General features: G+C 46.6%; 1 protein-coding gene across 1 annotated transcript; it reads left to right on the plus strand.

Moving 5' to 3' along the window:
* Nucleotides 1–16,562: 16,562 nt before the first annotated feature.
* POLR3K (RNA polymerase III subunit K) lies at nt 16,563–307,776 on the plus strand. The gene is made up of 3 exons (XM_069210704.1): nt 16,563–16,744; nt 136,179–136,266; nt 307,247–307,776. Exons 1-3 carry the CDS (start codon nt 16,634–16,636, stop codon nt 307,372–307,374), a joined length of 327 nt encoding a protein of 108 aa, XP_069066805.1. The 5' UTR covers nt 16,563–16,633; the 3' UTR covers nt 307,375–307,776.
* Nucleotides 307,777–576,716: the final 268,940 nt, after the last annotated feature.

The following is a 576,716-nucleotide window of genomic DNA, read 5'->3' on the forward strand; positions in this document are numbered from 1 at the left end:
GTCTTCTGACAAGGGTAGGGACAAAGATAAAAAGCATTCTGAGTATTCATCAGGCCCAAAAAAATCCTCTGGAGGTGGCGGGCCCAAATCCTCTTCTAACAATCAAAAGAAGCCATGGTGTTATTTATGTAGGAGTAAAGGCCATTGGGCAAGTGATTCCACCTGCCCAAAGAAAAACACTAAGGCTCCCACTACCACAAACCCAACTGCATCCTCTAGTGCCCCTAGTAATAGCAGTGGTGGTGGGAAGCCTACTACAAATAGCCAATCAAAGGGTGTAGCTGGGCTCACCATTGATAATGTTGTTGGGGGTAGTCTTGTTAGGGAGACCACAGAGGCTACTTTAGTCTCTGATGGTGGTATTGACTTTGCCACCTTGGTTGCTTGTCCCCTTAATATGGGTAAGTACAAGCAACTTCCACTAATAAATGGTGTTGAGGTTGAGGCCTACAGGGATACAGGAGTCAGTGTCACTATGGTGATTGAGAAACTGGTTCGCCCTGATCAACACCTACTTGGTTAGCAGTACCAAGTGACTGATGCTCATAACAACACTCTTAGGGGGTTATTCTAACTTTGGAGGAGTGTTAATCCGTCCCAAAAGTGACGGTAAAGTGACGGATATACCCCCAGCCGTATTACGAGTTCCATAGGATATAATGGAGTCGTAATACGGCTGGTGGTAAATCCGTCACTTTTCCGTCACTTTTGGGACGGATTAACACCTCCTCCAAAGTTAGAATAACCCCCTTATCCACCCCATGGCTGTTGTGAATCTCACCTGGCGGGGGGACATTTACTGGTCCAAAGAAAGTTGTGATAGCCACTGATGTACCTGTAGACTGCTTACTAGCCAATGATTTGGAGACATCAGCTTGGGCTGAAGTGGAGTTAGAGGCTCATGTAGCAATGCTGGGCATTCCAGGGCATATCTTTGCTCTCACAAGGGCTCAGGCCCAGAAGCAAAGAGGACAGGGAAGCTTGAATCCCAGAACAATGGACCAAGTGCTCCCAAAAGCTAGGGGTCGAAAGGGTAAATCCTTGCCCACTATGCCTCCCTCTCCAGAAGATTCCCCTTTTGAGGAAGAGGAATCCTCTCCCTGTGCAGAACCTGCAACAGATGAGGTGGCAGCAAACACTGCTGAGCTTTGGGGTGCAGGGGGGCTGCTAGGGAAGAGCTGAGTGTGGCACAGCAGACCTGTCCCACACTAGAGGGTTTAAGACAGCAAGCTGTCAAACAGCAGAATGTGGATATCACTGATAGCCGTGAGGTCTATTGGGAAGATGACCTCCTTTATACTGAGTCAAGGGACCCTAAACCTGGACCTGCCAGGAGATTGGTTATCCCTTTGCAGTATAGGGAGTTTCTTTTGACCTTGGCACATGATATTCCTTTGGCTAGGCATTTGGGCCAGAGTAAAACTTGGGACAGACTTGTTCTATTGTTTCACTGGCCTCACATGTCAGAGGACACTAAGGAGTTTTGTCGCTCCTGTGTGACCAGCCAAGCCAGTGGCAAGACTGGTGTCACACCAAAGGCCCCCTTAATTCCACTTCCTGTGGTTGGGGTGCTGTTGACATAGTTGGCACCCTTGACCCTCCAACTGCTTCAGGCAGTAGGTTTATCCGTGTGGTATTGGACCATGCCACTAGGTATCCTGAAGCAATTCCCTTATGGACCACTACAGCTCCTGCAGTGCCAAAAGCCCTCCTAGGAATCTTTTCCAGAGTGGGTTTCCCTAAGGAAGTGGTGTCAGACAGAGGTAGTAACTTCATGTCTGCATACCTCAAAGCTATGTGGGAGGAGTGTGGTGTAACTTATAAGTTCATTACTCCTTATCATCCACAGACAAATGGTCTGGTTGAGAGGTTTAATAAAACTCTCAAAGGTATGATTATAGGACTCCCTGAATAACTCAGAAGGAGATGGTATGTCCTGTTGCCATGCCTTCCTTTTGCTTATACGGAGGTACCCCAAAAAGGAGTGGGCTTTAGCCCTTTTGAACTTCTCTTTGGGCACCCTGCAAGAGGTCCCCTTGCTCTTGTGAAAGAGGGTTGGGAACAACCTTTAAAAGCTCCAAAGCAAGACATTGTGGACTATGTACTTGGCCTAAGATCCAGAATGGCTGAGTACATGAAAAAGGCCAGTAAAAAGCTTCAGGCCAGCCAAGAGTTCCAAAAGCAATGGCATGACCAGAAGGCTTTCCCGAACCAGTACTAACCAGGACAGAAGGTGTGGGTACTGGAGCCTGTGGCCCCAAGAGCACTCCAGGACAAATGGAGTGGACCCCATCTCATTGTTAAAAAGAAGGGTGAGGTCACCTACTTGGTAGACATGGGCACTGCCAGGAGTCCTCTTAGGGTGCTCCATGTCAACCGCCTAAAACCCTACTATGACAGGGCTGACTTAACCCTGCTCATGGCAACTGATGATGGGCAGGAAGAAGAGAGTGACCCTCTCCCTGACCTCTTCTCCACCACTAAAGCTGATGGCTTAGTGGAGGGAGTAGTGCTTGCAGATTGCCTTACTGCTGAGCAGAAGGACAACTGTATAAATCTCCTAGGCCAATTATCTGACCTCTTCTCACTGATCCCAGGAACAACTACCTGATGCGAGCACACAATCAACACTGGAAACAGTTTACCTGTCAAAAGTAAGATTTATAGGCAGCCTGACCATGTCAGAGATTGCATAAAACAAGAGGTACAGAAAATGCTGGACCTAGGAGTGATTGAGCCTTCAGAGAGCCCATGGGCTAGCCCAGTGGTGCTTGTCCCAAAACCTCACAGTAAAGATGGTAAAAGAGAAATTAGGTTTTGTGTTGACTACAGAGGTCTCAATCAAGTAACCAAAACTGATGCTCACCCTATACCCAGGGCAGATGAACTAATAGACACACTGGCTTCTGCCAAGTATCAAAGCACTTTTGATTTAACTGCAGGGTATTGGCAGATTAAATTGTCAGAAGATGCTAAACCTAAAACTGCATTTTCTACCATTGGAGGGCACTATCAGTTTACTGTTATGCCCTTTGGTTTACAAAATGCACCTGCCACTTTTCAGAGGTTGGTGAACACAGTCCTGCAAGGTTTGGAAGCTTTTAGTGCAGCATATCTAGATCATATAGCTGTCTTTACCCCCACCTGGGATGAGCACCTGGTCCACCTATGGAACGTTTTAGAGGTCCTGCAAAAGGCAGGCCTCCCTATCAAGGCTTCAAAGTGCCAGATAGGGCAGGGGCAAGTGGTTTATCTGGGCCACCTGGTAGGTGGGGAACAGATTGTACCACTGCAGGGAAAGATCCAAACCATTATAGAATGGGCTCCCCCTACAACTCAAACCCAGGTAAGAGCCTTCTTAGGCCTCACAGGGTACCACTGGAGGTTCATTAAGAACTATGGCTCCATAGAAGCGCCTCTTAATGACCTCACTAGTAAGAAGATGCCTAGGTATTGTGGACAGCTAGCTGTCAAAAGGCTTTTGATGAGCTAAAACAGGCCATGTGCTCTGCACCTGTCCTAAAAACCCCTTGTTACTCCAAGAAATTCATAGTCCAGTCTGATGCTTCTAAATTAGGTGTAGAGGCAGTTCTATCACAGCTTAACACTGAGGGCCAGGATCAACCTGTTGCTTTTATCAGCAGGAGGTTGACCCCTAGAGAAAAGTGTTGGTCTGCCATAGAGAGGAAGGCCTTTGCTGTGATCTGGGCACGGAAAAGGTTGAGACCATACCTGTTTGGTGCTCACTTTATTGTTCAGACAGACCACAAACCTCTATTATGGCTTAAACAAATGAAAGGTGAAAATCATAAATTGTTGAGGTGGTCCATCTTCCGACACGGAATGGACTACACAGTAGAACATAGACCTGGGAGTAACCACTCCAATGCAGATGGACTCTCCAGATATTTCTAATTAGACAATGAAGACTCATCAGGGCAAGGTTAGCCTTATTGTCCCTCGTTTGGGGGGGTTGTGTTGGAAAGTACCATCTTGCCTGGCATGTTACCCCCATTTTTACTTGTATGTCAGTTTGTTTTTGCCTCTCTCACTGGGATCCTGCTAGTCAGGACCCCAGTGCTCATAGTTTGTGGCCTAAATGTGTGTTCCCTGTGTAGTGCCTAACTGCATCACTGAGGCTCTGCTAATCAGAACCTTAGTGCTTATGCTCTCTCTGCCTTTAAAATTGTCACTATAGGCTAGTGACCATTTTCACCAATTCTAATTGGCACACAGAAACACCCTTATAATTCCCTAGTATATGGTACCTAGTTACCCTGGGTATTGGGGTTCCAGGAGATCCCTATGGGCTGCAGCATTTCTTTTGCCACCCCAAGGGAGCTCAGACAAATCTTACACAGGACTGCCACTGCTGGCTGAGTGAAATAAAGTCCACGTTATTTCACAGCCATTTTACACTGCACTTAAGTAACTTATAAGTCACATATATGTCTAACCCTCACTTAGTGAAGGTTAGGTGCAAAGTTACTAAGTGTGAGGGCCCCCTGGCACTAGCCAATGTGCCCCCACATAGTTCGGGGCAATTTCCCCAGACTTTGTGAGTGTTGGGCCACAATTACACGCGTGCACTACATATAGGTCAATACCTGTATGTAGCTTCACAATGGTAACTCAGAATATGGCCATGTTCCATGTCTAAGATCATTGAATTGTTCCCCCAATACCATTTTAGTATTGGGCGGACAATTCCATGCATCCCAGGGTCTCTAGCACAGAACCCGGGTACTGCCAAACTGCCTTTCCGGGGTTTCCACTGCAGCTGCTGCTGCTGCCAACCCCTCAGACAGGTTTCTGCCCCCCCCCCCCCGGGGTCTGGGCAGCCCAGTCCCAGGAAGGCAGAAAAAAGGATTTTCTCTGAGAGAGGGTGTTACACCCTCTCCCTTTGGAAATAGGTGTGAAGGGCTGGGGAGGAGTAGCCTCCCCCAGCCTCTGGAAATGCTTTGATCAGCACCAGATGGTGCCCTTCTCTGAATAAGCCAGTCTACACCAGTTTAGGGATCCCCCAGCGCTGCTCTGACGCGAAACTGGCCAAAGGGAAGGGGAGTGACCACTCCCCTGACCAGTACCTCCCAGGGGAGGTGCGCAGAGCTCCTCCAGTGCGTCCCAGACCTCTGCCATCTTGGATTCAGAGGTGTTGGGGCACAATGGACTGCTCTGAGTGGCCAGTGCCAGCAGGTGACATCAGAGACCCCTCCTGATAGGTGTTTACCTCTTTCAGAAGCCAAGCCTCCTTTCTCAGTAGCCAAACCTTCTTTTTGGCTATTTAGGGTCTCTTCACTGGGCTATTTCTTAGATAACGAATGGAAGAGCTCACCAGAGTTCTTCTGCACTTCCCTCTTTGACTTCTGCCAAGGATCAATCGCTGACTGCTCCAGGATGCCTGCAAAACCGCAACAAAGTAGCAAGAACACTACCAGCAACATTGTAGCACCTCATCCTGCCGGCTTTCTCAACTGTTTCCTGGTGGTGCATGCTCTGAGGGCTGTCTGCCTTCACCCAGCACTGGAAGCGAAGAAGAAATCTCCTGTGGGTCGACGGAACCTTCCCCCTGCCAACGCAGGCACCAAACTTCTGCATCACCAGTCCTCTGGGTCCCCTCTCATCCTGACAAGCGTGGTCCCTGGAACACAGGAGCTGGGTACAAGTGTCTCCCACAGCCCACTGGCCCTTCTGTCCAAATTTGGTGGAGTTAAGTCCTTGCCTCCCCACGCCAGATTGCAAACCTGTGTACTGCGTGATTTGCAGCTGCTCCGCCTTCTGTGCACACCTCCAAGGATTCCTTTGTGCACAGCCTAGCCTGGGTCCCCCGCACTCCGTCCCACATTGCCCAACTTGCTGAGTGGGACTCCGACATCGTGGGACCCTCCTTTGTGACTCTGAGTCGACCGCTATCCTCAGATCTTCTAAGTCCCTGTTCCAGTACTTCTGCGGGTGCTGCCTGCTTCTGCGGGGGCAGTTGTTGAGTGCCCCTCTGTCTCCTCCTCCAAGGGGCGACATCCTGGTCCTTCCTGGTCCCCAGCAGCACTCAAAATCCTTAACCGCCACTCTTGAACCTAGCAAGGCTTGCTTGTGGTATTTGTGTGTGGAAACACTTCTGCAACCTTCAGTACGCCATGGGACATCTTCCATCCAAAGGAGAAGTTCCTGGCCCCTTACGTTGTTTCAGAATCTTTGGCTTCTTCCACCCAGAGGCAGCCCTTTTGCACCTTCATCTGGGGTTTCCTGGGCTCCTGCCCCCCCTGGACACTTGGTTGACTCTTGGACTTGGTCCCCTTTCTTTACAGGTCCTCAGGTCCGGGAATCCGTCTTCAGTTTTTTTGCTGGTGCTTTTTGTTCTTGCAGAATCCCCTATCACGACTAGTCTGTCTTTCTGGGGTAGTAGGGTAACTTTACTCCTACTTTTCAGGGTCTTGGGGTGGGGTATCTTGGACACCCTTACTGTTTTCTCACAGTCCGAGCGACTCTCTACAACCTCCCATAGGTCTGGGGTCCATTCGTGATTCGCATTCCACTTTTGGAGTATATGGTTTGTGTTGCCCCTAGACCTATGTCTGCCTATTGCATCCTATTGTGATTCTACATTGTTTGCAGTACTTTTCTTACTGTTACTTACCTGTTTTGGGTTTGTGTACATATAATCTGTGTATATTACTTACCTCCTAAGTGAGGGTATCCTCTGTTATACTTTTGGCATATTGTCACTAAAATAAAATACCTGTATTTTTAGTAACTCTGAGTATTGTGTTTTCTTATGATATTGTGCTATATGATATAAGTGGTATAGTAGGAGCTTTGCATGTCTCCTAGTTCAGCCTAAGCTGCTTTGCCATAGCTACCTTCTGTCAGCCTAAGCTGCTAGAAACACCTCTATTCTACTAATAACGGATAACTGGACCTGGCACAGGTTGTAAGTACCACAAGGTACCCACCATAAGCCAGGCCACCCTCCTATACCATGTCAGCCAGATGGTGTGGATGTGTTTAAGGTCCTCCCTGATCCCAGGTACTGTTCCTCCTGCTGCTGCTGGGTCTCCTGCAACTTGGCCAGTATCTGGCCCAAGGTCACCTGGGAATGTTGGTATGCTCCCAGGATCCCTGCAAGTACCTCATGGAGAGTGGGTTCCCTGGGCCTGTCCTCCCCGTCACACAGCAGTCCTCCCAGCTTCCCTGTTGTCCTGTGCCTCTGTCTCCTGAACCCTGTGCCCACTGCCACTGACCCCAGGTCCCTGATTGTCTTGAGTTTGGGGGGTTTCCGGGGGTCCCTGTAGTGGTGGACACACTGCTGATTGAAGTGTCCTGGGGACAGTGGTATGGGCCCGCTGGGTGGGTGCTGTGCTGGTGTTTCGTGAGGGGGGAGTGTCTGTGGTGGCATGGGACTGTGCCTGGGTACCCGACTGTCCAGAGGTCCCTGATGGGACAGGTTGGTCATCATGATCCAGGCGTGCAGAGCTGCTGCGTTCACTGTGAGCCACTTCTGTGGGGGTACTGGATATTGGTGGCACCTCCTCTCCGGTGACGTTGAGTGGGGGTCCTGTGGGGATATAAATGCAGTGTTATTGTATCTGCATGTGCCTTCTTGTGCATGTGTGTGTTTCCCTGTATGGTTGTGATAGCCCGGTCAGCGTTGCCTTTTGTGCGTGGTGATTTTGTGTGCCAGATGATTCTCTCTAATGGGAATGCTTTGGTGATGGGTGTCCATGCAGGTCTGTGATGGGTGTCCATGCAAAAGTGTTGCATACAGGGCTTGGTATTGGGGTGGGTGGGTTGTGATATTGGAGTATTTGTGAGTTGCTGGAGTGATGGGGGTGATGGTAGGGGTAGGAGTTTGTGATGGCATGCAGGTAGGGTGTGGGATATAGTAGTAAAGATTTGACTTACCAGAGTCCAGTCCTCCTGCTACTCCTGTGAGGCCCTCAGGATGCATTATTGCCAAGACTTGCTCCTCCCATGATGTTAGTTGTTGGGGAGGAGGTGGGGGTCCACCGCCAGTCCTCTGTACTACTACTTGGTGTCTTGCAACCACAGAACGCACCTTCCCCCGGAGGTCGTTCCACCTCTTCCTGATGTCATCCCTTGTTCTGGGGTGCTGTCCCACGACATTGACCCTGTCCACGCCTCTCTGCCATAGCTCCATCTTCCTTGCAATGGATGTCTGCTGCACCTGTGATCCGAATAGCTGTGGCTCTACCCGGATGATTTCCTCTACCATGACCCTTAGCTCCTCCTCTGAAAACCTGGGGTGTTTTTGGGGTGCCATGGATGTGGTGTGAGTGGTATGTGTGAGGATGTGTGGGGTGATGTGTTTGGGTGTGTGCTGTGAGATGCGTGGATGGTGTATGGGTGATGTAGGCGGCATTTACCGTCAAAGTTGTAATGAGGGCCACAGTACTTATACACAAGTAAAGACAATACTCAGTGTTACCAAAAATAAAGGTATTTATTTGGGTGACACAGTACCAAAAATATCATAGAGACAATACTCCTTCTGGAGGTAAGTATTATACACAATGTATACACTAGACCCCAAAATTAGACAAGTAAATAGTCATAGAACAATGCAAACAGTAGGAAATCCAATGGGAGAAAATAGGTCTAGGGGCAACACAAACCATAAAAAAGTGGAATGTGAATCACAAATTCCCCCCTAGACAAGTGTAGTGTGTGCAGAATCGCTGGGAGAGTAAGAATACAGGAAAGGTAAGTAAATTACCCTACCCCAAAGCCCATAAAAGCAGAAGTAAAGTACTGCAAGTTTCCTTAGGATGCACTACTCCTCATTTTTTGGATTTTGCAGCAGCCAACCAAGTCTGCAAAGAACAACTGCTGGATTATTGGATCTGAAGACCTGCAAAGGAAGGGGACCAAGTCCAGAAGTCGAAAGAAGTTCCAGGAAGGACAGGAGCCCCTGCCAACCCAGAAGAGGGTACAAAAGAAGAGTCCCTGGTTAGTTGAAGACTGCAGAAATGCACCCTAGGAAGATGCCAGAAGGTTCCTTCATGATGCAAAAGATGTCCCACGGTGTGAAGATCGTTGCAGACAAGATTTTGTGTTGGAAGCCTTGGCTACTGCAAAAGTGTGTTTTTCATCAAAACCCAGGAGGGATCAGGGGGCCTCAACTCTGTGTGGGAAGGAAGAGGGGGCTCTCTGCACTTTAGAGAGTCCTCAGGATGCCAGCCAGCACCCCGAGAAGCCGCAGGATCCGGGTTCAAATGAGGTGCAAAATGCAGCACAACAAAAGAAGGTCCCATGCCGCTGGAGAACAACTCAGCGTTTTGAGCGTCACAGGGTGGAGTGCTGGGGACCTGGGCCAGGCTGTTCACAAAGGAATTTTGAAAAGAGTGCACAGAGGTCTCAGGAGGTGAAGAAGACACAGAACACAGGGGTACTGTTGTTCTTGGGGAAGGCAAAGTCTTTCCTCCTCCAAATTGCATCAACAGGACCTCAGGACAGTCTATGTTGATGATGTCCACCCTCTGTGTCTTTAGGAGCACGCTTGTAGCCGTGAGAGGAGTCCCAGGGTACCGTTCGTTGCCTTGGAAGGTGCCTGCTTGGAGCAGGGGAGTGACTCCGTCACTCCACAGGAGATTTCTTTGGTTCTTCTGGTGCAGGATGAAGACAGGGAGTCTCCAGAGCATGCATACCATGGAAACTGTTGCAGTTGCTGACTTGGAGCTGAGGTTGCTGAAGAAAAGTGTCTCTTGTAGACACTTTGTTGCAGTTACAGCGATTCTTGGAGCAGGCTAAAGTTGATCTGAGGTCAGGGGATGCTGAAGTTGTTGCAGAGGATTCCTGAAGGAAACTTGCAAGAAGCATCTGAAGAGAACCCACAGGAGAGACCCTAAATAGCCCTGAAAGAGGGATTGGCTACCTTATCAGGTATGAACCTATCAGGAGGGGTTTCTGACGTCACCTGCTGGTACTGGCCACTCAGAGCCCTCCAGAGTGCCCCCACACCTTGCAAAGCAAGATGGCTGAAGTCTGAGACACACTGGAGGATCTCTGGGCACCACCCCTGGGGTGGTGATAGACAGGGAAGTGATCACTCCCCTTTCCTTTGTCCAGTTTCCCGCTAGAGCAGGGGAGAAGGGGTCCCTGTACCGGTGTAGACTGGTTTATGCGAGGAGGGCACCATCTGTGCCCTTCAAAGCATTTCCAGAAGCTGGGGGAGGCTACCACTCCTCAGCCTGTAACACCTATTTCCAAAGGGAGAGGGTGTAACACCCTGCTCTCAGAGGAAATGCTTTGTTTTGCCTTCCTGGGAATGGGCTGCCCAGACCCCAGGAGGGCAGAACCCTGTCTGTGAGGTGGCAGCAGCAGTAGCTGCAGTGCAAGCCTCAGAGAGCTGGTTTGGTAGTACTGGGGTCCATGGTGGAGCCCCCAGGATGCATGGAATTGCCTTCCCAATACCAGATTTGGAATGGTGGGACAATTACATGATCTTACACATGTTACATGGCATATTCGGAGTTACCATTGTGAAGCTACACATAGGTATTGACCTATATGTAGTGCACGTGTGTAATGGCGCCCCCGCACTCACAAAGTCTGGGGAAATGGTCTTGAACTATGTGGGGCACCTTTGCTTGTGCAAGGGTGCCCTCACACTTAGTAACTTTGCACCTAACCTTCAGCAAGTGAAGGTTAGACATATAGGTGACTTATAAGTTACTTAAGTACAGTGAAAATGGCTTTGAAATAGTGTGTGCACTATTTCACGCAGGCTGCAGTGGCAGTCCTGTATAAGGGTTTGTCTGAGCTCCTTATGGGTGGCAAAAGAAATGCTGCAGCCCATATGGATCTCCTGGAAGCCCAATGCCCTGGGTACCTAGGTACCATATACTAGGGACTTATAAGGGGAGTCCAGTGTGCCAATTGAAATTGGTAAATGAAGTCACTGGCCTACAGTGACAAATTTAAAAGTAGAGAGAGCATAAGCACAGAGTTTCTGATTAGCAGAGCCTCAGTGACACAGTTAGGCACTACACAGGCATACATATTAGGCCACAAACTATAAGCACTGAGGTCCTAGCTAGTAGGATCCCAGTGAGACAGGCAAAATATACTGACATATAGGTTTTTATCTATGAGCACTGGGGTCCTGGCTAGCAGGATCCCAGTGACACAGTAAAAACAAACTGACACACACTCACAAACAGGCAAAAGGTTGGGGTAACCGTGCTAGAAAGAGGCTACTTTCCTACAACACCAACATAAGGTAAGTAATTAGACATACGATAGTGCTAACAATATTAAATGCTCTAGAATGCAATGGGAGAAAATAGGTCTAGGGGCAACACAAACCAGATACTAAGAAAGTGGAATGCGAATCACGAATTCCCCCCTAGACAAGTGTAGTGTGTAGAGAATCGCTGGGAGAGTAAGAATACAGTAAAGGTAAGTAAATTACCCCACTCCAGAGCCAAGAAAAGTAGGAGTAAAGTACTGCAAGTTTTCCTTAGGACACATGACAAGTCGTGATTGAAGTTATTGCAATAACCAACCAAGACTGCAAACAACAAATGGTGGATTCCTGGACCTGAAGACCTGCAAAAGAAGGAGAGCAAGTCCAGAAGTCGAAAGAAGTTCCAGGAAGGACAGGAGCCCCTGCCAACCCAGAAGAGGGTGCAAAGGAAGAGTCCCCGGTTGGACGAAGACTGCAGAAATGCACCCAAGGAAGATGTCAGTGGGTTCCTGCATGATGCACTGGATGTCCCACAAAGAGAAATTGGATGCAGGCGAGTTTTGGCACTGGATTCCTCCAACAAGCCTTGGTTCCTGCAAAGTTGTGTTTTGCATCAAAATGGCGCTATCTGGACCCAGGAGGGACCTGGGGGCCTCAACTCTGTGTGAAGAGGAAGGGGGTCTCTCAGCACTTTGGAGAGCCCTCAGGACACCAGATAGCACCCACCGGATTCCCAGAAGACGGGGACAAAGGAGGTGCTAAATACAGTTGGTGCAACACTCCAAAGGAAGGTCCCACGCTGCTGGAGAACAACTCAGTGAGTTGAGCGTCGCAGGATAGAGTGCTGGGGACCTAGGCCAGGCTGTGCATGAAGGAATTTTGCAAATAGTGCACAGAGGCCTCAGGAGGTGAAGAAGACGCGGTGCACAGGGGTACTATTGTTCTCGGGGAAGGCAAGGTCTTACCTCCTCCAAATTGGGACAGCGGGACCTCAGGACAGTCTGTGTCGGTGGGGTCCACCCTCTGTGTTCCAAGGAGCATGCTCTTCGCCAGGAGAGGAGTCCAACAGAACTGGTTGTCGACTTAGAAGGTGCCTGCGTGAGCAGGGAAGTGACTTCACAGGAGATTTCTTCAGTCCTTCTGGTGCCAGGTGAAGACAGGGAGTGCCCAGAGCGTGCACACCGTGGAAACTGTTGCAGTTGCTGTCTGGAGCTGATGTTGCTGGTCACAGTAACCTTCCTGCATACTTGGTTGCAGTTACAACGGTTCCTGTAGCAGTCTGCGGTTGATCCAACGGTCAGAAGCTGAAGCAGAGGAGTCCTGCTGGTGTCTTGCAAACCGAATCTGGGGAAAAACCTAGAGGAATAGCCCTGAGAGGGGGTTTGGCTACATACCCAGGTGTGCACCTATCAGGTGGGGTCTCAGACGTCACCTGCTGGCACCGGCCACTCAGATGCTCCCAGAGGGTCCCCACGCCTTAGAATCTAATGTGGCTAATGCCAGGGACACTCTTGGGGAGCACCGGGCACCACCCCGAGGATGGTGATGGACAGGGGGGTGGTCACTACCCTTTCCTTTGTCCAGTTTTGTGCAAGAGCAGAGATTGGGGGCCCCTCTACCGGTGTAGACTGGATTATGCAAGGAGGGCACCCTTTGTACCCTTCAAAGCATTTCCAGAGGCGCTGGGAGGATACCCATCCCATGCCTGTAACATCGATTTCCAATGGGAGAGGGTGTAACATCCCTCTCCTAAAGGAAATGCATTCTTCTGCCTTCCTGGGATTGAGCTGCTCAATACCCAGGAGGGCTAAACCTGTCTGTAAAGTGGCAGCAGCTGGGGCTGCAGTGGAAACCTCAGAGAGCTGGTTTGGTGGTACTGGGGTCCATGGTGGAGCACCCAGGGTGCATGGAATTGGCCTCCCAATACCAGATTTGGATTGGGGGGTTCAATTTCACAATCTTAGACACCTCGGATGGCCATATTCGGAGTTACCATTGTGCAGCTACATATATGTATTATAATGGTGTCTCTGCACTCACGAAGTCTGGGAAAATGGGCCTGGATGACGTGGGGGCACCTCTGCTAGTGCAAGGGTGCCCTCACACTCAGTAACTTTGCATCTAGCCTTCAGTAAATGAAGGTTAGACATATAGGTGACTTATAAGTTACCCAGTGTAGTTAAAATGGCTGTGAAATAGTGTGTGCACTGTTTCACTCAGGCTGCAGTGGCAGTCCTGAAGGAGGGTTTGTATGAGCTCCTTATGGGTGGCAAAAGAAATGCTGCAGCCCATAAGTATCTCCTGGAACCCCAATGCCCTGGGTACCCAGGTATCATATAGTAGGGACTTATAAGGGTGTTCCAGTATGTCAATCTGAATTGGAATATGGAATCACTAAACTATAGTGACAAATTGTGTAAACAAAGAGAGCATAAGCACTGGAGTTCTGGTTAGCAGGATCACAGTGAGACAGTAAAAACACACTAACAACCAGGCAGAAACTATGAGCACTGGGGTCCTGGCTAGCAGGATCCCAGTGAGACAGTAAAAACATACTGACAAACACTGACAAACAGTCCAAAATGGGGGTAAACATACTAGAAAGAGGCTTCTTTCTCACAGCAGCTGAGACCATGATACAGCAGCCTCAGACTCTCTCATGTGGCCTGCAGTAGTTCCTTCCCTGCTAGTGCATTGATAATCGAGGTTGCACATTCCATGGCTGTTATTGTGTGTGCAGCAAGAGATGGTGCCAGCCCCAGAGTCAGTGACCTTTCCTGCTTTTGGTTGCTTTGTAAGTGTCGATGGAGAATTATGAATGGGCCCCGGAAATCCCATAGTTCTATCTTCTGTGCCTGGTGTAACAGTGGAGCAGCTGGTGCATGAGCCTCTGCCTCTCAGGTCAGTCAGGCCCATGTGGAGAGAACAGACTCTGTCTCACTATCCTGATGACAGGGAGAAGGGTCCGGTTGGTGCTGGCTGTGGCAGGATGTTTTTAATTTCAATGTACTTGTGCCCTCCCGGTCGGGCCCCCAGAGATTGCTGCTGCTGTTGAGCACTGGAGTATAGGACTAGACGTCGTTGGTCCAACCTCCTGACCTCGAAACATGCTGTTGCCATGTCGAGGGTAGTCCTTATGGGTGGTGGGGGGGAGGTGTCTGTGGTCACAGCGTGATTCTGAGGGCAGGCACTATCTTTAAAAGGCACATAGCACAGCTCTCAAGTCAGCGGTGCACTACTTAGCTCCTTTCACTGTAGTGACACAATTATCTTCTACACTCAATAGCTGTCTGCAGCCGGGGGAATAATGCACAGAGACACTCACTTCAGCAGCAAGCTTTATTTTACCCGCTGCAGCAGCACTCTTGTGACTCTCAGACTTTTGGTACGTTATGCAAAAATGAACGCTTCTGCTTATAAATGTTCCTGTAAATGTTGCAGTTTTATCTACTGGCAATTTTGACTTGCCATGATGTACTAGCACAGAGGGTTAATATCCCTGCTGCAAATCACATGCGCCATTGCATGCAACATGTACTATACGCAAAACTGTTTTTTATGAGGTCAGATTACCTGTCTGAGTTACTGTTTTTCTCACAGAAATACTTTTATTAGTTGTGGAACTTTTGGGCAAGGCACCTGGCGCTGAGCTGGGTGGAAGGTGTTTTATGTAAATAATGTATTTAAAACCAACTGGTAGTTGGGCCAAATTCCTTGTGTGTCCCATAGTTTTCATGCAACAATAAAAATGTCATGGTAACTCTGGAGAAAAAGGGAGTGCTGGAGTGAGATCAGCGTTTTGAATAGCGGCAGTTTTTACTCTTCATAAAGTAGTGCAGGAGGTTAATGTGCCTTCCTCAAATGGGTGTAATTTCTGAGATTTATATGTTTCCTTCATCTTCATTGCTTTGCTCGTGAGAAAGTGTCACTCATAGTCTTTAAAATTTCACTCATAATTACACTGAAATTATGAAAATGTCACACATAAGCAATCTGAAACCTTGGCCGCTGGGTTTTACACACCACATTTGTGACATTGATTTTGGGTTTGTAATAAAGCTTTAAAATTTTATTTGGTTTGGAGTTTAATTAGGGTTTAAAATTTCATGGTGTCTAGAATTGTTTATGGTTTTATATCACTGATTTGTGATTGAATGAATCTGACTACTATACTCTTCAACAAGTCCAAAGATCTAGTCGACCTCTTGTGGTGGGAATAGTGATGATGTCTCACCAGAGTGCTTGTGGTTTCTAAAACCGAGGAGGGAAGAAGCCTTCTGCAAGCGCATCAACGTGTTAAATGAAAATCAAATCTGAGGTATGCTATATTTTATATTCGGTATTCTGGGCATTCAGGCCTAGTTAGTAAACGAATGTGGGCACTACGTAGAAACTTTAACAACTAACCGGTGGCTGCTGAAGGGTGCTTCTTGTGCAATTGGGTGGATGTTCTTGAGATAACACCTAGTTCCTCTCTTTCCATTCCAAGCACTTTGTCTTTCACTCGTTTCTTCGCCCCCTCCTTCAAACTGCGTTGGACCCACTCGCCCAATCTACTTTTTTTTGTTTATCCATTCCACTATGATAAAAAAACAGAAAAAACAGCATTGACGTCGTTTTCTAGGGGCGCCTATGCTTTGTGGCTACAAAACAAGCCGACAGGCAGCTATTATTATTAATTTTTTTTTAAAGCCATACTGGACTGCATGGCTAGAACCACTAACAAAGCAAAGAGCTCGCAAAGGCGAAACCTATTGGCTTTGCCAGTGCTTGTTTAAAAGCGCTTCGCGCCCTCAGTCAGCTATTATAACTGTCGCATTCCAACCAACCTCAGCAGGACTCGCAGTGTTGCCTGATTTTCAGAGCATTCTCTAGCCCAAAGCCAACGAAAAAGTAGCCCAAAGTAGCCCAATGTCGCTACTTTAACGAAGATGGGGCAGTGGCAGGCAGTAGATAGATATTTGTGGCTGGACAGTCTTACAGAAGTGGTAAGCGCAGAATTTCTGCTCTTGCGAACTGTATACCTTCTCTCATACTTCTAGGGTGCAACCCGCACAAACCATTTTTTCCAGCATAACTGGATACACAGCTGTCTCCGGGAAGGTGGGTGTTTTTTTTTTTTTTTAACACTTCTAAGTCCTTAGGGCTGCCAACGAGAGCTTAATTTGTTTACATCCAATAACCTACCCCGTTTAATAGTATTTATAGCGCTGTATACGTTTTCGGCATTTCACTTTGAGGGAGCAGTCTTATCCAATATGGCTACCAATTTCGCACGCAGTATTCCACTGTTTACTTAAAATACTTCTCGCTGGCTCGTTTCTTCAGTGTCTTCGTTGCAGTTTTCACGGCTCGTGTTGACCAACTACGTGCGCCGGCGAACAGAAGCCTCGCCTCTTTCCTTCCGCTTTTGGGGTGTGTGCCGTAACCATGCTGCTTTTTTGTCCCACATGTGGAAACGTGTTGATAGTAGAGGAGGGGCAGAAGTGCTATCGATTCGCTTGCAACACCTGTCCTTATGTACACAACGTCACTCGGAAGGTAAGGGATGTATTTTTGAGGGGGGGACAGTTTATTCAATTTTAAATTGCGCCGTTATTGCCGGAGGTGTTAGATGTGGCGTCACGGACAGAGCTGCCGACTTTAGAGTTGGATAACCAGGTTTTAGACTTGGTGTCGGCTCCACCCTATCTGTCTGGGCTTTAACATTCTGTACAAACATTGAATCCGTCTTTGCGTGATGTAACTGGTGGTCATGTAAAGTGCCCTGATACCTTCGGATGGAGCAGCGCTATGTAAAACTGCTAAAAAAGCGCTTTACAAAATAACAAAAGAAAAAATAAGTGGACTAAGACGGTAACGGTGCGAACTCAGAAAATACGTTCAAAAGATCACTAGAAAGCTCAGATGTATTTGAAGGGTAGAGGCTTCATCACACAAGTGTCTGGATCCATTTACGTAGGAGGTAACTTAGCTAAGCCCGTATGTTACAGCCATAGCTTGATAACCCCCACTGGCTCCATTCTTCTTCCCAACTGTAGTCAACTCCCAGGTTTCACCCAGCTCAGGGACGCCAACATTCCATAAATAATCGTCATAAAAGATCGTTTATTTCGTGTTTCCAGTGAACCCATCAAGCATGCAAAACTGATAATAACTTCGTAAAACATTTGGAACATACATAATACAATCAAGAAAAGCAGCAAAGCAACCTAACCTTGCGTATTGCACCGATTACATAATTTGCATGTTCCTCCATAATTTTATTTTATACATTACTATCAACCACTTCCTGCACATTGCAGTAGTTTTTAAAAAACGATATTAAAAGTGTTAAAATGAAATTCATAGTAATATAGATATTAACAACTGAAGACCATAATAGTGGTTGAGAACCCGTCTCTAAAAAAGTCATGCATCCTTGGAAAAATCTGATTGGAAAACCAGTACAAAGAGGTAGATGTTTCTAGTGAGCTAAAAAGGCATTTTCTTTTAAGCCAAACTGGTTTAAGGTATCTGCTGACATCAAATGCAGTAGCCTTACAAATAAAATCCTGGTAACCATACTCACTTTATATATAAATTCATGTGATATTTATGGCTCAGACTGAATAGTTTTTTTTTTTTTACATTTGCATCTCTATTGACGGTAAAAAATATTTAATCATAGAAATTCTTAAACAGATAAAATCTCATTAGTCATTATTCTGACAGTTAAAAAGCATATTACACCCACAACATTTTCACAAAACATACTCTTACACTCTTGCATACCTCAGATATTCTACGAAACGTACCATCTTATATATACACATATTAAATTAAACTTCTGCATTTTATCTTCAGTACAAGATGTCAAAAAGGATAGGCTTTGTAATAGATCTTGTGTATATTCAAATGCTTTTATTTCTAGCATTAATCTCTTCTTTGGATGGCACAGATTATGTGTGCTTTGGACCGATTTGTTTTGAGGTGTAACATAACAATTTTCAATAATTATGACTTCTGTTCTTTCCTCTGTTACCTTTGGTTCTTTCAAAGTATAACATAACAATCTTCAATAATTGTGGCTTCTATTTTTAGGGTCGAGCCTTCGTCGCATGCGCTTGCGCATGCGTTTCGCTAAGCAAGACGAAAGGGCTCGGAGCCCTGTCCACGTCACATCAGTATCTGTCATTGGCTTGTGGGCTTGAGTGTTATAATGTGCTTGATTTCATTAGTGGGAGGCATGCACATGTCATGCCTTTTCCGGTGGATAGCCGTCCTCAAGCGCATCGACCAAGTGCAGAAAACATGCGAGGCTTGCTGTTTTCCGTCCGGCTCGTGGACTACTTTTTCTCTATTTTCCCAGCGCAATCTCGCTTGGCAGAAGTCGAGCGCTTTACATAATATTGGCCCTGTTACACAGTTAATTGCAATTTTTCGGGTTACGTACATAAATGCACTTTTGCCGGTAGGTTTCATTACCAGTGAAAAGTCGGGTTAGGAGTTTACAACGCTGTCAGCTCTAACATGAGCAAACGCAAGCCCCGTTGCATTGCAAACGCTTGTTTCTTTTGTTTCTGTCTGGTTCTACGTGTGTTTCGTCAAACCTACTCCTTCAGGAAAGCCACATTCAGACCTTTATCCTGTAAGTAACCTGTAAACACATTTTATATTCTGCTGAGCCAAAATCCAGACTGTAGTATTTTTTTTACTACAATTTTATATACTTAGTCAGAACCTCCACCTCAGACATATCACCATTATGAGGCTTCACATCTCACAAGGGCAAGTTCTTTAACTTTCACAAGTTCAATATCTCTTCAACCATCTTTCTTTTTGCTCCCCCAAACAATTATGGCAATTTTCACACCCATGCCACATGGTGTATTGGCTTTTCAAAAGGTGCTTTGTGGACAAACATAGCGAACAAGTGAAATACGTCAAAATCAAAATATATTTATTTACCTATCCTATACTTGGAGATATTAAAGTCCAAAGACATAATTATTGCAGATTATGTTACACCTCCAAAACTAATGCAGATAAATTGTGCTATTAAAAGAAAAAAATATTGATAGAAATGACTGCATGGGGTGTGTGCTAACCATTCCTAGAGGGGCTACATATCCCAGGCTGCTTTGTGGCCCCAGGGGGTGGCCATTTTCTTCAGCACCTGCTTCCACTTGACCAGACCAATGAGCTCTGTAGAGCGCGAGGGGGCACTTGCAGCACAGGCCAAGCCCGATCCAAGGGCAGGGCCCTCCACACCTGTCGGAACCCGAAGGGGGCTGCGCTGGGCCACCCTGCTAACATCTATTACTTAGTAGACTTTGCCAGAGTGCCTGTTTTGCCATAGTCTCTGGGGACGGCTTTATTGACTTACTTTACCTTTAAGGGTTCACCTTCTGGTGAAAGCAATTGTGATGGGTAAAAGGAAAGCGACAGAGGGCGGGGCCGGGGTGGCACATAGGAAAAAACACAAACAGTAAAAGCATGCTGGAAGTAACTGCGTAATGGATAGGATAGACAGTCTTCTGGTTGATTGTGAGGATATCATCTTGACTTCCTCTCCTGTTAGAGCCTTTAAAGATATTCTGAGTGAGTGTTCCCCAGTAAGGTCAAGGGATGGCCATAGGAAAATCCCAGATATGTTCAAAAATTGTGGGTCACAGGTTTTAGCTCTCATAGGGCAGGAAGTAGTGATAAATGCTATTATACACATTCCATCAGCACCAGCAAATGAGCTATCACCTGCTGGTAGCGATCCCCCTTCATTTCACCAATCGCTTCAGTCCCCTAAATGATATATCACATGAGGATCCTGACCTAAGTATATTGATGGGTGGGACAGCAGACATGGGAGCAATAAACATAAGCCCAGACCTGCCCAAAGCTCAGTACATTTCATGTATAAATGATCTAAAAAATGAGGTGTCTGAGCTCAAATCCATGGTTAACTCTTTAATTACAATAGTCAAACAGTTAAAATCTGTAGGTGCGTTGGCCAGCCGGGACCGCAACGGTAGCTCAACACTTAGGGCCATATGTACGAACACATTTTCCCATAGACACAGAATGGGTAAAACCCTTTGCTACATCTGGCCCTTAATCCCCCAGGTCTCTCAACATTGTCGTCCAAATTGCCCTTGAACATCAGTAACAAAAACTGCAATTGCACTGCCTCCCCTGCTGCTGCCAGCCTGGTGCCCTGTGCTGACTATCCATCAGTAGGCGGTGGGACTGAGAACTTTTGTCAGGCTTCCACACGCAGTAGCCTAAACTCGGGCATCAAACCAAGACCTCACCACCAATTTGCCAGTACAATGAAAGATAAAGTTCCAGATCGTGCTGGCCAGTCTGAGGCTAATCGATCTAATTCCAACAACACTGTCCTACTGGTCAACATCCCTTAATTACATCTACCAGCCCAAAGGAAAGGGGAAATCTGTTAAAAACAAGGTGATCCATTGGATCCGCCACGTAAGGGACTGCTATTCCATAATACGCAAGGACATAATCCACGCAGTTAGAAGGCCAGATCCGGACACCTGTTTTGACACGATTGAGCAGACACTTGGGGACAGGAACTTGGTTGATAATTTGGTAGCCTTAGACGCAAGGACAAGCACACCAGGGTACTTCCGCATTCAGTTCAAGTATCCCAGTTTCCCCCTGTGTCAGGGGGACAGGTTAACCAACCATTCAGCAGGCAACTCTTCTACCCTGGATGAGAACGACTAGCTCGGAGTACCATCTGTAATCCCTGCTGATTTACCATCCCGCCCAAATGATATAACTATCCCTGGTTTGACTGCTTCTTCTACTGCTGACTTTAAAAACACCCTCCCTCCCTATTTGGACAGACCCCACCTACCTACTCGGGACCATTTGGTCAATTGTGAAAACACTGTTCCTGAGGGGAAGACAAGGATATCATTCTGGAACATGGCAGGCTTACTGCCCAAGGTGGTAATAGCAGACTGGTGTGATGTTGTTAACAAATTTACTGTAGCCTGTGTACAAGAATCATGGGCAGTAACCCAATCCATCTAAATGGTTTCAGAACCTATCGTAACCTGGCGGAACCATCAAGCTCAGGAAAAGCAAAGGGAAGGGATCTGTACCTATGTATCAAACACCCTGAGGGCATCTAGTATAACTTTGCTGGCACCGCAATCCTATCATCAGATTGTTGTTGTTGTTGAAACTTCAGTTACATGTGTTCTGGCATTAATCAACTTTTATAATAACAACATTCCGAAAGCTGACGTCAAAACAGCCTTGACTCTACTAAAAAGGGATGTCGAAGCCCTCAGGAATAGGAAATTCCAGGACTTGGTATTCCTATTTTGGGGGAGGTGGGGGGGACTTTAATACTGAAGTTTGTCTAAATGAAAGGGGGGAACACTGGATACTCACACTTTACATCTTCCATCCTGGGGGAGCAATTGAATAAACTGGTATTTAGCACTGACCTTACATTCTGTAACAAGATCTGTTGCCCTCCAATCCCATTTGCAACTACATTCAATGGCCGAGGAAAAAACTTGGTGCTAGATTACATAGTGGTCACAAATAGACACACCACAAGGTTTGGAAATGTTATCACCCACACAATTACATGCAGCCACCACTACCCTCTGAGTATAGATCCGGATGTGGCATGAAGGGATTTCCCCCCCCCCCCCCCCCCCCCAAGCACCACTCCCCAACTATTGCATGGTGGGTGTTATGGACATTAACAGTCTTAATGGTTATACCCTGCTCTGGTCAAAGATTGACCCCCAAAAGTTTAAAAAAAAAATTGATTTGTGGATGTATGCAGACTTTCAAAAGTTGTCTAGATGTGGGTTCTGACCTCAAGGGTATCATTGAGAGTTTTCATAAGATTGCTGGGGATATCCAGGAGGGACAAGTGATTACAGGTAGGGACAGTAGCAACAACAGGATGAGAGGGTGGTTTGATGAGGCTTGTACCAAAGCCCATAGTAAGCTGAAACGAGCCCTACACAAACAACCGCACTGTATAAATGAAGTCCGGGCTACCAGGAAAAACTATAAGTATGCTCTAATGCAAAGGAAAGCAGTATTAAAGAATGAATTATGGGATACATTGCATGAAGCGAGCTTTAGTAAGGACCCTGCAGCTTTTTGGCAGGTAATTAATTCGCCCTATCTTAAGTCTGACACCTGACCATGCCTTGAAATGGCCATTAGCGAGGGAGACTGGATTACTCACTTCTCAACCATTTTTTAAATCCTACTGACAGGTTAAGGCTGATAGTAGGTGATAGGATCAACAATGACTCTTTCTCATGTTATTTTTTCAATCATACTTGCATTTACCTTGAAAGAGATCATTACTGCTCTAAACACAAGTAAAGCTGGCAAAGCGCCAGGTCCAGATTTCATCCCTGTAGATCTGATTAAAATCAACACGACCCTCTGGGGGCCACTGCTTACCCAAGTCCTGACTGCATGTTATCAAGTTGGCCTACTGAGGTCTTGGAGGGATTCGATTATTGTCCCAATTTTTAAAATGGGAGATAGACACAGCCCCACCTGTTATCGACCTTTCTCTCTCCTAGACTCAATACTGAAAGTGGCAGGTTGCGTTATTTTGAACAAGGATGGGCCCAGGAGAAGAGCGTCTTATCGGATTTACAGTATGGGTTCCGGGAGGGAGTAGGAACTGTGGAACAGGGTCTGACCCTAAGCATGCTGATTGCGTAACATACTGCCATCCAACAAGGGAGATTGTACTTGGTCTTTGTTAATTTAACTGCTGCTTTTGACTGTGTAATCCAGAGTAAATTGTGGGCAATCATGGGTAACATGAGTGGACCAGCCGATCATACAGTTTCTCAGGGAAACATATCATTGGTGCAGTGCCAGAGTGCGATATGGTCTAATGGGCGAATGTACCCAGCCTTTTGGCATAGAGAGGGTTGTAAGGTGTAGGAGGCTGGCCTGGTTTGTAGTGGGTACCTTGGGTACTCACACCTTATACCAGCTCCAGTTATCCCTTATTAGTGAAATGTAGTAGTGTTCTAGCAGCTTAGGCTGATAGAGGTAGCTATAGCAGAGCAACTTAGGCTGAGCTAGGAGACATGCAATGCTCCTGCAATACTGCAATTACACAGTAATTAGACACAAGTAAAGACAATACTCAGTTGTAAGGAAATGCCTCCTTGGCATGGTTACCCCCTGACTTTTTGCCTTTGCTGATGCTATGTTTTGAATTGAATGTGTGCTGAGGCCTGCTAACCAGGCCCCAGCACCAGTGTTCTTTCCCTAACCTGTACTTTTGATTCCACAATTGGCACACCCTGGCATCCAGATAAGTCCCTTGTAACTGGTACCTCTGGTACCAAGGGCCCTGATGCCAGGGAAGGTCTCTAAGGGCTGCAGCATGTATTATGCCACCCTAGAGACCCCTCACTCAGCACAGACACACTGCTTACCAGCTTGTGTGTGCTAGTGAGAACAAAATGAGTAAGTCGACATGGCACTCCCCTCAGGGTGCCATGTCAGCCTCTCACTGCCTATGCAGTATAGGTAAGACACCCCTCTAGCAGGCCTTACAGCCCTAAGGCAGGGTGCACTATACCATAGGTGAGGGTACCAGTGCATGAGCACTGTGCCCCTACTGTGTCTAAGCAAAACCTTAGACATTGTAAGTGCAGGGTAGCCATAAGAGTATATGGTCTGGGAGTCTGTTTTACACGAACTCCACAGCACCATAATGGCTACACTGAAAACTGGGAAGTTTGGTATCAAACTTCTCAGCACAATAAATGCACACTGATGCCAGTGTACATTTTATTGTAAAATACACCACAGAGGGCACCTTAGAGGTGCCCCCTGAAACTTAACCGACTATCTGTGTAGGCTGACTGGTTCCAGCAGCCTGCCACACTAGAGACATGTTGCTGGCCCCATGAGGAGAGTGCCTTTGTCGCTCTGAGGCCAGTAACAAAGCCTGCACTGGGTGGAGATGCTAACACCTCCCCCAGGCAGGAGCTGTAACACCTGGCGGTGAGCCTCAAAGGCTCACCCCTTTGTCACAGCCCAGCAGGGCACTCCAGCTTAGTGGAGTTGCCCGCCCCCTCCGGCCACGGCCCTCACTTTTGGTGGAAAGGCTGGAGGGAACAAAGAAAGCAACAAGGAGGAGTCACTGGCCAGTCAGGACAGCCCCTAAGGTGTCCTGAGCTGAGGTGACTCTAACTTTTAGAAATCCTCCATCTTGCAGATGGAGGATTCCCCCCAATAGGATTAGGGATGTGACCCCCTCCCCTTGGGAGGGGGCACAAAGAGGGTGTACTCACCCTCAGGGCTAGTAGCCATTGGCTACTAACCCCCCAGACCTAAACACGCCCTTAAATTTAGTATTTAAGGGCTCTCCCTGAACCTAGAAACGAGATTCCTGCAACAACAAGAAGGAGGACTGCCTAGCTGAAAACCCCTGCAGAGGAAGACCAGAAGACAACAACTGCCTTGGCTCCAGAAACTCACCGGCCTGTCTCCTGCCTTCCAAAAAAACTCTGCTCCAGCGACGCCTTCCAAAGGGACCAGCGACCTCTGCATCCTCTGAGGACTGCCCTGCTTCGACGACGACCAGAAACTCCCGAGGACAGCGGACCTGCTCCAAAAAGACTGCAACTTTATCCAAAGGAGCAGCTTTAAAGAACCCTGCAATCTCCCCGCAAGAAGCGTGAGACTTGCAACACTGCACCCGGCGACCCCGACTCGGCTGGTGGAGAACCAACACCTCAGGGAGGACCCCCGGACTACTCTACGACTGTGAGTACCAAAACCTGTCCCCCGTGAGCCCCCACAGCGCCGCCTGCAGAGGGAATCCCGAGGCTTCCCCTGACCGCGACTCTCTGAAACCTAAGTCCCGACGCCTGGAAAAGACCCTGCACCCGCAGCCCCCAGGACCTGAAGGACCGGACTTTCACTGCAGAAGTGACCCCCAGGAGTCCCTCTCCCTTGCCCAAGTGGAGGTTTCCCCGAGGAAGCCACCCCTTGCCTGCCTGCAGCGCTGAAGAGATCCCTTGATCTCTCATTGACTTCCATTGCGAACCCGACGCTTGTTCTAACACTGCACCCGGCCGCCCCCGCGCCGCTGAGGGTGAAATTTCTGTGTGGGCTTGTGTCCCCCCCGGTGCCCTACAAAACCCCCCTGGTCTGCCCTCCGAAGACGCGGGTACTTACCTGCTGGCAGACTGGAACCGGGGCACCCCCTTCTCTCCATTGAAGCCTATGCGTTTTGGGCACCACTTTGAACTCTGCACCTGACCGGCCCTGAGCTGCTGGTGTGGTAACTTTGGGGTTGCTCTGAACCCCCAACGGTGGGCTACCTTGGACCAAGAACTGAACCCTGTAAGTGTCTTACTTACCTGGTAATACTAACAAAAACTTACCTCCCCAGGAACTGTGAAAATTGCACTGTGTCCACTTTTAAAATAGCTATTTGTGAATAACTTGAAAAGTATACATGCAATTGAAATGATTCAAAGTTCCTAATGTACTTACCTGCAATACCTTTCAAACAAGATATTACATGTTAAATTTGAACCTGTGGTTCTTAAAATAAACTAAGAAAAGATATTTTTCTATACAAAACCTATTGGCTGGATTTGTCTCTGAGTGTGTGTACCTCATTTATTGTCTATGTGTATGTACAACAAATGCTTAACACTACTCCTTGGATAAGCCTACTGCTCGACCACACTACCACAAAATAGAGCATTAGTATTATCTCTTTTTACCACTATTTTACCTCTAAGGGGAACCCTTGGACTCTGTGCATGCTATTCCTTACTTTGAAATAGCACATACAGAGCCAACTTCCTACATTGGTGGATCAGCGGTGGGGTACAAGACTTTGCATTTGCTGGACTACTCAGCCAATACCTGATCACACGACAAATTCCAAAATTGTCATTAGAAATTGATTTTTGCAATTTGAAAAGTTTTCTAAATTCTTTAAAGTCCTGCTAGGGCCTTGTGTTAGTCCCTGTTAGCATTTCTTTTAGAGTTTAAAAGTTTGTAAAAGTTTGAATTAGATTCTAGAACCAGTTTTAGTTTCTTAAAAAGTATTCCAACTTTTAGAAGCATAATGTCTAGCACAGATGTGAATGTGGTGGAACTCGACACCACACCTTACCTCCATCTCCAGATGAGAGAGCTAAGGTCACTCTGTAACATAAGAAAAATAACAATGGGCTCCAGACCTACCAAAGCACAGCTCCAGGAGCTGTTGGCAGAGTATGATAGAGCCAACCCCTCTGTGGATAACACAGAGGAAGATGATAGTGAACTGGAGGAAGAATCCCCTCCACCAGTCCTATCTAGGGAGAACAGGGCTTCTCAAGCCCTGACTCCAAAAATAATAGTCAGAGATGCTGGCTCCCTCACAGGAGGGTCCAACCTCTCTGAAATCACTGAGGATCACTCCAGTGAAGAGGACATCCAGTTAGCCAGGATGGCCAAAAGATTGGCTTTGGAAAAACAGATCCTAGCCATAGAAAGGGAAAGACAAGAGATGGGCCTAGGACCCATCAATGGTGGCAGCAACATAACTAGGGTCAGAGATTCTCCTGACATGTTGAAAATCCCCAAAGGGATTGTAACTAAATATGAAGATGGTGATGATATCACCAAATGGTTCACAGCTTTTGAGAGGGCTTGTGAAACCAGAAAAGTGAACAAATCTCACTGGGGTGCTCTCCTTTGGGAAATGTTCACAGGAAAGTGTAGGGATAGACTCCTCACACTCTCTAAAAAAGATGCAGAATCTTATGACCTCATGAAGGGTACCCTGATTGAGGGCTTTGGATTCTCCACTGAGGAGTATAGGATTAGATTCAGGGGGGCTCAAAAATCCTCAAGCCAGACCTGGGTTGACTTTGTAGACTACTCAGTAAAAACACTAGATGGTTGGATTCAAGGAAATGGTGTAAATGATTATGATGGGCTGTACAATTTATTTGTGAAAGAACACCTATTAAGTAATTGTTTCAATGATAAACTGCATCAGCATCTGGTGGACCTAGGACCAATTTCTCCCCAAGAATTGGGAAAGAAGGCGGACCATTGGGTCAAGACTACGGTGTCCAAAACTTCCACAGGGGGTGACCAAAAGAAAGGGGTCACAAAACCTCCCCAGGGGAAAGGTGGTGAGACAGCCAAAAATAAAAATAGTAAAGAGTCTTCTACAGGCCCCCAAAAACCTGCACAGGAGGGTGGGCCCAGAGCCTCTTCACAAAACAATCCTGGGTACAAGGGTAAAAACTTTGATCCCAAAAAGGCCTGGTGTCGAAACTGTAGTCAGTCTGGACACCAAACTGGAGACAAGGCCTGTCCCAAGAAAGATACCACTTCTAACTCCCATCCAGCTAAAACTGGAATGGCCAGTCTCCAAGTGGGATCAACAGTGTGCCCAGAGCAAATCAGGTGTCACACTGAAGCTACATTAGTCTCTGAGGGTGGGGTGGATTTAGCCACACTGGCTGCCTGGCCCCCTAACATGCAAAAATACAGGCAGCAGCTCTTAATTAATGGGACAAGTGTAGAGGGCCTGAGGGATACAGGTGCCAGTGTCACCATGGTGACAGAGAAACTGGTTTCCCCTGGCCAATACCTGACTGGACAAACTTATCCAGTCACCAACGCTGACAATCAGACTAAAGTACATCCCATGGCTATGGTAACTTTAGAGTGGGGAGGGGTCAATGGCCTGAAACAGGTGGTGGTCTCCTCAAATATCCCAGTAGACTGTTTGCTTGGAAATGACCTGGAGTCCTCAGCATGGGCTGAGGTAGAACTGAAAACCCATGCAGCCATGCTGGGTATCCCTGAACTGGTGTGTGTCAAGACTAGGGCACAGTGCAAGGCACAGGGTGAAAAAGTAGAGCTGGAGTCTGGAAAAATGGCCCAGCCTACCAAGAGACAAGGAAAGTCGGCTGGGAAACCAGCTGCAACACAACACCAAAAAGAGAACCTCTCTTCTCAAGAAGAAGTTCTGCCCTCTGAGGGAACTGAGCCTATGGAGCTGGAACCTTATCAGGTTGAGCTCTTGGGCCCAGGGGGACCCTCAAGGGAAGAGATGTGTAAGGGACAAGAAACCTGTCCCTCTCTTGAAGGCCTTAGGGAGCAAGCTGCTGGAGAGTCCAAAGGCCTGTCTCCTGCCTTCCAAAAAAACTCTGCTCCAGCGACGCCTTCCAAAGGGACCAGCGACCTCTGCATCCTCTGAGGACTGCCCTGCTTCGACGACTACAAGAAACTCCCGAGGACAGCGGACCTGCTCCAAAAAGACTGCAACTTTATCCAAAGGAGCAGCTTTAATGAACCCTGCAATCTCCCCGCAAGAAGCGTGAGACTTGCAACACTGCACCCGGCGACCCCGACTCGGCTGGTGGAGAACCAACACCTCAGGGAGGACCCCCGGACTACTCTACGACTGTGAGTACCAAAACCTGTCCCCCGTGAGCCCCCACAGCGCCGCCTGCAGAGGGAATCCCGAGGCTTCCCCTGACCGCGACTCTCTGAAACCTAAGTCCCGACGCCTGGAAAAGACCCTGCACCCGCAGCCCCCAGGACCTGAAGGACCGGACTTTCACTGCAGAAGTGACCCCCAGGAGTCCCTCTCCCTTGCCCAAGTGGAGGTTTCCCCGAGGAAGCCCCCCCTTGCCTGCCTGCAGCGCTGAAGAGATCCCTTGATCTCTCATTGACTTCCATTGCGATCCCGACGCTTGTTCTAACACTGCACCCGGCCTCCCCCGCGCCACTGAGGGTGAAATTTCTGTGTGGGCTTGTGTCCCCCCCGGTGCCCTACAAAACCCCCCTGGTCTGCCCTCCGAAGACGCGGGTACTTACCTGCTGGCAGACTGGAACCGGGGCACCCCCTTCTCTCCATTGAAGCCTATGCGTTTTGGGCACCACTTTGAACTCTGCACCTGACCGGCCCTGAGCTGCTGGTATGGTAACTTTGGGGTTGCTCTGAACCCCCAACGGTGGGCTACCTTGGACCAAGAACTGAACCCTGTAAGTGTCTTACTTACCTGGTAATACTAACAAAAACTTACCTCCCCCAGGAACTGTGAAAATTGCACTGTGTCCACTTTTAAAATAGCTATTTGTGAATAACTTGAAAAGTATACATGCAATTGAAATGATTCAAAGTTCCTAATGTACTTACCTGCAATACCTTTCAAACAAGATATTACATGTTAAATTTGAACCTGTGGTTCTTAAAATAAACTAAGAAAATATATTTTTCTATACAAAACCTATTGGCTGGATTTGTCTCTGAGTGTGTGTACCTCATTTATTGTCTATGTGTATGTACAACAAATTCTTAACACTACTCCTTGGATAAGCCTACTGCTCGACCACACTACCACAAAATAGAGCATTAGTATTATCTCTTTTTACCACTATTTTACCTCTAAGGGGAACCCTTGGACTCTGTGCATGCTATTCCTTACTTTGAAATAGCACATACAGAGCCAACTTCCTACATCAGTGTTACCAAAAAATAAAGGTAGTTTATTTGGGTGACAGTACCAAAAATATCTTAGAGGCAATACTTCCTCTGGAGGTAAGTATTATACACAATATATACACTAGACACCAAAATAAGGTAAGTAATTAGACATAGGATAGTGCAAAGAATAGGAAATGCTATAGAACGCAATGGGGGAAAATAGGTCTAGGGGCAACACAAACCATATACTAAGAAAGTGGAACGTGAATCACAAATTCCCCCCGACAAGTATAGTGTGTGCAGAATCACTGGGAGAGTAAGAATACAGTAAAGGTAAGTAAATTACCCCACTCCAGAACCCAGAAAAGCAGGAGTCAAGTACTTCAGGTTTCCTTAGGACACACTACACCTCGTGATTGGAATTATTGCAAGAACCAACCAAGTCTACAAACAACAAGCAGTGGATTCTTGGACCTGAAGACCCGCAAAGGAAGGAGACCAAGTCCAGAAATCGAAAGAAGTTCCAGGAAGGACAGGAGCCCCTGCCAACCCAGAAGAGGATGCAAAAGAAGCGTCCCCGGCTGGACGAAGAGTGCAGAAATGCACGCTAGGAAGATGCCAGCGGGTTCCTGCATGATGCAAAGGATGTTCCACGTCGTGAAGATGGATGCAGGTGAGTTTTGGTGCTGGTTTCCTCCAACAAGCCTTGGTTTCGGCAAAGTCGCATTTTGCGTCAACTAAGCGCTATCTGGACCCAGGGGAGACCTGGGGCCTCAACTCTGTGTGAGTAGGAAGAAGAGACACTCAGCACTTCAGAGAGCCCTCAGTGCACCAGATAGCACCCACAGGAGTCCCAGGACACAAAATGCAGTTGGTGCAGCACTACAAAGAACGGTCCCAAGTTGCTAGAGAACAACTCGGCGAGTTGAGCGTCGCAGGATAGAGTGCTGGGGACCTGGGCCAGGCTGTGCACGAAGGAATTTTGCAAATAGTGCACAGAGGCCTCAGGAGGCGAAGAAGATGCGGTGCACAGGGGTTCTGTCGTTCTCGGTGAAAGCAAGGTCTTACATCCTTCTAATTGGTACAGCAGGACCTCAGAACAGTCTGTCGATGGGGTCCACCCTCTGTGTTCCAAGGAGCGCGTTCATCGCCATGAGGAGTCCAAGGGAACCGGTTGTCGACTTAGAAGGTGCCTGCATGAGCAGGGAAGTGACTCCATCACTTCACAGAGATTTCTTCGGTCCTTCTGGTGGACGGTGAACACAGGGAGTCCCCAGAGCGTGCACAACATGGAAACTGTTGCAGTTGCTGAAGTTGCAGAGGAAAAGTAGCCCTTCTGGATACTTTGTTGCTGTTACAGCGGTTCCTGGAGCAGTCTGCAGTTGATCGGAAGTCGGAGGATGAAGTAGTAGTTGCAGAGGATTCCTGCTGGAAACTTGCAAGTACAATCTGAAGAGAACCCACAGGAGAGACCCTCAATAGCCCTGAGAGGGGGATTGGCTACCTTATCAGGTATGGACCTATCAGGAGGGGTCTCTGACATACCTGCTGGCACTGGCCACTCAGAGGCTTCCAGAGTGTCCCCACACTGTGGAAAACAAGATGGCTAAAGTCTGGGACACACTGGAGGAGCTCTGGGCACCACCCCCAGGGTGTTGATGGACAGGGGAGTGGTCACTCCCCTTTCCTTTGTCCATTTTTGCACCAGAGCAGGGGCTGGGGCTCCCTGAACCGGTGTAGACTGGCTTATGCAAGGAGGGCATCATCTGTGCCCTTCAAAACAATTCCAGAGGCTGGGGTGAGGCTACCCTTCCCCAGCCTGTAACACCTATTTCCAAAGGGAGAGGGTGTAACACCCTGCTCCGAAAGGAAATGCTTTGTTCTGCCTTCCTGGGACTGAGCTGCTCAGACCCCAGGAGGGCAGAACCCTGTCTGTGTGGTGGCAGCAGCGGTAGCAGCAGTGCAAGCCTCAGAGCTGCTTTTCAGTACCTGGGGTCCACGGTGGAGCCCCCATGATGCATGAAATTGGCTCTCCAATGCCAGATTTGGAATGGGGGGACAATTCCATGCTCTTAGATACCTTACATGGCCATATTCAGAGTTACTACTGTGAAGCTATATATAGGTATTGACCTATATGTAGTGCGCACGTGTAATGCCATCCCTGCACTCACGACGTCCTGGGAAATGGCCCTGAACTATGTGGGGCCACCTATGCTAGTGCAGGGGTGCCCTCACACTTAGTAAATTAGCACCTAACCTTCAGCAAGTGAAGGATAGACATATAGGTGACTTATAAGTTACTTAAGTGCAGTGAAAATGGCTGTGAAAGTGTGTGCACTATTTCACACAGACTGCAATGGCAGGCCTGTGGAAGGGTTGGTCTGAGCTCCTTATGGGCGGCAAAAGAAATGCTGCAGCCCATAAGGATCTCCTGAAACCCAAATGTCCTGGGTACCTAGGTACCACATACTAAGGACTTATAAGGAGGGGGTCCAGTGTGCCAACTGAAATTGGTAAATGAAGTCACTAGCCTATAGTGACAAATTTAAAAGCAGAGAGCGCATAAGCACTGAGGTTCGGGTTACCAGAGCCTCCGTGACACAGTCAAGCACTATACACAACACACACATTAGGCCATAAACTGTGAGCACTGGGGACCTGACCAGCAGGATTCCAGTGAGACAGGCAAAAACATACTGACATACATGTAAAAGTGGGGTTAGCATGCCAAGAAAGATGGTATTTTCCTACAATGGGCCAAAATGATTTTGGGAAAAAATGCCCCTCAAAGCACTATGGGGAGAGTTTCCCTGAGAGTAGTGAATATTGTACTATGAGCCAACTCTGGTTAACGCCATAGGGAATTACCACCACTGGAAAATCACCTATTAAAAAAGCATACTGGTCATACGTGACAGAACAGTATCAGTGTAATGGTAGAACGGGTTTGGTAACATCAGTGTTCCTTCAGTTTAAACAGAGGACAGCTTTTGAACTCCATCTGGAAACAAGACCCGGCCAAGCAAGGACTTTATATGTTAAATTGAGATTGGGTACACTCCAGTTCGGTGAGTATACCAAAACCTGGAATAACCATCTGGTTGAACTGCCTAGGTGTGGCCTGTGCGGACCAAACTACAAACACATTGACCATCTTTTGTTTTTTGCCCCAGTATAAATATGCCTACAGGAAATTGATTAAGCCTCTCTGTAAAAACTTGAGGCTTAGAAATTACCTAACAGTCTCAAGTATATAAAAGGTCAGATATTGATGGGGCTATTGTATTTGCTTGTCAAAAACCATAAGGTTACCACTGCTGTAGATAACGGTTCCTAGGGCAGGGGAAATAAAAACTGTACAAAAAAACCTGGCAACCTTACTCACCTTACATATCAATTTATATGATATTTATGGCTCACACAGAATAGATATTCTTCAAGTTTAGATCTTTGATGGTAAAAAATATTTAACCTAGAAATTCTCTTAAACTGACAATATCTCATAAGTCGCCATTCTGAAAGTTAAAAAGCATATTATACCCACATTTTCACCAAACATACTCTTACACTCTGGCATACCTCATCAGACCTTGTCACCAAACATATATATATTTTTTTCTCTCTCTCTCTTTCTCTCTCTCATTAAAACCTCTTAATTGTATCTACAGAATAAGATGTCAAACATGACAAGCTTTACAAAAGACATTGTGTATATTCACAAGCATTCAATTAAGCTTTATTCGACAGATGTTGTCATAAAAGCATACATAAATAAATCAAAAGCAATACACTGACCATAAGTGATTATTATTATTATTTTTTTATTTAAGACTCAGGTAGAATACATGATGATAGGACCATGTGAGACAGTAAAATACAAGATTTTGTAGTTAAAATCCGGAAAGAAATGAGGTGTGACACTTGTGAGAATATATTCTCTTCAAAATAAAGTCATAAAAGCACAAAAACAGAAATAGTAATAAAATAGTTAAGATCACCCAACAGGTCTCAGACGGCTAAAGATACAAAAGCAGCCTCTGTCATTGATAAAATGCATTAATTTCCTGTGTCTAAGAATGGCCCATAAAAATTTAGACATGGCGTTGCAAAGGTATAAGGTTGGCAAAGACTGTAAAAACACATAAGCTGGTCGACATTGTATCAAGTCCATGGATCTCAATAATGGCAACAAAAATATCTTTCTTGGCGAATTATACAAAGTACAAAATAAAACCGCATGGAAAGTACTTTGCTCAGTAGCCATGTCGCAAGGGCATTTAGCCATAGGCCTCGACCAGTCATTTGTGGCTGGAAAACTCACCAAATGGTGGAACAAATCTAGCCTAAACCTGGTTAGAACAAATCTGTGCTGTTTATTGCTCACCTCCTTTAGATATAGTTGCATGCCAAACGAGGTTATGATCAACTGGTTTTTAAGAACACTTGGCTTAAGCCAGTGGTTCCCAACCTTTTGACTTCTGTGGACCCCCTTTTTATCAATACTGGAGCCTGAGGACCCCCACTGAATCATTATTGGTATCCGGGGACCCCCACTGAGTCATTACTGATAGATGGGACCTAATAATATTACATTTTCTAAGCAGCTACGGACCCCCTGAGGAGGCTTCATGGAACCCCAGGGGTCCCCGGCCCACAGGTTGGGAACCACTGGCTTAAGCAGTTCAGCAGCTAGACTTAGTTCTTCTAAATGTGACAAACATTCTTTTTTCAGATTTTGTCTTGTGACAGTTTGTAATGTTTCTGGTTTATAATAATAATCTGGGAGTCCCAGATCACACATAGTTTTTTACCAATCCCAACCATTGTATTCTTCCTACATGAGAGGACATGAGACAGTCCCCTATGATCTCTTGGTTCAACTTGGTATACTCAGAAGTCCATACCTTATGCCATAAAGAATCGGTTGAATTTTAACTAGGTTTGAAATGAGCGGTACCCCTAGTTCTGAGTGGCAAACACATGATGGACTACTATGTGGAAGAGAGAAGATACTTCAGGAAGGCATTCTCTTTCAGTTGCAGGGAATCATGATTTACATGCCCCCAAAGGCCTGCCCCCCATACATGGCTATTGACATACATTTGCCCTTGTACACTGTTAATATCTCCCTAGGGGGTTTCTTTCCAACCTTGCAAACAAAATTGCACAAGGCTGCAACAGATTTCTGGAAATATAGCCCTCTGGTTCTAATTGGCAACCACCATGTCCCTCTTAGGTCGAACATGATCCCCAGATAGGAACATGATGTAACATAATCTGTGTCTTATCATGAGGCTGGTGGTTTTTGATACCACTTTCCCACAACTCCTAGCACGTCTTGCTTTTATTAACTAATAGCCCCAGTTCCTCCATATAGGACACAAAGCACATTAGTAACTGTTGCAGTGCAAGGGGGATTCGCGCCATAAGAATAGCATCATCAGCATATAATAGGGCAGGGACGGTCCAAGACCATATTTGGGGCAGGTTGTTACAGTTAGCAGCTAATGCATTACCCAGACTATTAATGTATAAGGAGAAGAGGAAGGGTGCCAAAACACAACCCTGCTCAATGTGAGAAAGTAGCCTCTTTCTAGCATGGTTACACACACACTTGGCCTGTTTGTGAGTGTATGTCAGTGTGTTTTGCCTGCCTCACTGGGATCCTGCTAGCCAGGACCCCAGTGATCATAGTTTGTGGCCTAAATGTGTGTGTTGTCAGTAGTGCTTAACTGTGTCACTGAGGCTCTGCTAACAAGAACCTCAGTGCTTATGCTCTCTCTGCTTTTAAATTTGTCACTGTAGGCTAGTGACTTAATTTACCAATTTCAATTGGCACACTGGTCCCCCCCTTATAAGTCCCTAGCATATGGTACCTAGGTACCCAGGGCATTGGGGTTCCAGGAGATCCTTATGGGCTGCAGCATTTCTTTTGCCACCCATACGGAGCTCAGACCAACCTTTCCACAGGCCTGCCATTGCAGCCTGCGTGAAATAGTGCACATACTTTCACAGCCATTTTCACTGCACTTAAGTAAATTATAAGTATATACATGTCTAACCTTCGCTTGCTGAAGGTTAGGTGCAAAGTTACTAAGTGTGAGGGCACCCTTGCACTAGTATAGGTGCCCCCACATAGTTCAGGGCCATTTCCCAGGACTTCGTGAGTGTGGGGACGGTATTACACGTGTGCACTACATATAGGTCAATACCTATATGTAGCTTCACAGTAGTAACTCCGAATAAGGCCATGTAAGGTGTCTAAGAACATGGAATTGTCCCCCCATTCCAAATCTGGTATTGGGGAGACAATTCCATGCATCCTGGGTGCTCCACTGTGGACCCCCAGTACTGCCAAACCAGCTCTGAGGCTTGCACTGCAGCTACAGCTGCTGCCACCTCATAGACAGGGTTCTGCCCTCCTGGGGTCTGAGCAGCTCAGTCTCGGGAAGGCAGAACAAAGCATTTCCTTTGGGAGGAGAGTGTTACAACCTCTCCCTTTGGAAATAGGTCTAACAGGCTGAGGAGGGGTAGCTTCCCCCAGCCTCTGGAAATGCTTTGAAGGGCACAGATGGTGCCCTCCTTGCATAAGCCAGTCTACACCGGTTCAGGGACCCTTTCTCCCCTGCTCTGGTGGAAACTGGACAAAGAAAAGGGGAGTGACCATTCCCCTGCCCATCACCACCCCAGGGGTGGTGCCCAGAGCTCCTCCAGTGTCCCAGACTTCAGCCATCTTGCTTTGCAAGGTGTGGGGGCACTCTGGAGGGTTCTGAGGGGCCAGAGCAAGGAGGTGACGTCATAGGCCCCTCCTGATAGGTCCTTACCTGATAAGGTAGCCAATCCCCCTCTCAGGGCTACTTAGGGTCTCTCCTGTGGGTCCTCTTGAGATTCCACTGTCAAGTTTCCAGCAGGAATCCTCTGCAACTACTATTTCATCCTCTGACTTCGGATCAACCGCAGCCTGCTCCAGGAACCGCTGTAACAGCAACAAAGAATCCATAAGGGATACTTTTCTTCTGCAATTTCAGCTCCAGCCAGCAACTGCAACAGTTTCCACGGTGTGCACGATTTGAGGACTCCCAGTCTTCACCCTGCACCAGAAGGACCGAAGAAATCTCCCGTGGGGTGACAGTCACTCCCCTGCTCACGCAGGCACCTTCTAAGTTGATGACTGGTTTTCTTGGACTCCTCTCACAGCGATGAGCGTGCTCCTTGCACGGATGGGTGGGTGCTATCTGGTGTTCTGAGGGCTCTCTAAAGTGCCCCATCTTCCTCCTCACACAGAGTTTAGGCCCCCAGGTCCCTTCTGGGTTCATATAGCCCCAACTTGATGTAAAACTTGACTTTGCTGGAACCAAGGCTTGTTGGAGGAATCCTCCAAAACTCGCCTGCATCACACTTCTCTTCGTGGGATATCCAGTGCATCACGAAGGAACCCGCTGATATCTTCCTTGGATGCATTTCTGCAGTCTTCATCCAACCGGGGACTCTTCTTTTGCACCCTCTTCTTTGGCAGGGGTTCCTGTCCTTCCTGTAACGTCTTTAGACTTCTGGACTTGGTCTCCTTCCTTTGCAGGTCTTCAGGTCCAGGAATCCACCATTTGTTGTTTGCAGTTTTGCTTGGTTCTTGCAATAACTCTAATCACGACTTGTTGTGTGTCCTAAGGAAACTTGCAGTACTTTACTCCTGCTTTTCTGGGCTCTGGGGTGGGGTAATTTACTTACCTTTACTGTATTCTTACTCTCCCAGCGATTCTCTACACACACTTGCCTGGGGGAATTTGTGATTTGTATTCCACTTTCTTAGTATATGGTTGGTGTTGCCCCTAGACCTATTTCCTCCTGTTGTGTCCTATAGCATTTCCTATTATTTGCACTATCCTATGTCTGATTACTTACCTTATTTTGGTGTCTAGTGTATAATACTTACCTCCAGAAGGAGTATTGCCTCTAAGATATTTTTGGTACTGTGTCACCCAAATAAACAACCTTTATTTTTGGTAACACTGAGTGTTGTCTTTACTTTTGTTTATAAGTATTGTGTAACTATAAGTGGTATTGCATGAGCTTTGCATGTCTCCTAATTCAGCCTTAGCTGCTCTGCTATAGCTACCTCTATCAGCCTAAGCTTCTAGAATACTGCTACATTCACTAACAAGGGATAACGGCACCTGGTCTAAGTACCCAAGGTACCCACTACAAACCAGGCCAGCCTTCTACACCCATGACTAAGCATGTGGTAGTCCTACGACAGTGGGACCACCACCAAACCATTCAGCATGAGACACTTTTTCTGTCTAGGTCATCTCCTGGTCCCCACACTAGGTTATGGGGGGGGGACCAAAATAGTAACCTCTCCTTCAGTGTCTTTTTAAGCTCTCATGGCTGGAACTTTTGTTTTACTGCTGGGAGTAGTTTGCATTTTTAAGGGTCTTGTTTGAAATATAATTGCAGTAGGCCACCACTTAGCTCATCTCACCGTTGGGACACAATTGTCTTCTACACTCAGCAGCTGTCTGCAGCCAGGGGCATAAATCACAGAGACACTCACTTAAGCAGCTCATCAGCAGCCGGCTTTATTTTACCAGCTGCAGCAGCATGCTTGTGACTCACAGACCTTTGGTACGTATAGCAAAAATAAACGCTTCTGCTTATAAATGTTCTTGCAAAGGTTGCAATTTGGTCTACTGGCAGTTTTGACTTGCCATGATGTACTAGCGCAGAGGGTTAATATCCCTGCTGCCAACAACATGTACCATTACAGGTTACATTTAGCCTAAGCAAAACTGTATTTTATGAGGTCGGATTATCTGTCTGAGTTACTGTTTTTTTCACAGAAATACTTTTAATAATGGTGGAACTTTTGCGCAATGCACCTGTCGCTGAGCTGGGTGGAAGGTGGTTTATATAAATAACGTATTTAAAACCAATTGGTAGTAGGGCCAAATTCCTTGTATGTCCCATAGTTTCATTCAACAATAAAAATGTCATGGTAACTCTGGAGAAAAAGGGAGTGCTGGAGTGAGATCAGCGTTTTGACTAGCGGCAGTTTTTACTCATCATAAAGTTGTGCAGGAGGTTAATATGCCTTCCTCAAATGGATGTAATTTCTGATATTTATATGTTTCCTTCATCTTCATTGCTTAGATTTGCGTTTGATAAAGTGTCACTCATAGTCTTTGAAATGTCACTCATAATTACACTGAAATTATGAAAAAATGTCACTCAAAAGCAATCTGAAACCTTGGCCGCTATGTTTTGCGTACCACATTTGTGACTGATTTTGGGTTTGTAATAAAGCTTTGAAACTTTATTCGGTTTGGAGTTTAATAAGTGTTTAAAATGTCATTGTGTCTAGAATTGTTTATGGTCCTTCAAACCGTGTTGGACCCATTCGCCCAATCTACTTATTTTTTTATTTTTTTAATCCAATCAACTACGATTAAAAAACGGAAAAAAGCATTGGTGTCGTTTTCTATGGGCGCCTATGCTTTGGTGTATGTGGCTACAAAATAAGTCAACAGGCAGCTTAGTATTTTTTTTTTTTTAAAGCCATTCTGTACTGCATTAGCCCGGGATATAAATATTTTTGACATCACAGTTGTATATCCATATTTAAAATCTGATTTTTATAGGAACAACAACCTTAATTTACAATATCAAACAAGATCCCGTAAAAGGTTTATAACCTTTTCAGACACGTCCTCAGATTCTGAGGTCGAGACACAAACAACATATCCCCCGGCACAACCTTTTTTTAGGCAGAGGCAACCGGAGAGGATCAAGAGGGGGAGGAATCCCCAGGGGCCAATTCCAAGATCAGAACTTCTTTCGTACCAGGAGAGCATACAGGAGGAAATAATGAAATCTGATCATATGATTCCTATTTATAATCTATCTTCGTACTCTCTTTCTCAGACAGAGAAACAAGTACTGAGTAAAGGTTTGTCCTTTGTTCCTATTAAAAATCAGGACCCCATAGACAGCAAAATAGAAGTACTTAATTTCCTACGCAAAATCAGATTGAGAGCATTCTTTACCTCAGCCACTCCACCAGAAGAGTGTTCAAATAGTGGCCTTAAACCTAAATCACTCTTCTTACCGGATAGGAATGAGATGCCCAGAGAAATTAAGGTTTTCGAGGATTTAGTGTTGAAAGAACTGGATTCCCTTAATACTAAAAAGGTATTCTTTAAGGACAACTACTCTAAAATAGAAAAGGAAGCCATCTCAAGTTTAGCAGAGAATAAAGATATTGTAATCAAACCAGCTGACAAAGGTGGGGGCATTGTAATTTGGAGTTTGGAACAATACAATAAAGAGGCAATGAGACCGCTGGATAATCGAACACATTACCGTGAACTACCAGCCAACATACCTAAACAAGTCCAACTTCAGATTGAGGTAGTGACACAGACAGCTAAAGAGCAGGGATGGATTAGCAGAAAAGAATATGAGTTTCTAAACCAAAATGACAGAAGAATCCCTTGCTTCTATATCTTACCTTAGATACATAGAAGAACCTCCAGGGAGACCGATAGTTTCGGCATGTGGATCTATTCTAGAGCCTCTTGCCCAGTTTGTCGATACATTCCTGAAACCATATTTATTCAAAACAGGAGCATATGTTCGTGACTCTATGGATATTATCAATAAAATTGAAAACCTAATATTCAATAAGGAGAAACACATCTTAGTGACTTTTGATATTGAGTCGCTATATACAAACATCCCACAAGACGAGGCTTTAGAGATTATTAAACAGATTCTAAATAACACAGAGACAGCAGGCACTCCTACAGACTTTATAGTCGAGTTAGCGACATTATGCTTGAAAAACAACTTCTTTAAATTTAATGAAAAGCTATATCGACAAGTGAAAGGAGTAGCAATGGGCTGCAGCTTTGCTCCAGAGATAGTCAATTTGGTGATGGATATTTTTTTAACAAAAATGGATATACAATCAAAATAATCCATTTAAAACCTACTGGTTTAGATATATCGATGATATCCTAATGATTTGGGAAGGACCCGAAATCATGCTTGACTCCTTCTTTAATTGGCTTAACCAATGTACTGTTGACTTTAATTTTGCGATGAGTAAAAATAAATCCAAAATAAACTTTTTAGACATATGGATTTTATCTAAGAATGGCAAACTAGTGGTTAGTCTGTATAAAAAAACGACAGACCGCAACACACTGCTACATTACACTAGCGGACACCCTAGGGTGCTTAAAGAGAATCTGCCATATGGGCAATTCCTTAGGATTAGAAGAAACTGTACGTAGAAAGACAACTATTTCTATAATTCTGAAGAGTTGAAGAAAAAACTAATTACTAGAGGGTACCCAAAAAAGTTAGTCAAAGTGGCTGCGAAAAGAGCATGGTTTACCCCAAGGGAAACACGCCTCATGCCTAAAAAACTAACAAAGGAGATTCCTTTAACGTGTGTATTGACATTCAGTCCAAAGGCCAATAAAATTCGTAAGATTATAGAAAAGAATTGGCGTATTATAAAAGATCTAAACATTGAGAAGCCTTTGTTCTCTTTTAAGAAAGCGCGCAGTTTAAAAGATCAGTGGGTACAAGCTGCAGTGAAAAAAACAGATAAGAACGACCTGAGGTCATGGTTACAGCTTCCAACAGTGCAGGGACATTTTAGATGTTGTAAATGTACAGCATGCCAATTCACCCAAGACTCGAAAGAGGTAACGATAAATGGAAGAAACCATGTACAATATGATTTTTCCAATTGTAACACTAAAAATGTGGTCTATTGTATACTGTGCCCGTGTAATAAAGCCTATATTGGGCAAACTTTGCAAGCACTGAAAAGCCGCATTCTGCAGCATCGATCAAGACTGAAATGTGCTATAAAAGGAGCACCGTTGGTTGAACATTTCTTAGAACTTGACCATAAAGTAGATGACATCAGATGGACAGTGCTAGCTGTTGTACAATCTAAAGTGGATGGTCCCACAATGACGACCAGGCTACTCAAATTGGAAGCAAGATTGATTGAGAAATTCCAGACAGTCAGAAGTGGACTAAATGATTGCGACGAGGTCTGGACTCTCATTGGCAGATGACATTGTACAATGCCTGGGCTGATTATGTTTACTTGGAGCCTCAAGCAGAGAGGATGAACTTTTTTGTCAATGCAAAAATATTCACTGTCCTTTTCCCGCAATTTGTCTCAAATTTGTAAACCTAAACTGAGGTAATGTTTTGTTAAAAGCAATGATAAGATGATGTTAATAGCAATCATTCATCAGAGTCAGATGAATATGAACTTAAACAACAATAAGAGATTGCATTGATATCTGTTATCGTCGATAACAGCTTTGGTATAAACACACCGGAAACAGCTTTTAGATGGCCATCCGAGCGAGACAATATGCAACTTCTTTTTTTTTTTTAAATGACTGTAGACGTGAAAAAATGGGCTACGAGCGATCTTTTATTCCTAATGACGTTTAAGTGACAAGGGGAGCTGGAGGGGTGCACGCACCTCAGACCATACAATAAGCTCTTGATTAGGTCTTGTAGAGCGCGGAGTCTAAGTTCAGATAATAGCAAGGGAGGGGCGTAGTTCCCCCAATATGGCGCTCACTGTTAGATACTGATTAGAAACAGTACTAGACTAGCATACGCCCAGCCAACAATTACAATGGCCGACGTACACGAGACCACGTATCTTTGATCTACGCGAGGTTAAGTAATAAGGTCTAGTTGTTTGTTCGGTTGCCGCGAGTAAGATGGGATGGAGTGCAAAGCCATGACAAGTAAGTGGTTTCAGGGAATGCGACCGCTCGCATCAGCTGCAATGTACTTGGTATGAGCAACCGAAGGATTAGCCCTAAAGCTTAGATATGCTCTCTCGTCTTGCTATGCATTTGTTGTAGGAAAAATGCTGCGTCGTGCGAGTCGTTTCCAGTAAAACTTTAAGGGTAATTCAAATAGGTAAGAACTGCGACATTAAGACCACCAGTCTTAGGAAGTGGACACTTATGGTGATATGGAGTTTATTTAATATCGGCTCACGGTCGGTTCTTTCCTTTTTTTCCCCCCGTAGTTCCAAGATAACACGAATTGACGACAAGTATACTAACCTTGTGGATTAATTCGAGATTTGCCTTCGCTACACATAGAAAGGTATGCTTTGCAGTGAGACTCACTGGGTAGGCTGTGTCACTTTTGGGCATTCGTAAACAATATACTGAGACACATGGTGTTGAATGAGGGTCCGCATGTACCCTCATTGTGACTGGGTTTAAACGGTGTACTGGGCAAGGCCCAATTTAGATTTTTGGCCCTTTTGGGAATAACCACATTCTCTATTATAGACAAATCGCTTTATAATATAAAATTCAGACTTTGATACTCTGCACATCTGAAGGTGGATAGAGAACAAATGCAGTGTAATGACTTGCTTTTAATATATGTGTTACTTTTTGTAGAGGTGCCAGTGCCCTTTGACAGTCCTGAAGAGGCCACGAGTTTTGAGGCCGAAACGCGTCGACACCAGCTTAGTGGGATCAAGGGTTTTTGTAACCAATTAATTGATAGACAAAATTGTTAGAGCACTACATAATACCTTCGAAAAAATAGTTAGGTGTTGTTCAGCTGGGTGCTAATCGCTTGGTCACCTATAAAAGATAGGATCACATTGCTAATTGTGCTACAGTGACCTTAAGAAGTTATATTGTTGGGCATGACCCTCACTTATGTTATGTTTGTGATTTTTTTTATGAGTATGTTTTTTATGAGTATATGTAATGTATGAGTTGTAAATTTGATGTATATTGATTTGTGCCATAATATGTGTTGTCATGATGAGGTATATACTGCAGCCTGTGAATAAATTTAATAAATATGGGAAAGTAATTCACCCTTGTAACCAAAAGTGATTATTTGGTTATTAAAATAATGAGTAGATTTGTCCCTGCCTGCTAGTTTTTGTGATTATATTCTGTACTGCATGGTCAGAACCACTGGCAAAGCCAAGAGCTCTCGGGGGCAAAACCTATTGGCTTGGCCAATGCTTGTTTAAACAGGTACCGCCTCACTGAGCACTTTGTGCCCCAAAGCAGCTATTATAGCTCTCCGTATTCCAGCCAACTGCAGCAGGAGTCTGAGGCCGGAGCTTGCCCGATGTTCTATAGGAGAAGAATTCAATTTGGCCAATCGGAGCCTGCACTACCCCAGAGTTTAAAGTCGTCATTGAAGAACTTAGCTTCCTGGCTAAGGATACACAGCTGTTCCAGGGAATGTGGGTGTTTTTTTTTTTTTTTTTTTTTTTGACACATCTATGTCCCTACGGGTGGCAACGAGAGCTTAATTTATCTACATCCAATACCCAGCCCCATTTAATTGTAATTGTATTTATAGCTCTGTATACATTTTCTGCATTTCACTATGAGGGAGCGGTCTTATCCAATTTGGATACCAATTTGCCACACAGTATTTCACTGTTTACTTAAAATACTTCTCGCTGGCTCGTTTATTCAATGTCTTTGTTGCAGTTTTCACGACGCGTGTTGACCAACTACATGAACCTGCAAACAGAAGCCCCACCTCTTTCTTACCACTTTTGGTGTGTGTGCCGTAACCATGCTGCTGTTTTGTCCCCACATGTGGAAACGTGTTGATAGTAGAGGCAGGGCAGAAGTGCTATTGATTCACGTGCAACACCTGTCCTTATATACATAACGTCACTCAAAAGGTAAGGGATTTATTTTTGAGGTGGGGACAGTTTATGCAATTTTAAATTGCACTGTTATTGCCAGAGGTGTTAGATGTGGCGTAACAGACAGAGCTGCCGACCTTAGAGTTGGATAACCAGGTTTTAGACTTGGTGTTGGATCCACATCCTGTCATTCTGGGCAACTCACTTTAACATTCTGTACAAAAATTGACTCCGTCTTTGTGTGGTGTAACTGGTGGTCATGTAAAGTGTTCCGATACCTTCAGATGGAGCTGCCCAATGTAAAACTGCAAAAAAAAAAAAAAAAAAGCTTTGGCAAATTACACAAGGAAAAATAAGTGGACTAGGATGGTGATGGTGCGAACTCAGAAAATACGTTCTAACGATCACTAGAGAGCTCCGATGTATTTGAAGGGTAGAGGCTTCTTCACACGTGTCTGGATCCATTCAAGTTGGAGGTAACTTAGCTAAGCCCTTATGTTACAGCCATAGCTTGATAGACCCCACTTCCTTAATTTTTCCTCCCAACTGTAGTCAACTCCCAGGTTTCACCCAGCACAGGGATGCCAACACTCCATAAATAATTGTCATAAACTATTTTTTTATTTTGTATTTTCAGTGAACCCATAAAACAAGCAAACGGATAATATCATAAAACATTTGGAATATACATAATACAATTGAAAAAAGTAGCAAAACTGAAAGTAACCTATTGCATATTGCACTGATTACATAATTTGCATGTGCATCCATAATTTTATCTTCTACATCACTAATAACCACTTCCTGACCATTACAATAGTTTAAAAAAAAAACTATATTGTGTTAAAATGGAATCCATAGTGAGTGGTTGAGAACCTGTCTCTAAAAAGTAATGCGTCCTTGGAAAAAGCTGATTGGAAAAGCAATAAAATGAGGTAGATGTTTATAATGGGCTAGAAAGGCATTTTCTTATAAGCCAAACTGTGTAAATGTATCTGTTGACAGCAAATGCAATACCTTTACAAATAAAATCCTGGCAACAATACCCACTTTAAATATCAATTCATGTGATATTTATGGCTCAGACAGAATAGATTTTCTTTACATTTATATATTTGACAGTTAAAAAATATTTAACCATAGAAATTCCTAAACAGACAATATCTCATCAGTTATTATTCTGCAAGTTAGAAAGCATATTACACCCACAAAATTTTCACCAAACATACTCTTACATACCTCAGACATTTTCACCAAACATACCATCTCACATATATACACATTTTAAATTAAACTTGTGGATTTTATCTACAGTACAAGATGTCAAACAGGATAGGCTTTGCAATAGATCTTGTGTATACTCACGTGTTTATTTCTAGCATTAATCTTTTCTTTTGATAGTACGAGTTATGGATGTGTGCTGTGGACGGTTTTGTTTTGAGGTGTAACATAATCATTTTCAATAATGAGGACTTCTATTCTTTCTTCTGTTACCTTTTGGTTCTTTCAAAGTATAACATAACAATCTTCAGTAAGTGTGGATTCTATTTTTTCTTTTGTTTTCTTTTGGTTCTCCATGTGTTTTGGCGAATCTACTCCTTCAGGAAAGCCACTTTCAGACCTTTAACCTGTAAACGCATTTTATATTTTGCTGAGCCAAAATCCAGACTTTAGTCTTGTTTTAATTTAATTTACAATGGCACTATCACATTCTTCGCATGAAGTACATTTGAAATTTCCAATAATCAGATTATTCCCGTCAATAGTTTTCTGCACAAATGGTGCTGGTTTCTCTGAAAGTGATCTTTCAATATAATCCTTAAGATTTTTTATTTTGCCGGTGTGCTAACATAGGCTTAGGAAGCTTAAGATTTTTACCTGCGTCACTGTTTAGTATATGCCAGTTGCAATTTAAAATCTGGCAAACTTTTTCATTTCAGACAATGCTTTGTTACGCATACCAACTGAGCCTCACTCTGTTTTTCCTGATTACCTGTTTAACTGCTTTAGGATGCCCACTGGGTTGGATGTGGATTTTTGTTTCACTCTTATGTAATGTGTCTCTGGGTTTAATTGATTCATGAGGCATACCATGTCTTGACCATCTATTAAAAACTTTTTTGTGATATGTTCCTTCATTATATTTGATGAGGATTCTGCCTCATTTTATGAAACATGGCCTTTTGCTTATCTGTTTGCACTCAGCAGGCCTTTCTTTTTATCTGCAACATTATTGTTATGTCTCGGACATCTTGAACCAACGTAGGGAATATAGGTCACATTGTGGCCCATCTGGCCTGTGCTTTCTGCTGTATAAGCAGTGATTAAGACAGTTTAGAGGCTTTGAAAATGAAATCCTGCTCTAGTGGTTTTATGTGCGTACAAAATGCACCTTTCATTTGCGTTTTTCAGTCGATGGCATTCAGTTATAAGATTCAAAATATTGAGTCCTGATATTCCTTATGTGAGGAGTGTCACTAGAATGTTTGTGCCTTAGGTGTGTGTATATTTGTTTGCAGTTTCAAATTATCAAGATGTGGATGTTCAGATTTAGTCCACAGTTGTGATTTTGTTTCTTTCTTATATACCATATTTTTCATTGTAATATTTTCGCCCTGCAGTGCCTCTTTAAAAAAAAAAAAAAAAAAAAAAAGTTTTACTCCCCTTTTCGATCGTGGGAGTCAAATTATTTTAAATGCATTACTCTTTGGACCTGAATATCTCCAAGTATAGGATTGGTAAATAGCTTTGCATTGTGACGTATTTCACTTGTTCACTATGTTTGTCCACCAAGCACCTTTTGAAGAGCAAATACACCATGTGGTATGGGTGTGCTATTTGCCATAAATATTCGGGTACGCACAAAGAAAGATGGTTGAGGAAATGTTGCACTTGTGAAAGTTTAAGAAAACATAAGGATTCTTCACCGGGGCTTATGTGGTGTAGACTAACCCTCATGAGATGTGAAGTCTCATAATGACGGTATGTCTGAGGTGGAGGTTTTTGGCTTAACAGAAAATAAAATGTGTTTACAGGTTACTTACAGGATAAAGTTGTGGAAGTGGCTTTCCTCAGGAAGGCGTAGGTTCGCTGAAAAGGGTAGAACCAAAGGAAGAAAAAAATTAGAAGCCACAATTACTGAAGATTGTCATGTTTTCCTTTGAAAGAACCAAAGGAAACAAAAGAATGAATAGAAGCCATAATTATTGACGATTGTGTTACACCTCAAAACTAATACGTCCAAAGCACACAAAGATAAATTGTGCTAGCCAAAGAAAAGATTAGTGATGGAAATGACTGCATGCGAATATACACAAGGTCTATTGTAAAGCTTATGTTTGACATCTAATACTGTAGTTAAAATGAAGAGTTTTTAATTGAATATGTATATGTGTAGGATGGTATGTTTGGTGAGAAGGTCCTCACACTAGCTTCGGGGGAACCCCAAAATAATAATAATCAGTCTTACCATTCAGTGTCTTTTTAAGCTCTCTCATGGTTGGAACCTTTGTTGTACAGCTGGGAGTAGTTTGTGTTTCAAGGGCCTTGTTTGTAATATTATTCTAGTAGGCCTGCTAGGTTTGAAAATGTGAAATGCACTATGCCCTTTAGGGGCTAAATATATGGTTACACTGCATTAAGTTCTGCCATTCTGTTTTCACGTAGTTATGTTCACTAGGGCTGACTATATGGTTACATGACCATGTTACGTAGGATGGGGGGGGGGAAAATAATAATAAAAAATAATGGCAATATTTTCATTTTTTTTGCTGCAGATCGAGGAAGTAGGTAAATGGAAATGCTTTAGTTACATGCAGGGCCAGTGGAATTGTGGCAGAGAGGACCAAATTATGTGTCGGGGTTGACCAATTTATGTGGCAAGAGAAGTCCAGTTATGCATTTGCACTGCCAGTAGCTCCAACTCAAGTAAATGATGAGCCCTATTTCAAAAGTTTGATAGTTTATTTATATAAGGGACATATACTTTGGACTCTAAGGTCTAGAGATCACCTGGGATTTTATCAGGTCCTGGTGCCTTCCCTAGCTTATGTTGTTTTACAGCTCTTCTTCTAGGTTAAATCTCAGTTGGGGGTCAATATAAGTCACTTTAATGTCCAGTCCCATTGGATTCTCTGTTTGCTGCAACTTTGGAACATCAGTATGCAGATTGATAAAATGTTGCGCCCATATATGGGCAAAGATATGATGATCCAGCTGATGTGTAGATCTTAAATTACCATTAGCTATTATATGCTAGAAGATTCTACTATCCCCAGATCTATCCGCAGTAAGCAAATTCTCCCAACTTTTGTTTATCCATTCCTGCTTTGATTTAGCTATAGTGTCTGAGCTCATCTGCAATTATCCATATTTAGTTTTTGCTCTTTACCTGTATTTAGCCATATATAATCTGTATTTGTAAATTGGTTAACCTGATATTAGTATATTCCCACATTTATTTAACTAATCAAAGCACACTTTCAGTTGACATCTCATGTGTTTTAGTGCTATGAGAATCCATATATAATGTATCACTCGTGCTATACAGTAACATATTAACATTTCCATACAACGCACATCTGCACCTGTCTAAAGCTTCATTAGAGAAATGTCTTCCCTTTAACAACCTTGCATGCTAGTATAAACATATGTTGGCCCAGCAGTCATCTTGACATCATCAAGTCACTCGGAAGAAGAGATATTTTCCTTATTGTTCCAAATATAAACATAAATAAATACAAGGAGAAAAATAGTTTTCGGTCTGTATTTATCTGTAAAAATCCGTAAAAATGGAAACTGAGAGCCTTAAATATATGTGACACTTTGAGGAACACTTTTGCATGAGTAAAGCAATGGGGATCTGCCCTGTGTTGCCAGTGTAGCCAGTACGTTTGATAAATGAGCCTCTTCTGTACAGTGTAACTGTAAAAAGGGTCTTTAAAACAAATGCAGTTCTTCTCAAGGGTTTATGGAAGGTTGTAAACTTCCATGTTCTACTAGGAAGTCCTGATTTGTACCACTGGAGAGAACACTGGTATCCAGTCAGTCAGTGAGAGGTAAATATAGTCTTACAGTCACATAAGAGATTGTGTGCTTTCTAGAGCCATATGTAACATTTCAAGCCAGTACTGAGTTTTTCTCTTTGCATTCTGGAACTTTGAGTTTGCCTGGTTCATCGCACAGTAGGAAAAGGTTGATGTGGACCTGCATGACTCAAATGGCCCTGGCAGTATCTATGCCAATTGTGCAGCCCTGCATCCTGTCAAGATGAATGCTACAAAGGTGCATGTAAAAGGCCACCTTTTATTTTTCATAGGAAAGCATCAGCACAGAGTGTCAGCAGTTTTAAAATCATACTAACTTTGGTGACGCTACTGAGGAGAAAAGTGGTCCCATGCAGTAACCAGTGATCAACCAGCCCAAAGACATTAAAGCAGCTCACAGAATGGACATTACCTTTAGGAAGGTTAATGGCCAGTCTACCACCTGAAAAAGGTGCAATTGCATATACCAGAATGCCGAATGCTCTTTACTAAAAGGCACTGGACAAAGGTCCTTGCATGAGGAACACTTGGGCAGTACTTGGAGGCCCATAATCCCACTGCTAGCCAGGAGGCGGAGCCCTCAAGAGTTGTGCCAGTTGGGAGCATAAATCGGTGCATTGCAGCCCGTGGTGTGGGGCCAGAAGCGGGCCCATGTTTGCCCATCTGAGCTGGGATGAGGCTGGGCTGGGTCACTCCTCTTGGCTTGGAGATAGAAGTCCTAATCTAAATTTAAAGGTACCTTTTTTTTTGTTGTTTGGCAATGCATGTGTTTAAGCTTCTGTTAAAGAGCGAGGGTAATACAGGCCTAAAAAATGAGGCAATCGCTAAATATTTGATGTCTGTGATTGGGGTTATCAGCACTGAAATAGGCCTTGTCGAGGACAGGATAGAGGATGTTAGGCAGTCGATTACTTCAGATGTTCAGTCGCTAAGCGGTAGTCTCAACACAGAGTGCACAGGGATGCTTGAGGACAATAGCAGTGTCATAGATAACCCTAGGAACAGAAAAGGAGGGCAACATGAAGGCAACCTAGCTGGTCATTGTGGCAATTCATGTGTTACAGAAGGTCAAAAGTTACATATCTCAGCAGTAATTACTACAATCGCCCAGTTAGCCCCCACTTAAAAGTACAAGAAAAGATCAATCCATACTCCTAGCAGAAGAAGTGAGCCAGACAGGCGCTTTGAAAGCTGATGCTGATTGCTGTCTTAAGAAGCAAGCTTGCAATTCAGGGAAAGCAGTATTGATGGACATGTTAGCGCTGCAGACTAGATTGAAGGATCATGACTCTAAATGCTTTGACAAGTTATAGGAATTGCTTAAAAGCTTTCATGCAGTAGTCCTTCAGAAATGAAAAGTAATTGATGGTAAATTAAACTGTTTTTAAAATACCTTTTGGAGACATCAGTACATTTCAAGAAACCCCTTTCAGCCAGCCTTAACTACATGTAAATTGGGCTACGACAGTGTGAACTACACATGAGATCCATCTGAATTTGCCTCTTCAAGGGAGTAGTTGGTACCTGCTGCAAATGTCCGCACCACTCTGGATCAACCCTTCATACCTAGTCTCAGGAAAAGACCACCTAATCCAATAAACAGTGCTTACCCACGGCTTCCCCCCGGAATGTACACCATACATAATAGTCCTGAAGGATATTCCAAATATGGTGTTACTGAAGAGGGAAGATCATTCTGCGTTTAAAAAAAAAAGAAAAGGAAAAAAAAAAAAAAAAGTCACTGTACTGGCTCAGAAAGAACTCCGGATGGACGTGTGAATTACTGACCGAAATTCTTTTAGTGAGAAGAGCTCCTTGAATTGGTAATTGTGCAAAAGAATCCTCTGGGGACTGTGTGATTAATAAACTTATGAAGTCCTTTTTTGTGAGATCTCTTCTTCAGTGTCTTCACCAATTGGTCTACATACCTGGCTCTGTCAAAACCCTGCCATTAGGGTATTTTTACATACCTTGTGTTATGCCTTCTGAGCTCTTCCCTGCAACTGTCACTACAAACAAACATAATTCCTGTTTGCTATACAGTATTGAAACAAGGAATAACTATGAGGTCATTGCCTCAATGGACCATATGTACTGACTTGTTGATTCTGGTATTCCTAAATCCCTGCAGCATATGGGAACTCAAAGGGATTTGTTGGGGGATTCTATCCAAAAAGAAAAACATTTGTGAACTCCACAGGGACACTATCAACTCTGTAACTAGCCTCTGTATTAGTGTGCTTTCATGGAACATGGCAGGTGTCCACTCAATCTGTCTAATCCAGATAGGTTGTCTGTAATTATTATTTTAGGATGTGATCTTCTGTCAAGAAACATGAGCCTCCGATCCTGTATGTTTAAATGGTTATTACTGTTTATGCATACTAGCAATCCCTTCAAGTGCAGGCAAAACAAAAGGAGGACTGGCTACTCCGATTTGGGTTAAAGTGACTAAACATGTGAAGTAAATTAATTGTGCATCTCTTTATCAAATGCGTTAGTTAGGATTAGCAAAATATTTGATTTATTGCTGATTCATTTGTAATTACAATTCCCCTCGGGTAATTGAAGACCTTAAAGTTCATGTTGTCAGTTTCCGTGATAAACATAAAAAAATAAGTTATTTTCCTGTGGGAAACACCCTTCAATATCAATTTACGTAATTTATACTATGTATTATTTATTATAATAGGATGCACCGTGGCATATTTGATATAGAGGGGACAGGGATGACACGTTTGTTTCATAGGAGATGCCCTAAACAGGATTCTAATTTCCATGAACTTGGTTTTTCCATGTGGCTCGGGTGTCCCATTTCAACTTTTCCCCCCAACTTTTCCCCCCAACTTTTCAGGATAAAAGGAGGTGCTGCATTATTTATTTCATGATTTTGCCTCCTGATGTTACACCTCTGTTTTCGGGTGTCAACAACTAATTGCTAGCTGCATAGGTGACCATAACCCGCTTAATGCCTCCTTTATTCTCAGTTTAACAGATGTGAGTATTCATGTGGAGACTGTAGGAAAGTACCATCTTGCCTGGCATGTTACCCCTATATTTCACTGTATATATGTTGTTTTAGTCTATATGTCACTGGGACCCTGCCAGGCAGGGCCCCAGTGCTCATAAGTATGTGCCCTGTATGTGTTCCCTGTGTGATGCCTAACTGTCTCACTGAGGCTCTGCTAACCAGAACCTCAGTGGTTATGCTCTCTGTGCTTTCCAAATTTGTCACTAACAGGCTAGCGACCAATTTCACCAATTCACATTGGTATACTGGTACACCCATATAATTCCCTAGTATGTGGTACTGAGGTACCCAGGGTATTGGGGTTCCAGGAGATCCCTAGGGGCTGCAGCATCTCTTTTGCCACCCATAGGGAGCTCTGACAATTCTTACACAGGCCTGCCAGTGCAGCCTGAGTGAAATAACTACCACATTATTTCACAGCCATTTACCACTGCACTTAAGTAACTTATAAGTCACCTATATGTCTAACCTTCACCTGGTGAAGGTTGGGTGCAAAGTTACTTAGTGTGTGGGCACGCCAATTAGAAGTGGATTTAGTAGAGGCCCTTGATACTAGGGTACAGCAATCCGTTAACTACGCGCTGGTAAAAGCTCTAGGCCCATTTTCAGGGCAATTGTTTGACTACGCACGCTCTCGAGGATGGGTGCAAGGCCAAGCCCCACACCAGGAGGGAAAAAAGGCAAAAGGGAAAGCAAAACATTTGGAGGAGTCTTCCCCTGCTCTTAGTTACCTTCATGCGGATGCCTTTGAGAAACTGCGTAAAAAGCACAGCGGAGAGCATAATTACAGCTCAAAAAAGGATACTACCTTCTCTCCTTCCTCATCAGATAAAAATTCCTCTTCCGAGGATTCGGATGACTCAGAATCCCCAGTGCCTAGTAAGAAAGCTTAAAAAAAAGTCATCCCTCCTTCACTAGTACTTGATTTCGATCCTTCGGAAATCATACACCCCAGGGCTTCGAATTGGATTCCTCCTCCTGAGGTAGCCCAATATGTGCAAACTAATATCAGAAAAAGTTTTGACAAAGAAGTTCGCTCTCGCCTAAAGGCAGAATGCCCTAGACCAGATTTAGAAGGGAGAGTCTCAGAGACTCCGGAAATAGACCCAACCATGGTCACATTTATGAAAAAGTTTGCCAAAGATCCTAAGAAAGGATTAGATAGATCATGGCGGAAATGCCAAGATAAACTTCTGGACCTTTCTGGCCCCTTGACTAAGATTCTCGAAATGGCATACGTGGCCAAAGAATCAAGCACCCCGGTGGACACAGACATCCTTATTGGTTGGGCTCAAAGAGCTGTTGGTCAGTTGGGGAACACGAAGTGCGCCATCTCCTCTGAACGTAGGAAGTCTATTTTGATGCGCATTGACCGAAAACTATATGATCTGGCATCTTCGGAAGCGGGTCCTTCAGCTGATGGCCTTCTATTTGGCTCGTCTTTTATTAAAGAGTTAGCCAAGTTCTGCTTCACTTTCTCATCTCTCGATAAAGCCCAAATGTTGCTTAAAGTCTTTAAACGAGGCCTTTTACCAGGGCCGGTCGTTACGGTGGACACATGGCCGGCCGGGTTTCATATATCAGTCCCCAGAATTATTACCCCAGGGGCAGAGGTGGTTGGTATGGAGAACAAGACACCACTTTCTACCCCACTTGCCACAGAGGAGGACGCCAACGTTTCCGCAGAGGCCCTCGCAGAGGGCAACAAGGTGCCATTCAGGACTCTAATTTCTCAGGTGCGCATTATTCCTTTTTCTCAGGTCACTCTTGGGGGCAGAGTGGCATTGTTTATAAAAAATTGGAGAAAGATTACTGGAGATCCTTGGGTTCTTCAATCGGTTTTGGGTATTCACCTAGAGTTTGTCAGTACTCCCAATCAGATCAACCCTCCGCTTCAGATGTGTTTTTCCCTAGAAAATCAGGCTTTTATAGACGAAGAAGTCCAGGCCTTATTAGAAAAAGGCGCAGTACAGTATTCCACCCCTCATCCTTACGGTTTTATCAGTCCTATTTTTGTGGTGGACAAAAAAGGGGGAGGCCACCGCCTAGTCTTGAATTTAAAGGACTTCAGACAATGGATACTGTATCGACATTTCAAAATGGAGGGCATTCATATGCTAAGGGACCTTCGATTAGAAGGGGACTGGATGGTTCGTCTAGACCTAAAAGATGCCTATCTGTCAATCCCAATCTTTCCTCCACACAGGAGGTTCCTTCAATTTCAATGGAAGGGTCAGTGCCTAGAATTTCTGGCGCTCCCCTTCGGCCTGTCATCAGCGCCTTGGTGCTTCACGAAGCTGATGAGGCCGGTCATGGAATGGCTAAGATCCAAGGGCCTCCGTTTGATCATCTATCTGGACGATATACTCTTGATGGCTCAAGCCCCCCAGACCCTGCTGTCGCATTTGAATTGGACCATCAATATTCTGCAAGATTTAGGTTTCCTTATCAATGCGTAGAAATCATTGTTGAGTCCGACACAAGTGATTGAGTTTATCCGAAACCCCAGGAAATCTATCTCATGTCAGCTGCTTCTTCCTTCTCAAAAGATTCGCAACATCAAGACGGAATTGAGGTCCCTCTTGGCCAGGTCGACAGTTTCCTTACGAAACATAGCCAGAGTAGTGGGGTTGTTAGCCTCTTCCATTCAAGCTATATTTTCAGCCCCCTTACATTACAGAGCCCTTCAGAGACTCCAGATCAGACACCTACAACAGGGTCTGAGCTACTCAGAACAGATCCCGTTGACTGGGGAAGTAAAATCAGAGATACAGTGGTGGCTACAACATATGGAAGCCTGGAACGGCAGAGCGATTTTCGGGTCTCATCCGAACGTGGTGATCGAATCCGATGCCAGCCGTTGGGGTTGGGGAGCACGTTGCAACTCTCTAGTGACGGGAGGCAGATGGTCAGAATGGGAACAGACCCTACACATCAATTGCCTGGAACTTCTCATTCCTCCTAGTCGGAATCTTCTTCTGAATCCGGAGGGCCATTAACATCCAATGATCTCGTCAGGGAAACTGGTTCTACTAGCATGGATGATTTCAGGTCAAGATGGAGTTCCTCAGGTCTTTCGCAACAAGCTGAGGACTTCATTAAACAATCCTGGGCGGGTAGTACCCATAAAAGATACGATTCAGCCAGGCGCAGATGGAGTAATTGGTGTGATGGAAGAGGTTCCAATCCGATGGAAGCACATATCGAGTTAATCATTAACTTTCTAGCAGAACTGGCCAGTTCTGGTTTAGCTTACCGGACGATTAATAATTTTAGATCAGCCATTTCAGCTGGACATATCCCGGTTGAGGGTAAACCTGTAGGTGAGCACCCTTTAATATGTAAATTACTAAAGGGCATTCGTTTATCTAAACCGCCTCAGGCAAAATACTCAGTATTATGGGACGGTAATGTTGTCTTAAGATTCCTGGATTCCTGGCCTGCTAATAAAGATTTATCTTGCAAACAACTATCGGCCAAATTAACCATGTTGTTATGTCTCATTTACTATAAAAGAGTTTCAGATGTCAGAGCGTTAGATTTATCTGGCAGAGTATACTCACCAAATGGGGTGACCTTCACAATATCTAAAAGGACTAAAACGAATTACAGGTCAGTAACATATCCAATGTATCCTGATAATTCTAAGTTATGCATTGTTCATTGTTTAAAAGAATATGAAAATGTCACAGAAGGTTTTAGACAAGATGTTCACGGACAATTATTGATTTCATTGCAAAAACCATTTAAACCAGTTGCATCAGCTACATTAGCTAGATGGATGAGATGGTTAATGAATGAAGCTGGTATAGATACCAAAATATTTGGAGCTCATTCTGCTAGAGGAGCTATGGAATCCAAGTCTTATGCCTTAGTTTCTCGTATAGAAGACATTATGAGAGCTGCAGGTTGGTCCTCAGAGAATACGTTTCGTAAATTTTATCACAAGCCTGTGATGGATGTAGCATCTGTAGTAATGGGACAGCTTTAAACTAGCATAATCGGAGCCTCCGGTCCTGACATAGAATAAAAAAAATTCTAGCTTACGCGTCAAGAATTTTCAATTCTATTAAGGACACGGAGGCGAGGATTATCCCACCAATAGAAATGTTATTATTGAACAGAGTTGTTAACTGATGTGATTATTGTCTATTATTCCCTCCCATTGGATACCAGTTATATGAATATTAATTATGAGAATTTGTTTTTTGAGAATATTACCTACCTGCTTTATTTCATAGGTTCTGATCAGAAGAACTCCTGAGTCCAGGATCTTTGTAAAGACTCGTACGTTAATTTCAATGGAATTGTTTTCCTTTTTCAAGTTGGAGTCTCCAAACTCAAGTTACCTGTTAAAAAGAGAATTATCAGAACTCTGAGTTACAGTTGATGTAAGAAGTTTCGATTTCAATGTGAACTATATCTGCCTTGACCAAAGAAAGAGGAAGTGACATTGAGGGTCAGGTGTTATATGGGCAGAGGTCGTGATAGGTGATTGGACCATGTGACATTGATTAGAGCATCATGGGATGTGTAGTTTTTTGTCAAACTTGTTTGTGATTGGCTGCTGTTTAAGTCAGTTAAGAAAGAGAAAGCATAATCCTCGCCTCCGTGTCCTTAATAGAATTGAAAATTCTTGACGCGTAAGCTAGAAATATTTTTACTCTTCTCACTTAAGTCAGTAAAGTGAATTATCTAACAATTCTGCTAGAGTACATGTAGTGTGAAAGGAAAGCTGGAGGATGTAATTTTCTCTTAATTTACAACAAAAAGTAAATACTTGTAAATGAATTGTACACATTCAGCAGTTTGGAGGGTAAAATAAAGCAATTGTTTTTCTAATTCTGTGTGATGGAAGCAGATATTTTAGTAGGATCAGAACAAATCAAGGCACTTTATTTGATAATGCTCAAATGATAAAAAAAAAAAATGAATACAGATTTCCACATACTATAATTAGTGTGAAATATAGCTTTACATATAAAACTGTATGTCTGTGCAAATCTTGTGACCATTTAATGGAAAATGTGTGATCTACAAATATGTGTGCTACCTTGCAGTAGTTTTTAGTTATGTTAAACTTGCCCACCTCATGTCCATTAAAGTTAGGTGAGCTGCAGACATTTTTGTAATAAAAAGTGGTTTGGGGTTCTTAAATGTTGAAGAAGCACTGTTCTACAGCATGCCCACTCAACCCATGGATACAAATGTTGGCGCTTCTGTTCTATGTAGAAGGGTCAAACATCAGGGTCAGGGGAAGGCAAAGTGGATTCAGAATCTCTGCCACAAGAAATTACAGCGAAGGCACTCAATTGGCCTTTTCATAACAGTAGCTTTATTAATTAAATATGATTATCATTAGAATAGTAACATGACAATGGAAATAGACAAAATAATCAGTAAACAAGTATGCACATGCCACATAAATTGCCAAAAGAAACAATATGCAAGCCAAATGAAGTCCGCATAATCAAGTTGCCAAATCATTAGACTGAGCTACACCGTGCAACAAGACCAAAGTTTCTCTACCAAATGTGGCCCATGAAGTATGTGGTCTAAAAATGAGTTAACATTTGCTGTGACAAGAAGCTGTCTAACAATGAGCTACTTGCCTATATATTTTAGTTTTCTAGGGATTTGAACAATGCAATTAATTCATGTATACAGAACAAAACTGTGACACATTTAATATATAACATTCTGTCAGCAACGGACTAAGATGTTACATGAAAATTAAAAAAAAATCTCTTGCTTTCCGTCTGGACACTTGTTTTCTTTAAAATACAAATACACTGTTATTTTCTGTGCAGGCGTTCATTACATTCACATAATCTTTCCACAAGAAGTAAAATAACTTCAAAATATGACGTTTATTTATTTTATTTTTTTGTTGCTAATTTTGTTATGTTGAAAGGAAACCATGCATAAACTTTACAATATGTGAACATTTCAACTTCTGCCAAAAGACGCAGAAACTTTGTAGTTGTAATGTTACATCGTGATACTTAGGGAAAAGTATAATAGACCAACAGGCCAGGCAGATTCAGACTAATTCAAAGTATTTTCTATCTTTCAGAGAAAAAAATGCATGCACATTTATTTCTTGTGCGTGTTCTACAGCCTTAGCTTAAAAAAAAAAAATCATATACATTTCTAATTTGTTAATTAGTTTTCTCAATTCCTCCCTCTGATAATTGAAAATTATCACACCATCGCAATCTCACTACACCATTGTCATTGTTTCCGACTCTTTCGACTCTTTGGGCATTAACCTTTTCAGTCTATCATTCTTCAGCTTTGTTTTTTTTTTTTTTGTGATCCAGTTTAATTTCTTTGGTGATTCTTCTCGTAGTCTTTTTGCCTCTGCAGTTCATTTTCAAACATGTGCTAAAATTAACTCCATGCAATGTATAGGTTTGAGAAATACCTAACGTAACTAATAGTACCATCTCAAGTGAATTAGCAATTACTTCTAACACCTATCTACCCATCCACCTACACATGAACCAATCTGATCCCAGATTCCATCTTCTGATAATGTGCAAACTCCTTGTTTAATATTAGTCTATTGTTTAATATATCTAATAATATTCTGATAACTATTTGGTAGATGTTTACAACATTGAGTCTGTATGAATTTTGCAAATATCTTCCTTGTTTTTGTAAAGGCATAGCTAAAGCCAGTTGATTTTGAATTACCATACTTCTAATTGCAAGCACCTGTTCATTAATACTGTCTAAAGCACCAGCTGTGTTATTTGCTAAACGCTCTGTTAAAGTAGATAGCTTTCTGATCTTTACATCATTTAAAGCAATATCTACAGGAGGAATCAAAGCAGGCAAAACATCAAGAAACATTTGTCCTACACTATCTCACTTCATTGTACTGTAGCGCAGATCTTATAAACTATTCACATGACATATTTTAGGAAACACATACTTTCTCTAGAATTATTTATTCAATTATAAAATATATTCATAAAACTTTAAATAAGTTTTAAAATGCAGTGTTGCGGCAATCAGCAGTTTCAAATAGGAATTTGATGTAGAAAAAAGCACCATCAAATAAATTGCAGATTATTGTAAACAGGTTAATATAACCGCTTGTTACCAGTGCATGTTATATAAAAAAACAGAATTGCCCCAAAAAAGTGTATTTTTAGGAATGCTCCCACAGAGAGGGACACATGATAGTTTAGAAGCATCCCCAAATAGTAAAGGTGTGAGAAAGGGCCTCTTTTGACATGGTAACCCCCCACCTTTTGCCTGGAAAATGATGTGGTTTCAAACTATAAGTGCCCTGGGCCCCTGCTGAAAAGGCTCTAAGGGCCAGATCCCTTTTCCCAAAACTGTACTTTGTATTGGCACTTCAGCCACCCTTGTAAGTCCCTAGTAAATGGTACTTAGGGCATGGCTTTTGAAGAGGGTCCACCAGAGCTGCTGTACCAATTGTGCCTCTGAGAGGCCTCACACCAGCCTCATGCGGACTGCAATTCCAAGTGCATGACAAGGTGTATTTAAAATTTGCAAACTCAACATGGCACTCACCAAGAGTGCCCTATCCACTAACACAACATGCACTATAGGAAAGTCACTCTTCTGGCACGCCTTACAGCCCTAAGGCAGGGTGCACTACTATGCATGAGCAAATATGCATCTACTGTGTCTTAGCAAAACCTTAAGACATAGTAAGTGTACAGGGAAGCCATAGCAAATACACGTGCTGGACTCTGGTCATTACGATTTCCCTGGCTACATCCCGAGACCTGCAGATCAGATTTGACAGACACAAGAAGAGCAGGCACAAAGAAGGCCTCAGGCTCGAGAACAGAAGTCCTGCTGCACCTAGGTCTCGACAGTTGCCGCTGAGAGGCCAACTGGACATCGGATGGACTCTAAGAAACCCCAGAGGATCTCCAGCCTTCTGAAAATCTCTAAGAATCTTCCTCTGAAGGAATCACCCTCTGCATACTGCAGGCAAGAAACAAGTTAAGTCTAGTACACTGACCGGCAGCTGACCAAAGAACTGGACACAGTAGGCCGACCTAATTGCACCCAACGGACCCGGAGTATAAAGCCTGGCAAGTTTGGCACTGCGACCTCCAGGAGCTGAGAAGTGCCATAAACCGGAATACTACCCCCCAATGTCGGACACCCAGAAGAAAACTCCACTTCGGACTCTCTGAGGAACCGAAGCAAGCACCAGTTGAGGGACTTCAGGACTCCAAGAACCAACCCCCAGAGTGCCTCTGCTGACCTGCAATCCACCCTCAAATTGACCTGCACCTGGCTCCATGTACTCCTTGATGCACAACCCTTGGCTGACGTATCTGTTCTGCACCTGCCCTCCCTGGCCCTTGCATTGGAAAAACTTTAAGTCTATCTGTACAGTGTGTTTCCAAGTGGTCCCCTTCTCCATTCTACACCAGCTCCAAGACTTTCAACCGTTGCTCCTGCTTGAACTGGGAACCCTTCAAAGTTCTCTGGCTGGCCCACAGGACATCTCGACGACCTTGATCTAAAAACAAAAGGCGACACTTGTGAGAGCAAGACTATTTTTGCTAAACTTTGAAAAATCATAACTTAAAAAATACTCACCTGATTTTGATGACCTTGGTCTTAAAAATGTCATAAAAATCAAGTATTTATGTAAATTGGTCTCAACTTAATCTTTTGAGTATGTCCACATTTATTGATACCAAGAGTACAACAAATGCTTAGCACATCTCCACGATGAGCCTAATTGCTCACCCACCGTACCACAAAAACAGAGCATTAGTTGGTCTGCTTTTTATCGCTGGATTCCAAAGTGGGGTTGCTTGGACTCTTTGCACAGTGCACGTCTTTTTCATATACTGTATAGAGAGCCAGCCTCCTACAAAAGGGACAGCCTATATTGATTTAAAACCCTGATTTGTGAGTATCTGTAATTAAAAAAAGCCCTAAAAACGTCAAAAAACTTACAGAAGGATAGAAAATGTGGTAGGGCATGGGATGATGATGATTTGTCACAGGGGTAAAGTAGGATAGAGTTTGGCTAAGAGAGAAACTCAAATGTATCTGATTGTACCTAGATGAAAGTTCATCAGTATCTTATGTTAAACAAAAAACACCTGTCCAGTCCATTGAAAGTTTGAAATAAGCATTGTTACATATGTGAAAAATGACTCTAAACATAGTACCAGCACCTAAAAAGTAATGCCTGTTTACATCATAAGTATATGCACACCGTCTCTTCTTTACTCTGACTTTACTATTTCCCTCACTACACGCCATACATGTTTCCTTCTCCTTTATTTTGGCCGTAAAACTTAAAAAAAAAATATTTGTGGCTTCCTAATGAAATCTTTTTCCTTCTAATTAAATCTCAACACTCCAGAACCTGCCCGTTTAAAATTCTGTTTTCATTTTTATATTCATTATTAAAACATTGGAATGTTGGGAGCTCTATTGTAGGCAATAGCGTGCTCTGGGCTTTTACTGGCTGGTAAAAGCCTGGAGCGTCAACATTCCAGTGTTCTTTGTTCACAGCAGCAGCTGTGAACAAAGGCCTAGCGAAGAACGAGGGGATTTTAATCCCCATGGGCTCCATGAGGACTTTGTTTGTTTTATTTATTAGCACATTCTGCCCTCTAGTTGCAGAAAGATCTAATAGCCTTACAGCCCTTCGTAGCTGGGCTGTACCGGCAATTAAAGTCCCGCTCTTTTGTTTAACGCTGGAGCGGTCCTTTAATGGCCAGGATAGCCCGCTACGGCGGGCTGTAAAGCTATTATGAAACAACCTCCACTACTGTTAGTTTGCACACGCTTATCTCTGGAAAAGAAACATTCTTCACAGTAGTATTTTTTTATAATAGCACTGTAAAACTTTAAGGGGGCTGGTATTAACTCAGTTCTGTCAAGGTTTGTACTAAAAAGAAACGTATCTATTGGAACATTGTGATTTGTATCAACTTCCTCTAAGGGACGCTGATGCATTAATTCTGAGTAATATAATGAACAGGACAAAACATAAGACAAAGGTAATTGAATGTAGGCCACACCTTCAGAAACAGAAATAGGATGTGTACAAATATAACAATCAGTAACATTTGTGAGCTCTCTAATTCTTTAACACTATCACAGGTATTTTCTAAATAATCCTTCTCATAATTATTTCTAACCTCCTAATTCTTCATGTTTAGTCCTCTTCTCACTAGCTGCGTTTGTATACATTTCCTCCTGTGGGCTATTTCTCAATCTAATTACAGCTAAAATTGGAAGCCACACAAATATTCCCTCCTCTTGTGGAAATATTATCTTCTGATCTGGATTTAAAAAATGTTCAAAAACAAAGTGCTTCAAATATCAGGTCAAATATTTTTAAATAGTTCACGATATTTCAGGAAAGAATACTCCCTATCGGAGGATTTCTTAGTTGTTTTTTTTTTCCTTCAAATTACATCAACTTTTTTGGATCTCTAAGCAAAAACTGAAGACCATTCAAGCTAATATCTTCTACTGGCTCAAATCTATTCAAGTATGCCCAGTCAGGAGCCATGTACTCCTTACTTGGCTTTCTGTCTTGTTGATTTATGTGTTGCATCTCCCTATGAGAATTCTTCTGCGCTCAATTCAAGCCCTCAAGTAGCACTTGGATCTTTAGTTTTAACTTGTTTTCCTTGAGTTTGTGCAACTGAACGTCCACTGAAACCTCTGTCTTATATTTTTTGCTTTTGAACTTTGGTTTTCACTGTTTTCGCTTGCCTCTTCTGTTACCCTTCCCTCTACATCCATGTTTTGAGCTTGGCTCCTCAGCTCAGCGGCCCAAGATAAGTCATTCTGGTTGCCATGTTATCAAAGTGAGTGAAGCATGAATCTCGGAGTGAAGTCCATTTCACTTTCCAGCCATGTTCATTACTAGGATAACCTGATAAGGCCTCGTCCATCGTTGTTGTAGACAGTACTCTTGAAGATGCTTTTTCACAAGATTCCACTCCCCTGTTGTAGATTGTGACATACAACTGAGGGTATAGGAGAGGTAGCAAGTTTCACCTGTTAAAATAAGAGCACAGTGTGTCAGCCAAATGCTTGCAGCAATCAAGGATCAATTCACCAGTATTCTTGCGCAGGGGTACAGATGGGTTAGCAGAGATACACATTGGTCTTCCCATCAATATTTTACCTGGACTTTGACCAGTCTTTCCGTTTGGAGTACACCTCATACTCAGTACCACAAGAGGGAGTGCATCTGGCCATTTCAAAGAGGTAGATACACATACTGTCACCCTTCTGATTTTAATCACACCATGCAGTCTCAACTACACTTGATTCTGGGTTAAACTTTTGACCAGCGCTTAATGCTTCACAGATCATCTTCATAACGTCATTCTTAAAGTGGTCATATCTGTCCATCAATGGCATTCCAAGCCTAGAGATAGCTACCTCAGCAATACCTTTGCAACTGTCAGTGCATCACATTGTCTTGTGGACTTTGAAAACATGCATGCCACTACTAAGATGTACCATAGATTATTTATTACATATTGGCTTTTCCATAAATTCGACCTGTAATACAGTGTAAGCACAATGTGCCTTTCCCAGTGGATTTTCTTTCCAACATTATCTTGCTGATTCACTGTACGTCTCTGCCAATTACTTCCTGTACTATTACTGAATTGAGGCTTAAGCCAGAAGCAATTAAATGTATTAATCATCCCATCTTTTCTCAATGTTCAGGTCAATTAAACAATCTCACCGTTTGTGGTTAAAGCTAATTTGGCAAGGCAAAGTTTTCATTGTTGCTTTTCCAGAGACCATCCTGTCCTTTTTTTACATCCAGCATTTTTCCACTCTTTTCCCTCATCTGACTTTCAATCCCCTATTTCCTTAAATGACCTCATCGCTTTTAAGTCCAGGTGCTGCGTGCACATTCCACAACTGCAGTTTTAGATGGCAACCTCAAAAGATACAGCAAATCAAGATTTTGTGGTCCAGTTCCAAATGGTGTCCCAGCAAACGTCATTAAAACATGCTGTGACCACAACAGGCCAAAATCGTGCACAGATTCCAAAGCATACTGACTTTTAGTATAAATTGTAACACTTTGTACACAAGTAATACACCAGGTCTAGTAAGAGTAATTAGCTCAGCAACCTGGCCAAAAAAACATTGCTTAAATATGAAGCGTCCGCAATGTGCGTTAATGTGCGACGGGCATACACAACACATATATTTCCTTCAATGTGTCTTAGCCACTGGCAAATAGAAACAAATCAACAGGATTCAGTAGCACATCTTGGATGTCAGATGTTGGTTTTGTGAGTATTTCTGTTACTTCCACACAATGATGTTCTTGTCAATGTCATTCTCTGCTTTTGGAAGTGGAAAAAGAGTATTTGTGGTCAGAATTACAGAGATGTGTTCTTTTGACACCTTTCCCACTCCTTTGTGAATCTGATTTCCCAAATAGTTAACGCCTGTCTGACAGTACTGTCAATAGGTCAGTGAGACCATCACCTAAATAATTTAACAATGCAGTATGGTCCACTTTACATGACACTTTTGTTTTCGCAGCAATCATAAATTCATCAGTATATTGGACCAGGATTAATTTATAGGGTAATCTCAGCGTCTGTAGAACTATCTTGAGAACCTGTGCAATACCTTTATTGTCACCTTTGGCAATCTCATTTTATAGTGGTGTCACATGAGCTCCCCAACATTTTCCTTCGGATACCCTGGTGCACCATTATCTCAAATACCGGGGCATTTTCTTCATCTGCTTCACAAGGGAGTCCGTACTGTGGTGTATGTGGATTGACTGCATGAAAGTAATATGCAGTAGCACATTACGATTAGTAAGAACAATGTCTATAACAGTCAAATCTATCTTTTCCACAGTATTTCTTAAATCTGGAGGAATTTCCTCTTGTATGAGAACTGGAAGCCTTGATTTTCGCGGATTCTGATTTCCGTTTAAACTGAACATCTGGATCATTTGTCTGAATGTATACACCATCCGGTATACAAACAATTACAGAATCCAGATTACAAAGTAAGGGCCTTATGCACTAATGGGTTCCCCCATTCTGTGTCAATAGGAAAATGTTAGTACATATGGGCCTAAGTCTCTGTTCAGAGGCTTCACAAGACGTGTTTTGTTAATCATAAATTCATGCATATTTGTAACTGAACCTATCTTTGCTGCAGTACAAGCTGAAATTTGACGAACCAATTGTTCATTTGTAATGCCTAGAGCTTGAGCTTCTTTTCCCAAGAGGGGTAGGTTAGGAACTTTTAATCAGTATCTGACTAGTGTGTCAGACTAGTTACTTGTGATACCCCTAGGGTAGCTGTAAGTTGCGGAAATGGATCAATAATCAATTAATGGTTAGTAGTCTGTTGTGATAAAAGTGCTTGCTTCTGTAAAATCTGTGGAAATTGTATTGCATTCTGTAACTGTGCCAGTGAGGATGGTAGTGAATGCCTAGGTCTGAAGAGCTGTCCTATGTTCTACACCTCCCTGTTCAGCTGGTATCGGTGACGCCATCATTCTCCATTTTGTGATATTGGAGCCATTTCATGTACCATCTGTATCTCACTGAGAGTCTGCTGCACCTGTATATTTAACCTACAGTATTTTTTCCAGTGGCTCTTTTTTCCACATCTTTGGCACACTCCATGCTTCATTGTCCCATTGTTAGCATTGTTAAATCTTCTGCTTCTGCCTTGACCTGTGTCTTCTCCTCTCTTAGCACTAGGTTCCTGAACACTATGTGATAACATCCCATTCTTCTGGGTTATAAAGACTTGCATTCTTACCAAATAAAACTCTGGGTTTTTTGCTGTTGTTTTTTTTACCATCAACTTCTGCTTTGTCAGTTTCTTTTTAAACTCGCAGAAATAAATACAATACTTTGCATGAGCAATAACTCCGCAGTTGACTTTGTTTGCCAGAGCATCACACTCTGTTGAAGTTATGTACTAAACTCTGGTTTCAATCCCAACACAAAAGCTGACGCAAAAGCAGACTCCCCTTCTTTAGTGGGATCCTCGATCCAACTATATTATCGGTACACCTGCATCAGTATCTCATAATTCATGCATGAACTGACTGACCTATTTCATGAGTTCTCGTACATCTTGATCAATTCACATGCTTCACTGGAACGTTCTTCAAAAGATCCGTAACCTCATCATATTTCTCCATAACCTCTGGAGAAGATTTGTAACCCTGCTAAGTTCTTTCAGGTTGGCACATGATCACTATCTTGCCTTCAAGCCACAGATTCTTGGGTATCACCATTGAAAACAATACATTCAAATCTGGGCATAAAACCATTAACACACTATCAATCCAACGTTTGAATACCATTTCTCCAGTTCTTCTCTGTTTTGCAAAATCTTTCGTGAACCCTATAAATTATGTCTGCTCTATGGCACAGGGATGTAAGTCAGACCATATGGTCCAGGACTAGGAATATCTCTTAATGAAAATTTCCCTTTAACAATGCAAACTTATAAATTGTTTGTACCACTATTGCCTTCATCTTCCAAAGGCTTTGATACCCTTTTAGTCTTATGTATTGCAATGTCTTCCCTGCCTCTGAATTTCTCCAGAAGTATGTCAATATAATGTCTCTGCTTGGTTATTGTTTCCTTTCATAATTTAACTTCTGAAGTTTTAATTGCATAAAATGTACGACTTCTCCTCTTGTTTAGACTCGCATGTATTTCTTTAGCCAATTTCTCAAATGAATGAGACACTTTATTTTTTATTTAACCCACTTCTGAAATAGGGAACACCAACTCAACAGATTTTCATTTCGGAAGTGTATTGCTTAGATTGCACAAACCGTTCCAAATTCAACTCACTCGTTGCACCTCTACTTTCATTAGCCAGCGATGCCACCACCACTGATAAAGCAGTATCTCTCTGTGCTCTCTGCTTTACATCCCCGTGATAGGGTGGAGCCAGGTCCTGCACTCAGCAATTCACCTATCTCTTCATTTTCTTATCCAAATCATTCTGTTTTGCGCCTTCAGATTTTTCCTTTAACAGGTCCATGGCCACCAACCCAGTCACAGAAGGAAAAACTCCCGGTGTCTTACAGTTATACACGATGCCTGTTCATGCTTCTGCAATCTAGAATCCAATCCTAAACCGCTTAATTATCATGCCACTTCATGCATCTCAGATTCACTTTTTCATTAGCTTGTGTCTCCCACGCATTTAACGCTTTACTCCCTGCACGCCTTGGATGAGGTTTCATATCATACAAACACCATCTCAGAAAAGCATTTTTTATTTCAAATCGAATGTAGCACTTTTCAGGAAAATATCTTAACCACTCTCTGTGGCTTTGTTCCATTTTTTCAAAGAAAAATGTACACATTCCAACCTTAATTAGCATTTTATGGGCTGGGCTTCCCAGCGTCAGAGACATTTGGCTCTAGAAACTTCCGAGACTTACCAGACTTTGTACCTATTGTTAAAGTCGCAAATTCAAACAAATGCAAAACAAATACAAAGAATTGTGAATGAATACAAAACAGTGAGCCTCAAACTACATTGTAGACTAAACAATTAACAACTGTGCCTGTGATTACTGAGAAATAGGAAGAAAGTTCAAATTTAAGAGAAATGCACTAATGCTTAAAGTGCTACACAATCGTACCTACAGCTGGGCTCGAAAAGCAACAATCTGCTCAGGAACTCAAATAGCTTACCTTTTTTGCACAAAAAAGTACTACCACTATTTCTAACCAAATTGATAACACACCCGCACCTTGACTGTTAAGGAAATCATAAACTTAAATCCTTTATAATTTAGGATCCTATAATGCTAGACTTTAGTCCATCACAGGCACTAAACCCGACTCTCGACTTAATCAAAACCACAAATCAACACAGATTGGAGAAAGTGTTAACACATAATGAACAATAGCAGTGGCTTCAATGGGAAGCTATTCGTGAGTTAGTCGCCCCCGATAATAAGGTCACAGTATTTGTAGGAAAGTAACATCTTGCCTGGCATGTTACCCCCATTTTTTACTTGTGTGTCAGTTTCTTTTTGCCTGTCTCACTGGGATACTGCTAGCCAGGACCCCAGTGCTCATAGTTGTAGCCTGAATGTGTTCCCTGTGTGGTGCCTAACTGTGTCACTGAGGCTATTTTAATCAGAACCTCCGTGCTTATGCTCTCTCTGCCTTTAAAATTGTCACTGTAGGCAACTGACCATTTTTACCAATTCTAATTTCCATACTGGAACACCCTTATAATCCCCTAGCATATGGTACCTAGGTACCCAGGGTATTGGGGTTCCAGGAGATCCCTATGGGCTGCAGCATTTCTTTTGCCACCCATAGGGAGCTCAGACAATTCTTACACAGGGTTGCCACTGCAGCCTGAGTGAAATAACGTCCACGTTATTTCACAGCCATTTTACACTCCACTTAAGTAACATATAAGTCACCTATATGTCTAACTCTCACTTGGTGAAGGTTAGGTGCAAAGTTACTTAGTGTGAGGGCACCCGGGCACTAGCCAAGGGGCCCCCTCATAGTTCAGGGCAATTTCACCTGACTTTGTGAGTGCTGGGACACCATTACAGGCGTTCACTACATATAGGTCAATACCTATATGTAGCTTCACATTGGTAACTCCGAATATGGCCATGTAACATGTCTAAGATCATGGAATTGTCCCCCCATGCCAAATCTGGTATTGGGGTGCCAATCCCATGCATCCCTGGGGTTCTAGCATGGACCCCGGGTACTGCCAAACCAGCTCTCTGGGGTTTTCACTGCAGCTACTGCTGCTGCCGATCCACAAGATAGGCTTCTGCCCTCCTGGGGTCTGGCCAGCCCAGTCCCAGGAAGGCAGAACAAAGGATTTCCTCTGAGAGAGGGTGTTACACCCTCTCCCTTTGGAAATAGGTGTTAAGGGCCTGAGAGGAGTAGCCTCTCCTGGCCTCTGGAAATGCTTTGAAGGGCACAGATTGCACCCTCCTGGCATAAACCAGTCTACACCGGTTCAGGGATCCCCCAGCTCCTGCTTTGGCGCAAAACTGGACAAAGGGAAGGGGAGTGACCACTCCCCTGTCCATCACCACCCCAGGGCTCCTCCAGTGTGTCCCAGACCTCTGCCATCTTGTATGCAGAGGTGTGAGGGCACAATGGAGACCTCTGAGTGGCCAGTGCCAGAAGGTGACGTCAGAGACCTCTCCTGGTAGGTGCTTATCTGACTAGGTGCCCAATCCTCCTCTGAGGGCTATTTAGGGTCTCTCCTCTGGGCTTCTCTTCAGATAACGAATGCAAGAGCTCACCAGAGTGCCTCTGCATCTCCCTCTTCGATTTCTGCCATGGATCAACCACTGACTGCTCCAGGATGCCTGCAAAACTGCAACAAAGTAGCAAGAAGAGTACCTGCGACATTGTAGCGCCTAATCCTGCCGGCTTTCTCAACAGTTTCCTAGTGGTGCATGCTCTGGGGGCTGTCTGCCTTCACCCTGCACTGGAAGCCAAGAAGAAATCTCCTGTGGGTCGACGTAATCTTCCCCCTGTTAGCACAGGCACCAAACTTCTGCTTCACCGGTTCTCTGGGTCCCCTCTCATTGTGATGAGCATGGTCCCTGGAACACAGGAGCTGGATCCATGTGACCCCGACAGTCCAGTGGTCTATCTGTCCAAATTTGGTGAAGGTAAGTCCTTGCCTCCCCACGCCAGGCAGTAATCCTGTGTACTGCGTGAACTGCAGCTGCTATGGCTACTGTGCACTTTTACAAGGAGTCCTTCGTGCACAGCCCAGGTCCCCAGCACTCCATACTGCATTGCTCAACTCGCTGAGTTGACCACCGGCTTCGTGGGACCTTCTGTTGTAGTGTTGAGACCGCTTTCTTGAACCCGTGTTCAAGTACTTCTGTGGGTGCTGCCTTCTTCTGCGTGGGCTCTCTGTGTTGCTGAGCGCCCCCTCTGTCTCCTCTTCCAAGGTGCGACCTCCTGGTCCTTCCTGGGTCCCGGCAGCACCCATTTTCTTCAACTGCGACCTTTGCAGCTAGCACAGCTTGTTTGCGGTCTTTCTGCATGGAAACAACTTTGCATCCTCCAGAACGCCATGGGACATCTTCTGTGCAAAGGAGAAGTTCCTGGCATCTTCTGTTGTTGCAGAATCTTCAGCTTCTTCCACCCGGAGGCAGCCATTTTGCACCTTCATCCGGGGTTTAGTGGGCTCATGACCCCCCCAGGACACTTTCGTGACTCTTGGACTTGGTCCCCTTCCTTTGCAGGTCCTCAGGTCCAGGAATCCATCTTCAGTGCTTTGCAGTCAGTTGTGGTCTTTGCAGAATCTCTTATCACGACTTTAGTGTGTTTATGGGGAAGTAGGGTAACTTTACTCCTACTTTTCAGGGTCTTGGGGTGGGGTATCTTGGACACCCTCAGTGTTTTCTTACACTCCAAGCAACCCTCTACACACTACACTAGGCCTGGGGTCCCTAAGTGGTTCGCATTCCACTTTCTTAGTAGATGGTTTGTGTTGTCCCTAGACCTATTGCATCCTATTGTATTCTACAGTGTTTGCACTACTTTTTAACTGTATACTTACCTGATTTTGGTTTGTGTGTATATTTTGTGTATTTTACTTACCTCCTAAGGGAGTATATCCTCTGAGATATTTTTGGCACATTGTCACTAAAATAAAGTACCTTTATTTTTATTAATTCTGAGTATTGTGATTCTTATGATATAGTGCTATATGATAGTAAGTGGTATAGTAGGAGCTTTGCATGTCTCCTAGTTCAGCCTAAGATGCTCTGCTAGAGCTACCTCTATCAGCCTAAGCTGCTAGAACACCTCTAATCTACTAATAAGGGATAACTGGACCTGGCACAATGTGTAAGTACCATTAGGTACCCACTATAAGTGAGGCCAGCCTTCTAGAGTATTGAGTTCAAGAGACAAATTGTGCAGCAGCATGTAGCGCAGCTTTGAACTGGGATAGGTTCATTGTACAAAAGTGCAGTCAAGAGAAAGCTGCTACAGTCAATTTTTGATGCACCAGGGCCTGCACATGAGTCTCGAGGTCTTGTTCAGGGTCAAATTGGCAAATTTTCCCAGAGAAGTCGTAGTTGAAAATAAACATTTTTGAGTCGTAGTTGAAAATAAACATTTTTGAGTTGATTTGTGGGAATTTATTTTTTTAGAGGGTGGTGTGTGCACTGGTGTCATAAGCACATCATCCTGGCTGTTCATTTAACACTCTAATTATTTCTAGAAATTGTGATTGTCCTGGTTAATCGCAAGAGGAATAGATTTCCCGGGTACACTGCACCGTCACCCATGCCAACATACGTGATTTAGGTTGGTAATATATAAAATGGCTTTAGTTCAACTTTCTTACACATAAAACCTATCCATTTCCATGGAAATGATCACTGGTATGTATTTCTCCAAATTTTGTATTCTAGTGCTCACTCTTATGTGTTCCTAAATGCCAGCATGTAGCTTTCTATAAGCAAAGACTGATCTTGAATAAGGAGTTCCTGACAACATTGTCAAATATTTTTTTAAAAATGTTATGGGTGGAATACTTGAATTAGTCTGAGTCACTGATAAGTATTTTGGCTCCATTACAGTCCTTTATTTTTGTCCACTACGCCTTTCCTGACTGGGATGAGCAATGTGCAAATTAGACTCTGTCCTGCTTCCTTAGAAACACTTGTGGCTAGACAGGAAATGAAAATCAGTCCTTGCAAAAATGTTTTTAAAAAACCTACACTGAACGAGGCCACTATTGAAATAGAGTATTAGGATTTCATGGTTGGTCATGGCATTCAGCTCTAAAAGCAGCCCCCTAAATGGCAGCTTATAAGGAAATACCAGACTTGTATATTGGTCATTCCTGCCCTGGGAATAGACCAGTCGGAACAGCCAGGCCAGGTCCACTTTAGATGGGAGCCTTTTGCATGGGCAGGGTAAAAGGCTTAGATGCGTGAGACCAATATTGGATTCATCAAAATAAATGTAGGGGGAAATGATGGGAAATAATTCAGTGAATTTTGGGCTCGCAATTTTGGTTACAGTTGACCAGGATTTAAAGTCAACTTTTGGGGGAATTTCAGGACATTTGGTGGTGAATTAATCATGTTAAAGCACACTGTGCCTGTAACAGTGAAGAACTTGGGTCAGAATCTAAAGTGTCTTTAAATGGGGCATGGGCAGTGGGGGGGAGGTGGTCCTAACCTCAATTGAGTTCTGGGGCAGTAAGTGGTAAATGGTACATTTGGCAAAATATTGTTCACAAATGGGCATGCATTAAAGATAATTTTGGGGATATCTGTTTAAGATGATGAAGTCGTCCTCTACTTTGCTCTGTTTGTCCTCCATGTGACTAGCAGGTTACAGGAATCCAGAGCAATTGCTGTGGGGAATATGAGTGCATCTCATTGAGTAAAGGTGGTACCCAGGTGAGAACGGCTGGTTTGAAGCGCTCTTCTAGCAAAGACCGCAGCAAACCTAAGATGGTGTCTGACCTGAGTGGAGCAGTTGCGCAAGGACAATAGATGTGCGCCAGGGCTTGAAAGTAGCCACACAGGATAGTGTTGTTTCTTCCCAAAGACTGGGGTTGAAAGAGCAACCCAGTTCGAGCAGCACTTGCCATTGAGAGAGTGCAAAAGTGAAGAGAGTGCTCCCTCCGCTCATGCAGCGAGAACCCAGAGGAAAATGGATGCGACAGTCTCTGAGCGAGGGGGGTCCCGGGGCTATTGTGAAGCACAGGTGGGCAAGCCAGTCAATTCATAGGAAGGGTCTGACTTTGCTCCAAGAGCCAAAGGACGAGCTGAGTTATCAGGAGATTTGGCCTATGGAACATAATAAGCTACTAAACATTCTCAAATGAGTATTTTATACTGCGAAATTATACAAAAAAGGCCCAGTCCAGAGGAACTTCCACAGTAGTATACAAACCCTCACCCACCAAGGTTACCCCTTGGTGGCATGTTTCATCATTGGGTTTCCTCCAGTTCTGCTGCAGAACGAGGCGTGCTACGACAGACGAAATACGTTGGAGCACTTTTTATGGTTTCATCAATGTGAATACTGAGAGGGATAGGAGTGGTGGGGTCTTAAGTGAGTTAAAAAATACCTGCCTCTGGATGGTATTGCTAATTTAATATGTCTCACAGGGGTGGTATGGTTAAAAAGGGGTATTGGAGGGGGGGGTATATTATGTAGCTTATCTCCTAAGCAGTCTAAATATTTCAGAGTCTACCCCTAGACTCATCATCAGGACCAAGATGGACTCCCTAGTGTCACTCCTTTAACAGATACACCTAGTGAAAGCACTAATACTACATGCTCTGTGGTATGGTCTGGTATATATAACTAAAATAAAGTAATAACTATTAGTATCGTCGTCCTGCTGGAAAACCTGTGGAAAGATTAAAGGAAGAAGGTTGCTACTTGTATCACTTAAGGGTGTGGAGCTATTAATACCATCACCATGCTCGTGGAACAATGGCACTTGTGAATCGCATTAAACAGACAAATACTACATTTAGAAAAAGACTGCAACAGACTTCAACATGTGAGGCACCTCTAAGAAAAACGTGGTGCCCGTGTTACCTACGCTATTAGCCTTATAGATCCTCCGGGAGGGGTGTGTGCTTGTAATCACACCCTGAAAAATACATAGGCAGCAATGTTATACTCACTGAGCACGCCGCCACTGTTGGGAGTGGTCAGAAGCATTGCGCGCACTTACTTCATCAAAGCGACACTCCGCTTTCAGCCTAATTCTCACCTCCCCGGGGTCCGAAAGACACGGCAGTCCCCGTTGGGATCTGGTATTTATGTGTAATGCTGCTGACGCTTCCCTAATGGTGAGCGCGTCGGGCACTAGGCCAATGACCTTCCAAAATGGTGGTCATCGGTGTGCCCAAGGGGGGCTGCGTGGCCCCTGATCATGGGTGTCCCTCAGAATCCCTGATGTGGATTTATAAGTGGTGACTGATGACTCTAATGGACTTATGGGAAGTGCCTTATCAAACAGAGTGGTGACCTTCTGGATGTGTTGGTGTCACGCTATTAGGGTAAACCAGATGTTAGTGTTGCATTAATTGACCCCAGGGATATTTTCATTAATGCCACGTTGGTGAGTGCATAATTTAAAAACTCATTGTTGTTCTCTTTCAAGTAGGAATGATTCGCTCCTGACCTCCTTGTGTTCAAGGATAACCCATTGGTAAGCCTCCACTGTGTGTATGCTGTTAATGCAGTGAAAGGACATTTTTGTGGTGGCACGGCCACATCTCAAATTGCTACGATGTTCACCAATGCAAGTTTTCACTGTACGGGTAGTCATTCCTATGTAATGTAAATTACATGGGCATATAATCGTATAGATTACTTGTTGGGTGTTGCAGTTGGTGAAATCCTTGATTTCCCATGTGGTATTGTCATTGAAAATGACCCTCTTGGTTGCGTTTGTCAAATGGCACACACTGCAATTACCACATGGGTAGTGTCCTGTGGGTGGTGGTAAGAGGTTGGTAGTGTCCAACCTTCTCTTGGGTGAGGGTGGCCGTGTGTGTACTAGCATGTCTTTTATGCTTTTGTCACACTTGTGGGAAAACAGGTTTGGGAAAGTTCAAACGGCCGCTATTCAAAAAGCGCCTCTGCTTGTTAATAATTTGGTCACTTGGTTAGAGGCTACATTGAATGTCGTAATACAGAACTGTCTTTCTTCTTTCTCTTTTTGGGGAGGGGTGTCCAAGAGAGCCTCTCTGTTATTGTTGCATGCTGGTTTCATGGCTCGATTGATGATTCCGGATGGGTATTTCCTTGCCTCCAATTTTAATGCAAGGCTCTGGGTCTGTTGTTTGTAGTGGGACACATCTGGACAGTTCCTCAGACTGAGGAGGAATTGTTCCAAGGGGAAATTCTCCCTCAAATGGCGGGGGTGGGCACTGTCAAAAAGTAACAAATAGTTATTTTCTGTCGGTTTCTCATGGGTGGTAGTTTTTAAGGTGCTATTGGTTGCTATAATGTTAAGCTCCAGAAAAACCAACCGTTCCTTACTCTTTGTCAGAGTGAATCTCAGGAACTGATCTTGCATGTTGAGCCTCTCCAAAAAAGGGGCCACTTGTGTTTCCTCCCCTTTCCAGATGACTAGAATGTCATCAGTGTATCTTTTCAATAGTACAGTGTTTTTTCTATATGGCTTGGTGGTTTTTAGAATTATCTCCTTCTCAAGCTGGTGATCTAAGAGACTGGCTAAACTGGGAGCAAAGGTGCTTCCCATGCTGGTTCCATGTTTTTGAAGGTACAGGTTGTCTTCAAAACCAAAAATGTTTTTGGTTAAAGCCCAGAAGCAGCATTCAATAACCATATTATGTGGTGTGTGGTATTCCCAATCTATATCAAAGATGACTTCGTCTATTATGCGTAAAGTGTCAAACTGAGGGAGACTGGTGTACAGGCTTTTCACACCGAAAACCTAACAGTGTTTCATTGGTAGGGTTGAAAGGCCGATCTTTTAAGAGACACAGTATCTTTTGTGTCTTTCAGGTATGTGTCCGTGTTCTGGACTATGGGTCTCAGGAAGGCATCTGCAAAACGTGACAAGGATTCCAACACTAAATTGATGCTAGATACAGTGGGTCTGCCTGGAGGTGCTTCCAGGTTTTTATGAATCTTGGGAATGGTATAAAAATATGGGGTCACTGGATTATTCTTTCATTAGAAAGTCACCCTCTTTCTGAGAAGTCCAGTTATGTGCCAGCGCTTGCTCTACCATACTGCTGATCCTATTTTTCAGGAAATCAGTGGGGTCTTCCTGTAATCTCTCATAAATACTTGTATCACCTAGTAGTCTCAGACATTCTTTCCTACAGTTGTCTGCGGTCTGAAGGACGAGGGCGCCCCCTTATCTGCTGGCTTAGTGACTATATCTGTATTGTTGGCTAGTTCTTGTAGCGCTTTCTTTTCTTCCCTTGTCGTGTTATGGAATACCCTCAGAGAACCGGGATCAATTTCATTGATGTCTTTTAGGACTGCTTGTTCAAAAGCCAGGATTTCTACTGGGATGGATGCACTTGGTGGTGTAAAAAAAATATTTATTACGTAGGCCCGTGTCGACCATAGTAGGACCCATAGTTGATGGCCGGTCCCCAAAATAAGATCTAGGCTTAATCATCCAAATGAATTAATTGACTTCTATACATAATCTGAATTTGCCTAGGTGGGGTAGTTGGAACAAAGCCTAAATCTTTCTCCAGGACACATGTTTTTGCAGGGGTAAGTGTTAGTTCACTCAAGTTTACCATTAGACTGTGTGGTTGCTTGGGCCCGCTTGGATGTCCCGACCCTGTGTGCTCTCCATTGTCATGCTTCGAGTCCGCATTCTCCCCTGCTCTGGGTCGAATGCCCATTGGACCTGAGATTTTCTTTGTTTTGCCCCTCGAGGGACCTTGGCCTGTCCCTAAAAAAGGACGGCACTGTGAATAATGGTCTCCCTGGGGACCCCAATGATTAAAAGGTGGAGGTTATGCCTGTGGTGGTATGACACCTTGTGTAAAAGGGCCTTGTGTGAAGAGGGGTGGGTACATGGGATACGTAGGCCACCCTCTCCCGGATCTGAAACCTGTCCTCCTGTTTCTTCTATTGTTCCCTCTACCTGGATAATGTGATCTCATATTGGAGTCGGAGTTCCTAGAGCCTTAGTCAGATGAGTCCTAGTCTGTGGTATAACCTGGGTTTTTTCTGAACATACATAGGCCCTCATTACGACTCTGGCGGTCGGTGATAAAGTGGCGGTAATACTGGCAACTGGCTGGCGGTAACTACCAGCAAATTATGACCATGGTGGAAAGTTCTCTGAAAGACAGCCAATGTACCACACCTACCGCCAGGGCGGAAACACGCACCACGGTGGTAGCTGCCTACAGTCAGGCGGAAGGCAAACTTCCGCCCACCATATTATGACTACATTTTTCCAGGGCAGTACCAACAACATCCAAAGCCTGCTGGAAAATGAAGAACCACAACGCCATGGAGCCCGAACTGCATATTTTTCGGATGACATTCTACGTTCTGCTCCACCACGTTCGCCAGCGAAGATGACGACAGTGAGTACAGCCACCTAGCACACAAGGAAGGGGAGATGAAAACGGCAGTGACACACATATGCACCATACACACCCCACACACACAACCAGATGCACAAGAAAACAAGTTAACCCCCCCTCTCCACCCCCAAATCGGCTGAATAATGCAAGGACAAAAAGAATTTACCAAAGTGAATGTAATAAGATTAACACAGTATGAATAATAATTTAGGAAATGTAACAGATCTATACAAATGTACAGAACAAGGGACACAGCCCAGTCCTCATTTTGCGTGGTCCACATGGCCACAGGCCAAAATCCAAGGCCACACTTGTCACCTGCATCAACAGGGAGACAACACTGCAGGGGCATCAGTTGGCAAATAAGCAGGCACCTCAAGGGGAGCGGGGGGGGCACCTCTCAGCCAGGAGCTGAAACAAAATCACTGGTTCTGGAGAGGGCAACATGTCCTGTGCTTGGTCCTGGGGAGTGCAAGGCCACAGTCTCTCGAGTGGGTGTCTTGCCCACTGGTTTTGAAAGGGGCAACATGCCCTGTGCTTGGTCCTGGGGAGTGCAAGACTATAGTCTTTGGAGTGGGTGTCTTGCCCACTGGGTCTGAAGGGGGCAACATGCTGTGTGCTTGGTCCTTGGGAGTGCAAGGCCATAGTGTAGGAAAGTAGCCTCTTTCTAGCATGGTTACCCCCACTTTTGGCCTGTTTGTGAGTGTGTGTCAGTGTGTTTTTACTGTCTAACTGGGATCCTGCTAGCCAGGCCCCCAGTGCTCACGGGTTGTGGCCTAATGTGTATGCCTGTGTAGTGTCTAACTGTGTAACTGAGGCTCTCCTAATCAGAACCTCAGTGCTTATGCTCTCTCTGCTTTTAAATTTGTCACTGTAGGCCAGTGACTACATTTACCATTTTCAATTGGCATACTGGACCCCTTATAAGTCCCTTGCATATGGTACCTAGGTACCCCGGGCATCGGGGTTCCAGGAGATCCATATAGGCTGCATCATTTCTTTTGCCACCCATATGGAGCTCAGACAAACCCTTGCATAGGCCTGCCATTGCAGCCTGTGTGGAATAACGCCATTTTCACTGCACTTAAGTAACTTAGAAGTCACCTATATGTCTAACCTGCACTTGCTGAAGGTTAGGTGCAAAGTTACTAAGTGTGAGGGCACCCTTGCAGTGACAAAGGTGCCTCCACATAGTTCAGGGCCATTTCCCGGGACTTTGTGAGTGCGGGAACACCATTACAAGCATGCACTACATATAGGTCAATACCCATATGTAGCTTCACAATGGTAACTCTGAATATGGCCATGCAACATGTCTAAGATCATGGAATTGTCCCCCCATTCCAAATCTGGTATTGGGGAGCCAATTCCATGCATCCTGGGGGCTCCACCATGGACCCCCAGTACTGCCAAACCAGCTCTCTGAGGCTTGCACTGCAGCTACAGCTGCTGCCACCTCACAGACAGGGTTCTGCCCTCCTAGGGTCTGGGCAGCCCAGTCCCAGGAAGGCAGAACAAAGCATTTCCTCTGAGAGCAGGGTGTTACACCCTCTCCCTTTGGAAATAGGTGTTAAGGGCTGGGGAGGGGTATTCTCCCCCAGCTTCTGGAAATGCTTTGAAGGGCACAGATGGTGCCCTCCTTTCATAAACCAGTCTACACCGGTTCAGGGTCCCCTTCTCCTTTGCTCTGGTGCAAAACTGGACAAAGGAAAGGGGAGTGACCACTCCCCTGTCCATCACCACACCAGGGGTGGTGCCCACAGCTCCTCCAGTGTGTCCCTGACTTCAGCCATCTTGCTGGGGCACACTGGAGGGCTCTGAGTGGCTAGTGCCAACAGGTGACGTCCGAGACCCCCCCCCCCCCCCTCGATAGGTCCATACCTGATAAGGTAGCCACTCCCCCCTCAGGGCTATTTAGAGTCTCTCCTGTGGGTTCTCTTCAGATTCTGCTTGCAAGTTTCCTTCAGGAATCCTCTGCAACAACTTCAGACTCTTCTGACCTCGGATCAACCGCAACCTGCTCCAAGAAACGCTGTAACTGCAACAAAGTGTCTACGAGAGACACTTTTCTTCAGCATCCTCAGCTCCAAGTCAGCAACTGCAACAGTTTCCTTGATGTGCATGCTCTGGGGACTCCCCGTCTTCATCCTGCACCAGAAGAACCGAAGATATCTCCCGTGGAGTGATAGTCAATCCTCTGCTCCAAGCAGGCACCCTCCAAGACAACGACTGGTACCCTGGGACTCCTCTCACAACAACGAGCATGCTCCTAAGGACACAGAGGGTGGACATCATCGACATAGACTGTCCTGAGGTCCTGCTGACATAATTTGGAGGAGGTAAGATCTTGCCTTCCCCCAGTACGACAGTACCCTTGTGTACTGTCTTCTTCGCCTCCTGAGGCCTCTGTGCACTCTTTGCAAAATTCCTTTGTGCATAGCCTGACCCTGGTCCCTAGCACTCCATCCTGCAACGCTCAACTCACTGAGTTGTTCTCCGGTAGCGTGGGACCTTCTTTTGTTGTGCTGCATCAACCGTGTTTTGCACCTCTTTTGAACACAGATCCTGCGAGTCCTGGGTGTGCTGGCTGGCATCCTGAGGGCTCTCTAAAGTGCTGAGAGCCCCCTCTTCCTCTTCACACAGAGTTGAGGCCCCCAGCTCCCTCCTGGATCCATCCAGCGCCATTTTGACGCAAAACACACTTTTGTCGTTGCCAAGGCTTGTTGGTGACTTCCGACACAAAATCTCGTCTGCAAGGATCTTGACGCTGTGGGACATCTTTTGCATCATGCAGGAATCCGCTGGCATCTCCCTAGGGTGCATTCCTGCAGTCTTCGACTAACCGGGGCTCTTCTTTTGCACCCTCTTCTGGGTTCTATAGGATCTCCTACTGTTTTGCATTGTTCTATGACTATTTCTTTGTCTAATTTTGATATCTAGTTTATATATTGTGTATAATACTTATCTCCAGAAGGAGTATTGCCTCTATGATATTTTTGGTCCTGTGTCACCCAAATAAACTACCTTCATTTTTGGTAACACTGAGTATTGTCTTTACTTGTGTATAAGTACTGTGTAACTATAAGTGGTATTGCATGAGCTTTGCATGTCTTCTAGTTCTGCCTAAGCTGCTCTGCTATAGCTACCTCTATCAGCCTAAGCTGCTAGAACACTACTACTTCACTAATAAGGGAAAACTGGACCTGGTATAAGGTGTAAGTACCCAAGGTACCCACTACAAACCAGGCCAGCCTCCTACACAGTCTCTTGAGTGGGTGTCTTGCTGACTGGTTCTGGAGTGGACAGGCCGCGCAGCAGTCCATGACGCAGGATTACATGTCGTCCACCGGCGGTGACGGCTGCACTGTGTTGGTGGTAGTGGGAGGCTCCTGCACATCCCCTGCACCCTCGGATGGATACACAACCGTGCTCGGTGATGGGGGCTCCGTCACAGCTGCTGGCCCAGGCTCCTTGACCCTCTTGCCTGCAGGTGCAGGCTCCTTGGTCTTCCTGCCTGCTGGTGCAGGCTCCTTCCCCTTTAGGCTGGCTGGTGCAGGCTCCTTCCCCCTTCAGTAAATGTGGCCTGGATTATTTTCCACCACAAGTGGTTGCGGATGGAACTGGGCTTGTGGACTGTGTGGCTGAGGTGCTTGGCTAGGTTCGCGATACCCTGGCCATATGTGTAGGGTGGGGGGGGAAGGGTAGGAAGGAGGTTGATGGTGGATAGGAACAGTTTTTTTTTAGGCACATTGGGGTGGGAAGAGGGAGAAGGAATAGGAGTGGAGGGTGAAGGAGTGGTTGTTGGAGGGGTCTGTCTGCTGGATTTGGGTGCAGGTGCATGGGCTGGATGCTGTTGTGAGGTGGATGGCTGTTGGGTGTCTTAATGCTTGCATTTGTGTACTTTGGGGGGGGGGGGACAGACAGTGGGAGAGGAAACAGGGGACGTGTGCATGGATGTTGTGGAGCTGTCTGCCAGTGAGGTGTGTGTTCTGCTTGGTGTGGTGATGATGCTGGTAGTGGATGATGATGTAGTGCATGCAGGTGTGAGTGTGGACGTAACTAGGTGGGAGATGGAGGAGGAGGAAGAAGGGGAGACAGTGGAAATAGTGGATGTTGGTGTGTCTGCAACTGGATGGTGTTTGTGTGAGTGCCTGTGGGATGGGAAGTGTGGTGCTTGTGTTTGCCTGTGACACTCTTGGGTGTTGTCTTATGTGCATGCTCGTCTGGCTGTGTGCTTGGGATGGGTTGGGGTTGAGGAGAATGGGACTGGGAAGTGGAAGTTGGAGGGGGGAATGGTAGAAACAGGGACAATTGCTGCCATCAGAGAGGAGGCCAGAGCCTGGATCGATCTCTCTTGGGCTGCCAGTCCAAGGTGAATGCCCTCCAGAAATGCTTCAGATTGTTGCATCTGGGCTGCCAACCCCTTGATGGCATTCACAATGGTTGACTGCCCTACAGGGATAGCTCTCTGGAGGTCAATAGCCTAATCACTCAGGACAGCAGGGCTTACTGGGGGCAGGGCCTGAGGTGCCTGGGGCGAAGGAGATGCCCACCCTCCTGGGTGAGCGGGCACAGGCAACTCGATGAGGGGCTCCTGGGAAGGCGGTGCTGGTACGGGGGTGGTGGCTGTACCTGTAGCTGGGGTGGTCACAGTAGTGTTTGTCACCACTAGGGAGCTTTCATTGGAGGAGGTATCTGTGCCTGAAGTGTCCCTCCAGTCTCTGCCGTAGTGCTCCCCCACCCTCAGCCCTCACCGTCGGTGGACTCTGCCTCTTGTGCCCTGTGGGATGCAGCTCCCTCCATCGCCGGTGCCTCTGCTCCTCCGCCAGATGATACTAATGCACATAAGGACAGGATGACAAAACAAGAAAGTGGCAGGACGAGACAAAGGATATACTGGGTCAATGGCTGCACCAACACCACCGTTGGCATACACAGCACCTTCACACGCAGGGAACAGGCCTACGCACTATGTATTCCACCACCACTGATATTGCTAGCCACCATGGAATAAGGAGGGGCAGACACCACCAACTGCAGCACACCTGGGACCCACGCAGCCCTGGCCAGTAGTGGATGCCTACGAACTCGGAAGCAGGAAAATCCCTAGCCACCAGGGAACCTATGCTGCAATGTCAGGCCTGGCCTAGGGGCACCCACTGACGCACATCCACCACCCGGATACCACCCTACCATGTGTAAGTTGTAATGATGGGCACTGTACTCACCCCCTTGTGGCTGCTGTGATGCCCTCCAGCGCCCATCCTGCTCTGGATAGGCCACCTCCAGTATGCGGGCCCTCGGGGGGTCATGGTTCGACGGGCACCCCTTCCTCGTTGGGAGGCCATCGCCAGCTATGCCTCCGCAGTCTTCCGTGACCAGCGTCTCAGGTCCTCCCGCCGTTTCCGACAGTGGGTGCCCTGCCTGCCGTAGACCCCCAGGGTCAGCACCTCCATGGTGATGGCACGCCATATACCCTTCCTTTGATGGGTGCTGACCTGCAGAGGCAATACACGCAGGGAAATATCATTAGACAACGAGTCCATCTTGTTACACATGTGGCCCACCATACCCGTTTTCACCACCATTGGCACACACATAGCCAAGCACACAACCTGTACGCCTCCAAGAGGACTTCCACCCCCCTTACACGAGGCCTTCACACACACCACTCCATGCATTCATGCCACATGCATTGTGCCCACAGTGTACTCACCTATTGGTCTGGAGGCCCATACAGCAGTCTGTACTGGGGTAAGGACCCCATCCACCAGTCTCTCCAACTCCTCCGAAGTGAAGGCTGGGGCCCTTTCCCCAGTCACACGGGCCATAGTAGGTTCTAGACACAGGTCACAGCAGCACATGCAGAATAGGTCCTCTCCTGTGGAAGGTCAGGTAGCAAGTGAGGCAAATGAGAGAACATGGCGGTCACGTCCGCAGCAGTGCATACTGTCACCGCTGACGTAGATCACCATTGGCCACTGTACCCCATAGTGCCCAATGTTAACCAATGAGGTTCCCGACCGCCTTCCGCAACAGTGCACGTCAGCAGAATTACCTCACTTCCACCTGTACTTCGAGGGTGGGGGGGGGGGGGCAGGCCTGCCTCTGGAATAATGCTGCATCACAAGAGCACATACTGAACAAATCACACTGACCCATTATGTTTCCAGAATGCAAACTACTGTGGTAGCTCCATTGTTCAGGTTGTGACTCGCTCCTCACTCTTATGTCCCTTAGATTTGTACCGCTGCAGATGAATAGGAGATGGAGACATACCCCTGTGTACAGACCACTGTGGAGGACAGGCACATTATCCTCACCTATAGACTTGACAGGGCCACCATCACAGAGCTGTGTGCCCAATTGGAGCCTGGACTGATCTCTGCTATCTGTCACCCCACTAGGATCCCCCTCTTGTGCAAGTGCTATCAGTACTCTGTTTCCCGGCAACTGGTTCTTTCCAAGTGACAGTGGATTTGGCAGCAGGAATGTCACAGCCAATGTTCTCAAACATGCTTACCAGAGTGTTGTCTGCCCTGATAAGACACATGTGCAGCTACATTGTTTTCCCCCAGGTTGAGGATTTGGCCACAGTGAAGGCCGGGTTTTATGCAATGGGACATATCTCCAACATAATTGGGGCGATTGATGGAACATGTATTGCATTTGTCTCCCCACCCCCCCCCACCCCCGGCAGAATGAACAGGTGTTTAGGAATCATAAGCGTTTTCACTCCATGAATGTTCAGATGGTGTGCTTGACGGACCAGTACATCTCCCACATCAGTGCTAAGTATCCTAGGTCGGTGCATGATGCCTTTGTCCTGAGGAATAGCAGCATCCCAAATGTGATGGCCCAACTACAGAGGCACAGGGAGCGGCTAATAGGTGAGCCCTGGTTCCCATCCACTATATTTTGGTGTATGGTTATGGTGTGGGCCATATAGGATAGTGTGTGGCTTAATGTTGTTCCTCAATATTTGCAGGTGATTCTGGTTACCCAAACCTATCATGGCTGCTGAACCCTGTTAGGAATGTGAGGAAAAGGGCAGAAGAATGTTATGAGGCACATGGGTGAACCAGAAAGATCATTGAAAGGACCTTTGGCCTCCTGAATGCCAGGTTTCAGTGCCTCCATCTAACAGGTGGATCCCTGTGCTACTCACCCAAGAAGGTCTGCAAGGTATTAGTGGCATGTTGCATAACCTGGCCCTCAGATGCATGTTCCTTTGCTGCAGGAGGAGGAGATTGGAGATGCCCGTGTGCCAGTGGTGGACCCTGTGGACAGTGAGGATGAAGAGGCAGAGGATGAGGACAACAGAACATCTGTGATCCTGCAATACGTCCAATGACCTACAGGTAGGACAGTGTAACTTTACATTTCAATGACTTTGGTTGCAATCTGTGTGGCAATGGCATGACATTTGCGGGGTGGTTCACCTTCTGCAGGGGGAGGGGTGCTGGTGACCTGTGAGTCCTGTGGTGGGGCCTCCTGGCCACTAGCGGAAGTGAAAGGCTGTTCAGATGACTGGCTAGTGGCAGGGGCCCGCTGGTGTGAGACTGCCTCCCTCATAATGTTGGCCCTGTCTGCCAGCACCTCTGCTATGGAGATGAGGGTGGTGTTGATGGCCTGCAAGTCCTCCCTGATCCCCTGGTACTGTCCCTCCTGCAGCTGCCTCTCTCCTGCACGTTGTCCAGGATCTGGCCCATCGTGTCCTGGGAATGTTGGTAGGCTTCCCAGGATCTTGCAGAGTTCCTCCTGGGGAGCCGGTTCCCTTTGCCTGTCCTCCCCCTGGTGCACAGCAGTCCTGCCTGTGTCCCTGTCTCTGTCCCCTGAACCGTGTGCCCACTGCCACTGACCCCACGTCCCTGATTGTCTTGGGTGTGAGGTGTGGCTTTGGGTCCCTGTAGAGGTGGACACACTGCTGATTGACGTGTCCTGGGCACAGAGGTGTGGGTACACTGGGTGGGTGCTCTGGTGGAGTTTCCTGATGACGGAGGCTGTATGGTGGTGTGTGACTGGGCCTGGGTAACCAGCTGTCCAGTGGTCCTTGATGTGCCAGGTAGGTCATCCAGATCCTGAAGACCAGAGCTGCTGTCATCACTGTGGGCCTCTTCTGTTGGGGGACTGGATAGTGCTGGCACCTCCTCTCCGGTGACATTGGCTGGGGTACCTGTGGGGATGTAAATGATGCGTTATGGTTTCTGTGTCTGACATATTGTACATCTGTGGCTTCTCCTCTATGGTTGGGTGTGTTCCCTGCCAGCTTTCACTTGTGTATGTAAGTATATGGTGGGATTGTTAATTCTCTCTGCTGTGAATGCTTTAGTGACGATTGTCCATGCAGGGCTGTGAGGGGTGTCCATGCATTGGTACAGCATGCAGGGCTTGGCATTTGGATGAGTGAAATGTGATGGTGGGGTGTGTGGGATGTAGTGGAGTGATGGGAATGAGGGTGAGGTTATGTCATGGCATGGAGGTGGGGGGGTGATAATAGTGGAGAGTTGACTTACTGAGTCCAGTCCTCCTCCAACTCCGGCCAGGACCTCATGATGCAGTATTGCCAAGACTCGCTCCTCCCATGCTGTGAGTTGTGGGGGAGGAGTTGGGGGTCCACTGGCAGTCCTCTGTACAGCGAGCTGTTGTCTTGCTGCTATGGAACATACCTTCCCCCGTAGGTCATTCCACCTCTTCCTGATGTCATCCCTAGTTCTTGGGTGCTGTCACACGGAGTTTGTAGGAGGCTGGCCTGGCTTATAGTGGGTACCTTGTGGTACTCACACCTTGTGCCAGGTCCAGTTATCCCTTATTAGTAGAATAGAGGTGTTTCTAGCAGCTTAGGCTGATAGAGGTAGCTATGGCAACGCAGCTTAGGCTGGACTAGGAGACATGCAAAGCTCCTACTATACCACTTATATCATATAGCACAATATCATAAGAAAACACAATACTCAGAGTTACTAAAAATAAAGGTACTTTATTTTAGTGACAATATGCCAAAAGTATCTCAGAGGATACCCTCACTTAGGAGGTAAGTAATATAGACAAGTTATATGTACACAAACCCAAAACAGGTAAGTAACAGTAAGAAAAGTAGTGCAAACAATGTAGAATCACAATAGGATGCAATAGGTAGACATAGGTTTAGGGGTAACACAAACCGTATACTCCAAATCACGAATGGACCCCAGACCTATGGGAGATTGTAGAGGGTCGCTGGGACTGTGAGAAAACAGTAAGGGTGTCCAAAATACCCCACCCCAAGACCCTGAAAAGTAGGAGTAAAGTTACCCTACTACCCCAGAAAGACACAATAGTCATGATAGGGGATTCTACCAGAACCACAAACACCAGCAAAACACTGTAGACTGATTCCTGGACCTGAGGACCTATAAAGGAAGTGGACCAAATCCAAGAGTCACGAAAGTGTCTGGGGGGGCAGGTGCCCACTAAACCCCAGATGAAGGTGCAAAAGGGCTGCCTCCGGCTGGAAGAAGCCGAAGATTCTGCAACAACGAAAAGGGCTAGGAACGTTTCCTTTGGATGTAAGATGTCCCAAGGCGTGCTGGATGTTGCAGAAGTGTTTCCAGGCAGAAATACCGCAAACAAACCTTGCTAGTTACAAGAGTCGCGGTTGAGGTTTTTGGGTGCTGCTGGGGTCCAGGAAGGACCATGATGTCGCCCCTTGGAGGAGGAGACGGGGGGGCGCTTAGCAACTCAGAGAGCCCCCGCAGAAGCAGGAAGCACCCGCAGAAGTACCAGAACAGGCACTTAGAAGATCTGTGAACTCAGAGTCACAAAAGGAGGGTCCCACGACGTCGGAGTCCAACTCAGCGAGTTGGGCAATGCAGGACGGAGTGCTGGGGACCCAGGCTAGGCTGTGCACAAAGGAATCCTTGGAGGTGTGCACAGAAGGCGGAGCAGCTGCAAATCACGCAGTACACAGGTTTGCAATCTGGCGTGGGGAGGCAAGGACTTAACTCCACCAAATTCGGACAGAAGGGCCACTGGACTGTGGGAGACACTTGGACTCAGCTCCTGTGTTCCAGGGACCACGCTTGTCAGGATGAGAGGGGATCCAGAATACCGGTGAAGCAGAAGGTTGGTGCCTGCGTTGGCAGGGGGAAGATTCCGTCGACCCACGGGAGATTTCTTCTTGGCTTCCAGTGCAGGGTGAAAGCAGACAGCCCTCCGAGCATGCACCACCAGGAAACAGTCGAGAAAGCCGGCAGGATGAGGCGCTACAATGTTGCTGGTAGTCGTCTTGCTACTTTGTTGGGGTTTTGCAGGCGTCCTGGAGCAGTCAGCGGTCGATCCTTGGCAGAAGTCAGAGGGAAGTGCAGAGGAACTCTGGTGAGCTCTTGCATTCGTTAACTGAGGAATAGCCCAGAGGAGACCCTAAATAGCCAGAAAAGGAGGTTTGGCTACTGAGAAAGGAGGCTTGGCTACTGAATGAGGTAAGCACCTATCAGGAGGGGTCTCTGATGTCACCTGCTGGCACTGGCCACTCAGAGCAGTCCATTGTGCCCCGACACCTCTGAATCCAAGATGGCAGAGGTCTGGGACACTCTGGAGGAGCTGTGGGCACCTCCCTTGGGAGGTACTGGTCAGGGGAGTGTCACTTCCCTTTGTCCAGTTTCATGCCAGAGCAGGGCTGGGGGATCCCTGAACCGGTGTAGACTGGCTTATGCAGAGATGGGCACCATCTGTGCCCATCAAAGCATTTCCAAAGGCTAGGGGAGGCTACTCCTCCCCAGCCCTTCACACCTATTTCCAAATGGAGAGGGTGTAACACCCTCTCTCAGAGGAAATCCTTTGTTCTGCCTTCCTGGGACTGGGCTGCCCAGACCCCAGGAGGGCAGAATCCTGTCTGAGGGGTTGGCGGCAGCAGCAGCAGCTGCAGTGGAAACCCCGGAAAGGCAGTTTCTAGAGACCCGTGGGATCATGGAATTGTCCCCCAATACCAGAATGGTATTGGGGTGACAATTCCATGTTCTTAGACATGTTACATGGCCATGTTCGGAGTTACCATTGTGACGCTATAAATAGGTAGTGACCTATGTATAGTGCACACGTGTAATGGTGTCCCCGCACTTACAAAGACAGGGGAATTTGCCCTGAACAATGTGGGGGCACCTTGGCTAGTGCCAGGGTGCCCACACACTAAGTAACTTGGCACCTAACCTTCCCCAAGTGAGGGTTAGACATATAGGTGACTTATAAGTTACTTATGGGCAGTGAAAAATGGCTGTGAAATAACGTGGATGTTATTTCACTCAGGCTGCAGTGGCAGTCCTGTGTAAGAATTGTCTGAGCTCCCTATGGGTGGAAAAAGAAATGCTGCAGCCCATAGGGATCTCCTGGAACCCCAATACCCTGGGTATCTAGGTACCATATACAAGGGAATTATATGGGTGTTCCAGTGTGCCAATGAGAATTGGTAAAATTAGTCACTAGCCTGCAGTGACAATTTTAGAAAGCAGAGAGAGCATAAACACTGAGGTTCTGGTTAGCAGAGCCTCAGTGATAGTTAGGCACCACACAGGGAACACATATAGGCCACAAACTTATGAGCACTGGGGTCCTGGCTAGCAATCAATCAATAATTTATAAAGCGCGCTATGTACCCGTTAGGGTTTCGAGGCGCTAGGGGGGGGGGGGGGTGCTGCTATCGTTCGAAGAGCCATGTCTTGAGGAGTCTCCTGAAGGTGAGGAGGTCCTGGGTCTGGCGCAGTGAGGTCGGGAGTGAGTTCCAGGTTTTGGCGGGGAGGTAGGAGAAGGATCTGCCGCCAGAGGTCTTGCGCTGGATTCGGGGGACGATGGCTAGGGCAAGGTTGGCAGAGCGTAGGTGACGTGAGGGAACGTAGAAGTTGAGTTTGGTGTTCAGGTAGGCGGGTCCGGTGTCGTGTAAAGCCTTGTGTGCGTGGGTGAGGAGTTTAAAGGTGATCCTCTTGTCCACGGGGAGCCAGTGGAGGTCCTTCAGGTGAGGGGAGATGTGACATCGGCGGGGTATGTCGAGGATCAGGCGGTGGATGCCTTCTGGATGCGTTGGAGTCGTTTGATGTCTTTTGTTGGGATGCCTGTGTAGAGTGCGTTGCCGTAGTCGAGTCTGCTACTGACGAGGGCTTGGGTCACTGTCTTTCTGGTTCCTGTTGGAATCCACTTGAAGATCCTGCGGAGCATTCGGAGGGTGTTAAAACAGGAGGATGAGACTGCGTTGACCTGTTTGGACATGGTGAAGGTGGAGTCGAGGATGAAGCCGAGATTTCGTGCATGGCTGGCTGGGGTGGGTGGGGGGCCCAGGGCGATGGGCCACCACGAGTCGTTCCAGGCCGAGGGGGTGCGCCAGAGGATGAGGACTTCCGTCTTGTCGGAGTTGAGTTTCAGGCGGCTGTTGTTCATCCACTCTGCGATGGATTTCAGTCCCTCGTGGAGGTTGGCTTTGGCGGTGAGAGGATCTTTGGTCAGGGAGAGGACGAGTTGGGTGTCGTCGGCGTAGGTGAGGATGCTGAGGTTGTGCTGGCGGGCCAGTTGTGCGAGGGGGGCCATGTAGACGTTGAACAGCGTTGGGCTTAGTGAGGAGCCTTGGGGTACGCCGCAGATGAGGTTGGTGGCATTGGAGCGGAAAGGTGAGAGTCGGACCCTCTGGGTTCTGCCAGAGAGAAAGGAGGAGATCCATTTGAGGGCCTTTTCTTGGATGCCGGCTTCGTGTAAGCGGGTTAGTAGGGTGCGGTGGCAGACTGTATCGAAGGCGGCTGATAGGTCTAGGAGGATCAGGGCTGAGGTTTCGCCGTTGTCCATTTGTAGTCTGATGTCATCTGTGGCGGCGAGGAGTGCAGTCTTTGTGCTGTGGTTTCGTCTGAAGCCAGATTGGGAGGGGTCAAGAATGGAGCTGTCTTCTAGGTAGTGGGCGAGCTGTGCATTGACGATCTTCTCGATGACTTTCGCTGGGAAAGGGAGGAGGGAGATCGGTTGGAAGTTTTTGAGATCGTTGAGGTCAGCCTTAGGTTTCTTGAGGAGGGGTTGGATTTCTGCGTGCTTCTAGCTGTCCGGGAAGGTAGCGGTGTTGAAGGAGAGGTTGATGATCTTTCGGAGTGCGGGGCGATGGTGACGTCGGCTTTGTTGAACACGTGATGTGGGCAGGGGTCAGAGGGAGAACCTGAGTGGATGGAGTTCATGGTCTTTAGGGTTTCGGCGTCGTCTACTTGGGTCCAGGTGGTGATGTGGTCGGCGTGGGGGGAGTTGTTGGGGGTGGGGTCTGGCGGAGGTGAGGTGTTGAAGCTGTCGTGGATGGCTGCAATTTTCTGGTAGAAGAAGGTGGAAAGATCGTCGCAGAGTTTCTGGGATGGAGGGATGTCGTTGACAATGGCGTTGGGGTTGGCGAGTTCCTTCACGATGCCGAAGAGTTCCTTGTAGTCGTGAGCGTTGTTGTTGAGGCGTTCTGTGAAGTGGGAGCGCTTCGCGAGTCGGATCCGTTGGTGGTGTTCACGGTTGGCTTCCTTGAGGGTAGCGAGGTTCTCGGGTGTGCGCTCGAGGATCCATTTTTTCTTGAGTTTCTGGCAGGTGCGTTTGGAGGTGGTTAGTTCGTCTGTGAACCAGGCTGTTTTTTTCTTTTTTTGGTTGGCGGTGGGTTTCTTGAGCGGGGCTAGGATGTTGGCGCAGTCGAGGATCCATTGTTGGAGGTTGATGGCGGTGGAGTCCGGGTCGGTGGGGTCGGGTGGTGGGTTTTTGGCGAGGGTGTTTGTAAGTTGATCTTCGTGACTTTTCCCCAGCGGCGGTGCAGCGGTAGAGGAGTGCGGTGGTGTTCGGTGTTTTTCTTGAAGGAGAAATGGGCGCAGTGATGGTCGGTCCAGTGGAGTTCGGAGGTGTGGCTGAAAGAGATGTGGTTGCTTGAAGTGAAGAGTGGGTCAAGGGTGTGGCCGGCGATGTGGGTGGGAGTGTTGACCAGCTGACGGAGTCCGAGGTTGGTGGTCAGCGATGCTGTATTGACGTCATTCTTGTTCTCCAGGTGGAAGTTTAGGTCTCCCAGGAGGATGTAGTCTGAAAAGCGAGGGCGTGGGTGCTTGCGAGGTCGGAGACGGCGTCGCTGAAGAGGGCTCTAGGTCCTGGAGGGCGGTATATGAGGGTTCCTCTGAGGGTAGTGTTGGGGTCTGTGTGAATCTGGAAGTGGAGGTGTTCGGCTGTCTTGAGGGTGTCGTCCGTGTGGGTGTGGATCCCAGTGACACATATCAAACACACTGACAACTTAGGGTCTTCACTATGAGCACTGGGCCCTGGCTAGCAGGATCCCAGTAAGACAGTAAAAATACCCTGACATATACTCACAAACAGGCCAAAAGTGGGGTAACAAGGCTAGAAAGAGGCTACCTTCCTACAGCGTTGACCCTGTCCACTGTTCTCCACCATAGCTCCATCTTCCTAGCTATAGATAACTGCTGCGCCTGTGCTCCAAATAGCTGTGGCTGTACCCTGACAATTTTCTCCACCATGACCCTTAGCTCCTACTTTGTGAAACAGGGGTGTCTTTGTGGAACCCTGGGTGTTCTGAGGTGTGTTGGTGAGGGTGTGTTGGGGTGTGTGATGTGGAGTGTGTGAGTGGTGTATAGGTGTGAGTAGTGTGTGGCTCTAGTTGTGTCAGTGGTCTTGGTGTCTCAGGTGGCAATGGTTTGTAGTCGTAAAGGATTGTGGGTGTGTTTTATAGTGGTGTGTGTGGGTGTGATGTGTGTGGATGGGTGTCAGGTGTGTGTTGTTTGAATTGTCCAATGTAGTGTTGTTTTGTCTGTGGGTGTCCATTGTGAGCGCGGTTGTATGTACTGCCAAATGCTTTACTGCCGTTGAATGTCCACCGTAGTGATTCGTGGGTCATAATGTGGTGGACATTGTTCTGTTGGCGTAACAGTGTGGGTTTTGATACCACCACTTTATCACTGACCTTTGGTCTGGTGGATTTGTGTGTGTGGCTGAATTCTATCGGATTGGTGTGTGTGTGTGTGTCATAATATGGTAAACAGATTTCCTCTGCACCGGCGGTAAGTTGGCGGTGTCAGTGTGGCGGTAAGTAGGATTTACTGCCAATGTCATAATGAGGGCCATAGTCTTCTCTAAAGTAGGAGTACACCTTTTCATGGGAGAATTTGTTAACATCTGTTTTGAGTTTCTGATACTTGGTCTGTTGTAAATACACATCATAATCATTGATGGATTGGTTTAGCTCCACTAAACGTTTTGTAAGGGCCCCTGTGGACCTCTATAGTTAGGATTTTGCCCTTAAGTTCCTCCGCAAGTCGCGTGATCGTTTTCATAATTAAAATCAGCCAATCGCGTGTATAATTCCACAATATGAGTGACCAATCTTTCTTGAAAATCTTATTTTGGAAAATGAAGGGTTCATTTCTCACTATTAGGCCTAGTGGTGCTGCATTCGCCCTCAGGCACTCCGTCATCATGATTCCATGGATAATGGTTTTTACTCGATTCCGTTTTAGGGTGTTGAGTTCATCCCAATCCTTACTGTCACCCCTGTTCCCAGATGTAGGTCTGTCACCAAATGGGGATGCTGATGCTAAAATTCTTTCTACTTCCTCAGTCGAGAAAGTGAGCCCCGTGATTTCTGCTGTATGTGCTACTAGGCGTTCACGTGTGAGTGTTGAGGAGGTTTTCGAGAGAGCAGTGTTTTTCTAAATGTAGTATGTCTTGTATATTTCTGTTTAATGTGATTCACAAGTGCCATTGTTCCAGTAGCAGGGTGATGGTGGTAATAGCTCCACTCCCTTAAGTGATACAAGTAGCAACCTTTATCCTTTCAACTTTCCACAGGTTTTCCAGCAGGACATCGATACTAATGGGTATTACTTTATTTTAGTTATATATACTAGACCATACCACAGAGCATGTAGTGTTAGTGCTTTCACTATGGGTAGCTGTTCAAGGAATGACACTAGGGAGTCCACCTTGGTCCTGATGAGGAGTCTAGGGGTAGACTCCAAAACATGTAGACTACTTAGGAGGTAAGTTACATAATGTACCCCCCTCCAACACCCCTTTTGAACCATACCACCCCTGTGAGACATATTAAATTAGTAATACCATCCAGAAGCAGATATTTTTAACTCACCTAAGACCCCCACCACTCCTATCCTTCTTCGTATTCACATTGATGAAACCATAACAGGTGCTCCAACGTATTTAGTCGGTTGCAGCACACCTCGTTCTGCAGCAGAACGGGAGGAAACCCAATGAAGAAGCATGCCACCAAGGGGTAACCCTGGTGTGTGGGTGTTTTTCATACTAAAAAAACCTTTTTTCACCCTGTGGGAGTTCCTTTGGACTGGGCCTTTTTGTATAATTACATAGGTTCTAAGGAGAACAGACCCAGCCCTATAAAAACCTCCTTCTCCCTCTGTTTGTGTATTTTATACAGCACACTTCTGAACTGTATTCTCCTAGCTGGTCTTAGATTGACACTCAATCAAAATGAGACATACAGAAATGAAGTGATTTGCATAGGCTCACACAATTTAGCTAACTCAGAAATTGTACCCAGGTTTCCCAGTTACTTTGTGCATTTGAGGCACTGGAAGAATATGCCCTTCTTGCTCGCCTTTACTACCTCATAACATTACTTTTAGTTAATTAATTTCTTTAACTTATTAGGACAGTATGTTCAATAAAAGCATGTTAATTTAGTCTGACACAATATATGTGTAAATGCCAATGTCTTTCTTGAAAAAATACTAAGCTGAATGAAAAGGATGGCAGTAGCCTTTCACTGCCTCCCCGTAATGCAACATGCAGTAAGGAGAGAGAGGGCCATCCACTCAATGAAGGTGATTACATCAAATAGTAAAGCAAAAAAGACTCTGACTTTTTAAAGAGTTTGGTCTCCGATTACGGGTATCCAGTGAGATACACTTGAATTGCTGCCCAGCTCAGCTCAAGACACACAGAGTAGAAAAACACAATTGGAAATTACCATTTTGCTTGCTGTCCCAGCAGATTTTTGCCCTATCTGTGTAGCAGGCTTTAGAACTATGCACTTAACTTCTGCTAACAAGTAGTAAAGTGGCTGCGCCCAACATGGTTTGGTTGAATTGGCCTATTCATAATTGGTATATTTAAGTTGTGTAGGAAAGTGCAGTGCTGCTGTTTAGGATTCAGTATGTAATATTCTCACAATACCCCAAGGATGGTCTTTCACAATAATAATTTTTTAGCTTCTTCCTGGCAGAGAGGCAAAAAGCAATTAGGCTTTACTAGAGGAACATGTGTTTCTCATTTCAGAGTACCAACATAGATGATAAGTAATTAACACGACTCAAAATAAATCAGATACCAATTTATAAAAATAAAGCAGATTTTTATATTAACTTGGACCCAAAACCAAAGTAAATCAGATACATATAACTGGAGTTATGGAATTTCAAGTGAAAAATAAATTGGTACATTACAGGCTCTCAAACCTTTTACCATTGTAGTCAATGGGAAAAATGACTAGTGACACTCTGTCACTTGTTTTGTGAATTCAGAGGAACCCACTGGTGGTTAGGTTGATGCTGGTCCCATGACCAAATTTCAGCAATGAAGCTAATTTAACCGGGCTCATGGGGCTCAAGTGGAGAGGTTTCCCGGCTGCCATTGGTGCTGAACATGGGAGATGCAGGTGCTGAAACAGGACACCTGTGACACTGGCTCACCTGCAGGTCAAGGTCATAGGAGCCCACTGGAGATTAAGTTAGTGTGGGTCCCTGGACCAGGATTCACCAGGCCGAACAACTCTACCTAGCTCAGGTGTGTTGGGTGCAGAGGTGTGTTTGGCTATCCTTGGTGCTGAACGGAAGCTGAGGTTGCTGGTTTTACCCATGCAGGTGAGGAAGTAGTTGCAAAAACTCAACAATGGATGAAGGCATTGTGGTATGCCATCAGGTTGTATTGTTGAGTAAAGGTGGTGAGGACCATACTGCCCACCAACCAGCCTTGGCAGTGGTAAAGTAGGGGTTGGGGGAGTGGAAGCTATCTCCCCTTCCTGAGGTCCTATTGAAAATGGTAGCTGGCTGTAACTTGGTGGAGAGCTGGACTACACTTCCCACAATGCTCTGGACCACATGCTTTTGGGCGATCCTTTGGAGGGACTGATGACAGCGCTTCTTCAGATCCAGTAGGTGCTTTTTACCTGTGGTTTGCAGGGGACTAGTGCCACTGGCACAAGGGAGTGTGGTCATTATTTTGCCACACATAGTTCAGTCTTGCTGGGGGAATCTAACTTTGGTCTAGGGCAACCCACAGTCAAGCAGTTCCAGAAATGGTACCACAGGTTCAAGATATCACACCTTTGGTTTGTGCAGGTTTTTGTTGTCGATGCAGGTCTTCTTCTGTCCATTTTTCACAAGTTGTTTCAGATCTGAGGCTCTCGTGCCAGGGCTGCCCATTGAATCCTAGATTTAGGAGCATTAGGGGTGTGGGTGCAAGTAGTAAATGGGCTACCAGCCCCAGTAACTAATCTTCCCCTGGTATAACCACATTCAGTGGGCTGTGGCACCTTTTCTACCTAGAATCCTCTATTTTACCGCTTTTCAAGATGGTCTTCCTCAGCTGTACAAACCAAGTAGCCCACCCTAGAGGTGTGGCTAGGCTGCTGGGGGTGTAAGTCTCCTGACTAACTAATTTTCCTGTCTGTCCAGGTGCAAATGTGCCTGGGACTCGGGGACAGCTTTGCTCTTTGCCGGGGGAAAACCTTCTGGCATATCAGAGTGGTGTGACCTTTAAGTTCACTGCCTTGGTTTGCCACTTCACTAGCCTTCCTGAGAGGGAAGAAGGTTTGTCCTCCTTCCCATCCAGGCCTTTGTTTTGACTCCTGGGAGTGTTCACACTTCCTTCCAAGGGGTTCAAATTCTGTCTTGGTAGCAGCAGCTGCAAGCTGGCAGCCAGAGCAAAGGAAAACTGGGGCAACCAGGTGGGGCAGCCTCTAAAGTTGCCACCTGGGTGCATGCTATCAGGCCCTCAACGCAACATTTATGTGAGGGGTGGTGAGGAGGCACATTGTTTAATACCACACATGACCTATTAGGGCCGTACCATAATGGAGCTCGGGACCTTGGGTTAGCCCGGGTGCCGGCCCATGTTTTCCTATGGACCACCTATCAGTCACAGTAGCCTTTAATGGAAAAGGCCACTATAGAGACACATAAACTTGCATTTATATGTCCCCACCTTTAATATAATGGATCCTGCCTTCTGGGCTAAGGAGGTCTTCCTTAGGGGGACTGACATATACAAGATAGTGCATTGCCTTTGTCACACATGGTGTCGGCAAAGTCAAAATTCCTAAATTTTAGGTACAGCGACTTCGCAAGTACTGGTTCAATACAATCAATAAAAGATTCATACAGTAAATTGCATTTAATGTCAAAAAAATAATTGGTTAGTGAGCCACATGACGTTAGAACTAACCAATTAACCATAATGTGTTCCCAATATCTTGGTTTCAGGGTAGCTAATGAGCGTTCAACCATATTTTCTGGATTCCTCCATAGTTTGTCTAGGCCCAGTGTATACAACCCTCCCTTATCCAGGGGCATAACCTCTGTTACTGCCTGTTTAATAGGGATCTGGATTTTTACTCATCCAAATCCCAACCCAATATATTAAAGGCTTTAATGCAAAAGTATGTATTATATTTTTTTATCCTAGGTCTAGACACAAAGAAGTGAAGCACTCTGTGACACAGATAATAATGGTCAATTTTTTCCAGCCCTCTTGCTGGATCAACCTTCCATAATTCTGCTCCATAGAGGGCTGCCTTTTTCTCAAAACATTTCTAGCACTGGTGCTATAGGGCGTTAAGATGAGGGATTCAACTTCTTCAAAATAGCTCCCTCCACATATTGGAGAGACATCTGGCTTTTTAAAGCTGTGCTGACCTCGATAGATTGCTGATCAACCTTACCCTCAAATAATCAAACTCTCTGACTTGTTCAAGGGTCCCTGCGCCAATCTTGATAGTACCTTTAAAGGACTTATGTGTTTGTAAAACCATAAATTGTGTCTTGGGCCCATTTATTTCCAGCCCATACAAGTCAAACTTCAATAAACCTTCTTAGCGTATTTTGTAAGACCATAGGAGTTTTCAATATAAACTGTATATCATCTGCAAACAAAAGGGCTGGTATATGCTGTCCTGCCAATTTGGGAGAGTCACCATTACACTCTTTTAGCGTGTTTAGAACCCCATTCATATATAATGTAATCAACATGGGGGCTAAAACACAGCCTCAGCATACCTCACGAGAAACATCACTACCACTAGTCCGTTTCACATCTTTACCCCACCTTACTTTAGCATAGTTCCCACTATGCAGGCAAATTATTAAATCGAACAACTCGCTAGGCATACCCAGGCTATTTAGGGCTGACCAGTGTTTGACTCTAGGAATCAGATCGAAGGCAGATTTGAGATCTACAAGCACTACGTATATGTGTCCCTTACTGATTTAAACTAATTTCCAAATAATTAATAAAAGATGGTACAGCTGATCGATTGTACTTGTGTGAGTTCTAAAACCTACTTGCAGATGGGATAAGATCTGTTTCTCTGTCATCCACTCCTGTATTTGTGACAACAGCTGCTTTCTGAAGATTTTTTGGTTTGAATCAATTAAACTAATGGGCCTATAATTGGCTGGATCTTGTTTGTCCCCTTTCTTATCTATGAGGATAATTTTGCCCTTCTCCATGTCTCTGGAATTTTAACCCCACTGGCTATAGCATTTGCTAGCCTATTTAGGATTAATCCCCTGATTAAGGGTTCTGAATTATATAAATCACCTGGCTGGGATTCTATCTAAACCTGGCGCCTTCCCCTCTTTTGTACTGGAAAGGGCTTGAAGGGTCTCCTTCATTGTAAATATAATGAGGTGTACGGTCTGCTTATCCTGGACAAATGTCACCTTACCACCCCTCTTATGTATTGAGCTCGCCATCTGGGAGTAATACAATTTGTTGAAGTGGGTTACCCAAGTATCTGGCATAATATAAAAATCCTCTGCAGTTACTTCATGAGAAACACCCTTTGCGTGAAGATGCCAGAATGACAGACTTTCTTTTAATGAGGCTACCCTGGCCAGTTTCAGCCACTGCTTCTCCTCCCATTGCCTTTTAGCAGTCAGCTGTCTTTTCTTGTACATTCTTCTTGCTCCTATTATTGCAGATGGCCCCTATCCTTTTACAACCTGCACCAAATTGGCTTTAGCCTGTTTGCAGTCTTCGTTAAACCACTGTGCCACCTTACGACTTGCAGTGATGTTAGCAAAAGATTGTTAAAAATAATCCTTAATTATACTAAACAAATCAGTAAATCAAATCAAAAAAGCTTTATTCAGATGCTTTCCCACATCCATAAATGTATGCAGGAACACATACAAATAGCAAACAAGCGTAAATATCAGAGAAAGATAAAATTAAGAAAATTAAAACAATACAGTGATAAAAATTGAATGGACCCATGAGCTCTGATAATAGGCTTTGAAAATGCCCCGAAATAAAAAAATACATCTAAAAGCAGGTCTGCACTGGCCCAAATCATGAAAATGTTTCTTTAAAAGTGGGATTAAAAAAACATTTCCTATAGCTATCATAAATTTTACAAAAACCTAAAATGCAACATAAATTGGCCAGATGAATAATCAGGCAGGGTTTAGAGGCAAGATTGTGTACATATTCCAAAGTTTAACCAAGCAAATATTGTATGGTGCCAGCCCAAAGACGAAAGAGTAGAGAGCCCTCCCAGCGTGTGCAAGCAAGTCTAATGTAGTCAATTGAGTAATTCAATTCTCTCAAACAGAGATATTTATCCACACTAGGCTTCCCCCCCCTGTGTCCTTAAGATGCCTTAATTCCTCAGAGTCGTACAATTCTGTATGCTACAACTATCTTATTAACTTCTAGGCATGAGGAAGGGTCAGTAAACAAGGTTTGCAACCCAATTTTGGTTAGTTCCCTATTTACAAACAAAATCCATGGGAGAGACTGGCCATTATCAAGGGAAAGACAGTCCTGTATTATGTCTCTAGTGAGGACAGCCTCGGAATTTTGTCAAACGGCAAGCCAGAACATAATCAGCCGCACTAATACAGGGAAGTCTTAATTCATTATGACCAATAAAATGAGAAGTAGAAATAGGAACTGATAATGTGTGCGCGTCAGACCTTATTTGGTCTTTTATAGTTTAATTGATAAGGGGACGCGATAGAGGTTCAATGGACCCTTTGACTCGAGTAAGAGTGATTTACCATGGTTATAAACCTTATGCATCACAAGATCACCAAATAACATCTCAAATTGTCATACCATTTAATAAAGAGTTTGAGACAGTAACTTGACCTATGCAGCCATTAATAACCACACCTTTTTTGTAAAGGTAAAATATGTATTTCCCTATATTCACAAAGAAGTAATCTCAAAATTAGCTGATAAACATACATGAACAACACAGGCTGACCAAAACGACGAAAGAGACGAAAGAATCTTAACCTCTAAACTAATTTTACATAAAACATTCAATGGTTGTTGCACACATTATTATCAATAATATCTCACCTAAAGATGTAGCATACATTTAGTCATCAACAATTGAACAAAATCAATCCTTGATTAGTTTGATTACATGACTTGAATAATCTACCTAACCCTCTAATTTGGAGTGCATGTTGGACTTTATGCAAAAAACAAAAGTCAGACAAACATGATTTAGGAAAAACATCTAACTATGGCTCTAGCAAAAATATAGCGGTTGGTACCTAGTTAAGAAAGGCAAAACTTGCCACAGAAAATAGTATTACATCTCATTATACCTCTCCTTAATGGGTCAGCAAGCAAAGTTTTCTTCATCAGCTGGGCATCCCTCTGGACAGCATCCACAGTGAGGGGATGGGAAGGGGATTGGTTCAGCCACTATGGGCTCTAAGTTAGCCAAACCAAGTCAAAGGGGCATCAAGCAAAAGTCTCTAAATAGGGCATCTAAATCTGCTCTATTCTCTTTGCATTAGCATTGCTTCTCTCCTAAAAGTCCTAGATCTTCTCCATGGGCAGTCTGAAGCTAAAATCTGTCCTTGCCAAAGGTAGCGCGGGTATATTAGAAATGCACAAAGTATTTTTCCACGTTGTCATTGGTCAGAATATGAGGTGGTCACGGTTAAACCAATAGTCTTTTTTTTCTCACGTCTATTATATAGTTAGACAGTCTTTCACATGTTTTTGATTCACTGCTCATCTACTCTTCTTGTCACCAGTTCCGCCAAGTATCTTTTTAGTTGCAATTCATACTTTTGTCAGTGAGTTCATTGTTAAGTCCGGAAGAACATTCGCTTCTCATACTTCAATAGAATATAAGCAACACAAAAAGTTCCTCTGCATTACAGCGGAAAACGTCTCATGAGAAAGTTAAAACATCATCTAGTAAACATTGCAACATTATAAACTATTTGGCCAACTCTGTGCGTATAAGGACAAATGAAGCACAAACATTTCTCCATGCATCAGAAAAATTATTTTTGAACATTTATTTAATACTGATGAGACTTAGCATTAGTCTTAGACGAATAGGCCTAGAATTCTCAGTTGGTCTATGCCTAAGTTTAAGAAAATACATATTAATTATATGTTAATCTGGTGTATTAGTACATTTTATTTGATTATTGCACATTATTTAACCCATTAAAATCATTTAAGTCATAGACATTATGGTGGCCACAATTCCCATAAACGTTTTATTTCTCTATGTTAATATAAAACATGTACAATTCTTGATTACTTATCAATGCAAATTTGTTATGAATTAAATAAGCTTTCATAATAACTTTCTACATAGTCTATTTTCTTCCAGCTGAATGGCTGTGCAACTGGCAATTCCCCACACCTCAACCCCATACTTAGCAATTGTGACACACTGAGAACTATATATTTTTTAACAGCGAGTCAAAAACACCTCCCTCAGGCTGAGGAATGCTACACAGAGACACATTAGCTGATGAAAGTTTGGTAGCACGCTGCGCAATATAAACTGATCAAGAACCTTGAGCAGAAAAAAATAATACCCAAATAAGGAAAATTATTGATACTGCTTAGGTACTAATTACCAAATGACATGTTCTGAAGAGATAAACACTTTGGACCATAGGCCATAATGTGAGATTTACTGAAGTTGGTCTGGAGATCCAGGGAAGTCAGAAAATCAACAGACAAGTGCACTAGCTGACGTAAAGCCCTGGGAGTATGTGCCAGGAGCACTGCAACGTCCATGTACAGTAATGTAGGAAGTGGTTCATTCTGTATTCTTGGAACATCAGAGGTGGCCTGTATCAAGTGTGACTGCAAATCATTGATATATTGAGTGAACAGAAGAGGGGCCAAAACACACCCCTGCCTTACTCCTCGATGGACAGCAATGTCCCCAGACACATCACCCCGCATGCTAATGCGGACCTGAGCCCTCATGTCTTTTGTAGGTAGGCAAGAAAGTAGATTAGGACAGTATCCAGACCTTGCACATCAAGTGAGTGCCATAATCTGGCACGATTCACATAGTCCAATGCTGACAAGAGGGCCATGAATGCTAAGTTGAGCAGGGACTGTTTCAACACTGTATACTTGCCTAGAACCAAATTAAGATTGGGACACTGTTCAATGGTTTCCAATTTTACGTATGGACCCATGTTGACATAAATGCAAAACAGTGTCCTCCGAGACCCAAGCCATAATCCGGTTATAAATAATTTGGCCAAGATTCTTGGCAGTTGTATCAGTTAATGATATTGGCCAATAACAGGCCTTAGATGAACAGTCCCCTTTTTTAAAAATAGGAACTAATACAGAGTTACTCCAAGTAACAGGTATGAAACAGTGGGATAAATAATTTAAAATATTAATAAGTAGGGGAGCCCAGAGAGCAGCATTACATTTAATAAGACCTATGGGACCCAGTCAGAGCCAGTAGACTTTCCGCCCACATTTTGATTTCTAACGCTCTAAAACATTTCTAAAGTAGTCCTGCAACAAGCTACCACATCATAATCCATGGGGAAAAAGTCAGAAGTTAGGGGTGCTGCATAAATAGTGCTAACATGTTCCTCCCAGACACTAGCAATGATGTGACATGAAATAGTGCTGGAATGGCTATTAGAACGCTTAGCATCAGACACAAAAGTCCAAAACAACTTGATATTATCTCGATTAGAGGCCTGGGCGAATGCTTCCCAATGTACAGACAAAAACTCTTGCCAGAGCTTACGTGTGATTAATTTATATTGTTTACGCCGGCAGGCCACTAAAGCACTGACCCTCAGACTAGAGCCTAGTGGTGACTGAAGAGTCCGATTTGCAGCAGAACAATCTGCATTAAACCATCTCGGAATATCGGCCACAGGCTTGTGTGCTTTCAGAAGAGATTTCCTGATCCCGGAACACAGACTGGAGCGAGCTTCAACTACTCATTGACCTTGCGACTTTTCTGCTAAACACAAATGAAACAGCTCTTAATGGCTTTTAATTACTTTGTTATTTCAGTAGTTGGTGATGTGGTATTCCTCATTGCAGAACTGGTTCTTAACAGGATGTTTACGTATTTCCATGGTTTTTAAAGAGCACACATTTACATCAGTTGCACTAATAAGTGTGATGAGTTGTGTTCATTAGAAGTAATTAGTTTAAACAATTGCACAGTGGAAACGGATTGGTGAATTACATTGGACTTCAGTTATCAATAATTATTTTTTCTTTGCTTAACAGCAATATGCAGAGTGAAGTAAAATTATACGAAAATGCACTCATTGATTTTTGACTTGCTATGATTCCTTGAGACCCTGAGGGATGGCCAGCTGGTTGCTTGAAACACGTACTGGCAAGGACAGCAAAAATTATGTTTGAAATTCTGCTATCATTTTTTTTTATGCAGGATGAAAATCGAAAGAATCATCCGTTTGAAAACGTTTTTTTTCTTCTTGCGGAGGTCTTCAATCTGAGTGGGGGATGGTGGTGTATGGCTTGCGTTGGTCACATCCCTTAGGGAATAATTTTCCTAACATCTGGTTTTAAACTTTGAAAGCAGTGGACAATGCCCACAGTATCACTGTATGCCACTCCACTCTATGCTATTGCACTGTATGCAACTCCACTGTATGCCACTCCACTCCATGCTCTTACACTGTACACACCTCCACTCTATGCCACTCCAGTCTACGACACACTCCACTGGATGCTACTCGTCTTTATGCTATTGCACTCTGTGCATTTCCACTGTACTTTTCTCCACTGTACTCCACTGCAGCCTACACCACTCCAGTGTATGTTGCTCCACTCTACGCCACTTCATTCCATGCAGTTCAGTAGGACGCCACTTCAATGTACCCCCCTCTACTATGTGCTCTTAGACTCTACACCAGTGTACTGCACACCACTACACTCCACACCACTGTTCTGTTCGCTACTCCACTGTATGCTATTGCACTTTACGCAGCTCCAGTCTACACCACTGCACTGTACGCTTTTCCACTTCACACCTCTCCATTGCACACTACTCCAATCTGCTCCACTCCAGGGTACGCCACATTTACGCTAGTCCATTGGGCGACACTCTCCTGTATTCTTTTCCACTCTACCCTCCCTAACTGTATGCTATTCTACTCTGCACCACTCCACTGTACTCCACTCTGCACTATTCCACTTTATGCCACGCCACTCTACTCTGTTTACACTGTACACAACTTCAATATTTCCCACTGTACTGTATGGTACCCCACTCCACTGTACGCCACTCCACTATACGCTATTACACTCTACCCCACTCCATTGTACACTACTACATTATATGCTATTACACTGTAGGCCACTCCACTGTACACCACTACAGTCTAAGCTACTCCACTGTATGCTACTCAACTCCATGACACTCCTGTGCACGCTGTCCCACTATATGCCACTCCACTGTACTCTACACCACTCCAGTGTACTCTTCCCCCACTCTATATAACTCCACTACACTCTGTGCCACTCTAGTGTATTCTGTCTCCACCACTGTCCAAATGGTTACTCAACTCTGTGCTCTTATGCTCTATTGTACCCTTTACTCCATTCTGACAGTTTGGAATACTCTATGACACAGCACTCTACTCTACTGCATGAAAACGCCACTCCAGTTTTTAACAAGTTAATTGAACTCTTAGCTATGCCACTTCGATGTATACCACTCTACTCTAATTGTGGCAAACATATGGAACGCTTAGGTGGCGATATCAAAATGGAGGTCATAGTGTCTCCTTTCTGTCATTTTTCTAGAGTTACCTCGCCTGATCGATGCAGGACTCTTAGATTCTCCAGGAAGTGTATATAAGAAACTGTCTGTGTGGAGCAGGTGAAGATGGAAAAGTAATAACGATGTAAAATAGGCCCTAGTCACACAGCTACAATGATATTAAAGCCACTTGGGTCATCTAAGGTCAACCCTTATATGTCCTCCATCCTTTAGGATCCCATTCCAACTGCAGTTTAAAAACGAGGGCAGGTTTGCCCATAGGTGAAAATTACTAGAAAGAAAATAGAAAAAGCGATATGATGAGTTCACCTTAACTGGCATGAGTGCTTCTTGTAAATGAGACCACCTGGTGGAGGGATATGCAGGATGGAAATCTATACACACAAACAGTAGTTGAAGAGATGCAGAGAATGCAAATAGCATGAGGGCAACTAAGTGTTGGAATATTTGAAATTTACTTGTGCCTGTTCACAATGTGCATGTCGTCACTATTTCATCATACATGGCATGATGGGATATGTAGGAGCACTGGCTTAGGTGCACATGGATGTTAGTATACCATGAATAATGTATTGGCATCCATATGCAAGGAGGGGGTTCCATGCGAAGGTATAAAAAAACATTTCGCATTGTAAAGTTTGTGGTTCTGACCTTGGTTTACCCATGATTCATTTAGGATAAATCTCCCGCTGGTCAACCAGAGTAAAAATACCAAGTACAGTTGGGTCCTGAAGAAGGTGGAATCATAATTGGTTCTACTTACCCACCAAAAAGTGCGTCAACTGCTTTTAGGAGAAATCCTAGTCCGCAACACAACAGTGGTTGAAATTAAAGATCTTTTCCTGTTGTAAACCATGGTGTGTGTGGCGTGTCAAGGATGGGCATAACTGATGTATGCTAAGGAATGTGTTGTGAGAGTGAGAAAGAGTAGATTGATGGATGGGGAGATAACTGAGATGCACACTACAGCGTTGTAATACAATGCATTACTTTGGGGGTATTCTTAGGATATATAAATAAGGATGTGAAGACTATAAAAATATTCATGGTTTAACTTATGAATGGAGTATGTTCAGATTTGTTCAGAACTTTTTGTATTGTTTTTTTTTTTAGCCTTTTAACTTGAAAAGGATGTTTTTATTCCCATTGCTGGTTGCATGTAAAATAAACTAAAGAGTAGGATTTTGTCTGCGGTTGTTGGGGGTGGGGCTAAACCCCCATAAACTTGACATTGTGCTTACGCTACAAGTATCGGATGTTGTCTGTGTTGGGGGTGGGACTAAGCCCCTATAAATCTGACTTTGCACTCCTGCTACGCAGGAAGCATCGGATCCTGTCTGAGGCTGTTGGAGGCGGGCCCTAGCCCTCATAAATTTGTCATCGTACTCCCTTGGCTTTCTCCTCGTGCTATATACAATTTTGAGGAATTTTATTAACTTATTTAGGATGGGGAAAAGGAAAGCCAGCGGTAATTCCATTGGGCAGGGAGGGGCAAAGAAAATACCCAGACATGCCGCTGAAAACTGTACACTGACTCAAATCGATGATCTAATAGAGAAAGTAGAGAGCTTTTTAGTTACTAAACCTTCCAAGTCTTCCAAGAGAAGGTCCAGTGTTACAACTAAAGACATAAAATCCTTCTTTACCCCTGCAAATAGAGTTCTTGCCAGTGCTACCACAAGGGTCTCATTTAGAGCCTACTATATTAGAAACCTCTGCCAATCTAATAGAGAGCCCCAAATTGAGCGTGTTTAACCAGCAGGGTAGCGCATCACCTCCTATAAATTGTTCTAACTGTTTTTTACCGCTTGTCTCCCTGGCTGCCTCCAGCATAGAGAGGAATGTATCAAGGGAAGTTGAGGAGTCATTAATACACTTAGTAATGGAGGGGGAACTTCCTGTTGAGGCACAGTTAGTACAAATAAGAGCTGAAATTGTTAGCCTAAGAGAGTATCTTACATCTTCAGTCACATGATACACGAGAAGTTGGACGGCATAACTGCTGTAATTGGGGACATTAGGAAATCCTCTTTTAAACCTGAGTCTAACTCTCTACCCACGCAAATTCAACAAACTGAAATATTTATGGGTGGAACACACAGGGAAAAGAGGGCTGGAGTGGTAACACAAAACTGCCAATGGGAAGAACGTGCACCCCCTGAAGTGGTTAATTTAAATAAATGTGACACTAATTTGATAAGAGGGGCAAACCATGAGGTGTACAGAAATAAGCTCTTAGATAATAGCAACAAAGACCCCCTACAAAGTACTCTATCAAGTCAGATTAAGCATAGTCAGCATGATGTATATATGACGAACATTCCTAAGCTAAATCATGGATCAAAGGAACAAGGGGATTCACTTAAAAACAAAGTAATTCATTGTATAAGGGGTGTAAAGAAATGTAGGTCTGTTATAAGGGATGATATGGTAACTGTCCAGAGATATTCAAGCGATAGCTTAGAAACAGACCTTATAGGGCTGAAATTGAACAGCCAGAGCTTAGTAAAGGGTCTTTTAGCGCTTGACCATAGATCGAGACCTGGTACTTCATCCCAAGTGACTCTTACCCAAACGATCCCCCAATCAATGGCCAATCTGTTTTTCAGAGGGAGCTCTAACAATCAAATGCTTCCCAGTATATGTACTCCAAGACGGGGTTGTAGGAGTAGCCCAACTTCAATTGTAGATTGACGCAAAGCCTCCCACAGCGAAAGTAGGGAGAGATGATATACTCAGTAAAAAGGCTGTGGGCCCCTGTGCCTTAAGCAACCTGTCATTGGGTAGCGTGGGAGTAGAGGCAGGAATATATTGCAATGGCCAAGTAGCAGGGAGGGATTGCGGAGCAACACTTTCTTTTAGTAAGATTAAAGAGAGGTTGCATAATATTGGGGATGGAAATGATCCACTAATTACATTTTTATCTTGGAATGTGGCAGGTGTGTTACCAAAAACAACCAACCCAGAGTGGTGCAGGTTTATAGATCAACATCATATTATCTTATTGAAGGAGACATGGGCCCCTTCTGCGATCTATAGAGCAGGTTATTGGACCTTCCAGAAGGCTGCGCTCCCATCACCATCTGTCAGGGCATCAGGGGGTTTGATAATTTGGCTAAAGCACGACCTGTTTCCAAAGGCAAAGGAGCTATTTACTCCCACTAGGGACATACTAGCTGTGGAGGTTGAATTTAGCAGTCCAAGGGGGCCTGTGCGCATAGTATTTGTAAATATGTACATCAGACCTGGCCCACAAAGGACCCAGATTGCTCTGCTAAATTTGCTTACAGATCTTTTGAACCATTTACGAGGGGGGCAGGGCTTAATGGTTGCAGGAGACTATAATATGCAACTGAGCTATAAGGATGACTTCCAGCAAAAAGGAATTCATTTTGTAGATCCACGGGATAGATCAGGGCCGGTCCAGGCTGTAATAAAGAAAACAGGGGGAGCATTAAATTGATTAGAGGATTTAATAAAAGTAAAGGGGCTACGAATAGTAAATGGAAACACGAAGTCAGACGCCGGCGATGCCTACATACAGAAAAGGTCCATATTCAAGCCGCTTAGACTATGTCCTAGTAGATGATACACTCTGGTATTTTCTTATTGACATGGTTGTCTTTCCACGAGATGATAGTGATCATCAAGCTCTTTGTATATCCTTCTTAACCTCCACATTTAATTGTAACACACTGACTAAGTGGGTGAAGGGTTATGCCTTAACCGTGACAAATGATTATAAAAATGTGAGATGGGAATTGGTGGAAGAAGATGTAAACTCCCAGATATCAATTTATAAAGAAGTTATATTGGCGCTTCTCCCCCTGAAGTACGTTGATTCTGTACCGGTTGACCTGATGAATTTGCATATTATCTTGGTCAGTCGGTTAAAACCATATTTCCAGGTAGCAAGGAGGCGGGTAGAGGCTGGGGATAAACCATTGAGATGGTTCTGCAGCTCCTTCCGGCAGGCTAAATCACAGCTATCGGGAGCACTGAAGGCAGGGAATTGCTGAGATATAAGAGCAACCAGGACTGCATACAAAACAGTATTGAAAAATGCCAAAAAAGAATGGGAAACCAAATATTGGAACGGTTTGGTAGATGCTGTCCATGAGAAGGATTTTAAACTGTTTTGGAAATTAGTGCCAGGGAAAAGTCACTCCCAAATCGTGGCGAACTACCCAGCAATCCAGCCAGAAATCTGGGTGTCACATTTTGGAAATTTATATAGAGCGGCTCAAATTAGCAACACTACTGTTCCTCTACCAAAATCCCAGAGGTTCTTTATTTCTCATATACGAACTACTGGGTTAGTTATATCATCTAAATTTGAACTGGACCCTTTTTGTCTAAAAGAAACAACTTTGGCTCTCCAAACTTTACGCAAAGGGAAGGCCCTGGGCTAGATGGTATCCCAGGTGATTTGTATTTGTCTCGACCCAGAACTTGGTCTTTATACTTAAATGCACTTAGTAACGAGATACTGAGGGGTGGTGGGCTTCCCCCCACATGGCAAGGAGCAATCATAGTCCCTGTTTTTAAAAAGGGGTCAAGGGAAGTACCAACTAACTATGGACCAATAAGTTTAATTGATGTTAGCCAAAAAATATTCTGTAAGCAGGTCCTGACTAGACTGCAGACCTGGATAGAGGACTCTCACATCCTCTCCAATTTTCAGGCAGGATTCAGGAAAGGAGTGAGTACAATAGACCAGGTGTTTTAGGTCTCCTTTGCTGGAAATACCTGATATTTAACAAGAGCCACTTGTATGTGGCATTTATCGACCTAAAAGCTGCTTTCGACATGGTCCCACAGGACTTATTGTGGAATGTCCTGGAGACCTACCAACTTGATAAAGAATTGTTGAGATTGATTAGGTACCTTCATGAGGGCACTTATGCCCAGGTACGCTGGTCTCAAGGTGGAGATCTGACAGAAGCCATACCCGTTGATAGGGGGGTCAGACACGGATGTGTTTTGGCTCCCACTCTGTTTAACCTCTTTATCAACGGTGTAGTAGATCAGCTGATGTACTGAAATCATGATGCCCGAAGCTAGCAGGAGTCCCCGTCCCCATTTTAATGTTTGCAGATGACACCTTATTGATTTCAAGAACCCCAATGGGTTTACAAAATTAACTTGATGCTTTTTCTAATTTTTGTACCATGAGGGGCCTTGAAATAAATCTGACAAAGTTTATGGCCTTTAATCCGCATAAGTCATTTAGGGGGAAAGTGTCCATAGCAGGACAACTGGTAGAGAGAGTTAGTCAGTTTGACTATCTGGGGATAAGATTAGCAGATGACCAACAGTGGTCGGCATAGATTGGGAAGAGTTTGTCTGTCCTCCGGCAGAAGTCAGCAGTAATAGGGAGAAAAATTACTAACATCTCGGAAGGGGAAATTTCACCTGCTATCACAGTATATAAAGCAACGGCAGTGGCTGCCTCACCTTATGGTGCTGAGCTAAGGGGGTACTGTAATTCCAGAAGTCTGACGACGATAGAAAACTGCTTTATTCATAATTTTTTGCGGCTGCCGACGAGTACCCCTCTTATACCCCTTAGATTAGGTTTAGCTCTAAACGAGGTCCATAATGAAATTTCCCTAAGACCTCTTATGTACTGGGTCTGCCTTTGGACTTCCGAACATCTGTCCTCCTACCAAACAGCAACAGCTGAGCTTTTAATGGATGGTGGTGTATTAAAAATTACATTTTACATTTATTGTTGATTTGGCAAAAGATGTGGCTTTTGGGCTCTCACTGTATCTCACTGTATTCTCTTTTGAAAAAACTATGCACCTATGATTAAGGCTGTGTTGTCAGCCGAAACGCGTCAGGGAAGAATATTCGTTTGTTTGAAAATGAAATAAAATGCCTTGTAGCGCTGTGACACTGGCCTGGGGCATTTCTTCGTGTGGAGTAAGATTGTGGAAATATATGTACACATACTTTATACACACCTACACATGAATACATATATGCAATTACCATAAGTAAATTATAGATTTGTGAAAACAGGCCTACAGAGTATGTATATATTTTAAGATAAAGTTCTTTTATCTATTTGTACAAATAAATACACATCTAGGTGTTTACATATAATCAGATTATAAATGTTTACATATACAGGGTTATGCAGGCCATATCTGTTTGAGTATGGTGGTTATATAGGAAAGAGCCAACTTTTGAGTAGTTTTCTGTAGATAAGATGGTTATCCGTGGATTTTATATTTGGGGGAAATTAATTCTTTAATTTGGCTGCTTGAAAAGAGAAAGATGTACCATCCATTGTCTTTTTCTTGTATGGTGGGGTGCCAATCTTGAGCGGATATTTCTTTGTGGAATGTATTTGCTGATTTTATTCCTTATGAAAAGCAGTCCTGTTCCATGTATTGCTATGTGGTAATACAAAGCAGGTTGAAGGTGGATCTTCTGGCAACCAGTAATCAATGTAGGGCCCTCAAGGCCGGAGAGATGTGGGCTTCTGGCTTCACATGTAGGAGTAGTCTGGCAGCAGAGTTCTGAATGCGTTGGTATTTTTTTCATAGTAGACATGATCCATGGTAGAGGCCATTGGTGTAATCCAGTTTAGATACTACAAGAGAGATAATAGTCTGCACCTTGTGTGGAAATCTGAGGTGGGGAAGATGCATCGTAGAGTTTTCATGGTGATTAAGTGTGATCTTGCTTATTTGTCCACTTGAGCATTCATGGTTAACTTGGAGTCTGTGGTAATTATAAGGTTTCCAGTTTCCTTACATACTTTAGGAGGTGTTCCCCGATTGTCCGGCACAGAGAGGGTCATAATTTTTCCAGTCGGCACGTGTTAAAAGATTAACTGTTGGGAGACGAAACCTAGTCAATAAAAACCTGTGTCTCTCATTAACAATAAGCTGAAAATAAAGTGCTTGACGTGCTGGGACGTCATGGCGGATACTAACTATATCATTCTGCGGGATATCAACCCAAGTCCTTGATTTGGTTAGATGAAAAAGAAGCTAAACCATGAGGGTCCTAGTGAAAAGCGGGTTTACCCAGGCTCTCAAAACTTGTTTTAATAAACCTCAGCCAGGGGATGTCTAAACATTTATCAAGAGTCATGCAGTCCAAGACTATAGTTCTGCACAACCGCGTTTCCAGGTTAGTCCAAATCATTTAACATAATAACAAAAGCTGCAGCTTAACAAAATCTGCTGTGTTGAATATCCCAACCTCATCATGAGAAAACGGCACAGGAGTGGAGTGCGGTACTGCCAGCATTCTTCTCAGGAACTTGTTCTCCTCCATTTCTAGAGCTTTACAGTTAACGTACTCCATGACTCCTGCCTCAGTTGCAGCCACCATCACACATTTACTTTCAAAATGCGAAGGATTTCCCTTACCGGCTTATGGCCCAGACACCTAGAAAATCTAAAAATGACATCTTCTGACCGTTGATACTGCATGATTCTCAAATTTAATGAAACCTTCCAATTAAAACCAACATCAGAGAAAAGCCCAGGTCAGTAAATGGGGGGGGGGGGGGACTTTCATGATTCCCTCTCCACCAAATAAAAATGTTCTTGTTTTTGACAATTTGGGGCTAACCTTCATCACATAAGATTGTTGTGGTTTTTTCCCACCCCTAAGCTCTCCATGAGTTTATTAAAAGGACCTAACAAAAGCTTCAACACATTTGGTGTTCCTTCTATAAGAACAGCATCGTCTGCATAAATGGGATTTTATCTGGAATTCAACTTGGGGATAACACTTCCTGACCTCAACAGGTAATCGCCCAGAGTATTATAAATAAGAAGGGGGCCAAGACACAGCCTTTTCCCAGCCACCCTCCCAGGTGACAAAAACTCCTAAAAGAGATCCCCTCTTCTACTATAGCGCATGCGGGCTGTGGTATGATCAGAGAGCCTACACAAAAGGGAGACAATAGCGCTGTCAATCCCCATCTCAAGCATGACAGACCAAAGCTTTGGGCATTCTATTATATCAGAAGCACAGTTAGATCCATAAACATGAGATAGATAACACCTTCCTTTGCCTTGGTGTACTTCTTAATAATTAAAGGAAGGTTTAAGGCCTGTTCAACAGTTCCCAGAGCCGGGCGAAAATCAAACAGTAATACCAACAGAGCGTGCATCTCTGATGTCCATGGTTCCAAGTTAGAGACTAAACCTCTACCTAAGATCCTAACCATACTGCCTAATAATTATATAGGGCGATCACAGTTGAGTAAACTCGTCTCCTTTTTTTAAATATGAGAACGATAATAGCCTCCTGCCAAGATTCTACGAAAGATCCAGTTATTGCTGAGCGAGTAACATTTAACAGTATAGGGTCCGAGAACTCAAGAAGAGATTTAAAAACTTCAGCTGGAAGTCTGTCTGGCCCCGGGGCCTTACCTGATGGACAGCTCTTGATAGCTAAAGTGACATTGGCTACCGTTTTGGCTCTACATAGTGTTTGACTTGCACCCAATTCACAAATCATTTGCTTATCTGGTCCCTGACGGGAAGGAGATGTTTTAGAGCCAAAGACTTGGAAAAAAAAATGAGTCCCCCATTCACTACTAGAGATGACACAATCGACTAATAACACTACCTCACCTAAGGGGTTGTACGAATTGAGCAATTGCCAAAAAGTGCAGGAATCCTTCATGGCAATGGCTGTTTGTATATCTTCCCACGTCTTTGCCCTGATTTCAGCCTTTCTGTTGCATACACCTGCTTAATACAATTTCCTTGTCTGGGTTACTTCTAGATGATCCCCGGATGTTTCTTTAAAGCAAGTTTTAGAAGCTTATAGGCTTTAGAGCAAGCCGTATTAAACCACCTAGGATTATCTCTACACTTAAGGGTTGATTTAATCAGCTTATATGTCATATAGCTGGTTATCCTTGTGTATGTGGCTGTGACCTCAGGGGGGTTGGGGTTCTACTGCAGAATTATATCTGTCTGTATGATTAAACTACACCAGATCCCTATAGAAAGCTTCCTTGTTATTTTATCCCATTTGACTATTAAGCCTTTATTACGACTGCTGTCGATCTAAGGCTGGGAAATAATATGGTTCTCCCTAAGGGGGATTAACCTAAGATCAACAACTAGTGATTTATGGTCACTCAAACATGAGGCCTTAACTCCACACCTTACGACTGCCGGTAAGAACGTCCTGGAAATCAGCACATGATCAATACATGAAAATGGTTTATGGCCCATAAATGTAGGAAGTTTAGGTCCACCAGACTGGACATAGTTTTGGGGAAGAGCACCCTGTACAAAGAGTCCCCATAAGCTGTGTGTTTAAAATGTGTAATGGGGTGATTGAACTCATCGCCAGTACTACACAGAACTGCTTCACCATGAACACAAGTTTTGATAAGAAAGTCTCCCAGCCACACAATAACCACCTCTTTTCCATAGGAGTTCAACATTTTATGCAGAGAGGCTTCCAAATCGTCCACAGCCCCAGTCTCTGCTTGATCAAAAATGTTATAATAAAAGTTCACCAACACCAAATCAAAAGGCTTTTGTAAGGTGAACAATAACACATAAGAAGAGCAGATAAGTTTCTCTTAGAAAGAGAGCTTCCCTCCCCCCCCCCCAAAAGAAATCAAAACAAATGTTACAAAGCACCCCCCTTGGCTCAACCAGCGTCAGAGGGAGTGGCAAGCACCTGGTAGGTGGCAAAGCCATTAATGTGTGGAGGATCCACTAGCCATGTCTATTGGCAGCAACTAATGTGATGGTGGTCCACTAAGTTTAACCACTCAGGTTCAATCTGGCACGGAGTCTAGCCACATTCCATGAGATTATGCCCACACCCAGGGCCTGAACTTGAGGATCACAAGTAAGTCTTAAAGGAGATGCATGTTTAGGACAAGCCAAAGTTGCCACTTTATTATTGGACAGTCCATCTAATGTTCCAAGGACGACAAAGTGTCAAACCTATTACAAAGGGTGAGCGAAAAGTCATATTGCGAGTTTAAGGTTTCTGGGTTCTGCCTCACTACAGGCAGATGGTAATCAAAATATTTACCTATTGTAATAGATAAAATAAAAACAGAGACTTCTAAGCATCTAAGCAAACAACTTATATAGGAACTAGCAATGACCTATGAACATGTTCAATGTAGAATAATATACACATATATACATACACAAAAACATTATATATATATATATATATACTTTCATACACCTACATACATCTGTTAGGAAAATATTCATTTGTTAAAACAGACCTAAAGAGTATGTATATATTTTAAGATAAAATAGTTATACCTATTTGTACAAAGAAATACGTATCTAGATATATACATATAATCAAATTATAAAGGTTTACATGCACAGGGATATACAGTCCATATCGGTTTGAGTGTGGTGGTTATGTAGGAAGTTAAATTGATTTACCACCTGTTGTCTTTTTCCTGTAGGGTGGTGTTTTGAGGCAAGGTGCCAATCTTGAGCGGAGGTTTCTTTGTTGAATGTATTTGGTGATTTTATTCCTGATGAAAAGCAGTCGTGTTCCATGTACTGTTTTGCGGATGATGCAAAGCAGCTTGAAGGTGGATCTTCTGGCAACCGGTAATCAATGTAGGGCCCTCAAGGCAGGGGAGATGTGGGCTTGTGGCTTCACATGTAGGAGTAGTCTGGCAGCCGAGTTCCTGAATGTGTTGTAGTCTTTTCATAGAAGATAGAGATGATCCATGGTAGAGGCCATTGGCATAACCCAGTTTAGATAGTACAAGAGATAGTAGCTTGCACCTTGTCTGGAAATCCGAGGTGGGGCAAGATTCAACACAGAACTTTCATGGTGATGAAGCCTGATCTTGCTAACTTGTCCACTTGAGCATTCATTGTTAACTCTGAGTCAATGGTAATTCCAAGGTTTCTTACCTCCTTGGATATTTTAAGAGGTGGTCCATGATCATCAGGCCAGGGGCAGAGTGGGTCTTATGGTTTCCAATCGCCACATGTGAGTATTTCTGTTTTTGAAGCATTCAGTTGGAGATGGCTCCATGTCATCCACTGATCAATAGCTCTGAGGCAACTGAAGATTTGTAAGTTTCCAATGTTTTTGGGAAGGAATATCTGTCATCTGCATAGTTGTAGCATGTGAGTTAAATTTCATTGATCATTGCCAGTAATGACATCATGTAGATGTTGAAAAGCATGGGAGAATGATTGAGCGTTGAGGGACCCATGCTTTTGTGAAGTAGGGTTTGGACGAGAAAAGGGAGAGTATGGCTGAGCCTCCCCTGAAGTCCTGGGGGGCTTTAGAAGTGTTCACCTGGGGTTGACTGGGACTTAAAACTAAGTCAGAATGTAAAATATTTGACTGGGATGAACCTGATTGGTGTATTCGGCTTGTGCTACTTCACGGTTAGCCTGAAATTGTGCATAGGTCCCGGTTTACCATGACCATAGGCTATCATTGGCTCTTAACTCCTTTTGCAGCTATTTCTACTTAAAATCTTTAAAACTTATTTCTCTGTTTTCCCTTATTGGATTTACGTCTCTTTGGTGTCATTTATTTTTCTTAAATGTTACTCTGTTTTTGTAATTCAGTTTGGAAGTTTTATTGTGTGGAGGTTTCCTTTAATTGTTTTGGTACTGCATTAATACTTTACACATTGCCTTAAGTTTACGCCTTTCTGCTCTGTGCCAAACCTGCCAGAGGGTTGAGCTCAGGTTAATTTAGTGACATTAAGGGTTCACCTTGACAACGGGTTGTGATTATTCCTTGAAGTGAGCAGCTTTTCACCCAATAAATAATCCAGTTTCTTACAAGCGCTTTTTTAGATTTTGTGCATATGGTTGTTGTGTATCTAGAATTTGTTGTGGTCTTGATGCAGCAGCTTTAGCTGCGTATCTCAGATGCATTGTTACCAATACATAAATATAGTCTTAGCCTGGGCTTTGGCTTTGCCCATTCCCAATGAATAGATGGCTTTTCTGTCTATTGAATTTCTCTGTTCCTGATTTTTGTTTGTCCCGCCTCTAGAGAATATTGGGCTCACCTTGTTTTGAGTGGTTAAGCTGCATCCTTCCAATGCTGACTTTAGGGAACAAACAATTTTTCTTTCCATGTCTGCTTCATATTTCACTTTTAGTTGCCCCACCCCTTTATTTTATGCCTTTTTTTTTATATTCCTACTGTCTAGTGGGATTCCTGCCCACTGAGAACAAACTGGAGCAAATTCTCTAGTCTGCCCTTCAAGGGGGCAGGTAGACTATTCCTTGTTTTTTTAAGTTAAGGCATGGCCCCACCCATATTGGGCCGCCGCTACCCTCATTTTCATTTAATAATCATCCCTGAAGTCTAGTGGCCCTTCTGCCTCCTGCTCACGAGGGAGGCAGATGGGGGTCATACCCTCTCAATCTACCCCAGAATGGGGCAGCAAAAATATTGCAGTGGGGTTTTTTGGGGGGTGGGAGATTGCACTGTGTGCAATGGGCTGCCCCACCCCTCTATTTCATGCTTTTTAAGTTCTCCCTGTTGTCCAGTGGGCTTTCTGAATACTATGAACAAATAGGGACACAGTGGGGGAAAATTCACCAGCCTGACCTCGTGGACTTTCTGCTCTCTTGTAAGGTGGGGGCATGACCCTGTGCACCACGGGCTGCCCTTTCCCGTTTGATTTAGCCCTGGTGTCTAGTTGGCTTTCTACCTGCCCAAACCTCCTCCCTGGTGTGTCAGAAAGACTGTATTGCCCGCTCAGGGGTGGAGGCATGGCCCTATGCCATGAAAAAAATATATTTTTCATTTTCAACTATGTCCATTGGGCTGTGTCTCAACCCCCCCTTCCCCCACTTCCCCCTGCCTTCCGGCAGAAATCCCACTAGACACCAGGGCTAAATTAAAGGTAAAATAAGCAAATGAGTGGGGGCAGTCCATGATGCACAGGACCATGCCCCACCCCAAAAAAAGAGTACACAGCCCACTAGACTATGAAGGAGATGGGACCTACCGGCCAAGACTGCCTACTTTAGAACTGGGAACTAGGTTCAGGTCTCACTCTCTACAGAACATCCTGTGATTGTTTGCAAATCATGTAATCTCCCAGTGCCTAAAAAAGTTTGATCTTGTGTAATGGAACCTGGTGCTCATGTAAAGCACTCCATTTTCCTTGAGCCTAGTTTGCGCTACATATAAAACTACAAAACAAAATAGCCAAAACCCCAGCACCCTTATGTCCCAGGCTCTGAGTGCACACAAAGCACCAGCGGCAGCTAACTATGAAATACTTGCATGTAAATAGGGTGTCATGGCTTTTTTTTATGAATGTATCCTCTTTTTGGCATGTTACCCCCCCAATTTATTCCTCATGTCAGTGTGTTTTTTATTGTGTCAGTGGGATCCTGCTAGCCATGTCCCCAGGGCTTATGGTTTATGGCCTGCTTGTCAGTGCGTTTTACTGTTTTCTAAATTGTCACTGGAGTCCTGCTAATCAGAACTCTGGTGGTCATGCTCTCTCTGTTTCTAAATTTGTCACTACATACTAGTGACTCTGTATTTCACTCCAAATCTGCATACTGGACCCCCCTTATAAGTCCCTAGTATATGGTACATAGGTACCCAGTGTAGGAAAGTACCATCTTCCTTGGCATGTTAACACCATTTTTACCTGTATGTCAGTATGTTTTTGCCTGTCACACTGGAATCCTGCTGGTCAGGACCCCAGTGCTCATAGTTTATGGCCTAATGTGGGTGTCTGTATAGTGCTTGACTGCTAATCAGAACCTCAGTGCTTATGCTCTCTCTGCTTTTAAATTTCTCACTGTAGGCTAGTGACTTAATTTACCAATTTCAGTTGGCACACTGCCCCCCCCCCCCCTTATAAGTGTCTAGTATATGGTACCTAGGTACCCAGAGCATTGGGGTTCCAGGAGATCCATATGGGCTGCAGCATTTTTTTTGCCACCCATAAAGGAGCTCAGACAAACCCTTGCACAGGCCTGCCGTTGCAGCCTGCGTGAAATAACGCACACATTATTTCACAGCCATTTTCACTGCACTTAAGTAACTTATAAGTCACCTATATGTCTAACCTTAACTTGCTGAAGGTTGGGTGCAAAGTTACTAAGTGTGAGGGCACCCTTGCACTAACAAAGGTGCCCCCACATAGTTCAGGGCCATTTCCCCGGACTTTGTGAGTGCAGGGATGCCAGTGTGCACTATGTATAGGTCAATATCTATATGTAGCTTCACAATGGTAACTCCGAATATGGCCATGTAACATGTCTAAGATCATGGAATTGTCCCCCTATTCCAAATCTGGTATTGGGGAGCCAATTCCATGCATCATGGGGCTCCACTCTGGACCCCCCAGTACTGCCAAACCAGCTCTCTGTGGCTTGCACTGCAGCTACAGCTGCTGCCACCTCACAGAAAGGGTTCTGCCCTCCTGGGGTCTGGGCAGCCCAGTCCCAGGAAGGCAGAACAAAGCGTTTCCTCTGAGAGCAGGGTATAACACCCTCTTCCTTGCGAAATAGGTGTTACAGGCTGGGGAGGGGTAGCCTCCCCCGGCCTCTGGAAATGCTTTGATGGCCACAGATGGTGCTCTCCTTGCATTTGCCACTCTACACTGGTTCAGGGACCTCTTGTCCCCTCTCTGGTGTGAAACTGGACAAAGGAAAGGGGAGTTGCCACTCCCCTGTCCATCACCACCCTAGGGGTGGTGCCCAGAGCTCCTCCAGTCTGTCCCTGACTTCAGCCATCTTGCTTTGCAAGGTGTGGGGGCACTCTGGAGGGCTCTGAGTGGCCAGTGCCAGCAGGTGACGTCAGAGACCCCTCCTGATAGGTCCTTACCTGATAAGTAGCCGATCCCTCCTCTCAGGGCTATTTAGGGTCTCTCCTGTGGGTTGTCTTCAGATTCTGCTTGCAAATTTCCTTCAGGAATCCTCTGCAACTATGCAACTACTACTTCATCCTCTGACATCGGCTCAACCGCAGCCTGCTCCAGGAACTTCTGTACCAGCAACAAAGTATCCAGAAGGGATACTTTTCCTGTGCAACTTCAGCTCCAGCCAGCAACTGCAACAGTTTCCACGGTGTGCACGCTCTGGGGACTCCCTGTCTTCACCCAGCACCAGAAGGACCGAAGAAATCTCCAGTGGGGTGACTGAGTCACTCCCCTGCTCATGCAGACACCTTCCAAGCCGACGACCTGTACCCTTGGACTCCTCTCACAATGACAAGCGTGCTCCTAAGGACACGGAGGGTGGACTCCATCAACATAGACTGTCATGAAGCCCTGCTGACGCAATTTGGAGGTGGTAAGACCTTGCCTTCCCTGAAAGCGACGGTACCCCTGTGTACTGCGTCGTCTTCACCTCCTGAGGTCTTTGTGCACTATTTGCAAAATTCCTTCATGCACAGCCTGGCCCAGGTCCCCAGCACTCCATCCTGCGACAACTCAACTCGCTAAGTTGTTCACCGGCGGCGTGGGACCTTCCTTTGTTGTGCTACACCAACTACGTTTTGCACCTACTTTGTCCATGTGTCCTGGGACTCCCGTTGGTGCTGTCTGGCATCCTGAGGGCTCTCTAAAGTGCTGAGAGCCCCCTCTTCCTCCTCACACAGAGGCCCCCAGGTCCCTCCTGGGTCCAGCCATCGACATTGTGACGCAAAACGCACTTTTGTCGTAACCAAGGCTTGTTGGCGACTTCAACACAAAATCACGTCTGCATCCAGCTTTACATCGTGGGAGGTCTGCACCATGCAGGAACCCACTGGCATTCTTCCTAGTGTGCATTCCTGTTGTCTCCGTCCAACCGGGGACTCTTCTTTTGCACCCTCTTCTGGGTTTGCAGGGGCTCCTTTCCTTCCTGGAACTTCTTTCAACTTCTGGACTTGGTCTCCTTCTTTTGCAGGACTTCAGGTCCAGGACTCCAGCAGTTGTTGTTTGCAGACTTGGTTGGTTACTGCAATATCCCAATCACGAGGTTTAGTGTGTCCTAAGGAAACTTCCAGTACTTTACTCCTGCTTTTCTGGGCTTTGGGGTGGGGTAATTTACTTACCTTTACTGTATTCTTACTCTCCCAGTGATTCTGCACACACAACACTTGTCTAGTGAGGAATTTGTGATTCGCATTCCACTTTCTTATTATATGGTTTGTGTTGCCCCTAGACCTATTTTCTCCCATCGCATTCTATAGCATTTCCTATTGTTTGCACTATCCTATGTCTAATTACTTACCTTATTTTGGTGTCTAGTGTATTTATTGTGTATAATACTTACCTCCAGAAGGAGTATTGCCTCTAAGATATTTTTGGTACTGTGTCACCCAAATAAACTACCTTTATTTTTGTTAAAACAGAGTATTGTCTTTACTTGTCTATAAGTACTCAGTAACTATAAGTGGTATTGCATGAACTTTGCATGTCTCCTAGTTCAGCCTAAGCTGCTCTGCTATAGCTAGCTTTATCAGCCTAAGCTGCTAGAACACTACTACTTTACTAGTAAGGGACAACTGGACCAGGTATAAGGTGTAAGTACCCAGGGTACCTACTACAAACCAGGCCAGCCTCCTACACCCAGGGCATTGGGGTTTCAGGGAATCCTTATGGGCTGCAGCATTTTTTTTGCCACTCATAAGGAGACCATACAAAGACTTCTTCAGTGTGAAATAGTGCATGCACTATTTCGCAACCATTTTCACTTCACCAGGTCACTTATAAGTCACCTATACATCAGGTCTTCCAACCCTGAAGGCTGGGTGCAAACTACCTGTGTGTGAAGGCACCCCTACACTAGCAGAGGTGCCCCCGCAACGTCCAGGCCCATTTTCCCAGACTTGATGAGTGCGGGAACGCCATTTCAAGAGTGCATTGTCAGGCAATACCTATACACAGCTACACAATGGTAACTCCGAATATGGCCAAGTAAGGTGTCTAACAACTGGGAATTGTACCCAAGTACTGATTCTAGTATTGGTTGCACAATCCCATGCACTCTGGGGGCTCCACAGTGGAACCCCAGTACTGCCATACCAGCCTTCTGAGGTTTCCACTGCAGCCCCAGCTGCTGCCACCTCAGACAGGCTTCTGCCCTCCTGGTGCTTGAGCAGCTCAATCCCAGGAAGGCAGAACAATGCATTTCCTTTAGGAGAGGGGTGTTACACCCTTTCCCCCTTTGGAAATAGGTGTTACAGGCATGGGAGTGGTATCCTCCCAGAGCCTCTGGAAATGCATTGAATGGTACAGATGGTGCCCTCTTTGCATAATCCAGTCTACACCGGTTCAGCGACCCACAGTCCCTGCTCTGGCGCTAAATAGACAAAGGAAAGGGGTTTGACCACCCCAGGGGTGGTGCCCGGAGCTCCTCCAGAGTGTCCCTGGGTTCTGTCATCTTGTTTTCAGGATGGTCAGGGAACTCTGGGAGCATTTGAGTGGCCCGTGCTAGCAGGTGACATCAGAGACCCCTCCCGATAGGTGCTTACCTGGTTAGGTGACCAATCCCCCCTCTCAGGGCTATTTAGGGTCTATCCTCTGGGTGTTTCTTCAGATTCGGATTGCAAGACTCCAGCAGGAATCCTCTGCATCCTTCATCTTCTACCAATGGATCAACCACTGACTGCTCCAGGAACTCTACAAAACTGCAACAAAGAAGCAACGATTACTTCTGCTACCTTGTAAATTCAGCTCCTGCCAGCAACTGCAACAGTTTCCAGGTCGTGCATCCTCCAAGGACTGCCTGTCTTAAGTCTTAAGCAGAAGAACTGAAGAAATCTCCCATGGAGTGACAGTCACTTCCCTGCTTCAGCAGGCACCTCTCTGCAGAGACGACCGGTGGCCTGGGTACCCTATCCAGACGACAGGTGTGGATCCAGAAACACGGGTGGTGGACTAAAGTGACTCTGGCAGAACAAATGTCCCGCTGTCCAACTTTGGAGGAGGTAAGAGCTTGCCTCCCCCGTAAGACAGTACCCCCGTGCACCGTGTGACTTTCCGTTGCCAAGGTTGTGTACGAGCTTCCAAGAAGTTTTTCGTGCACAGCACAGCTTCGGCCCCCAGCACTCCATCCTGCTGACGCACAGCTTCCTGAGTGGTTCTCTGACTGCGTGGGAATCCTTTGTGTCAAGCTGCGGGGGCCTCAACTTGCACCTTTTTTGTCCCCGTGCTGTGGGACTCCTATGTGCACTACCAGGTCTTCTGAGGGCACTCTGAGTTGCTGAGAGCCCTTCTGTCTCCCCCCTCCTGGGTAGAGGCCACCAGGTCCCGGGCAGCAGCATTTTCCGCTAACCGCAAGCTTTGCATGTGCCAAGGCTTGTTGACGGAATCCAGCTTTTGCAAACCAGACTGCATTCATTCATCCGGCATAGGACATTTTCTGCACCAACCAGGAACCTGCATCTGTCTTCTTTGGTGCAATACTGACTTTTTCTTCTCACTGGTGGTTCTCCTTTTGCACCGTCATCCAGGTTAGCAGGGGCTCCTGTTCTCCCTTGACTCTTCAGTGCTTCTTGTATTTGGTCTCCTTCTTGCACATGTGTTCAGGTCCAGGAATCCATCATTGGTGTCTTGCAGTCTCTTCTGGTTCTTGCACTACCTTCTATCACTAATTCTAGTGTGTTTTATGAAACTTGTTGTGTTTTACTCCTGCTTTCCTGGGCTCTGGGGTGGAAGTACATTACTTACATTTGTGCCCCTGTACACACTACACTTGCCTAGGTGGGAAACCAACTTTCGCATTCCACTATTTTAGTATATTGTTTGTGTTCCCCCTAGGCCCATTGCAATCTATTGTGTTTGTTACTATTTGCACTGTTTTCCTACTGTGTACTTACCTGTTCCTGGTTACTAGTGTTTATATGATGTGATTTACTTACCTCCTAAGGGAGTATAGCCTACAATGTATTTTTGGCATTGTGTGACTAAAATAAAGTACCTTTATTTTTGTAACACTGAGTATTGTCTTTCATGTGTGTAAGTAATGTGTGACTACAGTGGTATTGCAAGAGCTTTGCATGTGTCCTAGTTCAGCCTTGGCTTCTCTGCCTACAGCTACCTCTAGACAGCTTGGCTCCTAGACACTGACTACATTTCACTAATAAGGGATAACTGGAATTGGTATAAGGTGGTACCCACTACAAACAAGGCCAGCCTCCTACACTTTTCCACTGCCTTTTGTCAACAGACCTATGTATCCCACCAGGTGCTCACCACATAACCACAGTCATAGCCTGTGCAACGTTTGTTGCCTTCAAATAGACAGCAGCAACATTTAGCACCACCACAGTCTTTACCCACCAAGACTGAAATCATCACAGGCCCTGCATCTCATTTACCTAAGGTAATAGGTCTCGTCCCCATCTTGTGAGCATGCTGAGAGTTCTTGAGGTCACTCCTTACCTTTACTAACCCACTGGCATGTAATGCCTCATCCCTATCACCATAAACTACTCCAGAGTAGAAGTGGGTAAGCCAAGCGTGGGTAAAGCTTGACTCGGACTGAATATCTCTCTGTGTTGGACCTGGCCCTCCCTGCATGATCATCCCCCAAACTTCTTGCCTTTTCCCTCTAGTTTTTGCTCAGTTTGTTTTTGTTGCCTTTTGGACTTACAGCACTTTACCACTTTTAACCAGTGCTCTCTGCTTAAAACATGATAACATTGGCTTATCCACTGATTGTGCCACCCAATTCAATAGCCTTAAAAACAAATCTCAGACCTGCCATTGCAGAGACTGTGTGTGCAGTTTTAAACTGCCACGTCAACCTAGCAAGTTAACCCTCTTGCCAGGCCCAAACCTCCCTTTTAAAACATATGTCATCCCTTAGGTAGGCCAGAGAGAGCTGAAGGGCAGAGTGCAGTGTATTTAAAAATTAGGACATGTACTTTCCAGTTTTACTCGTCCTAGTAGTGAAAAACTCTTAAATTCGTTTTTCACTACGGCAAAGCTTATCTCTCAGATAGGAAAGCATTTGGATTGCCTTATGGCATTTTATAAGTGTAATTTCCAATTTTGAAGGGAAAGAAATTGGAAACCGAAGTTTGGTGTCTATGGAATCACAATTTAAAATTCCAGTTTATGGTGAAGTCGGGTTTTAAATTATAATTCTTAAAATGTCACTTTTAGAAAGTTGGCATTTTCTTACTTTAGCCATTTAGTGCCTTCTGCCTGTGTCCAATACACATCTGGGGTAGGGTTGCTGCTGAGCTTGTGCATTCCCTCTAGAGAGCCATACACAAAGGGAGCTTAGATGTGACTGATGGGCCATCAGCATCCTGATGGGCCATTCTGGGCAGGATGGGAGAGAGGGGCTGACACTTACACCTGAATAGGCAGTGTCCTGTCCCCACACGAAGGGCGCATTAAAATATGTCTAACAGCTATTTTGGATATCCTAAATGAACGAAACTACCTTGGTTACCACCATACCAAATAGTTATTTTCATGTAGTTGCTGCTGTGTATGTAAATATGTGTGTAGTTAAATAAAAACATTTAGTAATGGTTAACCATATGGCAAAAACTATGATTATTTTTTTTTTTATTAATTGTTTAGCAATGTGTATGTAGTGTATATAATTAAATCACTGTGTGACAAAAATATATAGTCATAGCAAAAAGCAATTTAAAAACGTGCATCTCCAAACACATTTGAGGTAGAGAAAAGAATGATCTGAGTTACTCCACAGCATAACAGTTACAAATGGTACACAATAGGCAAAGCAAAGACCTCAAATTTATGCCACTGATGCAGTGATGTTTATATATGACGTGGTGACAGAGATTAAACTATGTCCTAAGCAATCAAGATGGGTCTAGCCTTGATTTAAAGAAAAAAAAAAAAAACAACCACATTAGGTAGAAGTTTAGGGTATTTGTAGTTTTATAAACAGTGTAACTAATAAGCGATCATCGGAAAATTAAAGCTTAATGTAAGGCATACAAAAATATGCATAGCAATTGGTATCTGCATAGTATTTATTATGTTCAGAATCATTCATTTGTTATTTCAGTAGTTAGTGATGTGGTATTCCTCATTGCAGAACTGGTTCTTAATAGGATGTTTACGTATTTCCATGGTTTTTAAAGAGCACACATTTACATCAGTTGCACTAATAAGTGTGATGAGTTGTGTTCATTAGAAGTAATTAGTTTAAACAATTGCACAGTGGAAAGGGATTGGTGAATTACATTGGACTTCAGTTATCAATAATTATTTTTTCTTTACGTAACAGCAATATGCAGAGTGAAGTAAAATTATACGACAATGCATTCATTGATTTTTTACTTGATTTGATCCCTTGAGACCCTGAGGGATGGCCAGCTGGTTGCTTGAAACACGTACTGGCAAGGACAGCAAAAATTATGTTTGAAATACTGCTATCAGTTTTGTTTTATGCAGGATGAAAATCGAAAGAATCATCCGTTTGAAAACATTTTTTTTTCTTGCAGAGGTCTTCAGTCTGAGTGGGGGATGGTGGTGTGTGGCTTGCGTTGGTCACATCCCTTAGGGAATAATTTTCCTAACATCTGGTATTAAACTTTGAAAGCAGTGGACAATGCCCACAGTATCACTGTATGCCACTCCACTCTATGCTATTGCACTGTATGCAACTCCACTGTATGCCACTCCACTCCATGCTCTTACACTGTACACTCCTCCACTCTATGCCACTCCAGTCTACGACACACCACTGTATGCCACTCCACTGTCTTTGTTATTGCACTCTGTGCATTTCCACTGTACTTTTCTCCACTGTACTCCACTGCAGCCTACACCACTCCAGTGTATGTTACTCCAATCTATGCCACTTCATTCCATGCAGTTCAGTTGGACGTCACTTCAATGTACCCCACTCTACTATATGCTCTTAGACTCTACACCAGTGCACTGCACACCACTCCAATCTACACCACTGTTCTGTTTGCTACTCCACTGTATGCTATTGCACTTTACTCAACTCCAGTCTACACCACTGCACGCTTTTCCACTTCACACCTCTCCATTGCACACTACTCCAATCTGCTCCACTCCATGGTACGCCACATTTACTCTAGTCCATTGGGCGACACTCTCCTGTATTCTTTTCCACTCTACCCTCCCTAACTGTATGCTATTCTACTCGGCACCACTCCACTCTGCACTATTCCACTTTATGCCACGCCACTCTACGCTGTTTACACTGTACACAACTTCAGTATTTCCCACTGTACTGTATGGTACCCCACCCCACTCCACTGTACACAACTCCACTATATGCTATTACACTCTACCCCACTCCATTGTACACTACAACATTATATGCTATTACACTGTAGGCCACTCCACTGTACACCACTACAGTCTAAGCTACTCCACTGCATGCTACTTAACTCCATGACATTCCGGTGCACGCTGTCCCACTATATGCCACTTCACTGTACTCTACACCACTCCAGTGTACTCTTCCCCCACTCTATATAACTCCACTACACTCTATGCCACTCTAGTGTATTCTGTCTCCACCACTGTCCAAATGGTTACTCAACTCTGTGCTCTTACGCTCTATTGTACCCTTTACTCCATTCTGACAGTTTGGAATACTCTATGACACAGCACTCAACTCTGCTGCATGAAAACGCCACTCCAGTTTATAACAAGTTAATTAAACTCTAAGCTATGCCACTTCGATGTATACCACTCTACTCTAATTGTGGCAAACATATGGAACGCTTAGGTGGCGATATCAAAATGGAGGTCATAGTGTCTCCTTTCTGTCATTTTTCTAGAGTTACCTCGCCTGATAGATGCAGGACTCTTAGATTCTCCAGGAAGTGTATATAAGAAATTGTCTGTGTGAAGCAGGTGAAGATGGAAAAGTAATAACGATGTAAAATAGGCCCTAGTCACACAGCTACAATGATATTAAAGCCACTTGGGTCATCTAAGGTCACCCCTTATATGTCCTCCATCCTTTAGGATCCCATTCCAACTGCAGTTTAAAAACGAGGGCAGGTTTGCCCATAGGTGAAAATTACTAGAAAGAAAATAGAAAAAGCGATATGATGAGTTCACCTTAACTGGCATGAGTGCTTCTTGTAAATGAGACCACCTGGTGGAGGGATATGCAGGATGGAAATCTATACACACAAACAGTAGTTGAAGAGATGCAGAGAATGCAAATAGCATGAGGGCAACTAAGTGTTGGAATATTTGAAATTCACTTGTGCCTGTTCACGATGTGCATGTTGTCACTATTTCATCATATATGGCATGATGGGATATGTAGGAGCACTGGCTTAGGTGCACATGCATGTTAGTATCCCATGAATAATGTATTGGCATCCATATGCAAGGAGGGGGTTCCATGCGAAGGTATAGAAAGACATTTCACATTGTAAAGTTTGTGGTTCTGACCTTGGATTACTCATAATTCATTTCAGATAAATCTCCCACTGGTCAACCAGAGTAAAAATACCAAGTACAGTTGGGTCCTGAAGAAGGTGGAATCATAATTGGTTCTACTTACCCACCAAAAAGTGCGTCAACTGCTTTTAGGAGAAATCCTAGTCCCAACACAACAGTGGTTGAAATTAAAGATCTTTTCCTGTTGTAAACCATGGTGTGTGTGGCGTGTCAAGGATGGGCATAACTGATGTATGCTAAGGAATGTGTTGTGAGAGTGAGAAAGAGTAGATTGATGGATGGGGAGATAACTGAGATGCACACTACAGCGTTGTAATACAATGCATTACTTTGGGGGTATTCTTAGGATATATAAATAAGGATGTGAAGACTATAAAAATATTCATGGTTTAACTTATGAATGGAGTATGTTCTGTTCAGATTTGTTCAGAACGTTTTGTATTGTGTTTTCTTTTTTTTTTTTTTAGCCTTTTAACTTGAAAAGGATGTTTTTATTCCCATTGCTGGTTGCATGTAAAATAAACGAAAGAGTAGGATTTTGTCTGCGGTTGTTGGGGGTGGGGCTTAACCCCCCTAAACTTGACATTGTGCTTACACTACAAGTGTCGGATCTTGTCTGTGCTGGGGACGGGACTAAGCCCCTATAAATCTGACTTTGTGCTCCTGCTACACAGGAAGCATCGGATCGTGTCTGAGGCTGTTGGAGGCGGGCCCTAGCCCTCATAAATTTGTCATCGTACTCCCTTGCCTTTCTCCTCGTGCTATATACAATTTTGAGGAATTTTATTAACTTATTTAGGATGGGGAAAAGGAAAGCCAGCGGTAATTCCATTGGGCAGGGAGGGGCAAAGAAAATACCCCGACATGCCGCTGAAAACTACACTGACTCAAATCGATGATCTAATAGAGGAAGTAGAGAGCTTGTTAGCTACTGAACCTTCCAAGAGAAGGTCCAGTGTTACAACTAAAGACATAAAATCCTTCTTTACCCCTTCGAATAGAGAGTTGTTGCCAGTGCTACCACAAGGGTCTCATTTAGAGCCTACTAGTTTAGAAACCTCTGCCAATCTAATAGAGAGCCCCAAATTGAGCGTGTTTAACCAGCAGGGTAGCGCATCACCTCCTATAAATTGTTCGAACTGTTTTTTACCTCTTGTCTCCCTGGCTGCCTCCAGCATAGAGAGGAATGTATCAAGGGAAGTTGAGGAGTCATTAATACACTTAGTAATGGAGGGGGAACTTCCTGTTGAGGCACAGTTAGTACAAATAAGAGCTGAAATAGTTAGCCTAAGAGAGTATCTTACATCCTTCAGTCACATGATATTCAAGAAGTTGGACTGCATAACTGCTGTAATTGGGGACATTAGGAAATCCTCTTAAACCTGAGTCTAACTCTCTACCCACGCAAATTCAACAAACTGAAATATTTATGGGTGGAACACACAGGGAAAAGAGGGCTGGAGTGGTAACACAAAACTGCCAATGGGAAGAACGTGCATCCCCTGAAGTGGTTAATTTAAATAAATGTGACACTAATTTGATAAGAGGGGCAAACCATGAGGTCTACAGAAATAAGTTCTTAGATAATAGCAACAAAGACCCCCTACAAAGTACTCTATCAAGTCAGATTAAGCATACTCAGCATGATGTATATATGACGAACATTCCTAAGCTAAATCATGGATCAAAGGAACAAGGGGATTCACTTAAAAACAAAGTAATTCATTGTATAAGGGGTGTAAAGAAATGTAGGTCTGTTATAAGGGATGATATAGTAACTGTCCAGAGATATTCAAGCGATAGCTTAGAAACAGACCTTATAGGGCTGAAATTGAACAGCCAGAGCTTTGTAAAGGGTCTTTTAGCGCTTGACCATAGATCGAGACCTGGTACTTCATAGTGACTCTTACCCAAACGATCCCCCAATCAATGGCCAATCTGTTTTTCAGAGGGAGCTCTAACAATCAAATGCTTCCCAGTATATGTACTCCAAGACGGGGTTGTAGGAGTAGCCCAACTTCAATTGTAGATTGACGCAAAGCCCCCTACAGCGAAAGTAGGGAGAGATGATATACTCAGTAAAAAGGCTGTGGACCCCTGTGCCTTAAGCAATCTGTCATTGGGTAGCGTGGGAGTAGAGGCAGGAATATATTGCAATGACCAAGTAGCAGGGAGGGATTGCGGAGCGACACCCTCTTTTAGTAAGATTAAAGAGAGGTTGCAAAATATTGGGGATGGAAATGATACACTAATTAAATTTTTATCTTGGAATGTGGCAGGTGTGTTACCAAAAACAACCAACGCAGAGTGGTGCAGGTTTATAGATCAACATCATATTATCTTATTGAAGGAGACATGGGCCCCTTCTGCGATCTATAGAGCAGGTTATTGGACCTTCCAGAAGGCTGCGCTCCCATCACCATCTGGCAGGGCATCAGGGGGTTTGATAATTTGGCTAAAGCACAACCTGTTTCCAAAGGCAAAGGTGCTATTTACTCCCACTAGGGACATACTAGCTGTGGAGGTTGAATTTAGCAGTCCAAGGGGGCCTGTGCGCATAGTATTTGTAAATATATACATCAGACCTGGCTCACTAAGGACCCAGATTGCTCTGCTAAATTTGCTTACAGATCTTTTGAACCATTTACCAGGGGGGCAGGGCTTAATCGTTGCAGGAGACTATAATATGCAACTGAGCTATAAGGATGACTTCCAGCAAAAAGGAATTCAGTTTGTAGATCCATGGAATAGATCAGGGCTGGTCCAGGCTGTAATAAAGAAAACAGGGTGAGCATTAGATCTATTAGAGTATTTAATAAAAGTAAAGGGGCTACGAATAGTAAATGGAAACACGAAGTCAGACGCCGGCGATGCCTACATACAGAAAAGGTCCATATTCAAGCCACTTAGACTATGTCCTAGTAGATGATACACTCTGGGTTTTTCTTATTGACATGGTTGTCTTTCCACGAGATGATAGTGATCATCAAGCTCTTTGTATATCCTTCTTAACCTCCATATTTAATTGTAACACACTGACTAAGTGGGTGAAGGGTAATGCCTTAACTGTGACAAATGATTATAAAAATGTGAGATAGGAATTGGTGGAAGAAGATGTAAACTTCCAGATATCAATTTATAAAGAAGTTATATTGGCGCTTCTCCCCCTGAAGTACATTGATTCTGTACCAGTTGACCTGATTAATTTGCATATTATCTTGGTCAATCGGTTAAAACCATATTTCCAGGTAGCAAGGAGGCGGGTAGAGGCTGGGGATAAACCATTGAGATGGTTCTGCAGCTCCTGCCTGCAGGCTAAATCACAGCTATTGGGAGCACTGAAGGCAGGGAATTGCCGAGATATAAGAGCAACCAGGACTGCATACAAAACAGTTTTGAAAAATGCCAAAAAAGAATGGGAAACCAAATATTGGAACGGTTTGGTAGATGCTCTCCACGAGAAGGATTTTAAACTGTTTTGGAAATTAGTGGCAGGGAAAGGTCACTCCCAAATCGTGGAGAACTACCCAGCAATCCAGCCAGAAATCTGGGTGTCACATTTTGGAAATTTATATAGAGCAGCTCAAATTAGCAACACTACTGTTCCTCTACCAAAATTCCAGAGGTTCTTTATTTCTCATATACCAACTACTACAGTTATATCATCTAAATTTGATCTGGACCCTTTTTCTCTAAAAGAAACAAGTTTGGCTCTCCAAACATTACGCAAAGGGAAGGCCCCTGGGCTAGATGGTATCCCAGGTGATTTGTATTTGTCTCGACCCAGAACTTGGTCTTTATACTTAAATGCACTTAGTAACGAGATACTGAGGGGTGGTGGGCTTCCCCCCACATAGCAAGGAGCAATCATAGTCCCCGTTTTTAAAAAGGGGTCAAGGGAAGTACCAACTAACTACAGACCAATAAGTTTAATTGATGTTAGCCAAAAAAAATTCTGTACGCAGGTCCTGACTAGACTGCAGACATGGATAGAGGACTCTCACATCCTCTCCAATTTTCAGGCAGGATTCAGGAAAGGAGTGAGTACAATAGACCAGGTATTTAGGTTCAATCTCCTTTGCTGGAAATACCTGACACTTAACAAGAGCCACTTGTATGTGGCTTTTATCGACCTAAAAGCTGCTTTCGACATGGTCCCACAGGACTTATTGTGGAATGTCCTGGAGACCTACCAACTTGATAAAGAATTGTTGAGATTGATTAGGTACCTTCATGAGGGCACTTATGCCCAGGTACGCTGGTCTAAAGGTGGAGATCTGACAGAAGCCATACCTGTTGATAGGGGGGTCAGACACGGGTGTGTTTTGGCTCCCACTCTGTTTAACCTCTTTATCAACGGTGTGGTAGATCAGCTGATTTACTGTAATCATGATGCCCCGAAGCTAGCAGGAGTCCCCGTCCCCATTTTAATGTTTGCGGACAACAACTTATTGATTTCAAGAACCCCAATGGGTTTACAAAATGAATTTGATGCTTTTTCTAATTTTTGTACCATGAGGGGCCTTGAAATAAATCCAATGAAGACAAAGTTTATGGCCTTTAATCCGCATAAGTCATTTAGTGGGAAAGTGTCCATAGCAGGACAACTGGTAAAGAGAGTTAGTCAGTTTGACTATCTGGGGATCAGATTAGCAGATGACCAACAGTGGTTGGCATAGATCGGGAAGAGTTTGTCTGTCCTCCGGCAGAAGTCAGCAGTAATAGGGAGAAAAATTGCTAACATCTTGGAAGGGGAAATTTCACCTGCTATCACAGTATATAAAGCAGCAGCAGTGGCTGCCTCAACTTATGGTGCAGAGCTAAGGGGGTACTGTAATTCCAGTAGTCTGACGACGACAGAAAACTGCTTTATTCGTAATTTTTTGCGGCTGCCGACGAATACCCCTCTTATACCCCTTAGATTAGATTTAGGTCTAAACGAGGTCCATAATGAAATTGCCCTAAGACCTCTTGTGTACTGGGTCTGCCTTTGGACTTCCGAACATCTGTCCTCCTACCAAACAGCAACAGCTGAGCTTTTAATGGATGGTGGTGTATTAAAAATTCCTTGGTTTATAAACATTAGAGACATGCGTAAATTCCTCAACATGGAGGAGGTATGGAGAGATCCTTGTAATTTGACCAAGGAAGTAAAAGCACGCATAAGGAAGTGCTATTGGGAGACTATTTTGGTGCAAACTTGGTCCAAAAAAATTCAAGGCAGCAGGACATTACAGTTTTTAGATCATAAATGTAGCCCCAAGTTTGAGGCCTATATGGATAATATAATACCCCCATACCAAAACCCTTTTTATTAAATTTAGGCTAGGGATCCTGCCACTCAAGACATTTACTGCGAGGTGGAGCAAGGAGGATGACAATCTGAGCTTTTCCCATTTCTGTCACGAGCAACCAGAGTCACTTGCACACTTTATGTTCTTTTGTCCCAGATATTTGGCATCTAGGAAGAAGTGGATTATTCCTTTATGCAGCTCAATTGGGAAAAGGAAATGCAATACATCCTTACGCATTCTGGCAAGTGATACAAGTGACAAGGTTGTTTTTGCAGTTCAAGGTATTTACAAAATGCATGGGCTATAAGAACTAGAGACCTGCCATAACTGTGTGTCTTAATAATTTATTTTAGATTAAAATCACTCTAGGCAGAAGTAGACTATTAAATGGAACTAAGATGTAAAGGTTTATAGGGTTCTAAAACTTGATGTCTGTCTTGAATTGTTTTGTTTTTATAATTGTGTGTTTTAATAACTTCTATTTAGAATACATTTTTAGGGCTTCTTAATGTATTATGTGGTGGTACTTGTTTTATCTTTCAATTGTTTTATTGTATGATTATGGTATGGTGTTAATAGATACTTTTATGTTTTTCAGTCGAAATAAAGTTATTTATTGATATTGATTGATTATTTTCAGATTTGTTCAGAACTTTTTGTATTATGTTGAAACAGTATAAAATATAGCCTAATATTGCAGCAAAAAATTAATCAAAACGATGAAAATGTACCAAAAATGCATTGATTGAGTTTATTCTGGGTCAGACCACTTGACACTTTGAGCCATCAATGAAGAAATACAGATTGTGGGGGATATTTTGTTATTGACGCAATGTTTTTATGCCACTGCACCCCACTTTCCTCAACTCTACTCTGACACAGTTCTCCACTCTATGCCATTGTACTCTATAACACTGTATACCAGTGCACTCTACAACACTGTATTGTACACCACTCCACTTTACAAAGCTCTGCTAGACTTTATGCTACTGTACTCTACTGTAGTCTGCAATATTGAATGACATGCCACTACACTCTACTGTACAACACGCCGTTCCACTTAATGACTTTTTACCCGCATGTATGCTGTACCATCCCACTCTGTACTCCACGCCACTCCATTCTGACACTTTTCTTCACTCTACCACACTCCAGTGTACTCCACTGAAATAATCTTTGCCCCACTCTGCTCAATGAACAATACTCCCTTGTCCTGTCCGATGCTCTACTCCACTGTATGCAACTCCACACTACTACACTCTGTGCCATTCTGACACTGTGCCCGTCCACTCTGTGCAACATACTACATGCCACTCCACTTTGCGATACGCCACTCCACTGAGTGACGCAGCATTCCACTCTGACACCCTCCTCCACTGTACCCTGTGACACGCCACTCAATGATACTCCACTGTACAACATTCTACTCCTCTCTGACAATCTGCAACACCCTACTTGACTTTACAACATGCCAATCCATTGTACAACTAGCTGATCCAGTCTGCAATACTTGACTCCACTATTTGAGACCCCATGCCACCACACTTTATAACACTTTACTATACTGCATGATACACCTGTCCACTCTGCTCTAGTGCACTCTATCCCATTCTACAATACTCCACTCTACCACAATAAACTTTACAACACTCTCCTCCACTGTACTGTACCACACACCACATATCGACCCTCCACTCAACGATGCTGGACTCAACAATTTTAAACACATTTTTATTGAAAAAACGAAATTGTTTAAAAAAAACATTGAAATTCAAAAAAACAAACAAGGTTCACAACCTTTGGAAATGCTAAAGTTATAGATATGACTTTTATTTGCACCTTTCTACCACCTTCACATTATTGTAAGTAGTGCACTTCCAAACATACTCTTTTCTGCTCACCAACCAGACAACACTAACTATAACTCGCTGCTCTAGCATGCACTGTTCCCACAAATAAAACTCCATTATATGCCACTCTGCTGTACAACACTACACTCTACAACACTGAACTGGTGGGCACTCTACTCCACTGAACTACACTCTGTGCAGCTACACTCTATGCCACTCAGTGACATTCTTCTCGATCGCATTTCCCTCCACCACACTCCATTTCACAACACCGCAGTCTACAACACTCCACTGTAGAACACTCATCTCTACTGTTTGAAACGCCATTGTACTGTACAAAACACCACTCCACTCTGCGATACTCCACACTCCAATCGATCGCACCACTCCCCTGTTAAACACTTGACCCCACTGTATGCTGTCACTCCACTCTGTTCCACTCTACAGTACTTCACATTTTGTATAAAAAAATTTAAACCATTAACATACATTGATAAAAACAAAGATTATGGGTAACTTGTTAGAAATACCTTATTCTTTCTATACAAAGCCAACCTAAAATACACAGACATTTTAAATTGTAAGTTATAATTATAACGTCAATGTATAATAATTTTGACATTTATGTCGGCAGGACTTTGTGAAAGGCAACATTTTCTGTGACTGAGATAACTTTCTTAAGATAGTGATGCAATTTTAACTTTGTAATGACCTGAAATATTTTTGTGGCCATTTACTGCATGAAGACCTAGTATGTTTTATGAATTCATTTAACTTACTATTACAAATAAATGATTGATTAACTAGGTCACAAGTAGAAAATATCCAAAACTTAAAGAGGTCGATGATGTGTTGGGAGGAGCTGCAGCATGGGAGAATGTTGATTCCACTACAGGTGAGCTGAAACTGATACTTTGTAAAGTGTGTAAGAATCTGAATAATTTTAATGTGCCTTATTCACATACAAGGGCATGGCCAGTCATGGACAAAGCCAGCACATACAAGTATAGCTAATGCCAGTATTTGTCGATGTGCAGTATTGGTAGACCCAAGACCAGTGTGCCATCATGAGAGGAAAATGGCCAACAAAATTTCTGATGTGTAGACCGACCCACCCACAGTAACGACGTTGCATGAAATAGTCATGCTATTGAGAGCCAAAGAGCTTTGTTCTAATCCACCTATCAATTGCTGTAAACCATTAACCAATATTATTCTTGCTATGTGTTTATCAGCTTTTCCCCCTTCTTGTCCAAAGCAAATGAACTGTTTGAGCAGATTGATTACCAGACGAATGCTCTTCTTTTATGATGAAGAAAAAGGTTTGGTACTTGCATAGAAGTTGGTAATATTTAAGCAAACGGCAGCATTAAGAGATATTAGAAGTAAGCATCACTGTTTTTGTCTGGAGTGCTTTATCGCTCATAATTATGGCTATCCCTTTACACTGGCATGTAAATGATCATTGCCTGTTTGGAACACGTTTCAAAAGTAAGTAACTAAGTACTTGCTTCTAAAGCAATACCCATGTGTTGGCATAAGTCATGGCCTTAGTGGTTGGCTACCTGATATCCTCAGTCTGGTGTCCCACCAAACAGAAGGTGACAGCGTGTGACTCTGTAATGAGGACACCCTCTATTAGAATCTGTATTACTGGAGAGAAGCTCCATCCTTGGAGAAGGAGACCATTGCGTACAATCATCCACCATCAATGTATTAGACAAACCCACTTTGCTGCTTGACAGCATTAGGGACTGACATGGATCTACAGTTTAGCTGGGTGATTAGGAACTCTCTTCAACTGAACTACACAGCATTTTGGGAAATGCATTTTTGGGTAAATACATGTAATCCAATTGGGACTGCTATTCATCATGAGCAAAAGAAAGCACATTTCAATGCCTTTGTTTTTAGAAATGCTGTTGGTTCAAAGTCAGATGTGGTTGATAACTACTGTAGCTACTCTGAACTAAGTTTCTTTTCTTTTGTTGAGGTCGCAGTTGCCCTTTTGTTGAGGTCGTAGTTGCACAGTCACACAGAATTACTACACAACTCGTGCCACAAAAATTTAATCTAGGCAGCAATGCCAGTGTTACCTGTCAGTTCTCTGCTGTAGTACCATTTTAATCGGTGTTAAATTGTGTTTAATGGTTTATTTTATTAATTATAAATAGCTGTATTCTAATTAGTAGAATGCCAACATACATGATTACAATATTAAGAAGTAAAATAAATGAATATAGATGGATAGAACTAAGCTTATATATTGTGTGCTACAACGTTTACAAATGTTACATTTAAAAGGAAGTAAAAAAGGGAGGGAATAATGTGTGATTGAGTTAAAATTTGAAAGCAGTGTGAATTTAAGAGTTTTGTTAAAAATATAGATGGGTATAGTCTGAATAGACTTACAATACAGAAAATGCTTAAGGAGGCTTTGGCAATTGTACTGATTTGTCACAGTGTAAGTTACTGGAAAACCATGACTTGATGAAGAAATTTGATAAATATAACCACCATAATGTTCTCTTAATGTCGAATGCAACAAGAGATCGGATAGCTTGAAACAACCTTTGTATTTAACAAACACCATACCACCATAACATAAAAGAGATAGTGCACACATTTTTCAACTTCGCTGTTAGTTGTTGCAAATCAGCTGCTAGTTTAAAATCAATTAATTTTCTTTGCTAGGAAACACATCCCCACCACTGGATAAACTGCTAAGTAAATGGAACATTTGTGTAAAGTATGATCACAAAGATGTCTGTAGAGTGTAGGAAAGTGCCATCTTGTCTGGCATGTTACCCCTATTTTTGCATGTATGTCAGTTTTGTTTTTGCCTGTCTCAATGGGATCCTGCTAGCCAGGACCCCAGTGCTCATGGTTTGTGGCCTGAATGTGTGTTCCCTGTGTAGTGCCTAACTGTGTCACTGAGGCTCTGCTAATCAGAACCTCCATGCTTATGCTCTCTCTGCCTTTAAAATTGTCTCTGTAGGCTAGTGATCATTTTCACCAATTCTAATTGGCACACTGGAACACCCTTATAATTCCCCAGTAAATGGTACATAGGTACCCAGGGTATTGGGGTTCCAGGAGATCCCTATGGGCTGCAGCATTTCTTTTGCCACCCATAGTGAGCTCAGAAAACTCTTACACAGGACTGCCACTGCAGCCTGAGTGAAATAAAGTCCACTTTATTTCACAGCCATTTTACACTGCACTTGAGTAACTTATAAGTCACCTATATTTCTGATGGATACAACTACCTGTGGATTCCTCACCTAATGAATTCTCCCCATGCATAGCATACGACGGAAACTTTTCTCCAGCTCTGCACGTCGGCGAGGACGTCACAATTGCCCAACTCCACGCTGCTCCGCCTCATCGAGGCAATAAGAGGCCCTCGCCGGCGTTCCGGCGTCAGTTCCCTTTTTTCCGTGCCTTCGATAACGGTTACTTTTCCAGCTACCTGTATCATTTGTTGTTCGGAAGGATACTTTGTGTTTTGTCGACATGTCGGCCCCGAAGAAGTCAGGCTTCAAGCCCTGCAGGGAATGCGGAGATCGGATGTCGGTGACTGACCCCCATAACGACTGCCTTTGGTGCCTGAGTTCGGACCACGACGTCCAGGAATGTGGTTCATGCCAAAAAATGAACCCTATAGCCTTGAAGGAACGTGAGGCTAAATTGTTCTTAGCAGAAGCTAAGAAGGAAAGAAAGCGGCACCATAGATCATTGTCGGGGAAGTCAAGTCACAAGAAGCGGCGTCATTGTGACTCCAGGCGTCAATCCAGAGGAAGCCGGTCGGAGTCGAAGTCTCCGTCACCCCGACGCTGTAAGTCCTGGGAGGCCAGCCCAATGCTGTCTCCTCAACCGAAGACTCCGCAATCATCTCCGGCGCCGTCGGTCTTTGAGGTGGTGGAGCCTCAGAGTCAGCATACCTCTCCGGCGCATCCAGGCGCTCGGGATTCGAGGCTGGCTCCGGTTCCTCAGGACTATCCTGCTTTCCCAGCTCTGGGTACGGATCCGGCGGCATTTCTTAATGCCATGTTTACTATTTTCCAGAACATGGCTCCGGGAGGTGGTGCGCCGGCTGGTCCCCTGGCATTCAACTTAGGCGTTCCGTCTCCGTACAGGCCGACGCCGTTTATGCCGTTTTCTCCGGCAGGAGACACTAGCTCGGCGGCGGTGCAGCTGTCGAGGGAGAGGCCTTCGACGCCGGTGTCCGTTGAGATGGAGGAGCCCCAAAGCCATATGGCGTCGACAGGTGCAGGTCGTGTATCCATGGCGCTGATGGATCCATCTACGGCGTCAGGAGGATCCGGAGATCCTGTGTGTAGGAGGCTGGCCTGGCTTGTAGTGGGTACCAAGGGATACTTACACTCTGTACCAGGTCCAGTTATCCCTTATTAGTGTAGAAGAGGTGTTTCTAGCAGCTTAGGCTGATAGAAGGTAGCTATAGCAGAGCAGCTTAGACTGAACTAGGAGACATGTAAAGCTCCTACTATACCACTGGTGTCATATGCACAATATCCTAAGAAAACACAATACACAGATATACTAAAAATAAAGGTACTTTATTTGTATGACAATATGACAAAAGTATCTCAGTGAGTACCCTCAGTATGAGGATGCCAAATATACACAAGATATATGTACATAATACCAAAAATATGCAGTAATAGAAAAAGGAAGTAATGCAAGCAGTGTAAAGTTACAATAGATTGCAATAGGAGCACATAGGTATAGGAGCAACACAAACCATATACTTCAAAAGTGGAATGCGAACCACAAATGGACCCCAAACCTATGTGAGCTTGTAGAGGGTCGCTGGGACTGTAAGAAAACAGTGAGGGTTAGAAAAATAGCCCACCCCAAGACCCTGAAAAGTAGGTGTAAAGTGCACCTATAACCCCCAGAAAGCACAGACGTCGTGATAGGGGGATTCTGCAAGTAAGACCAACACCAGCAATGCAACAACAGTGGATTTCCGGACCTGAGTACCTGTAAGACAAGGGGACCAATTCCAAGAGTCGCGACGGTGTCGAGAGTAGGCAGATGCCCAGGAAATGCCAGCTGAGGGTGCAAGAAAGCTGCCATCGGATGGAAGAAGCTTTGTGTTCTGCAAGAACGGAGAGGACTAGGAACTTCCCCTTTGGAGGATGGATGTCCCACGTCGTGAAGAAGCTTGCAGAGGTGTTCCCACGCAGAAAGACCGCAAACAAGCCTTGCTAGCTGCAAGGGTCGCGGTTAGGGTTTTTGGATGCTGCTGTGGCCCAGGAGGGACCAGGATGTCACCACTTGGATGAGGAGACAGAGGGGGTGCCCAGCAACTCAGGGAGCCCTCACAGACGCAGGCAGCACCCGCAGAAGTACCGGATCAGGCACTTAGAAGAGGAGTGAACTGGAGTCCACCCGAAGTCAGAAAAGGGAGTCCCACGACGCCGGAGGACAACTCGGAAGGTTGTGCACTGCAGGTTAGAGTGTTGGGGACCCAGGCTTGGCTGTGCACGAAGGAAATCCTGGAAGAGTGCACAGGAGCCGGAGCAGCTGCAAATCATGCGGTACCCAGCAATGCAGTCTAGCGTGGGGAGGCAAGGACTTACCTCCACCAAACTTGGACTGAAGAGTCACTGGACTGTGGGAGTCACTTGGACAGAGTTGCTGAGTTCCAGGGACCACGCTCGTCGTGCTGAGAGGGGACCCAGAGGAACGGTGATGCAGTCTTTTGTTGCCTGCGGTTGCAGGGGGAAGATTCCGTCAATCCACAGGAGATTTCTTCAGAGCTCCTGGTGCAAGATGGAGGCAGGCTACCCCCCAGAGCATGCACCACCAGGAAACAGGCGAGAAAGCCGGCAGGATGAAGCGATACAAGGTTGCAGTAGTCGTCTTTGCTACTTTGTTGCGGTTTTGCAGGCGTCCTGAGCAGTCAGCGGTCGATCCTTTGGCAGAAGGTGAAGAGGGAGATGCAGAGGAACTCTGGTGAGCTCTTGCATTCGTTATCTGAAGAATTCCCCAAAGCAGAGACCCTAAATAGCCAGAAAAGGAGGTTTGGCTACCTAGGAAGGAGGATAGGCTAGTAACACAGGTAAGAGCCTATCGGAAGGAGTCTCTGACGTCACCTGCTGGCCCTGGCCACTCAGAGCAGTCCAGTGTGCCAGCACACCTCTGTATCCAAGAGGTCTGGGGCACGCTGGAGGAGCTCTGGGCACCTCCCCTGGGAGGTGCAGGTCAGGGGAGTGGTCACTCCCCTTTCCTTTGTCCAGTTTCGCGCCAGAGCAGGGCTGGGGGATCCCTGAACTGGTGTAGACTGGCTTGTGCAGAGATGGGCACCATCTGTGCCCATCAAAGCATTTCCAGAGGCTGTGGAAGGCTACTCCTCCCCAGCCCTGACACCTTTTTCCAAAGGGAGAGGGTGTAGCACCCTCTCTCTGAGGAGGTCCTTTGTTCTGCCTTCCTGGGCCAGGCCTGGCTGGACCCCAGGAGGGCAGAAACCTGTCTGAGGGGTTGGCAGCAGCTGCAGTGAAACCCCGGGAAAGGCAGTTTGGCAGTACCCGTGTCTGTGCTAGAGACTCGGGGGATCATGCAATTGGCTCCCCAATGCCATTTGGGGTGACAATTGCATGATCTTAGACATGTTACATGGCCATGTTCGGAGTTACGTTTGTGAAGCTATACATAGGTAGTGACCTATGTATAGTGCACACGTGAAATGGTGTCTCCGCACTCACAAAGTCCTTGGAATTTGCCCTGAACGATGTGGGGGCACCTTGGCTAGTGCCAGGGTGCCCACACACTAAGTAACTTGGCACCCAACCTTCACCAAGTGAGGATCAGACATATAGGTGACTTATAAGTTACTTATGTGCAGTGACAATGGCTGTGAAATAACGTGGAGATTATTTCACGCAGGCTGCAGTGGCAGGCCTTTGTAAGAATTGTCTGAGCTCCCTATGGGTGGCAAAAGAAATGCTGCAGCCCATAGGGATCTCCTGGAACCACAATACCCTGGGTACCTCAGTACCATATACAAGGGAATTATATGGGTGTACCAGTGTGCCAATGTGAATTGGTAAAATTAGTCACTAGCCTGTAGTGACAAATTTAGAAAGCAGAGAGAGCATAAACACTGAGGTTCTGGTAAGCAGAGCCTCAGTGATACAGTTAGGCACCACACAGGGAACACATACAGGGTACATACTATGAGCACTGGGGTCCTGCCTGGCAGGATCCCGGTGACACAAGGGCTAAAACAACATACATACAGTGAAATATGGGGGTAACATGCCAGGCAAGATGGTACTTTCCTACAAAGTGGTGTCAGACAGAGGTAGTAACTTCATATCTGCATACCTCAAAGCTATGTGGAAGGAGTGTGGTGTAACTTACAAGTTAATTACTCCTTATCATCCACAGACAAATGGTCTGGTTGAGAGGTTTAATTAAAATGATTATGAGACTCCCTGAAAAACTCAGAAGGAGATGGGATGTCCTGTTGCCATGCCTCCTTTTTGCTTACAGGGAGGTACCCCAAAAAAGGAGTGGGCTTCAGCCCCTTTGAACTCCTCTTTGGGCACCCTGTAAGAGGTCCCCTTGCTGTTGTGACGGAGGGTTGGGAACAACCTTTAAAAGCTCCCAAGCAAAACATTGTGGACTGTGTACTTGGCCTAAGATCCAGAATGACGGAGTACATGAAAAAGGCCAGTAAAAACCTTCAGGCCAGCCAACAGCTCCAAAAGCAATGGCATGACCAGAAGGCTGTCCTGACCCAGTACCACCCAGGACAGAAGGTGTGGGTATTGGAGCCTGTGCCCCCAAGAACACTCCAGGACAAATGGAGTGGACCCCATCTCATTGTTGAAAAGAAAGGTGAGGTCACCTATTTGGTAGACCTGGGCACTGCCAGGAGTCCCCTTAGGGTGCTCCATGTCATTCACCTAAAACCTCATTATGACAGGGCTGACTTAATCCTGCTCATGGCAACTGATGAGGGGTAGTAGGAAGAGAGTAACTCTCTCCCTGGCCTCTTCTCCACCACTGAAGCTGATGGCTTAGTGGAGGGAGTGGTGCTTGCAGATTGCCTTATTGGTGATCTTAGATCAATTCTCTGACCTCTTCTCACTGATCCCAGGTACAGCTACCTGGTGTGAGCACACAATTGACACTGGAGACAGCTTGCCTGTCAAAAGTCATACTTATAGGCAGCCTGACCACGTCGGAGATTACATAAAACAAGAGGTACAGAAAATGTTGGATGTGGGAGTGATTGAGCCTTCGGAAAGCCCATGGGTGTTTGTCCCCAAAGCTCATAGTAAAGATGGTAAAAAGGAAATGAGGTTTGTGATGGCTATAAAGGTCTCAATCAAGTAACCAAAACTGATGCTCACTCTATACCAAAGGCTGATGAACTAATAGATACACTGGCTTCTGCCAAGTATCTACGCACTTTTGACTTAAGTGCAGGGTATTGGCAGATTACGTTATCAGAAGATGCTAAACCTAAAACAGCATTTTCCACCATTGGAGGGCACTATCAGTTCACTGTCATGCCCTTTGGTTTGAAAAATGCACCTGCCACTTTTCAGAGGTTGGTGAACACAATCCTCCAGGGGTTGGACGCCTTTAGTGCAGCATATCTAGATGATATAGCTGTCTTTAGCTCCACCTAGGATGATTACCTGGTGCACCTATTGAAAGTTTTGGAGGCCCTGCAAAAGGCATGCCTCACTATCAATGCTTCAAAGTGCCAGATAGGCCAGGGGAAAGTGATTTATCTGTATCTGTGGAACAGATGGCACCACTGCAGGGGAAGATTCAGACCATTATGGAAAGGGCTCCCCCTACAACTCAAACCCAGTTAAGAGCCTTCCTAGGCCTTACAGGGTACTTTAGGAGGTTCATCAAGAATGATGGCTCCATTGCAGCCCCCCTTAATGACCTCACCAGCGGGAAGATGCCTAAAAAGGTATTGTGGACAGCTAGCTGTCAAAAGGCTTTTGATGAAGTCAAACAGGCCACGTGCTCTGCACCTGTCCTAAAAAGCCCTTGTTACTCCAAGAAATTCATAGTCCAGACTGATGCTTCTGAATTAGGGGTAGGGGCAGTTCTGTCACAGCTTAACACCGAGGGCCAGGATCAACCTGTTGCTTTTATCAGCAGGAGGTTGACCCCTAGAGAAAAGCGTTGGTCTGCCATAGAGAGGGAGGCCTCTGCTGTGGTCTGCGCACTGAAAACGTTGAGAACATACCTGTTTGTTACTCCCTTTATTGTACAGACAGACCAGAAACCTCTATTATGGCTTAAACAAAAGAAAGGTGAAAACCCTAAATTGTTGAGGTGGTCCATCTCCCTACAGGGAATGGACTACACAGTGGAACATAGACCTGGGAGTACCCGCTCCAATGCACATGGACTCTCCAGATATTTCCACTTAGACAATGAAGACTCATCTGGGCAAGGTTAGCCTTCTTGGCCCTCATTTGGGTGGGGGGCAGGTGTAGGAATGTACCATCTTGCCTGGCATGTTACCCCCATTTTTACATGTATATCAGTTTGTTTTTGACTGTTTCACTGGGATCCTGCTAGCCAGGACCCCAGTTCTCATAGTTAGTGGCCTGAATGTGTGTCCCTGTGTAGTGACTAACTGTCTCTGAGACTCTGCTAATCGGAACCTCAGTGCTTATGCTCTCTCTGCCTTTAAAATTGTCACTATAGGCTTGTGACCATTTTCACCAATTCTGTTTGGCACACTGGAACACCCTTATAATTCCCTAGTATATGGTACCTAGGGACACAGGGTATTGGGGTTCCAGGAGATCCCTATGGGCTGCAGCCTTTTTTTGCCACCCATAGGGAGCTCAGACAAATCTTACACAGGACTGCCACTGCAGCCTGAGTGAAATAACGTCATTTCACAGCCATTGTCCACTGCTACTTAATTAACATATAAGTCCCCTATATGTCTAACCCTGACTTGGTGAAGGTTAGGTGCAACGTTACTAAGTGTGAGGGCACCCTGGAACTAGCCAAGGTGCCCCTACATTGTTCAGGGCAATTTCCCCGGACTTTGTGAGTGCGGGGACACCATTACACTTGTGCACTACATATAGGTCAATACCTATATGTAGCTTCACAATGATAACTCCGAATATGGCCATGTAACATGTCTAAGATCATGGAATTGTCCCCCCATACCAAATCTGATATTGGGGTGCCAATCCCATGCATCCCCGGGGCTCCACTATGGACCCTGGGTACTGCCAAACCAGCTCTCCGGGGTTTTCACTGCAGCTACTGCTGCTGCCAACCCACAGACAGGGTTCTGTTGCCCAAAAAGGAGAAGGGCTTGTGTCCTATCCTAGACCTTCGGCCCCTCAATCTCTTCCTCAAAAAGGAGAAGTTCAAAATGCTCACCCTGGCTCAAGTCCTGTCTGCCTTGGACCCAGGAGACTAGATGGTAGCGTTGTACATGCAGGATGCTTATTTCCATATCCCCGTCTTGCCTGCCCACAGGCATTAACTACGATTCGTTTAGATGTAGGTCACAAACACTTTCAATTTGCAGAGCTTCCCTTCAGCCTTACCAGTGCCCCTCGGGTGTTAACGAAAGTGATGGTGGTGGCTGCAGCTCATCTTCGCAGGTTGGGGATTTCAGTCTTCCCCCTACCTCGACAACTGGCTGTTGAAGGCGGACACAGCCCAGAAAGTCGTCTTCCACCTTCAGACTACGACAAAGTTCCTTCACACTCTTGGGTTCACTATAAACGTGCCAAAGTCTCACCTGACTCCCTCTCAGATGTTCCCTTTCATTGGAGCTGTTCTGGACACTGCAGTTTCGGGCCTTTCCTCTCAAAAAGCGAGTCCAGGATATTCAGGCTGTGATTCCGATATTTCAGCCTCTATCCTGGGTTTTCGTGACATTACTCTGAGGCTGCTGGTCCTCATGGCCTCCTGCTGGTGACACATGCCAGATGGAATATGCGGGCTCTGCAATGGGACTTGAAGTTCCAGTGGGCGCATCATTAGGGAAATCTCTCCAACATGGTCCAGATCTCGGAGGGGACTGCAAAAGATCTGCAGGGGTGGCTTTCGAATCAGGATTGGGTCTGCAGCAGATTCCTCTCCCTTCCCCAACCTGATCTGACAGTAGTGAAAGATGTGTCACTCCTGGGATGGGGCGGCCACATGGGAGAGGTGGAAATCAGAGGTCTCTGGTCTCTGGCGGAGTCTGGACTCCACATCAATCTTTTGGAGCTCCTTGCGATCAGGCTTGCATTGAAACCATTCCTTCCCTCTCTCAAAGGTAAATTAATGCTGACAACACTACTGCCATGTGGTACTGCAACAAACAAGGTGGAGTAGGGTCCTGGACCCTTTGTCAGGAGGCTCTGCGCCTCTGGACATGGTTGGCACATCAGGGCATTAACCTGGTGGTTCAACATCTGACGGGCTCTCTTAACATCAGAGCAGACGAACTCAGCTGTCTGTGCATAGCCGATCACGAATGGCATCTCCGTCTGGAGGTGGCGCAAGGTCTCCTTCAGCAGCGGGGAGTGCCTTGGTTAGATCTGTTCGCCGCTGCAGAGTATGTGCAATGTCAGCTACTTTGCTCGTTGGAGTTTCCAAAGAGGCACTCTCTCGCCAACGTTTTTCGTCTCGAGTGGAACTCTGGCCTCCTTTCCGCCTTTACCACTTCTGTCCAGAGTTCCGAAGAAGATCAAGAGTAATCCTGGTGGCTCCAGACTAGGCATGGAGAGCATGGTATCCAGAGCTACTGAGCATTGCCACAGATCCTCCAGTCATTCTACCCCCGGGAGGATCTTCTGTTGCAGCAACAGGGGACGGTTCTCCACCCAAACCAGTCCAAGCTTCGCCTTCATGCGTGGAAATTGAGCAGTGGCACATGACGGCTTTTGACCTTTCACCCGAAGTCTGTGATGATATCTTGGCAGCCAGGCGTCCATCCACCAAAACGGTATACGCCTATCATTGGCATAAATTTGTGGCATGGTGTACCAACAAGTCTGTTGATCCTGTCTCTACTCCTCTCTCTGGGGTTCTCTTGTTCATCCTTTCTTTAGCCCAGCAGGGCTCTGGTTTAGACACCCTTAAAGATTACTTATCGGCTATCTTAGCTTTTCTTAGATTGCCTGATCAACCTTCCCTTTTTAAGTCTCCTATTGTTGGTAGATTCCTTAAGTGACTCACCCATTTGTTTCTTCCCACTCCATTTATCATGTCTCAGTGGGACCTCAATATTGTTCTTATTTTCTTGATGTGTGAGCTGTTACACAGTTGTCCCTTAAGGCTCCTTACTTTCAAAACTGTTTTTCTTGTTGCCATCATCTCTGCTCGCAGAGTGAGTGAGCTTCAGGCTCTTTCTTCAAAGCCTCCATTTTTGTCTGTGCACCCTGACAAAGAGGTGTTGCGCACAATGGCTTAATTCCTTCCCAAAGTAGTTATGCCTTTTCGTGTAGACAGTCCATCACTTTGCCTACTTTTTTATGCGCCTCCACATCCTTCTCATGAAGAGGATAGACTCCTCCACCTGGATCTGAAAAGAGTGTTGGCGTTCTACCTCAATCGTACTAAAGACTTCCGGGTGGAAGATCAACTCTTTGTTGGAAATGTGGGTGCGAAGAAAGGGAAGGCGATGCAAAAGCTCACCATCTCACGATGGATACTACTTTGCATTAAAATGTGCTACGCTTTGGCAAAAAAGCAACCCCCTGAGGGCTTGCGTGCTCATTTCAACAGAGCAACTACTGCTACCACAGCATTAGCATGCAGAGTTCCTGTCCTGGATATCTGTCAGGCAGCAACGTGAGCATCCCTACAGAAGTTTACAAAGCATTATTGCCTGGACAGTCAGGTTCGCAGAGATGACTACTTGGATTGTTCGGTCCTGCAGGACTTTGTAGTAAGAGCTTGGTTCGTAGCCCACCACCGAGGATGGTATTGTGTGCGTATCTATTCTAAAGGCAAGCAGTCTGCAACTAGAAGTCTCTATCAGATGAACAAGTTACTTACCTTTGGCAACGATTTGTCTAGTAGAGACATATTCTAGTTGCAGATTCCTTACCGACCCACCCATCCTCCCTGCTTGTGAGCTGATTTCTAGGGACAGGGAGTCCCCCATTAAGGGCATTAGCTCTGGCGCACAATTTTCAGTGTTCCTCAAGGCGCTGCACTTTGGCGTGGAAAGTCGTGAAAAAGTGACATCACCCCACAGAGGCGGAGTCTATATGCGACTCCTGATGTCAACACGGTGACGTCGACGCCCGAGGAGTCAACCAATGCCACCTCACGACGCGCAAGGGTACTGCTTGAGGAAAAATCTCCGGATCCAATCTGACACCTGGGGAAATTCTAAGGTATGGAATCTGCAACTAGAATACATCTCTAACAGATAAATCGTTACCATAGGTAAGTAACTTGTTCAATTGGTTAACCCAAGTAAGCCTTTTTGGCGCGAAGCATTCCAGAAGATCATCTCAAGAGTAGGTCTTCTTGGTGCTGGGAGTAGAGTTTTTTTTATACAAAGGAATGGCCTGCTGTCTCCGGAAGCAAACCCAGATGCCAGAATGAAACTAGGAGTCTAGAATTGCTCCAGAAAATAATATCTAGCAGGAAGAGAAAAAAACATAGACCAGAAAAACCTTCCAGAGCTACAGGCAAAGCAGCAAGGTGAAGAGCAAGGAGTAAACCGGTAGGAACTGGAAAAGGCGGGGATACCATAAATCCAGTGTGCAAACAGTTGCAATGGAACTGGACTCGAAATGGACACCCCTTAAATAGTGCAATACATTCTGTGATGTAAGCCATAAAATGAAATCTGCCATCTTAGGTTGAGAAATTGTCAGCTCTGCATTCAGTGGGCCGCAGGGCAAGCAGGAGCTACTGGGCCCAGCTGTTGAACTGTGGCCATTTACTCCTTATGTCCTGGGGCCAAGCCTTCTATAGATCCTGAGAAACTGGCCCAAGTGGCCCTTCAGCACTTGACTCTCAGTAGTGGTGTGGGTCGAGCAGTCCAAAGTTTCTTGGGGTGGAGTCAGAAATAGAGAGTGAACACAGGCTCATAACTCAAAATACACACCTCAGCAGTAATAAATGATTGTCCAGTCAAATACTTGCTTTTGTGAAAAAAATACATTTATTTTACAGCTACCACCATAAAGGGAAAAGTGACATTCACAAACAAGTTCCACAGTCACCTGAGGTCACGGTTCTAGTGTTTCTTTAGGTGGTTCCCTGAGTCCTACTCCATCCTCATTCTAGCCATAGTGGTTATTGCCCATTCACTATATGCAACATTCAGGAGAAGCCTCACTAGTAGTCTGAGTCTCAGGAGTCCCACTCCGACTCTTATAATCAAAAGTGTTCCAGCCTGGCAAGCAAGTTCCCCCAGAGTTGACTGGCCTGAAGCCAGTCTTACCTACATATGCAACATTCAGGAGAAGCCTCACTAGTAGTCTGAGTCTCAGGAGTCCCACTCCGACTCTTATAATCAAAAGTGTTCCAGCCTGGCAAGCAAGTTCCCCCCAGAGTTGACTGGCCTGAAGCCAGTCTTACCTACACCTGCACGATCAGAGTGACTGGAGTCTGTGAATGTGCCCCACCCCCCCCTTTGCTGGTGCATTAGCTTCAGCGATTGTCTCCGGTAAGTTCTCTGCATGCAGCCCAGGTGGCTGTGGTGGGCACTCCAAGTTCCTCACACAGTTGTGCGGCCCCAGCAACTCATGGTTCTTTGTGCCTCCTTCAAGCTTGGTAACTTCTGTGGTCCTTCCCAAGCCAAGTGGGGGGAAGGGGAGGGGACTAGTGTGAAGATCTGATGATGGCCTCAATCACAATGCAGGTTCAACGGAGTCCCCACAATGGCCTTACTCCTATGGTGAAAATCCAGACCAGGTCACACTTCTTGCATTGTCCCGATCACCCCTCCCATACCACCCCTGATACAGGGTCATTGTCTCTCCACTGAACATTGGCTTTGACCCAATTAGCACAGCACTGGCATATGGGGTCATTTGCTCACCAACACACAAGGGCTACAGCCCTAACATGGCAGTCTCTCACAGAAGACCCTCATATTGTTTGGGATCAAGGCTAACAAGTTTTCATGTTTATTTTATCAACCTCTCCCCCCCCCCCTCCCCCGCACCAACCCTTTGGCTGACAATATACAGGGAAGGGGACTGTCTGCAGTTGCGGTAATATTTCTGTGCATCTGTTAATGCTTTTCGAACTTGTATTTATGGTTCATTAATGCATAGCTTTTAATATTATGATGAGCTCTCTAAATAAGCGTTGTAGGGTCACACTGCACTACTGACAGTGGTTCCCGTAAAAAATAAAGTGTACAAAAGTTTGTAAAGTTTAACAATGAGGCTACGTATAATGCTCCAAGAATTCTCTCAGATTAGATGCAAATGTTTGCAGAAGCTTGTAAGCAAGATTGATAATTATTTGCTTTCAAAATAAAACATTCAGAAAAGAATGCAAGTATGAAAAAAGGTTTTGCTAAATTACTGTGAAATTATAAGTACTATTGCTTTGAAGCATCATTTAGTAAAATGTGTTGATGCATGATAATATTTCCCAAAAATATTCATAATGGAAAATCAGTGTAACAGTTTTCAACAAGATTATGGGAAACATGAAAATAAGCAAGCACTGGCAAAGCCAACTGATCCGACATCGGTTGTCAGTCTTTTGACTTCGTCAGTGCGTGTGTTGTTTTGACATGGCTTTCGTAGCACATTATTGTTGTAGGAGCTGCCAGCCCGTCAGCATTGTAACAAACATTGGTAAAAAGCAAAAAAAAGTGTTTTGGTCTCAAAAAGCACATATTGCCACAGAAGCTTCTGGCACTGAACAAAACTACTTTATGTGCCAATATGCTCCTTGTGAAGAGCAAAATGCTATCACTCACAGTAAAGCCAGCTGATGGAGAAATAGAATTTTAATAAAAACTAAATTTCTTGGTTCACACCAGATCTAATTAGAGGCCCAGTTCTTAAAGTAAGTCACAAATGTGCACTCATGGTATATGTCTGAATTAGTGGCTTTGATGAATTCACAAGAATTTACAGAAATAGACCAGGAAATCGTACTCCTAGAAAATATTTGTGAACTGTATTTTAGCACGAGCAAATATGCATGTGTAGATTTACTCATGCGAAAATCTATTGAGCTTTTACAAGGTCTCTTTTCCTCTAATCACTTTTTCCCGCAACCCTGATAGAACTTCTACTTCTGCCCTTGTCAGGACAAAATTAAAACCTTTCTTAGCATGGGAAAAGATTAGAGAAGAGCTGGTGAAAATCCTTAAAACATGCAAGTTAGTACGTTTGCACAGACTTGGGAATTCCAGCCCTGGAACTATTGCTTTCTGCTTCCTCCAGCCTCAGTATGTAGATCTGCAGAAAGTTGGCAAAATAAGGAAATTGCTATAGTCTGTCTCGAAATTTCTAGTATTCGAACCCTCCTATAGTATTCACCCTGGCATTAATCAGAGAGGCTGTTATCAGAGCTCTTACATAATGAGATTGCTGTCATAATTAGTCGCTGACCTACATGGCACCTAAGGGCCAAGTCATTTGTTTCAGGAGAAGTAGATTTAAGAAGCAACCTGTCCCATGGGCAAGTCTATGTTTGATTAACTTCCACACCTCTATTCAAGGCAACCCTCCTCTGGCATACGAGGGTTACTGTCTTTCCCCTTACACTGCCAATAACCCAATCGGTAAAGTAGCAGTCTCCTGTCACCTCGCTAAGGGAATCCATTCAATTGCATTCTTCTCAGGAAACTTACTCCCTCCAATGTTCTCCTTTTCCTCACATACTAATCTTGGCACACAGGCAGGCATTTGTACTCCACGCTCTGCGGCAGGTCGCTTTGAATGCACTGGGTGATGTCCCTTCACCCTACTGGAAGACTAGCAGACCTTGGCCCCCAGTCCTGGCTATGGGTAGAAGTCTTGTTTAGTTTCTCCTTGCACAGCCTGACTGGCCTTTAACAGTTGACAATTTTTGGGGTCTCAAGTACCCTTTCTTACTGTCCATTTCCAGACACCAAATGTAATTTAGAGTCTGAGTCTTTTTATGTTCGGGGTCTCCTTCCTTTTGAAGTGCCCATTCGTCTGCCCTCCCTTCCTCACGATAGAAATCTCTCACAGCAGGAGTGACTCCTAAGATAATAGCCCCACAACACAGGCCAATGGAGTGGCTAGGAGTTCACACCTGGATGTCAGCCACAGTGATGTGTATCAGCAGGTTAGTCCATGGCCTCAGCCCTACTCTTTATGATTCTCCTATTCCCTTCCTGAGATGTGCCCAAATCCCTTCCTTGTGACCTCTCTCTAAATCAAAGATCACCCTTTGAAGTTTACTGGTAAGGCCCCTCTCTTTCAGCTTACAGGAATTCAGCAATATACAAATATGTATGGGGGCATTCCCCTACTTCCTCATGTTTCACCATGGAGCCCTGGGTCTCCCAGAATTGAACCCAGAGTCCGCCATGTACTGTACCATTCACAGGCACACATAAACGTATTGCACTACATTCTTCTTGTATTGTACCACTCAAGGCCACACACGCATCCTCACATGTATTTACCATACACACACTGCAGAACACTATATCCTTCATGTATTGCACCACTCGGAGGCATACAGACACCCAGCACATGAATATGACATACACACACTGGACCGTTATGAATTAGCCCTCTATTGTACCATTCACAGGGACACATGTATCCAGCACATCACACATGGACTGCATAGCACTATCCACCAAACCAATGTAGTCCAAGGGTGAGTTTAGCAAACAGCAGTGGAATTTTAAATGAGTGGGCCTGTAGGCCTCCCTCCAGTGACACAGGTAAAAAGAACGTGTTCACTCCAACAGATCACTATACAATATGCTGCCTCTGCTACTCTTGTGCTGCTTAACTCCTGGTAAAGGCAGGACCTTTTACCACTTTGAGGGTAGCACTTAGTGTGCCTCTCTCAGTCCAACAAAGACTAAAATCTGTGAAACAGGCCTGTGTCATGGCGCACACACATGATCCGTGTTTACCTATGCCAATGAAAATCAGCATTGGGGATCCATACATCAGTATAGTTGGGACACTGCGCAAATGTGAATGACCATTACCATGCGTAGGACTTCCATACCAACTAAAACCAATAAAGATTAATTATTAAAACATTAGGTAATACCTTTTTTCCTCAAGAACATTTCAAAATAATAATTGTGAGCAACTTATGACCTACGCCAGGAATAGTAATGAGCTATGTCAAATTGTGACCCATTTGCAATGGTCAGTTTGTGAAAGGACCTAATGGTACATAGGCTGATTTTGCAAAATCAGAATCGATTCTCATACCATTGAGCATTTTGCAACTGCTTTTTACAAATTGATTTTTAGTACATCTGGCCCTTGAAAATGTACCTCTGTCCAAAAGATGTTTTGATAAGAGAAAGGAAAATAATATACAATAGTGTGTAAAACTGGCAAAAATGTGTGTCTGTCTCTGTGAAAAAGACAATAATTGCAAAGTGGAAAAAGAATGATGAATTTCTCCACAAAGGATGTAAGGGATTATCCTGAAAATGCGTCCAGTGTGTTGTCGCAGGAAAAATGCATCGTGACCTAGTCTAAAATTAGCTTCTCCCTCCAATTTATTGTCTTTTAACTTGAACAGAGACAAACAAGATGTCTTTTTTAATTCCATAAAACGTTCAGTAAAATGAAACCTATTGGTGTGTAGAAGGAACCAGGAACATTAACTGGAATCATGCAAATGGTATATAACACAGTTTTGATAGTTCCCAAATGACCCTTTAGAGACCAAAATAAATTATTCCAGCTAGATATTCTTTTAATTTGTCAATAATTTAATTTTGATTGCTTTATTGATTTATCATATTTTATCTTTTGTAGTATCTCAAACATTTAAATTTTACAGAATGTATTTCAGAATTTCTTATTTGTTTAAAGTTACCTCACAGCTAGAGGGTTTAAATAAAACTTCCACCACTCAGGAAATAGCAGGTGTCGGACCTTGTACGGTGGGCTACGGTGCTAGCAGGGTAAAACCCAAAAGGGCAACCCAATCTTTCCTCGGGAGATCGGTGCGTAATGTGAACAACTTGAAGGAATTATTTAGAAAATCTTTTAAACATACAAAAGTGATTGGGCAAAAAGAGCTAATCGAAAGAATCTGTCAAAATCAAACACAGTATAAGGAAAGGCATACTTCTATGCTGAGATTATGATGTGAAGGATATTTTTTATGCATTGATGTAAGTGCTCACATAAGTCCTGACTTGATACCTGGTTTAGGTTCACGTGGGGTCAGTGCTCATAGCAGGACGCGAGGTACTCTGTACTCCATAAATCCTACTAATCTGTTGTGTTAACATACAATGTGCACACCAGGGTCTGCAGAAAGTGTAGAACTATTTTATTGTGAACAAGCAAAACATCCATTTATCGTTGTAAGTGTACAGATTTTTTTCTTTTGCAGTGCTCATAACAAATAGTTCAAAATAACTAAGTTTTACTCAAATATTTTTTCAAAACAAAAAATCACATATATTATCAAGGATTTGAGTATGTTTTAAATGGGTTCACATATTCATTTGTTAAACAACAAGGTCATGAGGTATTTCTAAAAGTATTTTTTAAATATACTTTGCATTATTGGAAACAACCATTCAACCAAGTCCAAAAGACTACAATGCATTTGTTATTTATTATCTAATATGTAAAGGTTGATTTCGTCTTAGTGGATCAAAATCATGAGGTCATCTTCAGGACGGAATATTTGAATACGACCTTTCAGGGAAAACAAAAATGAAATGTAAAAACTTTAAAGAGTAAAAAAGAAATATAAAAATACTAAAACGAATCGTAAACCTTTGTAAATTGTTTTTGAGTATGCCAAACCACAATCCATGAAGCACTGCAAAAGGTATTTATTTTTTCCACGTATATTCAAAGTGTTGTCCTTGAAGAAATGTAGAAATATAGAGGTAAATTCAAGAACAAAATATGCAAAAAACCTTTGTTAAACCTGAGGTTTGCCCAAAACCAAAAGCTTCTTCGAAGCAAATTGTAGGCGCTGATCAGAAAATTGTCAGGTAGGCTTGGTATAACTCTAAATATTTAGGGAAAATAAAAAGGGCAATATTAGGAGGACTTTCAAATGCATGAAGTACACCGTGAAAAAATGTTGTGAATACTTGCTTACCAGGTGGAAAGGCCAGAGAGAATTTTTTTAATTGGCAAGTAAAGAGGCCTATGGAAATCGCCTACAGAAGAAATAAAACACGTATTAGGACTGACCATCATTTGTATGAAAGAGTATAATCTAGAGAAAAAAACTTACTGATGAGCAGCATCTTACCGTGACCACAGTAGCTGGCAAACTAGATAACTGTAAGGCGCAGGGGTGAGCTGATACATGCGGTTTGGAGCTGCATAAAAAAAAAAAAACGCTCCAGGTCATGATCCAGGTGTAGAAAAGACGCAGTGAAGACATTGATTGCCATTTTGAATTGGAGGAAGAAAGTTATCTATCGTTTTGAAGAGACACACTGGTGAATACAATTTCTTCAAGATAACCAAGCATTTATAAGAGATTAATGTAATAAAAAGCTGTAATTGTCTAGTAAAAGACTAAAAATGGTATTTGCCAAATCTTTTGTAAACGGACATTATATTAATGTGGTGGAAAAATGGTTGAATATAGGAGAAGCTCAATCTTGCAGTAACCGAATACAGTATGATTGAAAGATTGAGCAGCAGCAGTAAATTAACCAAATAGTTCAGGCAACACATGAATGTAGAAATAAAGCGGTGACAGGAACTGCAGTCCCACATCTTCTGGCATGCTAACATCAACCAAATTTCAAATCAGGGCATAGTAATCAGTGGCCCCCTACATCAAAAGGACCTAGTCTGGGAGGCCTCCCCTGCATCCCCTCATTCAAGGCTCAGGAATACATTTTTCAACTGTCTGGATGAATAACCTCACCTCCATCTTATGCACATGGTCGGAGGTCAAGGGATTCCAAAATGGAACCTGTGTCACTCTGGTTCACTCAGACAATCATTTGGTGCGTAAGGAGCTCATCACGTGCAACAAGCATACTTCTATGTGCTTTGGATCTCTGTACTAGGTTCCAGATTAATCTTACACCTGGCAAGTGGGCATGTATTCCTCTGCCTCTATGGAGGTTATACTTGGTGTGCCTCTTCAGGTCCCGGACTGAACTTTCTTTCTAAGGTCAGGCCTTAGCCTTTTTGCTCATGTTACAATAGCTTGTGGCTAGGCCAAAATTCCAAAAGGGAGGTATCCGATACTAGCAGTTTGGCATGCAGAGCAGGTGACACAACTGTACACCAAACTGTCCCCTGCATCAGGCATGGAAATTCCAAGATTAGAACTATAAAGAAGGATGTCATCTGCATAGCTAGACATTTGGATTGGTTTATCACTATGCTTAAAATCCTTAAGGTCTTCATTAAGCTTATTTTTTGTAGAAATGTTTCTAATGTTAAAAGAAATACTACTGTTAATAAGCAGAACCTTCTTTGACTCCTATATTCAATATAAAATATGAAGAAGAAATACCATTAACATAAATTGCAGCATTTGGCCAACTAAACAAAACATATGTTAAACTAATTTGGAACGAAAACATGCCTAAAATGTAATGGTAAAACTCCAACTCAATGCGATCAACTGCCTTCTTTGCATCTACAGTTATGGGGGCTGAAAGATAGCTTAAAGTATTCAGAAGTGTTCAAGTGCTAGGTAATCTGCCTTTTACGAAACCAGACCGTTAATTAATTAGAAGATAAATGTTTCTAAATGTACAACAATAATTTAAGAAATTAACTTCCAATCAGCATTACCCAACAAAATTGATTCATTCTTTTTTTTAGAATGATTAGGATATTTGTCCTTCTTGAGGTAAAAGGCAGATCATAGCTTCCAGAAAAGTACCTTGTATATTGTTAAGTAGGTAAAATTCAGTGGAAAGCTGTCAAGGTCATAGGGAAGGTTTCAGACCCTGCCCACTCCAGAAGTTGTTCTTGTGGGCCAGTCTTTGTCGCACTCGAACTTTTCACATAAGTCAAAGAAGAAACCTAAAACGTCCAAGCAGGACTTGGCCCCTTCTGTAGGAAAGTACCATCTTGCCTGGCATGTTACTCCCATATTTCACTGTATATATGTTGTTTTAGTTGTATGTGTCACTGGGACCCTGCCAGCCAGGGCCCCAGTGCTCATAAGTGTGCCCTGTATGTGTTACCTGTGTTATGACTAACTGTCTCACTGAGGCTCTGCTATCCAGAACCTCAGTGGTTATGCTCTCTCATTTCTTTCCAAATTGTCACTAACAGGCTAGTGACCAATTTCACCAATTTACATTGGCATACTGGAACACCCTTATAATTCCCTAGTATATGGTACTGAGGTACCCAGGGTATTGGGGTTCCAGGAGATCCCTATGGGCTGCAGCATTTCTTTTGCCACCCATAGGGAGCTCTGACAATTCTTACACAGGCCTGCCCTTGCAGCCTGAGTGAAATAACGTCCACGTTATTTCACAGCCATTTACCACTGCACTTAAGGAACTTATAAGTCACCTATATGTCTAACCTTTACCTGGTAAAGGTTGGGTGCTAAGTTACTTAGTGTGTGGGCACCCTGGCACTAACCAAGGTGCTCCCACATTGTTCAGGGCAAATTCCCCGGACTTTGTGAGTGCGGGGACACCATTACACGCGTGCACTATACATATGTCACGACATATGTATAGCGTCACAATGGTAACTCCGAACATGGCCATGTAACATGTCTAAGATCATGGAATTGTCACCCCAATGCCATTCTGGCACTGGGGAGACAATTCCATGATCCCCCGAGTCTCTAGCTCAGACCTGGGTACTGCTAAACTACCTTTCCCGGGGTTTCACTGCAGCTGCTGCCAACCCCTCAGACAGGTTTCTGCCCTCCTGGGGTCCAGCCAGGCTTGGCCCAGGAAGGCAGAACAAAGGACTTCCTCAAAGAGAAGGTGTTACACCCTCTCCCTTTGTAAAAAGGTGTCAGGGCTGGGGAGGAGTAGCCTCCCCCAGCCTCTGGAAATGCTTTGATGGGCACAGATGGTGCCCATCTCTGCATAAGCCAATCTACACCGGTTCAGGGATCCCCCAGCCCTGCTCTGGCGCGAAACTGGTCAAAGGAAAAGGGAGTGACCACTCCCCTGACCTGCACCTCCCCTGGGAGGTGCCCAGAGCTCCTCCAGTGTGCTCCAGACCTCTGCCATCTTGGAAACAGAGGTGCTGCTGGCACACTGGACTGCTCTGAGTGGCCAGTGCCAGCAGGTGACGTCAGAGACTCCTTCTGATAGACTCCTCCAGGTGTTGCTAGCCTATCCTCTCTCCTAAGTAACCAAACCTCCTTTTCTGGCTATTTAGGGTCTCTGCTTTGGGGAATTCTTTAGATAACGAATGCAAGAGCTCATCAGAGTTCCTCTGCATCTCTCTCTTCACCTTCTGCCAAGGAATCGACTGCTGATCGCGCTGGAAGCCTGCAAAACTGCAACAAAGTAGTAAAGACGACTACTGCAACCTTGTAACGCTGATCCTGCTGCCTTCTCAACTGTTTTCCTGGTGGTGCATGCTGTGGGGGTAGTCTGCCTCCTCTCTGCACTAGAAGCTCCGAAGAAATCTCCCGTGGGTCGACGGAATCTTCCCCCTGCAACCGCAGGCACCAAAGAACTGCATCACCGGTCCTCTGGGTCTCCTCTCAGCACGACGAGCGAGGTCCCTTGAACTCAGCAACTCTGTCCAAGTGACTCCCACAGTCCAGTGACTCTTCAGTCCAAGTTTGGTGGAGGTAAGTCCTTGCCTCCCCACACTAGACTGCATTGCTGGGAACCGCGTGTTTTGCAGCTGCTCCGGCTCCTGTGCACTCTTCCAGGATTTCCTTTGTGCACAGCCAAGCCTGGGTCCCCGGCACTCTAACCTGCAGTGCACGACCTTCTGAGTTGTCCTCCGGCGTCGTGGGACCTTACTTTGTGACTTCGGGTGAGCTCCAGTTCACTGCACTTCGTAGTGCCTGTTCCGGCACTTCTGCGGGTGCTGCTTGCTTCTGAGTGGGCTCTTTGTCTTGCTGGACGCCCCCTCTGTCTCCTCACGCATTTGGTGACATCCTGGTCCCTCCTGGGCCACAGCAGCATCCAAAAACCCTAACCGCAACCTTTGCAGCTAGCAAGGCTTGTTTGCGGTCTTTCTGCACGGAAACACCTCTGCACGACTCTTCACGACGTGGGACATCCATCCTCCAAAGGGGAAGTTTCTAGCCCTTGTCGTTCTTGCAGAATCCACAGCTTCTACCATCCGGTGGCAGCTTCTTTGCACTCACAGCTGGCATTTCCTGGGCATCTGCCCACTCCCGACTTGATCGTGACTCTTGGATTTGGTCCCTTTGTTCCACAGGTACTCTCGTCAGGAAATCCATTGTTGTTGCATCGCTGGTGTTGGTCTTCCTTGCAGAATTCCCCTATCACGACTTTTGTGCTCTTTGGGGAACTTAGGTGCACTTTGCACCCACTTTTCAGGGTCTTGGGGTGGGCTATTTTTCTAACCCTCACTGTTTTCTTACAGTCCCAGTGACCCTCTACAAGGTGACATAGGTTTGGGGTCCATTCGTGGTTCGCATTCCACTTCTAGAGTATATGGTTTGTGTTGCCCCTATCCCTATGTGCCCCCATTGCATTCTATTGTGACTATACATTGTTTGCACTGTTTTCTATTGCTATTACTGCATATTTTGGTATTGTGTACATATATCTTGTGTATATTTGCTATCCTCATACTGAGGGTACTCACTGAAATACTTTGGCATATTGTCATAAAAATAAAGTACCTTTATTTTTAGTATATCTGTGTATTGTGTTTTCTGATGATATTGTGCATATGACACTAGTGGTACTGTAGGAGCTTCACTGGTCTCCTAGTTCAGCCTAAGCTGCTCTGCTAAGCTACCTTTCTATCTGCCTAAGCTGCTAGACACCCCTCTACACTAATAAGGGATACCTGGTGCAAGGTGTAAGTACCTCTTGGTACCCACTACAAGCCAGACCAGCCTCCTACACCTTCCCACTACTCTCAAACTCCAGAGAAGGTGCAAGGGCATAAATGTGCCTCTTGTCATCGCTCCTGAGGATGATCCCTTCCATAGCCGATTCGGACCCTTGGTCTGAGACCGGTCAATTGGCGACGTCAAAGCAAATCTAGGAGTTTCATAAAGCCATGCTTGTCCTATTTGGTTTGTTACCAGCTCCGTCTGGTGTTCCGCCAGGCCCAAAGGAACCACAAGGGCTTCCATTTGGGACTCTGATAGCAGATCCTCCCTCGGACCAGTTGTCCCCTCTTGACTCATCATGGGCTCTGGTCCGGCTTCAATGCCGACTCCTATCCTGGTGCCACAACCCATGCTGGATCATGGATGGCAAAGTGCAAACCATTGTGCTCTCTGACTCCAAGTTGGTGCTAGCTTAGCCGAGGCCGCTTTGATCCAACTGGGCCGCAGCCTTTTGGTGTCCCATCAGTTTCCGATACACTGCCCTTGCCTCATGGAAGGGCCCACACATTACGTGCCTTATTTGGAACTGAATCTGATAACGACCTCTATGATCCTTAAGATGAAATGCCCCAACCACATACCAGCCATAATTGGTATGAGGACCTCCAGGATGCCAGTGCCTGGACACCCCACCAGACATTGGACAAGTTTCTCCACCAGGCCTGGTGCCACAACACATGCTGGATCATGGATGGCAAAGCACAAACCGTTGTGCTCCTTGACTCTGAGTAGGCACGGTCTCAGCCGAGGCGGCTGTCATCCATCTGGGCCGCAGCCTTTTGGTGTCCCTTCAGATTCGGATACACTGCTCTTGCCTCAATGAAGGGCCCACACATTACGTGCCTTATTGGGAACTGAATCTGATAACGACCCCTATGATCCTTGAGATGGAATACCCCAACCACATACCAACAAAAACTAGTATGAGGTCCTCCAAGATGCTAGTGGCCTGGACACCCCACCAGACATTGGACAAGTTTCTCCAGCAGGCCCTGATGCAGAATACAATGTTTCATGGTCATGTGAAAGGAGGTGGCACTCCTTGATCTATAGTTGCCCACAATGGATGTGAATTCCTACACCCTGAAATAAGATGCTACAGTCTGGGCAAATCAATACAATGCCATTTCAAACATAGTCACAGAGTCTAGTCTTCTGCACCCGTAACACCTCCCCCCTACCCCCTGCTCTACCCATAACTGCCACAACCACAATACCTGTTTAGTGTGTCCTTCATGTAGACATTATCATGCACCTTCTACCAGGGTTACACGCTGTAACTTTGGACAAATAGTTCATACAGACTGTTCACCTTTGGCTACGCCCTACCATTCATTGCTGCCTGCCACATTTTTCACTACCTCCAGAAGGGTTGACCTGTTTCTTTTGCAGTAGGAGGTGTAGGCCCTGCTGGCCAAAGGAGCCATAGAGAGGGTGCTGGCATCAGAGGTAGTCTTTGGCTGTTATTCCTACTACTTTGTGGTGCCAAAGGAGGTCGGTGGCCATTGTCCTGTTTTAGATTTTCACCCTTTCAGTCCCTTACAGCGAAAGAACAAATTCAAGATGCTCACCCTTGCCCCGTCTGCCTTCAACACTTGAGACTGAATGGTAGCGTTGGACCTGCAGGATGCTTATTTCCATATCCCTGTCCTGCAAGCCCTCTGGCACCACCTACGGTTCACGGTGGGGCAGGAGAATTTACAGTTAGCTGTGATCCCCTTTAGCCTCGCCAGTGCTCCTTGGGTGTTCAGAGGTGATTAAAGTGGTTGAAGGGCATCTTCGGAGGTCAGGTGTCCCATTCTTCCCCTACCTCAACAACTAGCTGCTGAAGACAGGCTCATCCAAGGCAGTCATCACTCACCTCCAAACTATGGCAAACCTCCTGGCATCATTGGGTTTCACTGTCAACATGTCGAAGTCAGACCCACTCCATGAACGCTCCCTTTCATTGGAGCCCTTCCGGACACTGTGCAGTTTTATATCTTTTCCCTGGAGCGGCGAGACCAGGACATTTGGACTATGATCCTGCTGCTTAAAATAAGTTTTCTGTCCCAAGTTCTGAAGAAGCTCAGGAACGACTGGCCCTAAGTCCCCCTCAGGGAAAGGGTTTGGCGAGGTGTGTGGTTCCCAGACCGCTAACCATGAGCATCTGTCCTCCAATCAGGCTCAGCTTCCAAGGGTCTTCTGTCGTAGCATCAGGACAGGATCCTCCACCTGAGCCTGCTTACTGTCCACATCCATGCTTGGAGATTGAAAGGCGGCAGCTGACTGCTCTTTATCTCCCTCCCAAGATTGTGGATGTCTTCTTGGCGGTCAGGCGTCCTTTGTTAAAATCGGTATACACCTGCCATTGGGATAAATTTGTGAGTTGGCCTAGTGACCGACATATTGACCCACTTCACACCATACTGCCCGAAGAGGCGGTGTTTGAGTTCCTTTTTAGCCCACTAAGGCCTTGCTCTGGGCACAGTTAAAGAATAACTGTAAGGGACAGATGTTCATTACAGATCTCCATGCTCCATCTCTGTGGTGCTTGGGATCTGACCATGACTCGAACACCTGTTCATTGAACCTCGGCATGCATCCCAAGGCCATCAATAAGCAGGAGGCCAAGCTCTTCATGTCCCAAGCAGAGCATGACCAGCAAAAGTAGAAATGTTCCCAGCACAATTTCCGCTCCCCATATTTATCTTCGTCAGAGAAGAAGAGAAAGCACTCAAAAGGTAAGTCCCCTAGTGTCGCTGTCCTTTGGAACCAAGCTATGCCTGGCTGATGAGCTAGATTCTGGGAGGGCCTGGCAGTTCAGGCTGGACTGTTTCCATTGGAGCAGGGTCAAGATTGATTTGCATATGGTTGTGTCCAAACTGAGGTGGTATGGCATCCAAAATAATAATGGACTGGAATGAGACCCCAGGTAATTACCAGTAGCTGAGATTAATTCAAGCATGCCATCCATAACTTTTGTATTCTTTTCCATGAAATGTTTAGCACAGATTCTGACCCTGTGAATTATTTCTTGACCTGGACTAGAACCTTCTTGATTTTCAGGGCCTGTATTCACCCAGAGTTTAGATAGTTCATCAGCACTGACTGTAAACTTCCCCACTGGACCACTAGAAATCATATCTCTGCATAAAGTCATGTTAAAGGCCACAGAGATGTTAGATCTGTAACTGCCAGTGACAGAAACAAAGATGAATGTCCTCAGTGAGGTGCTCCTGCCCTCATCGGGTTCTTCAGAACCCATTCTCCCCTTCAGTAACTCATTACATGATTCTGTCATTTTGGCATGGGAGAAGCCAGTCTTTGCTCCAGTGGTCAATTTGTTTGTTGCCTGCTGCTATCGCTCCCCTCCTGGCGATCCCATCTTCCTTTCCACTCTTTGCCAGAGAGCTTGGTCGTCCAGGCGCTCTGTTTGAGGACCCAGTTGGACGGTGGCTTTCATGCAGACCCATCTGATAGTCAAAACAGTTGGATGCCTGGGGCAAGAAGGCCTTTTCTGCATGGAGTATGGCCATGAATTCTCTGAACGTCAACTGTCTTCTCGCTCGTTACAACCACACCTTATGGGACATGGCAGCAAAATGAGGGAGAATCATTTGGGCCAAGACAAAATACCTTTTCCTGGAAACCCTTGCCAATGGCCAGAATGCCTTCTAGCATGTCATCAGATCTGGGCTGGACTCTTGTCACCTGAGGCATGGCTACCCCTTTCTAAGTAAGATGCCAAGCTTGGCTGACAGCATCTAGTTTTTCATCAGATGTCCAGGCTACCCTCATGGAACATCCCTTTGACGGCATATGCTTGTTTGGAAACATGCCTATCTCAGTGCTGGAGTGAATCAAGGCATGTAAAGCCGTAGCCAGGTCTTTGAGCCTTCAATTTCTGCCCCCAACTCAGAATATCTGGTCCTTTCACCACTTTGGTGGCTTCAGACGAGGCTCCTACTTTCACTCCCAGCAGTACGCACAGGCACTCCAGCATCCACACAAACTGCCAATACTGAGACTGTGCCAGAGGTAAACGCCATGGATTTGTCTTACAATCCTCCTCCTCTTCCTCTCCCAGACCACTGGGAAACCAACTCTAGTTTGCTTCTCCAAGCCCTCATGGAGCCTGTGGAAGGGCAGGTGTCCAGTTTTCTTCCAACCTGGAAGACCATTACTTCGGACCAGTGGGTCCTTCAAATCGTAGAATAGGGCTACATGCTTTCCTTGTTTCAGATTGCGCTACACATCCCACAGACACCCTCCTCTTGACCTCTCAAAACTTTGGTAATTTTTCAGCAGGAGGTGTCATCGCTCTTCTCAAAGGAGTGGTGGAGTTAGCGCCAGAGAACGAAAAGAGCTGGGGTTGCTACGTGTGTTACTTCCTGGTGTCCAAGAAGGGCTGCAGCCTGCATCTGATTGTGGACCTCAAGAGCTTAAACTTGTTTCTCAAAAAGGAGAAATTCAGGCTGCTGACATAACTCAAGTTCTATTGGCACTGGTGCCTAGATGGTGTCACTTGACCTTCAGGATGCAGACTTATACTTCCTGATCCTATGGTCAGATCAGAAGTACTTGTGATATGTGGTGGGTTCTGCCCATTGGGTTGACTTCTGCACCTCGAGTCTTCACAACAATGAGGACAGTGGTTGCAGGCCACCTCAAAGGTTTGGAAACACCAGAGGGTAACTGATGAAGATAAACTGGGGTGGGCTCATAATGGCCTCTGTGACATGGCCTGATGTAATTTCAGGCACCAACTGAGTGCAGCGCCCTAAACTGACAACACTGTTGTTTTCCAGATCCAGTCTTGTGCTTGGGGATTGTTTTACAGGTGAGGGATTTGCAAGTTGATGTAGCATCCACCAGAAAGATTGTCACCAGAGGTATAACTTTTTCTTTGTGTTTTAAATTGCAGTAATAACGATTTTACCAATGCAGTTTCTTTTAAGATTGAATTTTTGATCTTTGTAAAATTGTGACCCCTGTAATAAAGCAGTGCTTGTATTCAACCAAAATAAATGTGATAAAACCCTTTGCATAGTCATAGGATGAACTATCTCCTTTACATACTAATAAATGACTAAGGGGGTCATTACGACCCTGGCGGTCGACGTTAATATGGTGGTAAGTACTGCCAACAGGCTGGCGGTAACCCGCCAGTGTACCACTCCGACCCCCATGGTGGTAACAGCTGCCGAGCTGGAGATATCCATCTCCAGCCCGGCGGCCATCACTGTTCTGCCTGCGGGATTATGACTCCACCTACTGCCATGGTTTTCATGGCTTACTTAACGGCACGAAAACCATGGCGGTAGGCACTATCAGTGACAGGGAATTCCTTCCCTGTCACTGATAGGGGTCTCCCCACCCCCTCCATATCCAGTTACCCCCCTCACTCTCCCTACCTCTCCATAGCCCCCATCCCCCCTACGTTCACGCCCCATCACACATGCATACACATACCCATTCCCACATGCATCCACACATGCATACATACATTCACACACACGTCCGCACATACTTTCATACAGACACGCAGACGCTCGTTCACATAACACAACATACACGCACTCACACCTCCATACATGCACACACGCATTCAACACACAACACACCCACATCCATGCAGACACATTTACAAACCCTGACACACACACACCCTTGTCGGAGACCCGACTTACCTGTGTTCAGGGGGACCTCCCGCAGGAGACGAGACTGGGCACTGCTGCCACCAGCAGCGCCCGCCAGCAGAGCTCCGCCAGGCTGTATTATGGGTCATAATGCAGCTGGCGGCAATCTACTGGCGTGGCGCTGCTGGTGGCAGCAGCGCCACATTACCACCATCCGCCGGCATGGCCACAGACTGATTTCCGCCATCCTTCTGGCAGAAATTCGGCTGTGGTCATAATACGGTGGGCGGCTGGTAGCTGCGACAACGGTCTTTTGGCGGCCGTTGCCACGTCGGTAGGCAGTTTTTACTGCCATTGTCAAAATGTGGGCCTACATGTTTTAGGTGAAGTAAATCTACATATCAAAGAATACCCATATCTTAAATAGTCAAAACAAAATGGCAAAAAATCAACATGATGAAAACATAAGGAAAGAGTAAGCAAGACATGATCACTGATTTTTTTTTTTTTTTTATCTGCTCAGCAAGAGATAGTCAAAGCTAGATGTATGCACGTAGCCCCACTGGTAGAGTTGTGCACTATTTTAATGCTGTTCTTACTCAGTGATGGAAAAGAGGGGGTTCAGTCAGATCTTGGATCTGGTAGCTAAGATTGAGTACGTTCAGGGCTGGTCACAGTGAAATTTGCTTATTCTGCGCCAGTGCAGTTTGCAAAATCCAGTACCCATTCAGTAGCACCTGTAATATATCTGCTTTGGTTTCAGAGCAGCATCCTCCAGGGAGGTCTTTTCTTTTTTTTTCAGTTCTAGTTGAGCTCAACACTGTTATGCCAGTGCAATTGAGGTAACTAAGACTCTAAGCCTGCCCTAAACAAGTGCCTAAAAGATAAACTATGGTTTGGACACAAGTTGGTAACTTTTACAATCCCTCTATGTAAGAGTTATGCATGCACCGTAATCATGTCAGCAGTGTCTGTGATTGAGTAATAGCACATATAATTAATATTGCACTTACTAATAAAGATTTATGACTGCTCATGGGAACCTTTTTTTTTAGTAACCTCTGAGTAACAAAAAGTTGGGGGGGGGGGGACAGTAAGGCTTTAAACGTATGCCTTGAAGTCCAAATGCTGCTCCTTGATACTGGGTCACAACTTAACTTGGCTATATTGCAAGGGTTATAACTTGTGACCAATAGGTAACACAAGGATCTCTGGAACAAGAGGGGTAACCACTGAGCTATGTAAATAAAATAAAAATATGTGATCTACAGATACATCAGCCATTCACAGCAGAAGATTAACTTGTAAATGTAGGAAAGTACCCTCTTTTTGGCATGGTTACCCACAGTTTTTGCCTGCTATCAGCACACTTCAACTGTTTTCAGTGGGATCCTGCTAACCAGGACCCAAGTGTTTGTACTCTATCCCTCTACATTTGGTCGCCTAGAACTTTGTACACTCCACAATTGGCATACCGGTGTCCCCTTATAAGTTCCTAGTATATGGTACTTGGGTACCCTGGGCATTTGGGCACCAGGGGTTCTCCATGGTCTGCAGCATGTACTGTGCCACCCATGGGATCCCATGTGAAATGTGTCTGTAGGCTTGCCTTTGCACCCTGCGTGAAAAGGTGCATGCACCCTTTCACCACAGGTCACTGCACCAGGTCACTGTAAGTCACCCCTATGGTAGGCCGCCGTAGCCCAGAGGGCAGGGTGCAGGTCCTTGTGTGTGAGGGCACCCCTACATGAGCAGAGGTGCCCCTGCGAACTCCAGTTCCATTTCACTGGACTTTGTAAATGCAGGGAAGCCATTTTACCCATGTACTGGCCACAGGTCACTAACTGTGTCCAGCTGCATAATGGGAATTCCGAACCTGGGCATGTTTGGTATCAAACATGTCAGAATCATACCCCAATACTGTTGCCAGTATTGATTGTATGATTCCATGCACTCTGGCGGCTCCTTACAGGACCCTCAGTATTGCTCCTACAAGTCTTCCTGGGTTTTCCAGGCAGCCCGCGCTGGTGCCACCCCTCAGACAGGTTTCTGCCCTCCTACTTCTTGACCAGCTTAGGCAAGGGAAGACAGAACAAAGGATTTCCTGTGGGAGAGGTAGGCAACACCCTCTCCCTTGGATATCGGTGTTACAAGACTTGGGAGGGGTAGCCTCCCCAAGCCACCGGTTTGCTTTGAAGGGCACATTTGGTGCCCTCCTTGCGTAAACTGGTTTGCACCACCTCAGGGACCCCTGATCCCTGCTCCGGTGCGAAACTGGACAAAGGAAGGGGAAGTGACCACTCCCCTGTCCATCACCACCCTAGGGGTGGTGCCCAGAGCTCCTCCAGGTGGCCACTCGATTCTGCCATCTTGAAACCAAGATGGGCAGAGCCCCCTGTGAGCATCTGAGTGGCCAGATCAGGCATGTGACGTCACACACCTCCTGATAGGTATTCACCTGGCAAGGTGATAGTCCCCCTATTAGGGCTATTTAGGGACTCCCTTGCGGGTGAGTCCCCAGATTTGATATGCAACACTCCCTGAGGACTCCTCTGCATTGTTTACCTCGACTTCAGGCCACTGGAACCACAACTGTTTTCTTCAGGAACCAATAAGACTGCAACTCAGGTAGCAACCTCACTTTGCAAACATTGTTTCTCCAGCCCCTTCCAGCAACTGCAACATTTTCCTGGCTATGAATCCTCTGGAGTGGGCGAGACTTCAGTCTGCACCAAGAAGGAATCTCCCTTGGAGTGAAGGAGCCACTCCCCTGCATCTGCAGGCACCTACAGCAATGCCGCCTGGCTGCATGGATCGGCTCTCTTCTGGAGTGTGTTGATGCTGCATCACGGGTAGTGGTCTGGAGTAGTCACCTTGGTCCTCTCTATCAGCTGTCCAACTTGGGAGAAGGTGAGCCCTTGCCTGCCTTTGCTGGACAGTACTCCTGTGCACCGCAACTCTTGCAGCTACCAAGTCTTGTTATCGCCTGCTCCAAGGGATCTTCAGGTTCCGAGTAGCCCCAGCCCCCAGCACTTCTTCCTGCCAAGCATAGTCTCCTCTCTGCTGCTCCAGCAATGTGGGAGTCCTGTTCAGGTGTGCCGACTGGGCCTCACTGCGACTTACTGTGCCTGTTGCCAGTGGGTTGTGTGTGGGGGCTGCGGCTGCTTCTGTTGGCTCTCCCGACCGCTGAGAGTCACCCCGGACTCCCCTCCAAGGGTCGAGTCCCCTAGGCCTTGCTAATTCTCTTCAACCTTGCAAATCTTCCTTTGCTCCTCTTGCATTTACCAAGGCTTGTTGGTGGTTTTTGAACACCACTGACCAACTGCAAACCCAACAACCGACGTGGGACACCATCTGCACAGCTCCAAGGACTCTTCTTCAGCTCCTGGGCTTCACAGCTGGTCTTTCTTTCCCCGTCGACCTGGTTCTTCAACCACAGAAGGGTGGGTAGTAGCTCCTGCCGCCACTGGACACCCCATCGTGGACTGGACGTTGTCTCCTTCTTTTGCAGGTCCTCTTCTTTCGGAATCCACGTTGGTTTCTTCTAGTCTGGTCCTGTTCTTGCACAATCCCTTTTCTAAGTCCTCCTGTTAGTCCGGGGAAAGGCCAGGTACTTACCTCTTCTCTCCTGGTTGCTGGGGGTCACCCAGGTACTCACCTCTTGGGGTTCCTAGTTCTTCCCGCTCCCCTCTAACAACTCCATATCCTTGGATGGGGAACTTCACTTCGCATTCCACTTTCTTAGTATATGGTTTGGTCCTCCCCTAGGGCCCTTACTATTTCCACTAAGTATGTCCAATGCTTCATGTTGCTATGCTCATTTCTGATTGCTATTGTATATATAACTAGTGTGTACTTAACTCTAGTTGGGGAGGGGGCAGTCTATAAATATAGTGTTGTGTTATTATAATAAAGTACCTTTATTTTTTTAACATTGCGCGGTTCTTTCATGTGACAAGTTGCTGTGAGTATAGCGGTATTGCGTAAGCTTTGCATGTCTCGTAAATAAGTCTTGGCTGCTCATCCACAGCTACATCTAGAGAGCCCTAGCTTCTTAGACACTGTGTATACTTTACTAATAGGGGTTGCTGGGACCTGGTATACGATGCCAACACCATAGGTCTCCACTACACATCAGGCCAGCTTCCTATATTTGTGGCGCAGCAGTGGTAAAATGCTCTTGCAATTTCCTTACTACTTTGTCACTAGTAACTTTCCAAAGGAACGTCCACTACTAGTCTTTAGGACACACTGCACTTAGTGATTAGGATCACTAGCCTCTTAGTTTGGGTAAGTTGGGGATCTGGCATACCCCTTTCTTCAGACTCTCTGGGTGTCTAGTTTCTCAGAGTAGATAGGTTCGCCCACACTTCTCTAGCAAGACGGCTTCAGTGGAAAACAAAACTCATGTCCAGACTCTCAGTATGAGAGCTGTACTTTTCAGGAGTTTAGGGAGATGTGTGCTTCCAGGAAGCTAAAGACAGGGAGCAATCGCAACAAGAGCCTACTTCTGGCATTACTAGTTGTTCTGCTTTCCTTCTTATCTCGTAATCAGAGCTTACAGAACATATCAAGAATGCACTTCTGAGTTCAAAGAAGACTTTTATTGTTGTTAATTCTTCCCCACCCACAAGTTTGTGAGGGACGAATTAATAGATTTCAAGCACAAAAGTAGTCACAGCATTAAAACAAAATATATCACAGTTGCAATGTACACAGCAGGTTATATTTATAAGATATTGATAAGATATTGAATGCAAAGCAAAACAAATACTTCACCGTGTGAGAAACTGTTTACAGCTTCATCTTTCTGGGGTCTGCAAGTTGATGACTCCGGTCAACTGCGAGAAAGAGATTATCTACCCACCCGGGAGACTGGCACCAAGTTCCAGTCCGAAGTCAGGCAGAAAAGAATCAAATTTTCTGAAGCCTGTGTCATCCGTTACAAAAGCGTGCCCCCTCCTCTCAGACTCGGGAAAACTACGCAAGCCTTTGGAGACTGGCCAGATCTCCTAAACTGCTCCTCTTCCCAAGCTTGAGCAGAAAGGTAAACACCAAATGTACTCTCTCTTATCAGGTCTAGTCTAGTGTGAGAAGAAAACAGCTTGGTTCATCTTGTGGAAAAACACAGCTTGGAAAAATACAGCTTGGATTCTCAACTGCAATGTCTAACTCCACGTTAAAGGCAATAGGCAGCTAACCTAAATATCAAATGCAATGTCTAATGTCATGTCAAAGCTAATAGGCAGCTGAGCTGAATACAAAATGTAAGGTCTAATATCATGTCAAAGCCAATAGGCAGCTGAGCTGAATACAAAATGCAATGTCTAATATCATGTCAAAGCCAATAGGCAGCTAAGCTGAATACAGATCAAAGCCAATAGGCAGCTAAACTGAATACAGCATGTCAAAGCCAATAGGCAGCTAAACTGAATACAGCATGTCAAAGCCAATAGGCAGAATACAGAATGTAATGGCTAATGCAATGTCAAAGCCAATAGGCGGCTAAACTGGATACAGAAAGTAATGGCTAATGCCATGTCAAAGCCAATAGGCGGCTAGGCTGAACAAAACATATAGGGGGTCATTCTGACCCTGGCGGTCGGTGATAAAGCGGCGGCCAACCCGCCAACAGGCCGGCGGACAAAAAAATGCAATTCTGACCCTGGCGGGAACCGCCAACACAGCCCGCCGCATTAACACTCCGACCGCCACGGCGGAACAAACAAACAGCGCAGCCAGGCGGCAGACAATGTACCGCCCACCCTATCACGACCCACCAATCCGCCACCTTTTCCGGGGCGGGAGCCCCGCCGATAAAAACACGGCGGAAACAGACATTTCCAATGGAAAACGCTCACCTCGAGACACTCCACGCGGAATCCGGACAGCATGGAACCCGAATTGAACATCATACCTGCTCTCGTCTACCTGCTCATCTACCACGAGTACGAACTCCGGCGCAGACGTCAACGGTGAGTACTGCACCTACGACACACGGGAGGGGGGAGGAAGAAAGGTTACGGGCATACACATATGCGACCCCCCCAATATGTACACACCAATGCAGAGCAGGAAGTCACAGTGACACCACACAAAGACCCTTTAAAAATACAATGACACAACCAAATTTGGAATAAATTTTCATGTACAAAAAAAGCACCTGGAAATAATTGAGCAACCGTGAAAAATATTTACAAAAACCAAAAAGATATACACATCAGTGTATCACTGAAGTAACAAGTCCTGCACATCCTACGAATCTAACATGTCCGTGGGCCAAGGTTCTGCGAAACAAGGGCAAAGCCCACACACGAGACCTGAGTCCTTTGGAGAGAACACTGCAGGGGCATCTGATGTCAAAACTACAGGCACCTCAGGGGGAAGGGAAGGGGGGGCCACCACAGCCACATGAGTCCACGACGCCAGATCCACGAGGAGCCACCATGCCCACTGTACCATCCTGGGGAGTGCAAAGCCACAGTCTCTCAAGTCTCTGCAGTGGGTGGGTTGCCCACTGGACCATCCTGGGGAGTGCAAAGCCACAGTCTCTCAATGTCTCTACAGTGGGTGGGTTGCCCACTGTACCATCCTGGGGAGTGCAAAGCCACAGTCTCTCAATGTCTCTACAGTGGGTGGGTTGCCCACTGTACCATCCTGGGGAGTGCAAAGCCACAGTCTCTCAATGTCTCTACAGTGGGTGGATTGCCCACTGGACCATCCTGGGGAGTGCAAAGCCACAGTCTCTCAAGTCTCTACAGTGGGTGGATTGCCCACTGTGCCATCCTGGGGAGTGCAAAGCCACAGTCTCTCAGGTGGATTACAGAGTCCACTGGTCAAGGAGGAGGCATGGTGGGCACAGTGAACCATAAACCGTGCCTGAGACGGCGGGACCCAGCGCAGCGGTGCATGACATGGCGATGCCCAGCGGAGCGGTGCTTGAGAGGAAGGGCCCAGCGGAGCGGTGCTTGAGAGGAAGGGCCCAGCGGAGCGGTGCTTGAGAGGAAGGGCCCAGCGGAGCGGTGCTTGAGAGGAAGGGCCCAGCGGAGCGGTGCTTGAGAGGAAGGGCCCAGCGGAGCGGTGCTTGACAGGAAGGGCCCAGCGGAGCGGTGCTTGAGACGGCGGGGCCCTGTTCAGCGGTACCTGTCTTCACGGCGGGGCCCTGTTCAGCGGTGCTCTTCTGCACGGCGGGGCCATGTTCAGCGGTACCTGTCTTCACGGCGGGGCCCTGTTCAGCGGTACCTGTCTTCACGGCGGGGCCCTGTTCAGCGGTACCTGTCTTCACGGCGGGGCCCTGTTCAGCGGTACCTGTCTTCACGGCGGGGCCCTGTTCAGCGGTACCTGTCTTCACGGCGGGGCCCTGTTCAGCGGTACCTGTCTTCACGGCGGGGCCCTGTTCAGCAGTGCTCTTCTGCACGGCGGGGCCCTGTTCAGCGGTACCTGTCCTCACGGCGGGGCCCTGTTCAGCGGTACCTGTCTGCACGGCGGGGCCCTGTTCAGCGGTACCTGTCTGCACGGCGGGGCCCTGTTCAGCGGTGCTCTTCTGCACGGCGGGGCCCTGTTCAGCGGTACCTGTCTTCACGGCGGGGTCCTGTTCAGCGGTGCTCTTCTGCACGGCTGGGCCCTGTTCAGCGGTACCTGTCTTCACGGCTGGGCCCTGTTCAGCGGTACCTGTCTTCACGGCGGGGCCCTGTTCAGCGGTACCTGTCTTCACGGCGGGGCCCTGTTCAGCGGTACCTGTCTTCACGGCGGGGCCCTGTTCAGCGGTGCTCTTCTGCACGGCGGGGCCCTGTTCAGCGGTACCTGTCTTCACGGCGGGGCCCTGTTCAGCGGTGCTCTTCTGCACGGCGGGGCCCTGTTCAGCGGTACCTGTCTTCACGGCGGGGCCCTGTTCAGCGGTACCTGTCTTCACGGCGGGGCCCTGTTCAGCGGTACCTGTCTTCACGGCGGGGCCCTGTTCAGCGGTGCTCTTGCAGTATGTCAAGGGAGTCCTACCTGGCCTGGACACCCTGCTCACTCGCCCTCCGACCGTGCTGTGTCAGGCCCCTTCGGGGAGTGAGTCCTGGGCCCTTTGGTGTCGTCCCTTGCAGCCGGGATGGGGCTTGTGGGGCCCTCCTGCTCCGCGCTCCTGGTGGTTGTCCTCTCCGCCCTGCTGTCCTTCCGCTCCTTAGATGGGGCTCTCGGGCCCTTGCCTCCCCTGGCTGCTGTGGCCGGTGAAGTGGCCGGAGTCACCTCCTTGGGGGCAGCCGTCTCTGTCCGCTCACGGCGGCCCTTCAATTTCCGGGTCCTCTTGCCTGGGGGGGGGCTGGCTGTCCCCTTGCTGCTCACCGAAGTGTTACTGCCGCCAAAGGGTGGACTCCACATGCCATGCACCACTTGCACTGTAGCAGTTGGGCTGGTGGTGGCTGAGGTGCCCTTGGGACTTTTCCCAGTTGGAGGGGGTGGGTCGGGGGAGGGAAAGAGGTCAAAACTGGAGAGGTAATTTTTCTTGGGACCAAGGTAAGGGGTAGGAGTAGTGGTGAGAGAAGTGGAGGAAGAGGATGTGGTTGTATGAGAGCCAGGTGTGCTGTCCTTGGGTGCAGGTGACTGGGACGTAGGCTGTGTTGAGGTGGTTGGCTGTTGTTTGGGTGTCTGCCTGCGTTTATGTGTCTTGGAAGAGGGGGTGACAGACACAGTGGGAGAGGACACAGGGGACGTGTAAATGCCAGTGGGGGTGGTGACTGCAGGTGTGCGGACTGTAGTGGAGGGTTTGCTGGTGGTGGAAGAACTGGCTGATGTTGGGGTGCATGCAGGTGTGAGTGTAGACGTCACAGGGAGGGAGGAGGGAGACGAGGAGGACGGGGACACAGAGGTGGTAGTGACTGTTGATATGTCTGCATCTGTGTGTTGCTTGGGTGAATGCTTGTGTTTTCTGTGGTGCTTATGTTTGGATGAGCTGGCCTTGGGTGTTGAGGTGTGTGCAGGCTGGTCTGATGGTGTGGATGGGATAGGTTGAGGTACAGGAGACAGAGAAAGGGTGGAGGCAGATAGAAGAGGGAGACTGGAGACAGGGACAATGGCTGCCGTCAGTGCTGAGGCCAGAGCAGTGAACGCTCGTTGATGGGCAGCCTGACCCGAATGAATGCCCTCCAGGTAGGCATTGCTCCGATGCACCTCCCTTTCCACCCCCTGGATGGCATTCAGAAGGGTAGTCTGCCCAACACTGACCGTCCTCACCAGGTCAATGAGCTCCGCACTGAGGGCAGCAGTGGTAACAGAGGCAGGGGCTGAGGTGCCTGGGACGAAGGAGACGCGCGCCTTCCTGGCCGAGCGGCCACGGAGCGAAGACTGAGGGGCTGCTGGGAGGGCGGTGCTGGTGCGCTGGGTGGCGGCTGTACCTGTTGTTGCGGGGGGCACAGATGGTGCCGCCACCGCTAGGGAGCTCCCAAACGAGGACGTGTCCGTGTCGCTGGTGTCTCCACCGGCCCCCGTTGTGGTGCTCCCCTCGCCCTCCGGATCACTGGTGCCCTCGGTGTCTGTGTCAGTGCCCACCGGGACCTGGTGACCTGCAGCTCCCTCCTGCTCCGACGCCAAATCTCCTCCGCCTGATGATGCTAAAACACAAGAAGACAAAGATTTAGGGTGGGGGGAGAAATGAAACAAAGTTGAGTGCATGCCTTAGCAATACCCTTTGTGGAGAGGACAGACACAGGTGCCTCGTGCACTAAGTCGCGAACTTGGGGTACACTACTCAGTACTTCTGACTAGGCAAACAGGTCTAGGGACAACACACGCGCACATGTGTGATGCTGGAGCATGGGTAGCTGCACTTGGCACCCTACAGAGATGGGGGGCGGGGGCACAGGGCCATGCCTAAGGGAGCGGACTACACTACAGAGAGCGCCCTGGCCTAATGTCACCCACAGCCCTCCTCCCCCACCCAGACGCCTCCAATGCGCATACAGATAGGAGAATGTGCGGATACTCACCCCCTTGTGTCTGCTGTGCTGTCCTCAAGCGCCCATCCAAATTAGGGTAGGCCACCGCCAGGATCCGGGACATCAGGGGGGTCATGGTGCGACTGGCACCCCTCCTAGGTCGGGAGGCCATCCCCAGCAGTGTTTCTGCGGTCTTCCTCGTTCCGCGGCGGATGTCCTCCCACCTCTTGCGGCAGTGGGTGCCCGTCTGTTGTAGACCTCCAAGTTCCGGACTTCCTTGGCGATGGCACGCCAAATATCGATTTTCTGGTGGGCGCTCACCTGTTTGACATGTACAGGGTGGGAAAGAGAAACCGTCACATATCTGCATGTTTGGAGTACATGCCCCCCCCTCCCCAACCTTGTCATGGTTCCCATTCTCTCATCTGTCGTGCGTTGCACTCCTCATTCCCTCCACACCCCACCAACTTACATCCCCCCCCCCCTCCACACAGGCATAACCCATTCAATGTGCACTGAGTGTACTCACCTGTTGGTCTGGAGGACCGTAGAGTAGCGCATACTGGGGGAGGACCCCGTCCACGAGCTTCTCCAACTCTTCTGAACTGAAGGCGGGGGCCCTTTCACCAGTAGCAGCAGCCATTGTCACTTCCAGACCGAGTTCACAGCAGCACTTGCAGTATAGGTCCTCTCCTGTGGATGATCAGGTCTCGAATGATTGAGCAGATAGAAAATGGCGGTCACGCCCGCGGCGGTGCGTACCGCGGCGGTGCGTCCCGCGACCGCTGGCGCACATCGTCATTGGCTCCTGAAACCCATAGGCTTCAATGTTAACCAATGCGTCTTCGCACAGCGGTCTTCGACCGCCTACCGCCACGGTGTGCCCCGCCAGCGCAGTGACCTCACATCCCATTGTCCCACTTCACAGGTCAGGCATCGGCCATTTCAAGGGCCCACATGGCTTAATTTCTAATGCGTCACACAGGCCTAGGCCTTGCAATGGCACACATACAAACATATCAAACCATACATTTACCTGTACTGTGCAAGCTGTGTTGTACGTACCTGTGAGTGGATTGACTCTGTACTCCATATTCTCCTTCCTAGGCACCGTCCGCTGGGACTAGCGATGAGAAGGAGGAATCCTCGCGTGTACCGGCCGCTGGTGGACCTGTCCACAATGGAAGAACGCAACATAATACTACGATACCGACTTGACCGAGCCTCCATCCATGAACTGTGTGCCCAGCTGGAGCCAGCCCTGATGTCCCCCATCCGCCAACCCACAGGAATTCCCCCTCTAGTGCAGGTTCTGTCTGTCCTCCATTTCTTTGCAACTGGCTCATTCCAGACAACAGTGGCCATGTCATCTGGGATGTCTCAGCCTATGTTTTCCAAGATCTTATCCAGAGTGTTGTCTGTCCTGATGAAACTCATGCGGAGCTACATCATTTTCCCAGAGGAGGGTGATTTGCCTACAGTGAAAGCTGATTTCTATGCCCTTGGACACATCCCCAACATCATTGGTGCAATTGATGGGACCCATGTGGCTTTAGTCCCCCCAAATGACGATGAACAGGTGTACAGGAACAGGAAGAATTACCATTCAATGAATATCCAGGTGGTCTGTTTGGCTGACCAGTACATCTCCCATGTAAATGCCAAGTTCCCAGGGTCAGTGCATGACGCGTATGTTATGCGAAATAGCAGCATTCCCTATGTGATGGAACAGCTACAGAGACAGCGTGTGTGGCTAATAGGTGACTCTGGTTACCCCAACCTGCCGTGGCTATTGACCCCAGTGAGGAATCCCAGGACCAGGGCAGAGGAACGGTACAATGAGGCCCATGGGCGTACTAGGAGGGTGATTGAGCGAACCTTTGGGCTCCTGAAGGCCAGGTTTAGGTGCCTGCATATGACAGGTGGATCCCTAATGTACTCACCAAAGAAGGTGTGCCATATCATCGTGGCGTGCTGTATGCTCCACAACCTGGCTTTGCGACGCCAGGTGCCTTTCCTGCAGGAGGATGGTCCAGATGGTGGTGTTGTAGAAGCCGTGGAGCCTGTGGAGAGTGAAGAGGAGGAAGACTCTGAGGACGACACAGACAATAGGGACAGAGTGATACAACAGTATTTCCAGTAACACACAGGTAAGAATCACCCACGCCATTTCACAATTGCTTATAGCCTCCTGCATCTGTACTTTCTGTAGTTCCCCACAGATGTTTTTCATTAATTTTTGCCTTTCCCTTCCCTTCTCAGTGCTGTCTGACTCAGTACCTGACTTCTGCTTGGTTCGCCCATGAAATACAGCGTATTGACATTGGTATGTTGTCATGACTAATTGACAGAACAGAAATTGAACAGTAATATGTAATACATTTGTTAATAATACAGCATGACTCAAAACAGATTTGTGTGCAAAATGTGATTTATTTACAGTGCTAGATATCGGTACATGTGATTCTAAGGGTGATGGGTGGGGGTGGAGGAATATCCATGGCAGAGTCCAGTTCTCAGTCTCACAGGTGCATTGTCCTTTTGCCTGTGGAAGGATGGAGCATAGGCAGTTCATGGTTGGACAGGGTGGCAATGTGGGACAGTGGGAAGACTTGAGGGGGTATGTCCTGCTGGCGGGGGTCTTGACATCCTACTCTGTCTTTTTTTTTTGGTCTCAGGCTCCTCTTATGGGGTGGTTGTTCTTCAGCAGGAGGTGGGGTTCTGGGGGGCTGTCGAGGTGTTGGGACCTCCTGTCCACTAGCGCCGGCGGAGGTGGTAGGCTGTTCCTGGTCCGGGCTAGTGACAGGGGCCCTGTGTGGTGCACCATGGTCCCGCAACGCGTCCTCTATCCTGTGGAGGGCCAGGACGATGGTCCCCATTGCGGTCCCGATGATTCTCAGCTCCTCCCTGAACCCCATGTAGCGTTCCTCCTGCTGTGCCTGGATCTCAGTGAACCTGGCCAGTACCGTCGCCATCGTTTCTTGGGAGTGGTGGTATGCCCCCATGAGGGTGGTGAGGGCCTCTTGGAGAGTGGGTTCCCTGGGCCTCTCCTCCCCCCCCCTGTCGCACAGCAGCCCTCCGAGCTGCCCGGTTTCCCCCGGCCTCTGTCCCCTGGACGGTGTGCCCGCTACCACTGCCCCCAGGTCCCTGTTGTTGTTGGGGTGTTGGGTTAGCCTGGGTGCCCTGTAGTGGCAGACACACCGCTGATTGAGCTGTCCTAGAGACAGAGGCATGGGCCCGCTGGGTGGGAGCTGTGCTGGTGTTGGCAGAGGGGGTCGGGTCTGGTGTGGCCTGTGGCTGCCTGAAGGGAACCGACTGCCCAGAGGTCCCCGATGGTCCGGGCTGGTCATCAGGTTCACTGTCGACAGAGCTGCTATCCTCAGTGTGGGCCTGTTCCGGTGGTGGGATGGACACTTCTGGACCCTCCTGGCTGGTGTGTTGTCGTTCGGATCCTGCATGGGGTAAGAGAGTTTGGTTATTGTTTCTGTGTGTGCAATAGCGTGCGTGTTATGGGTGCCCTTGTCCCCCAGTGCAGGCATTCCCTTGAGGGAGGTGTTGTGAGGGTAGTTAGTGGGGGGGGGGGGGGTTAGTGCAGTGGTCATGCTTAGGTGATGGGTGCCCATGATTTGTGTTGGCATGCAGGAGTTGGTGTTGGGATGGGTGGGTTGTGCTGGTGAGACATTGTCAGGGAGGATGTGTGCTGGGGGGTTGGGGGTGAGGGTGGGGGTGTGGGTTGGCATGCTGGTGGGGTGGGGGGGGATATAGTAGTTGAGATTGGACTTACCAGAGTCCATTCCTCCAGCTACTCCTGCGAGGCCCTGAGGATGCAGGATGTTCAAGACCTCTTGCTCCCACGATGTGAATTCGGGAGGGGTGGGTGGGGGTCCGCCGCCAGTCTTCTGGACCGCGATGTTGTGCCTGGAGACCATCGATCGGACCTTCCCCCGTAGGTCGTTCCATCTTTTGCGGATGTCCTCCCTATTCCTGGGATGCTGTCCCACCGCGTTGACCCTGTCCACGATCCGCTGCCATAGCTCCGCCTTCCTAGCTATACTGGTGTGCTGCACCTGCGAGCCGAAGAGCTGGGGTTCCACTCTTAGGATTTCCTCCACCATGACCCGGAGTTCTTGGTCCGAAAAGCGTGGGTGCCTTTGGGGTGCCATGGGGTGGTGTGGGTGAGGTGTGGGGTGGTGTATGTGATGATAAGTATGTTGGTGAGTGGTGCTTTGTGCTACTATGTGGTGTGTGTGATGGTGTAGTGTGCCTCAGTGTGTCTTGCTATGGATTGTCTGCTGTGTCTCTCTCTCCTTCTCTCAGTAATTATGGTCGCAGGGGTTTGTGGGTGATGTGGGTGTGTGTTTTATAGTTGGTTGATTGTGTGGGAGTGGTGTGTGTATGTGTATCAGGTGTGTGTATTTCAAATTGTCCAATGTGGCTGTGTTTTGGTGCTGTGTGTGTATTCTGACCGCGGCGGTGTGTAGCGCCAATGGAATACCGCGTTTGAATGACCGCCGTGTGGATTCGTGGGTCGTAATGGCATGGGCGTATTTCTGTTGGCGTGACGGTGGAGGTTTGGTCATCTCCAGTTTCTCGCTGCCCGCTGATGTGGCGGGCTGCAGTGGAGGACGGATTTTTGGAGGTTTGGCTGTTGTGGGTCAGAATGACCGTGGCGGTTAGCCGCGGCGGTGTTATGGCGGTCTTCTGACCGGCGGTAAGGGCCTTTTACCGCGAGGTCAGAATTACCCCCATAATGTGCTACTGGTGAACATTAAGCAACTAATATGCGCAGTGGTGAAACACAAAGTCATTGGTCAAACATTATCAATAGCATCACACTAGTCCAGACTGACCAGGACAATTCAGGTGACCAGGAGAAGGAGGAGGTAGAGACTGACCCTCCGTTCTTAAACAGTGTAGATTTAAGGTACACTGGGGAGGGTCAGGAGGAATCTGGGGTACATGACAGCCCTGTTAGGAGCACTGCAGGTAGTGAAAAGGGGGGGGGGGATCACACAAGTAGGCCCACTTTCTCTCCTAGAGGGTTGTACAGTGGGTCCACGGGAGGAGGGATAGGTCCTCCTCATCTGTCAACACCCATGTCTCATCAGTGTCTGATGGGACCCACAACTCTATTTCCGGTAAGATTCTCTAGATACGAAACTCAGAATGCTGAAGTTGAAGTAGGCCAAACGGAGACTGTAGCAGCAGCAGTTAGCCCTAGATAGGGAGGTCTTGGCAGTAAAGAGGGAGAGACTGGATTTGGGGCTAGCTCCCCACGGTGGCAGCAATAGTAATTTTAGGGATACCAGGGTCAGGGAGGAATCCTATGACTCTAGGAACAGAGTAAGAAAGTCCCACCTTACACGGTGGGGGATGATAGCCACAAGTGATTCACTGCCTTAGATAGGGCCTGTAAATAAATGGACCCCTCAGAGACTGTGAGCAGCAATCTTGTGGCTCTCCTTCTCTGACAAAGGCAGACACAAACTCCTCACTGTCAGAGAGGAAGATGCAGATGATTACCAAGCACTTAAGAATGCACTCTTGGGTGGGGTTGGGCTGACCACAGGACAGTATAGAATTAAATTCAGGGAGACTGAAAAGGAGTTCTCCCAGGATTGGATAGATTTTGTGGACTGTTCTGCGAGTAACTATTAGGGCTTTTATAATGTAATTCTAAGAGAGCACATTCTTAACAATTGCATTTCTGACCAGCTGCATCAGTACCTGGTGGACTCTGATCTGACCTCTCCCCAAGAATTGGGAAATAAGGCAGACAAATGGGTCTGCACCAGGGTGACTAGTAAAGCTCCCATCGGGGGTGGCCACAAGAAGAAGGGTTCAGGTAATAATCGAGACAAGGGTAGGGACAAAAACAAAGAAAGAGTCTTCACCAGGCTCACAAAACTCTTCTGGGGGTTGGTCTAAGTCTCTTTCCCTGCCCACAAGAAACCTTGGTGCTACATATGTAGACAAAAAGGCCATGGAGCAGGTGACAACACTTGTCCTAAAAAGAGCACCAAGCCTCCTACCACTACTACTACCACTTTTAGCCCTAGTCCCCTAGCAATAGCAATAATAGTGGTAATAGTAGTCAGTCCAAAAGTTTTGATGGGCTCAGCTTGGGGACTGCTGTGGGCTCCTGGCCAGTCAGAGAGACCACTGAGGCTGTTTTAGTCTCTGAGGGTGGCATTGACCTTGCCACCTCAGCTGCTTGTCCCCTTAACATGGGTAAGTACAGGCAGCATCCTTTGATAAATGGTGTTGAAGCTGAGCCATACAGGGACACAGGTGCCATTGTCACAATGGTGACTGAGAAACTGATGTCACCTGAACAACATCTACATGGTCACACGTACCAAGTGACGACTGATGCTCACAACAACACTCAGCGCCACCCCATGGCAGTTGACTTTAGCTTGGGGAGTAGTTACTGGCCCTAAAAAGTTTGTAGTGTCCCCTGATCTACTTGTGGTGTGTCTGTCTGCTAGGTAATGACATGGAGACTTCAGCTTAGACTGAAGTGGAGTTGGGGGCCCATGCAGCAGTGCTGGGCATCCTTGGGCGTATATTTGCCCTGCCCAGAGCAGAGGCCAAAAAGAAAAAAGAGCAGGGAGCCCTGGCACCTGGAACAATGGCCCGGGAGGCTCCTAAAGGAAAAGCAGGCAGGGTAAAATGTTACCCCCCGCGCATACTTCCCGTGAGGATTCCACTCCTGAAAGAGAGGAGTCTACTCCTTGTGTGGAACCTACACCAGAGGAGCTTAAAGTTGATAAATCTGAGCTCTTAGGTGCAGGGGGGCCACCAGGGAGGAGCTTAGTTTGGAACAACAGTCCTGTCCCACACTGGAAAGTTTAAGGTAGCAAGCTGCAGGACAGAAAGCAGGGGATGTCAGTGGTACCCACAGGGTCTACTGGGACAACAGTCTCCTTTATTCAAAGGCAAGGGACACTAAACCTGGTGCCACCAGGAGATTCGTCATCCCTCTGAAATTTAGGGAGTTCCTGTTTTTGGCCCATGACCTCCTCCTTGTATGCCATCTGGGGCAAAGCAAGACTTGAGACAGACTTGATCCTTACTTTCACTGGCCACACATGTCTGAAGACACCAAGGAGGTTTGTTGCTCCTGTGTAACCTGTCAAGCCAGTGACAAGACAGGTGGTACTCCAAAGGACCCCTCAATCCCACTACCAGTAGTTGGGGTACACTTTGAAAGGGCTGGGGTGGATATTGTTGGCCCGTGGACCCTCAAACTGCCTCTGGGAACAGATTTATATTGGTGGTGGTAGACCATGCCACCAGTTACTCAGAAGCAATTCCTCTTAGGACCACTACAGCCCCTGCAGTGGCTAAATGCCTCCTGGGAATCTTCTCCAGAGTGGGTTTTCCTAAAGAGGTGGTATCAGGCAGAGGTGCAGACTTCATCTCTGCATACCATAAAGCCACGTGGAAGGAGTGTAGTGTCACTTACAAATTCACCACCCTTTACCATCCACAAACAAAAGGGTTTGTTGAGAGATTCAACAAAACTCTCAAAGGTATGATAATGGGACTCTCAGAAAAACTCAGAAGGAGGCGGGAATGTTCTGTTACCTTGCCTCCTCTTTGCCTACAGGGAGGTTCCTCAAAAGGGAGTGGGCTATAGCCCCTTTGAACTTGTTTGGACACCCTGTTATGGGTCCACTTGCCCTTCTGAAAGAAGGCTGGGGGCACCCTCTCAAGCCTCCAAAACAGGACACTGTGGATTATGCATTGGGCCTAAGGTCTAGAATGGCCGAATACATGAAGAAGGCATCCACAAATCTTCCTGGCCAGCCAAGAACTGCAGAAGCAGTGGCATGACCAGAAAGCTGTGCTGTCTGTTTATTAGGCAGGACAGAAGGTGTGAGTCCTGGAGCCTGTGGCTCCCAGGACACTCCAAGACACCTGGAGTGGGCCACACGCTATTAAAGAGAGAACAGGTTAGGTCACCTACCTGGTTGACCCAGACAATCCTAGAAGCCCCCGAAAGGGTGCTTCCTGTGAATCGCCTAAAACTGTATTATGACAGGGCTGACATGACTTTGCTCATGGCCACTGATGAAGGTCAGGAAGATGAGTGACCCTCTCCCTGACCTCTTCTCTCACAATACTGTAGATGGCTCAGTAGAGGGGGTTGTACTTGCCGACTGCCTCTCTGCGCTACAAAAGGAAGACTGCAGAAATCTCTTAAGTCCGTTCTCTGAACTGTTTTCTTTAACTCCTGGTCAAACTAAATAGTGTAAACACACCATTGACACAGGTGAAGGCCTGCCTGTCAAAAGTAAAATATACAGGCATCCTGCTCATGTCGAGGAATGCATAAAGGCTGAGGTGCAAAAGATGATGGACCTGGGAGTTACTGAACCTTCAGACAGCCCTTGGGCTTGTCCTGTAGCCCTGGTGCCAAAACCCCACTCTCAGAAAGACAAAAGAGAGATGAGGTTCTGTGTAGACTACAGAGGCCTCAATATAGTTACCAAAACTGATACTCATCTAATCCCTAGGGCAGATGAGCTAATAGATACTGTTGCTTCTGCCAAGTATCTTAGTACCTTTGATCTGACTGCTGGATACTAGCAGATCAAGTTATCAGAGGATGCCAAAACAGCATTCTCCATTCCTAGTGGGCGCTATCACTTTACAGTGATGCCCTTTGGACTGAAGAATGCCCCTGCCACATTTCAAAGGTTGGTGAACAAAGTTCTCTAAGGGCTGAAAACTTCAGTGCAGCTTGTCTAGATGACATAGCTGTCTTTAGCTCCACCTTGGGAATCTCTTAGAGGCTCTGCAAAAAGCAGGCTTCACTATCAAGGAATCAAAGTGCCAGATAGGGCAGGGAAAGTGGTTTATCCGGGTCACCTGGTAGGTGGAGGCAAGATCCAGCCACTCCAGGGCAAAACCCAGACAATCCTGGATTGGACTGCCCCTACTACTCAGACTTAAGTCAGAGGCTTCCTGGACCTTACTGGGTACTATAGGAGGTTCATTAAGAACTATGGCTCCATTTTAGCCCCCTTAAATGACCTCACATCCAAAAGGATGTCTAAGAAAAGTTTTATGGGCAGCTAGTTGCCAAAAATCTTTTGATGACCTCAGACAGGGCTTGTGCTCTGCTCCCGTTTTAAGAAGCCCGATTACTCCAAGCAATTTGTTGTGCAAACAGATGCTTCGGAGGTAAGGTTAGGGGCAGCACTCTCTCAACTTAATGATGAGGGCTAATATCAACCAGTAGCTTTCATAAGCAGAAGGTTGACCCCCATGGAAAAACTTTGGTCAACCATTGACAGGGAGGTCTTTGCTGTGGTCTGGACTGTAGGAAGGTAGCCTCTTTCTAGCCTTGTTACCCCAACTTTTGGCCTGTTTGTGAGTATATGTCAGGGTGTTTTCACTGTCTCACTGGGATCCTGCCCGCCAGTGCCCAGTGCTCATAGTGAAAACCCTATGTTGTCAGTGTGTTTATGTGTCACTGGGATCCTGCTAGCCAGGACCCCAGTGCTCATAAGTTTGTGGCCTATATGTGTTCCTGTGTGGTGCCTTACTGTCTCCCTGGGGCTCTGCTAACCAGAACCTCAGTGGTTATGCTCTCTCTGCTTTCCAAATTTGTCACTAACAGGCTAGTGACTAAATTTACCAATTCACATTGACATACTGGTACACCCATATCATTCCCTTGTATATGGTACTGAGGTACCCAGGGTATTGGGGTTCCAGGAGATCCCTAAGGGCTGCTGCATTTCTTTTGCCACCCATAGGGAGCTCTGACAATTCTTACACAGGCCTGCCACTGGAGCCTGCGTGAAATAACGTCCACGTTATTTCACAGCCATTTACCACTGCACATAAGTAACTTATAAGTCACCTATATGTCTAACCATCACCTGGTGAAGGTTGGGTGCAAAGTTACTTAGTGTGTGGGCACCCTGGCACTAGCCAAGTTGCCCCCACATCGTTCAGGGCGAATTCCCTGGACTTTGTGAGTGTGGGAACCCCATCACACACGTGCACTATACATAGGTCACTACCTATGTATAGCGTCACAATGGTAACTCTGAACATGGCCATGTAACATGTCTAAGATCATGGAATTGTCATCCCAATACCATTCTGGTATTGGAGGGACAATTCCATGATCCCCTGGGTCTCTAGCACAGAACCCGGGTACTGCCAAAACTGCCTTTCCGGGGTCTCCACTGCAGCTGCTGCTGCTGCCAACACTTCAGACAGGTTTCTGCCCTCCTGGGGTCCAGGTAGCTCTGGCCCAGGAAGGCAGAACAAGGGATTTCCTCTGAGAGTGTGTGTAACACCCTCTCCCTTTGGAAATAGGTGTGAAGGGTTGGGGAGGAGTAGCCTCCCCCCGCCTCTGGAAATGCTTTGATGGGCACAGATGGTGCTCATCTCTGCATAAGCCAGTCTACACCGGTTCAGGGATCCCCCATCCCTGCTCTGGTGCAAAACTTGACAAAGGAAAGGGGCGTGACCACTCCCCTGACCAGTACCTCCCAGGGGAGGTGCCCATAGCTCCTCCAGTGTGTCCCAGACCGCTGCCATCTTGGAAACAGAGGTGTTGGGGGCACACTGGACTGCTCTGAGTGGCCAGCGCCAGCAGGTGACGTCAGAGGCTCCTTCTGATAGGCTCTTACCTCTCTTGGTAGCCAATCCTTCTTCCTTGGTAGCCAAACCTCCTTATCTGGCTATTTAGGTTCTCTCCTCTGGGGAATTCTTCAGATAACGAATGCAAGAGCTCACCAGAGTTCCTCTGCATCTCCCTCTTCACCTTCTACCAAGGATCGACCGCTGACTGCTCCAGGACGCCTGCAAAACCGCAACAAAGTACCAAGACGACTACCAGCAACATTGTAGCGCCTAATCCTGCCGGCTTTTCTCGACTGTTTCCTGGTGGTGCATGCTCTGGGGGTAGCCTGCCTTCACCCTGCACCAGAAGCTCTGAAGAAATCTCCCGTGGGTCGACGGAATCTTACCCCTGCTAACGCAGGCACCAAAAGACTGCATCACCGGTCCTCTGGGGCCCCTCTCATCCTGACGAGCATGGGCCCTGGAACACAGGAGCAACTCTGTCCAAGTGACTCCCACAGTCCAGTGACTCTTCAGTCCAAGTTTGGTGGAGGTAAGTCCTTGCCTCCCCACGCCAGACTGCAAAGCTGTGTACTGACTGATTTGCAGCTGCTCCGGCTCCTGTGCACTCTTCCAGGATTTCCTTTGTGCACAGCCTAGCCTGGGTCCCCAGCACTCCGTCCTGCTGTGCACAACCTTCTGAGTTGTCCTCCGATGTCGTCGGACCCCCTTTTGTAACTTCGCGTGGACTCTGGTTCACTCTTCTTCCAAGTGCCTGTTGGAGTACTTCTGCGGGTGCTGCCTGCTTCTGTGAGGGCTCTCTGAGTTGCTGAGCGCCTCCTCTGTCTCTGCCTCCAAAAGGCGACATCCTGGTCCTTCCTAGTCCTCAGCAGCACCCAAAAACCTCTACCGCGACCCTTGCAGCTAGCAAGGCTTGCTTGCGCTATTTCTGCGTGGGAACACCTCTGCAAGCTTCATCGCGACGTGGGACATCCGTCTTCCAAAGGAGAAGTTCCTAGTCCTCTTCTTTCTTGCAGAACTCCAAGCTTCTTCCAACCGGAGGCAGCTTCCTTGCACCTTCATCCAGGGTTTCCTGGGCTCCTGCCCCCACCGGACACTGTCGCGACTATTGGACTTGGTCCCCTTGCCTTGCAGGTCCTCAGGTCCGGAAATCCGTTGTCAGTTCACTGCTGGTGTTTGTTGTTCTTGCAGAATCCCCCTACCACGACTATTGTGCTCTCTGGGGGTAGTAGGTGCACTTTACTCCTACTTTTCAGGGTCTTGGGGTGGGGTATTTTGGTAATCTCACTGTTTTCTTACAGTCCCAGCGACCCTCTACAAGCTCACATAGGTCTGGGGTCCATTTGTGGTTCGCATTCCACTTTTGGAGTATATGGTTTGTGTTGCCCCTATACCTATGTTCTCCTATTGCAACCTAGTGTGATTCTACATTGTTTGCACTACTTTTCTTACTGTTACTTACCTGTTTTGTTTAGTGTACATATAATTTGTGTATATTACTTACCTCCTAAGTGAGGGTATCCTCTGATATACTTTTGTCATATTGTCACTAAAATAAAGTACCTTTATTTGTAATAACTCTGGGTATTGTGTTTTCTTATGATATTGTGCTATATGATATAAGTGGTATAGTTGGAGCTTTGCATGTCTCCTAGTTCAGCCTAAGCTGCTTTGCCATAGCTACCGTCTATCAGTCTAAGCTGCTAGAAACACCTCTTTTATACTAATAAGGGATAACTGGACCTGGCACAAGGTGTAAGTACCTTTGGTACCCACTACAAGCCAGGCCAGCCTCCTACATGGGCTTTGAAGAAGCTGAGGCCATACTTGTTTGGCACTCACTTCCTTGTTCAGACAGACCACAAGCCCCTTCTGTGGCTTAAGCAAATGAAAGGTGAGAATCCCAAATTGTTGAGGTGGCCCATCTCCCTACACGGAATGGAGTATACGGTGGAACATAGACGTGGGAGTAACCACTCCAATGCGGATGGACTCTCCAGATATTTCCACTTAGAAAAGGAAGACTCCACTGGGCAAGATTAGTCTTGGGCCCTCATTATGAGTCTGGCGGTCTTAAGTCTCACGGTGGCGGTCAGTCTGCCGCGGTCGTGGTGGTCCAACTACCTCATTACAACCGTGGTGGAGCTGCCACGGTCTGACCGCCGACACCACCAGGTTGACGCCAGTTGACAGCCTCGCGGTCTCTGCAGTTGTAATCCGCCAGGGTGGCACTGTATGCAGCCCCGCCGTGGGGATTATGACTCCCCAATCTACCAGCCTTTTCATGGTGGTTGGACCACCATGGAAAGGCTGGTGGAATCAGGGCGTCTGGCCCCCATGGACAGTCCAATCATGCTTTCCACTGCCCGAATATGGCCCAGTGGGAGATTCAAATTAGGGCCAGCGGAGTTCTGGCCTCATTGGTGGTCATGTGGCTTTACACGTTTGGCGGGCAGCCTCTGCCGCCCAACAAGCTTGCAATGAGGGCCTTAGTGTCCTTCGTTTGGAACTTTCTGGTGGATACTCTGTCTACCTACAGATTCTTCACAGTCACCCCCACCTCCCTGTTTGAGGAATGCATCATAGAGAAGGTGTGTATAATCACATCTTGCATTTTTCTACTACTGCAGATTCTTTATCTTTGTCAGTCTGCGTTCTCACCTCAAAGGTTTGGAAACAACAGAGGGTAACTGATGAAGATACACTGGGGTGGGCTCATAATGGCCTCTGTGACATGGCCTGATGTAATTTCAGGCACCAACTGAGTGCAGCGCCCTAAACTGACAACACTGTTGTTTTCCAGATCCAGTCTTGTGCTTGGGGATTGTTTTACAGGTGAGGAATTTGCAAGTTGATGTAGCATCCACCAGAAAGATTGTCACCAGAGGTATAACTTTTTCTTTGTGTTTTAAATTGGAGTAATAACGATTTTAACAATGCAGTTTCTTTTAAGATTGAATTTTTGATCTTTGTAAAATTGTGACCCATGTAATAAAGTAGTGCTTGTATTCAACCAAAATAAATGTGATAAAACCCTTTGCAAAGTCATAGGATGAACTATCTCCTTTACATACTAATAAATGACTAAGGGGTTCATTACGACCATGGCGGTCGACGTTAATATGACAGTAAGTACTGCAAACAGGCTGGCAGTAACCTGCTAATGTACCACTCTGACCCCCATGGTGGTAACAGCTGCCGAGCTGGAGATATCCATCTCCAGCCCGGCGGCCATCACTGTTCTGCCTGCGGGATTATGACCCCGCCTACTGCCATGGTTTTCATGGCTTACTTAACGGCACGAAAACCATGGCGGTAGGCACTATCAGTGACAGGGAATTCCTTCCCTGTCACTGATAGGGGTCTCCCCACCCCCTCCCTCTCCAGTTACCTCCCCCCCACTCTCCCTACCTCTCCATAGCCCCCCATCCCACCTACATTCACGCCCCCATCACACATGCATACACATACCCATTCCCACATGCATCCACACATGCATACATCCATTCACACACATGTCCGCACATACTTTCATACAGACACGCAGACACTCGTTCACATAACACAACATACACGCACTCACACCTCCATACATGCACACACGCATTCAACACGCAACACACCCACATCCATGCAGACACATTCACACACCCCAACGCGCACACACACACACCCTTACCCTTGTCGGAGACCCGACTTACCTGTGTTCAGGGGGACCTCCCGCAGGAGACGAGACTGGGCACTGCTGCCACCAGCAGCGCCCGCCAGCAGAGCTCCGCCAGGCTGTATTATGGGTCATAATACAGCTGGCGGCAGTCTACTGGCGTGGCGCTGCTGGTGGCAGCAGCGTCACCTTACCGCCATCCGCCGGCATGGCCACAGCCGGATTTCCGCCATCCTTCTGGCAGAAATCCGGCTGTGGTCATAATATGGTGGGCGGCTGGTAGTTGCGGCGACGGTCTTTTGGCGCAGTCGCCGCGGCGGTAGGCAGTTTTTACTGCCATTGTGAAAATGTGGGCCTACATGTTTTAGGTGAAGTAAATCTACATATCAAAGAATACCCATATCTTAAATAGTCCAAACAAAACGGCAAAAAATCAACATGATGAAAACATAAGGAAAGAGTAGGCAAGACATATCATGGAATAATTTTTTTTTTTTTATCTGCTCAGCAAGAGAAAGTCAAAGCTAGATGTATGCACGTAGACCCACTGGTAGAGTTGTGCACTATTTTAATGGTGTTCTTACTCAGTGATGGAAAAGAGGGGGTTCAGCCAGATCTTGGATCTGGTAGGTAAGATTGAGTACGTTCAGGGCTGGTCACAATGAAATTTGCTTATTGTGCGCTGGTGCAGTTTGCTAAATCCAGGACCCATTCAGTAGCACCTGTACTATATCTGCTTTGGTTTCAGAGCAGCATCCTCCAGGGAGGTCTTTTCTTTTTTTCAGTTCTAGTTGAGCTCAACACAAATGCCTCACTTAAAGGGCCAAAGGCACATCTTTTGATCAAGTGTCATCCGGGGTCAGAGTTATCAGGTCCCTAACACTGTGATGCCAGTGCAATTGAGGAAACTAACACTCTAAGCCTGCCCTAAACAAGTGCCTAAAAGATAAACTATGGTTTGGACACAAGTTGGTAACTTCTATAAGCCCTCTATGTAAGAGTTATGCATGCACCGTAATCATGTCAGCAGTGTCTGTGATTGAGTAATAGCACCTATAATAATTAATATTGCACTTACTAATAAAGATTTATGACTGCTCATGGGAACCTTTTTTTCTTTTAGTAACCTCTGAGTAACAAAATGTTGAGGGGGGAGGGGAACAATAAGGCTTTAAACATATGCCTTGAAGTCCATATGCTGCTCCTTGATACTGGGTCACAACTTAACTTGGCTATATTGCAAGGGTTATAATTTGTGACCAATAGGTAACACAAGGATCTCTGGAACAAGAGGGGTAACCACTGAGCTATGTAAATAAAATAAAAATATGTGATCTACAGGGTAGATGCCGTGTTTTAATGCAGATACATCAGCCATTCATAGCAGAAAATTAACTTGTAAATGTAGGAAAGTACCCTCTTTTTGGCATGGTTTCCCACAGTTTTTGCCTGCTATCAGCACACTTCGACTGTTTTCAGTGGGATCGTGCTAACCAGGACCCCAGTGTTTGTACTCTATCCCTCTACATTTGGTCGCCTAGAACGTTGTACACTCCACAATTGGCATACTGGTGTCCCCTTATAAGTTCCTAGTATATGGTACTTTGGTACCCTGGGCATTTGGGCACCAGGGGTTCTCCATGGTCTGCAGCATGTACTGTGCCACCCATGGGATCCCATGCAAAATATGTCTGCAGGCCTGCCTTTGCACCCTGCGTGAAAAGGTGCATGCACCCTTTCACCACAGGTCACTGCACCAGGTCACTGTAAGTCACCCCTATGGTAGGCCGCCGTAGCCCAGAGGGCAGGGTGCAGGTCCTTGTGTGAGAGGGCACCCCTACATGAGCAGAGGTACCCCTGCGAACTCCAGTTCCATTTCACTGGACTTTGTAAATGCAGGGAAGCAATTTTACCCATGTACTGGCCACAGGTCACTAACTGTGTCCAGCTGCATAATGGGAATTCCGAACCTGGGCATGTTTGGTAGTATTGATTGTATGATTCCATGCACTCTGGAGGCTCCTTACAGGACCCTCAGTATTGCTCCTAAAAGTCTTCCTGGGTTTTCCAGGCAGCCGACGCTGGTGCCACCCCTCAGACAGGTTTCTGCCCTCCTACTTCTTGACCAGCTTGGGCAAGGGAAGACAGAACAAAGGATTTCCTGCGGGAGAGGGAGGCAACACCCTCTCTCTTGGATATCGGTGTTAAGACTTGGGAGGGATAGCCTCCCCAAGCCACCGGTTTGCTTTGAAGGGCACATTTGGTGCCCTCCTTGCGTAAACTGGTTTGCACCACCTCAGGAACCCCTGATCCCTGCTCTGGTGCGAAACTGGACAAAGGAAGGGGAAGTGACCACTCCCCTGTCCATCACCACCCTAGGGGTGGTGCCCAGAGCTCCTCCAGGTGGCCACTCGATTCTGCCATCTTGAAACCAAGATGTGCAGAGCCCCCTGGGAGCATCTGAGTGGCCAGATCAGGCATGTGACGTCAGACACACCTCCTGATAGGTATTCACCTGGCAAGGTTACAGTCCCCCTTGCGGGTGAGTCCCCAGATTTGATATGCAACACTCCCTGAGGACTCCTCTGCATTGTTTACCTCGACTTCAGGCCACTGGAACCACAACTGTTTTCTTCAGGAACCAATAAGACTGCAACTCAGGTGGCAACCTCACTTTGCAAACATTGTTTCTCCAGCCCCTTCCATCAACTGCAACATTTTCCTGGCTGTGAATCCTCTGGATTGGGCGAGACTTCAGTCTGCACCAAGAAGGAATCTCCCTTGGAGTGAAGGAGCCACTCCCCTGCATCTGCAGGCACCTACAGCAACGCCGTCTGGCTGCAGCGATCAGCTCTCTTCTGGAGTGCGTTGATCCTGCATCACCGGTAGTGGTCTGGAGTAGTCCCCTTGGTCCTCTCTATCAGCTGTCCAACTTGGGAGAAGGTGAGCCCTTGCCTGTCTTTGAATGACAGTACTCTTGTGCAACGCAACTCTTGCAGCTACCAAGGCTTGTTATCGCCTGCTCCAAGGGATCTTCAGGTTCCAAGTAGCCCCAGCCCCCAGCACTTCTTCCTGCCAAGCATAGTCTCCTCTCTGCTGCTCCAGCAATGTGGGAGTCCTGTTCAGGTGTGCAGAGTGGGCCTCACTGCGACTTACTCTGCCTGTTGCCAGTGGGTTGTGTGTGGGGGCTGCGGCTGCTTCTGTTGGCTCTCCCGACTGCTGAGAGTCACCCCGGACTCACCTCCAAGGGTCGAGTCCCCTAGGCCTTGCTAATTCTCTTCAACCTTGCAAATCTTCCTTCGCACCTCTTGCATTTACCAAGGCTTGTTGGTGGTTTTTGAACACCACTGACCAACTGCAAACCCAACAACCGACGTGGGAAACCATCTGCACAGCTCCAAGGACTCTTCTTCAGCTCCTGGGCTTCACAGCTGGTCTTAATCTTTCCCCGTCGACCTGGTTCTTCAACCATAGAAGGGTGGGTAGTAGTTCCTGCCGCCATTGGACACCCCATCGTGGACTGGACGTTGTCTCCTTCTTTTGCAGGTCCTCTTCTTTCGGAATCCACGTTGGTTTCTTCTAGTCTGGTCCTGTTCTTGCACAATCCCTTTTCTAAGTCCTCCTGTTAGTCCGGGAAAAGGCCAGGTACTTACCTCTTCTCTCCTGGTTGCTAGGGGTCACCCAGGTACGCACCTCTTGGGGTTCCTAGTTCTTCCCGCTCCCCTCTAACAACTCCATATCCTTGGATGGGGAACTTCACTTCGCATTCCACTTTCTTAGTATATGGTTTGGTCCTCCCCTAGGGCCCTTACTATTTCCACTAAGTATGTCCAATGCTTCATGTTGCTATGCTCATTTCTGATTGCTATTGTACATATAACTAGTGTGTACTTAACTCTAGTTGGGGAGGGGGCAATCTATAAATATAGTGTTGTTATTATAATAAAGTACCTTTATTTTTTAACATTGCGCAGTTCTTTCATGTGACAAGTTGCTTTGTGAGTATAGTGGTATTGCATAAGCTTTGCATGTCTCCTAAATAAGTCTTGGCTGCTCATCCACAGCTACATCTAGAGAGCCCTAGCTTCTTAGACACTGTGTATACTTTACTAATAGGGGTTGCTGTGACCTGATATACGATGCCAACACCATAGGTCTCCACTACACATCAGGACAGCTTCCTATATTTGTGGCGCAGCAGTGGGATAATGCTCTTGCAATTTCCTTACTACTTTGTCACTAGTAACTTTCCAATGGAACGCCCACTACTAGTCTTTAGGACACACTGCACTTAGTGATTAGGATCACTAGCCTCTTAGTTTGGGTAAGTTGGGGGTCTGGCATACCCCTTTCTCCAGACTCTCTGGGTGTCTAGTTGCTCAGAGTAGATAGGTTCACCCACATTTCTCTAGCAAGATGGCTTCAGTGGAAAACAAAACTCATGTCCAGACTCTCAGTATGAGAGCTGTACTTTTCAGGAGTTATGGGAGATGTGTGCTTCCAGGAAGCTAAAGACAGGGAGCAATCACAACAAGAGTCTACTTCTGGCATTACTAGTCCAGACTGACCAGGACAATTTAGGTGGCCAGGAGAAGGAGGAGGTAGAGACTGACCCTCCATTCTTAAACAGGGTAGATTTAAGGTACACTGGGGAGGGTCAGGAGGAATCTGGGGTACACGACAGCCCTGTTAGGATCACTGCAGGTAGTGAAAAGGGGGGGATCACACAAGTAGGCCCACTTATTCTCCTAGAGGGTTGTACAGAGGGTCCACGGGAGGAGGGATAGGTCCTCCTCATCTGTCAACACCCATGTCTCATCAGTGTCTGATGGGACCCACAACTCTATTTCCGTGTAAGATTCTCTAGATATGAAACTCAGAATGCTGAAGTTGAAGTAGGCCAAACGGAGACTGTAGCAGCAGCAGTTAGCCCTAGATAGGGAGGTCTTGGCAGTAAAGAGGGAAAGACAGGATTTGGGGCTAGCTCCCCATCGTGGCAGCAATAGTAACATTAGGGATACCAGGGTCAGGGAGGATTCCTATGACTCTAGGAACAGAGTAAGAAAGTCCCAACTTAAACGGTGGGGGATGACAGCCACAAGTGATTCACTGCCTTAGATAGGGCCTATAAATAAATGGGCCCCTCAGAGACTGTGAGCAGCAATCTTGTGGCTCTCCTTCTCTGACAAAGGCAGACACAAACTCCTCACTGTCAGAGAGGAAGATGCAGATGATTACCAAGCACTTAAGAATGCACTCTTGGGTGGGGTTGGGCTGACCGCAAGACAGTATAGAATTAAATTCAGGAAGACTGAAAAGGAGTTCTCCCAGGATTGGATAGATTTTGTGGACTGTTCTGCAAGTAACTATTAGGGCCTTTATAATGTAATTCTAAGAGAGCACATTCTTAACAATTGCATTTCCAATCAGCTGCATCAGTACCTGGTGGACTCTGATCTGACCTCTCCCCAAGAATTGGGAAATAAGGCAGACAAATGGGTCTGCACCAGGGTCACTAGTAAAGCTCCCATCGGGGTGACCACAAGAAGAAGGGTTCAGGTAATAATCGAGACAAGGACAGGGACAAAAACAAAGAAAGTCTTGATCAGGCTCACAAAACTCTTCTGGGGTTTGGTCTAAGTCTCTTTCTCTGCCCACAACAAACCTTGGTGCTACATATGTAGACAAAAAGGCCATGGAGCAGGTGACCAAAAAAGCACCAAGCCTCCTACCACTACTACTACCACTTTTAGCCCTAGCCCCCTAGCAATAGCAATAATAGTGGTAATAGTAGTCAGTCCAAAAGTTTTGATGGGCTCAGCTTGGAGACTGCAGTGGGCTCCTGGCCAGTCAGAGAGACCATTGAGGCTGTTTTAGTCTCTGAGGGTGGCATTGACCTTGCCACCTCAGCTGCTTGTCCCCTTAAAATGGGTAAGTACAGGTAACCATTGATAAATGGTGTTGAAGCTGAGGCATACAGGGACACAGGTGCCATTGTCACAATGGTGACTGAAAAACTGATGTCACCTGAACAACAGCTACTTGGTCACACGTACCAAGTGACAACTGATGCTCACAACAACACTCAGCGCCACCCCATGGCAGTTGACTTTAGCTTGGGGAGTAGTTACTGGCCCTAAAAAGTTTGTAGTGTCCCCTGATCTACTTGTGGTGTGTCTGTCTGCTAGGTAATGACATGGAGACTTCAGCTTGGACTGAAGTGGAGTTGGGGGCCCATGCAACAGTGCTGGGCATCCTTGGGCGTATATTTGCCCTGCCCAGAGCAGAGGCCAAAAAGAAAAAAGAGCAGGGAGCCCTGGCACCTGGAACAATGGCCCATGAGGTTCCTAAAGGAAAAGTAGGCAGGGTAAAACGTTACCCCCTGCGCATACTTCCCGTGAGGATTCCACTCCTGAAAGAGAGGAGTCTACTCTTTGTGTGGAACCTACACCAGAGGAGCTTAAAGTTGATAAATCTGAGCTCTTAGGTGCAGGGGGGCCACCAGGGAGGAGCTTAGTTTGGAACAACAGTCCTGTCCCACACTGGAAAGTTTAAGGTAGCAAGCTGCAGGACAGGAAGCAGGGGATGTCAGTGGTACCCACAGGGTCTACTGGGACAACAGTCTCCTTTATTCAAAGGCAAGGGACACTAAACCTGGTGCCACCAGGAGATTAGTCATCCCTCTGAAATTTAGGGAGTTCCTGTTTTTGGCCCATGACATCCTCCTTGTATGCCATCTGGGGTAAAGCAAGACTTGAGACAGACTTGTCCCTTACTTTCACTGGCCCCACATCTCTGAAGACACCAAGGAGTTTTGTTGCTCCTGTGTAACCTGTCAAGCCAGTGACCAGACAGGTGGCACTCCAAAGGCCCCCTCAATCCCACTACCAGTAGTTGGGGTACACTTTGAAAGGGCTGGAGTGGATATTGTTGGCCCCGTGGACCCTCGAACTGCCTCTGGGAACAGATTTATATTGGTGGTGGTAGACCATGCCACCAGTTACTCAGAAGCAATACCTCTTAGGACCACTACAGCCCCTGCAGTGGCTAAATCCCTCCTGGGAATCTTCTCCAGAGTGGGTTTTCCTAACGAGGTGGTATTAGGCAGAGGTGCAAATTTCATCTCTGCATACCATAAAGCCACGTGGAAGGAGTGTAGTGTCACTTACAAATTCACCACCCTTTACCGTCCACAAACAAAAGGGTTTGTTGAGAGATTCAACACAACTCTCAAAGGCATGATAATGGGACTCTCAGAAGGAGGCGGGAATGTCCTGTTACCTTGCCTCCTCTTTGCCTACAAGGAGGTTCCTCAAAAGGGAGTGTGCTATAGCCCCTTTGAACTTTTGTTTGGACACCCTGTTATGGGTCCACTTGCCCTTCTGAAAGAAGGCTGGGAGCACCCTCTCAAGCCTCCAAAACAGGACACTGTGGATTATGTGTTGGGCCTAAGGTCTAGAATGGTCGAATACATGAAGAGGGCATCCACAAATCTTCCTGGCCATCCAAGAACTGCAGAAGCAGTGGCATGACCAGAAAGCTGTGCTGTCTGTTTATTAGGCAGGACAGAAGGTGTGAGTCCTGGAGCCTGTGGCTCCCAGGACACTCCAAGACACCTGGAGTGGGCCACACGCTATTATAGAGAGAACAGGTTAGGTCACCTACCTGGTTGACCCAGACACTCCTAGAAGCCCCCGAGAGGGTGCTTCATGTGAATCGCCTAAAACCGTATTATGACAGGGCTGACATGACTTTGCTCATGGCCACTGATGAAGGTCAGGAAGAAGAGTGACCCTCTCCCTGACCTCTTCTCTCACAATACTGTAGATGGCTCAGTAGAGGGGGTTGTACCTGCTGACTGCATCTCTGCGCAACAAAAGGAAGACTGCAGAAATCTCCTAAGTCCGTTCTCTGAACTGTTTTCTTTAACTCCTGGTCAAACTAAATAGTGTGAACACACCATTGACACAGGTGAAGGCCTGCCTGTCAAAAGTAAAATATACAGGCATCCTGATCATGTCGAGGAATGCATAAAGGCTGAGGTGCAAAAGATGATGGACTTGGGAGTTATTGAACCTTCAGACAGCCCTTGGTGTTGTCCTGTAGTCCTGGTGCCAAAACCCCACTCTCAAAAAGGCAAAAGAGAGATGAGGTTCTGTGTAGACTACAGAAGCCTCAATATAGTTACCAAAACTGATACTCATCTAATCCCTAGGGCAGATGAGCTAATAGATACTGTTGCTTCTGCCAAGTATCTTAGTACCTTTGATCTGACTGCTGGATACTAGCAGATCAAGTTATCAGAGGATGCCAAAACAGCATTCTGCATTCCTAGTGGGCACTATCACTTTACAGTGATGCCCTTTGGACTGAAGAATGCCCCTGCCACATTTCAAAGGTTGATTAACAAAGTTCTCGAAGGCCTGAAAACTTCAGTGCAGCTTATCTAGATGACATAGCTGTCTTTAGCTCCACCTTGGGAATCTCTTAGAGGCTCTGCAAAAAGCAGGCCTCACTATCAAGGAATCAAAGTGCCAGATAGGGCAGGGAAAGTGGTTTATCCGGGTCACCTGGTAGGTGGAGGCAAGATCCAGCCACTCCAGGGCAAAACCCAGACAATCCTGGATTGGACTGCCCCTACTACCCTGACTTAAGTCAGAGGCTTCCTGGACCTGACTGGGTACTATAGGAGGTTCATTAAGAACTATGGCTCCATTGTAGCCCCCTTAAATGACCTCACATCCAAAAGGATGTCTAAGAAAAGTTTTATGGGCAGCTAGTTGCCAAAAAGCTTTTGATGACCTCAGACAGGGCTTGTGCTCTGCTCCCGTTTTAAGAAGCCCCGATTACTCCAAGCAATTTGTTGTGCAAACAGATGCTTCGGAGGTAAGGTTAGGGGCAGCACTCTCTCAACTTAAAGATGAGGGCTAATATCAACCAGTAGCTTTCATAAGCAGAAGGTTGACCCCCCTGGAAAAACTTTGGTCAACCATTGACAGGGAGGTCTTTGCTGTGGTCTGGACTGTAGGAAGGTAGCCTCTTTCTAGCCTTGTTACCCCAAATTTTGGCCTGTTTTTGAGTATATGTCAGGATGTTTTCACTGTCTCATTGGGATCCTGCAAGCCAGGACCCAAGTGCTCATAAGTTTGTGGCCTATGTGTTCCCTGTGTGTCGCCTAACTGTCTCACTGGGGCTCTGCTAACCAGAACCTCAGTGGTTATGCTCTCTCTGCTTTCCAAAATTGTCACTAACAGGCTAGTGACTAAATTTACCAATTCACATTGACATACTGGTACACCCATATGATTCCCTTGTATATGGTACTGAAGTACCCAGGGTATTGGGGTTCCAGGAGATCCCTATGGGCTGCTGCATTTCTTTTGCCACCCATAGGGAGCTCTGACAATTCTTACACAGGCCTGCCACTGCAGCCTGCGTGAAATAACATCCACTTTATTTCACAGCCATTTACCACTGCACATAAGTAACTTATAAGTCACCTATATGTCTAACCATCACCTGGTGAAGGTTGGGTGCAAAGTTACTTAGTGTGTGGGCACCCTGGCACTAGCCAAGGTGCCCCCACATCGTTCAGGGCAAATTCCCCAGACTTTGAGTGTGGGAACACCATTACACGCGTGCACTATACATAGGTCACTACCTATGTATAGCGTCACAATGGTAACTCCGAACATGGCCATGTAACATGTCTAAGATCATGGAATTGTCACCCCAATACCATTCTGGTATTGGGGGGACGATTCCTTGATCCCCAGGGTCTCTAGCACAGAGCCCGGGTACTGCCAAACTGCCTTTCCGGGGTCGCCACTGCAGCTGCTGCCGCCAACCCCTCAGACAGGTTTATGCCCTCCTGGGGTCCAGGCAGCCCTGGCCCTGGAAGGCAGAACAAAGGATTTCCTCTGAGAGAGGGTGCTATACCCTCTCCCTTTGGAAATAGGTGTGAAGGGTTGGGGAGGAGTAGCCTCCACCAGCCTCTGGAAATGCTTTGATGGGCACAGATGGTGCTCATCTCTGCATAAGCCAGTCTACACCGGTTCAGGGATCCCCCAGCCCTGCTCTGGCGCAAAACTGGACAAAGGAAAGGGGCGTGACCACTCCCCTGACCAGTACCTCCCAGGGGAGGTGCCCATAGCTCCTCCAGTGTGTCCCAGACCGCTGCCATCTTGGAAACAGAGGTGTTGGGGGCACACTGGACTGCTCTGAGTGGCCATTGCCAGAAGGTGACGTCAGAGGCTCCTTCTGATAGGCTCTTACCTCTCTTGGTAGCCAATCCTCCTTCCTTGGTAGCCAAATCTCCTTTTCTGGCTATTTAGGTTCTCTCCTCTGGGGAATTCTTCAGATAATGAATGCAAGAGCTCACCAGAGTTCCTCTGCATCTCCCTCTTCACCTTCTACCAAGGATCGACCGCTGACTGCTCCAGGACGCCTGCAAAACCGCAACAAAGTACCAAGATGACTACCAGCAACATTGTAGCGCCTAATCCTGCCGGCTTTCTCGACTGTTTCCTGGTGGTGCATGCTCTGGGGGTAGCCTGCCTTCACCCTGCACCAGAAGCTCTGAAGAAATCTCACGTGGGTCGACGGAATCTTCCCCCTGCTAATGCAGGCACCAAAAGACTGCATCACCGATCCTCTGGGTCCCCTCTCATCCTGACGAGCGTGGTCCCTGGAACACATGAGCAACACTGTCCAAGTGACTCCCACAGTCCAGTGACTCTTCAGTCCAAGTTTGGTGGAGGTAAGTCCTTGCCTCCCCACGCCAGACTGCAAAGCTGTGTACTGCGTGATTTGCAGCTGCTCCAGCTCCTGTGCACTCTTCCAGGATTTTGTTTGTGCACAGCCTAGCCTGGGTCCCCAGCACTCTGTCCTGCAGTGCACAACCTTCTGAGTTGTCCTCCGACGTCGTCGGAGCCCCTTTTGTAACTTCGCATGGACTCCGGTTCACTCTTCTTCCAAGTGCCTGTTGGGGTACTTCTGCGGGTGCTGCCTGCTTCTGTGAGGGCCCTCTGAGTTGCTGAGCACCCCCTCTGTCTTCTCCTCCAAAAGGTGACATCCTGGTCCTTTCTGGTCCTCAGCAGCACCCAAAAAACCTCTACCGCAACCCTTGCAGCTAGCAAGGCTTGTTTGCGGTATTTCTGCGTGGGAACACCTCTGCAAGCTTCATCGTGACGTGGGACATCCGTCTTCCAAAGGAGAAGTTCCTAGTCCTCTTCTTTCTTGCAGAACTCCAAGCTTCTTCCAACCGGAGGCAGCTTCCTTGCACCTTCATCCAGGGTTTCCTGGGCTCCTGCCCCCACCGGACACTGTCGCGACTATTGGACTTGGTCCCCTTGCCTTGCATGTCCTCAGGTCCGGAAATCCGTTGTCAGTTCACTGCTGGTGTTTGTTGTTCTTGCAGAATCCCCCTACCACGACTATTGTGCTCTCTGGGGGTAGTAGGTGACTTCAGGGTCTTGGGGTGGGGTATTTTGGTAATCCTCACTGTTTTCTTACAGTCCCAGCGACCCTCTACAAGCTCACATAGGTCTGGGGTCCATTCGTGGTTCGCATTCCACTTTTGGAGTATATGGTTTGTGTTGCCCCTATACCTATGTTCTCCTATTGCAACCTATTGTGATTCTACATTGTTTGCACTACTTTTCTTACTGTTACTTACCTGTTTTGTTTAGTGTACATATAATTTGTGTATATTACTTACCTCCTAAATGAGGGTATCCTCTGATATACCTTTGGCATATTGTCACTAAAATAAAGTACCTTTATTTTTAATAACTCTGGGTATTGTGTTTTCTTATGATATTGTGCTATATGATATAAGTGGTATAGTTGGAGCTTTGCATGTCTCCTAGTTCAGCCTAAGCTGCTTTGCCATAGCTATCGTCTATCAGTCTAAGCTGCTAGAAACACCTCTTTTATACTAATAAGGGATAACTGGACCTGGCACAAGGTGTAAGTACCTTTGGTACCCACTACAAGCCAGGCCAGCCTCCTACATGGGCCTTGAAGAAGCTGAGGCCATACTTGTTTGGCACTCACTTCCTTGTTCAGACAGACCACAAGCCCCTTCTGTGGCTTAAGCAAATGAAAGGTGAGAATCCCAAATTGTTGAGGTGGCCCATCTCCCTACACGGAATGAACTATATGGTGGAACATAGACGTGGGAGTAACCACTCCAATGCGGATGGACTCTCCAGACATTTCCTCTTAGAAAAGGAAGACTCCACTGGGCAAGATTAGTCTTGGGCCCTCATTATGAGTCTGGTGGTCTTAAGACCGCCAGTCTCACGGTGGCGGTGAGTCTGCCGCCGCCGTCGTGGTGGTCCAACTACCACATTACAACCGTGGTGGAGCTGCCACGGTCTGACCGCCGACACCACCAGGTTGACGCCAGTTGACAGCCTCGCGGTCTCTGCGGTTGTAATCCGCCAGGGTGGCACTGCATGCAGCCCCGCCGTGGGGATTATGACTCCCCAATCTACCAGCCTTTTCATGGTGGTTGGACCAATTTGGTTCCTAGGGCTTTGTACACTTCACAATTGGCATACTTGTGCCCCCTTATAAGTCCCTAGTATATAGTACTTGTTACCTAGGGCATTGGGGCACCGTCGGTTCCCCATGGGCTGCAGCATGTATTGTGCTACCTATGGGAGCCCATGTGAAATGTCTGCAGGCCTGCCATTGAAGCTTGCGTGAAAAGGTGCATGCACACTTTCACCACTGGTCACTGCACCAGGTCCCTGTAAGTCACCCTTATGTAGGCCCTCCTAGCCCAAAGGGCAGGGTGAAGGTTCCTGTGTGTGTAAGGGCACCCCTGCATGAGCAGAGGTGCCCCTGAGAACTCCAGTTCCAATGCACTGGACTTCTTAAGCGCGGGGAAGCCATTTTACCCATGTACCTGACACAGGTCACTAACAGCTGCATAATGGTAACTCTGAACCTGGGCATGTTTGGTATCCAACATGTCAGAATCATACCCCAATACTGTTGCCAGTATTGGTTGTATGATTCCAAGCACTCTGGGGCCTCCATAGAGGACCCCCAGTATTGCTTCTCCCAGTCTTCTAGGGTTTTTCAGCAGCCCGCACTGCAGCCACCCCTCAGACAGGTTACTGCCCTCCTGCTGCTTGACCAACTCAGGCAGGGGAAGGCAGAACAAAGGATTTCCTATGGGAGAGGGTGGCAACACCCTCTCCCTTTAACATAAGTGTTTGAAGGCTTGGGAGGGGTAGCGTCCCCAACCCACTGGTTTGCTTTGAAGGGCACATTTGGTGCCCTCCTTGCATAAACTGGTTTGTACCAGCTCAGGGACCCCCGGTACCTGCTCTGGCTCAAAACTGGATAAAGGAAAGGGGAGTGACCACTCCCCTGTCCATCACCACCCCAGTGGTGGTGCCTAGAGCTCCTCCAGGTGGCCACTCTATTCTGCCATCTTGAAACCATGATGTGCAGAGGCCTCTGGGAGCATCTGAGTGGCCAGTTCAGGCAGGTGATGTCACAGCCCCCTCCTGATAGGTGGTCACCGTACTAACTGACCAAACTCCCTTTCAGGACTATTTAGGGACTCCCTTGAGGGTGGGTCCCCAGACTCAACATGCAAGATTCCACCAGGACTCCTGTGCATCGTTTACTTCATCTTCTGGCCACTAGAACCACAACTGAACTCTTCAGAAACCGACAATCTGGAACTTCAGCAGTGGCTCCGCTTTGCAACATTGTTCCTCTGGCTCCTTCCAGCAACTGCAACATTTCCCTGGCTGTGCATCCTCTGAGGTCGGCAAGACTTCAGCCTGCACCAAGAATCAAGAAGGAATCCCCCTTTGAGTGAAGGAGTCACTCCCTGCATCTGCAGGCACCAACTGCAATGACAACCAGCTGCATTGATCTGCTCTTGTCTGCAACCGTGTGGATCCTGCATCACAGGTGTTGGTCTGGAGTGGTTCCCTTGGTCCCCTCTGCTAGCTTTCCAACTTGGGAGGTGGTAAGCCCATGCCTCTCCTTGCAGGATAGGACCCTTGTGCATCACAACTCTTGCAGCTACCAAGGCTTCTTTGCTCCTGCTCCAAGGGATCTTCAGGCTCCATGTAGCCCCAGCTCCCACCACTTCAGACTGCCAAGCACATACTCCTCTCTGCTGATCCAGAGGCATGGGCCTCACTGTGACTTATTGTGCCTGTTGCCAGTGGGTTGCCCATGGGGCCCTTGACTGCCCCTGTTGGCTCTGCCAACTGCTGGGGGTCACCTCAGACTCCCCTCCCTGGGGCGAGTCCCCAGAGCCTTTCTGGCCCTCTTCTTTTGCTTCGCCTACATTTGCCAAGGCTTGTTGGTGGTTTTCCTGCACCACTGACCATCTGCAACCTGACAACCGACGTGAGACACCATCTGCACCACTCCAAGGACTCCACTTCAGCTCCTGGGCATCTGCAGGCACCTACCGCAACGATGTCTGGCTGCGTGGATCTGCTCTCCTCTGGAACTGCGTGGATCCTGCATCACAGGTGTTGGTCTGGAGTGGTCCCCTTGGTCCTCTCTACCAGCTGTCCAACTTGGGAGACGGTGAGTCCTCGCCTTTACTTGCAGGACCGTAACCCTGTGCATCGCAACTCTTGCAGCTACCAAGACTTGTTGTCTCCTGTTCCAAGAGATCTTCAGGCTGTGAGTATCCCTGGCCCCCAGCACTTCCTCCTGCCAAGCACAGTCTCTCTCTGCTGCTCCAGCAACGTGGGTTTCCTCTTCAAGTGTGCTGACTGGGCCTCACTGTGACTTACTGGGCCTCCTGTCAGTGGGTTGCCTGTGGGGGCTGCAACTGCTTCTGTCAGCTCTCTCGACTGCTGAGGGTCACCTTGGACTCTCGTCCAAGGGTCGAGTCCCCTGGGTCTTGCTGGTCCTCTTCAGCCTCGCAACTCTTCCTTTGCTCCTCTTGTATTTGCCAAGGCTTATTGGTGGTTCCCCAACACCACTGACCAACTGCCAAAATGACAACCGACGTGGGACACCATTTGCACCGCTCCAAGGACTCCTCTTCAGCTCCTGTGCTCCTCAGCTGGTCTTCTTCTTTCCCAGTCGACCTGGTTCTTCATCCACAGAAGGGTGGGTAATAGCTCCTGGACACCCCATTGTGGACTGGACTCTGTCCCCTTCTTTTGCAGGTCCTCTTCTTTCAGAATCCACCGTTGGTTTCTTCTAGACTTGTCCTGTTCTTGCACAATCCCTTTTCTAAGTCCTCCTGTTGGTCCGGGGGAAGACCAGGTACTTACCTCTGTTCTCCTGGTCACGGGGTGTCACATAGGTACTCACCGATTGGGGTTCCTAGTTCTTCCAGCTACCCTCTAACAACTCTATATCCTTAGGTGGTGGACTTCAATTTGCATTCCACTTTCTTAGTATATGGTTTGGCCCTCCCCTAGGGCCCATACTATTTTCACTAGGTATTGCCAGTGCTTGCTGTTTCTATGCTAATTTCTGATTGCTGTTGTGAATATAACTAGTGTGTACTTACCTCCAGTTGGGTGGGGGGGGCTGCCTATAAGTAATCTAGTGTTGTGTTACTATTATAAAGTACCATTATTTTTAGAACACTGTGCAGTTCTTTCATGTATGACAAGTTGCTGCGTGCCTATATTGGTATTACATAAGCTTTGCATGTCTCCTAGACAAGTCTTGGCTGCTCATCCACAGCTACCTCTAGAGAGCCCTGGCTTCCTATGCACTGCCTACACTTCACTAATAGGGGTTGCCTGGACCTGGTAGAAAGTGTCAACACCGTAGTTGTCCACCACGCACCAGGCCAGCTTCCTACAGTATATAAACCTGTCATTTTAACCTTAATCTTGAAAGCTTTCATGTATTCTGCTAAGTGTGTGTCATGACATGGGGCCCCTGGTACATTGCCATCTTGGAGAGCATGTTTTTTTTTCAAATATATTTTTATTTAACTGTTTGCTGTTTTACATTTGTAGGTCATTTTACAGTAACGTTTTGTCATTATTATACACATCTCTTAAGTTGTCCGCACCACTGTTTTGCTTTGTTTGCATTGTGTTTCACAATTACTTGCTCAATTCAGTAGTTTAATAATACTTGTGTAATATTGCTCCCATCACTTAATCAATCCGACTTTATGGAGACAGTACTTACAGTGCCCCTCGTTACTTTTAATATTGGTGACCTGATAACAGACTTAACTCCACTTCAAACTGTATATAGGCTTAATGGCTCATGTGGGTGTGGCTGCTTAACTTCAAAGAGGGGGGGTTGACATAGAGTTTCATACTATGTAGGAGCGGTCTATCTACTATTCCCCTCCCTCCTTCGTTCTTTTAGTTATTGCGTCCTGTCCTCTGTACTCGCTCCCTCTGCGCCCGGGCCAGCGGGGCTCCTGATGTTCCTCCCATCCTGTTTTCTGGAACTTTCGCTTACAAGCACATCAGGTGACCCTCTCAAGTGGTTCCTCCCATCCCCTCAGGTACCATTGGTCCCTTCGTTAGGCCGTCCCACCTTATCACTAGGTTTTCCCACTCCGGGGCGATGGGTGTCTGGCGGGCTCCCCTGGCCTCCTCGGCCTTAAGGACCTGTAGTTCAGCTCTGGACCATCTTGTGACATCGCCTCTCCATTCTGTCAATGAAGGGGGTGCATTCGATTTCCAACCCTTCGTAATCAGCCTTTTGTAAAGGGCCAGGGACAGGTCAAGGAAACGACTCTCTACCCTGCTCCATTTGGCACTAGCTCTGAGGCCCAATAGACAAATGTCGGGGGTTGGCCGGAGTTCCGTACCGAACAGCTCCATGAGATTAGTCGTCATCGCCGTCCATCCCCTCTGGAGCATCATGCATCCCCACATCATATGATCAAAGTCGGGTTCCCCGTCTCCACATCTGGGGCAAGTCCTGGGCTCCCCCCCGTATATGCGGTGCAGTCGTTGAGGAGTAAGGTATGTTCTGTGTAGATAGTTGTATTGTATGTATCTCAGCCTAGTGTTGCGTGAGATCACCCCAGGGTAAGCAAGTGCTCTAGTCCACTCTGACTCGGTCAGGTCCCGCCCAATTGTCTTCACCCATTTTTCTCTTAGGGGTCGCAGGGGATCCACTGCTACCTCTATCTGGGCCCTGTATATTTTTGCTATTAGGTGAGTTTCCTCTCCCTCTGTCAGCAGGAGGTGCAACACTCCGTGGGGAGCGGGTTCTGCATTGACCGTGGTCCAATGCTCCTTCAGGGTATGCACCAGCCTTCCAAAGAGTAAAAACTGTCCTATTGGGACCCCCCCCTCTACTACATCAGCAAAGCTCCTCAGCACCCCCTCCCTGAATAGCTCCCCCACTGTCTCTATCCCTGCTCTCGTCCAAGGCCCCAAACCCAGTCCCCCTGGCCCCTCCGCCCTCACGTCCAGAGCGACGGCCGCCAGCGGCAGAGCGGGAGAGTATGGTGGCCCCACTCCAGTCCTCCTCTCACATTGTTTCCAGCATCTCATCGCCACATTGTACATTATGTTGCCTCTAATGGGGGCCATCTTCCTGCCCGCCATATTTGCTGCAATCTGAGCTATGTCAATTTCACCGTTTGCGGTGGCCAGGTCCAGCCGCCCCCTACCCGCTAGCCAGCCGGCCACCCATTGTAACTGAGATGCCAGGTAATAGCCTACGAAATCTGGGGCGCCCAGGCCTCCCAACCTCGTCGGCCTACAGATGGTCGAGAGCGCAGTTCTTCTGCGGCCCTCATCCCATATTAGTTCTCTGAGCAAGGCGTTCAACTCTCGGAACCATGCCGCGGGGATCTGTAGTGGTAAGTTAGCAAAATAGTAGAGGAGGCGTGGTAGCATGACCATTTTTGAGAGCGCCACTCTGGCCATGATTGTTAGTTTTAATGATCTCCAAAACCCCACCGAGGAGCGCAATGATCTAAGCGTCCTGCCGAGGTTACCGTCCCTAAGATCGTTTAATTCGTGAAATATCTGTATGCCCAAGTATTTAAATGTCCGCGGGGCCCAATTTACGTCAGCTGGGCACGCATCTGGGCGTGCACTGTCTGACATCACGGGGAATACATATGTTTTCCTCCGATTAAGTCGGAGTCCCGATAGGCCCCCGAAGTCTTCCAGTATTCCCAATGCCCACGTGAGTCCTCTTGACGCGTCCCTCATGTAAATAAGTATATCATCTGCATACAGGGAGACTATATGTTCGGACGGACCCCAAATAATTCCCTTGCCCACGCCTTCACATCGCAGCTGCGATGCCAGGGGTTCGATTGCCAGGGCAAACAGTAGCGGGGACAAGGGGCAGCCCTGCCTAGTTCCCCTGTATACTGGGTATGCACTGGAGATCATCCTTCCGGTTTTAACTCTTGCTAACGGGGATGAGTACAGCAAGTCCACCCATTTTACCCAGTTCTCCCCCAGCCCCATTTTAAGCATCACAGTCCTTAAATAGTCCCATCTGATGGAATCGAAGGCCTTCTCGAAATCCACCGCGAGTAAGGCTCCCTCTGGCGGTCTCTGATCCCTGGGCATGTGCAAGATCGTAAACACCCTTCTCAGGTTCAGGGAGGTACTACGGCCGGGGACAAAACCATTCTGGTCAGCGTGCACTAACTTTGTCATGAGAGGGAGCAACCGGGCAGCCATTATCTTACTAAGTATTTTGAAGTCGCTGTTTAACATAGATAAAGGCCTAAAGTCCGTCACCGGAACTTCCCTGTCTTTTGTCTTGGGGAGCGGTACCACTAAAGCCTCCCGCATTGTCTGTGGTAGTTCTCCATATTGCAGCGCCTCCGCGTACAACCCTGTCAATTGGGGGGCCAGCAGCAATTTGTATTTTTTATAGAAATCCATGGGGAGACCGTCTGTCCCTGGGGTCTTTCCGGGTGCTAACTGTTCTATAGCTTCATTTACTTCCTCTAGCGTTACTGGTCCCCCCCAGGCTGTCTCTCTCATCTGCGCTCAGTGTTGGTAGTGGGATTTGCTGTAGGTATCTATTGAAAGATTCCATCTGCAATTCGCTGGGTTTCCCGTACAACTGCGAGTAATACTCTCTGAACGCATCGTTTATGGAGCCCGGCCTGATTCTGCGAGACCCCTCCCCGTCTATTACACATGTGATGGGCTCACCCTGCTCTCCCGGGCGGACCAGCCACGCCAGTAGTCTCCCCGATCTACCCTCTTCCGCATGTAGGGATGCTAGATATTTTTGCCTGTCGTGGCACCGGAGTTGCTCTTCAATGCAGGAGTGTTCCCTACAAGCTCGGTTATATTCTTCATTCTCCTGCGCTGTCTTCCCTTGTCCCAACTCCCTCTCGTGCATATCCTTCTCCAGGTCATTCAATTCTTTTTCAAGTGTACGCCTCACCCCCACCGACTGCCCCAGGCAGAAGCCCCTTGTCACTACCTTAAGCGCCTCCCATTCTAAGGCCCTAGAGGGAGTAGACCCCTTATTCGTCTCAATATATTCTGCCAAGTGGCCGCGTAGGGCCTCTCTGTACGCCTGGTCCTCAAGTGCCGAAGGAGAAAGCCTCCATGATGGTATAAGGGGTCTATCCTCCGACATCCTCATCGTTATTAACAAGGGATTATGATCAGACAAAGTGCGGGCTAAGTATTCTGAGCGTGTCATATTACTTATCAGGCCTGCTGTGCAGACTACTCTGTCAATTCTGGTATGCACTCGGTGGAGACCCGAGTAGTATGAATATTCACTAGACGTTGGGTGGTGCATTCGCCAGACGTCCGACAACCCCCACATGTCCAGCCACTCACTCAGCCTTCTGGCTGTTTTGATTGTCGCTGCCCCATGCAGAGGCGGGGTGGACCTGTCCAGATTTGTGTCTAGTACTGCATTGAAGTCCCCCCCTACTAATAGCTCCCCAGCGCTTTGGCGTGTGAGGTGTCTCGATAGGCTCGTCATAAAGGGGACCTGGTCTTGGTTGGGGGGCGTATATGCAGCTTAAGACTATTGGGATACCTTGTAGCTTCCCTTCCAATATCACGAATCTTCCCTCCCGGTCTATATTGGAAGAGGTCAATATGAAGGGGACCCCCGCTCTGATCCATACTAAAGCGCCCCTTGCATAAGCTGAGTACTCTGTTGCAAACACCTGCCCCCTCCACCTGCGCCTTAGCTTCTCTCCCTCTCCAGACGCCAGGTGTGTTTCCTGTAGTAATGCCAACTGTACTCCCCTTCTCTTTAAGTAAGAGAGTATTTTGTGCCTTTTAGATGGAGTGCCCATCCCCCTAACGTTCCAGGTCAATAAATTATAGTCCGCCATTTCATGATTTCATTCTGGTGACAATACCCCCGCTTCTCCCCAGTCGCAAGGATATTTTCCCACATCATCATGTCTTTGCCGCAGTCAAATTCCGCCACCCACATTGCCATATTAACTTGTAACTGTGTATCCCAACTCCCCATCCCCAGGGCACCTCCTAACCTGTAGGCTGCCCAGTAAACTATGCAACCGTGCAACTTGTTCAACTTTTGATCAGCGGTACTCGCCATTTTGAATGGGCGAGGTTCTGTTCCGGGGGGTGGCCAAGTCCGGAGGGGCCGCCATTACGCTTGACATGCCCAGTCCCCGGCGCCTTCCGCAGGCCCTGGCTAGCCAAGTTCGTCAGCTGTTTGTGGGGTCACCTTCGGGGCTCGGGCTGAATGCTCCAGGTCTTCCGCAGAGGACACCAACGTGTCGTCCGTTTCATTCCCAGAACCTTCCTGAGGGGATGCCTCCCCACCCATGCGTGCTGCCGCTTCCAGTGCTTCCTTCCTGCCTTTCTCTTTCTGTGTTTGTGTGGGCGCCAGTCGTCTGCGGTCTCTGGTCTTCCTTCCCTTCAGGGCTCGGCGAGCATTGCCACCGGTCGGGCCCTCTCCAACGGGACCCCCCGCCTGAGGGCCACGTGACTCAAGCCATTCCCATGCCTCCTCAGGGGATTGGAGGAATGTTGTCTTCCCTTCCAGCATCACTCTCAATCTGGCTGGGTAGAGTAGCAAATACTGGATTCCCTCCTCTCTTAGGGCTCTCTTAACTGCCAGAAACGAAGACCGCTTGTTTTGCACCTCCAGGGTAAAGTCCGGGAACAGTGTCACCTCCCCATTTGCGACTTTAAATGGGCCCGTCTCCCTGGCCCTTTGCAGGAGGGAGTCCCTGTCTCTGTAGTGTAAGAGTTTAGCTATCACGGCCCGGGGGGCGTCTCCCCGGGGCAAGGGGCCTCGCCGGCACCCGATGTGCTCGTTCCAGCGTGTAGAATGGGGTCAAGCGCCCCGGCGCCACTGAGGTACTGAACCATTTCTCCAGAAATTCAACAATGTTCTCCCCCTCAGCCCCCTCCGGGAGGCCCACCACGCGCACATTGTTCCTTCTGTTCCTCCCCTCCGCATCTTCAGCTCTTTTTTCGAGTCGCGCCACTCTGTCGGCCAGGGAGGTCACTTCAGCCCTCAGGTCTTTCTGCTTTGGTGCTATCTCGGCCAGTACAGTTTCTGTCTCTTTGACTCTGTCTGCCAGTTTATGGTGGTCCGCTCTCAGTAGGCTCACCTCCACAGCTACTTGACTGATCTCCCGTTGCAACGTTGTTTTGGTGTCTTCGATCGCCCCGAGTATTTTATCTAAAGTATCCTGGACTTTGATCTGCATGTGGCCCTGTGGGTCCGAGTCATCGCTCCCGGACTGAGCTGCAGCGGCCATGGTTCTGTTCTTGTGGCGGCTCCTGGGGGGCATCTGATCAACAGCGGACCTCGCCCCGACAGCTGCCCCAGCTGTTTCAGTTGTTCCGCTTCGGAATGCCTCTCCCCAGGCGCTCTACGTTTAAGCGCTATCCATCTCAGCTCCGGGTCCTTTAGCCCGTCATGGACTCTCAACTGTCACTCTTCATCGTGGCACTAAATTTCCTCCCGCTTGTCTCCCTTGTTGCACCAGGGACACTTCTGTGCTCAGTCCTACTCCTTTATGGATCTCCAGTACTCCAATGCGCCTGGGGGAGTCCACGGTTCTACCTTTTAGGCAATCCGCCCCTCGCCCCCGGGGGCGCGATCCGCCATCCGCCAGCTTCATCAGTCGGCCCTTTTTCCTCGCTTGCTTGATCCTATCTTCTGGGTTCCTCAGCCCCGGGTACTCATTCAACCCCCATGGGTCACGGGCCACCTCCGTCCGGGGCCACCCCGATCCGGCCCCCGGCTCGGTCAAACCAGCCACCATGCATCTAGCTCACCGGTGTCTGCAGGGGTCCACCAGGTCCCGTTATCCCTCATTCTCTCCGCTTCTTTGGTGTGTACCAGGGCCCAAAGGCCCACCTCAAGTCAAGCGGCCCCGCAGTTTGACCCCGGGTCACGTCGCTACTTCGAAATCGTTCCACACTGCCTCTCTCTCGCTCTTGGCCTCGCTTCGTCCCCAATCCTTCCTAGGGGCCTCGTCCGTGGCCCAGAGTAGCACCACTTCACCACCCGTCAGAGTGCGACTTCCGCTGGGCCACCAGAACCCAAATGGCATCTCCACCCCAGCTCGTAGTCTCCGCCGGCAACCTCCGCTTTCTTCAGCCTCCGGGTCGCCTCAACCTGCAGCCCTGCCCGTGGCCGCGGCCCCGATCTCGGGCCTGCCCCCTGTGTTCTTCTGGGGTCACCCGTATCCAGTGTCTCAGTCTCCGTGCGCCTCCACAGTGCACGATCTCACCTGGGCCCTCACCACTTCGGCCCCCAGGGTCGCCGCAGGGGCCCACACACGCTCGGCCCTCTCCTCTGGTCCACGCAAGGCCTCCGGGCCGCCTCAACCTACGGCCCCGCCCAAGGCCGCGACCTCGATCCCGTTCCTGCCCCCTCTGTTATTCCGGGGCCGCCCGCTTCCAGTGGCACAGACTCTGTGCGCTTCAGCTGTGCGCGATCTCACCTGGGCCCCCTGGCCCCCGCCAGCACCTCCGCCGCTGCCGGAGAGCCTGCTCGGCGCCTCCCGCTGTTCTGTGCCGTCCGTGCACTCACCACTTCGGCTCTCGGCACCACGCAAGGCCGCGGCCTCTGTCACGTGCTCAGACCCGCAGACTCCGAAGTCCCCGACGGGCAGATTCGGCACTCCCGGGGTCGCCGCAGGGGCCCACACACGCTCGGCCCCCTCCTCTGGTCTCGCCCCGCAGCCTGGACCTCATTCGGCCTGGGGAAGGCACGATTTTGACTTTCTATTCGCCGGCCCCTCCGGAGCTAAGAGTTCAGGCGTGCGCCATCTCCGGGTCCTTGGCCACGCCCTTCTTGGAGAGCATGTTATTCTCAGTATTGAGAGGTAATGATGTCAGGAATTGTTTGACAATTCATGAGCACAGTATCTTGTGAATGCCCCATGCATTTTTATACAATTTATGTTTTCTAATGTGTACTTCTAATTGGAGTCATAGGCCATTGTCATTTTGAATGATCTTTGTTATACATCTTGAATACATTTTCATAGGTTTGTTTATCCTGTATGTGATTGCAACATTTTCTTGGTATATATGCTGTAGTATGGAATGAAATATATGTACGAGAAAACGTAAAAGTTTGTAAAGGTGTATTCAATTGATAATAGGCAGTTGGGATAGGAGTCACTGAGCTAATGCGTTTTTGAACAATCATTATTTTATATATTGAATACATTTTCACAGCTATATTCATCCCATATGCAGTTTAAACATTTTCTTGGTGAATGTGTTATACAGAATAGAAAACATATTTACAAGCTGCACAACGGTTTGTACTAACTCCTAAACGATTGCTATACACAATGTTAATCTCATTGTGTCTTGTGGAAAATGTCACAAAATTCACTTGCACTCAATGTACTGAAGCTTAAAAATCGAATTCTTTTTAGCAACTAGTGTACACATTGTTAATTTGCTTACGAAGTTAAAATACCTGCACAGAGGGTAGAGGTATAGAGATTTGTTTTAAAAAACACAATTTATACTTCTTAACAATGTTCATGTGGGACCTAGGTCTTAGTTTGTATTATTCAGAAAATATTTGTAGTTATACTTAAGGCGGTATAGGCAGTTGAAGATCTTCAACTGCCCGATGTTGTCTTTTTAGGATTTCATATGTAATATTATGAATATTAGCACACAAAAAAGTACCCTTTGCTGGTGTGTGATAAATCTCATAAATTATCAGAGAAGGGATTCCAAGACTTATCATTTATAGAATGGAAAGCCCTGTGTGTCTTTTATGATACAATGACAGCTAGAAAAAGCTGTACAAGAACAACAGAACATAGCAGCAACAGTAGATGTAAATACTCCACCACCGAGTTGACAAATTATTTCATACAAGGACCCACAAAAAATGAGCTAGGGTGGACATTTATTGGCAAGCCTGATTATACTAGCCCCCTGCAAAGCAGATCCAATGTTACCTTCATCACAGAACAATGTTGGATGTATAAACTACGTACCAATGAAAGGGGACTTAATAGTGACATCCCCTGGATGTTACTTTCCCAAATCCATTAACAAAGAGTCATCTCCTGCAGCCCTCTTTATATACATCACACATTCTTCTTTACCCCATAGAAGAACACACACTTTCTTTTACAAGATCATACATTCCTACAATACATGGAACCTCTTAGACTTCTTCTATGCAAAGACCCAAAATACGAATAGGCCGATCAACAGGAAGGGGTATTCAGGTTGATAAAGTCATAAAAAATGCTCCCACATTGAGACCATTTACAGTTGGAAAAAAGTGCCTCATCACAATCGACACCAGTACATATGGTTAACGGACGGTGCTGTGGTCATGATGGGTGGGTAGTAGATTATACCTCCAGGACTCTTAATAATTGCACAAGAACTTTTAACCTGTGTATGGGTAGTGAACCACTTTCATCATTTTATATGGGGTATCAAATTCAGTTTGCAAACTGATCATAAACCTCTGGTTCGTATTTTGTCACCTGGGGGTGGGTTAAATTTTAAAAGGTTATCAACAAGGGCATATGGACATGGCAGCTTTAAAGAATTGTGTAAGGACCACTTTTGGGGGCCATGTATGGAACCTGTGGCAGATCATTATGTGAGAAATTGGGACAAGTGTGTGAAGTGTGATAACTACCTTAGATGTATTACACCCCCTATGCATCCAGTCAGATGACCTCATCCTCCATAGTAGAAGTTAGCTTTTGATGTGTCGGGCCCTTTTAAAGGTTTACCTGTCCATATACAATATGCAATTGTGAAGGTTGATTATTTCTCTGAATGGCGTGAAGTAACATTTGTAGAAAAAGTGTTTACGGGGAAAGTTTTTGAATTTCACGAGAGCAATTTTCAGCAGAGAAGGGTTCTGTGATAGTATTGTCACAGATAAGGGTATAAAATTTACATCCAACCATATGACAACATTTCTGAACTCACATAATATAAAGCATATCTTCACAGCAGTGTACGACACACAAACCAGTGGTCTTGTGGAATGGTTTAATCATTACAGCAAAGAGTGCACCCACATGGCCTTTAGAATGGAATTTCTACTTCCAACCTCATCAAAGAAAGGGTGTGGGGGGACTGTATAAGTCCTCATTCCACCACAGCGGTCAGTCTTTTTAAGTTAAGGAGAAGAAAGTCCACCCAAGTGTGTCCTTGGTTGTTACTCAAGTTACCCACAAAGCCAATGTAGTGATGATCTTCAGAATTACATTGGTGTTAAAAAAAGGGTGAAGGGAAAGTAATGTATAGCCAAACAGAGTTATGGTGTATCATATAATGTTAAATGTCATGACCTTTGTGTAGGAGACAGTGTGCATCAGATTACCAATGAGAGTGGAAAAAGGCAGGTCGAGGTTTTCCAAACCATTGAAAATTGTACAAATGAATAAAAGGAGCACCATCATTGAGGATGACAGATGATGGTATAAAGAGGGTTGCTAAGTGCCTAAAGGGCTAATGTATTCCGGAAAGAGTGGGGAGATGGACAATGTAGATGTTGGATATGAATATCATGATCCCGAGGTGGTACCTGATTCCAGCAAGGACAATGCATCTTATGTTGGCAGCAACCTTAGTACTCGAGCTCAACCAAGTTGTGAAATTATGATTGAACTAGAGTTTGACCATGCACATTCCAACATTGAAGTAGGCTCCATATCAGTCAGTGTTAAAACAATACAAGCTCTAGAAACCTCTTCATGGATAATTCCTATGTAAAGGGAAAGATGTGTTACATCTAATACAGTAAATGCTGAACAATCATTGCATATTTAATCATTATTGGTATGTATGTTGTCTCATTACATTTCCTTTTCCCTTCCTCCAGCCCCCGCCATTGTAAATTGTGCATTCAATAGAACATTGAAATGGATAGATATGATGGATGGAACCCCCACCATTTTCATTCCTTTGGATGTGCTCTCACAGAAATGTCTGAATAAACGGCTTTGTGTTCCAACTTTGTCTCATGTTGTAACACAGATTTATAAAATTGTATTAAAAAAATACAACAAAGGTTTGTTCAAAATGACAATATCATGTAACATCACAATCTCAACAAAACGTTAAAAATTATCAATTGCTTAGAACCTCCATGGAAAATGGCAACGACTTTACAAAACACTTTATGAACTAGAATACTCACTCATTGGATGGAATATATATATATATATATATATATATATATATATATATTATATACCCTACTACAAACTCATGAACTTCCTCTAAGAATAATATACATTCAAATATGGCAGCGAAACAGTGAGCCCCATGACACAACACATACCGAGAGCAATATGGGACCCACATTCAATATTACATTTAAAAAGTAAAAATACAAGTTCACAACAGAATAAACATGTTCCTGAAAAACGGGGACTAGCCTGAAGGAAGAACACAGAAAAAGGACACCTTTCACACTTAGCAGTGATTGGTCCCATACTGGAAGACTTTCCACTACTCTGATATGCTGCAAACATTTACTTCCAGATTAATGATTGACATTACCATGGGCTCTTCCTCTTCTCTTTCCTCTACAACTGGATAGATGTGGCTCCAAATGAATTTGAGTTAATCAATTTGTAAGGCATGAACAAATGCTCAGGGGTGTCTCGGTGCTGCCTTGAGTGTCCAGGATTGAGATCTACCACTTAATGTTAAATATAGAATGATTACATAGCCATAATAAAGGAGTTTCCTAAGAGATAGCCAAATGGGCTGATTTTCCAAGTGAACTGCTGCTTAGTGATGCATAGAAAAATTAAAAGGTCGTGCTGAAAGACAACATGGTTGGCTGGTTCCTCCAGTCTTCCATAGGTGAGAGGTGTAGTGGGAGAAACTCCTACCACCCCAGGATGCTCAAAAAATTCTCAGTGATTATCTTCCTGGCAGTTAGAGATATAAGGTTCTGAGAAGGAATGTGCCAAGCTATCCTATTTTTTAGGGGAGCTGAGCTAGTCTGAAAGAGGGATTTATGGGAGATGCAGAGTGATTTAAAGGTGACTCTTTTGCTGATGGGAAGCCAATGAAGTTCTTTTCTAGCCTTTGACACTGAGTCATGTTTCTTCAGTGTTTTTAGTAGACATACAGCGGTATTTTGATTCCTTTGCAATTTATTTAAGATCCCTGTTTGGGCTCCAGCATATGGGGCATTTAGTAGTCAAGCTTTGAATGGACTAGCGATGTGATAAGTTTTCTGTAGCTCGGGAGGTATAAAGGGAAGAATCGTTTGACTGTTTTCAAAGTGAAAAGGCACGACAATGTTAACTGGTTCGTGTGGTCCAAGAAAGAGAGTTTAAGTCCATAACATCACCAAGATTTCTGGCTTTAGTTACTGGGATAGGCGGCGGTCCCAGGAGGTGTGGCCACCAGTCAGAGTTGCATAGCAAGGCTTCCAGACCAAAAAGAAGGACCCTGGTCTTAACTGAGTTTAGCTTTAGACAGTGAGAGCTCATCCAGTTGACAGTCGCGGACATGCAATTCTTGAAATGCAGGGCTGTCACTGATGTTATTAGTATAATAATTTGATATATATATATATCATCTGCATATGAAACTCTAAGGAAACCAAAATCCCTTATCAGTTTCAATAGAGGGGTTATATAAATGTTAAACAAATTGGGGCTTGAGGAACTCCACAGGGAAGGGCAAATGGTTTGGAACTTAAGTCTCCCATTGCATCTGATTGCACTCTTTCTTCCAAGTCCAATGTCCAACAAATGTCTCTTTAGGTTTGATTGGCTAACTGTATTGAAACCAGCAGATAGAACCAACAGGACCACTGCTGCCTTTCCTTCTTTATCTGAAATATCCCTAAGTTCCTCGATCACTGTTACAAGAGCAGTTTCAGTGCTGTGTGCTTTACCGAAGCCAGATTGTGCATAGTCCAAGATGTTATTTTGGTCAAGGTGCTCTGTGAGAGAGAGATTTAGGTGTCTTTCTAGCACGTTGGCCATCAGTGGGAGTCGAGAAATTGGCCAATATTTTTTATCTTCTAGGTGGTGTAGGGTGTTTTTTTTTCAAAAGTGGGAGAATTGACACTGTTTTTCAGTCCAGGGGAAAAATACCAGATGCCGTAATGCTGTTGAATAGAGCAGTCAGAGGATGAACAATGGCACACTTCAATTCATGAAGAATTTTTGCTGGGCATGGGTCCGATAGGGATCCTGATTTTGTAAGATGTAGTCTCTGCTCCACGATCGGGTGAGATAGGATGGAACTCACTGAAGGAGAGGGTGGCAAGAAGCCAGCTCCCCAGTAACTGCTACTGGGGAAAATAAATCAGAAGATTCCCTTGATATATTAGAAAACAATTTCCTTCGTAATTTGTTGGCAATTTCACAGTCCCTTTCTACTAATGCTTGTCATATGGAACTTGGAGCAAACTATACAGAGGACAGAATTAAAATCAGACTGCTGCTACTCTGGTTGAGAAGCTGGTTGACCCCGGAAGTAGGTCTCCCTAGGGAGATCATACAAGATTGTCTCCGATTGGATAATGCTGGAGCAATCCCCTGGTTGAACTATGTAAAATCTGTTTTGTATTTTTTTATATTAGGAATTGAGAGGGTACTTTTCAAAGCCAGAATCTATTATGAGGAGTACTAATCCCCTGATTAAAGAGTTATTTTATAAGTGGAGAGAATAAGGACGTCAAAGGTTTTTTTTTTTTTTCCAATCCCAAACCGCTCCAAACTATGTCATTATTAAACTGTTGCGAGGTTTGGAGTTTTATCTCACAGTAGTTCACAATCAGAGGTACAGATTAGATTTTCTTTTACCGGGTTCCATTTTAATTTAATTAATTTTCTTGTTGCATATCCCACTCAGGGTACCTGGTTTGCTAATCTCCCTAACTGTCCCTGTGATTCTGTCACAAAACAAAGCATGTTGCACTATGTTGTTTTATAAGATGTACTCTGTGCACAGGAAACGCTTTCTGGTCCCGGTTCTCTGTGCAGCCAACGGTAGACAGCACAGGACTGCCTTAACGATGTTGCAAAAGTTGGATACCCCCCAGATTTGATATGTGGTGATTAATTTAATCAAATGTGCATTAGCCATAAGGAAAAGTCATGGACAAGCTTCGGACATATGATGCTTTCCAAACCTGGCAATGGGCCTAAATGACATTTTATGCTTTTTAGTATTTGTATACAATTTTTTTTAATCAGTTTTTATGACTTATATCATATTATGTGAATTGTGCTTTCATGGCTGGAAGACATCCGAATAAAGTTTATTTGATGAAATCAGAAGGAAGTTTTCTTTGCACAGAAATGTTATATCTAGAATTTTCTGTAATCCATTTGTCTGCACTGTAAAATCTATAGAACACTGTCATAGCAAAATGACAGCATATCATGTGTAGATAAATACACAAACCCCTCAAACCATGTTGTCTAAATTACTTTTTGCAGTGATCACTGCCTACAAACGTTTGTGTGACTTGCTTGGCACAATAGCACCATAAAAAGTTTTTTCGAATATGTACATGTTAGAGTCTGACTTTCAGACTTGAAAAAAGCCTCATAGGGCCACTGCCGTACAGGGCAGCACTCTTTCACTCCCTATGTACCCTCACGCAATCAAACATGCTAACATACTAATGAACATGCTGACGTTTGTCGTAGAATACATCAATCAGTACATCTAACCGCAGGTGTTATGTTTTATATGGAAGGTGCTTAGACTTTACACACGTTAGACATTAACTTTCTGTGCTGTTTTAAGTGTCAAACCTGTGACTAGACTGCACATAGGTATCTACCTTACACATGTTATGGCCTGGAACTTGTCTAGCAGTTGTCTTAACTGTCCGTCTTAGGCAATATGATGCCTCAGTCTAATGTCTACATGCTTATGGGCTAACACTCGCTAGCGTGCAGAGGAATACTATGTGTTGTACTAAAGCCAGTGATGATGATCAGAGATTTTGTTATGGAGGATATAGAATTAAAGGACCATCAGGTGAATTATGTCACGATATATCCCCCAAACCCAAGCAAACTCATTCAAAAGGAACATTCTGGAATGCATATTGTTGGTAATTGTAAGTGATGCAACACTGGGTCTTTAAACTGTTCTTTTCATTTCACTACATTTCTTTTTATTATTAGATCACAGTTCAACTCACCCCTGTCTGTAGTTAGTGGCAATTGAAAGACCTTGTTGGGGTGTTTATCAGTAACTCATCTAACGCTTTTCCCCTCTCCAATATATGCATCAGTACTTTTATCGATGCCTGTTCTAAAGGGAAAGAGCTTGAAATAGTTTAGGTTCTGTGGAAGCATACCAGTGATGTCCATAATTTGTTCATACTCCAAACTAGTAATATAGTTCCTATTTGTATGCACATGTTCTAGATGGTAGACTCACATCCACTGCCTCAAACCTCAGAACAGGTTTGGGGTGGTTCTGCTTTCCAGTGCCTTTCTCACCTTCTCACCAGACACAGCCTTTATGTAAAGTGATTCTTCTCTCAATCTGTAGCACTGGAGCGGTCTCCAAGGAGGAGTGCCCATCACGTGTACACTGAAGTTTGTGGTTTCTGCTCCTGGCTGTCTTCAGTATTTCTGAAGCAGTAGCAAGGGAAAAATCTGGCTTAATGACTTTCTCACCTTGAACAGACACTATACCATCCATCAGGTGGCAGCAGTCAGGAGGAAGTAACTTGAAGTCCCTTGCTAACAGTCCTAATGAAATTTCTAAGACTAACCTGATCTCCATCTTCCTCATGTCAGTGTCTGGATCTCCAGCCACCCTCTTGTCACAAGGAAGCTTCCCTCATCCTCCCATCTTGTGCCATGCAAACTCAATGTTATCCTAATTGGATCCCACTGGCTTCAGTATTCAGAGTCCAACTCTCTCTTTTGCACACTCTCTCTCTCCCCTCCTCACCCAAAACTCCCTTGGGTATAGCACAGGTTTCTATACATCCATTTAGCATATACACTGCAGGGTTCTGTAATTGCACAACTTTACACAAGAGGGATCAGGAGGCCAAACTCTTACTGATACAGAGTAAAAAGTCTAGCCCTCTATAAAGTCACAACACTTAGCTTGTTGTCACCACCCATTTATGTGCAGCATCTACTGGGACAGTAGTCCTCCATCCATTATGAGGACAAGCGTGGTGCACTCATCTAATTGAAAGGACAGGTCCAGGACTGCACATAGTTAAGGTCAAGCCTAAGCTTCTGCATTAAATCTGTGGTATTGTGGCACAAAGGCCCAACAAAAAATAATGTTTTTAAAATCCCATAATGTGAAGACCGTAAACCCAAAATTGAAGACTAATAGTAAAGCATAATGAAGTTACACAAAATAAAAGGATCATAACTTTGTGTTGAATTAATATAGGATAGTACTAATACAATGCAAGACAAAGTCATCATTTTTGGTGAATAACATTTCCATTAGAATCTGGTGACTATGTATACCTTTAATTCTTAAAAACCTTAGTTTTTTATTTTTTAGACGTGCAGGAGGTTATTGCTGACATCTGCACCATATTACAGGAGTGCTGTGCTGCTTCTGGACGGGGGTTGGGGGGGTTGTAGGAGGCTGGCCTGGTTTGTAGTAGGTACCTTGGGTACTTACACCAGGTCCAGTTATCCCTTATTAGCGAAATGTAGTAGTGTTCTAGCAGCTTAGGCTGATAGATGTAGCTGTAGCAGAGCAGCTTTGCCTGAACTAGGAGACATGCAATTCTCCTGCAATACTGCAATTACACAGTACTTAGACACAAGTAAAGACAATACTTAGTGTTACCAAAAATAAAGGTAGTTTATTTGGGTGACACAGGACCAGAAATATCTTAGAGGCAATACTCCTGCTGGAGGTAAGTATTATACACCATATATACACTAGATACCAACATAAGGTAAGTAATTACTTATAGGATACTGCAAACAATAGGAAATGCTATAGAATGCAATGGTAGAAAATAGGTCTAGGGGCAACACAAACCATATACTAAGAAAGTGGAATGCGAATCACAAATTCCCCCCAGACAAGTGTAGTGTGTAGAGAATCGCTGGGAGTGTAAAAATACCACAAAGGTGAGTAAAATACTCACCCCAGACCACAGGAAAGTAGGAGTAAAGTACTGCAAGTTCCCTTAGGACACACTACAAGTCGAGTTATGGCAATACTGCAAACAACAAATGGTGGATTCCTGGACCTGAAGACCTGTAAAGCGAGGAGACCAAGTCTAGAAGTCCCAGAACTTTCCAGGAAGGACAGGAGCCCCTGCCAACCTAGAAGTAGGTGCAAAAGAGGAGTCTCCAGTTGGAAGAAGAGTGCAGAAGATGGCTGCGGGTTCCTACATGATGCAAAGGATATCCCACGTGGAGATGTTGGATGCAGGTGAGTTTGGGCGCTGGATTCATCCAACAAGCCTTGGTTTAAGCAATGTCTCTGATTGTGTCAAAGTGGCGCTGCCTGGAGGGAGCCCACAGATGACCAGGCAGCACCCCACAGAGGTCCCAGGACAGGGAGACAAAGAAGGTGCAAATTGCGGTTGTTGCAGCAGTACAAAAGAAGGTCCCACACCGCTGGAGAACAACTCAGCAAGTCGAGCGTCGCAGGATAGAGTGCTGGGTACCTGGGCTAGGCTGTGCACGAAGGATTCTTGCAAATTGTGCACAGAGGCCTCAGGAGATGAGATGACGCGGTGCACAGGGGTACTCTCGCAAACGGTGAAGGCAAGCTCTTACCTCCTCCAAAGATGGACAGCAGGACCTTAGGTGGTGGACCCCTTCGACACAGACTGTCCTGTGTTACAAGGAGCATGCTTGTCACCAGGAGATGAGTCCAAGAGAACTGGTCGTCATGTTAAAAGGTGCCTGCTGGAGCAGGAAAGTGACTCCGTCACTCCACTGGAGATTTCTTTGGTTCTTCTGGTGCAGGATGAAGACAGAGTCCCCAGAGCGTGCACACCGTAAAAACTGTTGCAGATGCTGGCTGGAGCTGAAGTTGCAGAGTCGAAGTAGCCCTTCTGGATACTTTGTTGCAGTTATAGCGGTTCCTGGAACAGTCTGCATTTGATCTGAGGTCAGAGGATGAAGTAGTAGTTGCAGAGGATTCCTGATGGAAACTTGCAAGCAGAATCTGAAGAGAAACCCACAGGAGAGACACTAAATAGCCCTGAGAGGGGGATTGGCAGGTATGGTATGGACCTATCAGGAGGGGTCTCTGACTTCACCTGCTGGCACTTGCCACTCAGAGGCCTCCGGAGTGTCCCCACACCTTGAAAGTCTGGGACACCCTGGAGGAGCTCTGGGCACCATCCCTGGGGTGGTGATGGACAGGGGAGTGGTCACGCCCCTTTCCTTTGTCCAGTTGTGCACCAGAGCAGGGACTAGGGGTCCCTGAACCGGTGTAGACTGGCTAATGCAAGGAGGGCACCATCTGTTCCATTCAAAGCGTTTCCAGAGGCTCTGGGAGGATACCCCTCCCATGCCTGTAACACCTATTTCCAAAGGGAGAGGGTGTAATACCCTCCTCCCAAAGGAAATGCTTTGTCCTGCCTTTCTGGGACTGAGCTGCTCAGACCCCAGGAGGGCAGAACCATGTCTGTAAGGTGGCAGCAGCTGTAGCTGTAGTGCAAGCCTCAGAGAGCTGGTTTGGCAGTACTGGGGGTCTGTGGTGGAGCCCCCAGGATGCATGGAATTGGCTCCCTGATACCACGGTTGGAGTGGGGGGGGGGGACAACTGCATGATCTTAGACACCTTACAAGGCCATATTCGGAGTTACCATTGTGAAGCTACATATAGGTATTGACCTATATGTAGTGCACGCATGTAATGGCGTCCCCGCACTCACAAAGTCGAGGGAATTGGGCCTGGACTGTGTGGGGGCACCTTTGCTAGTGCAACGGTGCCCTCACACTTAGTAACTTTGCACCTAGCCTTCAGTAAATGAAGGTTAGACATATAGGTGACTTATAAGTTAAGTGCAGTGAAAATGGCTGTGAAATAGTGAGTGCACTATTTCACGCAGTATGCAATGACAGTCTTGTGAAATGGTTTGTCTGAGCTCCTTATGTGTGGCAAAAGAAATGCTGCAGTCCATAAGGATCTCCTGGAACCCCATTGCCCTGGGTACCTAGGTACCATATACTAGGGACTTATAAGGGAGGTCCAGTGGGTCAATTGAAATTGGTAAATGAATTCACTAGCCTATAGTGACACATTTAGAAGCAGAGAGAGCATAAGCACTGAGGTTCTAATTAGCAGAGCTTTAGTGACACAGTTGAGCATAAGCACTGAGGTTCTAATTAGCAGAGCTTTAGTGACACAGTTGAGCACTACTGACAACACACACATTAGGCCACAAACTGAGCCCTTGGGTCCTGCTAGCAGGATCCCAGTGAGACAGGCAAACCACTCTGCCAAAGAGTTGCTGACTTTGTCAAGAACAAAATTGTCAAACTGCATGCAAACTTTGCACAACTCCCCCCGGAAAGGGATGGAGGTGGTTTGGAGGGAATCCTGCTCTCAGATTCCATTCCTAAGCTGAATAGTTTTTCTCCCTTATCGGCCAAAAGGATTTCCGAATTATTGGCGAGAGTCAAGTTCGGCTCACTGAACGATCTTTGTCCCCCACGGATATTAAAGTTAGTACCGGACTTGATTTTGACGGCTTTGGAACCAGTGTATGCAGGCATCCTGGGGAAAGGGAGTATTCCTGCTTCTTGTAAGGAATCTATTGTGATCCCTCTTACTAAGAAACCTGGCAAAGAATCCAACGACTTAAAAACTCTACGATCAATCTCCCTCCTACCCACTACGCCCAAGATCTTGGAAAGACATCTCAATATTGAACTGGCTGAATTTCTACAAGCCAGTGGAGGATTTGATCCTTCTTAACACGGGTTCCGACAAACTCATAGCACGGAACCTGCTCTGATATCCTCATCAGATATAATTCGCAGAAGAGTGGATCAGAGGGAGGGCGCCATCCTTGTCCTACTGGATCGGTCTGCGGCTTTCGAAACTATATCCCCGCAACGGTTGATTCTGCATCAGGCAGGAGTTAGAGATAGGGCACTTGACGTTCTCAAGTCTTTTCTCACTAATAGATCGGTCATATTTTCTATGGGGATTACAGAGCTATTCCATTTCAACTACCGTGTGGGGTACCATAGGGGTCCTCGCTCAGCCCTACTCTTTTTAATCTTTACGTGGCGCCACTGGCCAGACTAGCGCGTTCATTCGGTTTTCAGATAGTGCCGTACGCGGATGATACACAGCTGATTATTTTGGTCTCTCACAATTGGGAGGAGGTCATCGATAGATTCTATCAATGTATGAGAGAGATCAGCAGCTAGATGAGCAGCAATTGGCTCAAACTCAATGGGGATAAGACTGAAATCGTTTTCTTCCGATTAGATACTAAGTTATGGAGCCCCCGATGGTGGCCAAAGCCCTGTAGTGAGTGCACAGCCCCGCGCTCCTCGGCCAGGAATTTGGCAATTGCATTTGACAGATCCCTCTCTTTTGAGCAAGAAGCTAACCAAACGGTTAAATGTTGTTACTCCAGTATTGGAACTTTAATATATTCACATGCTTGAATCATTCCCCATCGTCAAGATGGGAGCCCCTGATACAAATTACACAAGTAGTGTTAAAATATATTAACAAAAGGGCCCTAGGCCTCTTCAATTTAACAGTCTATCAGTCATTTTAGGAAAAGGACCATACTTGAGCATCCACCAATCAGGCGACACCACCCTATAGAATCCTCCTGAGAGAAGCTCCAGCACCCCAGATTTTCTACTGCACATCGTGCTAGGGAGTCTCCTCCGAGCTCTGCTCTTTATTCACACCTTTTGAACTTGATTCAAATTATTTTTCTCTGAGATGTTTGATAAGGAGAAGAAGGGTTTATTCAGAAATTGCAAAACTTGTGGCAAGAAAAGACTACATTCTGAAGGCCCTCATCAGGATTGTCTATACTGCCTCTATCCAGACCATTCAGCCAAGGACTGTAAGGTTTGTCGTACCTTTTCCTCGAAGACTCTTAAGAATAGAGAAGGCAGATTATTGATTGGGCCGCAAAAACCTAAATACAGAGAGAATCCAGTTTCCAACTCTGATAGTGATGACTCCTCAATATCTAAAAAGTCATCAAAGAGGGCGAGATCAGACACAAGATCTCCCTCCAAACAATCAAGAAAAGCCCACAAAAAGACTGCCTCAGGGTCTTACAAGGGCCGCAGCCCATCTACTTCACCTCAGAAATCTTCCAGAAAAGGGGAGAGAGGTCATGCCAGCAGTTCTGAGAGGCATAAAAAGTCATCCTCTGTACCTCCATCTATGGCTTTCAAGAGACCTTCCTCTACTTCTACAAAAAAGGCACCGTCGAGGACACTCATCGTCGACGAGACCGGCGGTGAGTGCTTTTCCAACGCTAACGACGACTTCCACATTTCCACCGTCGACGGCCGCTCCGACGAGAGCGGCATCGACGACGTCATTGTCGACGAGCGTCTACACATCATCGTCGACGGCGCTTATGACGGTATCGGCTTTACCGTCGACGGTAGACTCGTCGGTGAGACTTTCGTCCATCAAAATCTCCATGCGTTCATCATCCACAACACCGCCGTCGATAAAGACTATGTATGCGCCGTCGACGACGACACCGTAGACTGCATCGTCAGTGAGGGAAAAACATCAGAAAACTCATGAGAAACTGACCCCAAAACACACCTCACCTAGTAAGGTGACCTCCCTCATTCCAGTGCATCTGTTAGAGGGAATTGAAGACTCAGACGACGAGGGGCCATTTGGAGCAGCCCATAGTCCATCTCAATTAAATGTTCAGTATCAAGAAGAAGATTAATTTGATGAATCTTATGACCCTCAATTTTATGGAGGAGACCAACAATATCAAGAGGGGGCATACATTCCATCCTCCTTATTGCCTGACCTAAGAGCAATGTAAGCTGATTACAGCAGGCGTTTTCCTCCTCAAGGGGAACAACCTCATCCATCGCCCGTCTCTGGGGTTACCACTCCACGTCAGAGACCAGTTTCTTTGCCTCTCACAAATGTGGCTACTCCGGACATGACTCTGCCTCAGGACACGGACATGTCAGAAGGGGATCATGAAGAAGGGGAGCTCCTGGACACTCATTCCGAGTGGGATGAATACATCATTCCTGCTCCTCTTTCTCCTTCCCAATCAAAGGTGGAGTCCCCACCAGACGACATTGGAGGATTTCACAATCTCCTAGAAAGAGCAGCTAAGCGTTTCGCTTTGCCAATGCCATCAAAACAAACAGACTGTTTTCTTTACGATTTTAAGGAGCCATTTCAAAAATCTGTGCGCACTATTCCGCTGGTCAGCCACTTATGGGAAGAAGGCCTAAAAGTGATGCATAATCCTGCTACTGTCACAGCAGTACTGCCTCGTTTGGACAAGAAGTACAAGGCACCGGATAATGCACCGGCATGTCTAACTGGTCTTGCTCATTCGGACTCAGCGGTTGCTCAGGCGTCACAGAGGCAGTCCAAGAATCCGTCTGCTCCGATTTCTGCACCCCCAGACAGAGGGTAGACGACTAGACAACATTGGATAGAGGTTTTCCTCTATGGCTAGCCTAGTGATAAGAGCTGCTAACTTAATAGCGGTGTTAGCCAGGTTTGACAGACAGCTATGGGCAGACATCGCCCCACATATTAACCAGTTGCCGGAGGACGGAAAATCAGAGGCAAACTAGACATTTCCAGAAGGTCAGCGCACGTAAGTGCAGGGGCAGCTGTTCTTAGAAGATAAGATTGGCTAAAAGCTACCTCATTCCGGCCTGAGGTACAGAATAAGATTTTAGACTTACCTTTCAATGGCCAGGCATTATTCGGCAAACATATTGACAAGGCTTTTCAATCTATTTAGTCTGACACCGATACAGCAAGGTCATTAGGGACTCTCCAGTTTCGAAAGCCTTCCTTTCAAGCTAGAGGACGTGGCCAACCTTCATATGGGGAGGATATCAGCAGTATAGATATTCCACCTATCCTTCCTCTTCTCAACAGTACCGCCAATATTACCCACAAAGGCAGCCGCTGCAAGCAGCTTATGGTAGATCTGGCGGTAGGGATGCTCAACTCGCCCTGCTAAAGACTCTGCTCGTAGAGCCTGATACATCCGAGGGGCTGGCTACACCCAACTCTCCTCCTCTGGTTCTAGGCGGAAGGATATCCCTCTTTCTCAAACAATGGCAGGTCATCACATCAGACAAGTGGGTCCTCCAATTAGTGAAACAGGGCCACACTCTAGAATTTACCCAACTGCCTCCCTCCAATCCTCCTCGCAGGACTCCTTCAAGGTACCCAGAACAACTCAAGAAGGAAATCAACAAGATGCTCCTCAAAGGAGCTATAGAGAATGTACCTCGATCTCCGCGAGGAAGAGGGTTTTATTCCAGGTTCTTCCTCATTCGCAAAAAGTGGAAAGAGTGGAGTCCGATCCTCGATTTATGGGAACTGAACATCTACTTAAAGAAGCAATCGTTCCGCATGATCAGCCTGCAAGATGTCCTCCTGCGTCTGAACCAGGGAGATTTCTGGTCTACGCTAGACCTAAAAGACGCATATGTCCACATTCCCATCCACCCTGCCCACAGACAATACCTGAGATTCACCGTAGCCGGAAGCCATTTTCAATTTCGTGTCCTTCCCTTTGGCCTAAAATCAGCTCCCAGGATATTCACTAAATCTATCAAGCCTTGCATTCCGTTGAAACTGTTTCCACGATTGCTAACAATGAACAAAGGACAAGTATGCCACCCGGATCCTCAGTCGATGCGATTGTCAGCATGGCTCCTGGGCAAAAGGAGTTCGCACATCTGAATATCCCACAGGAGTGTAGGGACATTTTGTCTAGAGCTAGAGTGGATAGCACTAATAAGTCTTACTCTTTCAAATGGAAACAATTTTGTGTCTGGTGTCATCAGCGGCAGATTGACCCACTATCTTCACCACCGGAATAAATATTACCATACTTATTGCAATTAGCGCAAACAGGCCGGCACATTCCTCCATTAAAGTACATCTGGCGGCAATAGCATCTTAGAGACGCGGAGACGCTTCACCGTCGCTGTATTCCTCTCGTTTAATCAAACGGTTTTTTAAAGGACTTTTCAGGGTTTTTCCTCCATTCAGACCACCTCCTCCTTCGTGGAACTTGAATATTATTTTAGCACAGCTGATGAAGCATCCGTTTTAACCGATTCATCATGCTTCTCTAAAATTCCGTTCTTGGAAGGTTGCTTTATTGGTGGCTCTCACATCAGCCAGACGTGTCAGTGAGGTGCAGGCCCTCTCTATACAAGAGCCGTTCTTATAGATTAAACAAGACAGGCTACTGCTACGTACTAATCCGCATTTCATCCCGAAGGTCCCTTCGGGCTTCCACATCAACGAGCCCTTCGTTTTCAAATCCTTTTTTCCTCATCCTTCTACTTCGGCAGAAAGAGCATTACACTCAGACGTTAAGAGATGTGTTCAATTCTGCTTGGACAGAACGAAGTCCTTTCAACGCTCTAATCAATTGTTCGTAGCATACAGTGCACCTAGACGAGGCCAACCACTCTCCAAGCAGAGTATATCCAGGTGGATCGCCTCAGCCATTCGATTCTGCCATCAAGCAGTGGGTAAACCTCTGCATTCATCAGTACATGCTCATTCTACGAGGGCAGTTTCTTTGTCAGCAGCGATGTTCGCAGGGGTTTCCCTGCAAGACATTTGTAGAGCAGAAACATGGAAGAGCTGTCATACGTTTACAAAGCACTGCTGCTTGGAATCACTATCTCAAGGAGAGATAGCAGTGGGCCAAGCAGTCCTCAGGAACCTCTTCAGGTGAAGGTGAGCCATCTTTTTCATCCCTCCATCCTAGAACAGGTATGCACATTGTTTGTCTTTTATGGTCGGATAGAGAATTATAACTTTTTTTAAAAAGAAAAAAAAAAGAAAAGGGGGGTAGAATAGATGAAAGTGAAGACAATTAACGATAGTATTGACATACGATAATTTCTTTGAAGTATTCCTTGATATATTTATATAGATATATATATATATATTTATATGGATGTATATACATAGATTTTTATATATGCATGTGTTTTGTATCATACATGGTTACAGTGGTACAGTGTGCATAAGTACTGCTCTCTACTCTGATTCAAGCATGTGAATCTATGAAAGTTCCAATACTGGAGTAAGAAAATTAGTTACTTACCTGTAACTGTAGTTCTCCAGTATTGGAATCTTTCATAGGTTCACATGCGACCTCCCCCAGAGAAGCTCACTTTCACCTTCCTTTTTCTTTCTCTCTTTTGTCCTCTCTTTAACACACTTGTGCTTGGAAAATCTGAGGTGCTGGAGCTTCTCTCAGGAGGATTCTAGAGGGTGGTGTCGCCTGATTGGTGGATGCTCAAGTTTGGTCCGTTTCCTAAAATTACTCTGATAGACTGTTAAATTGAAGAGGCCTAGGGCCCTTTTGTTAATATATTTTAACACTACTTGTGTAATTTGTACCGTGGGCTCCCATCTCGATGATGGGGAATGATTCAAGCATGTGAATCTATGAAAGCTTCCAATACTGGAGAACTACAGTTACAGGTAAGTAACTAATTTTCTTACTGGGCATTAACCCCTTCGCTGCCAGGCCTTTTCCCCCTCCTGTGCCAGGCCTTTTTTTGCCTATTTGGGGCAGTTCGCGCTTAGGCCCTCATAACTTTTTGTTCACATAAGCTAACCAAGCCAAATTTGCGTCCTTTTTTTCCAACATCCTAGGGATTCTAGAGGTACCCAGACTTTGTGGGTTCCCTTGAAGGAGGCCAAGAAATTGGCTAAAATACAGTGAAAATTTCGTTTTCTTTTTAAAAAATGGAAAAAGTGGCTGCAGAAGAAGGCTTGTGGATTTCCCCCCGAAAATGGCATCAACAAAGGGTTTGTAGTGCTAAACGCAGCAGCTTCCTAGCTTTCAGGAACAGGCAGACTTGAATCAGAAAACCCAATTTTTCAACACAATTTTGGCATTTTACTGGGGCATACCCCATTTTTGCAATTTTTTGTGCTTTCAGCCTCCTTCCAGTCAGTGACAGGAATGGGCATGAAACCAATGCTGGATCCCAGAAACCTAACCATTTCTGAAAAGTAGACAAAATTCTGAATTCAGCAAGGGGTCATTTGTGTAGATCCTACAAGGGTTTCCTACAGAAAATAACAGCTGAAAAAGAAAAATATTGAAATTGAGGTGAAAAACACATCAATTTTTCTCTATGTTTTACTCTGTAACTTTTCCCTGCAATGTCAGATTATGGAAAGCAATATACCGTTACGTCTGCTGGACTCCTCTGGTTGCGGGGATATATAGGGCTTGTAGGTTCATCAAGAACCCGAGGAACCCAGAGCCAATAAATGAGCTGCACCCTGCAGTGCGTTTTCATTCTATACCTGGTATACAGCAATTCATTTGCTGAAATATAAAGAGTAAAAAATTGCTATCAAGAAAACCTTTGCATTTCCAAAAAGGGCACAAGATAAGGTGCTGAGGAGCAGTGGTTATTTGCACATCTCTGAATTCTGGGGTGACCATACAAGCATGTGAATTATAGGGAATTTCTCAAATAGATGTCTTTTTTACACACTCTCCTATATTTGGAAGGAAAAAATGTAGAGAAAGACAAGGGGCAATAGCACTTGTTTTGCTAATCTATGTTCCCCCAAGTCTCCCGATAAAAATGATACCTCACTTGCGTGGGTAGGCCTAGCGCCCGCGACAGGAAACGCCCCAAAGCGCAACGTGGACACATCGACAATTTTGGGAGAAAACAGAGGTGTTTTTTGCGAAGTGCCTACCTGTAGATTTTGGCCTCTAGCTCACCCGGCACCTAGGGAAACCTACCAAACCTGTGCATGTCTGAAAACTAGAGACCTAGGGGAATCCAAGGAGGGGTGACTTGCGGGGCTCGGACCAGGTTCTGTTACCCAGAATCCTTTGCAAACCTCAACATTTGGCTAAAAAAACACATGTCCCTCACATTTCTGTGGCAGAAAGTTCTGGAATCTGAGAGGAGCTACAAATTTCCTTCCACCCAGCGTTCCCCCAAGTCTCCAGATAAAAATGATACCTCACTTGCATGGGTAGGCCTAGCGCCGGCGACAGGAAACACCCCAAAGCGCAACGTGGACACATCCTAAATTTTGGAAAAAAACAGAGGTGTTTTTTGCGAAGTGCCTACCTGTAGATTTTGGCCTCTAGCTCAGCCGGCACCTAGGGAAACCTACCAAACCTGTGCATTTCTGAAAACTAGAGACCTAGGGGAATCCAAGGAGGGGTGACTTGCGGGGCTCGGACCAGGTTCTGTTACCCAGAATCCTTTGCAAACATCAAAATTTGGCCCAAAAAACACTTTTTCCTCTCATTTCGGTGACAGAAAGTTCTGGAATCTGAGAGGAGCCACAAATTTCCTTCTACCCAGCGTTCCCCCAAGTCTCTCGATAAAAATGGTACATCACTTCTGTGGGTAGGCCTAGCGCCCACAAAAGGAAATGGCCCAAAACACAACGTGGACACAACATATTTTTTCACAGAAAACAGAGGTGTTTTTTGCAAGGTGCCTACCTGTGGTGTTTGGCCTGTAGCTCAGCCGGCCCCAGGGGGGGGGGGGGGGGCAGAAATGCCCTAAAATAAATTTGCCCCCCCAACCCCCACCCTCCCCCGCCGGGAGCGACCCTTGCCTACGGGGTCGCTCCCCCTGCGTGACATTGGCACCAAAAAACAAATCCCCGGTGCCTAGTGGTTTCTGCCCCCTTGGGGGCAGGTTGACCTAAACTCAGCCAATCTGCCTAAATACAATTTGCCCCCCCAGGGGAGCGACCCTTGCCTGATGGGTCGCTCCCCATCTCTAAAAAAAGAAACAACAAAAAAAAAAACACAAAAAAAAAATTGCCCTGGCGCCTAGAGTGTTCTGCCCCCCCCCCCCCCGGGGGCAGTTCGGCCTAATAATAGGCCGATCTGTCCCCCGGGGGGGGCAGAAATGGGCTAAAATAAATTTGCCCCACAATCCCCCCCCCCCAATCCCCCACCCCCCCCGGAGCGACCCTTGCCTACGGGGTCGCTCCCCCTGCGTGACATTGGCGCCAAAAAACAAATCCCCGGTGCCTAGTGGTTTCTGCCCCCTTGGGGGCAGATTGACCTAAAATCGGCCAATCTGCCCCCAGGGGGGCAGAAATGGTCTAAATACAATTTGCCCCCCAGGGGAGCGACCCTTGCCTGATGGGTCGCTCCCCATCTCTAAAAAAAAAAGAAAGAACAAAAAAAAAAAAACACAAAAAAATTTGCCCTGGCGCCTAGAGGTTTCTTCCCCCCCTGGGGGCAGATCGGCCTAATAATAGGCCGATCTGCCCCCAGGGGGGGCAGAAATGGCCTAAAATAAATTGCCCTCCCCCCCAGGGAGCGACCCTTGCCTAAGGGGTCGCTCCCTTTGCGTGAAATTCACGCAAAGAAAAAACTCCCTGGTGTCTAGTGGTTTCTACCCCCCTCATCAAAATAGGCCAATCTGCCCCCAAGGGGGGCAGAAATGGGCAAAATATAATTTTCCCCCAAGGGGAGCGACCCTTGCCTAAGGGGTTGCTCCCCACCAAAAAAAAAAAAAATGAAACAAAAAAAAAAAATGGTCCCTGGTGCCTAGAGGTTTCTGCCCCCGGGGGGGGCAGAAAAGGCCTTCCCGAAAATATGCCCCCCTGGGAGCGACCCTTGCCCAAGGGGTCGCTCCTTTTTGTCAATAACAATAAAAAAAAAAAAAAATCCCTGGTGTCTAGTGGTTTCTACCCCCCTTGGGGGCAGATTGGCCTCATCAAAATAGGCCAATCTGCCCCCAAGGGGGGCAGAAATGGCCAAAATATAATTTTCCCCCAAGGGGAGCGACCCTTGCCTAAGGGGTCGCTCCCCACCTCAATAAAAAAAAAAGAAAAAAAAAAAAAAATGGTCCCTGGTGCCTAGAGGTTTCTGCCCCCAGGGGGGGCAGAAAAGGCCTTTTCAAAAAAATGCCCCCCCTGGGAGCGACCCTTGCCCAAGGGGTCGCTCCCTTTTGTCAATTTCAAAGAAAAAAAAAAAAAATCCCTGGTGTCTAGTGGGGTTTCAAAAGCCGGATTGCAAGCAATCCGGCTTTTGAAACCCTCGGAGGGACTTCAAAGGGAAGGAAATACTTTTCATTCCCTTTGAAGCCCCTCCGGGCCTCCCAAGTGATTGAAAAAGAAATGCTTTTGCATTTCTTTTTCAATCGCCCTGGAAGCAGAGCTTCCAGCGCGACGAGGGAGGCCCCTGTGACACATCAGCGCGCGCGCTGACGTCACAGGTGGGGGTGGGGGGGGGTCGGGGGTGGAAGGGGAAGGTCTTCCCCTTCCATCCCCGACTTGGGGGGGGGGAAGGGGGGTGCACGGGGGGCACGCTAGCACGCCCCCAAGTTCCCCTGTGCCATGGACGAGATGATCTCGTCCAAGGCACAGGGGAACTGTAGCCTTGGACGAGATCATCTCGTCCAAGGCACCCAAGAGGTTAAGAACGCTTGAGAACATTTTTCTCTTTCTTCAGGGAGACCTGAAAATTGTGGTGGTCCTGGCACTGGTGATGTCTAAATTGGACTACTGTAATGCTTTAATGTTAAACATTAGCAAGTCCGCACTCCATAGACTACAACTTATCCAGAACGAGGCAGCCCGTTTGGTCTTAGACCTACCACGCTCCGCATCAGAGAGCAGGAGCCTTAACCAACTCCACTGGCTTCCGGTGGAAAAACTGATTAAGTTTAAGAACCTCTGTTAATCCTATAAGGCCTGCCATCAAGATGGCTGCGATTATCTCAGATTGGCTTTGCAGCCCTACCAGCTGGCTCGGCTGCTTAGATCTTCATCTCAGCAGCTTATTTCGGTGCCTCGCTGTCATAGGGTGAGATGGGGAGGTAAAGCCTTTTCGGTGGGGGCAGCCAGACTCTGGAACACCCTCCCTCAGGCTATTAGGCAGATGGAGTCATACTTTTGTTTCATAAAGAAATTGAAAACTTGGCTGTTCTCCAATTAGAGATGGGTGACCATGGCATGGCCAAGGCGACTTATCCCTGGCTGTTCTTGTATTCTTATGACTCACTGGTTTCTCATCAGCGCTTCGATGCTACGACCGGAATACAAATGGCATACAATACACTACACTACACACTGGCATATAGGGTTTTCACTGTGAGCACTGGGGTCCTGGCTAGCAGGATCCCAGTGACACAGTAAAAACACACTGACACACACTTACAAACAAGCCAAACGTGGGGGGTAACCATGCTAGAAGGAGGCTACTTTCTCACAGGTACTTTACTCACCTTTGGTGTTTTCTTACACTCCCAGTGCCCCTCTACACAGTACTCTTGCCTAGGTGGGAAACCGACATTCGCATTCCACTATTTTAGTATATGGTTTGTGTTCCCCCTAGGCCCATTGTAACCCATGGTGATTTTCACTATTTGCACTATTTTATGACTGTTGTAATGACCTGATTTTGGTTACTAGTGTATATGTTATGTGTAATACTTTCCTCCTAAGGGAGTATAGCCTCTAAGATATATTTGGCTTTGTGTTACTAAAATAAAGTACCTTTATTTTTGGTAACACTGAGTATTGTCTTTCTTGTGTGTAAGTACTGTGTGACTATGGCAGTATTGCAAGAGCTTTGCATGTCTCCTAGTTCAGCCTTGACTGCTCTGCCTACAGCTACCTCTAGACAGCCTGGCTTCTAGACACTGCATACATTTCACTAACAAGGAATAACTGGACCTGGTCTAAGGTGTAAGTACCTTAGGTACCCGCTGCAAACCAGGCCAGCCTCCTACATTCATCCATCATTAAGAACCTGGGGTACTCGAAACTAATAAATGAGCTGCACCTTGCAATGGGTTTTCATTGTATACCAGGGGTACAGCAATTCATTTAGTAAAATATAAAGAGTGAAAGATAAGTATTCAGGAAACCTATGTATCTCCGAAATAGGCACAAGATATGAAGTGTAGAAGCAGTGGTTATTTGCACATCTCTGAATTCGGGGTACGTAAACTAGCATGAGAATTACAGGGCATTTCTCAAAAGGACATCTTTCTTACACTCTGTCCCACATTTGGAAGGCACAAATATGGAGAAAGACAATTGGCAATAACACTTGTTCTTCTATTCTGTGTTCCTCCAAGTCTCCCGATAAAAATGGTACCTCACTTGTATGGGTAGGCCTAGTGCCTGCAACAGGAAACGGCCCAAAAATGCAATGTGGACACATTACATTTTGCCACTGAAAACTGACTTGTTTTTGGCAAAGTGCATAGATGTGGATTTTGGGCTCTAGCTCAGCCTGCACACAGGGAAATCTAGCACGCCTATACATTTTTAAAAACTAGACACCCAGGGGAATTCAGAAAGGGGTGACTTGTGGGGCTCTCACCAGGGTCTGTCACCCAGAATCATTTGCAAACTTCAAATATTGTCGAAAAAACACATTTTCCTCACATTTCGGTGCTGCAAAGTTATGGAATCCGCGCGGAACTTCAAACTTCCTTCCATCTAGCATTCTCCAAGTCTCCCATTTAAAATGGTACATCACTTGTGTGGGTAGACCTAGTGCCCGCGACCAGAAACACCCCAAAACGCAACTTTGACACATCACATTTTTCCTCTGAAAACATGCCATTTTTCACAAAGTGCCTAGCTGTAGATGTTGTCCTCTAGCTCAGCCGGCAGCTAGGACAACCTAGCAAACCTCTGTGTTGACAACTAGTGGAGTCCAGGATGGGGTGACTTGTTGGGCTCTCAAACCAGTTCCGTCACCCATAATCCTTTGCAAACCTCAAAATTTGGCTAAAAAACAATTTTTCCTCACATTTTGGTGATGGAAAGTTCTGGAATCTAAGGGGAGCTACAAACTTCCTTCTACCCAGCATTTCCCCAAGTGTCTTGATTAAAATGGTACCTCAGTTATGTAGGTAGGCCTAGTGCCTGCAACAGGAAACGCCCCAAAACGCAACTTGGACACATCACATTTTTACACTGAAAAGGACATGTTTTTTGCAAAGTGCCTAGCTGTGGATTGTGGGCTTGTGGCTCAGCTGGCACCTAGGGAAATCTAGGATTGGGTGACTTATGGGGCTCTCACCAGGTTCTGTCACCCAGAATTCTTTGCAAACCACATCATTTGGCTAAAAAAAATAACTTTTTCCTCACGTTTCGGTGATGAAAAGTTCTGGTTTCTGAGGGGAGCGTCAAATTTCCTTTCACCCAGCATTCCCCCATGTCTCCCAATAAAAATGGTACTTCTCTTGTGTGGGTAGGCCAAGTGCCCGTGACCGGGAAGGGCCCAAAACGTATTATGGGAATAGTGATAACTAAGGCAAGTGTAATAATTAGTTCTCAGATCGGGAACCATTTAGGGAAACCTATGAAACCCAGAAATTTCTGAAAAGTAGGCATCAAGGGGAGTCGAGGGAGGTATTGCTTATAAGGTTTCCCCAAAGTTTCTTTTTTTTTTTTTTACCCAGAATACCCGGCAGAGGTAAAATGTTGAATAAAAACACTATCTTTCCTTGCATTTCTGTGACATAAACTTCAGCAATATGCAGGGATCCACAAACTTCTCACCACCCAGCGTTCCCCAACTTATCCCAATAAAAATGCTACCCCGCTGGTGTGCCTGGGCGTAGTTCCCGTGACAGGAATGGATAACACCAGAGTCAATGAAAGTCCTGGCATGAGGGCTAATGTTGACCCTGGGGTGATCCATTCCTGACGTGGGCACTAAGCATAGGCACACAAGTGGGATAGCATTTTTATCAAGATACGTTGAGAAAATCTGGGTGGTAGGAATTTTGTGGATCCCTGCACATTCCTATACTTTACGTGGAAGAAATGTAAAGAAAAATAGTTTTTTTTTTTTTATTCAACATTCCACCTTTGCAGGGTATTCTGGGTTAGAAAAGGTAGGGGAATCCACACAAGCCACACCTCCGGGGACTCCCCTTGGTGTAAACTTTTCAGAATGTTGAGTTTGCTAGGTCTCCCTATATGGCCATCGAGACCAGGACCAAAAACACAGGTGCCCGCCTTACAAAACAAGTTTCTTTTGTGATAGAAAATTTTGATATCTCCACAATACATTGTGGGCCCTTCCCTGTTGCGGCCAATTGCCCACCCACACGAGGGAAACTTTTTTTTCTGGAAACTTAGAGGAACGCTGGGTGGTAGGAAATTTGTGGTTGTCTGGAGTTTCCCTGACTTTTCCCCACAGAAATGCAAGGAAGATGTGTTTTTAAGCAAAGTTTGTGATTTGCAAGGGATTCTGATTGAAGAAAAACTGGTGAAAGCCATGCAAGTCCTGCACCCTTTGTATTCCCTTATGTTCCAGTTAATCCATCACTCTCACTGGTTGGTTTTAGCACCTACAGAAATTCTGGTTTCAAAGCATAAATGTTTATCAAAAGTATCTGAATATTGAAACCAAGCCTTCTGAAGGTGAGCCATAATACCTCTTCACAGCACCAACTGCTTTATGGTCCATTCACTCGCCATTCACACACAACACTTTCATACTGCCGGCCAACGGCCCAATCCAACCGATCATTGCACTCGCATCAATTTACCGCCGCCAGACAAGGGCCCATCACATTCATATGCTACAGTACGGAATATGTTTGACTACATTTTACCATGTCAGGTAACCGCCTCTTTCTTCCTGATCATTACTGAACGCATGGGTAAGGAACCTTTACTAATGGCTCCATATTAGCCACATGAGGCTCAGGAAGACATCTCTTTCATGCACTTTTAACACATTCACTGTGCTAAATCCAACTCCATCCAGTTTGTGAATGCGGGACTGGCAGAGTATGCCTTGCGAGGCCTATTCATCGAACTGAGCGAGCATATCTACCATTGAAGCTAAGGCAGGCATGATGGTGAATACTACCAAAGGTCTCTAAAAAGCCAAACAAATATCCTGTGGGACTCATTCACCAACACTTTTACTTTTGCTTTGAAAGTGAAGCTACAAATTGAGTTTGTTTGACTTATTACACTTATTCTGGTTCCAGCCGGCAATCAGGGTGATCCTTGTGTAGCATACATAAGTTCCCTAACAAGCCCTTGAAAATTCAATCACCATCATCATCAAATACTTTATTCGATTGAATAAAAACAATCATGAAAGCAGATAATTCATATTAAAAACATCACTCAATATTTAAAATAGTATGAAAACAGTAAGTCAAACCGTATCTAAAAGGACCGTACAGCGAGATTACAGAACAAGGAATTAAATGAATTCATATAAAAGCCACAGTTCAGAAACATGACAGAGAAAATCAGTATAAGAGTGTGTTTTAAAAGAAAGACTATTGTCATTAATAAAATGCGTTTAAAATTTATGCAAATATGAAAACCCTATCTAGGTAATTTGATAATATGGTCTGGCCTTCATCACTGCACATCAAAATAAAGCTATTCCATTGCAAATCACAATTGATGGTAAGGACAGAAGGTAATTAAAGGCAGGGCAACACTGTTTAAAATGCATTGATTTTAAAAATGGAATCACAAACAATTTCCTTAGGTCTGCATAAAATTTACAAAAAAAGAGAATGTGTATTGTTCTTTGCTCAACACTAAGGGCCAGATGTAGGTAGGTTTCCTTTTGTGAGGTGCAAATTGCGAGTCCCAGCGACTCTCAATTTGCACCTCACAAAAGGAAATGCAGAAAGGTGTCTCAGACACCTTTGCGACTCGCTATGGGGTCGCAAAGACCCACCTCATAAATATTTATGAGGTGGGTCGCATTTTGCGACCCCATAGCGAGTCTAGGCACTCACGGGGATGGTGGCCTGCTGGAGACAGCAGACCACCATGTCCGTGACTGCTTTTCAATAAAGCATTTTTTTTTTCTCTTTGCAGCCCGTTTTCCTTAAAGGAAAACGAGCTGCAAATAGAAAAAATACCGAAACCTTTTAGTTTCGGGTTTTTTCAGAGTAGGCAGTGGTCCATAGGACCACTGCCTGCTCTGAAAAAGTATATTTTTTTTGCATTCACAAAGGGGAAGGGGTCCCATGGGGACCCCTTCCCGTTTGCGAATGAGTTACCATCCACTTCAAGTGGATGGTAACTGCGAGTTGATTTGCGACCGCTTTCGCGGTCACAAATCAACTCTACATCGCGGTGCGACTCGCAAATAGGAAGGTAACACCCCTTCCTATTTGCGAGTTTGAAACACATTTTGCGAGTCGGTACCGACTCGCAATATGTGTTTCTGCATCGCGTGAGGGCATTAGCGCCTCGCAAACGGCGTTTTTTGCCGTTTGTGAGGCGCTAATGCCTTCCTACATCTGGCCCTAAGTCACAGGGACATTTTACCAAGACGGGTCCAATCGTTAATACACTGGAAGCTAACAAGACGATGGGAAATCTCTAATCTTAAACGCGTAAGGACAAACCGATGCCTTGGGTTCAGTACATTACTCAAATATGGTTCCATGCCATCTGTTTGTTGCAACATGAAATTCCTCATTATGCTGGGTTTCTTTGCCTCAGTGGCCCATCTTAAATCAGCCAGGTGGGTAAGACAAATATTTTTCAGTTCTTTCCTGGAAATAGTTTCCAGTTTTACCGGAGTGGAATATAACTCAGGATAGCCCAGCTCTGTAAAAAATTTTTTTTTATAATTTAGCCATGGAATTTTCAGCGGGTAAGATAATGCCATTGTGTCTTCTATGATGGCCCTATTCAGCCTAACGGAATCAGAAGTCCATACTTTATGCCATAATAGGATTGGTTGGATATGAATTAAATCTATAAGGTATGATACCCCCAGTTCCATATGGCATGCCAGTGTAGGGGTAGATTTTGGAGCGCTTAAAATAAACTTTAAAAAATCGTTTTCAACTAGCTGTAGGTTGTTGCTGTTCCTATATCCCCAGAGTCCTGCCCCGTACAATGCAAGAGAAACACATCTTGCATTGTACAATGTCATCATATCCTTGGGAGTCGCTCTACCAACCTTTTTCAATACGTTTTTTAAAGCCATGATAGTTTTAGTAAATGACAGCTTCCTTGATTTTATGGCTTGTGACCATGTCCCTTCATTATGGAACGTGATGCCTAAATATGAAAAAGTTCCTGTAACGTCTAGTTTCGTACCTTTCAGCATAATCTGGGGTTTCTTAATGGAATTTCTGCCACATGTCATCGAGAAAGTTTTAGAATTGTTGGTTCTGAGACCTAAGGCCTCCATATGCTCATCAAAGGTTGTGAGTAGCCTCTGCAATGCTACTGGGGTGCAGGCCATCAAAACGGCATCATCCGCGTACAGGAGTGCTGGGATCTTTCGAGAGCCAGCTTGTGGGAGGTCACTGCAAGCATCAGATAATACCCCCTCTAATTTGTTAATGTTAACAGTAGTGGCGCTAGTACGCAGCCTTGTCATACTCCCGTTCAATAGGAAAGGCTGAGGTGCATTCACCCTGAAGCCCATAACGCACCTTGGCTTTAGCTCCAGCGTATAGTTCCCTAATAAAATGAACAATAGTTAGGTCTACCCCCATGTCCAATAAGATAGGCCATAATTTACTATGGACCACACAGTGAAATGCTGAAGTCAGATCGACAAACACTAAATATAAGGCTCCGGCCTTGGCCCTCATGTATTTGCAGAGTATAATGTCTAAGTTCAGAGCCTGCTTCATGGTCCCTATTCCAGCTCTAAAGCCATATTGCAAGTCCGAAAGAATGTTATTTTCCTCTGTCCAATCTCGTAATCTATTTAGAACAATTCGTCCAGCAATCTTTGCAAGAGTATCAAGCAGAGAGATTGGGCGGTAGCATGCAGGATTTTGACGATCTCCCTTTTTGAAGATAGGAACAATGATGGACTCAGCCCAGGTCGGTATAAAGACTGTGGCACAGCAGGCGCGTAAAACTTGAGTTAGTTGTGGACCCCAAAGTGAAACATTCGGCTTGTAAATATCAATTGGGACTCCGTCTGGGCCCGGCGCTTTCACGCTTTTCCTATCGTTAATTGCCTCTATAACTTCTTTGAGGCTAATTGGTGGACAAATAGATTGAGGAACTGGTCTCAGGGTGTTCGGTTCCAAGACCAAATCTTGAGCGGAGTATATACTAGAGAAAAAAGAAACCCAATCCTCTTCAGTAATGGCTATTTCAATTGATGGTAATATTCCAACACACAGAAGGGGAGAGTTTACAATTTTCCAAAATTTAACATTATCATTCCTAAGGTTTGCTTCATGAAGAGAATGCCAAGCCTCGTTTTTTAAATTCTGTTTTCTTCTTCTTATAGCCTTTTTATACTCCTTCCTCCGAAGGCTGAAGTCATTTCTATCAGGGTTTTATCTGTGTAGGCACTGTTTAAGATTTTTATAGGCTTGAGTACATTCACTATCAAACCATCTTTTGCCTACACAAGGTCTAGATTTGCCAAAGCTAACTGTAAGAGAGTTTTTGATTTCAGTAGTTATTGCAGTGAAAGCGTTAATACAAGCCTGCGGGCAAATGTTGTCTGAAAGACAAATTTCAAACTCTTTGGAGAGTTTGCTCATTAATTGTTTCATGAACTGCATAGTCTCAAGCTGTGACCAGCGGATAGTGTAGCCATTTTTTGTTCCCAATTTTATATTCTCTGCCTTCTCCGAGATCAAATTTAAACAACGTTTCATTCCGCAAATTACAATGATGATTATATGTAAAGTGGTATGAGTCGTCATCTCCACCCATGCCAAAAAGACCCCCCCTCCCTCCCCCCCCCCACACACACACACAAACACACACACACACAATAAGTCTCATTATGCGCTGAGTTATAAACTCGGACCAGATCTTCCTGCAACAGATTGAGAAGAGAAAAAAAGGTTTGTTGAGAAACATTATTGTAAAAGTTAATAATCACCATTTGTGCAATGTTTCTTAATTTACATGAGATCAGTTGACAAAATGGGTTAGAGATTAGTCTTACATCCTTAATTAAGTTGAACTTGTTGGAGATGAAAGTACACAGCCCACCTTTTGCCCTGCCCCATGAGCAAGGAACGGCGGGGGTGTGAAGTGTCCTAAAACCATTTATGTGGATAGGGTCCACGGACCAAGTCTCTTGTAAACTCACCCAGTGAAAGGATCGAATATATTCTACCCAGTCTTCATTCTTACTTTTCAAGCGCAGACCCGCCACGTTCCAAAATAAAAAGGAGTAATCCTCTCCCTCCGTTTTAGTCCCTTGCCCCACAGAAGACTGTTTAGATACTATGTCTTTTGACTGGATGGAGAGTCCACTTATTGGCGCTACGTTATTAGCAGGTTGACTCGGTTCAACATCCATCTCCATGTGTCCATCTTCATTGCTCTCCACCAAACCATGCCCACTCTTTAATGGATTGGAAACTGGGATTAGCGTAATGGTCGTAGGCCCACCCATTTCCTGATCAAATGATAGTCAATCAGCACCTTCCAAAGAGAGGGCATGAAATCTATATTTGGTTGGGATTGAGTAATATCTTTCCGACCTAGTTGTTTGTTTGTCAAAATCAGAACCAAGACGGACCTGGTCAGTGTTGTGCGTATAGAAGATACCCAGAGGCAACAAAATGGTGCCATAGTCCGTAATCTGCCACGGACTTAGGTGGCTCAAAATGTCTTCAACCAGTTTCAGAGATTTAAAAGAGAGTACCACACAGTCCCCCCTAAATGACTTCTGGTTCTTTCCCACCCATTTTACCCTCCTAACCATTTTAATATCCTCAAAGAGAACTGTCATGCCAGATTTCATGCATGTTCCAATCCAATTCAAGGATTTATTCCTCAACGCTGTCCATGATTCCCTGTGGTCCCCAGAAAGAGTGGGGACATTTGCCAGGACTAGCACATAGGGCGTTGCCGCTGGTGGTAGGTCTAATGTGTCTCTTGATGTTAAAGAAGGATCTCGGGAGGGTTTCAGGCTGGTCAATGTTTCCCCTCTGTTTAGCTGTGCGTTTTGGTGTGGGGAACTGCTGATACTAACTGGTGGAGGGCGTAAATCTACGTGTCTTTGGATGGGCTGATGCGTATGTGGTGGCTGTTTATGCACTGGTAAGGGGTTACTGTTTGAGCCTGATTCGTCACGATGTTGGGTAGTGACGGCTGTTACGCTTGCAAACTGAGCCTTCATTAAATTAAACATTGTCTCCACGTTTTCCTCCAATCGTGTTAAACGTTCAATCATTTGGTCAAAAAGGGGCCTGACTAGATGTTCGAAAGAGTTAATAGACTCTAAGGAATTAATTTCCGTATTCACTATAGGTTGTGCATTCCTATGACCATGTTTTGAGTTCTCGCAGAGAGTATGTGCATGTTGAGTAGATTCAATAAGTGAAGGTCCAGGATTACCTCGTCTAATCTTATCAAGTGGCTCTTGACTAGGGGCTTTATCCTTACTGACTAATTTGGGTTTCCTTAAACATTTAGGAGGAGGTGGATGGTCGCCGTCATCTGAAATAAAGTCAGTTGTATCCTGAATACATCATTTCTTACCTCTAATTCGAGGTCCAGTTACCGGAAAATGAGTAAATTTTAGTGGTGTGGGGAAATGGGGAAGGTCCAAAGATTGAGTTAAAATTCTTTCCTCAAAATTAATAATTTGTTTATCAATTGCCCCCATAGCTCCTGAAATAAATTTTAATATTGTTGAGTGATCTTTCTGGGAGGTAGTATCTTTTAAGCTGGATTGCTTCCTTTTACCCATTCTCGCTAATTATTTGTCCCTACTGAAAAAAGGAAAAATAGTTATGCTGAACATACAGTGTTCCTCTCTGATAGAGGTAATGAGGCTAATGAGGCTGAGTAGACTAAAAAATGCTATATGTCTATAACAAAAATAAGACAAAAAAAAGAAAGAAAGAGTGACCTCCCACAGTGCTGAGGGGCTGTTTTACGAGGTCAAAGAGGCAAAATTAAAGCACTACTTCAAAAAAATCAAGAAAGAAGGGTAAGCAAAAGTACCTGTTAAGGTTTAGGTGCCCAAACCAGTGATTGCAGAGAAGATGGCAGGGGGGTGGCCCAGCCCAGCCTCTGCCAAGCGCTGAGGGGCGCAGGACGACCCGCCTTTGGCCCGGGATTCGCCCGGGCGCTGCCCGCGTGCGTCCCGCTGAGCGGGAGCGCGAGATAAGATTTATAGGGCTCCTGCCCCTGTGGCCGCCGGCTCCTCTGTCAGTTCGCGCTTCCCGCAGGGCGGGAGCATGAGATAAGATTTAAAGGGCTCCTGCCCCTGTGGCCGCCGCCGCCTCCTCTGTCAGTTCGCGCTTTCTGAAAATTCACTCATGCCTTTAACATTTTGCCACACAGGCTACTCTTGTGACAACTTGGCATATGTTCTGTCAACTAGTATGTGCAGTGTGGGGACTATAATGCACGTTAATCATCAAATAGCACACCTACCGCATTCCGACGGCGAATAAAGGTGTCAAGCAGCTGATGAGGAAGCCCATGATTTCCTGACATAGATTAACTAAAATTCTGTGGCTGCTTTCCTAATGAAGCAGTGGCCCATGGACGTTAGGTATCCATGCACAGCTATTGAAAAGTTTACCCAACGGCAACTCCACCTCACTCAATTTCCAAGACGTTTGCTTTAGTATGGTACAACATGAAGTAAGTAGGAAAATACAGGGATGGCTGATATGGGCACTGGGGACAGTAAACACGACTCTCCTGCCTCTTTCCCTGCTGCAAGCACATTTTATAACAACAAGATGGTTGATCCTTTTGTGGGTGTTTTAGGAATGTGATCAGAAAACTGACACTCTTGCAGCCTTGCTACATCCTCCATAACATAACCTGTATTTGTAAAGCGCACATTCACCCTGAGGGGTATCTTGGTGCTGAATAACAGATGTTCATTGTTACCCATCTCAATGGGACTAGTTGTATCGACCTCAGAAAGGATGAAAGGCTGAGTGGACCCGCCTGTGAGAAAGTAGCCTCTTTCTAGCATGGTTACTGCCATTTTTGGCCTGTTTGTGTGTGTTTGTCAGTGTGTTTTTAGTGTCTCACTGCGATCCTGCTAGCCAGGACCCCAGTGCTCATAGTTTAAAACTTATTTGTCAGTGAGTTTTGCCTGTCCTACTGGGATTCTGCTAGCCAGGACCCCAGTGCTCACAGTAACTCCAGATCCCAATTCTGATTGGCACACTGGCCTACCTTATAGGTCCCTAGTATATGGTTCCTAGGTACCGAGGGCATTGGGGTTCCAGGAGACCCTTATGGGCTGCAGCATTTCTTTTGCCACCCATAAGGAGCTCAGACAAACCCTTCCACAGGCCTGCTATTGCAGCCTGCGTGAAATAGTGCACACACTATTACACAGCCATTTTTCACTGCACTAAGTAACTTATAAGTCACCTATATGTCTAACCTTCATTTACTGAAAAGGTGAAAAGTTGCTGTGTGTGAGGGCACGCTTGCACTAGCAAAGGTGACCCCAAGTTGTCCAGTGCCAATTCCCCAGACTTCGTGAGTGCAGGCAAACCATAATAAGCATGCAGTACACATGTCAATACATATATGTAGCTTCACAATGGTAACTCCGAATATGGCCATGTGAGGTGTCTAAGATTGTGAAATGGAACCCCCCAATCTAAATCTGTTATTGGGGAGGCAATTCCATGCACCCTAGGGGCTCCACCATGGACCCCCGTACTGCCAAACCAGCTCTCTGAGGTTTCCACTGCAGCCCCAGCTGCTGCCACCTCACAGACAGGTTTCTGCCCGCCTGGGATTGAGCAGCTCAATCCCAGGAAGGCAGAACAGTGCATTTCCTTTAGGAAAGGGGTGTTACACCCTCTCCCATTGGAAATAGGTGTTACAGGCGTTGGAGGGGTATCCTCCCAGAGCCTCTGGAAATGCTTTGAAGGGTACAAACAGTGCCCTCCTTGCATAATCCAGTCTACACCGGTTCAGGGACCACCAGTCCCTGCTCTTGCGTGAAACTGGCCAAAGGAAAGGGGAGTGACCACTCCCCTGTCCTTCACCACCCCAGGGGGGGTGCCCAGAGCTTCAGAGAGTCCCTGGCGTTAGCTATCTTGAATTCCGAGGTGTGGGGACCCTCTGGAGACCTCTGAGTGGCCAGTGCCGGCAGGTGACATCAGAAACCCCTCCTAATGGATACATACTTGGGTAGGTAGCCAACCCCCCTCTCAAGGCTATTTAGAGCCTCTCCAGTGGGTGTTTGCTCAGATTCTGTTTGCAAGATTCCTCCAGGACTCCTCTGCATCCTCTGCTTCAGCTTCTGACCGTCGAATCAACCGCAGACTGCTCCAGGAACCGCTGTAACTGAAACAAAGTATCCAGGACAACTCCTGTGACCTGCACCAGAAGAACCGAAGCAATCTCCTGTGAAGTGACGGAGTCACTTCCCTGCTTCAGCAGGCACCCTTCTGCGACGGCAACCGGTAATCTGGGACTCCTCTCCTGGTGACAAGCGTGCTCCCTCGAACACAGGTGGTGGACCAAAGTGACCCAGACTGTCCAAAGGTCCAGCTGTTCGAACTAGTTGGAGGTAAGAGCTTGCCTCCCCATGCTGTGACAGTACCCCTGTGCACCGCGTCTTCTGCTGCTCCTTGGGCTTCTGTGCACTTCTTCCAGACGTTCTTTGTGCACAGCGTAGCCCAGGTCCCCAGCACTCATCCTGTGATGCACAGCTCCCCGAGTTGTTCTCCGGTGGCTTGGGACCCTCCAGTGTAGTGCTGCAATGACCTCACTTTGCATCTTCTTTGTCCCCGTGTTTTACCAGAACAGTTACAGGGAGAAACAAATGATATGCCAAATCCTTTCAAAGTGTGCTTAAGGAGAACTGTTCTAGAGCAGATTATACTTAAAAAAATGGTTCATGATGCTTCATAAAAGATTTCATAAATAATTAAAACAAGACATTTAAAAGGGTATCTGGATCTTACCAATTGCAAAGTGCTATGTGCTAAGATAATACAAATCAATTTAGGATAAAAAGTAGTATACCAAATCTTTCCTGATAATACATATAAAACTATTCTAAAACAAATTTATACATAAAATAAATCATAATACTTCGTAGAATAGTTCCTATTTACAAAAGTTAAAAGCCAGACAGTGGAAGAGGGTACCCTAGGGTTGGCCTCTTCACTTAAGTGAATTGATCAAATAAATTAGGTCTTGCCGTTTGCGAAATGATATATACTATGGAACTGTGAATCACTTTGGTTGGGGTAACCCACTGGAAAGCATACACGGAGATACAATCTGATATCATCAATAGATCAGCACTAGTAATAATATTTAAGATCTCTTTCTATTATAACAGTCCACGTCCACTAACTACTGGACCGATCTTCAGCCAGTGGATTGAGATCTGCAATAATCCTACTACGGATTGTCCATGCTGCTGACAAATATTTAGAAACAGAGCTTACTATCAGCATGGAAGTGTCATATTTACATAATCTGTATACACTGGTTCGGTTTTGTGGTAGCAGTGTTTTACACAGAGGAATAATCCACTTTCTTCTGGGGCGTCTATACAGGGGACAGAAAAATAGGACATGCTCAGGAGTTTCCTTGCATAGGTGACAGTTTGTACATTTGTCAGACATAGGACTATTTGACGACCAACGAGCCGTGAAGCTGTTGACCGCCAGTGTTCCATATCTGAACTGAAGTAGTAAAGTATGGGCACGGGCTGCTATAGGGAGATCCAAGAAACTTTCAGGCAAAGGTTCGTGCTTGACCAGCAGAAACTCTGTTGTCAGCCGACCTGACCCGTTTGAGCCGAGGAATTCCTCATAGATTTTCCCCCAATATCGATCTTTGATCAGCAGTCTAGCGTTAGCAGGAATCATCTCAGGATTATCCCAATAATGGGATAAGCCCAATTTGGCCCAAGCTACTTTCATCTCCCTTAACCAGCGAACTTTTTCCCATCCATGGCAAGGTGATATTAGATCTTTAACTGCTGTCCTAAAGGGTTCGAATTCTTCCGTTTTCCATAGTCGAACCCAGTATAGAAGTGGCCTTAAGTATGCTGTATCTTTGATGCTGTTTAGACCCAAGTCTAGTCTTAGGTGGAGCATCGGCGTGCCCTTCCCTAGTCTAGATATGTGTCTAAGGAAATTATTTTCTTTGGTTTGAAGGGTGTCCAGTTGTCTATGTAAACCCCAGAGTTCCGCTCCATATAGGGCAGCGGCATGGATTTGGACTTTGTAAATTTCAGAGATAAGAGTCAAAGGGGGGCTTACTGCAGTACTAGCCTTCCGTTCTAGCACTCCACATCTTTGGCTGATGGTAAGTGCCCCTTTCCTTATAGCTGCATCCCAGCTGCCCTTATCAGATAATCTAATGCCCAAGTAATCGTATTCCGTTACCCTCTCCAAACGGGCTGAATCCATCTTTATATTTGCTCTAAGCTTCTTGTTCGGGGCGCTATATATCATGAGTTTGGTTTTCTTAGCATTGATATCTAACCCATAATCTCTGCAGAATGCACAGAACTGGTTGACCAGATTTTGGATTCCCATGGATGTTTTGGCCAACAGGATAGTGTCATCCGCATAGAGTAAACATGGCACTTTAATCCCGGCCAACTTTGGGGAGTCATTAGTGCAATTTACTAAATAATGAATACAATTATTTATGTATAGAAGGAAAAGAGTAGGGGCCAGGACACAGCCCTGTCTGACTCCTCTCTCAATAGCCACTGGATCAGTTAAGTCACCATCCCTACCGCTCCTAATTTGTGCGTAAGTATTCTCATGTAATCGGGCGATAAGTTTCAAAAGACCATATGGGATGCCCATGTTGGCTAATGTCAACCATAACTGGTTTCTAGGGACCAGATCAAATGCGGCTCTAAGATCAATAAAAACTACAAAAAGGTTACCCCCTCCTACTTCCCCAGTCTTCCATTTGATTGTTAGAAATCTTAAAACTTGATCTATGGTACTGACTGCTGGCCTAACCCCTGCTTGCAGGTCGGAAATAGCATTAGTTTCCAAAATCCATTCTTCTAGGCGGGGCAAGATTTGCTTTGCAAAAAGTTTTTGGAAGTTATCAAGTAAGGAGATTGGGCGGTAATTGGCAGGGTCGGAGGGGCTGCCTTTCTTGAAGATGGGGACTATCTCCGCTCCCATCCAGGAGCTCGGGACGGGCGCTCCTGCAGCTACTGTATTGGAAATCAGGTTCAGGTATGGGGCCCATATATCTGGGCTTATCTTGTACAAATCGCCTGGAATTTTATCAAGGCCAGGGGCCTTTCCCCATTTCAGTGAAACAATCGCAGCCTTTGTTTCTGCCAGGGTAAATTCAATTGGGGGGGGTCTCAAAAGTCATAATATGATTCAATTCCCTGGTAGTAACACCTGAGGTCCCAGAATATAATCGGGAAAAGTGATCCGTCCACTCTACGGGGAGTATTGAAGCACCAGGCGAGCGGTTGGGTTCTTCACTGGCATCAGCCACCAGTTTCAAAAATTTCGAGGTGTCATTTATTTTGGCAGACTCCAGGAGGGAGACCCATCTAAATTCGTCCCATCTCCTGCGGGCTCTACTTAGTTCCTGTTTGTAGTCTTTCCTAGCTTTCCTTATATGGTCTGACTGGTCCCCTCTTAAAACTCTCAATAGTTTATGCTGTGCTTCCCTGCATGCAGCATTGAACAACCTTGCGTTACACTTCTTTTTGGCTTTTTTGGCAATCTCTTTAGTAAAAAGATGTTTTAGTAAATTGAATAATTGTGTGTGGGCTACTATAAGTCCTTCACTATCTTCTAAAAGCTGAGGTATGCGTTCCATATGATCAGCCAACTGTCTGTACACCGATGCCATTATGGCTGTGTCAGCCAGTGTAATATCTACAACCTGATGTGTTAGTCTATTCATTTTCGGTCTTTTGTTTGACACCAGTTGAGGAATACCCCAGTAGGCGTCCTCATCTTTGTATAGTTCCTGAGCCAGCAGGTAGGTTTCAAAAGTGACATTAAAATCCCCTGCAATAAGAATAAAATGGGAAGATGATTTACAAGAGAGGAAGCTATCCAAAATAGTCAATGCGTTCGACTCGTATTTACTACCCAAGCTCCTATTATAGATGTTAATTATTAGAAGCGGTTTCTCACTAAGGGATGGTATCGATAAACCCATCAGATCGGGACAGCCCAAGTAAATTGTTTCAATCCGGCATTTAAGGGAGCAACTAAGCCATATAAGCAGCCCACCTGAGGGTCTCCCTGGGTTTACCTTACTTGATGGGACCCAGTAACTTTTGTAACCAATTCTGTATTTGGGCTCCAGTGCCCACGTTTCTTGAAAGAGACATATTTTATGTTCATCTATAAATTTGCCCCATTCAGGAATGCTCATTTTGTTCTCCAGCCCTGCAATATTCCAGCTAAGAACAGTGTCTAGACCATCGATTTTGTCTTTGAGAACTTCAACCGTAAAGTTCCCTCTTGCAAATGAAGTGCCGTGGGGAGATTTTGTACCCTTTTCAATCGTAACTATACCGGCCTCATTTTGGTTTCCCACTACAGTGTCACCCAAGATATTACTTGCCCTGTCTGGATCAGGGCATAGCGTGGTCAATTCGGATGCCTGGAATGATGGAGAATACCCATAATCACTGGGGCCTGTTAAATCCGGGGCTAAATTGGTCTCATTCGCCTTACCCTCCTTGCTTGCTCCCCAAATGCAAATTTCCAAACTCTGGTCACATACGGGAAGAGGAATACTGATTTCCATCTTAGAAGGATCTAGCTGGGCAGATGCGGGGGTTAACGTAGGATCTCTGTTGTCTGCAGTAGGAGTCTGGTCAGCCTCAGGATTACCTAACCCTATTTCATATATTTCAATATTTCTGGATATAAGGTACTTCGTATCCCAGTTTTTGGAACCTAGAGGCTGGAGTGAGCTGTGTACAGAGCTAGTTTTTAGTCAATCGATTTCAGAAAGTGAGAGGGAGCTACATCTCAACTGGGGGTCAGGCTGCATCTGCAAACTAGTGGCACCTCTGAGTGACATTGTCGCCCCCTTAGTAGCTGGTACAACTTTGTGAGTGTAGAAAGCCTGTAATCTGCACAGAGAATTTTTCCCCCTAGAGGGTTAGATTGGCACACATTCAAGGAGAGTTGCTGAACAAGGGAGGGTGCATCAAAGTTGATAACAATACAATCTCCTGTACCGGGGTTCTTAAGTAGACCCACCCTCCTCACCATTAATATTGAGGGTACCATATGAAAAGCAAAGCTAGCATATCTGTGTAGCCAGTGAATGACCTTATTTTTCAGTTCTATAAATGTTTCGGAGGTGTTGGTTTTAAGTTTGGGAACACTCGTGATAACAAGCACATAAGGACAAGCTTCCGGTGGTAGGTGTAAAGTTCTCATATTAGTTCCTTGATCCCTATGCATCCGATCTGCCGGAAGGTGGATCTGATCAGGGGTATCTTTGTAGAGATTTGTACCCATATTATTGGGAGAAGCAGTTTCGTCATTCACCCTTGCAAAAAGGGGAGCAGTCTTAGAACACTTGGCTTTTGAGGCATTGACCAGTCTAACAGTTGCAGCCTTCACTGGTTGATGTGAAGGATCAGGGCAGATCGTTCGGGGGTTATGAACCATACTCAGTAATAAGGGAAGGCTACTGGCACTGTTGCCTGGAGGGCTCCGGGGAAGAGTTTGGCGAGGATACTGTAAATCTGGTGAGGGAGAGATGGTCATCTGATTGAGCTTGATAAGACCGTCAAGTTTCTCCTCGATGGCTAATAGACGAGTTGTTATAGGGTGTAGCTTTTTGGAGAGCTCGTCTTTTATGTAATCTATTATGTGGGCTATTTCTAAACTGTCGTTACTAAGAGCTTGGGCTGGTGTGTAATCCTTGGTCCGAGTAGGCACGGCATGATTGGGGGAGTTCAAAACACGGGCCCGTTTATTCTTTAGGTTTGCCTCCCCTCGTTTTCTTTTGCCCTTTGAGCTGTGCTCTGTGGTGGGTACAGGCCTATCTGGAAGAGGCTGTGTGGATATTGGAGGCTGTATAATGTTTTCCAGGGTCTCTGCAGCAGACACTTGGGTGGTTGAAGGTGGGATTGCCGGGACAGGCATAGAAGCGGGTGGGTGGAGGAATTGTGCTGTAGTTTTCGGTGGAGCCTCCATCAATGGGGGGGCAGTTAGACGGCGCTCCACCAATTCAATTTCCTTTTCTAATGCCCCAACTGCTTTTTGGAGAAAGCCGTCTAAAGTCTTGTTGTTGCCGGCCTTTTCCAGAAACCCCCCCCTCCTTCCGTCTGCCCATCTTGACTTAATAAAACACTTTTACACCAGCCCAAAGTTTGACCGTCTTTTTCTGTAGGTGCTTCTCCTCCCCTGTTACCACCCTAATTTTGCCCCGCTAGGGCCTTGTTGGAGAGGCTAAAATAACAGGAGGGCCTAGAATACTGCTCACCTGTGTTGGTGTGGTGTCCGGGTGACTGGAGTATATTTGTCTGCTTGGTCACCGGTCTCAATATCAAAATGAAAATAGTGTGGCCCAGCCCGGCCTCCTCCGGTCGCTGACGGGCGCAGGACGGGCCCGCCCTTGGCCCGGGTGGCGCTGTTGTGAATTTAAAGGGCTCCTGCCCTTGGAGAAATGGTGCCGCCCTCTTGAAAGCACATCCCAGCGCTCCTCTACACACTACACTTGCCTAGGGGGGAATCCGACTTTTGCATTCCACTATTTTAGTATATGGTTTGTGTTGCCCCTAGGTCTATTGCAATCTATGGTATTTTCTACTGTTTGCACTATTCTATGACTATTTACGTAACTGATTTAGGGTCTTTAGTGTATAATACTTAACTCCAGAAGGAGTGTTGTCTCTAAGAAATGTTTGGCCTTGTGTCACTAACATAAAGTACCTTTATTTTTGGTAACACTGAGTATAGTCTTTTATTGTGTATAAGTACTGTATAACTATAGTGGTATTGCAGGAGCTTTGCATGTCTTCTAGTTCAGCCTCAGCTGCTCTGCTACAGCTACCTCTAGTCAGCCTAAGCTGCTAGAACACTGTCTACATTTCACTAATAAGGGATAACTGGACCTGGTATAATGTGTAAGTACCTTAGGTACCCACTACAAACCAGGCCAGCCTCCTACACCACCAGGATTTGACCATGAGGTTGAACACAGGCCCCTTAAGTGGACGCATTAGTCCACTAAGCCAGCAGACTCCAGAACATAAGAAGTGGAGGCTGCTGCTTCTGTAGTAGCAGTGAGGCTTTCAATCACAGACAACTGAAAGCCAAAGAAAGACGTAAGTCTTCCTGTGGTTGTCTGACTATAAACCACATATGCATTGTATGTTGCCATCTGGGTAAGATGGGTAAACAGTTTATTGTACTAACTGTGAGTTTTACGGTTTTCATTGTATGATTAAAGAACCTGGTCGTTCTTGTCCACTCCGTTCATGTACTTATTGTAATCAAGTATACAGGTGGGCTTGTGGACTTCGATCATCTGACCCCAAACCGTGACGGGGAAGTGCTCTCATTATGAATTGTAATGAGCAGGTACACATCATGGATGGTCCCAGGGTAATGCAGCAGAGTTGTCATTGAAATTCAGCATGTGCTGCAATAGCAACAAACAATCTCTGCTCATATATGTTGCGAAGATGGGGGTTACCGAAACTGTGCAAGTCAAGTTTCTGCACTAATCCCATTTAGAGCATAAGGCCCTAAAATATCCAACTCCTCCAGCGAAGTGGGAGTCCACTGGTGTGTTCTAGAACGGGGCCCTAGAGTGCCTCCATGCTCCCTCAGAAATTGTTTGGCACGCAAATTTGTTTGCTGCATAAATTGCTGCAGGAAGTCGACATCCAAAAAGAGATGGACGTAGTCAATTGGCAAAAGGTTGGCCGTATCGACTTAACATCCAGCGTCATCAGTAAAAGGTGGAATTTGGGACTGAACTAAATTGGGGGACTGCCAAGAGAGCACTGTGTCTTTGCTTGCTGCCCCACACACCTGCTCTCAGGGTTGAGCTAACCATCTGTTTTCCCACTGCACAGACTTCGCTTAGCACAACTGTCCTCATAGCCTTCCTCATAATCACTGTAAGAGGAATCATCGGATGGGACTCCGCAGACTGAAAAATCACTCCCAGATTCTACTCCATTGTCCTCTCTCTCAGATGCTCTCTCAGTATCTGCTGTTTCAGTCTCTGATCCTGCCTCAGAGCTGTCCTGCATACCCTAAGTTAGGGCTTGAGCAGCAGTCATCCAACGAGACGCCATTTCTGCTACTGGCTAAACTGTCCCTCTAAAGCACTAGCCTACGTAGAAGGCAGATACAAAATTGCTGATGAGTGTGTGTTTGTGTGATGTGTGCAACAGTAAATGTCAGTCACCTTACCTTTGCTTCTATCCTCAATAGACACACTATTACTTTACCTTGCCACATACTCATCATCACAGCCTTTGGCACTGGTGGCGCCCAGTGCGACAATCATTTGTGGTGCTCCTCCTCGCATTCCCTCACTACCACCCAGCAAAAGTGTCCTTCATCTCTCCTTAGCCGCCCACATACCTTTCATTTGTTTTAAAGCACAGGTAACGGCTGGCTTTACTAATTTACTCAGCTATTCACATAAAATATAGATCTGTTCTTTGCAGCATATGAACCTTATGCGCTACTTTATGGTGTCAAAACTGCCACTAGACAAAAGTCCGATCTCTTTCTCTAGCAGGAGTATAATCACAGGAGTTATCTTGACATTTTTATTGCTGCCTAAAAGCTATATGTATATACACACACATAAATACATTTCTCTCTATATATACATATGTTTGATGGCATGTGTAGCTGCAGATACACATGCTTTGCACATCCCGCAATCTAGTGTTGGGCTCGGAGTGTTACAAGTTATTTTTCTTCGAAGAAGTCTTTCGAGTCACGAGATCGAGGTACTCCTCCCCTTTCGGCTCCATTGCGCATGGTCGTCGACTCCATCTTAGATTGGTTTTTTTTTCGCCATCGGGTTCGGACGTGTTCCTTTTGGCTCCGCGTTTCGGTTCGGAAAGATAGTTAGAATCTCGAAAAATTCAACGGTATTGTTTGCGTTCGGTATCGGGTTAGTTACAACAGATCGACACCGAATTTTGAAGAGCTCCGGTGGCCCTTCGGGGTTTTCCATCCCCCGTCGGGGCCTGGTCGGCCCGACCACGTGTCTCTTCAAGGCTAATGGAACGGACCCCATTCCGCTTCTGCCCCAAATGTCACAACAAGTATCCGTATACAGATCAGCATATCGTCTGTAACTTGTGTTTGTCTCCAGAACACAAAGAAGATACTTGTGAAGCCTGTCGAGCGTTTCGGTCGAGGAAGACATTAAGAGACCGAAGAGCGAGAAGACTACAGATGGCGTCGGCGCCGATAGGACAAAAACACTTGGAGGAGGAAGAAGAGACCTTCTCCATCGAGGATTCGGGCGAGGTCTATCCCAAACAGACGCCGAAAACCGTGAGTAAGACGTCGACACACAAAACTCACGGAAAGACCACTAAAGCCCAGGGGACGCCACCGCCAGCAGGCCATGGCTTAACCCGAAAAATAGGTGACCGAACATCGGCACCGAAAAAGGGCACGCATGTGTCGAAGACATCCGACTCCGGTCGAGATACTGGCACAGAGCAGACTCGACCCCGAGACAGCGGGTCAGAGCAAGTTCGGCACCGAGAGGGCGTCACCGAAACGACTCGGCACCGAGAGGCTGGAATGCCGAAAATTAAGAAAGTGTCGTCGGAGCCGAAAGACACTTCCGAAAAAGTTTCCATACTAAAACATCCGGCCTCGGAACCGAAAACAAGTTCCTACACAGAGGAACAGGGACTGTCCTCACAAATGCAAGGACATAGGTTCAGACAAGAACTAGAGTCAATGGAGCCAGATTACACTCAGAGAAGGCTCCACATCCAAAAAGACACAGGGAAGATAAGTACTCTTCCCCCAATTCGGATGAAAAGAAGACTTGCCTTCCAAGAGAAAGACAAGCAGCCATAGGCAAAGGTGGCAAGACAAGTAACCCCGCCACCATCTCCACCACGCTCAACATATACATCACCGGTAGCAACTCCACCACTGATGCAGTCCCCAACTCATACTGGAATGAGTCGGGATGATCCCGACGCATGGGATCTTTATGATGCGTCAGTATCAGATAACAGCCCAGACTGTTATCCAGCGAGACCGTCGCCACCTGAGGACAGTACAGCCTACACACAGGTGGTGTCAAGAGCAGCGGCGTTTCATAATGTCACCCTGCATGCAGAGCCTATTGAGGATGACTTTTTATTTAACACACTATCCTCCACACACAGTCAATACCAAAGTCTCCCTATGCTCCCTGGAATGCTAAAACACTCTAAACAGGTGTTTCAGGAGCCTGTGAAGGGCAGGGCCATAACTCCAAGGGTGGAGAAAAAATACAAGGCGCCGCCAACAGACCCTGTATACATCACGCAGCAATTAACACCAGACTCAGTGGTAGTAGGGACAGCTCGCAAGAGAGCGAACTCACACACCTCAGGAGACGCACCACCTCCAGACAAGGAGAGTCGCAAGTTCGACGCTGCGGGGAAAAGGGTTGCAGCACAAGCAGCCAACCAATGGCGCATTGCCAACTCACAGGCATTGCTGGCGGGATATGATAGGGCTCATTGGGACGAAATGCAACATTTCATTGAGCACTTGCCCAAAGAGTTCCAGAAAAGGGCACAACAAGTGGTGGAGGAAGGACAGAGTATCTCAAATAATCAGATACGCTCGGCAATGGATGCAGCAGATACAGCTGCTAGGACAGTAAATACAGCAGTGACCATAAGGAGACACGCATGGCTGCGTACGTCAGGATTCAAGCCGGAAATTCAACAAGCTGTGCTGAACATGCCATTTAACGGACAGCAGTTGTTTGGGCCGGAGGTGGACACTGCTATCGAAAAACTTAAAAAGGACACTGATATGGCCAAAGCCATGGGCGCACTCTCCTCCCCGCAGAGCAGAGGTACATTTCGTAAAACCCGGTTTCGAGGACAAAGCACGGAACCCACAACCTCACAAACAAGGCCCACTTATCAAAGCCAATATCAGCGGGGAAGTTTTTGGGGACAATATAGAGGGGGCCAATTCCAAAAGAGTAGAGGGAAGTTCAAAAGTCCCAAAACTCCTCAAAACAAGCAGTGACTTCGTCAAATCCCCAACACATAACACCTGTGGGGGGGAGAATAACCAAGTTCTACAAACAGTGGGAAGAAATAACAACAGACACTTGGGTCCTAGCAATTATCCAGCATGGTTATTGCATAGAATTTCTCAAATTCCCTCCAAATGTCCCACCGAAAACACACAATATGTCAAAACAACACATAGATCTCCTACAACTAGAGGTCCAAGCGTTGTTGCAAAAAGATGCAATAGAACTGGTACCAATCCATCAGAGAGGAACAGGAGTTTACTCGCTGTACTTTCTCATACCCAAAAAGGACAAAACTCTTAAGACCTATATTAGATCTCAGAACATTAAATATCTACATCAAATCAGATCACTTTCACACGGTGACATTACAGGATGTAATCCCATTGCTCAAACAACAAGACTACATGAGAACACTAGACCTAAAGGATGCATACTTCCATATATCGATACATCCTTCACACAGAAAGTACTTAAGGTTTGTATTCCAAGGGGTACATTACCAATTCAAAGTGTTGCCATTCAGGATAACAACTGCGCCAAGAGTTTTTACAAAATGCCTGGCAGTAGTGGCTGCTCATATAAGGAGGCAGCAAATACATGTGTTTCCGTACCTAGACGATTGGTTAATCAAAACCAACACACTAGAACGGTGTTTACAACACACAAAGTACGTCATAGAAACCCTCCACAAACTAGGTTTCTCACTCAACTACACAAAGTCACACCTTCAGCCGTGTCAAACACAGCAATACTTAGGGGCGACAATCAACACAACAAAAGGGATTGCCACTCCAAGTCCACAAAGGGTACAAGCATTTCACAATGTAATACAGGCCATGTATCCAAAACAAATGATACAAGTCAAGATGGTGATGAAACTACTAGGCATGATGTCCTCATGCATAGCCATTGTCCCAAACGCAAGGTTGCACATGCTGCCCTTACAATAGTGCCTAGCATCACAATGGTCACAGTCACAGGGTCAACTTCTAGATCTAGTGTTGATAGACAGCCAAACATAACCTCGCTTCAATGGTGGAACAATATAAATTTAAACGAAGGGCGGCCTTTCCAAGACCCAGTGCCTCAATACATAATAACGACGGATGCCTCCGTGATAGGGTGGGGAGCACACCTCAACCAACACAGCATCCAAGGAGAATGGGACACTCAGCAGAGACAGTTTCACATAAATCACTTAAAACTACTGGCAGTATTTCTAGCGTTGAAAGCATTTCAACCTATAATAAGCCACAAACACATTCTTGTCAAAACAGACAACATGACAACAATGTATTATCTGAACAAACAGGGAGGAACACACTCAACACAGTTGTCTCCTGGCACAGAGAATATGGCATTGGGCAATTCACAACCACATTCGCCTAATAGCACAGTTTATTCCAGGGATTCAGAATCAGTTAGCAGACAATCTCTCTCGGGATCACCAATAGATCCACAAATGGGAGATTCACCCCCAAATACTAAACACTTACTTCCAAAGATGGGGAACACCACAAATAGACCTATTTGCAACAAAAGAAAACGCAAAATGCCAAAACTTGGCATCCAGGTACCCACAAGATCAATCTCAGGGCAATGCGTTATGGATGAGTTGGTCAGGGATATTTGCATATGCTTTTCCCCCTCTCCCACTCCTTCTGTATCTAGTAAACAAGTTGAGTCAAAACAAACTCAAACTCATACTAATAGCACCAACCAGGGCAAGACAACCTTGGTTCACAACACTACTAGACATCTCAGTAGTGCCTCATATCAAGCTTCCAAACAGACCAGATCTGTTAACTCAACACAAACAAAAGATCAGGCATCCAAATCCAGCATCACTGAATCTAGCAATTTGGCTCCTGAAATCTTAGAATTCGGACACTTGGACCTTACACAGGAATGTATGGAGGTCATAAAACAAGCAAGGAAACCAACCACAAGACATTGATATGAAAATAAGTGGAAAAGATTTGTTTATTATTGCCATAATAATCAAATTCAGCCATTACACGCATCTGCTAAAGACATCGTACGCTAATTACTACATTTGCAAAAGTCAAAGCTAGCTTTTTCATCCATTAAAATACATCTTACCGCAATTTCAGCTTATCTGCAAATTACGCACTCAACTTCATTATTTAGGATCCCAGTCATAAAAGCATTTATGGAAGGCCTAAAGAGAATTATACCACCAAGAACGCCACCAGTTCCTTCGTGGAACCTCAACATTGTCTTAACACGACTCATGGGTCCACCTTTTGAACCCATGCACTCATGTGAGATGCAATAATTAACATGGAAAGTTGCATTTCTAATTGCCATCACATCTCTAAGAAGAGTAAGTGAGATACAAGCATTTACCATAAAAGAACCATTTATTCAGATAGACAAGCATAAAGTAGTTTTACGAACAAATCCTAAATTCTTACCAAAAGTCATATCACCGTTCCACTTGAATCAAACAGTAGAACGACCAGTGTTCTTCCCAGAGCCAGATTCTGTAACTGAAAGAGCACTACATACATTAGACATCAAAAGAGGGTTAATGTACTACATTGACAGAACAAAACAAATTCGAAAAACAAAACAATTGTTGCTTTCCAAAAACCTCATACAGGAAATCCAATTTCCAAACAAGGCTTTGCTAGATGGATAGTTAAATGCATTCAAACCTGTTATCTCATAGCAAAAAGAGAACTGCCTATTACACCAAGGGCACACTCAACTAGAAAGAAAGGTGCTACCATGGCCTTTCTAGGAAACATTCCAATGACTGAAATATGTAAGGCAGCCACATGGTCTACGCCTCATACGTTTACCAAGCACTACTGCGTGGATGTGTTAACAGCACAACAAGCCACAGTAGGACAAGCAGTACTACGAACTTTGTTTCAAACAACTTCAACTCCTACAGGCTGAACCACCGCTTTTGGGGAGATAACTGCTTACTAGTCTATGCAAAGCATGTGTATCTGCAGCTACACATGCCATTGAACAGAAAATGTCACTTACCCAGTGTACATCTGTTCGTGGCATGAGACGCTGCAGATTCACATGCGCCCGCCCGCCTCCACGGGAGCCTGTCGCCGTTTGAATTTTATCTTGAACATTTGTAAATTTGTGAATATATTGCTTTAAACCACATTATGTACATAAATATTTACTCCATTGCATGGGCACTATTACTATAATACACAACACCTACCTCACCCTCTGCGGGGAAAACAATCTAAGATGGAGTCGACGGCCATGCGCAATGGAGCCGAAAGGGGAGGAGTCCCTCGATCTCTTGACTCGAAAGACTTCTTCGAAGAAAAACAACTTGTAACACTCCAAGCCCAACACTAGATGGCGGGATGTGCAAAGCATGTGAATCTGCAGCATCTCATGCCACGAACAGATGTACACTGGGTAAGTGACATTTTCCATATAGGGAGAGAGGGTGTGTCTCTCTCTCTCTCTCATATATATATATATATATATATATATATATATATATATATATATATATATTCGATGGCATGTGTAGCTGCAGATACACATGCTATGCATACGTCTGCCATCTAGTGTTGGGCTCAGAGTGTTACAAGTTGTTTTTCTTCGCAGAAGGGTTTTCGAGTCACAGGATCGAGTGACTCCTCCTCTTCGGCTCCATTGCGCATATGCATCGACTCCATGTTAGATTGTTTTCTTTCCGCCATCGGGTTCGGACGTGTTTCCTTTCGCTCCGATAGTTCGATTCGGGAAAGCTTAAAACTCTTCATTTCTCGTCGGTATTGTTTTTGATTGCATTACACCTTCGATCGACACTTCCGTACCGTCGAAACAAACATCTTTACTCGCCCTTCGGGGAGCGCGCGCGCCCCCAACTCGGGCCTTGTTGGGCCGACCGCGTGGAAGCCTCATGGATCGGATTCCATTCCAATTCTGTCCTTGGTGCCACGCTAAATTCCCTTATACAGACCAACACTTCGTCTGTAATCTCTGCCTTTCCACGACCAAATGGGAAGAAAATTGCGAGGCCTGCAGATCCTTCTGGTTGAAAAAGACGCTCGGAGACAGAAGAGCACGGAGACTCGAGATGGCATAAAAGAGCACCGAACATCTCGACATCGAAGAGGAAGAAATTATGCAGACCGCAGTCTCCGTTAGAGGATCCAACTCTGACCAAGATTCCGAGGAGGACAGACCGGTCACAGCAGGACAGCAGCACGTGAGTACGCCTGCCCCTGTGTCATCTAAGCCCAAACATAAGGCCTTGGGAACGCCACTGCCGGAAGGCCATGGATTGACCCGAAAGAAAACGCTCGGTGACCAACCCACCAGCTCAGCATCGAAGAAGGTCACCCTTCCGAAGCTATAGGACTCGAGCCGAAGCTCCGTCTCCGAACCGAGCAAATACCGCTCTTCCGAGTCGAAATCTCAAAAATCATTTTTGGAGCCAAGACCATCTTCAACCCCATCTTTTCGATACCGAAAAAGCCAGCTTCGGAAACGAAAAAACCTATTTATACTGAGGAGCATGAACTTTCACAAGCACTTAAAGCCACAAAACTACTGAGGAGGACTCCCAAATCTAAGCAATGGATGAAAGGCCAGCCAGGATTCATATATTTATAAAGAAACTGGCAGAATTTTAACCGCACCTCCTCCAAAACCAAAGAGGAAATTAGCCTTTCAGGAGGAATTGGACACTACACAGCCTCCAGCAAAAGTGCCAAAAACAAAGGAGCGACCTCCACCTCCTCAATTTTCTCCTCCTCAGTCTCCTCCTCACTCTCCACATTTACATATCTCTCCTCCTACTAGTCCTACACCTATACAGTCACCATCGCACTCATTTGACTCGCAGCAGGACAATGTGGATCCATTGGATCTTTATGATCCAGACCCTATTCCAGACAATAACCCAGATTGCTATCCCTCTAAGCCTTCACCACCGGAGGATAGTACAGGCTACACTCAATAGCTAGGGCGGCAACATATCACAATGTCACCATGCATACTGAGCCATTGGAGGATGATTTCTTATTTAATTCTCCTCCATGCATGCAACATATCAGTCGCTTCCTTTGCTCCCTGGCATGCGAAAACATGCTGACCAGATATTTAAAGAGACAGTAAAGGCAAGGATAATTATTCATAGAGTGGAGAAAAAATATAAGCTGCCTCCTTCTGACCCTGGATATATTACCCAACAACTACCTCCAGACTCAGTAGTGGTAAGCACTGCCAGGAAGAGAGCAAGCTCAGTCGTCAGGCGATGCACCCCACCAGACAAAGAGAGTAGGAAGTTTGATGCTGTGAGGAAAAGGGTGGCATCTCAGGTAGCCAACTCTCAGGCATTGTTGAATAGATATGACAGGGCCCACTGGGACGAGATGAAAAATATAATCCAGCATCTCCCCAAAGAGCAATAAAAAAGGGCACAACAGATAGTAGAGGAAGGGCAAGCCATCACTAACAATAAGATTAGGTCAGCCCTAGACTCTGCAGATACAGCAGCCAGGACCATCAGCACTGCTGTAACCATAAGGAGACATTCATGGCTTAGGTCTGCAGGATTCAAACCTGAAATCCAACAGGCAGTGTTGAATATGCCATTCAACCAAAAACAGCTTTTCTGCCCAGAAGTCGACACTGCCATTGAAAAGATGCGAAGGATTCAGACATTGAAAAAGCCATGGCTGCACTGTATACAACACAATACAGGGGATCCTTTTGTAAACCCCAATTTAGAGGTGGATTTAGAGCCCAAACTGCCGAGGCATCCACATCACAGCCAAAGCCGGCCTACCAACCTCAATATTAACGAGGTGGTTTCAAAAGCACCAATAGAGACCAGTACCCCAGAGGCAGGGGAAAATATCAAACACTGAAACAAGCCTGACAACAAAGTAAACAGTGACTTGTGCCATTCCTTTCCAATTCACACCTCCCCTGTGGGGGTAAGACTGCAAAAGTTCCACAACAATTGGCTAAACATTACCACAGACAACTGGATATTATCAATTATCCGCTATGGCTATTGCCTAGAATTGATACAAACTCCACCAAACATTCCACCAAAACCACACAGGATATCCATAGACCATATCACTCTGTTGCAGGAAGAAGTCAAATCTCTATTGCTCAAACAAGAAATAGAAGCTGTGCCACAAAATCAAGAAGGGACAGGAGTTTACTCACTGTATTTCCTCATTCCCAAAAAGGATGGAACCTTAAGGCCAATATTAGGTCTAAGAACCCTCAATCTTTACATCCTGTCAGAACACTTTCATATGGTGACGCTACAGGATGTCATCCCACTACTTCAGCAACACGATTTCATGGCAACATTAGACCTCAAAGATGCGTATTTCCACATACCCATCCATCCTGCGCACAGAAAATATCTCAGGTTTGTCATTCAAGGAAAGCAATATCAGTTAAGTGTTACCCTTTGGAATAACAACAGCTCCAAGGGTATTCACAAAGTGCCTGGCGGTAGTCGCAGCCTACTTAAGAAGGCAACACATTCATGTCTTTCCCTATCTAGACGATTGGCTAATAAAATCAAACAGTCATACGCAGTGTCAAAACCATGCGCATTATGTAATACAAACCCTGCACACGCTAGGGTTTTCCATAAACTACCAAAAGTCATAACTACAACCTGTGCAAATACAACAGTATTTAGGGGCAATACTAAATACTCAAAAAACACTTGCAAGTCCAAATACGCAAAGAATACAAGAATTTCACAATATATTGGCACAAATACAGACAGGTCAACAGTACACTGTCAAATTAGTCATGAAAGTATTAAGCATGATGGCATCATGTATTGCAAATGTTCCACATGCAAGACTAAACATGCGGCCCCTGCAACAGTGTCTTGCACAACAATGGTCACAAGCACAAGGTCAACTTCAAGATCTAGTGTTGATAGACCGCCAAACATACATCTCCCTTCAGTGGTGGGATTCCACAAATCTAAACAATGGGCAGCCATTTCAAGACCCTGTGCCTCAGACCATACTTACAACAGATGCATCAATAATTGGCTGGGGAGCTCACCTCAATAATCACAACATTCAAGCACAATGGGATGCCCAACACAAACAGCTACATATAAATCACTTAGAGCTGTTAGCTGTCTTCCTAGCCTATCCTTATTCACAAAAATGTCTTGATCAAAACAGACAGCGTGACCACCATGTATTATCTGAACAAACAAGGAGGGACACATTCGTCCCAACTCTCCCTCATAACTCAAAAAATGTGGAAATGGGCAATACACAACCAAATTCACCTGATAGCACAGTACATTCCAGGGATACACAACCAAATAGCAGATGTTCTCAGCAGAAATCATCAACAGACACACAAGTGGGAGATTCACCCTCAAGTACTTCAAAAATACTTTCATCAATAGGGAACACCAGACATAGATCTGTTCGTCACCAGCGAAAATGTAAAATGCCAAAACTTTGCATCAAAATACCCACATCCCCTATCCAAGGACAATGCTCTGTGGATCAATTGATCAGGAATATTTGTTTACACTTTTCCCCCTCTCCCACTCATTCCATTTCTAGTCAACAAACTGCGTCATAACACGCTCAATCTCATACTCATATCGCCAACTTGGGCACGTCAGCTGTGGTACACAACACTACTAGACCTGTCAGTAGTACCCCCCTCCAAATTCCCAAACAGACCAGGTCTGTTGACACAAAACAAAGGGCAGATCAGGCACCCAAATCCCAACACACTCAATCTAACGATTTGGCTCCTGAGGTCATAGAATTTGGGTATTCTACAACTACCAACTGAATGTATGGAAGTAATTAAACAAGAAAGAAAACCCGCTACCCGACAGTGCTATGCCAACAAACGGAAAAGATTTTTATATTACTGTCAATCTAAACAAATTGCCCCTCTTTCAGCATCAATACAAGATATTGTATGCTATTTACTTGATTTACAAAAATCTAATTTAGCATTCTCTTCCATAAAAATACATCTCACTGCAATTTCTGCATATTTGCCAAATATACAGCACAGTTCTTTATTTAGAGTTCCTGTTATCAAAGCCTTCATGGAAGGTTTAAAACGCATTAATCCCACCCAGAACACCTCCAATTCCTTCGTGGAATCTAAACATAGTGCCTACGTGACTTATGGGCCCACCATTTGAACCTATCCACTCATGTCAAATGCAGTTCTTAACATGGAAGGTTGCCTTCCTAGTTGCAATTACATCATTGCGAAGAGTTAGTGAAATTCAAGCTTTTACTATTCAAGAACTGTTCATACAAGTACATAAACATAAAATCGTACTACGAACTAACCCTAAATTTCGTCCTAAAGTAGTATCACCTTTTCATATCAAACAAACAGTGGAACTACCAGTGTTCTTCCCCCAGCCAGATTCTGTGGCAGAAAGAGCTCTACATACATTAGACATTAAAAGAGCTCTAGTGTACTACATAGATAGAACAAAACCATTCAGGAAAACTAAACAGCTAGGTGTAGCTTTTCAAAAACCTCATACTGGTAACCCCATTTCAAAACAAGGTTTAGCAAGATGGATAGTAAGATGCATCCAAACATGTTACCTTAAAGCTAAAAGACAACTCTTAGTTGCACCTAAAGCACATTCCACAAGGAAAAAAGGTGCTACAATGGCCTTCTTAGGAAATATACCAATGGCTGAAATATGAAAAGCAGCTACTTGGTCAACACCAGATACATTTACTAAACATTATAGTGTAGATGTTTTAGCAGCGCAGCAAGCCACAGTAGGTCAAGCTGTACTAAGAACATTATTTCAAACAACTTCACTCCTACAGGCTAACCACCGCTTTTATGGGAGGAATAAGTGCTTTCTAGTCTATGCATAGCATGTGTGTATATCTGCAGCTACACATGCCATTGAACGGAAAATGTCACTTAACCAGTGTACATCTGTTTGTGGCATGTTCTGCTGCAGATTCACATGCACCCTCCCACCTCCCCGGAAGCCTGTAGCCGTTTAAGTTAAATGAAAACTTGCACATAAGTGTGTGTGTGTGTGTGTGTGTTTGTGTGTGTGTGTGTGTGTGTATATATATATATATATATATATATATATATATGTTTGATGGCATGTGTAGCTGCAGATACACATGCTGTGCATTATCCTGCCATCTAGTGTTGGGCTCGGAGTGTTACAAATTGTTTTTCTTCGAAGAAGTCTTTTCGAGTCACGAGACCGAGGGACTCCTCCCTTTCGGCTCCATTGCGCATGGGCGTCAACTCCATCTTAGATTGTTTTCTTTCCGCCATCCGGTTCGGACGTGTTCCTCTTCGCTCCGTATTTCGGTTCGGAAAAGATAGTTATCCATCGGAAAATTAACGGTATTGTTTGTGCTTGGTACCGGGTTAGTGCTAGCACATCAACACCAAAGAAAGAAGAGCTCCGGCGGCCCTTCGGGGCTTCCACTCCTCGGCGGGGCCTGGTCGGCCCGACCGCGTCCATCTTCAAACCTCATGGACTGGACCCCCTTCCGCTTCTGCCCCAACTGCCACGCAAAGTATCCTTATACAGACCAACACTTGGTCTGTAATCTGTGTTTGTCCCCCGAACACAAAGAGGATACTTGCGAGGCCTGTCTGGCATTTCGATCCAAGAAAACACTGCGAGATCGAAGAGCTCGAAGACTCCAGATGGCGACGACACCGGCCGGGCACATCGACGTCGAAGAAGAGGAGAGATTCTCCATTCGAGCTTCGGACTCGGACGAGTCCGAGAGTGAGCAGCCGAAGACGCAGCAAACCGTGAGTAAACCTGCCCCGGCAAAAACTCACTCCAAAATAATGAAGTGCAAGGGGATGCCACCGCCAACAGGCCATGGCTTAACCCGAAAACACGGTGACCAAACATCGGCACCGAAAAAGGCCTCCCAGCAGCCGAAGACATCCGACTCTGGTCGAGATACCGGCTCCGACCAAACTCGGCACCGAGAGTTCGGCACCCCGAAAGTCAAAAAGGTTTCCTCGGAGCTGAAAAAGACTGTCGAAAAGACTTCGGTGCTGAAACATGCAGCCTCGGAGCCGAAACCAGGCTCCTATACAGAAGAACAAGGCCTTTCAACTCAATTACAAGGTCACAGATTCGAACAAGAACTGGGCATGGGAGAGCCAGACCATACCCAGAGGAGGTTGCATATACAAAAGGACACGGGGAAAATACGAACTCTTCCTCCAATAAAGATGAAGCGCAAGCTCACATTCCAAGAAACAGAAATGCAGTCAAAAGCTAAAGTGGCTAAAGAAAAGACACCACCACAATTCTCGCCACAGCAATCTGTAGGAGGCTGGACTGGCTTGTAGTGAGTACCAAGGGGTACTTGCACCTTGCACCAGGCCCAGTTATCCCTTATTAGTGTATAGGGTGTCTAGCAGCTTAGGCTGATAGATAATGGTAGCTTAGCAGAGCAGCTTAGGCTGAACTAGGAGACATGTGAAGCTACTACAGTACCACTTAGTGTCATATGCACAATATCATAAGAAAACACAATACACAGTTATACTAAAAATAAAGGTACTTTATTTTTATGACAATATGCCAAAGTATCTTAGAGTGTACCCTCGGTGAGAGGATAGGAAATATACACAAGATATATATACACAATAGCAAAAATATGCAGTATAGTCTTAGAAAACAGTGCAAACAATGTATAGTTACAATAGGATGCAATGGGGAAACATAGGGATAGGGGCAACACAAACCATATACTCCAAAAGTGGAATGCGAACCACGAATGGACCCCAAACCTATGTGACCTTGTAGAGGGTCGCTGGGACTATTAGAAAATAGTGAGAGTTAGAAAAATAACCCTCCCCAAGACCCTGAAAAGTGAGTGCAAAGTGCACTAAAGTTCCCCTAAGGACAAAGTAGTCGTGTTAGAGGAATAATGCAGGAAAGACACAAACCAGCAATGCAACAACTGTGGATTTCCAATCTAGGGTACCTGTGGAACAAGGGGACCAAGTCCAAAAGTCACAAGCAAGTCGGAGATGGGCAGATGCCCAGGAAATGCCAGCTGCGGGTGCAAAGAAGCTTCGACTGGACAGAAGAAGCTGAGGTTTCTGCAGGAACGAAAAGGGCTAGAGACTTCCCCTTTGGTGGACGGATCCCTCTCGCCGTGGAGAGTCGTGCAGAAGTGTTTTCCCGCCGAAAGAACGCCAACTAGCCGTGCTAGCTGCAAATCGTGCGTTTGGCGTTTTTGGACGCTGCTGGGGCCCAGGAGGTCGCAAATTGGACCTGAAGAGAGAGGGGACGTCGAGCAAGACAAAGAGCCCTCACTGAAGAAGGTAGCACCCGGAGAAGTGCCAGAAACAGGCACTACAAGGATGCGTGAAACGGTGCTCGCCGAAGTTGCACAAAGGAGTCCCACGTCGCCGGAGACCAACTTAGAAAGTCGTGCAATGCAGGTTAGAGTGCCGTGGACCCAGGCTTGGCTGTGCACAAAGGATTTCCGCCGGAAGTGCACAGGGGCCGGAGTAGCTGCAAAGTCGCGGTTCCCAGCAATGCAGCCCAGCGAGGTGAGGCAAGGACTTACCTCCACCAAACTTGGACTGAAGAGTCACTGGACTGTGGGGGTCACTTGGACAGAGTCGCTGGATTCGAGGGACCTCGCTCGTCGTGCTGAGAGGAGACCCAAGGGACCGGTAATGCAGCTTTTTGGTGCCTGCGGTTGCAGGGGGAAGATTCCGTCGACCCACGGGAGATTTCTTCGGAGCTTCTGGTGCAGAGAGGAGGCAGACTACCCCCACAGCATGCACAAGCAGGAAAACAGTCGAGAAGGCGGCAGGATCAGCGTTACAGAGTTGCAGTAGTCGTCTTTGCTACTATGTTGCAGGTTTGCAGGCTTCCAGCGCGGTCAGCAGTCGATTCCTTATCAGAAGGTGAAGAGAGAGATGCAGAGGAACTCGGCTGAGCTCATGCATTCGTTATCTGAAGTTTCCCCAGAGACCCTAAATAGCCAGAAAAGAGGGTTTGGATACCTAGGAGAGAGGATAGGCTAGCAACACCTGAAGGAGCCTATCACAAGGAGTCTCTGACGTCACCTGGTGGCACTGGCCACTCAGAGCAGTCCAGTGTGCCAGCAGCACCTCTGTTTCCAAGATGGCAGAGGTCTGGAGCACACTGGAGGAGCTCTGGACACCTCCCAGGGGAGGTGCAGGTCAGGGGAGTGGTCACTCCCCTTCCCTTTGTCCAGTTTCGCGCCAGAGCAGGGGCTAAGGGGTCCCTGAACCGGTGTAGACTGGCTTATGCAGAATTCGGCACATCTGTGCCCAAGAAAGCATTTCCAGAGGCTGGGGGAGGCTACTCCTCCCCTGCCTTCACACCATTTTCCAAAGGGAGAGGGTGTCACACCCTCTCTCAGAGGAAGTTCTTTGTTCTGCCATCCTGGGCCAGGCCTGGCTGGACCCCAGGAGGGCAGATGCCTGTCTGAGGGGTTGGCAGCAGCAGCAGCTGCAGTGAAACCCCAGGAAGGGCAGTTTGGCAGTACCAGGGTCTGTGCTACAGACCACTGGGATCATGGGATTGTGCCAACTATGCCAGGATGGCATAGAGGGGGCAATTCCATGATCATAGACATGTTACATGGCCATATTCGGAGTTACCATTGTGAAGCTACATATAGGTAGTGACCTATATGTAGTGCACGCGTGTAATGGTGTCCCCGCACTCACAAAGTTCAGGGAATTGGCTCTGAACAATGTGGGGGCACCTTGGCTAGTGCCAGGGTGCCCTCACACTAAGTAACTTTGCACCTAACCTTTACCAGGTAAAGGTTAGACATATAGGTGACTTATAAGTTCCTTAAGTGCAGTGTAAAATGGCTGTGAAATAACGTGGACGTTATTTCACTCAGGCTGCACTGGCAGGCCTGTGTAAGAATTGTCAGAGCTCCCTATGGGTGGCAAAAGAAATGCTGCAGCCCATAGGGATCTCCTGGAACCCCAATACCCTGGGTACCTCAGTACCATATACTAGGGAATTATAAGGGTGTTCCAGTAAGCCAATGTAAATTGGTAAAAATGGTCACTAGCCTGTTAGTGACAATTTGGAAAGAAGTGAGAGAGCATAACCACTGAGGTTCTGATTAGCAGAGCCTCAGTGAGACAGTTAGTCACTACACAGGTAACACATTCAGGCACACTTATGAGCACTGGGGCCCTGGGTTACCAGGGTCCCAGTGACACATACAACTAAAACAACATATATACAGTGAAAAATGGGGGTAACATGCCAGGCAAGATGGTACTTTCCTACACAACCCCCCCCAAACGAAGGACAATAAGACTAGCCATGACCTGATGAGTCTTCATTGTCTAAGTGGAAATATCTGGAGAGTCCATCTGCATTGGAGTGGCTACTCCCAGGTCTATGTTCCACTGTATAGTCCATTCCCTGTAGGGATATGGACCACCTCAACAATTTAGGATTTTCACCTTTTATTTGTTTTAGCCAAAGTAGAGGTTTGTGGTCTGTCTGAACAATGAAGTGAGTGCCAAACAGGTATGGCCTCAACTTCTTCAGAGCCCAGACCACAGCAAAGGCCTCCCTCTCAATGGCAGACCAACGCTTTTCTCTAGGGGTCAACCTCCTACTAATAAAAGCAACAGGTTGATCCTGGCCCTCAGAATTAAGTTGTGATAGGACTGCCCCTACTCCTAATTCAGATGCATCAGTTTGGACATAGAATTTTTTAGAGTAACAAGGGCTTTTCAGGACAGGTGCAGAGCACATGGCCTGCTTCAGCTCCTCAAAAGCTTTCTGACAGTTTGCTGTCCATAATACCTTTTTAGGCATTTTCTTGGATGTGAGGTCATTAAGAGGGGCTGCAATGGAGCCATAGTTCTTAATGAACCTCCTGTAATACCCAGTGAGGCCTAGGAAGGCTCTCACCTGAGTCTGAGTGGTAGGGGGAACCCAATCAATAATAATTTGGATTTTCCCCTGAAGTGGTGCAATCTGTTCCCCACCAACAAGGTGTCCCAGATAAACCACCTTACCCTGCCCTATCTGTCACTTTGAAGCCTTGATAGTGAGGCCTGCCTTTTGCAGGGCCTCCAAAACGTTCCATAGGTGGACCAGGTGATCATCCCAGCTGGAGCTAAAGACAGCTATATCGTCCAAATATGCTGCACTGAAAGCTTCCAGCCCTTGCAGGACTGTGTTCACCAACCTCTGAAAAGTGGCAGGTGCATTTTTCAAACCAAAAGGCATTACAGTAAACTGGTAATGTCCTCCAATGGTAGAAAATGCAGTCTTAGGTTTAACATCTTCTGATAATTTGATCTGCCAATACCCTGCAGTCAAATCAAAAGTGCTTAGATACTTGGCAGATGCCAGTGTATCTATAAGCTCATCTGCCCTCGGTATAGGGTGAGCATCAGTTTTGGTTACCAAGTTGAGACCTCTATAGTCTACACAAAACCGCATTTCCTTCTTTCCATCTTTAGAATTGGGTTTTGGTACCAGTACCACAGGAGAAGCCCATGGACTGTCAGAGTGCTCAACCACTCCTAGTTCCAACATTTTCTGAACTTCTTGCTTTATGCAGTCCCTGACATGGTCAGGCTGCCTATAGATCTTACTTTTGACAGGTAAACTGTCTCCAGTATCTATAGTGTGCTCACACCAAGAAGTGGTGCCTGGCACAGTAGAGAAGAGTTCTGAAAATTGTCCTAGGAGATTTATGCAATGGTCTTTCTGCTCAGCAGTAAGACAATCTGCCAAAACTACACCTTCCACAAGAGCATCTTGTTCTGTGGAAGAGAAGAGATCAGGTAGAGGATCACTATCTTCTTCCTGTCCCTCATCAGTTGCCATGAGCAGGGTGAGATCAGCCCTGTCATAGTAGGGTTTCAGGCGGTTGACATGGAGCACCCTAAGGGGACTCCTGGCAGTGCCTAAGTCAACCAAGTAGGTGACTTCACCCTTCTTTTCAACAATTGTGTGGGGTCCACTCCATTTATCTTGGAGTGCTCTTGGGGCCACAGGCTCCAAGACCCACACTTTCTGCCCTGGTTGGTACTGAACCAAAACAGCCTTCTGATCATGCCATTGCTTCTGGAGCTCTTGGCTGGCCTGAAGGTTTTTACTGGCCTTTTTCATGTACTCAGCCATCCTTGATCTGAGGCCAAGTACATAATCCACAATATCCTGCTTAGGAGCTTTTAAAGGTTGTTCCCAACCCTCCTTTACAAGTGTGAGTGGACCCCTAACAGGGTGTCCAAAAAGAAGTTCAAAGGGGCTGAAGCCCACTCCTTTCTGGGGTACCTCCCTGTAGGCAAAAAGGAGGCATGGTAGAAGGATATCCCATCTCCTGCGGAGTTTTTCAGGGAGACCCATAATCATGCCTTTGAGAGTTTTATTAAATCTCTCCACCTGTCCATTTGTTTGTGGATGATAGGGTGTTGTGAACTTGTACATTACACCACACTCCTTCCACATGGCCTTTAAGTATGCAGACATGAAATTGCTTCCCCTGTCTGATACTACTTCCTTTGGGAAGCCCACCCTGGAAAATATTCCCAGGAGGGCCTTTGCCACTGCAGGAGCTGTAGTGGTCCTTAAAGGAATAGCTTCAGGATATCTTGTGGCATGGTCCACTACCACCAAGATAAACCTATTGCCTGAAGCAGTAGGAGGGTCAAGGGGGCCAACTATGTCAACCCCTACCCTTTCAAAGGGAACCCCAACCACAGGCAGTGGGATAAGGGGTGCCTTTGGGGTGCCACCTGTCTTGCCACTGGCTTGACAGGTTTCACAGGACTTACAAAATTCCTTTGTGTCCTCAGACATCCTAGGCCAATGAAACAGGGGAACAAGCCTGTCCCAAGTTTTCATTTGTCCTAGATGCCCAGCTAAGGGAATGTCATGTGCCAGTGTTAGGAGGAACTTTCTGTACTCCTGAGGAATCACTAATCTCCTGGCAGCTCCAGGTTTAGGATCCCTATGCTCAGTGTACAAGAGGTTGTCCTCCCAGTAAACTCTGTGAGAGTCACTGACATCCCCATTAGCCTGTTTGACAGCTTGCTGTCTGAGACCCTCTAATGTAGGACAGGTTTGCTGTGCCACACTCAGCTCCTCTCTGGCAGGCCCCCCTTCACCCAAAAGCTCAGCAGTGTCTGCTTCCAGCTCCTCTGGTGTAGGTTCTGCACAGGGAGGGAATTCTTCTTCCTCAGAAGTTGAATCCACTGTAGAGGGAGGGATAGTAGGAAGTGGTTTGCTTCTACTAGCCCTAGCTTTAGGGAGCACTTGGTCCATTGTTCCAGGATCCAAGCTTCCCTGTCCTTTTTGCTTTTTGGCCTGAGCCCTTGTCAAAGCAAAAATATGCCCTGGGATGCCCAGCATTGCTGCATGGGCCTCCAACTCCACATCTGACCAAGCTGATGTCTCCAAATCATTCCCTAATAGACAGTCTACAGGTAAATCTGAAGCTACCACAACTTTCTTTGGACCAGTTACCCCCCCCCAGTTGAGATTTACAACAGCCATGGGATGGCTTTGTGTTATGTTGTGAGCATCGGTTACTCAGTACTGGTGTCCAAGTATGTGTTGTTCAGGGTGCACCAGTTTCTCAATCACCATTGTGACACTGGCACCTGTGTCCCTGTAGGCCTGGACCTCAACACCATTTATTAGGGTTAGTTGCTTGTACTTCTCCAAGTTATGGGGGCAAGCAACCAAAGTGGCTAAATCAATAGCCCCTTCAGAGACTAAAGTAGCCTCTGTGGTCTCCCTAATCAGACCAACCCCAACTAAGTTACCAAAAGTGAGCCCAGCTACTCCCTTGGATTGGCTATTAGTAGGTTTGCTCCCACCACCACTGCTATTAGTAGGGACACTAGGTGTAGCAGTAGGGGTTGTAGTGGTAGGAGCAGTGGTGCCTTTCTTTGGACAACTGGGATCTGTTGTCCAATGGCCTTTTATTTTACATAAATAGCACCATGGTTTCTTTTCCTTGTTCTGATTAAAGGAGGATTTGGGCCCACCAGAGTGTTTTTGTGGGCCTGATGAAGACTCATTTTTAGATTTGTCCCCACCCTTGTCAGAAGATTTACCATCCTTCTTTTTGTTGCCATCTTTGTCACCCCCTGTATGAACTTTTCTGTTCACTTGTTCTGACCCATTTGTCTGCCTTCTTTCCCAATTCTTGGGGAGAGGTCAGATCAGAGTCCACCAAGTACTGGTGCAACAAATCAGACACACAATTATTAAGAATATGCTCTCTCAGGATCAAGTTATACAGGCTGTCATAATCAGTAACTTTACTGCCATGTAACCACCCCTCCAAGGCCTTCACTGAATGGTCAATGAAATCAACCCAGTCTTGTGAAGACTCCTTTTTGGTCTCTCTGAACTTTATCCTGTACTGTTCAGTGGTTAAGCCATAACCATCCAGGAGTGCATTCTTAAGAACTTGGAAATTATTAGCATCATTTTCTTTCACAGTAAGGAGCCTATCCCTACCTTTTCCACTAAATGATAGCCATAGGATAGCAGCCCACTGCCTTTGAGGGACATCCTGTACAACACAGGCCCTCTCAAGTGCAGCAAACCACTTGTTAATGTCATCCCCCTCCTTATAAGGGGGAACTATCTTGTGCAGATTCCTGGAATCATGCTCTTTTGCAGGATGACTATGGGGAATACTGCTGCTGCCACCATGGGTATCTAAACCCAACTTCTGTCTTTCCTTCTCTAATTCAAAAGACTGTCTATCCAAATCCAGCTGTTGCTTTTTAAGCTTCAGTCTGGTTTGTTCCACCCTCAACTTATTGAGTTCCCTCTCTAACATTCTGTCATCAGGGTTGGTGGGAGGGACATTTCTAGAAACAGAGCTATGATGGGAATGAACAGAAGGAGACCTGTCCCTTACAGAAGCCACCCTAACAGCTTGGTTTACAGAAACATTACTACCAGTATGGTGAGAATAAATGCTTTTGCTATGATGTGAGACAACACTATTTATATGGTGTGGCTCATCATCATTACCATCTATGCTAGATTGTCTAGTAATGGGCAGGCTAGGAAGTTTCTTTCCTGAATCTTTTCCTGGGGGAGTCCCTGAATCAGATTGAGAACTATTAGGTACTTTTTCAACAGATGAGGCACCTATGGCCTTATCCTGTTCTCTAAGCATGTTAAGTAACAGTTCCAAGGAAGGATTCTTCCCTACACTCAAACCTCTCTCTATACAGAGACTCCTTGCTCTTTTCCTGCTAAGGTTGTCATATGCAAGTTTGGACAGATCAACATTTTGGCCTGTGCCAGACATTTTTAGAGAGAGTTAAAGTGATAGAAAAAGAGAAAAAAGTTTTCAGACCTTTTTTGGAAAGACAGAAAAAAAACTTTTTAAACTTTTAAGAACTTTTTGAAAGTTTAGAAGTACTTTTCAGCACTTAGAAAAGAGTGAAAAGAGAAAATGCAAAACTTTTTGGCTATGTGTATATACACTGACCTTGTTTTGTATATTTTTCTCTTATGAAAAGTACAATGACAAGAGTGGTAAGTAGTCTCAAGCACTTATCCCACCACTGCACAACCAATGTAGGAGGCTGGACTGGCTTGTAGTGAGTACCAAGGGGTACTTGCACCTTGCACCAGGCCCAGTTATCCCTTATTAGTGTATAGGGTGTCTAGCAGCTTCGGCTGATAGATAATGGTAGCTTAGCAGAGCAGCTTAGGCTGAACTAGGAGACGTGTGAAGCTACTACAGTACCACTTAGTGTCATATGCACAATATCATAAGAAAACACAATACACAGCTATACTAAAAATAAAGGTACTTTATTTTTATGACAATATGCCAAAGTATCTTAGAGTGTACCCTCAGTGAGAGGATAGGAAATATACACAAGATATATATACACAATAGCAAAAATATGCAGTATAGTCTTAGAAAACAGTGCAAACAATGTATAGTTACAATAGGATGCAATGGGGAAACATAGGGATAGGGGCAACACAAACCATATACTCCAAAAGTGGAATGCAAACCACAAATGGACCCCAAACCTATGTGACCTTGTAGAGGGTCGCTGGGACTATTAGAAAATAGTGAGAGTTAGAAAAATAACCCTCCCCAAGACCCTGAAAAGTGAGTGCAAAGTGCACTAAAGTTCCCCTAAGGACAAAGTAGTTGTGTTAGAGGAATAATGCAGGAAAGACACAAACCAGCAATGCAACAACTGTGGATTTCCAATCTAGGGTACCTGTGGAACAAGGGGACCAAGTCCAAAAGTCACAAGCAAGTCGGAGATGGGCCGATGCCCAGGAAATGCCAGCTGCGGGTGCAAAGAAGCTTCGACTGGACAGAAGAAGCTGAGGTTTCTGCAGGAACGAAAAGGGCTAGAGACTTCCCCTTTGGTGGACGGATCCCTCTCGCCGTGGAGAGTCGTGCAGAAGTGTTTTCCCGCCGAAAGAACGCCAACAAGCCTTGCTAGCTGCAAATCGTGCGTTTGGCGTTTTTGGACGCTGCTGGGGCCCAGGAGGGACCAGGAGGTCGCAAATTGGACCTGAAGAGAGAGGGGACGTCGAGCAAGACAAAGAGCCCTCACTGAAGCAGGTAGCACCCGGAGAAGTGCCAGAAACAGGCACTACAAGGATGCGTGAAACGGTGCTCGCCGAAGTTGCACAGAGGAGTCCCACGTCGCCGGAGACCAACTTAGAAAGTCATGCAATGCAGGTTAGAGTGCCGTGGACCCAGGCTTGGCTGTGCACAAAGGATTTCCGCCGGAAGTGCACAGGGGCCGGAGTAGCTGCAAAGTCGCGGTTCCCAGCAATGCAGCCCAGCGAGGTGAGGCAAGGACTTACCTCCACCAAACTTGGACTGAAGAGTCACTGGACTGTGGGGGTCACTTGGACAGAGTCGCTGGATTCGAGGGACCTCGCTCGTCGTGCTGAGAGGAGACCCAAGGGACCGGTAATGCAGCTTTTTGGTGCCTGCGGTTGTAGGGGGAAGATTCCGTCGACCCACGGGAGATTTCTTCGGAGCTTCTGGTGCAGAGAGGAGGCAGACTACCCCCACAGCATGCACAAGCAGGAAAACAGTCGAGAAGGCGGCAGGATCAGCGTTACAGAGTTGCAGTAGTCGTCTTTGCTACTATGTTGCAGGTTTGCAGGCTTCCAGCGCGGTCAGCAGTCGATTCCTTATCAGAAGGTGAAGAGAGAGATGCAGAGGAACTCGGCTGAGCTCATGCATTCGTTATCTGAAGTCTCCCCAGAGACAGAGACCCTAAATAGCCAGAAAAGAGGGTTTGGCTACCTAGGAGAGAGGATAGGCTAGCAACACCTGAAGGAGCCTATCACAAGGAGTCTCTGATGTCACCTGGTGGCACTGGCCACTCAGAGCAGTCCAGTGTGCCAGCAGCACCTCTGTTTCCAAGATGGCAGAGGTCTGGAGCACACTGGAGGAGCTCTGGACACCTCCCAGGGGAGGTGCAGGTCAGGGGAGTGGTCACTCCCCTTCCCTTTGTCCAGTTTCGCGCCAGAGCAGGGGCTAAGGGGTCCATGAACCGGTGTAGACTGGCTTATGCAGAATTGGGCACATCTGTGCCCAAGAAAGCATTTCCAGAGGCTGGGGGAGGCTACTCCTCCCCTGCCTTCACACCATTTTCCAAAGGGAGAGGGTGTCACAGCCTCTCTCAGAGGAAGTTCTTTGTTCTGCCATCCTGGGCCAGGCCTGGCTGGACCCCAGGAGGGCAGATGCCTGTCTGAGAGGTTGGCAGCAGCAGCAGCTGCAGTGAAACCCCAGGAAGGGCAGTTTGGCAGTACCAGGGTCTGTGCTACAGACCACTGGGATCATGGGATTGTGCCAACTATGCCAGGATGGCATAGAGGGGGCAATTCTATGATCATAGACATGTTACATGGCCATATTCGGAGTTACCATTGTGTAGTGACCTATATGTAGTGCACGCGTGTAATGGTGTCCCCGCACTCACAAAGTTCAGGGAATTGGCTCTGAACAATGTGGGGGGCCCTTGGCTAGTGCCAGGGTGCCCTCACACTAAGTAACTTTGCACCTAACCTTTACCAGGTAAAGGTTAGACATATAGGTGACTTATAAGTTACTTAAGTGCAGTGTAAAATGGCTGTGAAATAACGTGGACGTTATTTCACTCAGGCTGCAGTGGCAGGCCTGTGTAAGAATTGTATGAGCTCCCTATGGGTGGCAAAAGAAATGCTGCAGCCCATAGGGATCTCCTGGAACCCCAATACCCTGGGTACCTCAGTACCATATACTAGGGAATTATAAGGGTGTTCCAGTAAGCCAATGTAAATTGGTAAAAATTGTCACTAGCCTGTTAGTGACAATTTGGAAAGAAGTGAGAGAGCATAACCACTGAGGTTCTGATTAGCAGAGCCTCAGTGAGACAGTTAGTCACTACACAGGTAACACATTCAGGCACACTTATGAGCACTGGGGCCCTGGGTTACCAGGGTCCCAGTGACACATACAACTAAAACAACATATATACAGTGAAAAATGGGGGTAACATGCCAGGCAAGATGGTACTTTCCTACACAATCACCAGCACATTCGCCACATCTGTCCCCCGGTAGCAACACCCCCAATGATGCAGTCACCGACACACACGGGGATGTCCCAAGATGACCCGGATGCATGGGATTTGTATGATGCACCGGTCTCAGACAATAGTCCTGATTGCTACCCGGCAAGGCCGTCACCACCTGAGGACAGCACTGCATACATGCAGGTGGTTGCAAGGGCAGCTACATTCCATAATGTAGCATTGCATGCAGAGCCCATAGAGGATGACTTTTTGTTCAACACCCTGTCATCTGCTCACAGCCAATACCAAAGCTTGCCAATGCTGCCAGGCATGTTAAAACACGCCAAACAAGTGTTTCAGGACCCAGTAAAAGGCAAAGCCATCACGCCTAGGGTGGAAAAGAAATATAAACCTCCCCCTACTGACCCTGTTTATATCACAGAACAATTAACTCCTGATTCGGTGGTAGTGGGAGCAGCTCAGAAAAGGGCAAATTCGCAAACCTCAGAGGACGCACCACCACCCGACAAGGAAAGTCGGAAAGTCGATGCAGCAGGCAAGAGGGTGGCAGCACAGGCAGCCAATCAATGGCGGATTGCCAATTCCCAAGCTCTACTGGCTCGATACGACAGGGCACATTTGGATGAAATGCAACATCTCATTCAACACCTTCCCAAAGAGTTCCACAAACGTGCCCAACAGGTTGTTGAGGAGGGCCAAGCTATCTCGAACAACCAAATAAGGTCGGCTATGGACTCCGCAGACACGGCGGCAAGGACAGTGAACACGCAGTAACCATTCGTAGACACGCGTGGTTATGAACCTCCGGATTTAAGCCAGAAATCCAGCAGGCTGTGCTGAATATGCCTTTCAACGAACAACAATTGTTTGGGCCGGTGGTGGATACGGCAATAGGAAAACTGAAAAAAGACACGGACACGGCCAAAGCCATGGGCGCGCTCTACTCCCCACGGAGCAGAGGCACTTTTAGGAAGCTGTACTTTAGAGGGGGGTTTCGTGCCCAAACCACAGAGCGTTCCACCTCACAAGTCAGACCCACATATCAGGGCCAGTATCAGAGAGGAGGGTTTCGAGGACAATATAGGGGTGGACAGTTCCCTAAAACAAGAGGGAAATTCCAGAGCCCAAAAACCCCACAAACCAAACAGTGACTTCAATGTCACAAACCCCCACCACACAACACCAGTGGGGGGGAGACTTACAGATTATTTCCACAACTGGGAACACATAACTACGGACGCGTAGGTCCTAGCCATTATCCAACATGGTTATTGCATAGAATTCCTACATTTGCCACCAGATGTGCCTCCAAGAGCACACAATATGTCCAAACAGCACTTAGACCTGTTACAACTAGAAGTCCAAGCATTGTTACAAAAAGAAGCAATAGAACTAGTACCCAACCATCAAAAAGGAACAGGTGTTTACTACCTGTATTTCCTAATTCCAAAAAAGGACAAAACACTGAGACCCATATTAGACCTCAGAACACTAAATCTTTACATCAAATCAGATCACTTTCACACGGTGACACTTCAAGACATGATTCCCTTGCTCAGACAACAGGACTACATGTCAACATTGGATCTCAAGGATGCTTATTTCCACATACCCATACATCCTTCCCACAGGAAATACTTAAGGTTTGTAATCCAAGGCGTGCATTACCAATTCAAGGTGTTACCATTCGGCATAACAACAGCCCCAAGGGTATTCACAAAATGCCTTGCAGTAGTAGCCACTCACATCAGGAGACAGCAGATGCATGTATTCCCTTACTTAGACGATTGGTTAATAAAAACCAGCTCTCAGCAACAGTGTCTTCTACACACAAAATACGTCATAGAAACCCTTCACAAACTAGGGTTCTCTATAAACTACCAAAAATCACATCTACAACCGTGTCAAATACAACAATACTTAGGAGTAACAATCAACACACAAAAGGGGATTTCCACTCCAAGTCCACAAAGGGTACAAGCCTTCCAAAATGTAATACTAAACATGTACCCAAACCAACACTATCAAGTGAGGTTTGTAATGAAACTCCTAGGCATGATGTCTTCATGCATAGCCATTGTCCCAAACGCAAGACTACACATGCAGCCCTTACAACAGTGCCTAGCAACACTATGGACACAAGCACAGGGTCAACTTCAAGATCTAGTGTTGATAGATCGCCAAACACACCTCTTGCTTCAATGGTGGAATCCTATAAATTTAAACCAAGGGCGGCCATTCCAAGACCCAGTGCCTCAATACGTGATCACAACAGATGCTTCCATGATGGGGTGGGGAGCACACCTCAACCAGCACAGTATACAGGGACAATGGGTCGTTCAACAAAGGCAACTCCATATAAATCATTTAGAGCTGTTAGTAGTGTTTCTAGCATTGAAAGCATTTCAACCGCTAATAGTCCACAAGCACATTCTTGTGAAAACAGACAACATGACAACAATGTATTACTTAAACAAACAAGGAGGGACACACATCACAACTGTGTCTCTTTGCACAGAAAATTTGGCATTGGGTGATTCACAATCACATTTGCCTAATAGCACAGTACATCCCAGGGATTCAAAACCAGTTGGCCGACAATCTCAGTCAAGATCACCAACAGACACACAAATGGGAAATTCATCCCCAGATACTACAAACTTACTTTCTACGCTGGGGAACAACAGAAATAGACCTATTTGCAACAAAAGAAAAAGAAAAATGCCAAAACTTGGCGTCCAGGTATCCACACCCTCAGTCCAAAGGCAATGCGTTATGGATGAGTTGGTCAGGGATATTTGCCTACGCTTTTCCCCCTCTTCCACTCCTTCCTTATCTGGTAAACAAATTGAGTCAAAACAAACTCAAACTAATACTAATAGCACCAACCTGGGCTTGCCAACCATGGTATACACTACTACTGGACCTGTCAGTAGTACCTCATATCAAACTACCAAACACACCAGATCTGTTAATTCAACACAAACAGCAGATCAGACACCCGAATCCAGCATCGCTCAATCTAGCAATCTGGCTCCTAAGGTCTTCGGTTTGGACATTTAGACCTTACACAAGAATGTATGGAGGTCATTAAGCAAGCTAGAAAACCTACTACAAGACATTGTTACGCAAACAAATGGAAAAGATTTGTTTATTACTGCCATAATAATCAAATTCAACCACTACATGCTTCTGCAAAAAACATTGTAAGCTATTTATTACACTTACAAAAATCAAAACTAGCAATTTCTTCTATCAAAGTACATCTCACAGCAATATCTGCAGATTACACATTCAACATCACTCTTTAGAATCCCAGTCATCAAAGCATTTATGGAGGGTTTAAAAAGAATCATACCCCCGAGAACACCACCAGTTCCCTCAATATTGTATTAACACGACTCATGGGTCCACCATTTGAACCCATGCACTCTTGTGAGATGCAATACTTAACCTGGAAAGTAGCCTTCCTAATAGCTATCACATCTCTTAGAAGAGTAAGTGAAATACAAGCATTTACTATACAAGAACCCTTTATACAAATACATAAAGTGGTTCTCCGTACAAAACCAAAATTCTTACCAAAAGTTATATCACCGTTCCACCCAAACCAAACAGTGGAACTCCCAGTCTTTTTTCCACAACCAGACTAAGTAGCCGAAAGAGCCTTACATACGTTAGACATCAAAAGAGCACTAATGTATTACATTGATAGAACAAAACAATTTCGCAAGACAAAACAATTGTTTGTAGCCTTCCAAAAACGTCATGCAGGAAATCCAATATCCATACAAGGCATTGCCAGATGGACAGTGAAATGTATTCAGACCTGCTATATTAAAGCAAAAAGACATCTGCCTATTACGCCAAAGGCGCACTCCACTAGGAAGAAAGGCGCCACAATGGTCTTTCTAGGAAATGTACCTATGACCGAAATCTGTAAGGCAGCCACATGGTCTACGCCTCATACATTCACAAAGCATTACTGTGTAGATGTGTTAACAACACAACAAGCCACAGTAGGACAGGCTTTATTACGAACATTATTTCAGACAACTTCAACTCCTACAGGCTAAGCCACCGCTTTTGGGGAGATAACTGCTTACTAGTCTATGCACAGCATGTGTATCTGCAGCTACACATGCCATTGAACGGAAAATGTCACTTACCCAGTGTACACCTGTTCGTGGCATGAGACGCTGCAGATTCACATGCGCCCTCCCGCCTCCCCGGGAGCCTGTAGCCGTTATAAGTTGATGAAACTTGTACATTTGTAAATATATACAATTTTTATACACATTATGTACATACATACTCACTCCATTGCATGGGCACTTTTACTATATACACAACTCCTACCTCGCCCTCTGCGGGCAAAACAATCTAAGATGGAGTCGACGCCCATGCGCAGTGGAGCCGAAAGGGAGGAGTCCCTCTGTCTCGTGACTCGAAAAGACTACTTCGAAGAAAAACAACTTGTGACACTCCGCGCCCAACACTAGATGGCAGGATAATGCATAGCATGTGAATCTGCAGCGTCTCATGCCACGAACAGATGTACACTGGGTAAGTGACATTTTCCATATATATATATATATATATATATATATATATATATATATATATATATCCCATTTGCATGGACATCTCTTTTCTTTATACTCTATCACTCCTACCTTACCCTCTGCTGGAAAACAATCTTACATAGAGTCGATGCCCATGCGCAGTGGAGCCGAAGAGGAGGAGTCACTCGATCCTGTGACTCAAAAACGCTTCTTCGAAGAAAAGCAACACACTCCGAGCCCAACACTAGATGGCAGACGTATGCATAGCATGTGAATCTGCAGCGGAACATGCCACGAACAGATGTACACTGGGTAAGTGACATTTTTTTCCATATATATGAATTTATTTTTTATTTTTTTCCTACGAGGGCTGACCTCCTAGAGTAAATCCCTGTTGTCTAGTGGTGTTTCATGGATGTGGATCGGAGCATGGCCGTGATCAACGGCCAGGAAACCCTTTCAGGAAGGCCTCGTAGGAAAGGGGAGAGTCTCCAGTTTCAAAAAGGCCTTCGTGAAAGCTGGAGAGGCCCTTATGGGCCCGTTTGCCCCACTGGAGTAGAAAGCAGCCTTACCTGCTGCTTTCTGCTCCAATGGGGAAAATAAGTGTTACATCTGTACACCTCGCTGCATTCTAATGTCACAGATGGGTGGGTTAGGAGAAGACACAGAAGTTCTTCTGTGTCTCCCCAACAGTTTCTAACTTTCAAAAAAATCCCTCCTTAGTGTCGGCCAATAGTCGTGTCCCGAACCAGGGAGGGCGGGCCTGTATGGGCCATTGGCCGACACACACATTGATGGGGTTAATAAATCTGCTCTAATAGCCCTCTCTCTGATTTTGTTTCTTTTAAATCATCACAAATCGCACTGCTCTATTCTTATTTTCTGCTTGGTATTTGTTTTTCCCAAGGCTTTTTACTGATTGTAAACACTTGATTCTTTGTTTTCATGTTTGATGTATTTTTTTTTTTGTTCTGGTCATCGTCTTCTTTTCACAACTATACTTATCATTTGCCTCTTAAGCAGAGACCTTCAAATGATTTAGTAGAAGAAGCAAAGTAGTAAGAATAATTACAATAGAAAGGGTTAATATATATTTTCTTTTAACAAATCATGACATTACCAATCCATTAATCTGTCCTTGCAAATCCTTTTCCAATCATACTAAACAGTGAAATAATATTTTCCCATGCACCAGTTCTCACAGCGTTTTAGCTACTTGTGAGATATTAGTTATATTATTATATTCATCATTTACATATTGTTACTGGACACACAAACAACATTGCTGGACCTTTAACATAAGGTGCACACCACCTTATTTTGCAAGTAAAAAAACATACAAAGCAAGTTTGTTTTGGATAACCATGGCACTAATGACGATTTTCTCTTCATTATTAATTTTGTTAATGAGCCTGCAATATTAGTACTTAAGTGGTATGTTAAATCAAACAATTTCCTTATCTTCACATTATTCAGTGACACCAGTAGGAGTTATCAGCACAGCAAATATATCCATAAGTCCTTGTGCAAATCCATATATCACTCCAAGACTCATGTCTTTCATCTCATTCATTTTCCTCGTATGATACTACACGCTTGGAAACACTAATGCTAAGTAGCCGCATTCTACACAGTAACTTGGAATGTTACAATAGGACGTATTACCACAGACATGATAAATAAGGTCATTACCCAACATACAGTCTCTAACAGCAGTATAATTCTAACTACACTCACTCATCCCAATTACCGCTTAATGATCATGTTTCTTGTACATCAAACATCACTCATTTATTCTCCTAATTCTAAGTCTATGGCGCATCTTTGGATTTTCTAAATCTCTTCTCATTCTCTCCCTGTAATTAAATATCTTTTACTTCTGCAGCATCTCTACTACCTTTCACTCGTCTTTCATTAAATTCTCAAATAAGTTAAGCTCTACATAAGTCAGCTTATATACACTCTTCTCTGTACTCGGTTATAGGTCTGAGCAGGTAGTATAATAGGTCTCTCTTCATTGTTAATAAAAGCCAAATTCTTACTGTTTGGCAACTCCTGGAAAGTAAATCACAGTCAACATCATACTCCTCCAGTAGACCCTGTCCAAGTACAATTGACCAATGGACTCTGCAGGATGTTGCATAGCTAAATGTAAGTTGAAAGTAAGGTACCCACTTTGTAACAGAAGTCTACAAGTAGGTGTAAATTTAACGGTTGGACATACTCATACTTCTTTTATACTCCGTAAACACAACATACAAATTTTCCCTAAACTTCTCAGCAGAAGCATCTCTATTATACTATTTCTTGGAGCATGATATGATTCATTATTATCTTTAGATGCATATTCAACAGGAATGTATAAACTCACTAATATGCCATTTAATACTAGCAATATAAGAATCATAAAACATATTTTAGAGTCAAGCAGTTTATATGTGGCAAGCAGCCATCTTACTATTAATCCTTCAAACCAAATATCTAAACAAGGTGCAATATGTTTAAAATATATTCTTCAAAAATGTGAAAAGAAATTCTGGTGTTAGTTTTTCAGTTACCAAAGTATGCCTGTATATGCAGATGCAAGCATAAAATTCAGGAGTTCAGTTCATAAGTTCAAAGCAGTCATAAAACTATGTTCAGTAGGATACTTAAGGTACAAAATCAGTCATCTTCAAAGCAGGCAGTAACATTTAAACTGTGGGCATAAACGTAAATCTTCTAACTAAGGGCCTCATTATGAGTTTGGTGGAGGAGATTGCTCCTTCACAAACGTGATGGCTATCCCGACCGCCGTAATTCAAGTTCCATACAATATATTGGAACTTGTAATACGGCGGACAGGCTATCTGTCACATTTGTGATTGAGTAAACGCCTCCACCAAACTTGTAATGAGGCCCTTCATTTCTAGCCTAAGATTTATGCAGGCACACAATGTAAAAATGAAAATATCAAAAATATTCTTTTCAAAGATTAAAAAGTTAAATTTCATTACGCCACCAGGAAATTATTCAGTGTTGGTCACCCTTATTCTCACTTCATGTCTATCCATGGAGGTTCCCCCACAGAAATCAAGTCTCTCCGATCAGTGGCTCTATAAGCTCTTTCTTCTGGTCAAATACACTCATTTAGGTGCTATGTACTTGTTGTTCGGCACGCATAATCTTTTCTCTCATTTAGACGTTTATTTTTGCAGCACTCTTCTTCCTTCTCTCGCTCCTTCTGACCAACCAGTTTGTATCGAGATTCCATTTTCAGTCACATTTGTTCCATTTGCCTCATTTTCACAGTTTCATGATTTGTATAACTGGAACACCTTGAGCTGCCCTTGGGGTTTTCAGAGTTCAAGATTTTAAAGTTTGATTATCTTTTTGTTTTTCTTTTGTTGTTGTTCTCCTTTTTGCATACGAATCCTTTATTCTCCTATGCAGCTAATTTCCGCTTGACCCTGTGAATTAGTGATTTGTACCACTACTTCATCTGCATTCTGCGTTCTGTTTCTTTGAGATGTGATGATCCAATATGGTACTTCTTTACACTTAATAGAAGTAATTGTCACCAATATCACTTGGTAAGGGCCTTTCCATCGAGGTTCCAGACATGTTTTTTCACATGCTTCTTAACCACAACCCAGTCACCAGGCTCTACCCATGGCAGGTTTCTTCACTTGCTGTATATGTAGCTAAATTCAGCTTGAGAGAGATAGCGTGTACCAGATTAGCTAAACTCTTGCAGTAATACAGATCGTCAGTAATATTCACAAATGCAGTTGAAGGAATACCAGGAGTCGTCCTAGCTCTACCCATCAGAATTTCATTAGGACAGAAGCCCATAGTCTTAAAAGGTGAACTACTCATACTTAGCAAAGATCAAAGGTATTGCATTTCAACAATGTTGATGCCCATAACTTTGCTTTCTCAGTACCATTTACCCTCTCTACAAGTCATGATGTGTCAAGATGATATCCACAATGGAATATTTTTAGTGTTGTGCAAAGGGCCCTCATAACCTCATTCTTAAAATGAGTTCCTGTATGTGACTCTAAAGATGTTAGTAAACCAAACCTGGGGATCAATTCCTTCTTTAAAGTTTTGGCTAGAATAAGACCATTACATTTCCTGCTAGATCTAGTTGTAGCCATATGACAGGACCTTCTAACATGCCTATGTGACACATAGCCACACCGGTTCTTCTGCTGACATTTAACTGACTTGAGGCTAACTGCCTTTTCTCCATAGGGCCTTACCTCAACAGTTTGACCAGGTAGGCCCCATGGGCATTTGTGCGGTAATTTCAACATCTGTTTCCCTTTTCAACTGGATCCCTTGACTTATCCAGGAAGATAAATGTCAGCACTCCCTCAGAGTTCATTTAACAATGAGGTTGAGTCCATCCAGGTAGTATCTGGGTGGGGCTAGGTGGTCATATGATGAAGCATGACACTGTGTGTGAGGCCACCTAGTCCGTAAAGGGAACTACCTCATACAATTAACTGCCATTTTCGTTTCCCATGTCCATGAAGGAGATCACCTAACCGGCGTCCTGCTCTCAGCCTAAACAGGCCACAAGAGACCTGTTCTTTATATCCCCCACACTCATTGTGTTATAGTTAGATAGAGTGTAGTCCGGTCTAAAGTCCCACAGGGCCTTGTGCTGAAGATTGTTCAGGATCTTCTCAAGATGCCGTTGGTCTTATGAATGTTTGGAAAGGTTACTAATTAATTCCATATCGGGCTTCTTAGAGTCCTGTCCACTGCTCTTCTCAACCTTTTGAAAAAGTTTGTGAAACAGAGGTTAGCTAATGCAGTTATATTCAATAGGCTGAACTCAAGCCTCCACTGACTTGCAGGCTTGGATGTCAGCAGAGCAACTATAGCTCCTGAGAACAGCCTCTCTAGGTTCTTATGGCTTTTCAGTGCCCAAATATGAGAGCCATACAGGAGAGCTGGGACAGCTTTTGCCCTGAATATGTCCAAAATATAGGAGCCTTTTGGAAAATTTAGTGGCTTACAGATACGTCACAGATGGTTCTGTAAGAAGGAGCTGTGGACAGACAAGGCTTTACATTGATTATCGAATTTTTATTTGTCATCTAGCCAGACCCCTAAATAATAATATGCTTCTGTTGTTATTATTGTTTGATTGCGGATGCTCCAGGAATACCTGGCCTCATGGGAGCTCAATTTCACAATTTGTGTTTATCCCAAGTTTAGTTTTAGTTCGTCCTTAATGTTGTAGGTATTAAGACCTGTTAGGAACCTTTGAAGTCCAATCAGCGTTTGGTCAAGCAGGACAGTGTCTTCAACCTACTGCAATAAAGCCCTGTGCTGCCTAGTTAATCGTACCTGTTAAGTAGTCACATCGGCATGGGATGCTAATAGGTCTGCAGTATAGAGGTTAAAAAGTGCTAGGGCCAGTACCTCGCTTTGCTCTAAGACCCATTGGTCAGAATTTTCTTTGAAGCTGCAGACCCAGTGCTCAGCTTGATGCAAATCCAAGTGCCCTAGTACACTAGTCTAATTGCTTTGAGCAGCTGGTTGGGGGTGCCTCATGGTTGTAGTTATGCCCCAAAAATTCCATGATTCACTTTATCAAACACTATGCTGTGGTCCAGGAAACCGGCATTATTTTAGGACCTTATTTGTAAGGAAGCAAATTGCAAAGAGGTTATAGAGGGTTTCACAGTATTTCCTCTTCTGTAGGTTTGAGAGAATATTCTCATTGGAATTGCAGTCTTCTAATTCTTGTAATAGTATCCTGACAAAAGCGTTTGCCCCAACATTCAACAGGAGCGATGGTTCTGTAATTTTACAGTTCAATCCTTGGGCCCTTCTTGCAGATTGGTTGAACAATTGAGCCTCATCAGTTATCATGAATGATGTTTGATATAATGCCTAAATAAAAAGCTGGGGGGGGGGATGGCAAGCTAGGTCTATGTTGTCTTGAAGACTGTCACAGGAGCTCCTTTTTGACCTGGTGCACCTTTAGATTTTGAACCCATGCGCATCATGCTAAGTGCAGAATTTTGCATATGTTGCTGCTTGATTTCTGGCCGAGAACTAATGTACCAGCTCGATCCTGTCTTTGGGGTGGTGGTGGAGAAAAAACATTTACAAGTATTTGTTAACTGATGGTCTTCATAAAGATTTGACAGATAAACCTCCCTGTTGCATTCAACAATAGAGTTAGCTTGGATCTCGAGTGAAACTAGGTTACGGATTAGGGTCCAAAAAGCTGAGCTGTCTTTAGTGTGATTCCATTTATTAGGACCAAACCATCTCCTAGCTTCAAATGTGGAATTTGCTTTCTAACATTTGGCTTTGTAGGATTTTGTTAATTCTTAAATACTTTTTTTTGTTGTATTGCTCGCTCCTCTTGCTTTTTTAATTTATTTATTGCTTTCCGAATGTCTTAGACCTGGTGAATACCAGGTAATGGATGTATCATTTTTAGTGATCTTCCTATTACGGCAGGGTGTCGAGCTTATTTGTGTGCTGGAGCTGAGCTGGTGATCAGCTATAGATTTAATATTTGTGGACCATTCATATCTGATCATGTCCATTACATTCAGCTGGGAAAGTTGCATAAGAGTATTCCTGTAGGAAAGTACCATTTTGCCTGGCATGTTACCCCCATATTTCACTGTATATATGTTGTTTTAGTGTATGTGTCACTGGGACCCTGCCAGCCAGGGCCCCAGTGCTCATAAGTGTGCCCTGTATGTGTTCCCTGTGTGATGACTAACTGTCTCACTGAGGCTCTGCTAACCAGAACCTCAGTGGTTATGCTCTCTCTGCTTTCCAAATTGTCACTAACAGGCTAGTGACCAATTTCACCAATCCACATTGGCATACTGGAACACCCTTATAATTCCCTTGTCTATGGTACTGAGGTACCCAGGGTATTGGGGTTCCAGGAGATCCCTATGGGCTGCAGCATTTCTTTTGCCACCTATAGGGAGATCTGACTATTCTTACACAGGCCTGCCAGTGCAGCCTGAGTGAAATAACGTCCAAGTTATTTCACAGCCATTTACAACTGTACTTAAGTAACTTATAAGTCACCTATATGTCTAACCTTCACCTGGTGAAGGTTGGGTGCAAAGTTACTTAGTGTGTGGGCACCCTGGCACTAGCCAAGGTGCCCCCACATTGTTCAGGGCAAATTCCCCGGACTTTGTGAGTGCGGGGACACCATTACATGCGTGCCCTATACATAGGTCACTACCTATGTATAGCGTCACAATGGTAACTCCGAACATGGCCATATAACATGTCTAAGATCATGAAATTGTCACCCCAATGCCATTCTGGCATTGGGGAGACAATTCCATGATCCCACGGGTCTCTAGCACAGAACACGGGTACTGCCAAACTGCCTTTCCGGGGGTTTCACTGCTGCCGCTGCCAACCCCTCAGACAGGTTTCTGCCCTCCTGGGGTCCAGCCAGGCCTGGCCCAGGAAGGCAGAACAAAGGACTTCCTCTGAGAGAGGGTGTTACACCCTCTCCCTTTGGAAATAGGTGTCAGGGCTGGGGAGGAGTAGCCTCCCCCAGCCTCTGGAAATGCTTTGATGGGCACAGATGGTGCACATCTCTACATAAGCCAGTCTACACCGGTTCAGGGATTCCCCAGCCCTGCTCTGGCGCGAAACTGAACAAAGTAAAGGGGAGTGACCACTCCCCTGACCTGCACCTCCCAGGGGAGGTGCCCAGAGCTCCTCCAGCGTGCCCCAGACCTCTGCCATCTTGGATTCAGAGGTGTTGCCGGCACACTGGACTGCTCTGAGTGGCCAGTGCCATCAGGTGACGTCAGAGACTCCTTCTGATAGGCTCTTACCTTTCTTACTAGCCTATCCTCCTTCCTAGGTAGCCAAACCTCCTTTTCTGGCTATTTAGGGTCTCTGCTTTCGGGAATTCTTCAGATACCAAATGCAAGAGCTCACCAGAGTTCCTCTGCATCTCCCTCTTCACCTTCTGCCATAGGATCGACCGCTAACTGCTCAGGACGCCTGCAAAACCGCAACAAAGTAGCAAAGAAGACTACTGCAACCTTGTATTGCTTCATCCTGCCGGCTTTCTCGACTGCTTCCTGGTGGTGCATGCTCTGGGGGTAGCCTGCCTCCTTTCTGCACCAGGAGCTCTGAAGAAATCTCCCGTGGGTCGACAGAATCTTCCCCCTGCAACCGCAGGCAACAAAAGACTGCATCACCGGTCCTCTGGGTCCCCTCTCAGCACGACGAGTGTGGTCCCTGGAACTCAGCAACTCTTTCCAAGTGACTCCCACAGTCCAGTGACTCTTTAGTCCAAGTTTGGTGGAGGTAAGTCTTTGCCTCCCCACGCTAGACTGCATTGCTGGGTACCGCGTGATTTGCAGCTGCTCCGGCTCCTGTGCACTCTTCCAGGATTTCCTTCGTGAACAGCCAAGCCTGGGTCCCCGACACTCTAATCTGCAATGCACAACCTTCTGAGTTGTCCTCCGGCGTCGTGGGACTCCCTTTTCGGACTTCGGGTGGACCCCGGTTCACTCCTCTTCTAAATGCCTGATCCGGTACTTCTGCGGGTGCTGCCTGCTTCTGTGAGGGCTTCCTGACTTGCTGGGCGCCCCCTCTGTCTCCTCATCCAAGTGGCGACATCCTGGTCCCTCCTGGGCCACAGCAGCATCCAAAAACCCTAACGGCGACCCTTGCAGCTAGCAAGGCTTGTTTGCGGTCTTTCTGCATGGGAACACCTCTGCAAGCTTCTTCACGACGTAGGACATCCATCCTCCAAAGGGGAAGTTCCTAGTCCTCTTCGTTCTTGCAAAACACCAAGCTTCTTCCATCCGGTGGCAGCTCCTTTGCACCCTCAGCTGGCATTTCCCGGGCATATGCCCACTCTCTGATTATGTGTTGTAATGGATGAATTTTCTCATACCGAATAAAGCTTCTTCTTCTGCTCTGCTATAGCTACCTTCTATCAGCCTAAGCTGCTAGAAACACCTCTTCTACACTAATAAGGGATAACTGGACATGGCACAAGGTGTAAGTACCTCTGGTACCCACTACAAGCCAGGCCAGCCTCCTACATTTACCTTCAGCTTGCCTCCTTTGTTTGTATTTATTAGGAGTGCATATTCAATTTTATTTTGTACTGCCTAGTGATGGAATTCGCTGAGGAGATTGTTTTGTGAGTGTTGTGAGCTCTGGCTTTCATTGTTATTCAGCGGTTGAGGTAATTGGTCGCTGTTATCTCAGTTGACAATTTCAAATGATTTAATGCCTGATAGGTGTGTCCAAGTGTAATCCAGGATTGTGGCTGAGTGGCATGTTAGGTGAGTCATTTTTTCAGGAATGCCTGGATTGAAGTGAAGTTTAGGTTTATAATGCCCTGATCGAATAGTAATGACCAAAAGTATTTACCGCTAGTGCCTCACTCAGTCCATATTTGGAAATATCAAAGATGGATTATAGTGCACGTTAGTTAGTTTGTTGAAGACCAGAGATTGTAATGCTTCAGGAGGCAATACCTCATTGAAGTCTCCATTCATGAGCACCTCATAATTACTAAGTTGTGTTTGCAAAACTCTGAGATGCTGTAATTATATGTTCTGAGTGAGTCTTTTCAAAATGGGATTTGGAGAAATGTGAACATTTTAAAGAAGAGCTCCTGGCATGTTGTGAAATGTTATTTCCGAGAGCAGAATATCATCTTGATAGAATTGTGACTGCAGTCCAGGTGAATTTCAAGTTCGATGATATGTTAGTGGTCAGTCCACCCAAGTAGAGGCCATGAACTAATAAACGAACTGCCAACTTTCCCATGGAGGTATAAGCAAGTAGGTGTATCTCCTCCCTGTCCCAAGTTTCCTGCAAACAGATTACGGAGAATCTCATGACCAATCAGGTTTGAATTATTTGTAACTTTGTAAGCCCCTATCAAGTTCTGTGAGACCATTAAGAGGCGTTGAGCTGTAGTGTCTGTACTCCTTAGCAATGCTTAGTTAGCCAACACGGGCAGGGGAAAGGACAATGGGCAGCCAGGTCCACTCCTTGGGTGTCTCTCCATTGGTTGATTTATGGTGCAAGGCGATTCACCAGACCACTCCTGGACTGGTCTTCAATTACTGATGGATTGTTTTGTTAGTTCTGTTGCTTTTAGCCACCCATGGGCATTATGCAAATTGTGCAGGCCTAAACTTTGTCGATTGAGGGGGGACTATGAGTTCTCTGAGTGGTGATGGGTATTTAGGGAATATGTGACAGAACAACTAGGTCCTAAACAACTATAGCCTAAACCTCTACTGCTAAACAACTAAAAAGTCTCTACAACTAAGTACTGAACAACTACTGTCTGAACAACTACTGTGTCTGAATAACAATTGCCTGAACAACTAATATATATATATATTCTAAACAACTAATAAACCATAAAAACCAAAAGGAAAACCTTACCTTAAAATTAGTTGTTCAGGCAATTGTTATTCAGGCACAATTGTTGTTTAGACAGTAGTTGTTCAGTACTTAGTTGTAGAGACTTTTTAGTTGTTTAGCAGTAGTGGTTCAGGCAAGTAGTGGTTTAGACCTAGTTGTTCAGGTTGTTTCCCGTAGCTAGGTTCTTCTTCGTGCTGTACAGTGATCACCCAGCATGGTTTGTCTCCTTTGAAAAGGCGATACGATCCATGTTGCATTATTTAATGTGTGAGAGGGCCGAAATGACAGCAAGTAGATGAACAATGTTTCCCTGGTTGAGCATGTTGTGTTTACCTTCACTGTTGTTTAGGGGTAAGAAAAATACTGAGCAATTTGATGGAACGCCCTCCTGTTGGGGACGGCTGAAGTGTTCATAAGAAAACCGAGTACTCAGTGATCCATGTCCCTGGTGATTTAACTGGACTGCCGTTTCTGAGCCGCAGGATGCTGAAGCATGGTCATTTTCAGGGTCATGCTTAGGTTCAGAAACAAATGAGTCCTTTTTGTATAAAGCTGTTTTGGGAAGAGTCAGTTCAGGCATTTCTGTTGCGGGGGCAAGATGCCTGGAGTAGGCAGTGATAAATACAGTCTCCGACTTAAGCATGTCATTGCAAGATAGTGTCCGTCTTGAGCCCTGTGGGCATTCCACTTGCATCTAGTTGTACAGGCATAGTTGCTGTATGGGTTTCCTATTTGAAGTAGGTTTTTGCACCTGAAATGTAGATCCCTCTTTTTCTGCCTCAGTACGAAGGTATGAAGGCATTGAATGGGCAGTAAGATGTGCTCTGGGTTGGAGACTCTGTAGTGCATTTCTAGGATTATGCAGGGGGCTTGGGAGTTAATCATCGTCCTCTAAGCCATTAGTTTCCTCCACCAGGGAATTGTCACCTGGTTGGACAGGTTGCTGCGATTTAGTGCTTCACCTCGCAGTGTTGCTGTAAGAGTTGCTTTTATTCTTTTTAAGGAGTTTTTTAAGTCTGTGCTTCTTTTCATGATAAGTTACTGGGGCACTTCTGTGATGCATTCATCTCTTGAGATGTTGGAATGATCGTTGGTTCCTCGGCGGACTTTGAATTTGAGACTTTCGGGTGAGCCGCCACGTCTGACTCGTTCAGGGCCATGCCCACTGAACTGTCAGGTATTGCTTGAGATTGTAAATGTGTTGAGAACATGGTCTTCTAGCGGTTTAGTCAAAGAGCTTGTTTCCAAGCCAGCAGGTTCACTGGACTGTGTGTCAGATGAATTATCAGTACTATCTGTATATATACTTTGAGAGTTGGGGACATGTTTGGCTAGGTCCTGATTTGGTGGATTGTGGGCTAAGACGCAGACTGATTTATTTTTTGACCCGCATTACAACCAATTATCATTTTACGTAGGATGCATCCCAAGTTTCTGAATGATTTTCCCGCCGTCAGTGACCAAGAAAGAGAGGCATGTTTTGTGACTTGTCCTGTAGCAAGCCACTTTTTTCCTCAAGACTTTGCAATTGTAACGTAATTCTTGGGAGTATATCAATTTGTACATCTATTTTGAGAGACTGCATTTCAATGCTTCCACTATTGTCATTAACATGATAATTAAATTCAATGCCCAAGCTGGGGCGGCTGTAGCGAGGGTCATGGACTGGCTTTGTGCGTCTTCCGTAGGCTCTGGGATAGTTGTCCTGGAGGTTGTTGTTGAGTCTGTTGATTGTGGCTCCCCGGTTTTGCTCAGCACAATCAATGCAAGCTACTATATGGGTGGTTGCCCGGTCTTTGTAAATTGAATTGCCCCACTCTTTAATTGATTTATTTACTGGGCTACCTTTTAGTGGGCTGTCTTTCTTGGTTGTCCTCCCTCAGAAAAATATTTGAGATGTTAAGATTTTCAGAGACCACTGTATCAGTGTCAGAGGTCAAGTGAATTAGAGAGTGAGATGGGGAGCGGAGGTTAATATTGGGCTATGGCCTCTGCCAATGAATTTCGGCCTCCTTCTGCTAGAATAATTTACATTTGTTTAGTTAAGCAACTTTTTCTAAGATGCTGAGTAGGTGTAAGAATCAGCAGTGTCTCAGCTGAATGTGGAACCAATACAATAAGTGTGTGTCCCATCACAATTGTTTTACTTTGTACAATTGCCAAAGTAGCTGCAACGCTTTTCATGCAGCAAGGAAGCACAGTGGCCACTGCACGTAGTGTAGCAGAAGAATATGCAGTGGTACACTTGACCCCTGTACTGCTACTTGAGGACAGAAAGTGTGCACTTTTCATTCATGATAGAATAAACAAAAATGTTTTTAATAATTTGGCATTCCTGGAGAAGTGGTGCTACACAAGCTGTGTCCCAGCTTCAGGAAGGCTTGCACACATTCATTGTCCCAAGGCACCAGGTATCTCACATACCTGTGAGCCAGCCTCTGTGTAGGCTTTGCGTTCAGGGAAAAGTTTGGAATCCACTGACAGTAGCCCACCACCCCTAGAAATACCATTACTTCTCTCTGTGTCGTTGGTGGGATCATTTTCAGAATCATGTAAGTGCACTCTTTGTACATATTTGTTAGTCCATTCTCAATGTTGGTGTCCCAAATAAATTTCTTCCTCCTGACAATACTGTAATTTAGTGGGAGACCATTTGTGCTCATTTTTGGCCAGGTGATTTAGCAAAGCAATTTTGTCAAGTCTATAGCCCTCTTTCATTTTGGCTGTAACCAACAGGTCACCTATGTGTTGCAGGAGCACTGTGTGATAAGATAAACGTAGACTTTCCACATCCTTTTTCAGGATTTTGGAGAATTTCGAAGGACCTTCCAAATAGCCTTGTGGGATCCTACATCAAACTAAAATTCTATTGCGGAACCTGAACACGAACCTCATGAAGAAAGATAGAGAAAAATGCTAGACATAAATCTGTCGTAAGCTACTGGGCTTCTGGGGAATCTGAAACAATATTACTGCAGTATTCAATACCACAGGACAATAAGGAATTACTGTCTCATTGATTTTGCACAGGTCTCGTACTATCCTCCATTTTCTGCTAGGCTTCTTTTTTCGTATGACTGGAGAGATACATGAGCATCCTAACACGTCTTTTGAATGTCCTGCCCAATCATTTTATCATTAACTAGTGCAATCCCCTCCTCTGCTTCACAAGTCAACTTGTACTGAGGAATATGGGAACCACTACATTCAGTATTACAGTGATCTGCACTTTTGACCAATCCAGTTTCTTTTCCTGAAAAAACCTCAAACCTCTTTCACATTGTCTTAAATTTGGAGGTAGGTTTTCTGAAAAAGCTGGGAACATATTAACTCTGGACTCTTCTAATTTTATCATAAATGCAGTTTTAATCCTTTGTCTGAATACCGACACCATCCGTTGTACAGTAAATTGTGCAATTTATTTTGCAGTGGGGGTTGTTCCAGTTATTACTGGGACATTAGCTGGCAACTTATTAGTCACTTATTGATTTCAAATGCTTACAACTTGGACTCCTTCTTCCGAGGAGGGTAGGTTGGGAACCTCCACCCATATAGCATGGATTGGACAGCATCTGTAGCTATCAAAAATGATATTGGATGGCTGTCTACTACTTCTTCCATAAAAAAGCCAATTTAGTTTGTCTGGGACTGCACAAAGCATACAATCCTCCTCACCCCTTGTGCACCAAGAGTGTGCCAAATTCAGTCCTGTAGGAGCTCGGAGTGTACTTGCAAATTGTGCAAAATCCCCATTAACCAGTGAAGGTCTTTGCTGAAATCTGAAACTGTGTTGAAAGCCCCTCATATTATTCTATATGGGTTGTTGCCTTGCTGTGGATTTTGCGTGTTCTGCCCACAAGCTGGTAGTTGTGATTGTATTTGTGTAGCGCTTACTACCCCTGATGATGCATCAAAGCGCTTTTTGGCGAGTAGCACGCTACTCCGGAGCCCAAGGGGAATTTACTGGTAGAATAGTATAGGGAAATATGAGTACAGTATTAGTATTATGAATTAATTTGAGCAGAGGATATGTGAGTTTGCCAGTTGGATTGACTAGAGTAATGGAGGGATAGAGGAGGGAGGAATCTAGAAGTGGTAATTGGGAGTTTATAGTAATAGGATGAAGCTTGGGATGAGTAAATGAGAGACGGAGGAGGGAAGAGTCTGTGGAAAGTGTTAGGGAGATTATAGTAGCAGGAGGGGTTTTGGATGAGTCAAAGGTGAGATAAATGAGGGAGAATTTGGTAGGGTTGTTTGTGTATAAAAAAAGCCTGGTTTTGATGGTCCATGAGAGGCTTCTCATTTTCCCCCCAAGACTCTGTCCAATTACTTTCAGGCTTTCGTTTTGTCTTCTTTAGGATGTGGTTAGGGCTGTTTATGAGTTTGACACTTAGAATACAGAATTCAATTCCTAAATAGGGATTTTACTATGATTTGTGATTCTGCGTCTGAGCTTTCTTTGCAAACATATGTATTCCTCTGTATAATTTTCATTATTAATTCTGTAATAAATATTTTTAACTCTATTTTGATCAAGAACTCAGTTATTAAATTGTTCCAGTTTCCATTCTGACTTTTACTCTGCTAAATTAATTCTCTAGCAATAGGGATGGTAGTCTCCTACAGCTATATCAACCAGAGGTCCCGGAGCCGAACTGCCCCCAAGGTTAGGGAAAAAAAAGTGCCTAAAATCCTGGGGGTTGGGAGGGGGGTAGGTGGGGGGGTAGGGTACAGTCATTGGGGTTTGGCTCTCACTGTGGCATGGCCTGAATTTTCTGCTTACTATAAGGCAGACCAACTGTGATTGCTAATTGAGTGGCTTAGAACAGACAGACATGTAATGGCTGGACATGGAAAAACAATTTGTGGGGAGGCTATTGCCCAATGTCATCTTTATGAGAAAGTGGCTATGCCAACCAGATGCAATACTTTTGCAAAGAAGTAAAGAAACATTCTGTTGTCTGGAACAACGCTGCAGAGGCCTTTCCACTACTTTTCATTCACCGTATGCATCAATGCAATTACTCTGTGCTAGTGCGACATAACAGCTCTTTTGATAAGTGGTGAGGTTGAGCCAAAAGCGGTGGGATTTGCAGGTTAATCTCCAACATGTTTCAAAAAGATGTTATCAAATTGTTTACGCAATGTAGGGCCTTGTAGAGTTGACAGCACCATCCCATTCTGTGCCATCTGATTAAAATTGTGCTGCATTTGTTGAACTATTTGTGGCTTATTCTGAAACTTACTTGGATTCCACCTGCAGTCCTGATTTCAGTGACCAATTTTCCAACAGATGTGGCATGAACCATTTCTTATCGGTGTTTAATTCATATTTTGAATAGGCATATTGTTAGTAGAGAATTTACCTCTGTCATGAGGACCATTGTTTTCACTTTGCACAGATTGCACACTGTTGCCTTGTGCATTAACATCTTGTACACCAGCATTAAAACCAAAACCAGGACTACAATCAGATATCTGAAACACCTTGACCACATTTTCAGGAAAACTTAGTTTGAGCTAACATCAATTTAACTTATGTTGTTTTCAGACTAGCATCTCAACAAACGCTACATTATTTTGCATTGGCCAGACTCATCTAAAGATTTGGCTTGAAAATGCATCTCACTTTGCTGAATATGCAGACTAATCTTCGGACGCCATCCCACCACAAAAGCTTAAACAAATCATCTGTTGTTTTTGCATTTGTTGCCCTAAGTGGGAAGGGTGTGCCCAGACATGGCTCACATGCTTCCTCCCATCCTTTCTAATGCCACCAGATTCAAGCTAGATTGGCTGATAAGGGGTGATATCCCGAAACCCTCCCAGGATGCTTGTTTCTGGTCCCGGTGAAGACCTGGCTCAGCAGTTCAGCCTGCACTGTTCCCGTTGGGAACAGGGTCAAGGCTTATTTGCATACGGCTGGGTCCAAACTGGAAGGGCATGGCAAGCAAAAAAGCTGATGGATTAAACCCAGATCTGTGACGGGGTGAATGTTTGATTTGTTCTGCATTCTCTCCAACATCTGTTGTTTTTGCGTTTGGCACACTAAGTGGGAAGGGTAAGCCCAGACGTGAGTCCCGTGCTTTCTATGTCACCAGATTCAAGCTAGCCTGGCTGATGAGGGTGATAACCAAAACTGGTCCCAGGATGTTTGTTTTTGGTCCAGGTAGGAGGCCTCTCAGTTCGGGCTGACTGTTCCCATGGGGAACAGGGTCAAGACTGATTTGCATATGGCTGGGTCAAAACTGGAATGGTGTGGCAAGCAAAAAAAATGATGAATTAAACCCAGATCTGTGACTGGGGGTGAATGTTTGATTTGTTCCACATTCCGTCCATCATCTGTGGTTTTTACTCTGTCTTACACTCAGCTCACAAATCCTTGAGGCACAATAATCAGAAATAAAGCATCCAATTCCACCCACCTCTGTATACAACTTCTCAGGTTCGTTGCTAAGCTTCGGGAAGTATTTTGTAAACCTAAAAATATCTTGTTGTACCTCTCACAACAAAAGTTCTCCACATAAAATCCTATGCCACTCTTTCCCACAACACTGCACTCTGCCAGTGCGGTCTACGCCAATACACTCTATTCTACCATTGCACTTTATGCCAGTCCACTCTATACCACCCTAATGTACTCTGCACCATTGTGCTCTACACCAGTAGACTGCCCCACTCAACATCACTGCACTCTATGCCACTTCACTGTAAGCCAATCCACTCTACACTGTACCACTGACACTACGCCTGTCCTCTCTACGCTACTCTAATCTACTGTGCACAACTGTGCTGTACGCCACTGCACTCCACACTACTTTACAGCACTTCTTCTACCCTTCACCACGCCACTCTGCCGTGCACCACTTCACTCACCCCTTCAGTCTACTTTGAAACAATCTACTCTACTTCACTACACACCACTCTACTTCACTCTGTGCCACTACAGAACATTTCCCCTTAATTCTCTGTGTTCATATTCACTTCATCACTTTCAAATACAGTGTAATCCTGTAGTTCAGCAAGCATAGATCAGCTGTTTCAACACACCACTATTCAGAAACAACATCAGGTGTAATTACATCGGTCATTGAAATATGTTGCTTTAAATAGGTTTCAGCGCTACTTTTTTTCAGTTTCTGTTATTTCACCTTCTTTGTCCTCCACAAAAAAGATATCTTGCTTCACCAATAGGTAGATGAGGAATTCTTTTGTTTTAATGGAAAGTTAAGCCTGTACAAATCTTGCTGGGGGTTAATGGGAGAGAATTGCATACCTTCCCGCCGCCTTTGCAAAAGGCCCACATTAATCTGCATTACGCAACAGTCCTTTTTAGGTCGAGCTTGGAACAACACTTGGGCATGCGTTCTAGCTTGCAAGACAATTATATGTACAAATCAGCTTGCAGCTCGCGCATTACATACCATTTGTTGGCTTATGTGTCACTTTTCTGTCACCTATTGGGGAGGAGTTGCATAGTTTTCACAACAGATGTTTTAAGGGAAAGTGGAAATAGCATGGTCACAGCCATGCACATTGTTGAAGATTATAAGAGGCCTTGTGTTCCAATTGAGTTTTCCTTCTACAAATCATTGTAAATCAAGACTACTGTGGGGAAGTAGCCTCATTCTAGCATAGTTACCCCTATTTTTGGCCTGTTTGTCAGTGTGTTTTTACTGTCTCACTTGGATCCTGCTAGTCAGGACCCCAGTACTCATAGTTTGTGGCCTACATGTCAGTATGTTTTACTGCTTTGTCAGTATGCTTGATTGTGTCACTGGAGTCCTGCTAACCAGAACTCTAGTGCTTATGCTCTCTCTGATTCCAAATGTGTACTTACATACTGGTAACCCAGTATTCCACTCCAAACTGGACCCCCCCTTATAAGTACTTAGGTTATGGTACCTAGGTACCCAGGGCATTGGGTTTGCAGGAGATCCTTATGGACTGCAGCAACTTTTTTGCCACCCATAAGGACCTCATACAAACACTTCTTCAGGACTGCCATTGCAGCCTGGGTGAAATAGTGTAAGCACTATTTCACAGCCATTTTCACTGTACCCGGTCATTTATAAGTCACCTACATATCTAACCTTCAGACCATGAAGGCTAGGTACATAGTACCTGTGTGTGAGGGCACCCCTGCACTAGCAGAGGTGCCCCCATGTCATCCAGGCCCATTTTCCCGGACTTCTTGAGTGCGGGACGCCATTATAAGTGTGCACTACATATAGGTCAATACATATATGTAGCTTCACAATGGTAACTTAGAATATGGTCATGTGAGGTGTCTAGGAACTGGAAATTGTACCCCTAATCTGATTCTGATATTGGTGGGACAATTCTATGCACCCTGGGGGCTCCAACATGGACCCCCAGTACTGCCATACCAGTCTTCTGAGGTTTTCACTGCAGGCCCAGCTGCTGCCACCTCACGAACAGGCTTCTGCCCTCCTGGGGCTTGTGCAGTGCAATCCCAGGAAGGTAGAACAATGCATTTCCTTTAGGAGAGGGGTGTTATACCCTCTCCCTTTGGAAATAGGTGTTACAGGCATGGGAGGGGTATCCTCCCAGAGCCTCTGGAAATGCTTTGAAGGGCACAGATGGTGCCCTCCTTGCATAATCCAGTCTACACCGGTTCAGGGACCCTCAGTCCCTGCTCTGGCACGAAACTTGACAAAGGAAAGGGGAGTGACCACTCCCCTGTCCATCACCACCCCAGGGGTGGTACCCAGAGCTCCTCCAGAGTGTCCCTGGGTTCTACCATCTCGTTTTCAGGATGGTCAGGGAACTCTGAGGGCATCTGAGTGTCCAGAGCCAGCAGGTGACGTCAGAGACCCCTCCTGATAGGTCCATATCCGGTTAGGTGACCAATCCCCCTCTGAGGGCTATTTAGGGTCTCTCCTGTGGGTGTTTCCTCAGATTCGGTTTGCAAGACTCCACCAGGACTCCTCTGCATCCTCTGCTTCAGCTTCTGACCGTCGGATCAACCGTAGACTGCTCAGAGAACGCTGTAGCTGCAAAAAAGTATCCAAGAAGGCTACTGCAACTCTGTAGCTTCAGCTCCTGCCAGCAACTGTAGCAGTTTACAGGTTGTGCACACTCTGAGGACTGCCAGTCTTGATTCTGCACCAAAAGGACCGAAGGAATCCCCCGTGGAGTGACTGAGTCACTTCCCTGCTTCAGCAGGCACCTTTCTGCAGCAACAACCAGTACTCTGGGACTCCTCTCCTGGCGATGAGTGTGATCCCTGGAACACAGGTGGTGGACCGAAGTGATCCTGACTGTCCAAAGGTCCAGCTGTCCAAATTTGGTGGAGGTAAGGGCTTGTCTCCCCGAGCCAGACATTACCCCTGTGTACCGCGTGTTCTCCAGCTCCTAGGCCTTCTGTGCACCTTTTCCCCAAAATCCTTCGTGCACAGCGTAGCCCAGGTCCCCAACACTCTATCCTGCATTGCTCAGCTCCCTGAGTTGTCCTCCAGCGGCGTGGGATCCCTTTGTGTAGTGCTGCGACAAATGTGTTTTGCAACTCCTTTCTCCCTGTGTCCTGGGACTCCTGTGGGTGCTGCCTGGCCTTCTAAGGGCTCTCTAAAGTGCTGAGAGCCCCCTCTGTCTCCCCTGTCCGAGTTGAGACACCTTGGTCCCTCGTGGGCCCAGATAGCGCCTTTTCCCCCACCTACTGCAACTTTTGAGTGAGCCGAGGCTTGTTGGCGGGATCCAACAACAAAAAACAGCATGCATCCAATGACTCGGCGTGGGACATCTCTTGCACCAAGCAGGAACCCGCAGCTGTCTTCTTTGGTGCATTTCTGACTTGTTCTTCCAACCGGAGAATCCACTCTTGCACCTTCATCTGGGTTAGCAGGGGCTCCTGTTCTTCCTGGACTCTTCGACTTCTGGACTTGGTCTCCTCTCTCCGCAGGTTATTCAGGTCCAGGAATGCATTGTTGGTGTCTTGCAGTCTTGCTTGGTTTTTGCATAATCCCTTACCACAACTTGTAGTGTGTTCTGAGAAAACTTTCTTTGCTTTACTCCTGTTTTCCTGGGCTTTGGAGTGGGGTGTTTTACTTACCTTTGGTGTTTTCTTAAAATCCCAGCGCCCTTCTACACAGTACACTTACCTATGGGGGAAACCGACATTCGCATTCCACTATTTTAGTATATGGTTTGTGTTGCCCCTAGGTCCATTGCAACCTATTGCGTTTTCCACTGTTTGCACTATTTTCTGCCTGCTTACTTACCTGATTTTTGTTACTAGTGTTTATATTGTGTATAATACCTCCAGAGGGAGTATAGCCTCTAAGATATTTTTGGCCTTGTGTCCCTAAAATAAAGTACCTTTTTGTTTTTGGTAACACTGAGAATTGTCTTTCTTGTGTATAAGTATTGTGTGACTATAGTGGTATTGAAAGAGCTTTGCATGTCTCCTAGTTCAGCCTTGGCTGCTTTGCTACAGCTACCTCTAGACAGCCTAAGCTGCTAGACACTGCCTATATTTCACCAAGGTGGATCACTGGACCTGGTATAAGGTGTACCTCTGATACCCACTACAAACCAGGCCATCTTTTCATAACTACAACACCCAGAATCATTTACATTGTTAGATGAATGCCTTAGGCTAGAAAACATTGCCCCCATTGGTACAGAGTCATCCAGGGATTCTAACACTGGTTCTAGCAAATAATACAATGTTAGTACTCTGTAGCACCTTTCTGTTTAGTGCTCTGCTGTCGTCTCATGGTGCTGTTGATTGTCCATATTGTGAAATTTTACAATGTTGTGCGGCTCTGGATTGTCTCTATTGGGCGTTATCATGCAGCTCTATGCCTCTACTTCAGCAACTCCACTCCACATAACTCTTCTCCATGCCACTCCACACAGCTCCACGCTGCTTTACTCTACACCGCTCCACGCCATACAGTCTATGGTACTCAGTGCTACACCACTCTATGCCACCTTACTCTGCCATTCTACTCTACGACACTGTAATCTGCACTACTCCACCCCTCTGTATTTTATGTCACTCCACTCTACTTTACACCACTGTACTCTCTGCAAACTCCACCACTCCAAACAGTGGCATTCTACAACACCCACTCCACGTTATGCCACTCTACTCTACCTCCCTGTCTCACACCATTGTGCTCCACTCCATTGCAATCCACTCTGTACCTAGTTAATCTATGCCACTCCACGCCACTCTCACTTCAGTCTACACCACTCTACACATAGCCCCTCTGTGGCATTTTGTGCCACTCCTCTCTATGCCACTGTAAGCCACTCTACCTCACTCTACTCTACGCCACTCTGCTCAACGCTAGTCTGTGCCCCTCTGTTCTACTCTGTTTCGCTGTACTCTGTGGCACTCCCTGACACTGTGCCTCTACACTACTCTTCTCCACACTTCTCTATGCCACTCTCCTCTATACCATGCCACTAACGTTTAGCCATACCTTAGAACTTTTGTACCTGTTTGACTACATTCATTTACCGTTTTTTTGTGACAGGCAGAAACGATATAATATATGAGTTCCTTACCTTAGCAATTGTTGTTTGTTTTGCAGAGACGTGTCCTAAATGTGAGCACCCTCGAGCCTATTTTATGCAGCTTCAGACCCGCTCTGCAGATGAACCCATGACAACATTCTATAAGTGCTGCAATGCACAATGCGGACACCAGTGGAGAGAATGAAAAAAAAAAATATATATATATATATAATTACTACGTGAGATGTGTTTGGGGCTTGGTGTTTGCATGGAAGCCTGCTGCTAAAGTGAAGCTGGCTGTTCATAGTGCGTTTGTGACATGTATAGTTTGTGTCTGTCACTGATAATTGTATGTACATTGATGTAATTTGCACCCTAAGTTATGCAACCTGTGACAAATGGTAAATAAATGTGCACCTTGATTGGTGAAGGGGACAAGAATTCCAAGTGTAATTTTTAAGAAAATTATTTTTACAGTTCTTATAATCGGTTATTATATCTGTCTGGTATTGCACAACATTTACTACCAAATTAATGCTTAAGTAATGTATCTTTTATTTCAGTTGCACATAATCAATCTGTAATAAACCGGGGTATTGTAACCGTCCAGGCTCTTCTATCAGTCGTTGCCTCTCTGTAAAGCTTTTATCTCTATGCTTCACCTAAAACTCTGAAGAGAGGCCTAAAAATATTGCCCAGATATTCGAGGAGAAGATTATTTAATATTCTAACTCCAGTCCTGTAATATTTGGGGAAAGTGATTGTGAGCTTCACCATACTTTGAAAATCAGGTGAGTAAAAATACAAGCATTTCACTACACGTGCATGAAATGCTCTCACATACGCACTGCAAGCTGAGGGGCTTTGACAGATGAGGAGCTTGAGCAAACAGAACAGCGACAGTAACGGCAGTAACTCTGGAGAAAGCTTAATGGTAGTGGGGCAGAACATGCATCGTAAAGCAGTGGTTCTTAACCTTTTTGCTTCTCTGAACCCTCACTTAATCATTACTGAAACAAGAGGACCCTCACTGAATCATAATTGAGATCCGGGGACCCTCATGGAGTCATTACTGGAAGCCGGTTTCCCCGGCCTAAACATTTTTGATTATTTAAACCACAAAAAAAAAAAAAGCATTAATCAATCAAATACACCATTTTTTTTTTTTTTTTTTTTATCGGGGGGGTGGGAGATTAGAAAATCTAAATTTTAATTTCAAATTGAAGGTTGGAGCTTTTCTAGGCCACTTACTGCCATACTGTATTCTGTTTAATGCACTTGCACTATTCCCACTAATCAATCTGAGGATACTAACTCAGTTTTTAGCCTCCAGTTTCAAATTCCTTCAAATTTACAGAACATTTTTAAATTTTTACTTCTTTATTTTTATACTCTTTATTACTCTGATAATATTTAATTTTCTAAGCAGTCACAAAACCCCGAGTAGGATCTATGTACACCCAGGTCCCCTCAGACCACAAGTTAAGAACCACTGTCAGAGGGAAATGATTTCCTGCATTTCAAAAGATCCTGTAGTCAAACCACCAAGCCACATCCACAGACTGTCCTGCTTCTGAGCACAGAGGTGACTACGAGGTGAAATGGCTACATTCCTGAAACCGTCACCTTAATTTGCTACAGCGAAGAATCAGAACATTGGTGCCACATAGACTGCATGGATCTAAACATTCATTGACTTCATAGATGTGCTAGGAAAAAAAGACAATAGGAAAATCATTAAATATTTGAAAAAACTTGTGGGATGGAGTAAAAGAAAATAAGGAAAGTCTTCCAAGCTAATGCAGCATCATAACAAAAGATGAAAGAAGTGTAGGATGCCAAGTTCAATCTGATGCTGAATGTCGACTACGAGAAGTACATCTTCAACCAAGCACAGCAACAAGCTGGTGAAACGATGAATGAATTTGGTGAGAGACTTGATGCACTTCTCAAAAGTTCTGTAACTTAGTGAAGAAGAAGCCATGCGCCTCAGAGTCCTTGATACCTGCCTTTCAGATTCCTTCAGAAGACTTATGTTGAGAGATCCACTCAGTTTAGAGAAAAGGCAAATGACTGCAAGGGCAGAAGAACGAGCAGATCGATACGCTTTTGATATGGAAGCAGGAACATCGCGTAATGAATCAGCATTGATCAAGAAAAGCAAGCAGAAGTACAAAATAGATGCACACAAATAGTCATCTCCGAAGTAGAAAAAGTTATGCTTTCGATGTGGATTTTCATTTCCCCATGAAAGTAAAAGTCCAACCATCGGACAGACGTGCAAAGGCTGTGGAACCAAAAAACACTTCATAATCGTCAGCATAGTGAAAGAGAAACAAAATTTGTCTCAGCAAGAAAAGAAAATGGATTTCCAGAAGGTTCCAGGAGCATTCTTGCCAAGCCCACAGGCCAAAAGACAACACCACTTACGACAAGTAGCCACCAAGAACAGTCGATCATTGTCAGATTCACCATATAAAGGCTTTTCAACATCATTAGAAGACAGATGTGCGTTGATATCAACTAAGGAACAGCATGAACATGAAGGATTGGCTGCTTGTAAAGAAGATCAAATGTCAAAAAAGAATCGCCAATAAAGCGAAAAAATACATATGGATGCTGACCTACAATTACATTAAAGATGAAAGGCAGCCCCATAACCTTCATTATAGACAGCGGTGCATCACTTATCATGCCAGTAGAAAAGTTCAACAGCCTATCTCCTGTGCCATGTCTTACTCTGTCAAACATGAAGGTATACATGTGGGCTGCTGCTAAGCCATTAGTGTTAAGGGTCATTTACAGCAACCTTGCGACACAAAACGTCCGTGCAAGCAGCAGTTCATGTGCCTACTTTGCTTTGCCACTGCTGCCGTTATGGGACTGATATCTCTCAACTACAACATCCAATCTTAGGCTGAAATTGTAAGCCAATTCCGGTCATTGTTTCATGGATTAGAAAGACTCATAAAGATGAAAGCGCATCTTCATATTAATGAGGGCATTCACCCTGTTGCCCAACAGTACCATAGTTGCTTTTCACTTACAAGCAGCCATTGAGGAAGAACAAGAAACACTGTTAAAGCATCACATTATTGACCACTCCACTGATCCTACGCCGTGGGTTTCACCCATAGTTGTCGTACCAAAAAAGGAGTCTAGGTGCAGTGCACATCTTCTCTGGTCTTGACCTGATCAAAGGATACCATCAACTTGAGCTGGAAGAGAACTATAGGTGCATTACTATTTTTTTGACTCATGTGGGTTTGTTCAGATACAAAAGACTGAGTTTTAGAGTATCTTCCGCTGCAGAGATATTTCAGGGTGCTCTTCGCCAATTCTTTGGGCAGATATTCTCTGATGGGGGAAATGATTCCTGGCCTGAATGCAACACGGTCATCTATTAGTCCTCCACAAGATGTAACCATACTATGAGCCGTCTTAGGCATGGCCAGTTATTGCTCATGTAACATTTGTGATTTTGCTACAGTGAGTGCTCCATTGAGAGACTTAACAAAATGGAATGTCCCATTTCAGTGGTCTCCTGAGTATGATCACAGTTTCAGAGAAATAAAACAATTGAGCATACAACTGAAATGGCCTATTTTGACCCCAAGTTACATACTGAGATCAAGCCTGTTGATGCTGGGGGCCATCCGATTGCCCAGCAACACATTATGGCCTATGCCAGTAGAAGCCGGTCTAAAACAGAATGTGCCTACTCTCAACCAGAACCAGAGGAGGAGAGTCTGGCAGTAGTGTGGACCTACAAACATTTTTATGTGTTTTTATATGGGAAATGTTTCACTCTCATCAGTCATTGCTCACTATCTTTGGAAACCCAAAAGCTAAGATGCCCCCTTGCAACAAGTGGTGGGGGGTGCAAATGCAAGAGTATGACTACGTGATTGTACACAAGCAGGGGCAAGACAGAAACCCTGTAGATTACTTTTCACGAGTGATGCTACATCCAAAGTGGCTAAAGAGTATATAAACTTCCTTGTGAGGTCCTGCACACCAGCAGCTCAATCCATTGAACAGATTATTGCTGCTATCAAAGCAGCTAAAGACATGCTCCTCCTCCAGGACCTCATTGCAATGCAATGTTGGAAGACAAGTATTCAACTTTTAGCTAATGATGATGAATTCCAAAAATTAAAAAATGTAGAGGATGAGCTTCCCATCACCAGAGAGGGTATCATATTGGGAGACCCGAGGATTGACATACCTGAGAGCCTGACAAATCAGGTCATTGAGCTACCCTATGAAGGACATTGTGGCATTTTAGCCACCAAAAGAGCCCTAAGAGACTGAATGTGGTTTCCTCGCATAAATTAAATAGTTCAGAGAGAGCGCTAAAAGCATGCCAACTTTGTAACTGTTTAATCCCAAAGGTAACACAGCATCCTTTGACCTTCGTGTGCTTTCATGGTAGAGAGTTGCTGTTGTTTTCTTTGGGCCTCTGGAAAACAGCATCATCTCATGGTAGTCAGTGATGAATACTCATGTTTTCCTTTGGTGGAAGACTTTTTATCGACAACCCATGACCGTCATTGAGCAGCTGGATGACATCTTTGCAGTGTGGAGTATTCCTGCTAGTCTAAAATCTGACAATGGCCCGCCTTTCAGTAGCAAAGAGTTCAAGGAGTTTCTTGTTCGACTCCATGTCAAGAATCAGAAGAGTACACCTCTCTGGCCACATGCCAATGGTGATGTTGAACAATTTATGGGCATCCTCAGGAGGGTAATTCAAGGAGTGTTGATGGAGGGAATCTATCTAAACCAAGCCGTATGCCCACCCCTTTGTGCCCATCTATCAACTCCTCAACTGGTGAAAGCCCTGATACCTGGCGATTTAGGAGAGAAATCTGAATCAAATTACCACAGTGGATATCACACGATCGATGAATGCTGATAAGGGTTGTGTCATAGATACCTCTAAAAAAAAAAATGAAAACATACCAATCAAAACTCATGTGCTCAGGAAACAATCTTTGAGAAAGGGGACTTCATACTGGTCAAACAGAAACAGAAGCGGAAAACAGACACGGTTTGCTGTCGATCCTCTGAGGGTTGTGATGTTCAAAGGACACATGGTGACAGTGCATTGTGTGGAAAATCTATCACAGGGGACTTGTCACACTTTAAACACCTGCCTCAGTGTTGGTAAGCTCCTGAGATCACAAACGAGATGACCCTGCCTGAATGTTTGAGAAGCACATCTGAGCCGCTGTCATCGATGCATAATGATGGTGCATCTCAACTACCTCATACCACGCAATCTGGCAGACCAGTGCGAGCGCCTCTGCAACTCATTGAGGAAATATGATGCTAATGTTGTTTGTTCTTTTTATTTAACCCCTTCCCCGCCACGGACGTAATGGTTACGTCCATGGCAGCGCCCGTGTGGCGCCATGGACGTAACCATTACTTCCTGAATGCTGCCCTCGGGAGAAGCGCTAGCGCTCCTCCCGAGGGCCGCCCCCCCACCCCCCTAGGTCAGGGCTGACAGGGGAATCCCTTCCCCTTCAACCCCCCCACCCACCCATGTGACGTCAGCGCGCGAGCGCGCGCTGACAATCACACAACCTCCCTACAATACAAATGTATTTCCTTCCCTTTGAAGTCTCTCCGAGGGTTTCAAAAGCCGGATTGCTTGCAATCCGGCTTTTGAAACCCCACTAGACACCAGGGATTTTTTTTTTTTATATGAAATTGACAGAAGGGAGCGACCCCTTGGGCAAGGGTCGCTCCCAGGGGGTCATTTATTTTTAAGGCCTTTTCTGCCCCCCCTGGGGGCAGATCGGCCTATTGCTATTAGGCCGATCTGCCCCCGGGGGGGGCAGAAACCTCTAGGCGCCAGGGCAAATTGTTTTTTTGTGGGTTTTTTTTGTTTGTTTGTTTGTTTTTGTAGAGATGGGGAGCGACCCATTAGGCAAGGGTCGCTCCCCTGGGGGGCAAATTGTATTTAGACCATTTCTGCCCCCCTAGGGGGCAGATTGGCCGATTGTAGGTCAATCTGCCCCCAAGGGGGGCAGAAACCACTAGGCACCGGGGATTTTTTTTTTTGGCACCAATGTCACGCAAGGGGGGGGGGGGGGGCGACCCCATAGGCAAGGGTCGCTCCCGGGGGGGTTGGGGGACAAATTTATTTTAGGCCATTTCTGCCCCCCCTGGGCCCGGCTGAGCTAGAGGCCAAAATCCACAGGTAGGCACTGTTTTCTATGAAAAAATGTGATGTGTCCACGTTGTGTTTTGGGCCATTTCCTGTCGCGGACGCTAGGCCTACCCACACCAGTGAGGTATCATTTTTATCGGGAGACTTGGGGGAACGCTTGGTGGAAGGAAATTTGTGGCTCCTCTCAGATTCCAGAACTTTCTGTCACTGAAATGTGAGGAAAACATGTTTTTTTGCCAAAATTTGAGGTTTGCAAAGGATTCTGGGTAACAGAACCTGGTCAGAGCCCCACAATTCACCCCATCTTGGATTCCCCTGGGTTTCTAGTTTTCAAAAATGCGCTGGTTTGCTAGGTTTCCCCAGGTGCCGGCTGAGCTAGAGGCCAAAATCCACAGGTAGGCCCTGTTTTCTATGAAAAAATGTGATGTGTCCAGGTTGTGTTTTGGGCCATTTCCTGTCGTGGGCGCTAGGCCTACCCACACAAGTGAGGTATCATTTTTATCGGGAGACTTGGGGGAACGCTGGGTGGAAGGAAATTTGTGGCTCCTCTTAGATTCCAGAACTTTCTGTCACCGAAATGTGAGGAACATGTGTTTTTTTAGCAAAATTTTGAGGTTTGCAAAGGATTCTGGGTAACAGAACCTGGTCCGAGCCCCGCAAGTCACCCCTCCTTGGATTCCCCTAGGTCTCTAGTTTTCAGAAATGCACAGGTTTGGTAGGTTTCCCTAGGTGCCGGCTGAGCTAGAGGCCAAAATCTACAGGTAGGCACTTCGCAAAAAACACCTGTTTTTTCCCAAAATTTAGGATGTGTCCACGTTGCGCTTTGGGGTGTTTCCTGTCGCCGGCACTAGGCCTACCCACACAAGTGAGGTATCATTTTTATCGGGAGACTTGGGGGAACGCTGGGTGGGAGGAAATTTGTGGCTCCTCTCAGATTCCAGAACTTTCGGGCACAGAAATGTGAGGAACATGTGTTTTTTTAGCCAAATTTTGAAGTTTGCAAAGGATTCTGGGTAACAGAACCTGGTCCGAGCCCCGTAAGTCACCCCTCCTTGGATTCCCCTAGGTCTCTAGTTTTCAGAAATGCACAGGTTTGGTAGGTTTCCCTAGGTGCCGGCTGAGCTAGAGGCCAAAATCTACAGGTAGGCACTTTGCAAAAATCACCTCTGTTGTCTTCCAAAAATTTGGATGTGTTCACGTTGCGCTTTGGGGCGTTTCCTGTCGCGGGCGCTAGGCCTACCCACGCAAGTGAGGTATCATTTTTATCGGGAGACTTGGGGGAACGCTGGGTGGAAGGGAATTTGTAGCTCCTCTCAGATTCCAGAACTTTCTGCCACAGAAATGTGAGGAACATGTGTTTTTTTAGCCAAATTTTGAGGTTTGCAAAGGACTCTGGGTAACAGAACCTGGTCCGAGCCCGGCAAGTCACCCCTCCTTGGATTCCCCTAGGTCTCTAGTTTTCAGAAATGCACAGGTTTGGTAGGTTTCCCTAGGTGCTGGCTGAGCTAGAGGCCACAATCTACAGGTAGGCACTTCGCAAAAAACACCTCTGTTTTTTTCCAAAATTTAGGATGTGTCCACGTTGCGCTTTGGGGTGTTTCCTGTCGCCGGCACTAGGCCTACCCACACAAGTGAGGTATCATTTTTATCGGGAGACTTGGGGCAACGCTGGGTGGAAGGAAATTTGTGGCTCCTCTCAGATTCCAGAACTTTCGGACACAGAAATGTGAGGAACATGTGTTTTTTTAGCCAAATTTTGAGGTTTGCAAAGGATTCTGGGTAACAGAACCTGGTCCGAGCCCCGCAAGTCACCCCTCCTTGGATTCCCCTAGGTCTCTAGTTTTCAGAAATGCACAGGTTTGGTAGGTTTCCCTAGGTGCCGGCTGAGCTAGAGGCCAAAATCTACAGGTAGGCACTTCGCAAAAATCACCTCTGTTGTCTTCCAAAAATGTGGATGTGTCCACGTTGCGCTTTGGGGCGTTTCCTGTCGCGGGCGCTAGGCCTACCCACACAAGTGAGGTATCATTTTTATCGGGAGACTTGGGGGAACGCTGGGTAAAAGGACATTTTTGGCTCCTCTCAGATTCCAGATCTTTCTGCCACAGAAATGTGAGGAACATGTGTTTTTTTTGCCAAATTTTGAGGTTTGCAAAGGATTCTGGGTAACAGAACCTGGTCCGAGCCCCGCAAGTCACCCCTCCTTGGATTCCCCTAGGTCTCTAGTTTTCAGAAATGCACAGGTTTGGTAGGTTTCCCTAGGTGCCGGCTGAGCTAGAGGCCAAAATCTACAGGTAGGCACTTCGCAAAAAACACCTCTGTTGTCTTCCAAAAATTTGGATGTCCACGTTGCGCTTTGGGGCGTTTCCTGTCGCGGGCGCTAGGCCTACCCACACAAGTGAGGTATCATTTTTATCGGGAGACTTGGGGGAACATAGATTAGCAAAACAAGTGTTATTGCCCCTTGTCTTTTTCTTCATTTTTTCCTTCCAAATATAGGAGAGTGTGTAAAAAAGACATCTATTTGAGAAAAGCCCTGTAATTCACATGCTAGTATGGTCACCCCGGAATTCAGAGATGTGCAAATAACCACTGCTCCTCAACACCTTATCTTGTGCCCTTTTTGGAAATACAAAGGTTTTCTTGATAGCAATTTTTTACTCTTTATATTTCAGCAAATGAATTGCTGTATACCCGGTATAGAATGAAAACGCACGTCAGGGTGCAGCTCATTTATTGGCTCTGGGTTCCTCGGGTTCTTGATGAACCTACAAGCCCTATATATCCCCGCAACCAGAGGAGTCCAGCAGACGTAACAGTATATTGCTTTCGATAATCTGACATTGCAGGGAAAAGTTACAGAGTAAAACGTAGAGAAACATTTATGTTTTTTTACCTAAATTTCAATATTTTTCTTTTTCAGTTGTTATTTTCTGTAGGAAACCCTTGTAGGATCTACACAAATGACCCCTTGCTGAATTCAGAATGTTGTCTACGTTTCAGAAATGTTTAGGTTTCTGGGATCCAGCATTGGTTTCATGCCCATTTCTGTCATTGACTGGAAGGAGGCTGAAAGCACAAAAAATTGCAAAAATGGGGTATGTCCCAGAAAAATGCCAAAATTGTGTTGAAAAATTGGGTTTTCTGATTCAAGTCTGCCTGTTCCTGAAAGCTGGGAAGCTGCTGAGTTTAGCACCGCAAACCCTTTGTTGATGCCATTTTCAGGGGAAAAACCACAAGCCTTCTTCTGCAGCCACTTTTTCCAATTTTTTTGAAAAAAACAAAATTTTCCCTGTATTTTGGCCAATTTCTTGGCCTCTTTCAGGGGAACCCACAAAGTCTGGGTACCTCCAGAATCCCTAGGATGTTGGAAAAAAAGGACGCAAATTTGGCTTGGTTAGCTTATGTGGACAAAAAGTTATGCGGGCCTAAGCGCGAACTGCCCCAAATAGGCAAAAAAAGGCCTGGCACAGGAGGGGGAAAAGGCCTGGCAGCGAAGGGGTTAACAAAGAGAGAAATGTTGTTTCTTTGATATCATATGCGGTAGGCCCTTGCAGTCCTGGGTGGGCTCTCAACTGGAATTACATAATCTAATGGGAGGTGTTAAGGTTTAGTTATGAAAGTTATGACGCAGTGCTTGCAGAGTGCAAAGGTACGTTGAAGAATAAGAGCGCTATGTGTATCATATTAATTTGTATGCTCCTAGGCTGGGGAAGACGCTACACGGCCTTCCCTTTCTCATCAGCAGGAATGTCTCATTTTTAAATCGGAGAATAAAAGTAAACACAATTTCCATGTTAAAAGAAAAAGTAGTAATTTTTCAGAAGAGACAGTGACATTTGATTTTTCTTTTAACACACACCAATGTGAAAAAATAAAAACAACATTTAAAGCCATCTTTATTGCTCGTTCACCTTCTGAACGCTAGCATGGTAATTTTTGGGGGTGCTGCAACAACCCCTGCCCTCCTACTTCTACCGCCTGTTACTGAAGTGACATATTTCATTCCAGTCACTTTGAGGATTGTAGCAGTTAGCTGCTGATAGCCACAATTTCAGACCAAAGTCTGCCAAGTGAAGTGCTAAGAGGCCAAGTAATTGTCAAACCCATACAAATAAAATAACATCTTTAGCATAACATGACTAATCGAGCCGCTCAATCACTGGTCTTTGATCTTTGCTCACCTTTGTTTTGGGCGTGCCATAGATTTCATATCATGCTCCCTCACTTAAGTGTGTGAGCTTCCCTCACTGGGGTGAAGGTGTGCTGGGCAGGGGGCTGCTCTGCTCCAGGAAGGAGTGTGCAGGCCACAAGGCAGTCTTCTGGAGGCAGCAGTGACATGGCTACATTCAAATGACAGCCCTCTTCTTGACTAACAGGGTTGGCAGCAGGTGGGCCTCTGTTGCACAGTGACCTCCTTCCAAATGGGTGAGTTTTGTGGGCTTCCCTGGCAATAGGCATCCATGCAGTCCTCTTCCAGGCATAGGTCTGGGGTTGGCGATTGGGTTGCTTCGTGCACATCTTGGCAGCAATGGCTAGATCTGATTGGGCAGACTTGGAGATAGTGGCAAGGGTAGCCACTTTGTTGCTTCAGCAAGCTTTGACAAGGACCTTGAACTAGTAGCTTTATTTTCAGCTGCATAGTCCTCAAGAGCACATGATTGACAAGTGCGGGAGACTAGCCATAGTGTCAGTTCACTGGGCCTAGATGGATGAGCTCCACGGTTTCACAGGTTTCTTCTTCGGTGCTGCAAACTACATAGGCCAAAACTGCAACAGTAGAGTTACTTTAGGCATTGAAGCAAGTGCCAGAGGTCATTGGTGACCTCTTCAGCAATGTAGACCTCTCCAGCACATACAGACAAGGTGGAAGGGAGATTTCGCTCAGGGACATTTTGGCAGTGCTTCAGATCCTCTGCTCCTGCTTTAGTGACCTTCTAAGAATTGAGGACTGGGGGGGTGGGGGGGAAGACCTCAGCACAGAGGGCAACTCATCATATCCACACCAGTAGTCTGCTCCTCCTGCGGGGATGGCTTGCTTATTTTCCCTTTCTCCAGTCAGGATTCTCTAGGAGTTCCTGGGCAGTGAAAACAGTTGCTCTTGAAGGTGATGTCCCCTCACATCTAAGAAAGTGAAAGTGGCTGTTAGGCAAACACTAGCTCTGGTTGCGCAGTATCCCTCAGGGTACTTTGTGGAGCTCCCTCACCTTGGTCAGAGAGAACTTGGAACTGGAACAAATGCTTTGATAGGTCCCACTTTGATGAAGGGCTGTCAGAAAAGGGATGTGTATTTGCTGTGTGCCCTTACAGAACTGGTTTGGTTCTGTTCTCCTTTCATGTAGCCTTCTCAAGCTGTCTTCCAGACTCAGCCTTTGTCTGGAGCAATTCTCCTCATAGCAGGTTTGTCTTGAGGCTGGTGCACCAACAACAGATTCAAAGAGGTGTGAACAGTCTGCAATGGACTATCAACAGCCACGCCTGTCCGTGGTCAGGAAGAGAAATAAAAGGGTGGCTCAATTCTAAACAAACCCTTCACACTCTAAAAACAGGAACTACATCCCCCCCACCCATACAATTAAATGACCTAGTCAGATTTCTTAATTGTAAGCTTGTCTCCACTTTCCCCACTTCAGTGTCTGGGTTTCCTCCCTTCAGTCTCTGCTGTACACTTTGACTGTCTGGAAAAGTAACCTCACACACATCTTGTTCACATTAACTGGCCAGGGGATTCCAAAATGGAACCTGCAGACCTGCACTACTCTGGCTCACTAAATCATTTGGTGTGTAACACGCTAATCACGCACAGCATGCATGCATCCCTGCAAAGTCCAGCAGGATTTCAGCTCTAAGGGCCAGGTTCATCTGTAGTCACTAAACCTTACATAGTTGGTCTAGTAGGCTTCTACTCTTGCGATACATGTAGGAATATTAAATATTTGGTGTGGTTGTGTGGCCTCACCGTGTAATAATGTCACAATCTTCATCAGGTCCAGTTAGGTTTCTTAAATAAAATGCTTAGCTGAGTCCCAGATAGCTGTGGCACAGAGCAGTGGGGCTTAATCACAGAAACAAGTGTAAAACGTTTAGAAGTAACAAAACAACAAAGTAGGAAACAAGACACAACAAAAATCCAACACCAGTAATAGATGTGTATCCCTAAGTTATACAACAAAAATGACAAAAAAATCTTCAAAGGAGACCTAGGATACGATGTTAAAAAAGTAAGTAAATTCTTTTAAATACCATGAAATCTTTGTAATCAGCATCATGGTTCCTGCGCCAGAGGCTATTAAAACTACCAAACCTCTTTTAGACTGTCCACAAAGGGTTGGGAGCCAGTCAGAGAGACCACTCAGTTCCAGGGAGACAGTTACCTGTCTCGAGGTCATTACAGAAGACTTCTGCTGGATTGGAGTTCCAGCAAAGATGTGTTCTGATGGTGGGGATGCAGAATGCTGAGAAGATGCTGAAGCTGTAGAAGAGATGCAGGGAGTACTTCTGAGGCTACTCTGAGGTCCATGGACTCAAGAGGTAATTTCCAGCCTCTAGATTCAATGTCTCACGCCCTATGTAGTCTAGTGAAGGTCCAATTGCCAAGTGTTGACTCGTCTCCTGTTACAGCATTCATCAGCGGTTGTCCACAGGTGAGCGTCTTTATTTCAGGACGACTGGGGTCCACTTCGACGACAGCCACAGATCCCATGGACCTGGGGACACCTTCGGAAGATTAGCACTTGATCTCCCAGCAGGCACTTTACAGGGCTGATGATCCTGAGCGGCTGAGCTCTCACATGTGCAGGCTTCCTTCATATTCTGTGTCCCTGATGCCGAACAAGTGACTAAGAACCTAGCCCTTGGAGTTACCTTTTCTGTCCTGGCACAAGTGGCCTCAGCAGGGACAGTCCTGTTTGCAAGTCCTTCAGTTCAGTCTTTGGTGCAGCCTCTCTTTGCTGGGTCCAGGGAGCTGCAGGGCAGTCTTCTTTCAGTTTCTGGGCTCAACTAGAGGACTTCTTCTATGGGTGGTGGCTGCAGGGGCAGTCCTTTTTGCGGGTCCCTTGATTTCAGCAGCTGCAGTCCTTCCTTGGTGCAACCACTCGTTGCTGGGTCCAGGGAACAGCAGGGAAGTCCTTCTGTCTTCTTGCCAGTCCAGTTGTAATCTTAGACCTGGGGGTCTGCGGTACCACTTGTATGAAATCTTTGTGTTTGTAGGCGGGAGGACTCACTGGCCAACGGGGCAATAGTTCCTACGAGGTTACATTTGCCGCTTAACGTTACTTCATGGGGTGTTGGCCCTCAAACAATCCTAGGATACCACTCGCTACTCTAAACCAAGATGGAGCAAACCTTCTTCCCCTGTGAGCATCCTTTAGCACACCCTGGGGTGTGCTCAGCATAATGAGACACTCTTCCTGGAAAACCTTTCTACAGCAGGGTTTCCCCCTCTGGAAAGATGCCAGCCTTTCTGCCTACACATAGGAGTGGGCAGGTTAAGGTGTAATCAATAGTTGCTTCACTGAGGCAGTAGGCTCTTGAAGCTGGCCCATCTGACTCCACTACTTAATAGCCATACTGCAGGAAGAAGCCACACCTCCTAACTTAAGTATTTTTCTATGTTTCCTGCTCCTGGGAGTGCTTCACACTTGCATCATGTCTCAGGTGATGTAATGATATTTGTGATTTGACCACTGACTGTGTAGCACCACTTTGCACTAGGCTTAGCTGTCCACTGTCACATTAGCTATCGCAAGTTACAGACTCCATTTTGTATTCAGCGTAGTCTTAGCTTCACCGCCACGTTAAAGGTCCAAGTATTTTTCTGTACAAAACATGTTATGCAGTGTATTTTCTTGTTCATGTTTTTATCCTGCGTGTCTGCGTTTTCTTTCTCAATAAGGTCTAGGATATAACATGGAGGAGTCAGTCAGTCAGCAAGATAAGGATGTACTAGGATGATGTTTATGGTACGGCAGGGAACAGTTTATTTTTGGGAGGGACACCTTGGGAACTTTGCCAATTCCAACGTGTTTCTTTCAAAGCTGACCTCAAGTAGCTTTGAATAACAGGGAGTGGGGTGAGGTTTTCTAGAACTCTCTCCACTGACTTGTTTAGGTATATAAAGAGACCTAGGATCGACAGTGGGAGATTCAGAGACTTTGGTCAGGATTTTGACGTCCAGTGCCTGAAACCCCATGAGTGTAGAGATCTCTCTCTCTTTCGCGGCTGATCTCGGAGTCTACGGCTCGCAGCTACTGGGAGGAAGATGAAGCACCAGATAGGCCCCATGGTAATTAATCTTTACTTTTATTTGCTTTGCATTGTGTATGAATATATATGTTTGATGGCATGTGTAGCTGCAGATACACATGCTTTGCACATCCCGCCATCTAGTGTTGGGCTCGGAGTGTTACAAGTTGTTTTTCTTCGAAGAAGTCTTTTCGAGTCACGAGATCGAGGGACTCCTCCCCTTTCGGCTCCATTGCACATGGGCGTCGACTCCATCTTAGATTGTTTTTTTTCAGCCATCAGGTTCGGACGTGTTCCTTTTCGCTCCATGTTTCGGTTCGGAAAGTTAGTTAGAATCTCGGACAAATTGACGGTATTGTTTGCGTTCGGCATCGGGTTAGTTATTACAGATCGACACCGACTTTTGAAGAGCTCCGGTGGCCCTTCGGGTTTTTTTTCGATCCCCCGTCGGGGCCTGGTTGGCCCAGCCACGTGTCTCTTCAAGGCTGATGGAACGGACCCCATTCCGCTTCTGCCCAAAATGTCACAAGTATCCGTATACAGATCAGCACCTGGTCTGTAACTTGTGTTTGTCTCCAGAACACAGAGAAGATACTTGTGAAGCCTGTTGGGCGTTTCGGTCGAGGAAGACATTAAGAGAGCGAGGAGACTGCAAATGGCGTCGGCGCCGACAGGACAAAGGCATTTGGAGGAGGAAGAATAAACCTTCTCCATCCAGGAGTCTGACTCGGACGAGCTCGATCCCGAAGAAACGACTAAAACCGTGAGTAAGACGTCGAAACATAAAACTCACGAGAAGACCACAAAAGTCCAGGGGACGCCACCGCCAACAGGCCATGGCTTAACCCGAAAAATAGGTGACCGATCATCGTCACCGAAAAAGGGCAAGCTTGTGTCGAAGTCATCCGTCTCCGGTCGAGATACCGGCACACAGCAATCTCGAGCCTGAGACAGCGGCTCCGAGCAAGTTCGGCACGAGACAGCAGCACCGAAATGGGTCGGCACCGAGAGATCACAACGCCGAAAATAAAGAAAGTGTCGTCGGAGCCGAAAAAGGCTACCGAAAAGGTTTCCATTCCGAAACATCCAGCCTCTGAACCGAAATCAGGTTCCTACACAGAGGAACAGGGATTGTCCTCCCAAATGCAAGGACATAAGTTGGGACAAGAACTAGAATCAATGGAGCCTGACTACACACAAAGGAGGCTCCACATTCAAAAGGACACAGGGAAGATAAGCACTCTTCCCCCAATTAAAATGAAAAGAAGACTTGCCTTTCAAGAAAAGGACAAGCAGCCACAGGCAAAGGTGGCAAGACAAACAACTCCGCCACCATCTCCACCACCATCCATGCACACATCACCAGTAGTCACTCCACCACTGATGCAATCCCCAACTCATACTGCAATGAGTCAGGATGATCCCGACGCATGGGACCTTTATGATGCACCAGTATCGGATAACAGCCCGGACTGTTACCCAGCGAGACCGTCGCCACCTGAGGACAGTACATCCCACACGCAGGTGGTCTCAAGAGCAGCGGCTTTTCATAATGTCACCTTGCATTCAGAACCGATTGAGGATGACTTTTTTTTTAATACACTATCCTCCACTCATAGCCAATACCAGAGCTTACCTATGCTACCTGGAATGCTAAAACACTCCAAACCGGTGTTTCAGGAACCTGTGAAGGGCAGGGCCATAACTCCAAGGGTGGAGAAAAAGTACAAGCCACCACCTACAGACCCTGTGTATATCACGCAGCAATTAACACCAGACTCTGTGGTAGTAGGGGCAGCTCACAAGAGAGCAAACTCTCACACCTTGGGAGACGCACCACCTCCAGACAAAGAGAGTCGCAAATTAGACGCTGCGGGGAAAAGGGTTGCAGCACAAGCAGCAAACCAATGGCGCATTGCCAATTCACAAGCACTTCTGGCAAGATATGATAGGGCTCATTCTCAAATAATCAGATACGTTCAGCAATGGATGCAGCAGATACAGCTCCAAGGACAGTAAATACTGCAGTAACAATAAGGAGACACGCATGGTTGCGTACGCCAGGATTCAAGCCGGACATACAACAAGCCGTGCTGAATATGCCTTTTAATGGACATCAGTTGTTTGGGCCGGAAGTGGACACTGCTATCGAAAAACTTAAAAAAGACACTGATACGGCCAAAGCCATGGGCGCACTCTACTCCCCACAGAGCAGAGGCACATTTCGCAAAACACAGTTTAGAGGGGGGTTTCGAGGACAAGCTACAGAACCCACAACCTCACAAACAAGGCCCACTTATCAAAGTCAATATCAGCGGGGAAGTTTTCGGGGGCAATATAGAGGGGGACAATTCCCAAAAAATAGAGGAAAGTTCCAAAGTCCCAAAACTCCTCAAAACACGCAGTGACTTCCAAGTCACAAATCCCCAACACATAACACCTGTGGGGGGGAGGCTAAGCAATTTTTACAAACATTGGGAGGAGATAACAACAGACACTTGGGTACTGGCAATTATCCAGCATGGTTATTGCATAGAATTTCTCAGATTCCCTCCAAACGTTCCACCGAAAACACACAATATGTCAAAACAACACATGGATCTTCTAGGACTAGAGGTCCAGGCATTGATACAAAAAGGAGCAATAGAATTAGTACCAATTCAACAGAAAGGAACAGACGTTTACTCTCTGTACTTTCTCATACCCAAAAAGGACAAAACACTGAGACCTATATTAGATCTCAGAACATTAAATACCTACATCAAATCAGACCACTTTCACATGGTGACATTACAAGACGTAATCCCACTGCTCAAACAACAAGACTACATGATAACACTAGACCTAAAGGATGCATATTTCCATATACCAATACATCCTTCACACAGAAAGTACCTAAGATTTGCATTCCAAGGGGTACATTACCAATTCAAGGTGTTGCCATTCGGAATAACAACTGCGCCAAGAGTTTTTACAAAATGTCTGGCAGTAGTAGCTGCGCATATCAGAAGGCAGCAGATACATGTGATCCCGTACCTAGACGGCTGGTTAATCAAAACCAACACACTAGAACGGTGTGCACAACACACAAAGTACGTCATAGAATCCCTACACAAACTAGGTTTCTCAATCAACTACACAAAATCACACCTTCAGCCGTGTCAAACACAGCAATACTTAGGGGCAACAATCAACACAGCAAGAGCGATTGCCACTCCAAGTCCACAAAGGGTACAAGCATTTCACAATGTAATACAGGTCATGTATCCAAACCAAAGAATACAAGTTAAAATAGTAATGAAACTCCTAGGCATGATGTCATCATGCATAGCCATTGTCAAAACACAAGATTGCACATGCGGCCCTTACAACAGTGCCTAGCATCACAATGGTCACAGGCACAGGGTCAACTTCTAGATCTAGTGTTGATAGACCGCTAAACATACACCTCGCTTCAATGGTGGAACAATATAAATTTAAACGAAGGGCGGCCTTTCCAAGACCCAGTGCCTCAATACATAACGACGGATGCCTCCATGATAGGGTGGGGAGCACACCTCAACCAACACAGCATCCAAGGAGAATGGGACACTCAGCAGAGACCGTTTCACGTAAATCACTTAGAACTACTGGCAGTATTTCTAGCGTTGAAAGCATTTCAACCTATAATAAGCCACAAACACATTCTTGTCAAAACAGACAACATGACAACGATGTATTATCTGAACAAACAGGGAGGAACACACTCAACACAGTTGTCTCCTGGCACAGAGAATATGGCATTGGGCGATTCACAACACATTCGCCTAATAGCACAGTTTATTCCAGGGATTCAGAATCAGTTAGCAGACAATCTCTCTCGGGATCACCAACAGATCCACAAATGGGAGATTCACCCCCAAATACTAAACACTTACTTCCAAAGATGGGGAACACCACAAATAGACCTATTTGTAACAAAAGAAAACGCAAAATACCAAAACTTCGCATCCAGGTACCCACAAGATCAGTCTCTGGGCAATGCGTTATGGATGATTTGGTCAGGGATGTTTGCATACGCTTCCTCTCCCACTCCTTCCATATCTAGTAAACAAGTTGAGTCAAAACAAACTCATACTCATAGCACCAACTTGGGCAAGACAACCTTGGTACACAACACTACTAGACCTCTCAGTAGTGCCTCATATCAAACTACCAAACAGACCAGATCTGTTAACTCAACACAATCAACAGATCAGACACCCCAATCCAGCATCGCTGAATCTAGCAATTTGGCTCCTGAAGTCTTAGAGTTCGGACACTTAGACCTTACACAGGAATGTATGGAAGTCATAAAACAAGCTAGAAAACCAACCACTAGACTTTGCTACGCAAATAAGTGGAAAAGGTTTGTTTATTATTGCCATATTAATCAGATTCAACCCTTACACGCATCTGCTAAAGACATCGTAAGCTACTTGCTACATTTGCAAAAGTCAAAACTAGCTTTTTCATCCATTAAAATACATCTTACCGCAATTTCAGCTTACCTGCAAATTACCCACTCAACTTCACTACTTAGGATACCAGTCATAAAAGCCTTTATGGAAGGCCTAAAAAGAATTATACCGCCAAGAACACCACCAGTTCCTTCATGGAACCTCAACATTATCTTAACACGACTCATGGGGCCACCTTTTGAGCCCATGCACTCATGTGAAATGCAATATTTAACATGGAAAGTTGCATTTCTAATTGCCATCACATCTCTAAGAAGAGTAAGTGAAATCCAAGCATTTACCATACAAGAACCATTTATTCAAATACACAACAATAAAGTAGTTCTACGGACAAATCCAATTGTTTTTCCAAAAGTCATATCACTGTTCCACTTGAATCAAACAGTAGAACTACCAGTGTTCTTCCCACAACCAGATTCTGTAGCTGAGAGAGCACTACATACATTAGACATCAAAAGAGCGTTAATGTACTACATTGACAGAACCAAACAAATTCGGAAAACAAAACAATTATTTGTTGCTTTCCAAAATCCTCATTCAGGAAATCCTATTTCCAAACAAGGCATTGCTAGATGGATAGTTAAATGCATTCAAACCTGTTATCTCAAAGCAAAGAGACAACTGTCTATTACACCAAAGGCACACTCAACTAGAAAGAAGGGTGCTACTATGGCCTTTCTAGGAAACATTCAATTCAATTTCAGCTTTATTTCGGTAAAACAATACCATAAAAGCATACCGACACAATTCATACATTTCTAAAAGAAAACAAAAGCGATTTGGTTAAAACAGTAAAACCAGACCCATCATAAGATTAAAAAAAATAAAATCCAGGACTCCCCCAAGGTCATACAGTACAGTTAGATAAAAGAAAAGAATAAGCAAATGATCGATTAAAACACTGTAGAAATACACAGTACACATCACTTTACAAAACACCAAGAATATTATAGAATAACCATAAATACAATCTGTGTGCACAAAACAAATGGGATTGATATCTGACTGTTAATAGCAATGGCTGTGTACTGGCAAGAAAGTTCACTTGGTCTCTAGAACTATAAGTAAGCACAAAAAATGACCATTGTAAAGATAGAATTTTCGTGCTTGTTTTGTAAGACATTTGTCCCTAGCATACCAAAGTGCCTCTAAGAATCTTGGCAATGTGCCTACCACCATCACATGTGGTCTTGATTTGCTAGTTTTTAAGAGCTGAGTGAAAATCTCTAATGCCCAACGATTTCTTTTTCCCATACATGCCTATATTCGGCTGAAGGCCAAAAAAGGCAGACAATCAAGTATTACAAAAGACACATTATTCCAACAACAATTAATATTCATTTAGCTACTAAAACCGACTGTCTGGATAGAAGCAAATATTAATCTTAAAAGCTATAAATAAGAATCAATTACAGTATTACATTTTTATAAAGCCCTTAGATTTTGCCTCCAGTGCCATCAGGCACTTATTTTGTTTTGGTAGGGGAGGACTATTTAAAATAAAATGAATAAATAACTGAATCCTAGAGCCTTAGGCCCGCCTTGTCTCTAATAAATGAAATTGCTAGTAAAAACCGGCTTAAACCAAAAACAACGTATGGTATCGTACTAGATCTCAAGAATCTTGCTGCTTCATTATAGTTCCTGATTCCAACGTTCCTGCAAATAGGTCGAAGCCATTTCCTCCTTGGTTTATCATAGGCATTGCAGTTTAAAAGGACATGGTCCGCCGTTTCAGGAGTCTCCATATTACACAGCCCACAAATCACCTCTTGTCTTCTCCCATTGGAGGGACTCCATTTAGAAGTAAAAGCCTTAACCTGGAGAGTCCCATATCGAAGCTTCATAAATAAAACTTTTGCTCGTCTAGGTTGGATAGTATCTATCCATTCCTCAGCATACGGTAATGGTTTGATATCCAGGAAACTTAAAGTAAGTCTGCCTAGATCCTTGCTGTAGAGAGGGCTGTTAAGGGTAAAGTCCCAAAATACTTGTTTTAGTTGAATCGTAGATTGTTTTGTTAGTGTATGTGGTTCTTCCCAGTAAAATTTTAGGCCAAGAGTGTAAAAGCATTGTCTTATATAATGGAGCCACGGGAGGGAAATTGCCTTGTCCAAGTCTATAATCTCAATTAGCGCTTGCCTATAATGGATTAATTCAGGGGTAGACCAGAGTCTGCACCAGTAAAGCAAGGGCCTCAAGGCTGCCAATTTACCTATTTGTTTCATGTTAATATCATAGGTTAAAGGAATCAGTGGAGTAGATGGAGGGAGACCCAGTACCCCCCTTATAAAATTATTTTCCTGGGTAACCAATGGGGTTAGATTTATGAATCCCCAGAGTTCAGCACCATATAGGGCAGCAACCTGTGCTTTGCACCTATAGATCTCAAATACTGGTGAAACAATACTAGACCTTGAACATTTATAATTTTTGCTAATTGCCATGGAGCTATGCGCTAAGGAAATAGCAGCTTTGTTAACATGCGGTGCCCATGACAATTTAGCATCAAGGAGTATCCCTAGATAGTTGAAATTTGTTACTCGTTCCAATGCCTGCCCTCTAATCCGAATGTTTCTCTTGAGTGCTTTATGAGGGTTAACAGTCAGGTATTTGGTCTTGTTCGTATTGATTTCTAATCCCTTCCGGCTGCAGTACTCGCTAAATTTATCTAATAAAGTTTGCAAGCCCATGGGAGTTTGAGATAATAGGATGGTATCATCTGCAAAGAGGAGGGCGGGGACAGAATCACCGTTCAATCTTGGTGAGTCATGGTTGCTTTGCTTCAGATAGTGAACCAGATCATTAATGTATAGTGAGAAGAGGGTTGGGGCAAGCACACAACCCTGTCTCACCCCCCTCTTAATAGGTATTGGGTCTGTCAACTCACCCTTTGGCCCCCACCGAACCTTTGCAAATGTATTTTCATGTAGTCTCTCTAGCTGGCTCAAGAGGTTCCCTGGCATACCCTGTTTCCCTAGTGCAGCCCATAAGGAGGCTCTTGGCACTAGATCAAAGGCTGCGCGCAGATCCACAAATGCGATATAGAGATGGCCTTTCGTTAGTCTAGTATATTTCCACATTATCGTCAATAGCCTAAAGGCCTGATCGACTGTGCTCGTCTGCTGTCTAAAGCCAGCTTGGTATATAGTCAGTATGCTGTTTCCATCTATCCAGCTGTTAATCCTATTCAGCAGCTGTCTAGCATATACTTTTTGCGTGACATCTAAGAGGCTAATAGGTCTATAGTTCCCTGGTTCATCCCTGGAACCTTTTTTGAAGACTGGGATTATTTCTGCCCCTTTCCATGTCTCGGGCACAAGACCTCCCCTTAATATAGCGTTACTTAAAAGATTTAGATAAGGTGCCCAAATTTCTAAACTATGTTTGAACAGGTCCCCCGGGATCTTGTCCAAACCGGGGGCTTTCCCCAGCTTGATTGCTTCAATGGCGTTCACCGTCTCCTCCAGGCTAAATTGTAACTCGGGTAAGATGCCCTGAGTGGCTAATGTTTTATGTCTTGAGGGATAGAAATCAAGGCTGGGGGGATTAGAATAAAGGTGTGTAAAATAGTTAACCCATGTATTGGGATCTATATGATGATCAGTAGAAATTTTCCCCTCTTTGCTACCTTGGGTAACTATTTTCCAGAAGATCCTAGCATCACTGGTTTTTGCTGCTTCCAGGAGATCTTGCCATTTTTGATCCTCCCAGTTACTTTGGGCAGTTGCCAGTGTTTTCTTATAACTGGCCCTTGCCTGCTGTATGGCCAATTGGTTCTTTTGCTTTAGAGCCTCTATCAGCTCCCTTTTCCTCTCCCTACATTTGGTAGTGTACCATGGGCTGCTTGGGGTGATCTGCACAATCTCCTTTTTGGGCTTGTACCGTGGCTGTTTGGTCAGGAAGGGTCTTAGTGCAATACTCATTGATTGGTGGATGGCCGTGATGGGGATATCAGTAAGTTCATTTTCAACATAAGGCTCTAGGAGATTAGAATATGTATGGTAAATATTTGTCATAGTCTCCAGATTGCCTATTATTGCAGGCCATTTTATATCCTGTCTGTTGTTACTGAGGAAGGGTTGTAACTCCACCTTATTATGTTCTACATATTCCAAATCCAAATCTAGGAGATGGGCGCTAAGTTCAATTATTAACGGGAAGTGATCGCTTTCCCTTCTTTTATCTATTTTAAAAGTCATTAATCTTCCCCATGTACTTATACTATGTAAAATATAATCTATTTTCGAGGTAGAGTTGCCTCTCTGGAAGGTATCCAAGTTAAGGCCTCCTTCACCCACTCTACCATTACATGCCCTCAGTCCATGTTTTAATGTAAGGCCCATAAGTTGCAATGCAGCCACTGTGCCTGGGACAGTTTTTTCTATTGTTAGATAAGGAATTGCTCTGGCTCGATCTTCTTCTTCTGCTAAATGTTCAAATCCAGTTATGGGTTCATAATTGCAATTAAGGTCACCCCCTATCATAATTGTCTCTCCTCCTGGGATCTTTTTAAGCAGGTCGTCTAATAGAGTTATTTCAGGCGACTCCAAGTTTGTCGTTCTAGGTCTTATATATACATTGAACAAGTGGGATAGTATCTTATTTTTTCCCCCCATTATCAACCATAAAATGTCATCTGACTCTGTGGCTTGCATACGTATCTCAACATTTAGTGAGATTTTCACCCAAACAACCAGTCCCCCCGACGGTCTCCCTCTAGCAGCTGAAATTGCACTAATAAAGTAGGTTTTATATCCTAGCTTATACGGCGGGTCTTTAAGCCAAGTCTCTTGGAAGAGACAGACATGGTATTGATCAATATAGTCCTGCCATTCCGGGTCTGTAAGCTTATTTTTTAAGCCTGCTACATTCCAGGAGATCATAGTGATAGGACCCCTCCCGTTTGGGGTTGTAACATTAGAAGTAGGGCTCAAATATGCTGTCGAGTCTTTCCTACGGGGCAAAGACTCCACTATATTCCCTGCCCCTGTAACATGAGGATCAGGCCCTATGAGGGGCTCACCTACTGTTGAGTCCCCAATTAGTCCCACTTGTGCCTGATCAATCTGGAGTAGTCAATCTACTCTTTCAAGATTGGAATCACAGCTTCTCTTTTGCGATCCCTCCATGACATTATACTTAGGCCTCGGGACTAGGGGTTTGGTAATGTAAGGATCCGAACTGAACCTCATGGCATTGATCGTGGGGGCGGCGGTTCTCTGTTCCATGTCAATCAGGCCTCTGGATAAGCTTCCATCCTTAAATGTTAATGCAATAACATCATGTTGCCCCATCCCTCCTGAGATTCTTTCTGCCCTCTTTATATCTGAATGAATTATGGATAAACAGTGCCTTTTAGTCCTAATCCAATGTGTAAGCTTATTCTTTAGAGAATCTTCGTCTTCACTACTATCTAAGGCCAATTTTGGAACATTTAGCAGATAAACAACATTGGTCCTAATGGGAAACCTATCCCCCACAGAATGTCGATTCCATGTAGTATAATGGTTACAGTCATGAGATGCTTGGGGATGGGTGATCTGAGTAAGCTCCACATTCCCCTTTTGGGGCCCTTTTACCAAGCGGGATTCTCTTCGTGGATTCCCTATTTTTTGCCATAGATCACTAGCATTACTTCTAGGGTAATTGCGTGGACCAGTATTTTCCCCGTTTACCCCTCTCGTATAACCCTGCGGTTGCTGTAGAATCTTAGCTATAGCTGGGGTAGGGTTGGGGTTAGTATTTACATTTTGAGAACGTGTGGATCTACCTTGTGGCTGAAATGATATAAGGGGGGTCTCCTTTACGCACTGAGCTTTGTGGGTACCCCTACCCCCCTCCTTTTCCACAATATCTGATAGGGTTCTTACTTCAAGTTTCAGGTCCTTAACTTCCTGTATTAATCCAGAGAGTAGGTCATAGAGATCTGCTATAGTTCTTGTTTTATGTTTTGGAGGATTCATTGGTTCTAAGTTGCATGGAGGAGATCCTCTCTCTAGGTAACTGTACAATTGGAATAGTTGGGTATAACTCATTCAGCAATTCCCCCTCTTGTGTATTCTGCACTTTATTACTATCAAGTTCTGCCAAAACTGCATATTTATTTGAACATACAACTTCACACTCCTGCTTGTGGCCCTTCTTCCTAGTACTATCTATGGTGCATGGATGTCTGGATCGAGTTGTAGCATCCTTAGGGCTACCAGTCCTAATATCGGGTGATACCTCCCTCTCTTGCTGACTAATAGTCTTTGTCACTATATCTTCCTCTAGTTCAACTTTTTTTGTGTAGTAAGAGGTGATCTTTTTATCAGGTCCCTCCCGGACAGTGGCCCTACTACTTAATAATGACTCTACCTCCTCAATAAGATCATCAATTTCGTCTATAGTGCAATTCTCGCCCGCATTCCTGAGTTTTTTTGTAGATTTCTCTTTCCCCCTTGGGGGTTCTGATGCCTTACGTTTTCCCATACTTTGGGCCACCTATATGATACTTCAGCTCTAATGAAACCAGAGCACAAATATGTATTTATGGACAAGAATAGAAGTAGGTCTAGTGGGGGTAAGCCTAAATGATAAATACTGACAATGAATATGACAAGTATTTAAATAAAGGTTTTACACTCAAAAATTACAAGTAAACTTCTTGCAATAAAGTAGAGAGGCAACGACCCGGCCCGGCCCCACTTCAAATCTAGCAGGTAATAATGAGAAAAGCACTATGCTGGGAAAGGGTGAGTTCCGTTCTAAGGCCCTCTATAAAAGGACCTTTTTTAGGGGTAGGTATTGGCACAGTACCTTCAGGCGGCCAGCTACTTGTGAGCTGCCTAAACCGAGAGTCTTGATGTGGAAGTTAGGGGGGTGGCCCTGCCCTGCCTCTTCCTGGCAATGACGGGCAAGGACGGGCCCGCCCTTGGCCCGGGCTTTGCCCGGGCGCCGCCCGCGACGGCGGGAGCGCTGTAGAAATTTAAAGGGCTCCTGCCCCCGGACACACCTCTCAGCGCGCTTCCCGCGACGGCGGGAGCGCTGTAGAAATTTAAAGGGCTCCTGCCCCCGGACACACCTCTCAGCGCGCTTCCCGCGACGGCGGGAGCGCTGTAGAAATTTAAAGGGCTCCTGCCCCCGGACACACCTCTCAGCGCGCTTCCCGCGACGGCGGGAGCGCTGTAGTAATTTAAAGGGCTCCTGCCCCCGGACACACCTCTCAGCGCGCTTCCCGCGACGGCGGGAGCGCTGTAAAAATTTAAAGGGCTCCTGCCCCCGGACACACCTCTCAGCGCGCTTCCCGCGACGGCGGGAGCGCTGTAGAAATTTAAAGGGCTCCTGCCCCCGGACACACCTCTCAGCGCGCTTCCCGCGACGGCGGGAGCGCTGTAGAAATTTAAAGGGCTCCTGCCCCCGGACACACCTCTCAGCGCGCTTCCCGCAACGGCGGGAGCGCTGTAGAAATTTAAAGGGCTCCTGCCCCCGAACACACCTCTCAATGCGCTTCCCGCGACGGCTTAAGTGGATAATCAATCTGCAGGAGTACACATTCACAGTTGACTACATCCCAGGTGTAAAAAACAAGCAGCAGACTGCCTATCCAGATTACCTCCCAGCACAGATAGTGTCGTGGATGACAAACAACTTTCAGAGGAAGAAGATGTTGTGCTCTCGAATGTCTGCGTAATATTTTGCAGTCCGTTAGGCAAGTCGAAGCTTCTGACTGGGAAACAGAACTTCTGGTGCCAATGACTGAGATATGTAAGGCAGCCACATGGTCTACGCCTCATATGTTTACCAAGCACTATTGTGTGGATGTGTTAACAGCACAATAAGCCACAGTAGGACAAGCAGTACTACGAACTTTGTTTCAAACAACTTCAACTCCTACAGGCTGAACCACCGCTTTTGGGGAGATAACTACTTACTAGTCTATGCAAAGCATGTGTATCTGCAGCTACACATGCCATCGAACGGAAAATGTCACTTACCCAGTGTACATCTGTTTGTGGCATGAGACGCTGCAGATTCAAATGCGCCCACCCGCCTCCCCGGGAGCCTGTAGCCGTTTCGAAGTTGATCATGAACATTTGTAAATTTGTAAATATATCACTTTAAGCTACATTATGTACATACATATTTACTCCATTGCATGGGCACTATTACTATAATACACAACTCCTACCTCACCCTCTGCAGGGAAAAGAATCTAAGATGGATTCGACGCCCATGCGCAATGGAGCCAAAAGGGGATGAGTCCCTCGATCTCGTGACTCGAAAAGACTTCTTTGAAGAAAAACAACTTGTAACACTCCGAGCCCAACACTAGATGGCGGGATGTGCAAAGCATGTGAATCTGCAGCGTCTCATGCCACGAACAGATGTACACTGGGTAAGTGACATTTTCCATATATATATATCAATATAGGTATTTGTATCTTAGCATGTATATATTTGCTGTTTATAAATTGAAGATTCTTTGTACATGTTCTCACTTTATTGTTGCGCACATTTTAAAGGTGCCCTTCCCTCAAGAGCTTTGCAGAGTGATTTGAAAAATGTCTTCTTTAAAAGCGCGTTCCAGAGATTCTTTTTGACTCTTTTCAGTGTGTGTATCTTGGCTCGGTCAGCAGTAAAACAAAACAGGTGACAACTGCTTCAGGAAGTCAGGAAAGGCTGCCAAATGTTTGGGCAACAAAGTGGTGACTTCCTCAAGTCACCTTTCTATTAAAATTTACCTTAACTCTAATCTCAGCAAAGAGTCGGGTTTAATATAACAATTTGAGACCTTGGCAAAATAGCTTTGGTTGTCTCAAATGGAAGTTGGCACTTAGCACGGTGGCTACTGAAACTTCATGTTAGCGAATGGGACCAACGGTCTTGCTACAATCAAAATGGTAGTTTTGTGTTCTCACTATCCGGTCACGTTAAGTACAAAAGAAACGTGCCCATGTCTAGACTTTTTAATATTAAATCCCCCCCCCCCACCCCCCCATGGGAGTAAACATTTTGTTTTAAAAAATGAAAGTGACAGGGTGTCACCCGGAAGTAGGGCAACCCCCTGTTGGGGATAGCTGTTAAAAAAATATATATATAGCGATCACTTTTGTCAATGTGTGTGGTTTCCCTGGGGGCTGCAACTGGCCCCCAGGAAAACCACACCCACATATAACAGTGATCTCTTTACATATAAATATATATATTCACCACCAGTTCTCTTGCAGTTGCAGCTTCCGTCTTAAAAGCAATGCACATACTTCAACTGACGCGTTTCAACTGTAGCTTTTAGGCAGAAATCAAATAAGTCAAGTAACTCTTGTGGTTGTTTCTGCTAGAAAAGGATCTGACTTTTGTCTAGTGCCAGTTTTGATGCCATAAAGTAGCAAAGAATTTTTATATGCCTACTGAAAAGATCCAAACTGAATTATACGTGAATAGCTGAGTGGATTAGTAAAGCCAGTCATTTCCTGCGCTATAATACAAATGAAATATATGTGGAAGGGGGGGCTATGGAGAGAAGAAATGCACTTTTGCTGGGTGGTAGAGGGAATCGGAGGAGGAGGTAGTGGGAGAACCAGTAGTGATTGTTAGACTGGGCGCTAAAGACTGTGACGATTGATATGTAATAAGGTGACGTAGTACTGTGTCTTTTTTTGTTTTTTTTGAGTGCCTTGAGAGAATATGCTGATTGAGGGAAGAAGCGAAGTTAAGGGGACCTCTACTGTTGTAGGTATCTCACACCCACTGTAGGAGGCTGGCCTGGCTTATACTGGGTACCTTGTTGTACTTACACCCTGTGCCAGGTCCAGTTATCCCTTATTAGTACAATAGAGGTGTTTCTAGCAGCTTAGGCTGATAGAAGGTAGCTATGGCAAAGCAGCTTAGACTGAACTAGGAGACATGCAAAGCTCCTACTATACCACTTATATCATATAGCACAATATCCTAAGAAAACACAATACTCAGAGTTACTAAAAATAAAGGTACTTTATTTTAGTGACAATATACCAAAAGTATCTCTGAGAATACCCTCACTTAAAAGGTAAGTAATATACACAAGTTATATGTACACAAACCCAGAACAGGTAAGAAAAGTAATGCAAACAGTGTGGAATTACAATAGGATGCAATAAGTGAACATAGGTCTAGGGGCAACACAAACCATATACTCCAAAAGTGGAATGCGAACCACGATTGGACCTCATGCCTATGGGAGCTTGTAGAGGGTCTCAGGGACTGTAAGAAAACAGTCAGGGTGTCCAAGATACCCCACCCCAAGACCCTGAAAAGTAGGAGTAAAGTACCCCTACTACCCCAAAAGGACACAATAGTCGTGATAGGGGGATTCTGCAAGAATCACAAACACCAGCAAAGCACTGAAGACGGATTCCTGGACCTGAGGACCTGCAAGACAAGGGGACCAAGTCCAAGAGTTGCGATAGTGTCCAGGGGTAGCGGGAGCCCAGGATCACCCGGATGAAGGTGCAAGAAGGCTGCCTCCGGATGGAAGAAGCCTAGGATTCTGCAACAACGAAGAGAGCTAGGAACTTCTCCTTTGGATGGAAGATGTCCCACGGCGTGCTGGAGGTTGCAGAAGTGCTTCCATGCAGAAATACCGCAAACAAGCCTTGCTAGCTGCAAGGGTCGCGGTCGCAGTAGAGGTTTTTGGGAGCTGCTGGGGACCAGGAAGGACCAGGATGTCGCACCTTGAAGGAGGAGACAGAGGGGGCGCTCTGCAACTCTGAGAGCCCCCGCAGAAGCGGGCAGGTGAACCGGAGATGACTCAGAGTCACAAAGGATGGTCCCACAACGTCTGAGTCCAACTCAGAGGGTTGAGCACTGCAGGATGGAGTGCTGGGGGACCCAGGCTAGGCTGTGCACAAAGGAATCCTTGGAGAAGTGCACAGAAGCCGGAGCAGCTGCAAATCACGCAGTACACAGGTTTGCAGTCTAGCGTGGGGAGGCAAGGACTTACCTCCACCAAAGTTGGACTGAAGAATCAATGGACTGTGAGGATCACTTGGAAATTGCTCCTGTGTTCCAGGGACCACGCTAGTCAGGATGAGAGGGGACCCAGAGGATGGGTAATGCAGTCTTTTGGTGCCTGTGTTAGCAAGGGGAAGATTCCGTCGACCCACGGGAGATTTCTTCTTGGCTTCCAGTGCAGGGTGAAGGCAGACAGCACCCAGAGCATGCACCACCAGGAAACAGTCGAGAAAGCCGGCAGGATGAGGCACTACAATGTTGCTGGTAGTCGTCTTGCTACTTTGTTGCGGTATTGCAGGCGTCCTGGAGCAGTCAGCAGTCAATCCTTGGCAGAAGTCGAAGAGGGAAGTGCAGAGGAACTCTGGTGAGCTCTTGCATCCGTTATCTGAAGAATACCCCAGAGGAGAGACCCTAAATAGCCAGAAAAGGAGGTTTGGCTACCAAGAAAGGAGGATTGGCTACCAAGAGAGGTAAGAGCCTATCAGAGGGGGTCTCTGACATCACCTGCTGGTACTGGCCACTCAGAGCAGTCCAGTGTGCCCCCAACCCCTCTGAATCCAAGATGGCAGAGGTCTGGGACACACTGAAGGAGCTCTGGGCACCTCCCCTGGGGGGTACTCGTCAGGGGAGTGATCACCCCCCTTTCATATGTCCAGTTTCACGCCAGAGCAGGGCTGGTGGATCCCTGAACTGGTGTAGACTGGCTTATGCAGAGATGGGCACCATCTGTGCCCATCAAAGCATTTCCAGAGGCTGGGGGAGGCTACTCCTCCCCAGCCCTTCACACCTATTTCCAAAGGGAGGGGGCGTAACACCCTCTCTCAGAGGAAATCCTTTGTTCTGCCTTCCTGGGCTGGGGCTTCCCAGACCCCAGAAGGGCAGAATCCTATCTGAGGTGTTGGCAGCGGCAGCTGCAGTGGAAACCCTGGAAAGGCAGTTTGGCAGCACCCGGGTTCTGTGCCAGAGACCCGGGGGATCATGGAATTGTCCCCCTAATACCAGAATGGTATTGGGGTGACAATTCCATGATCTTAAACATGTTACATGGCCATGTTCGGAGTTACCATTGTGACGCTATACATAGGTAGTGACCTATGTATAGTGCACGCGTGTAATGGTGTCCCCGCACTCACAAAGTTTGGGGAATTAGCCCTGAACGATGTGGGGGCACCTTGGCTAGTGCCAGGGTGCCCACACACTAAGGGCCTGATTACAACTTTGGAGGAGGTGTTAATCCGTCCCAAATGTGACAGATATTCAGTCATCTATAACCAGTTATCTATCATCAGTAATTGGGGCTATCGAAACTGAAATTGTGCAAGTGGAAGAAAAGTTTGGGGTCGCTCATAACCTTACCAAAAGAACCCCCCTTGAGCCTGTGGTGCATATTTTGTCTCACCACGAGACTGAGGGGCTCCCTATTAATAGTCTCAATCACGATTTGCCTCAGTCTAAAGATAGTATATCTGGCTTGCAACCTTTTAATGTATACGATGAAGCTATTGTGGACCGTTTTATTGTGGACCCTCCACCGTACAAAAAAAAAGGAAAGAGGGAGGTCGGTTTAAGCATTTTAAGATATCAAGGCGGATTCCAAGGATAAAGGGAAATACCCCTCCATCTTTGGATCGACTGGCTGATCCACTATCAGTTTCAGGACCACCATTAGATGTTTTAGGTCATGACGTTAAGGATTCGAGAACCCCCCAGGATGGCCACTTATTCAATTTCGACTCTGCTTAAATCCCTTTTTGCAGCTTTAGAGGAGAAATTAGTAACACTAATAAACACCAAATTTGAGTAACTCCAGAACACTTTGCTTGAGTCGATTACTCAAACACTTTCTCCAAAAACGGGCATTTTTCACACATAGGAAGTTATGTCTGAACATAAAGATGCACAGCAAATTAATCCATCAACTAGTAACAACCAATTTTTGGTTTGTTCTACATCTAGACATGGAAATCCATCCATAAAGACTCTTCCTACTTTGGCTGGCAGTATGGATACCTCTTTGGAATGTGTAAAGACCCCCAAGATTATTCCTCCGTTTGCCCAAAAGGAGGTTTTGCAACTTCCGCCGGACTGCATGCCATATGTTTTGGTCCTAGCCAATGTGCCTCCTCTTGATTCTACTCATAGGGAAGACACTCCGGCACTACTGAGGAAATGTGCACACTGGCTGAGGCTAAAGCTTAGTTACCAAGGTGATTTAAATAGTAAAATTCTTAGGGCACGCAGGGTGAAGTGGGTAGGCTTATCAAAGAAAGTATATGAAGGTGATTGTATTGTGATTCATTTTGCCAAGCCCTGTTGGGTTAAACACCTGTTGATGGTTTCTCTATGCTACGTTAAGGGGAAAGGTGGGATTCAGTTACATCCTCTAAGCTTCTTTTATGATTCTACTTTTTTTTCTTTATTCCCCTCTGTTAAAGTCTCTCATTGGTTTAATGCAGGATTGCTCCTGACACTTTTATAGGGTCATATTCCTATTCCTGACTGTCATCAGGAATTGACATCTCTTGATGCGAATGATTGACAGGCGGCCAGAAATGGGTTTATAATAAGCGCTCCCCAGGAAGCCGAGATGGAAGTTGGGCAGGTGTCCCCTACAATATTGACAGGGCCTGATGAGATAGATATTTTACCTCAAGCCACAATAGATATCGCTACAAATAATTGAGCTACCGGACAGGATTCCCAATATTAACAAATCTTTATCTTTGATTAGTTGGAACATTGCAGGGCTTCGGTCCAAGGCTAGAAATTCAGAGTGGCTGGAGTTTATATCCACCTATGATGTTATTTGTCTCCAGGAGACTTGGGCCACGGACCCTTTCAATTTGGATGGGTATTTTTCTGTGTTCCAGCCAGCACTCCCATCTTTAGCGGGAAGGGCATGTGGGGGGGCTCCTGGTTCTTGTCTCTTTACGACTTCCTAAAATTGAGGCGTCTTTGATCTGGTCCTCTGCATTTTTTATGGTGGTCCAACTATTGATGGAGGGGAATAAGGATATTTTGCTTCTAAATTTTAACAATAATATCCTGTGTGACTCCCTGCAAGGATGTTTCGAGGAGTTAACAGATTTCCTTGATTGTTCCGGGAAGTTTCAGGACAGGGAGTTAGTAATGATTTGGGTTGGAGATTTTAATGTTCCGTTATGTATTCAGGAACTCCCTCATATGTGTGGTGCCTCTATTGAGGGCAGAGAGTCACCCACTCATTTCATTAATTCTAATCAAGGTGAAGCCCTAAATACCCATATTTATAAATTTGATCTTGTCTATGCAACGGATAAGGCACATAGATATATCCAAAAGATACCCACCTATACGGGGAATTCTAAAGGTAGTATAATTGATTTTATTTTAATTAGTTCTCTAGACTCCCATTTAATTTTGGACATTAAAATAATACCACATTGTGCCAGTGACCATAACCCCTTGTGCCCCACTTAGGGCGACAAAGCAAAAACAACAAGTGATGGACGGAATGCTGAACATTGTCAAACACTCACCCCCAGTCATAGATCTGGGTTTAATCCATCGTTCTTTTGCTCACCATGCCACCCCAGTTTGCCCTAAGTGGGAAGGGTATGCCCAGACGTGGGTCCCGTGCTTCCCATGCCACTGGATTCAAACTAGCCTGGCTGATGAGGGGTGAAACCCCGAAACCGGTCCCAGGATGCTTGTTTCCAGTCCAGGGAAGACCTGGCCTAGCAGTTCGGGCTGGACTGTTCCCATGGGGAACAGGGTCAAGACTGATTTGCATATGGCTGGGTCCAAACTGGAATGGCATGGGCAGCAAAAAAACGATGGATTAAACCCAGATCTGTGACTGGGGGTGAATGTTTGACAATGTTCAGCATTCCGTCCATCACTTGTTGTTTTTGCATTTGTCGCCCTAAGTGGGAAGGGTATGCCCAGACGTGGGTCCCGTGCTTCCCATGCCACTGGATTCAAACTAGCCTGGCTGATGAGGGGTGAAACCCCGAAACCGGTCCCAGGATGCTTGTTTCCAGTCCAGGGAAGACCTGGCCTAGCAGTTCGGGCTGGACTGTTCCCATGGGGAACAGGGTCAAGACTGATTTGCATATGGCTGGGTCCAAACTGGAATGGCATGGGCAGCAAAAAAACGATGGATTAAACCCAGATCTGTGACTGGGGGTGAATGTTTGACAATGTTCAGCATTCCGTCCATCACTTGTTGTTTTTGCTGATATAAGATAGCCCTGGAGGATAGAAGAAAGGAAATTAGAACTAGAGCATGGGAAGATCTCTTGGCAGCCACGGGACTGAAGGACCCTGCACAATTCTGGAAAGTGGTTAACCATCCCTACTTCTTAGAATGTGACAATAAGGAGGATGATTGTTTGATACCTGAGGGGCCCTGTGTGAAACATTTTACTACAGTATTTCAATCTGCAAATGACCCCAGTCACGAAAAAGGGGATTGTGGTTAGCGGGCTATGGCTGCCTCAAACCAGAGCATGAATGATCTATTCTTCGGGGTACACGAGGTAACTACAGCTATTAACCCCTTCGCTGCCAGGCCTTTTTTTGCCTATTTGGGGCAGTTCGCGCTTAGGCCCTCATAACTTTTTGTCCACATAAGCTAACCAAGCCAAATTTGCGTCCTTTTTTTCCAACATCCTAGGGATTCTAGAGGTACCCAGACTTTGTGGGTTCCCTTGAAGGAGGCCAAGAAATTGGCCAAAATACAGTGAAAATTTTGTTTTTTTCAAAAAAAATTGGAAAAAGTGGCTGCAGAAGAAGGCTTGTGGTTTTTCCCCTGAAAATGGCATCAACAAAGGGTTTGCGGTGCTAAACTCAGCAGCTTCTCAGCTTTCAGGAACAGGCAGACTTGAATCAGAAAACCCAATTTTTCAACACAATTTTGGCATTTTACTGGGACATACCCCATTTTTGCAATTTTTTCTGCTTTCAGCCTCCTTCCAGTCAGTGACAGAAATGGGCATGAAACCAATGCTGGATCCCAGAAACCTAAACATTTCTGAAAAGTAGACAAAATTCTGAATTCAGCAAGGGGTCATTTGTGTAGATCCTACAAGGGTTTCCTACAGAAAATAACAACTGAAAAAGAAAAATATTGAAATTGAGGTGAAAAAAACATAAATGTTTCTCTACGTTTTACTCTGTAACTTTTCCCTGCAATGTCAGATTATCGAAAGCAATATACCGTTACGTCTGCTGGACTCCTCTGGTTGCGGGGATATATAGGGCTTGTAGGTTCATCAAGAACCCAAGGAACTCAGAGCCAATAAATGAGCTGCACCCTGACGTGAGTTTTCATTCTATACCGGGTATACAGCAATTCATTTACTGAAATATAAAGAGTAAAAAATTGCTATCAAGAAAACCTTTGTATTTCCAAAAAGGGCACAAGATAAGGTGTTGAGGAGCAGTGGTTATTTGCACATATCTGAATTCCGGGGTGACCAAACTAGCATGTGAATTACAGGGCATTTCTCAAATAGATGTCTTTTTTACACACACTCCTATATTTGGAAGGAAAAAATGTAGAGAAAGACAAGGGGCAATAACACTTGTTTTGCTAATCTCTGTTCCCCCAAGTCTCCCGATAAAAATGATACCTCACTTGTGTGGGTAGGCCTGGCGCCCGCGACAGGAAACGCCCCAAAACGCAACGTGGACACATCCCATTTTTTTGAAAGAAAACAGAGGTGTTTTTTGCGAAGTGCCTACCTGCAGATTTTGGCCTCTAGCTCAGCCGGCACCTAGGGAAACCTACCAAACCTGTGCATTTCTGAAAACTAGAGACCTAGGGGAATCCAAGATGGGGTGACTTGCGGGGCTCGGACCAGGTTCTGTTACCCAGAATCCTTTGCAAACCTCAAAATTTGGCTAAAAAAACACATGTTCCTCACATTTCTGTGGCAGAAAGTTCTGGAATCTGAGAGGAGCCACAAATTTCCTTCCACCCAGCGTTCCCCCAAGTCTCACGATAAAAATGATACCTCACTTGCGTGGGTAGGCCTAGCGCCGGCGACAGGAAACACCCCAAAGCGCAACGTGGACACGTCCAAAATTTTGGAAGAAAACAGAGGTGTTTTTTGCGAAGTGCCTACCTGTAGATTTTGGCCTCTAGCTCAGCCGGCACCTAGGGAAACCTACCAAACCTGTGCATTTCTGAAAACTAGAGACCTAGGGGAATCCAAGGAGGGGTGACTTGCGGGGCTCGGACCAGGTTCTGTTACCCAGAATCCTTTGCAAACCTCAAAATGTGGCTAAAAAAACACATGTTCCTCACATTTCAGTGGCAGAAAGTTCTGGAATCTGAGAGGAGCCACAAATTTCCTTCCACCCAGCGTTCCCCTAAGTCTCTCAATAAAAATGGTACCTCACTTCTGTGGGTAGGCCTAGCACCCACGAAAGGAAATGGCCCAAAACACAACGTGGACAGAACATATTTTTTCACAGAAAACAGAGGTGTTTTTTGCAAAGTGCCTACCTGTGGAGTTTGGCCTCTAGCTCAGCCGGCCCCGGGAGGGGGGGGGGGCAGAAATGCCCTAAAATAAATTTCCAGACCCCCCGGGAGCGACCCTTGCCTACGGGGTCGCTCCCCCTGCGTGACATTGGCGCCAAAAAACAAATCCCAGGTGCCTAGTGTTTTCTGCCCCCTTGGCGGCAGATTGACCTAAAATCGGCCAATCTGCCCCCAGTGGGGCAGAAATGGCCTAAATACAATTTGCCCCCCAGGGGAGCGACCCTTGCCTGATGGGTCGCTCCCCATCTCGAAAAAAAAAAAAAAAACACAACAAAAAAATTTGCCCTGGTGCCCTGAGGGTTCTGCCCCCCCCCCCGGGGGCAGTTCGGCCTAATAATAGGGTGATCTGCCCCCAGGGGGGGCAGAAATGGCCTAAAATAAATTCCCCCCCCCCCCCCAGGGGAGCGACCCTTGCCTGATGGGTCGCTCCCCATCTCGAAAAAAACAAACAAAAAAAAAAAAAAACACAACAAAAAAATTTGCCCTGGTGCCCTGAGGGTTCTGCCCCCCCCAGGGGCAGTTCGGCCTAATAATAGGCCGATCTGCCCCCAGGGGGGGCAGAAATGGCCTAAAATAAATTCCCACCCCCCCCCCCCCCGGGAGCGACCCTTGCCTACGGGGTCGCTCCCCCTGCGTGACATTGGCGCCAAAAAACAAATCCCCGGTGCCTAGTGGTTTCTGCCCCCTTGGGGGCAGATTGACCTAAAATCTGCCCCCAGGGGGACAAAAATGGTCTAAATACAATTTGCCCCCCAGGGGAGCGACCCTTGCCTGATGGGTCGCTCCCCATCTCTAAAAAAAGAAACAACAACAAAAAAAAAACACAACAAAAAAAATTGCCCTGGCGCCTAGAGGGTTCTGCCCCCCCCCCCCCCAGGGGCAGTTCAGCCTAATAGGCTGATCTGCCCCCCGGGGGGCAGAAATGGCCTAAAATAAATTCCCCCCCCCCCCCCCCCGGAGCGACCCTTGCCTACGGGGTCGCTCCCCCTGCGTGACATTGGCGCCAAAAAACAAATCCCAGGTGCCTAGTGGTTTCTGCCCCCTTGGGGGCAGATTGACCTAAAATCGGCCAATCTACCCCCAGGGGGGGCAGAAATGGCCTAAATACGATTTGCCCCCCAAGGGGAGCGACCCTTGCCTGATGGGTCGCTCCCCATCTCTAAAAAAAACAAAAAAAACAACAACAAAAAAATTTGCCCTGGCGCCTAGAGGTTTCTGCCCCCGGGGGGGCAGAAATGGCCTAAAATAAATTTGCCCCCCAACCCCCACCCCACCCCCACCGGGAGCGACCCTTGCCTACGGGGTCACTCCCCCTGCGTGACATTGGCACCAGAAAACAAATCCCCGGTGCCTGGTGGTTTCTGCCCCCTTGGGGGCAGATTGACCTAAAATCGGCCACTCTGCCCCCAGGGGGGCAGAAATGGTCTAAATACAATTTGCCCCCCAGGGGAGCGACCCTTGCCCGATGGGTCGCTCCCCATGTCTAAAAAAAGAAACAACAAAAAAACCAAAAAAAATTGCCCTGGCGCCTAGAGGTTTCTGCCCCCCCTGGGGGCAGATCGGCCTAATAATAGGCCGATCTGCCCCCAGGGGGGGCAGAAACGGCCTAAAATAAATTGCCCTCCCCCCCAGGGAGCGACCCTTGCCTAAGGGGTCGCTCCCTTTGCGTGAAATTCACGCAAAGAAAAAACTCCCTGGTGTCTAGTAGTTTCTACCCCCCCTTGGGGGCAGATTGGCTTCATCAAAATAGGCCAATCTGCCCCCAAGGGGGGCAGAAATGGGCAAAATATAATTTTCCCCCAAGGGGAGCGACCCTTGCCTAAGGGGTCGCTCCCCACCAAAAAAAAAAAAATGAAACATAAAAAAAAAAATGGGCCCTGGTGCCTAGAGGTTTCTGCCCCCCCTGGGGGCAGAAAAGGCCTTCCCGAAAATATGCCCCCCCTGGGAGCTACCCTTGCCCAAGGGGTCGCTCCCTTTTGTCAATAACAATAATTAAAAAAAAAAATCCCTGGTGTCTAGTGGGGTTTCAAAAGCCGGATTGCAAGCAATCTGGCTTTTGAAACCCTCGGAGAGACTTCAAAGGGAAGGAAATACTTTTCCTTCCCTTTGAAGCCCCTCCGGGCCTCCCCAGTGATTGAAAGAGAAATGCTTTTGCATTTCTCTTTCAATCGCGCTGGAAGCAGAGCTTCCAGCGCGACTAGGGAGGCCCCTGTGACAAATCAGCGCGCGCTGACGTCACAGGGGGGGGTTGGGGGAGTCGGGGGTGGAAGGGGAAGGTGTTCCCCTTCCATCCCCGACTTGGGGGAGGGAGGGGGGTGCACAGGGGCGCGCTAGCGCACCCCCAAGTTCCCCTGTGCCATGGACGAGATGATCTCGTCCAAGGCACAGGGGAACTGTAGCCTTGGACGAGATCATCTCGTCCAAGGCACAGAACCGGTTAAACGTATGAAACCAGGGAAAGCCCCTGGCCCGGACGGGGTCCCAGTGGATTTATTTAAATCTTTACCTGACCTGTGGGGCCCGCTAATTACAAATGTATTGATTAGCTCAGTTAAAAGTACCATCCCCCCCTTCATGGCAAACGACAATAATTGTTCCAATTTTTAATAAAGGCAATAGGCTTGACCCCACTTGTTATAGACCAATCTCTCTCATAGATTCTACAGCTAAGATTTTGGGGAGTGTCATCTTGACTCGGCTAGAAGATTGGGCGGAAAAGACAAAAATTATTTCCCCAATCCAATATGGTTTTAGGCCTGGACTAGGTACAGTAGACCAGGCTTTATTTTTGCACTTCATTCTCAGTAAATATGTTACTGTTAGGAGAGGATCTACCCTTTTAGCTTTTATTGATTTATCTAGTGCGTTTGACCTGGTGAATAGAGAGCAGCTGTGGTCACTTATGGTTGCAATGGGGGTCGATCTGGATCTGCTTGAGTTGATTAAACAATTATACACTGATCTTACTATTTCCGTTCAATATGGCCAGTATGGCGAAAGATCCCTCCTTTTCCATTCAAGCAAGGAGTCAGAGAGGGTTGTATTCTAGCACCTTTCTTATTTTTGTTAAATATTAATGGCCTTTACAGCTTTTTAGTAAAAAACGGCAAGGATTTCCCTAGGATGGGCACTAGACAACTCCCGATGTTGCTATATGCTGATGATGCTGTTTTAATTGCCCGCACAGCAAACTGTCTTCAGAACTTATTGCATCTTTTTCTAATTTTTATGCAGGAGCTTGATTTGAAGGTCAATTTTACAAAGTCACCTGTGGTCCTAAGAATACGCAAATTAAATGTTTTATTATGGGGGGAAATATTTTAACTAAGGTGAAAGATTTTTGTTATCTAGGACTATATTTAAGTTCTTCCTTGTCATGGAACCCTCATCTCATTTTTAAGACCCAACAAATGGAGAGAAACACGGAAGTGATTTTCCGCTTTGCTTGAAAAGTAGGACACAGACCAGTCCACCAGATAATTTTGCTTTATAAATCTAAATGCGTTTCTGCAGCTATTTACGGGGTGGGTCTCTGGGGATACACAAACTCAGCCCTTTTACAACGTACAGAGAATACATTTTTGCACAGGCTGCTTCTGTTACCTAAGAATGCAGCGAATATTATTTGCCATGAGGAGTTGGTGTCGTAGTTTGGACTCTTGCTCTGAGCAAGACTGCCGCCGCCGCCCGCCAGAATTCCGCCCCCATTATACCGCTCCGCGGTCAGAAGACCGCGGAGGGTATTATGAGTTTTTCCCTGGGCTGGCGGGCGGTCTCCAAAAGACCGCCCGCCAGCCCAGGGAAAAACTCCCTTCCCACGAGGATGCCGGCTCGTAATCGAGCCGGCGGAGTGGGAAGGTGCGACGGGTGCAGTGGCACCCGTCGCGTATTTCAGTGTCTGCAAGGCAGACACTGAAATACTTTGCGGGGCCCTCTTACGGGGGCCCCTGCCGTGCCCATGCCATTGGCATGGGCACGGCAGGGGCCCCCAGGGGCCCCGCGACCCCCCCCCCTACCGCCATCCTGTTCATGGCGGCTTTCCCGCCATGAACAGGATGGCGGTAGGGGGGGTCAGAATCCTCATGGCGGCGGAGCGCGCTCCGCCGCCATGAAGGATTCCCCCGAGCAGCGGTAAGTCGGCGGGAGCCCGCCGACTTGCCGCTTCTGACCACGGCTGAACCGCCGCGGTCAGAATGCTCGTGGGAGCACCGCCAGCCTGTTGGCGGTGCTCCCGTCAGGGTCAGAATGACCCCCTAAGTTCCTTCCTACAACTAGTTGTAACTGTTGTCCAAACCTTACCCGCTTACTAGCAGTACCTCACCCGAAACATAATAATAAAAGGTGATTTGTAGCAGTCGCTTACGCATGGACTCAAAGTAAGATCTCTCAGGGTTGTCGTGGTTAAGCGGAAATTACCCTTTTCTCACAGATTTATTATGTCTCATACAAACAAAGGCAATAACACAGATGCAGTGAAGTTATAATAGTTTTTATTCAACATAACTGCAATTTGCGATAAGTTGCATGAACTGCAATGATTAGGATAATGAATATACTAAGCAACAGTATTGTGAAGAGGAGAGTCATTGTTATAAAGACCCCCACCATTATGCAATATATGAAAGAAATATATGTATATGTAAAAAATTTAATAAGCCCTAATACCCTAAGGAGAGTAAGTCTAACCTCATACCTATAAAAGGAGAGCTGGGTTTGTTAAACCTAATCTGCCAAAGCCGTGTCCATGAGAGGAGCCCCCAACCCTCGTTACCTTGGAATGAGGTCTCTATCTCAGACTCCGTAGGGATACGAAGACTGGGTCAGCGTCAAGATGACTGTAGCATCGGTATCAGCGATGGTGGCGATGCCCTCTGGTCGGAATCCCTCTGATTATCTGTCTAAAAGTGTGTTGTATTTATACAGATTTACAAGGTCCCCTGACATAAGTGTTATTCATAACAATAGATAATAGGCATGCTTGGGACGGCAATTAATATCAACAATCCCTCGAAAGTATAGAGAGGGAAAATCCCCAAGTGTGAATGCCTACTGTATGTTTGTCGTTCGTGCTTGATCTTGACGCCTTAGCGCAGTGACACTGATAATAGAACCCATAACAAGTGGCCTAACTATAAACAAGCCCGCCATTTTAAAGGAAATAAATAATTAAATGGACTAAGACAGAGCAAGCTAAGTAGGTTAAAAGTCACTGGGTGACGGGGGCACGAGTTTACAAGCCTATGGCTAAGCTAACTCCTGTTATCCCGCTAAAACAAACTAGGATTCACTACACCCTCCCCATTGCCGTAACAGGTATGATGAAGGGAAAAAAATCCAAAATGCTAACAAAGCTGCTACTGAACAAAAAAAACTAAAACGAAAACTCAAGAGAAAATAATGTCTGTGTGTAAATTCTTCCAAAAAACAAACAGATATTTTAATATCAACCATGACAAGTAAATCAAACTTTTAATATAATTGCATATTTTGGAACTGGGAACTGGTAAGCAAATTTGATCAAATTATGTGCTATACGCAGGATCTTGAAGAATGTCATCGAAGTCACCATTCAAGGATCTTAAAAAAGAGTCAACATCGTCTGATGTGAAATTGAGAGCTGGACGGACAAACGGATCCACAGAGCAGAAGTGAGCCACATTCATCGGTGTATCGACACTCGTTGCAGCGTCCTCATCCATGTTAAATTGTATAACAGAAGGCTCATAGGCGGCCTCGCGGAGCAACCGTAGTCTCAAGGGGCATGACCGTGTATGAACCCTCATCGGGGACATCAGCAGTTCGTGGTCCACAGGAGATGTAGGTGCAATAGCAAGACAGACCATAGACAGATGTTCAAAGAGACACCATATGCAGCGGAACACCGGTTGCACACACCATAGTAGAGGCCGAAATGACAATGACCAGTCAAATTCCAGTTCCACCAGCAAAGGTGTACCGAAGATCCGAACCATGCGTTCACGGCACAGCGGTGTTGACGGGAGTGGCTCCATTGCTCTGTGTCGCTGGAAAAAAACAACCACCGCGAATCAGAAAAAATAGCAGTAGTAGTCCGCCAATTAAAGCCAAAATAATTGGAAAGCCACCAAACATACTGGAAAAGAGAGAATGGATGGCTGACGGGATGACTCCGAAGACAGTCTGGAAGATGGACACAAAACCAGACCCGACAGCCTTAAAGAAATGAACAATCCCAGTAGTGCTCGAAGCATTGAATATTCTGGATACCAACTCTCCAAAGTGTTTGGGGAAATCGGTATTTAAAAGGGATTGTATCTCGGCTGCTGATCTCGCAATCTGAAGAGCATAGGTCTCTTTTGCGGATGTCAAGGCGACCTGTTTTTGAAACAATAGCGCCTTCAGTCTGCTCAACTTGTCATAGTTCACATTAATAGTATCAATGTGGGGCCACATTTCTGATACTTGTATCTCTCGTGTGGGGGGAAACAAAACATGGCCACAACACGTAACGACCTTCGTGACTGAGATCGCGTTGGCAATTCCAGGTTGCAAGCCGCAACAGCTGTCATCACTCAGTAGAACATAACTCCCATTAGAGAGTACATGAAACACTGAACGAATCAAAGGGACGGGAGTACCCTTCAGAAAACAGGCCAAATTCGCGACCCCCGCATTGAAAAGACCGTGAAGAGACACCTGTTTGCATATCGTGGAATGACGAACAGTAGTCTCACATTCACTTCCGCTAAGAAAGACCTCCTGCTCGCCGTTCAGACATCGATACTCAAAGGGCAACTCCCACTCTTCTTTAATAAAGCTATCTCCCAGCCGCTCATATCGTCCCACTGCAAGATGTCTCAGGCAGTTCGAGAAACGAAAGGTCGAAAACGGTAAATTAATTATGCTGTGTAAGAGCCAAATAGTTGAAGGACTTTCTGCTACCGTGAAGGGCAACTTATCTAATTTCTCTACTTGAAGCAAGGTGAAACGAGCCTCCCTTTTAGCCATTGTCTCTTGTTCCCTGGAAAAATTAAAAGCAGCGAATAGTTCACTTCCATTAATATATTTCCATGGAATGTGGCCACTTCTCAGTGTCTGTAATGCCCAACCCAGCTGCATGATGGAACGTAGCTGTGTTTGCCCATGATATAACCGGGACAAATCAGTCTGAGTGATATCAATAGCAGATGACACTATATTCGACAGTGAATAAATCCGGTTGGATAGCGTGTTCATGCCATTGTCGACAACAGCCAATGTTTTTTCTAAATTTTCCTTATCAAGTTGCCTTAAACGTGCAGCAGCCTCAATTTGAGAGAACTTCCAAATTTCATTATACATAGCATATAAAAAACGTTTTGAACGTTGTTTTTTAGGACCTAATAGGAAATCTTGTAGATCTATGCTGTCAGAAAGAGTGTTCAAGTGTTGTTTCACCGCTGTTAAAGTGTTTGTCTGCACCCATTGCTGGCACAGCTTACCCACACTGTATGTTGTTATTATACCACTATGTTGACCCGATAGAAAGCGAGGGTCTGGCCTATGAATGGAAAAAAACCCTGACAAGTTCAAAAAACGCTTCTGACACTCATCAGTGTCGGTGGGCCATACCAACCATCCCCGGGACGGGAAAGTGAAGAATTATAAGCACCAGCCTTAACAAATGCATCTAGCCTATCCTCTGAAATATTAAGAAAGTGTTGATCTCTAAATTGTGTCGCAGTAGGGATACTGGGCGTGTTTAGATCTTTAATTTTTGCTAACCCCAGACATGATGTCTGCTCAACAGTATCATTTAAAAAAAATCATTTGCACAGGAATTAAGCTAGCGCGACACAAAGCCTCCCTACCCTGTATTTGCCAATCTTGTGTTCCCCATACACTCTTCAAATCGATAGTGTTTTTCCAATATTCGTAACCCTCAATTGATGTAGGAGGCTGGACTGGCTTGTAGTGAGTACCAAGGGGTACTTGCACTTTGCACCAGGCCCAGTTATCCCTTATTAGTGTATAGGGTGTCTAGCAGCTTAGGCTGATAGATAATGGTAGCTTAGCAGAGCAGCTTAGGCTGAACTAGGAGACGTGTGAAGCTACTACAGTACCACTTAGTGTCATATGCACAATATCATAAGAAAACACAATACACAGTTATACTAAAAATAAAGGTACTTTATTTTTATGACAATATGCCAAAGTATCTTAGAGTGTACCCTCAGTGAGAGGATAGGAAATCTACACAAGATATATATACACAATAGCAAAAATATGCAGTATAGTCTTAGAAAACAGTGCAAACAATTTATAGTTACAATAGGATGCAATGGGGAAACAGGGATAGGGGCAACACAAACCATATACTCCAAAAGTGGAATGCGAACCACGAATGGACCCCAAACCTAAGTGACCTTGTAGAGGGTCGCTGGGACTATTAGAAAATAGTGAGAGTTAGAAAAATAACCCTCCCCAAGACCCTGAAAAGTGAGTGCAAAGTGCACCAAAGTTCCCCTAAGGACAAAGAAGTCGTGTTAGAGGAATAATGCAGGAAAGACACAAACCAACAATGCAACAACTGTGGATTTCCAATTTAGGGTACCTGTGGAACAAGGGGACCAAGTCCAAAAGTCACAAGCAAGTCGGAGATGGGCAGATGCCCAGGAAATGCCAGCTGCGGGTGCAAAGAAGCTTCTACTGGACAGAAGAAGCTGCGGTTTCTGCAGGAACGAAAAGGGCTAGAGACTTCCCCTTTGGTGGACGGATCCCTCTCGCCGTGGAGAGTCGTGCAGAAGTGTTTTCCCGCCGAAAGAACGCCAACAAGCCTTGCTAGCTGCAAATCGTGCGTTTAGCGTTTTTGGACGCTGCTGTGGCCCTGGAGGGACCAGGAGGTCGCAAATTGGACCAAGAGAGAGAGGGGACGTCGAGCAAGACAAGGAGCCCTCTCAGCAGCAGGTAGCACCCGGAGAAGTGCCAGAAACAGGCACTACGAGGATGCGTGAAACGGTGCTCACCCGAAGTTACACAAAGGAGTCCCATGTCGCCAGAGAACAACTTAGGAGGTCGTGCAATGCAGGTTAGAGTGCCGTGGACCCAGGCTGGACTGTGCACAAAGGATTTCCGCCGGAAGTGCACGGAGGCCGGAGTAGCTGCAAAAGTCGCGGTTCCCAGCAATGCAGTCTAGCAAGGTGAGGCAAGGACTTGCCTCCACCAAACTTGGACTGAAGAGTCACTGGACTGTAGGGGCCACTTGGACAGAGTTGCTGGATTCGAGGGACCTCGCTCGTCGTGCTGAGAGGAGACCCAAGGGACCGGTAATGCAGCTTTTTGGTGCCTGTGGTTGCAGGGGGAAGATTCCGTCGACCCACTGGAGATTTCTTCAGAGCTTCTAGTGCAGAGAGGAGGCAGACTACCCCCACAGCATGCACCACCAGGAAAACAGTTGAGAAGGCGGCAGGATCAGCGTTACAGAGTTGCAATAGTCGTCTTTGCTACTATGTTGCAGTTTTGCAGGCTTCCAGCGCGGTCAGCAGTCGATTCCTTGGTAGAAGGTGAAGAGAGAGATGCAGAGGAACTCGGCTGAGCTCTTGCATTCGTTATCTAAAGTTTCCCCAGAGACAGAGACAGAGACCCTAAATAGCCAGAAAAGAGGGTTTGGCTACTTAGGAGAGAGGATAGGCTAGCAACACCTGAAGGAGCCTATCACAAGGAGTCTCTGACGTCACCTGGTGGCACTGGCCACTCAGAGCAGTCCAGTGTGCCAGCAGCACCTCTGTTTCCAAGATGGCAGAGGTCTGGAGCACACTGGAGGAGCTCTGGACACCTCCCAGGGGAGGTGCAGGTCAGGGGAGTGGTCACTCCCCTTTCCTTTGTCCAGTTTCGCGCCAGAGCAGGGCTAAGGGGTCCCCTGAACCGGTGTAGACTGGCTTATGCAGAATTGGGCACATCTGTGCCCAAGAAAGCATTTCCAGAGGCTGGGGGAGGCTACTCCTCCCCTGCCTTCACACCATTTTCCAAAGGGAGAGGGTGTAACACCCTCTCTCAGAGGAAGTTCTCTGTTCTGCCATCCTGGGCCAGGCCTGGCTGGACCCCAGGAGGGCAGATGCCTGTCCTAGGGGTTGGCAGCAGCAGCTGCAGTGAAACCCCAGGAAGGGCAGTTTGGCAGTACCAGGGTCTGTGCTACAGTCCACTGGGATCATGGGATTGTGCCAACTATGCCAGGATGGTATAGAGGGGGCAATTCCATGATCATAGACATGTTACATGGCCATATGTCGGAGTTACCATTGTGAAGCTACATATAGGTAGTGACCTATATGTAGTGCACGCGTGTAATGGTGTCCCCGCACTCACAAAGTCCGGGGAATTGGCCCTGAACAATGTGGGGCACCTTGGCTAGTGCCAGGGTGCCCTCACACTAAGTAACTTTGCACCAAACCTTTACCAGGTAAAGGTTAGACATATAGGTGACTTATAAGTTACTTAAGTGCAGTGTAAAATGGCTGTGAAATAACGTGGACGTTATTTCACTCAGGCTGCAGTGGCAGGCCTGTGTAAGAATTGTCAGAGCTCCCTATGGGTGGCAAAAGAAATGCTGCAGCCCATAGGGATCTCCTGGAACCCCAATACCCTGGGTACCTCAGTACCATATACTAGGGAATTATAAGGGTGTTCCAGTAAGCCAATGTAAATTGGTAAAATTGGTCACTAGCCTGTTAGTGACAATTTGAAAGAAATGAGAGAGCATAACCACTGAGGTTCTGATTAGCAGAGCCTCAGTGAGACAGTTAGGCACTACACAGGGAACACATACATATAGGCCACAACCTTATGAGCACTGGGGTCCTGGCTAGCAGGGTCCCAGTGACACATAACAAACATACTGAAAACATAGGGTTTTCACTATGAGCACTGGGCCCTGGCTAGCAGGATCCCAGTGAGACAGTGAAAATACCCTGACATACACTCACAAACAGGCCAAAAGTGGGGGTAACAAGGCTAGAAAGAGGCTACTTTCTCACACAACCCCCCCCCCCCCCCCCCCAAACGAAGGACAATAAGGCTAACCTTGGCCAGTTGAGACTTTATTGTCTAAGTGGTGATAAGTAGAGAGTAGCTCTGCAATAGACTGGTTACTCCCTTTATCATCCACTATATGGTTACTTCCCTGTGGGCATGTAAACCACCCTGTTTGAAGTTTTTTAGCTAAGCAACAATGTGAAGATGTATTTTCAGAGTTTCTATCAGTAAGTTTTAGTTTAGAGCAGTGGGAATTGTCCACTGAACCTATTTGTAGTGATGGAAATGCCAGACAGGGATGCTGTCTCAGTAAAGCCATAGCTGTGCAAAAACTTTGTCCATATGGCTGGAAGAGAGAACAGGGATGCTGTTTTTCTTGAGTTGGAGCAGGGCAGGGATGCTGTCCTATGAGCTCCACACTAGGGCAGGGATGCTGTCCTAAGTGTTGTGAGGCAGTGCAGAGTTTCTGCACTAAAGTTTCTCTGGGAGGGTTGGAGGGATGCTCCATGTTAACTAAAATGGTGCTTTTTTTCTCACCAATGTTAGTTATCCCACAGAGAGGTACTTCAACATCGGAGTACAGCTTTGCCAGCTGATGCTTCCCTTGGAACAGGTGCCACCCCAGGAGAGGTTTCTCCCACCACAGGAATGGTATCCTGAATGGCAGGGTGGTTAGGGAATTCTGTGATACCCTTTTTACCTGTTGATGGAGAGGGATCCTGAGTTTTCAGGCCTTCTCTCCTTTGCTTTTTCATTTCAGTAGAAATGAGAGGGAACAATTCCTCTGGGATGCCCAGCATGGCTGCATGGGCATATAACTCTACATCAGCCCAACCTGAGGCCTCTAGGTCATTACCTAAGAGACAGTCTACAGGTAAGCAAGGTGATACCACCACCTGCTTAGGGCCAGTAACTCCACCCCAACTAAACTGAATTATAGCTAAGGGAAGAAACTTAGTGGAGTTATGAACATCAATAATCTTATACTGTTGTCCAATGATGTGTTGATCAGGGTGCACTAGGTTTTCAGTCACCAAAGTGATACTGGCACCTGTGTCCCTGTAGGCCAAGGCCTCAACACCATTTATTGAAACTGTCTGCCTGTACTTATCCATTGTAAGGGGACAAGCAGCCAGTGTGGCAAGGCCAATGCCACTAGGTGTGACAGAAACTGTCTTGGGACTGACTACCCCAGTTTCTACTATGGACCCATAAGTGAACCCAACTACACCCTTAACTTGACTGTTGCCAGCAGTCCCACCACTAGTACCACTACTGCTAGGGGCACTAGAGCTTGATGTATTAGTGGTGGTAGGCTCAGGGGGTTTACCTGGACAGGACTTATCCCCTGGCCTATGGCCTCTATTTTTACACACAAAGCACCAAGGCTTTTTAAATTGTGTAGGTTGAGAAGAAGAGGAAGAATTTGTTTTATCCCCACCCCCTGAAGAGTGTTTAAGATTTGAAGTGGGATCTTTGGTTTTACCCTTGTCCCCATGCTTATCTTGAGATTTTTCACCATCTTTCTTCTTATTGTTCTCCTTGTCACCACCTGTATGAACGTTTCTGTTCACCCTTGTTCTGACCCATTTGTCTGCCTTCTTTCCCAATTCTTGGGGAGAGGTCAGATCAGAGTCCACCAAGTACTGGTGCAACAAATCGGACACACAATTATTAAGAATATGCTCTCTCAGGATCAAGTTATACAGGCTGTCATAATCAGTAACTTTACTGCCATGTAACCACCCCTCCAAGGCCTTCACTGAATGGTCAATGAAATCAACCCAGTCTTGTGAAGGCTCCTTTTTGGTCTCTCTGAACTTTATCCTGTATTGTTCAGTGGTTAAGCCATAACCATCCAGGACTGCATTCTTAAGAACTTTGTAATCATTGGCTTCACTTTCTTTCACAGTAAGGAGCCTATCCCTACCTTTTCCACTAAATGATAGCCATAGGATAGCAGCCCACTGCCTTTGAGGGACATCCTGTACAACACAGGCCCTCTCAAGTGCAGCAAACCACTTGTTAATGTCATCCCCCTCCTTATAAGGGGGAACTATCTTGTGCAGATTCCTGGAATCATGCTCTTTTACAGGATGACTATGGGGAATACTGCTGCTGCCACCATGGGTTTCTAAACCCAACTTCTGTCTTTCCTTCTCTAATTCTAAAGACTGTCTATCCAAATCCAGCTGTTGCTTTTTAAGCTTCAGTCTGGTTTGTTCCACCCTCAACTTATTGAGTTCCCTCTCTAACAATCTGTCATCAGGGTTGGTGGGAGGGACATTTCTAGATACAGAGGTATGATGGGAATGAACAGAAGGAGACCTGTCCCTTACAGAGGGCACCCTAACAGCTTGGCTGACAGTGTAATGTGAGAGCACATCATCTGTATGATGTGACTCCACCTCAGTACCAACTATGCTAGACTGTCTTGTAATGGGAAGGCTAAGAAGTTTCTTTCCTGAACCTTTTCCTGGGGGAGTCCCTGGATCAGATTGAGAACCATTAGCTACTTTTTCAACAGATGGGGCACTTTTAGCCTTATCCTGTTCTCTAAGCATATTAAGCAACAATTTCAAGGAAGGATTCTTCCCTACACTCAAACCTCTCTCTATGCAGAGACTCCTTGCTCCTTTCCAGCTAAGGTGATCATATGCAAGTTTGGACAGATCAACATTTTGGCCTGTGCCAGACATTTTTAGAGAGAGTTAAAGTGATAGAAAAAGAGAAAAAAGTTTGTCAGAGCTTTTAGAAAGACAGAGAAAAAAAACTTTTTAGAACTTTTTAGAAAGTTAGAAGTACTTTTCAGCACTTAGAAAAGATTGAAAAGAGGAAATGCTAAACTTTTTGGCTATGTGTATATACACTGAACTTGTTTTGTATATTTTTCTCTTATGAAAAGTACAATGACAAGAGTGGTAAGTAGTCTCAAAGCACTTATCCCACCGCTGCACAACCAATGTAGGAGGCTGGACTGGCTTGTAGTGAGTACCAAGGGGTACTTGCACCTTGCACCAGGCCCAGTTATCCCTTATTAGTGTATAGGGTGTCTAGCAGCTTAGGCTGATAGATAATGGTAGCTTAGCAGAGCAGCTTAGGCTGAACTAGGAGACGTGTGAAGCTACTACAGTACCACTTAGTGTCATATGCACAATATCATAAGAAAACACAATACACAGTTATACTAAAAATAAAGGTACTTTATTTTTATGACAATATGCCAAAGTATCTTAGAGTGTACCCTCAGTGAGAGGATAGGAAATCTACACAAGATATATATACACAATATCAAAAATATGCAGTATAGTCTTAGAAAACAGTGCAAACAATGTATAGTTACAATAGGATGCAATGGGGAAACATAGGGATAGGGGCAACACAAACCATATACTCCAAAAGTGAAATGCGAACCACGAATGGACCCCAAACCTAAGTGACCTTGTAGAGGGTCGCTGGGACTATTAGAAAATAGTGAGAGTTAGAAAAATAACCCTCCCCAAGACCCTGAAAAGTGAGTGCAAAGTGCACCAAAGTTCCCCTAAGGACAAAGAAGTCGTGTTAGAGGAATAATGCAGGAAAGACACAAACCAACAATGCAACAACTGTGGATTTCCAATCTAGGATACCTGTGGAACAAGGGGACCAAGTCCAAAAGTCACAAGCAAGTCGGAGATGGGCAGATGCCCAGGAAATGCCAGCTGCGGGTGCAAAGAAGCTTCTACTGGACAGAAGAAGCTGCGGTTTCTGCAGGAACGAAAAGGGCTAGAGACTTCCCCTTTGGTGGACGGATCCCTCTCGCCGTGGAGAGTCGTGCAGAAGTGTTTTCCCGCCGAAAGAACGCCAACAAGCCTTGCTAGCTGCAAATCGTGCGTTTAGCGTTTTTGGACGCTGCTGTGGCCCTGGAGGGACCTGGAGGTCGCAAATTGGACCAGGAGAGAGAGGGGACGTCGAGCAAGACAAGGAGCCCTCTCAGCAGCAGGTAGCACCCGGAGAAGTGCCAGAAACAGGCACTACGAGGATGCGTGAAACGGTGCTCACCCGAAGTTACACAAAGGAGTCCCACGTCGCCGGAGAACAACTTAGGAAGTCGTGCAATGCAGGTTAGAGTGCCGTGGACCCAGGCTGGACTGTGCACAAAGGATTTCCGCCGGAAGTGCACGGAGGCCGGAGTAGCTGCAAAAGTCGCGGTTCTCAGCAATGCAGTCTAGCAAGGTGAGGCAAGGACTTACCTCCACCAAACTTGGACTGAAGAGTCACTGGACTGTGGGAGTCACTCGGACACAGTTGCTGGATTCAAGGGACCTCGCTCGTCGTGCTGAGAGGAGACCCAAGGGACCAGAAGATGCAGTCTTTTGGTGCCTGCGGTTGCAGGGGGAGGATTCCGTCGTCCCACGGGAGATTTCTTCGGAGCTTCTAGTGCAGAGAGGAGGCAGACTACCCCCACAGCATGCACCACCAGGAAAACAGTCGAGAAGGCGGCAGGATCAGCGTTACAGAGTTGCAGTAGTCGTCTTTGCTACTATGTTGCAGTTTTGCAGGCTTCCAGCGCGGTCAGCAGTCGATTCCTTGGTAGAAGGTGAAGAGAGAGATGCAGAGGAACTCGGCTGAGCTCTTGCATTCGTTATCTAAAGTTTCCCCAGAGACAGAGACCCTAAATAGCCAGAAAAGAGGGTTTGGCTACTTAGGAGAGAGGATAGGCTAGCAACACCTGAAGGAGCCTATCACAAGGAGTCTCTGACGTCACCTGGTGGCACTGGCCACTCAGAGCAGTCCAGTGTGCCAGCAGCACCTCTGTTTCCAAGATGGCAGAGGTCTGGAACACACTGGAGGAGCTCTGGACACCTCCCCTTTCCTTTGTCCAGTTTCGCGCCAGAGCAGGGCTAAGGGGTCCCCTGAACTGGTGTAGACTGGCTTATGCAGAATTGGGCACATCTGTGCCCAAGAAAGCATTTCCAGAGGCTGGGGGAGGCTACTCCTCCCCTGCCTTCACACCATTTTCCAAAGGGAGAGGGTGTAACACCCTCTCTCAGAGGAAGTTCTTTGTTCTGCCATCCTGGGCCAGGCCTGGCTGGACCCCAGGAGGGCAGATGCCTGTCCTAGGGGTTGGCAGCAGCAGCTGCAGTGAAACCCCAGGAAGGGCAGTTTGGCAGTACCAGGGTCTGTGCTACAGACCACTGGGATCATGGGATTGTGCCAACTATGCCAGGATGGTATAGAGGGGGCAATTCCATGATCATAGACATGTTACATGGCCATATGTCGGAGTTACCATTGTGAAGCTACATATAGGTAGTGACCTATATGTAGTGCACGCGTGTAATGGTGTCCCCGCACTCACAAAGTCCGGGGAATTGGCCCTGAACAATGTGGGGGCACCTTGGCTAGTGCCAGGGTGCCCTCACACTAAGTAACTTTGCACCAAACCTTTACCAGGTAAAGGTTAGACATATAGGTGACTTATAAGTTACTTAAGTGCAGTGTAAAATGGCTGTGAAATAACGTGGACGTTATTTCACTCAGGCTGCAGTGGCAGGCCTGTGTAAGAATTGTCAGAGCTCCCTATGGGTGGCAAAAGAAATGCTGCAGCCCATAGGGATCTCCTGGAACCCCAATACCCTGGGTACCTCAGTACCATATACTAGGGAATTATAAGGGTGTTCCAGTAAGCCAATGTAAATTGGTAAAATTGGTCACTAGCCTGTTAGTGACAATTTGAAAGAAATGAGAGAGCATAACCACTGAGGTTCTGATTAGCAGAGCCTCAGTGAGACAGTTAGGCACTACACAGGGAACACATACATATAGGCCACAACCTTATGAGCACTGGGGTCCTGGCTAGCAGGGTCCCAGTGACACATAACAAACATACTGAAAACATAGGGTTTTCACTATGAGCACTGGGCCCTGGCTAGCAGGATCCCAGTGAGACAGTGAAATTACCCTGACATACACTCACAAACAGGCCAAAAGTGGGGGTAACAAGGCTAGAAAGAGGCTACTTTCTCACAATTGATAGTTGGGAAACAAAGGGATCAGAATAAATCAGTTTTGTATCTGTTAGCAAAAGTTTCCTAAATTGCGCCGGAGGTAATTTAAAATAATATGATTCAGCTTTCTTTGTATCATGCCCAGAAAAGTATGTGAATTTGTCACTAAAACTTAGGACTCCCCACCTGTGGTGTTGAACAGTGTTCCCATTGTGTGTAGTTAGAGAGTCCTATATCTAGTTGCACGGTGTAGGTAGTGATGTCCCCAATTGTTATAGCAGAACATTTCCCCATAATTCATTGGATAATCATATACATCATCACTTCCAAAAGCGGAGTAGTCCTTCATTTCAGTCATCATCGAATCAACCGTTTGGACATCCCAATCATCAGAAACAACATTAGGTGTAATAACATCAGACATAGAAATCTTGAACACGTATGGTATTTGAATTATCTCTGTAGGCCCGTATATATCGAACAGAACTTTGTCCCATACAATTCCATCAGGAATCGGAATAGCTGTAATATTGATAGGGGACAAATCACGTCGGACCTTATGTGATGAATGGTGTGGTGTTAAAATTACATCAACAGGCTCCACAGAGGAGCGATCAGCGATATAGTGACCATTAATTAGTAAAAAGAAAACAGTCACAAAACCAATCCAAAAAAATAATGCAGCAAATGTCAAACAGAACCAGAGATAGTTCCAAGGATATATCAAATAGTTCTTTTTAAGCCATCGATAGAATTTGCTACCTCTCGAAAGTTTGTCAGTCACAGTTGAGGATGAATCCGAAGAAAAATCATCAATGTCTATAAAATAGCCAGAGGAAGTCTCCGCAAATACAGGACCCATCGAATTCCCATCCACTGTTGTTGGACGTTCTTGATAGACAACGTTATTAGTGGTGGAAGTGTTTGTGTAAAATACAGCCAAATCCTGTAGCGGGGTGTTCTCCGAAGTTGTTACTGGAACCAACAAAACTTCATTTTCCGCCCTCCCCATGGTCGAGGAAGTGTCCGGGACAGCAGCTGACATAGTTGCATAGTCAGTAGTAGCGATAGTCATCCTACCATGTAGAGGGATGTCCTGTTGGGTAGTGAGAGGGGATCGGGAACTACCCAAGGGACCTCCTGGTCTACTGTGAAGAATCGGCCACATGGTGTAATTTGATGTCATCAATGGAGATGAACCTGTTTGATTTAGAACCAGACAAAGGTGGAAGGATGACAGTCCTGGTGCCTTTTATTCCCAAGACCGGTACAGGTGCTCTGTATGATGGACCAAACTCTTTTTTCACAGCGATCTTCTCACAAACCAGATCCCCAACGTTAGGAATCCAGCCAGTCAAAGTTTTCGCCAAGTCCCTTATTCCCAAGGTGGCAGCACTTGCAGATGATTTATCATCACGGAATTGTTGAAGCTCCTGTAAAACAGCGAGACGTTCTTTTATGTCAAATGGTGTTTCTGCTGCCACCATACCAGGGGCATCAAGATCTGGACATACATAGGTGTCCCAAAGAGAACCTCATAGGGAGACTTCCCCCCCAAGGACCGTCTTGGCTTATTATTCAGTGTTCTCTGGACCCCATATAGGTGATGTAACCAACTGCGGCCTGAACCTAATACTCGAGCTGTTAAGGACTGCTTTAGATCACGATTCCGCCTCTCCACGACCGAATTTCCCTCGGGATGGTATGGTGAGGAGTAATGGAGTTCAACACCCATCGTCCTCATGGTGTCCCTGAAAGCCTTAGAGGCAAATGCAGGGCCCTGGTCCGAATGGAATGCTGCAACCGCATATGTACCGATAAAGATCAGCAAATCTTTTATAACAGTCCAGGCGTCAGCCGACCGCTGTGGCCATACCCACAGGAATCTACATCCACTAAAATGTATTTGTATTCACCATCAGGTTGTAAGGGACCACAATGATCCAGGTACACACAATGGAGTGGCTTGTCTGACACTAAGAGAGATGTCTGCGGAGGGCGTTTGATATTGGAGCCCTTAATTTGCTGACAAATGTCACAGCAAAGGACATACTGTTTAGTCCGTCTGCATAGACCAGGCCACCAGTATCGTTGTTGTAAAATGGTGATAGTGGCCTGTATACCAGCATGTGCAGAAGCGACACCCTCATGTGCAGCTGTAATCAGCTCCAATCTTTGGTCTTCATTTGGGATTACTCGATCACCAACATCAGGAATTGTTGCAAAAGCAACATTCTGTGCACTGATATGATAGGTATAGTTTGTAGGGTATCCTTTCGGAAGGGTCTTGCCTGCAGCCAAGGCTTTAACAGCAAGCAGTATTTCATTATCCGACTTCGTCTGAGAACGAGTCACTGCAGCTACAGAAGCCGTAGCTACTGATGCTTTGGCCGCCTCATCAGCCAATGTATTACCGGCAACATGTATTCCTACATGCTGGTGCCCCAATGTATGAACTACATGGACACATGGCAGCTTATCCTTAAGATCAGCCACCCTTCCCCACAACATTTTGTGTTTAATGGTGTTCCCTTTAGAATCTCTAAACCCGTTCAGTTTCCAATGAGTGAGGTATTCATTGTATAACTGGACGCAGTAATATGAATCACAGACAATCAAAGTCAGTGTTCCTGGCTCTGAATGTTCGAGCGCTAGAAGAAGAGCCTTAAGCTCGGCCAACTTGGCTGTGCAGTCCCCTAAGATCTGAGTGTAGGTATTATGAGGATGGAAAACACCGTCTTCCATTATCCCGCACACGGCCGCACAAGCTGCCGAGTATTGATGTTTAGTACCCACAGCCGGTTGTGCCGATCCGTCAGTATAAATGATGGTATCATAACTGTCTATTGGCAATATGTGTAAGGGAGCGGGGTACTCCTGTTCATACTGGAGAAATTCTTGTGTCTGAAGTCTTGGATCAAACACATAATCAACATCAGTGGTGGTCAGAGACGTTGCCCATTGAATCCAGCGCGGATCTCGCTTTAGTGACAGCCTCTAAGGCCGGCACCGGGGAGACAACATGTAGGAAGTTGGCTCTGTATGTGCTATTTCAAAGTAAGGAATAGCATGCACAGAGTCCAAGGGTTCCCCTTAGAGGTAAAATAGTGGTAAAAATAGATAATACTAATGCTCTATTTTGTGGTAGTGTGGTCGAGCAGTAGGCTTATCCAAGGAGTAGTGTTAAGCATTTGTTGTACATACACATAGACAATAAATGAGGTACACACACTCAGAGACAAATCCAGCCAATAGGTTTTTATATAGAAAAATATATGTTCGATGGCATCTGTCGCTGTAGATACGCATGTTCTGCAATAGCTCGCCATCTGGTGTTGGGCCGGAGTGTTACAAGTTGTTTTTCTTCGAAGAAGTCTTTCGAGTCACGGGACCGAGTGACTCCTCCTTTTGTCTCCATTGCGCATGGGCGTCGACTCCATCCTCGATTGTTTTTTTTCCGCCATCGGGTTCGGACGTGTTCCTGTCGCTCCGAGTTTCGGAACGGAAAAAATAGTTAATTTCGGAAGATTTTCGTCGGTATTGTTGCGTTCGGGATCGGCGTACTTAGATTCAACACCGCATCGAAGATCGAAGAGCTCCGGTGCCCTTCGGGGTAGTTTTTCGATCCTCCGTCGGGGCCTGGTCGGCCCGACCGCGTGCTGAGGAACGCCGATGGAACGGACCCCGTTCCGTTTCTGCCCCAAATGCCACAATAAATACCCCTACACAGACCAACACTTGGTCTGCAACCTGTGCCTGTCACCTGAGCACAGCGAAGACACCTGCGAGGCCTGTCGTGCGTTCCGGTCCCGAAAAACACTCCGAGACCGTCGAGCCAGAAGACTTCAAATGGCGTCCGCACCGACAGCCCAACGGGAGTTCGAGGAACAGGAAGAGGAAGGTACCTTCTCGATCCAAGACTCAGACTCCGAAGGATTCGACGATACACAAACCGTGAGTAAGACGTCGAAAACCACACAAAGAAACATTTACAAGGCCCAGGGGACGCCACTGCCACCAGGCCATGGCTCAACCCATAAAATCGGTGACCGACCGTCGGCACCGAAAAAGGCCCAAACAGTGCCGAGATCGTCCGACTCCGGTCGAGACACCGGCACGCAGCCTTCTCGGGACCGAGAAAGTGCTGGAGACAAGCCTCGACACCGAGATGCCGGTGTGAACACGGCTCGACGCCGAGACAGCGGCACCGAAACAGATCGACGCCGAGAGGTTTCGGCACCGAAAAGGAAAAAAGTCACCTCGGAGCCGAAAAAACACGCAGACACAGTTTCGACGCCGAAACAAACTGCAAGCGACCCAGCTTCAGGCTCTTATACAGAAGAGCACTCGCTAACCTCCCAAATGCAGAAGCATAGGTTTGAGGAAGAGCTACAAGCAACTGATGCGGACCATACGCAAAAGCGTATCTTCATTCAGCAGGGGACAGGAAAAATAAGCACCCTTCCCCCCATTAGGAGAAAGAGAAGGTTGGAGTTCCAGGCGGAACAAGTACCACAACCAAAAGTGGTGAAAAGAGTTACACCACCACCCTCTCCTCCGCCCGTGATTAACGTTTCACCAGCACAAACGCCATCACACTCCCCAGCTCACACCACCATGAGCCAGGGTGACCAAGACCAGGACGCATGGGACCTATACGACGCCCCAGTGTCAGATAACAGCCCAGAGGCATACCCTACAAAACCATCTCCACCAGAAGACAGCACCGCGTACTCTCAGGTGGTGGCTAGAGCAGCACAATTTCACAACGTAAGCCTCCACTCAGAACAGGTCGAGGATGATTTCCTGTTCAACACACTCTCCTCCACCCACAGCTCCTACCAAAGCCTGCCTATGCTCCCTGGTATGCTCCGGCACGCAAAAGACATATTTAAGGACCCGGTCAAAAGTAGGGCAATCACACCAAGGGTGGAAAAAAAGTATAAGCCGCCTCCTACAGACCCGGCTTTCATCACAACACAGCTGCCACCAGACTCTGTTGTTGTAGGAGCAGCTAGGAAAAGGGCCAACTCTCACACATCTGGAGATGCACCACCCCCAGATAAAGAAAGCCGCAAGTTTGATGCAGCTGGTAAAAGAGTCGCAGCACAAGCTGCAAACCAGTGGCGCATCGCGAACTCCCAGGCACTACTTGCGCGCTATGACAGAGCCCACTGGGACGAGATGCAACATCTCATTGAACATCTGCCCAAAGACTTCCAAAATAGGGCAAAACAAGTGGTTGAGGAGGGACAGGCCATCTCCAACAACCAGATCCGCTCCTCCATGGACGCTGCAGATACAGCTGCACGGACAATTAATACATCTGTAACTATCAGAAGGCATGCATGGCTCCGAACGTCTGGATTTAAACCAGAGATTCAACAAGCAGTTCTCAATATGCCTTTTAATGAAAAAGAACTGTTCGGTCCAGAAGTGGACACAGCAATTGAGAAACTCAAAAAAGATACGGACACTGCCAAAGCCATGGGCGCACTCTACTCCCCGCAGAGCAGAGGGAATTACAGCTCATTCCGTAAAACGCCCTTTCGAGGGGGGTTTCGGGGTCAAAGCACACAAGCCAGCACCTCACAAGCCACACCGTCCAGTTACCAAGGACAGTATAGAGGAGGTTTTCGGGGACAATATAGAGGAGGGCAATTCCCTAGAAATAGAGGAAGATTCCAAAGCCCCAAAACCCCTACTACTAAACAGTGACTCACATGTCACTCACCCCCTCCACACAACACCAGTGGGGGGACGAATAGGTCATTATTACAGAGCATGGGAGAAAATCACTACAGACACTTGGGTTCTAGCAATTATCCAACATGGTTACTGCATAGAATTTCTACAGTTCCCTCCAAACATACCACCAAAAGCACAAAATTTCACAACACACCATTCCAATCTCCTAGAGATAGAAGTGCAGGCACTATTGCAAAAGAATGCAATCGAATTAGTGCCAAACACACAAATAAACACAGGAGTTTACTCACTGTACTTTCTGATACCAAAGAAGGACAAAACACTGAGACCAATCCTAGACCTCAGAGTAGTCAACACTTTCATCAAATCAGACCACTTCCACATGGTCACACTACAAGAAGTATTGCCATTGCTAAAGCTGCACAACTACATGGCAACTTTAGACCTCAAGGATGCTTATTTCCATATACCAATTCACCCATCGCACAGGAAATACCTAAGGTTTGTATTCAAAGGAATACATTACCAATTCAAGGTACTGCCTTTCGGATTAACAACCGCACCAAGAGTCTTTACCAAATGTCTAGCGGTAGTCGCTGCGCACATCAGAAGGCAGCAAATACATGTGTTCCCATATCTAGACGACTGGCTAATCAAGGCCCATTCGTTAATAGAGTGCTCAAATCACACAAATCATATCATACAAACCCTCTTCAAACTAGGGTTCACTGTCAATTTCACAAAATCCAAGATTCGGCCACGCAAGGTACAACAATACCTGGGAGCCATAATAGACACATCAAAAGGAGTAGCCACTCCAAGTCCACAAAGAATTCAAAATTTCAACACCATCATACAACGCATGTATCCAACACAAAAGATACAAGCAAAGATGGTATTACAACTCCTAGGCATGATGTCATCATGCATAGCCATTGTCCCAAACGCAAGACTGCACATGAGGCCCTTACAACAATGCCTAGCATCACAGTGGTCTCAAGCACAGGGTCACCTTCTAGATCTGGTGTTAATAGACCGCCAAACTTACCTCTCGCTTCTGTGGTGGAACAACATAAATTTAAACAAGGGGCGGCCTTTCCAAGACCCAGTGCCACAATACGTAATAACAACAGATGCTTCCATGACAGGGTGGGGAGCACACCTCGATCAACACAGCATACAAGGACAATGGAACGTACATCAAACAAAACTGCATATCAATCACCTAGAACTTCTTGCAGTTTTTCAAGCACTAAAAGCTTTCCAACCAATAATAGTTCACAAATACATTCTCGTCAAAACAGACAACATGACAACAATGTATTATCTAAACAAGCAGGGAGGGACGCACTCCACGCAGTTAAGCATGTTAGCACAAAAAATTTGGCATTGGGCAATTCACAACCAAATTCGCCTAATTGCACAGTTTATACCAGGGATACAAAATCAACTCGCAGACAATCTCTCTCGAGATCACCAACAGGTCCACGAATGGGAAATTCACCCCCAAATACTGAACACTTATTTCAAACTCTGGGGAACACCTCAGATAGACTTGTTTGCGACAAGGGAGAACGCAAAATGCCAAAACTTCGCATCCAGATACCCACACAAACAATCCCAAGGCAATGCCCTATGGATGAACTGGTCAGAGATATTTGCTTACGCTTTTCCTCCTCTCCCTCTCCTTCCTTACCTGGTAAACAAACTCAGTCAAAGCAAACTCAAACTCATATTGATAGCACCAACTTGGGCAAGGCAACCCTGGTACACAACGCTGCTAGACCTATCAGTGGTACCCTGCATCAAATTGCCCAACAGGCCAGATCTGTTGACACAGCACAACCAAAAGATCAGACACCCAGATCCAGCATCGCTGAATCTAGCAATCTGGCTCCTGAAATCCTAGAATTCGGGCACTTACAACTTACCCAAGAATGTATGGAAGTCATAAAACAAGCAAGAAGGCCATCCACCAGGCACTGCTATGCAAGTAAATGGAAGAGGTTTGTTTGCTACTGCCATATTAATCAAATACAACCATTACACACAACTCCAGAACATGTAGTGGGTTACTTGCTTCACTTACAAAAATCTAACCTAGCTTTCTCTTCCATTAAGATTCACCTTGCAGCAATATCTGCATACCTGCAGACTACCTATTCAACTTCCCTATATAAAATACCAGTCATTAAAGCATTCATGGAGGGCCTTAGGAGAATTATACCACCAAGAACACTCCCTGTTCCTTCATGGAACCTAAATGTTGTCCTAACTAGACTTATGGGTCCACCTTTTGAACCCATGCACTCCTGCGACATACAGTTCCTAACCTGGAAGGTGGCATTTCTCATCGCCATTACTTCCCTGAGAAGAGTAAGCGAGATTCAGGCGTTTACTATACAGGAACCTTTTATACAACTACACAAAAATAAAGTCGTCCTAAGGACCAATCCTAAATTTTTGCCAAAGGTTATTTCACCGTTCCATCTAAATCAAACAGTGGAACTTCCGGTGTTCTTTCCACAGCCAGATACCGTAGCTGAAAGGGCACTACATACATTAGATGTCAAAAGAGCATTAATGTATTACATTGACAGAACAAAGAACATCAGAAAGACTAAACAACTCTTTATTGCATTTCAAAAACCTCATGCAGGAAACCCAATTTCAAAACAAGGTATAGCCAGATGGATAGTTAAATGCATCCAAATCTGCTACCTTAAAGCTAAACGACAGCTGCCCATTACACCAAGGGCACACTCAACCAGAAAGAAAGGTGCTACCATGGCCTTTCTAGGAAACATCCCAATGCAAGAAATATGTAAGGCAGCCACATGGTCTACGCCTCACACATTCACCAAGCACTACTGTGTAGACGTGTTATCCGCACAACAAGCCACAGTAGGTCAAGCTGTATTAAGGACATTATTTCAGACTACTTCCACTCCTACAGGCTGATCCACCGCTTTTGGGGAAATAACTGCTTACTAGTCTATTGCAGAACATGCGTATCTACAGCGACAGATGCCATCGAACTGAAAATGTCACTTACCCAGTGTACATCTGTTCGTGGCATCAGTCGCAGTAGATTCGCATGTGCCCACCCGCCTCCCCGGGAGCCTGTAGCAGTTTGGAAGTTACCTTCAATTATTTATATATGTATCATCTCAACCTTAAATAAGTGCATACTTAGTCACTCCATTGCATGGGCACTATTACTACAATTCAACTCCTACCTCACCCTCTGCGGGGAAAAACAATCGAGGATGGAGTCGACGCCCATGCGCAATGGAGACAAAAGGAGGAGTCACTCGGTCCCGTGACTCGAAAGACTTCTTCGAAGAAAAACAACTTGTAACACTCCGGCCCAACACCAGATGGCGAGCTATTGCAGAACATGCGAATCTACTGCGACTGATGCCACGAACAGATGTACACTGGGTAAGTGACATTTTCATTTCTTAGTTTATTTTAAGAACCACAGGTTCAAATTCTACATGTAATATCTCATTCGAAAGGTATTGCAGGTAAGTACTTTAGGAACTTCAAATCATCAAAATTGCATGTATACTTTTCAAGTTATTCACAAATAGCTGTTTTAAAAGTGGACACTTAGTGCAATTTTCACAGTTCCTAGGGGAGGTAAGTATTTGTTAGGTTAACCAGGTAAGTAAGACACTTACAGGGCTTAGTTCTTGGTCCAAGGTAGCCCACCGTTGGGGGTTCAGAGCAACCCCAAAGTTACCACACCAGCAGCTCAGGGCCGGTCAGGTGCAGAGTTCAAAGTGGTGCCCAAAACACATAGGCTAGAATGGAGAGAAGGGGGTGCCCCGGTTCCGGTCTGCTTGCAGGTAAGTACCCGCGTCTTCGGAGGGCAGACCAGGGGGGTTTTGTAGGGCACCGGGGGGGACACAAGCCCGCACAGAAATTTCACCCTCAGCAGCGCGGGGGCGGCCGGGTGCAGTGTAGAAACAAGCGTCGGGTTTGTAATGGAAGTCAATGGGAGATCTAGGGATCTCTTCAGCGCTGCAGGCAGGCAAGGGGGGGGTTCCTCGGGGAAACCTCCACTTGGTCGAGGGAGAGGGACTCCTGGGGGTCACTCCTCCAGTGAAAGTCCGGTCCTTCAGGTCCTGGGGGCTGCGGGTGCAGGGTCTCTCCCAGGCGTCGGGACTTAGGATTCAAAGAGTCGCGGTCAGGGGAAGCCTCGGGATTCCCTCTGCAGGCGGCGCTGTGGGGGCTCAGGGGGGACAGGTTTTTGTACTCACAGTCTTAGAGTAGTCCTGGGGTCCCTCCTGAAGTGTTGGATCGCCACCAGCCGAGTCGGGGTCGCCGGGTGCAGTGTTGCAAGTCTCACGCTTCTTGCGGGGAGCTTGCAGGGTTCTTTAAAGCTGCTGGAAACAAAGTTGCAGCTTTTCTTGGAGCAGGTCCGCTGTCCTCGGGAGTTTCTTGTCTTTTCGAAGCAGGGGCAGTCCTCAGAGGATGTCGAGGTCGCTGGTCCCTTTGGAAGGCGTCGCTGGAGCAGGATCTTTGGAAGGCAGGAGACAGGCCGGTGAGTTTCTGGAGCCAAGGCAGTTGTCGTCTTCTGGTCTTCCTCTGCAGGGGTTTTTCAGCTAGGCAGTCCTTCTTCTTGTAGTTGCAGGAATCTAATTTTCTAGGGTTCAGGGTAGCCCTTAAATACTAAATTTAAGGGCGTGTTTAGGTCTGGGGGGTTAGTAGCCAATGGCTACTAGCCCTGAGGGTGGGTACACCCTCTTTGTGCCTCCTCCCAAGGGGAGGGGGTCACAATCCTAACCCTATTGGGGGAATCCTCCATCTGCAAGATGGAGGATTTCTAAAAGTTAGAGTCACTTCAGCTCAGGACACCTTAGGGGCTGTCCTGACTGGCCAGTGACTCCTCCTTGTCTTTCTCATTATTTTCTCCGGCCTTGCCGCCAAAAGTGGGGCCTGGCCGGAGGGGGCGGGCAACTCCACTAGCTGGAGTGTCCTGCTGGGTTGGCACAAAGGAGGTGAGCCTTTGAGGCTCACCGCCAGGTGTGACAATTCCTGCCTGGGGGAGGTGTTAGCATCTCCACCCAGTGCAGGCTTTGTTACTGGCCTCAGAGTGACAAAGGCACTCTCCCCATGGGGCCAGCAACATGTCTCGGTTTGTGGCAGGCTGCTAAAACTAGTCAGCCTACACAGATAGTCGGTTAAGTTTCAGGGGGCACCTCTAAGGTGCCCTCTGGGGTGTATTTTATAATAAAATGTACACTGGCATCAGTGTGCATTTATTGTGCTGAGAAGTTTGATACCAAACTTCCCAGTTTTCAGTGTAGCCATTATGGTGCTGGGGAGTTCGTGTTTGACAGACTCCCAGACCATATACTCTTATGGCTACCCTGCACTTACAATGTCTAAGGTTTTGTTTAGACACTGTAGGGGTACCATGCTCATGCACTGGTACCCTCACCTATGGTATAGTGCACCCTGCCTTAGGGCTGTAAGGCCTGCTAGAGGGGTGGCTTACCTATACTGCATAGGCAGTGAGAGGCTGGCATGGCACCCTGAGGGGAGTGCCATGTCGACTTACTCGTTTTGTCCTCACTAGCACACACAAGCTGGCAAGCAGTGTGTCTGTGCTGAGTGAGAGGTCTCCAGGGTGGCATAAGACATGCTGCAGCCCTTAGAGACCTTCCTTGGCATCAGGGCCCTTGGTACTAGAAGTACCAGTTACAAGGGACTTATCTGGATGCCAGGGTCTGCCAATTGTGGATACAAAAGTACAGGTTAGGGAAAGAACACTGGTGCTGGGGCCTGGTTAGCAGGCCTCAGCACACTTTCAATTGTAAACATAGCATCAGCAAAGGCAAAAAGTCAGGGGGCAACCATGCCAAGGAGGCATTTCCTTACACAACCCCCCCCCAAACGAAAGAGGATGAGACTAACCTTTCCCAAGAGAGTCTTCATTTTCTAAGTGGAAGAACCTGGAAAGGCCATCTGCATTGGCATGGGCAGTCCCAGGTCTGTGTTCCACTATAAAGTCCATTCCCTGTAGGGAGATGGACCACCTCAACAGTTTAGGATTTTCACCTTTCATTTGCATCAGCCATTTGAGAGGTCTGTGGTCAGTTTGAACTAGGAAGTGAGTCCCAAAGAGGTATGGTCTCAGCTTCTTCAGGGACCAAACCACAGCAAAGGCCTCCCTCTCAATGGCACTCCAACGCTGCTCCCTGGGGAGTAACCTCCTGCTAATGAAAGCAACAGGCTGGTCAAGGCCATCATCATTTGTTTGGGACAAAACTGCCCCTATCCCATGTTCAGAGGCATCAGTCTGCACAATGAACTGCTTAGAATAATCTGGAGCTTTTAGAACTGGTGCTGAGCACATTGCCTGTTTCAGGGTGTCAAAGGCCTGTTGGCATTCCACAGTCCAGTTCACTTTCTTGGGCATTTTCTTGGAGGTGAGTTCAGTGAGGGCTGTCACAATGGATCCATATCCCTTCACAAACCTCCTGTAATACCCAGTCAAGCCAAGGAATGCCCTGACTTGAGTCTGGGTTTTTGGAGCTACCCAGTCCAGAATAGTCTGGATCTTGGGTTGGAGTGGCTGAACTTGGCCTCCACCTACAAGGTGGCCCAAGTAAACCACAGTTCCCTGCCCTATCTGGCATTTGGATGCCTTGATAGAGAGGCCTGCAGATTGCAGAGCCTTCAAAACCTTCTTCAGGTGGACCAGGTGATCCTGCCAGGTGGAGCTAAAGACAGCAATATCATCAAGATAAGCTGTGCTAAAGGACTCCAAGCCAGCAAGGACTTGATTCACCAACCTTTGGAAGGTGGCAGGGGCATTCTTTAAACCAAAGGGCATAACAGTAAACTGATAATGCCCATCAGGTGTGGAGAATGCTGTTTTCTCTTTTGCTCCAGGTGCCATTTTTATTTGCCAGTACCCTGCTGTCAAGTCAAAGGTACTTAAGAATTTGGCAGCACCTAATTTGTCTATGAGCTCATCAGCTCTTGGAATTGGATGAGCATCTGTCTTGGTGACAGAATTGAGTCCTCTGTAGTCCACACAAAACCTCATCTCTTTCTTTCCATCTTTGGTGTGAGGTTTGGGGACTAAGACCACTGGGCTAGCCCAGGGGCTGTCAGAGCGCTCAATTACTCCCAATTCCAGCATCTTGTGGACTTCCACCTTGATGCTTTCCTTAACATGGTCAGACTGTCTAAAGATTTTGTTTTTGACAGGCATGCTGTCTCCTGTGTCCACATCATGGGTACACAGGTGTGTCTGACCAGGGGTTAAGGAGAAGAGTTCAGGAAACTGTTGTAGGACTCTCCTACAATCAGCTTGCTGTTGGCCAGAGAGGGTGTCTGAGTAGATCACTCCATCTACTGAGCCATCTTTTGGGTCTGATGACAGAAGATCAGGGAGAGGTTCACTCTCTGCCTCCTGATCCTCATCTGTTACCATCAACAGATTCACATCAGCCCTGTCATGGAAGAGCTTAAGGCGGTTCACATGGATCACCCTCTTGGGGCTCCTGCTTGTGCCCAGGTCCACCAGGTAGGTGACCTGACTCTTCCTTTCTAGCACTGGGTAAGGGCCACTCCATTTGTCCTGGAGTGCCCTGGGAGCCACAGGCTCCAGAACCCAGACTTTCTGCCCTGGTTGGAACTCAACCAGTGCAGCCTTTTGGTCATACCAAAACTTCTGGAGCTGTTGGCTGGCCTCAAGGTTTTTGGTTGCCTTTTCCATGTACTCTGCCATCCTAGAGCGAAGGCCAAGTACATAGTCCACTATGTCCTGTTTAGGCTCATGGAGAGGTCTCTCCCAGCCTTCTTTAACAAGGGCAAGTGGTCCCCTTACAGGATGTCCAAACAGAAGTTCAAAGGGTGAGAATCCTACTCCCTTCTGTGGCACCTCTCTGTAAGCGAAAAGCAGACATGGCAAGAGGACATCCCATCTCCTTTTGAGTTTTTCTGGGAGCCCCATGATCATGCCTTTTAATGTCTTGTTGAATCTCTCAACCAAGCCATTAGTTTGTGGATGGTATGGTGTAGTGAATTTATAAGTCACTCCACACTCATTCCACATGTGTTTTAGGTATGCTGACATGAAGTTGGTACCTCTGTCAGACACCACCTCCTTAGGGAAACCCACTCTGGTAAAGATACCAATGAGGGCCTTGGCTACTGCAGGGGCAGTAGTCGACCTAAGGGGAATAGCTTCAGGATACCTGGTAGCATGATCCACTACTACCAGGATATACATATTTCCTGAGGCTGTGGGAGGTTCTAGTGGACCAACTATGTCCACACCCACTCTTTCAAAGGGAACCCCCACCACTGGAAGTGGAATGAGGGGGGCCTTTGGATGCCCACCTGTCTTACCACTGGCTTGACAGGTGGGGCAGGAGAGGCAAAACTCCTTAACCATGTTGGACATATTGGGCCAGTAGAAGTGGTTGACTAACCTCTCCCACGTCTTGGTTTGTCCCAAATGTCCAGCAAGGGGAATGTCATGGGCCAATGTTAGGATGAACTTCCTGAACAGCTGAGGCACTACCACTCTCCTAGTGGCACCAGGTTTGGGGTCTCTGGCCTCAGTGTACAGGAGCCCATCTTCCCAATAGACTCTATGTGTTCCATTTTTCTTGCCTTTGGACTCTTCAGCAGCTTGCTGCCTAAGGCCTTCAAGAGAGGGACAGGTTTCTTGTCCCTTACACAGCTCCTCCCTTGAGGGTCCCCCTGGGCCTAAGAGCTCAACCTGATAAGGTTCAAGCTCCAAAGGCTCAGTTCCCTCAGAGGGCAGAACTTCTTCCTGAGAAGAGAGGTTCCCTTTCTTTTGCTGTGTTGCAGTTGGTTTCCCAACTGACTTTCCTGTTCTCTTGGTAGGCTGGGCCATTCTTCCAGACTCCAGCTCTACTTGTTCACCCTGTGCCTTGCATTGTGCTCTTGTTTTCACACACACCAGTTCAGGGATACCCAGCATTGCTGCATGGGTTTTTAGTTCTACCTCAGCCCATGCTGAGGACTCCAGGTCATTTCCAAGCAGACAGTCCACTGGGATATTTGAGGAGACCACCACCTGTTTCAGGCCATTGACCCCTCCCCATTCTAAAGTAACCATTGCCATGGGATGTACTTTTCTCTGATTGTCAGTGTTGGTGACTGTGTAAGTTTTTCCAGTCAGGTATTGGCCAGGGGAAACCAGTTTCTCTGTCACCATGGTGACACTGGCACCTGTATCCCTCAGGCCCTCTATTCTAGTCCCATTAATTAAGAGTTGCTGTCTGTATTTTTGCATGTTAGGCGGCCAGACAGCTAGTGTGGCTAAATCCACCCCACCCTCAGAAACTAGAGTAGCTTCAGTGTGGACCCTGATTTGCTCTGGGCACACTGTTGATCCCACTTGGAGACTAGCCATACCAGTATTACCTGGATGGGAGTTTGGAGTGGAACCTTTCTTGGGACAGGCCTTGTCTCCAGTTTGGTGTCCATGCTGTTTACAGCTATGACACCAGGCCTTTTTGGGATCAAAGTTTTTACCCTTGTACCCATTGTTTTGTGAAGAGGCTCTGGGCCCACCCTCCTGTGCAGGTTTTTGGGGGCCTGTAGAAGACTCTTTACTATTTTTAGTTTTGGTTGTCTCATCACCCTTCCCCTGGGGAGTCTTTGTGACCCCTTTCTTTTGGTCACCCCCTGTTGAAGTCTTGGACACCCTTGTCTTGACCCAATGGTCCGCCTTCTTTCCCAATTCTTGGGGAGAAATTGGTCCTAGGTCTACCAGATGCTGATGCAGTTTATCATTGAAACAATTACTTAACAGGTGTTCTTTCACAAATAAATTGTACAGCCCATCATAATTACTTACACCACTGCCTTGAATCCAACCATCTAGTGTTTTCACTGAGTAGTCAACAAAGTCAACCCAGGTCTGGCTCGAGGATTTTTGAGCCCCCCTGATCCTAATCCTGTACTCCTCAGTGGAGAATCCAAAGCCCTCAATCAGGGTACCCTTCATGAGGTCATAAGATTCTGCATCTTTTCCAGAGAGTGTGAGGAGTCTATCCCTACACTTTCCAGTGAACATTTCCCAAAGGAGAGCACCCCAGTGAGATCTGTTCACTTTTCTGGTTACACAAGCCCTCTCAAAAGCTGTGAACCATTTGGTGATGTCATCACCATCTTCATATTTTGTCACAATCCCTTTGGGGATTTTTAACATGTCAGGAGAATCTCTGACCCTATTTATATTGCTGCCACCATTGATGGGTCCTAGGCCCATCTCTTGTCTTTCCCTTTCTATGGCTAGGAGCTGTCTCTCTAAAGCCAATCTTCTGGCCATCCTGGCTAACAGGAGGTCATCTTCACTGAGAGCATCCTCAGTGATTTCAGAAATGTGGGACCCTCCTGTGAGGGACTCACTATTTCTGACTAACACAGTTGGAGACAGGACTTGAGGGGTCCTGTTCTCCCTATTTAGGACTGGAGGAGGGACATTGGCCTCCAAGTCACTAATTTCTTCCTCTGTGATGTCATCATCAGAGGGGTTGGCTTTTTCAAACTCTGCCAACAGCTCCTGGAGCTGAATTTTGGTAGGTCTGGAGCCAATGGTTATTTTCTTTATATTACAGAGAGACCTTAGCTCCCTCATCTTAAGATGGAGGTAAGGTGTGGTGTCGAGTTCCACCACCTGCATCTCTGTATCAGACATTATTCTGCTAAGAGTTGGAATACTTTTTTAAGAATCTAAAACTGTTTCTAGAATCTAATTTCAAACTTTTAACAAACTTTTAAACTCTAAAAGACAATGCTAAACAGGGACTTAACACACAAGGCCCTAGCAGGACTTTTAAGAATTTAGAAAAATTTCAAATTGCAAAAATGAATTTCTAATGACAATTTTGGAATTTGTCGTGTGATCAGGTATTGGCTGAGTAGTCCAGCAAATGCAAAGTCTTGTACCCCACCGCTGATCCACCAATGTAGGAAGTTGGCTCTGTATGTGCTATTTCAAAGTAAGGAATAGCATGCACAGAGTCCAAGGGTTCCCCTTAGAGGTAAAATAGTGGTAAAAATAGATAATACTAATGCTCTATTTTGTGGTAGTGTGGTCGAGCAGTAGGCTTATCCAAGGAGTAGTGTTAAGCATTTGTTGTACATACACATAGACAATAAATGAGGTACACACACTCAGAGACAAATCCAGCCAATAGGTTTTTATATAGAAAAATATCTTTTCTTAGTTTATTTTAAGAACCACAGGTTCAAATTCTACATGTAATATCTCATTCGAAAGGTATTGCAGGTAAGTACTTTAGGAACTTCAAATCATCAAAATTGCATGTATACTTTTCAAGTTATTCACAAATAGCTGTTTTAAAAGTGGACACTTAGTGCAATTTTCACAGTTCCTAGGGGAGGTAAGTATTTGTTAGGTTAACCAGGTAAGTAAGACACTTACAGGGCTTAGTTCTTGGTCCAAGGTAGCCCACCGTTGGGGGTTCAGAGCAACCCCAAAGTTACCACACCAGCAGCTCAGGGCCGGTCAGGTGCAGAGTTCAAAGTGGTGCCCAAAACACATAGGCTAGAATGGAGAGAAGGGGGTGCCCCGGTTCCGGTCTGCTTGCAGGTAAGTACCCGCGTCTTCGGAGGGCAGACCAGGGGGGTTTTGTAGGGCACCGGGGGGGACACAAGCCCACACAGAAATTTCACCCTCAGCAGCGCGGGGGCGGCCGGGTGCAGTGTAGAAACAAGCGTCGGGTTTGTAATGGAAGTCAATGGGAGATCTAGGGATCTCTTCAGCGCTGCAGGCAGGCAAGGGGGGGGTTCCTCGGGGAAACCTCCACTTGGTCGAGGGAGAGGGACTCCTGGGGGTCACTCCTCCAGTGAAAGTCCGGTCCTTCAGGTCCTGGGGGCTGCGGGTGCAGGGTCTCTCCCAGGCGTCGGGACTTAGGATTCAAAGAGTCGCGGTCAGGGGAAGCCTCGGGATTCCCTCTGCAGGCGGCGCTGTGGGGGCTCAGGGGGGACAGGTTTTTGTACTCACAGTCTTAGAGTAGTCCTGGGGTCCCTCCTGAAGTGTTGGATCGCCACCAGCCGAGTCGGGGTCGCCGGGTGCAGTGTTGCAAGTCTCACGCTTCTTGCGGGGAGCTTGCAGGGTTCTTTAAAGCTGCTGGAAACAAAGTTGCAGCTTTTCTTGGAGCAGGTCCGCTGTCCTCGGGAGTTTCTTGTCTTTTCGAAGCAGGGGCAGTCCTCAGAGGATGTCGAGGTCGCTGGTCCCTTTGGAAGGCGTCGCTGGAGCAGGATCTTTGGAAGGCAGGAGACAGGCCAGTGAGTTTCTGGAGCCAAGGCAGTTGTCGTCTTCTGGTCTTCCTCTGCAGGGGTTTTTCAGCTAGGCAGTCCTTCTTCTTGTAGTTGCAGGAATCTAATTTTCTAGGGTTCAGGGTAGCCCTTAAATACTAAATTTAAGGGCGTGTTTAGGTCTGGGGGGTTAGTAGCCAATGGCTACTAGCCCTGAGGGTGGGTACACCCTCTTTGTGCCTCCTCCCAAGGGGAGGGGGTCACAATCCTAACCCTATTGGGGGAATCCTCCATCTGCAAGATGGAGGATTTCTAAAAGTTAGTCACTTCAGCTCAGGACACCTTAGGGGCTGTCCTGACTAGCCAGTGACTCCTCCTTGTTTTTCTCATTATTTTCTCCGGCCTTGCCGCCAAAAGTGGGGCCTGGCCGGTGGGGGCGGGCAACTCCACTAGCTGGAGTGTCCTGCTGGGTTGGCACAAAGGAGGTGAGCCTTTGAGGCTCACCGCCAGGTGTGACAATTCCTGCCTGGGGGAGGTGTTAGCATCTCCACCCAGTGCAGGCTTTGTTACTGGCCTCAGAGTGACAAAGGCACTCTCCCCATGGGGCCAGCAACATGTCTCGGTTTGTGGCAGGCTGCTAAAACTAGTCAGCCTACACAGATAGTCGGTTAAGTTTCAGGGGGCACCTCTAAGGTGCCCTCTGGGGTGTATTTTTTAATAAAATGTACACTGGCATCAGTGTGCATTTATTGTGCTGAGAAGTTTGATACCAAACTTCCCAGTTTTCAGTGTAGCCATTATGGTGCTGGGGAGTTCGTGTTTGCCAGACTCCCAGACCATATACTCTTATGGCTACCCTGCACTTACAATGTCTAAGGTTTTGTTTAGACACTGTAGGGGTACCATGCTCATGCACTGGTACCCTCACCTATGGTATAGTGCACCCTGCCTTAGGGCTGTAAGGCCTGCTAGAGGGGTGGCTTACCTATACTGCATAGGCAGTGAGAGGCTGGCATGGCACCCTGAGGGGAGTGCCATGTCGACTTACTCGTTTTGTCCTCACTAGCACACACAAGCTGGCAAGCAGTGTGTCTGTGCTGAGTGAGAGGTCTCCAGGGTGGCATAAGACATGCTGCAGCCCTTAGAGACCTTCCTTGGCATCAGGGCCCTTGGTACTAGAAGTACCAGTTACAAGGGACTTATCTGGATGCCAGGGTCTGCCAATTGTGGATACAAAAGTACAGGTTAGGGAAAGAACACTGGTGCTGGGGCCTGGTTAGCAGGCCTCAGCACACTTTCAATTGTAAACATAGCATCAGCAAAGGCAAAAAGTCAGGGGGCAACCATGCCAAGGAGGCATTTCCTTACACAACAATTATGCGCTTCCCCTGGGCAAGTGGTCTCTCCTTTATGACGGCCATCTGAACTGCTGTCAGAATTTTTTCTGTAGGAGCAAAACGTTTCTCTGCATTGGAGTACAAATGTGATTTGTATGCTATAGGCACTGTGTCACCCTCATTAAAGGTGACATATGTAAACCCAAGGGCACCAGCTATTATTCTGATGACCAAGTTTGTTTTGTTATCACGTGTGTACAAGTGTCTAGCTTCCAGCATGTCACGTTGTATATCCCTAAGGATGTGTGTGTGTTCAATTGTCCATCGCCTGCTAGAAAAATTGGGCTGTATTAAGTCATATAGTGGTTTGATGCGTTCAGCATAATCTGGAATGTAGGTCCTGCCAAAATTAAAGAAACCCAGTAAGGACTGTAATTTCTTAAGCGTGCTCGGAGGCTGGTGCTGAGCACATTTTTCTAGGAAGTGCGGGGCCAGGCTCTTCCCCTCATTCGATAGCTCATATCCCAGGAACAATACACTAAGATAAGCTATCTTGCTTTTCTTAAAATTAAATTTATATCCGAAGGCAGCAAATCCCACAATTATCCGATCGACCCTTGCAAGATGAATGTCAAGGGCGTCATCAGTGAGATAGATATCATCCACATATGATAATGCCTCAGGATCTAGCTCTTGCAATATTGATGTTACACGGGCCGAAAACAGCCCTGGGCTGTTTTTATAGCCTTGGGGTAAACGACAAAAGTGTGTCTGAGAGCCAAAGGAGAATGCACTTAGGTCCCTACTTTCATGTGCTAAATTCTGGCAGAAAAATCCATTCGAGATATCCAATGTAGTTTTGTATTTTTTACGCACTATATTATTAATCAGCGCTGTGCTGTGCGAATTTTGTATAGCAAATGTACGTGTATGACTATTCAAGTGTCTGTAATCAACCACTATTCTATATGAATGATCAGGTTTCGCAACGGGAAATAGCGGATTATTCATTGCCGATGCACAGGGCTCAATTACTCCCTGGTATTCAAGTTGTGACAGTATCTCCGTCACTGGAGTTTTCGCTTCATGTTTAACAGGGTATTGTGGCTGCGGGTGAGGTGTAGACCGGACGGGAATAACATGACAAGGAGAGTCCTTGTCCCAACCTACATGATTACGGTATAATGCAGGTGCCTGCGCTAAAGCCCATTCAGCAGCATAAACTTTTTTGTCAGCCTCTGGAACAAGATCGGAGAAAGAAGGCAAAATGACATCTTCCCCATGCGGGAGCCTGCGGACATGTTCAGGTGGCCAATCTCTCTCGGCCAACAGGATATCAATAGTTAATTCATCCCAGAATATTACACTAATAATGCGTTCCACGTCTCCCTCTATCTGAATTGTTAAATCATAAACCCGATCGGGTGGGAGAACGCGGCCATCCGCCGTTTCAACTGCGATGTAATCGCTAGTTGCTGTCGCATCCAGATGATCTTTCAGACTCTGGCGACATATCGTGACCTCTGCCGTGCTGTCCAACAGAGTCACTGCCCACCTCTTGTTCCTCAACAGCGTTCTCAATATTACTGGCATTTTTAATAGTCAGTGCTGCCACTTTCTTCTTTTTAAATTGTGGCTTTTGCTGAGCAGTCTTCTTCTTTTTTAATGGTAGACTGCAGTGAGTCTTTCTTTTCTTTCATGTATTCCGGACGTCGATCTTGACGGCCCCCTCTCTCGCTACGTCTATCCGGTGCATCCTGAAAGGAACGAGAAGGACGTGAATCAGTATATCTGACTGGAGTTCTAATGTTATCCCTATTCCTGAGATTATACCTCCTTTCGGAGTACTCCGGATGTGGAGAATCAGCTCTTTTATTTCTCCTGTCTTTGAAATCTTTTTGTTTGCCCCAGCGCTTCTTAGAGCCCTCTTGTGCTTGCTTTGTACCTTCCTTATGGGTGGTACTTGGAATGTCCAATTTTTTAGGCTTGGCCCCCAACCCATCCCGTCCTATACTAGTATAGGTACCTGATATTATTTTCGGTAGCTGTCTCTCCTGTTCCACATGTGGAGTTTCTCGGAGACGTTGGCGTATCGCCAGTGCCACTGCTTCCCCTTTAATATTACTTAATATTATCGAGGAGACGGCGTCAAAGTTACGCATCAATTTCATCCCCAGATCCAGGGCCGGTGCAGCCCCATGCTCATTTTGTATTTGTTTTAACACTTCCGGTAAATTGGCAAGTGTAGGGGTCCCAAGTGTGGTAGTATAAACAGCAGCGAAGACTGTACCCCAAGTGGCACAATCATCCACTGAGGGAACCATCCCAAATGGCAAGCACATAGTGAGCAATCTATGTTTTTCCTGTGGCCCCGTATGGGGGAACACAGCTTCCAGCTGATTTGTTTTCTGAGCAATCCATAATGGTATTTTTTCTCATTCCGCGGGCACTTTACCCATAATGGTATGTACTGTTTGTGGATTAATCCCAGTAGCCAATTGATATCCACCAGCCACTGGCTGTGCTGGATGCGCTGGTGTAGTGTTCAATGTTCGCATTACGAACTGAACTAGTCGTCTATATAATGCCACTAATTCATTATATAATATTCTTAAATCTACAACCGGCATATTCTGTATGCCCGGGTGAGGTGTATATGTGGCAAACATGGGCCATGTAGGCCCTTCATTACTTAAAGGACCTAGCCTCACCCGTCGTAGTACATGTGGTAGGGCGCCTTCAAACCAGTTCTGATGCTCTTGATATGTGAGCGATATTTCATGATACTGGTATGCTTCGTATCGTACTGGTACGTCCGCAATGTCATATGTGTGAAATGTGTGCGTTCGTTGGTCTGCCTCAGGAAAGGCAACCCAACAGTAAAATGTTTCAGTTTGGTATGCTTCAGTTGCTTCTATAATCAAAGTAACCTCCCCGCCCTCTTCTGTAAGGCCATGCGCTAATAAATGTTGTGTGAGTGCATGTCTAGCATTTGCAGGAATGTCTATGGTATTAGCCATAGTTGTTTAGAGAAACGGAACACCAAAAATTAAGGGAAGTTTTTCCTTTTGTGAGTTCGAGCTCGAACAACCTACAGCCTAATTAGGGGTTACCTGTTCGGCTGAGGAGGATTCTCCCAAAGACCACGGACGTCTCCGTATAATGGTACTGAGGGTGCCTGTTGTCTGCGAAACAGTGATAGTCAGGGTATCCGTAAATTAGTGCCTAAACACCATCGTTGGTGGCGCCATGTCGTAGTTTGGACTCTTGCTCTGAGCAAGACTGCTGGTCTCAGGATGACAGTACTTTCGTTTGTAGGTGACTAAGTTCCTTCCTACAACTAGTTGTAACTGTTGTCCAAACCTTACCGGCTTACTAGCAGTACCTCACCCGAACCATAATAGTAAAAGGTGATTTGTAGCAGTCGCTTACGCATGGACTCAAAGTAAGATCTCTCAGGGTTGTCGTGGTTAAACGGAAATTACCCTTTTCTCACAGATTTATTATGTCTCATACAAACAAAGGCAATAACACAGATGCAGTGAAGTTATAATAGTTTTTATTCAACATAACTGCAATTTGCGATAAGTTGCTTGAACTGCAATGATTAGGATAATGAATATACCAAGCAACAGTATTGTGAAGAGGAGAGTCATTGTTATAAAGACCCCCACCATTATGCAATATATGAAAGAAATATATGTATATGTAAAAAACTGAATAAGCCCTAATACCCTAAGGAGAGTAAGTCTAACCTCCTACCTATAAAAGGAGAGCTGGGTTCGTTAAACCTAATCTGCCAAAGCCGTGTCCATGAGAGGAGCCCCCAACCCTCGTTACCTTGGAATGAGGTCTCTATCTCAGACTCCGCAGGGACACGAAGACTGGGTCAGCGTCAAGATGACTGTAGCATCGGTATCAGCGATGGTGGCGATGCCCTCTGGTCGGAATCCCTCTGATTATCTGTCTAAAAGTGTGTTGTATTTATACAGATTTACAAGGTCCCCTGACATAAGTGTTATTCATAACAATAGATAACAGGCATGCTTGGGACGGCAATTAATATCAACAATCCCTCGAAAGTATAGAGAGGGAAAATCCCTAAGTGTGAATGCCTACTGTATGTTTGTCTTTCGTGCTTGATCTTGACGCCTTGGCGCAGTGACACTGATAATAGAACCCATAACAAGTGGCCTAACTATAAACAAGCCCGCCATTTTAAAGGAAATAAATAATTAAATGGACTAAGACAGAGCAAGCTAAGTAGGTTAAAAGTCACTGGGTGACGGGGGCACAAGTTTACAAGCCTACGGCTAAGCTATCTCCTGTTATCCCGCTAAAACAAACTAGGATTCACTACATTGGGAGTACGGTATATTGGGATTTTGATTGGCATTGCCCCACTCCTGATATGGATAAAAGTCTGGTTAAATCCGGCGGCTAGCCTTGTGCAAGATTGTTTAACTGATTGTATCCAACTAGCCAATCATAACAAGATTCCATGGCTTACTTTTGTACATAATTCTTTTCCGAAATTGGGCCTGGAGAATGTTTTCCAACCCAGAGCTTTTGGCCTCCGACGCTAAGGAAATGGTTAAAACTCGATATATAGAGTACACTGCGAATAATAGATATCAAGAGGCAGAAAACCTGAAAACATTTGATTCATATGTACAGATTTCAACTTCGACTTTGATAGAACCATATTCTTCTCTGTATTCTCTACTTGTTCTTTTTCGACTAAATATGACTCGTTTCAGGGTGGCTTTTCCAAAGAAATGTATATGGCAAAAAACGCTTCCGTTTTGTCCTTGTGACAATTTTTCTAAGCAAAGCACTTGCCACTTCGTCCTATTTTGTTTGCTTTACTCTGCTCCCAGGAAAGCTTTTATATTGCCAATTTTGCACAATTTACATACTATTTTTCGTAAGGAAGCGTTGATTAGTATTCAAAGACTTTCATCTATACAAATGTGTAATTCAGTCTTAAGCTTTATTAAATCTGCCACTGCTATTAGGAATCAATATGACTTGGTCGAAGTACCTATTTCTTAACATCATTTTGACTATTTATGATTTTATTCTGATGCTGGGATTCTAATGTATGTGTATATGGGTCGTTGGACAGTTCGACAGGGGTAACGTATATAGTTCTGTAATCTTAGTTGATTGAATATGTTTTGTATTTTGTTTTAATCTAAATGTACTGTATTTTAATTGTTTATATTTTATGTAATGTATATGTGCTTTTATGGCATTACGCCGAATAAAGATCTCTTGACTGACTAACTGACTATTCCAGATGTCATCTTTGCTTGTCCTTCTTATGCAAAATTTCACTCCTTCTGGATTGTACCAGTGTGTCGGCAGTTATGCACCTCAAACCATCAAGTTGCACTAAGGATACTAAGATCAGATCCACGTCCTTTGTATGCATGCGCAGTTGCGAAATTCCTGTGTTTTATGTGGACAAAAAGGAGGGTTGTTACAGTTGGGATTTGAATTGAGGGTTTATTTTCATCAGCTTTACATAGTGATGATTTTAATGTGATTATAAACTTTTTTTGGTAGTATGAACCATTTTAAGGATTTTTACAATAATGGAATTAATTACCGGCTGTAAATATGAATGTTAGCTATGCTGCTAAATGTGTTTTTTAAGTTGATATGGTGTTGTATGTGTGGTGTGTTATTTATTGCTTTTATGGCACTTGCTGAAATAAAGCTATTTTGAATTTGAATAGGATCTCCTAAGTAAGTTAGATGAACCAATGGGGTGTAAAGCCAATTGTACACATACTTTAGGGGTCAGTGGCTATGCACTGGGGCCTCACTAGTAGGGCCGAGTGAAAAACAGAGTTGAAAAACCATCAGTCCAAAAACTTGGGGGAGTGTTCATACAAAAAGAGCTCCTTTCCTATAACACAGATAAAAATGTCTAGTTTCAGTATGATTTCTAACCATATACTTTAGATTAATTATCTTGTATACTTAGATTATTAATCAATTCAGTCAGTTCTCCTAGTATATTGTTTTCAGAGAGCCCCTTTTTATCCGCTCCCCTATCCATCACTGTCTGTTCAGGTACAGTTGACTCCTTGACTAGTGGGGGGCACACCTATTTGTGCACAGAATAGAAGGTATAATAATGTGTATTTCTAAAGTCAAAGGGGCAGTTTAATGGTTTAGAGGGGCGATGGGACTTGCTGCATCTAATGGGGAGGGAATTGCTGGGCATGTTGATTCTTTTTTGCAAACATTTCTGGGATGCTGCCTTACTACCTTTGCTAATATTTTCTTTAGAAGTAGAAGGTTTGAGTATCTTTTCCATTTCCTCGATTAGGTTGTCTATCTTATTTAGCATGTAATTCTCTTCAACGGATTTGTATGATTTTTTTTATTTTTTAAGCTTTACTGGGGTGCAACATCAAGCTCATCAGCCTTTGGTTTCCCCCTTCTGCCGTTATAAAATTCTAAGGGCCATATTTATACTTTTTGACGCAAAACTGCGCTAATGCAGTTTTGCGTCAAAAAAATTAGCGCCGGCTAACGCCATTCTGAAGCGCCATGCGGGCGCCGTATTTAATCAATGACGTAGGCCGGCGTTAGCCACCGGCGCTGCCTGGTGTGCGTGGAAAAAAACGACGTACACCAGGCAGCGCCGGCGTAGGGGGATATGGAGCTTGGGCGCCAAAAAATGGGGCAAGTCAGGTTGAGGCAAATTTTTCGCCTCAACCCGATTTGCGCCATTTTTTTCGACTCCCAACCCTTATAGAAATGACTCCTGTCTTAGCAAAGACGGAGTCATGCCCCCTTGCCCAATGGCCATGCCCAGGGGACTTCTGTCCCCTGGGCATGGTCATTGGGCATAGTGGCATGTAGGGGGGCACAAATCAGGCCCCCCTATGCCACAAAAAAAAAAAAAAAAAGACTTACCTGAACTTACCTTAATGTCCCTGGGATGGGTCCGTCCAGCCTTGGGTGTCCTCCTGGGGTGGGCAAGGGTGACAGGGGGTGTCCCTGGGGGCATGGGAGGGCACCTCTGGGCTCCTTCAGAGCCCGCAGGTCCCTTAACGCCTGCCTTTTCCAGGCGCAAAAAAACGGCGCAAAAGTGACCGTACGTCATTTTTTTTGACCCGCCCGCTCCCGGGCGTGAATTTTGCCCGGGAGTGTAAATACGGCGCACATGCCTCGGAGTCAGTTTTTTTAGACGGGAACCCCTACCTTGCATATCATTAACGCAAAGTAGGTGTCCACGCTAAAAAATGACGCAAACTCCATGGACTTTGGCGCTAGACTCGTCTAACGCCAAAGTATAAATATGGAGTTCGTTTTGCGTCGGAATTGCGTAAAAAAAAACGACGCAATTCCAGCGCAAACGGAGTATAAATATGCCCCTAAGTGCACAGTATATTTAGCCCCTGTTGATCTTACCCAATGACCAAAGGGATTTAATAAATTCAGTACAAGCACAGCATTCACATCAAATAATAAGGGAAGTGCACTGGCACCAGTGAAATCTCAGCAGCCAAAATACTTACTACATCACTTGGTCATTAAAAGAATAAGTCAAAATGCTACCAGGCAACAAGGAGAAGAAATATTTTGATTGAAAAGGCCAAACACAGGACCTGAAGCTTGTCCTTTAAAAAAAAAACAACAGAACCAAGATGGGTGGCCCAGCTTCCTCTGGGCGCAGACTGGTCCTCTCAAGGCCCAGTATTAGCCGGGGCCAAGGGCAGGTTCATTGTTCAGGCGAGGTAAAACCCATACGCTGTCAACACGCACTGCAAGATGGATGTCGAGAAGCATATCCACGTCGAGGTGGCCTGATCCTTTGACACCTAGGAGCAGTTCAACATCAGAGGTGAAGATCAATGTCGAGTCATCGCTGACAGTCGATGTCGAAGTCCATCTCAACATCGACGACCGAAAGGAAGAGAAAAATGAGGCGCATCTATTCTTCCTCTGACACGTAGTACTCAAGGGCCTACTTCTCTTTATCACCCGTAGTACTACCAGACTCGCTGTCTCCACCTCCTCCTCCTCCATCACCACCTCCTCTGTCTCCACCACCTGCACCTCTAGTGCCAACGCCACTGCCAAGACCTAGATCACACTCCAGAAGTCATTAGTCACACCACCACAGGCATCATTTCAGGCATTCATCCTCCCTTAGGCGCTCTCGTCATCACAGCCACAGATTTCGCACACATCCAACATCAAGACATCGGTACAGACATACAGCATCCTCATCTTCGTCATCAACAGGACGTTACTCACCGTTAATTGATTCTCCCCATCCTCACATCTCTCTGGTGGATGACATCACCATCTTCCAGGAGGTTTTAGTGAGCTGTGCGGCAAAACTTAACATACAGGTGTTGGTCCCTATACCTATCACATCTGTTATATTCAAGACACTTAAACAATGATCAGTGTCAAGACCTCTACTTCCATTGGTGCCAGGATTGATGGAGCCTGCAATGGAACTCTTTCTCACCCCAGCAAAAACCAAAATGGCCCCTTCAAGGCTATAGAAGAAATGTAGGCCTCCCAAACAAGATCTTCTGTCCCTTAGAGCAGATACGACTCATGACTCGGTAGTCGTTCTGGCGGCCAAGAAGCATCACGCTGCCACTCCTGCTTCTTCTGTTCCTCCTGACAAGGAGAGTAAGAAAGTAGACTCGGTGGGTTGCAAGGTTCTCAACATGGCCACAACCACCATGAAAGCCGCCAGTGCCACCACCCTCTTGGATATATACAATAGAGTGCTCCGGGACAATTTGCTGACGATCTTCCCAGGGACAAGAGAAGACTTCCTAGAGATAGTAAACTTGTGTCTAAGCAAGCCATCAGTGCTACAGCGGATTCCTCCTTGTTAGAGGCCCATGAGTACTGTCATGCTATTGCCTTAAGACGACATTGCGCAAATAGTCACAGCAAAGGATTTTAAATCTTCCTTTCTCTGGATCTACCCTCCTCGGCAGCCACACAGACGACGAAAATGCTTGCATGTTGTCTGAAATGGAGAATCATAAGGCTGTCAGACACAAAAGACCAATAGAGCAAAGATGTTCCTTCAGGCCTTACCAATGCCAGCCTTTCCCTCAGATGGTTCAACCCCCTCATTGGTACCTGAGTCACCAGCAGCTAGAACAGCAACCTTACCAGCAGCAGCAACAATCTAGAGGACGATCATCCCAACAACCCACTCAAGGGTGTAAACCCAGTATAGGCCCCAAACAATGCATCTTCCCTTCCCCCTCTTCTGTTACCCACTGTGGTAGGGGGAAGCATCTTGCACTGCCTGGCAGAATGGCAAAATATCACAAAAGACTCATGGATGCTAAATATTGTTTAAAATGGGTATTGTCTCAGATTCAGCAACTCTTCCCAGACCATACCACCAAAACCATCCAGCCATCATTTGCACATTCTTCGGAAAGAAGTCAACCTCATGCTGTAAAAGCATGCAGTGCAAGTGCTCTTCCACAAACTGTGGTACAGGCATCTGCTCTAGATATGTTCTGATGAAGAAAAGAGACAATAGCGAATTGAGATCTATTCTAAACTTAAAAGTAGCCAACAAATGGATCCAAAGAGAGACATTTTCGGATGCTGGTATTGCATCAGATCTATCTTCAGCTATGCCAGGGAGATTGGCTCTTTTCCATAGACATTCCTAGACGTGTACTTTCAGGGACCCATCACTGAGAAACACTGCAAGGTTTTGAGGTTTGTAGTGGGGCAGGACCACTGTCCATACCAGGTCCTTCCATTTGGGCACAAGTCAGCTCCCAGAACTTTATCCAAGTGCGTGGCAGTAGTTGCTGCTCATCTCAGGAGGCACCAAATCTTCGTCTATGCCTGGCTAGATGATTGGTTAATCAAAGTGTCAACTTCACAAGATGCCCAGCAACATTACAACTGAACTTGCAAAGTCCTTCAGTAGTTGGGTCTTCACATCAACCACAACAAATCAATCTCCTCTCTGGTTCACTTTCTGCAGTATGTAGGGGCTATCATCAACACTATGCAGGCGAGAGTGTGTTCTTCGGAGAAGAGACTTTCATCAATCCATTGGAAATGTCACTCTAATGAAAGCCTCTATGCCATGATGAGGTCAGTGTCCTTCCTTCTTGGCTTCATGGCCTCAGGTATCTTTCTCACTCCGAATGCACACCTTCACATACGTCCCCTTCAGGAATGTCTCGAGGACCAGTGGAACCAAGTGACAGGCAACTGGAAAGACAAGATCATCCTCTCCCCTCATGTGAAGCAATCTCTGATGTGGTGGTGCTCTCCGACTAACCTCCTTCATGGGATGCCTTTCCACCAGCAGGCTCCTTCTCAAATTATAGTGACAGATGCATTGTTACTGGGATGGGGAAGACACATTGATCATCTCCAAATTCAAAGTCAATAGTCTCTGAAGGAAATGACATATCACATCAACCTTCTTGAGCTCCGGGCAGTCCACCTAGTGCTCAAAGCATTTCACCCATCATTTAAGACTCAATCCCTGCTTGTTCAAACAGACAACACAACCACCATGTACTACCTCAACAAGCAGAGGGTAACGAGATCCAGACCTTTGTTTCACGAAGCCCAAGCAATTTAGAGGTGGCTCATAGCCAGAAACCTGTGGATCACAGCAACTCACCTCCCTGGTGTGCAAAATGTGCAGGAAGATGCCTCAGCAGGGTCCTGCTAGAAAACCACAAATTGTTTTTTTACGATGACAATGTGTAAGACATCATCCGGCTGTGGGGCTCTTTGCACGTTGACTTATTTGCCACTGCAGAAAACGAGAAATGCCAAGTCTTCGCCTCAAAGTACTTCCAACCAGGGACCTTGGGGAATGCCCTATGTATCGACTGGTCAGGCAGATTTCTCTATGCCTTTTGACAATCTCTGTGATCCCAGCAGTCCTCCTCATGCTGACCAACCCAAGAGGCAGACTCATCCTGATTTTTCCATAAATCTGTTTATTAACATTTTGTCATTACATTACATCATGTTTTGACCGTAGTATCATTTTAACATAGTGTGATGTGCAGTGATTGTATCAGTAAGTATCAGTCAATAGAATAGTAATACAATGGTGTAGTGTACTGTTCGGCATGTACTTGCAGTTACTCAGGTGTATAGTCCGTTTACTGCTTTACCTGCGATATGCATCCAGTATTGTTTTCTCGCTTGGTGTACTCTATTGTTGTCAACCTGTTTTGCAGGTACAGCCTAATAGGTTAATAGCCTACTTAACATTTACCAGTGAGCATGCCGCTTGGCAGCACTCGCTGGTGTACCATTGCTTCATCACAAGTTTACATTTTGGGTGTCTTTGCTAAGGGGGCAGATACTATGAACTTTATATAAACTAACCTTAGAATAGAAAAAAAAAACAGTAACAATTGCTGGTTGCGGACATCTGTACAATTATTTCACATGTGGTTATTTCCCGATCAGGCTGTGGATCATGTTGCAATAGACCGGCTTGTCGGTAGAGGGGCTAGGCCGAGTGTCAAATCCAGTAAATACTGCCTTCTCGCCTTCCAGCGCTATAGCAGATCTTCCCAATTCCCACACTCAGTCCTCCTGCACAATGCATTTCTTCTTCATCAGATACTCATTCGTACTTGTTTGAACCCTCTTCCATTAGGTCCCCTCCCACGTTCCGCAGCCGCAACATCAGCCCCTCCCAGCAGGCAGATCGCGGGAACTGGTGCAGCCCTAGCACCTCCTTCCGTTGCAGCGCTGTACCCCCCGCCCACACCTCAAGAGAGCACCTCCAGGCCCTCACTGGTGGGGGATCTGGTGACTTCCACCTACGGGTCACCAATCGCTTTGCCACAATAAGCCCTAGATCCGTGAAGCGCACCTCTGCTCTGTGCCGCTTGCTTCTGGGGAATAGCCCCAGTATACATGCCTCCCACGTGAGGGGTATCCGTTGTGCTATGCAGTCAGATAAATTGTCAATTACCACCCTCCAGTAGGAGCACAGGCTAGAACAGTACCACACCATGTGTAACAAGTCTGTACCAATCTCGCGGCATCGGGGGCAGGCTGCGTCCCCGCAGGCAAAGTATCTGTTCACGCGGGCTGGTGTGAGGTAGGCTCTGTTTACTTTGTAGTACTGAATTAAGCGAAATCGAGAATTACGGGGCACAGTAAGGTGGCCCCAGAGAGCAAACCTCCACTGCGATCGGACCGCCCGCATCCACTTCCCATGCTGTGCGTAGCGTTTCGCTCTCCATGGCGGTATGAGCTCTCAGGGCATCTGCAAGCCAGCTAATCAGGCGACGACCCCGACCCATCACCTGCAGGTACTGAATCAGCAAGTGAGTGGGAGGAGCCACCGAGACATCTCCCCACCCGGACCTCAGGGCCCGTAACAAGGAGCAGTATAATAGAAACTGACCAGGAGGCAACCCCAGCTAATGGAGCTTAGCAAAGGGGCGCAATTGGCCCTCTTCATAGAGATCACCCAATGTGCACAACTCTATTTCGTGCCATGCGCGTAATTCGGAGTCTGATGTGGCTCTGGGGCCCCTTGGCGTACCCGACAGTGCCAGGGCCGGTGCAAAGGGGATCACCGACTCTGTGAGGTAGAGGGATCTGCGGAAACATTTGTGGGCTACCCTGAGTTGCCGTGGGGTCTGCGCACGAGTGAGTGGGTGAAATAAGTGCTGTATCTGCTGGAGCGACCAGGGACCCCCCTCAGAAGCTGTGTCTGCGAGCTGGGTGTCCACCAGCCACCTGGATATCCACTGAAGCTGGGCCGCCAGGTAGTAGTGTTCCAAGTTAGGCACTGCTAGTCCACCCTTGTCGGGTGGTAGGTACAATTCTTTTAGGGCAACTCTGCAGCAGCCCCCTTCCAGATGAAATCTCTCAGCCCCGTCTCTAGGGCCCTGAAGAAACCAGGGGGAACATAGTGCGGAAGGTTAGAGAAAAAATACAAAAGTCTGGGCAGGACCACCACCTTTAGGCGTGCTAGCCTGCCCGCTACCGATAGCGGTAATGTCCCCCAAAACGACATTTGAGACCTGACCGAGGACACTGCTCTTGCAAGGTTGCCCTTGAATATATCTTCCTTGCGATGGTAGACTCGGATGCCCAGGTATCTGAACGTGCATGGCTGCCACGGAACAGGGCTCCCGGCTAGATTAAGTCCCGGATCTGAGAGCCCCGGGTCAAAGGGAAAGAGACACGACTTAGACCAATTGACCTTGAGGCCGGATATCAACGCTAAGTGTTGTAGAAGCGATCCAGCCTCCAACGGGATCTGCGTGACATCTCTGAAGTACAGAAGGAGGTCGTCCGCATACAACAACACTATATGTAGGCCATCCCCTAGGGGGATTTCCCAGTCACCCCTCTCTGCGCAAGGGCGCCGCTAAAGGTTCCATAGCAAGTGAGAATAACAACTGTGAGAGAGGGCAGCCCTGTCTCTTACCCCTGCGCACCCGGATCAGCTCTGATATCTCGGATCCCAGCCTCACCCGGACCTGCGGCTTGGTGTATAGTAGTTTAACTAGACGAATAAAGGATGGTCCCATACCAAACTGCTGCAGCACTCTAAACAAGTAGGGCCATTCTAGAGAGTCAAAGGCCTTTTCCAGATCCAGAACAAGGCAGCCCGATCGCGGCCAATCACGCCTCGCATATTGCATGACCCGTAATAAGCTTCTGATATTGTGGGAGGTGTCTCTAGCCGGGACAAACGCGTTTTGGTCGGGATGTATCCGGCCCGGCACACTCGGCGCAAGGCGCGTTGCCAGCACCTTAGCTAGTATTTTGTAATTGGTGTTCAGCATTGCCAGAGGTCTGTATGAACCCATTTCCACTGGATCCCTCCCAGGCTTGGGAAGGGAGACCAGCAGCGCCTCCCTCTGAGTAGCTGACAGATAACCCTCCTGCTCAGCCGCCTTGTATATACGAAGCAGCCTGGGCGCCAATTGCATCGCGAAGGCCTTGTAAAAGTCAACTGGCAACCCGTCAGGGCCCGGCGTTTTGCCAAATGCAAGCTCACGGATACTGGACCTGATCTCTTCGAGGTCGAGGGGTGTCTCAAGTGCCTCAATCTGGTCGTTCTCTAAGCACGGCAGCTCCACCCCAGCGAGAAACCCGGCGCTGGAATCATCCCCGGGGGGCGCCCCTGAAGCATAAAGTGCCTTGTAATGCCTCATGAATTTGGCCTGTATCTCCCCAGGTGTGTATATCAGTCCCCCCGTCTGTGAGCGAATTTCCACTATCGGTCTCCTCTCACAACCCTGGTGGATCAGCCAGGCCAAGAGCTTACCCGCCTTGTAAGCCGAAGCATGAGTTCTTGCAGAGTGCGCAGTATAATTCAGACACCACAGCTGCTCTAGCAGCGTCAGGTGCTCAGCGCGTATCGCTGGTAACATCAAATCTTCAGCCTGATTGTTAGTTACCTCTGCCTCTGGTACAGAACCCGCTCCATCCAGGTCAGATCACGTTCAACAGAATGCAAATTACACTGAGCTCCCAGACAGTGCCCCCGGATGAAAACCTTGAATGTGTCCCAATCTATCAAACCCGACGAAGCTGTGCCGTCGTTGTGTTAAAAAAATTCTGGGATTACAGCACTCAGTGACGCTCTGAAAGCAGCGTCTTCCAGCAGTTCCAGTCTCAGCCTCCACGTGGGAACAGCCGGACGGGAGGCCCCCAGCACAGGTGCCCCCTAACCAACAAAAATCTGCCCTGTGGGTCCACGACATGCTCATCTGCCTCAAAGGAAGTGCCAGCGCTAATCCAAATCAATGCACCTCTGGCGTACGCCGAGTGACCTGTCGCATACAGTTGTCCTCTCCAGCGTTGGCGCAACCGGGGGATCTCTAGTCCCATCAGGTGCGTCTCCTGTAAAAACGCCAAATGGACTGAGTGTCTTCTAAGATAGGAGTAAATAGCATATCGCCGCTTGGGGTGTGAATGCCTCTCACATTCCAGGTGATTGCTGTATATGTAGACATACCTTAAGTAATAGATCCCCTCCCAGTTCTCCCCGCCCTGCCCCTCCGCGCAGAAGCACATCGACATTCTTCCACTCCCAGCCAACAATCGGGGGTTCAATAGGTGTCCTCCAGCAAGAACAGAACATAACTAATGCCATCAGAGCAGATAGACAACAGGCCACCGCCCAAACCCAACAACGAAAACAGTAGCGTGTAACCACACAACCACACATTATGTGTCTCCACTAGTAGGAGCGAGGGGGGTAGGCCAAACCCTCAGAAGAGCAGTTCAAACACAAGCCATTTTATCCGGCTATAGCAGATAATAGAGAAAATAGAAGGGAACACAAGGACAATTTTGCACTCTCCAGCCACAGAGGAGCGCACGGCACGAGGGAGGGTGCCACGCTATCCGGTACACACACAGCCACGGGAGTCTGATGCCCGCATTCGTTAATCAGGACCGCTGCTCGCTCATTTCCCGGACGATACTAATGCAAGTTCTGTTAGTTGGGCAGTTCCAACAGTGCACAGTCTCTCAACATTGTTTGAGGATCCTTTAAAAGAGCTCTTCTGCAGTGGCCGGCGTCACAGGGGGGCCCCCGGTGAGGCCTAATTCCGATAGGCGGTCTGGTGTGGGAGGACGGTCACTAGCCGGCTGCGAGAGTTCTGTGTCTGACCCCGAGGCCAGGGGGGACGCACTTATCACCACAGCAATGTGGATCGCTTCCCTTCTCTCTTGGATTAGTTGTTCTAGGTCTTGCGTGCATGTCGTGGGGCCAGTGCGAGCTTCATTTTTTTCTTCGGTCCCGTCTGGTTTGACTGCATTTGCCTCTAGGTACCGGCTCAGCCCGTTCAGCTGCGCCACCAGAGGCCAGTCTCGATGACTCAAGCCACTCCCATGCCGCCTCAGGTGTGGCGAAGAAATGCGATTTGTTTTCCGCCACAACATGCAACCTGGCGGGAAATAGCAAAGAGTAATTTAGGCCAAGGGATCGTAGCTTACGCTTCCAAGGCAGGTTGGAGGCTCGGTCCCTCTGGACCGCTAGGGTATAGTCCGGGAATAGCAATATCTGCGCGCCGTCCACTCGGGGAGGCGGGGCGGCCCTCACTGTTCGTACTATAATGTCTCTATCTGCATAGTGGAGGAGGCGAATGATAAATGGGCGCGTAGCACTCCCTGGCTGCCTGGACCGTGCCGGAATTTGATGGGCACGCTCCACAGAGAAGAAGGTGGTGAGCTCGCCCTCTGGTACCAGCCCCCGCAGCCAGTTCTCCGAGTAGGCCAGCGGATCTTGGCCCTCGGCGCCTTCTGGCAAACTCACCGCTCTAATGTTGTTCCTCCTAGAGCGTCCCTCTGCGTCTTCCACTCGTCGCTCCAACTCCGTCACCCTGGCCTGTACGTCCTCCATTTCTGTTTTCAGCCAGGAGGCCGCGGGTGTTAGCTCATCTACTTTCGCTTCGATATCGCTGGTTTTGTCTGCCAACTTACGATGGTCCACATGTAGCAGGACAAGGTCACTCGCCACCTTGTCTATCTTGGCTTCCAACAATGTGCGGGCTCGCGCCAGTGAATCTCCAGTGCGTTCTACTGCAGCAGGTACTGCGTCTAGTTTTTGGCTGTCCTGCATTATCGGGTCTTGCGATTTCCCGACCCTGGCACCAGAGCGCAAGCGCTTTGCTCCGGCCATGTTCCAGGTCACAGGGGGGCCTCCGTCCAGCCCCAAGTTGTTACTCACCGCCCTACCAGCCACCGTGTGTGCTCCGTGTTTTTGTTCAGATTCAGTTGGGGCAAAGGGGGGGCAAGCGGGCGACCCACCGCCAAAGGTGTACGGCCTGACACCGGACAACACCACCAGCAGCTGCCCTCAACTCCGCATTGCAGATCCCAGCTTGCCGTCATTCCAGTAGAGAATTGCACCAAGCGCTGCCCCCTACGCAGCGTTCTCTGCGTTGTTGACTATTAGTTGGTCATGCAAGCTTCCACATGTCCCTCACTCGCTCGGATACCCAAAATGACAGGGAAGGCTGGGCCCGCTTGTCTGAAGACACCAGGTCACCCCCACGCGACAGCACGAGCAGCCAGGCCAAGTCTTTCCCCACTTTCAATCTTTTGCCTCTCATCCTGGTCTCAAGGGTCCTTTTTGGTAGTTGCAGGTCTCCAACAGGTCAGTTAGATTCAATGCCGGTGCAGGCGCAGATCCGCTGCTCCCCGCAGGCCCGGGGGGGGGCCCAAATCATCTCCTCTCTGTCTCTCCCACCGCTCTCCAGCACAGGGTCCAGGCCATCAAGGGGGCACCCCCCTCCACCACCACCGCAGCTAGGATCGGGGCAAAATCTGCCAGGGCCCCGCTAGCTTCCAAGAGGGCCTCACAGGCTCCACCCGAGCTTGTCACCAGTTTCCAAAAAAGGGTCCGCGCGGGCCGCATGCTCTTTTCGTTTTCCTCATTGCCAAGGAGGCATCACCCCACCTCCTCAGGCCGTGGTCGCTGCCAGGCAGGCACACTTCAGGAACATCCCAGTTCAGGCGCTCGGCTCCAGCCGCTTAAGCCGCTCCTCCTCGCGCTGCCGCGCCTCCCAGCCGCCAAGCTCACGGGTTAGATTCACGCGGCCGCAGCATAACTCTGCCGCGGGACACCGCCGGGGGCCCGTTCACGGCTCCGATGAGCCTAGGAGTCGTCCAGGCTTCAACCTGGTTGCTCGGGGAGTGATGTGCCTCCTCGGTCCCCTCTGGTGGTGTCGGATAAGTCGGGTGCGGCGCAGAGTTCTAGCAGCTCGCGTCCGCCATTCTCGGTGGCTTGGCCACGCCCCCGCCAGACTCATCCTGATAGCCCCAGAGTGACCATGTCAGTGGTGGTTCACGGACCTCCTTCATTGATCACAGCGTCAACATCTCAAGCATCATAAGGCATCCCTACTGCATCTCTCATGGAAAGCAGCTTTTTTCTTAGCGATCACATCAGCTTGTAGGCTTAGTGAAATCCAAGCGTTATGTGCTAACAAACCTTACACAGTTTTCCACTCCAATAAGGTAGTTCTCAGAACCCACCTGAAATTTCTTCCCAAGATTATTTCAGATTTTCATGTCAATCAGATTATTTCTTTATCCACCTTTTTTTCAGAATCCTTCAACTCCTGCTGAGAGAACCCTTCATCCCTTAGATGTAAGAAGGGTCTTGAAGTCTTATATGGGCAAGATGTAGCATAAGCAGATCAGATCAACTCTTTGTCATTTATTATCTGGACCACACAGGTTTGGGCACTTCCATGCAATGCATCTCCAGCTGGATAGTATCTTGCAAACCTCTGTGTTACCAAAAAGCCAACTAGCCTATGTTAGCTATACCTAAAGCCCATTGTAAGAGGAGCAAAGCAGCTGCAACTGCTTTAATGAAAAACGTCTCTATTGCTATTGTATTCAAATGCTTATGACCATCAGTGGGCATCCCCTTCGAGAGAAGGAATAGTTTCTTACCTGTAACTCCAGTTCTCTCGTAGGGGAATCTCCATTCAAGTCACAAGCAGCCCTTCCACCTCCCCGGTGGACATAACAGAGGAAAGTATTGGATTTACCTATTACGGACAACAACTGAAGCAGCTGCCACCTGCTGAGTATGGTGGGATATTGGTGGTCTCTGCAGTCCTAAAGGCAGTCACTGTTTTAGACTTGCATAATAGCAGCCTATGGAGCTACACTGTCCTTTTACTCTTCATCTGTTACTTTTACAGAAAAAGGGTTTCTGAATGTGATTTGAGCTGTTTTGTCAAACATTTACCTCAAATTATACTTCTTTATGGGTGATTTGACCCTCTTTTTAACCTTTATTTTCAGTTTTATAGACCACAGTATGAGCAGCAATGTACATAATACCAACAATATGCTGGGTATTTTTAGCGTTGAAATATCAAACACTTAATTAGTCTATCCCCCCTCACACTCCCCTGGACAGGACCATATATGCTACAGACATCTGAAATACCCTACCTGCAATGCAGGCAAACTCTACCCCCACCAACGGCACATCATACCCTGCTCTCATACTCGCATCCTCACTATCTATAGTCTCCATGTCATCACGTGGTCTCAGAAATGTGTCAAGCACCTCCCTCCATGCCACAATATCATCCTCCAGCTTATCATCCTGCCGACTTTGCTTTACGTGAACCTCCTTGACCAGTGCCCATTCCTGGACATCCCTTTGCCGCTGTCCAACTATTGGTGCTCGGTGCCCTATGATTGCCACTCTGCGCTGGGCCAAAGCTAGTGTCAGTTGCAGGAATTTGTAGCTTATCTTCCAGCCCTTCAGCCTCTGAGCAAGGCCCAACAAACAATGTAATGGTACCTGATCAATACGCTAATGCGTAGCCCATTGAAGGTCTGCCACCACCTGTGCCCAGAAATCTTGTAATGTCTAGCATCCCCACGCCAGATGCATAAAGTCCACCCCACGGATGTTACAACGCGAACAGGTATCAGGCCGGGTGGGGCTGTTTGAGGGTCAGAGACATTCTAAGTAGGAAATTGTAATGTACCATCCTAAAGGGACAATTGCATGGTACTGTATGCGTTCGTTCACAGATAATTGACCATGTACTGTCTAATGAGGAGTCCAGATCTAATTCCCATGCAGCTTGCGTCCTCTGTCATTGCCCTAAAAAGTTGTGTAATCAAATGCCTACCCCCGGCACAGGACAAAACATTGTCTAATGTATGCGAGGGCTGTGGTATAGCAGGATATGTGAGCCAGGTCTATTTGGCCATCTCCACCAGTCTTGTGTGATGGAGAATATGTCCCGGGCCTAGTGTAATGGCGTCACAGGCCTGTTCAAATGTGCTAAAATTCTCACTGGGATATAGATTCCCCAACAGTGCACACCCCCCATTCCTCCAGGTCTGCAATTACATGTTGGCCATCATTGGCTCCCCCTCAGAGTGCATGTGTGTTTGGCCAGCTGTCTTGGGCCGGCCAAACACACATGTGTTGTAGGCTGTCTCCAGCTCGGCAACTGTGTTGCCGGGCTGGAGAGAGCCTTCACAAGCTCCCAGTCTGCCTGGCAGCGCCCAGCCGGGGTGCTCCCAGTCAATCCTGATGCTGCTTTGGGTAGCGTCGGGATTGGCCGTGGGACAGGCTGGGAGCCTGTGGCTGTGCAGCCAGAAGGGAAGAAGAGCGGAGCGGCGCAGGACCACGCCAAAAAAGGTAAGTGTTTTTTTTTTTTTATAAATGTAATTTAATATTAGGTGTCCCCCACCCCCCTGCGCCTCCTCCGCGCCCCGCCCCTTCCGCAGCCCGCTACTGGTTCACATGTTTGAAAATGCTCTGAGGTGTGGGGCATGAGTTCTGCAACGTGTATAGACATCGGGGCAACAACAATTTCTTAGACACTGCCAGTCTGCCCATCAAGGAGAGCGGCAATGTATTCCAAAAAGCAACTGACTTCCGCAAGGAGTCAACAACTTTGTCCACATTAAGACACAATTGCTGTGTCTCGTTGTGCGTTACCTGCATCCCCAGATATAAAAAACTTGTCTCTCACCACAAGTCCAGACCTGGAAGATGATCTAGCAGTGTGGAGACCAGTGATGCCAGCAGAAAAAGAAGCAACTTATTATGGTTGAGACCGAGAAGAAATAGGTTCCCAAACTCATCTAGGAGCTGCAACAGCACTGGAAGCGCTGCACAGGGGGTTGAAACATAAAATAACACGTCATCTATGTTGAGTGATATAATATGGCTAGTGTCCCCCAACATTATGCCCGTCTCACAATTCACAATGTACCCAGATGGCTAAGGGTTCAATCGATAACGCAAACGGGAGGTGACAGAGGGCAACCCTCCCATGTTCACTTTCCCAACCCCTGCACTTCCGAACAACTTCGCCCTACACGCACTCTTGCGCTGGGTTCAGTATATAGCAGACGGACCCAGGGCAAAAAGCCATCCCCTGCAATACTTCAAGCAAATAACCCCAGTCCACGTTGTCAAAGGCTTTCTCCAGATCTATGGAGATGATCGGTGCCAGCTCTTCGTCACAGTGCTCCACTTCATGTAGGACATGTGTAAGACATTATGTATATTTGGGAACAAATGCTAATTAAAAAATAGTTGATAAAAAAACATTTCTGGAATTAAATGTTTGCAGAATATCAGTCTGAGTGTATCAGACGGTATACAGTGAAGGACAGCCTTCATGTACAGTATCGCTAGCGGATACGTTTGTATGATTTCCCTGGAGTAGCACGTATTAACGGAGGAGGAGGCGGCGGCGGCCATCTATACAAGGGCAGGATCCCTTTAAATTTTATCTCGCCTGTCCCGCCCCGCGGGTATCGCGTATTAACGGAGGAGGAGGCGGTGGCGGCCATCTACACAAGGGCAGGAGCCCTTTAAATTTGATCTCACGCTCCCGCCCCGCGAGTAGCGCGTATTAACGGAGGAGGAGGCGGCAGCCATCTACACAAGGGCAGGAGCCTTTTAAATTTGATCTTGCGCTCCCGCCAGCGGGTAGCGTGTATTAATGGAGGAGGAGGCGGCAGATATCTACACAAGGGCAGGAGCCCTTTAAATTTGATCTTGCGCTCCCGCCCCGCGGGACGTGCGTGGCGGCGCCCGGGCCAAGGGCGGGCCCGTCAGCACCTGGCAGAGGCTCGGCTGGGCCATCCCCCTGACATCTTATCTGCAATTACTGGTTTGGGCACCTACGCCTTAACAGGTACTTTTGCTTATCCTTCCTTCCTTGATTTTTTGAAGCAGTGCTTTAATTTTGCCTCTTTGACTTCGTAAAACAGCCCCTCAGCACTGTGGGAGGTCACTTTTTCTTTTTGCCTCATTTCTGCTGTAGACCTATAGCGGTTTTTTTTCTACTCAGCCTCGTTACCTCTATCAGCGAGGAATACTGTATCTTTAGCATAACTTTTTTCTTTTTTTTGGTAGGATCAAATAATTAGCGAGAATGGGTAAAAGGAAGCAATCCACCTTAAAAGATACTTCCTCCCAGAAAGATCACTCAACAATATTAAAATTTATTTCAGGAGCTATGGGGGCAATTGATAAACAAATTATTCATGTTGAGGAAAGGATTTTAACTCAATCTTCGGACCTTCCCCATTTCCCCCCACCATTAAACTTGACTAATTTTCTGGTAACTGGACCTCAAATTAGAGGTAAGAATGGATGTATTCAGGATATAACTGACTTTATTTCAGATGACGGCGACCATCCACCTCCTCCTAAACGTTTAAGGAAACCCAAATTAGTTTTATTCCCCAGTCAAGAGTCACTTGATAAGATTAGACGAGGTAATCCTGGACCATCACTTATTGAATCTACTCAATACGCACATACTCTCTGCGAGAATTCTAAACGTGGTCATAGGAATGCACAACCTATAGTGAATACGGAAATTAATCCCTTAGAGACTATTAACTCCTTGGAACATCTAGTTAGGCCCCTTTTTGACCAAATGATTGAACGTTTAACACGATTGGAGAAAAACGTGGAGACCATGTTTAATTTAATGAAGGCTCAGTTTGCAAGTGTAAGTGTAACAGCCGTCACTACCCAACATTGTGACGAACTAGGCTCAACCAGTAACCCCTTACCAGTGCATAAACAGCCACCACATACACATCAGCCCATCCAAAGATACGTAGATTTATGCCCTCCACTAGTTAGTATCAGCAGTTCCCCACATCAAAAAGCACGGCCAAACAGAGGGGAAACATTGACCAGCCTGAAACTCTCACGAGATTCTTCTTTAACATCAAGAGACACATTAGATCTGCCACCAGCGGCAACTCCCTATGTGATAGTCCTGGCAAATGTCCCCACTCTTTCTGGGGACTACAGGGAATCATGGACAGCGTTGAGGAATAAATCCTTGAATTGGATTGGAACCCGCATGAAATCTGGCATGACAGAAGTTCTCTTTGAGGATATTAAAATGGTTAGGAGGGTAAAATGGGTGGGAAAGAACCAGAAGTTATTTAGGGGTGACTGCATGGTACTCTCTTTTAAATCTCCGAAACTGGTCGAAGACATTTTAAGCCACCTAAGCCCGCAGCAAATTATGGATTATGGCACCATATTGTTGCCTCTGGGTTTCTTCTATACGCACAACATTGACCAGGTCCATCTTGGTCCTAATTTTGACTAACAAACAACTAGGTCGGAAAGATATTATTCGATCCCAACCAAAAATAGATTTCATGCCCTCTCTTTGGAAGGTGTCGATTGACTATCATCTGATCAGGAAGTGGATGGGCCTACGACTATTACGCTAATCCCAGTTTCCGATCCATTAAAGAGTGGGCAGGGTTTGGTGGAGAGCAATGAAGATGGACAGACGGAGATGGATGTTGAACCGAGTCAACTTGCTAATAACGTAGTGCCAATAAGTGGATTCTCCATCCAGTCAAAAGACATAGTAACTAAACAGTCTTCCGTGGGGCAAGGGACTAAAACTCAGGGAGAGGACTACTCATTTTTATTTTGGAATGTGGCGGGTCTGCGCTAGAAAAGTAAGAATGAAGACTGGTTAGAATATATTCGATCCTTTTACTGGGTGAGTTTACAAGAGACTTGGTCCGTGGACCCTATCCACATAAATGGTTTTAGGACACTTCACACCCCCGCCGTTCCTTGCTCACGGGGCAGGGCAAAAGGTAGGCTGTGTACTTTCATCTCCAACGAGTTCAACTTAATTAAGGATGTAAGACTAATCTCCAACTCATTTTATCAACTGATCACATGTAAATTAAGAATCATTGCACAAATGGTGATTATTAACTTTTACAATAATGTTCCTCAACAAAGTTTTTTTCTGTTCTCAAGCTGTTGCAGGAAGATCTGGACCGAGTATGTAACTCAGCGCATAATGAGACTTTTATTGTGTGTGGGGGGGATTTTAACACACATTTGTGTCCTCAATCCGTGGAAAAATGTTGTCTTTTTGGTACGGGTGGAGATGACAACTCATACCATTTTACACATAATCATTATGGTAACTTGTTGAATGAAACGTTTAAATTTGATCTCCTTCTGTGCAATAGTTTAAATCATTGTAAACCACAGTTAAAACCCACATTCAATGGCAGACATGCTAACACAACATTTGATTTTATATTATTATCTCATAAATGTATTACTTATGTGTCTGAATATAAAGTTCAAGATGCTTTGTTTAGCGACCACTACCCTCAAAGTTTAAGCATTGTATTCCCCCAAGCCATCACCAAACACAAGGAACCAACGGAGAAGGTAGAGAATATAGAATTGGGAACAAGAAATGGCTACACTATCCGCTGGTCACAGCTTGAGCCTATGCAGTTCATGGAACAATTAATGAGCAAACTCTCTAAAGAGTTTGAAATTTGTCTTTCAGACAACACTTGCCCGTAGGCTTGTATTAACGCTTTCACTGCAATAACTACTGAAATCAAAAACTCTCTTACAGTTAGCTTTGGCAAATCTAGACCTTGTGTAGGCAAAAGATGGTTTGATAGTGAATGTACTGAAGCCTATAAAAATCTTAAACAGTGCTTACACAGACAAAACCCTGATAGACATGACATCAGCCTTTGGAGGAAGGAGTATAAAAAGGCTATAAGAAGAAGAAAACAGAATTTAAAAAACGAGGCTTGGCATTCTCTTCATGAAGCAAGCCTTAGGAATGATAACGCTAAATTTTGGAAAATTGTAAACTCTCCTCTTCTGTGTGATGGAACATTACCATCAATTGAAATAGCCATTACTGAAGAGGATTGGGTTCCTTTTTTCTCTAGTATATACTCCGCTAAAGATTTGGTCTTGGAACCAAACTCTCTGAGACCACTTCCTCAATCTATTTCTCCACCATTTAGCCTTAATGAGGTTATAGAGGCAATTAACGCTAGCAAAAGCGGGAAAGCGCCGGGCCCAGATGGAGTCCCAATTGATATTTGCAAGTTGAATGTTTCACTTTGGGGCCCACTATCAACTCAAGTTTTATGTGCCTGCTGTGCCACAGTCTTTATACCGACCTGGGCTGAGTTCATCATTGTCCCTATCTTCAAAAAGGGAGATCGTCAAAATTCCGCATGCTACCGCCCAATCTCTCTGCTTGATACTCTTGCAAAGATTGCTGGACGAATTGTTTTAAACAGGCTACGAGATTGGACGAAAGAAAATAATATTCTTTCGGACTTGCAATATGGCTTTAGAGCTGGAATAGGGACCATGGAGCAGGCTCTGAACGTAGACATTATACTCGGTAAATACATGAGGGCCAAGGCCGGAGCCTTATATTTAGTGTTTGTCGATCTGACTTCAGCATTTGACTGGGGGTAGACCTAACTATTGTTCATTTTATTAGGGAACTATACGCTGGAGCTAAAGCCAAGGTGCGTTATGGGCTTCAGGTTGAATGCACCTCAGCCTTTCCTATTGAACAGGGGGTATGACAAGGATGCGTACTAGTGCCACTACTGTTTGCCTTATATATTAATAAATTAGAGGGGGTATTATCTGATGCTTGCAGTGACCTCCCACAAGTTGGTTCTCGAAAGATCCCAGCACTCCTGTACGCGGATTATGCCGTTTTGATGGCCCGCACCCCAGTAGCATTGCAGAGGCTACTCACAACCTTTGATAAGCATATGGAAGCCTTAGGTCTCAGAATCAACCATTCTAAAACTTTCTCGATGACTTGGTAGAAATTCTATAAAGAAACCCCAGATTATGCTAAAAGGTACGAAACTAGACGATACAGGAACTTTTTCATATTTAGGCATTACGTTCGATAATGAAGGGACATGGTCACAAGCCATGAAATCAAGGAAGCTGTCATTCACTAAAACTATCATGGCTGTAAAAAAAAAAAATTGAAAAATGTTGGTAGAGCGACTTCCAAGGATATGATGATATTGTACAATGCAAGATGTGTTTGTCTTGCATTGTACGGGGCAGGACTCTGGGGATATAGGAACTGCAACAACCTACAGCTAGTTGAACACGTTTTTTTAAAGTTTATTTTAAGCGCTCCAAAATCTACCCCTACACTGGCATGCCATATGGAATTGGGGGTATCATACCTTATAGATTTAATTCGTATCCAACCAATCCTATTATGGCATAAAGTATGGACTTCTGATTCCACTAGGCTGAACAGGGCCATCATAGAAGATGCATTGGCATTATCTTACCCACTGAAAATTCCATGGCTAAATTATATAAAGATTTTTTTTACAGAGCTGGGCTATCCTGAGTTATATTCCACTCCGGTAAAACTAGAAACAATTTCCAGGAAAGAACTGAAAAATATTTGTCTTACTCACCTGGCCGATTTAAGATGGGCCACTGAGGCAAAGAAACCCAGTGTAATGAGGAATTTCATGTTGCAACAAACAGATGGCATGGAACCATATTTGAGTAATGTACTGAACCCAAGGCATCGGTTTGTCCTTAGGCGCCTAAGATTTTCCATCGTCTTGTTAGCTTCCCGTGTATTAATGATTGGACCCCTGTCTTGGTAATATGTCCCTGTGACTTAGGCCCATATTTATACTTTTTGACGCTAAACTGCGCTAACGCAGTTTAGCGTCAAAAAATTTAGCGCCGTCTAACGCCATTCTGAAGCGCCATGCGGGCGCCGTATTTATGGAATGGCGTTAGCCGGCGCAAGCAGACCGGCGCTGCCTGGTTTGCGTGGAAAAAAACCACGTAGACCAGGCAGCGCCGGCGTTGGGAAAAAATGACGTTAGGGCGTCTTAAAATGGGGCAAGTCAGGTTGCGTCGAATAAATCGTCGTAACCCGACTTGCGCCATTTTTTCTCGACGCCCATCCCCCATCAACATGACTCCTATCATTGTAAAGATAGGAGTCATGCCCCCTTGCCCAATGGCCATGCCCAGGGGACTTATGTCCCCTGGGCATGGTCATTGGGCATAGTGGCATGTAGGGGGGCACAAATAAGGCCCCCCTATGCCACCCAAAAAAAATTGAAAAATAACAAAAATTATACTTACCTGAACTTACCTGTACTTCACTGGGATGGGTCCCTCCATCCTTGGGTGTCCTCCTGGGGTGGGCAGGGGTGGCAGGGGGGGTCCCTGGGGGCAGGGGAGGGCACTGTGGGCTCATTTTGAGCCCACTTGTCCCTTAACGCCATCCCTGACCCAGGCGTTAAAAAGCGGCGCAAATGCGCAGTTTTTGGCCACGCCCACTCCCGGGCGTCATTTTTGCCCGGGAGTATAAATACCACGTAAAGGCCTGGGAGTCATTTTTTAAGACGGGAACGCCTCCCTTGCATCTCATTAACGCAAAGAAGGGGTTCACGCTAAAAAATGACGCACACTCCGGGCACTTTGGCGCCCGAAGCGTCTAACGCCATAGTATAAATATGGCGTTAGTTGGCGTTGGTTTTGCGTCGAATTTGCGTCGAAAAAAACGACGCAAATTCGGCGCAACCAGAGTATAAATATGGCCCTTAGTGTCTGAGCAAAGTACAATACACATTCTCTTTTTTTGTAAATTCTATGCAGACTTAAGGAAAGCGTTTGTGATTCCATTTTTAAAATCAATGCATTTTAAACAATGTCGCCCTGCTTTTAATTACCTTCTGTCCTTACCATCAATCATGATTTGCAATGGAATAGCTTTATTTTTATGTGCAGTGATGAAGGCCAGACCATATTATCAAATTACCTAGATAGGGTTTTCTTATTTGTATACATTTTAAACGTATCTTATTAATGACAATAGTTCTTGTTTTAAAACATACTCTTATACTGATTTTTTCTGTCATGTTTTTGAACTGTGGCTTTTATGTGAATTTATTTAACTCCTTGTAACGTAATCTCGCTATACGGTCCTTTTAAGAACGGTTTGACTTACTTGTGTTTTCATACTATTTCAAATATTGAGTGATGTTTTTAATATGAATTATCTGCTTTTATGATTTTTATTCAATCGAATAAAGTATTTTTGATGATGATGATTTCCCTGTTTTGTGTTCTTCCTACGGTTGAGTGTCTGTTCTTCAGGAATGTTTTTGATCTCTGTGCTATAATAGTTATGTTGAGAGCAGTTCACAGATTACCTCAGTTGGTGTCATGTCATTAGACCCATTGTTTCATCACCATCCTCAAAGCTATACTATTCATAGTCTTGAGTGGTGGCCATGTTAGGATTTGTTTGAAAGTTCCCTGGGCTTGTGTTGTCAGTCTTCAAAGCGGATGGTATAGTAGTCTATGGTTAAAGAAAGATATATATATATATATATATATATATATATATATATATATATATACACACATCTCCGTCACCACTAGGTAGTTATAGTTAGGTCCTAGCTTCCATTAAAAATGTGTTTTTTGACTTGCTTATATCTTCAGCACCGCTTGACAAATCTTCACGAAAAATTCCAAAGTGTGTCCAAGGGTCTTGTCCATGGAAAGTTTAAGGGTGATCCGTCAAGTGGAGCTGAGAAAAAGGGGGAGAGGGTAAAAAAAAAGTATGTTTCCCATGTTAATTTCTATAGACTCTTTAGACACGCCTGCAGCCCGAACCACTGGATGGACTTACACCACATTTGGCAAAAATGTAGCTTCTTGTCCAAAGATCAGTCTTATTTTATTTGCTATAAATCCCGTCAGTAGTTTTTGAGATATTAAGGGAAAGCTATGTTTGTATATCTGGGCGGAGCCTAAGCACAGATCTCGTGGTAAGATCTGATTTGGCTGTCAGCACTTCACCAGGAAGTGCTGCCAGCCATCTTTGGACCAATATGCATCATAGCACTCATTGAAATGCATTGTACTGAACAGCAGTTTTTGAGGGTCACAAAAAGGAAAACATGGAAAGGGTGATAACATATTTTAGTTACAATATAAATAATCTGTTGTTGCAGTGATTTTGCCTCTTGAAAAAGCCTTCTGATGAGATTTCCTGAGTCATGTTTGAAAGAAAATGGTTTTCCCATGATTTTCCCATTGATGTTATGCAAGGTGCTCCAGAAGCCAAAATAAGAGCATATTTTCTGTAAGTTCACACTATCTTTCTCAGCCATATGAGAAGGAAATCTGTAATTCTCAGAAAAACATGTACTTCCAACAGGAGCAGCCTGTCAGTTGATTGTATTCAATCAATCAATCATTAAATTTATAAAGCGCGCTATGTACCCGTTAGGGTTTCGAGGCGCTAAGGGGGGGGAGGGAGGGGTAGCTGCTATCGTTCAAAGAGCCATGTCTTGAGGAGTCTCCTGAAGGTGAGGAGGTCCTGGGTTTGGCGTAGTGAGGTCGGGAGTGAGTTCCAGGTCTTGGCGGCGAGGTAGGAGAAGGATCTGCCGCCAGAGGTCTTGCACTGGATTCGGGGGACAATGGCGAGGGCAAGGTTGGCAGAGCGTAGTTGGCGTAAGGGAAAGTAGAAGTTGAGTCTGGTGTTAAGGTAGGTGGGTCCGGTGTCGTGTTGTATGGTTGTACTGCCACTGCCTCTTTCTTCTGCCCTCAAATGTCTTTTATATTGCCACAGCCTCTTTTACCTGTCCTGCAGGGTTGGTTTGTTGCCCCTGCCCCCTTCCCCCTGCTCTCCATTATCCCTTGTGCTGCCAGTGCCCCTCCCACCTACCCAGCGTGGTCAACTTATTATCTCCGCACCCTCCTCCCTGCCTCAATTATCTAAGTCTGCGTCCCTGACATCTGCTTCCCCACAGTATTCTAATGAACAATTAGATTGCTAACAATCTATATTTATTACAAAAGTGTTTATGCCTCATGCCAACTTGATTAAATCAAAACTGTAATACCTAAAGCATTTCTTTTACAAATTATACAAATTAGAGTCTTATTCCCATAGAAATTATGGTTAGTCCTCTAAAAAACTAAAATGAGGACGCATTTTCTGAGTTCTCAAATAGCGACAAAGCACTGTTAAATTATTTTCTATCTTGATTTTGTTTTATCCAGTTGATCACTTGATTATATGTTCTACTTAGGGGAGAAGATGTGGTGTTGCTGCTAGAGCTGCAGACTTTGCAACTGGGGATCCAAATTCAAGTTACAGCGTCCGCTTGACATCATGTGATTCTAGGCAAATCAGTTAATCTCCCCATGCCTCAAGCCAAAATTAATGTGTCCTTGTTCTGAGAGTCGTGGAGGGCTGGGAGGTACTCTAGACCCAGGCAGCTTTGCCGGAGGAGCCACCGTCGCACTGTTTAGCGCTATCCGATGCATAAGGCTGACTGCATCAACCAACTGAACGGGATGCCAGAGAGTCGTGTGGGCCCAGGAGGACCACAAGACCCAGGCAGCTTTGTGACACACTGTTTTGCGCCATCTGGCACGTAAGGCTGATTGCATCAACCAGCGCAGGATGCCCAAGAGTTGTGGGGGGGCCGAGAGGACCACAAGGCCCAGGTAGCTTTGTGGCAGGAGATGTCATCACACTGTGTTGCGACATCCGGCACCTAAGGCTGACTGCATCAACCCGCTGTACGAGATGTGGCTTGGTGAAGCCTGAGCCAAGGGCATGCCCTTCACAGGCCCGTCAGCTCGAGAAAGAGGCAGGGCAGGGCCATTCCCCCCTGGCTGTTTTCCCATTGAACTTGGTAAGAGTGCTCCATGTGTTATGTGCTATAGGTGGGACTATTTACAAGTGAGCATCTGAGCCACTTAGCATTGCTCCACCTGGCAAACTTTCTGAATTAGTACTTGCTACTGTACAAAAGGGTTTTTCAACTTAATTCTTTTTCTGTATTAGCAGATGTTCTGTTGATCTAAGTACTGGCAGATAAAAAGGATTTAAGGAGTATTGTTTCAACACACAGGATGCATCTTGCTGATTTGTGTTAGTGGACCTTTGATCTAGCCGCTATTTAAGATCTGGTCTCGCTGCATAACACTTTGAAGTTTAAGGTTTTTTGGACTGAGAAAAAGTGTTTTGTTTAATAAGGGTTATTATTATGGTGAAAAGGAAGGCGGCAGATGGGTCCTCAGGATCGGGGGTGTTACGAAAGTTCTGAGGCATTCAGCAGAGAATTGTACTCTAGATGAGATAGACAAATTAATTGAAGAAGTGGAGGGGCTACTTGTACATACTGATAAACATCCTGAAAAGTTGGAAAAAAGGCCAGCATAGAAGGGAAAGGCAAGTGGCCATGCCACAAAGGGCATTGGGCCGTTTCTTAGGCAACCTAATAGGGAGAGAGAACCAGTACCCACTATTAAAGGTAGTTCGGCTAGTAAACAGCCCCCTCCTCCTTGCCTACGCTGGTGCCCCCTGAATATCCTCGGTATAGCCTTGTACTAGAGCCAGAAACAACTGTGACTCCATTAATACCTAATGTGGAATGTTCAAATAGATTTGCAATATTGGATCTGATACTCCTGTTGAACCTAAGTGGTTACCTAGTGAAGGAAGTGTTATCTTTACAGAACAGTTGCAGTCCTTAAAGGGCGAAATTATGACCCTATGAGAATGTTTGGGCCATTTAGCTAAAGATTTGAATAGTAAAATAGATAAGCTATCAACTTTGGTTGGGGAAATACATAATAAATATGAAGATCTCAAAGGAATGTCTGGCCCAGTAGGTTTAAAGCAACCTGCTGCCCTTGGAGCACATCAATATAAGAATGTAGCTACCTGCACAGCCGCTGATGGCTATGTTAGAGAAGGAAAGACATCGACCACCTTATGGTCCAAAAAGAAAAATTGTGTCAAGATCACGGCAATACACTAGGGTTTGTGAATCATCTAAAGAACCAGCATGTACAGAGTGCAGCACACATATCTACCATTTGTACCACGAGTAGAAGAGTGGGTTTAAATGACACACAAAAGAAACAGCATGGCATTCATATGTTTAATATGGAAAGGGGGGTAAAGTAAATATGGAGGTACAGGTTAATGATGATGTTGGTGTCACAGAGGGGAGAGTTATGGAAGCAGAGGCTTGTGTTAGGATGTTGTCTTGGAATGTCACTGGGATAAGAGCAAAGCTTTGAGATCCAGAATAGAGATGTTTCCTAGACCAGCATCACATAATACTCCTGCAGGAGACATGGGCAACTGAAACAGTCTATAGATCTGGATTTATATCTTATACAGTAAATGCTGCACCTTCATCTGCTGGGAGGGCCTCAGGTGGATTATTACTTTATTTGCGGTTGGACTCATTTCCTAAAGCCAAAGTGGTCACTTCAGAGAGTAGAGATTTACTAGACTTAGAAATTAGAATATCTACACACCAAGGAATTAGATATATCGCAATTGCATATATACCTGTAAGGTCTGTACCGCCAAGTAGCTTTTCCCCTGCAGTGGACCAACTATCGGATATGATAGACAAAGTCCATGGCAACTCACTAAAAATAATAGCAGGGGATTGTAACACACAAATAACATGACAATGGTAAGGGAAGGGGGGATCCAATATCTTGCCCCAGTGGTAAGATCTAACCTTCCTAAGGACAAAGGAAAAAAGATATTGAATGTAGCACTGCAGTTGGCTGATCTGATTATGGCTCATCGCCTGAAAGTAGTAAATGGTAATACAAAATCAGACTTTTCCCAACAACTAACATTCAAAAGGGGACTGATAACTAGTTAAATAGATTATATCTTCACAGATCAATCTGTATGGCCCTTTTTAATGGATATGGAAATCGTTCCAAGAATGGACAGTGATCAGGCATTATGTGCCAAGTTGGAATTTAGTGTCTTTGAGAATCTAAGTTTAAAGTCTGCTATTAATGTTGACAAGATCCGGACCTCTAACAATAGGAGGAATGTTGAGTGGTCAGTAGTAAGAAAAGATAGTATGGTAACAATTGGTCTCTTAGATGCCGTTAAGGCAGGAAGTCAGGCAAAAATAAGTAGTGCTAGGAAGTATTATAAAGCTGTTATTATAGAGGCACTGTTGGGTATCGAACAGTGGGTAGAACTAGCAGAAGCCCATCAGCTTGGGGATGTGAAACTCTTCTGGAAGCTTATATCATCATGAACTTGTATTATTGATGGAAAATACGTCTGCCACAAATGTGACAGCATTTGAAGCTAAGCGCAGCACAAAATGGAGTCAGTGGTCCAGATGGAATCTATGATTAAATACAGATAGCATTACACTCCACCCTTTGACCAGTGACTTCCATAACATACTGGTTTAAAAGTAACCTTTTTTGCTTTAAACATTGTAAATATTATTAGGTATGCATTGTACACAGCAACACAAATCACTATGAGTATTCTGCCAAACATATTGCAGAATTGCCCAAAATCAGGTAGCCAGTTAAATAACCAGTCCCACCATCCTTTGTCCACATCTTGTTTTATTCCCTTCACCAATTCATGTAAAGCTCCAATATGAGACTGGATAGATTTATGGTGGTCTGATAGGTTAACCCCTTCGCTGCCAGGCCTTTTCCCCCTCCTGTGCTGAGCCTTTTTTTGGCTATTTGGAGCAGTTCGCGCTTAGGCCCTCATAACTTTTTGTTCACGTAAGCTACCCACGCCAAATTTGCGTCCTTTTTTTCCAACATCCTAGGGATTCTAGAGGTACCCAGACTTTGTGGGTTCCCCAGAAGTAGGCCAAGAAATTAGCCAAAAAACAGTGAAAATTTCATTTTTTTTTTAAAAAATTGGAAAAATGGGCTGCAGAAGAAGGCTTGTGGTTTTTTCCCTGAAAAGGGCATCAACAAAGGGTTTGCGGTGATAAAATCACCAGCTTCCCAGCTTTCAGGAACAGGCAGACTTGAATCAGAAAACCCAATTTTTCAACCCAATTTTGGCATTTTACTGGGACATACCCCATTTTTACGATTTTTTGTGCTTTCAGCCTCCTTCCAGTCAGTGACAGAAATGGGCATGAAACCAACGCTGGATCCCATAAACCGCAACATTTCTGAAAAGTAGACAAAATTCTGAATTCAGCAAGGGGTAATTTGTGTAGATCCTACAAGGGTTTCCTACAGAAAATAACAACTGAAAAAGAAAAATATTGAAATTGAGGTGAAAAAAACATCAATTTTTCTCTAAGTTTTACTCTGTAACTTTTTCCTGCAATGTCAGATTTTCGAAAGCAATATACCGTTATGTCTGCTGGACTCTTCTGGTTGCGGGGATATATAGGGCTTGTAGGTTCATCAAGAACTCTAGGTACCCAGAGCCAATAAATGACCTGCACCCTGCAGTGGGTTTTCATTCTATGCCGGGTATACAGCAATTCATTTGCTGAAATATAAAGAGTAAAAAATAGCTATCAAGAAAACCTTTGTATTTCCAAAATGGGCACAAGATAAGGTGTTGAGAAGCAGTGGTTATTTGCACATCTCTGAATTCCGGGGTGCCTATACTAGCATGTGAATTACAGGGCATTTCTCAAATAGACGTCTTTTTTACACACTGTCTTACATTTGGAAGGGAAAAATGTAGAGAAAGACAAGGGGCAATAACACTTGTTTTGCTATTCTATGTTCCCCCAAGTCTCCCGATAAAAATGATACCTCACTTGTGTGGGTAGGCCTAGCGCCCGCGACAGGAAACGCCCCAAAGCGCAACGTGGACACATCACAGAAAACAGACCTGTTTTTAGCAAAGTGCCTACCTGTAGATTTTGGCCTCTAGCTCAGCCGCCACCTAGGGAAACCTACCAAACCTGTGCATTTCTGAAAACTAGAGACCTAGGGGAATCCAAGATGGGGTGATTTGTGTGGCTCGGACCAGGTTCTGTTACCCAGAATCCTTTGCAAACCTCAAAATTTGGCTAAAAAAACACATGTTCCTCACATTTCTGTGGCAGAAAGTTCTGGAATCTGAGAGGAGCCACAAATTTCCTTCCACCCAGCGTTCCCCCACGTCTCCCGATAAAAATGATACCTCACTTGTGTGGGTAGGCCTAGCGCCCGCGACAGGAAACACCCCAAAGCGCAATGTGGACACATCACAGAAAACAGACCTGTTTTTAGCAAAGTGCCTACCTGTAGATTTTGGCCTCTAGCTCAGCCGCCACCTAGGGAAACCTACCAAACCTGTGCATTTCTGAAAACTAGAGACCTAGGGGAATCCAAGATGGGGTGATTTGTGTGGCTCGGACCAGGTTCTGTTACCCAGAATCCTTTGCAAACCTCAAAATTTGGCTAAAAAAACACATGTTCCTCACATTTCTGTGGCAGAAAGTTCTGGAATCTGAGAGGAGCCACAAATTTCCTTCCACCCAGCGTTCCCCCACGTCTCCCGATAAAAATGATACCTCACTTGTGTGGGTAGGCCTAGCGCCCGCGACAGGAAACGCCCCAAAGCGCAACGTGGACACATCACAGAAAACAGACCTGTTTTTAGCAAAGTGCCTACCTGTAGATTTTGGCCTCTAGCTCAGCTGCCACCTAGGGAAACCTACCAAACCTGTGCATTTCTGAAAACTAGAGACCTAGGGGAATCCAAGGAGGGGTGACTGGCGGGGCTCGGACCAGGTTCTGTTACCCAGAATCCTTTGCAAAGCTCAAAAATTGGCTAAAAAAACACGTGTTCCTCACATTTCTGTGGCAGAAAGTTCTGGAATCTGGGAGGAGCCACAAATTTCCTTCCACCCAGCGTTCCCCCACGTCTCCCGATAAAAATGATACCTCACTTGTGTGGGTAGGCCTAGCGCCCGCGACAGGAAACGCCCCAAAGCGCAACATGGACACATCACAGAAAACAGACCTGTTTTTAGCAAAGTGCCTACTGTAGATTTTGGCCTCTAGCTCAGCCGCCACCTAGGGAAACCTACCAAACCTGTGCATTTCTGAAAACTAGAGACCTAGGGGAATCCAAGGAGGGGTGACTGGCGAGGCTCGGACCAGGTTCTGTTACCCAGAATCCTTTGCAAAGCTCAAAAATTGGCTAAAAAAAACACATGTTCCTCACATTTCTGTGGCAGAAAGTTCTGGAATCTGGGAGGAGCCACAAATTTCCTTCCACCCAGCGTTCCCCCAAGTCTCCCGATAAAAATGATACCTCACTTGCGTGGGTAGGCCTAGCGCCCGCAACAGGAAACGACCCAAAGCGCAACGTGGACACCACCAAAATTTTGGAAGAAAACAGAGGTGTTTTTTGCGAAGTGACTACCTGTAGATTTTGGCCTCTAGCTCAGCCGGCACCTAGGGAAACCTACCAAACCTGTACATTTCTGAAAACTAGAGACCTAGGGGAATCCAAGGAGGGGTGACTGGCGGGGCTCGGACCAGGTTCTGTTACCCAGAATCCTTTGCAAAGCTCAAAAATTGGCTAAAAAAACACATGTTCCTCACATTTCTGTGGCAGAAAGTTCTGGAATCTGAGAGGAGCCACAAATTTCCTTCCACCCAGCGTTCCCCCACGTCTCCCGATAAAAATGATACCTCACTTGTGTGGGTAGGCCTAGCGCCCGCGACAGGAAATGCCCCAAAGCGCAACGTGGACACATCACAGAAAACAGACCTGTTTTTAGCAAAGTGCCTACCTGTAGATTTTGGCCTCTAGCTCAGCCGCCACCTAGGGAAACCTACCAAACCTGTGCATTTCTGAAAACTAGAGACCTAGGGGAATCCAAGGAGGGGTGACTGGCGGGGCTCGGACCAGGTTCTGTTACCCAGAATCCTTTGCAAAGCTCAAAAATTGGTTAAAAAAAACACATGTTCCTCACATTTCTGTGGCAGAAAGTTCTGGAATCTGGGAGGAGCCACAAATTTCCTTCCACCCAGCGTTCCCCCAAGTCTCCCGATAAAAATGATACCTCACTTGCGTGGGTAGGCCTAGCGCCCGCGACAGGAAACGCCCCAAAGCGCAACGTGGACACCACCAAAATTTTGGAAGAAAACAGAGGTGTTTTTTGCGAAGTGACTACCTGTAGATTTTGGCCTCTAGCTCAGCCGGCACCTAGGGAAACCTACCAAACCTGTACATTTCTGAAAACTAGAGACCTAGGGGAATCCAAGGAGGGGTGACTGGCGGGGCTCGGACCAGGTTCTGTTACCCAGAATCCTTTGCAAAGCTCAAAAATTGGCTAAAAAAACACATGTTCCTCACATTTCTGTGGCAGAAAGTTCTGGAATCTGGGAGGAGCCACAAATTTCCTTCCACCCAGCGTTCCCCCACGTCTCCCGATAAAAATGATACCTCACTTGTGTGGGTAGGCCTAGCGCCCGCGACAGGAAACGCCCCAAAGCGCAACGTGGACACATCACAGAAAACAGACCTGTTTTTAGCAAAGTGCCTACCTGTAGATTTTGGCCTCTAGCTCAGCCGCCACCTAGGGAAACCTACCAAACCTGTGCATTTCTGAAAACTAGAGACCTAGGGGAATCCAAGGAGGGGTGACTGGCGGGGCTCGGACCAGGTTCTGTTACCCAGAATCCTTTGCAAAACTCAAAAATTGGCTAAAAAAAACACATGTTCCTCACATTTCTGTGGCAGAAAGTTCTGGAATCTGGGAGGAGCCACAAATTTCCTTCCACCCAGCGTTCCCCCAAGTCTCCCGATAAAAATGATACCTCACTTGCGTGGGTAGGCCTAGCGCCCGCGACAGGAAACGCCCCAAAGCGCAACGTGGACACCACCAAAATTTTGGAAGAAAACAGAGGTGTTTTTTGCGAAGTGACTACCTGTAGATTTTGGCCTCTAGCTCAGCCGGCACCTAGGGAAACCTACCAAACCTGTACATTTCTGAAAACTAGAGACCTAGGGGAATCCAAGGAGGGGTGACTGGCGGGGCTCGGACCAGGTTCTGTTACCCAGAATCCTTTGCAAAGCTCAAAAATTGGCTAAAAAAACACATGTTCCTCACATTTCTGTGGCAGAAAGTGCTGGAATCTGAGAGGAGCCACAAATGTTCTTCCACCCAGCGTTCCCCCACGTCTCCCGATAAAAATTGTACCTCACTTGTGTGGGTAGGCCTAGCGCCCGCGACAGGAAACACCCCAAAGCGCAACGTGGACACATCACAGAAAATAGACCTGTTTTTAGCAAAGTGCCTACCTGTAGATTTTGGCCTCTAGCTCAGCCGCCACCTAGGGAAACCTACCAAACCTGTGCATTTCTGAAAACTAGAGACCTAGGGGAATCCAAGATGGGGTGATGTGTGTGGCTCGGACCAGGTTCTGTTACCCAGAATCCTTTGCAAACCTCAAAATTTGGCTAAAAAAACACATGTTCCTCACATTTCTGTGGCAGAAAGTTCTGGAATCTGAGAGGGGCCACAAATTTCCTTCCACCCAGCGTTCCCCCACGTCTCCCGATAAAAATGATACCTCACTTGTGTGGGTAGGCCTAGCGCCCGCGACAGGAAACGCCCCAAAGCGCAGCGTGGACACATCACATTTTTTCATTGAAAACAGTGCCTACCTGTAGTTTTTGGCCTGTAGCTCAGCCAGCACCTAGGGAAACCTACCAAACCTGTGCATTTCTGAAAACTTGAGACCTAGGGGAATTCAAGATGGGGTGACTTGAGGGGCTCTGACCAGGTTCTGTTACCCAGAATCCTTTCCAAACCTCAAATTTTGGCTAAAAAAACGCATTTTCACACATTTCGGTGACAGAAAGTTCTGGAATCTGAGTGGAGCCACAAATTTCCTTCCACCCAGCGGTCCCCCAAGTCTCCCGATAAAAATGATACCTCAGTTGTGTGGGTGGGCCAGGTGCCTCCAACAGAATAAGGCCCAAAACTTGTAGAGATACAGGGGATAGTACTGCGAGTTTATAAGGACATATTCTTTTATACATCTTTAGACTGACTCTGCTTTGGGGACCCACATACGTGAGGTGTCATTTTATTTGGGAGACTGAGGGGAACACTGGGGAGTAGGAATGTTGTGCTGGAGTGGTGATCGTACGAAGAAAAGTCAGGAAAATATGCTTTTTTTAAGCACATTTTGAGGTTTACAGAGGAGTCTGGGTAAGAAAATGTTGGGGGATCCACGCAAGCCACTCCTCCCTGGACTCCTTGGGGTGTCTAGTTTTAAAAAATGTCTGGGTTTGGTAGGTTTCCCTAGATGAAGGCCGCACACAGGACCAAAAACATAGGTGCCCTCGCCCCCCCCAAACACAGGTAGTTTTGTAATATATCGTTTTGATGTGCCCACATACGTCCGTGATGTGCCAAACACTAACATTTTGAAAAGAAACACACTTAGGTTATGTGAAAAAGACCCCTCACCCACCAACCAAGTTGGTGGCATGCTTCATCATCGGGGTCCCACCTGAGGCACCTAGCGTGTCATAGGTGTGCTGCGACGCCTGATTACAGCGGAGCAGGTTTGGTCATTTTTACCACACATACTGGTTGGATTTGGCACGAGGGTGAGTGATGGTTCAGTGGATCAAATTTTACTAACAAGAGCTTTCACAAAAATGAAAAGCACTGTTAGTAACTGAAAGGCAAAAAACTGAACCAATGACTCACAGCTCGTGAGCTGTAAAGCCGCGACAAGGCACCAACCGCTTTACAGTCCATTCACACAACTTTCATACATGACACACACAAGGCCATTCACACCGCCAGCCACGGGCCCAGCACATTACAACACTCACATCGACAGACAGCGCCACTCAAGGGCCCATCACTTACATACGCCCACATGCCTGATACAACAATCACACCAGCTGATGGGAGTGTGTGGACTGGTGTTTGGCTGGCAGTGTGTTGCAGTAGCCAACATCAAGTCAATATGTACAGTCTCAGCCAAGCCCCACTCCACACACAATGGCATCATATATTTATTTTTTTTTTAAACAGAGGAACCCCTAACTAAGTAGAAAGAATTACAAAACAACAAACACAAAAGCTCTAACTAAGAACATGACAGAAATGCTAACCATGAAACTAAACACATGAAAATACAAAACAGACATGAGTTTACACTCATGGTTGTTCCCAGAAATTCTTCTGGGTGTGGTAATTCTTAAAACAAGCACCGACACACAGCCCAGGCTTTGAAGGACAATCTGGGCAGTACATTCGAGACTCCCTCCGGATACCTCTTCGAAAACACACACTACATTTCTTAGCTGGAAAGTCTTTTTTGGGTGTGGGAGGAATGTGCTCAGCAAAGTGGCGATCTTTCAATCTAGCCACATCCTCCACCACTGCTTCTCTAGGAACTCTGGCCTGTTCCACCACAATAAGGCTCTCTATCACTGACTCCTGAAATTTCACAAATGTCATCTTTGAGTCTGGAGACCTATCCCTAAACACAATAAAAGCATTGAAGGTTGCTAAGTGGAAGAGGTGAAGTGCTAACTTCTTATACCAAACATAAGACTTACGAATAGCAGTATAAGGTTCCAACCTCTGGTCAACTCTATCTACACCTCCCATGTGCTTATTATAATCTAAAATGCACACAGGTTTGCGCACTTCAGCAACCTGGCCCCAAACAGTCACAGGGGAAGTACTCTCATCATGGATGGTACTTAGCATGTAGACATCCCTCTTGTCTGAAAATTTCAAAGCTAGCAGCTCCTCGTTCCGCAAGGCACAGCACTGTCCCCTCTCAAGTTTTTTACAGACAAGCTCCCTTGGATAGCCTTTCCGGTTAGAACGGATTGTGCCACAAGCAACTGTGTCCACTCTAAACAATTCCTTGAACAACTGCACACCAGTGTAGAAGTTATCTACATACAAATGGTGACCTTTGTTGAACAGTCGTCTACCAAGATCCCACACTATTTTCTCAGTAACTCCAAAAGTGGGAGGACAACCAGGGGGGTCAATATTGGAATCCCTACCATTGTACACACGGAAACTATACACATATCCTGTCCTACTTTCAGACAGCATATACAATTTAATTCCATATCGTGCCCTTTTGCTAGGAATGTACTGCCTAAAAACCAAACGACCCTTGAAGAGGACCAAAGACTCGTCCACACTTATCTCTTTGCCTGGAACATAGACCTCCGAAAACCGATCTACAAAATGATCAAGGACAGGCCTAATCTTAAAAAGACGGTCAGAATCTGGGTGATCTCGTGGCAAGGCTAATGCATTGTCAACAAAATACAGCATCCTAAGAAGAAGCAAATACCGATTACGACTCATGGTAGCTGGAAATATAGCTGTTGCCATCAAGGGACTAGTAGACCAATAAGAAGCCAGTGACGGCTTCCTTATCAACCCCATCAAAAAAGTCAAACCCCAAAACTTTTTTATCTCCTCCAAATTTGTGGGAATCCACTGGGCAGCTCTAGAGTGTGGCCTAAGTCTAGCAGCGTTGTCCCTCAAATGCTGCTCCGCATACAAATTAGTCTGCTCAACAATCTCTTCCAAAAACACATCATCCATGAATAACTCAAAGAAATTGATAGGCATAAAGTTCTCTGTATTGGCGTTACACCCCGGGAGACCAGTAAAGGCAGGCAACTCTGGCTGCTCCATGTTTGGGGCAACCCAGACATCAGGTCTTCTAACGGGAAACCTTTCAGCCCCAGGTTGCTGCACTATTGGCACATCAATGTCCTCCTCTAAAACAGAACCTTCATCTGCACTGAGTGTGGCTTCATCATCAGAAGATTCCCCTCCAACAGAAACATCACTGCCAGAATCTCTGACTTCCTCCTCTGCCTCAGATGCAGAGTCCGTCTCATAGTCATGATCAGACTGTGACTCAAAAAGCATACCAACCACCTGCTGAGCGGTCATCCTGCGGCTAGCCATGATCTCTCCTGCTAAAATTAACTGGACAAATTCACCACCAACAACCAGCACTGTGTAAGACAAGTAACAAAGTGTAGCTTTGTTAGTAAGAGTTACAAACTCAAAAACTATACCGCTCACTTGCCTGAAAAAGCTTGATTCACCAGCAACTACACAGCAATCACCAATGATATCCCACTAAAAAGAAAGAAAGAAAGGCAAATTAGAAATAAGACAAAACAAATATCATTGTGCACAAACCTAAGGACAATTTCACACACAATCCTGCATTTAGTACACCCCCTACAAACATGTCATTCATGCATGGCAACAATACTCCTTTGGAGTAAATTGTTTTTACTTAACTAAAACATGCAACTGTGCAAACTGCAGGTCAACCACCGCCAAAACCGCAAGGAGCCACAGCAAATAAAGCAAAAGCTTTGAACTAGAACAAAAAGGAGGAAAACATTTTTTATCACAAATGCAAAGACTTCTTCAGTTGACAAACACCCCACCATCAAACATTTTAGAAATTGGTGCCTAAGTGGATTCTGCCATAGGGGCAGATGGGCCTACTAAAAAAATAGGCCTGTCTGCCCCAAGGAAGCCAAAAAATACCTTTAGTACTGTGTCCCCATGGAGAGCGACCCTTGCCAAAGGGGACAGCCCTCAAACAAAAAAAAACAAAAAAAACACACACAACACTATCCCTGGTGCCTAAGTGGCTTCTGCCCCCTTGGGGGCAGGTGGGCCTAAGAAAATAGGCCCATCTGCCCCCAGGGGGTGTAGAAATGGCCAACAGGTCAATGCCCCCCTTGGGGGGGCGCCCCGTGACCAAGGGGACGCCCCCCCACAAAAATAAACAAATAAAAAAAAATCCCTGGCGTTCTAGTGGTTTCTGCCCCCCTTGGGGGCAGATCAGCCTAAAAATAATAGGCTGATCTGTCTCCAAGGGGTGCAGAAATGGCCTGGGTACATGTGCCCCCAAAGTGGGGGGCGACCCTTGCCCAAGCCCCCCCCCATCCACTAACACACACACACACACACACACACACACACACTATCCCTGGTGTCTACGTGGCTTCTGCCCCCCTTGGGGGCAGGTGGGTCTAGAAAAATAGGTCCATCTGCCCCCAGGGGGGGCAGAAATGGCCAACAGGTCAATGCCCCCCTTGGGGGGGCGCCCGTGCCCAAGGGGACGCCCCCACACAAAAATAAACACATAAAAAAAAATCCCTGGCGTTCTAGTGGTTTCTGCCCCCCTTGGGGGCAGATCAGCCTAAAAATAATAGGCTGATCTGTCTCCAAGGGGTGCAGAAATGGCCTGGGTACATGTGCCCCCAAAGTGGGGGGCGACCCTTGCCCAAGCCCCCCCCCATCCACTAACACACACACACACACACACTATCCCTGGTGTCTACGTGGCTTCTGCCCCCCTTGGGGGCAGGTGGGTCTAGAAAAATAGGCCCATCTGCCCCCAGGGGGGGCAGAAATGGCCAACAGGTCAATGCCCCCCTTGGGGGGGCGCCCGTGCCCAAGGGGACGCCCCCACACAAAAATAAACACATTAAAAAAAATCCCTGGCGTTCTAGTGGTTTCTGCCCCCCTTGGGGGCAGATCAGCCTAAAAATAATAGGCTGATCTGTCTCCAAGGGGTGCAGAAATGGCCTGGGTACATGTGCCCCCAAAGTGGGGGGCGACCCTTGCCCAAGCCCCCCCCCATCCACTAACACACACACACACACACACACTATCCCTGGTGTCTACGTGGCTTCTGCCCCCCTTGGGGGCAGGTGGGTCTAGAAAAATAGGCCCATCTGCCCCCAGGGGGGGCAGAAATGGCCAACAGGTCAATGCCCCCCTTGGGGGGGCGCCCCGTGCCCAAGGGGACGCCCCCCCACAAAAATAAACACATAAAAAAACATCCCTGGCGTTCTAGTGGTTTCTGCCCCCCTGGGGGGCAGATCAGCCTAAAAATAATAGGCTGATCTGCCCTCAAGGGGGGCAGAAATGGCCCTAAAAGACATGCCCCCCAAAGGGGAGCGACCTTTGCCCAAGGGGGCGCCCCCCCATCCACTACACACACAATCCCTGGTGCCTAAGTGGCTTCTGCCCCCCTTGGGGGCAGATGGACCTAAAAAAAATAGGCCGATTTGCCCCCAAGGGGGGTAGAAAAGGCCAACAGTTCTCTGCCCCCTTGGGGGGGGCGCCCCTTGCCCAAGGGGGCACCCCCCCCTCATAAATACACATAAAAATAAAAAACCCTGGTGATCTAGTGTTTTCTGCCCCCCTTGGGGGCAGATCTGGCTAAAAAGTAGCCAATCTGCCCTCAAGGGGGGCAGAAATGGCCCTAAAGGACATGCCCCCCACAGGGGAGCGACCCTTGCCCAAGGGGGCGCCCCCCCATTCACTACACACACAATCCCTGGTGCCTAAGTGGCTTCTGCCCCCCTTGGGGGCAGATGGACCTAAAAAAAATAGGCCGATCTGCCCCCAAGGGGGGCAGAAAAGGCCAACAGTTCTCTGCCCCCTTGAGGGGGGCGCCCCTTGCCCAAGGGGGCACCCCCCGCAACATAAATGCACAGAAAATATAAATCCCTGGTGATCCAGTGGTTTCTGCCCCCCTTGGGGGCAGATCCGCCTAAAAAGTAGGCCAATCTGCCCCCAAGGGGGGCAGAAATGGCCATAACACACATGCCCCCCAAAGGGGAGCGACCCTTGCTCAAGGGGCCGCTCCCCGACACAGAAACAAGAAAGTGAAACAAAAAAAAGAAAATCCCTGGCGTCTAGTGGGCATTCCTGCTGCCCGATCGCAATGCGATCGGGCAGCAGGAATGCTCAAAGAGACACCGGGGGAAAGGAAAAGCCTTTCCTTTCCCCCGGTGCCTCTTTAGCCCAAACCCCCCACCCACCGGGAAGAGGAACTCACCTCTTCTCCGTTCGCCGCACAGGAAGCAAATGGCTTCCTGTGCGGCGAAATCCCCATAATGAAGTCAGCGCGCGATCGCGCGCTGACATCATTATGGGGGGGTGGGGGGGGTCGGGGTGGAAGGGGAAGGGCTTCCCCTTCCATCCCTGACTTTGGGGGGTGGGGGGAAGCACACAGAGGGAGCGAGAGCGCTCCCTCTGGGCTGTGTGCCGAGGACGTAGTGGTTACGTCCTCGGCACAGCAGCACTGTGCCGCAGGACGTAACCACTACGTCTGCGGCACAGAAGGGGTTAAAGCAGCACATGCCCTCAAATTCTGAGCAGCCATGATCGTGCTTTAACAGTAGATAGTCAATGGCGGCCCTGTTCTGCAATGCAGCCTTTCTAGTACCTTGTATATCTAGCGATAACTCTGCTATGATTGATGTTCCTAACCATTAAGCATGCTAACTTGTTAATAACTCAAGTATTATAAACAGCTAGACCTGGGACTCATACTATAGAAAGGCTTAGACTTACATATTCTGATTTAGATAATAAATGAATTTCAGAGTCGCAGTCTTCGCTTAATTGAACTGTTTCCTTTGGATAGCGATAGCGAGTATGTACAGAATGAAATGGAAACATAATAAGTCCTAATCATGTAAAAGCACATGGTCCACCATTTATGTTGGCAGAAATGTATGTATAAGTGGTATTTCCACAAGGGAACAACCACCCCACTGGTAGTTGACATGCTTGATGTGGCTAGTAGCAGTCACAATGTATAGAGAAGACATGCTATTGCCCATGGTATTACAAAGTTTATCTTTTCTATGCTGACACAATGTTCGTTGTTACCAAGGGATCTCTTGAGGAGACCCCGTTCTTTCTTCTAGGTGCACTTGAGCACATTTTCCCGATTTTGTGAGAATCACAAGTTAAGTTGTAGCAAACATCACCGGTAGTAATATTGTAAGTAATCACATGGGTTAAATTATCCTACTTCTCATCCGTTACCTCTTGGCAAAACCTACAGTACTCATAGGGTGAAAAGTGTGACAACACGTCACTTTTTTGTACTGCTCCATCTTTGTTGGTGGCATTAAAGATTTGCAACAAAACACGGGCAGGAATGGGTATAGCAACTAAACAGGTAGAAATGACATCAACAGTACTTTGCATGTTATATATGCAAAAGTCACATATGTTGAGCGTGACTCATGCCAGATGAGTCCAAATGTTTTTGGTCAAGTGCAGTAAAGGATCGGCGTGGTCGGTCAATCATTTCGGAGCTGGGGGCGTTTGGTCCTTACTGACCCAACACGCCCAAAGGGAGCCCACATAGAATGGCTAGCACAAAGACACCTCGTAATATGATTTGTAAAAGAGACAAGTATGATCATTCTCGCAAATAACATTTATCAGCTGGTACATATTCCCATCTCTCATTTCCTGGTTTCATGACTAGCAGGACATTGTCATTGCCCTTTGCTATGATTTCAGCTGGTTCAGGAGGACGATTTGGGGATTCTACCCACTCTTTAGCACCAGGGTTTTTGTCAGTTGAGCCAAAAACTCCCTCCCCACGAACTGTGAGAAGGGCTGGGGCATTCCCCCCTTTCACTATTCCTCCATACACTGGGACAATCATGATTTGGGCAATTCTATCTCCAGGTTGTATTATCAAGTCAGTGTCTCCATTATTCAGGAAAATGACTTTTATTCTCCTTGGGAGTCTGCATCGATCGATCCCCACAAGACCTGAATACCTTTGAGTGCCGACCCAGATCTGGGAGCAATCAATCGGAAATGCTACGGGGGAGTCTGTATTCCAACACCTGTTTCAAAAAGTGCCATGTCTCTTGGTTTCAACGTGTAGGCTTTTAAAGCATATAGATCAAGACCTGCAGATTATGGGGTGGCTCGGTAAGGAGCTAAGGCTCCTGGTTATATTTCCTGATACACAATGGTTTTGGTCGCTACATGGGGTTGTATCTGTAATGCTGGGGTTAACATTCGCATTAAAGGAGTCTTTGTATTTGTCAATCGTCTGTTATTCAAAATTTGGAGGGCTTCATTTAAATGCTCTCTCCAGTTTCTCAAAGTTCAATCTGATAGTTTTCATAATTGGGTTTTCAGCAAGCCGTTCATACTCTCAATTAGTCCTGCAGCTTGTGGATAATATGGAATGTGATAAATCCACTCAATATTGTGTTGTGAGCAATAATCTTGCACCAATTTTCCTTTGAAATGTTACCCATTGTCACTATGGACTTGGAGTGGGACTCTGTAATACAACATTGACAAGTCCAGAGTTCTGATAGTATTATACTGAGTGAGACGTTTGCAAGGGACAGCAATCAGGTAACCAGAATAAGTGTCCACTACTGTGCAAGGGTATTGACACCCATGACTAGTCGGTAGTGGCCCAATGTAATCAGTTTGCCATGTCTGACCCGGCAACTTCCCCCTCTTCAACTGACCTTGGACTGTTTGAGAGACAGATCTCTGTTGTTTCTATTGACAAATAGGACACTGCATGATCATGGTTTTGATCAAATCTAGGGGAATGTGCATCCCTCTAATCTCTGCCCACATGTTAGTGGCCCTTCTCTCCCAGATGTCCACATTTTTGGTGCACCCACTTAGCCATCCCCACCAGGTCAGAATCCTGTGTCACAACTTCTGCCTCTCAGACTTTGGCTTTGTCGTCTGTAGGGGAATTAAACCATCATTCTAACAAGTCGGCGAGACAGTTGGCATCTACATGATACACAGTAACAGTATTTTGCTCTAGCATTTCCAAATTTCTTGCTACAACTCTTTGCCCCACACCTCCTTAGAACGTATTCCCCAGTTATGTGCATGCCATGTGGGAAGCCAGGTGGCTAACCCATTGGTGGTAGACCAAGAATCAGTATAAATATGACAAGTCCCAGGCAATTCTTGTATCAATGCCTGAAATACAGTGTACTATTCTGCATATTGACTACTCTTCCCCTCTCCTGTAGTGGATAACAACTTCTTGGTGACTGGGTTATGTGACACTGCCTTCCAGTGTATTTTGGCCTCTACATACTTGGCTAAACCATCAGTAAATCAAAATAATTAATAAATCAAAATAATAAATCAAATCAAAAATAGGTGAGACGTGTCGGTAATTCCACGCGCCCACCGTTCTCAAAGTTCGACTTCCTTTTTTCCCTTTTTCCTCCTTTTTCTGTATCTCGGCTGCTTGTTTAATTACGGCCGCCATTAACCACAGTTCGGGCCATTGCCTCTGCGCAGCCAACCCCTCTGAGGGTTATTAATCTGTCAACAGTTCGGCCGCACATTACCTTTGCGCAGTCCGCCCCTCCGAGGTCTATAATTCTGTCAGCATTCCGGCCGCATATTGCCAGTTTCACTTTATAACATGGACCGATGCCGGCAACCATTTGCATTGCTGTGCTGGCTTGGTTTTTTCCTCATTTCCATTTGCAGCGCATGTGATTTTGTGCAGCGCCTTTCAAGCACACTAATGATTTATTTTGACACTGCTCTTAGCTTGGTCCACAAGCAGGTCGGACTTTGTTTTTCTCTTATTTATTTATTCCCTTTCCTGGCCAAAAGGTTTTCCTCAAGTGTTTGGTTCTGCAATTCCCTGTGAGCTCCACTACCAGTCGCACTTACCTTTCTTAATCAGGCATGCTATACCTTGTTATCGTAGGAGGACTTTCCCCTTAAAATACCTTGCTATTATGAATATGAGCTTTTATTTTGATACTGCACCAGGGCTGTACTGTTACATTTAGGTCTTCATACATTCTTTATCCAGTGAAACATTCAACCAAATTATTTTGTTGTTGTTATTGAAGGCTTTCTCTCTGTGTATGTATTTAGACCATAGTGGATTTCTCAAGCCTGATGTTTTCCCCAATGAGGCCCCACCTTTAATATATGGAGGGTAAGCATTGTGGTACCATCGCCATGTTGGTCCTCTACTTATTTTTCGTTTGATTTCACTGTTGTACCTTTGTCACATGGCACCTATGGGGCTTCTCACGAGTTTACGGGTTAGTAACTTAGGACATTGTGTACACGGCACTTTTGATGACAAAGAAATTCTTTGACGATTTTTTCTTTCTTCTATATTTTGCAGGTTTCTGATTTCCCTATTATGGGTCCCTAATTAAAGGATTAGGTACGTGTTAAGGTCCTGACGAATCGCACTAGATCATTTATTGACTAAACAGCGAGAAACATGTTGACCTATCGAATAGAGTAACACAGGGGATCATGTGTTTACCTACACTATTATCCATTGTGAGATTTAGTGATTACATTAATTTTTTGTCATTTGGGGAGTGTAGACATTATTTTACTATATCCCCATATGTTGTTTTTTAATCATGTCAGAAGTATTAGTATCATAATAAATAGTATTTTTTTACCTTTAGGCATTTTTAACTACCCTTATACCAATCCCTCTTATACTTTGTGACCGGTTGTTCACTATCATCAAAAGATCTCTGGCAAAGAGCCCCCCTGTGGGGCCCATCAGGCATTGCAGCGCTGGCCTGACAAGGAGCATAGCCCTATGATGAAGCATGTCACCGGAAGGTGAGTGAGGGCTTTTTGCTTCGAATAATTGATTTCCATCTAATACAGAACCATTAGTCTGAAAGAAACCCCCGTGTGTTTTGGAACTGTGTGTATGTTATTTTGATTTATTAACTATTGGGAGCCATACACACAGGACCAGGAGTCTTTCCTCCGAATCTCCCACTTATGCCCCTCCCTGTTTTTGTTGTTTGATGAACCATCAGTAAACCATACATGCTTCCTATCCCCAGGGGACAAGGATTCAAATAGCTCACTCCACCTCACTGGTGACTCTCTTACCTGTGGTACCTACTGCACCCTCTCATCGCCTGTGCCACCTGTTCATGCAGGGCTGCTGTCCCTGCTGGTCCCACTTGGACCCTGTACTCTATGTACCATTTCCAACATATACTAGCTTCATGTCCTATGCTGTGAGTTTTAGGTGAACTCATTACCCACTGCATTATTGGAATCTCACGTCTCAGAATCACATTATGACCTGGGGTCATTTGATCAGTATCCACTAGAGCCCAGTATCAATCAAGTAACTGTTTCTCAAAGAGAGTATATTACTCTCCAGCATCAGGTAGATTTGAATCCAGAAACCCAGCGGCACCCTTGTTCTTCCTTGTTTTTGCCACATGCTCCAATTTGCATATTACCCCTGAACAGTTACATGTAACTCAACATCATCCTGTACTGGCCATAAGTCTAAAGCCTGTTAAATCACCTCCTTTGCCAAGTCTAATGCACATTGCTTCTGCTCTCCCCATTCAAACTCATTTTTCTTTCTTGTCTCTGTACAAAGGGGCCAAAATTTGACTCCAGTGAAGGATATACTTTCTCCAAAAACCAAACAATCCAATGAATCGCTTAGTCTCCTGCTTAGTGTGGGGAGTGTCAAAGTCTAAGATCTTTTGTTTTGTCTGTGGCAACACCTCTCTATGAAATTCTAGAAACTTCACAGTTTGAGAAGGCCCTTGTGTCTTATCTGGATTAATCATCCAACCTTTGCTCTGCAAGAGTTCTACATCCCGATCCAACTGAGTCTGCACCTGTTCTTGTGTCTCTCCCTAAATCATCACATCATCAATATAATCGGGCAATTGCACCCCTGGAATTACAGATACTTCATCCAGGTATTCTGGCACCAGCCAGTGACAGATGGTGGGGCTATGTACATACCCTTGGGGAAGCCTTAGCATTCGGAATTGTCAGCCACGGTGGGAGAAACTAAATTGCTCCTGACTCTCAGGGGCCAATGGTATAGAAAAGAAAGCATTGGTAATATCAATGGTTGCATACCAGGTCCATTTATGTTTTTGTATTCTCTTAATCAAAGTCATGGTGTTGGTGACCACTGCAGTCAAGGGAGGTGTATATTTATTCAGTTTGTGGTAATCAATAGTCATTCTGTTCAGCGCATCAGGTGGCACTCAGGCCAAAGAGGATTATTCCATTCAGTGACTGGAGCCACCACACCTGCCTCCATCAGCTCCTGTATAGTCTCACTTATTCCCTCATGTCCTGCTGGAATTCAGTGCTCTTAAAAACAAACCAACTTGGTAGCTGGGTGCACCTTCACTGGGGGTATCTTCAGGTGACCCATCCTCACTGCTGCCACTGAAATGTATCTCTTTGATCCAAATTGATGACAACCATTGTCCAAGTATGAAGTCATCCCCTAAAGAATGGCAAATCCCAGGATATACTCTAGGAGGGGCACAATTAAAACAGTATATTCTCTTTTTGGAGATCTCCCTATTTTCATTTGAACAGTAGTCTACATGGCGGGGGTTTGTTTTCCACCCAACCCTGTGATGGTGTAGTGCTTGCCAGTAAACTTTTTGGGATTTCCATAAATTAAAGAGGCCTTAGCACCGGTGTCGACTAACGCCTGGACCCTTTGAACATTTTGTGCTTCAAGTGAATTTCTAAATCAACATGGGGTCTGTTATTTTTACGCGCCCATCCATGTACCGGAGCTTGGCCTGTTTCTAATCTGACTCAAACCTGTCAACTTTTGCCCAAGTCAGGTCTGTATATATGTTCTCATATCTGTGAGGAGATTCCTCTTCTTCCCTGCTCTCAGCAATTAACCAATCACTGTCCAAATCTTCCTCCTCTTTCTCTCGTGAAGAAAAAATGTTCTCCCTCTCTTTTCCTTCTTCCTGCATCTGTGGCTGGCCCTGATTCACTCATTTATTATCCTGCTTGTTAACTTTCCTGCTGCCTTCCTTTCTGTCCAACCCTCATTTATGGTACATCTCCCACAAGCTTTTGTATCTATCCCATCAATCTGCTCCTTGTCGACACCATCCTTCAGTAATGCCATAAACGTGTCTCTCCAAGATACTCTGTTATTATCTGTGCGACCCTCAGACCTTGAGGCTCTCTCAGGTTTTGTCCAGTCCCCAAGCTCTCCTAACTCACGAACTTCCTCCAGCACGTCTTCAAATGCCTGCCCTGTCTGATTAATTAGGAGAGTCATTATTTACCTGCTTGTAAGCTGGAGGAGCAAGGGGAATAATGTCATTTCGCACTGGCACTGAGAGCGGACCATCTAACAGACGGTGAGCATCACCCAAGAAAATAGCAGTTTTCATTCCCTCCTCCTTAATTCTCTGCATTGTATCTCTTAAAGTGTACCAGGGTTTGTCATTCTGTGGCCAACCTGATTCTGTAGGATACTTATGGTTACTCCCCACGCCTGCTAGCTGCAGTAGGGTGATCTTTTGGTTACCCTGATATGTGTCCATGTATCCTGGATCCGTGCTAAGAGTACAAAACTTAGGCGCATGTCCTATTATCTAACATTACTTCAGAGGCTCCTGTGTCTAATAATAAGACCATCCATATAAGTACTATTTCCCCCCGATCTCTGTTTGAATCTGTCTATACTATCACTAACTTCTTCCTGGGTGTAGTCTTCTAGGGAGTGCATCTCAATTCTTATTGGGTTCTGTGGAGTACCCTGTATCTTCCATCTAAATATTGGCTGTGCGCGAACCACTTTCTGTCCGTCTGGCTCAAGTTGGCCCCCACTTTTATTAACTGCCTCATCACTGGATTCTGGAAAATCGGTGGAGTACCATATGTTTACTACCCAAATTTCTGGGTCCCAATTTAACCTTGCTTTAGCAATAGCTAAATGAACTTTCTTTTGATTGACCTTACCCCTCCTTTTCTGATACCTGCATTGAGCGACTCTGACAGCTGCCTTCTCGGCGACATATTGAAAGTATCTGCTTTATCTCGCAATAACTTATTCTGACAAGACTGCATGGTTACATTATTTTTAGCTTCAAATAGATGCCTCTTTAATTGCTGGTTTTCTTGTTTCAGCTGCACATATTGTTCATGCATTTTTCTATAAGCAGATAACAGGATCCAGCCCGTCTGCCCAAACTAGATAAAATAGATAAATCACATCCCCAAATTTTTTGGGGCTCAGCATGGCTAAGACATCTGTCCCAGCTCTCGCATAAACCCAATTCACAAGACCATTCATTTGCAAGAACATTATAAGGTGCTTTCTCTCACCCTTGAATCTCATTTGGAACCTGGGAAACTGCTTTTGACTTTTTGCCAAACATTTTTCACCTCTAATCCTGCCGCCTACACCAAATTGTTCTGCTTTGCTTAAAAACTAAAGAATGTGAAGAATGCAGCACTCCTAGTCTAATGAATTTATTAAGGCATTTCCCAGGTCTCAAACACAAGTATATTAAAATAATAACTTGAGTACTTTATTTGCAAGCAGCAGTACACGTGCTGCAACTACAATAATCACAACAGTTGGATAATAATCAGAAAAAATGCAATATATCAACAATGAATATATGCGCAGTGAATGTGTATATTTATGCATGCACACAGTAAAGCTAGATATTAAGAATTAAAAATGCTTCACAATGGGGGTCGAATCCAACATTCTTGTGTGCCAACATCAAGCAGTGGAACCCACGACAGCTAGGACAGGAGAAATTTCCCCAACAGTATTATTCTGAGCAATGTGTCCACCCTCAGAAATGAGTTCCTTCTGCCCCAGTGTCAAGCTTCCCTACCTTAAATACTTTAAACAAACTTAAGAGAAAGGTTCTAGTACCACTCTTCCTTGGGGTAAGTTGTAAAATTCAAGCGCTGACTGTACTGGGTCAGTGTTGAAAAAACACGCAAAGAGATTGGCGAGACACCAAGGTGTAATTCCAAGGCTGAGCAGTACCCTTCTCTGCAATAAACATTCTCATCCTTGTATACTTTTAGCAACGTTGCATCCTTCATGTTGTGTTCCCTTCCCTGGTGAGAAAAGCAAAAACATGTTAACAAGCAGTGCATAGAAAAATACCTGCACCATCAATTTGATGGCATTTGAAACTAAGCTAAGCAAAAACTGGAGTTGGTGATCAAGATGGAATTGGTGGTTAAATACAGATAGCATTATAGGGGGCAGTAAGGTTCACCCTTCTTGAAACAGCTAATGCCATAAAGCAGGTAAAAAGAGAAAAAGCACCTAAGCTAGATGGTATTCCTGGTGACCTTTAACTTTCTCAAACTGAAGTGTGGGCCCTATATATCAATGCTCTGAGTAATGCTATTCTGATGGGAGAGGGTACTCCCATCTGCTGGCAAGGAGCAGTTATAATCCTTATATATAAAAAAAGGAATTGGCACAAACCAGTCAACTATAGGCCTATAAACCTAATTGATACACGCCAGAAAATATTTTGTAGTTAGGTTCTGGTGATACTACAGTCTTGGCTTAATGTCATCTCAATACTTGTGGATGCTCAGGTGGGTTTTAGGGCTAATGTTAGCACCTTAGACCAGGTTTTTCATTTTATGGTTTTATGTTGGAAATACATCTCCCTGAAGCAGGATCATTTATATATTGCTTTTTTAGATCTTCGAACAGCTTTTGACCTGGTCCCAAGGGACAAACTATGAGGAGATACCTGGCAATCTTTTATGGCAGTTGAGAATTTTACATAAAGAGACCAAACGCTAGGGTAAGAGGTAATGGGGGACCCCACGACTAAAATCCCCATTAAAAGAAGAGTAAGACAAGGGTGCGTTCTTGCACCCACTTTGTTTAGCCCGTACATAAATGGAGTGGTGAATTGGTTATCACAATGTAGGCAAGATGCATCCAAACTTTCAGGATTACATGTTCCACTCCTTATGCTTGTGGATGATACTCTTCTTAGATCGAGAACGCAAATGGGCCTTCAATGTGAGTTGGACGCCTTTGCTGATTTTTGCACTGAAAGGGGATTAGAGTTAAATCCAACAAAGTTTAAGTTTATGGTTATGAACCCTCATCAGTGTTTTAGAGGCAATATGACAATTGGTGGTGTCCCATTAGAACAAGTTAAACATTTTGACTACCTAGGGGTAAGGTTGTCTGAAAAAATGCTTTGGGGACCCCAACTGGAGAAAAGTAACACTTTATTGCAGGTCAAGGAGGGAGGAGATATAAGGCATCAGATGGGGGACCGGTGTCACATGCTTTAAAAGTTTATAGAGCTGCAGCTGTGACAGCTGCCATTTATGGGGCTGAAATACGGGTTATGCCAAGACACACTGCTGCTGATAGAGAATACGTTTATCAATGCCCTTTTTAATCTTCCTACAAGTGTTCCCCGTCTACCTATGAGGTATGATTAACTCTTAATACAAATCCCCATGTGATTTCTTTAAACTTCTTTTGTACTGGATTAGGGTTTGGACGACTGAGGAATTATTCCCAAATAGGGAATCTATAGCAGAACTAGTAGCCCTAAACCCCAAGCACGAACACCTTGGCTGAAACATGTTAAACAACTAAGTGAATCAGTTAACATGGGGAACTTTGGAATGGTCCAGGGTCAATTGAAAAAGGTGTGATCCAGAAACTGAAAAAAGAATACTGGGATACATGATACACCTAAATTAGACAAACTAGAGAAATTAAAACAACTTAAAAAGAAAAATATACGTACACAACTGCATGCACAGGTACTAGTAGAACATTTAAAGAACAACACAATTCCATTCCATACAGGTGAAAAATATCCCTGTTATCTTTATAAGTGATCCTAAATATCTCACACAGTTTAGCGGTGTTGGCACTAAGGCCCATATTTATACTTTTTGACGCTAAACTGCGCTAACGCAGTTTAGCGTCAAAAAATTTAGCGCCGTCTAACGCCATTCTGAAGCGCCATGCGGGCGCCGTATTTATGGAATGGCGTTAGCCGGCGCAAGCAGACCGGCGCTGCCTGGTGTGCGTGGAAAAAACCACGTAGACCAGGCAGCGCCGGCGTTGGGCAAAAATGACGTTAGGGCGTCTTAAAATGGGGCAAGTCAGGTTGAGGCAAAAAAATCGCCTCAACCCGATTTGCGCCATTTTTTTACGACGCCCAGACGCCATTTCTTGACTCCTGTCTTAGTAAAGACAGGAGTCATGCCCCCTTGCCCAATGGCCATGCCCAGGGGACTTGTGTCCCCTGGGCATGGTCATTGGGCATAGTGGCATGTAGGGGGGCACAAATAAGGCCCCCCTATGCCACCCAAAAAAAATTAAAAGATATAAAAAATTATACTTACCTGAACTTACCTGAATGTCCCTGGGGTGGGTCCCTCCATCCTTGGGTGTCCTCCTGGGGTGGGCAGGGGTGGCAGGGGGGGTCCCTGGGGGCAGGGGAGGGCACCTGTGGGCTCATTTTGAGCCCACAGGCCCCTTAACGCCTACCCTGACCCAGGCGTTAAATAGTGGCGCAAATGCGAGGTTTTTTGACCCGCCAACTCCCGGGCCCGGGAGTATAAATACGACGCATTTGCGTCGCCGTCATTTTTTTAGACGGGAACGCCTACCTTGCATCTCATTAACGCAAGGAAGGCGTTCACGCAAAAAAATGACGCTATTTGCCAATACTTTGGCGCTAGACGCGTCTAACGCCAAAGTATAAATATGGCGTTAGTTTTGCGCCGAATTTGCGTCGAAAAAAACGACGCAAATTCGGCGCAAACGGAGTATAAATACGGGCCTGAATGCTCCAGGGATTGGTTAGCCCTTTCAGTAGAGACAGCTCTAAGGATCAGCGAAAGTGAACTTATAGAAATAGCCGAATTGGAGCAAGAGATTGCCTTAGACAATACTATCCAGAACGCTCAACAACTTTTAGAATCTGTCAATAAAACAATAGCAGAATTTAAAGTGAATACTGTAAATCAAAAGACAACTAAATTGGCAAGGGATATTAAGAATTTCAATATCATTACAACATATCCATACTTGAGAGAAGATTTTTACAAAAATAATAACCCCAATACTCTAAACTTACAATTTCAAACAAGATCACGGAAAAGATTCATAACCTTTTCTGACACGTTCTCAGATTCTGATCTAGATACACAAGGATCATCCTCTGCCGCACAACCTTTTTTAGGCAGGGGGGCCGCAGAGGAACAAGAGGCGGTGGTCCCCTGAGAGGGCAATTCCAAGATCAAGGTTTTTTCCGTACCAGAAGGAGAGCTTACAGGAGATAAAAAAAACAGAAGAACTTATTCCTATTTACAACTTGTCAACATATCCACTTCTTCAAACAGAAAGACAAATACTGAGTAAAGGGCTTTCTTTTGTGCCTATTAGAAATCAAGATCCGATTGACAGCAAAATAGAGGTTCTTAAATTTCTCCGTAAAATTAGACTTAAAGCTTTCTTTAACTCAGTGCTCCTACAGGAAGAAGCCAACAAGAGTGGACTAAGACCTATATCCACTTTCTTGCCAGAAAGAAATGACATGTCTTTAGAGGTAAAAGTTTTCGAAGATACAGTACTTAAAGAATTGGACTTACTTAATACTAAAAAGATCTACTTTAAGGATAATTGTTCTAAAGTAGAAAAAGAAGCCATAACCAACTTGGCCAAGAAAAAATACATCATAATTAAACCACCTGACAAAGGAGGTGGGATAGTCATTTGGGACCTAGAGCAATATATTATGTAGAAGTCAAGAGACAACTCAGTAATATATTACACTATCGGGAAATTGAAGCTAGCACTCCTAAACAAGTCAGATGCCAAATTGAGGCTATTACACCTGAAGCCAAGGAACAGAGATGGATCAGTAAAAAATAGTTTGAATTCCTTAATCAGAATGAAGGTAGAACTCCATGTTTTTACATCCTGCCCAAGATCCACAAGAATTTAGAGAAACCCCCAGGCAGACCAATAGTGTTGGCCTGCGGGTCTATTCTTGAACCCCTAGCACAATTTGTTGACGCTTTCCTAAAACCTTTTGTGACCAAGACACTCTCCTATGTTCGTGACTCAATGGATATCATTAACAAACTAGAAAATCTGCCTTTTGATGAAGATAGACAACTATTGGTTACTTTTGACATAGAATCTTTGTATACCAATATCCCTCACGATGAAGCGATAGAGATCATCAGGAAAGTATTAGCTACTGACACTGAGCCAAACAATCCTCCCATAGAATTTTTAGCTTCTTTAGCTACATTGTGCCTGAAACACAATTTATTTAAATATAAAGAAAAATTATATGGACAGGTCACAGGAGTAGCAATGGGTGTAGCTTCGCTCCGGAAATTGCTAACCTTGTTATGGACTGCTTCGAACAAAAGTGGATTTATCCACATTCCAATCCTTTTAAAACACATATTACAAAATGGTACAGATATATAAACGACATCTTAATGATTTGGGAAGGGACAGTTGAAGAACTCACCTGGTTCCACAACTGGCTGAACCAACGGACAGATGATTTTAAGTTCACTATGAATCAAGATAAAAGAAAAATTAATTTTCTTGACCTATGGATCCTAAATAGGAACGGACAGTTAGAGGTCAGCCTCTTTAAAAAGCCTACAGAGCGCAATACATTGCTTCACTTCTCTAGTGGTCATCCCAGAACACTTAAGGAAAACCTTCCATATGGCCAATTTCTGAGAATTAGGAGGAACTGTACTGGGAAAGAAGATTATTTTCAGAATGCATGGGAACTCACAGAAAAACTAATTAGCAGAGGATCCCCCCAAAAATTGGTGAAAATAGCAGCGAAAAGAGCCTGGTTTACACCCAGGGATACACTCTTAATCCCCAAAGTGAAAGCAAAGCAAACCCCTCTAACTTGTGTCATTACTTACAGTCCAAAGGCCAACAAGATACGTGCAATTATAGAAAGGAATTGGAAAATCATTAAAGATCTAAATATAGACAAACCACTATTTGCTTTTAGAAAAGCACGCAGTCTTAAAGACCAATGGGTCAAAGCAGCCCACACACAAACAGAAGAGAAAAACTTGAGATCGATGCTACAATTGCCAACTTTGAAAGGTCACTACAGGTGTTGTAAATGTATTGCATGACACTATACACAATATTTGAAAGAAGTAATACTGAATGGAAAGGTACATGTGCAACACAATTTCTCTAACTGTAATACAAAAAATGTAATTTATTGTATAAAGTGCCCTTGTGACAAAGCCTATATAGGACAAACTTCACAACTGGTTAAAACCTGCATTCTGCAACACCGGTCAAGAATTAAATGTGCTATAAAGGGAGCCCCCTTGGTGGAACATTTCATGGAGTGCAAAAACAAAGCAGAAGACATTTGATGGACGGTACTGGCTGTGGTTCAACCCAAATCAGATGGATTGTCAACAACAAATAGACTTCTGAAACTGGAAGCGAGATTAATAGAAAAATATCAAACAGCCCGGAATGGGCTAAATGATATTGACGAAACTTAGATGTTGATTAGATGATGGTGAAATAACACTCCGGTGGGAGCACCTAATATTCTAATGATTCCGATGTAGAAAAGAGACTTTGTAACAAGTACAAATACCTTATAGCAGTGAATCCCAACCTTTTTATCGCCGCGGACCGGTAAATGTTTGATAATTTTTCCAGCGGCCCGCTTGTTTTGATTTAATAATTTTAATTTAATTGTATTTAAACATGCCTTCAAGATTTGAAGACCTCGGGCGGCCCGGTGCCGATTGATCCGCGGACCGGCACCAGTCCGCGGCCCGGGGTTTGGGGAACACTGCCTTATAGTATGTATTGAATTATAAATGGCTCTCAGCCCAGTATGTGCTCTTTGAACAAGGTTGATGTAACCATCTTTGTGTCAAGGAAATCTTATATATTTGGGAGGCATCCGACTGAAGAGAACGAGGTTTTGAATGCAGGCAAATTGTGATATATTGTGATACTCTGTACTGCTTCAATTGAAATGTGGGGTGTTTACATATATATATACATCTAGCTTTGGAAGCAGATTTTAAGGCACTACTTAATGATACGTAATAATGTGACACATCAAGTATGCCCTGCACAAATATATACTTAGAGCAGGGAGCAAACTGTAGTGTCTGGCGAGCAGGATTATATAGAGTGAGCCTATAAATCCATACCCGGTTACTTTAAGATGGCCGCCGCTCAGCCCCTTGCACAAACGTAGACTCGCCGGTCTAGTAGCCGGCTAGTTTCAAATAAACGTGAGTGACTGTGCGCGGCACTCGTTTGGGAAGATACATCGCCTCAGCTAAGGAGAGGTGTAACATGGGCAAGGCAGAGACGAAAGCGGTATTTTTGCCACACCGCTGGGTGAGGAGCATCCACTCCGGAATTTCCACTATACGCTGAAGCTGCGCTAAGTAATTAAGTAAGTTCTGGACATAGCCGTGTTAGGACTATGTTTATTTGACGAGCCAGTAGTTGGTCCCTGTTTGAGTCCTATTATGCTTCTATTTCGGCAGCCTGCCCTGATTGCAAGCGTCACGGACGGGCGCATGGTCTATGTATAGAGGCACGGAGTGCTCCCCGTACCTGGTGAGATACAGTGAGTCTCAAGTCTGATTAGCTCTCAGTGCTTTCCATTAATTGGTATTCCAGCACATGGTAATGAGGGCCTTGTGTTTGCTTTCATTTAGCACCGGAATTTGATAATACGATGTGCCTTTTGACTGAGAAAATAGCCATTGCCGTTAAAAGGTATCTATCAAAGTTTGTCTTCTGAGGGTATCTTCATGTGCATGCTTGCATGTAACACGGGTTGTTATTTTAAGTGGTTTACATCTACATTGATGGACACAATTTTGGTGCCTTAGATACTAGATTGGAGCATTTGTGGGTGCCTCACTGTAATTAATAGTTCTGTGCACAGGGATTCAGTGGTGATAATCCAGCACTGATGTACATAGTTTAGCTCTTTTGCATAAGTTATTGTGTAAATACTTTTTTAGTTAGTCTCCTTGTTTTTAATCTTTGTAGAGAAGACGTTGCCCCTCGATAGTCCTGATGAGGCACCGATTGAAGAGCCGGAATGCGTTGACAGATATACCAGTGAGATTGTGTTCTCTAAATTGAAATCAACAGTATTAAAAAATCACTTTATATACTCTACAAAATACCTCAAAAAATTAGATAGGTATTTGACAGTTGCTTGTACGGGAACTATCAATCATTGCAATAGAGTGGATTACAATCATAACTTTGAAAGTGTGACCACCAGTATCTTATAAAGAAAGGTTGTCGGGCACAACCCTCTACTGACGGTACGGCCAGCCTCGAGGCTTTGAGTAGCTAGATGCTGGCCTAAGTTGAACCATGTAAAAAAAAATGTGTATTTGATTTCATGTGTGTAATGTTTTTTGTTGTAAATATTATGGGGCAAATTTATACTCTGTTTGCGCCGGAATTGCGTCGTTTTTTTTTACGCAATTCCGACGCAAAACTAACTCCATATTTATACTTTGGCATTAGACGCGTCTAGCGCCAAAGTCCATGAAGTTTGCGTCATTTTTTAGCGTGGACACCTACTTTGCGTTAATGGTATGCAAGGTAGGCGTTCCCGTCTAAAAAAATTGACTCTGAGCATGTGCGCCGTATTTACACTCCCGGGCAAAATTCACGCCCAGGAGTGGGCGGGTCAAAAAAAATTACATCCAGCCGCTTTTGTGCCGTTTTTTAGCGCCTGGACAAGGCAAGCGTTAAGGGACCTGTGGGCTCGGAAGGAGCCCAGAGGTGCCCTCCCATGCCCCCAGGGACACCCCCTGTCACCCTTGCCCACCCCAGGAGGACACCCAAGGATGGAGGGACCCATCCCAGGGACATTAAGGTAAGTTCAGGAAAGTATATTTTATTTTTTTTTGTGGCATAGGGGGGCCTGATTTGTGCCCCCCTACATGCCACTATGCCCAATGACCATGCCCAGGGGACAGAAGTCCCCTGGGCATGGCTATTGGGCAAGGGGGCATGACTCCTGTCTTTGCTAAGACAGGAGTCATTTCAATGGGGGTTGGGAGTCGAAAAAAATGGCGCAAATCGGGTTGAGGCGAAAAATTTGCCTCAGCCTGACTTGCCCCATTTTTTGGCGCCCAAGCTCCATATTCCCCTACGCCGGCGCTGCCTGGTGTACGTCATTTTTTTTCACGCACACCAGGAAGCGCCGGCGGCTAACGCCGGCTAACGTCAGTGAATAAATACGGTGCCCGCATGGTGCTTCAGAATGGTGTTAGCCGGCGCTAATTTTTTTACGCAAAACTGAGTTAGCGCAGTTTTGCGTCAAAAAGTATAAATATGGCCCTTGGTATCTTGTATAATTCACCAATGAGTCATTTTTTGCCTTGCATATAATTAGTTGAAATGAATATTGGAAAATAATGAATCCATAAAGACATTATTGAGCACTGTTTTTCAAAATTAGATATTTAATCTATCCCTACTTTTAGACCATTCCTTTGTTTATATATAGTTTATATACCCAGATCAGGTTAGGGTTATTGGGTCTTCTCTTTTTTTCGCACATCAGAGGTGCCACAGCAGGCATGATTAGGCATGTACTTTGCTGGCTAAGAAGACGGGGATTATACAAATCCAAAGAAATGCGGTAATTAGATTCCAATCCTGCAATTATGAGCTAAAGGATTCCATGAAAATGCATTTTCTGCTGGTGAGCGGTAATTTGAGGTTTTTTTAACATCACCCCTAGAAGGAGACACACAAGACGGAAATGGCGCACAGGATTGAAAGGCACGCCCATGTGTGAGATAAAACTTCGCCCTGAGTGATACGTGACAGCCCATATTGGGTATTATTTGTAGGGAAGGACTGCATAATTCCCATCAGCTAGCAGATAACTTCAGTAAGTATTACATTTTCCAATATATGCTTATGAGTGGCAAGTCTGATATAATTTGATGTATTTTTTTCAACATCATGGGGAACATCTGCAGAGGAATAAAGTTGTTGTATTTGACCAGCCAGTGCCCGCAGTTCTCTTTCGAAAAATGGTTATGTACATTTGTGAGTCCGCCCTCATGAGCAGGGCACCAGTCTTAATGAGCTTGACAGTTTGGCGGAACTTGTGAAATGGAAAGATAGATATATATATATTATTATTATATATATATAGCATCCATAACTGTCCTTAGACAGAAGACGCACGCACATATAGGTCTGCTTTTATTAAATAAGGCAACCTTAATTCCAATAGTCACAGCAATACATTTCTGTTGCCTTACGCGTTTCTGACCTCTCGGTCCTTCTTCACAGGCTGGATATCTATCTATCTTCCCAAAGGGATAACACAGGACACTCACGGGCTCAAATTCCAAAACATTTATTGCGAACAAACGCATTTCAGCTTCCTGCCTTTTTCAACTCTGGCATGAACATAACACAGTCTCAGCTGCTTCTTTTAAACATGAATGTACTCACTCCTGTTGAATAACATGTACTGGTAAGCGAGAGAGGACTGCTGCCCTCTAAGTATCTGTGCTCTGCTTATGGCAGCTACATGAGTGCGATAATACGATTCTAGTCCCAAATGGTAGCACTTACGTTATCTGTTATTTCTCCAATATAGTCTTTGCTGTTAAAAAGTCTATTCCTCTTCATGAAAACTAATGCAAGCATGCAGGTTCTCCTCAGTAGCGTAAACGCACACACAGTAAGTTTAGGCACCTCTCCCACCTCCAATCCATTCTGTGTTGGAAAATAGGAATAGTCAATATGAACATTCATTGCCCCTCGTTCCAGCCGCATGGAAAAATCTTCGGACACATCCTAGGTGAGTCAGTCCAATGGTCATTGATCCCGCAATTAAATAATTGCCACTGCATGACGCCAGGATTACTTCCTCCAGTATCTCAAAATGGTGGTTCAGGCACTGCACTATTACAGGTATGACCAAGTCCCACCAAGTGACTCGCCAAAGTCAGGATGGGTGCACTCCGTTTCGTGAAGGTGGACTCGCGCTGTTATATCCAAAAGTTTCCAAAGGGACAACAAGGGGCACTCGCGGGGTAAAACTCCAACACGTTTATTGGGAGCAAACGAGTTTGGGCTTCCGGCCTTTTTCAATGCTTACATAATCATATCACAGTCCCAGTTGCTTATTTTAAACATGAGTGGGCTCACTCTTAATGAATAATGTACTAGTGAGAGAGGCCTGCTACCATCTAGGTCTTTATACTCTGCTTATGGCAGCCATGTTAGTGCGATCATTCAAATCTAGTCCCAAATAGCTGTTATTTCTCCATTTTAGTCTTTGATATAAAAAAAGCCTATTCCTCTTTATGTAAATTAATACAAACGTACTGGTGCTCTTCATTAGCTTAGGCTCGCACACAGAGACGAATCTTCACAACAGTTTCCAAAAAACCTTTGCACTGGTTCTGGAGGGGGCCTGGTGGCCAGAGTGCTTCATCCTGCCAAGGACTGAGGTAGTGGATGTATCTCTCCACTGGTTCTGGAGGGGGCATTGTGCCCAGAGTGCTTCATCCTGCCAAGGACTGAGGTAGTGGATTATATCTCCACCGGTACAATTCCCTCACCTGGGTGTGTGTGCCATGAGATTGGCGAGGTACAGGTAGCATGATACGCCATGGAGGCAGAGACATACCCCTCACTGCTGCGGCTTCACCTTCCACCTGCAGGTGCAAACAGTGATGGAAGTCATGCCTCATGGAAGCTGCCCGGGGTCCAGGAACTCTCCTCCATCCTCGGACGACGGACCAGTGGGAATGGTAGACATGTCAGCGGTGGTGCCACTGTCCGAGTACGTCGCGGGGCAGTGGCAGTGCTTGTGGCGGTGTCTGTGGCGGTGGTGCTTGTGGTGGTGCATGGGTCAGCACCTGCTGAGGGACACAGCAGGACGTCTCCTGCAGCCTCGGACGGCTGCCCACTGGGGAAGAGGCTGGGGACTGTCGCTGAGGCTGTAGACGTGCCTGTGGCGGTGCAGGTGGCAGTGCAGGTGGCGGTGCAGTTGGCGGTTGTGGTGGCGGGGCAGTTTGCGGTGTTCGCCGCCGTACAGGTTGGTGTGGTCGTAGACAGAAGTTGTAACACTGGTCTCTCAGTCAGTGCCACCATGCCCTCTCCTGACCTGCTCTTCTGCTTTTGGCCCTTCCCCACCTTTGAAGGTGCCGCAGTTGTCTTGCCACTATCCCTTTTTATTTTTGCTGAGCCCTTGGTGGCTGGTAGTTTCGGCTTCTCCTTCCGGGATGTGGGCACCTTTTTCACCTTGGCAGATGGCGGAATGTCCTTGCCCTCACTACATGGCACACTGGCAGCCCTTATGGGTGGCGCACTCGATGACCCCGCAGTTGCTGGCACCACTGTGCCTGGGGATTTGGTGGCTGAGGTGCTGGGCTGGGACCTGGAAAGCCTGGCCCTAGGGGAAGGACGGTGGGGGGAGGTGAAGGGAAGAGGTCAAAGTTTGCCAGGAAAAGTTTTTTAGACACACTGGGACGGGAAGATGGAGGGGGTTTGGGAGTGGAGGAAGAGGTACTGGTTGTAGGAGGTGTATGCCTGCTGAATTTGGGTGAAGGTGCATGGGCCAGAGGCTGTTGTGAGGTGGATGGCTGTTGGGTGGGTGTGTGCCTGCGTTTGTGTACTTTGGGAGGAGGGCTCACAGACACACTGGGAGAGGACACAGGGCATGTGTGAATGGTAGTGGGGGTGGTGATTGCATGTGAGTGGTGTGTGGTGATGGGTGTGCTGGTGATGGAGGTAGTGGCTGAGGATGTAGTGCATGCAGGTGTGAGTGGAGACAAGACAGGGACGGAGGAGGAGGAGGACGTGGAGGGGGGGACAGTGGGGACAGTGGATGTTGCTGTGTCTGCATGGGGATGGTGCTTGTATGAGTGCCTGTGGGATGTGTGGTGCTTATGTTTGCCTGAGCCACTCTTGTGTGTTGATGTGTGTGCATGCTGGTCTGATGGTGTGCTTGGGATAGGCTGAGGTACAGGGGATTGGGTCTGGGTGGAGGAAGTTGGAGGGGGGAAGCTGGACACAGAGACAATGGCTGCCATCAGTGCTGAGGCCAGAGCCTGAAATGCTCTCTGTTGGGCCGCCTGCCCAGAATGAAGGCCCTCCAGGTATGCATTTGTTTGTTGCAAATGCCTCTCAACACCCTGGATGGCATTAAAAATTGTAGATTGCCCAACAGTGAGGGATCTCAGGAGGTCAATAGCCTCCTCACTGAGGGCAGCAGGGCTGACTGGAGTAGTGTCGGAGGTCCCTGGGGCGAAGGAGATGCCCACCCTCCTGGGTGAGCGGGCACGGGAAACACACTGAGGGGCTGCTGGGAGGGCGGTGCTGGTAGGGGGGTGGCGGCTGTACCTGTTGATGCGGTGGGCACAGAGGTGCCCGCCTCCACAAGGGTGCTCCCATCAGAGGAAGAGTGGCTGTCGCTGGTGTCTCCTCCTGTCCCTGTCGTGGAGCTCCCCTGGCCCTCCCACCCACTGGTGCCTTCAGACTCCGTTGCTTCACCCTCCAGGGCCAAGTGGGTTGCAGCTCCCTCCTTCTCCGGTGCCAATGCTCCTCCACATGATGATGCTATTGCACACAACAACAGGGAGACCACAAAAAGGGTGGGGGGGGGATACAGAAGAAAAACATGTTTAGTGCATGCAACACCACTACCGTTGGCAGACACAACACACAGGGAGCAGCCCTCAGCACTACGCCATGCACTAACAGTTCCTAGAAATTTCACCTGACCATGGGGTACGAGGCCTAAGCCCAATTGCTGCACACCTGAAAGTCACAGGAGCCTGACTAGGTGTAGATGGCTCTTACCACTAGTGGGGTTGGAGTGCCACATAGCCTGCCTTACAAGGGACCTTGCCTACCAAGTTTGCCCTGGCCTAGGGGAACCCCCTGCCCACCTCCCCCACCCAGACACCTTGTTATGCGCACAGAGTCAGCTGAAGGAGAGTGTACTCACCCCCTTGTGGCTGCTGTGATGCCCTCAAGTGCCCGTCCAACTCTGGATATGGCACCGTCAGGATCCGGAACATCAGGGGGGGTCATGGTGCGACAGGCACCCCTTCCACATTCAGAGGCCATCCCCAGCTGGGCCTCCGTCGTCTTCTTGCTCCAGCGGCGCAGGTCCTCCCATCTTTTACGGCAGTGGGTGCTCAGTCTGTGGTAGACCCCGAGGGTCCGGACGTCCTTGGCAATGACACGCCAAATACCCTTCTTCTGGTGGGTGCTGACCTAGAGGAATGGTACATGGGAAAGGAAATTACTCACACGTCCGGACCGTCATACTCATTGCCCACCAGTTCCCACCTATGCCCTGACGCACATACACTCACCATCCGCACATGCAGGCCTCAGCCACTCCCCATGTATCTTCCATCCACACCACTCAAAACAGGCATTGCCCATGCAGCATGCTCACAGTGTACTCACCTGTTTCTCTGGAGGACCGTACAGCTGCGTGTACTGGGGAGGACCACATCCACTAGTTTCTCCAACTCCTCCAAAGTGAAGGCCGGGGCCCTTTCCCCAGACACTGTAGCCATCGTCGCTTCCAGACACAGGTCACAACAGCACTTGCAGTGTAGGTCCTCTCCTGTTAAAGGTCAGGTATCAAGTGAGTGAACAGACAGAAAATGGCAGTCACGTCCGCGGCGGTGCGTACCGTCACCGCCGGCGTATATCATCATTGGCTCCTGGGACCCATAGGGCCCAATGTTAACCAATGCAGATTTGCACCGCGGTCTTCGACCGCCCACCGCGAAGGTGTACAACGCCAGCGCAGTTACCTAATCTCCCCTGTCCCACCTTACAAGTGAGGCAATCCGCCATTTCAGGGGGCCACATGGCATGGAAAAACACGGTGTCACACCTATCTAGGACAGGAATACAGACAGATACCGGCAAATAGCGGATTACTAACGTTTCTGCAAATAACACATTGTGATACCTCAGTTTTAAGTGACTCTCTGCTCGCTGTTCTCCTCCATAGGGCACGTCTGCTGCGGCAGGTGATGAGATGGCGGCATCCTCCGGTGTACAGACCCCTGGTGGACCTGTCGACAGTGGAAGAGAGACACATCATAATCACATACAGACTTGACCGTGCAACAATCCTGGAACTGTGTGCCCAGTTGGAGCTAGACCTGATGTCAGCTATCCGCCATCCCAGAGGGATACCCCCTCTAGTGCAGGTCCTGTCTGTACTCCATTTCCTGGCCAGTGGGTCTTTTCAAACAACAGTGGCCATGGCATCAGGGATGTCCCAGCCAATGTTCTCTAACGTGTTGCCCAGAGTGTTGTCTGCCCTGCTGAAACACATGCGCAGCTACATCGTTTTCCCTCAGGTGGAGGATTTGCCCACAGTGAAAGGGGACTTCTATGCCCTGGGACATATCCCCAACATCATTGGTGCCATTGATGGGACACATGTGGCATTTGTCACCCCCTGCAGGAATGAACAGGTGTACCGAAACCGGAAGAGCTACCATTCGATGAATGTGCAGATGGTGTGCTTGGCAGACCAGTACATCTCCCATGTCAATGCCAAGTATCCTGGCTCTTTGCATGACGCTTACATTTTGAGAAATAGCAGCATCCCTTAGGTGTTGGGGCAACTCCTGAGGCAACGTGTGTGGCTAATAGGTGAGGCCAAGGTCCCTATACAGTTGACATAGGTGTCTGGGTATGGGATTGTCCCTAAGGATTAGTGTGTGTCTGACAGTTGTCCCTCGACATTTGCAGGTGCCTCTGGTTATCCCACCCTGTCTTGGCTACTGACCCCAGTGAGGAATCCCAGGACAAGGGCAGAGGAACGCTACAATGAGGCACATGGGCGAACTAGGAGGATAATCGAACGCACCTTCGGCCTCCTGAAGGCCAGATTCCGGTGCCTCCATCTGACATATGGTTCCCTATACTACTGACCGAAGAAGGTATGCCAGATAATCATGGCCTGTTGTATGCTGCACAGCCTGGCTTTGCAACGCCAGGTACCTTTTCTGCAGGAGGATGGGCCAGATGGTGGTCTTGTGGCAACTGTGGAGCCTGTGGACAGTGAAGAAGAGGAGGCAGGAGAAGAGGATATCGACAACTGAAACAACATCATCATGCAATACTTCCAGTGAGACACAGGTAAGAAGATGTCACTGCTTCCCACATCTCATACTATTGTTGGAGCTAGCATAAGTCTGTCATTTTTACTCAGTGTATGGACCTACTTGTCACTTTGACTTTCCATTTCACAGATCTGGGTCCCACTTTGTGCCCTCTGCTATGTTTACTCCTGGCCTACAGCTCTGTTACATTGGTATGTGAACAAGTAAATTAACATAGTTATATTCCATAGATATTGCAATTACACATTTGTGAAAGCACAGACTGACTCCATATTGTTTTGTGATTGAAGTGTGTTTATTCCTGTGCAAATAAGTGGAGGGGGTTGTAAAATGGGCTGGGGTGATGGTGGAGGTATGTCCATGGCAGAGTCGAGTCTATTTGTTTCACAGGTGCATTGTCCAAAGGGGCATAGGAAGTGGAGCAATGGCAGTTTAAGGATGGACAGGGTGACATAGTGGGACAGAAGGGTGACATTCAGGGGGTTCTTATTTCCTGGCGGGGGTCTTGGCAATGTTCTCTGTCTTGTTCCTGGATCTCAGGGACCGTATGCGGGGTGGTTCTCCATCTGCAGGGGGTGGGGTGCTGGTATCCTGTTGTTCCTGTGGCGGTGCCTCCTGTCCACTAGCGCTGGCGGAGGTGGAGGGCTGTTCATCGTCCAGGCTAGTGTCAGGGGCCTGTTGGTGTGCCACTGTGTCCCTCCTCGTGTTGGGAAGGTCTGCCAGCACCCCTGCAATGGTGACCAGGGTGGTGTTGATGGACTTCAAGTCCTCCCTGATCCCCAGGTAGTGTTCCTCCTGCAGCCGCTGGGTCTCCTGAAACTTGGCCAGTACTGTGCCCATGGTCTCCTGGGTATGGTGGTATGCTCCCATGAGGTTGGAGAGTGCCTCGTGGAGAGTGGGTTCCCTGGGCTTGTCCTCCCTCTGTTGTACAGCAGTCCTCCCAGCTTCCCTGTTATCCTGTGCCTCTGTCCCCTGAACCGTGTGCCCACTGCCACTGCCCCCAGGTCCCTGATCGTCCTGTGTTAGTGGGGTTGCCTGGGTTCCCTGTAGTGGTAGACATACTGCTGATTGACGTGTCCTGGGGACAGAAAGATGGGCCCGCTGGGTGGGTGCTGTGCTGATGTTTCCTGAGGGGGGAGGCTCTGTGGTGGTTTGTGACTGTGTCAGGGGAACCGACTGTCCCGAGGTCCCTAATGGGCCGGGCTGGTCATCTTGATCCAGGTGTGTAGAGCTGCTGTCATCACTGTGGGTCTCTTCTGTGGGGGGACTTGATATGTCTGGCACCTCCTGTCTGGTGACGTTGGGTAGGGTTTGTAAATGCATAGTTATTGTATCTGTGTGTGCCATCTTGTGCAATGGATGAGTGACCCTCTACTCCTGTGCTTGCATTATTGGCTTGGTCCTTGTGTGATTGGTGATTTTGGGGCATGGGTGAGTCTCTGTACTGGGCATGCTTTGGTGATGGGTGTCCATACATTGGTGTTACATGCAGGGCTTGATTTTGGGATGTGTGGATTGTTTTAGTGGGGGTATCTGTGGGTTGTTGGGGTGATGGGTGTGAGGGTAAGGGTGAGAGTGGCGGTATGTGATGGCATGCAGGTGGGGTGTCGGGGATAAAGTAGTAAAGATATGTCTTACCAGAGTCCAGTCCTCCTGCTATTCCTGCGAGCCCCTCAGGATGCATAATTGCCAAGACTTGCTCCTCCCATGTTCTTAGTTGTGGGGGAGGAGGTGGGGGTCCACCGCCAGTCCTCTGTACAGCAATCTGGTGTCTGGATACCACAGAACGTACCTTCCCCTGTAGGTCGTTCCACCTCTTCCTGATGTCATCCTGTGTTCTTGGATGCTGTCTCACTGCGTTGACCCTGTTGACAATTCCGCGCCATAGCTCCATCTTCCTAGCAATGGATGTCTGCTGCACCTGTGATCCGAATAGCTGTGGCTCTACCCAGACGATTTCCTCCACCATGACCCTGAGCTCCTCCTCAGAGAACCTGGGGTGTCTTTGAGGTGCCATGATGTGGTGTGGGTAATGTGTGAGGTGGTGTCTGTTGTGATGTGTGAGGGGATGTGTGTTGCGCCGCATGTTGCGGCGCGCGCCGAATAATCGGCTTGAGCCGCACAACGCGTCTCTAGGCCGCGGCGCGCCCCCAGCCTGTTGTGTGCTTCGTGAGGCCCCAGATTGGGCATGGGGCCTCGCTCTGTCTCGGTGCACAGCATTTTTCGGGCATTCTGAGCCCTCTTACCTGTTCTTCTTCTTTTCTTCTTCTTACTGGGACATCTGGTTGTACCTTCCTTTATGTTTTTTCCCCCTTCCCATGTTACCTTTTTCTTCCCAGCATTCCTTGTTCCCTATTCTCTATGGTTCCTAGTCTATTCTGTTCTATGTACTTTTCCCTATCTAAAATGGTGTCCTTTTACTTCCTGTTGGTCGTTTCCTGTTTAGTGGTATTAAGGGCTGTGTTTCTTTCTTTCCTTGCGCTCTTGTCTCTTAGCCTTTCTGTGCTAGATTTTGTCTATTCCGTGTATTACCTATATTTTTTCCCTCTGTTGATTCCTGTTCTTTTCTTCCTGTTTCAGGAATCTATCTGTTTGGAGGTTTTTTCCCCTTTTCAGGGTTTTTTTCCCTCTGGCGCTATTTCTGAAGGGCACGGTCTGTTCTTGGCGTTTCCATTGCCTACAGCACCGTGGCTACCAGAAAGAGTCGCCCCTTTCTGGGCCAGAGCCGAACATTCAAGACCCACGCCACTAGATCTGCGGATTCCAGGCGTAAGCAACACGTGAGTCGTGACAATGTGTTGATGTGTGCTGTTTGAGGTGCGTGGATATTGTGTAAGTGATGGTGTTGTGTGTCTGTGGATGCTAGTGTTGTTTTAGGTAGTCTCTCTCTCTGGCCTTCTTTCAAAATTTTGGTAGTAAGGGTTTGTGGGTTATGTGGGTGTGTGGGAGTGGTGTGTGTATGTGTATCAGGTGTGTGTATTTTGAATGGTCCAATGTGGTTGAGTTTTGTAAATGTGTGTGTATTTTGAGTGCGGCGGTGTGTACCGGCAATGGAATACCACAGTTGAAATACCGCTGCAGTGATTTGTGGGTCGTGATACCGTGGGCGTATTCCTGTTGGTGTGACGGTGTCGGTTTTGGTGTCGCCAGCTTATCACTGACCTTTGGTGTGGCGGACTTGTGTGGGTGTCTGTATTGTGGCGGATTCCGAGCTGTGGGTCGTAATACCTGTAGCGGAATTCCACGGCTGCAGCGGTATGTTGGCGGTCTTCTGCACGGCGGAAAGTGGGATTTGCCGCCAGGGTTGTAATGAGGGCCTTTATTGTCTAAGTGGTGATAAGTGGAGAGTAGATCTGCAATAAAGTGGTTACTCCCTTTATCATTCACTATATGGTTACTTCCCTGTGAGGATGTAAACCACCCTGTTTGGAGAGTTTTACCTAACCAACAGTGTGAGTGTAAATTCTCAGAGTTCCTATTAGTATGTTTTAAAGTTGGGCAGTGGGATTGGTCCACTGGGCCTATGTCAAATGCAGGACATGCTAGACAGGAATGCTGTCTTAATAAAGCCATAGCTGGGCAAAAACTTTGTCCATATGGCTGTAAGAGAGAACAGGGTTGCTGTTTCTCTTGAGTTGGAGCAGGGCAGGGCTTCTGTCCTATAAGCTCCACACCAGGACAGGACTGCTGTCCTAAGTGTTTAGAGGCAGTGCAGGGCTGCTGCACTAATGTTTCTCTGGGAAGGCTGGAGGAATGCTCCATATTTACTAAAATGGTGCAATTTTGCACATCTGGATTAGTAATTCCACAGGGAGGTACTTTTACGTCTGGGAGTCCAGCTGTGGTAGCTGATGGCTCTTTTGGTACAGGTTCCACCCCAGGAGAGGTTTCTCTCACCATGGGAATGGTATCCTTAATGGTAGGTTGGGGAAGGAATACTTTGATACCCTTCTTACCTGTTGGTGGAGAGGGATCCTGAGATTTCAGGACCTTTTCTCTTCTTTGCTTTTTTTTTTACCCGAAATGAGAGGAAGCAATTCCTTAGGGATACCCAGCATGGATGCATGGGTACTAAACTTTACCTCAGCCCAATCTGAGGACTCTAGGTCATTCCCTAAGAGACAATCTACAGGTAAGCGAGGTGATACCACCACCTGCTTAGGGCCAGTAACTCCACCCCAACTAAGTTGAACTACAGCTAAGGGGAGAGACTGAGTGGAGTTATTGACATCAGTAACTTGGTACTTCTGTCCAAGGAGGTGTTGTGCAGGTGACACTAGGTTTTCAGTCACCAAAGTGATACTGGCACCTGTATACCTGTAGGCCTGGGTCTCAACACCATTTATTAAGATTGACTGCCTGTACTTATCCATGTTAAGGGGACAAGCAGCCAAGGTGGCAAGGCCAGTGCCACCAGGTGTGACAGAAACTGTCTTGGGAATGTCTACTCCAGTTTCTATTATGGTCCCAAAAGTGAACCCAACTACAACTTTAGTTTGACTATTGCCAGTAGTCCCACCACTATTACCAATACTGCTAGGGGCACTAGAGTCTGATGTCTTAGTGGTGGTAGGCTCAGGGGCTTTACCTGTGCAGGACTTATTCCTGCCCAATGGCCTTTATTTCTACACACATAGCACCAAAGCTTTTTCTGATTGTGTGAAGAGTTTGAAGACGATGAAGAAGTTTTATCACCACCCCCAGAGGAGTGTTTTGGACCTGAAGAAGGATCTTTATGTTTACTTTTATCCCCATGCTTGTCTTGAGATTTTTCACCATCTTTCTTTGTGCCATCCTTGTCACCCTCTTTACGAGCTTTTCTGCTCACCCTTGTTCTGACCCATTTGTCTGCCTTCTTTCCCAATTCTTGGGGAGAGGTCAGATCTGAGTCCACAAGATACTGATGTAACAAGTCAGACACACAATTATTTAATATATGCTCTCTCAGAATCAAGTTATATAGGCTTTCATAATCAGTCACCTTACTTCCATGTAACCAACCTTCTAGGGCCTTCACAGAACAGTCTACAAAGTCTGTCCAGTCCTGTGATGACCTTACCATTACCAGTTATAGTAGGGGGCTTGTTGACAGATAGGTCTGTTGAAGGACCCTCCCTGGGATTGTCATCATGCTCCTCTGAGCCTTCCTGATTGGAGTCCTCTACCTCTTTTCCTGTCTGATCTGGACCAGTGCTAAGTCCCTGGTCATCTTGGAGGAGAAGATTTAAGAGGAACTTCTTATTGGGGTTCTTCCCAATCCCTAAACTTCTTTTAATACAGAGGCCCCTCAAAGTTTTAAAGTTTAGATTCTCATATGTTGTTTTCACAACTCTAGGGGTAGCATCTACAGAAGACATATTGAAAGAAAAAGAGTTTTGGGACAGTGAGTAAAAAGTTAGTAGAATAACAGAGCTAACGTTTTAGAGAAAAGAAGAAAACTTTTCAAAAACTTTGTAAAACTTTTGCAAAGTTTAAAGAACTTTTTAGAAAGTTAGAAAATTACTTCTAGGTAAAAACTATGTATGCTCTAAGTATTGGTGCAAGCTTTTCTTCTGAAAAGCACTAGTAACAAAGTGGTAAAGCCATTGCAAGTACTTATCCCACCGCTGCCACCAATGTAGGAGGCTGGCCTGGTTTGTAGTGGGTACCTTGGGTACTTACACCTTACACCAGGTCCAGTTATCCCTTATTAGTGAAATGTAGTAGTGTTCTAGCAGCTTAGGCTGATAGAGGTATCTATAGCAGAGCAGCTTAGGCTGAAATAGGAGACATGCAAAGCTCCTGCAATACTACTTATAGTTACAAAGTAAAGACAATACTCAGTGTTACCAAAAATAAAGGTAGTTTATTTGGGTGACACAAGGCCAAAAATATCTTAGAGGCAATACTCCTTCTGGAGGTAAGTATTATACACAATATATACACTAGACACCAAAATAAGGTAAGTAATTAGACATAGGATTGTGCAAACAATAGGAAATGCTATAGAATGCAATGGGAGAAAATAGGTCTAGGGGCAACAAAAACCATATACTAAGAAAGTGGAATGTGAATCACGAATTCCCCCCTAGAAGTGTAGTGTGTGCAGAATCGCTGAGAGAGTAAGAATACAGTAAAGGTAAGTAAATTACCCCAGCCCAGAGCCCAGAAAAGCAGCAGAAAAGTACTGCAACCTTCCTTAGGACACACTACAAGTCATGATTAGAGTTATTGCAAGAACCAACCAAGACTGTAAAAAAACAAATGGTGGATTCCTGGACCTGAAGGCCTGCAAAGGAAGGAGACCAAGTCCAGAAGTCGAAAGAAGTTCCAGGAAGGACAGGAGCCGCTGCCAACCCAGAAGAGGGTGCAAAAGAAGAGTCCCCAGTTGGACAAAGACTGCAGAAATGCAGCCTAGGAAGATATCAGCCGGTTCATGCATGATGCACTGGATGTCCCACGAAGAGAAGTTGGATGCAAGCGAGTTTTGGCACTGTATTCCTCAAACAAGTCTTGGTTCCGGCAAAGTCGCATTTTGCAACAAGTTGGCGCTATCTGGACCCAGGAGGGACCTAGGGGCATCAACTCTCTGTGTGAGGAGGACAAGGGGGCTCACAGCACTTTACAGAGCCCTCGGACACCAGATAGCACCCACGGGGGTCCTAGCACCTGGGGACAAAGGAGGTGCAAAATGCAGTTGGTGTAGCACTACAAGGGAAGATCAACTCAGTGAGTTCAGCATTGCAGGATAGCGTGCTGGGGACCTGGGCCAGGCTGTGCATGAAGGATCTTTGCAAATAGTGCACAGAGGAGGTGAAGAAGACGTGGATCACAGGGGTAATGTCGTTCTCGGGGAACGCAAGGTCTTACCTCGTTCAAATTGGGACAGCAGGACCTCAGGACAGTCTGTGTCAATAGAGTCCACCCTTTGTGTTCCAAAGAGCATGGTTGTCACCAGGAGAGGAGTCCAAGAGAGCCGGTCGTCGACTTAGAAGGTGCCTGCATGAGCAAAGAAGTGACTCTGTCACTTCACGGGAGATTTCTTTGGTTCTTCTGGTGCAGTGTGAAGACAGGGAGTCCCCAGAGCATTCACACCATGGAGACTGTTGCAGTTGCTGGCTGGAGCTGAAGGTGCAGAGGAAAATTAGGCCTTCTGGATACTTTGTTGTGGTTACAGCGGTTCCTGGAGCAGTCTGCGGTTGATCCAAGGTCAGATGATGAAGTAGTAGTTGCAGAGGATTCCTGCTGGAAACATGCAAGTAAAATCTGAAGAGAACCCACAGGAGAGACCCTAAATAGCCCTAAGAGGGGGATTGGCTACCTTATCAGGTAAGGACCTTTGAGGACGGGTCTCTGACGTCACCTGCTGGCACTGGCCACTCAGAGGCCTCCAGAGTGCCCCCACACCTTGCAAAGCAAGATAGCTGAAGTCTGGGACATGCTGGAGGAGCTCCGGGTACCACCACTTGGGTGGTGATGGACAGGGGAGTGGTCACTCCCCTTTCCTTTGTCCAGTTTCATGCCAGAGCAGGGGCTGGGGGTCCCTGAACCGGTGTAGACTTTCTTATGCAAGGAGGGCAACATCTGTGCCCTTCAGAGCATTTCCAGAGGCTTGGGGAGGCTTCCCCTCCCCAGCCTGTTACACCTATTTCCAAAGGGAGAGGGTGTAACACCCTCTTCCCAAAGGAAATGCTTTGTTCTGCCTTCCTAGGACTGAGCTGCTCAGACCCCAAGAGGGCAGAGCCCTGTCTGTGAGATGGCAGCTGCTGTAGCTGCATTGCAAGCCTCAGAGAGCTGGTTTGGCAGTACTGGGGTTCCATAGTGAGCCCCTAGGATGCATGGAATTGGCTCCTCAATACCATATTTGGAATGGGGGACAATTTCCTGATCTTAGACACCTTACAAGGCCATATTTGGAGTTACCATTGTGAAGCTACATATAAGTATTGGCCTATATGTAGTGCACACGTCTAATGGCGTCCCCGCACTCACAAAGTCCCGGAAATTGTCCCTGAACTATGTGGGGGCACCCTTGCTAGTGTAAGGGTGTCCTCACACTTAGTAACTTTGCACCTAACCTTCAGCTTTGAAGGTTAGACATATAGGCGACTTATAAGTTAAGTACAGTGAAAATGGCTGTGAAATAGTGTGTGCACTATTTCACACAGGCTGCCATGGCAGGCCTGTGGAAGGGTTTGTCTGAACTCCTTATGGGTGGCAAAAGAAATGCTGTAGCCAATAAGGATATTCTTGAACCCCAGTGCCATGGGTACCTAGGTACCATATACTAGGGACTTATAAGAGGGGTCCAGTGTGCCAATTGAAATTGGTAAATTAAGTCACTAGCCTATAGTGACAAATTTAAAAGCAGAGAGAACATAAGCACTGAGGTTCTGATTAGCAGATCCTGAGTGACACAGTCTATCACTATACATCACACACACACATTAGGCCATAAACTATAAACAATGGGGTCCTGACCAGCAGGATCCCAGTAAAACGGTCAAAAACATACTGACATACAGGTAAAAATGGGGGTAACATGCCAAGAGAGATGGTACTTTCCTACAGTCACTTCCTGCTTCTGCAAGCTCCTGTCTGCGACGACAACCGGTACTCTGGGACTCCTCTCCCGTCGACAAGCGTGATCCCTGGAACTCAGGTGGTGGACTGTAGTGATCCTGACTGTCCAAAGGTCCAGATGTCCAAGTTTTGTGAAGGTAAGAGCTTGCCCCCGTGCGGAGACAGGACCCCAGTGCACCGCACCTTCTGCAGCTCTTTGGGCTTCTGTGCACTTCTTCCAAAAGTTCTTCATGCACAGCGTAGCTCAGGTCCCCAGCACTCTATCATGCGACGCTCAGCTCCCTGAGTTGTTCTCCGGCGGCGTGGGATCCATTTGTGTAGTGCTGCGATGACCACACTTTGCAACTTCTTTATCCCCATGTCCTGGGACTCCTGTGGGTTCTGCCTGGTCTTCTGAGGGATCTCTGAAGTGCTGAGAGCCCCCTCTGTCTCCTTAGTCCAACTTGAGACCTCCAGGTCTCTCCTGGGTCTGGGCAGCGCCTCTTTGACGCAAAACACGTCTTGATTAAAGCAAGGCTTGTTGGGGGAATCCAGTGGCACAAACAGCCTGCATCCAATGACTTGACGTGGGACATCTCTTGCACCAAGCAGGAACCCACAGCTGACTCCTTTGATCCATTTCTGTACTTTTCTTCCAACTGGAGAATCCACTTTTGCATCTTCTTCCAGGTTGACAGGGGCTCCTGTTCTTCTTGGATTCTTCATCGACCTCTGGACTTGGTCTCCTCTCTCCACAGGTCTTCAGGTCCAGGAATCCATTGTTGGTTGCTTGCAGTCTTGCTTGGTTCTTGCATAATCTTTCATCACGACATATAGTATGTTCTGAGGAAACTTGCTGTACTTTACTCCTGTTTTCCTTGGCACTGGTGTGGGGCACTTTACATACCTTTGGTGTTTTCTAATACTTCCAGCACCCCTCTACACACTACACTTGCCTAAGGGGGAATCCGACTTTCAAATTCCATTATTTTAGTATATGGTTTGTGTTGCCACTAGGCGTATTGCAATCTATTGTGTTTTTCACTGTTTGCACTATTTTATGACTGTGTACTTACCTGATTTTGGTTATTATTGTATATTTTGTGTATAATACTTGCCTCCTAAGGGAGTATAGCCTCTAAGATATTTTTGGCCTTGTGTCACTAAAATAAAGTACCTTTATTTATTAGTATTTTCTTTACTTGTGTATAAGTACTGTGTAACTATAGTTGTGTTGCAAGAGCTTTGCGTGTCTCCTAGTTCAGCCTTGGCTGCTCTACTACAGCTACCTCTAGACAGCCTAAGCTGCTAGACACTGCCTATATTTCACTAAGGTGGATCACTGGACCTGGTATAAGTACCTCTGGTACCCACTGCAAACCAGACCAACTTCTCACATGCCAATGCATCACAAACGTTTTGCAAAAAAAGATCTGGCCCAGGGAACCTGGTTGGCAGGGGCCCTGGGCACTAACAACTTTGAGACCATATCAAATACCAGGCAAAAAGTGGGGCTAACCACGATAAAAGAGGCCTTTTTTCACACCTATGCCCCACTCTTGTTTCTTTGTTTCAATTTCCAAAAGCTGAGCCTCAATGGGCAGTCTTTTGGCCAGCCTGGCTAAGGCCAGGTCTTCCTCTGTGGGTGCACTAGTGCTGGGACTAGATGAGCTACCCTCATCCCCATTGTCCACAGCATCTTCCTCTCCACCAGAAGTTTAATCATTTACCTCTTTTGTGGAGTGTCCTTTCTCATACTAAGCCACCAGAAGACTAAGCTTGTCTGTGCTGGCACGTTTCCCAGTACGAATGTGGTATAGTTTGCAGAGTTTGCTCAACTGGTCATAGCTATATGCCCGGTAAGGGACCAGTCCGAGTTCCTGGCTCTTGTTCTTTGAATCTGTCATGTTTACTTTACTAAAGCTATGACCTTTTTATAAATTTGGAACCCCTTTTTGGATGAGGCCAACCAAAGTAAGGACTTCTAAACTTGTAACTATTGTTGTAGGGACCGAACCAGGACTTTAGCAGTTATTTCAGATATGTCCCAAAATTTTAGCCAGTTGAAAAAATGCAATTAAGGTAAAGATAATTTGAAGAGCTGTTTGTGTGCTCACAAATTGACACATTGGTATCAGCAAATGCAAAGTCTTTACCCTAACTTTGCCACCAAATGTAGGAGTCTGGCCTCTATGTAGTGTGCAAAGCTAGGCACACTGTATAGAGGGTTTGGGGCAACCACACGTTGGTTTGCATAGGTAAAAACTAGACCACCTAATGCTCTAATTCTTATGGTCGCTTAGACAAGCAGTTAGGCTTATTTTAGAGAAGCGCAAAGCATTTGTTGTACTCAAAGTATCAATAAAGCAAGACACATGTTTAAGTTAGGATTTTTCAAAGTTTGAAAATATCTCAGTTCTGTGAGTATTTACGCGCAGTAGGAATTAATTGAGAAATACTTTAAAAATGCATATACAATCATGCAATGCATTTACCTGTATCTCTTTTTGCAGATAAGTCCAGGACATCAGTGGGGCCGGTGGGCCAGCTGGAGAAATTTGAGCAGCTCCCGGTTCCAGCTGGAGCAGCTGCAGAAAGTCGTTGGAGCTGGTGCAGGGCCACTGCCAGGGACCCCTTGGAAAAGCACTGCACAGGTGGACTTAAAGGTAAGTCTGGTGGGTCCATTGGAGTGTCAAGGTCGCAAAGGGTGAGGTACCTTTAAAACACAAGTGGATCTTTGGTGCACAGGTTGGCCAGGTGCAGAGAAAATCGGTGAGCCAGGAGCTGTGCACAAAGGTGCCCTTGGAAGCAGGAGTGGGGGTTGCATTGAGGGTCACTTGCAGCTCAGCAGAGGCACTCTGGTGGGAGGTCCTGGTGGTTTCTGAAGTCTCTCAACTGGGGCTTCCTCCTGGTCCTTTTTCAGTCCGGAGTGGACTGTCCTTCTGTGTGTCCACCATTAGGTGACCACTACCTGGGGCAATAGCACGTTTCAGCCACTGGAGGGTGCAGTCCCACCAAACTTGGCACACTTACAGGGTTTATCCTCATGGTACATTGGATGGAGTTTAGTCCTGCTGCAGTGTCTGGTTCCTTGGTCAGCAGCCGGTCTGTGAACTGGACTTTACTGGTCTTTTGGTCTTTGTTGCACAATAGTGATGCCTTCACTCTGAAGGGAGATCTTTGGTGATTTTCAGAATTTTGGAGGTCCTCTGGGGGTGTTTAGTGTCTTTCTGATGACCCAGCAACCCTTCAGAGGCAATTGTCGAGTCCTGGGTGCAGCAAGCAGAGTTTGGTGCCTTTTCCTTTGTGCAACAGGACTTCAGATCTTGAGCCTTGGGTCTTCTTTGTTGCTGGTCTTCTTGTGTCCTTGCAATCTGATCTGCAGGTCTAGGGGTGCCCACTAAATACTGCATTTAGTGAATGTTTAGGGGAGTACCTAGTAGTGACTTATGGGTCATCTACTTTAGGGTGGCTACACCCACTAAGTGACCACTTCCTGTGGGCAGAGGTTGCTTCCCTACCCCTGATTGGGTATTTTTCTGCCATGCTAGATGGAGGAAAATGAAATGGAGGGCTCACCTCACATGCAACACATTAGGGGCGGTGCAAGCTGGGACTGACCACTCCTCCTGTCCTTTGTATGTTTTCCTGCTGTTGCTCCTGCCAAAAGTGGGGGTTTGCAATGAGGCAGCCATCTACTGTTAGCAGCGGGCTAGGGCGTTGAGTTTCAAGAGTAGTAAACCCTTTGAAGCTAGCTAGCATGGCAGTGCACAAATCCCTTACGAGCGAGGTATGACACCTCCACCCAGAAAGGGTTCATTCTGGGACCAAGAGAGCAGCATCTGTCACCCCAGGGTTCCAGAATCTTGTTTGGTGGTGGCAGGCTGGTTTTGACCGACCAGCAACCATGTCAGTGTTAGTAAGCTTTGCAGGGGTGACCGCTAAGGTTTCCCCTAGGGTACCTTTTGCAATAAACTCAATACTTGTACAAGTTCGGATTTATCATTCTGAGTTGTTTGATACCAAACAACCCAGGGTTCAGAGTTGGCCATCATGTAGCTGTGAAACTCGTACTGAACAATGTTCAGCACATACACTTAAAATAGATGGTCTATTCACTTACTATGTCCCAGGTTTGGCACGGCACAATAGGGGCATATTGTTCATGCAACTATGCCCTCACATACTCTATAGTGCACCCTGCCTTAGGGCTAGAAGGTCTGCCAGAGGGGTGACTTAACCATATTGCATGCAGTGTATAGTGGACAGGGCACACAGGCTCTGTGCCATGTCGAGTTTGCATTTTAGGATTGCATAAGGACACTCAGCCTGCAATGGCAGTGTAGGTTGCATCTGGATGCATGGCCCTTGATGGTGGCACAATATGTGCTGCTGCCCTCAGGGGCCTACTCTTAGTACTCCATGCCCTGGGTACCCACGCACCACTTACTTGAGACTGATAGTGGCAGCTAAAGGTGTTGCCAATTTTGCCAGTGCATCACAAAATTTTTGGGAAAGAGCTCTAACCCCGGGAACCTGGTTAGCAGGGATTCTGGGCACTAACAACTTTGAAACCACATCAAATACCAGACAAGAAGAGGGGGGTAACCATGACAAAAAGAGGCCTTTTCTCACAGGCAGAAGACATGCAGGCCACTTGGCTGAAAGCCCAGAGAAAGCAGGGAGAAGGAAGCATGGATATGCAGCATGCCAGCAGACCATGGGGCTGAGAATGAGGACAAAGCAGTAAGAAGGAGGGAGAGAAGGGCAGCAGCTGCACACACCATGGGGCTTAGAGGAAGGAGAAAGCAGTGAGAAGAAGGGATAGGAAGACAGCAGGCAGAAAACAGGTCTCAGAAGAAGGAGAAAGCGGTGAGAAGGAGGGACAAGCAGGCCACAGGCACTCAAAAAACGGGGTTGAGAAGAAGGAGAAAGTGGTGAGAGGGAAGGACAGACAGGCAGGCAGCAGACATTCAGACCACATGGCTGGGAGCATAGAGAAAGCGGTGAAAAGCAGGAACAGGAAGGCAGCAGGCACGCAGACCATGGGGGTTAGAGGGAGGAGAAAGCAGTGGAAGGAGGGACAGGCAGGCAGCCGCCATGTAGAACACAGGACTGAGAAGGAGAAAGCAGTGAGAAGGAAATACAGGCAGGCAAGAAGCATGGAGACCATGGGGCTGAGCGTCTGACGAAAGAGGTCAGAAGGGGTTCAGGCAGGCATGCAGACCACAGAGACTAGCCCAAGCAAAGCAGGCAAAAGGGGGTAGAAGCAGTCAGCAGGCAAGGAGGCCACAGGGCTGATAGCAAGGAGAAAGCGGTGAGAAAGAGGGAGAGGTGGGCAGCAGGCACCTAGACCATGGGCTCAGAAGAAACAGAAAGCAATGAGAAGGAGGGACAGGCAGGCAACAGGCATGCAGAAAATGTGGCAGAGAGGAAGGACAAACTGGTGGCAAGGAGGGCCAGGCAGCCTGCCGGCAGCAAGAAAACCGGGTTGAGAGGAAATAGGAAGCTATGAGAAGAAGGGACAGGCAGAAGACACGCAGACCACGAGGCTGAGAGCACGGAGAATGCAATGAGGAGGAGGGTCAGGCAGGCAGCAGGCACGCAGACCACAGGGGTTACAGGAAGGAGAAAGCATTGAGAAGGAAGGACTGGCAGGCACGCAAACCATAGGAATAAGAGAAAGGAGAAAGTAGTGAGAAGTAGGGACAGGCAGGCATGCAGACCACAGGGTTGAGAGCCCGGAGAAAGCAGAGAGAAGGTTTCAAAGGCAGGCAACAGGCACACAGACCATGGGTCTGAGAGGAAGAAGAAAGTGGCGAGAAGGGGTGACAGGAAGGCAGCCAGCACGCAGACCACAGGGCTGAGAACCCAGAGAACACGGTGAGTAGACCCAGGCAGGCAGCAGACATGCAGCCCATGGGGCTGAGAGCATAGAGAAAGTGGTGAGAAGGACGGACACGCAGGAGGGGGCCACACAGACCACAGGGATTAGAAAAAGGAGAAAGTAGCAAAAAGGAGGGACAGGCAGGCAGCAGGGCGGGCACACAGACCATGGGGCCAGGATCATGGAGAAAGCAGAGATAAGAATGGACAAACAGGCAGCAGACATGCAGACCACGGACTGAGAGCCTGGAGAAAGTGGTGAAAAGGAGGGACAGGCTGGCACCAGGCACACAGACCATGGGGCTGAGAGGAAGGAGAAAGTGATGAGGAGGAGGGACAAGCAAGCAGCCAGCATGAAGACCACAAGCGTCAAAATGGCGCTGGCTGGACCCAGGAGGGAACTGGGGGCCTCAAATCTCTGTGAAGAAGAAGAGGGGGCTCTTAGCACTTTAGAGAGCCCTCAGGATACCAGACAGCATCCACTGGAGTCCCAGGACACGGGGACAAAGGTGGTACAAAACGTGGTTGGTGCAGCACAACAAAGGAAGGCCCCATGCCGCCGGACAGCAAGTTGAGCATCGCAGGATGGAGTGCTGAGGACCTGGGCCAAGCTCTGCAGGAACAAATTTAGCAAATAGTGCACAGATGCCTCAGGAGGTGAAGAAGACATAGTACAAAGGGGTACCGTAGCTCTTAGGGAAGGCAAGGTCTTACCTCCTCCAAATTGCGTCAGCAGACCCCAGGACAGTCTATGTCGATGGAGTCTACCCTCTGTGTCCTTAGGAGCATGCTTGTCGCTGTGGGAGGAGTCCAAGGGTACCGGTCATCATCTTGGAAGGTGCCTGCGTGAGTAGGGGAGTGACTCCGTCACCCCATAGGAGATTTCTTCGGTCGTCTCGGTGCATGGTGAAGACAGGGAGTCCCCAGAGCATACACACCGTGGAAACTGTTGCAGTTGTTGACTGGAGCTGAAGTTGCAGGGGAAAAGTAGCCCTTCTGGATACTTTGTTGCTGTTATAGCCGTTCCTGGAGCAGTCTGCGGTTGTTCCAAGGTCAGAGGATGAAGTAGTAGTTGCAGAAGATTCCTGAAAGAAACTTGCAAGCAGAATCTGAAGAGAACCCACAGGAGATACCCTAAATAGCCCTGAGAGGGGGATTGGCTACCTTATCAGGTAAGGACCTATCAGGAGGGGTCTCTGATGTCACCTGCTGGCACTGGCCACTCAGAGCCCTCCAGAGTGCCCCCACACCTTGCAAAGCAAGATGGCTGAAGTCTGGGACACACTGGAGGAGCTCTGGGCGGTGATGGACAGGGTAGAGGTCACTCTCCTTTCCTTTGTCCACTTTCACACCAGGGCAGGGGACAAGGGGTCCCTGAACCGGTGTAGAATGGCTTATGCAAGGAGGGCACTATCTGTGCCTTTCAAAGCATTGCCAGAGGCTGGGGGAGACTACTGTTCCCCAGCCTGTAACACTTATTTCCAAAGGGAGAGGGTGTAACACCCTGCTCTCATAGGAAATGCTTTGTTCTGCCTTCCTGGGACTAGGCTGCCCAAACCCCAGGAGGGCAGAACCTTGTCTGTGAGGTGGCAGCAGCTGTAGCTGCAGTGCAAGCCTCAGAAAGCTGGTTTGGCAGTACTGGGGGTCCATAGTGGAGCCCCCAGGATGCATGGAATTAGCTCCCCAATACCAAATTTGGAATTGGGGGGACAATTCCATGATCTTAGACATGTTACATGGCCATACTCGGAGTTACCATTGGGAAGCTACATATAGGTATTGTTATGCCATTAATTGTGTTTTATAAATGATTGTGTTTCACCACTGCGTATATTAGTTGTTCAATGTTCATCAGTAGCATATTACATTCTGTATTCAGTTTAGCTGCCTATTGGCTTTAACGTGGCACTAGACATTACATTTTGTATTCAGTTTAGCTGCCTATTGGCTTTAACGTGGAGTTCAACATTGCAGATGAGCTGTGTTTTTCCACATGATAGACCAAGCCGTGTTTAACGTGATAAGAGAGCGTATATTTTGTGTTTACCTCTATATCCAGCCTGGGAATGAGCGAAGTTTGGAGACTTGGTCACTCTCCAAACTCTTGTTCGGTTCCCCGACTGAGCCAGCATGTTTTGACTAAGGGGCCTGTTAGCAGGCTTTTTAATGGTGTCCCTGGGCAGCAGCAAGGGGGAATTTTCCAGGACTTCAGTCAGGAGCGGACGTCAGCTGCCTGACCTCCCGTTTGGGTGGAAAATCTCTTTCTCGCAGTTGAACAGGAGTCATCAACTTGCAGGCATAAGAAAGATGAAGCGGAGTGATAGGCCCTACGGTGATGAATTTTGACTTTTATTCTTTGCTTTGAAGTTATGCTATAATATAATCACATGTATTTGCTGTGTACATTGCAATTGAGAAGTACTTTGATATAGTTTGTTTTCATTGCTGTGACTACTTTCAAACGTGTGGTTCCAACCTACTAATCTCGTCTCTCAGGAACCTCGTGGTGAAGTAATAATAAATATCTTCTTTAAACTAAGAAGTGCATTCCAGATAAGTTTTGTCAGCTTGGTCATAAGATAAATAAAACAGGTATTGACCTATATGTAGGGCACCTGTGTAATGGCGTTCCTGCACACAAAGTCTGGGGAAATGGCCCTGAACTGTGTGGGGGCACCTTTGCTAGTGCAAAGGTGCCCTCACACTTAGTAACTTTGCACCTAACCTTCAGCATGTGAAGGTTAGACATATAGGTGACTTATAAGTTACTTAAGTGCAGTGAAAATAGCTGTGAAATAACGTGTGCGTTATGTCATGCAGGCTGCAATGGCAGGCCTATGCAAGGGTTTGTCTGAGCTCCCTATGGGTGGCAAAAGAAATGCTGCAGCCCATATGGATCTCCTGGAACCCCAATGCCCTGGGTAGCTAGGAACTATACACTAGGGACTTATAAGCGGGGTCCAGGGTGCCAATTAAAATTGGTAAATTAAGTCACTAGCCTACAGGATAAAGTTAAAAGCAGAGAGAGCATAAGCACTGAGGTTCTGGTTAGCAGAGCCTCAGTGACACAGTCAAGCACTCTACATCAACACACATTAGGCCATAAACTATGAGCACTGGGGTCCTGACCAGCAGGATCCCAGTGAGACAGGCAAAAGCATACAGAGATATAGGTAAAAACGGGGGGGAACGTGCCAAGGAAGATGGTACTTTCCTACACAGGTGTAGGCTGGTTTATGCAAGGAGGGCACCAAATGTGCCCTTCAAAGCATTTCCAGTGGCTTGGGCAGGATACCCCCCCAGCCTGTAACACGTAATTCCAAAGGGAGAGGGTGTAACACCCTCTCCTAAAGGAAATCCTTTATTCTGCCTTCCTGGGCTCGAGCTTTTCAAGCAACAGGTGGGCAGAAACCTGTCTGGGAGGTGGCAGCAGCTTGGGCTGCCTCGAAACCTTCAGAAGGCTGAAATGGCAATACTGGGGGTCCACTAAGGAGCCCCCAGAGTGCATGGAATCATAGAACCAATGCTTTCAAAAGCATTGGGGTATGAGTCCAACATGTTTGATACTAAACATGCCTATGTTCAGAGTTACCATTATGTAGCTGGACATAGGTAGTGACCTATATCCAGTACACGCGTAAAATGGCGTCACTGCACTCACAAAGTCCGGGAAAATGGGCCTGGAGTTTGTGGGTGCACCTTTCCTAGTGCAGGGATGCCCTCACACACAGTTACTTTGCACCCTGCCCTCTGGGCCAGAAGGCCTGCCATAGGGGTGACTTATCAGTGACCTGGTGTAGTGAAAATGGCAGTGAAAGGGTGCTTGCACCTTTTCACGCAGGCTGCAATGGCAGTCCTGCAGAAGCATTTGCATTTTGGGTCCTTGGCCTTTGTGCCTGCTATCTGCCTGCCTGTCTCTCCTTCTCTTTGCTTTTTCCCTCGTCTCAGCCTTGTGGCCTGTGTGTCTGCTGCATGTGTGTCCCTCAGTTTCACTGCTTTCTCCTCCCTCTGAGCCTTGTGGTCTGCCTAACTGCTTCATGCCTGTCCCTCCTTCTTACTGCTTTCTCCGGGCTCTCAGCCCCATGGTTTGTGTGCCTGCTTCCTGCCTGTCCCTCCTTCTCAGTGCTTTCTCCATGATCTCAGCACCATGGTGTGCAGACTTGCTGCCTAGATGTCCGTCGTTCTCACCACTTTATTTACCGGGGTACAACATTAGGTACTCTGATCTCCAATATACAGGAAAGTCACTGTTAGGGTTAAAAATATGTTTGACTTCTAATTCTTGCGTTTTGCAATGCTCTGATGTCTTTAGTTTTAGACACAGTATTGTATATTAAATTAGGAGATTAGATTTCCTGGTCTAAATGATTTAATCCTGCCAAATTTTCTTTTCTAATTCAGACCAAAGACTATAATGAAGTGCTGCTCAATTATGATTATCATATTGGTATGATTCTTTACTCATCGTTAGTCTTCTTGCTATTCTCTCTTGCATATTTTCACTTCTAATTATTTAGAATAATGGTTTATTCACATCGCATGGATATCTTGAAGAGGAAGATACTTTAGCACTTATATCTTTTTGCTTTGGGTCACCTGTATGGATTACATATAGTATTCACAGTTTGTCCATCTTTGGTTCATTCGGGAAGCAAATGTTTTATTAATTTTTTCTCTCTTTTTTTCCTTTCTCCTCATGAAATTCTAAATGATCACTTTCTGCAAACAACTTTGATTATTCATCATTTTTAATTAAGCTTGCTTCTCACCTCGTATTTATTTATTTTAAACTTAAACCAGAAGCATGGAACAGTCACATTCTTGCATGTTAAATAGCATTCTCACACATCACTTACTACCAAACTATTCTCATTAGGTCTATTAGTGACCTTAATTTGTGTATCTCTACTTGATTTCAGCCTTGAGAAAGCCCCAGGTGAAATAACTGCAGGGGGCGAAACACGTGTTGGCTGCTGCAATCTTTCTCAATTTGATTTAACTCTCTTGATATATTGGAATTTCAATGATTGGTTCTGTTTTGGCTCACCTTATATTGATTCTTTGGATTGGACTCATGGACACTTAAAAATATAGGGGGTCATTACAACCCTGGCGGTCGGTGTTAAAGCGGCGCTAAAACCGCCAACAGGCCGGTAGTAAAAAAAATGGAATTACGACCGTGGCGGAAACCGCCAACATAGACAGCCACTTTAACACTCCGACCGCCACGGCGGTACAAACAAACACCACGGCGGTAACCGCCAACAGACAGGCAGAAGACAATGTACCACTCACACTATTACAACCCACCAATCCGCCACCTTTTCCGGGGCAGATTCATCGCGAACAAAAACACGGCGGAAACAGGACTTCGAAGGGAAAACGCTCACCTCTACACAACCCACGAGGAATCAGGACGCCATGGAACCTGAGCTCCAGATTCTGCCAGTCTTTATCTTCCTGCTCCTCTACCAGGAGCACGAACGCCGGTGGCGAAGACAACGGTGAGTACTGCACCTACGACACAGGGGAGGGGGGAGGGAAAAGAGAGTGACACACACACAACACCCTCACCCACTACAACACACATGCTAATACACATTGATACATAAGAGTTACACCCCCCAGTCCCCCACTGGAAGAATGCAAGGACAAAAGGAAATGAGTCGAAGAATTGTGATATATTCAATTACATAAATCAAAAATATTTACAAATACATACATTTGTACTATATACAATTATATACACCAAGAACACAAGTCCAAGGGATTCCACCATCATAGTCCGTGGATCACTGGGCCCAAAAGGCATGGGCGAGGCCCACACTCAATACCCGACCAAAACTGAGAGAACACTGCAGGAGCATCAGATAGAAATAAAACAGGCACCTCAGGGGGAACGGAAGGGGGGCACCTCAGCCGGTTGAGTTCACAACGCCAGATCCACGAGGGGGCTCCATGCCCACTGTTCAATCCAGGGGAGTGCAAAGCCACAGTCTCTCAAGTCTCTCCAGTGGGTGGTTTGGCCACTGTTCAATCCTGGGGAGTGCAAAGCCACAGTCTCTGAAGTGGATAACAGTCACCACTGGTTTCTGGAGGGGGCCTTGTGCCCGAGTGCTTCATCCTGCCAAGGACTGAGGTAGTGGATGTATCTCTCCACTGGTTCTGGAGGGGGGGCCTTGTGCCCAGAGTGCTTCATCCTGCCAAGGACAGAGGTAGTGAATGTATCGCTCCACTGGTTCTGAAGGGGCCTTGTGCCCAGAGTGCTGCATCCTGCCAAGGACAGAGGTAGTGGATGTATCTCTCCACTGGTTCTGGAGGGGGCATTGTGCCCAGAGTGCTTCATCCTGCCAAGGACAGAGGTAGTGGATATATCTCTCCACTGGTTCTGGAGGGGGGGCCTTGTGCCCAGAGTGCTTCATCCTGCCAAGGACAGAGGTAGTGGATGTATCTCTCCACTGGTTCTGGAGGGGGCCTTGTGCCCAGGGTGCTTCATCCTGCCCGTGGCAGACTCAGTAGCGTCGGAATCATTTGCGCTGACTGGCCTGCGAGGCTGCTGGCGGCGGTGTCCTGGGCAGCGGTTCAGCTGGTGGTGGTCTTGTCCTGGCCTGAGGGGCTGCTGCAAGCGGTGTCCTGGGCAGCGGTTCAGCTGCTGGCGGTCTTGTCCTAGCCTGCAAGGCTGCTGGCGGCGGTGTCCTGGGCAGCGGTTCAGCTACTGGCGGTCCTGTCTGTGGCAGCGGGCTGCTGCTGGCGGTCGCTTCCTGGGTAGCGGGGCTGCTGGCGGTCGCTTCCTGGGCAGCGGGGCTGCTGCTGGCGGTCCTGTCTGTGGCAGTGTGGCTGTTGGCGGTCCTGTCTGTGGCAGCTGGGCTGCTGCTGGCGGTTGCTTCCTGGCGGCCCTGCCTGTGGCAATCTGGCTGCTGGCGGTCGCTTCCTGGGCAGAGGGGCTGCTGCTGGCGGTCCTGTCCATGGCAGTGTAGCTGCTGGCGGTCGCTTCCTGGGCAGTGTGGCTGCTGCTGGCGGTCGCTTCCTGGGCAGCGGGGCTGCTGCTGGCGGTCGCTTCCTGGGCAGTGTGGCTGCTGGCGGTCGCCTCCTGTGCAGTGTGGCTGGTGGCAGTCTTGTCCGCTGTGCTGATCTTCCCAGACTTTCCGGTTTTACTGTGTCCCTTTCCCACCTTGGGTGGTGTCGCAGCTGTCTCCACACTCCCAACTGTACCCCTGGGAGCGGCTTTGGTGGCTGGTTTCTTTCCTCTCTCCCACCGGGCATTGTCCAACTTATTATGCTTGACAGGTGGGGGACTGTCCGTGCTCTGGCTCCTTGCCACACTGCCTGCCCTGCTGCCTGATGCACTCCATAATCCGGTGACTACTGGCACCACTGGTCCCGCCGATGTTGTGGCTGAGGTGCTAGGTTGGGACCTTGAGAGTCGGGCCCTAGGAGACTGACGGGGTGGGGGAGGTGAGGGTAAGAGGTCAAGGCTGGCCAGGAAAAGTTTTTTAGGAACACTGGGACGGGTAGCTCGAGGCGGTTTGGGAGTGGAGGAAGAGGTTGTGGTTGTAGGACGTGTACGTTTGCTGACTTTGGGTGAAGGTGCATGCGCTGGAGGCTGTCGTGAGGTGGATGGCTGTTGGGTGGGTGTGTGGCTGCGTTTGTGTACCTTGGGAGGTGTGCTCACAGACACAAAGGGAGAGGACACAGGGGATGTGTGAATGGTAGTGGGGGTGGGGACTGCACATGAGCGGGTTGTGGTGGTGGGTGTGCTGGTGATGAATGTAGTGGCTGAGGATGTAGGGCATGGAGGTGTGAGTGGAGACGAGACAGGGAGGTAGGAGGGAGACGAGGAGGAGGGGGACACAGTGGAGGCAGTGGATGTTGGTGTGTCTGCATATGTGTGATGCTTGCATGAGTGCCTGTGGGATGTGTGGTGCTTATGTTTGCCAGAGCTTCCCTTGTGTGTTGAGGTGTGTGCATGCTGGTCTGATGGTGTGCTTGGGATAGGCTGAGATACAGGGGTGTGGTTCTGGGTGGAGGAAGTTGGAGGGGGGAGGCTAGAGACAGGGACAATGGCTGCCATCAGTGCTGAGGCCAGAGTCTGAAAAGCTTGCTGAAGTGCTGCCTGACCAGAGTGAATGCCCTCCAGGAATGCATTGGTTTTTTGAAACTGCCTCTCTACACCCTGGATGGCATTCAAAATGGTAGACTGCCCAACAGTGAATGACCTGAGGAGGTCAATGGCCTCCTCACTGAGGGCAGCAGGGGTGACAGGGGCAGGGGCTGAGGTGCCTGGGGCGAAGGTAATGCCCACCCTCCTGGGTGAGCAGGCACAGGGCAAAGGCTGAGGGGCTGCTGGGAAGGCGGTGCTGGTAGGGGGGGTGGCGGCTGTACCTGTAGATGCGGGGGGCACAGAGGAGGAGTCCGTCTCGCTGGTGTCAGCTCCTGTCCCTGCCGTGGAGCTCCCCTCGCCCTCCGTCCCACTGGTGAATTCGGAGTCCGTAGTCTCACCCTCCAGGGCCATGTGGAATGCAGCTCCCTCCTGCTCCGGTGCCACTGCTCCTCCGCCTGATGATGCTAATGCACACAAGTACAGGGAGACCACAAAAAGTAGGGGGGGACAAAAGAAAGACATGTTCAGTGCATGCAATACCGCTACGGTTGGCAGACATGACAGACACAGAAGCCCCCTGCACTACGCCGTGCACTTGGGGTCCTCTATTCAATCCCTGTGACATGGCTTACAAGGCTATGGATGATTTCTGCATACATGGATGTCACAGGAGCCTGACTAGGTGTAGTTGGCACTGTACACAGGTGGGGTGGGGTGCCACAGGGCCTTCCTGAAGAAGGGAAATTAACTAGCAAACTCGCCCAGGCCAAGAGGAACCCACACCCCACCTCCCCCACCCAGACACCTAAAATGTGCACTGAATCAGCAGAATGAGAGTGTGCTCATCCCCTTGTGGCTGCTGTGATGCTCTCAAGCGCCCATCCAAGTCCGTATACGCCACCCCCAAGATCCTGAAAATCAGGGGGGTCATGGTGCGACGGGCTCCCCTCCCATGTTGGGAGGCCATCCCTAGCTGGGCCTCCGCCGTCTTCTTGCTCCAGCGGCGAATGTCCTCCCATCTCTTCCAGCAGTGGGTGCTCCGTCTGTGGTAGACCCCCAGGGTCCGGGCCTCCTGGGCGATGGCACGCCAGATGTCCTTCTTCTGGTGGGCACTGACCTACAGGAATTGTACAGGGGAAAAGAGAAGTAATTACCAACTGCACCGTCACAGTCATTGGCCCGCATCCCTACCCTTGCCATGATGCACAGGCACTCACTGTCGTTTCATGCACGCATCATTCTCACCCCCCCTATCTTTAATCCACCCCACTCCACACAGGCATTGCCCGTACAGCATGCTCACAGTGTACTTACCTGTTTGTCTGGGGGACCGTAGAGTAGCGTGTACTGGGGGAGGACCCCATCCACGAGTTTCTCCAACTCCTCCGTGCTGAAGGCAGGGGCCCTTTCCCCAGACACACGAGCCATTGTCTCTTCCAGACTGAGGTCATAGCGGCACGTGCAGTGTAGGTCCTCTCCTGTCGAAGATCGGGTATCGAGTGATTGAACAGAGAGAAAATGGCGGTTACATCGTCATTGGCTCCTGGGACCCATACGGTCCAATGTTAACCAATGCAGAATTGCGCCGCGGTCTTCGACCGCCTACTGCGACGGTGTACAACGCCAGCGCAGTTACCTCATATCCCCTTGTCCCACCTTACAGGTCAGCAGCCGCCATTTCAGGGGCCCACATGGCTTTATTTTTCACTGTGTCAAACATACCAAGGCCGTGCCTAACCACTCATACAGGCAAATTTCAATTTATGAATATTTTCAGAGTAAGCTGTGTTTACGTACCTCAGAGTTGGTTGACGCTCTGCTCGCTGTTCTCCATAGGCACCGTCTGCTGGGGCATGTGAGGAGATGGCGGCATCCTCCGGTGTACAGACCACTGGTGGACCTATCGACAATGGAGGAAAGACATGTGATCATCACCTACAGTCTTGATCGTGCCACAATCCAGGAACTGTGCCCCCATTTGGAGCCAGACCTGATGTCAGCTATCCGCCATCCCACAGGAATCCCCCCTCAAGTGCAGGTGCTGTCAGTACTCCATTTCCTAGCAAGTGGTTCCTTTCAAACAACAGTGGCCATAGCATCAGGGATGTCCCAGCCAATGTTTTCCAACGTGTTGTCCAGAGTGTTGTCTGCCCTGCTGCAACACATGCAGAGCTACATAGTTTTCCCTCAGGTGGAGGATTTGCCTACAGTGAAAGGTGACTTCTGTGCCCTGGGACATATCCCCAACATCATAGGTGCCATTGATGGTACACGTGTGGCCTTGGTCCCCCCACGCAGGAGTGAACAGGTGTACAGAAACTGTAAGAGTTACCATTCAATAAATGTGCATATGGTGTGTTTGGCAGACCAGTACATCTCCCATGTTAATGCAAAATTCCCTGGTTCAGTGCATGACGCTTACATCCTGCGGAATAGTAGCATCCCTTATGTGATGGGGCAACTCCAGAGGCACCGGGTGTGGCTATTAGGTGAGCACATGGACCCAAATCAGTGGGAATAGTTGTCTGGGTCTGTGGACGTCCCTATGAGTCAGTGCGTGTCTAACATTTGTCCCTCGCCATTTGCAGGTGACTCTGGTTACCCCAACCTGTCATGGCTACTGACCCCTGTGAGGAATCCCAGGACAAGGCAGAGGAACGCTACAATGAGGCACGTGGGCGAACTAGGAGGATTATAGAGTGGACCTTCGTCCTCCTGAAGGCCAGGTTCCGGTGCCTCCATATGACAGGTGGTTCCCTATTCTACTCACCAAAGAAGTTGTGCCAGATCATCGTGGCCTGCTGTATGCTTCACAACTTGGCTTTGCGATGACAGGTGACTTTTCTGCAGGAGGATGGTCCAGATGGAGGTGTAGTGGCAGCTGTGGAGCCTGTGGATAGTGAGGACGAGGAAGCAGAAGAAGAGGACATCGACAACAGGAACACAGTGATCCTGCAATACTTCCAGTGAGACACAGTTAAGAAGACAACACTGCCTGCTACATCTGATTTTAATCTACTACCTCTCTACTGTCTGTCATTTTCACCCGGTGTATGGTCACTGAGTTGTCACTTTCCCTTACGATTTCACAGGTGTGGGTCCCACTGTGTGACATCTGCTTTGTTTCCTCATGGACTAGAGCTGTGTGACATAGGTATGTTGACATTACATTTGAAAGAGCATTTTGCCACTGTAATTGCTAATACACTATTTCGAAATCACAGACAGACTCCAGATTGTTTTGTACTTTAAGGGAGTTTATTTAAGTGCTCAATATTGGAGGGGGTTGTAAAATGGTGAGGGGTGATGATGGAGGAATGTCCATGGCAGAGTCCAGTCTATTAGTCTCACAGGTGCATTGTCCAAAGGGGCATAGGAAGTGGAGCTGGGGCAGTTTACGGATGGACAGGGTGACAAAGTGGGACAAAAGGATGACAATCAGGGTGGTCTCATTTCTTGGCGGGGGTCTTGGCATCGTTCTCTGTCTTTGTCCTGCATCTCAGGGACCGTTTGCGGGGTGGGTCTCCCTCTGCAGGGGGTGGGGTGCTGGTGTGGTGGCCCTGTGGCGGTGCCTCCTGTCCACTAGCGCCGGCGGAGATGGTGGGCAGTTCATCATCCAGGATAGTGTCAGGGGCCCCTTGTTGTGCCACAGTGTCCCTCCTGGTGTTGAGGACTTCCTTCAGCACCCCTGCGATGGTGCCCAGGGTGGAATTGATGGATCTGAGTTCCTCCCTGAAGCCCAAATACTGTTCCTCCTGCAGCCGCTGGGTCTCCTGAAACTTGGCCAGTACCGTTGCCATCGTCTCCTGGGAATGGTGGTAGGCTCCCATGATGTTGTAGAGGGCCTCGTGGAGAGTGGGTTCCTTGGGCCTGTCCTCCCCCTGTTGCACAGCAGCCCGCCCAGTTCCCCTGTGTTCCTGGGTCTCTGTCGAGGGCGAGGGTGGGGGTATGTGATGGCATGCAGGTAGGGTGGGGGATGTAATTGTAAAGATTTGACTTACCAGAGTCCATTCCTCCAGCTACTCCTGCGAGGCCCTCAGGATGCAGAATAGCCAAGACCTGCTCCTCCCATGTTGTTAGTTGTGGGGGAGGACGTGGGGGTCTGCCGCCAGTCCTCTGTACCGCGATGTGGTGTCTTGAGACCACGGAACGCACCTTCCCCCGTAGGTCGTTCCACCTCTTCCTGATGCCATCCCTATTTCTTGGGTGCTGTTCCACTGCATTGACCATGTCCACGATTCTTCACCATAGCTCCATTTTCCTAGCTATGGAGGTGTGCTGCACCTGTGATCCGAACAGCTGTGGCTCTGCCCAGATGATTTCCTCCACCATGACCCTGAGCTCCTCCTCAGAGAACCTGGGGTGTCTTTTCCGTGCCATGGGGTGGTGTGGGTGATGTGTGGGGTGGTGTGTGTTGTGATGTGTGAGGTGATATTTTGTGGTGTGTTGTGTGAGGTGCATGGATGTTATGTGGGTGATGGTGTTGATTGCTTGTGGTTGCTCGTTTGTAGAATGTGTTGTCTCTGTGGCCTTCAGTCGCACTTCTGGTCATAAGGGTTTGTGGGTGATGTGGGAGGGTGTTTTATATTGTATTGAGTGTGTGGGAGTGGTGTGTGTATGTGTATCAGGTGTGTGTATTTCGAATTGTCCAATGTGGATGTGTTTTGTATATGTGTGTGTATTTTGAGCGCGGCGGTGTGTACCTCCAATGGAATACCGCGGTTGAAAGACCGCCATGTGGATTCGTGGGTCGTGATAGTGTGGGCGTATTCCTGTTGGCGTGACAGTGGAGGATTTGTTATCGCCAGTTTATCACTGACCTTTGGTGTGGTGGACTTGTGTGGGTGTCTAGATTTTGGGGGATTCCTGGCTTTGGGTTATAATGACCGTGGTGGAATTCCGCGGCCGCAGCGGTGTGTTGGTGGTCTTCTGCACGGCGGTAAGCGGCTTTTACCGCCAATGTTGTAATGACCCACAAAGACTGTATTCCCCATTAAATACTGAAGTGGGTTCTCATTTTTTTTAACTGGTTTGGATCCTTTACTGAAGGGGTTTGGTCCATACCCCTTAATTTTGAGTTCCCACATATGAGAATTTACTTGGGCATTTTATCAGGTACGGTATCTTGGACCTCTCGTACACAACAAGAATTGCTTTTCAGCCTCCCTCCTGCCAAGCCCTGTTAACCGGACAATAATAAATACTATTAATTAAATAATTTGATTTTGAGAACTAAAAGTGGCCAATCAGATGAATAGATGGGAATTACGTAATGCTAAGTTGGATCAAGTTTTTAGTACCTCAAGTACTGCTACTACAAGACTAAATCCATCTAATCTCATGTCGGCTAAAAGTACTTTTCTAGCATTGGAACGAGCTTTAAAAAAGGAGACCTCTATATGGTGGGAAGCAGCTTTGCCTAAAAAGTATCTGGAACATGATTTGATTCCACATGGACTCAGAATTTAAATTTTTCCTCCAATAGACACTACATCACAAGACCGACTTCAACAGTGGGAAGCCAATTTAAAGATGGCCTCTAACACCATGATACGTCAATTAATAGAGATAGCCCAGGAGGCATATGGGAAATATCGTGAGGAAGTAGATTTACTCAATAAACGCATTGATGAGGCAAATTGGGGTGACATCTCGTCAAAAAATTATGAGATTCTTAATAACATTATAGATCACTAATAGGAAGATATTATTCAGAGGAAAAACAGAAAATTCAGACGTGACCTGACTGATTATCAACTAGGAAGAGTTTACACCTTTGGGAAACAATATGATAATATCAAGGATTCCACCCCTGCCTTAGAACAACCAAGTTGCTCGGAAACTACTCCTTCTTCAGATATTGACTCATCAGATGAAATTGACAAACGTTCATCTACTAAACCCATGGTACATTTTTCAGTGGAATTCAGAAGACATCGATTAGGTGCCGCACAAGACAATCGAACAAGACCACCAGGTACTCAAATGGAGGAACCCAAGCAAACAGGTAGACAGACAAGAGCCCGAAGCAAAGAAGCAAGACATCGAGAAGAGACCAAGATTTGATAGTTAATCTCTCTGATATAATGTTTTCAAGTGCCCAGATTGAAATACTTAATAAGGGATTATCTTTTTGTCCTACAAGCAGATGGGACCTTGTTCAAACCAAAATTGACCTTTTCAAGTTCATACGGAAACTCAAACTTAAGTTCTTTGTTTCAACTACAGTTTCTACTCAACCTTCAATTCAACCATCATCAGGTTCGAGTGAACTTTCAGTCAAAGATTTAGAAGCAATTTGCCTATTAAGCAACCTTTCGAATACTGAGGAACAGGATTTAACAATCCATGAAATAACGGAGGAATTAGGTTTTGAGACCTCGTCATATAAAACATTTGATCTTCCAATTAAATCTACATTTACACCGACTCTACCAGCGGGCAATTCAATAGACCTTTTCTTTACTGCAAAAATCCAAGACTTGGACAAGGAGTATGTGAAATACATAAAGAAAAGACATTTTCCTACAAATGTCAATAATCAACAAATCAGGGCAATTGATAAACTGAAGAAGAATACTACAATAGTCATCAAGGAAGCTGGTAAGTAAGGAAATATAGACATCCTAAACAAAGATGACTATCTTCATGAAATCCATAGACAAATTGATGATGCAACACATTATAAAAAGCTCCCTTCGAATCCTACACGTGAGACTAAAAAGAAACTTAAAGACCTGTTAGATTTCTGGCATTCCAAGCAAATTATCTCTCATGAGGAACGAAATTTTCTGTTTATACAAAATCCCACTGTCCCGACTTTATATATATTACCAAAGATACATAAAGGAGATAACCCACCCAAGGGCAGACCAATTATTTCGGGAATTAATTCTGTCTGTTATAACCTGGGCACACTTATAGATTCTGAATTACAACCATTTATGCAAAATTTACCATCTTTCATAAAAGATACCAAGGATGTCCTTCAGAAATTGCAAAACATAGACTGGCAGTCCAATTACATCCTAGCGACAATAGATGTAGTTAGTCTTTATACCTCTATTCAACATCACAATGGATTAGACGCAGTGAAAAGCTGTCTTGCTACAAGATCTGCTAAATATACAGAACAAAATAAAATGATAATTGATTTACTTGCATTTTGTCTTCAGAATAATTTTTTCCTTTTTGATGGTCATTTCTATTTGCAACTTCAAGGGTCAGTGTTGGGAGCAAAATTTGCTCCACCATATGCCTGTATTTTCATGGGAGCCGTTGAAAGATATTGGGGCTGGGATGAGAAATTTGAGCCCTTTTCCCAGCACATAATCTTCTGGGGTCGATACATAGATGATATTTTGTTGATCTGGCAGGGGCAAGAATCTACACTCCAACTCTTCTTAAAATCCTGGACACCTAACCAATGGAATATTGACATAACCTATCAATTTTCTAGAACCACTATTGAATTCTTAGACTTAACATTATATATCAAGGATAATAAACTTCACACTCACCTTCATAGAAAAAAGACTGCGGAAAACTCAGTCTTACATGCATCTAGCTGCCATCCCTCAAGTATTATTCGCAACATACCGGCAGGGGAGTTTAGGAGAGCAAGATTGAACTGTAGTGAACTGAAGGAGTATGAGGAAGTTTCTTTGGAAATTATGCAACGACTTTCCACCAGAGGATATAACACTCGGAATCTTAACAAGATTAAGGAATATTATGCTAATTCTGATCGCAATATGATGCTTTACAAATCTAAATCTGTAGACAAGAAATCAGTAATTTGTTTTATCACAGATTACCACAATGGACATAACTTAATTCGGAAAATACTCCGCAAACATTGGTATCTGCTACAAAATAATCCTGCTAACAATCAATATCTCTTACCTTATCCCCAAATGGGTTTTAGAAGAGCATCAAACCTTAAAGACAAAAAATTTTCTTCTTTCTATTCGGACATGTCTTTAAATTTGAAAATGCTACCAAGACCAAATGGTTTCTTCTGCTGTACTAAGTGTTCAATTTGTAGACTTGGTCTTTCGAAATCTAAATCTGTGTTGATCAATGATCATGTGTTTATGATTCGAGATTTTATCAATTGTGATAGTATCAATACTGTCTATGTTATTTTTTGTCCTTGTGAAAAAGCTTATATTGGAAGTACAATTCGGGCATTGAAGACCAGGATAGAAGAACACTACCGTAATATACAGAAAAATGATACCAAACAATCTTTGGTGGAACATTTCTTGGTGCATCATCCTAATGATCGTATCTTTGCTTTCTGTGGCCTTATGCAATTGAAACCCCTTCCTAGAAGGGGTAATTTGGAATTACAACTACGTCGGAATGAAAGTCGCCTCATAATTCGTTATGACACTGTACGGAGAGGATTAAACAAAGATCCAGAATGGCATTTCTGGCTACTTTAATTTTTTATTTCTATTTTTTCCTTTTTTTCTTTTTCTAAGATCTTGTTTCAGGGAGTTATATATATATATATATATATATATTAAAACATTTCTGCAATCCTGTCAAAATAATTTCACCCACATAAATTTATATTACACATATAAAGAAAATATAGTTTCAAATAATTTTTTTAACTTTTTTCTTCTTTTTGGCCACACATGACTTTTTGTTCAATTATTATCTCTTAATATTGACACCTAGTTGCTTGATTCCTATTTTTTTAGGATATATTTTGCCTTTAATTGTCACTAGTCGTGTTAGTGTCACTTAAATTTATCTCATTACTTATTTTTAATGTTTACATCGGGCAATGTTGCCCGTTTAAAGATGGCATCAATTTTCATTAATTTTTATTTACATAGTTTCTACCTTAATGACTAACAAAAGAAAAAGGACTGCGGCAACATTGTCTCAGTCCCTTTATAAATGCGCACATGTGGCTCGACACCCTTCCAAGGAAGCGCTACATTTTTCATGTTAATGTTATTTAAATCTATCTCATTATTCATTTTTGATGTCAGTATCGGGCAATGTTGCCCGTTTAAAGATGGTGTCAACTCTTACTTTCTTATTTTTTACTCTAACGAATAAAAAGCTAAAAGGGACTGAGTCAGCGTTGACTCAGTCCCTTTATAAATGCGCACATGTGGCCCGACACCTTCCCAAGATGGCGCCTAACTAGGAAGCCCTCCCGATAACCTGCTGCTGTTTTCCTCCCGTAGGATCTCTTTTAGTTCGGTAATTGGGTAAGTACGATTACCCTAACTATGAAAATGGATAGTACCGGGCACTTGGAATTTACTTTTTCTCAGTTCTCCTACATTCATAAACTACGGGTGGCTTTGCTTGTTAACTTTATTTACCGGGGTACAAAATTAGGTACTCTGATCTCCAATATACGGGAAAATTACTGTTAGGGATAAAAATATGTTTGACTTCTAATTCTTGCATTTTGCAATGCTCTGATGTCTTTGGTTTTAGACACAGAATTGTATATTAAATTAGGAGATTAGATTTCACGGTCTAAATGAGTTAAATCCTGCCAAATTTCCTTTTCTAATTCAGACCAAAGACTATAATGAAGTGCTGCTCAACTATGATTATCGTATTGGTATGATTTTTTACTCATCGTTAGTCTTCTTGCTATTCTCTCTTGCATATTTTCACTTCTAATTATTTAGAATAATGGGTTATTCACATCGCACGGATATCTTGAAGAGGAAGATACTTTAGCACTTATATCTTTTTGCTTTGGGTTACCTGTATGAATTACATATAGTATTCACGGTTTGTCTGTCCCTGGTTCATTCGGGAAGCAAACGTTTTATTAATTTTTTCTCTCTTTTTATCCTTTCTCCTCATGAAATTCTAAATGATCACTTTCTGCAAACACTTTGATTATCCATCATTTTTAATTAAGCTTGCTTCTCACCTCTTATTTATTTATTTTAAACTTAAACCAGTAGCATGGAACAGTCACATTCTTGCATGTTAAATAGCATGCTCACACATCACTTACTACCAAACTATTCTCGTTAGGTCTATTATTGACCTTAATTTGTGAATCTCTACTTGATTTCAGCCTTGAGAAAGCCCCAGGTGAGATGACCGCAGGGGGCGAAACACGTGTTGGCTGCTGCAATCTTTCTCAATTTGATTTAACTCTCTTGATATATTGGAATATCAATGATTGGTCCTGTTTTGGCTCAACTTATATTGATTCTTTGGATTGGACTCATGGACACTTAAAAATAAAGACTGTATTCCCCATTAAATAATGAAGTGGGTTCTCATTTTTTGAACTGGTTTGGATCCTTTACTGAAGGGGTTTGGTCCACACCCCTTACTTTTGAGTTCCCACATATGAGAATTTACTAGGGCATTTTATCAGGTAGGGTATCTTGGACATCTCGTACACAAGAAGAATTGATCTTCTGCATCATGCAGTAACCTGCTGGCATCTTCCGAGGGTGCATTCCTGCAGTCTTCATCCAACCGGGGACTCTTCTTTTGCACCCTCTTCTGGGTTGGCAGGAGCTCCTGCCCCTCCTGGGACTTCTTTCGACTTCTGGACTTGGTCCCCTTCTTTTGCAGGTCTTCAGGTCCAGGAATCCAGCAGTTGTTGTTTGCAGACTTGGTTGGTTACTGCAAAATCCCAATCACGAGGTGTAGTGTGTCCTAAGGAAACTTGCAGTACTTTACTCCTGCTTTTCTGGGCTCTGGGTGGGGTAATTTACTTACCTTTACTGTAGTCTTACTCTCCCAGTGATTCTGCACACACTACACTTGTCTAGGGGGGAATTTGTGATTTGCATTCCACTTTCTTAGTATATGGTTTGTGTTGCCCCAGACCTATTTTCTCCCATTGCATTCTATAGCATTTCCTATTGTTTGCACTGTTCTATGACTAATTACTTGTCTAATTTTGGTGTCTAGTGTATATATTGTGTATAATACTTACCTCCAGAAGGATTATTGTCTCTAAGATATTTTAGGTACTGTGCCACCCAAATAAATACCTTTATTTTTGGTGACACTGAGTATTGTCTTTACTTGTGCATAAGTACTGTGTAACTATAAGTTGTATTGTATGAGCTTTGCATGTCTCCTAATTTAGCCTGAGCTGCTCTGCTATAGCTACCTCTATCAGCCTAAGCTGCTAGGACACTACTACATTTCACTAATAAGGGATAACTGGATCTGGTATAAGGTGTAAGTAACCAAGGTACCCACTACAAACCAGGCCAGCCTCCTACATTGGCAGCAGCGGTGAGATAAGTACTTGCAATTGCTTTACCACTTTGTTACCTGTGATTTTCACAAGAAAAGCTTGCTCCAATGCTTAGAGCATATATAATATATACCTAGGAACAATTTTCTAATTTTCTAAAAGTTCTGTTTAACTTTGCAAAGGTTTTTACAAAGTCTTGACAAGTTTTCTTCTTTTTTCTAAAAAGTTAGCTCTGTTCATTTACTAACTTTTTACTCACTTTCCTAAACTTTTTTCTTTCACTATGTCTTCTGTAGAAGCTACCCCTAGAGTTGTCCAGACTACCTATGAGAATTTAAACTTTAAAAGTTTGAGGGGTCTAGGAGTCTCTGTATTGAAAGAAGTTTAGGGATTAGGAAGAACCCCAATAAGGAGTTCCTCTTAAATCTTCTCCTCCAAGATGACCAGGGACTCAGCACTGGTCCAGATCAGACAGGGGAAGAGGTAGAGGATGATTCCAACCAGGAAGGCTCAGAGGAGCAAACTGACAATCTTGGGGAGGGTACTTCCACCGACCTATCTATCAATAAGTCCCCTAGTATAGCTGGTAGTGGGAAGGGTTCACACACAAGTAGGGCTCCCTTCACCCCTAGAGGCCAGGTCACTAGAGTGGCCCCTGTTAGAGATAGGTCTGCCTCTGCACACTCTCATGTTACCTCTGTTACAGAGGCTTCACATAATTCTAACCCTGAGGACCAGTCCCTAGATAGGGAACTCAGAAAGCTGAGGTTAGAGGGGGCCAGACTGAGGCTAATGTAGCAACAGTTGGCCTTAGACAGGGAATCCCTGGCTGTGGAGAAAGAGAGGCAGGGTTTGGGGTTAGTTCCCCATGGTGGCAGTAGTTTTAGAAATACAAATGTTAGGGAACCTTCATTTGAATCTAGAAATCTTACAAGGATGGTGATGACATCTACAAGTGGTTTGCTGTACTTGAGAGGCCCTGTAAAGTTCAGAGGGTCCCTCTTGTACAGTGGGCTGCTATCCTTTGGTTATCCTTCTCTAACAATGAGAAGCCTGTCTCTCCCTTTGCCAGAGAGGATGATGCAGATAACTATCAAATTCTGAAAAATACACTCTTGGATGGTCTGGGCTTAACCACTGAACAATACAGACAAGTTCAGAGAGACCAGAAAGGAGTCATCACAGGACTGGGAAGACTTTGTAGACTGTTCTGTGAAGGCCCTAGAAGGTTGGTTAAATGGCAGTAAGGTAACTGACTATGAAAGCCTATATAACTTGATTCTGAGAGAGTATATTTTGAATAATGGTGTGTCTGACTTGATACATCAGTATCTTGTGGACTGGGATCTGACCTCTCCCCAAGAATTGGGAAAGAATGCAGACAAATGGGTCAGAACAAGGGTGAGCAGAAAAGCTCATACAGGGGGTGACAAAGACATAAACAAAATGGTAAAAAATCTGAGGACAAGCATGGGGATAAAAGTAAACATCTTTTTCAGGTCCAAAACACTCCTCTGGGGGTGGGAATAAAACTTCTTCATCTTCTTTAAACTCTTCACACAATCAAAAAAAGCCTTGGTGCTATTTGTGTAGAGGTATAGGTCATTGGCAAGGGGATAATTCCTGAACAGGGTAAAGCCCCTAATCCTACCACCACAAAGACATCAGACTCTAGTGCCCCTAACAGTAGTGGTAATAGTGGTGGGACTACTGGCAATAGTCAAACTAAGGGTGTAGTTGGGTTCACTTTTGGGACCATAATAGAAACTGAGGTAGACAGTCCCAAGACAGTTTCTGTCACACCTGGTGGCATTGGCCTTGCCACATTGGCTGCTTGTCCCCTTAACATGGATAAGTACAGACAGTCAATCTTAATAAATGGTGTTGAGGCCCAGGCCTACAGGGACACAGGTGCCAGTATCAGGATATGAATAATAATTTATTGTACAGATAATAAAATCCAATACAAAAAAATACAAAAAAGCAATTGAGGATAAATACCCTCAGAGACTAAATTCATGCTAAAAACACGCCATAAATTAAACACACATGACATATTAAAAAAAGACATTCCTGCCTATAAGTGTAATACAATCATGGAATATAAAAATAAAACAAGCCACCCAACCTGGAACCCCGCATAATTCACAAAGACGAAATACATAGGCACAGCCCTAAAGTGCATGATGCATTAAATAGTAATTGCACTCAACATCAACATATGCTTTTAGAACTCCTTGACCAAACCAATAACGGGTAACATGACAAGAGCATTAAAGAGATTCCAATTATACCTGTTCATTGCTCACAGTGCCGTTGAATTTAGATTCTGCAATTTTAATACATTTAGTCAATAACACATTTATTGTTGGGTTGCCTGGGTCCAAAGACTGGATGATAGCCTGTCAACAGGAGCGGATTCCCAATTTCTTCCATTTGCTCCAAAGCAAAAGTCTACGCTCTTTCAGTAAAGCTGGCACAGGCCAACCACATGATCAATGGTTTTGTTTACATTACTACAACCTCTACATGTCACATCGACCTCAGGGGGTAGCTGCCATTGGGGCAGATTTAAAAAAAAAAACTATTGCCCATCCTTAAGGCCATAAAGGTCTTTTTCAACCAAAGCCCATAAGGGCAAGAGAAAAAACTAGAAGACATACCTGGCTTAAAGGATTCAATTACTGCCCAGGCGTGCTTCCATTGAATGAGGATGGAGCAGTCGGAATGATAAGAATACAGTTGAATAAGCCTTTTAACCTCTAGTTTAAAGAGAGTAGGGGGGATTACTTGCCCAAAGATCACCAGCATCTAATCGCCGTTTACATTCAACCATGAGAATAAGCACACTTCGATTGCGACTCACTCATTTCTTGCCACAAGACTGACTCCAAGTGACTGTCCATGGCCTGACGCAATTTATAACAAAGCTTCAGAAAAGTGCCAGCACTAACTGCCACCAAATCCGGAGGCCCAAATTCCAACCGTACCTGCGCAGGTGAAGCCAGGCGTGGGACATGAGACTCTCTTGTAGATTTTGTTGACCAGCCTATTTAATAGGCAAGAGCCTTTGCCCAACAAAATGTCTTGCCCATAGGCCAGCGAAGGGATAATCTTTGCTCTCATAACTTCCATTAGGGGGAAGAAGGGTTGGCCCCTTTAAAACTTTAGATAATTTAGAGAAGGCCACCTGCAATGCCACAGCTTTAAGTTCAATTTCCTTCTTATGTTTAACATAACTGCCCCTGGAATCAAAATGTACCCCTAAATATTTATAAGACTGGTCAGAAACAAGTTTACAGCTTGTATAATACCAACTAAAGCCCAAGTGTTTTTCCTCCCAAAGGAGACCACTTTTTTTTTTTCAGCAAATTAACCTTCAATTGATTCGCGGAAGTATAAGATGCAACTTGGTTAAGCAGCCGTTGGAGGCCAATCTTAGCGCAACTAAATAGTGCAAGATCATCGGCAAAAAGCAGATGACTAAACCTAAAGCCACCAATCTTGGGGGGATGACAGTTAACAGCATCAAGAGGTGTTGGCATATTAGCAACGAACAGAATAAAAAGGAGGGGAGCAAGTACACAACCTTGTTTCGCACCACGGGTGGTGGGAATGTTTCCTATAGAGGGACCAGCCATCAACAAGCTTAATATGGACCCAGGTGTTTATATGGAGTTCTATGATCGCACCCAAGAGTACTGGAGGGATGCCCCAGTTTTGTAATTTAGCCCACAGGGCATTCCGGGGGATCCGATCGAATGCCGCCTTAAAATCCACAAAACAACAATTCAGCATCAGACCTGACACAATCGCCCTGTCGATCAGAATAGAAAGTGCTAATGGATTGGTTGAAGTGCCTGAGCCAGCAGAAAACCCTGTTTGGACAATGGGAATTAAAGCCTTTGATTCAGCCAAAGCACGGAGATCTTGCAAGAAAAGACTGGCATTGAATTTGAGCCTCATTGTCCAGGAGGGCTATGATCCTAAAATTGGTGGGTTCTGACCTTGAACCACTTTTATATCGAGGATGAAGGATGGCACCACGCCAGGGCTCAGATATTGTTGAAGTCTAGAGGCAGTGCTCGGACAAATGTGCAAGATGGTTAGCCCAAAATAGAGGATCCTGTTTGAATAGTGCCTGTGGAAGGCCGTAGGGGACCAGGCGCTCCAAATTGCTCAGCCCTTGAGATGATATGGTGGAGACGTAATTGAAAGAAAATCCTCGCTCCCTGCAAGGGAATTAAAGACTCTATAAACAAGGGGCACGTAATAAACAAAGCAAGGGTAGATCTATGGGCCCCCTCATCCAGCAGTTTAACATCCTGCTCGCTAGCGGAAAAGTGGGTAGTCAAGTAAGACGTCCAACCTCCTTTTGAAATATCGACAACGCCAGTGCCCCTTTGGTTGCTATTTAAATTGTTCATAAGGGACCAAAATTTCATGGAAGTTGGATCTTTGCTTGCACTTACAAGTTTAGCCCAAAACTGACTAAGATAGGTTTGGTAATCATCATAAACAGCCTTCCTATAATCTTTCCTCAATTGTTTGTATTCAATGAATAAACACTCAGAATCGGGGCTTTTTCTAATTGCCCTTGCTATCCCATTACGCACTTTCTTTAGATTCCTGGTTTCCCTAGAAATGGCAAAGGACCGGGATGGAGTGCAATTACGTGCAGATTGGTGGAACTTTGACCATAAAAGACAAGAAAGTTTAACTTAACTGAATTGGGGTCACACGGCCCTATCTCTCAGAGTCAAAAAAATTGATACATTCAGTCAATACTATGCCGCTAATAGAAGCATTCCATTTTATGCACTTTAGTGACTCGAAACAAACATCGCCACCCACTGCCCACATGACATTGTGTACAGGAAATCTAGATTTGATAGATAGAATTTGTGGACAATGATCGCTGTCACTCCAGGAAGAAATCAGAAACCTTTCAACGAAAGGAAACTTCAATATTACAGTTTGTATAGTCTAAATCGGAGACTGATCGACCATCTGATCCTGTACACTGGGGGTGGGCATTGTCACGTAAATGTCCATTCAAAACTTTAAAGCCCATGCTGTTGAGGTGCATTAGTAAGTACTCTCCCAACGGGCAATGCAGACAGGGGCCTTAACTGTTCGGGAATTAACTGGCTGTTACCACAATCAGGGCCCTCAAGAGCCTCCATTGTGTCCTGAAACAGATTTGTATTAAAATCACCAGTTATAAGACAATTAGCACATGGGTATTCGCCAACTAAGTCACCCACAATCTGCATCAGTTGAGACAACCTGCCCCTTTTTTCCTTTGTTCCGGGAGCATTGTAAACATTAATTACTATAAAGGTCTGCTGCGCAGTCCCGTTCCTTATGACAATCCCCTGGATCCAGTTATCTTCCAAATCCAGTGGCAATATACTCCCATTTAATTTAACAGTTACATAGATGGACAATCCTTCCTTGGCACGGCCATACTTGATCAAACTATGGGCGGATTTCCATATTTCTAAATACCCTGGCAACGGACAGCTGTGCTCAGCCCAGGTTTCCTGAAGGGTGACTACGTCATAACTGTTCAAAAATGTTAAAAAGTCAGCCGAGGCAAACTTATGCGCAAGAACATTGATGTTCCATGAACATAAGGAGAGATTTGAACAGAACCACCAACCCGTGGGGGTCAATAGGGACGCCCATGCAAGAGGGTAGATGGCAACCAATCCTAATTAGAAGACCCATGGAAACCAGAGCCGGTACGAGAAGTGCCATTAAAAGTAGAGGTGCCACCTAGGGCACTTTTCAAGATTGAAAACGGCTTCAAAACTATGGGAGCCGTAGAATATTGGGTTTCTGATAATAACACAGGATAACCAGACTCCTTATAGGGAGTTATTGTGATGCTCCACGAGAAAAATAAATCTCTCTTAGAGAGAATAGAGTAAGCTACTGTGGCAGAAATTAACAAAACCAGGGTGGAGTCCCTTGGGTGGGGCCCCCTAGAGTCCAGAAATTCAATGAACGCAATGTCCTTGGAACCAATGTAGTTAAGATCCGGGATGGCATTAATGAGTCTTAAAATATTCCCCCTATTCAGTATGTCATGACGGCCCGAAGCGATATTCAGGAGTAAACACAAGTTTAAGAGTTAAGCATTCCAATGGAGTCGTGGAGGGACACAGGGGGAATGAAGGCTGTAACTGTTCCTCTACATTGAATAGGCCCACATGGCCCCCCATGGCCGGGATATTGGCAGAGATGGACTGGAGGCTTGGTGGCAAAATTACAGGAAGGATGCCTCTATTATTAGTCGGCAATTTAAGGAAATTGGAAGAACCAAAGACCAAAGCATCACCATCAATGTTCCCATGAACAGTTTTGGATACAAACAGTGTAGTGGCAGGGCAAGCAGGCACTCCACTATTCCAAAGTGGGGCTATTGAAACCGACATACTGCCTAGGTTGCCTTTCTCAGATGGTCCTTGAAAAGGGGTTCTGTTTCCTGCACAGTACTGCCAACCGAAGAGACCTTAACAGGCTCAATCTGGAGGGGAAGGCCAACAGGTGAGGTCAACAAGGAATTGGATGGTGAAGTCGCCCTCGGGGCACCCTGCAACTGTAAGAGCTGCTGCGCCTCAGGACGAACTGACAGTTGAACATTTGTTGAAAATCCTTGCGGGGTTGGCTCTGCCTATTGTTCCGTTGTTTATGGAGTCTTTTTTTTCCCCTCTTGCTAAACAGAAGTTGAGCCACGGGATCAGCTCCTGAGGTAATTGGTTGAACTGAAGCAGGTTGTGCAGGAATGCAGGGAAATGGGAGGAGGCAGGCACCGTGGTCTCAAGTTCAGGTAAGGAAGAAGTCGTAGAAGCACTGATGGCCGCAATGACATGCTCCAGGACTCCAGTAGCAACTGGCAGAGAAAGATTGATGGAGGTTACAATCTTAGCTGGAAGAAAGTAATCATCGTATTTTTTCGATTGAGTGGGCCCCCGAGCCAAATCATACAGGGAACCTAGATTCAGAGGGGGCACCAGGGGCACAGGAGCTGAAGATAGCCTCTTGATTTCACATACAACCGAACTTAAAAAGGTGGGTAAAGATGAAAGGCTTTCGATGATTGGAGAACAACAACATGTTGGTTGCACAAAATTGGAGCTTGTCTGTGCTCTAGTAATTAGTTGGTTGAGGTTTTCAGTTTTATTTTTTGATCAATACCAGGTACATAAGAAGCCAGTGTGCTCAGCAGATCAACTTGGACGTCCAGTTTGTCAGAGTGATAATTCAAAGCCAGCACAGTGGATTGGAGAGTTTGCAAAAGCTGAGGCCAGGCAGAGCCAGTTACCGTGATCATAGAAGAGGGCACAGGGTTGAATTCACTGTCAGCACCACTCAGGGAATCAGATTGAAGACAAGAAAGGTCAAGGAGCGATTGGTCATTGACCTCGCCTTTAATGAACTCAGTTTGCGGGCTGAGAACAGCCCCCCTAGAAGACCTTATTGGTAACATTGGATGAATGCTGCCAGTTGAACTCCGGGTCCATTGGGCTGCCAGAGGGCTAATTGGCATGAAGATGCTGAGATCCTGTGGGGAGTTACGGCAGCCTACACTCAACCAATGTGCCAGGTGCCAGTATCACTTTGGTAACTGAAAACCTGGTGTCACCTGCACAACACTTCCTTGGACAGAAGTGCCAAGTTACTGATGTCAATAACTCCACTCAGTCTCTCCCCTTAGCTGTAGTTCAACTTAGTTGGCGTTCCAGGAGATCCATATGGGCTGCAGCATTTCGTTTGCCACCCATAAGGAGCTCAGACAAACCCTTCCACAGGCCTGCCATTGCAGCCTGCTGAAATAGTGCACACACTATTTCACAGCCATTTTCACTGTACTTAATTACCTTATAAGTCACCTATATGTCTAACCTTCACTTGCTGAAGGTTAGGTGCAATGCACTAGCAAGGGTGCCCCCACATAGTTCAGGGCCATTTCCCTGGACTTTGTGAGTGCAGGGACACCATTACACACGTGCACTACATATAGGTCAATACCTATGTGTAGCTTCACAGTGGTAACTCCGAATATGGCCATGTAACATGTCTAAGATCATGGAATTGTCCCCCCAATTTGAATCTGGTATTGGGGAGCCAATTCCATGCATCCCCTGGGCTCTACTATGGACCCCGGGTACTGCCAAACCAGCTCTCTGGGGTTTTCTCTGCAGCTACAGCTGCTGCCACCCCACAGACAGGGTTCTGCCCACCTGGGGTCTGGGCAGCCCAGTCCCAGGAAGGCAAAACAAAGGACTTCCTCTGAGAGAGGGTGTTACACCCTCTTCCTTTGGAAATAGGTGTGAAAGGTTGGGGAGGGGTAGCCTCTCCCAGCCTCTGGAAATGCTTTGAAGGGCACAGATGGTGCCCTCCTTGCATAAGCTAGTCTACACCGGTTTAGGGAACCCCCAGTCCCTGCTCTGGCGCGAAACTGGACAAAGGAAAGGGGAGTGACCACTCACCTGTCCATCACCACCCCAGGGGCAGTGCCCAGAGCTCCTCCAGTGTGTCCCAGACCACTGCCATCTTGGATCCAGAGGTGTGAGGGCACTCTGGAGGCCTCTGAGGGGCCAGTGCCAGCAGGTGATGTCAGAGACCCCTCCTGATAGGTGCTTACCTCACTAGGTGGCCAATCCTCCTCTGAGGGCTATTTAGGGTCTCTCCTGTGGGCTTTTCCTCAGATAACGACTTGCAAGAAGTCACCAGATTTCCTCTGCACCTCTCTCTTCGACTTCTGCCAAGGATTGACCGCTGACTGCTCCAAGACACCTGCAAAACTGCAACAAAGTAGCAAGAAGACTACCAGTGACATTGTAGCACCTAATCCTGCCGGCTTTCTCGACTGTTTCCTTGTGGTGCATGCTTTGGGGGCTGCCTGCCTTCATCCTGCACTGGAAGCCACAAAGAAATCTCCTGTGAGTTGACGGAGTCTTCCACCTGCTCCAGCAGGCACCAAACTTCAGCATCACCGGTACTCTGGGACCCCTCTCATCCTGACGAGCGTGGGCCCTGGAACACAGGTGGTGGACCCAAGTGACCCAGACTGTCCAGTCGTCCAACTTTCCAAATTTGGAGGAGGTAAGTCCTTGACTCCCCTCTTCAGACAATAATCCTGTGAACTGCAACTACAAGGGCTTCTGTGCAAATTTCCATGAAATCCTTCATGCATATCCAAGCCTAGGTCCCCAGCACTCTGTCCTGCGATGCTCAGCTCCCTGAGGAGCGCAAAGCCACAGTCTCTCAAGTCTCTCAAGTTGGTGGGTTGCCCACTGATTGGTCCTGGGGAGTGCAATGCCACAGTCTCTCAAGTCTCTCAAGTGGGTGGTTTGCCCACTGATTAGTCCTGGGGAGTGCAAAGCTACAGTCTCACAAGTCTCTCATATGGGTGGATTGCCCACTGATTGGTCCTGGGGAGTGGAAAGCCACAGTTCTGGAGGGGGATTTGTACCCAGAGTGCTTCATCCTGCCAAGGACTGGGGTAGTGGATGCTGTGTTCTTCACTGGTTCTGGAGGGGGGTTTGTGCCCAGAGTGCTTCATCCTGCCAAGGACTGGGTGAGTGGATGCTGTTCTCCACTGGTTCTGGAGGGGGCTTTGTGCCCAGAGTGCTTCATCCTGCCAAGGACTGGGGTAGTGGATGCTGTTCTACACTGGTTCTGGAGGGGGCTTTGTGCCCTGAGTGCTTCATCCTGCCAAGGACTGGGTGAGTGGATGCTGTTCTCCATGGTTCTGGAGGGGGCATGGTGCTCAGATTGCTTCATCCTGCCAAGGATATGGGTAGTGGATGCTGTTCTCCACTGGTTCTGGAGGGGGGGTTGTGCCCAGAGATCTTCATCCTGCCAAGAACTGGGTGAGTGGATGCTGTTCTCCACTGGTTCTGGAGGGGGCTTTATTCCCAGAGTGCTTCATCCTGCCAAGGATATGGGTAGTGGATGCTGTTCTCCACTGGTTCTGGGGGGGGCTTTGTGCCCAGAGTGCTTCATCCTGCCAAGTATATGGGTAGTGGATGCTGTTCTCCACTGGTTCTGGATGGAGCATGGTGCCCAAAGTGCTTCATCCTGCCAAGGATATGGGTAGTGGATGCTGTTCTCCACTGGTTCTGGAAGGGTTATGGTGTCAAGAGTGCTTAATCCTGCCAAGGATATGGGTAGTGGATGCTGTTCTCCACTTGTTCTAGAGGGGGCATGGTGCTCAGAGTGCTTCATCCTGCCAAGGATATGGGTAGTGGATGCTGTTCTCCACTGGTTCTGGAGGGGGCTTTGTGCCCAGAGTGCTTCATCCTGCCAAGAACTGAGTGAGTGGATGCTGTTCTACACTGGTTCTGGAGGGGGCTTTGTTCCCAGAGTGCTTCATCCTGCCAAGGACTGGGGTAGTGGATTCTGTTCTCCACTGGTTCTGGAGGGGGCTTTGTGCCCAGAGTGCTTCATCCTGCCAAGGACTGGGTGAGTGGATGCTGTTCTCCACTGGTTCTGGAGGGGGCATGGTGCCCAGAGTGCTTCATCCTGCCAAGGATATGGGTAGGGGATGCTGTTTCCACTGGTTCTGGAGGGGGCATGGTGCCCAGAGTGCTTCATCCTGCCAAGGATATGGGTAGTGGATGCTGCTCTCCACTGGTTCTGGAGGGGGCATGGTGCCCAGAGTGCTGCACATGCTGTGTGGCAGTTCCCATTCCCTCACCTGGGTGTGTGTGCCACGAGATTTCCTGGGAACAGGTAGCATGATACTCCATGGAGTCAGAGACACACTCCACCCTGCTGCGACTTTGGCTGCCAACTGCTGGTACTAACAGTGCTGGTTGTGGTGCCTCATATAGTCTGTGCAGGGTCCAGGATGTCTCCTACAGCCTTGGCCGGCTGCCCACTGGAGATGATGCTGGGGACTGTTGCTGAGGCAGTAGACGTGCAGGTGGCGGTGGTTGCAGCGGTGTCTGTGGCAGAGATGCTGCCAGTGGTGCATGTGTCAGCACCTGTGGAGGGAGACAGCAGGACGTCTCCTGCAGCCCCGGACGGCTGCCCACTGGGGATGATGCTGGGGACTGTTGCTGAGGCAGCAGACGTGCAGGTGGAGGTGCAGGTGGCAGTGGTTGCGGTGGTGTCCACTGCCATACAGGTTGCTGTTCTGTTTGGCAGAAAGGGTGACACCAGTCCCCCACCCGGAGGCTCCGTGCCCTCAGCTGACTTCCCTTTAGCCTTGTGTCCCTTCCCCACCTTGAAAGTCGCTGATGGGACCTTGGTACTGTCCCCTTTTGTCTTGGAGGAGGTCTTGCTAGGTGGTTGGTGTGGCTTTTTACTACAGCATGTGGGCCCCTTCTTCACCTTGGCACACTGGCAGCCCTGATGGGTGCTGCCCGCGATGTTAATGGTCTTGCAGGGACCACAGTGCTGGAGGATTTGGTGGCGGAGAGGGGAAGAATGGGGGAGGTGTAGAGAAGAGGTCAGTGTTAACCAAGAAAAGTTTTTTAGATACACTGGGATGGGAAGATGGAGGGGGTTTGGGAGTGGAGGAGGAGGTAGTGGTTGTAGGAGGTGTACGTCTGCTGAGTTTGGGTGAAGGTGCATGGGCCGGATGCTGTTGTGAGGTGGATGGCTGTTGAGAGGGTGTGTGCCTGTGTTTGTGTAGTTTGGGAGGAGGGCTCACAGACACACTGGGGGAGGACACAAGGAACATGTGAATGGTAGTGGGGGTGGTGATGGCACGTGAGCGGTGTGTGGTGATGGGCGTGCTGGTGATGGAGGTAGTGGCTGAGGATGTAGTGCATGCAGGTGTATGTGCAGACAAGACTGGGAGGGAGCAGGAGGATGTGGAGGTGGGTGACACAGTGGAGGAAGTGGATGTTAGCGTGTCTGCATGGGGATGGTGCTTGTGTGAGTGCCTGTGGGATGTGTGGTGCTTATGTTTGCCATGTCCACTCTTGTGTGTTGATGAGTGTGCATGCTGATCTGATGGTGTGCTTGGGATAGGCTGAAGTACAGGGGATTGGGTCTGGGTAGTGGAAGTTGGAGGGGGGAGGCTGGACACAGGGACAATGGCTGCCATCAGTGCTGAGGCCAGAGCCTGAAATGCTCTCTGTTGGGCTGCCACGCCAGAATGAATGCCCTCCATGTATGTATTTGTGTGCTGCAAATGTCTGTCGACACCCTGGGTGGCATTCAAAATGGTTGATTGCCCAACAGTGAGGGATCTCAGGAGGTCAATAGCCTCCTCACTGAGGGCAGCAGGGCTGACTGGGGCAGTGTCTGAGGTCTCTGGGGCGAAGGAGATGCCCACCCTCCTGGGTGAGCGGGCACGGGAAACACGCTGAGTGGCTGCTGGGAGGGCGGTGCTGGTAGGGGGGTGGCGGCTGTACCTGTTGATGCGGTGGGCACAGAGGTGCCCGCCTCCGCAAGGGTGCTCGCATCAGAGGAGGAGTGGCTGTCGCTGGTGTCTCCTCCTGTCCCTGTCGTGGAGCTCCCCTGGCCCTCCGACCCACTGGTGCCTTCAGACTCTGTAAATTCACCCTCCAGGGCCATGTGGGTTGCAGCTCCCTCCTTCTCCGGTGCCAATGCTCCTCCGCCAGATGATGCTAATGCATACAAGGACAGGGTGACAAAACAAAAAGGGGAGGAAAGACAGAAGAGACACATTGTCACTGCCTGCAACACCACTACCGTTGGCGGGCACAACACACAGGGAGCAGCCCTATGCACTAGCCCATGCACTAACAGTTCAGGGGAAAGCACATGCCCATGTGGGACTCTGCCTAGACCCATTTGATGCACACCTGGAACCCACAGGAGCCTCACTAGGTGTAGAGCGCCACTACCACTTTTGGGTTTGGAGTGCCACTGAGCCTGCCGAACAATGGATCTACCATGGCACGTCTGCCCTGACCTAGGGGAACCCACAGCCAGGGCAGACGTGCCAAGGGGAACCCACAGCCCACTTCCCCCACCCAGAAGCCTCATAAAGCATGCAGAGTCAGCTGAATGAGACTGTATTCACTCCCTTGTCCGTACCATCACCGCCGGCGTACATCGTCATTGGCTCCTGGAATCCATAGGGCCCAATGATAACCAATGCTGATTTTCGCTGTGGTCTACGACCGTCTACCGCGGTGCAGCACAACGCCAGCGCAGTTACCTCATTTCCCCTTGTCTATCCTTATAGGTCAGGCAGCCGACATTTCAGCGGGGCACATTTTTGGGCAACTAACTGCGTCACAGCACTTTTGGCCAGCAATACGGACAGACAGCGCCACACACCGATTACATCACGATTGTTCTAAACACCCTTGTGCAAACAATGTGGTGTCTGACCCTCTGCTCACCCTTCTCCTCCATAGGGCACTTCCGGTGGGGCAGGTGATGAGATGGCGTCATCCTCCGGTATACAGACCCCAGGTTGTCCTGGCGACAATGGAAGACAGACACATCATTATCACCTACAGACTTGATCGTGCCACAATCCATGAACTGTGTGCCCAGTTGGACCCAGACGTGATGTCAGCTATCCGCCATCCCACAGGAATCCCCCCTTTAGTGCAGGTCCTGTCAGTACTCCTTTTCCAGGCCAGTGGGTCCTTTCAAACAACAGTGGACATGGCAGCAGGGATGTCACAGCCAATGTTCTCTAACGTGTTGTCCAGAGTGTTGTCTGCCCTGCTGAAACACATGTACAGCTATTTTGTTTTCCCTCAGGTAGCGGATTCACCCACAGTGAAAGGTGACTTCTATGCCCTGGGACATATCCCCAACATCATTGGTGCCATTGATGGTACACATGTGGCATTTGTCCCCGCCGCAGGAATGAACAGGTGTACAGAAACCGCAAAAGCTACCATTCTATGAATGAGCAGATGGTGTGTTTGGCAGACCAGTACATCTTCCATGTGAATGGCAAGTATCCAGGCTCAGTGCATGATGCTTATATTTTGAGGAATAGCAGCATCCTTTATGTGATGGGGCAACTTCAGAGGCACTGTGTGTGGCTAATAGGTGAGCCCAAGGTCCCAACAGAGTTGACATAGGTGTCTGGGTATTTTTTGAGAGTCCCTAAGGGTTAGTGTATATCTAACAGTTGTCCCGCGATATTTGCAGGTGGCTCTGGTTACCCCAACCTGTCATGGCTACTGACCCCAGTGAGGAATCCCAGGACAAGGGCAGAGGAACGCTACAATGAGGCACATTGGCTAACTAGGAGGATAATAGAGTGCACCTTTGGCCTTCTGAAGGCCAGATTCCGCTGCCTCCATCTGACTGGTGACTCCCTATACTACTCACTGAAGAAGGTGTGCCAGATCATCGTGGCATGCTGTATGTTGCACAACCTGGCTTTGCGACCCCAGTTGCCTTTTCTGCAGGAGGATGGGCCTGATGTTGGTCTTGTGGCAGCTGTGGAGCCTGTGGACAGTGAAGAAGAGGAGGCAGAAGAAGAAGATATAGACAACCGAAACAACATCATCATACTTCCAGTGAGACACAGGTAAGAGACTAGCACTGCTCCTCTCATATCATACTACTGTTGTTCATTGCCTGAATCTGCCTTTTTACCGCTGTGTATGGACCCTGACATGTCACTTTGGCTTTCCATTTCACAGATCTGTGTCACACTTTCTGCCTTCTGCTATGTTTACTGATGCCCAACAACTGTCGAACATTGTTATGTGAACATGAACATTGACATTGCTATATTTCTGAGAGGTTGTAATTACACATTTGTGAAACTACAGACTGACTCCAGATTGATTTGTGATTCAAGGGTGTTTATTTCTGTGCTAATAAGTGGAGGAGGCTGTACAGTGGGCTGGGTTGATGGTGTCGGAATGTCCATGGTAGAGTCCAGTCTCTTGGTATCACAGGTGCATTGTCCAGGGGGGCATAGGAAGTGGAGTAATGGCAGATCAAAGTTGTCAGGGTGACAAAGTGGGACAAAAGGGTGACAATCAGGAGAGTGTTATTTCCTGGCGGGGGTCTTGGCAATGTTCTGTGTCTTGTTCCTGGATCTTAGGGACCGTTTGCAGGCTGGTTCTCCTTCTGCAGGGGGTGGGGTGCTGGTGGCCTGTTGGTCCTGTGGGGGGAGCTCCTGTCCACTAGCGCAGGCGAAGGTGGAGGTCTGTTCATCGTTCCGGCTAGTGTCAGGGGCCTGTTTGTGTGCCACTGTGTCCCTCATGGTGTTGGCCAGGTCTGCCAGCACCCCTGCAATGGTGACTATGCTGGTGTTGATAGACTTCAAGTCCTCCCTGATCCCCAGGTAGTGTTCCTCCTGCAGCCGCTAGGTCTCCTGAAACTTGGCCAGTACCATACCCATGGTCTTCTGGGAATGATGGTATGCTCCCATGATGTTGGAGAGTGTCTCGTGGAGAGTGGGTTCCCTGGGCCTGTCCTCCCCCTGTCCCACAGCAGTCCTTCCAGTTTCCCTGTTATCCTGTGCCTCTGTCCCCTGAACCGTGTGTCCACTGACCCCAGGTCCCTGATTGTCATTGGTTGGTGGGTTTGCCTGGGGTCCCTGTAGTGGTGGACACACTGCTGAATGACGTGTCCTGGGGCCAGAGGGATGGGCCCACTGGGTGGGTGCTGTGGTGGTGTTTCCTGAGGGGGGAGCTTCAGTGGTGGTTTGTGACTGTGGCAGGGGAACTGACTGTCCAGAGGTCCCTGATGAGCCGGGCTGGTCATCTTGATCCAGGCGTGCAGAGCTGCTGTCATCACTGTGGGCCTCTTCTGTAGGGGGACTGGATATGTCTGGCACCTCCTGTCCGGTGATGTTGGGTATGGGTCCTGTGGGGTGTAAATACATAGTTATTGTATCTGTGTGTGCCATCTTGGGTGGGTTACACTCTACTCCTGTGCTTGCATTATTGTGTTTGCCCTTGTGTGATTAGTGATTTTGGGGTCTGGGTGGGTATCTGTACTGGACATGCTTTGATGCATGCAGGGCTTGGTATTGGGATGGGTCGGTTGTGATGGTGGGGCATATGTGAGGTGTTGACGCAGGTCATTCCTTATCTTGCGGATGTCGTCCCTGGTGCATGGATGGTGTCCCACTGCATTGACCTTGTTGACTATTGTCTGCCATAGCTCCATCTTCCTGGCGATGGGTGTGTGCTGGACCTCTGCCCCGAAAAATTGTGGCTCGACCTTCAGTATCTCATCCACCATGGTCCTTAGCTCCCTTTCTGTGAAGCGTGGGAGTTTGGAGGGTGCCATAGTGTGTGTTGTGAATGGTGTATTGTGTGGATCTAGGTGAGGGTGCTCTTGTGTGGTTGGGTGTGTGAGTCGTTTGATGTGATGTTCAGTGTCTGCCTGTAGTGTTGTCCGTCTGGCTTCTCCTTTTGGCGATGCAAAGGATTGTGGGGTGTGTCTGTGAGTGTTTTATAGTGTTGTAGATGTGTGTCAGGTGTGTGGGTTTAAAACTTGCCAATGTATGCATTGCTTACTGTTGGGTCCACTTGACGCCTGTGGCGGTCTGTACCCCCAATGGTCGTTCGGCTTCCACTGACCGCCGCAGTGATTTGTGCTTCATTATTTGGAGTGCGGGTGTTTGTGTTTGCTCAGCGGTGGCGGGGTGGGAGGTCCAGCATTTCTGCCACCATGGTCCTGGCGGTGACTGGTGGCAGGGAGATTTTTGTCGGTTTCTGATTTTTGCGGTGTTACCCGCCGTGTTCATAATGAGGGCCCAAGTCTGCAATGATCTTCACGTCGTGGGACATCCTTTGCATCATGCAGGAACCCACTGGCATCTTCCTAGGGTGCATTCCTAAAGTCTTAGACTAACCGGGAACTCTTCTTTTGCACCCTCTTCTGGGTTGGCAGGGGCTCCTGCCCTTTCTGAAACTTCTTTTGACTTCTGGACTTGGTCCCCTTCCTTTGCAGGTCTTCAGGGGCAGGGTTCCAGCAGTTGTTGTTTGCAGACTTGGTTGGTTGCTGCAAAATCCCAATCACGAGGTGTAATGTGTCCTAAGGAAACTTGCAGTACTTTACTCCTGCTTTTCTGGGCTCTGGGGTGGGGTAATTTACTTACGTTTACTGTATTCTTACACTCCCAGCAATTCTGCACACACTACACTTGTCTAGGGGGGAATTTGTGATTCGCATTCCACTTTCTTAGTATATGGTTTGTGTTGCCCCAGACCTATTTTCTCCTATTGCATTCCTATAGCATTTCCTATTGTTTGCATTGTTCTATGACTAATTACTCGTCTAATTTTAGTGTCTAGTGTATATATAGTGTATATATTGTGTATAATACTTACCTCCAGAAGGAGTACTGTCTCTAAGATATTTTTGGTACTGTGTCACTCAAATAAATACCTTTATTTTTGGAAAAACTGCGTATTGTCTTTACTTGTTTATAAGTACTGTGTAACTATAAGTGGTATTGCATGAGCTTTGCATGTCTCCTAGTTCAGCCTAAGCTGCTCTGCTATAGCTACCACTATCAGCCTAAGCTGGTAGAACACTACTACATATCACTAATAAGGGATAACTAGACCTGGTACCTACTACAAACCAGTCCAGCCTCCTACATTGGCAGCAGTGGTGAGATAAGTACTTGCAATTGCTTTACCACTTTGTTACCTGTGATTTTCACAAGAAAAGCTTGCTCCATTACTTAGAGCATATATAATATATACCTAGAAACTATTTTCAAGTGCTGTTGAATTTAAATTATACAATTTTAATAAACATAGTCAATAACACATTTAGGCCCTCATTACAACCCTGGCGGTCGGTGTTAAAGCGGCGGTAATACCGCCACCAGCCTGGCGAAAAAAAAAATGGAATCACAACCATGGCGGAAACCGCCAACACAGCCACTTTAACACTCCGACCGCCACAGTGGTAGAAACAAACACCGCAGCGGTAACCGCCAACAGACAGGCGGAAGACAATGTACCGCCCACTGTGGGGTGGTACCAACGGCATCAAAAGCACGGCGGAAACAGTACACAGAAGGGAAACCATTCACCTCTCGACACCCTATGAGGAACCAGGCTGCCATGAAGCCCAAACTTCAGGTGCTTCCTATGTTGGTTTACCTCCTCTTCTACTGGGAGCAGCAAAGACGGCGGCGACGACCACAGTGAGTACTGCACCTAGCACACAGGGGGGGGGGAAGAGTCACACACACACACACACACACGCAACACGCAACACCCCCACCCCCACCCTCACCCACAGCACCATACACACAAATACATGCAGCAACATTACATATACACCCCTTAACCCTCTGAAAGAACGCAAGGACAAAAGGAAATGATTGTAACAAGTGTATTAATCAAAAATTCAGATATGGAAACAGGTCTGTAACAGATCATTATATACAAATATGTACAGCAACTACAGAAGTCCGGATAGTGTTCCAATCATTGTCCGTGGACAAGTGGTCCCAAAATGCATGGGCGAAGCCCACACATGATACCTGCCTCTAAACGGAGTAACACTGCTGTGGCATCAGTTCGAAAATAAATGGGCACCTCAGGGGGAAGGGGGGGGGGCACCTCAGCCAGATGAAGGGACAACGCCTCTGCTCCACGAGGGGGCTCCATGCCCACAGAATGGTCCTGTGGAGTGCAAAGCCACAGTCTCAAGTGTCTCAAGTGGGTGGGTTGCCCACAGAATGGTCCTGGGGAGTGCAAAGCCACAGCCACAGGGGGAAGGGGAGGGGGGGCAACTCAGCTGGATGAAGGGACAACGCCACTGCTCCACGAGGGGTCTCCATGCCCACAGAATGGTCCTGGGGAGTGCAAAGCCACATTCTCTCAAGTGGGTGGGTTGCCCAGGGGATGGTCCTGGGGAGCGCAAAGCCACAGTCTCTCAAGTTGGTGGTTTGCCCACTGATTGGTCCTGGGTAGTGCAAAGCCACAGTCTCACAAGTCTCAAGTGGGTGGTTTGCGCACTGATTGGTCCTGGGGAGCACAAAGCCACAGTCTCTCAAGTCTCTCAAGTTGGTGGGTTGCCCACTGATAGGTCCTGGGGAGTGCAAAGCCACAGTCTCTCAAGTGGGTGGTTTGCCCACTGATTGGTCCTGGGGAGTGCAAAGCTACAGTCTCACAAGTCTCAAGTGGGTTGGTTGCCCACTGATTGGTCCTGGGGAGTGCAAAGCCACAGTTCTGGAGGGGGCTTTGTACCCAGAGTGCTTCATCCTGCCAAGGACTGGGGTAGTGGATGCTGTTCTTCACTGGTTCTGGAGGGGGCTTTGTGCCCAGAGTGCTTCATCCTGCCAAGGACTGGGTGAGTGGATGCTGTTCTCCACTGGTTCTTGGGGGGCTTTGTGCCCAGAGTGCTTCATCCTGCCAAGGACTGGGGTAGTGGATGCTGTTCTACTCTGGTTCTTGGGGGGTTTGTGCCCCGAGTGCTTCATCCTGCCAAGGACTGGGTGAGTGGATGCTGTTCTCCACTGGTTCTGGAGGGGGCGTTGTACCCAGAGAGCTTCATCCTGCCAAGAACTGGGTGAGTGGATGCTCTTCTCCACTGGTTCTGGAGGGGGCTTTGTTCCCAGAGTGCTTCATCCTGCCAAGGATGTAGGTAGTGGATGCTGTTCTCCACTGGTTCTGGATGGAGCATGGTGCCCAAAGTGCTTTATCCTGCCAAGGATATGGGTAGTGGATGCTGTTCTCCACTGGTTCTGGAGGGGGAATGGTGCCCAGAGTGCTTCATCCTGCCAAGGATATGGGTAGTGGATGCTGTTCTCCACTGGTTAGGGAGGGGGCATGGTGCTCAGAGTGCTTCATCCTACCAAGGATATGGGTAGTGGATGCTGTTCTCCACTGGTTCTGGAGGGGGCTTTGTGCCCAGAGTGCTTCATCCTGCCAAGAACTGGGTGAGTGGATGCTGTTCTCCACTGGTTCTGGAGGGGGCTTTGTTCCCAGGGTGCTTCATCCTGCCAAGGACTGGGGTAGTGGATGCTGTTTTCCACTGGTTCTGGAGGGGGCTTTGTGCCCAGAGTGCTTCATCCTGCCAAGGACTGGGTGAGTGGATGCTGTTCTCCACTAGTTCTAGAGGGGTCATGGTGCCCAGAGTGCTTCATCCTGCCAAGGACTGGTTGAGTGGATGCTGTTCTCCACTGGTTCTGGAGGGGGCATGGTGCCCAGAGTGCTTCATCCTGCCAAGGATATGGGTAGTGGATGCTGTTTCCACTGGTTCTGGAGGGGGCATGGTGCCCAGAGTGCTTCATCCTGCCAAGGATATGGGTAGTGGATGCTGTTCTCCACTGGTTCTGGAGGGGGCATGGTGCCCAGAGTGCTTCATCCTCCCAAGGATATGGGTAGTGGATGCTGTTCTCCACTGGTTCTGGAGGGGGCATGGTGCCCAGAGTGCTGCACATGCTGTGTGGCAGTTCCCATTCCCTCACCTGGGTGTGTGTGCCATGAGATTTCCTGGGAACAGGTAGCATGATACTCCATGGAGTCAGAACACACTCCACCCTGCTGCGACTTTGGCTGCCAACTGCTGATACTAACAGTGCTGGTTGTGGTGCCTCATGTAGTCTGTGCAGGGTCCAGGACGTCTCCTACAGCCTTGGACGGCTGCCCACTGGGGATGATGCTGGGGACTGTTGCTGAGGCAGTAGACGTGCAGGTGGCGGTGCAGGTGGCGGTGGTTGCAGCAGTGTCTGTGGCGGAGATGCTTCCAGTGGTGCATGTGTCAGCACCTGTGGAGGGAGACAGCAGGACGTCTCCTACAGCCCCGGACCGATGCCCACTGGGGATGATGCTGGGGACTGTTGCTGAGGCAGCAGACATGCAGGTGGCGGTGCAGGTGGCAGTGGTTGCGGCGGTGTCCACTGCCGTACAGGTTGCTGTTCTGTTTGGCAGAAAGGGTGACACCAGTCCCTCACCCGGAGGCTCCGTGCCCTGAGCTGACTTCCCTTTAGCCTTGTGTCCCTTCCCCACCTTGGAAGTCGCTGATGGGACCTTGGTACTGTCCCCTTTTGTCTTGGAGGAGGTCTTGCTAGGTGGTTGGTGTGGATTTTCACTACAGCATGTGGGCCCATTCTTCACCTTGGCACACTGGCAGCCCTGGTGGGTGCTGCCTGCGATGTTACTGGTCTTGCAGGGACCACAGTGCTGGAGCATTTGGTGGCGGAGATGCTGGGCTGGGATCTGGACATCCTGGCCCTAGGGGAAGAATGGGGGGAGGTGTAGGGAAGAGGTCAATGTTAACCAAGAAAAGTTTTTTAGACACACTGGGACGGGAAGATGGAGGGGGTTTGGGAGTGGAGGAGGAGGTAGTGGTTGTAGGAGGTGTACGTCTGCTGAGTTTGGGTGAAGGTGCATGGGCCGGATGCTGTTGTGAGGTGGATGGCTGTTGAGAGGGTGTGTGCCTGTGTATGTGTAGTTTGGGAGGAGGGCTCACAGACACACTGGGAGAGGACACAAGGAACATGTGAATGGTAGTGGGGGTGGTGATTGCACGTGAGTGGTGTGTGGTGATGGGCGTGCTGGTGATGGAGGTAGTAGCTGAGGATGTAGTGCATGCAGGTGTGAGTGTAGACAAGACTGGGAGGGAGCAGGAGGATGTGGAGGAGGGTGACACAGTGGAGGCAGTGGATGTTGGCGTGCCTGCATGGGGATGGTGCTTGTGTGAGCGCCTGTGGGATGTGTGGTGCTTATGTTTGCCATGTCCACTCTTGTGTGTTGATGAGTGTGCATGCTGATCTGATGGTGTGCTTGGGATAGGCTGAAGTACAGGGGATTGGGTCTGGGTAGTGGAAGTTGGAGGGGGAGGCTGGACACAGGGACAATGGCTGCCATCAGTGCTGAGGCCAAAGCCTGAAATGCTCTCTGTTTTGCTGCCACGTCAGAATGAATGCCCTCCATGTATGTATTTGTTTGCTGCAAATGTCTGTCGACACCCTGGGTGGCATTCAAAATGGTTCATTGCCCATGAGGGATCTCAGGAGGTCAATAGCTTCCTCACTGAGGGCAGCAGGGCTGACTGGAGCAGTGTCGGAGGTCCCTGGGGCGAAGGAGATGCCCAACCTCCTGGGTGAGCGGGCACGGGAAACACGCTGAGGGGCTGCTGGGAGGGCGGTGCTGGTAGGGGGGTGGCGGCTGTACCTGTTGATGCGGTTGGCACAGAGGTGCCCGCCTCCACAAGGGTGCTCCCATCAGAGGAGGAGTGGCTGTGGCTGGTGTCTCCTCCTGTCCCTGTCGTGGAGCTCCCCTGGCCCTCCCACCCACTGGTGCCTTCATACTCTGTAAATTCACCCTCCAGGGCCATGTGGGTTGCAGCTCCCTCCTTCTCCGGTGCCAATGCTCCTCCGCCAGATGATGCTAATGCATACAAGGACAGGGTGACAAAACAAAAAGGGGAGGAAAGACAGAGGAGACACATGGTCAATGCCTGCAACACCACTACCGTTGGCGGACACAACACACAGGGAGCAGCCCTATACACTAGCCCATGCACTAACAGTTCAGGGGAAAAGCAGATGTCCATGGGGGACTCTGCATAGACCCATTTGATGCAAACTTGGAACCCACAGGAGCCTCACTAGGTGTAGAGGGCCACTACCACTTTTGGGTTTGGAGTGCCACTGAGCCTGCCGAACAATGGATCTAACATGGCACGTCTGCCCTGGCCTAGGGGAACACACAGCCAGGGCAGACGTGCCAAGGGGAACCCACATCCCACTTCCCCCACCCAGAAGTCTCATAAAGCACGCAGAGTCAGCTGAATGAGACTGTACTCACCCCCTTGTCCGTACTGTCACCGCCGGCGTACATCGTCATTGGCTCCTGGAATCCATAGGGCCCAATGATAACCAATGCTGATTTGCGCCGCGGTCTTCGACCGTCTACCGCGGTGCAGCACAACGCCAGCGCAGTTACCTCATTTCCCCTTGTCTATCCTTATAGGTCAGACTGCCGCCATTTCAGGGGGGCACATTTTTGGGCAACTACCTGCGTCACAGCACTTTTGGTCAGGAATACGGACAGACAGCGCCACACATCGATTACATCACGATTGTTCTAAACACCCTTGTGCAAGCAATGTGGTGTCTGACCCTCTGCTCACCCTTCTCCTCCATAGGGCACTTCCTGTGGGGCAGGTGATGAGATGGCGTCATCCTCCGGTATACAGACCCCAGGTTGACCTGGCGACAATGGAAGACAGACTCATCGTTATCACCTACAGACTTGATCGTGCCACAATCCATGAACTGTGTGCCCAGTTGGAGCCAGACGTGATGTCAGCTATCCGCAATCCCACAGGAATCCCCCCTCTAGTGCAGGTCCTGTCAGTACTCCATTTCCAGGCCAGTGGGTCCTTTCAAACAACAGTGGACATGGCAGCAGGGATGTCACAGCCAGTGTTCTCTAACATGTTGTCCAGAGTGTTGTCTGCCCTGCTGAAACACATGTACAGCTATTTTGTTTTCCCTCTGGTAGAGGATTCATCCACAGTGAAAGGTGACTTCTATGCCCTGGGACATATCCCCAACATCATTGGTGCCTTGATGGTACACATGTGGCATTTGTCCCCGCCGCAGGAATGAACAGGTGTACAGAAACCGCAAAAGCTACCATTCTATGAATGAGCAGATGGTGTGTTTGGCAGACCAGTACATCTTCCATGTGAATGGCAAGTATCCAGGCTCAGTGCATGATGCTTACATTTTGAGGAATAGCAGCATCCTTTATGTGATGGGGCAACTTCAGAGGCACTGTGTGTGGCTAATAGGTGAGCCCAAGGTCCCAACAGAGTTGACATAGTTGTCTGGGTATTTTTTGAGAGTCCCTAAGGGTTGGTGTATGTCTAACAGTTGTCCCACGATATTTGCAGGTGGCTCTGGTTACCCCAACCTGTCATGGCTACTGACCCCAGTGAGGAATCCCAGGACAAGGGCAGAGGAACGCTACAATGAGGCACATTGGCTAACTAGGAGGATAATAGAGTGCACCTTCGGCCTTCTGAAGGCCAGATTCCGGTGCCTCCATCTGACAGGTGGCTCCCTATACTACTCACTGAAGAAGGTGTGCCAGATCATCATGGCATGCTGTATGTTGCACAACCTGGCTTTGCGATGCCAGGTGCCTTTTCTGCAGGAGGATGGGCCTGATGTTGGTCTTGTGGCAGCTGTGGAACCTGTGGACAGTGAAGAAGAGGAGGCAGAAGAAGAAGATATAGACAACCGAAACAACATCATCATACTTCCAGTGAGACACAGGTAAGAGACTGGCACTGCTCCTCTCGTATCATACTACTGTTGTTCATTGCCTGAATCTGCCTTTTTACCTCTGTGTATGGACCCTGACATGTCACTTTGGCTTTCCATTTCACAGATCTGTGTCACACTTTCTGCCTTCTGCTATGTTTACTGATGCCCAACAACTATCGAACATTGGTATGTGAACATTGACATTGCTATATTTCTGAGAGGTTGCAATTACACATTTGTGAAAGTACAGACTGACTCCAAATTGATTTGTTATTCAAGGGTGTTTATTTCTATGCTAATAAGTGGAGGGGGCTGTACAATGGGCTGGGGTGATGGTGGAGGAATGTCCATGGTAGAGTCCAGTCTCTTGGTATCACAGGTGCATTGTCCAAGGGGGCATAGGAAGTGGAGTAATGGCAGTTCAAAGTTGTCAGGGTGACAAAGTGGGACAAAAGGGTGACAATCAGGAGAGTGTTATTTCCTGGCGGGGGTCTTGGCAATGTTCTGTGTCTTGTTCCTGGATCTTAGGGACCGTTTGCAGGCTGGTTCTCCTTCTGCAGGGGGTGCTGTGCTGGTGGCCTGTTGGTCCTGTGGGGGGACCTCCTGGTGTTGATAGACTTCAAGTCCTCCCTGATCCCCAGGTAGTGTTCCTCCTGCAGCCGCTGGGTCTCCTGAAACTTGGCCAGTACCATGCCCATGGTCTTCTGGGAATGATGGTGTGCTCCCATGATGTTGGAGAGTGTCTCGTGGAAAGTGGGTTCCCTGGGCCTGTCCTCCCCCTGTCCCACAGCAGTCCTTCCAGTTTCCCTGTCATCCTGTGCCTCTGTCCCCTGAACCGTGTGCCCACTGCCACTGACGCCAGGTCCCTGATTGTCTTGGGTTGGTGGGTTTGCCTGGGGTCCCTGTAGTGGTGGACACACTGCTGAATGACATGTCCTGGGGACAGAGGGATGGGCCCGCTGGGTGGGTGCTGTGGTGGTGTTTCCTGAGGGGGGAGCTTCAGTGGTGGTTTGTGACTGTGGCAGGGGAACTGACTGTCCAGAGGTCCCTGATGGGCCGTTCTGGTCATCTTGATCCAGGCGTGCAGAGCTGCTGTCATCACTGTGGGCCTCTTCTGTAGGGGGACTGGATATGTCTGGCACCTCCTGTCCGGTGACGTTGGGTATGGGTCCTGTTGGGGTGTAAATACATAGTTATTGTATCTGTGTGTGCCATCTTGGGTGGGTTACCCTCTACTCCTGTGCTTGCATTATTGTGTTTGCCCTTGTATGATTAGTGATTTTGGGGTCTGGGTGGGTATCTGTACTAGACATGCTTTGATGCATGCAGGGCTTGGTATTGGGATGGGTCGGTTGTGGTGGTGGGGCATATGTGAGGTGTTGGAGTGATGGGGGTGAGGGTGAGGGTGGGGGTATGTGATGGCATGCAGTTGGGGTAGGGGATGTACTAGTAAAGTTTGACTTACCAGAGTCCAGTCCTCCTGCGAGGCCCTCAGGATGCAGTACTGCCAAGCCTTGCTCCTCCCATGTTGTTAGTTGTGGGGGAAGAGGTGAGGGTCCACCGCCAGTCCTCTGTAGTGCTACCTGGTGTCTGAATACCACGAACACACCTTCCCCCATAGGTCGTTCCACCTCTTCCTGATGTCATCCCGTGTTCTGGGGTGCTGTCCCACTGCGTTGACCCTGTCAATGATTCTCCAACAGACCTCCATCTTCCTAGCAAAGGAGGTGTGCTGCACCTGTGATCCGAAAAGCTGTGGCTCTACCCAGATGATTTCCTCCACCATGACCCTGAGCTCCTTCTCAGAAAACCTGGGGTGTCTTTGAGGTTCCATATTGTGGTGTGGGTGATTTGTGCGGTGCTGTTTGTTGTGCTGTGTGAAGTGTTGTGTTGGTGTGTGTTCTTTGAAGTGTGTGGATGTTGTTTGAGTGATGGGGTTGTGTGCCTGTGGATGCTGGTGTTGTGTTTGCTATTCTTTCTCTGTGCGTCTTGAAAACAATGTTGTTGTAAGGGGTTGTGGGTAATGTGGGTGTGTATTTTATAGTGTTGTGGGTGTGTGGGTGTGGTGTGTGTATGTGTATCAGATGTGTGTATTTGGAATGGTCCAATGTGGTTCTTTTGTAAATGTGAGTGTATTTTGAGCGCAGCAGTGTGTACCACCAATGGATTACCGCGGTTGAAAGACCGCCGCGTTGATTCATGGGTCGTGATACTGTGGGCTTAGTTCTGTTGGCGTGACAATGTAGATTTTGGTGTTGCCAGTTTATCATTGACATTTGGCGTGGCAAACTTGTGTGGGTGTCTGTATTGTGGCGGATTCCGAGATGTGGGTCGTAATACCTGTAGCGTATTTCCACCACAGCCACGGTATGTTGGCGGCCTTCAGCACAGCGGGAAGCAGGATTTACTGTCAGAGTTGTAATGAGGGCCTTAGTGTTGGGTTGCCTGGGTCCGAAGACAGGATGATATCCTGTCGACAGGAGCGGATTCCCAATTCATTCCATTTGCTCCGAAGCAAAAATCTACGCTCCTTCAGTAAAGCTGGACACAGGCAAATCACATGATCAATGGTTTTGTCCGCATTACTACAATCTCTACATGTCACACCAACCCCAGGGGGTAGCTACCATTGGGGCAGATGTTTTTAAAAAAAACAATCGCCCATCCTTAAGGCCCCTAGAATCGAAATGTACTCCTAAATATTTATAAGACTGGTCAGAAACAAGTTTACAGCTTTTATAATACCAACTAAAGCCCGAGTGTTTTTCCTCCCAAAGGAGACCACTTTTGTTTTAAGCAAATTAACTTCCAATTGATTTGTGGAGTATAAGATGCAAGTTGGTTAAGCAGCCGCTGGAGGCCAATCTTAGTGCAACTAAATAGTGAAAGATCATCGGCATAAAGCAGATGACTAAGCCTAAAGCCACCAATCTTGGGGGGGGGGAGAGTTAACGGCCTCAAGAGATGTTGACATATCTGCAATGAACAGATTAAAAAGGAGGGGAGCAAGTACACAACCTTGTTTCACACCACGGGTGGTGGGAATTTTCCTAGAGCGGGAGCACCCATCACCAAGCCTAAAACGGACCCAGGTGTTTGTATGGAGTTCTATGATAGCACCTAAGAGTACTGGAGGGATGCCCCAGTTTTGTAATTTAGCCCACAGGGCACTCCGGGGGATCCGATCGAATGGCGCCTTAAAATCCACAAAACAAAATTCAGCATCAGACCTGACACAATTGCCCTGTCGATCAGAATAGAAAGTGCTAATAAATTGGTTGAAGTGCCTGAGCCAGCAGAAAACTCTGTTTAGACAATGGGAATTAAAGCCTTTGATTCAGCCCAAGCACGGAGATCTTGCAACAAAAGCCTGGCATTGAATTTAGCCTCATTGTCCAGCAGGGCAATCATCCTAAAATTGGCAGGGTCTGATCTTGAACCTCTTTTATATAGAGGATGAAGGATGGCACCACGCCCGGGCTCAGGTATTGTTGAAGTGAAGAGGCAGTGCTCGAACAAATGTGCAAGATGGTTAGCCCGAAAGAGAGGATCCTGTTTGAATAGTGCCTGTGGGAGGCCGTTGGGACCAGGGGCTCCAAATTGCTTAGCCCTTGAGATGTTATGGGGGAGACGTAATTGAAAGAACTTCCTTACTCACTGTGAGGGAATTAAAGACCCTATAAACAAGGGGCACGTATTAAACAAAGCAAGGGTAGATCTATGGGCCCCCTCATCCAGCAGTTTCCCATCCTGCTCGCTAGCGGAAAAGTGGGTGGTCAAGTAAGACGTCCAAGATCCTTCTGAAATATCGACAATGCCAGTGCCCCTTTGGTTGCTATTTAAATTGTTAATAAGGGACCAAAATTTCATGAAATTTGGATCTTTGCTTGCACTTAAAAGTTTAGCCCAAAACTGACTAAGATAGGTCTGGTAATCATCATAAACAGCCTTCCTATAATCTTTCCTCAATTGTTTGTATTCAATGAATAAACACTCAGAATCGGTGCTTTTTCTGATTGCCCTTGCTAGCCTATTACGCACATTCTTTAGATTCCTGGTTTCCCTAGAAATGGCAAAGGACTGGGATGGAGTGCAATTATGTGCAGATTGGTGGAACTTTGACCATAAAAGGCAAGAAAGTCCCATAAATAAATTGGGTTCACACGGCCCGGTCCCTCAGAGTCAAATAAATTAATACATTCAGTCAATACTATGCCGCCAATAGAAGCATTCCATTTTATGCGCTTTAGTGACTCGAAACAAACACCACCACCCACTGCCCGCATCACATAGTGTACAGTAAATCTAGTTTTGATAGATACAATTTGTGGACAATGATCTCTCTCACTCCGGGAGGAAATCAGAAACCTTTCAATGAAAGGAAACAATTCAATAATGCAAATTGTATAGTCTAAATAGGAACGGGATCGACCATATGATCTTGTCCACTGGGGGGGCATCGTCAAGTAAACGACCATTAAAAACTTTAAATCCCATGCTGTTGAGGCGCATTACTAAGTACTCTCCCAACGGGCAATGCAGACAACCCTGCGGCCTTAATTGTTCGGGAATTAACTGGCGGTTACCACAATCAGGGCCCTCAAGAGCCTCCATTGTGTCCTGAAACAGGTTTGTATTAAAATCACTAGTTATAAGATAATTAGCACATGGGTATTCGCCAACTAGGTTGCCCACAATCTGCGTCTGTCGAGACAACCTGTCCCTTTTTTTCCTTTGTTCCGGGAGCAATGTAAACATTAATTACTATAAGGGTCTGCTGCGCAGTCCCGTTCCTTATGACAATCCCCTGGATCTAGTTATCATCCCAAACCAGTGGCAATATACTCCCACTTAATTTAACAGTTACATAGATGGCCAATCCTCCCTTGACAAGGCCATTCTTACCCATTCTATGGGAGGATTTCCATATTTCTAAATACCCTGGCAATGGACAGCTGTGCTCAGCCCAGGTTTCCTGAAGGGTGATTACGTCATAACTGTTCAAAAATGTTAAAAGGTCAGCCGAGACAAACTTATGCGCAAGCCCATTGATGTTCCATGAACATAAGGACAGATATCAAAGTGTTTGAACAGAATCACCCACCCGTGGGGGTCAATAGGGATGCCCATGCAAGAGGGTAGATGGCAACCAATCTCAATTAAAAGACCCCTGGGAACCAGAGCCGGTACAAGAAGTGCCATTAAAAGTAGAGGTGCCACCTAGGGCACTTTTCAAGATTGAAAACTGCTTCAAAACTATGGGAGCCGTAGAACATTGGGTTTCTGATAATAACACAGGATAACCAGACTCCTTATAGGGAGTTATTGTGATGCCCACCGAGAAAAACAAATCTCTCTTAGAGAGAATAGAGTAAGCTACTGTGGCAGAAATTAACAAAACCAGGGTGGAGTCCCTTGGGTGGGGCCCCCTAGAGTCCAGAAATTCAATGAACGCAATGTCACTCTTACAAAACACTGCCACATTGGACAATTCGAAACACACACACCTGACACACATACACACACCACTCCCACACACCCATTACAATATAAAACACGCACCCACAAAGCCCTACGACCACAATTACCGAGAGAAGGCCACAGAGAGACACCACAAACAACTACCAAGTATCCACAGGCACATAATACCATCACCCACAGAACTTCCACGCACCTCACACAACACACCACTAAATATCACTTACGACCTAAACCACCATCACACAAGGTAACGCACAGAAATGCAAGCACTGGGGTACCCGGTCACCCACCTATTGCACACCATGGCACACACAGATCCCTATTTCTTGGGTGCTGTCCCACTGCGTTGACCCTGTCCACTATTCTTCACCATAGCTCCATCTTCCTAGCTATGGAGGTGTGCTGCACCTGTGATCCGAATAGCTGTGGCTCTACCCAGACGATTTCCTCCACCATGACCCTGAGCTCCTCCTCAGAGAACCTGGGGTGTCTTTGCAGTGCCATGGGGTGGTGTGGGTAATGTGTGGGGTGGTGTGTGTAGTGATAAGTGGGGTGATATTTAGTGGTGTGTTGTGTGAGGTGCGTGGAAGTTCTGTGGGTGATAGTATTGTGTGCCTGTGGATACTTGGTAGTTGTTTGTGGTGTCTCTCTGTGGCCTTCTCTCGGTAATTGTGGTCGTAGGGCTTTGTGGGTGTGTGTTTTATATTGTAATGGGTGTGTGGGAGTGGTGTGTGTATGTGTATCAGGTGTGTGTGTTTTGAATTGTCCAATGTGGCAGTGTTTTGTAAGAGTGTGTGTATTTTGAGCGCGGCGGTGTGTACCGCCAATGGAATACCGCGGTTGAAAGACCGCTGCATGGATTCGTGTGTCGTGATAGTGTGGGAGTATTTCTGTTGCCGTGACAGTGGGTGTTTTGTTATCGCCAGTTTATCACTGACCTTTGGTGTGGCGGACTTGTGTGGGTGTCAGTATTTTGGCAGATTCCGAGCTGTGGGTCATAATGGCTGTGGCTGAATTCCGCGGCCGTGTGTTGGCAGTCTTCTGCTCCGCTGTAAGCGGTTTTTACCACCAATGTTGTAATGAGGGCCTTAGTGTTTCATTAGCTGCCCCCAAGGGATATTCTCTTTGACGCCTCAGTGGTGTGTGCATAACTTAAAAACCCAACATTATTCTCTTTCAAGTAGAAAGGATTCACTATTGATCTCTTTGTGGTGTTCAAGAATAACCCATCGGTAATCCTCCAGTGTATGTTCTGTTTCTAGGTAACGGGTGGAAATTTTTGTGGTGGATCGGCCACATTTCAGATTGCGCCGATGTTCACAGATGCGAGTTTTTACTTTGCAGGTGGTCATTTCTATATATTGTAAGTTGCATGGTCTAGTGATCATGTACACTGCTCGCTGGGTGTGACAGCTGGAGAAAACCCTGATTTCCCATGTAGTATTATAATTGAAGGTGGCCCTTTTGGTAGCAATGAGCACACACTACAACTCCCACACCCATAACGTCCTGTGGGTGGTGGTAAATAGTTGTTGCCGTCCAGTTTTTTCTTGGACAGCCATGGTCCGGTATGCACTAGTATGTCCCTGAGACTCTTGCCACATTTGTGGTAAAACATGGGTTTAGGAATCTTTAATGAGCCACTATTCAGGATGCGCCAAAGTTTGTTTATGATCTTGCTCACTTGTTTAGAGGCTACATTTAGGCCCATATTTATACTTTTTGACGCTAAACTGCGCTAACGCAGTTTAGCGTCAAAAAGTTTTGCGCCGGCTAACGCCATTCTGCAGCGCCATGTGGGCGCCGTATTTATTGAATGGCGTTAGCCGGCGCAAGCAGACCGGCGCTGCCTGGTGTGCGCGAGAAAAACCACGTACACCAGGCAGCGCCGGCGTAGGGGGAAAATGGCGCATGGGCGTCTTAAAATGGGGCAAGTCAGGTTACGTCGAAAAAATCGTCGTAACCCGACTTGCGCCATTTATTTTCGACGCCCATCCCCCATCAACATGACTCCTATCATTGTAAAGATAGGAGTCATGCCCCCTTGCCCAATGGCCATGCCCAGGGGACTTCTGTCCCCTGGGCATGGTCATTGGGCATAGTGGCATGTAGGGGGGCACAAATCAGGCCCCCCTATGCCACAAAAAATTATTAAAAAAAAAAAAAAAAAAACTTACCTGAACTTACCTGGGGTGGGTCCCTCCAGCCTTGGGTGTCCTCCTGGGGTGGGCAAGGGTGGCAGGGGGGGTCCCTGGGGGCAGGGGAGGGCACTCTGGGCTCATTTTGAGCCCACTTGTCCCTTAACGCCATGCCTGACCCAGGCGTTAAAAAGCGGCGCAAATGCGCCGTTTTTAGCCACGCCCACTCCCGGGCGTCACTTTTGCCCGGGAGTATAAATACCACGTAAAGGCCTGGGAGTCATTTTTTAGACGGGAACGCCTCCCTTGCATATCATTAACGCAAGGAAGGGGTTCACGCTAAAAAATGACGCACATTCCGGGAACTTTGGCGCTATTCGCCTCTAACGCCATAGTATAAATATGGCGTTAGTTTGCGTTAGTTTTGCGTCGAAATTGCGTCAAAAAAAACGACGCAATTTCGGCGCAAACGGAGTATAAATATGCCCCTAAGGCCCATATTTATACTTTTTGACGCTAAACTGCGCTAACGCAGTTTAGCGTCAAAAAGTTTTGCGCCGGCTAACGCCATTCTGCAGCGCCATGCGGGCGCCGTATTTATTGAATGGCGTTAGCCGGCGCAAGCAGACCGGCGCTGCCTGGTGTGCGCGAGAAAAACCACGTACACCAGGCAGCGCCGGCGTAGGGGGAAAATGGCGCATGGGCGTCTTAAAATGGGGCAAGTCAGGTTACGTCGAAAAAATCGTCGTAACCCGACTTGCGCCATTTATTTTCGACGCCCATCCCCCATCAACATGACTCCTATCATTGTAAAGATAGGAGTCATGCCCCCTTGCCCAATGGCCATGCCCAGGGGACTTCTGTCCCCTGGGCATGGTCATTGGGCATAGTGGCATGTAGGGGGGCACAAATCAGGCCCCCCTATGCCACAAAAAATTATTAAAATAAAAAAAAAAAAAACTTACCTGAACTTACCTGGGGTGGGTCCCTCCAGCCTTGGGTGTCCTCCTGGGGTGGGCAAGGGTGGCAGGGGGGGTCCCTGGGGGCAGGGGAGGGCACTCTGGGCTCATTTTGAGCCCACTTGTCCCTTAACGCCATGCCTGACCCAGGCGTTAAAAAGCGGCGCAAATGCGCCGTTTTTAGCCACGCCCACTCCCGGGCGTCACTTTTGCCCGGGAGTATAAATACCACGTAAAGGCCTGGGAGTCATTTTTTAGACGGGAACGCCTCCCTTGCATATCATTAACGCAAGGAAGGGGTTCACGCTAAAAAATGACGCACATTCCGGGAACTTTGGCGCTATTCGCCTCTAACGCCATAGTATAAATATGGCGTTAGTTTGCGTTAGTTTTGCGTCGAAATTGCGTCAAAAAAAACGACGCAATTTCGGCGCAAACGGAGTATAAATATGCCCCTAAATGTTGTAATACTTATAGGCAGTGGTTCCCAAACTGTGTGGCGTGGCACCCCAGTGCGCCACCAATCTCAGCCACGGGTGCCACGGTCACTGCAAAACTATCAATGCTGCACACTTTGTTCAACAGTGAACCTTTGCAGATTGTTTCAATGAACTGCAGTTCCTGTAATAGCCACCAGATGCCAGTATGAGCACAGATTTCCTGACTTAATTTTTATTGCTGAAGGACAGCTTTAGTTCTACTTATCCGTGTTTTCACTTTTGTAAGCCACCTCATCCAGACAAAAAGTGCAGTTTTTCAGATGAGTGGTACCTCTGCCCTACACACTCAAGGTAACTCAGTTTTGATTTCATTGTTGCATTCTCTCAGCCTTGCTGGAATACTGCTGATATTTTACTTTCTTTTGAAGTAGTGAAACATGCTGGTGTTAACATGTTTTTTTACATTCTTGTGTTAGTAAGTCAGTCTGGCCTTTAAATTACCATAGGTTCTCAGGCTTACCCCTGCAACAAATTGATATAATTTTGATTCCAGAATGTTTGCAGTAGGGTTTTACACATATCCTCTTTCAGTGTCTGATAGTGTACAGAAACAACAAGCTGCCAGGATTGCATTTGGCATTTTAATGTATTCTCTTTTCCTTCACTGTGAACTGATGCTGCATTAGCCATCATTATACAACGTCTCTGCTAGAAGGCTGATGAATGAGAATTACAGTGCACACTTTAGCAACCCCCCCCCGCCTGCCAAATAAATGTAATGTAATGGGGAGCTGCAGCCAACGGCCAATTGGTCAAGAGAGCCGCAGGTCGAAGACGTTTGGGAACCACTGCATATAGGTCTTTCTTATTTCTCCTTTTGTGGTGGTGTGTCCAGAAGGGCTTCTCTGTTATTACGTGCTCGTTTCATGGCCCCGTTAATGATTTTGGGGGATATTTCCATGCCTCCAGCTTTGATGCTAGGTTCTGGGCTTGTAGTTTGTAGTCAGGCACCTCAGAACAGTTCCTCCTCAAACTGATGAACAATGCAAATGGGAGGTTCTCCCTCAAATGGCGGGAATGGGCACTGTCAAAAAGTAATAGACAGTTTTTAGCTGTCGGTTTTTCATGGGTGGTTGTTTTGAGGGCCCCATTAGTAGCTATGATATTGAACTCAAGGAAGACCAATTGTTTCTTGCATTTAGTGTGAGTGAATATCAGGAACTGATCCTGTCTATTGAGCCACTCTCAGAAAGACTCTACTAGTCTTACCTTTGTCCACCCTGTGGAATCTTTTTTGGGCTGGCCTTTTTGCAATGCTACTGTTACCCTGCCTTTGCTATGTTTTGACTGTATGTTTGTTCAGAGTGGTTTGTCCAACCCACATTTTCGAATCAGCGTGCCTCCATAGTCGGCAAGTGCTGTTGGTAGTGTAATGGCTGTACTGATGGCCTTACTTTTCACCTCTGTGATTGGGTCTCCCTGACAGTTTCCCCAGCACTGGATGCCATGCCGGATAGTGCGCCATACAGACAACATGGCATGGCTCTATTACTGGTGTGTGTTCTAAGGCCATTAGTGAGGTTGTGTCATGTGCATAGTTATGTTGATAGTTCATTACAGTGCTGTATTTGTGGGACATGAGGTTTGTGAATCTAGTATGGTATTTGACACTGGATCATGTTGTTTGACAATTATCTATTTCCAATGTGTATGTCATGGATGTTTTACACTTTTTACAGATCTTGCAGTGGTCACTACTGTGTACCCATGGAATAGCTGCTGACTGCTATCACTGAGATTGGTGGATGGTGAATGGTAAAATGCACTTACACTGAGAAACATTATAAGAAGCTGACAATACTTTTATTGGAAACTGATGTCCTGTAACATTTACACTATCACGTTGTAGAACAGACATTGCATAGTGAGTGAATGAAAGCGGAAATTCAACAGCTGTGTTTAAGTGTGTTTTTTGTCAATAAAACAGGAAGGGATAGTGCAAAAGAGTGGGCTGATGGTGGACGAAGTCTTCAATGTCTTGGTCCAAGCAGTTGGTAGCACAGGTCCAGTATCCATGGGGCCATAGGAAAATGGAGCAATGGCAGTCCAAAGTCAACAAGATGTGTCTGTGGCACACAAGGAAGACATATTAGGAGAGGATCACTTCCTGGCAGTGGTTTTGGTCTTGGCTACAGTTTCTATCTGATGTCTGGCTCGCAGGGAACATTTGCAGGGAGGCTCCTCAACTACACAGGGAGGGGTTCTGGTGGCCTGTGAGTCCTCTGGCAGGGCCTCTAGTCCACTGGCTGCAGCAGATGTAGAGGGCTGGCCGTGACTCTGGCCACTGGAAGGGGCGTGCTGATAGGGTGGAGGACACACACAGACTGGTGGCTATATCCCTAAGCCCCCCTACAATGGAGGCCATGGTGGCATTGTGGGCCTGCCTCTGCTGCATAGCCTCCTGGTGGTGTTCCCTCTGCAGCCTCTGGTTCTCCTGCAAAGTGGTGAGTACCAGGTCCATCCTGTCCGGGGATTTTTGGTAGGCTCACAGGACTTGTGATAGTGCCTCCTGGCAGTCAGTTCCCTATGGTTGCCCCGCCCCTTGGCCCACAGATGACCTCTGTAGGAGCCTGACCTGGTTTGTAGTGGGTACCTTGGGTACTTACACCTTACACCAGGTCCAGTTATCCCTTGTTAGTGAATGTAATAGTGTTCTAGCAGCTTAGGCTGATGAAGGTAGCTATAGCAGAGCAGATTAGGCTGAACTAGGAGACATGCAAAGCTCATGCAATACCACTTACAGTTACACAGTATGTATACACAAGTAAAGACAATACTCAGTGTTACCAAAAATAAAAGCAGTTTATTTGGGTGACACAAGGCCAAAAATATCTTAGAGGCAATACTCCTTCTGGAGGTAAGTATTATACACAATATATACACTAGACATCAAAGTAAAGTAAGTAATTAGACATAGGATAGTGCAAACAATAGGAAATGCTATAGAATGCAATGGGATAAAATAGGTCTGGCGGCAACACAAACCATACACTAAGAAAGTGGAATGCGAATCATGAATTCCCCCCTAGACAAGGTATTTATTTGGGTGACACACTACCAAAAATATATTAGAGACAATACTCCTTCTGGAGGTAAGTATTATACACAATATATACACTAGACACCAAATTTAGACATGTAAATAGTCATAGAACAATGCAAACAGTAGGAGATCCGATAGAATGCAATGGGAGAAAATAAGTCTAGGTGCAACACAAACCATATACTAAAAAAGTGGAATGTGAATCACGAATTAACCCCTAGACAAGTGTAGTGTGTGCAGAATCACTGAGAGAGTAAGAATACAGTAAAGGTAAGTAAATTACCCTACCCCAGAGCCCAGAAAAGCAGGAGTAAAGTACTGTTAGGACACACTATACCTCGTTTTTGGGGATTTTGCAGCAGCCAACCAAGTCTGCAAAGAACAATTGCCAGATTATTGGACCTGAAGATCTGCAAAGGAAGGGGACCAAGTCCAGAAGTCAAAAGAAGTTCTAGGAAGGACAGAAGCCCCTGCCAACCCAGAAGACGGTGCAAAAGAAGAGTCCCCAGTTAGTCGAAGACTGCAGAAATGCTCCCTTGGAAGATGCAAGCGGGTTCCTGCATGATGCAAAAGATGTCTCACTGCGTGAAGATCGTTGCAGATGAGATTTCGTGTTGGAAGGCTCCAACAAGCCTTGGCTACGGCAAAAGTGCATTTTTCATCAAAATGGCGCTGGATGGACCCAGGAGGGATCTGGGGGCCTCAACTCTGTGTGAGGTGGAAGAGGGGGGTCTCAGCACTTTAGAGAGCCCTCAGAATGCCAGCCAGCACCGGTTCAATGGAAGTGCAAAATGTGGTTGATGCAGCACAAATAAAGAAGGTCCCACGCCACTGGAGAGCTGAGTTGAGCGTCACAGGGTGGAGTGCTGGGGACCTGGGCCAGGCTGTGCATAAAGGAATTTTGCAAAGAGTACACAGAGGCCTCAGGAGGCGAAGAAGACACAATACACAGGGGTACCATCGTTCTCAGGGCAGGCAAGGTCTTACCTCCTCCAAATTGCGTCAGCAGGACCTCAGGACAGTCTGTGTCGATGATGTCCACCCTCTGTGTCCTTAGGGGCATACTTGTCACCTTGGAAGGTGCCTGCTTGGAGCAGGGGAGTGACTCTGTCACTCCACAGGAGATTTATTTGGTCCTTCTGGTGCAGGATGAAGACAGGGAGACCCCAGAGCATGCAGACCATTGAAACTGTTGCAGTTGCTGACTTGGAGCTGAGGTTGCTGAAGAAAAGTGTCTCTTGTAGACACTTTGTTGCAGTTACAGTGTTTCTTGGAGCAGCCTGCGGTTGATCCAAGGTCAGAAGAGTCTGAAGTTGTTGCAGAGGATTCCTGAAGGAAACTTGCAAGCAGAATCTGAGGAGAACCCAGAGGAGAGGCCCTAAATAGCCCTGAGAGGGGGATTGGCTACCTTATCAGGTATGGACCTATCAGGAGGGGTCTCTGATGTCACCTGCTGGCACTGGCCCCTCAGAGCCCTCCAGAGTGCCCCCACACCTTACAAAGCAAGATGGCTGAAGTCTGGGACACACTGGAGGAGCTCTGGGCACCAGCCCTGGGGTGGTGTTGGACAGAGGCCTCCCCAGCCTGTAACACCTATTTCCAAAGGGAAAGGGTGTAACACTCTGCTCTCAGAGGAAATGCTTTGTTCTGCCTTCCTGGGACTGGGCTACCCAGACCCCAGGAGGGCAGAACCCTGTCTGTGAGGTTGCAGCAGCTGTAGCTGTAGCTGCAGTGCAAGCCTCAGAGAGCTGGTTTGGCAGTACTGGGGGTCCATGGTGGAGCCCCTAGGATACATGGAATTGGCTCCCCAATACTAGATTTGGAATGGGGGGACAATTGCATGATCTTAGACATGTTACATGGCCATATTCAGAGTTACCATTGTGAAGCTACATATAGTTATTGACCTATATGTAATGCATACGTGTAATGGTGTCCCCGCACTCACAAAGTCTGGGGAAATGGCCCTGAATTATGTGGGGGCACCTTTGCTAGTGCAAGGGTGCCCTCACACTTAGTAACTTTGCACCTAACCTTCAGCAAGTGAAGGTTAGACATATAGGTGACTTATAAGTTACTTAAGTGCAATGAAAATGGCTGTGAAATAATGTGTGCGTTATTTCACGCAGGCTGCAAAGACAGGCCTGTGCAAGGGTTTGTCTGAGCTCCCTATGGTGGCAAAAGAACTGCTGCAGCCCATATGGATCTAGTGGAACCCCAATGCCCTGGGTACCTTGGTCCCATATACTTGGGACTTATAAGGGGGGTCCAGTATTCCAATTGTATTTGTAAATGAAGTCACTGGCCTACAGTGACAAGTATAAAAGCAGAGAGAGCATAAGCACTGAGGTTCTGGTTGGCAGAGCCTCAGTGACACAGTTAGGCACTACACAGGCATACATATTAGGCCACAAACTATAAGCACTGGGATCCTGGCTAGCAGGATCCCATTGAGACAGGCAAAACACACTGACATATAGGTTTTAATCTATGAGCACTGGGTCCTGGCTAGCAGGATCCCAGTGACACAGTAAAAACACACTGACACACACAAACAGGCCAAAAGTGGGGGTAACCATGCTAGAAAGAGGCTACTTTCCTACAACCTCCCATTGGCACTCGCCCCCTGTGCATGTGTCCCCGGAACTGTGTGCCCACTCCCACTTGCACCAGGTCCTTCATCGTCTTGCCTGGTAGGTATTGACTCTCGTCCCTTTATATGTGGGCACACTGTTGATTGACGTGTCCTGGGGAAATGGGTGTTATGGCATTGGGCGACTGGTGTTGTATCTGCCTCAGTAGTGGGGGGGTCAGACGTGGCCTGGGTGAGGCTTGTGGAATGTGACTGACCAGAGGTGCCAGATGGGTCAGGGAGATCTTCCTGATCTAACCATCCAGAGTTGCTGTCATCACTGTGGCCTTCTTCTGGTGGAGGACTGGGTGTTCGTTGCACCTGCTGTTGGCTGATATTAGCAGTGGAACCTGTGGACCGGAAACAAGAGACATTCACATCTGCCTCACATTTACACATTGCCTGACCTGGGACATGGTGCTGGATGGTTGCTCCCCAGGTATGGCATTGCCAGTAGGTAGTTTATTATTTGCTTTGTGGCAAACAGAGTTTAATTTATTATTTTACATCTGATTTGTGATGACATATCAGTATATTTGCATTACTGACATTGCCATTTCCTGGTTTGCTCTTAGGACATGTTCATTTATTTGTAAATGTCATCCTTTCCCTATGTTTGTGTGCTTATGGGATGGGTGTTGTGCATATTTAGGTCAGTGAAGGGTGATGCATTGTGGGATTGGTAGTGCTTCATGCTGAACATGCTTAACCATAATTGTGAGTGCAGACGTTGGGAAGGTGCTAGTTAAGTGGTGTGGACATGCAGGGGTAAGGAGTATGGCTGGTTAGGGGGGTATTGGTTTAAGTGTGGGTTTGGGTAGGTTGGGGAGTGATAGGGTGACGGGGCACATGCAATACAAGTGTTCATAGTGGTAGGGGAGTATATGTGACTTACCACTTTCAATTCCTCTGGTGATTCCAGTCAGGCCCTCTGGATGAAGGATGGCCAAGACCTATTCCTCCCATGATGGTAACTCTGGGGGAGGAGGTGGGGGTCCACCGCCAGTCCTGTGGATGCAATCTGGTGTTATGATGCCATGGATCGCACCTTCCCCTGTAGGTCATTCCACCTCTTCCTTATGTCGTCCCTTGTGCATGGGTAGTTTCCCACTGAGTTCACCTTATGGACGATCCTCCGCTATAGCACAATTTTCCTGGATATGGATGTCTGCTGAACCTGTGCACCGAACAGCTGTGGCTCTAGCCTCACGTTTTTGTCCACCTTGGCAGCCAACTCATCATCTGTGAAATGGGGGTGCTTTTGCGGGGAAATGGTGATGTTCATGTGTGTGTGGTGAATGGGTTGTGCAGAGGATGGTTTGTTTTGTGGGAGTTGGTGGTTGTGTCATTATGTGGGATTGAGTGCTAGTGGTCTATTGTACAATGGTGCGGTGCTTCTTTGTGTGCAATGCTGTTGTGTGTGATGTGTGCTTGAGGTGTACAGGAGGCTGTGTTGTGTATGTGCAGTTCCTTGTCATGAGTGGCTGCGAGTTGTGTGGCAAATGTTTTCCGTTGCAAAGGATTGTGGGATGTGTGGGTGTGTGTTTTATACTTGTGGGTGACGGTGTGTGTGGTGTTTGTATGTGTATCAGATATGGCATATTTGAAATGGCCAATGTGGGGTGGTTTTGTTGGGAAGTCAGTATTGGGACTGCAGCGGTCCATACCGCCAATGGCTTACCACCTTTGAATGAGCGCTGTGCTGATTTGTGTATCGTAATTTGGAGGGCGGTCTATTCTTGCTGAGGTGGTGAGGGTGGTGGGCCAGCCTCTCTCCCGCTGTAGTTCGGCTTGGCGGTGTCAGATTTGTGGCGACTTCCTGGCAGTTTTGTGTTTATGACTCATTATACTGCGGTAAATTTACTGCCTCCGCGGCAGTCTTTTGGCTGCCGCCAACACGGCGGTCTTCGCTAAAAACAGTCAATACCATAATGACCACCTGAGACTGGAAAGTGACTTTAAGCAGAGTCTGGGTCAGGCATATTGTAGGAAAGTACCATCTTGCCTGGCATGTTACCCCCATTTTCACTGTATGTATGTGTGTTTAAGCCCTTGTGTCACTGGGATCCTGCCAGGCAGGACCCCAGTGCTCATAGTATGTGCCCTGTATGTGTTCTCTGTGTGGTGCCTAACTGTATCACTGAGGCTCTGCTAACCAGAACCACAGTGTTTCTGCACTCTCTGCTTTCTAAATTTGTCACTGTAGGCTAGTGACTACATTTACCAATTCTCATTGGCACACTGGTACACCCATATAATTACCCCCTTGTATATGGTACTTAGGTACCCAGGGTATTGGGGTTCCAGGAGATCCCTATGGGCAGCATATCTTTTGCCTCCCATAGGGAGCTCAGACAATTCTTACACAGGCCTGCCACTGCAGCCTGAGTGAAATAACGTTCACGTCCAACATGCATACCTGGGGAATCCTGGGGATCAAAAGACTGGTACCCCATTCTGTGCAGGGTAACACCAAACTTCAAAACTCCTGCACCTGCCTACACTCCCAGGCCAAATGCAAAAGGGACGCACCAACCTCCCTGCATCACTCACATTTAGCCCCTCTGTGGGCTTTATCTTATTTAGTGTACATGGCGTGACATATGTGCAGTGTAAAAATTGGAAGTGGAGCAAATTAAATCTTTTGTTGCATGAGATTGTGTGCACCAATCCCGCAGCTCTGGTGAAACCGAGTCAGGGATGGACATGCCCAGGTCCCGTACCCAAGCCGCCTGAGCCACAAATTGTTTGAGTCATGTCGCCCCTAAGAACTCTGCAAAAGCGCGAGATCAGTTGTCACCCATCTCCCGAACTAAGCAGATCATCTAGTACTTCAGAGGGCCTAGGCCCCACAGAAAAAGCCAGCCAGATCTCCCTTGCGATGCATTCTAATTTAGCATAGTGCAAGTGTGCTAGACCAACCTCAAGTGTGTCCTGAGCATCCTCAAACAAAATAAACTTTTCCCCTGGGTATATATCCCCTGCAATCTGGCATCCTCCCGCTCTCCAATGCTCCATGGATAGGTCCTTATCTATATTCCTGAAAGGTATCAGGTCCCACAATTGAAGTTCCTTGCTGTAGGGGGTATGCCAGAGAACCCTCTGCACTACCCGTTCCCAAATCCCAGCAGTGGTTACTATAAGGTACAGGACTGGAGTGTCATACCTGCCACCTTGCATTGTTGTGTAGCCATTTTATTTGTAGCTCCATGCATGTTATTTTAGCATACTGGGCCTGCTGTTGTGCACGTTAACTTAGATATATTTTATTCAGCTTCGCTTTACTATGGTTACAATAGCCATTTTTATGGTCTAGTTTTATTTCGCTCTAGCTAACTGTTTTTGCCTAGGCAAGTTTTCTGTTCTCAAACAAGACATTCTTGCTCACTCTGTGCTTCTTCCAAGGCTACAGTAAGATAGGTTGAGGTGAATTTGGTATGAGTTTAGTCTCTGGCATTCATAGAAAACACACATCCTTACGTAGGGACATTTTCTCAGAATATCAACTGTTTTATTATAAAAACAGTTCCTTGTCCCTTACACGTTGGAGGGAGATTCCAGCCAGAGAACCACGACTGTATGCCGGTTGCTGAATGCATCGCTACAGATGCTAACGCAGACTCCAGGCCTTTGCTCAGGTATGGGGGATGATAGTGGAACCCAAAGGGCAGAATTGGAGCTTAACATGCTGTGCTCTAATGTAGCCTAGGTAGGAATTAGTCTATTGATTCTAGTGACAACATGGTAGCGATATTTCTATGCTTTACTCTCCTCGTCACAATTTTAATCTTATTATGTTGTGTCATCCTGGTTATTGCAGCTCATGCTTTGTTATCTAAGATGCAGTCGCTTTATTAAAATCTTATTGAAACATATACTGCCTCTGTTTGTCATTGTGTATATGTGACTAATGTAACTGAGAGAAACGAATGAGACCTGATTGACCACGGCTTCCCTAAGAAACCATATACCATTTATGTCATGTGCTCGGCTGCCCAATCATCCCTGCCCTTGGGTAGAGATGAGGCACTGCTAGTTAGCCAGAGCAAAATCCAGATTGGAGCGACAGGTGTCACCTGCAGTGGGTCGGACTCAGTCTCCCATACCGCAGGCGATTTTGCCTCTCGAAACCCAGTAGTCTCGCTAGAATAATGAGAGCCTATGCGACATGGCGCCACCAATGTTTGGTCAGGCTCTAATTTTTGTGTTCTGAGTATCTCTGTCTCATTATATACAATGATACCTCAGTACTATATATGGAGACGTCCGTGGTATTGAGGATTTCCTCCTCAGCTAAGTAGGCTATCCTATCTAAAGCTGGAGGTTGTTCAAGCTTGAACTCTAAAAGGAAAATCCCTATTTGGTGTGACTTCTCTGAACAAATTTACCATCTACTATTGTGAATCCGCAACAGGTAGCAATTGGAGTTATTATGAGACAACCCCTGACTGCACATTTACTGGCAGATGGCCTAACGGCCAAGGGGGGTCCAGTCACATTTGTTGTTAATGCAGATGCAGCTTATAGAACAGAACTCTTCTATTCCTAGGTCACATTTCCAGCAGTTGATGGGAATACAAACACATTTCATCACTGTACACTTGCAAACGTCGCTGGACAATACAAAGCATATGCATATTTAGAAATACCTTTATCTTATCAAGAACATAATAATTGGCTTGATGGCGCCCTACCCCACACGATTTTACCAGTTAGGTTAAGGTCCTCTAAGTAATGATGGTCCTACCTGGCCTTTATTGGCTGCTCATACACCTCACCCTGCAGTAGCAAATTTAGCAGTAGCTGAAGACCGTCGCTTATACACTGAACTGACAGCAATATATAGACGATTAGTACAGTTTGTAATGCAAACATTGAATACAAACCCAGCACGTGCTACTCCAGCGCATTCACATGCAGTGACGCCAGGTATTAACCCGGCAACTGTACATTCGATCATGGGTAAAGTACCTGCCAAATGAGAGGAAACTCAGTTTTGGCTAGCTCAAAACATAAACGCACTGGAAGCAGTATTTCCCCATAAGGAACCTCAGGATAAACATAGAATTTTAGCAATGTGCTTGCCATTTGGGATGGTCACCACTGTAGATAACTGCAATATATGGGGCACGGTGTTTGCCGTACTCTACACTACTGCACACGGTACGCCGACACTTGCCAACTTGCCGGAAGTGTTGAAACAAATTCAAGATGAATATGGGGCTGCCCCAGCCCTAGATTTGGGGTAGAAATTATTAGGCAATTTTGCCACATTATCCTCAATCATTTTAAGTAACCTCAAAGGGGAAGCAGTCGCGCTAGCAGTGCTCATGCAGCTCCGGGATGTTCCTCAACAGGATTAAGAACATGAGCTGCCAAAGATTATTGCTGAGACCTATTCCAGTATTGGCCGAGATAGTCTAGGGGCCAGACCAACTAAACTACAGTTTCAGGGCAAATCTAATAAAGACTTTTCCAAGCAAGCACCTGAGGGTAACAGGAAATGCTGGGACAAAAAACAACAAACTCCTAAAAAAGAAAGGGGAGAATCTCCACGTATGGAGACCCCACAGAATAGATATAATCTTCGAAATAGAGATAATATAAAAACGCCTGATAGATATCAATATACTGATACACGCCAATCTCGTTCTTTTCAGGACTCATCGGAAAAACGCAGTGAGAGAGGTGGGCGATCAGAGCGAAGAACAGAGTATGTGAAACTGAGACAGGAATCACAATGCTCATCTGAGGTTTCTGTTAAAAAGGAAGAGAAACCTCCCCAACAAAAACCCCAATTTAAAAAGAAAAAGGTGGCAGCAGTTGTAGTTCGAAATGCCACTCAAAAAGAGGGTCCTCTTGAAGAACAGGAAGTGGGGCAGAGGTCACAATAGTTCGTCAGAGTCTTCTAGAGGATCTGGAGGTGAAAGCAACTGATGACTTTCTGCAAGTAGAAACTGCGGACATGCGTGTCTCCACACCTGATAGGGTGTATAAAGTAATGCTACAGTTAGAAGGACACTTTGAACGCACAATAGACGCAATCTTTTGGGATCGCGTATTAAATATATATGATGTTTTATTTGCTGAACAAGATTGGCAACCAGACTTTGTCTGTACCTGCCCATATGGGGAAGAGGTTATTAAACCTTCTTTCTCGCCCCTTGTTCCGGAGGAACTCGCTGAATCCTACGCCATCGATTGGGCATTGACGCAGGCACCCGGGTCATATCGCAACCACGTAGGATGGGATCAAGAATCCCCCTACCACTTAATACCTATTATAAATCAACCCCAACCTCAACCTCAAAATCCAATAAAACATGATGCAAAAGCACCCATGAGAGAAATACTCACACAACCTGAGTACCAGGGCGTAATTTAACTCTGTGTCTCCCCAATGAATAATCCTTTATTCTCAGTAGCTAAACCAGACCATTCATACAGAATAAGTTTAAACTACAGACACTTAAACAGTCATACACACAAATATGCTATACAAAACTCACGTAGCACAGCACTGATGAACAACATAGTGCGTAAAAAATACAAAACAACACTGGACATTTCCAATGGTTTCTTCTGCCAGAATTAAGCACCTGAGAGTAGGGACTTAACAAGTTTCAGCGCACTAGGCTGTCAGAAAAATTCTGTCGATTACCCCAGGGGTACAAGAACAGTCCAGGACTGTTTGCAGCTTGTGTGACTGAAATTTTGCACGACATTGATCCTGAAGCATTGTCCTATGTAGATGATAGCTATCTTACTGATAATGAATTACTGCAACATTTAAGACGGGTAGCCCGCATTGTTGTGGGATTTGCTGAATTTGGCTACAAATTCAACTTCAAAAAAACAAAATTAGCCTTCCTCAGCATCCTGTTTTTAGGATGTGAGCTATCGAGTGAAGGAAAGACCCTAGCGCCAAAATTCGTCTTAGAAAAATGTGCACAATTACAACCTCCACATACAATTTAAAAAGTCCAATCTCTTTTGGTTTTTCTAATTTTTGGCAAAACTTACATTCCAGATTATGCTTCACACATAAAACCATTATATGACTTAATACGTCCTGATTTTTCAAGTAAATTTTGGACAATCAAACACACACGCATTCTCCGAGATCTGTAGACAGACATGCTTGCGGCACAACATCTACACACGAGGGACAACAAAACACATTTGGTCATCAGAGTAATTGCTGGTGCCATTGGTTTAACCTATGTGACATTTAATGAGGGTGAGACAGTCCAGATTGCATACAAATCACATTTGTACTCAGCAGCAGAACAACGGTTTGCTCCGACTAAGAAAATTCTCACTGCTGTTCAGATGGCTGTCATTAAAGAAAGAACTCTAGCCCAGGGCAAACGCATGATTGTCGTTTCTCCAATCCCAGCCCTAGAGGCTGTTACAAAAGCCAGCATTCCTAACACAAAAACATTACATCCACGTTGGATACAATGGGCCACGTCTTTGACAGCCACTGATGTAGATTACATTTTTGACCCAAAATTACAAACTCAAGATTTTTTGCAGTACAAACTAGAATACCTGGTTCCAGCAAATACATTACCTATTGAACAATATTATAGAGTCATGTACATCGATGACTCTGCACAACCTGCAATTGGCACAAAGCATCAATATTCCGCTGCTTGCGCAGCCGTAAGCGACTATATGGAAGAAAATAGATTTTTTCCCCTACATACATTTACACAAACCCTAGGGGATTGCACAGCACAATTAGCAGAGCTGAAAGCTCTGGTGATGGCACTGGAACATACGGATCCTGCACAGCCAATACTGATCATTTGTGATTTGTACTATTGTGTCCAGTCCTTTAATGAATACCTGCATTATTGGCGCCAGAATGGGTTCAGAGATTCTAAAGGCAACACCATCAAACACAGACTTCTGTGGGAAAGTAGCGGATCTGAAGGAAACGCTACCAAATGTCTATGTTGTGCATACACTTGGACACCAGCGTGTTGGAATACACGTTGCTTTGAATACACTGGCTGATGAAGCCGCTAAGTCAGCAGTAGCTACGGCTGCTGTTGCTGCAGTAACACGTTTAAGTATGAAACAGGACGCAGACATATAGGCTGTCGTGAAAGTTACGGCTGATGGTACGCCCTATCCAAAAACATTTCCTGCTAAATATTCCTACCGAATGGGAGGCTGCCTGAACGCTGAGGTTAAAATACCAAGTGTAGGGGTGCAAGATATTCCCAACAAAGATATAAGACCAGAGTTGATTAAAGCAGCGCTTGAAGGGGTAGCATCTGCCCATGCTAGTGTGGCGGCTACAATATCATTGTTACAAGCCCATTATTGGTGGCCAGGCATATACAAAGAGGCCAAGCAGTATGTCCTTTGTTGTGACATCTGCCAACAAATTAAAGTTTCCACTGCTAAGCGCCCACTGCAGACATCTCTCCTAATTTCCAACAAACCTTTACAATGTGTGTACTTGGACCACTGTGGTCCCCTAACACCGGACAGTGCATACAAATACATCTTAGTCGCTGTTGACGCCTGCTCCAGATTTCTATGGGTGTGGCCACAACGCTCTGCTGACGCTCGGACTATTATTGAAGATTTTCCGAGTCTTTATCAGTACATATGCAGTTGCGGCTATCCACTCAGACCAGGGCCCTGCTTTCGCCTCAAGGGCATTCGGGGACGCCATGGCTTCATTGGGGGTCCAACTCCAGAACTCGTCTGCATTTCATTCCGAGGGAAATAGTGTTGTGGAGCGATTAAACCATGATTTAAAGCAATCCTTAACAGCCAGAGTCCTAGGTACGGGTCGTAGTTGGCTTAATCACCTGTATGGAGTCCAGAGAGCACTTAACATGCTGCCTAGAAGGTCCCTGGGGTGTCGTACTTCATACGAGTGCCTGTTCGGAACTCACATGTATGTTCCAGATCTTGATGGTGGCGGCAGAAACACCCTTTGACATAAATGAACGTGTCATTGTCTTACAGGAATTACAACAGTTCCGTGACTACAACTGTTCTGGCAGTGCTGCCTCCACAGGAATTAAGGATGTACCTGTAACACCAACCGGCTGGATTCCTAGAGTGGGGGATCGAGTACTTGAAAAGGTTTCTGTGAAAAAAGAATTTGGTCCTTCTTATCGTGCACCAGTCCCAGTCTTGGGAATACATGGTACCAGAACTGTCATTCTACCACCGCTGACAGGTGCCGAAGAAAATCACTATGTCTCCATCGACAATGTCAAACTACACCATGTGGCCGATCCTGCACAGTCGACCAAAAGATACAACTTCGACACAGACGGATGGTGCTATTTGCCACCACAGGAAACACCAACTCCACCAATTAACATGGCTCCAATTGTTGCACAAACTGCTTCTGGATATTTTGCCGACGTCAGTGATGACAGCTCAGACTCATTCACCTCTTCGAACTGTCAAAAACACGTAAGCTGATAAATTGGCTTAAAGTAACTTATTTCATTCTTCCATGGATCTGTGGCTTTCTTTAACTGTACTAGCATTCCTGCTTTGGATTGGGTTTGTCATCACTTTCTTTTTGTTAATACATGGTCACCTTCTTCCTGAAAAATCAACAGTTGAACTGGTGAATAAGGTCCTGAAACCACATTATTCTTCACATGAGGTCCGCAGAGACTTGTCCTTTGTGAACATTTCCGCTATACCAATTCCCGGTGGGATTGTTTGGGGTAAAGTAATATTTGTTATATACGGCCCTACGGAGGTCATTCAAATACCATATGTGTTTAAACTTTCAATGAATGATATAATAATGCCCAGAGTTGTTTCTGATGATTGGGATATGAAAGCAGTTGATTCTATGATGACCGAACTGCAGTATTATACTGTATTTGAAAACGAAGATGTTTATCAGTCTAAAGAGAATTATGGTGATATGTTTTGCTATAATTATTATGGGCACCATTTCATCCACAGAGGAAGCAGCCTAAAGACTGTTTTTAATTATACACATTGGAAACATTGTCCAACTCCCCCACAAGGGAGTTCTAAAAAGTATGCTGAAAAGTTTACATATTTTTCTGGGAATGATGTTAAAAATACTGAGTCGTATTATTTTAAATTGCCCCCTACAGAAAACATATGCATATTATTGACAAATACGAAATTTATATATTCTGATTCCTTTGTTTCCCGGTTGACTATAGAAGGCTATGAATATTGGCTGAAGTCGATTGACTTAAAAAGTGTGTGAGGAACTAGACATTGGCAAATAAGGGGGAAGGAAGCTTTATTTAAAGCATGCCTAATACCTATTCACATGACATTTTTAAATGAAGCTGTACAACAAACAAGTTGTTTAAGCTTAGTAAAGATTAAGGAATTGAACACGCCCAGTATACCTGCCCCTGCAAAATTTTACAAATGGCAAAACGGAAGATCAGCTTGATGAATGGGTCCAGAATGGCACATTTAATGTTTCACTGACACGTCCTTGCGGGTGGTTATTGTGGCCAATAGATAACAATGGGTGTCACAAATGTTTTATTAACTCCTCGGGGGTTTTAGAACAAGTAGGCCGGACCCTCGCTATATATCATCCGAACATGCGAGTATAGTAACAACAAACAGTGTAGGGAAACTATACCAGCAATGGTTATAGACTTCCTCATTAGATGCAGTTAGAGAACACCTCAGTCTCCTGTCTAATAACACTGACTTACAGGACGTCTTGTTAGGGACCAGAAATCAACGCAGAAAACGCTTCCTATATGAAGTATATAATGAAATTTGGAAGCTTTCACAACAAGAAGCTGCTGCCCGGTTAAGGCAAATAGACCAGGAAAATTAAAAAAAGGCATTAGCTCTTGTAGATAATGGGATTAATACCCTGTCCGACCGGATATACACTTTAAACAACATTGTTTCTTCTGTAATAGACATTATACAAACAGATATGTCTTCCTTACATCATGGACAGAGTCAGCTAAGGTGCAGAGCCCCGTCGCGCAGGTCACTGCCCAATTTTCGGGCAGTGATCCGCATGACGGGTGCAACTGCACCTGCTGAACAGAGGCGTTGACGGCAGCTCCATGTGGAGCCGCCGTCAATGTCCCGGCCGAGCTTTTTTGTGAGCCGGCGGGCGGAAACAATGTTTCCGCCCGCCGTCCCACAGAAAAGTTCATTGTCTGGCCGGCGGGGTTCCGGGGTCGCTGGCGGTCAGTGTTTTGACCACCAGCATGAACACAGAGGTTGTTTCCACAGTGTTCATAATGACTACCTATATTTGTAACAGCACCCACTCGGATCCCCCAGGGTTTCATCTCTTTGTGCAGCAGCAGTGTACGAGAGGCTCTATGAGAGGGGAGAGGGGGCATCCTTGCCGTGTACCTTTACCCACCCTCCAGGGTGCAGACAGTTAATTTCCCACTCCAGTGTGAATAGTGGGCTCAAAAGAAAGAAGATGAATCCAGGAGCAATAAGTTGGACCGAACCCCATACCCTGCATTACTGACTCTAGATACCCCAATTCCACTGTGTCAAATTCCTTTTCAAGATCCAGGGAGATCAGAGGAATCTCTTGATCTGCATCCCAGGCATCATGCAACACATATGTCAGTCTGGACAAGTTATGTGTGGTGCGGCTTGCAGGCATGAAGCCGCATTGGTCCTTGTGAACCAACTCACAGACCACCCCCTGCAACCTGGTTGCCAGAATTTTATATAATATTTTAAGGTCTGTATTCAGCATGGTGGGGGGCCTATATGAGGAGGGACCTGCTGGGTTGCTCCCTGGTTTGAGCATCAGGCATACTATTCCCTCACTCATGGACAGTGGAAGAAGCCCACTCCACTTGGCCTCCCAGAAGACCTCCAATAGCTTATACTTGTGACTAGCGGAGTAGGTGAGGCCTTGGACTTGATGACTGCTTTCACAGCATCACCCACCGACTCTACAAAAAGATCCTTTTCCAGTTCTACTCTAAGTTAAACCCACAGCTTTAGCAGAGCAGCTTAGGCTATACTAGGAGGCATGCAAAGCTCATGCAATTCCACTTATAGTTACACAGTACTTATACACAAGTAAAGACAATACTCTGTGTTACCAAAAATAAAGGTAGTTTATTTGGGTGACACAGTACCAAAAATATCTTAGAGGCAATACTCCTTCTGGAGGTAAGTATTATACACAATATATACACTAGACACCAAAATAAGGTAAGTAATTAGCCATAGGAAAGTGCAAACAATAGGCAATGCTACTCAATGCAATGGGAGAAAATAGGTCTAGGGGCAACACAAACCATATACTAAAAAAGTGGAATGCGTATCACGAATTCCCCCCTAGACAAGTGAGTTGTGTGGAGAATCACTGGGAGAGTAAGAATACAGTAAAGGTAATTAAATTACCCCACCCCAGAACCAAGAAAAGCAGGGGTAAATTACTGCAAGTTTCCCTAGGACACACTACACCTCGTGACATGGATTATTGCAGTAACCAACCAAGGGGCATATTTATACTCTGTTTGCGCCAAATGTGCATAAAAAATTTTGATGCACATTCGGCGCAAACTGTGCACCATATTTAAACTTTGACGCCCGAGCCCGCGGACGTCAAAATTCCACTGTGTGAGTCGTTTTTTGGATGCGGGGCACTGCCTGGCGTTAATGACATGCAAGGTAGGCGTTCCTGCCCAAAAAATGAATCTAAGGCCTGTGCGCCTTATTTATACTCCAGTGTCATTTTGACGCACAGGAGAGGGCGGGCCTTAAAAAACGGCGCACAGCCTGATGTGCGTCGCTTTTTAATGCCTGGATGAGGGCAGGCGTTAAGGGACCTGTGGAGTCCAGAGGTGCCCTTCCCTGCACCCAGGGACACCCCCTGCCACCCTCGCACACCCCTGGAGGACACCCATGGATGGGGGGACCCATCCCAGTTAAGTACAGGTAAGTTGAGGTAAGTATTTTTAATTTTTTTTAAGTGGCATAGGGGGGCCTAATTTGGGCCCCCCTACATGCCACTGTGCCCAATGACCATGCCCAGGGGACAGAAGTCCCCTGGGCATGGCATTGGGCAAGGGGGCATGACTCCTGTCTTTGCTAAGACAGGAGTCATTTCAATGGGGGCTGTACGTCAAAAAATGTCGCAACTCCGGTTTGAGGCATGATTTTTGCCTCAAACTTGACTTGCACCATTTTTTGATGCACAACCCCCATTTTCCCCTATGCCTGCACTGCCTGGCTTGAGTCATTTTTTTTTACTCAGGCCAGTCCACAGCGCCGGCTAACATTATTCCTTAAATAAGGCGCCCGCATGGTGCGTAGGAATGGCATTACCCGGCGGTAACATATATGACGCAAACCAGCACCGTTGCTGGTTTGCGTCAAAAAGTATAAATATTGTCCCAAGTCTGCAAACAACAACTACTGGATTCCTGGACCTGAAGACCTGAAAAAGAAGGGGGACAAGTCCAAAAGTCAAAAGAAGTTTCAGGAGGGACAGGAGCCCCTGCCAACCCTGAGGAGGGTGCAAAAGAAGAGTCCCCAGTTGGATGAAGACTGCCGGAATGCACCCTAGGAAGATGCCAGCAGGTTCCTGCATGATACTCAACATGTCCCACAACGTAAAGATGGCTGCAGATGTGATTTCGTGTTGGAAGTCGCCAACAGGTCTTGGTTACGACAAATATGCGTTTTGCATCAAAATGGCGCTGGCTGGACCCAGGAGGGACCTGGGGGTCTCAACTCTGTGTGAGGAGGAAGAGGAAGCTCTCAGCACTTTAGAGAGCCCTCAGGATGCCAGACAGCACCCACAGGAGTCCCAGGACACAGGGACAAAAGAGGTGCAAAACGCAGTTGGTGCAGCACAACAAAGGAAGGTTCCACGCCGCCAGAGACCAACTCAGTGAGTTGACCATCACAGGATGGAGTGCTGGGGACCTGGGCCAGGATGAAGGAATTTTGCAAATAGTGCACAGAGGCCTCAGGACGTGAAGAAGACACAGTGCACAGGGGTACTGTTGCTCTCAGGGAAGGCAAGATCTTACCTCCTCCAAATTGCTTCAGCAGGACCTCAGGACAGTCCATGTCAATGGAGTCTGCCCTCTGTGTTTCTAGGAGCACGCTCATCGCTGTGAGAGGAGTCCAGGAGTACCAGTCGTTGACATGGAAGATGCCTGCGTGAGCAGGGAGATTTCTTCTGTCCTTCTGGTGCAGGGTAAAGACAAGGAGTCCTCAGAGCGTGCACACTATAAACTCTTGCAGTTGCTTGCTGGAGCTGAAGTTGTAGAAGAAAAGTATTCCTTGTGGATACTTTGTTGCTGTTACAGCGGTTCCTGGAGCAGGCTGAGGTTGATCCGAGGTAAGAGGATGAAGTAGTAGTGGCAGAGGATTCCTGAAGGAAACTTGCAAGCAGAATCTGAAGAGAACCCACAGGAGAGACCCTAAATAGCCCTGAGAGGGGATTGGCTACCTTATCAGTTAAGGAACTATCAGGAGGGGTCTCTGATGTCACCTGCTGGCACTGTCCACTCAGATCCCTCCAGAGTGCCGCCACACCTTGCAAAGCAAGATGGCTGAAGTCTGGGCACACTGGAGGAGCTCTGGGCACCAACTCTAGGGTGGTGATGGACAGGGGAGTGGCAGCTCCCCTTTCCTTTGTCCAGTTTCGCGCCAGAGCAGGGGACAAGGGGTCCCTGAACCGGTGTAGACTGGCTTATGCAAGAAGGGCACCATCTGTGCCCTTCAAAGTATTTCCAGAGGCTGGAGGAGGCTACCACTCCCCAGCCTGTAACACCTATTTCCAAAGGGAGAGGGTGTAACACCCTGCTCTCAGAGTAAATGCTTTGTTCTGCCTTCCACAGACTGAGCTGCTCATATCCCAGGAGGGCAGAACCCTGTCTGTGAGGTGGCAGCAGCTGTAGGTGCAGTGCAAGCCTCAGAGAGCTGGTTTGGCAGTACTGGGGTTCCATATTGGTGCCCCCAGGATGCATGGAATTAGCTCATCAAACCAGATTTGGAATGGGGGACAATTCCATGATCTTAGACATGTTACCATTGTGAAGCTACATATAGGTATTGACCTATATGTAGTACACGTGTGTAATGGCGTCCCTGCACTCATAAAGTCCCGGGAAATGGCCCTGAACTATGTGGGGGCACCTTTGCTAGTGCAAGGGTGCCCTCACGCATAGTAACTTTGCACCTAAAGTGCAGTGAAACTGGTTGTGAAATAGTGTGTGCACTATTTCACGCAGGCTGCAATGGCAGGCCTGTGTAAGGGTTTGTCAGAGCTCCTTATGGGTGGCAAAAGAAATTCTGCAGACCATAAGGATCTCCTGGAACCCCAATACCCTGGGAACCTAGGTACCATATATTAGGGTCTTATAAGGGGGATCCAGTGTGCCAATTGAAATTGGTAAATGAAGTCACTAGCCTACAGTGACAAATTTAAAAGCAGAGAGAGCATAAGCACTGAGGTTCTGATTAGCAGAGCCCCAGTGTCACAGTCAAGCACTATGCGGACACACATATTAGGCCATAAACTATGAGCACTGGGGTCCTGACCAGCATCCCAGTAAGACAGTGTAGGAGGCTGGCCTGGCTTGTAGTGGATACCAAGGGGTACTTAAACTCTGTACCAGGTCCAGTTATCCCTTATTAGTGTAGAAGAGGTGTTTCTAGCAGCTTAGGCTGATAGAAGGTAGCTATAGCAGAGCTGCTTAGGCTGAACTAGGAGACATGCAAAGCTCCTACTATACCACTGGTGTCATATGCACAATATCATAAGAAAACACAATACACAGATATACTAAAAATAAAGGTACTTTATTTTATGACAATATGCCAAAAGTATCTCAGTGAGTACCCTCAGTATGAGGATGCCAAATATACACAAGATATATGTACACAATACCAAACATATGCAGTAATAGCAAAAGGAAGTAATGCAAGCAGTGTAAAGTTATAATAGATTGCAATAGGAGCACATAGGTATAGGGGCAACACAAACCATATACTCCAAAAGTGGAATGCGAACCACAAATGGACCCCGAACCTATGTGAGCTTGTAGAGGGTCGCTGGGACTGTAAGAAAACAGTGACGGTTAGAAAAATAGCCCACCCCAAGACCCTGTAAGGTAGGTGTAAAGGGCACCCACAACCCCCAGAGAGCACGGAAGTTGTGATAGGGGGATTCTGCAAGAAAAACCAACACCAGTAAAGCAAAAACAGTGGATTTCTGGACCGGAGTACCTGTAAGACAAGGGGACCAAGTCCAAGAGTCGCAACAGTGTCGAGAGTGGGCAGGAGCCCAGGAAATGCCAGCTGAGGGTGCAAGGAAGCTGCCGCTGGAAGGAAGAAGCTTAGTGTTTTGCAAGAACGAAGAGGACTAGGAACTTCCCCTTTGGAGGATGGATGTCCCACGTCGTGAAGAAGCTTGCAGAGGTGTTCCCACGCAGAAAGATTACAAACAAGCCTTGCTAGCTGCAAGGGTCGCGGTTAGGGTTTTTGGATGCTGCTGTAGCCCAGGAGGAATCAAGATGACGCCACTTAGATGAGGAGACAGAGGGGGCACCCAGCAAGTGAGGGAGCCCTCCCAGAAGCAGGCAGCACCTGTAGAAGTACCGGAACAGGCACTTGGAAGAGGAGTGAACCGGAGTCCACCCGAAGACACAAAAGGGAGTCTCACGACACCGGAGGACAACTCAGAAGGTTGTGCACTGCAGGTTGGAGTGTCGGGGACCCAGGCTTGGCTGTGCGTGAATGAAATCCTGGAAGAGTGCACAGGAGCCGGAGCAGCTGCAAATCACGCGGTACCCAGCAATGCAGTCTAGCGTGGGGAGGCAAGGACTTACCTCCACCAAACCTGGACTGAAGAGTCACTGGACTGTGGGAGTCACTTGGACAATGTTGCTGCATTCCAGGGACCACGCTCGTTGTGCTGAGAGGGGATCCAGAGGACCGGTGATGCAGTCTTTTGTTGCCTGCGGTTGCAGGGGGAAGATTCCGTCGACCCACGGGAGATTTCTTCAGAGCTCCTGGTGCAAGAAGGAGGCAGGCTACCCCCAGAGCATGCACCACCAGGAAACAGGCGAGAAAGCCGGCAGGATGAAGCGATACAAGGTTGCAGTAGTCGTCTTTGCTACTTTGTTGCAGTTTTGCAGGCGTCCTGAGCAAACAGCGGTCGATACTTTGGCAGAAGGTGAAGAGGGAGATGCAGAGGAACTCTGGTGAGCTCTTGCATTCGGTATCTGAAGAATTCCCCAAAGCAGAGCCCCTAAATAGCTAGAAAAGGTGGTTTGGCTACCTAGGAAGGAGGATAGGCTAGTAAGAAAGGTAAGAGCCTATCAGAAGGAGTCTCTGATGTCACCTGATGGCACTGGCCACTCAGAGCAGTCCAGTGTGCCAGCAACACCTCTGTTTCCAAGATGGCAGAGGTCTGGGGCACACTGGAGGAGCTCTGGGCATCTCCCCTGGGAGGTGCAGGTCAGGGGAGTGGTCACTCCCCTTTCCTTTGTCCAGTTTTGTGCCAGAGCAGGGCTGGGGGATCCCTAAGCCGGTGTGGACTGGCTTATGCAGAGATGGGCAGCATCTGTGCCCATCAAAGCATTTCCAGAGGCTGGGGGAGGCTACTCCTCCCCAGCCTTCACACCTATTTCCAAAGGGAGAGGGTGTTACACCCTCTCTCAGAGGAAATCCCTTGTTCTGCCTTCCTGGGCCAGAGCTACCTGGACCCCAGGAGGGCAGAAACCTGTCTGAGGGATTAGCAGCAGCTGCAGTGGAGACCCCGGAAAGGCATTTTGGCAGTACCCGGGTTCTGTGCTAGCGACCCGGGGGATCAGGGAATTGTCTCCCCAATGCCAGAATGGCATTGGGGTGACAATTCCATGATCTTAGACATGTTACATGGCCATGTTCGGAGTTACCATTGTGAAGCTATACATAGGTAGTGACCTTTGTATAGTGCACGCGTGTAATGGTGTCCCCGCACTCACAAAGTCCAGGGAATTTGCCCTGAACAATGTGGGGGCACCTTGGCTAGTGCCAGGGTGCCCACACACTAAGGGGGTTATTCCAACTTTGGAGGAAGTGGTAATCCGTCCCAAAAGTGACGGTAAAGTGACGGATATACCACCAGCCGTATTACGAGTCCATTATATCCTATGGAACTCGTAATACGGCTGGTGGTAAAACCGTCACATTTGGGACGGATTACCACCTCCTCCAAAGTTGGAATAACCCCCTAAGTAACTTTGCACCCAACCTTCACCAGGTGAAGGTTAGACATATAGGTGACTTATAAGTTACTTAAGACTTAAGTGCAGTGGTAAATGGCTGTGAAATAACGTGGACGTTATTTCACTCAGGCTGCACTGGCAGGCCTGTGTAAGAATTGTCAGATCTCCCTATGGGTGGCAAAAGAAATGCTGCAGCGCATAGGGATCTCCTGGAACCCCAATACCCTGGGTACCTCAGTACCATATACTAGGGAATTACAAGGGTGTTCCAGTATGCTAATGTGAATTGGTGAAATTGGTCACTAGCCTGTTAGTGACAATTTAGAAAGCAGAGAGAGCATAACCACTGAGGTTCTGGTTAGCAGAGCCTCAGTGAGACAGTTAGTCATCACACAGGGAACACATACTGGGCACACTTATGAGCACTGGGGCCCTGCCTGGCAGGGTCCTAGTGGCACGTAGACTAAAACAACATATATACAGTGAAATATGGGGGTAACATGCCAGGCAATATGGTACTTTCCTACACAACCCCCCCCAAACGAAGGACAATAAGACTAGCCATGACCTGATGAGTCTTCATTGTCTAAGTGGAAATATCTGGAGAGTCCATCTGCATTGGAGTGGGTAATCCCAGGTCTATGTTCCACTGTATAGTCCATTCCCTGTAGAGATATGGACCACCTCAACAATTTAGGGTTTTCACCTTTCATTTGTTTTATCCAAAGTAGAGGTTTGTGGTCTGTCTGAACAATGAAGTGAGTGCCAAACAGGTATGGCCTCAACTTCTTCAGTGCCCAGACCACAGCAAAGGCCTCCCTCTCTATGGCAGACCAACGCTTTTCTCTAGGGGTCACCCTCCTGCTGATAAAAGCAACAGGTTGATCCTGGCCCTCAGAATTGAGATGTGATAAGACTGCCCCTACCCCTAATTCAGATGCATCAGTTTGAACAATGAATTTCTTGGAGTAAAATTGGCTTTTTAGGACAGATGCAGTGCACATTGCCTGTTTGAGCTCCTCAAAAGCTTTCTGGCAGCTAGCTGTCCACAATACCTTTTTAGGCATCTTCTTGCTAATGAGATCATTAAGTGGGGCTGCAATGGAGCCATAGTTTTTAATGAATCTCCTGTAATATCCAGTGAGGCCTAGGAAGGCTCTCACTTGGGTCTGAGTTGTAGGGGGAACCCAATTTATGATTGTCTGGATTTTCCCCTGAAGTGGTGCAATCTGTTCTCCACCTACCAGGTGTCCCAGATAAACCACTTTCCCCTGCCCTATCTGGCACTTTGAAGCCTTAATAGTGAGGCCTGCCTTTTGCAGAGCCTCCACAACTTTCCACAGATGGACCAACTGATCATCCCAGGTGGAGCTAAAGACAACTATATCGTCCAGATATGCTGCACTAAAAGCCTCCAACCTTTGCAGGACTGTATTCACCAACCTCTGAAAAGTGGCAGGTGCATTTTTCAAACCAAAGGGCATTACTGTGAATTGGTAGTGCCCTCCAATAGTCGAAAATGCAGTTTTTGCTTTAGCATCCTCTGATAATTTGATCTGCCAATACCCTGCAGTCAAATCAAAGGTGCTTAGATACTTGGCAGATGCCAGTGTATCTATGAGCTCATCTGCCGTGGGTATAGGGTGAGCATCCGTTTTTGTTACCTGGTTGAGACCTCTGTAATCTACACAAAACCTCATCTCCCTTTTTCCATCTTTTGAGTGAGGCTTTGGTACAAGCACCACAGGAGAAGCCCATGGGCTTTCATAATGTTCAACCACTCCTAGTGCAAGCATTTTCTGAACTTCTTGCTTTATGCAGTCCCTGACATGGTCAGGCTGCCTATAGATTCTACTATTCACAGGCATGCTGTCTCCAGTATCAATTGTGTGTTCACACCAAGATGTGGTGCCTGGCACAGTTGAAAAGAGTTCAGAAAACAGACCTAGGAGATTTATGCAGTTCTCTTTCTGCTCTGCAGTAAGACAATCTGCCAAAACTACTCCTTCCACTAGAGCATCCTCTTCTGTGGAGGAAAAGAGATCAGGGAGAGGGTCACTCTCTTCTTCCTGTCCCTCATCTGTTGCCATGAGCAGGGTGAGATCAGCCCTGTCATAGTAGGGTTTTAGGCAGTTTACATGAATCACCCTAAGGGGACTCCTGGCAGTGCCTAGGTCAACCAAGTAGGTGACCTCGCCCTTCTTTTCAACAATGAGATGGGGTCCACTCCATTTGTCTTGGAGTGCTCTTGGGGCCACAGGCTCCAATACCCACACCTTCTGTCCTGATTGGTACTGAATCAGAACAGCCTTCTGGTCATGCCATTGCTTTTGTAACTCTTGGCTGGCCTGAAGGTTTTTACTGGCCTTTTTCATGTACTCCGCCATTCTGGATCTTAGGCCAAGTACATAGTCCACTATATCCTGCATAGGAGCTTTTAAAGGTTGTTCCCAACCCTCCTTCACAAGTGTTAGGGGACCTCTTACAGGGTGCCCAAAAAGGAGTTCAAAGGGGCTGAAGCCCACTCCTTTCCGGGGTACCTCCCTGTAAGCAAAAAGGAGGCAAGGTAACAGGACATCCCATCTCCTCCTGAGTTTTTCTGGGAGTCCCATTATCATTCCTTTCAGAGTTTTATTAAACCTCTCTACCAGTCCATTTGTCTGTGGATGATAAGGTGTGGTGAATTTGTAGGTTACACCACATTCTTTCCACATAGCCTTCAAGTATGCAGACATAAAGTTGCTACCCCTGTCTGATACAACCTCTTTTGGAAAACCCACCCTGGAAAAGATTCCTAGGAGGGATTTTGCCACTGCAGGTGCAGTAGTGGTCCTTAGAGGAATAGCTTCAGGATATCTTGTGGCATGGTCCACTACCACCAAGATAAACCTATTGCCTGAAGCAGTAGGAGGGTCAAGGGGGCAAACTATGTCAACCCCTGCCCTTTCAAAGGGAACCCCAACCACAGGTAGTGGAATAATGGGAGCCTTTGGAGTGCCACCAGTCTTGCCACTGGCTTGGCAGGTCACCCAAGACTTACAAAAATATTTTATGTCCTCTGACATCCTAGGCCAGTCAAACAGGGGGACAAGCCTTTCACATGTTTTAATCTGGCCCAAATGCCCAGCCAAGGGAATGTCATGAGCCAGAGTTAGGAGGAACTCTCTGTACTGCAGGGGAATGACCAATCTCCTGGCTGCTCCAGGTTTTGGGTCCCTTGCCTCTGTGTAGAAGAGGGTGTCCTCCCAGTAAACTCTATGTGAGTCACTGACATCCCCATTTTGCTGCTTGACAGCTTGCTGTCTGAGACCCTCTAATGTGGGACAGGATTGCTGTGCCACACTCAGCTCTTCCCTGGCAGGCCCCCCTCCACCCAAAAGCTCAGCAGTGTCTGCTGCCAGCTCATCTGGAGAAGGTTCTGCACAGGGAGGAAATTCTTCTTCCTCAGAAGTTGAATCATCTGTAGAGGGCGGGATAGTGGGTAGGGATTTACCCATGCTACCCCTAGCTTGTTCCAGGATCCAAGTCACCCTGTCCTTTTTGCTTTTTGGCCTGAGCCCTTGTCAAAGCAATGATATGCCCAGGAATGCCCAGCATTGCTGCATGAGCCTCCAACTCCACTTCTGCCCAAGCTGATGTCTCTAAATCATTTCCTAGTAGACAGACTAGAGGCAAATCTGAAGCAACCACAACTTTCTTTGGACCAGTAACCACCCCCCCCCAGTTGAGATTCACAACAGCCATGGGGTGGCTAAGAGTGTTGTTATGAGCGTCTGTCACTTGGTACTGGTGACCAAGTAGGTGTTGTTCAGGGTGTACCAGTTTCTCTATCACCATGGTAACACTGGCACCTGTGTCCCAGTAGGCCTGAACCTCAACACCATTTATTAGGGGGAAGTTGCTTGTACTTATCCATATTAAGGGGACAAGCAACTAAGGTGGCCAAATCAATGGCACCTTCAGAGACTAACACAGCCTCTGTGGTCTCTATAACAAGACCAACCCCAACTAAATTACCAAAAGTGAGCCCAGCTACTCCCTTGGATTGGCTATTAGTAGGTTTGCTCCCACCACCACTGCTATTACTAGGGGCACTAGAGGTTGCAGTAGAGGTTGTGGTAGTGGGAGGTTTGGCGTTTTTCTTTGGACAACTGGCATCAGTTGTCCAATGGCCTTTTACTTTACATAAATAACACCAAGGCTTTTTTATTTGATTTGAAGAGGATTTGGACCCTTTTGTGGGCCTAATGAAGACTAATTTTTAGATCTGTCCCCACCCTTGTCAGAAGACTTACCATCCTTCTTCTTGCCATCCTTGTCACCCCCTGTATGAACTTTTCTGTTCACTCTTGTTCTGACCCATTTGTCTGCCTTCTTTCCCAATTCTTGGGGAGAGGTCAGATCTGAGTCCACTAGATATTGGTGTAACAAGTCAGACACACAGTTATTCAGAATATGCTCTCTCAGAATAAGAATATACAGACTTTCATAATCAGATACTTTCCTGCCATGTAACCACCCCTCCAAGGCCTTCACTGAACAGTCAACAAAGTCTATCCAGTCTTGTGAGGACTCTTTTCTGGTGTCTCTGAACTTAATCCTGTATTGTTCAGTGGTTAAGCCAAATCCATCCAAGAGTGCATCCTTCAAAACTGCAAAATTATTGGCATCACTTTCTCTAACAGTAAGGAGCCTATCCCTACCCTTTCCATTGAAAGATAGCTATAGAATAGCAGCCCACTGCCTTTGAGGGACCCCCTGTACCATACAGGCCCTCTCAAGTGCAGCAAACCACTTGTTAATGTCATCCCCTTCATTTAAGGGGGAACTATCTTATGCAGATTCCTGGAATCATGCTCTCTCACAGGATTACTATCAGGAATACTGCTGCTGCCACCATGGGGTCCAAACCCCAATCTCTGTCTCTCCTTCTCCAGGTCTAGGGATTCCCTGTCTAGAGCCAGCTGTTGCTGTTTAAGCTTCAGCCTGGTCTCTTCCACTCTCAACTTTATGAGTTCCCTTTCTAACATGTTGTCTTCAGGGTGGGTGGGTTGGGAATGCTTGGACACTGAGGATATATTGGAACCAACAGAGGGAGACCTGTCCCTAACAGCTTGCACTCTAACAACCTGGCCTCCAGGAACAAAAACATCCCTACTATGATGGGAGCTTCTATTACTACCACCATTGGTAGGTGGTCTGCTAAGGGGCAGATTTAGAATAGAACCCTCCAAACCTCCCTCAAGGGGTTCCTCTGAGTCAGAGTGTGAGCTATCTACCATCTTCTCATTTGAAGTGCCAGCTAGGGACTGTGAGAAAGTAGCCTCTTTCTAGCCTTGTTACCCCCACTTTTGGCCTGTTTGTGAGTATATGTCAAGGTGTTTTCACTGTCTCACTGGGATCCTGCTAGTCAGGGCCCAGTGCTCATAGAGAAAACCCTATGTTGTCAGTATGTTTGTTATGTGTCACTGGGACCCTGCTAGCCAGGACCCCAGTGCTCATAAGTTTGTGGCCTATATGTATGTGTTCCCTGCGTGATGCCTAACTGTCTCACTGAAGCTCTGCTAACCAGAACCTCAGTGGTTATGCTCTCTCTGCTTTCTAAATTGTCACTAACAGGCTAGTGACCAATTTCACCAATTCGCATTGGCATACTGGAACACCCTTATAATTCCCAAGTATATGGTACTGAGGTACCCAGGGTATTGGGGTTCCAGGAGATCTCGTTGGGCTGCAGTATTTCTTTTGCCACCCATAGGGAGCTGTGACAATCCTTACACAGGCCTGCCACTGCAGCCTGAGTGAAATAACGTCCACGTTATTTCACAGCCATTTACCACTGCACTTAAGTAACTTATAAGTCACCTATATGTCTAACCTTTAACTGGTGAAGGTTGGGTGCAAAGTTACTTAGTGTGTGGGCACCCTGGCACTAGCCAAGGTGCCCCCACATCGTTCAGGGCAAATTCCCCGGACTTTGTGAGTGCGGGGACACCATTACACGTGTGCACTGTACATAGGTCACTACCTATGTACAGCGTCACAATGGTAACTCTGAACATGGCCATGTATCATGTCTAAGATCATGGAATTGTCAACCCAATGCCATTCTGGCATTGGGGGGACAATTCCATGATCCCCTGGGTCTCTAACACAGAACCTGGGTACTGCCAAACTGCCTTTTCAGGGTTTGCACTGCAGCTGCTGCTGCCAACCCCTCAGACAGGTTTCTGCCCCCCTGGGGTCCATGCAGCCCTGGCCCAGGAAGGCAGAACAAAGGATTTCTTCTGATAGAGGGTGTCACACCCTCTCCCTTTGGAAATAGGTGTGAAGGCTGGGGAGGAGTAGCCTCCCCCAGCATCTGGAAATGCTTTGATGGGCACAGATGGTGCCCATCTCTGCATAAGCCAGTCTACACCGGTTCAGGGATCCCCCAGCCCTGCTCTGGCACGAAACTGGACAAAGGAAAGTGGAGTGACCACTCCCCTGACCTGCACCTCCCAGGGGAGGTGCCCAGAGCTCCTCCAGTGTGCCCCAGACCTCTGCCATCTTGGAAACAGAGGTGTTGCTGGCACACTGGACTGCTCTGAGTGGCCAGTGCCATCAGATGACATCAGAGACTCCTTCTGATAGGCTCTTACCTGTGTTACTAGCCCATCCTCCTTCCTAGGTAGCCAAACCTCCTTTTCTGGCTATTTAGGGTCTCTGCTTTGGGGAATTCTTCAGATACCGAATGCAAGAGCTCACTAGAGTTCCTCTGCATTTCTCTCTTCACCTTCTGCCAAAGGATCGACCGCTGACTGCTCAGGACACCTGCAAAACCGCAACAAAGTAGCAAAGACGACTACTGCAACCTTGTATCACTTATCCTGCCGCTTTCTCGTCTGTTTCCTGGTGGTGCATGCTCTGGGGGTAGCCTGCCTCCTTCTTGCACCAGAAGCTCTGAAGAAATCTCCGGTGGGACGACGGAATCTTCCCCCTGCAACCGCAGGCAACAAAAAGACTCCATCAACGGTCCTCTGGGTCCCCTCTCAGCACGACGAGCGTGGTCCCTGGAACTCAGCAACTCTGTCCAAGTGACTCCCACAGTCCAGTGACTCTTCAGTCCAAGTTTGGTGGAGGTGAGTCCTTGCCTCCCCATGCTAGACTGTATTGCTGGGTACCGCATGATTTGCAGCTGCTCCGGCTCCTGTGCACTCTTCCAGGATTTCCTTTATGCACAGCCACGCCTGGGTCCCCGACACTCTAACCTGCAGTGCACAACCTTCTGAGTTGTCCTCCGGCATCGTGGGACTCCCTTTTGTGTCTTCGGGTGGACTCCGGTTCACTCCTCTTCCAAGTGCCTGTTCCGGTACTTCTGCGGGTGCTGCCTGCTTCTGTGAGGACTCCCTGACTTGCTGGGCGCCCCCTCTGTCTCCTCATCCAAGTGGCGACATCCTGGTCCCTCCTGGGCCACAGCAGCATCCAAAACCCTAACCGCGACCCTTGCAGCTAGCAAGGCTTGTTTGCGGTCTTTCTGCGTGGGAACACCTTTGCAAGCTTCTTCACTACGTGGAACATCCATCTACCAAAGGGGAAGTTCCTAGTCCTCTTCGTTCTTGCAGAAACCAAAGCTTCTTCCATCCGGTGGCAGCTTCTTTGCACCCTCAGCTGGCATTTCCTGGGCATCTGCCCTCTCTCGACATTGTCGCGACTCTTGGACTTGGTCCCCTTGTTTCACAGGTACCCAGGTCCGGAAATCCACTGTTGTTGCTTTGCTGGTGTTGGTCTTCCTTGCAGAAACCCCCTATCACGACTTCTGTGCTCTCTGGGTGTTATAGGTGCACCTTACACCTACTTTTCAGGGTCTTGGGGTGGGCTATTTTTCTAACCCTCACTGTTTTCTTACAGTCCCAGCGACCCTCTACAAGCTCACATAGGTTTGGGGTCCATTCGTGGTTCGCATTCCACTTTTGGAGTATATGGTTTGTGTTGCCCCTATACCTATGTGCTCCTATTGCAATCTACTGTAACTTTACATTGCTTGCATTACTTCCTTTTGCTATTACTGCATATTTTTGGTATTGTGTACATATATCTTGTGTATATTTGGCATCCTCATACTGAGGGTACTCACTGAGATACTTTTGGCATATTGTCATAAAAATAAAGTACCGCTATTTTTAGTATATCTGTGTATTGTGTTTTCTTATGATATTGTGCATATGACACCAGTGGTATAGTAGGAGCTTTGCATGTCTCCTAGTTCAGCCTAAGCTGCTCTGCTATAGCTACCTTCTATCAGCCTAAGCTGCTAGAAACACCTCTTCTACACTAATAAGGGATAACTGGACCTGGCACAAGGTGTAAGTACCCCCAGAGAGCACAGAAGTCGTGATAGGGGGATTCTGCAAGGAAAACCAACACCAGCAAAGCAACAACAGTGGATTTCCCGACCGGAGTACCTGTAAGACAAGGGGACCAAGTCCAAGAGTCGCGACAGTGTCGTGAGTGGGCAGGAGCCCAGGAAATGCCAGCTGAGGGTGCAAGGAAGCTGCCACCGGATGGAAGAAGCTTGGTGTTTTGCAAGAACAAAGAGGACTAGGAACTTCCCCTTTGGAGGATGGATGTCCCACATCGTGAAGAAGCTTGCAGAGGTGTTCCCACGCAGAAAGACGCAAACAAGCCTTGCTAGCTGCAAGGGTCGCAGTTAGGGTTTTTGGATGCTGCTGTGGCCCAGGAGGGACCAGGATGTCGCCACTTGGATGAGGAGACAGAGGGGGCGCCCAGCAAGTCAGGGAGCCCTCACAGAAGCAGGCAGCATCCGCAGCAGTACCGGAACAGGCACTTAGAAGAGGAGTGAACCGGAGTCCACCCGAAGTCACAAAAGGGAGTCCCACGACGCCGGAGGACAACACAGAAGGCTGTGCACTGCAGGTTAGAGTGTCGGGGACCCAGGCTTGGCTGTGCACGAAGGAAATACTGGAAGAGTGCACAGGAGCCGGAGCAGCTGCAAATCACGCAGTACCCAGCAATGCAGTCTAGCATGGGGAGGCAAGGACTTACCTCCACCAAACTTGGACTGAAGAGTCACTGGACTGTGGGAGTCAGTTGGACAGAATTGCTGAGTTCCAGGGACCACGCTCATCGTGCTGAGAGGGGACCCAGAGGACCGGTGATGCAGTCTTTTGTTGCCTGCGGTTGCAGGGGGAAGATTCCGTCGACCCACGGGAGATTTCTTCAGAGCTCCTGGGGCAAGAAGGAGGCAGGCTACCCCCAGAGCATGCACCACCAGGAAACAGGCAAGAAAGCCGGCAGGATGAAGCGATACAAGGTTGCAGTAGTCGTCTTTGCCACTTTGTTGCGGTTTTGCAGGCGTCCTGAGCAGTCAGCGGTCGATCCTTTGGCAGAAGATGAAGAGGGAGATGCAGAGGAACTCTGGTGAGCTCTTGCATTCGGTATCTGAAGAATTCCCCAAAGTAGAGACCCTAAATAGCCAGAAAAGGAGGTTTGGCTACCTAGGAAGGAGGATAGGCTAGTAAGAAAGGTAAGAGCCTATCAGAAGGAGTCTCTGATGGCACTGGCCACTCAGAGCAGTCCAGTGTGCCAGCAACACCTCTGTTTCCAAGATGGCAGAGGTCTGGGGCACACTGGAGGAGCTCTGGGCATCTCCCCTGGGAGGTGCAGGTCAGGGGAGTGATCACTCCCCTTTCCTTTGTCCAGGTTCACGCCAGAGCAGTGCTGGGGGATCCCTAAACCGGTGTAGACTGCCTTATGCAGAGATGGGCAGCATCTGTGCCCATCAAAGCATTTCCAGAGGCTGGGGGAGGCTACTCCTCCCCAGCCTTCACACCTATTTCCAAAGGGAGAGGGTGTTACACCCTGTCTCAGAGGAAATCCTTTGTTCTGCCTTCCTGGGCCAGAGCTGCCTGGACCCCAGGAGGGCAGAAACCTGTCTGAGGGGTTGGCAGTAGCTGCAGTGGAGACCCCGGAAATGCAGTTTGGCAGTACCCGGGTTCTGTGCTAGAGACCCGGGGGATCATGGAATTGTCTCCCCAATGCCAGAATGGCATTGGGGTGACAATTCCATGATCTTAGACATGTTACACGGCCATGTTCGGAGTTACCATTGTGACGCTATACATAGGTAGTGACCTATGTATAGTGCTCGCGTGTAATGGTGTCCCCGCACTCACAAAGTCTGGGGAATTTGCCCTGAACAATGCGGGGGCACCTTGGCTAGTGCCAGGGTGCACACACTAAGTAACTTTGCACCCAACCTTCACCAGGTGAAGGTTAGACATATAGGTGACTTATAAGTTACTTAAGTGCAGTGGTAAATGGCTGTGAAATAATGTGGACGTTATTTCACTCAGGCTGCACTGGCAGGCCTGTGTAAGAATTTTCAGATCTCCCTATGGGTGGCAAAAGAAATGCTGCAGCCCATAGGGATCTCCTGGAACCCCGATACCCTGGGTACCTCAGTACCATATACTAGGGAATTACAGGGGTGTTCCAGTATGCCAATGTGAATTGGAGAAATTGGTCACTAGCCTGTTAGTGACAATTTAGAAAGCAGAGAGAGCATAACCACTGAGGTTCTGGTTAGCAGAGCCTCAGTGAGACAGTTAGTCATCACACAGGGAACACATACAGGGCACACTTATGAGCACTGGGGCCCTGCCTGGCAGGGTCCCAGTGACACATAGACTAAAACAACATATATACAGTGAAATATGGGGGTAACATGCCAGGCAAGATGGTACTTTCCTACAACCGCCACAGCACCCACCCAGCGGGCACATCCCTCTGTCCCCAGGACACGTCAATCAGCAGTGTGTCCTCCACTACAGGGAACCCAGGCAAACCCAGCAACCCAAGAAAATCAGGGACCTGGGGTCAGTGGCAGTGAGCACACGGTTCAGGGAACAGAGGCACTGGATAACAGGGAAGCTGGGAGGACTTCTGTGCGACAGGGCCAGGGAACCGACACTCCACGAGGCACTCTCCAACATCATGGGAGCTTACCACCATTCCCAGGAGACCATGGGCACAGTACTGGCCAAGTTTCACGAGACCCAGCGGCTGCAGGAGGAACACTACCTGGGGATCAGGGAGGACTTGAAGCCCATTAAGACCACCCTGGTCACCATTGCAAGGGTGCTGGCCGACCTTGTCAAGACCATGAGGGACACAGTAACACACCAACGGGCCCCTGACACTAGCCTGGACGATGAACAGCCCTCCAGCTCCACTGGTGCTAGTGGACAGAAGGCACTGCCACAGGACCAACAGGCCACCAGCACCCCACCCCCTGCAGAAGGAGAACCACCACGCAAACGGTCCCTGAGATCCAGGAACAAGACAGAGAACACTGCCAAGACCCCCGCCAGGAAATAAGACCCTCCTGAATGTCACCCTTCTGTCCCATTTTGTCACCCTGTCCACCTTAAACTGCCGTTGCTCCCCTTCCTATGCCCCATTGGACAATGCACCTGTGAGACCAAGAGACTAGACTCTGCCTTGGACATTCCTCCACCATCACCCCAGCCCTTTTCACACACCCTCCACTTATTAGCACAGAAATAAACACCCTTGAATCACCAAAAAATCTGGAGTCAGTCTGTGCTTTCACAAATGTGTAATTGCTAAATCTCTGTAATATAGCAATGTCAATGTACTTGTTCACATACCAATGATACACAGCTGTAGGCCAGGAGTAAACATAGCAGAGGGCACAAATTGTGACCCAGATCTGTGAAATGGAAAGCCAAAGTGACACGTCAGGGCCCATACACAGAGGAAAAAAGGCAGACTTATGCTAGGTCCTACAGTAGTATGAGATGTGGGAAGCAGTTCCATCTTCTTACCTGTGTCTTACTGAAAGTATTGCATGATGATGTTGTTTCGGTTGGCTACATCTTCTTCTGCCTCCTCTTCTTCACTGTCCACAGGCTCCACAGCTGCCACAAGACCAGCATCAGGCCCATCCTCCTGCAGAAAAGGCACCTGCCGTCGCAAAGCCAGGTTGTGCAACATACAGCAGGCCACGATGATCTGGCATACCTTCTTCGATAAGTAGTATAGGGAGCCACCTGTCAGATGGAGGCACCGGAATCTGGCCTTCAGGAGGCCGAAGGTGCGCTCTATTATCCTCCTAGTTCGCCCATGTGCCTCATTGTAGCGTTGCTCTGCCCTTGTCCTGGCATTCCTCACTGGAGTCAGTAGACATAACTGGTTGGGGTAACCAGAGTCACCTGCAAATATCGAGGGACAACTGTTAGACATACTCCAAACATTAGTGAATCTCCAATACCGAGACAGCAAATGAAACTGTGTGGGGACTTTTCTCTCACCTATTAGCCACACACGGTGCCTCTGGAGTTGCCCCATCACATAAGGGATGCTGCTATTCCTCAAAATGTAAGCGTCCTGCACTGAGCCAGGATACCTGACATTCACATGGGATATGTACTGGTCTGCCAAACACACCATCTGCACATTCATAGAATGGTAGCTTTTCCGGTTTCTGTACACCTGTTCATTCCTTCGGCGGGGACAAATGCCACATGTGTATCATCAATGGCACCAATGATGTTGGGGATATGTCCCAGGGCATAGAGGTCACCTTTCACTGTGGGCAAATCCTCCACTTGAGGGAAAACGATGTACCTGTGCATGTGTTTCAGCAGGGCAGACAACACTCTGAACAACATGTTAGAGAACATTGGCTGGGACATCCCTGATGCTACGGCTACTGTTGTTTGAAAAGACCCACTGGCCAGGAAATGGTGTACAGACACGACCTGCACTAGAGGGGGTATTCCTGTGGGATGGCAGATAGCTGACATCAGGTCAGGCTCCATTTGGGCACACAGATCCTGGATTGTTGTACGATCAAGTCTGTAAGTGATAATTATGTATCTGTCCATTGTCGACAGGTCCATCAGGGGTCTGTACACCAGAGGATGCCACCATCTCATCACCTCCCCAGCGGATGTGCCCTATGGAGGAGAAGGATGAGCAGAGGGTCATACAACACTTAGGTATCACAAGGCAGTTTAGCAAAAACTTTAAATTTTCTCTATGTGCCTTTGTCTGTCCGTTTTCCTGGTCTAAATAGGTGTGACACAGTTATTTGGCCTGCCATGTGGCCCCCGGAAATGGCGGCCTCCTGACCTGTAAGGTGGGGCAAGGGGAAATGAGATAACTGGTGTTGTACTCCGTCGCAGTAGACGGTCAAAGACCGCGGCGCAATTCTGCATTGGTTATCATTGGTATCTGCATTGGTTATCATTGGGTTCCAGGAGCCAATGACGATGTACGCCGACAGTGACGGTACGCACCGCTGCGGAACAGACCGCCATTTTCTATCAGTTCCCTCACTTAAACAGTAGAGGACCTACACTGCAAGTGCTGCTATGACCTGTGTCTGGAAGCGACAATGGCTACAGTGTCTGGGGAAAGGGCCCCTGCCTTCACTTCGGAGGAGTTGGAGAAACTGGCGTATGGGGTCCTCCCCCAGTACACACAACTGTACGGTACTCCAGACAAACAGGTGAGTACACTGTGAGTATGGGGCATGGCACATGATTGTATGGAGTGTTGTGGATGGAAGAGGGAGGGGGGGGACAGGCCAGCATGTGAGGATGGTGTGTGTATGTATGTCTGGGCCAGGGTGGGAAGTTTGTGGGCAATGTGTGAGAATAACTGTACGTGAGAGTAACATCCATTCTAACTTCACTTTTCCTCTAGGTCAGCGCCCACCAGAAGAAGGGTATTTGGCATGCCATCGCCAAGGGAGTGCGGACCCTGGGGGTCTACCATAGACGGAGCACCCACTGCCAGAAAAGATGGGAGGACCTACGCCGCTGGAGCAAGAAGACGGCGGAGGCCCAGCTGGGGATGGCCTCCCAACGTGGAAGGGGTGCCCGTCGCACCATGACCCCCCTGATGTACCGGATCCTGGCGGTGGCATATCTGGAGTTGGATGGGTGCTTGAGGGTGTTAGACCTGACAGCCTTAGGGTAGTCACCCCTAACTTTTTGCCTGCCTCCCTCCACTTTTTGGACCATGTTTTCGCTGGCTTTTAGACTCTGCGCACTTTACCACTGCTAACCAGTGCTAAAGTGCATATGCTCTCTCCCTTTAAACATAGTAACCTTGGATCATACCTGATTGGACTATTTAATATACTAATAAGTCCCTAGTAATGTGCACTATATGTGCCCAGGGCCTGTAGATTAAATGCTACTAGTGGGCCTGCAGCACTGGTTGTGCCACCCACTTAAGTAGCCCCTTTACCTTGTCTTAGGCCTGCCATTGCAAGGCCTGTGTGTGCAGTTTCACTGTCACCTCGACTTGGCACTTAAAAGTACTTGCCAAGCCTAAACCTCCCCTTTCTCCACATATAAGTCACCTCTAATGTGTGCCTTAGGTAACCCCTAGAGCAGGGTGCTGTGTGGGTGAAAGGCAGGACATGTACCTGTGTAGTTTACATGTCCTGGTAGTGTAAAACTCCTAAATTCATTTGTACACTACTGTGAGGCCTGCTCCCTTCATAGGCTAACATTGGGGCTGCCCGCATACAGTATTGCAGTGGTAGCTGCTGATCTGAAAGGAGTAGGAAGGTCATATTTAGTATGGCCAGAATGGTAATACAAAATCCTGCTGACTGGTGAAGTTGGATTTAATATTACTATTCTAGAAATGCCACTTTTAGAAAGTGAGCATTTCTTTGCACTTAAATCTTTCTGTGCCTTACAATCCACGTCTGGCTGGGTTTACTCAGACACACCCCAAACACAGGGTACTCAGCCTCACTTGCATACATCTGCATTTTGAATGGGTCTTCCTGGGCTGGGAGGGTGGAGGGCCTGCTCTCACACAAAGGACTGCCACTCCCCCTACTGGGACCCTGGCAGACAGGATTGAACTGAAAGGGGACCTGGTGCACTTCTTAGCCACTCTTTGAAGTCTCCCCCACTTCAAAGGCACATTTGGGTATAAAACAGGGCCTCTGCCCTACCTCATCAGACACTTGCTGGAGAAGAAACCTGAACCAGAACCTGCATCCTGCCAAGAAGAACTGCCTGGCTGCCTAAAGGACTCACCTGACTGCTTTCTACAAAGGACTGCTGCCTTGCTGTTGCCCTGCTGCCTTACTGAACTCTTGCCTTGCTGCTGAAGTGCTCTCCAAGGGCTTGGATAGAGCTTGCCTCCTGTTCCCTGAAGTCTCAGGACCAAAAAGACTTCTCTTTTTCATTTGGACGCCTTGTGCGCCGAAATATTTGACGCACAGCTTGCTCCGCAGTGAAAAATTCACTGATCGCTGATCCGGAAAGACGCCGCTCGACGCGATGCCTGCGGTGCGACCGGAACTTCGTCGCCCGACTTCAGAAAGGAAATCAATGCGACGCCTCCGCAAGGGAGAAGATTCCACGCACAGCCCACCGGAACGACGCGCAGCCGGAATACAAGCCTAGGATTCCACGCACGGACCCCGGGACATCTGGTAATCCCGCGAACCACAGAAGGAGACTGTCCGCTCGCCGCGAAACTGATGCACACGCCATTTTTCCACATATCTCTTCCTCTGCGGCCCTTTGCGGAGATTTTCCACTTTAAACCAGGTACTTTGTGCTTGAAAGAGACTTTGTTTGCTTTTAAAAGACTTAAGACACTTTAGATCACTTTTCAGTGATATCTCTACAATTTCATATTGCATCTTTGATCGTTTTGACCTGCAATTATCCAGATAAATATTATATATTTTTCTAAACACTGTGTGGTGTATTTTTGTGGTGCTATATTGTGTTAGTGTATGATTTACTGCACAAATACTTTACAGATTGCCTTCTAAGTTAAGCCTGACTGCTCGTGCCAAGCTACCAGAGGGTGGGCACAGGATAATTTGGATTGTGTGTGACTTACCCTGAGTAGAGTGAGGGTTCTTGCTTGGACAGAGGGTAACCTGACTGCCAACCAAAAACCCAATTTCTAACAGAGGGCATCACAGCAGCCACAAGGGGGTGAGTACACTCTCATTCAGCTGACTCTGCGCGCTTGACAAAGGTGTCTGGGTGGGGGTGGTGGGCTGTGGGTTCCCCTAGGCCAGGGCAGACGCGCAAAGGTAGATCCATTGTTTTGCAGGCTCATTCCCACTCCAACCCCAAAGGTGGTATTGGCCCTCTAAACCTAGTCACGCTCCCATGGGTTCCAGCTGTGCATGAAATGGGTCTAGACAGGGTCCCCCTTGGGTATGTACTTTTCCCCTGCACTGTTAGTGCATGGCTTAGTGCATAGCGCTGCTCCCTGTGTGTTGTGTCCGCAAACGGTAGTGGTGTTGCATGCATTGACCATGTGTCTATTCTGTCTTTCCTCCCTTTTTTGTTTTGTCACCCTGTTCTTGCGTGCATTAGCATCATCTGGCGCAGGAGCAGTGGCACCGGAGCAGGAGGAAGCTGCATCCCACATGGCCCTGGAGGGTGCAGTAACGGAGTCTGAAGGCACCAGTGGGACAGAGGGCGAGGGGAGCTCCACGACGGGGACAGGAGCATACACCAGCGACAACGACTCCTCCTCTGATGGGAGCTCCCTTGCAGTGGCGGGCACCTCTATGCCCACGGCATCAACAGGTACAGCCGCCACCCCCCCACCAGCACCACCCTCCCAGCAGCCCCTCAGCGAGTTTCCCGTGCCCGCTCACCCAGGAGGGTGGGCATCTCCTTCACCCCAGGCACGTCAGGCCCTGCCCCAGTCAGACCTGCTGCCCTCAGTGAGGAGGCTATTGACCTCCTGAGATCCCTCACTGTTGGGCAGTCTACCATTTTGAATGCCATCCAGGGTGTTGAGAGGCATTTGCAGCAAACATATGCATACCTGGAGGGCATTCATTCTGGCCAGGCGGCCCAACAGAGAGCATTTCAGGCTCTGGCCTCAGCACTGATGGCAGCCATTGTCCCTGTGTCCAGCCTCCCCCCTCCAACTTCCTCCACCCAGACCCAATCCCCTGTACCTCAGCCTATCCCAAGCACACCATCAGACCAGCATGCACACTCATCAACACACAAGAGTGGATATGGCAAACATCAGCACCAAACATCCCACCGGCACTCACAGAAGCAACATCCACTGCCTCCACTGTGTCCCCCTCCTCCACGTCCTCCTCCTCCCTCCCTGTCTCGTCTCCACTTACACCTGCATGCACTACATCCTCAGCCACTACCTCCATCACCAGCACGCCCATCACCACACACCGCTCATGTGCAATCACCACCCCCACTACCACATCCCCTGTGTCCTCTCCCAGTGTGTCTGTGATCCCTCCTCCCAAAGTACACAAACGCAGGCTCACACCCACCCAACAGCCATCCACCTCACAACAGCCTCCGGCCCATGCACCTTCACCCAAATTCAGCAAACATACACCTCCTACAACCACTACCTCTTCCTCCACTCCCAGACCCCCTCCATCTTCCCGTCCCAGTGTGTCTAAGAAACTCTTCCTCGCAAACTTTGACCTCTTCCCTACACCTCCCCCGCCGTCCTTCCCCTAGGGCCAGGCTGTCCAGGTCCCAGCCCAGCACCTCAGCCACCAAATCCTCAAACACAGCGGTCCCAGCAACTTCGGTCTCAATGCGGGTGCCACCCATCAGAGCTGCCAGTGTGCCACCTAGCGTGGCCAAGGAGCAGGCCATTCCGCCACCTGCCAAGGTGAAGAAGGTGCCCACATGCCGGAGGGAGAAGCCGCACCTACCAGCAAGCAAGGGCTCCTCCAAGCCAAAAGGGGACAGTGGCAAGGCACCAGGAGCGACATCAAAGGTGGGGAAGGGACACAACCGAAGAGCAGGTCAGGACAGGGCACGATGGCTCCAGATGAAGGACCAGAGTCACCCCTTCTGTCAACCACAACATCAACTGTACGGCGGTGGACACCACCACCCGCACTGCCACCGCCACCAGCACCGCCACCTGCACGTCTGCTGCGTCAGCAACAGTCCCCAGCATCATCCCCAGTGGGCAGCCATCCGAGGCTGCAGGAGACGTCCTGCTGTGTCCCTCAACAGGTGCAGACACATGCACCACCGCCAGCACCTCTGCCATAGACACCGCCGCAAGCCCTGCCACCAGCCCTGCGATGTGCTCAGACAGTGCCACCACAGCTGACATGGCAATCATCCCCAGTGGGCAGCCATCCGAGGCTGCAGGAGACGTCCTGGACCCTGTCCAGCGTACATGAGGCATGACTCCCAGCACTGTTTTTACCTGCAGGTGGCAGGCGAAGTCGCAGCAGGGTGGAGGGTTTCTCTGTCTCCATGGAGTATCATGCTACCTGTTCCCAGACAATCTCGTGGCAACCACACCCAGGTGAGGGAACGGGACCTGCCACACTGCATGTGAAGCACTCTGGGCACAAAGCCCCCTCCAGAAGCAGTGGAGAATCACATCCACTACCTCAGTCCTTGTCAGGATGAAGCACTCTGGGCACAAAGCCCCCTCCAGAACCAGTGGAGAATCACATCCACTACCTCAGTCCTTGGCAGGATGAAGCACTCTGGGCACAAAGCCCACTCCAGAACCAGTGGAGACTGTTATCTACTTGAGAGACTGTGGCTTTGCACTCCCCAGGATACAGCAGTGGGCAAACCACCCACTGGAAAGACTTGTGAGACTGTGGCTTTGCACTCCCCAGGATGCAGCAGTGGGCAAACCACCCACTGGAAAGGCATGGAGCCCCCTCGTGGACCAGTGGCGTCGTCCGTTTATCTGGCTGAGGTGCTTGTTTATTTTCCATCTGATGCCCCTTCAGTGTTCTCTCCATATTTGTATATACTCACTTTTTCATTTGCCCTATCTGATATTTTAATGATTACACTTGTTACAATCATTTCCTTTTGTCCTTGCGTTCTTCCAGGGGGTGACGGGGTGTATATGTAATGTTGCTGCATGTATTTGTGTGTATGGTGCTGTGGATGAGGGGGGGTGGGGGTGTTGCGTGTGTGTGTCACTCTCTTTTCCCTCCCCCCTCCCCTGTGTGCTAGGTGCAGTACTCACCGTGGTCATCGCCGGCGTCTTTCCTGCTCCTGATACAAGAGACCAGCATGGGCAGGACCTGTAGTTCGGGCTCCATGGCGTCCTGGTTCCTCGTTGGGTATCGAGAGGTAAGTGGTTTCCATTCCAAGTCCTGTTTCCACCGTGCTTTTGATAGCGTTGGTACTGCACCGGAAAAGGTGGCGGATAGGCGTGTTGTAATACAGTGGGCGGAACCTTGTCTCCGCCTGTCTGTTGGTGGTTACCACGCGGTGTTTATTTCTACCACCGTGGCAGTCGGAGTGTTAAAGTGGCTGTCTATGTTGGCGGTTTACGCCATGGTCGTGATTCAATTTTTTTCTTCTGCCGGCCTATATTACCGCTGCTTTAACACAGACCGCCAGGGTTGTAATGAGGGCCTGAGTGTTTTCTTTCATGTGCGTAAGCACTATGTGTGACTACAGTGTTAATGCATGAGCTTTGCATGTCTCCTGGATAAGTCTTGGATGCTCATCCACAGCTACCTCCAGAGAGCCTGTCTTCTAGACACTGACTAAACTACACTATTAAGGGATACCTGGTATGAGGTGTAAGTACCATAGGTACCCACCACACGCCAGGCCAGCCACCTACATTGGTGTGCAGCAGTGAGATAAGTACTTGCAATTGCCTTATCACTCTGTCACCTGGTGCTTTCATAGGAAAGACCACTCCTTACCTAGAGACATACATAACACCTAGAGCAGGAATCTAGTCTCTAAGGTTAAGGCAAGCTAGGGTATATGGATAGCCCTTGCTCTAAACTTCTCTCTGGAAGACTAAGCGTTAGGCTGGTTAGGTACACCCTACACTATCCTAACTCACACCATGTCTACAGCTGGACTTAGCTCTGAGGTCATAGACTCTCCTTATGAGAACCTGACCTTCAAGGGATTAAAGGGGCTATGTGCAGAGAGGAAGCTGGACATGGGGAGGAGCCCTAACAAGAGTCTGCTTTTGGGCCTCCTCCTCAAGGATGACCAGGAAGGCAGGCAAATGGGTCAGATCAAGGGTGGGCAGAAAAGCTCATACAGGGGGTGTCAAGGACAAGAAGGAGGATGGTAAGTCCAATGACAAAGTGGGGACAAAGAAAAGAAAGAGTCTTCATCAGGCCCACAAAATTCTTCTGGCGGTGGGTCTAAATCATCTTCACAACACAATCAGAACAAAAAGCCTTGGTGCTACATTTGTAGCAATAAAGGCAATAGGGCAGAAGACAGCTCTTGCCTTAAGAAAAGCACCAAACCTCCCACCACCACTACCTCCACTACTACAACTAGTGCCAATAGTAATAGCAGTGGTGGTGGGAAGACTAAAACTAGCAATAGTCAATCCAAGGGTGTAGCAGAGCTAACTCTGGGAAGTGTAGTGGGGGCTGGTTTAGTTAGGGAAACCACTGAGGCTGTTTTAGTCTCTGATGGTGGCATTGACTTTGCCACCCTTGTTGTTAGTTCCCTTAATATGGGTAAATGTAGGAGGCTGGCCTGGTTAGTAGTGGGTACCTTGGGTACTTACACCTTCTACCAGGTCCAGTTATCTCTTATTAGTGAAGTAGTGGTGTTCTAGCAGCTTAGGCTGATAGAGGCAGCTATAGCAGAGCACCTTAGGTTGAACTAGGAGACATGCAAAGTTCATGCAATACCACTTATAGTTACACAGTACTTATATACAAGTAAAGACAATACTCAGTGCTACCAAAAATAAAGGTAGTTTCTTTGTGTGACACAGTACCAAAAATAACTTAGAGGCAATACTCCTTCTGGAGGTATTATACACAATATATACACTAGACACCAAAATAAGGTAAGTAATTAGACATAGGATAGTGCAAACAATAGGAAATGCTATAAAATGCAATAGGAGAAAATAGGTCTTAGGGCAACACAAACCATGTACTAAGAAAGTGGAATGCAAATCACGAATTCCCCCCTAGACAAGTGTAGTGTGTGCAGATTTGCTCAGAGAGTAAGAATACCGTAAAGGTAAGTAAATTACCCCACCCCAGAGCCTAAAAACGGAGTAAAGTACTGCTAGTTTCCTTAGGACACACTACACCTCATGATATGAATTATTGCAGTAACCAACCAAGTCTGCAAACAACAACTGCTGGATTCCTGGACCTGAAGACCTGCAAAAGAGGGAGACCAAGTCCAGAAGTCGAAAGAAGTTTCAGGAAGGACAGGAGCCCCTGCCAACCAAGAAGACGGTGCAAAAGAAGAGTCCCCAGTTGGACGAAGACTACAGGAATGCACCATAGGAAGATGCCAGCGGGTTTCTACATGATGCAAAGGATGTCCCACAACTTGAAGATGGATGCAGATGTGATTTTGTGTTGAAAGTCGCCAACAAGCCTTGGTTACGACAAAGTGACGTTTTGTGTCAAAAAGGCGCTGGCTGCATCCAGGAGGGACCTGGGCCCTCAACTCTGTGTGAGGAGGAAGAGGGGACTCTCAGCACTCTAGAGAGCCATCAGGATGCCAGGCAGCACCCACGGGAGTGCCAGGACACTGGGTCAAAGGAGGTGCAAAACGCAGTTGGTGCAGCACTGAAAAGAAGGGTCTCACGCCGCTGGAGGTCAACTCAGCGAGTTGAGCGTCGCAGGATAGAGTGCTGGGGACCTGTGCCAGGCTGTGCATGAAGTAATTTTGAAAATAGGCACAGAGGCCTCAGGAGGTGAAGAAGACGAGGTGCACAGGAGAACTGTTGTTCTCAGGGAAGGCGAGGGCTTACCTCCTCCAAATTGCGTCACCAGGACCTCAGGACAGTCTGTGTCGATGGGGTCCACCCTGTCTGTTTCTAGGAGCACGATCGTCGCTGTGAGTGGAGTCCAGGAGTACCGGTCGTCGACTTGGAAGGTACCTGTTTGAGCAGCGGAGTGACTCCGTCACCCCACAGGAGATTTCTACGGTCCTTCTGGTGCAGGATGAAGACAGGGAGTCCTCAGAGCATGCACACTGTGGAAACTGTTGCAGTTGCTGGCTGAAGCTGAAGTTGCAATAGAAAAGTATCCCTTGTGGATACTTTGTTGCTGTTACAGCGGTTCCTGGAGCAGGCGGCGGTTGATCCTAGGTCAGAGGATAAAGTAGTAGTTGCAGAGGATTCCTGCTGGAAACTGGCAAGTATAATCTGAAGAGAACCCTCAGGAGAGACACTAAATAGCCCTGAGGGGGGGATTGGCTACCTTATCAGGTATGAACCTATCAGGAGGGGTCTCTGACATCACCTGCTGGCACTGGCCACTCAGAGCCCTCCAGAGTGCCCCCACACCGTGCAAAGCAAGATGGCTGAAGTCTGGGACACACTGGAGGAGCTCTGGGCACCACCCCTAGGGTGGTGATGGACAGGGGAGTGGTCACTCCATTTTCCTTTGTCCAGTTTTGCGCCAGAGCAGGATACAAGGGGTCCCTGAACAAGTGTATACTGGCTTATGCAAGGAGGGCACCATCTGTGCCGTTCAAAGCATTTCCAGAGGCTGGGGGAGGCTCCCCTTCCCCAGCCTGTAACACCTATTTCCAAAGGGAGAGGGTGTAACACCCTCCTCTCAGAGGAAATGCTTTGTTCTGCCTTCCTGGGACTGAGCTGCTCAGTCCCCAAGAGGGAAGAACCCTGTCTGTGAGGTGGCAGCAGCTGTAGCTGCAGTGCAAGCCTCAGAGAGCTGGTTTGGCAGCACTGGGGGTCCATGGTGGAGCCCCCAGGATGCATTGAATTGATTCCCCAGTACCAGATGTGGAATGGGGGGACAATTCCATGATCTTAGACACATCACATGGCCATATTCGGAGTTACCATTGTGAAGCTACATATAGGTATTGACCTAAATGTAGTGCACACGTGTAATGGCGTCCCCGCACTCACAAAGTCCCGGGAAATGGCCCTGAACTATGTGGGGGCACCTTTGCTAGTGCAAGGGTGCCCTCACACTTAGTAACTTTGCACCTAACCTTCAGAAAGTGAAGGTTAGACATATAGGTGACGTATAAATTACTTAAGTGCAGTGAAAATGGCTGTGAAATAACGTGTGCGTTATTTCACGCAGGCTGCAGTAGCAGTCCTGTGAAATGCTTTGTCTGAGCTCCTTATGGGTGGCAAAAGAAATGGGACTAGGGACTTATAAGGGGGGTGCAGTGTGCCAATTGAAATTGGTAAATGAAGTCACTAGCCTACAGTGACAAATTTAAAAGCAGAGAGAGCATAAGCACTGAGGTTCTGATTAGAAGGGCCTCAGTGACACAGTCAATCACTATACAGACACACACATTAGGCCATAACCTATCAGCACTGGGGTCCTGACCAGCAGGATCCCAGTGAGACAGGCAAAAACATACTGACATACAGGTAAAAATGGGGGTAACGTGCCAAGGAAGATGGTACTTTCCTACAGTAAGAACAAGCCACAACCCCTAATAAATAGTGTTCAGGTTGAGGCTTACAGGGACACAAGTGCCAGTGTCACCATGGTGATTGAAGAACTGGTGTCCACTGAGCAACACCTACTTTGTCACCAGTACCAAGTGACTGACACCCACAACAATACTGTGAGCCACCCCTTGGCAGTTGTTGAGCTCAGCTGTGGTGGGGGGGGGGGTACTGGTCCTAAAAAAATTGTAGTGTCTACAGACCTACCTGTAGAGTGTCTACTATGGAACGGCTTGGAGAATTCAGCTTGGGCTGAAGTAGAGTTGGAGGCTGATGCAGCCATACTGGGCAATCCTGGCATATCTTTGCTTTGACAAGGGCTCAGGCCAAAAAGCAAAGGGAACAGGGAAACTTGCATCCTGAAAATGTGGACCAAGAGCTTTCAAAAAGCAGGGCGAGGAAGGGTAAGAAATGATCCTCTATCCAATCCTCTATCCCGCCCTCCACTGATGATTCCTCCTTTGAGGAGGAGGAATTCACTACCTGGACAGAACCTTCACCTAAAAAAACTTCAAGTTGACACAGCAGAACTCTTAGGTGGGGGACCTGCCAGGGAGGTGTTAAGGGCCGTATTTATACTTTTTGACGCAAAACTGCGCTAACGCAGTTTTGCGTCAAAAAGTTTTGCGCCGGCTAACGCCATTCTGAAGCGCCATGCGGGCGCCGTATTTATTGAATGGCGTTAGCCGGCGCAAGCAGACCGGCGCTGCCTGGTGTGCGCGAGAAAAACCACGTACACCAGGCAGCGCCGGCGTAGGGGGAAAATGGCGCATGGGCGTCTTAAAATGGGGCAAGTCAGGTTACGTCGAAAAAATCATCGTAACCCGACTTGCGCCATTTATTTTCGATGCCCATCCCCCATCAACATGACTCCTATCATTGTAAAGATAGGAGTCATGCCCCCTTGCCCAATGGCCATGCCCAGGGGACTTCTGTCCCCTGGGCATGGTCATTGGGCATAGTGGCATGTAGGGGGGCACAAATCAGGCCCCCCTATGCCACAAAAAAAAAAAAAAAAAAATACTTACCTGAACTTACCTTAATGTCCATGGGATGGGTCCCTCCGTCCTTGGGTGTCCTCCTGGGGTGGGCAAGGGTGGCAGGGGGGGTCCCTGGGGGCAGGGGAGGGCACTCTGGGCTCATTTTGAGCCCACTTGTCCCTTAACGCCATCCCCGACCCAGGCGTTAAAAAGCGGCGCAAAAGCGCCGTTTTTGGCCACGCCCACTCCCGGGCGTCATTTTTGCCCGGGAGTATAAATACCACGTAAAGGCCTGGGAGTCATTTTTTAAGACGGGAACGCCTCCCTTGCATATCATTAACGCAAGGAAGGGGTTCACGCTAAAAAATGACGCACACTCCGGGCACTTTGGCGCCCGAAGCGTCTAACGCCAGAGTATAAATATGGCGTTAGTTGGCGTTAGTTCTGCGTCGAATTTGCGTCGAAAAAAACGACGCAAATTTGGCGCAAACGGAGTATAAATACGGGCCTAAGTGTGGCTCAGTAAACTTGCCCCACACTTAATGGTTTAAGACTGCAAGCTGTCAAGGAAAAAGCAGGGGATGTCAGTGGCACCCACAGGGTGTACTGGGAGAACAGCCTCCTGTGTTCAGAACCAAGGGAACCCAAACCTGGTGCCACTAGAAGATTGGTAATCCCTCTGCAATACAGAGAGCTTTTGTTGCCCCTAGCCCATGACATTCCTCTTGCTGGTCATCTGGGGCAAAGTAAAAGTTGGGATAGACTGGTCCTTCACTTTCATTGGCCCCATATGTCAGAAGACACAAAGGGGTTTTGTCGCTCCTGTGTCACCTTTCAAGCCAGTGGCAAAACAGGTGGCAGCTGAAAGGCCCACTTAATCCCACTTCCAGTGGTTGGGGTACCCTCTGAAAGGGTACGGGTTGACATTGTTGGTCCCCTTGACCCTCCCGCAGCTTCTGTAAACAGATGTATTCTGGTGGTGGTGGACCATGCCACCAGAAATCCAGAAGCCATACCTCCTCGTACCACTACAGCTCCTGCAGTGGCCAAAGCCCTCCTGGCAATCCTTTCTAGGGAGGGTTTCCCAAAAGAGGTAGTATCAGACAGAGGTAGCAACTTCATGTCTGCATACTTAAAAGCAATAAGGAAAGAGTGTGGTGTAACCTACAAATTCACCGCACCTTACCATCCCCAAACAAATGGGTTGGTTGAGCGTTTTAACAAATTACTTAAAGGTATGATAATGGGACTCTCTGAAAAACTCAGGAGGAGATGGGATGTCCTGTTACCATGCCTCCTCTTTCCCTACAGGGAGGTATCCCAAAAGTGAGTGGGTTACAACCGCTTTGAACTCCTTTTTGGTCACCTTGTTAGGGATCCACTTGCCCTTGTGAAGGAGGGTTGGGAACAACCCCTGAAGCCCCCTAAACAAGATATAGTGAATTAAGTACTTGGCCTCAGATCAAGGATGGCTGAGTACATGAAGAAGGCCAATAAAAACCTTCAGGCAAGACAAGAATTGGAAAAGCAATGGCATAACCAGAAGGCTGTCCTGTGTACCAACCAGGACAGAAAGTGTGGGTCCTGGAGCCTGTGGCACCTAGAGCACTCCAACATAAATGGAGCGGACCACACATCATAGTGGAAAAGAAGGGTGAGGTCACTTACTTAGTTGACCTTGGCACTCCAAGTAGTCCCCACAGGGTACTTCATGTGAATCGTCTAACACCCTGCTATGACAGCACTGACCTAACCCTGCTCATGGCCTCTGATGAGGGACAGGAAGAGGAGAGTGCCCCTTTCCCTGACCTCTTCTCAAATTCTGCAGCTGATGGTTCAGTTGAGGGGGTAGTCTTAGCAGATTGCCTTTCTCAGTCTCAAAAGGAAGACTGCAGAAATCTCCTGGGATACTTCTATCAACTGTTCTCCCTTACACCTGGTCAAACCACATGGTGTGAACACACCATTGACACAGGGGACAACCTGCCTGTCAGCAGTAAAATCTACAGGCAAGCTGATCATGTAAGGGACTGCATCAAAGCTGAAGTGCAAAGGATGCTTGACCTGGGAGTTATTGAGCACTCACATAGCCCCTGGGCTACCCAGTGGCACTAGTCCCAAACCCACACTCCCAAAATGCGAAAAGAGAGATGAGGATTTGTGTTGACTACTTAGGGCTCAATACAGTAACCAAAATTAATGCTCATCCTATTCTTAGGTGTAGGAGGCTTGTCTGGTTTGTAGTGGATACCTATGGTACTTACACCTTATCCCAGGTCCAGTTATCCCTTATCAGTGACATTTAGGCAGTGTCTAGAAGCCAGGCTGTCTAGAGGTAGCTGTAGGCAGAGCAGCCAAGGCTGAACTAGGTCACATGCAAAGCTCTTGCAATACCACTGTAGTCAGACAGTTCTTACATACAAGAAAGACAATACTCAGTGTTACCAAAAATAAAGGTACTTTATTTTAGTGACACAAGGCTAAAAATATCTTAGAGACAATACTCCTTCTGGAGGTAAGTATTATACACAATATATACACTAGTAACCAAAATCAGTTAAGTAAACCGTCATAGAATAGTACAAACAGTAGAAAATACCATAGATTGCAATAGGCCTAGGGGCAACACAAACCATATACTAGAATAGTGGAATGCGAAAGTCGGAGTTCCCCCTAGGCAAGTGTAGTGTGTAGAGGAGTGCTGGGAGTATAAGGAAACACCAAAGGTAAATAAAATACCCCATCCCAGAGCCCAGGAAAGCAGGAGTAAAGTACAGCAAGTTTCCTCAGGACACACTGTAGGAAGCTGGCCTGGCTTATAGTGGGTACCTTGTGGTAGGTCCACTTATCCCTTATTAGTAGATTAGAAGTGTTCTAGCAGCTTAGGCTGATAGAGGTAGCTATAGCAGAGCAGCTTAGGCTGAACTAGGTGACATGCAAAGCTCCTACTATACCACTTATATCATATAGCACTATATCATAAGAAAACACAATACTCAGAGTTACTAAAAATAAAGGTACTTTATTTTTGTGACAATATGCCAAAAGTATCTCAGAGGATATACTCCCTTAGGATGTAAGTAAAATACACATAATATACACACAAACCAAAATCAGGTAAGTAAAACACTTAGAAAAGTAGTGCAAACACTGTAGAACACAATAGAATGAAATAGGAGAAAATAGGCCTATGGTCAACACAAACCAAATACTCCCAAAGTGGAATGCGTACCACGAATGGACCCCACGCCTAGTTTAGAGTGTAGAGGGTCGCTGGGAGTGTAAGAAAACACTAGGGGTGTCCAAGATACCCCACCCCAAGACCCTGGCACGTAGGAGTAAAGTTACCCTACTACCCCAGAAAGACAGTTAAGTCGAGATAGGGGATTCTGCAAAGATAACAACTAGCTGCGAAGCACTGAAGACGGATTCCTGGACCTGCGGACCTGCAAAGGAAGGGGACCAAGTCCAAGAGTCACAAAAGTGTCCGGGGGGCAGGAGCCTACTAAACCCCAGATGAAGGTGCAAAAGGGCTGCCTCTGAGTGGAAGAAGCCGAGGAATCTGCTACAACGAAAGGTGCCAGGAACTTCTCCTTTGGTCAGAAGATGTCCCACGGCGTGCTAGAGGATGCAGAGTTGTTTCCGCGCAGAAAGACGGCAAACAAGTCTTGCTAGCTGCAAGAGTCGCGGTTGAAGGTTTTGGGTGATGCCAGGGCCCTGGAAGGACCAGCAGGTCGCCCCTTGGAGGAGGAGACAGAAGGGGCACTCAGCAACAGAGAGAGTCCACACAGAAGCAGGCAGCATCCGCAGAAGCACCCGAACAGGAATTTAGAAGATCTGAGCATGGCGGTCATCTCAGCACAACAAAAGAGGGTCCCACGAAGTCAGAGTCCAACTCAGCGAGTTGGGCAATGCAGGACAGAGTGCTTGGGACCTGGGCTGTGCTGTGCACAAAGGAAGTCTTGCAAAAGTGCACAGAAGCCCAGCAGCTGCAGTTCACGCAGTGCACAGGATTACTGTCTGGCGTAGGGAAGCAAGGACTTACCTCCACTAAATTTGGACAGAAGGGCCACTGGACTGTTGGGGACACTTGGATTCAGCTCCTGTGTTCCAGGGACCACGCTCGTCAAGATGAGAGGGGACCCAGAGGATCGGTGATGCAGAAGTTTGGTGGCTGCGTTAGCAGGGGGAAGATTCCCGTCGACCCACAGGAGATTTCTTCTTGGCTTCTAGTGCAGGGTGAAGGCACACAGCCCTCAGAGCATGCACCACCAGGAAACCATCGAAAAAGCCTGCAGGATGATGCGCTACAATGTTGTTGGTAGTCTTCTTGCTACTTTGTTGCGGTTTTGCAGGCTTCCTGGAGCAGTCAGCAGTCGATCCTTGGTAGAAGACGAAGAGAGAAGTGCAGAGGAACACTGGTGAGCTCTTGCATTCGTTATCTGGTGAGAAACCCACAGGAGAGACCCTAAATAGCCCTCAGAGGAGGATTGGCTACCTAACTAGGTAAGAGCCTATCAGGAGGGGTCTCTGCTGCCACCTGCTGGCACTGGCCACTCAGAGGTCTCCATTGTGCCCTCACACCTCTGCTTTCAAGATGGCAGAGGTCTGGGACAGACTGGAGGGGCTCTGGGCACCACACCTGGGGTGGTGATGGACAGGGGAGTGGTCACTCCCCTTTCCTTTGTCCAGTTTCATGCCAGAGCAGGGGGTGGGGGCTCCCTGAACCAGTGTAGACTGGCTTATGCAAGGACACACCAAATGTGCCCTTCATAGCATTTCCAGAGGCTGGGGGAGGCTACTCCTCCCCACCCCTTAACACCTATTTCCAAAAGGAGAGGGTGTAACACCCTCTCTCAGAGGAAATCCTTTATTCTGCCTTCCTGGGACTGGGCTGCCCAGACCCCAGGTGGACAGAAACCTGTTTGAAGGTTGACAGCAGCGGAAGGGCTAGTTTGGCTACAAACAATGGATTCCTGGACCTGAAGACCTATGGAGAGAGGGGACCAAGTCCAGAAGTTGATGAAGAGTCCAGTAAGGACAGGAGCCCCTGCCAACCTAGAAGAAGGTGCAAAAGTGGATTCTCCAGTCAGAAGAAAAGTACAGAAGTGCACAAAAGAAGATGGCTGCGGGTTTCTGCTTGCTGCAGGAGATGTCCCACATCAAGTTGTTGGATGCAGGCTGTTTGCGCTGCTGGATTCTGCCAGCAAGCATTGGTACTCAGAGGTCTCCAGGTGGTCCCCACACCTTGGAATCCAAGATGGCTAACGCCAGGGACACTGTGGAGGAGCTCCGGTCACCACCCCTGGGGTGGTGATGGACAGGGGCGTGGTCATTCCCTTTTCCTTTGTCCAGTTTCACGCCAGAGCAGGGACTGGGGGTCCCTGAACCGTGTAGTCTGGATTATGCAAGGAGGGCACCGTTTGTGACCTTTAAAGCATTTCCAGAATCTCTGGGAGGCTACCCCTCCCCAGCTTGTAACACCTATTTCCAATGGGAGAGGATGTAACACCCCTCTCCTAAAGGAAACGCATTGTTCTGCCTTCCTGGTATTGGGCTGCTCAATCCCCAGGAGGACAGACCCCTGTCTGTGAGGTGGCAGCAGCTGAGGCTGCAGTGGAAACCTCATAGATCTGGTTTGGCAGTACTGGGGCATCCATGGTGGACCCCCAGGGTGCATGGAACTGGCCCCCCAATACCAGATTTGGATTGGGGGGACAATTGCATGATCTTGGACAGCTCACATGGCCATATTCGGAGTTACCATTGTGAAGCTACATATATGTATTTTCCTATATGTAGTGCATGCTTATAATGGTGTCCCTGCACTCGTGAAGTCTGGGGAATTAGCCATGGACAACGTGGGGGCATCTTTGCTAATGCAAAGGTGCCCTCACACACAGTAACTTTGCACCTACCTTTCAGTAAATGAAGGTCAGACATATGGGTGACTTATAAGTTACTTAGTGCAGTGTTAAATGGCTGTGAAATAGTGTGTGAACTATTTTACTCAGGCTGCAGTGGCAGTCTTGATGAACGGTTTGTTGAGCTCCTTATAGGTGGCAAAAGAAATGCTGCAGCCGATAAGGATCTCCTGGAACCCCAATGCCCTGGGTACCTAGGTACCATATACTAGATACTTATAAGGGGGGTCCAATGTGTACCAATCAGAATTGGAATATAGAGTCACTAAAGTATAGTGACAAATTTGGTAAGTAGAGAGTAGCAGAACTTCAGTAACACAGTCAAGCATACTGACAACACACCTAGGCCACAAACTATGAACACTGGGGTCCTGGCTAGCAGGATCCCAGTGAGACAGGCAAAACATACTGACAAATAGGGTTTAAAACCATGAGCACTGGGGTCCTGGATAGCAGGATCCCAGTGAGACAGTAAAAACTCACTGACAAACACTCACAAACAGGCCACACATGGGGGTTACCATGCTAGAAAGAGGCTACTTTCTCACAGGAGGGCACTACCAATTCACAGTAATGCCCTTTGGTCTGAAGAATGCACCTGCCACTTTTCCAAGGTTGGTTGAACAAAGTCCTCCAAGGTCTGGAAGCCTTCAGTGCAGCATATCTAGATGCTATAGCTGTCTTTAGTTCCACCTGGGATGACTACCTGGTCCACCTTTGGAAGGTTTTAGAGGCTCTGCAAAAAGCAGGCCTTACTATCAAGGCTTCAAAGTGCCAAATAGGGAAGAGTAAGGTGGTTTATCTGGGACACCTAGTAGGTAGAGAACAGATTCAGCCACTACAGGGGAAGATCCAAACCATTTTTGATTGGACTCCCCCTACCACACAAACCCAAGTCAGAGCCTTCTTAGGTCTCACAGGGCATTACAGGAGTTTCGTGAGGATCTATGGCACCATTGGTGCCCCTCTTAATGACCTCACCTCCAAGAAAATGACTAAAAAGGTATTATGGACAGGCAGCTGTCAGAAAGCTTTTGAGGAACTCAAACAGGCCATGCACTCTGGACCTGTTCTAAAGAGCCCAAACTACTCCAAGAAGTTCATAGTTCAGACTGATGCTTCAGAGGTAGGGGTTGAGGCAGTTCTTTCACAACTTAATACAGAAGGTAAGGATCAACCAGGAGCTTTTATTAGCAGAAGGTTGACCCTCAGAGAAAACCGTTGGTCAGCTATAGAGAGGGAGGCCTTTGCTGTGGTCTGGGCCTTGACAAAGTTGACCATACCTCTTTGGTGCTCACATCATTGTTCAGACAGACCACAAACCTCTCTTGTGGCTCAAACAGATGAAAGGAGAAAACCCCAAATTGTTGAGGTGGTCTATTTCCCTACAGGGTATGGACTTCACAGTGTAACATAGTCCTTGGAGTAACACTCTAGTGCAGACGGACTCTCCAGATATTTCCACTTAGACAAGGAAGACTCATCTGGTTAAGGTTAGCCTTCTTGTTCCTCGTTTGGGGGGGGTGTAGGAAAGTACCCTATTTCTTGGCATGGTTACCCCCTTTTTCTGCCTGATGTCAGTGTGTTTGACTGTGTTCACTAGGATCCCCATTATAAGTCCCTAGTAGATGGTACCTACGTACCAAGGGCATTTGGGTTCCAGGGGATCCCTATGGGCTGCAGCATATATTTTACCACCCACAGGGAGCCCATGCAAAGGCTTCTACAGGAATGCCATTGCAGCCGCGTGAAAAGGTGCAAGCAACCTTTCACTGCCATTTTTCACTACACCAGGTCACATATAAGTCACCCCTATGGCAGGCCTTCTTGCCCAGAGGGCAGGGTGCAAAGTACCTGTGTGTGAGGGCACCACTGCACTAGCAGAGGTGCCCCCACTTCACTACCTATGTCCAGCTACATAATGGTAACTCCGAACATAGGCATGTTTGGTATCAAACATGTTGGAATCATACCCCAAAGCTTTTGCACACATTGGTTGTATGACTCTGGGGGCTCCTTAGAGGACCCTCAGTATTGCCAATTCAGCCTTCTGAGGGTTTCCAGGCAGCCCAAGCTGCTGCCACCTCACAAACAGGTTTATGCCCTCCTGTTGCTTGAAAAGCTCGATCCCAGGGAGGCAGAACAAAGGATTTCCTTTGGGAGAGGCGTGTTACACCCTCTCCCTTTGGAAATAGGTGTTACAGGCTTGGGGGGGTAGTCTCCCCAAGCCACTGGAAATGCTTTGAAGGGCACATTTGGTGCCCTCCTTGCATAAACCAGTCTACACCGGTTCAGTGACCCCCCCAGTCCATGCTCTGGCCTGAAACTGGACAAAGGAAAGGGGAGTGACCACTCCCCTGTCAATCACCACTCCAGGGGTGGTGCTCAGAGCTCCTCCAGAGGGCCCCTGGGTTTTGCCATCTTGGATTCAAGGTTGGCAGGGAACTCTGTGAGCATCTGAGTGGCCAGTGCCAGCAGGTGATATAAGACCGTAAGAGTCCCCTCCTGATAGGTGGTCACCCAGCTAGGTGACCAATCCCCCTTTCAGGACTATTTAGGGTCTCTCCTTTGGGTGGTTCCTCAGATTCGGATTGCAAGACTCCAGCAGGAATCCTCTGCATGCTCCACTTCGACTTCTTCCCGAAGAAATTGCATCTGGACTCTTCAGGACCCTACAAGCTGCAACAAGGAAGCAAGACGCCTTCTGCAACATTGTATCTCCGGCTGCTTCCAGCAACTGCAACATTTCCCCAGTTGGGCATCCTCTGAGGGCAGCCCGTCTTCAGCCTTCATCCGAAGAAAGAAGGAATCTCCTTGGGAGTGAAGGAGTCACTCCCCTGCTTCTGCATACACCAACTGCGACGACGCCAGCTGCGTGGATCCCCTCTCCTGCTGAGCTGCATGGATTCTCCATAACGGGTGGTGGACTGAAGTGGTCCCGACGGTCCTCTCTTCCAATTGTCCAGCTTGGGTAGAGGTAAGCCCTTGCCTGCCCATGCAGGACAGTAATCCGGTGCACCACATCATTTGCAGCTGGCTTGTTGGCATCCTTTTCCAAATATCTTCATCCATCTTGAAGCTCCAGTCCCAAGCACTCCTTCCTGTGATGCACAGCTCCCTGAGTAGTTCACTAGCAGTGTGGGAGCCTTTTTCGTCGTGCTGCGTGGGCCTCTTTTGTGACTCTTCTGTCCCCGTCCTGTGGGACTCCTGTGGGTGCCGCCTGCTCTTCTGTGGGCTCTCTGTGTTGCTGAGGGCCTCCTCTGACTCTCCCTTCTGGGTAGAGTCCACCTGGTCCTTCTTGGTCCTCAGCAGCTCCATTTTCAGCTAACCGCAAGTTTTGCGTGTGCCAAGGCGTGTTAGCGGGACCCACAGACGCAAACCCGACTGCAATTCTCCTCCCGGTGTGGGACATCACCTGCATCCTCCAGGAGCCCGACTTCGTTTTCTTGGGTGCAGTGCTGACTCTTCTTCCTCACCGGTGGTTCACTTCTTGCACCTTCATCCTGGCCAGTAGGGGCTCCTGCACTTCCTGAACTATGCTGTGCTTCTTGGACTAGGTCCTCTTTTTCTACAGGTCTTCTTGCTCAGGAATCCACTGATGGTGTCTTGCAGTTTCTTCTGGGTTTGGCAATATTGTTCTTTACTTCTCTGTGTGTGTTGTGGGAAATTGACAGTGATTTACTCTTGCTTTCTGGTTGATGGGGTGGGTTGTGGCACTTACCTTTGGGCTTTCCTAGTACTCCCAGCTCCCCTCTACACACTACACTTACCTAGGTGGTGGACCGACATTCGCATCCCACTTTATTAGTATATGGTTTGTCCTCCCCCTAGGCCTATTTCTAACTATTGTGATTTTCACTTTTTTTCTAACTGTTTTTATGCCTAATTCTGCATACTAGGGTATATAATTTGTGTATTACATATCTCCCAAGGGAGTATAGTCTCGATGGTATTTTTCATATTTGTCTCACCAAAATAAAGTACCTTTATTTTTGTAACACTGACTGTTTTCTTTCATGTGTGTAAGTACTAAGTGTGACTACAGAGGTATTGCATGGGCTTTGCATATCTCCTGGATAAGGCTGCTCATCCACAGCTACCTCTAGAGAGTCTGGTTTCTAGACACTGCCTACGCCACACTAATAAGGTATACCTGGTCCTGCCATAAGGTGTAAATACCATAGGTACCCACCACACACCATGCCAGCCTCCTACAAGAATACCCTGGTGTTTCACGTTACCGTATTAATGTGATCGGCCATAAATGCAAAAGTGTGATTACTCTGTCCCACTCCATCATTACATTCTCACCAGCTGCCTTACTGTGAACCTTCTGACATTGAGATCTGTGTACCTATGAGCATCAAGCACTGTAAAAAAACATCTAACAAATGGCCCCCTAACTGGGGCTCTATGTACCAACAGCTAACTGAAACCAAACCTCCCACCCCAGACATGCAGCATAACAACACTACAGACTGCACATCCCATAGTTCAGTTGCTGCCAGGACCCACAGTCTAACCCCACTTCCCCAACCATAGCCTACCCCTGGTATATAGGAGCAACCTGACCGTTGTCTATCTCCAGTTTGCAAAACAGTAGTGAGGACCATTCCTCTGTAGACTTAGCACATCATAAAATTACATCTTGTACATCCAGTCCAGAATTAACCCCCCATACTCATCTCCCCTCCTCCTGGTGTCACTGTATTCTCAGAATTCTCGCCTCTGGTTCTGCGCTGCTCAAAACATTAATGAACAATACACTTGAAGTTAAGTGGTGACTCCTTTGAGTGACCCCTACCCCTGCAGAGGAAGAGGGAGTTATTATCCCACAGTGCTGATAAGCATTCAATATTATTACAGAATATCTTACAGAACATACGTAACCAGATCATAGACCTGCTCATCAAGTTATCAGACCCAGGATATCCAGCCAACGTCCTCAACTGACCAACACCAAACCTTCCATAGAATGATCCTAGGCCTCACTCACCTCTAAATCTGGGTCTTACTGGACCACCACTTTAGAGCCATCCTCCTGGATCTCCACCCTGCCTTGGAAACGCCCTCCAGGAGACCCACCGGGCTCCGTGTCCATCTTCCCTCCTCACACCAACAGAGAAAATCCGTAGCAGGGGTTCTGCGTGGCCCCTTCCTCCCGGATCTTATGCGATTCTTGGGTGCTTTGTCCCAGACCTCCAGTCAGGGCAACACATCCTCAGGATTGTCAAAGAAGTGTGAGTTCCCTCCAGACAACACTTTAAGCTTGGCAGGGTACAGGAGTATATAGGGTAGTCCCATGGCTCACAGTTTCGCTTTTACCTCTAGAAATGTCTTATGAGCCCCTTGCACCTTGGTTGTATAGCCGGAATAAATTGATGTCATCTGTTTTTTTTAACCTGGCTGTGTCTGTGTCTCTGTGTGAGAAAGTAACCTCTTTCTAGCATGGTTATCCCTACTTTTGGCCTGTTTGTGAGTGTGTGTCAGTGTGTTTTTACTGTGTCACTGAGATCCTGCTAGCCAGGACCCCAGTGCTCATAGATAAAATCCTATATGTTGGTGTGTTTTGCCTGTCTCACTGGGATCCTGCTAGCCAGGACCCCAGTACTCATAGTTTGTGGCCTAATGTATGTGTTGTCAGTAGTGCTTGACTGTGTCACTGAGGCTCTGCTAACCAGAACCTCAGTGCTTATGCTCTCTCTGCTTTCAAATTTGTCACTGTAGGCTAGTGACTTAATTTACCAGTTTCAATTGGCATACTGGACCCCCCTTATAAGTCCCAAGTATATGGGACCAAGGTACCCAGGGCATTGGGGTTCCAGGAGATCCTTTTGGGCTGCAGCATTTCTTTTGCCACCCATAAGGAGCTCAGACAAACACTTCCACAGGCCTGCGATTGCAGCCTGCATGAAATAGTGCACACACTATGTCACAGCCATTTTCACTGCACTTAAGTAACTTATAAGTATATATATGTCTAACCTTCACTTGCTGAAGGTTAGGTGCAAAGTTACTAAGTGTGAGGGCACCCTTGCACTAGCAAAGGTGCCCCCACATAGATCAGGGACATTTCCCAGGACTTTGTGAGAGTGGGGACACCATTACACATGTGCACTACATATAGGTCAATACCTATATGTAGCTTCACAACGGTAACCCCGAATATGGCCATGTAACATGTCGAAGATCATGGAATTGTTCCCCCATTCCAATTCTGGCATTCGGGAGCCAATTCCATGCGTCCTGGGGGATCTACCATGGACCCCAGTACTGCCAAACCAGCTCTCTGAGGCTTGCACTGCAGCTACAGCTGCTGCCACCTCACAGACAGGGTTCTGCCCTCCTGGGTTCTGAGCAGCTCAGTCCCAGGAAGGCAGAACAAAGCACTTCCTCTGAGAGCAGGGTCTTACATCCTCTCCCTTTGGAAATAGGTGTTACAGGCTGGGGAGGGGTAGCCTCCCCCAGCCTCTGGAAATGCTTTGAAGGGCACAGATGGTGCCCTCCTTGCACAAGCCAGTTTACAGTGGTTCACTGACCCCTTGTCCCCTGCTCTGGTGGGAAACTGGACAAAGGAAAGGGTATTGACCCCCAGAGGTCCTCCAATGTGTCCCAGACTACAGCCATCTTGCTTTGCAAGGTGTGGGGACACTCTGGAGGGCTCTGAGTGGCCAGTGCCAGCAGGTGACGTCAGAGACCCCTCCTGATAGGCACATACCTTATATGGTAGCCAATCCCCCTCTCAGGGCTATTAAGGGTCTCTCCTGTGGGTTCTCTTCAGATTCTGCTTGCAAGTTTCCTTCAGGAATCCTCTGCAACTACTACTTCATCCTCCAACCTCGGATCAACCTCAGCCTGCTCCAGGAACCGCTGTAACAGCAACAAAGTATCCACAAGGGATACTTTTCCTCTGCAACTTCACCTTCAGCCAGCAACTGCAACAGTTTCCACAGTGTGCACGCTCAGGGGACGCCCTGTCTTCATCCTGCACCAGAAGGACCAAAGAAATCTCCAGTGGGGTGACGGAGTCACTCCGCTTC

This window comes from Pleurodeles waltl, chromosome 10 (assembly GCF_031143425.1).
Source record: "Pleurodeles waltl isolate 20211129_DDA chromosome 10, aPleWal1.hap1.20221129, whole genome shotgun sequence".
Classification (NCBI taxonomy): domain Eukaryota; kingdom Metazoa; phylum Chordata; class Amphibia; order Caudata; family Salamandridae; genus Pleurodeles; species Pleurodeles waltl.

Coding starts and splice junctions, on each gene's coding strand:
- POLR3K (XM_069210704.1), top strand. CDS start 16,634: ATGCTGCTTTTTTGTCCCACATGTGGAAACGTGTTGATAGTAGAGGAG. Junction 16,745..136,178: donor TACACAACGTCACTCGGAAG/GTAAGGGATGTA, acceptor TTGATTAACTAG/GTCACAAGTAGAAAATATCC. Junction 136,267..307,246: donor GAATGTTGATTCCACTACAG/GTGAGCTGAAAC, acceptor TTTGTTTTGCAG/AGACGTGTCCTAAATGTGAG.